Raw genomic sequence first — 576,716 nt, forward strand, 5'->3', positions numbered from 1 at the left:
CTGGCCTCTGATTGGCTGCTTTATCTCTGAGCTGATGTCAGATTTATTGTTGTTGATTAGTCGTGGGGGACGTTTTGCATGTCCTCAGATTTTACAATGCAAATTTCAGCCCACATGTAAAGCAGACTTATCCTTACTCTCTCTCTATCTCACTCTCTTTTTCTTTACCTCTCTCTCTCACTCTACTTCTCCCTTTCACTCTCTACATCTCTCTCTACTATCCTATATCTCTTTCTCTCTTTTTCTCATTTTTTCTCTCTCTACCTCTCTGCTGTACTTTCTCTTTCACTAACTCTTTCTATTTACCTTTCTTTCTCTCTCTCCCTCTCTCTCTCACTTTCTCTCTATCTCTATCTCTCTACCTCTCTCTCTCTATCTCTATCTCTACTTCTTTTTCTCTCTACCTCTCTTTCTCCCTTTCACTCTCTACATCTCTCTCTACTATCCTTTCTCTCTTTATTTCTTTTTCTTGTTCTTTCTCTCTACCTCTCTCTGCTGTTCTTTCTCTTTCACTAACTCTCTATCTACCTTTCTTTCTCTCTCTCACACTCTTTCTTGTGCTCTCTCTCTACCTATCACTCTGTACCTTTCTTTCTCTCTCTCTCTCTCTCTCTCTATCTATCTATCTATCTATCTATCAGACTCATCCATACTCTCTCTCTACATCTCACTTTCTTTCTTCCTTCCTTTCGATACTCATTTTTAACACACTCTCTCTGTATCTCTCTTTTACTGTCTATCTAAGAGTAAGTATAGAAATATCTATCTATCTATCTATCTATCTATCTCTGTCACACTCTCTCTCACTTTCTTTCATCCTTTTTCTGTTTAACTATCTATCTAAAAGTAAAATATAGAAATATATAAAGTCAAAGCTAAAGTAAAGAAATGTAACTATATGTCTCTCTCTCTCTCTCTCTCTCTCTCTCTCTCTCTCTTTAAGATCTCCCACCATCCCCACCATCAGTGGGGCGGAGTCGTGCGCCCAGAGCTCCGCCTCCGAGCCCTGGATCATCTTCTACAGGCCCTCCACCATCTCGCTCTTCAAGAAGAAGCTGAAGAACCACCACAGTGACCTCAGCCCGCTGGTGGGCAACTAGCTGCCCGTCTGCTCGGACTCTACGGCTGCTGTGGGCCCGTGCAGAACACTCACACACTTATACACACTCACACACACTCACACTCACCCGCACCGCGGGTCTGCAGCACCGGACTGCATCTAACCGGCCCGGCAACGCTGAGGAAACCCACAGCAACAGCAACAGCAGCAGCACAGACCAGATAAGCTAAGCTACGCTAAGCTAAGCCAACTGGACGCCGTTTGCTAGATGCTGAAATTACCACTAGTTCACGATGGACAATCGGACATCGGTGAATCCACAGGGAATCTGATTGGATGCGGAGGCAGGTCAGGGGGCGTGGCCTCCAGTGGACAATGCTGCGAAGGTGACGGGTAAACAGAACAAGACCGTTTTTTAGTTTTTTGGCTTTTTTGCACTAAAAAAAAATAAAATTGACCAAACACAAAGGATAAATAGGAAAAAGGAAACCCCAAGCTGTTTTTTATTCGCAGCTCGTCTCTTCACTGCCGAGAAGCAGTGTTTTTCTCTTTTTCTGCTTCATGAAAAAGAAGAACGTAAACAAGCGTCACACGTTGGCCGACTACGCCACTTCTCTTTCAGCCACTTTCAGCTGTTTTTCCCAGTTTTGGACACAGAAACACTAACAAAAGTCACCGAACAGTGGAGAAAAGGACCAAACAGGCTTTTTTTATCAGTAACAAAAGTCTGCAGAATAAAAAAAAGAGCAGATCATTTGTTTGTTCTGGACCAAAACCACCACACCAGATAAGAATCTGAGAGTCTCACCGTGGAACAAACTCGCCGAAACCCGAGCCGCCGCCGCAGACAATCGGCTCTCCTCAGAGAGAGAAACGCGAGTGTTTCGCTTCTTTCTCGCCGTCGCAAATGTAGGTCGCTCCTTTGTAAGCGAACAGAGCGGCCGCTGTAAATCGGCGGAGGATGAGGGACTCAGATAAAGCGGCGGATTCGGTTCTCCGAGGGAACACTCTGCGTTCCCAAATGAGACGCCAAACAAAAGCCCAGACGGCCGTAATGACGGACGTAAAGACGGACCAAACGACTGTGTGTTCTGAGGCGAATCCCCGTCTGAAAGGCTAAAAAACGAGAGACTGCTGTAACGGATTCCTCTCAGAAACTCTTTCTCAGACTGTTCCTCAGTATTCGTATCGTTTTCTATTCGTCGCTGGTTCTGATCTGTGTGTTTTTTCGTCTTCCTCGTGTCTGGAAGTGCCTTAAGGGTTGGGAAATCTCGCGGTGTGTTTTTTTGTCCTGTATCTGTCGGCGTGTCGTTAACGCCACCACTGTCTTTAATCTTCGTTAGTGTTTTGCTGGTGTTTAGAAGACGTGAGGTTGGGTTAAACACAATAGAGGTTTTATTTTATTTTTTTCACTTCTATTTTCGTGTGAAAGCAGCTCCGCTCTGAGCTTGTGGTTCTGCTGGGTTGAGCAACTCTCCGCACCACAGCTGGAGTCGCCCAAAACAATATGCATTAAAGCGATACATCCCACAGATCACGAATTCAAACTCTAGGAACTAGTATTGGGTCCCATGACTTTTGGCACATTTCCATGGAAGCTTAAGAAAACAGCTAGTCATGATCAATACCGACCACTGCACTTGCTGTCCACTGTGGGTGGAAATTAGCCTTCAATGTTAGGCGATATGATATTATCATGATACAATAATATCACGATATGATATTATAACAATAAGATATTACCACGATACGATATTATCATGATACAATAACATCACTGTACGATATTATTACAATAAGATATCACTATATGATATTATCACAATAAGATATTACCACGATACGATATTATCACAATACGATATTATCATGATACAGAATTGTTACAACACGGTACTATATAATTAAGATACAATATTATCATAATACAGTATTATTACAATGCTATATCACAATATGATATTATTACAATATGATATTGTCACGAAACAACATTGTTACAATATTATTATGATACAATATTATTGCAATATAATATTATCACAATATAATATTGTTGCGATATGATATCACAATATGCTTTTATCACAATATATAATACTATATTATTATAATGTAATATTACAATACAATATTATTACAAGCAACTTTGTGGAATCCAGATTCCACATTCAGTGCAGAAGACTCAGATTCAGTGCAGCGTTGTTTAGCTTCCATGGGACATGCAAATGTCCTGGGACATGATTCTACTTCCTGTGACTTTTGATTTTTTGTGGAAACGTGTGATAAGAGTCCTCTCAGCCTCACCAAGCACTTCTTTTATCGATTTATACTGCTGAATTAAATATAATTAATATCTTATACCTATAACTTCAAGCTCTTAAAAGTCTTATTTGATAGATAATTAATTATAATCAATTAACAGTAAAATAAAAATGTATAGCAGAATGACTCAGAACAGAGCTTTTATTCTACAAAGTTACTCCAATAATTCAGTTTAACACCCTCACCAGAGTTTATACACCATCAGGATTAATCTGTTCAACACCACCTGAAAAGCTCTGATTATTATTTCCCAGCAAATCAATAAAACCAGAGTGAAAATAAACTGGAGTGAACCACCGTTCAGCTCCACCCACTAGATCAGTTAATGAAACATTTCAATTTCAATTCTGCTGGTTGAGAACTAGAGACAGTACACAGCAATTAGCAGACTTCTTCTGAGGGTGGGATCTGTACCTACTGTCCTTGGCAAGTCAGCAGATTTGCTTAAAAGTGACAGAGCCTTTAAATGGCTTATTTTGAACTTCATAAACATCACCATTCAGGGCTATTAAATGCCCTCTTAAAAAAGTCTTGTTAGCGTAATGCTAATCAGTGACTGTTTTCTAAATGTAATTGTGTTTACTCTCCATGTTAGCCACTGTTAGCCACTTCTGTTAGCATTCCTGATTTAAATCGACTGTTTCAAGAGGATTCAAGCAGCACTTCTTTGTTTTAGGCATAATATATTAGGATTTCATAAAAATAATATTAATGATAAAATAATAATAATGGAATATTACAATTAAAGCCAAACCTTTTCTTTTCTTTCCTTCTTTCATATTTCAGGCTTTAAATCGCGGGTTTTGCTTTGTTTTACTCTTTTGTTCGTTCTGTAAATGTTTGTAAATTGTGATGATGATAATATTAATTCATATTAAAGCAGCAGTCCCTAAGATTTTCGGGAGTTGGGAAGGGACAAAACATAGCAATTAATAGTAATGGTGTTCTGGCATAGACAGCCCTTCAACATTTTAGAGTATATTCATTTTAAAAACTATTAAAGTGGTCTGGTAGGTTTGTTGGATGTAATTGCTCTCTATATAATAATAGACATCGGATGGTTTTTCATTAAATTACAAAATAATATAATATACACTATACTTAAAAACATCTATATTAAAAGTACTTTTCCATAAGCTCTGTGCAGTTACACATTTTCACCAGAGGGGGCTTTAAATCCACAAAACGTACAGACTTACGGACTGCTGCTTTAATGTATTTAATAATAATATTAATAATGTACTCTTCAGCTGTTTTTCTCCACGTCCAGCTTTATGCTTTTGTCTTTTTTTTATATATGTGTATGTGTGTGTGTAAAGCTGATCTGTGTTCAGTGTGTACAGGGTGTGTACAGTGTGTGTGTGTGTATATATGTGTGTGTGTATAGCAGAGAGAGAGAGAGCAGAGAGGATGTTTCGTAGACGGGCGACCAAAGACTGATCAAAAGGCCGTTCAGTAAGCTGACCCCCCCGGTCACCCCGGTCACTGTCGGGCTTCCAGTAACGTCCTGCTTCTTCCTGTGTGTCCTCCGCCATAATTACTGCCCCAAAATATCTCACACACACACACTCACACACACACACACACACACTTACACACTCATCACTTCCAGTCAGAGAGAGAGGAACACACAGCTTATCCAATCACAGAGAAATAAACCAAAACTGACAGCTCGCATTAACAGGGTCACGTCTGCAGGACCGGATGAATAATGAAGAACGGAGGATTTAGAGATTTCAGCTGCGCACCAGACACAGCTCACCACATCACGACATCGCACAACATGACACAACACCGCACAACAGCGCACAACACCGTACAACAATAAACAACACTGTACAACAATGATACAGCTCTGTACATAACCACACAAACACTTATCATCACCATTCAGCAAATAATCAACACCTTACAACAGTGCACAACATGATACAACAATAAACAATACTGTACAACCCTGTACAACAGTGCACAACACCGTACAACAATGATACAGCTTTGTACATAACCAGACAAACACTGATCATCACCATTCAGCAAATAATCAACACTGTACAACAGCGCACAACATGATACAGCAAAAAACATCACTGTACAACAATATACAAGCCTGTACAATGCCGTACAACAGTTCAGAACACCACGAAACAGTATACAACACCGTACAACAATGATAAAGCTCTATACAACACAATACAACACCAAACAACACAATACAACAGTATTCAACACCGTACAACACCATAAAACACCATACAACAGAATTGAACACTGTACAACACAGTACAACACCTGTACAATGCCATACAACACTGTACAACAATGATAAAGACCTGTACAATGCAGTACAACACTGTACAACAATAATACAGCTCTGTACATAACCACACAAGCACTTATCATCACCATTCAGCAAATAATCAACACCTTACAACATTCTAAAACAGTGCACAACACCATACAACAATAGACAACCCTGTACAACAGTATACAACACTGTACAGTAAGGTACAATAGGACATACCACACTGTACCGCACTGCACAACAATGTACAATACCACTTTACCCCGTACAACACTGTACAACACTTTTAAACACCATACAACCCAAAACAATGCTGTAGAGTGAACACACAACAGGGTACAACAATGAAAAACACAAATACAATACTGTTATACACATATCATAGTACAAAACCCTATAACACCAAACACCAATAACACTGTTCAGCACACTCTCAACACCAAAAATCTTATATAACTACCGAACTCTATAACCTCATCAGTACAACAGGGTACAGCACAAAACCAACACCACTTCACCATGCAACACCGTACAACACCGCAAAATACTTTACAGTACGCACTCAACACCACACAATATACAATACACCATTGTACAATACTACACAACACTGTACATCTTAACTTTTTCCAAAAATCAGTGTGAGAATCCCTACAGGATCTGAAGAGGGCACTTTCAGGGACAAAATAAAAGAAACAGTTGGGGAAAGGGATGTTTTGATGAAATTGTAAATAAAATAGTGAGATTTTAATTTATACAGTAAATTATTGTTATTTTGGACTTTAAATGGGACATAAACTATCTTTTGTACAAGTGAAGTACGTTTGTAGTTTTTATTTAATGTGTTCTGACTGCAAATAAATATGCATGTTTCTTAAAACCCCGGCGTCCTGAGTTTCTCGCCTCGCTCTGAAATTCATCAGCGAAAACAAAAGACATTACCATACAGAGAACGCATTAACAATGCAGAGTGCGGCGCGTCCTGCAGCGGAGAGACACTGTTTACTGAAATTGTTGCTGAAAGATTCATGCTGAGGCTCTGTTTCGGGGCAAAATGTCAGAAATGTGCATTAATACAGATTTTTTTACAGGCTTTTCATATTCAGACCTTATTATGAAGGGTTTTATCATGAATAAAAATGACTTGAGTTTTAATTCAGGGATGTTTTCATTTTCATTGTCTTCATCTCTGCTGGCAGCGTAAAGGAGACAGACAGAAGCCTGCAGTGCCTGAGGCTTCTTACTGGAACTTTCTGTTCCGCCTTAAAACAAATTCCACCTTAAATTAACAAATGGATCTGTATATATGTGAACTGATTTCATTATTGACCATCTCCAACCTGGATACAAAATGAGATGCAGCTGCAATTTGGTGAAAAGACATTCAGGAAACAGAGGAAACAGACGGACAGATATTCCTTGCTGTGTGTGGGCGAGCATTATCCTGCTGAAAAATGCTATCAGTTGGAAGCCCTGCCATCATGAGAGGCAGCAACACATGTCTGCAGGATGTTCTGAGGTGTTAATGTCCCTCAAATCACTACTAGGGGTGACCGACTCTCGTGGGTGATGCTACTCAGATTAATCATCATATCTGCAGTTTACAGTGTGAACTCTTCAGTCCACCTCGTTATATCATCACCCTATATACCTGAATCTGACTAACCTCGGATCCTAAATATAATGTGAACGCCCCCTTTCAAAGTCTATCAACTGGGCAAAATGTAGAGTGTAAAATGTAGAGTGCACTGTAGAGACATGTCTAGCAGTCAACGATCTCTCACCAGGAGGTACACTACCCAAAAGAGAGAGAAGCACTTTTATTCAGAGTTTCTCCATCTTGCACCTTACACTGCTGTGTATGTGTAGTCTGTAAAGAAGAACATCTCTCTCTCTCTCTTTCTTTCTCTCTCTCTCTCTCTCTCTCTGTCTCACACACACTCATATACAATATACTCTTTGTTTGGACATTCACTCTGTCTGGGAGTCATTTCAGAAGCATTCGCCAAGATAAAACACACACACACTCTGTACTGCCATAATCTATTATACGTCTGAAAATAGTACATTTTAGTCTTATTGTAGGTTTAATAATCACCATTGGATAACCTTCACTAAACAATTTCACTCTCCAGATTTATTGATTTATCACCAATCCGGCATTTATGAAGCAGCTGGAACACTGCAGTGTCAGCTTCAACATAAGAGTGTAGAGCTACAGGATCTACAGGCCCAGCTGTAGCAACATCTGTGGGTAAATGTTCTTTCTGCAGGATCCATACAGAACCTGTAGAACCTCCAAACCCAACTGTCTCAATCTCATTCTTATATCCAGCATAGAGGATCCAGCAGGGTCTAAACTATATCCTCCTTTCAATCGTTTCAACTGTTTTTCCATTATAGCATATAATCTATATATATAACATCGTTATATTCACATATATTGAGCTTTACTACATTCCAACCATCAACAACTTGTAATTAATGAGTCAGTCAATCAAACAATCAATCAATCACTCTTTATTTTCACTTTCAATTCTCTGATTGTGCAGCCAAACATGTTAAAACCTATACAATAATATTGGCATTTCACCTAAAACGAGTAAAAAAAAAGCAAATAAGAGATAAATATAAAAATAACAAGTGGGCTAAATACTACTAAAATACTACTAAATCAACTACAGTTACAGTGAAATAATGAAAGGATGGTAAAATAAGACAGAAAACCCTGACAAATTAGAAAATTCATAACAGAAATAAATAAATATGGTATTAAAATGATATAATTAGTGTCCCCTGCTGGTTTATTTAGGATTATTAATAATAATTATTATTGTTACTATCTTAAGTAGTAGTATAACATGTAATCAGTAATATGATGCTTATAAAGAAAGTTTATGACTGACAGACAGACAGTCTTACTCACAGCTTTAGATATTAAAGCACTGTATATTAATGGGTCCTGTAGTGCCCCCTACTGTTAGCCTGGAGTTACTACCACACCCTGCAGAATCTCAGAACCACAGTCTCAATTATAGCCTGACTTGAAACATCATAATAAATACAAACAGTAGTGTTTAAATGTACTTAAATAATACATTTTACAATTATAAACTACATAATATATATTTTGGAAGCTGTACTTTAGCCTTGCTAGTTCTAACTGTGAGTTGTTGTAGATGTAACTACCTTCACAATGTTTGGAAGCTGTACTTTATTTAAGCTATCTCTCAGCACCATGAGCTGAAGTTGATCTGCTCTATTAGTTTGTGTATATAGTATCTATAGCGAATTCTGTAGTAAAAAACAGAAAGTGCAAAAACTTGGGGATATAGGGACATTCGTCAGGGGAAATCTGAAGAAGTTTAAGTCAGATTGATGTGAAAATTGGTGGACAGCGTTAATGTTGAGACTCAAGAAGATATCCAAAAGCATGTTCTACTGGAATTAGTTTAACTATGTAAAATATCCATTTAATTGTTGACCTGTTACCTACCTGTTAAAGGAGAGCTTAAATGCCAAGGAGGTGTGGAGCTACTTTGAGCTACTGGATAACGGTGTCAAAAGTGATTTATCAGGGTAAATTATGCCCCATATCACCCAGTCTGAAGGGTGTTTGTTGGATAAACTGTTAAAATTTCTGGATCTCTGAACGCTGTGGGAGAGCGGAGGTGTGCTATTCATCAAAGGTAAGAACTTTTTATCATGTTTTACTACAATAAAAGTCCCTTTTACACCAGAGTTCCTCTTTAAATTGCAGCCTGCTCTCTGCTGAAGTTATATCATACAGGGCCCTACTGTTTAATGTTGTTTAATGCTATTTTTCGTATTATTTTTAGATAAAATTTGGATTTTTATGGTGTTTTTTATTTCTATTGGATCTCATTTGATCTAAAACAAGGGATTTAGTGATATATAAAGTAATAATAAACATTATATTTTTTAATTAACTTCAGATAAAGCACATTTGACTTCAGAAATGATCCAAAATCAGTGTTTTGTTGACAGATCTGATCTGTTTGAGTGTCGGATCGTCTTCTGCTCTGTGGTTTGAGGGTCAGGTGACCTCCTGGCCTGAGATCTGATCCTCCTGAGCACAGAGAGGAGCACAGAGCCCCTCAGTCACTGTGAAAGCCCCCCGTCCCCGGGGTGTAGGGTGCTCTGAGGGTGCGCTGGGCTGCAGCCGGGCCTTTTGTGTGGCTGTAAATGGAGCCGATGGGACCCTGGTGACTTCAGGACGCTCATAGAATGCTCAGCTTTATTCGGCACCGAGGGCCGGGCCGGGGGGTCAGGGCCCCCAGGGGTCACCGTCCTTTCAGTGGCCGAGCACAGCAAGAGCACTGTGGGAAACAGGAGGAGGAGAGACCTACAGTACACAGCTCTGTTTATTACACACTAATAAACAGATTTATACACCAATAATCTATTTACACATTATTTACAGGATATTAACAGGGTTTAAACCACCCTGTTTCATAGTTAATGAATAGTGAAGTGATCTATCCGACTATGAAGGAACACATAAGCAATCATGTAGTAACTCTGTGAAGCATTTAGGTGCTCTTTAAGCTGATAACTCTGATTAACTTATCCTGTACAACAGAGGAAACTCTCACTCTTCCTTTCCTGGAGCGCTCCTGATGAGTGCCAGTTCCATCATTTTAATGTATTCATTGTATACCGACTCCTTCACTTTACAACTTTACATCTGATGCTTTCAAACACATTTAGAGGCAAACAATTCAAGTAATTAACTCTTGATGAGTTCAGCACAGCTGTTAACTGAAAGCCTGAATTCCAGGTGACTCTACCTCTACTTTTTTTTTAAGATGTCAATTCATTATTAAATTTAATGAATAATTTAATTAGTAATTTATTACATTTTATCACAACTAAAATACTCTATACCTGAGTTCTGGTCTTTGGCTCCCTCTAGTGCTAAAAGCTTATATGTGACTCTGACTGCTGGAACTGTGTATAAAAGTGTTATATAATTGGAACGAAGTGATATTTATAAACACTATTATTAGTGTTCAAACATATTCTATTTATCTCCTTATGTATTGTCTATTTATTTAGAGAATTTAGAGAATTCAGAAAATAAAAATCAATGCTTTTATTAACTGCTTGCTAAAAAGCTCACAATATTAATATTAAAGAACACTTTAATACTACGGGTTTAGTAATCTTGTTTTATTTATAAGTAACATATATACTGTTTATTAATTTTAAATTACCTGTACAGAAAGTAATGTCAAAAAGACGGACTAAGAAACAGCTAAGAAAAAAACATATCAAATATATAGACATATATAAACATGTATTAGACATAACACATATAAATAATAATTGCGCTTTTGTTTATTCTATTTTTCTTCCTTATTTTTTTTATTTATTTAGATTTTTAAAAATCTAATATACTAAAGCAAAATAAGCAAATTAAATTAATTGCTAATAAACCTACAACCTCTTAAACTACGACATTAATTTATTTATTAATAAATAGCAAACATATTATTTATTAATTTATTCTTACCTGACTACAGAAATCTATTTCAAAAAGACGGACTTTTATGTTGTAGTTCTTTAACGGCTTAGAAAAACTACAACCTACAGTCGGTCGCGCGTTTATGACGCGTATCTCAGCGCAAAGATGGCAGCGTCCTTTAGAGCGCTCAGTAGGAAAGTTGTGAGGCAGGTGAGGAGAAATGTCACCTTTGGGTTCAGAAACCGGGTCAGAACCGCCGGGTTTAACCCAGAACTGTCCGCGTGCCGGTTCTGCAGCGGCGGGGCGGCCGGGAAAAGCACGCATTTCGGGTTTGAGACGGTTTCGGAGGGAGAGAAAGCAGAAAGAGGTGAGAATTTAAGGTGTAATTGTGAAACTAGACTGTTTTTTATTAATACCACCTTAAATTACATGTAAATATAGTTTAATTAAGTTTACTGGCCTCAGAATTCTGAAATTAACTGCTTATTTTTTAGCTTATTTTAGGAATTGTCCGTTCCACCTTAAATAGTGCAGCAGTTACGTTCTGAGGCCTGAGGCGCCATATTGTAACTGCTGCACTATTTAAGGTGGAACGGACAATTCCTAAAAAAAGCCAAATTCAGCCTGATATTGATGACATTTCTAATGATGATTATTAATGAAATACATGTTTAAACCCTGCTAAACCATTTAAAACCCCAGAGCCTAATGTGGACTGTTCTAGCTTAGTATAGCCCTATACAAAATACATATATAAATTTAAAATTAAATATTATTTTGTATAATATTAAGCTGCAGTAAAATTAACTATGTGTTCTTAGCAGATTTTCATTTGGTCTCCCACCTTTTTTTTTTTTTTTTTTTTTTTTTTTTTTTTTTTTTTTTTTTTTTTCATTGCTTAATTTAAAACCTGTATGTATGTGTGTAAATATATACAGTATCATAGAATGATAGATAGATCTTTATTGATTCCTTTGGGAAGAAAATACATTAAAATTAAATAAAGAAAAACATATATACACACATATAACTTACATAAAGACCAATTTAATTCGATTTCATTCAAATCATTTTGTTTAGGTATGTTACAGTGTACACTTAAAGGGTAACTAAACCCCCTGATTTTAGCTGACTCCACCCTGCGAGGAGTAGTTTGAGAGGGGCAGTGGGTGATGTATGGGTTTAGAGGTGGGGCAGAAGGGAGAGCTGATTGGTCTGAGCAGTGTTCCTCTGGTTCCTCTGATTCCGGTAAGATGCAGATGGTTGGACGTCAGCAGGGGGGTGGTATTATTGATTATTATTATTGGGGGGTTTATTCAAATTTTAAGCAGGACTTAAATGTTTTAATACTTCAAAGAAACACATTTTAGCTGTTAATGAAAAAAATATGATGTAGGATTTAGTGGCACTTTCAAAACATTATTGCATACATACACACAATCCATTCATAATATTCTTAGTATTACAATTATTATTATTATTATTATTATTATTTGATCTCTCATAATTTGCAATGAAATTTATTTTTTCTTTTTTTTTTCTTTTTCTTTTTTTTCTCTTGTTTTTACACTTTCACGTGTGTGACTTTGTAATAAAAATGGTCATCCTTCAAAGAGAACTTTCATACCGTTTCCTGCATAAATACTGACCCATATTAACTCATCTCCTGTGTGTGTGTGTGTGTGTGTGTGTGTGTGTGTATATATATATATATATAAGTGTATAAGGTGTTTGAGAGCGTGGCTCAGAAGTATGATGTAATGAACGATGCGATGAGTTTGGGGATTCACCGGCTCTGGAAGGACGCTCTGCTTCACGTTATGAATCCTCAGCCTGGCCTCAGACTGCTGGACGTGGCTGGAGGAACAGGTATATTTATATTTATATTAAATTTAAATTTACATTTATATTTAGTGTAATTAGAAGACACCCTTATCCAGAGCAACTTACAAAATTGCTTCGCTGTTTATAAATTATCCAGAGCTAATTTATAGAGACTAAAATCAAGAGATACACCAAGCTTCTATAACGTTTAGGTAGTTGGGGGATAATTGTTTGTTTAGGAGCTCTTTCAAAAGAAGGAGTCTTCAGTCTTTAGATGTTTAAAGACAGCGAGTGTCTCTGGGTGGCGAAATTAAAATGCCATACTAGGGCTGGGCGATATCGATATGTATCACGATAAAAATCGTATCACTATCTGTTACACTTGAAGTTTTTTTTAAACTCATAAATGAGAGAATAAGGGAGTTGTGGCCAAGCTCAGGGACAGACACTAGGATGTTTATTTTGAGATTATTTACTGATAACGTTTATTAAAATATTAGCCTTTAAGTTTTGGTACATTTAAATTATGCTAACATTTAAAAAGTTTTAAAGCAAGTGACCTGAAAAGGTGGTGGAACAAATAAAGTCAAGTTATGAAATTATACACTTCTTTTGCAGTACAGTCTTTTACTAGAGTTACATTACTACAACTCGTCCAGTCCAGTAACAGCTCAGAGTTTAGCTATGTCCATATGCAGCTACACAGATTATTTAATCTTCTGTATTTAGTCAAATATCCAGCACAGTAATCTCTCTGTCTGTGGATTCAAACACTCGTCTCGCTCTGTCCTGCCTGCAGAAAAATAAGAACAGCACCTTGTCTGAGGAGCTCCTGCTGCTGTTCCTCACTGTATAAGTATTTTTATCAAAGTAAAATAAGAAAAACATTAGCAAACAGCAATTATTCACTCAGAAAGAGAGGAAAGGAATTGCGCAAGCGACCCACAGCTCTGATAAATGTTGCTTTATTCAGCAGTGATAAAACTCCCTAAAACTCTGGATACAAGGTGCAAATAAACTTCAAGAGCTAAAGAACTAAAGCTCTTTTAAATATAAAAATACTTTAGCTTAAAGGACAATATTAAAGCACATTGAACTTTATTTATTTGTTAACTAGAGAAAGAAGGAAATTAAGGCTGGTTTTAATACTTTAATGCCTCTAATGGCTTCAATAAAAATATATTGTAAATTGATATTAAACTTGTCTTACTTCAGCAATAGAGCTTTAAAAATACAGCAACATTTCTAGTGTTTATGGAACTGTTTAAATACTTAGTTTGGTAAAGAAAGCCGTGTTAAAGTGTTATAGTGTTAAAGTTGTTGGCGTATCTCTTTTTAAGCTCTATTGTTTAAGTTCTTCAGCTGTTTTTTCTTCATGAGTTTTTTTTGGAAGGCTTTTCAGAAGAAACAATAAAGCAGCAGGTGTCCCAACACTTTTGTCCATATATCATTTAAACTCTGCCCCTGTTATTAGATGGTATTAGAAGTTTATTCGTGTTGTTTTGTGTTTTTAGGAGATATCTCCTTCCGTTTTCTGGAATACTCTCGCTCCGTCCGAGATCGACAGCTACGCCACAGAGCACGGGCCAATCAGACGCCTTCCTGGCAGCAAATCAGCAGCAGTTACAGCTCGGAGGAGGCGGAGCCTGTGGACTCCTGGGCGGTGGTGTGTGATATTAATAAGGAGATGCTGAAGGTGGGCAGGGAGCGAGCGGAGAAAGCAGGAATCACCAAAGGTACGATCAGAGCTTTTTAATTCTGTATTAAATACATTACTGTAAAGAAACAGTAAACTTTACTAGAGTTCACGATCAGAGTGTTTTAAATAAAGGCTTAACTCAAAGCCAATTCATACCTGGCTGTGTTTAATCAACTGAATATGATTAGCAATAGCATCTGGTCCCATTCTGCAAATTAAATAAGGATTCTTTAAGTTAAAGGAGAACTCTGGTGTAAAATGGACATTGGGTGTATTTATTATTAAAACGTGATTAAATTTTCTTATCTTTGTTGAACAGCTCACCTCCGCTCTCCTGCAGCTTCCTGAGATACAGTATTTTCTGCACTATTTTAAAACAGGCTTTAAAATAGAATGGATGATATGGGGCATATTTTTGCCACTGCAGATAAATCGCTGTCCACACCGTTATCCAGCTCAAAGTAGCTCCACACTTCATTGCTAGAATCTGGAGAGCCCTGACATTTAAAACGAGGCATTAATAACTTAAAAACTGCACAAGAAGCTTATTAAAACACACTGTTTACATCCTATAGTGTAGGTAAATCTCCAGCGCTGCCATCTTAAATTTAAGTCACAATAAATCAACTGTCGAGCACTTGAACAAAAAGGTAGGATAGTTGAGCAGATTGCAAAATAAATTTTTGGAAATGTATAAATTCCAGCTGTTGCTGAAAATATCTGGTAACTGTTGATATTAAAATGCAAAGAACCAACAACAAATTACATAAACATATAAACATTGCTCAAAATGTTTTACTATTCGTTCTAATGCTCATCAGTTAATTTATTGTGACTTTAATTTAAGCTGGCAGCTCTTGGAGATTTAGTTACGCTATGGGATGTATACAGTGGTGTTTAATAAGCTTCTTGTGCAGTTTTTAAGTTATTAATGCATCGTTCTAAATGTGAGGGCTCTCCTGATTCTAACAATAAAGTGTGGAGCTACATTAAGCCTGAATAACGGTGTAAAAAGTGATTTATTTGCAGGGGGAAAAATATGCCCCATATGATGCATTCTATTCTAAAGCCTGTTTGGGCGAAAAGCACAAAATACAGGATCTCGAAAAGCTGCAGGATAGCGGAGGTGGGCAATTCAACAAAGGTTTTATTACATTTCATCACTTTTTAATAAATACACCCAAAGTCTATTTCACACTAGACTTCTCCTTTAAAGTCTAACAATTATATATATTTTTATTAGTCGATTAGTTGCAGTTATTTTTTATCATATCCTCTATGTGTATTTTTTATTGGTGAGGCTCCTGATCTAATGCATTTTTACGGCTAAACTTTTAGAGCCCTAGATTGATTTTGCAGGACATTTTGATAGTTTTATGTACCAATATTAGAATAAAAATAAACAAAGTAAAGTAAAGGAGACATTCACACAGGCTGGATGTTGTTATTCTTAGCAAAATATATCATATAAAATATTTAATTTAAGATGTAAGTAGTAACAGGATATTTTGAACAAAAATATTTACACTTATTTTTGGCCTCTGTAATCCGAGTTGCCAGGTTTGTGGTTTTCCCGCAAAACTGGGCATGAGCCTTCATTTCAAACCACTCTAAAATGTAAATGTACTGACTGTGTTGTGAATGTCTGTGGCAATCTCAGGTATTGGGCAAGTTAATCTTCTGAAGATTCTGTTTTGGGCTGGGTATTTTTACTGAATCTGGCAACCCTGCTCTCGGTTAGGTTTTCTGGTGGAGATGTATCTTGTGGTAAACTCTCTCAATCACTTCAGAACCAGCAGAAACTACAAAAAGTGTGATTTAAACGCTGAGAATATGTTTAAAAGCTTAAAAAACTGATGTACAGTGTATAATATGGGTGTTGTCTTGTCCCTTATCTGGAGTGTTTACACATTTTTAGACACAGAGAGAAAAAAAGAATGAGTGTGTGAGCGCTCTATCACACTTTTTAACAATAAAAACTGTGAAATTCCTTTTTAAAAAGTTTTTAAAAGGGACAGTTTACCATTATAAAGAAGAATATTTTAACCAGGCAAGGAGCCAGGGTGTCACATGATGGTAGTGCTGGACGGTGCTGGGCAATTTTAATGATTAATTCGGTTAATCCAAATTATTTTTTGGTTTTAATGTGATTTTTTAAAATGGAGTAATCTAAACTATCTGAAAACACTCCTCATTTCTGAAGTGTTTATCCGTCTTACCTTGGTTACCAGCGCCTCCAACAGACACTTTTATTTTTTAAACGTTCCTCTGAGTACTAAGCTCCAACACTGTTCCAGCGCTTTCCACACAAACAACCGGTGGGATAAAGCAAATATTTGCTAGAAATAAATCCTACGTTTCTAAAAACTGTGAAAAACAATAAAAAATGATCCTTTAAAGTCTCTTCTGTGACTCGTTTAGGGCGATATATATATTTTTTTAATTTTCAGTCACAAACCGGTGTTCTGAAGTGTATAATCCAGTGTCCGTTAGTGTGTGTTTCTCTAGTTTGATTTTTAGCAAGGGGGTAGGGGAATAAATTATAATCAATTTTTTTTTTTTTTTTTTTGTGAAAAAATTAAAGAGTTTTTTTAGGCCGTAATCGCCCAGCATGAATGGATGGGTATCACAAGAGAGTTTCCAGTTTGTTTCAATTGCTGATAAAAATTTAATTTAAATGATACAATATGACAACTAATGTTTGTGTGTGTGTGTGTGTGTACAGGTTTATCGTGGGTGGTGGGAGATGCAGAAGAGCTTCCGTTTGATGACGATACGTTTGATGTTTACAGCATCGCTTTCGGCATCCGAAACGTCACTCACATCGAGCAGGTAAAGACACGCCCCCTGCACTGATGCAGCCTTTATAACTCCTCCTACATCATTAATATTCAGTGCTGCTGTTATCTGCAGTTACTCTGTGTGTGTTCAGGCTCTGCAGGAAGCTCTGAGAGTGCTGAAACCCGGCGGACGCTTCCTGTGTCTGGAGTTCAGCAAGGTGTCCAACCCGGTTCTGTCCAGGTAAATCAACTGATTATATTATATTATATATAAGAGGAGTTTTTAATGTTCTGGACTGTAGTAAAAATGGTTTGACTCAGTGATGCTGTTTACTTGAAAAAAAAGGTTGATTAAACAAAAAGAACATAAACATACTTCGCTCTGTTTTGGATAGTTTTAAACAGGTTTAAGGGAATATAAAGTTGAATTTTTAATACCATAATATCCTTACTCAAAAATAAATTAAAACAAGCAAAAGTAAATTTTTAAACTCAAAACTCTGTTTTGGATAGTTATAAACTGGTTTAAGGGAATATAAGGTTGAATTTTTTTTAATAAAAAATTGTCTTTACTTAAAAATTTAAAAAATGGCCAAAAAGGTAAGACCATATATAGCCTTATGTATTTTAGCAATTTTAGTGAAAGAAGACATTGTTGTCTTTAAGAGAAGCCCTCTGCTCTGTTTTGAGTAGTTATTAAGTGGTTTGAGGGTAGATAACATTTTTACGAAAAAAAAAACCCTCTTTACTAGATATTTAAAAAATGGATAAAAAGGTAAGACTATAGCTATTTTGGTGAAAAAAATTAAAGTTGATTTTTAAGGGTCAATAAAGCAGGATTTACTTGAAAATGAACATATTGTCCAAAATGGTAAAACTATAGTTTTATGTATTTTTGCAATTTTGGTATACAAATATATATCATTTTAAGCTCAATGCTGACTTTAAGCTTGATTATTTCTAAAAAAAAAAAAAAAAAAAATGTCTTTACTCAAAAAAATGGATAAAAAGATAAGACTATAGCCTTGCGTATTTTTGCGGTTTTGGTAAAAAAGCAAAAGTTCATTTTTAAATTCAATACTTTATGACTGTAAGAATACAATTGTCTTTTATTCAATTATTTATGCAATTATTGTTATGTATTTTTGCAATTTTGCTGAATGTTATGCTGATGTTGATGCTGAATGTGATGCTGAATGTGATGCTGAATGCGATGCTGAATGCGATGCTGAATGCGATGCTGAATGTGATGCTGAATGTGATGCTGAATGCGATGCTGATGAATGCGATGCTGAATGCGATGCTGAATGCGATGCTGAATGCGATGCTGAATGTGATGCTGGATGTGATGCTGGATGTTGATGATGATGTTGATGATGCTGAATGTGATGCTGAATGTGATGCTGAATGTGATGCTGAATGTGATGCGATGCTGAATGCGATGCTGAATGCGATGCTGAATGTGATGCTGAATGTGATGCTGAATGCGATGCTGAATGCGATGCTGAATGTGATGCTGGATGTTGATGATGATGTTGATGATGCTGAATGCGATGCTGAATGCGATGCTGAATGCGATGCTGAATGCGATGCTGAATGTGATGCTGAATGCGATGCTGAATGCGATGCTGAATGTGATGCTGGATGTTGATGATGATGTTGATGATGCTGAATGTGATGCTGAATGTGATGCTGAATGTGATGCTGAATGTGATGCTGAATGTGATGCGATGCTGAATGCGATGCTGAATGCGATGCTGAATGCGATGCTGAATGTGATGCTGAATGTGATGCTGAATGCGATGCTGAATGCGATGCTGAATGTGATGCTGGATGTTGATGATGATGTTGATGATGCTGAATGCGATGCTGAATGCGATGCTGAATGCGATGCTAGATGTTGATGATGATGTTGATGATGCTGAATGTGATGCTGAATGCGATGCTGAATGCGATGCTGAATGTGATGCTGAATGTGATGCTGGATGTTGATGATGATGTTGATGATGCTGAATGTGATGCTGAATGTGATGCTGAATGTGATGCTGGATGTTGATGATGATGATGCTGAATGTGATGCTGAATGTGATGCTGAATGTGATGCTGAATGTGATGCTGGATGTTGATGATGTTGATGATGCTGAATGTGATGCTGAATGTGATGCTGGATGTTGATGATGATGTTGATGATGCTGAATGTGATGCTGAATGTGATGCTGGATGTTGATGATGTTGATGATGCTGAATGTGATGCTGATGTTGATGCTGAATGTGATGTTGATGATGATGCTGAATGTGATGCTGAATGTGATGCTGAATGTGATGCTGATGTTGATGCTGAATGTGATGCTGAATGTGATGCTGAATGTGATGTTGATGCTGAATGTGATGCTGATGTTGATGGTGAATGTGATGCTGAATGTGATGCTGATGTTGATGATGATGATGTTGATGATGCTGAATGTGATGCTGATGTTGATGCTGATGTTTATGCTGAATGTGATGCTGAATGTGATGCTGAATGTGATGCTGAATGTGATGCTGAATGTGATGCTGATGTTGATGATGATGCTGATTGTGTTTTGCAGGTTGTATGATGCGTACAGTTTCCAGATGATTCCGGTGTTGGGCGAGGTGATCGCTGGAGACTGGAAGTCATATCAGTATCTGGTGGAGAGCATCCGGAAGTTTCCCGACCAGGTAACAGTTCACACTTCTGCAGATTTACACTAATATTTACATTTAGCTTGTTTTAAATTGGGCTTTTTAAAAACTAGCTAAAAAAAATCTTATTTTAACCAAAAACATGCAGACAAAACTAATTCAAATCTGTCTTTAAACTGAGGTTTTACATTATCAGATTATGATTGTCCAAGTTTAGCAGTATTGCTTATTTAACCCCTTAACCGGACTTACAGATGTAGGTGATATAAAACCCTTTTTCTTTGCAGTAAAATAATACCAGTTATTTACACTCAGAAAACGTAGTGCTTTAAAGTCTTTCCTACAGGAAACTTTACTCTTTACTCCACACAAAAAAATCAGATCAATCTCAGGAATCAACTGAGGAAGGTGTAAAATACACCTTTAATAATCACAACTCTTTATACAACTTTTTATATAAACAGCAGAGATGATGTAATGATACAGGAAGCTGTTACACATGCTGAAATACTTCATATTTTGTATATTAAGCTCTTTAACAAAGACAGACATATGGTATAGCATATTAATAAGGTTTATAAATTAATTAATTTATATTAATGTGTACATACATACACATATATAAATACACATACACACATGTATATATGTATATGTGTGTGTATATATATATATATATATATATAAATAAATAAAATGTATTTAGTTAATTCATTTATAATAGATGACATATTTTACTATATAATTATATTAAAATCATATTACAATAATATGTTCTAAATATAAATATATATTATAAGTAAACATATAAAGATATATATATTACAAAATATATATAATATAAATAACAGTATATATATATATATATATATATATATATATATATATTTGACTAATTATATAAAATATATATATAGTCAAGTCAAGTAGTTTTATTGTCAGTACTGCATATGTACAGGACATACAGAGAATTGAAATTACGTTACTCTCCTTCCCAATTTTACAGCAAGTACAGATAATAGATATAATAAAGGAGAATGGGAGACACTATGTGTACATTACAGCAGGGACACAAATAGACATACATGAGACAAAAACAAGGTGCAGTGGTGTGGGGGAGGAATAGATATATAAATATAAGTAAATAAGTAAAAATAGATATATAATTATAATATAAAAGAGTGGGAGACACTATATGTTCAATACAACAAGACACAATAAACATACGTAAGACAATAGTGCAATATTGATGGTGATTGAGATGGAATGACAGTATAAATAGTAAATAACAGTAGTGCAAATACGGTATATGGTATATAGCTTAAGGCTGGTAAAGTGAATGGGTGCGTAAGTCCTTAAAGTTCACAGTTTAATTAAGTGGAATTAAAGTGCGTATAGACAGTGCAAGTATATGAGTAGTGCAGGTGTTGTGTAGTGCAAGTCCGTTTGGAAGGGACCAGTACTTTGTGCATTGTAGTGCAGAGTTTCAGTACTTTATTAGTGGGGGGGTCAGGATGCTGAGTGAGTGTGTGCTGGGGGCAGGATTGGGATGGGGGGTAGAGCAGGAAGAGAGTTCAGCATCCTCACAGCCTGATGGATGGGGCTGTCTCGCAGTCTGCTATATAAATATAAATATAAATAATAAGTATAAATATAAGTAAAAAGAAATAAGATATATAATATAAAAGATATATATATAGTGTGTGTGGAGAAACTGAATTATACTTCAGTAACCAATAGATAAACACTTCAGAAATGAAGAGTGTTTTTGACTGTATGTAAAGATGTAAAATCTCAATTACCACAAATTAATCATAAGAAATTGCCCATCACTACTTACTATGTAGAAAAAAATGCCCACATCCAAATTTTTAATAGAAAACAGCAGCATTGGAGATAAAAAATGTGTTTTTAACGTGGTCAGCAGATCAGGTCTGCAGTTTTTCTTCGTTTGTTCTGATTTTGATATCTGCTTAAATATCAGAATGTTTATCTTCATCTCTTCATTATTCTGTCTTCTCCTCTCGTTTAAAGGAAACGTTTAAGGACATGATCGAGGACGCCGGCTTCTTCCGGGTTCACTACACCAACCTGACCGGGGGCGTCGTCGCCATTCATTCAGGATTTAAACTCTGAGTACTGAAGACTTTCGCAAACACAGACTGAACCCAGTACAGTGATCAGTACCCGCTCTGACCAGCAGGGGGCAGCAGAGGGAGTCCAAGAGACGCTCTGCAGGAGAAACCTACGGATACAATCAACCATCTGCAGCGCAAATGAGGCGGAGTTTACACTTTACCTTTAACACCTGGATTCTGTTTATCATTAGTGGTTTAATGAACAAACTGACCTGCAAAAAGTCATGGGACAGGAAATAGCATGTGTCCCATGACTTTTGGCATGTCCCACAGAAGCTGAAGTATGTTGCACTGAACTGTGGGAAATGTGGACCTGTGGGCCAAACTCCAACTCCCATAATTCACCTGGCTCTACTGTAATAATGAGCACACTAAACAGTGTTCCGTCTTCAACCACACTAACAAGATAGCACCTCACCACGTATACCGGTGTGGGTGTCCCATGACTTTTGGCATGTCATTCTTTAGTCAAAAATGTAAAAATTAGGATGGATTTAAAATCTGTACGTAAAAGTAAAACTAGAGCTTTATTTATTTTACATTTTTTTTCAAGTGATTTAAAGAAAAATAAAGTTTTATTTACAGAAAGATAAAAATCGGTTTACTTTGATTCTTTTTGGTGTGATAAATGTAAGGATTGTTTCAAGAATTTATGATGTTTAATTGTAATAGATATTATGTTTATAGGGAGTACAGTATTGTAAAAATTAAAAGGAAGTCACTAAAAGTCCAAAATTAGACATATAGGAAAGCCTTACTTATTCATTTTTGTGGTCTATTTTTTGGAAAATTGGACAAAAAGGTAAGAGTATAGTCTTACGTATTTTTGCATTTTTGGCCAAGTAAAAAAAAAAAGTTGATTTTTAAGTTTTGTTTAAAACAGTTTAGAACTGCTTTGAAGTACTTATTTATTTAAAATAGTATGTATTTAAAAATTACAAATTTGGCCAAAAAGGTAAGACTATTATAGCCTATGTTGTAAGTAGTCATAAACTGGTTTAAGGGAAAATAAACCTGGATGTTTTATTTAAAAAAATGTCTTTGCTAAAAATAAATAAATAAATAAAATAGGTAAGACTTTAGCCTTGCCTATTTTTCCAATTTTGGTAAAGAAACAAAAGTTGTTGTTTTTTGTTCTGTTTTGTTTAAACATACTTTTGAGTATTTATAAACTGGTTTAATGGGAAATAAAACTGGATTTTCAAGAAAAAATGTGTTTACTAAAAATTTAAAAGGTAAGACTATATAGCCTTATGTATTTTTCCAATTTTTGTGAAAAAAGAAAAGGTTTTTTTTGCAGTCCTCTTTGCTTTAAAAGTACTTCTCTGGTCTGTTTTCAGTAGTTTTAAACTGGTTTAAGAAGAAATAAAACTGGATTTTCAATAAAAATTGTCTTTACTTGAAAATGAAAAAGTTGACCAAAAAGGCCTTATGTATTTTTCCAATAAGAATTTTTATTTTTTATTTTTAAGTTCTGTTTTCTTTAAAAATGCTTATCTGGTCTGTTGTTTTGTAGTTATAAACTGGTTTAAAAAAAGGTACATAAAACTGGATTTTTTTTTTAAATGGCCGAAAAGGTAAGAGTATAGTCTTACATATATTGGCAATTTTGGTTTATTTATAAAGTTCAATGCGGACTAATTTACAATGTTGCGCTCTGTTTAGAGTTGTTATAAACTGGTTTAAGTGTAAATTTTTCTGGAAAAAATGTCTTTACATGAAAATGAAAACTTAGGTCGACAAAGACAAAGCCGGATTTCACTCGAAAATGACCAAAAAGGTAAAACTATAGCCTTATGCATGTTTGCAATTTTGTTGAAAAAATAAAAGTTGATTTTTCAGTCTTGTTTTGTTGTAAGTGGTCATCATTGGGGGGAAATAAATACTTTTTTCTTACATTTTCAGCTTTATTTGAAAATGAAAAATTTGGACAAAATAGTAAGACTATAGTCTTATGTATTTTTGCAATTTTGGTGCAAAAAGACAAGTTGATTTTTAAGTTCTGTTTTGATTTATAAGCAGTTATAAACTGGTTTAGGGAGAAATAAAGCTGGATTGTCAATAAAAAAAAAAGTCTTTACATGAAAAGAAATTGCAAAAATACATAAGACTATAGTCTTACTATTTTGTCCAAATTTTTCAAATTCACCTATTTTTGCAATTTTGGTTAAAAAATAAAAGTTGATTTTTAAGTTCAAAACTGACTAATTTCTTCTCTGGTCTGTTTCAGTTGTTGTAAACTGATTTAAGGGTAAATGCAAAAAAATACATAAGGCTTACCTTTTTGGCCATTTTTTTTATTATCATGTAGAGATTTCCAGCTTTTCTTCTCCTTAAACCAGTTTATAACTGCTTAAAAGTAATTTAATCAAAACTGAACTTAAAAATCAACTTTTTTTCCCCAGCAAAATTGCAAAAAATACCCAAGGCTATGTATGGTCTTACCTTTTTGGCCAATTTGATTAAAACAATATAAAAACATTTTTCAGTCCTGTTTTCTTAAAAAATACTTCTCTGGTGTGTGCTAAGTAGTTATAAACTGGTTTAAGCTGGACTTTCAAGAAAAAATGTCTACTCGACAACGAAAACATTGGTCAAAAAGGTAAGACTATATAGCCTTACAGATTTTAGCAATTTTGATGAAAAATAGCAAATCAATTTTCAAGTTCTATTTTGATTAAAAGTAATTTTGAGCATTTATAAACTGATTAAAAGGTGAACTTAAGCTGGATTTTCAAAGAAAAGTATTTGCTCCAAAAAAAATGATCCAAAAAGGATCATTTTGTATTTTATGTATTTTTGTAATTTTTGTAAAATAAGAAAAGCTTAATTTTAAGCCCTGTTAAAAGTATTAAAATTAAAAGTAACTCACTGGTCTGTTTTGAGTGGGAAAAAAAAACTGGTTTAAGGAGAAATAAAACTGGATTTGTAAAAAAAAAAATAAAAAAAAATAAAAAAATAAAAAAAAAACATTTTTACTTGAAAATGAAAAAAATGGTCCAAAAGGGTAAGACTATAGCCTTAGGTATTTTTGCTAATTTGGTTTATATAAACTAAAAAAAAAAAGTTTATTTTTAAGTTTAATGCTGGCTATAAGTACTTAAGAGGAGTTATAAACTGGTTTAAAGGGACAAAGCTGGAGCTGGAGGAAAATTTGTCTTTAAAAAATAAAAAAATTGAAAATGAAAAACAAAAAGGCCAAAAAGGTAAGACTATAGCCTTACGTATTTACACAACTTTGGTAAACAAGTAAAAGTTCATTTTTAAGTTCAATGCTGACTAGAAATACTTTAATGCAGTTATTAACTTGTTTAAGTAGACATAAAGCTAGATTTTTATTTTTAAAAAATCTTTACTCAAAAATAAATGATTTGGCCAAAAAGGTAAGACTATAGTCTTATGTATGTTTGCAATTTTGTTAAAAAAACAAAAAAACATAAAAGTAGATTTTTCAGTCCTGTTTTGTTTAAAACTTCTACTCTGGTCTGTTTTGAGGAGTCATAAACTGCTTTAAGTGGAAATAAAGACTTTCTTGTATTTTAGCTTTATTTGAAAATGAAAAAATTGACTAAAAGGTAAGACTATAGCCTTATGTATTTTTGCAATTTTGACAAAGAAATAAAAAGTTGATTATTATGTTCTGTTTTGTGTAAATTTACTTTTGAGCAGTTATTAACTGGTTTAAAGGGAAATAAAACTGGATTTTCAAGAAAAAATGACTTTACTTGAAAATGAAAAAAAATGGTCCCAAAGGGTAAGACTATATAGTCTTAGGTATTTTTGCAAATTAAAAGAAATAAAATAAAAGTTTATTTTTAAGTTTAATGCTGGCTATAAGTACTTAAGAGGAATTATAAACTGGTTTAACGGGATATAAAGCTAGAATATCAAAAACATTTCTTTACTAGAAATGAAAAAAAAAATGGATAAAAAAGTAAGACTATAGCGTTATGTATTTTAGCAATTTGGCAAAAAAAAAAAAAAACACAAGTTGATTTTTAAGTTCAATGCTGACTGTAATTACTTCTATGGTCTATTTTGGTTAGTTATAAACTGGTTTAAGAGGAAATAAAGCTGGAGTTTCAGAAAAAACTGTCTTTAAAAATAAGAAAAAAATGTCCAAAAAATTTTGTTGCAAGAAGAAGAGTTTATTTTTAAGTTCTGTTTTGATTAAAAGTATTTTTAAGCCATTATAAACTGGTTTAAAGAAAAATAAAGCTGGACTGTTACTTAAAAAAATTAAAAATAAATAATAATAATAATAATAATAATAATAATAATAATAATAATAATAATAATAATAATAATAATAATAATAATAATAATAATAATTCTTTACATGCAAAGAAATTGCAAAAAAATACATAATATAGTCTTACCTTTTTGGCCATTTTTTGTGTTGAGAAGCCGGACTTTCAAGAAAAAAATGTTTTGATTAAAAGTACTTTTGAGCAGTTATAAACTGGTTTAAGGAGAAATAAAGCTCGATTGTCTAAAAAAAACAGGACTGAAAAATCAACTTTTATTTTTTTTTTCACAAAAATTGCAAAAATACAAAGGCTTACCTTTTTAAATTTTTGTGTAAAGAATTTTTTTTTTTTATAAGTTCTTCTCTGGTCTGTTGTAAGTAAACATAAACTGGTTTAAGGGAAAATAAAGCTGGATGTTTTATTCTTATTTATTTTTTAAAATATCTTTGCTAAAAAAAAAAAAGATAAAAAGCTAAGACTATAGCCTTGCTTATTTTTGCAATTTTGGCAAAGAAACAAAAGTTGATTTTTATGTCCTGTTTTGTTTAAATGTACTTTTGAGTAGTTATAAACTGTTTTAATGGAAAATTAAATAAATGTGTTTACATTAAAATGAAAAAATTGGATAAAAAGGTAAGACTGTAGTCTTGAGTTTTTGCAATTTTGGTGCAAAAAGACAAATTGATTTTTAAGTTCTGTTTTGATTAAAAGTATTTTTAAGCAGTTATAAACAAAGCTAGATTGTAAAAAAAAAATGGATTGGAAAAAAATTAAAGTTAATTTTTAAGTTGAATGCTGAGTGTAAGTTCTTCTCTGCTCTGTTTTGAGTTGTTATAAACTGATTTAAGAGTAAATAAAGCTGGATTTTCAGGAAAAATTGTCTTTACTCGAAAAATTAACATTTTGACCAAAAAGGTAACACTATAGCCTTATGTAGGTTTTTAATTTTGTTAAAAATAAATAAATAAATAAAAATTGATTTTTCCGTCCTGTTTTGTTTAAAAGTTCTTCTCTGGTCTGTTGTGAGTAGTCAAAAACTGGTTTAAGGAGAAATAAAGACTCTTAAATTTTATGCTTTATTTGAAAATTAAAAAATTGGACTAAAAGCTTAAGTGTTTTTCCAATTTTGACAAAGAAACATAAGTTGATTATGTTCTGTTATGTTTAAATGTATATGTTTAAGCAGTTATAATCTGGTTTAAGGAGAAATAAAGCTGAATTTTGAATAAAAAAATGTCTTTACATGACGAAAAAAAATACATATTGTCTTACCTTTTTGGCAATTTTTTTAGCGTGTAGAGACTTTATTTCTCCTTAAACCAGTTTATACCTGCTCAAAAGTACTTTTAATCAAAACAAAACTTAAAAATCAACCGGTTTAAGGGGAAATTAAGATGGATTTCCACAAAAAAAAAAAAAAAGAAGTCTTTATTCGACAATGGAAAAATTTGGCCAAAAAGGTAAGACTATAGCCTTTGTATTTTTGAAAAAATGAAAGTTGATTTTCAAGTTCTGTTTTGATTAAAAGTACTTTTGAGCAGTTATAAACTGGTTTAAGGAATAATAAAGCTGGACTGTCACAAAAAACAACACACCTTTTTGGCAAATTTGGTTATTAAAAAAAAAAAAAAGGATAAAAAGGTAAGACTATAGTCTTGAGTATTTTTCCGATTTTGGCAAAGAAAACAAAAGTAGATTTTTATTTATGTTCTGTTACGTTAAACATACATTTATAAACTGCATTTTTAGGATTTCTTTTCCTAAATTTTAAAAATGGACAAAAAGGTAAGACTTACATATTTTTGCAATTTTGGTGAAAGTCAAATTATTTTTTTTTTCAGCCCTATTTTGATTTAAAGTAGTTTTGAGCAGTTACAAGGAGAAAGCTGGATTATCAATAAATAAAAATATAAAATAAAAACGCAAAAATACATACGGCTACAGTCTTACCCTTATTTTTGAGTAAAGATTTTTTTTTTTTTTTTTATCAATAATCCAGCTTTATTTTTTCATAAAGGAGTTTATAACTGCTCAAAAGTACTTTTAATCAATTTTGGTGAAAGAAGAAAAAAAATAAAGTCCTGTCTTTTTAAAGTGCTTATAAAAGTAGTTATAAACTGGTTTACGTGGAAATTAAGCTGGATATTCCAAAAAAAATCTTTATTCGACCAAAACTGGTCAAAAAAGTAAGCCTATAGCCTTTTGTATTTTTGGTGAAAAAATTAAAGTTTATTTTCAAGTTCTGTTTTGATTAGAAGTACTTTTGAGCAAATATAAAAACTGGTTTAAGGAAAAATAAAGCTGGATCGTCGAGAGAGGGGAAAAAAACAACAAAAAAATACATACCTTTTTTTCAAAATACCTTTTCTCACCAAAATTGCAAAAATACAAAAGGCCATAGTCTTACCTTTTTTGGCAAAAAAGTCCTGTTTTTTTGGTTTGTTTTAAGAGGAAATAAAGCTGGATTGTCGATAAAATGCAAAAATACAAATAAGATACACAAATAAGAAGTGGAAAGACTGTGTCGGACGACTTATGGAATGATGCGCTTTGTGTACATGTAGTTTAAAAGCACTTAAAGCTCACCTTCCGTCGTTTTTTCTTTCATTTTAAAATGTCTAGTTGTGGTCTCTAGTATGAATGAATGACATGTGAGCCGTTTTTGTAAAAAAAAAGTGCTCAGGTGTCTCTGTATAGCTCTTTTTTAATGGACTGTTTTAGGGGTGTGTCCAAAATGACCGGATTCCAGCTTTGCTCATGAATATTCATACATGCAAACAGCATGCAAATATCTCTCCTCTGATTGGCTAGGAGCACTGCGACGCCCCTCCAAGGTGGGCTGGTCTGTGAGTTTCTGCCTACGTAGGCAGAAAGATAATTCAAAATTCATTTTTCGGAGGGGGGGAGGGGGGATTTCTTTGCTTAGCTCCTGCAGACAATGGGGGCTGCAAAACAGTTTAATGTGCAGGTGTACACATTCAACTCGGAGAGACCTACTGTATTCCACAAAAAACAAGAAAAATCGGATTTTCGCGGAAGGTGAGCTTTAAAAAAGCAGCCGCTGATCCACATCGCATATCAGGAATGATGGAGAAAGTTAGACGGGGTGTTTTATCAAATTGTCCTACCTTGTCGAACCGTGCTGCCCTGATGTATATTTAACTGTAAAAATACAAAAGAAGCACTATTTTAGGGCATGTACTCAGTGAAATTCCAGTAGATGTACGTTATTAGATTTGGATTGCATAACATCATTGTATCATGGCAAAGTTAAGGCAAATAAAGCTAATTACAAACTGCTTTTGTGTTTATTTATGATAATAATTGTAATTTTTTGTTTCCATTTACACGTTTGTGCAATGACATTGCGTCCAGGTTGTTCAATGCACATAATCCCCCCTAAAACAGATTAATTATAGATAAAAAAAAACACGAGAAATAATTAAATTGTGTAGGTCAGCGCATGCGCAGTACCTTTGGGAAGCATGTAAGGATGGGTAGGATAATTCGACAGAACACCCCGCAGTGGCGTGGCCGCCGGGAGCGGCAGCGGTGAGAGAGAGACCTCGCGGTAGCGTCCAGACCGAGCCGAGGAGCCGGGAGAGGAGACGCGGCCGCGGCAGTTCGGGGGAAATACACACCGTGATGAAGGAGAGCAGCCGGGAGCAGCGGCGGTGGCAGAGACGGGGTGGAGGAGAGCAGACAGGTGGAGGACCGTGTCTGACCAGGTAACATGTGAGGTTGTTCAATTAGCAGGTAGAGAGGAAGTGACGTTAGAGAAAGTGGGAGGAGCGAGGGCGTGGCTCAAACTCCCCAAACTGAGTCATAATAACGTTACATAACTCCTCTAAACTGGTTTAAGAAAAATTGTTTTTTTTTTTTTTTCTAAAATTTAAAAATGAACAAAAAGGTAAGACTATAGCCTTACGTACTTTTGCAATTTTGGTGAAAAAATGAAAGTTGATTTTTCAAGTTCTGTTTTGATTAAAAGAACTTTTTGGGCAATTCTAAACTGGTTTTAAGGAAAAAATAAAGCTGGATTGTAAATAAAGCTTTTTTTGTTTTTTTTTTTAAACCAAAATTGCAAAAATACATAAGGCTTACATTTTTGGCAAATTTGGTTAAAAAAAAGAACTTTTTTAGTCCTGTTTTTTGTTTAAAAGTACTTCCGGTGTGTTTTGAGCGGTTATAAACTGGTTTAAGAAGAAATTAAGCTGGCTTTAAAAAAATAAAAAATCTTTACTCGAAAATTTAAAAAGTAGCAAAAAAGGTAAGACTTATGTATTTTTGCAATTTTGGTTACAAGTCTTACATTTTTGGCAAATTTTAATAAAAGGATTAAAAAAAATCATTTTTTTAAGTATCTCTCTGGTGTATTTTGAGCAGTTATAAACTGGTTTAAGGACAAATTAAGCTGGCTTTTCAAGAAAAAAAAATGTCTTGACTTGAAAAAAAAAAAAAAAAAAAAAAGTAGCCAAAACGGTAAGACTATTATAGCCTTATGTATTTTTGGAATTTTGGTTAAAAATAAATAAATAAATAAAAAAAAAATAAAGTTGATTTTTAAGTTCTATTAAGCAATTTAGAAGAAATAAAGAAATAAAGCTGGATTGTCGATAAAATGCAAAAATACATAAGTCTTAAATTTTTTTTTCTTTTTTTTTTAAAAGTACCTCTCGTGTATTTTGAGCAGTTATAAACTGGTTTAAGGTGTGAAAAAGTTGGATTTTCTATCTTTTTCCACACACACATATATATATATATGTGTGTGTGTGTGTGCACAAGGAAGCAGGTTTAAAAGAATGCACAGACAAAGACACACAAATCGTTCAATTGAATAAAACCATATAATTTTCAAATCTTTGTACACTTTGTTACAAAACTGTATGGTACTAAAATTTTAAAATTGTTTTTGGTCAGAGAATATTTAATCATCTTGTGTGCAATTACCATGTATTTACAACGTTTCATATTAGTGTTCTCCAGAAGAAAAAAAACAAAACAAAAAAACAAATCTCAAAACTTCTTCAGACACTCTGAACATAAGACATGGCTTACAGATAAATATATTAGTCAATAAATATTCAGAGAACATATTTCCATTTATGAACTGTGCTGCTATACAGATAAAGAAATATACACGGCATGAGCTCTAGCCTCCTTAACATCTGCAGGATGAGAAATGATGGAGAAAATAATTATATTTAAAAAACAAAAATTAAAAATATTAATTTTTTGTACATATTTTCTTTTATACAATCTTCTTAAGTGCTACGAACAATACAAAACATTTTAAATAGTGACTCAAGTACCCCGAAAACGCTATATTTATTTGCAGTACGTAAATCTATGCAAGGCAAGATTAAATTCTGTCGTGTTACAGCACTGTTATTATACTCAACATATAAATAGTTATTTCAGAACCTTCGCCTGTGTAAGCTGTAAGGGTACATTTCATAGAAACATCATAAAATATTCTGTAAAAAACAGAAAGGCATGAAGAGTGTGTGTGTGTGTGTGTGTTCAAAATTATTGTACGATTATGAATTAGCAGAATAAGTATAAAAAAAAATAAAAAATAAAAAAATAAAACACTGCATTCGAATCTCCTTACACCAGTTTATATACTTTGGCCTCTTCAGACAAACTGTTAGCTTGTGTTAAACGCGTAAAAAACATAAAATAAACAAAAAAACACCAATTAAAACAAAATAAAAGCAAACTAACGTGCACCAAATGTGTCAGATCATAGTTTTGAAAATTGTAGGTTACCAAAAATACTTATAATTACTTTGCAAGCAGAGGTACTGCAGCCCACAGCCAGCTAATACACTATACATCCAAATGTTTGTCGACACCCCTTTAAATAATTCAAAAATAATAAGAAACCACTTAAAAATGATGAGTTTCTTTGATTTTACCAAATAAAAAAAACGCTGGAATATAATCAAGAGGAAGATGGATGATCACAAACCATCAAACCACCAAACTGAACTGCTTTAATTTTTACACCAGGAGTAAAGCAGCATAAAGTTATCCAAAAGCAGTGTGTAAGACTGGTGGAGGAGAACATGATGCCAAGATGCATGAAAATGTTTTTTATTTAAAACCATCAGGGTTATTTCACCAAATATTGATTTCTGAACTCTTAAAACTTTATAAATATGAACTTGTCTTCTTTGCATTATTTGAGGTCTGAAAGCTCTGCATCTTTTTCGTTTTCTGCAAATAAATGCTCTAAATGACAATATTTTTATTTAGAATTTGGGAGAAACATTCAGAAACTGACGTAGTCTCATTTTTTCCAGAGCTGTATATATATATGTGTTAATAAATATTTAATTATTAGTTTAAACATAAAGATTGGTGTCAGAAGTGGCTTGTTGTGCTGTGTATAAACCCCCGACCACTAGAGGGCAGTGCTGTACTTTAGATTGTTAGATCCCACAATTCTGACTGGATTAAAAGTAAAAAAATATTTTAGTCAGATTTTATAAATATTATGTGTTTTTTAAACTATGATACTTTTCTGAAATTTAATTAAGACGATTGCAATTAAATAAATTACTTCAAAAAAAGCAGGGCAAACTTCTTAATTCACTAAAATTGAATTAAAAACAAAAATTAAATAAGCAGTGTCCCAAAAACATTTGTTTATATAGTGTAGCTTTCTGGAGCATCTCTGTTTGAGACTAGAGACGACCTAAACTTTGGTGTGGAGAACAGACAGCTCAGTAGTCTCCCGCTAATTTTAACCATAAAACAAAGAAAAAAAAAGAACAAATAAAAGAAAGAAAAAGAAGCTTTGTGATTGGTCTGCTTCTGTACTAATGAGATAATGACCCTGAGAGATAAAGAGAGAGAGAGGAGAGACCTTTTAGTGCCAACCTGTCCCATTCAACCATTATTATTATTATTATTATTATTATTATTATTATTATTATTATTATTATTATTATTATTATTATTAGGGATGCACCAAATATTTAAGACCAAATAATTTATTGTGCTATAGTGTTATACAATATTGTGCTGTTGGGGGGGGGGGGGGGGGTACAAATATTCAAAAACTGTTCAATAAATATAAAAAAATATATTTAGTATATTTTTTACTTAGAAATTGTTTTCCAAAAATACATGTAATTCAATATTCAACTTTAATATTTAATTTTCAATCGTTTAATTGTTCGAAGTAGTAAAATTATTATTTAGCCTAAAAATGGCAAAAAATAAGTATATATACTTCTGGTGTTTGGACGCATAAAAAATCTGTATATCAACTGGGATGTTTTTTTATTACTTTTTATTACTATATTTATTATATATAAACTATTAATTTATGAAAAAACTTGCTCTGTATTCAGATATTTAAAATTCTAATTATTATGCAATTAAAATTGGCCAAAAATCAAAATTTGGCAAAAAAAGCACTTTTGGTGTTTGGCAGAATAAGTTAAAAGACTGAATAATTTACTGTGCTATTCCAAACAACACTGTGGCTTTCTGGTTTGTCTGCTGGGGTTAAAAAAAATAGTTTTTGTAATTTTTTTAGACAATATATTTAAATTTATATAATTAAATTAATGGCAAACTAACTGGCAAAAACTGGCAAAAATTCATAAAAAAAACGTAAAAAAAAAAGTCAGTAATGTTTAGTTGTTTTAAGTGGCAAAATTCTAATAAAAATCTATGTGAACAAAAACAAAAACGTTTTCGCTTCAAAATTTCAATTCCGGTGCATCCCTATTTTATTATTATTATTCTCGAAAAATGCTTGAAATGCTGTGTTTTGGTTTATTTTTTTTATCTACATGGTAGTAACGTTTTCCGAGCTGAAGGTGCAGCAGACAGGCACTTGCATGCAATTCGGACTGAAATATGTGAAAAACAAACAAAAAAAAAAGTGAACATTGCCATTACAAAAAGCGCTTAATCCACGTTATCTGGAAAAAAAGAAAAGAAAAGAAAAAAAAAAAACTTAGCTGATAAACCAACAGTGTACGTAAAAAAAAATTGACCTCGAAATGCTAAAATCCTGAAATCCTAAAATCTTCACCATGTGGAATAATAAAATCGGTACTATCTGCCACCTCTGCCTGCAGCAACAGCATCTTGCATCTTTTGTGGTAGATGTGGCGGAGCTTCTGAATGAAAAGGCCACGGGAATGAAAAGTATAAACTATGATAAACTAAGATGATTCCACCACGTTTCACCTTCACCCCCTCCCAAAAACTCAGAACTTGTCGAGCTTGTCGAGATTTCTGTTTCAGAGAGCGAGGCAAGTGCTGACGAGTTACGGCGAGTCGTAGCGGTTAAACTTCGGCTTGTGTTCAGTTAAACTTCATAGACTGGAACCCTCGGGTGTTGCCTTGCTGCCCCCTTGTGTTTGAGAGATGCCGATGCCGCTGCCGATGCACTGCGAGGAAAACAGTGCTACTGCCTCCTCGCTCGGTTGCGAGGACTGATATGTTTGACCTCTACACTCTACACGTCCTGAAGCGAAAAACCCCTGGCTAGCACCAGAAGAAGTCCTGGTCTCCCGTTCCACCATCAACCGTGGAGGGAGTAGGCTTGTTTGTGTGTCCAAAGATAGTCCTAATTCGCAGTCCGTGTCCTCAGGGATTATCGGTATCCTCTGAGCGAGTTCGCAGCAGCCTTGCCCCGAACAGCCGTCACTGTCCGCTTGGGCGTACTGCACGTTAACGGAATAATCCTCAGCATAACGCCCAACACTTCCCCGGTGAACTTTCATTTCCGTGTAGAAGCAGCAAGGCAGTCCGTCGTAGCCGGCGGCGTGATCTGCGGGCGAAAGTCGCTCGACGCTGTAAAAGTTCTGCGAAGGAGCGCTGGGGATGCTTTGAGATTCTGCACCACGTCTGCAATGTCCTGCTCGGTCCCCTACGTCCTGTCCTTTAAGCTCTAGGTTGAGCGACGGAACCTCGAAACAGCAGTTACATGCTGGGTTACACGCTCCCCCTTGTTCCCCGCCATGCTCCACAGAACAGTGGCTCCTTTCTGCTGAAGTAGTGCCCTCAAGGGGTCCAGCTGAGGTAGTGCTAGTGATTTCCCTGGTTTCCAGTGAAGAGTGGCTGCTGCAGTTGGGTTCCAGGCTACAGTTGGACAGCTGGTCGCCGGAACCGTAGCAAGCGCCTACAGGCGGTTGCAAGAAGTCCGTACCCGCCGATACCGGAGCTAGAATGTCGTCTGCGGACGAGGTCGCCGGGAACCCCGAACTGACCTCGCCGGTCATCCCACGGCAGGGACTCTTGCTTCGGTAGACGTAGGGATCGTAGTCGCTGCTTAGCGAGCTCCGGAAGGTCGAACAACTCCCGTACACGCCCTGGTTGCTGACTTCCGTACAGTCCAACATGGAGTCGCTAGAAGAGCAGTGGCACTGCCCTGAACTGCTGCTACTGCTGTCGCTACCGGGACAGTCCGCAAGGTAGCCGCTACACACCGACCGATGTCCGTGGTAACAACTGAGTCCCGAGGCGCTTCCCGAGTCCCCCATTCCTCGGGACGAGGAAGCTGGTGCCATGTGCACCACGGTCGGGTAAAGAAGTCCCGGCTGGAAAGGCCGCCCTTGCCCCTTGATGTGGTGCGCCCCGCCAGGTTGACCCTCGGGCTGAGGAAACGTCAAGCCCTGGAAGTAGTAGTGCTGGTACATTGTCTCGTACTGCGAGAAGCAAGTGGCACGAGAGAAGTTGCGCCCGTGAAACTTGGGTCGCTTGAAGGCGTGGGGCTGGGGGTAGGGAGGTATCCGGTGCTCAAGGGCACAGTGGTGGGGGTTCAGGCTGTGGTCCAGGTGGAGGGCGGGGTAGCCCCGGATGAAAGAGGACTGTGCGGGGTAAAGGGTCTGGTCCGGGTGTTGGTCCACCGTGAGCACGGTGATGGGGTTTCCGTGAGGGTCCATGCTGGTTCGGGTCGGATACGCCGTTACTTGGCCAGCTCGGTGGACCCTGCCGGGGTAGTGGACCGGAAGCACCACCCTCTGCTGGCGGCCGTGGACCGGGTTCCCTGGGTCCATGCAGATGGCACCTGGGTTTCCTTTCTTTTGCTCTGGATGGGGGAAAATATTCAGAATTAAAGACTTAAACAAAATTCACTTTAATTTAGACCAGTCAAAACTTTGGGGACACTTGTCGTCTTTTTTATGATCTTATAGAGAATGTATTTATTTATATATGGCTTTATAAAGGGGCTTACCGATGATGTTGTGTCTGCAGTGGGGGCAGGTATGGTGCTGTAGGAGCCAGGGATCCACACACTTCTTATGGAACCGATGAGCACAGGGGATCACTCTCAGCTCCTGGTGGAATAAATAAGAAAACACGGGGTTAACCAGGGTCCAGAGATAATAGCTTTATTTTATATTTATGGAATTAAATTAAGTATATAGTGGTAAATATTTGGAGTATCTGTTTTTTTATAAAGAGCATTAAAAGCAATCTGGATTTTGGATCCAAGCAGTTCAGCACCCAAAAGCAAGGGGGCGCTAATTCAAGGGAAAGTGACACATGCACACACTTGTTATATAGGCAAGAAAAATGTAAGTTTATAGTTTTAAATTTAATAGTTTGTTTAAAGTTTTTAACACATTTTAAGTCGTTTTTTTTTCTTTTTATCCCCATAACCCTAACAGAGCTATGAGTAAATATTTCCAGTATATATTTCAGTTAGAGCATAAAAAACAAAACACAAAAAAAATGCAGTTCAGCATCTAAAAGCAAGGGGGCGCCAATATATTTGTGTTTACTAAAGATTTTAGTTTTGCCTTTATATTAAATCATATATATATAAAAAATATATATGTAATAAAAATATATTGCAGTATTTTATTAACATATCTGTTATGCACATTGTTGACTTTTTTTTTGTTTTCAGTTTTAAATACTTACATATTTTTATTTTGTTACTATTTTTTTATAGTTTTAATACCATTATTAATTCCACAATAATTCAAAATCACACTTCCATATTCATTTATTATGTCTTAATATTGTTTTTAATCATGTCTTAAATGTATTTCCTTTATTGCAATTTTATTCATTGTAATTCTGTTAGAAATGTCTTTTTCTAGCTGTAACAGCACTTTTTTCTGATTAATTATAATTAGTTAATTTTCCTTCTTTTAAATATACTGTTTTAATCATGTTTGAATCATGTTTGAATCATGCTTTTATTCTTATTTCTGAGTATTGAAAAACAGGGTAAAAAATAAGAAAAAGAAGAATAAAATACACAGAGAAACTGATACAGAACTACAGTCTGTAATTATTTTATGACTACAGACTGCAATATATGATGAGTGGAGCTGGAAAAACAATAGACAATGAAATAACGGGTGTATAAATCAGGGGGTGGTCGTAATGTTATGGCTGATGATCAGTGTGGGTAAGTTCAGTGTTTTTTTTTCCCGGCTGGTAAAATCATCTCTACCCCCACATGATGAATCATCTCCCTGCCCGGCTTTCCGCCGCCGCCGCCTTTATTCAGCAGAAAAAAGAAAAAAAAAGCCTTTGATGCTTTTCAGTCTTTTATACGACCACTTCCTATGTGCTGCCCAGGCGCCTCGCTTTGTTGTGTGTTTTTATTTAACGTCTCACACACACACACACACACACACACACACACACACTTAAACCCAGTGACTCCAGACTCTGTCCTGGAATGACTGAGACACAAACAGCACAACAAATTACACAATAAAAAAGCGATCAGTCACTCTTTAAGATCTTCCCTCATATATATACACTGATTTATTTTTTATTTATAATTGATTGTGGTGACGGACAGTTCTGGTGGAAACAGGAGAGTTGAGGTGCACATTGAATTCTGCGTGATTTGATCAGCCGTGGTTTTATGTTTTTTGGATACAATCCGGGTTAGCACCCGAACATCCCTTTCAGACAGCTTCCTCTTACAGCGTCCACAGTTAATCCTGTTGGATGTGGTTGGTCCTTCTTGGTGGTATGCTGACGTTACCCTGGATACCGTGGCTCTTGATGCATCACAAAGACTTGCTGTCTTGGTCACAGATGCTCCAGCAAGACGTGCACCAACAATTTGTCCTCTTTTGAACTCTGGTATGTCTCCCATAATGTTGTGTGCATTGCAATATTTAGAGCAGAACTGTGCTCTTACCCTGCTAATTGAACCTTCACACTCTGCTCTTACTGGTGCAATGTGCAATTAATGAAGATTGAACACCAGGCTGCTCCAATTTAGCCATGAAACCTAAAATCCCACACTAAAATGACAGGTGTTTCAGTTTCATTGTCCAACATCTGTATGTACATACAGTACCAGTGTACATCCTGGGCACACCTTCTCATTCAGTGCTCTTCTTTATTTATTTCTTTATTTAATGTATTTTCTACATTGTAGATTAATATTATTAAAGACACAAAAACGATTAAGGGACTCATATGAAATTCTGTAGTAATTCTGTAGTAAACAGTAAAAAAGTATTACTCCTCCACATTAATCTCCTGATCTAAACCTGATGAACTGAGATGGTGATTTGAGGTGATTTAATTAGGATGAGCAGCTATTGTTCAGCACCTCCAGAAACTCCTTCCTTCAAGATGCTGGGAAAACTATTCCAGGTGACTCTCCCTCATGAAGACACTGAGATTAAAGTACCAAGGGAACCCTACCCTCTGTATCGCTTCTCTGTATTGTGTGTGTATGGGGGAGCTGCTGGATAAACCAGCTACTGGGTAATAGCTTTCTCACCCATATTTAGCCAAAGGTTTTTGGACACTGCTCATCAGCCAAAGCCTCTGTTATCTACCATTTAGCCATTTAACCAAAAGTTTACAGCATAGCAACCACTCTTCAGACAGAAGCAGCTTAGCAACCATTTAAATTTTTGTAACGTTGTCACGCTTTTCCAAGCCAAACTTAAAGTTTGCTTATGAAATGTCCCTTTCTAGTTTTCTATGTTTATCGAAAGCTTCTTTAAATTCTTTAAATTACACAGGTTGTGACTGTTCCCAAGCTGTCCCGTGACTTTTGGCACTCACCTCTCCGTCGATGTATTTCTCCAGGCAGATGGCGCAGTCGGACGTGGAGCTGCTGCTGAGCGAATCGGACGCGGCGCAGCTGCTCTCGCGCTGACCTTTCACCTTCGCTTTGAACTTTCGCGTCTCCATCTTCTCCAGAGCCTGAATAGCCATCCTGTTCATGGAGCTCTGGATGGATGAAATACGATAAACAAAATATAAAAAATCTGAGTTATGGCTTCTTAAATTAATAAAATGATTAAATTTTTTCCTATTTTTTCCCCAGTTTAGCTAGGCCGATTGTCCCACCCTAGGAGTGATGAGGGGAAAGAGCGCCATCTACCCACCCAGAGAAAGCATAGGACATTGTGCTCTCTCGAGGCTCTGGCAACTGATGGCAAGCTGCATGACTGGGATTCAAATCAGCGATCTCCCAATTATAGTGGCAGCGCTTTAGATCGCTTGACCACTTGGAGCCTGCTTCTTAAATTAATGTATATTTACAAGGAACTTCATAAAATTTCTCCGTAAAACATTTTCTGCATTAATAAATAAGATACAAATATTATTAATTCAGAATTAAAACGTTATTTAAAAAAATATGAATGTACAGTTTTGAGAAGATTGCGCTGTAAAACTTGTTTTTATAATCTTATAATCTTTTTTTATATTTAAAAGTTTTGTATAATCATTAAAATTGTATATAAAACTCAGAAATGTGATAATAAATAAAAATCTGATCAGATATAAAATAATGTGATATAAAGCGCACCTGACTGCGTCTCTGCTTCAGCTTGATCTTGATGAGCAGAATGAGGCAAACCAGAGACACAACCACGAAAAACGCCAGGAAGATCCCCATATCAAAATACTCTGTGGGCTGCAGGAGAGACAACATCCGATTACACTATATACCATCTATATTCATACATAACAATAATTTACTAAATCATATAATATACATATATACTACAAAAACATGCAAATCTGATTTATTCCTATACATTCACATATATAGTAAAAGACTGGCCATATATAGGCCTGTCATGATAATTATATCATTGATATATCATCATGTAAATTGTTATTGTGACAGGCCTAACCATATATTTCAGACAATATAGGTATACTATATTTATACACCATTTATACACCCATACACAATTGTAATGTATAGAAACATATTGATTTTAGATAAATATACTGCCATACATCAAATTACTATATAATAACACTTAATCAAACCTACCAAAATCCACCTGTAAAAACTCACATTTCTGTCAAATGATTGTTTATGTTTGATGGTGGTTAATGTTTTTTTGATGGTGGTTAATGTTTTTTTGATGTGGTTGATGGTGTTTTGGTGATTGATGGTGTTTTGGTGATTGATGGTGGTTGATGGTGTTTTGGTGATTGATGGTGTTTTGGTGGTTGATGGTGTTTTGGTGGTTGATTGTGTTCTGGTTAGTTTGATGGTGGTTGATTGTGTTTCGGTGGTTGATGGTGGCTAATGGTGTTTTGGTGGTTGATTGTGTTCTGGTTAGTTTGATGGTGGTTGATGGTGTTTTGGTGGTTGATGGTGTTTTGGTGGTTGATGGTGTTTTGGTGGTTGATGGTGTTTTGGTGGTTGATGGTGTTCTGGTTAGTTTGATGGTGGTTGATGGTGTTTTGGTGATTGATGGTGTTTTGGTGATTGATGGTGGTTGATGGTGTTTTGGTGGTTGATGGTGTTTTGGTGGTTGATGGTGTTTTGGTGGTTGATTGTGTTCTGGGGTGCGTTTCCCGTACAACGACGGAGCCTAGCATTGAACTAACGTGGTACGATGCATCGTTAAACTAACTAACATCTGAAGTACGACCGTTTCCCGAAACCATCGTACTTTGTTGGTACCACAGAAGTCTGAACTATGTTGGTTTGAACCACCGTGGTCTTAACTAAGGTGTTTCCAGATGTGTTCGGCCAGACTTTCCCAGCAGAAAACGTGCAAAACTCACAATCTTTAAAATATTATGCCAAAAATATGTTACTAATGTATCATTTAGGCTATTTATATTGTAATTATCACCAGAACATAACGGACAACAATACTATTAATAAAATAACAATGAACTGCAAGTAAAATGTAGACAATAATTGCTATATATTAATTATTATTTGTAACAGACAGTGTTACTTAAAAAAAAAACATACACATATTTGCTATTGCAATATTTTTTTTAATAAAATAATCACCATTCTGAAGAAGTCTTATTAAAATGAGACATGAGAAATGTGTTACTCAGTGGTTCAGCAGAGCGCCTACAACGTGCAGCGCGCGGTGTTCTGTCGAATTGTGCAACCCATCGAGATGTGCTTCTCAACACCAGCGCCCATGCGTGGAAACATTATTTATTTATTTATTTATTATTTTTTTATGGTAATTCTGTTCTTTTTGGTTGCATTAAACAACCAGAAACCCCTTGCCATTATTTCTGAGTATTACAAATGCGTAAATGACAGCTGATGATAATGAAAGTAATGATAAGTTAGCAATAATAAAAAAAATAAGGTTTATAATCACCCTAATAACCCTAAACTGTCTCCTGATATTTTGAATCAGGCTTTCCAAATATTCTACCGAAAGCATGTTTAAATATGGGGCTTTTTCTAGCAATTTTATATTTAAAAATTAAATATGCACTAGGATAATACGGTTTGACAGGGTAGCAAAACTCGACAGACACCGGATGGAAGCCTAGTTCGAATCCCAGTCGTGGTTTTATTCTCTTAATGTTTTTTCTCATAATGGCAATTAATGTTATTGTTTTTTACATATATATTAATGTAGCCTACATATTTCTACGTATTTCCTGTAATATATTATTTAACAAATACTAATTGATAACATTTGTATAGGCCTAGAGACACGTTGTATTGGCTAAATAATAAATTTTCTTTATTCACACTCTGTCTGGCCCTGTTACCTGCAGAGGATAATTAGGTAATTCAAAACACCTGCTTATTGCATATCTTATTCACAGAGTGCATATAGCACAATGGGTTTAACTATTTCATAAATGTTCACAGCACAAGTTATCTTTACTCAAGAGATGCCTGCTTGAATAATTAACATACATCTTTCCAAGACTGTAAAATACATTTTAGCTAAAGAGCACTTCTCTTTTCACTACACTGAATTCATGTTTGCCAAATAAAGCTAAATGTTAAAGACATACATTAAAAAAAGGACTGAATTTTATTATTTTACCTGGGCGCACATGGGTAAAAGTGAAGTGGCTCAATTAATGTAATTAACACAAACATTAAAAAAATAGGTACACTTGATATCTTAAATCCTCGTGCAGCAATATTAATGTGATTTATCAGCTTTCTGTATCCTACCGTCCACCGTCTGCACTAATCACCAGCAACTAAGCTCTTAACGACAGGTCTAGAGCTGTAGTTGGAACGACGCAGCTGAACCACGGTAGTTGCGAACATTCGCTGGAACCACGGTTCTGGGAAACACCTGAGTAGCTTAACTAAGGTTCGCACTATGCAAGTTACTAACGTGGTTACCTCCATAGTTCCAACCACGCTTTTGGGAAACACCTGCGTCGCAGCTGCATCGTCCAGACTATGTAAGTTGCTAACGTAGTTAGCAACTACGCTTTTGGGAAACGTACCCCCGGTTAGTTTGATGGTGGTTGATTGTGTTTCGGTGGTTGATGGTGGCTAATGGTGTTTTGGTGGTTGATTGTGTTCTGGTTAGTTTGATGGTGGTTGATGGTGTTTTGGTGGTTGATGGTGTTTTGGTGGTTGATGGTGTTTTGGTGGTTGATGGTGTTTTGGTGGTTGATGGTGTTCAGGGGTGCGTTTCCCGTACAACGACGGAGCCTAGCATTGAACTAACGTGGTACGATGCATCGTTAAACTAACTAACATCTGAAGTACGACCGTTTCCCGAAACCATCGTACTTTGTTGGTACCACAGAAGTCTGAACTATGTTGGTTTGAACCACCGTGGTCTTAACTAAGGTGTTTCCAGATGTGTTCGGCCAGACTTTCCCAGCAGAAAACGTGCAAAACTCACAATCTTTAAAATATTATGCCAAAAATATGTTACTAATGTATCATTTAGGCTATTTATATTGTAATTATCACCAGAACATAACGGACAACAATACTATTAATAAAATAACAATGAACTGCAAGTAAAATGTAGACAATAATTGCTATATATTAATTATTATTTGTAACAGACAGTGTTACTTAAAAAAAACATACACATATTTGCTATTGCGATATTTTTTTTTAATAAAATAATCACCATTCTGAAGAAGTCTTATTAAAATGAGACATGAGAAATGTGTTACTCAGTGGTTCAGCAGAGCGCCTACAACGTGCAGCGCGCGGTGTTCTGTCGAATTGTGCAACCCATCGAGATGTGCTTCTCAACACCAGCGCCCATGCGTGGAAACATTATTTATTTATTTATTATTTTTTTATGGTAATTCTGTTCTTTTTGGTTGCATTAAACAACCAGAAACCCCTTGCCATTATTTCTGAGTATTACAAAGGCGTAAATGACAGCTGATGATAATGAAAGTAATGATAAGTTAGCAATAATAAAAAAAATAAGGTTTATAATCACCCTAATAACCCTAAACTGTCTCCTGATATTTTGATTCAGGCTTTCCAAATATTCTACCGAAAGCATGTTTAAATATGGGGCTTTTTCTAGCAATTTTATATTTAAAAATTAAATATGCACTAGGATAATACGGTTTGACAGGGTAGCAAAACTCGACAGACACCGGATGGAAGCCTAGTTCGAATCCCAGTCGTGGTTTTATTCTCTTAATGTTTTTTCTCATAATGGCAATTAATGTTATTGTTTTTTACATATATATTAATGTAGCCTACATATTTCTACGTATTTCCTGTAATATATTATTTAACAAATACTAATTGATAACATTTGTATAGGCCTAGAGACACGTTGTATTGGCTAAATAATAAATTTTCTTTATTCACACTCTGTCTGGCCCTGTTACCTGCAGAGGATAATTAGGTAATTCAAAACACCTGCTTATTGCATATCTTATTCACAGAGTGCATATAGCACAATGGGTTTAACTATTTCATAAATGTTCACAGCACAAGTTATCTTTACTCAAGAGATGCCTGCTTGAATAATTAACATACATCTTTCCAAGACTGTAAAATACATTTTAGCTAAAGAGCACTTCTCTTTTCACTACACTGAATTCATGTTTGCCAAATAAAGCTAAATGTTAAAGACATACATTAAAAAAAGGACTGAATTTTATTATTTTACCTGGGCGCACATGGGTAAAAGTGAAGTGGCTCAATTAATGTAATTAACACAAACATTAAAAAAATAGGTACACTTGATATCTTAAATCCTCGTGCAGCAATATTAATGTGATTTATCAGCTTTCTGTATCCTACCGTCCACCGTCTGCACTAATCACCAGCAACTAAGCTCTTAACGACAGGTCTAGAGCTGTAGTTGGAACGACGCAGCTGAACCACGGTAGTTGCGAACATTCGCTGGAACCACGGTTCTGGGAAACACCTGAGTAGCTTAACTAAGGTTCGCACTATGCAAGTTACTAACGTGGTTACCTCCATAGTTCCAACCACGCTTTTGGGAAACACCTGCGTCGCAGCTGCATCGTCCAGACTATGTAAGTTGCTAACGTAGTTAGCAACTACGCTTTTGGGAAACGTACCCCTGGTTAGTTTGATGGTGGTTGATGGTGTTTTGGTGATTGATGGTGTTTTGGTGATTGATGGTGGTTGATGGTGTTTTGGTGGTTGATGGTGTTTTGGTGGTTGATGGTGTTTTGGTGGTTGATTGTGTTCTGGTTAGTTTGATGGTGGTTGATTGTGTTTCGGTGGTTGATGGTGGCTAATGGTGTTTTGGTGGTTGATTGTGTTCTGGTTAGTTTGATGGTGGTTGATGGTGTTTTGGTGGTTGATGGTGTTTTGGTGGTTGATGGTGTTTTGGTGGTTGATGGTGTTTTGGTGGTTGATGGTGTTCTGGTTAGTTTGATGGTGGTTGATTGTGTTTTGGTGGTTGATGGTGTTTTGGTGGTTGATTGTGTTCTGGTTAGTTTGATGGTGGTTGATGGTGTTTTGGTGGTTGATGGTGTTTTGGTGGTTGATGGTGTTTTGGTGGTTGATGGCGTTTTGGTGGTTGATGGTGTTCTGGTTAGTTTGATGGTGGTTGATGGTGTTTTGGTGGTTGATGGTGTTTTGGTGGTTGATGGTGTTTTGGTGGTTGATTGTGTTCTGGTTAGTTTGATGGTGGTTGATGGTGTTTTGGTGGTTGATGGTGTTTTGGTGGTTGATGGTGTTTTGGTATATCATTGATATATCATCATGTAAATTGTTATTGTGACAGGCCTAACCATATATTTCAGACAATATAGGTATACTATATTTATACACCATTTATACACCCATACACAATTGTAATGTATAGAAACATATTGATTTTAGATAAATATACTGCCATACATCAAATTACTATATAATAACACTTAATCAAACATACCAAAAATCCACCTGTAAAAACTCACATTTCTGTCAAATGATTGTTTATGTTTGATGGTGGTTAATGTTTTTTTGATGGTGGTTAATGTTTTTTTGATGTGGTTGATGGTGTTTTGGTGATTGATGGTGGTTGATGGTGTTTTGGTGGTTGATGGTGTTTTGGTGATTGATGGTGTTTTGGTGGTTGATTGTGTTCTGGTTAGTTTGATGGTGGTTGATGGTGTTTTGGTGGTTGATGGTGTTTTGGTGGTTGATGGTGTTTTGGTGGTTGATGGTGTTTTGGTGGTTGATGGTGTTCTGGTTAGTTTGATGGTGGTTGATTGTGTTTCGGTGGTTGATGGTGGCTAATGGTGTTTTGGTGGTTGATTGTGTTCTGGTTAGTTTGATGGTGGTTGATGGTGTTTTGGTGGTTGATGGTGTTTTGGTGGTTGATGGTGTTTTGGTGGTTGATGGTGTTTTGGTGGTTGATGGTGTTTTGGTGGTTGATGGTGTTCTGGTTAGTTTGATGGTGGTTGATGGTGTTTTGGTGGTTGATGGTGTTTTGGTGGTTGATTGTGTTCTGGTTAGTTTGATGGTGGTTGATGGTGTTTTGGTGGTTGATGGTGTTTTGGTGGTTGATGGTGTTTTGGTGGTTGATGGTGTTTTGGTGGTTGATGGTGTTCTGGTTAGTTTGATGGTGGTTGATGGTGTTTTGGTGGTTGATGGTGTTTTGGTGGTTGATGGTGTTTTGGTGGTTGATTGTGTTCTGGTTAGTTTGATGGTGGTTGATGGTGTTTTGGTGGTTGATGGTGTTTTGGTGGTTGATGGTGTTTTGGTGGTTGATGGTGTTTTGGTGGTTGATGGTGTTCTGGTTAGTTTGATGGTGGTTGATGGTGTTTTGGTGGTTGATGGTGTTCTGGTTAGTTTGATGGTGGTTGATGGTGTTTTGGTGGTTGATGGTGTTCTGGTTAGTTTGATGGTGGTTGATGGTGTTTTGGTGGTTGATGGTGTTCTGGTTAGTTTGATGGTGGTTGATGGTGTTTTGGTGGTTGATGGTGTTTTGGTGGTTGATGGTGTTCTGGTTAGTTTGATGGTGGTTGATTGTGTTTTGGTGGTTGATGGTGTTTTGGTGGTTGATGGTGTTTTGGTGGTTGATGGTGTTCTGGTTAGTTTGATGGTGGTTGATTGTGTTTCGGTGGTTGATGGTGTTTGATGGTTGATATATTTACCCGTGGTGGCCGGTGCTGAATTCTGGCTCGAGCGACTTTCTGTTTATTGACGATATTCATCAGTTTAATGGCATCAGCTCCTTTAACATAGACCACTGGCCTCTTCAGGGGGTCCTCAGATAACTGGTTTAACTGAGAGAAAGACCATAAAGAAACAGGATTTTAGGCAAAAGCGTGATTTTAAGTATCAGAACGCTCTCAGTGAGAGTGAGCTGTATATTGCGTTCTCTGGATTTAGCCCTGCAGCTCCAGCAGACGCTGCGCTCTGTAATTTTGCGAGTCTGAGGGAAATGCCGAGTTCGGCTCTCAGCTTTAACTCCGCCCCCTTCTCCTCTATACGGTCTCTAAATCTTCAAACGTATATCTCTGAGTAATCACAGTAATCACAGGTTCTACACAGGAGAACCCACTGCTTCCACGGCTCTCGAGTCCCAACAACGTATTAAATACCAGCACTGCTGCAGCAGTCAGTCATCAAAATTTCGACAGAATATATATTAAAGGCATTTAAACTGAATTTACTGAATGTAAACAGACCCAACACTAATACTAACCTTAATATTAACCCTTTATTAACATAAAACCCCAACTGTAAACCTAAAATTGTTAGCCTAAAACTTAAAACTCACCCCTGACCTCTAACTATTAAAGGAACATTTAAGCAAGACTTCATTTGCATTTAATGGACATTTAGTTAAATGTCATTTGACCATCAATGATGCATCAACAATGGACCATCCAAATAAAGTGATAAAGATATATTGGAGATCTTTTATGAGCTTCTAGCACACAACACAAAGAACCTAACCTGAGAACATGTTCAACACCTGCAGACGTATCTACTGTAACTGTAGATTGACCCTCGCTTATAAACACTAATAAAATGAGTCAACATCTTTACTCAAGCTAACCAGTGTGAAGAATTTCAGGTGTGAAAACGCAGAGAGAGATAGACTAAAAAGAGAGAAAAAGAGAGAGAGAGAGAGAAAGATCACTCACTTGATCGATGGCATCTGGATTTTCTGAAACATCAAAGATAACTGCTGTAGCTCCTCTCTGTACCGCCCTCTTCGCCTGCAGGAGAGAGAGAGAGAGAGAAGAGAGGGTAAAGAGAGAGAGGTGTAGAAAGAAAGGTAGAGACGTAAGAGAGAAGTAAAGATAAGAAAGAGAGAGAACAAGGTAAAGAGAGAGAGAGAATAAGGTAAAGACAGAGACAAAGAGAGAAAATGAGGTAGAGAGAAATAAAGGGAGAAAGACGTAAAGAGAGAAATATAGAGAGAGAAAAATGTAAAGGAAAGATACAGACAGATACAGATGTGAAGAGAGAGAACGAAGTAAAGAGAGAGAAAAGAGGTAAAGATAGAGAGATAAAATATGTAAAGATAGAAAGAAAGATGTAAAGACAGAGAGAGATAAAGATGTAAAGGAAAGATACAGAGAGATAAAGATGTAAAGAGATAGAGAGAGATAAAGGGGTACCGATAGAGATAGAGAGAAAGATGTAAAGAGAGAAAAAAAGGTAAAGATAAAAAGAGACAAAGATTAAAAGAGAGAGAAAAAGAAAGAAAGAAGCAGGGAGAGACAGAGAAAGAGGTAAAGAGAGAGGTAAAGGTAAAGAAAGAATGGTAGAGAGAAAGAGGTAGAGAGGTGTAGAGAGAGAAAAAAGAGGTAGAGAGAGAAGAAAGACATTAATTATGGGGACATTATAAGAAAATACATTAGATTCTGGTTTTGAATCTGTAAAGAACTATTGAACAGAATTACGTATATACGGCTTGAGATTTCTTGTAAAGAAACCTGTTGAAAATGAAATCATTTTTCCTCTAGAACTGTACTAAAATAACCATTTAAGAACCTTTATTTTTTTAACAAATCTGGTTCTGACACAAGAAAAGCACATTTGCTTCAGTTAATTCGAGCCACAGAACAAATCCAGGTTCTTCTAATGCTTCAGACTCTCAATAACCTGCTGTTTCTCCTCCCGGCCACTAGAGGTCACCCTTTAACTCCAGATAGAGCTCAGCAGAGTCAGTGTAAAACTATGTAAAGTATGGGCTTCAGGGAACTCGGAGATTAAAGCCTTGGACCAGAGAACCGGAGATAAAAGCCTGTCCTCATAATGGCCTGATTTCAGAGCAGTTCTAGATCACTGCGGAGGATTAAAGCAGAGAAGAACCCAAAAACAAGCAGACGGTTCTAAAACCAGGCCTGGTGGAAAGGTTCCTTAATGCTTAAAGTACTTTTAAAAGGTCATAAAAGTAAAATTAATTATCTAACATTATTTGGAAGATGTATAAGTGCTGTATAAACAATACTGGAGTTGATACACAACTGGAATCCATATATACCCAATATTAAAAAAAAAAAAAACTGTTCTATAAAAGTATTGAACTTCTATAAAATTAGTTCTTTTTACTCATATCTTACAAGCAACAACAGTAAAAGCCTCTCTGGTTTTATCTAGAATGATTTTTAGTAGTAAAAGCAGCAGCAGCAGGAGAAAAGCGCTAGTGCTCTGTTCCCTAGTGAACGCTCGAGACTGGCACACTAAACGCACTGCAGCAAACTGGGCTGGGCAGCGATACCAGCTATACCAGCCTGAAACATCCAGAATAAACACTTCACACCGCTTAATATCAACCATTTATCAATTCTATCTATACATCAATCATCCCTAACGATCATCAGCCACCCTGATACCTCATCCATACATCTATAAACCCATACATCACCATATACATCTACACACTCTTCAGTCAAAATCTTTTAGATCACTGATCACCATATACTTTAATCTATTATACACATCATCAATCAAAACCAAAACATTACCATGTGCAAATCAGGTGGAGAATAATGGTGTTTGGTGTTGGAGAGTGGAGGTGTTTGATGAAGAGTGATGGTATTTGATGGTGTTTGATGTAGAGTAAAGGTGTTTGAACTTGGTGATGTTTGATGGAGAGTTATGTTCTGACAGTGTTGAAGAGTGGAGGTGTTTGATGGAAAGTTATGTTCTGAAAGTGTTTGAGAGTGGAGGTGTTTGAGAGAGGTTGTGTTTGCTGGAGAGTGATGGTGTTTGATGTAGAGTGATTGGATTGGATTGGAAACTGATGCTGTTTTTGGAGGTGTTTGTTGGAGACTGATGCTGTTTAAAAGTAATGGTGTGTGATGGTGTTGGTTGTAACTTAACTTTAACATTTTTAATTTTATTGATCCCACATGAAAATTCACTTGAGTGATGAGTGCTGTAGAGTGATTGTGTTGGAGCATGGAGGTAATGGAAAGGGGAGGTGTTTGATCTAGAGCGATGTTTTGATGGTGTTTGATGTAGAGTGAGGTTTTATGTAGACTGAAGGTGTTAAGAGTGGAGGTGTTTGACGGAGAGTGATGGTGTTTGTGAAAGGGGATGTTTGGAGACTGACAGTGCTGGAAAGTGTTTGAGGCAGAGTGATTGTGTTTGATGTAGAGTGATGGTGTTTGATGTAGAGTGATGGTGTTTGATGTAGAGTGATGGTGTTTGATGTAGAGTGATGGTGTTTGATGTAGAGTGATGGTGTTTGATGTAGAGTGATGGTGTTTGATTTAGAGTGATGGTGTTTGATGGTGTTTGATGTAGAGTAACGGTGTTGGATAGTGATGGTGATTGATAGTGTTTGATGTAGAGTAACGGTGTTAGATAGTGATGGTATTTGATGGTGTTTGATGTAGAGCAACGGTGTTGGATAGTGATGGTGAGTGATAGTATTTGATGCAGAGTGACTGTGTTTGATGGTATTTGATGTAGACTGATGGTATTTGATGGTGTTTGATGTAGAGTGATGGTGTTTGATGTAGAGTAACGGTGTTGGATAGTGATGGTATTTGATGATGTTTGATGTAGAGTAACGGTGTTGGATAGTGATGGTGAGTGATAGTGTTTGATGTAGAGCAACGGTGTTGGATAGTGATGGTGAGTGATAGTATTTGATGCAGAGTGACTGTGTTTGACGGTATTTGATGTAGACTGATGGTATTTGATGGTGTTTGATGTAGACTGATGGTGTTTTTGCTGCAGACCGGCGGGTCTGAGTGATCTGCTCTCTGTTCTTTGATCTATAAAGTCTGGTTTACATTAGCACCCGGGGGATGAGTCAGGATGAGTCAACGGTCGTTATGGAGGCTGAATCACTGTGTGAGGATCAGTGGAGCTGAGCTGTTCACTCTGAGGGAAGTGAGGGGACACTGCAGTGTGTAAGTGAACAGCTCATCTCTACTGATCCTCTCAAACACTGCAGCGTCCCCTCACCTCCCTCAGAGTGAACAGCTCAGCTCCACTAATCCCCAAAACACTGCAGCATCCCCTCACCTCCCTCAGAGTGAACAGCTCAGCTCCACTAATCCCCAAAACACTGCAGTGTCCCCTCACCTCCCTCAGAGTGAACAGCTCGGCCCCACTGATCCTCACAAACACTACAGTGTCCCCTCACCTCCCTCAGAATGAACAGCTCAGCTCCACTGATCCCCAAAACACTGCAGTGTCCCTTCACCTCCCTCAGAGTGAACAGCTCAGCTCCACTGATCCCCAAAACACTACAGTGTCCCCTCACTTCCCTCAGAGTGAACAGCTCAGCTCCACTGATCCCTAAAACACTGCAGTGTCCCTTCACCTCCCTCAGAGTGAACAGCTCAGCTCAACTTATCCTCAGAGGGAGGTGAGGGGACACTGCAGTGTTTGAGGATCAGTGGAGCTGAGCTGTTCACTCTGAGGGACACTGCAGTGATCAGTCTGGTGTTTGTGAGGACAGTGCAGCTTCAGAAGTGGGACAGACTCTGGGGCCGGCGGAGGGAGAGCTGAGCTGGGGCTCGTGGGAGTTTTGGACGTTTCCTCACTGCGGTATTCAGCTCTCCCTCTTTGGCGTTCGGCTTTGTTTTCTCTTGAATTGAATTTCCTCATCTACGGCCTTCAGAGCGAGCTAGCGTAGCAGCTAACAGCATGTGGGCTTTTCTGCTGATGGAAATAGAGCAGGCTAGTTTTGGAGATCAGCTGCAGAGACAATAATACTAAAAATTCAAATACTGCACAATAGATTCTGTTTCTAAAATGCAACAATGATATACACATCAATATAAAGTTAAAGTAAAAAAAATCAAGACGTCAGCTTTCCCAGGGATGTTGCACATCGTGACCTTTGCTCTAGTTTGAGCCAAGAAAGCCTAGATTTCACAACAAACACTTTCAAATCTAAGAATTTTTAACAATCCACGTTAAGATGCAGTGAAAGTCTGCAAATATAAGAGAAGTGTAATGGATTTAATCAATCTGAAGAGAAAATATCAATATTAGACCAAAGAAAATATATCAGTATGAGAATAAAGAAGAGTATCATTATAGTATGGAGGTACCATTTATACCACATTTAGTTCCAAACCTGCAATGTGATTGGTTGAGAGGCATTTTATGAGTGCCATTATCAGCCGGTAATGCACCACATAGAGGTAACCTAGCGACGATGCAGCGCTTACAAGTCAAATACAAGCCAAATGCGATGTTTTTATATTCCACTGGGAGGCACTGGATCCTATTGAGGCACAGCCAAAAATACTGTACGCATTATTACACACATTATCAGCCACCAATATCAGGTTAAGAGCTGTTATTATTAAAATAAAAGCTTAAGGGAGAGAGAGAGAGAGAGAGAGAGAGACAGGGAGAGAGATTAGGAGAGAGAGACAGGGAGACAGACTAAGAGAGACAGAAACAGTGAGAGAGAGGGACTATAGAAAGAGAGAGAGAGGGACTAGAGAAAAAAAAACAGGGGAGAGAGAGAGGGAGGCTGGGAAAGAAAGGAAGACAGGAATAAAGTTAGAGAAAGGAAGAGAAAGAGAGATGGAGCCAGATAGAAAGAGGGAGAAAGGAAATGATAGGAAGTTTTGGAGAAATTCAGGGAGAAAGACATGGAGAGAGGGAGACTGAAAGAGAGAGAGAGAGAGGGAGACTGGGAGACGGGGGGGAGAAAGAGATAGACACGGGAGAGAGAGAGAGAGAGAGAGAGAGAGAGGGAGACGGGGACAGAGAGAGAGTTTGGGAGAAAGACAGGGAGAGAGAGAGAGAGAGAGAGAGAGAGAGACAAGGACTTTGTGAGAAAGAGAAAGGAATGTTTACTGTAGCTATACCATCATTCTCTCTCTCTCTCTTTCTCTCTCTCTCCATTTCTCTCTCTCCCTGTCTCTCTCGCCCTGTCTCTCTCCTTCTCCCCGTCTCTCTCCCAGTCTCTCTCTCTCTCTGGTAGTGCAGTGCTGTAATTAAAGTAATTAGCTGTGCTGAGAGCTCGGCCGGGTTGCTGGGGTGTAATTGTGTGTTCTGGTCGGAGCGTTTATTCTGAGATAAAGGAAACTTTCCTCTCTTTACTGTTTCTTACATGTGGTTAGAAATGCCCCCCCACCCCTCCGGCCCTTGCCCCACCCCTCCCTGAGAAACTGCCAAGACCTCAAAAGCCTATCCTCACACACAGAGAGAAAATATATAGTATAAATTTATATATATATATATATATACATATATGTGCTGGTGTATATAAGACGCATGTTCCTGCCTGTAGTGGTATGCAGAGTGTATGAGCTGAATACACTATTATATACGGTGCATTATTTTGTCTATATTGATAACTATGCACTATATACTCATTTGTATTATACATATCCACCTAACGCTTATAACATTATAAGAATGTTTAGCAATGTTTTAAAAAAAGGTTTCAGGAAGATTCGCCTGCTTAACATTAAAGAAATACTGATTTAGGAACATTTAATAAACATGTGACTCGATGTTTTTCTCATCTTAAAGAACTCTCACACACTCTGGATCCCGCTGGTGCAGAAGTGTTAGCACGGCGTAGGCGCTAATTAGCAGAAACATGTTTTGGAAATTTTCGCTCATATTCAAGGAAAAGTTGCCACAACTCTGCCTTCCAATCAGATTCCCCTCCCACTGTAACCAGTGACTGAGCAGAATCCTCGCCTCGGCCGCCTCACGGCTTTGATGGTGTTCTGGTCGGTCTGGATGAATTAAGAGTCTTTTCCGGTTCTGAAGCTCTAATGTAGATTTATGTGGTGAAGCTGTAATAAAGATTCAGTTCTGTTTACAGACTTAAACTTCCAGCACATTTAAAACCATGTCATTAATTTACAATATAAATCACAGCTTTTAGGATTAAACATACAGTTCTACTTTAATGCATGTACATTTTTCATCTCATTATAATACACAAACGCCACACATCAGCACCATCACATTAGTCATCACATCACCATCCCCAACATAACAATATTACATTCATTACAGCCATCATCAACACAATCACATGACCACCACTAATATAATCGCAATCACCATCACTATAATTATTACCACACCACCACATCACTATTACAAATATCGTAACAAGTATTACAAGTATCGTTACTATCACTTTCTTCCCAATTACCAATAACTGTGGTGGTGGTGATTATAACACCCTTGTCATAATCACCACAGCCAATCAATCAAATCAATCAATCAAATCACTATTACATTCATTAGTTATCAACAAAATCACATAACCCCAATAATAATCACCATCAGCACAACCATCACCATAAATATTACCACAAACACCACATCACTATTACAAATATGTAAACCATCAATTATAAATCACCACCACCAGTTATTACTACACCGCTATCATAATCACCACAGCCATCAATCATTATACCATCAGTAATTATACCTGTTCTTTCATTTGATGCTCACATATGTAGCATAGTCAAAATTGCATTCTTCCACTTAAGAAATATAGCTAAAATCTGCAGTATACTCTCTCTGGAAGATGCTGAGAAGCTGGTACATGCATTCATAACCTCCAGGCTGGACTACTGCAACGCGTTGTTGGCTGGAAGTCCACATAAATTACTCCATAAACTCCAGCTAGTTCAGAATGCAGCCGCAAGAGTGCTTACCAGAGCTAGAAAGTTCGATCACATTACACCTATTCTTTCATCCCTACACTGGCTACCTGTTAGATTTCGTATAGATTATAAAATACTTCTCCTGACGTATAAATCCCTCAATGGTCTGGCCCCGCATTATCTACAGGAACTCCTTACTCCTTACAATCCGCCGCGTTCACTCCGCTCCCAAGACGCTGGCCTGTTATTAGTCCCGCGTATTAGAAAAAACTATGCAGGAGGAAGAGCGTTCTTTTATAAAGCTCCCCAACTTTGGAAGAGCCTCCCTATTAATATAAGGGACTCAGACACACTCTCCATCTTTAAATCTAGACTCAAAACATTTCTATTTGCTCAAGCTTTTGAGTAATGTCTCATTACAATTTTCTTCCTCTTACAGCTTATCCAGCAAATATAAACCCTGTCCTAATCATCTGCTTTCTCTTTCTCTCCCCATGTCCTGAGCTGCTGCTACCAGTGCCCATCCCACTCCAGCAGAGTTTTATAAAACCATTCTAACCCCTTTCTCTTCCCTCCCCTCTCTGTTCTCTCTCTCTATCTTTCTCACATGTGCTGAGACGCCTGGCCGGCCGGTCTTCCTGGATGTGTCCTTCTGTGGTTCCAGCTTTCAGGAATCAGCCCTGTCCTTCTACTCATCAGAATTATTTCACAACCCTTCTAACTTCTGCTTTTTTTTCTCTTCCTTTCCTTTCTGTTTTCTCTATCTATCTCTTTTACATGTATGGAGATGCCCTGTTCCTGATGTTCCCAGCCTGGCTCTCCACTGCCCGCTGTGTTGTACTCCAGCTCTGCAGCCCTGCACTGATTAACATTAACACACTCAGTATCTGTTTCTGTATTAGCCATAGCTCTATAGTTTGTGCCCATCACATTCTTATATTCATAAATTAGTACCTGTTATATTAGCCATAGTTCACATTAATTCTCTGTACTGTTTTGTTCTGTTATTTGTTTGTTGTTTGTTTGTACTGAGCGGGTCGACCCGAGTAGGATGGGTTCCTCGGACTGAGTCTTGGTTCCTTCCAAGGTTTCTTCCTCTTAAAGGGAGTTTTTTCTTGCCACTGTGTCACCATAAAATTGGCATCTCTGTGGTGCTGCTCATAAGAGGCGTGGACCTGGTTTTCCTGTAAAGCGGCTTTGTGACAACCTTTGTTGTAAAAAGCGCTATATAAATAATATTGAATTGAATTGAATCGAATCACATCAATACATTCATTTGTTATCAACACAATCACATGACCACCCCTAATATAATCACCATCACAAATATTTCCACAGACACCACATCACCATCACAAATATGTAAACTATGAATTATAAATACCAACACCAGTTATTGCATCGTCAATATCACAGCCATCATCAATATTACATTCATTAGTTATCATCAACACAATCACATGAAATATTACCACAATCACCACACCACTATCACAAATATGTAAACAATCACTACCATCACTTCCTTCCAACTACAAGTTATGACAAACATAAAAATATGACCACCATTGTCATATATCACCACAGCCATCATCAATCACATTTAACACATCAATATTACATTCATTAGTTATTATTAATACAGGTCACATGACAACCATGACACACACAGCCATTACCCTAATAACCAAAATCTCCACATAACCAATACATGCACTATCACTTCCATTACAATTATAATCACCACAGCCACAGTCATCACAAATATCACCATAATCACCACAACAATCACATCACTAATATGAATCACCACCACATCTCTATCACAAATATGCCCACAATCACTATTACAATTATAATCACCACCACCACAGCCATTACCATAAGCTATCACCACATCTCTATCACAAATATGCCCACAATCACTATTACAATTATAATCACCACCACTACAGTAATCACATTATCACAAACATTATCAATACTATCAACTATCTCAATTATCACCACCACTGTCAGAACCACCTCAGTGCATGTATTAACACTATCACCATCAGCACCAATATAATCACATTTGTGATCACAACCATCACTATCGCCCTCAATACAAGTCATCCAATCATAATCATAGAAGAGGCAGCAGAATAAAATACATTAACAACTGCAAAATTCAAATAAACCATTAAATCATTTCAAACATCGAAACAACAACACACACACACACACACACACACACGGTTTAGCTTTAAATCAGGTTAACACTGTAGAGACACTGCTGACACTGGTTAAAGCTTTCAGACACAAAAGACAGAGCAGGGTCAGCGAGAGTTCAGCCTGTAGAGAAACAACACCGCCGCCACCCTGCCTCGCACTAATGCCCCGCACAACTGTCTCACACCACACTACTGCCTCACACTACCCTGCCTCGCACTAATGCCCCGCACAACTGTCTCACACCACACTACTGCCTCACACTACCCTGCCTCGCACTAATGCCCCGCACAACTGTCTCACACCACACTACTGCCTCACACTAATGCCCCGCACCACTACCCTGCCTCACACTAATGCCCCGCACAACTGTCTCACACCACACTACTGCCTCACACCACTGTCTCACACCACACTACCTTGCCTCACACTAATGCCCCGCACCACTACCCTGCCTCGCACTAATGCCCCGCACAACTGTCTCACACCACACTACTGCCTCACACCACTGCCCCGCCTCACACTAGTGTGCCACACCACTGCCTTATATTACTGCCCCCCACCACTGCCCCGCCTCACACTAGTGCCCCGCACAACTGTCTCACACCACACTACTGCCCCGCACCACTGCCCCGCCTCACACTAGTGTGCCACACCACTGCCTTACACTACTGCCCCACACCACAACTCTTACACTATAGCCTTGCACTACTGCTCTGCACCACTACTCTCACACTACTGCCCTGCCCCACCTTCCTACCCTACACTACTACCTCACACAGACCCCACACTGTCCCAACATTGCCTCCCACATCTGCCCGAAACACTACCCCAACCCAGCCACCTGTAACAGGATTGAGCACATTATGTAACAAGATTGAGTGAACGCTGTATACGAATAATGCTAAACGCTAAATGCTAACCCTGTTCTCTGCTCCAGAACACAGAACTCTGAAAACTCAAGACTGTGTGTTTGAAGAGACGGCGGAAGAGGAAAGTAAAAGAGTGTGTGTGTGTGTGTGTGTGTGTGTGTGTGTGGTGAATGCAGCAGGCAGTCAGACAGAAGATAATTAAAGGGGGCTCATACACTCTGCCTTCATACCTCTCTAATCTAACCTCTGCTTCATGTGGCTCAGTGAGTGTGTGTGTGTGTGTGTGTGTGAGAGTGTGAGTGTGAGTGTGTAAGTGAAAGGCTTACAGAAGTCTTCCCATTTTTCTCCTTTCTCTTTTCCTTCTCTCTCTCTCTCTTTTTTCCTCTCAGAGTCTCTCGTTTCTCTCTTTTGTTTGCGCTGGTGGAGGAGAGTAAACGCTGTAACTTAACCAGCATTTCCCTGCAGTCACACACACACACACACACACACTACACACTACACACACCTGAGACACTCCAGGTGTGTGTAAACCCCCTTAGCTGTTCTGAACTCCTCCTGAATGGTACTTTTGAACCTGAACTCCTGTAGTTTGACTCAGGTTCAGTAATCCTGGTAAGTACAGGCAGATGTCAGATTAACATTTTAGAAATATATTTTAAATTATTGATAAAATCTGATTAAAACCTCATGGTCAGTTTGTAATATTTGGCTCAAAAATGCACAAAACTTTAGATTTTTTAGCTTGTTATGGCTACTGCACCTGCGCTGATCTCCAGCGAGGGGAGGACTTCCCAACAAACATGCTGAACCCCTGAAGCACAACCTCTTTTTGTACAGAACTAGCATACAGCTAAAGTATAGTGCTAACTTATATACAGGGCTACGCTGTAGGCATTAACATTCAGTGCTAAAAGACAGGAATAGTATATTATACAGGGCTAAACTACAGGGCTAAACTACAGGGCTAAACTACCTGTAGCTAAAGGTGAGCTTAATATCAGTGCAAACCTACAGCTAAACAGCATGTAAACTACAGTGCTAACCAACAACTGAAACTCGGGTAACAAAGTACCTAAACTACAGACAACCCACAGGGCTAAACTACAGAGTTAAGCTACAGCTAAAATACAACTACTAAACTTAAACCTAAGGCGCATTTTGTAACACTAGTAAGAAACAGGGGTGTCACCATGTTCTCCTTCCTATTCAGCAGGTCTCATGCCCGGTAACTAAGTTAAGTAAAGCTAAAAAAAAAAATTATTTTATTTTATTTTTTTTTTTTTTAAAGTTAAACGAGTGCTGGATGTTAATCTACAGTTTTAATCAAGATTTCTCTCCGGAGAACTGTTTATTTGGGTGAGTAACGTGCTTTTACAATAAGCTTAGATTTCCAGATCTACACTATAAGGCTGGGTGCAGCAGCATTAGCAATTAGCGGCTAATGCAAATGCTGCTCCAGCAGTGCTAGCTGGGGTTAGCAACAGGCTACAGGTGGTAAGCGGCTAATGCTAATGCTGCTCCAGTCTCGGAGCTGGAGAACTAAACTGAAACTCCTGTATAACTCTGTACTTCAGTGGAGTAGCTTTACTGCTCCTTAATACCTGACTGATAGAATTTATACATAAGGAGCACCGGATTATAAGGAGCTCTGACGATTTTGGGGGAAATTAAAGGATTTTAAGTGCAGCTTATAGTCCGAGAAATACGGTAATTTAAAAGTTTAAACTACAATTACATTTTAATGTAACTAAATGTAAGGGCTAAACTATAGATTAAACACATAATAAATAAAAACATACTTTCTCTCTCTGCCTAAGTTCTCTCTCTTTCTCTGAGGGCCCCACTGGGTTTGAACGGGGTGTGTGTAAGTGTGTCTGTGTGTCTGTGTGTGTGAGTGTGTGTGTGTGTGTGTGTGTGTGTGTGAGTGTGTGTGTGTGTGTGTGTGTGTGTGTGTGTAATAATGGTCTCTCTCTGAGTCCCATTGAAGCGGGCCGGTTCCTCTGGGCGTTCAAACACATCACACAAGGAGCTTCCCAGTGTCCATGGCAACCCGCACAGTCGGGGGGGGGAGGTTTAGAGGGGGGGGTAAAACCATGATTTCATACTGGGGAGGGGGGGCAGAAAGGGGCCAATAGGAGAAGGCTCCGCCCCCTGGGAGAGAACCTTTGACACGGAGCGAGAAAAAAAAAAATCCACTGAGATAATATCAGTGCACACACTCTCTCTCTCTCTCTCTCTCTCTCTCTCTCTCTCTCACACACTCACACACTCACACACTCACACACTCACACACTCACACACTCACACACTCACACACTCACACACTCACACACATGAAAGAGGAACCCCAGAGATAGGGCCCCAGCAGAGCGGCAGCTTCAAAACCGCTCTCACGCTTTTAGGAGTGTGTGTGTGTGTTTTTGTGTGTGTGTGTGTGTGTGTGTGTGTGTGTGTGTGTGTGTGTGTGTGTGTGTGTGTGTGTGTGTGTGTGTGTGTGTGTGTGTGATTGTGTGTGTGTGTGTGATTGTGTGTGTGTGTGTGTGTAATGCACGCTTATGTACACCAGTTAGCACTGAAGCTACAAGGCTAATGTAGCTTACCAGCAGAGTTACATAGTAACAAACAAACTAAAATACTGTATCTGTACTCTACACTACTTTACTTTATAGTATCAATATTAGCACGTGTGCCAGCACTAGCACTAGTGCCAGGATTAGTGTCCGTATAACAGCCAGTACTAGAGCCTGTACTTGTGTGAGCAAGTACTAGTGCAATTACTAGTGTCGTTATTCCTTATTGGTGATGGCTTTAGAACCACAACCTGTGGTAGAAGTAGTAGTGCCAGCAATAGTGCCAGTACTAGTGCCAGTACTAGCGTCTGTAATAGTGTAAGTACAGTAAGTACTGGAGCAGAGGAGGATATCACACTGGGCGAGAGACAATGGATAGAAATGGAGAGAGACTACAGCCAATACTGGAGCCTGTACTAGTACTAGTACTAGTGCCAGTACTAATGTCTTTAATAGTTCTAGATTTAGGGCTCTTACAGGCTTAGTGCCAGTTCTATTGTCAGTGCAAGTAGTAGTGTCCGTATCAGTGCTAGTATTTGATCCACTGCAAGTGCCAGCACTAGTATTAGTGCCAATATTAATGTAAGTACCACTGTCTCTACTAGTGCCAGTTCTAGAGCAAGTACTAGCATCAATACTATCATCTGTACTGTAGTGTCTGTAATAGTGCCAGTACTAATAACAGTACCACTGTATGTACTAGTGTCCGTACTGGCGTCAGTTTTAGCATCTGTACTAGTGCCAATATTCAAACAGTACCACGGTCTATACTAGTGCCAGTTCTAGAGCAAGCACTAGCATCAGTGCCAATATTAATAACAGTGCCACTGCCAATACTAGTGACAGTTTTAGAGCCAGTCCTAGCGCCAATATTAATGACAGTACCACAGTGCCAGTTCTACAGCATTTACCAGCAGCAGTACTAGTCTCTGTACTAGTGCCAATGTTATTAACAGTGCCACTGTCTACACTAGTTCCAGCTCTACAGCATATACAAGTGCCAGTACTAGTGTCTGTAATAGTGCTAATATTAATAACATTGCCACTGTCTACACTAGTGCCAGTTCTAGTGCCAATATTAATAACAGTACCACTGTCTATACGCGTGCCAGTTCTAGAGCAAGTACTAACCTCAGTACTAGTGCCATTATTAATAACAGTACCACTGTCTACACTAGTGCCAGGTCTAGAGCAAGTACTAGTGTCAGTACTAGTGTCGGTACTAGTGCCAATATTAATTACAGTACCACTGTCTATAGGAGTGCCAGTATAACCAGTAATAGAACCAGTAATAATATTAGTATTAGCACCAGTGCCATCATCTGATGTTGTGTCTGTAATAATGCCAGTATTAATACCAGTACCTCTGTCTATACTAGTGCCAGTACTAGCATCGGTAATAGTGCCAAGTACTTGTGACAGTACTAACATTTGTAATAGTGTCAGCATTTGTGCCAGTGCAAGTGCCAGGTCAAGCATTGGTGCCAATATTAATGCCAATACCACAATCTATACTATTGCCAGTTCTAGAGCCAATACTAGCATCAGTACTAGCATCAGTACTAACGCCAGTGCAAGTGCTAGCACAAGCTTTAATGCCAATACCACAATCTAGACTAGTGCCAGTTCTAGCGCCAGTACTAGTGTTTGTAATAGTGTCAGCATTTGTGCCAGTGCACGTGCCAGCACAAGCATTAGTGCCAATATTATTTCCAGTACCACTATCTATACTAGTGCCAGTTCTAGAGTAAGTACTAGTGCCAGTACTAGCATCAGTAGTAGTGTCAGTAATAGTGCCAGTGCAAGAATTAGTGCCAATATTAATGCAAGTACCACTATCAATACTAGTGCCAGTTCTAGTGTCAGCATTTGTGCTAGTGCAAGTGTCAGCACAAGTATTAGTGCCAGGATTAGTGTCAGTGCAAGTGACACCCACTACTAGTACCAGAACTACTTATGGGAATAAAGCCAAGCCCCGCCCCCTAACTCCCCTTGTTGTGATGTCACCACTCATCTACACCTAAACCACTGCGCTCAACGTTTTGCTTAAATAACAAACATCAGACCAAACCATCATTCAGGTAAAACCTGCTCTTCATAGTTAGGAAGATGATGAAGATAAAGCTGATTGGTCAAGATAAAAGGGAAGCGTGTGATTGGCTGATCTGTGAGGAGACTGAGTAGAAGCTCGGAGGCCAAAAGGAAACACAGGAAAATCCTGAACACACTCCGGTTACAGCAGCAGGTCAAGGTCAGGCAAGAGTGTGTGTGTGTTACGAGTGTGTGTTCTGAGTGTCAACAGTACAGGAAATAGAGGAACAAACTGTGTACAGATACATATCAAAGCAACACAGCTTATCAGGATACCTACACTCTGTGGACAAAAGTACTGGGACATTTTAAGGACATTTCATGCTAAATCCATAGGCATTATACCGCAGGCATGACCACAATTCATGTGGCCTTGCCATGAGCATGTTGGCCAATGCTCAACAAACCACATTCACAAGATAACACCTCACAAATTAAAAACAAATCGCTTTAAACGTGAGCTTAAACCTGTCTTACCTTTCCCAGCACTGTGAGACAGCTGGGGTCGAGCTCCGGCTGCTCCAGCTTGACCACGCCCACCCAGCCGTATTCGTACAGATCCTCCTCATCGTTATTATTACACAGTCCCAGAGGATGCATCTGCAGAAAGAGAGATAATATGAGCAAATATAGATTTTTCTTTTTCTATCTATGATTCATCTCATTACTTAAAAGAATCAACTCTGAACAGATACAGCAGTGGAATTCAGGCCTTCAGTTAACAGCTGTGCTGAACTCGTCAAGAGTTAATTATTTAAATTATTTTGCCATCAGTTGTGTTGTGAAGAGATGGAGTTGGCCTTATGTAATGATTGATTAAAAGATTTTCAAAGACTTTAAAATATTCTCAAGTGCAGTAACTACAAAGACAACCGACGTTACAAAACGTTATAAACATGATGAAACTGGCTTTCATTAGGGCCGCCCCAGTAAAGGAAGACCAAGAGTATCCTCTGTTGCACAGGTTAAGTTCATCACAGTTACCAGCCTCAGAGACTACAAGTTATGGTACGGTTCACATGATTCCTCTAAATGACTCGCCCACTGAACGACTCTTTTCTGAACGATTCCTTTTAAAAATTAACAAATCATCAAAATCTTTATTTGAAATCAAAATCTTACAAATGATTCCCCTATAAAACAAACCCTTCTACAATCAATTCCTTCTGAAATTGTTCTTGTTCACCTGCAGTATAAGCAACTTCCTCCATGAACTAGCCAAGACTAATCTTCTGAAGGCTTAATGGGCGGGGCTAAGGAGTCGTAGGCTGAATGACCTCAACCTGCACTAAGAGGCGGAGCCAAATATTCTCTTATAAACTATTTTTTATATATTTTAATAACTATACAACCATACAATATTGTAAGTCTAAGTGGATGGGGATAAACGTCTAGTTCAAAAACATACCACCTATTTGAATGACTCCCTTTTTAAATGATTCATTCCACCACAAATGACTCCATCAATGAGTGATTCGCGATTCGCCCATATACAAGTTCACCCATCTTCTTATGACTCCTATTATAAAGAAAATGTTGTTGTCAGTGGGTGGGGCTAAACAGCTGAGGGGGTGGAGCTATGCTGCCTGCATAAAGGCTGAATGGGTGGGGCTAAATGTACTTCTATAGGGTTAAACAACAGACCACCTATTTGAATGTCTCGCTTTTTAAATGATTCATTCCAACACAAATGACTCCATCAATGAGTGATTCGCGATTCGCCCATATACAAGTTCACCCATCTTCTTATGACTCCTATTATAAAGAAAATGTTGTTGTTAGTGGGTGGGGCTAAACAGCTGGGGGGGTGGAGCTATGCTGCTTGCATAAAGGCTGAATGGGTGGGGCTAAATGTACTTCTATAGGATTTAACAAGATATCACCTATTTGAATGACTCACTTTTTAAATGATTCATTACACCACAAATGACTCCATCGATACAAATTCACCCATCCTCATATGATTCCTGTTATAAAGAAAATGTTATCAGTGGGCGGGGCTAAACAGCTGAACAGGCGGAGCTATCTTGCCGTCTGGATGAAGGCTGAATGGGTGGGGCTAAATGTACATCTATAGGGTTAAACAAGATATCACCTATCTGAATGACTCACTTTTTAAATGATTCATTACACCACAAATGAATCTCTATCGATAAGTGATTAATGATTCGCCCCTATTACGAATTCACCTATCCTCATATGATTCCTGTTATAAAAAAAAAAAGTGTTGTCAGTAGGCGGAGCTATCTTGCTGCCTAGGTAAAGAATGTAGGGTGGATGGGCGGGGCTACAATACTGTAGGATAAAATGGGCGGGGCTATTCAATGGACACTCAATGGGTCAGACTAAAGTCATATAGGCAGAACTGCTTAGGCTAAACTCCAGTAGTTCTAAATGGGTGGAGCTAAACTCCTGTAGTTCTGAAGGGGCGGGGCTAAACTGCTAAAGCCAGGGTGGGCGTGGCTCTTCCTGCAGCTCAGTTTCTAGGTATACGGAGTGTTGTGAAACTTTAGCGGTGTTTATGACTCTTTAATAGACTGCAGTCAGTCGCTCAAACAGCGCAGCTCCAAAAGAGACACTGACCTGATTCCAGTTGGAGCGCTGCAATCAAAACAAGTGGGTGTGGCAGATCCATAACAACCCCCCCCCCCCCCCCACACACACACTTTCCGCACACACACACACACCCTCCACCCCCCCCCCCCCCCCCCAACCCAAGGAAATCAGAATGCCAGTCACATCGCACAAAAAAAAGCGCCGCACTCAGTCACTGACACAAATCACTGCGCCTTTGATCATCCAACAACAGCTACTTCAGCCCCCTCACCACCATCGCCCCTGGTTACACACACACACACACACACACACACTTCAATTGCACCCCGTGTTTTTTGTGCGCTGTGTGGCATGCTGTGCTGGCTGTCTTTGAAAGAGCTTGTCAGGGTTGTGATTCAAAGCACGAAGAGTGTGTGTGTGTGTGTGTGTGTGTGTGTGTGAACCTAGAGGAGCTAAAACAAGTTCAGTTTTACACACAGGACTTTGGCCTCGCTTTGGCACAGACCCATCTCGGCACAGACCTGCAGGAATTGTGCAATTGTGTTGACGGAAAATAAATACGTCACCTAAAAAAAAAAAAACGGCACAACTTTAGTCCATGTTCTTAAAAAAAAAAAAAAAAGTCCACCTTAAAAATGTGCTGCAGCTACAAGGTGTGCGGTGACTGTAATTTGTCATGCCACCTTAAATAATGTGACATTTATACTCTGTTCCATGATAAATGGTGCAGGAGGAGAAATGGTCATTTCCACCTTAAATTGTGAAGCAGATATGTTCTTCATTAAAAGAACCTTAAAAGACACAGTAGTTACATAATATAAACTGGTTAGTCTTAAAATTACCATTCCACCTTAAATGGGTTAACAGTTATATTCCTGTAGCCTTGGGACTAACTTAAACACTGGTAGTTACATTATAGCACTTTACACAATTCCACTTCCACCTTAAATGGGTCTGCATTTATATTCCGTAGCCCTGCAATTCAATTCCACCTTTAATTGAGGCATCTCAAAATTTCTGTGCTACCTTAAATCAACACCTGTAGTTACAACCTAGTGCTTTACAAAAATTCTACATCCACCTTAAGTAGTTTAGCAGTACCAGGATTTGCACCAAATTGTCCATTCCACCTTAAATGATACAGCAGTTACATTCAGATGTCTTGAATTTTCCCTTCCACCTTAAACAATGTAGCATTCATATTCTGCTGCCTCAGATTTTCTGTGCAACAGGTACCTTCCAACCCCAGAATTTTTCCAGTCCACCTTATAAAATAAAACGCCTCTTATAATTCTGTGCCACCTTAAAAATGTTTCAGCTGTTTCCCCTGATGACTTTATTCCTTTGCTCAAAAGCAAAAGTTAAAAAGGTTTGATTTCCCACAAAACTTTCGCTTTAAATAAAGAACAAAAGAACTTCAAAGAGTGAAAGAGCTTCCAAAACATCAAAGCCTCGTTTCTCTTTAGTCTTTAAGATCTTAATGACCTGCTTCACTCGTCAAGGTCACCAAGATCACGATTCTGCTCACACCAACACTCTAACACTCCAATCAACATATAAACATCACTTTTATGTAAATGAGCTTGATTCTGATTGGCTGCGAGGTGAATAGGTGAGGATAAGGTGAGAGTGCAAGTGCAAGTATTAGTGACAGCGAGTGCAAGTATAAGTAAATGAGTGCAAATGTGAGTGCGAGTGTGATTATTAGTGTGAGCAGTGTGCAAGTGTGAGCGCAAGTGTGAGCAGTGTGTGAGTGTATGAGAGCAAGTGTGATTTTGACAGTGTGAGTGTAAAAGTGCAAGTATTAGTGAAAGCGAGTGCAAGTATAAGTGAGTATGAGGAATTATGAGTGTGAGTGCAAGTGTGAGCAGTGTGTGTGTGTGAGCGCAAATGAGAGTGCAAGAGTACAAGTATTAGTGAACAAGTGTGAGTGCAAGTGTGATTCTGACAGTGCAATTAAATTCGAAAGTGCAAGTATTAGCAAAAGCGAGTGCAAGAGTGCAAGTATTAGTGAGTATGAATGCAAGTGAGTGTGAGTGTGTGTGTAATGATCAGTGTGAGCAGTGTGCGAGTGTGAGCACAAGAGTGACTACAAGTGTGAGAGTGAGTCTTTGTGCACGGTGTTCTAATAGCAGAGGGCTCAAGCTCCAGCCTCAGGAATGGCATTTAGGTCGAGGCCAGTATCAGTTTCAGCCACAACAATCAGAGAGCCCAGCTCACCGCCGGCTTCAGCCACCACCAAACATCTCCTCACGTACCCAACACCGCCTTACACTACCACACACTACCACACACTACCACACACTACCACACACTACCACACACTACCACACACTACCAAAGCCAGCCTTACACTACCACACACTACCAAAGCCCGCCTTACACTACCACACACTACCAAAGCCCGCCTTACACTACCACACACTGATACACACTACCACACACACACACACACACACACACTACCACACACACTGCCTCTCACAAAAAAACACAGCCTACCTCACACTTCCAAACACTGATACACTTTACCACACACACACTGCCTCTCACCAACACCACAGTTTGCTTCAGACTCCCACACACCTCATAGTCCCCACATTACCACCCACTACCTCACACTACCACACACACACTGAACCACACACTGCTTCACACCTTATACTGCCCCACACTGCCGCCCACTACCACAAACACCGAAACCACAGCCTGCCTCACACTACCACACACTGACCCACACATTGGCCCTCACCAAAACCACACACTGCCTCACACACAAAACAAGAGTGATTAACCAGCTTATATGACTTCAGTACATATAAACACACTAATATAACATTACACTGTAAACATTTACCCTACTGTACTATAATGCTGTTCACACATATATAGTAAATTTAGAGTGTGTATTTTATAGATAAAATATTAATAACTCTATCAACACTCCAATACAGAATATAACACTTTAGCAGGGTCACAAACACTAATGAACAGCTATATAAACACAAACAAACTCACAACATAATAAAATGCACCAATATAAGGTTATAAACACCGTAAACGCCACAGTATATAATATGAATAGACTTATATTACTGTAATAAACTAAAAGGAATTTAAGTAAATGTCGCTACGATTCTCCAGAAACACAAAATAAAAAAGGAAAAAAAATGTACAGTTTTAGAACACACACACACACACACACACACACACACACACACACACACACACACACACACACACACACGAGGCAGCGAGTGTGTTCCTGAGCAGAGTAATAAAACTCGCCCTGACCTCTCTCTCTAAATTTCTTCCTCATCCTGCCGACTACGCCAACTACGCCCCCCAAACACCCTCCCAGCTTCCCCCGATTCCGACCCAATGCCCGTCACCCATCACACCACCCCCCCACGCACTAACACACACACACACACACACACACGGGAGAGCGGAGGATTTCCTGGAATAACAAACTGTCCTGCCAGGAGAGGTGGGGGAATATTTGATCAAAGCCAGCAGCGAGCCCCCCGGGCCGGCGGCCACTTAGAGCGGCCCTGGCCTCGGCTCGCGCTCTCAGGGCAGCTTTTCAAACAAGGCAGAGAGCCTTTCAAACAAGGCCAAGTGCTCGGCGCTCCGCTCAGCTTAGCTCAACGCCGCACCGCTACGCTAGCAGACACCAGCTGCACAAGGGGCTTTACAGGGCCCCCCGGCCTCCCACCCAAACCCTACACCCCCCGCCCCCTTTCATCTGGCTTTCTTCAGCGCTCACTGAAGTGGGGAGACGCTCTGAGGTGGATTCGGGCCCAGTTCAGCGTTACGCTTCTGCCTCGTCAGGCTACGACTCGCCAGGCACAGCGGCGGGAGATAAACCGTTATTATTTAAGTATTTGTATCGATATTGTGACGAGAGCTTTCACTATAAACTCATTGAATGAGCTGCATAGAACCAGGCAGAGCAAGTGGGAGACGAGTTAGACTGAGGAAGAGAGAGAGGCACAGTGATGGAGTAAAGTAGATTACAGGTAGAGTGCAGTAGTTTGTTGTGGAGCGAGGCAATATAAAGTAGAGTGAAGGCAGAGTGAGGTAGAGTGAGGTAAAGTGATTTAGATAGATGTAGAGTGAAGGTAGAGTGAGAGATTAAGGCAGTATGAAGGAAGAGTGAGGTAGAATGAGGTAAAGTAATGTTAGAGTGAAAGACATTGATGAAGAGTGAAGGAAGAATGAGGTAGAATAAAGTAGCAAGAAGGTAGAGTGCAGTAGTGTGTTGCGGAGGGAGGGAAAGTGAGAGAGTTAGAGAGAGGCAGAGCGAGGTAAATTGTGGTAAAGTGAGAGATATTGATGTAGGGTGAAGGTAGACTGAAGGCAGGGTGAGGTAGTGTGAGGTAAAGTGATGTAGACAGATGTAGAGTGATGGTAGAGTGAGACCAAGACCAAGAGTGCATCCAGTTCACATGTATGACAATAAACACAGTGAACAATATCTATACACACACACACACACGACAATATATACAAATATACATTAATCGAGATCGACTACTGCATTTGCCCTAATAGTATTGGTCCATTCCTCATTAAGCTACTGTATCATACAATGTAAAGAACATCTACCAGATTAACACGGTCAAAATGAGGGGAAAAAAACGACAAAAATGTAGATTCAAGTGACGGAAATGAAAGGAGAATTTTTAAGATTTTCAAAAACTGTATGGATCGGAAATGTCGGACTGCCTCAACTATACTTCCTTTCATCCATCCATCGTTTTCCCCATGTATCTATTAACTATGTATCTATTTTTCTTGGTCTCTCTATCTATCAATCTATCTATCTATCTATCTCATATCATATCATTTTTCTGTGTTGGTCTCTCTGCCGCGGGCATAGTGCTCCTTTCAGCTGCTGCTGCTGCTGCATACTTCCAGGAATACCTCATCCACAGAAACTAGAGGCATCGCTCATTATAATGTAGCCACACATCTTACAGAGGGCAAGAGCATGAGACAGACAGAAAGAGAGTGAGACAGAGAGAGACAGAACAGCACTGCCAGTTTCCTTTTGGCGACTGCTGTTTGAACTCTCTAGCCAAACAGAGGATCCCCTCAGAGACTCCAGCGCCGGTCAGGTTTGTCTATCAGAATAGTGAGACAAACTCTCGATCTCTGCCCGTCTGGACTGTTTATCTTTCACACTTTCCTTTATTTCTTTCCTGTTCCTCAGTGTGCGGAACCCAAAGCTTGTAGTTCTGGTCTGCAGTTGATGCACCAGCTAAAGAAGCAGCGAAATAAACCTGAGCAAATCCTGGCAATGGCCTGCAAACTGCAAACGCACCGCAGCGTCGCAAAGCAACAAACACAGGCATTGCCGAGGCCTGGCCTATTCACTATTCCTAGTCTGAACAGAGCAAGAGGAGGGGAAAGAAAGAAAAAAAGAAAAAATGGGGCGGGGGAGGAGCTTGAAGCTACGACGGCCTGTGCCTTCTCGTTTCCCAAGCGCTGGAAATAACTTCAAAGGGGATGACTGCCTTGAAGAGAGAGGATATAGAGTTACAGAGTGGCAGCTGGAGAAGCCTTGCAGGTGGGGCCTGCTCTGACAGTGTAATATTATCTCAGAAAAAGGAGCCCGGGCCCTTTTTCAATGGAGAAGACTTCCTCCCTTTTGTCCTCCAGACAAAACCTATGGAACCACAGTTGCAGAAGTTGTACCCAGGCCAGAAAAACACCCTAACGACTCGACTCGGCTTAGACTCGGCCGAGTGAAAGGATCCCGGAGAATCCGAACGAAGAATCCACACGAGAGGTGACATCATCGCTTCGATTGAGCGAAGACCTGCAAGAAAGAAGAGGGAAGCGACGGCATTTTCAGAAAGTGCAAGGGCAAGAGCCGATTCCAAGACCTCCCCCCTTGCGGCGGCACTGCAGTCGGCGGTCCGAGCGAGCGATGGAGGGAGGGAATACTTTGAGACAGTTGGCACACAGATAGAGGCATAACCACCCCGCCTGGCGGAGTCCCCTATTAGCGTCTTCCACAAAACCTCTCGCCTCCACATGCTGCCTCCAAGGCAACGGCGCAAACAAACAAGCGCTGTGATTTAGGTATTAGACCCGCGCTCGGAGAGGACACTTAATATCATGTAAATATTCAAAAATGCGCCAGCAGGCCTGTGGGCTGACAGCTCCAGGCACGCGAGAAGACTGGCACTGGCGACTCTATTAACATGCAAAGAGTGCAGACTTAAACCATCAATGGCGGGGAAGGAGACACCTTCCAAACCCCCTGACGGTGTCACTTTCAACTCACCCAGTCACTTCAAAGAGTGTAACCTGACAACCCTACTGTACCAAAAAAAATAATAAATTCAACGATAGATAATAGGGGTGTAGGACGAGCCATTACTTCATGTGGTAAAAAAAAAAATCTGACATCCTGCTCGTGAAGGTGAAGGGTAAAGATGATAACTTCAACATGTACATACTGTACAGTATGTATGATCCTTCTACCAGTAGAGGAATCTCACTAAAGGCGTTTTTACACCTGATTATAGCAAACTCTGGTTTGTTTGTACCCTTAGTGCGGTTCAATTGAGCAGGTGTGAAAACTGAAGTAATCGCACTCTGGAGTGGTTCTCTTGTGGTGAGAATGTGATTTGGTCTCAATCCGACACAGATATCAAATATACTTCTTTTATTTGAGCTAAACTGCCGATAAAGTGCAGTTTAATCTGATCTACTAGCTAGCTAACGCTAATTAACAGAGCTATGAACAAATGCCATCTCTGCTGCTCCATGCTGTTTACACCCTTGGTAGAGCATGGTCTGTGCTGCGTTCACTGCTTGCAGCCACGTGACTCCCACATGACGCCTACTATGCGTACATATGCACGACACAGATAGAACGCACTGTACACTAACTGTGTCACACTACACGGACCTTTGTCGCTCACGACACTGAAATTCAGATCCAACGCAGGCAATTTGTCGGCTAAAACAGTGTAGTCTGAACAGGGAATTAGAAATACATACATAAAAAAACTTTAAAAGCATGCCGTTCTGAACGTTATCAAACATTACGAGTTAAAAGTTAATCACCAGGCATTAGAAACATTTAACCAAAGAATCAAAAAGTGCAAGAATGTATGAATGTGTTATGAATGTGCGTCTGTCCATAAGAGCTTCTATTTGAGCTTCTGTGGAACCCAAGCCCCTGCTCTGCAGATGAACTTTCACAACCTTCCCAACCTTGACATGCACACTTCACCTCTGCATGCTCCCCGTCCTCACCGCAAATCAAAAAGTAGCACACGGTCGTTAGAAACACGTGATTTACGCCACAGGAAGGCAACAGAACAGGTCAGAGAAGATCTCTGCAACCATTCTCGCAGTTTAAGAGGTGGCTAAATCCGAACCCGTCTCGGATCGGAGTCATCAACACCTCGCCTCAGCGACGCCTTTGAAGTTCCTGCCTCGCTTTGAAGGTTGCGGCGGAGGCGAATGCCTGCGTCGGGCTCTTGGAAAGCCCCCAGAGTTGTGGAATGCAGAGCAAGCCGCTGCCCGGCCTGGAGGAATGCGATTAGAGCGCTGGAACACACCAGGGCTCCCGCACCCAGGAATGGCAAATATGGCCGCTCCACTGCCAGCGATCAGGCATACGGCGTTACAGAGGGAAAAAACAAAAGTGAGACAACAGGTTGGAGGGCGAGGAAAGGTAGAGCAAGAGCAAAACAAGAAGGACCAAAATACAAACATGTGAAAGAAGAAATTGCACATGCAAAGAATGTGGAATGCCTTTGATGTAACGAACCTAAGCCTTTTAAATCAATCAATCAATCATTCATAGCAATAAAGCAATGAAAAGCGCCTGGAATGAAAATGTTGCGTAAAATAATATGTAAACAAGTCAAGCTGCAGCTGTTATTTACTGTCACTTTCAGCGGAATTAACCCTTAAAGAGGCAAACCTAGCGGGAGTATTTTCATCCTAATGAATATGAATACTACAAATGAGAGAACTTTAATCTGGAGTATTGAAACCCTTTTTCAAGATATCAAATCAGAGGATTGCAAACTAAAGTAATTAAATTAAATTAAATAGCTTTAGGAACATTTAGGAAGAATATTCCAGGCAAGAGAGTTTTAAGAGTATTATAATGCTCAAGCAAGCACAAAAAAATATATCAAAAGTACGTGTATTTTTATTAAGACATGTTTTGAACCCAAATTGAAACTTTACAAAAAAAATCATCGATTTATATAGTTCTATGCACCCAACACTCCACACACACACACACATCTCTGCATCATCTTTAAATCTGCCCTTGCGCAAATGTCCGTCAACTCCTTGGCAGACAGTTTTACGGAGGGTGAGTAAAGCTGGAGATGACTGGGATGATCTTGCAGGTTCTTAAAGCAGGGTGGGGGATACATCTCGAAAAGGTCAACACCATTCCACCCATCCCCGCCACTCTTCCCCACCGCCTCACTCGGGCACAACAAGCTTCTGCCAAGCGAACAACTGCACAAACAGCCCACTTGTCAACGCGAGGAATCACAGCCACGATGAATGAGGTCATTTAACCGGAGGGATGAAGGATGAAGAAAAGGTTACAATGCGATACCGATGGCCACGATGACATTTTGATGGAAAGAAAAACACAACTGATAAAATACTAAAAGGACTTTTAAGCCAGATCTGCGAGGCACGTTCTCCTTTTGCAACCGCAGCTGTAAATCTACAAATTTAATCCTGTCGAGAGCAGATTATTTCTGGCTCGGGTTTCATCACCTTCCTTTTTTTTGGCAACTACTAGAATCATAGATCCCAGGAGACACACCAGTCAAAATATCCACCCGCTCCCTGACAACCTCACACATGCATAACTCGTCCGTAACCCTCACCCTCGCCCTCCTTTCCCCCAACCTAACAGTTGCCTCAGCTGTGAAAAGCTTAGATGAAACAGAGCAGGTTGAGGTCATAGAGACACTTGTCCAGCAGGGGATCTCAATGACCAGTGTCCGCTATGAGACCACCTGTCACTCAAACAAATCATGGCCCCCCATAACAAGCCAGACATGGAGAGAGGGTTTTTTGTTTTTTTTTTGCCATATCAGCAACATTTTGGCTATTTTATGGTATCGACAATGCTCTTGACTTGAGCATCACAGACTTAAATCAGTGTCTTTATATGAAGGACTTCCAGAAAATGTATATTTTCAAACAGTTCTTTCATATTTGCAACCCTATAAAAGTTATTATTTCTGGTGGATAAAAGCACAGGGCAGTCTACTAAGATATGTTTATTGTTTGAGCTGGAGATGTTCACCAATCAGGAGGTGGCTATTAAGGAAGTCCATACTGCATTTAATATTAATGATTGGGGATATTCCATTCAGTTTATTTAGTGGATTGCTGGACCATTCATCTTGCCATTTCCTTCTACAGTGAACTTCGACTAGACGGTAGGCATCTGTAATCGGAACACGGTTCCAAGTGAGTTCCTGGTTTCTTGCTCTCATGGGGAGAGGGTGAAGTGTCTTTCAGCAAATCACTGGAGGAACCCTCAGAGCTAGATCCATCCTCTGGAGTCAGTCAAGCTCAAGTTACAGAGATAAACGTCGGCTGAATGACAGGGTTTATGAATCCGCGGTCATGGAAAACCAAGAGCTCCAAGGCTAAGGAGGAACACAGCACCTCCTCCTACAACCCATTCAGCCAGTTTAGGACACACTATCCTTCCACTTTCTCCTACACCAGGGGCCTCATATGCACTAAAGGTGCGTATGCACCAAAAAAAAAAACACATTGCATACGCCATATATTTCACGCTCACGCTCAAATGTACATGTAAATGTGACTTGAACGTAAGAAAGTGCGTTCCCCCTATGACACATTCATTTCGGGCGTACGTATGTTTTTTGTACTTCTGCATTGTGTTAAGATATCCTTTACGCACACATTGTAGTAAGCCATTATTGGGTCAAATTACGTAAATTAATCAGACAATTAAACAATAAACAGCTTGGCTTACTGAAAGAATCATTCAACCGGTTTCTACTTAGCCTAGATGATGAAAATGTTGAGCTGGAGTTGTTGGAGATGGCAGCGTCGGCATTACTGAAAAACATTGCTAAAGGCCGGCGAATTCTTTGAGAGAGCATTTTCCGTGACCATTATGTTTTTTTTTGTTTGTTTTTTTGGCCCATGATGATGATGATTTGGCCCATCATGATGATTTTTTTAAGAGCATGGTTGGGATAAGATTACAAGCTGAGTGCATGATGGGTGGCTTCCTGGTAAGTAGAAAACTAATTTAAAATGTTTAAAAAAAAAAGTATATTATCATCCAGCTTAGAATAATTCATTTAAAACATTTTAGAACATTAGACTCTGTGGAATTAAGGGAGGAGACATGGCAGGTGTGATGTGTTGGTGCACTTGTGCTTACACATTTCAAGTTGATTGTGATGTACTAAGAGAAAGTACGTGGGATTCTGCTTAAGCACGGTTTGATGCATCTGGATTTTTTGTGCGTACAGAACTTTTTAAATTTTTTATTTTATTTTTGTTTTAGCTCTGAGGCGTACGGAACAATTTAGTAGGAAGTCCATGCAAGTCTTAGCACATGAGTCCTCAGGACCCAACTGGGTCAGGCTCAAACCTTGCCCTTGTTGTGAAAGGGCTAACTTTTAGGGCAAAGGCTTTTAAGGACTTTTAGGGACTTTTTTTAAAGACATTTGGGAAAACTGCAGCCAAATTTAACCTTCCACCAGATCTGAAACCCAAGCAAACAAGTGGAGTTAGACCGACCCCATTCGCTCACAATCTAAAGAAATGCAAGCCTTCCCTCAGCCTGCCTCAGGCTCCTGATTCTTTTTCCTCTCCACGGTCCCTCTTTGAACGGGGCAGCTATCGCCTTTCAAGAGAGCCAGAAGGAAACCTTGCTCCAGGAATTATACAACTCCTCGGGCCGACGATATTCTATAGGAAATGAGAATGTGAATAAACAAAGCAAAGCCATTTCCTGGAGCAGGGCAAGGAAAGACAGGGAGCAGCTTGGAGCGAGCCAGGTCTCCAGATATATTCCTTGAGGGAGGACCTTGGACGCCGTGCACAGGAGAGTCGGAAGCTATTTGGAAGCACTTCAAAACGCGAACTGCTGTATCTGAGCCACGGCTGGAATACGAGCAGAGGAAAGCGAGGACATGTGGATGTGCTTGTCTTGCATAAGAAGAAGAAGATTTAGCTGTTTATCAAATATAGTCAACTATCCTGAAGAGACTGGCTCTGAAACCAGCTGAAGCCATTCCTGGCTCAGGTTATATCAAGATACATATAGCAAGATTAGAATCAGGATCAGGATCTTGACTTGTACCATGGAGATCAGAGCCTGCAGAAACCAGCTAAAAGGCCAACCTCAATTTTAGGCCACAAGATCTTGACTTCTAATATGGAGAGCTGAGATTTTAGCGGTAGATTTCAGGGCCACAGATTCCCAGACCTCAGGATCTTGACTTGTACCATAGAGATCAGATACTTTAGAGACAGATTCCCAAACCTTAGGACCTTGACTTGTAAGATTAAGATCAGACCCTGAACAAATACATTTTTGGACCAATAATTCCCAGAACTCAGGATCTTGACTTGTACTATGGAGATTGAAGCTTGCAGGAACCAGCGTCCAAACCATTCCTTTCCAGGCCTCAGGATCTTTGTACCATGGAGATCATATTCCCACAGCCCCAAAGATAGTGTTATCCCAAAGATTACTCATCTAAACAATGCAATTGCAAAAAAAACATGTCTAAATCACAAAAACATACAGTACAAAGAGGTCAATTGCAAGATCTTCTGAGCATCTATCTATTTAAATGTTTAGTTCAACCTCATAATATCCAAGGCAGAACCTTCTCTACTCGAGCATCAGGTTAGACAAGTCCCTCTGGCTACAGCAACACCATGGTACTAATATCCTCTCATACAAAAGAGAGAGAGAAGGGTAGGGGGGAAAAAATCCCATCTAAGAGATTAACTTGCAGAGCCCGGTCGAGTTTGTATTGGGTTCACTGGCTCACTGCCTCCCCTCCTCCCCAGAGGTCCTGTTCTAAAGCTAAGCATGTCTTTGATACTCCACTATAAGCAATCTGGAGGAGTTACAGGTTTCTTTTGTAGTTAGTTCAGCGCTTGGGGAAAAAAAGGACTATGTTTGAGTGCCAAGGCTGGGATTTCTCCTCGCTTTTCTTTTTCAACCCCCTCCTTCTCCTTGCAGACACACCCCTCTAGCCCTATCTTTCTCTGCACCCTCCCCCACTCCAAACACAGCGGAACTGAATCAGAAACTTTACTCCCTTTTTTTTGCCCCCTCATCTTTCCACTTCACAGTTAAAAAGCCTACAGACCATTTTTCTGGGAGCAGTAATAGAGATGGAGAGGCGAGGGAGGGAAATAGAAGCCTCGGCGACAAAGAAAGATTGGAGATATCCATATTTGGCGGTTGATGAAGAAAGGACATGGGGCAGTTGAGGAGAAAGAGGAGGAAAGGATGGATGGAAAAGGGAGGGAGAGGTTCGACTCCCCTTGGAGATTTTCTTAAACCCATTACATCAGCTTTCTTCTGCTTCACAGACCGAGTGGCCTGAGCTTTTTGAGAAAACAGAAAATGACCTAAGCTGACGTTCAAGAGCCGTGGCTGCGGTGGGTCACCTGCGGTCGGACATTTTATCATAAATGACAGAACAGTTCAAAAGTGCTCCCTCTCCCTCTCCGTCGACTTCTGGTTCTGGTTCGTCTTTCGTTTCGCGGTGGCAACCCACGTTAAACCGTTCTAAAAGCAACAAAAAACACCACAACAGAGGCAATCATTGGATATGCCCCTTAGAACGCTCTGATCTATAAAAAGGATGTGGGACTATTTTTGAATAATACTAAGAAAACTCGCTCTGTGGTCGCCGCTAGAAACGCAGAGAACTGCTCTGATTATTTCTGACAAGAAAAGTGGCCGGTCAGGGACGAGTTCAGCAAAGTTGATTTGGGAACCGCTCGCAAAACCTCCAACCCAAACCGGCCTTGATCACAGGAATTCCATTCAGTGCAGACGGCCTCAGGCAACCCACCAAAGAGCGGGCCTAAAACTTCCAGTTCAGTCCGTATTGGTAAACATGCTTCTCTTTTAGAGCCAAGAATTGCCAGCTCGCTCTCGAAAATTCATGTGGACGCTTCATAACATCCCAAACAGACCTCAATAACAACAACAAGAACAAGCCAACCACTAAACTAAACTAAACTAAACATTGTTATATTAAAAAAGCGCCAGAAAAGAACACAAACAAGTCTGATTGAAACACAGCAGTAGATGGTCAAACACATACTATAAGAAATAAAAAGTTAGTAGTGAAGTCTCTATGGTTCAGAACTTTTCATATTCATTTTCATCTTCTGGACATGTAAATACCACATTTTGCAGGAAGCATCAAAAAAAGCATCAAAAATGCTTCGATGGCTATTTAACAGAGCAAAAATAATTGAAGACTAATCAGAAACATGGGTTAATCAATAGGTTAGTGGTCTACCAAAATATTTATCATTAGCTGCAGCCCTTTACAAAAAAAACAATACGCTCCTACAGGGACTGGACAAGCTTAAAGTACTGTAGCTGAATGCATGCTTTTAAAGGAGTTTCCACATACATGTGAACATGCAGTGTACACAATAGATATCATATCATAGATATCATCAGGAGATCACTGGTTTGAATCCTGTTCAAGCAGCTTGCCATCAGCTGCCAGAGCTCTAAAAGAGAGCACAACTGGCCTTGCTTGCTCTCTCTGGGTGGGTACAGTACAGTAGATGGCGCGCTCTCTTTCCCCTCATCACTCCTAGGGTGATGTGGATCAGCACAAGGCTGTGTCTGTGAGCTGATGTATCGGAACTGAGTCGCAGCGTTTTCCTCCGAGCGTTAGCGCTGTGATGCTACTCGGCAGTTTGAAAAAAAAACAGTGTGGAATAGGACTTCACACTAGTCTTCACCCTCCTGGGATTGGGGCATCTCTAGAGCCCTAATGAATGGGTTGGGTAATTGGCCTTGTAAATTGGGGACAAAAACATTAGTAACCAAATACTGTGATTCCAATCATTGTCCGATTTTTCTTGGTATATATCCAACGCATACAGGTGTTTAAACAGATGAATCTCTACAGATCCACTCCATCACACACCATCTTCCCTCCATCTGTAGAACCAGCAAGCTGGCGAACTGACTGGGCCGACTGAATTATGGAAATGCTGCCGGGAAGGGGATAAACGGGCAGCTTTGATCTCCAGCCGTTGACCCGGTGGGCTGCAGGCACAGTGCCACGTATGCAGCGGCCCACTTCAAAACGTTCAGACTCGCACGGCCCATTCTAATCCCTAAACCCAGTCCATCAGCAATCTCTGCAACTCATCTTACACTTTTTAATTAGTGCAGAAACAGCACCAGTAAAGCCTGGGCTGTACCTGAGGACCAGGACCAGGACCTGGACCAGACTGAGCCTTAGACAAACACTGGCTACACCTGACTGTCCAATGCGGCTAAGCTAATCATATCCTTATATAAAGTGCAAGAGCCTCTTACATACCCATATGTACCCATATACTTATATATCTAGTAGGGCTGCAACGATTAGTCGCTATAACTGACGATTGACGATGATGTCGATTATTTTAATTTGTCGAATTTGCAAATTTCATTGTTGGCTAATCGTTAAATTGTCACAATACTGCATTACACAAAGTGCTGGTAACAAAAGTGCAATGGGAGATAAACCGGGGTAAATGGCTCACTTATACAGTTTACTCTCAATTTAATCTGTTTCTCAAAAAGTTCCCAAACACAACAGATTAAATGTGGAAAGTACTGATATTTAGTGAGTAAATATGTAAACAACATCTGAACGTTTATATAACTTTTAAATCTTATACTCAGCTGTTTCTATCATTTTTCTTTTAGAGTGGCTGAAATAGTTGCTGACTAATCAACTAATCGACTAATTGAAAAAATAATCATCAGATTAGTCGACTACCAAAATATGAATTAGTTGCAGCCCTAATATCTAGAGACATTTACTCTAACAAAAGCAGGATAAAGGTCAGAGAAAGTGTCCCAATACTTTTGTAATCTAAGAATAAAAAAAAAAAAAAAAAAAAAAAAACAGTAAATCACTTAAACTGAAACTGTATTCTCTGGGAGAAAAAAAAAAAAAGAAAACGAGGGGAAGAACAGAGGGAACGCACCAAAAGCAAACTTCAGACGGCCCCCCCCAGACTCCCGCCCAAATCAAAGCACTATAGTTCAAATCAAAGGCCCACACAGCGCTCGGGCCGGGCGATTCGGGGCCGGCCGGATGAAGCAAACGATGCCAAAGTGACCAAATCGAAACACCCCCCCCCCCCCCCAAGGTTCTGCTCCACCCCTGCCGTGATCAAACAGTGGATATTCCTCAGAGGAGGGGGGCGTGGTCCCGGGGGGACAGCAGTAGCCAACAACAAGCAACATAAAATAGCTTTCTTTATTAACACAGAGAGAGAGAGAGAGAGAGAGAGAGAGAGAGAGAGAGAGGGAGAAACAGCGAGCGGTCAAGCTGTTGCCTAGGTGAGCCGCTGCCGCCCCACAAACCCGCCGTATCCAGCCGAGCCACTCAGAACTAAACCCTAAACTTTCACACACAGAGACCAGAGAGAGAGAGAGAGAGAGAGAAAGAGAGAGAGAGAGAGAGAGAGAGAGAGAGAGAGAGAGAGAGAGAGAGAGAGAGAGAGATGAAGAAAGAGAAATGACCCTTGCTTTAGTAGTTTTACACTGCCGCTAAGAGGCGAACATAGCTAACAAGCTAACAAGTCTTAAAAATTTAGAGAGCTTCAAAGTTATGCAAAACAAGTAATGAAACTGAAGCACAACAATGTGCAGGGAAGCTATGAGGATAATGTAGCTAATCAGTGGTGGAAGCCTACGTACATCAAGCTATTAGTGCTGAAACAAGAAGGCTAATGCAGAAGAGGTGAAGTATGAGCACCAAGGATCAGAGAAGAAGGATAATGAGCAGGAGCAAGAGGAAAAGAACAACGTACAGAAGCAAGAGGAGCAGGAGAAGGAGAGGGATAATGTGCAGGAAAAGGAATAGCAAAATAAGAATAAGGAACAGGATAAGAATGATCAGAAGGATAATCTGAAGAAGCAAGTGCAGCAAAATGAGGATAAGAAACAGCAGAAGAATGATGAAGATAAGTATGACCTAGAGGAGCAGCGGAGAGAAATGAAGTAAAAGGATCAGGAGGAGAAGGATAATGAAGATGAGCAAAAGGAGAAGGGGAAGGATAAATGTACAGGACCAAGAGAAGAAGGATAAGGAGGACAATGTGCAAAAGCTAAAGGAGCAGAAAAAGAAGGACATTGAGCAAAACGAACATGAAGAAAAGGATAATTTAAAGGATAATGTATAGGAGCAAGAGCTTGTGCAAAGAGCAAGTGCGGCAAAATAAGAAGAAGGAACATAAAAAACGAGAAGGAGTACAGCAAATATGAGCAAGAGGAGAAGGATAATGTACAGGAGAAGGAGAAGCAGAAAGTCAAGGACAATGTGAAGAAGAGCAGGAGGAGAAGGATAAGGAGGACAATGAACAGGAGTACGTGCAGCATAATGAGGATAAGGAACAGGAGAAGGATTATAAGGAAAATAATTATAAGCAAGAGGATCAGGATGAGAAGGATAATGTACAGGAGCAAGAGGAGCAGGACAATGTGAAGAAGCAACAGTGTGGCAGACGTCAAGTCAAGTAGTTTTACTGTCAACACTGCATATGTACATTATATAAGAAGGATAATGTACTGGAGCAAGAGAAGAAAGATAAGGAGGATAATGTGCAAGAGCAAGAAGAGCAACAGGAAAAGAAGAAGGATAATAAAGATGAGCAAGAGGAGCAGGAGGAAAGGGACAATGTGAAGAAGACACAGGAGCAGGAGAAGGATAATGTACAGGAGCAAGAGAAGAAGGTGATGAGGATAATGTGCAGAAGCAAGTGTAGCAGACTAAGGATAAGTAACAGTAGAAGAATGATACAGAGGAAAAACAAGAGGAGAAGGACAATGTGAAGAAGCAACAGGAGTGAGAGCAATAATGTAAAGAAGTAAGAGAAAAAGAAAGATAAGGAGGATAATGTTCAGGTGCGAGAGGAAAGGAGGAGCAGTAGAGGAATGGCAACAGTACAGGAGCAGGGTCAAGAGGAGAAGAGGGATGAGGAGCAGAGGAAGAAGAAGATAAGAGGAGGAGGAGCTGAAGGAGACGTGTTTACAATCAGCAGTGCTGGGATAAAGAGAAGCTCGGCCAGCCGACTGAATTCCAACCGGCGTTTGTTCAGCGGTGATGTGAACGAGCCACACAGACGCAGTATTGTTCAGAACCACAGCGCCGGCAGGAGCAGAGCCAACAACCTCCACACACACTAACCTAACACACACACACACACACAGTCTGGAGGTGGGCTAATGGTCAGCCGTTACTCCAGAGGGTCTGCACAATGTCAGGATAAAACAAGAAGAGGAGGGGGCGGGTCCACAGGTACTGGCTTTTACAGCCCTAAATACACCCTAAGTCCAAAAAGGGACAAACATGCTGTTTACAATCAAATACATAAAGCAATGCTGATCCAAAATCTAGTAAAAAGTCCTGCCTGTACATTAGAAACAGTAACTCCAACAAAAGCAGGATAAAAACTTTTTGAAATCTGTTTTGGTTCAGCACCAAACATCTACATCAGAACAACCAGCTCCAGGATACACCTGCACACCTGCACGGGGGCCTCCCACAGCGGGCGCTCCGGAAAACAGCCGAGAGGCGGGAGGACCCGCTCGCCTCCGACCGCATGAGCTCATCCCGCACCATGCTTTCATCACTTTCACTCTGTCATGTAATATTAACCAAACTCCAGGCCTGAGGGGTCCGGACAGCCATTAAAAGCCCCGTGGGTATACGCCCCTCTCAGCCCCGGCAGCTCCAGGTCCCCCGGCCCCCCCGATCAGTAGCATAATGGTTAAAAGGGGAGCTGTTGGGAACCTACTGTGCGTCACACTAAGTCAAAATCCCCAAAAAGGTTTTTTTTAAATCATATTTGCATTATTCTCCGTCCTGTAAAGCTGCTTAGTGACCAATATCAACATCATCAGTTCTAAAAAGCGCTATACAAATAAATTTGATTTTATTTGTTTTTTTGTAGCTGCTTTAAATTATTAAATTGTACCTTCATACAAGTTACAGTTAGTTTCTAACAACCATAAAAGCCTGTGACTGTTTATTACTGTTTATTTAATTATTTTTATTCATTTATTTATATATTAATTTTATTTTGATTCGTATGATTTGTTTATTATTTTAAAGAACAAAATGCTTGATATACAAGCTTAGTTCTAAAGATATAGCACTCAGTGCTACTCATGGGTGACGTAGACGCGGTACTTTTCCTGACCGACTCTAATTTTATTTTATCATTTACTTTAACTATTACTATTTTTCTTTATTTTCTAATTAATAAATGCTTTACTTTTAATGCATTCTTTTTTTATGGTTCCTTTTTTGATTTTCCTATTTTATATATATCCCTTTTTTCATATCTAATGTATTTAATCCCTTTTATACTGCAAATGCTCGGCTACACTGAACTCCTGAGTGGGTGAAAAAAAAAATAGTTGTTTGATTATAACAGTAAAACAGCAGAAATAAACTTAATTCAAACAAAATGACATTATAATGCCAGTTCCAGTTCGTTTGTTCCAGGAGTCTCTAGATTAAACTGAGTCTCAACACATTTTAAACCACGATGAATGAAGACCCGCATTCACAATCATGGGTAAACTGGAGAATCAGGTTTGCACGTTATCCTGAGCTGCCTTTTCTCAGATGTTCCTTGAGGTGTAGGGGCTATGCTGGTTTATTACATGCAGGAGGCAAAACATGAGCCAAATTCTCAATTGTGTGGAAAACGACCTGCTTGGACATTAACCAAACTGCTTTATACTATTATACAAACTGCTTTATACTATTATACAGTGAGGCTTAAGGGAGATTATGTTTGGGTAATGTCTGATACAACATTCCCAGTTATGTTTCTATTCATTTACCTCACATGTCTGAGCTGGGAAGGACATAGGTTAGCATTGCTAATTATAGCGGTTGTATACAACACATTATACAGTATTTTAACCATCCAAACAACATTGAAAAATGAAATGCCAGCATGACCCACTGCCAAATGTCCAGAAAACTACCTGAAAACTACCTTTACATTACCTGGACGTATTTATTCCGCAGTACGATAAAGTCCAGGTCCAGGATAATGTCTGCTACAACGTATTAAGACATTTTTGCTCACACATCCAGCTCCTCCATGTAAAGTTCGAACCTCCAAGTACGTTCTGGGATATCACGCGTGAGCAAAAGTGAAAGCGACTGCTAGCAACTTAGCCTAGCATGTGGCATTATCTCCACATCTGATACCAAACATGTCTTGGCTGATCGACTGCATCTGGGCCCTGTGATCAATCACGTTTTTCTACACCAGAGTTTTCTACACCATAACCGCAATCACAAGGCCTCCAGATCCTTATCGGCCGCAGTCCTCCTCCTTCAAGGGCTCGTTCAGGTGGGCTGGTGATCAGCGCGGTTTACCCAACGCTCCAGAAGCGTACCTGTCAAAATAACGGCAGGCCGAGAACAGAGCGCCCATTGTGGATGCCACCATCCTCGGGATTCGTCCAGGCCTCCTACCTGGGCCCGTTCTGCTGCTCACCTTCATAAGCCTGAGCGCTCCATCATCACCCCTACACAGGAGTCTATTCAGAGCCTCCGAGACAAAGAGCAGAGTGTACGGCTGCCATTCCAGGCATCCGTGGCACGCCGATATTCACCCCTGATAGGGGCTCAGATCCTTTGTGTTTCGGCCATGCTCTCTTCTCTTCTTTGCGCTCCTCCGCCCCTCCTCCTCTGTCCTTTTTCTCTTTCGTCTCCGGTGACCTCCTGTCAAGAAGACTGTAGGATCTAAACAGCGAGCCACACCAAGCTTTTGTCTGCCTTTGATTGTTTTGTCTGGCATCAGAAAATAATTGTTGGGTTGAGTGGGTGTGTGTTAGAGTGTGTGTGTTCTTTTGGAATTCCAAAACTTTGTATTAGCCGCATTGAGGTCAAGCCTCTTTCTCACTCTAAGCATCAGTGGGGAAAGTAATCTGGTAATGTCTCAGGTTTAGTCATGGCGTTGTTCACACTTGAAGCTAAAAAACACTTTTTTTTTTTTTTTTTACCAAAAGCAGTGCAGAGTGTTTTTAAGCTCTGACTCTGAACCTAATTCAGTGTATTTATTTAACACTACATACCAAGGGAAGTAGAACCCAAATGGAATTGTATCAGGATTTTATGCCCTTGCTTGCATTTACACTGGACCTTCCATTCGGGTTTATTTTACCACTGCATCTTTCTCACTCTAAGCATCAGTGGGGAAAGTAATCTGGAAATGTCTCAGGTTTAGTCATGGCGTTGTTCACACTTGAAGCTATAAAACTTTTATGTTTTTTTACCAAAAGCAGTGCAGATACTTTCCAAGCTCTGACCCTGAACCTTGATCCAGTTTATTTAACACTACATACCAAGGGAAGAGGGACCCAAATGGAATTGAACCAGGATTTTAGCTCTTGCTTGCATTCACACTGGACCCTCCATTTGGGTTTATTTGACCACTACCTAGTCAGGAAACTATACTGTTGGTTCCAAACATTAGTATTCTGCCACCTTGCCAAGATTTCAGCTCTTGCCTGTGTTCACACTAAAACCTCTATTCAGATTGGGCTACAAACTCAACCTCAATTTGATTTAGCCTACATACCGAGAAAAGACTAAAAGAAGAACACCTGTGGATCCACCTTAACCAGGATTTCAGCTCTGGCTTGTGTAGCTTTTGATTGTTTTGTCTGGTGGCAGAAAATAATCACTGGTTTTAGGGTGTGTATGTTCTTGTGGAATTCCAAACCTTCAGATTAGTCTCATTTGTGGTCAAGTCTCTTTCCTACTGTAAGCAATAGCATTGAAAGTAACTTGATAAGGTTGTAAGTAATATAAGTTTAGAGTCGTTCACACTTAAACAGAGTACATGCATTGGTACTCTCTGCACTGGTTACCTGTGAGACATTGGATCTAATTTAATGTTTTATGGTATGTTAATAAGGCTTTATATGTTATGGTACAAAGCTACATATACGGATACAGATCTCCTTTACCCTCGCTCTTTTTTTTTTTTTGATCCCTACAAACCTTTAAGACTAACATAAGGACTCATCTATTTGCCCTGGCATTTACATACTCTTAGGGATAAGGGACTGTGTTGTATTCTTTGTTCTTTTTATTGTTGCTGTCTTGTTTTAAGCAGTTTTTGCCCTCTATAGCCTGGATTAGGGGTTATATAAAGAAATATTTTAAACTGATTTGTCTTCTTTTTTCCTTTATGTTTGTGTCCTTTAAATGTGCTTTATAAATAAATCTGACTTGATTTGATTTGACTCAAAGCTCAGAGGTGCAGATTTGTTCCACACTAGCAGCACTGAACTAGAAGCACTGGCTTTTCTTCGCAAACAACCCTGTCGCTAATGGATCCCATGCAAGGAAGGGAACTTGCCGGATCGACATTACCAGGATTTCAGATCTGGCTCGCATTCACACTGAACTCTAATCCGGTTTAATTACCGCTACGTCCTTAGGGAACAGTGACCGAGTGGCCGAGAAGGACTCGCTCGCTCGCTCTCTCTCTCTCTTTCCATCCACTTATCAGAGTCTCATCTCCGGCATGTGGAGAGAGGGACATACCATCCCCTTGACCCATCCTGTGAGCTCTGGAGCTGGGCAGCGAGGCCCCGCCGGTGCCTTTGATGCTCTCCACTGCAGCTGCTGATAGTATCGGAACTGTCCTCTCCTGGGTGTGTGCTGCAGCACGATAACAGAGCAGCCCAATCAGAGGAAGTGTGAGCTGTGATGGGGAACACACTGAGCCGGGATGCCAGGAGAGAGGAGGGGAAATTAGCAGAAAGAGAGAGACACAGAAAAAAAGAGGACAAGAAGAACGAGAGCGAAAGAAGATTAGAGAGTGGAGAAAAAAACGAAACTAGAAGAACCAAGAACTTCAGTGGACAGGGCTGCACAGAAGAAGCAATATCTCCTTGACCCTGCAACTTAACACACATAATGAAGAATTTCTTGATTTTCATCTGGCCTTCCAATTATAAACGATGGAACGATAAAACACTGGATCTCTACAAGCCAGTTTACGCTCCAGTATGGGATATACAGTTGTTGCCTATGTGCACCAAAAGGATAGCCAAGAAAGTACCCCAAGAAAAGTCACCCATCCTACACATAGCCATGTACCCTGCAAATAGGGGCCTACCATATGCATAGCTGTGTACCCTATACATAGCCGTAAACTCAATGCATAGCCATATACCATATGAATAAGTACCTACCCTACGCACAGTCAGGTACCCTAGAAATAGTTGCCAACCCTACACTTAGCCACATACTGTACGAATAGTCCGATATCTGGCAGGTAGTTTTGTACCCTATATATTGTCCTCTAACCTAAACATAGCTGGGCATCCTATGTGTTGGTGCCTACCCAATGCAAAGCCAGGTATCCTGTAAATACGTACATACCCTACACTTAGCAATATACCCTACCAGTTAGTCGCATACTCTACATACTGTACCCTACCCTACGCATTGTCCTATACCTTACACATAGCTGCATATCCTACGTATTGGTGCCTTCCCAATGCAAAGTACCACCTACAAATAGGTACCTACCCTACACCTAACCAAGTACCCTACGAATAGCACAATACCTAGCAAGTAAATGTGTACCCTACAAATTGTCCTGTACCCTACACATAGCTGAGCACCCTACGTATTGTTGCCTATCCACAAGCCACCTACCCTACGAACAGAATGTTACCTGGCCGATACCTACGCATTGTCCTGTTCCCTACACATACCTGTGTACCCTATATATTGTCCTGTACCTTCACATAGCTGTGCACCCTAGGTTTTGGTGCCTACCCAATGCAAAGCTACGTACCCTATGAATTGCCCTGTACCCTACACCTAGCCACGTACCCTACAAACAAGTGCCTACCCTGCAGGTAGCCATAGACCCTACACATGGTCCTGTACCCTGCGCATAGCAGTGTACCCTATGTGTGTTTCCGTCTCCTATAAATTCTTTGTAATGGTACATCAAACTATAAAAAAATGGCCTAGATTTGTAACACAAATACAGTATTTACAGCATCTGTTCCTAATTTTTTCATTCATTACAGGGCGTTGTAGTCAGTTCACTACATCCAAGCTGAGCACAAAGGGCAGAACACTATTAAACTCTATAGCCTGGTGGTTCAGTGTGTGATGACTTGTGCTACAGGCGGTAGCTTCTATATTTTTAATATCAATATCAGAATTAAATAATTTAGATAAAATTTAAGACGTGTATTGTGATTTTGGCATCATCATCCAGACACACCAGACACAACCCCACCAGATAACCTTAAATGGTCTTAAAGAGTCGTGAGTAGAAGCTCTGCTATACACTCTGGACAAATATGATCCCTGGACACTTGCTCAGACGGGGGGGCGGGTCACTCCAGGGCTGTAAGGGATGGGTACAGTTGAAGGGTATAGTGGGGGGGTGGGGGTTTAGAAGTGGGCTTACAGAGCAGAGGACAGGTGTCACAATGCCATGCCTGACTGTGTGACCTCTACCAGGAGTTTACATCCATACTGGTGTCCACTTACAGTATTAACAGAGAACTCTGGGCAGCAGCCAGCAGGGAGTGGACGGAAAGAATACAATAACTGATTTTTATTGGACGATACACTGGTTCAAAAATTTGTACAATAAAATATATTGCCACTGTAAGACTAATTTATGCCACTTAATGTAATGATGGTAGCCTTATAATAGAATTACACTCTTTTATAGAGCCTGCAATTATAATATAGAAAATTAACAAATATACTAAAACCAAATACACTGACTATCTGGCAACCGAGATTGTTAGGAAAAAATCACTGAAGCGAAAAGACTGTAAAAATTAAGTTTTGGTTTATATATAATGATTTTGATGACATGATAAAACCATAACCAGCTAAAAATAAATACTTCTAAATGTGATTTTGTGAATATATAGCCTGATAAACTTATGTATTAGTAACATTAATGAAAACCTATATTTTCATTACTCAGACTTCGGCACAATTTTATTGCCCAATATCCCTATTTATTAAAAATAATCACAATCAGCAATCCTGAGGCCTTTAATAAATAAAGAAAATATTGATATTGTATTGTATTGTGATATTTTGCTTGGCAATGCTGGATTGATTTACAAAAACAAATAGTATTGATTTTTATTTAATTATTAGTTTTGATGTGAAGATTGGTGTCAGAAGTGGTTCATTTACTATGTTGTCTAAAGTATCGCAATATATTGTAATATTTTGAACTGAATATTAGTAATTTGTAGTAATTATTGCCAAGTTCTTGCCAATACAAAGCTCTCTACTGACGTCTTGACAATTTATTGTTCGATAAGTTGATTAAATATTGTAATTATGGTGACAGGCCTGAACAATACACGTCCTACACTGAGACTAGCAGCAAACACTACCTTTATCTTATCTGTCCTTTAACTTAAGAAGCTGGACGTTTAGGAAGACATCCGTCTTCTGACTTGTCCACAGCGAGAATCCAGACTCCAGAAGCCCAGGGCAGTTCCTGGGTAACTCCATTGTTAGCGTCTCCAGATGGTTGCGATTTGCATTTGGCTCGTTGAAGCTCGTCAGAGCCCAAAGCCTGAGGGCCAAATCACCCTCCTGTGCATTAACACCATTGACCTAAAGACCTCCGACCTCTGCAGGGCACATCTTCATAACCTAACGTGACCCTGAGGTCACCACATCAGAGGGCCGCACCACACCAGGCGCCTGAACTGTCAGGGATGGGGAGTGGAGCCTTTTGCAAAAAGAACGAAGAAAATGACTCCAGATGAGGCGAATTACATAAAAAAAAAAACATGTTTCTGAAGTCAGGAGGAACTTAATTTCTGTCTAGTTTGGACAAAATGAGAACAATTTTGTGGGTATTAAGGCATTTGAACTCAGACTTCAGTCAAACTCAAATATTATGTATAAGACAACATACAGTACATTGTCATGACTACAATGTTAATTTATGTAACGTTTAAAGAGATAGTTGGGACCAGCACAGGTATTTTGGACATGGGTATGCTGGTAAACAAACCTAGGTAGGGTTTTTGAGCACCAGCATGCCGGTCAACCTGCACCAAACCAGCAAATATTTGGGTTTTAAACAGTAGTATGCTGGTTACCATGCAGCAAACCAGTGAATATTTGGGATTTGAACACTAGAATGCTGGTCAACCTGCATCAAACTGGCAAATAAATTGAATATGAACACTAGTATGATGGGTCAATCTGCACCAAACCTGCAAATATTTGGTTTTGAACACTAATATGATGGTCAACTTGCATTAAACCTGCAAATATTTGGGATTTAAACAGTGGCAGGCTGGTCAACCTGCACCAAACCAGCAAACATTTGGGATTTGAACACTAGTATGAAGGATCAATCTGCATAAAACCAAAAAATATTTGTTTTTGCACACAAGCATGCTGGTTGACCTGCACCAAACAAGCAAATATTTGGTTTTGAATACTTGTATGTTGGGCAACCTGTACCAAACCAGCAAATATTTGGGTTTTAAACAGTAGTATGCTGGTTACCATGCAGCAAACCAGTGAATATTTGGGATTTGAACACTAGTATGATGGTCAACCTGCACCAAACCAGTAAAAATTGGGTTCTGAACACTAGAATGCTGGTCAACCTGCATCAAACTGGCAAATAAATTGAATATTAACACTAGTATGATGGGTCAATCTGCACCAAACCTGCAAATATTTGGTTTTGAACACTAATATGATGGTCAACTTGCATTAAACCTGCAAATATTTGGGATTTAAACAGTGGCAGGCTGGTCAACCTGCACCAAACCAGCAAACATTTGGGATTTGAACACTAGTATGATGGATCAATCTGCATAAAACCAAAAAATATTTGTTTTTGCACACAAGCATGCTGGTTGACCTGCACCAAACAAGCAAATATTTGGTTTTAACCACACGTATGATGGTTAACCTGCAGCAAACCAGCCTCAAAACATTATAAAACACTGGTATAGTTGTCAACCAGCAGCAAACAAGCATATACTAGAATTTGTGTAACGGCATTCTGGTCAAACAGCATCAAAATAGATCATATTTGGCTTTGTTGCTGATTTATAGTGAGTTTAAAAATACTATTACGCTGGTCAACCAATACTGATTTAGTGTTGGACCAAAGTTAAAAACTCAACATATGTCCCACAGCAACAAACAGACCAGCGTAAACCAGTTTACAGCATTCATGCATGTGTGAGCTGTTGTTTTTACCAACTTGCAAAGTCAAGCCTGTCCAATATGACAATAAATAAGAGTCCTTGCTATTGGACAGTCCTCAATTCAGGCCTAATTATCCAGCTTATTAAAATAAATCCTGATTAAAGAATAGAGTTCAAGATGAGCCAAATCCACAGCCAAATCCAGTCGTCGGCCGTCTGGGTCAGGGCTAAACCGAACTGCACTCTTCTTCTTCTGCTGCTGCTGCTTCAGCCTTAAACAAAACCTTCCCCACAACCTGCAATTAAACTGGACAACACGGCGTAAAGCGCAAAGCACAGTGAAGCCGCTCGCATTAAACACAAACAACGGTCTATCTCTGCGAGCTCCAGCGCAGACGCAGCCAGCCGTCCGCTGAATGCCTGCAGTGTTTAGCTAGGGATTTAGCTTTCTGCAGCTCCGTCCGTATTGGAGCCGCCGTCTCTAATTATTCCAGCAAACACCAACACGACATGTGTGGTCCTGGTTCGGACGCAGAGGCCTCGCAGAGAGTAAACATATCTCTGATCCTCCTGAAATCGGAAACCCCGGCAAGCTGTTTTAAAAGCAGCCCTGGAAAAAAGGAGCGGAGCGAGGGAGCGAGGGAGGGGGGAGAAAAGGAAAAGCTAAACGGCCTGCCAACGTAAGCTGTTAGGGCCGTTAAACACATACACAGTGCCTCCGACACACGGAGGAAATCAAGAGAAGAGGGTTTTTATAACCTCTGGAGGCCGTTAGATCAACGCTCCAGGTCTGTCCGACACCTTCAGGTGTTCAGGAGCTCTTGATCTGGTCCCACAGGAGAGCGTTGGGTTTTCAAGTCCTTTCAGGTAGCCCCCACATAGCACAAAATGCTAAATCTGTACAATTCCAAATATGAAACTTAAATCCAACTAGTGTTCAACTTTTTGCTGTTGGTTTTAGTGCAAATAATGAAACAGCAGGTGTTCAGGTGTTAAAAAAAAAAAAAAACATGAAGAAAGCGCAAACTCAATCATCCAGCTATGAAGAATATTTATTAACACACTCCAATCTAACTAGCTTTAGCCACCATGCTACCACCACTAACAGAGTCCTCGTCAAGAATGACTCAGTGGAACTGCTAAAAACATTCTTTTGGCGATTAAAAAGCTGTACTTTTCTATAAAAACAGTTCAGTTCAGTTCAGACAGCTCTGGAAACAAACTCCTCCCACTTCACAAGTCTGGAAGAAACCTGCTCTGGGCATGATACTCGTATCTCCCATCTCTAACAGCTCTGTGCCAACTTAAAATTTTCTGATACTGGTAACCTTTTCTAAATTGCAGCCAAAATATACAAAAAAAAAAAAACAAAAAAAAACAATTGTGTCAGGGTGCCCTTCGTGATTGGCGGGTTTATGCGCATTTCATGCAAAGTATCAAAAACAGGCACCAAATTTTGTTTAGACCTTTCGGAGACATTTCAGTCGGTGCCTTTTTGGTATCGAATTTCGATACCCAGCCCTACACATATGGTGTACTGTAAAATGTAAAACTCTTGTTGCTGAATGCAATGAAACCTTTAGCAATGGTGCTCCCAAATAGAGTAGAAGGTCTTCTTCGGACAGCTGAAACAGTTAGTCCAACAAAATCAGGAAAAACTAGTTTTAAATTGGTATAAATTGGTATAATTGGTTTGGTGTTGGTGGACCGGTATACAAACCTTCATAACTCCCACATAACATACGTGCCACATCAACACCAGACCAGCATAAACCAGTTTACAGCAGTCATGCATGTGTAGGCTGTTGTTGCTGCAAATTCTGAGCAGATCTAGTCCAAAATCTAGCAGAAAGTAGTCTTCTCCGGACAGTGGAGACAGTTACTACAGCAAAATTGTAATACCTTTGATTGATCCTTGAAAATACAATGAAACAGTAGGTTCCCCAGTACATTTGCAACAAAATACAATACCTAAAATTGGTGACAACACACAGTCAGGTCCCTCAGCTGACCCTGACTGCAGGTATTCCACATGACGTGGCTGTTGAGCAAAGCGCCAGCATGGCTTGGCTTTTCTACAGAGAAAAAAAACACTGAAATCAAACCTGGACTGATTTAAAGAGGCTTATACACACACACACACACACACACACACACACACACACTACTGCATACCCTAAATGTCCAAAAGTATTTGGACACCAGCACACGCTTAAATTAGACGTTGAAACACAGTAATCAGTCCTTTCCACTTCTTCACCATATTCACCATTAGCATTTATCAGCGACCACACCTAGACTTGGCTTCAAACTAAGCCCAGACTCTGCCTTGGCCTTGACTGCTTTAACCCAGTTTAGCATTGGCTTCAACTAAGGGCTTACCCAAGCCCTGACTCTACTCAAAACACCCCCTGAGTTGAGGCATGAGACCTAAAGACTTTAAAAGACCTTAGCCCTGACTTCAATTTAAGCCTCAAACCAGCCTGGCCTCAATCCGGACTCTGCTTTGACCCAGTTTAGACTTGGCTTTGCCTCAACTAAGCCCTGACTCTGCTTCAAAAAGCACTGATTTGACATGGCCTTGGCCCCGACTTTGTCCCATCCAAGACCCCGACTCAGGCTTTGACTCCGCTTCAACCTGGCTTTTACTGAAATAAAAAAGACCTGTTTCGACTTGGCCTTGACCCTGATTCTGCCTCAACCCAGCTTTAATACTGTATTGATTCCTGTTTTGACTCTAACTTGGCCTTGGCTTTTTCAACCTAGACATGACTATGCATTGGACTTGACCTAAACTTGGCTTCAACCAAACACTGACTTTATTTCAACTTAATTCCTGACTCAGGCATGACTTAGCCCTGATTCTTAGCTTTTCTTAGCAATTCAAGCCTCAGTGTTGAGCCTGACCTCAGTTTTAGACTAGGTTTCAACTAAACCTTCAAGGAAAAGCCAAGCAATAGAGGCCCGAACTTTTGTATGACTTACTCCTGACTCTTAGTTTCAATTCAAGCTTTAAATAAGCCTGCCAACAGTCCAGGCTCTGACTCAACAAAGCTTTGGCCTGTAGTTGGCTTTTCCTTAAGATAAAGAGGTTTTGATTGCATTGCATCTTATTATTCCTTAGCCCATGATTGGCTGCTCAAGAACACCTATTGGTCTGTGCCTTTCCATAGAGAATATACTGTACACGCTGGAAGACTGTATCAGCTGACACCATCAAGCAAACCCAACCATCTAAACTTAGCCATTAGCAAGACTGTCCATATACTTTTGAGCACAGTGTCAAAATTTTCAAAATGCTGCCATCCAACCTGCATGCAAATACCAGTCAATGTTTTATCAGAAGCCTGATTTTGCCTCTGAACTCTGGAAGCCTCGGCAGCTAAATTTAGTGCCGTGGTGCTCGGTCAACGTTTCCGGCGGCATTCTTGTGGCTGGCGCATCACCTCAGGAGTGCTAAACAGCCGTAATTAGATTCCTGTGGACAGAATCATGAAAGCGTAGCCCACTCAAGCTGCTCCTACGCCTCCTTTCAGCTACCCAGCAGGCCTCCATGACAACACAGACACCGTGGAGACTCGCCAGCACCTCAGAGGACCGGCATGGACAACATGTTACACAACGACAAACAAGAGCTGAGCTGAAGTAAAATCTTCCTGAATTTGATTAGTATATCTAATGCTTCCTGTTTGTGGATACCTACATGAATATGATAAGAACATGAAGCTTATTCCTAGATGTGTCATTGAAACCGACAAAATATTATATCTTCATTATATATTCACCTTATATTCATCTTATTTCTACATGTTGCTGGTTTTATGTGGTGAGGTTATTAACATGCCTATGCCTTGGCCTTGACTTAAACCTGGTTTTAACCTTGTCTTGGACCTGTCTCAGCTCTAATTCAGCTTAAACCCAATCTCAAAACCTAATCTAAATGTGGCTTGGAAGTAAAGCCCATTTTCTATTTCTGCGTCAAACCTACGACGTAGCCTATGCATCGCCACCCTACATACCCTATGCCGTAGCTCAATGCGCACCTCCCTGGAAATACAGCACCTTACCATGCAATGCAGACAGACGAAGCAGTGATTGGTCTTGGATTCCCGCCTTTGCAGGTAATTCTGCAGAGCGACGCCGATACGCTCACTCAGAAGTATAAACGTGACACGCTAGGCTACGACATAGGCTTGACAGAAGTATATCTTGGCCTAGCGCCTTGATTTAGACTCCCCACATCCAAGTGGAAATAAAGGTTGACTGACTGACTGATTAATTGATTGATCGATTGACAACCCTAACACTGCTTCAACCCAGCCCAAACCTTGTCTTAACTTCAATCCGCAACCTAATCCTCTTCTCTGCCTCTCCTTAGTGCCGACTCGACTTCAGCTCTGCCTCATCTTAACTTCAACCCAGCCTGAACACAGCTTTAAACTAACCCTTGACTCAGCCTCAGCCTTGATTCCATCCTAGCCCCTGCTTTAAACCAGCCTCAATGTGGCTTCAGACTAATTCTCTACTCTGCTGACTCTTTTATAGCTCAACCTCCTATCAAAGTCAACCAACCTACAAACTAACCCTTGATTTGACAGTCTCAGTCTTGACTTCAAACCAGCCTAAAAGTGGCTTTAGAATAAGCCTGGACTCAGACTCTCTTCAGCCAGAGATTGCTTTAACCCAGCCTTAGCCTCGCCTCACCTCAACTTCAACCCATTCTAAAGGCACCTTCAAACCATTCCTCAACTCTACAGTTACCTCCACAAAGTCCTGGCCCCAATTCAGCTACAATCAAGACTTCAAACTGCCAGTTCTGAGCCTCAATTCTGCTTCAAACCAGCCTCAGCTCTGACTCGACTCGACTCAGAGAGAGACAGGCGATATTTTAGTGCTGCTGTGTTTGTTGATGTTTATGTTTTGTGTTTATGACCGAATAAATTGGAAGAGTCTCACACTACACAGTCTGAGGATCATCAAACGGCAGTGTCTGCCAAGTCTGAACACACACTCACACACACACACACACACACACACACACATTACTACAGAGAGAGAGAGAGAGAGAGAGAGAGAGAGAGAGGTGAGGTAATAAAGCTATCAATGAATTATCAGCGGGACAATCTCGCCGTTGTGGTGAAAGCAACTGCCTTCATCTCCTGTTCTTTCAAGTGTGAAACACACACACACACACACACACACACACTTCTCTGTATAAACTTTACAGAGAACAGAGTCAACTGTGTCCCACTTGGTGTGTACTTTAGGAACGCCCAGCAGATTAACCCTGTTCAGTTCTCTTTACTTACGAACTCCCATTAAAGAGCCCCTCCCACACTGTTGGCCGTAGCCCTATACAAGGTATTCCATAAATAGTCCATTAGCCCCGCCCATACAGCCTATAGCATGCAGCCAAATTTAAGCTACAACCCTTAAGCCCCACCCACTCAGCCTACAAAGGCTTAGTGCCGACCATTCATCCTACAGCACTTCAGACTTACTGTCTCTCAAGCCCCACCCACTCAGTGTAAAGCACTTTAGCTCCACCCACTGAGCCAACAGCAGTTGAGCCTTAGTCTTTTAAGCCTACAGTACTTTAGCCACACCCGTTAATCTTACAGCAGTTAAGCCACACCCATTCAGCCTACAGCAGTTCAGACGGTTCTTTAAAAGGCTAGTATAGGGTGTGTGTGCAATATTTACCACAGCGCCTTCAAGGCCTTCCAGACTCGACGGATCACATATTTTCTCTTATTCCCTCGCTCACACACCTCTGCTTGTGCTGGAGAGTGTGTGTGTGTGTGTGTGTGTGTGTGTGTGTGTGTATGATTACATCACTGGCGGTTTGCGGTGTGTTATCAGTCAGGCGTTACTCAGGCAGAGCTTTGAAGAGCCACCGGCTCCTTTGATCTGCTCAGAGGCCTCCAGCCTAGCCGATCCCTATCTCTCTCTCTTTTTTCTCTCTCTCTCTCTCTCTCTCTCTCTCTCTTTCGCTCGCTCACTCACACACACATTCCAGCACATGCTTACACACACACACACACACACACAATCATGCTCTTTCTCAGTCCTCCCTCGTTCTCCCTCTCTCTGTCTAGCTCCATCTTTATGCCTCTGTCTTTTAAGATTCAAGTTTCTTTATGTCTTACTCAATGTCTCTGGCTTGACGTAAACTTGACTCCCTCTCTCGGTCTAGTTCTATCTTTATTCCTCTTTCTCTCAAGATTCAAGTCTCTTTAGGTCTCACTCAATGTCTCTCACTTCGACTTTGCGAACTCGACTCTGCCTAGACTAAGCCCAGACCTCAACTTCGCTTCAAACAAAGTCTCGACCTGCTTGGTTTCAGGCAGAAGTTTCGACTTGACGGACTACGACTCAACTCTGCCTCAACTCTGCCTTAAATGTGCTTCAACTCTGATGCAGACTCAAGCTGAATCAAGGCCAACAAACCTTGACTTTGCTTTACTTCAATCCAACTTTGACTAGATAGACTAAGACTTAACTCTGCTTCAATCCAGGTTTAACTTGGAAAAGACAGGGACTCCGCTTCAACCCAGGGCTGGTCATTAAACAGCCTCATTCCAGCAAAACTCTGCTTTAAACGAAGCCTTAATTCGCCCTTGCCTCAGTCCTGACTCAATCCACTGGTTTGATCCACCCCTCAATCTTACCTATGCCTGTCCTGAGCCCTGACCAGGCTTTAACCAGGCCTCTGTTCAGGTGGCATTGTCTCTGCTTCAACCCAGCCTTGGACTGGACTTGAAGTCTTAACTGGCTTGCCCTAAGTTCCAACTCTGCCTTGGCTAAACCTGGCCTTTCCCTATCAATTACTCTGCTTCAACCCAGCTTTGACACAGAACAGACTTGGACTCAACTCTGCTTCAACCCAGCTGACCCAGCTTTAAACTAAGCCTACATTTTTAACTTGGGCTCAGTCCCTAACTCTGCTTCAACCCAGCTTTAGTCCTGACTAGGCTAAAACCCATCCTCAGCCTTGTCTAGGATCAAGACAGGGCTTCAAACCAGGCCTGTGCTCTTCTAAGCTGCAGTTGTAAGGAGTGTTTCGGACCAGGTAGCTACTGAATAAGGGATCAGAACTTTACCCGGGTTCTTTTACACCTTGATGTCCACTGAAACTCGACTGAAGCTCAAACTGGGTCAGAACCGCCACCAGATACTGATCATTATGAGGTAACTCAAGAGTTCATCACCAAACAATAACAGCCTGAGCATAAACAGATCCACGGACACGCCACTCGCTCTGCTCTACTTCTCTAAAGGAAATCCTGCTCTTCCTGCAGCCGCCGATCTGAACCGGCCGGACGTTTTGAGTTATTAGCTCCATCTTCCTCTCGTCCCTAAATAAGGCCCAGAGGGGCAGCCTGAACCCCTCAGAGACGGGCGTCCTCCTCACTCGCCCAAAAGCGTCCGGCCCGGCATCGGCAGCACATTAGACAAACCGACAGCAGCTACGCCTCCCCGGCAGCACCTAATCTATCACCACTGAGCGGCCCCCATTACCCAGCGAGGGGGGACACTGTGTAGGAGACACAAAGAACTATCGCTGTGTGTTTGTTCAGGAAAAAAACAGAAAGTCCTACATCAAGTGCCTTATATATACATTTTACATACTACTCAGTATATCACAAAGAAAAATGTTGTTACACTAGATACTTACACTGCTATTGAGTTTGAGTCTGTTACTTTGTAACCCTGTGCTGGTTTCTGTTACACAATGTAACTATTTTCTGTTTTTGTTACACTGTAACCTTTTGCTGCTTTTTGTTATACTGTAACCATGTGCTGTTTTCTGTTACAAATTGCAACTTTTCTGGGGGTACATTGTATCTCTGTGCTGTTTTTGTTACACTGTAACTCAGTCCTGCTTTCTGTTACACAATTTAACTCTTTTCTGTTTTTGTAACACTGTATCTCTGTGCTGTTTTTGTTACACTGTAACCCAGTCCTGCTTTCTGTTACAAAATGCAACTTTTCTGTTTTTTTTGTAACACTGTATCTCTGTGCTGTTTTCTTTAGCACTACAGCTGTGGTATGTTTTCTGTTACAGTCTAACTAACTCTGTTTTGTAACACAGTCAACCCTGTCCAATTTACTTTATACATACGGTAACTCCTGTAACTCAGTGCTGTTCTGTTACACTGCAACTAAAACACTTTTATTTTATATTATAGCTGTGATACTGTGCCACTGTGTTCTGTTCTGTTACACTGTAGCCTTGTGATGCATATTGTCACGCTTTGCTATTTAATGTTACGCTATAGTCCTGGGTTGTTTTTTGTTACATTGCAATATTTAACTGTTACTTGGTATATTGTAACCTTGTGCTGTATTGTGTTACAGCAGCAAAGTTAAAAGTGTAACACAGAACAGTACTGAGTTACAAAGAGTTACATACAATACAGTATCAAAGTTACTGTGTTACTGTGACTTATGTTACATCATAGCTGTGATAGTGTTACCTCTATTGTGTTGCATGTTATAATACTGCAGTTATAACTCAACAAAAACAGCAGTTACACTGTAACTCTGTGCTGTTTTCTGTTACACTGTTATTCTATTAATTGTTTTCTAATATACCAGCGTAACTATGGTGTTGACTGTTACACTGCATCCCTGTGCTACATGTTGCGTTGTTAAACTGTAACTTTGAGATATTTCCTGTTATACTGTAAGCCTGGGCTGTTCTTTGTAATTGTAACTTCAGTACTGTTTTCTGATATACTGTAACTGTGCCTACTGTAACTTCAGTACTTATCTGCAGTTCCCCTGTGATAGCATTTGTTACACTGTAACTCAGCACCGTTTCCTGTTACACTGTAACTCTGATGTTAAAGGCTTTATGTAAGGGTTACGCCGCCGCCTCTCACTAAAGAGAATACTTTGACCCCGGTGTTCTTGAACTCAGGATGTACACAGCAGGAACGCATGATAAGAAACCTCCTTCAAATTCAGAGAGAGAGAGAGAGAGAGAGAGAGAAAACAATAGAAAGAAAGAAAAAGAAAGAAATTAAAAGAGAAACAGAGGGTCTGCATTTCAGCGCTGGCCGTGTGGTCAGCACATTCCTGACCAACAACAAAGCAGGACTAAGCCTCTGATCCCAGAGCATCATTTCATGACACAGACAGACAGATTTTGTTGAGTAAAGTCAGCAAAGAGTGTTAGCTCTAGAGGCTGGAAAGAAAAAAATAATAATACACTTATAAATAAATTCAATATTTAACGGAAAAATGAACCAAAAATCCCATTATATTTAATTACAATAGCAACAACTGGATATACCAGTAGGCTTCCAGTACCTGTTAGCATCATTAGCGTTGTAGCACCAGATCCAATTGTTAAGAATTAGCTTTAAAGCTCTATGGCTAGCTGGTGGGATGTATGGATCCATTCATTTTTGGCAACATTAGAAACATTAGCATTGTATTACAAGAGGTAAATGTTAGGATATAGTCCTTAGATTAAGTGTTAGCTACATTAGCTTTGTTGTACCAGAGCTAATTTTTGGGATATAGGCTTCCATTTCTTGATAGCTGCATTAGCAATGTTTTATTTTATAGAAGAGTTTACCAAGGTGTTTACAGACAAATATCTCCTATTCTAGTGTACAGAGGTGTTTATTGCTGATGTTTCCAGGCCAATATCTCCTATTCTAGTGTATACAACTGTTTACTGGTGGTGTTAAAAAAATAATATCTCCTATTCTACTGTATAAATGTGTTTGTGAGTGGTGTTTAAAAACGAATATCTCCTATTTTTGTGTGTAGAAGTGTTTACTAAGGTGTTTATAGACTAAATATCTTATACTAGTGTATATAACTGTTTTTTGTGGTGTTTGCAGACTGATCTCTTATTCTTATGTATAGAAGTGTTTATTGCTGATGTTTACAGACTAATATCTCCAATTCTTAGTGTATAGAAATGTTTACTAAGGTGTTTACAGACAAATGACTCCTATTCTCGTGTATACAAGTGTTTAAAAATGAACATCTCCTATTCTTAGTGTATATAAGTGTTTATTGGTGGTGTTTAAAACTAATACCTCATATTCTAGTGTACAGGAGTGTTTGTAAATGCTGTTTACAGACTTATATCTACCACTAGTGTACAGAAGTGTTTATTGCAGATGTTTACAGACAAACATCTTCTATTCTAGTACATAAGAGTGTTTACTAAGGTGTTTATAGACTAATATCCCCTATTCTAGTGTACAGGAATGTTTGTCAATGCTGTTTATAGGCCAATATTTCCCATTCTAGTGTACAGAAGTGTTTATTGCTGATGTTTAAAAACTAATATCTCCTACTCTACTGTATAAAACTGTATATGGGTGGTGTTGACAAACGAATATCTCCTATAATAGTGTATAGAAGTGTGTATAGGTGGTGTTTAAAAACTATTCTCCTATTCTAGTGTGCAGAAATGTTTGTCAATGCTGTTTATAGGCTAGTATCTAGCATTCTAATATCTCCTATTCTAGTGTACAGAAGTGTTTATTGAGGGTGTTTACAAAATAATATCTTCTATTCTAGTGTATATAAGTGTTTACTAAGGTGTTTATAGGCTGACATCTCCTATTCTAGTGTATAGAAGTGTTTACTAAGGTGTTTATAGGCGGATATCTCCTATTCTAGTGTATAGAAGTAAATGCAGTTGGTGTTTTGCTCTGTGTCGCATTGTAACATGACGCATGCCGGCTCACGAAGCTGCTGCCAACACCCAGCCCTAGACGGCGGTACTCGAGGACGACGACGGCGATCAAAGCAGGAGACAAAAACAGTTTCATCTGTTCTTTTCCCATAGGAAAAAAAAGCCAGTCTGAAATGACTCTGGCTGGGATATGAAAGGCTGACGGGCTGGTGGTTTACAGCAGATAGCACTTAACATACAGCTGCCACCACAAAGCCAAGAAATGGAAAGAGTAGGCTTAGACCAGCGGCACTTTCAACCTTCCGAGCCCCGGAGGCTGCCGAACGCTGGTCGAGTTTCCTCCTGTTCTCCTGCAGTCTGCGGCTAAAGCGTGCTGAATCTTCAGACCAAACCAAACGCTTATTATGGTCTTAATTTAGCACGACGTAACTTTAGCAAGCTTGGAGGAACCGCTGTTTTTATGGTCGCCATCGCAGAGCCACGCTGCTCCGGGCCTTGCTCTGGCCGTGCCGCGCCTTCGGATACGAAATCCATCCAATTCTTGAGTTTGGGTCGGTTTTTAAAGCGAAACATATCGATTTCACACAAGTAGAAACGTATTTAAGATAATTACAACAACAGTGGCTGTACCTACAGTGGCTATTTCCTGTATTATAACCCTCTTATGGAAGGTTATCACTGCACAGGACACTCATAGCAAGACCAGGGCGATGAGACGTTTCATACCAGGAATACATTACATAAGGCTAATGTTATAGATAATGATCGTGACCGGCAGCATCTGGCTAAAACTGCTTAAAGACACTAGAAGATACTTAACCACATTCAGCTGCTGCATCTAAAGAATATTTGAAGTTTTTATGGGATGAATTATAATTACGAAGGAACATTAGGAACCTCTACAACTCTATAGATGCATCTTCTCTATGTGTAGCTCAATAAATTGAAATGAAAGTTTTGCTGTATTTTAATGTTAAAGCTCTCTGTTAAACGTTTACTCGGCACATGAATATATTCAAATTTTTTAAAAAGCATCAAAACTACCTACTGAGACCATTATACTGCTTACAATAGTAAGTGAAAAAAAAGTATATAAAAAAAAAAGGCTTCAGTCTGTTTGCCAGGTATACAACACAACACTACACTATTATTCTAATCATCAGTCCTTACATTTTAATCATGATTAATCATAATATCGTGATAAAAAAAAAAATAGATTTACACCACTAATGTAAATTTAATTCCACTAGGGATCAGAGTATCGGCTGATTTTTTTTTTTTTTTTTTTAATCATCAGAATCCGACTGATTTGGCCAATATTTTAAACGAATACGGACATATTTATATTTATTCTACTACTGTTGGCAGACACTAGTTGCGCTACTTTAAAATCAATAGATTTAAGCTAGTTTTTATTTATTGTTTTAAGTTTTAATAGATCTGTTGATTTAATTTTATATGCTAATTTAAATAAAAAAGGGTTTAAATCTGTGACTAGTATATGGTAACAGTTAGCTGCATTGATTGGAAAATCCAAAAATGAAAAATAAATAAATAAATAAAACAAATAACATCATTGTTGGTTTACGCTGGTTTAAGGCTAAAATGTAAGGTGAATAAACTTAACATTAGTTTATAAAGTTATAATGGGGTGTGTGGATATGGTCTTAAAATAATATCACAATATTTCAGGGTATTGTTGCAATAACGATATTCTTGATGATATGACCGAACATTGACATTTTTTTATTTTATTTTTATAATTTGAAGTATATATACACTACAGCAACAAAAATATAATTTAGTAGAAACAAAATATTAAAAAAATATATAACAAAAATAAAATAAATGTAAAAACAAAACTAAACTGCAGCATATTTAGTGCATGTAAACTGCAAATGAACTAAACTATGGCTTTTAAGGATATTGTAATATGGAAAATGGTATTAGCAGATATAGACACGTGTAATATCGGATAATGGCATTGGTCCAGAGTTTCCACATTGGTGCATCCCTAATTTCTAATTTGCTAATTTCTATCTTACTTTTATTCTCTTAATTTACTGTATTTAAATACAGACTATTAATCGCTTAGGCTAAAAGAAGATGTAAGAAGTAATTACATTTAATCACGATTTATTTCAAAAAAATTGAAGTGATTAACCAAATACATTTAATTTTAATCGACTGACACCACAAAAAGAGTACATATCTGTACGAACTGTGAAAGTGTGTGAGTGTGTGAGTGTGTGTGAGTGTGAGTGTGTGTGTGTGTGTGTGTGTGTTGCAGCAGCTGCAGTTCAGGCGGCTCCTCTGAAGGGAAAGCGAGACTCATTAGCAGGAAAAGCAGTTAAGGATCAGACACATTTGGGGCGAGTCACCTGACCACAGGTACGACAAGTCGGCACAACACACACCTCTGGGACGTTCCACCTGGGCGAGTGCGGCAGCGGCGCCATGGCAACGCTTTAATGACGATGTGTCATCACCTGCACTGTCACGGCCTACACTGCACTGTTTAATGAAATATCACTTCTGTTTATACAAGGGACTTCAAACACACACACACACACACACACACACACACACACACACACACACACACACAGACACACACACACACACACACACACACACACACAAACACAGACACAGACACAGACACAGACACACAGACACACACACACGACGACAGACGGGTGACTCAGGCCAGACTGTAGCTCAGAAGACGAGGGTTTTAAAAAAAAAAAATAAAGAAAAAAACAATACAGGCGCAAAAAAAAAAAAAAAACAGCCCCGTCTGAACCAAACCACAGATCAGTTAATGGTTTAATAAAAGATCAGCAGCTGAAAGATCCACCAAACTCTACTCACCCCCCCCCCCCCCCTCTCGCTTTAAACAGCCAGTACCAATCAAAACACACCACACACCTCAATATACTCGATATACTCCAAAACCCAGCATCAACTGTTAATGATTCGTTTAGATGTAAAGATTGGTGTCAGAAGTGGTTTATTCAGTGTTCTGTTCTGACTGGATAATAAATAAAGACTCTTCTTTTACTCAGATTTTTATAAATATGAATTTTCCTAAAATGTGACCTAAACCACCGCAAAATGCAAATGCACACACACTGCATATAAACACAGCAATCTAAAAAGAGGGGGATGAAGTCCTTAGTGTTGAGCTGTGGAGCAGTGGAACTGTGTTCTCAGGAATGATGGAGCTCCGTCCAGTACTTTTGGGCAGGATGAGGTAGGGGCAAGGGAGGTTGGGGAGGACGAGGGAGGTTGGGGGACAAGGTTGGGGAGGACCAGAGGTATGGTGGGACAAGGAAGGTGGACCAAGGAAGATTGGTGAGAACAAGGAAGCTTGGGTGGGGAAAAAGGGAAGTTGGGGACGAGGTTGGGGAGGACGAAGAAGGTTGGGGACGAGGTTGGGGAGGAAGAGGGAGGATGGTTGGGGAAAAAAGGGAAGTAGGGGACAAGAGAGGTTGGGAGGACGAGAGAGGTTGGGAATGAAGTTTGAAACAAGGGATGTTTTGGGTGAAGGAAAGTTGGGGATGACGAGGAAGGTTTGGGTAAGACAAGGGAGGTTGGTTGGGAAAAATGGGAAGTTGGGGAACTAGGTTGGTGTGGGGGAATAAGAGATGTGTTGAAGAAGGGAGGTTGTGAAGGATAAGGGAGGTTTGGAACAAGGGAAGTTGGGGGACGAAGGAGGCTGGTTGGGGAAAAAAGAGAAATCTGGGACGAGGAAGGTTGGGAAGGATGAAGTGATCTTCCTGACAACATCCTGACATCCTGATTAATGTTGCTTTTCTTGCTGAATGCAATCAAATCCTCACAATAATGTGACTTAGAACATGTTCTCTGGACAGCAACCTTTTATTTTAAGAAGAAACAATAATGAGCAGATGTCGCCAGGCAGTGTAAATTAAGAATTATATAGTGACTTATATTGTTCAGCACTACTTTAAATGCACTCAGTGTTAATTCTGTACTGTTCAAACGTAGAGCAAACATCCATACGTTCAAATATGTTAAACAAGGTCAAAAGGTACTGCAGGGTGTCCTCGTTTTTTTTTTTTTTTTCTTACATGACTGTATGAGGTTTAGAAAAAGCCCGTGGAGACGAGCAGCCGTCTGGCCGGGAGACGAAAGCTATGTTAAACTGCGTCTGAGGCGAAAGCAAACCTAAATGTCTGTGGCTTTTCAATGTAAAGCTGTGGTCTAACATCTCTCTGAGGTTTCAGCCCAGTGCCAAACAGTCCACGCTAAATACACACAGAGCCAGTCTAAATATCCCCACCGCTAAATACCTCATCCTGCGCCGTACGGAGCCTCCCACCTCCACCACGGCCCGGCACTCAGACCATGATCACCACTTGCCATTTTGATGAATATGATATAGGATTATAACAAGAACGCTGGCGAACACACACTCGTACACACTCGGACACACACTGGCGCAAGTTTCTGGGGACGGAAGTACACTGGGTGTAACTACACACTCTCGTACACGCACAGTGTAAATATATAACCCCCACATTTCTCATTTTTCTCCTTTCGACCGCACGAGGTCGAGAGGCTGCCCAAACAAAGAGCGCAGGAGTTCCGAGCTTCAGAGCTTCAGACCGACTGCAGGGCTGCAATTAGGCCTCGTTTCAATGCCTCGTCCACTTCTGTCCAAACCCGCCGCACAAAGCCTGGACATAATCAATCAGTCCCCAACACGACCGCTCACGTGCAGGGACCCCTCACCCAACGCAACGTGCACCGTCAGCAGCATGCAGGGCCCCCAAGTTCACATTCACCACAGCGTTACCTCACGTTTACCTCAATTACAGCATAAACCACAAGTTTACCCATACCTGTACCACACGTCTACCTCACACTTACCTTAATTACAGCGTAAACCACAACAATTACCCTGTTACCTCACATTTACCTCATGTTTACTACATAAACCACAAGTTGTACCCCACATCTACCTCATGTTTACCTCAATTATTGCCATAAACCACAAGTTTACCCATACCTGCACCACACGTCTACCTCACAGTTAACTTAATTACTGCATAAACCACAACAATTACCCTGTTACCTCACATTTACCTTGTGTTTACGGCATAAACCACAAGTTGTACCCTACATCTACCTCACGTTTACCTCAATTATTGCCATAAACCATAAGTTTACCCATACCTGTACCACACGTCTACCTCACACTTACCTTAATTACTGCATAAACCACAACAATTACCCTGTTACCTCACATTTACCTCGTGTTTACGGCATAAACCACAAGTTGTACCCCACATCTACCTCACATTTACCTCAATTACTGCCATAAACCACAAGTTTACCCATACCTGTACCACAAGTCTACCTCACACTTACCTTAATTACTGCATAAACCACAACAATTACCCTGTTACCTCACATTTACCTCATGTTTACTACATAAACCACAAGTTGTACCCCACATCTACCTCACATTTACCTCAATTACTGCCATAAACCACAAGTTTACCCATACCTGTACCACACATTTGCGTTTACCCAACATTTACCATGTTACCTCACCTTTACCTGATGTTTACTGCATAATCCACAAGTTGTTCCCTACATCTACCTCACGTTTGTATTTACACAACAGTTACCACAGCATTACATCTCGTTTACCTCAATTACCATAAAAAACACAAGTTGTCCAATATCTGTAACACACATCTACCCTTACGTTAGTTTTCCCAACATTTACCTCACGTTTACCACATATATCAAACTACATCCCACCTGTAACCCACGTCTATATCAGATGTGTGCTTACATCACATTAAACTCATTTACTGCATAAACCACAAGTTGTAGCCCACCTGTCCCACAACGACGACCTCACGTTTGTATTTTCCCAACATTTATCACAATGTTACCTTACTTTTACTGTAATTATCACAGACCAAAAGTTGTACCTCACATCTACCGCACGTTTGTTTACCCAACAGTTACCAAAATGCACCTCACATTCCACTTGTTAGCTGTTATTCACTTCAGATTTAGAGTTTTGACTTCATATTTCACAGTTATTTAACTTTTACCACAAAATTACCACACTTCACCACAAAAAAACACAATCACCATTACCACTTAAATTTACAGTATGTACCTAATTTTATTCAAATGTTCACAAAAAGTATTAAATAATTATCATAAACCACATTTACCTCATATTACCTCCAAAAATCACAACAGTTACCAGAATAACTTCAAATTTACCACACTGAATTTTTACCACTGCTTGCACATATTCAATACTTTTACCAAAAATTGACTCAATCAGCTACCAAAGAGTTACCACATTTACCTCACATGTTCCACACAGCTGCCTAAGTTACCACATTAACCTAATGATTACCACATTTTCTTATATTTTCCCAAAATTTAGAACATTTACCACACATCTCACTAAAACTTACCACATTTACTATCTGCTGCTAAAAAAAGATACCACATTAAGCTCACATTTACTTTATATTTCCCCACAATTTACCACACACCTGCCTAAAAGGCACCACATGTACCACAAAGCTACAAAAAAGGTACCACGTTACCTCATGTTTCCCTCACATTTACCAATCTGCTGCCAAAAAGATACCACGTTTACCACATTTACCCCATATTTCCCCACAATTTAGCACATTTACCTTACGTTTACCAAACATCTGCCTAAAAGCTACCACCTGTACCACACAGCAACAAAAAAGGTACAACAATTTACCAAGTTTGCCACATTTACCAATTTGCTGTCAAAAAGATTTCGCATTTACCTTAACTTTACCACATTTACCTCATGTTTACCCAGAATTTAGCACATTTGCCTTACATTTACCAAACATCTGCCTAAAAGCTACCACATTTACCTCAAGTTCACCACATTTAAATAATGTTTACCAGATTTACTCCACACTTGATCATTTGGGTGGAATTTTGAGCAGCAAAAGCAGTTAAACCAGTGAGAAGCTAACACTACAGTGGAACAGTCTGGGGAAAACTGGGGAATGCTGGGAGAACATGGTCTGCACGTACATCTCCACACCTCCATCTCCAGCCCACTGCACCATACAGCCATCCATACACAACTACACCCAGTCCACACTTACACCCCTCTAAACACTAATCCAGCAACTCCAGCCAAAACTGCACAAAAGAAGCTACATGCAAAAACTAAAATTTGATAAATGCCTAAGTTTAATACTTTTAAAAGTAATCCAAACTCAAATCAAACAAAACTTCAGTGCAAAACTTTAGAGGTCTTACATTGACCGGAAACACATATGAGCATGTTTTATACATTTAATAGTATTTTTAAATTTAATAGTATATTTAAAACTTTAGCACTGAAGTTCAAAACAAGATCATACAACTTTAATACTAAACTTTTTGGTACATCTGATAAGACTAAAATTGTATCAATTCAAGTTTGAGGCTTTTAAAAGCAATCAAAAATCAAACCAACAAATGCCAGATTCTATGCAAAACCAGGAACACAAATGAGCCAGTATTAAATCCCAAAAAGTATTTTTAAAGTAATTAAAAAGTTTTGAACTGAAGTTCAAAACAAGATAAAAGATTAAAAACCAACAAACAAACTCTACCAGCAAAAGCAACTCTTTCACAACTTTAATGCTAAACTTTTTGGTAGTTCTGAAAGTCAAGAGTCTAAAGACTAAAGACTAAAATTGTATCAATTCCCAAGTTTAAGGCTTCTAAAAGTAAGTAAAAAAAAAAAATCAAGCCAACAAATGCCAGTTTTTATGCAAAACTTTTTAGAGGTCCTACACTGACCAAAAACACAAATGAGAAAGTTGTAAAAGTTTAAACAACTTCAAAAGTATTTTTACAACATTAATGCAAAACTTTTTGGTAGTCCTAAAAAGGCTACAATTCCCAAGTTTGAAGCTTCTAAAAGTAATCAAAAATCAAACCATGAAATGCCAGATGCCAAAAAACTTTTTAGAGGTCCAACATTCACCATAAACACAAATGAGCAAGTTTTAAATCTTAAAAAGCATGTTTTAAAAGTTTAAAAGTGTTTTGCAATTAAGTTCAAAACAAGATCAAAGACTCAAAAACAACAAAAACAACTCTTCTACAACTCAACAACTGGTAGCTCTGAAAACACTAAAATTGTACCAATTCCCAAGTTTTAGGCTTTTAAAAGTAATCAAAGATCAAACCAACAAATGCCATTTTTGTGCAATACCAGAGACACTTATGAGCAAGTTTTAAACCCTAAAAGGTATTTTAAAGGCATTAAAATGTTTTGCACTGAAGTTCAAAACAAGATCAAAGACTCAAAACCAACAAACAAACTCTTTCAAAAAAAAGCAACTCTTCCACAACTTTAATGCTCAACTTTTTGGTAGTTCTTACTAGAGCCAAAAGACTAAGATTAAAATTTATCAATTTTAAAAAGATTAACATTGTATGAATTCCCAAGTTTAAGGCTTCTATAAGTGATCAAAAATCAAACCAACAAATGCAATGTTTTATGCAACATGTGTAAGAGGCCCTACACTGACAAAAAAACACAAATGAGCAAGTTTTAAAAGATAAAAAATATCTTTAAAAGCCTTTTCCACAACTTTAATGCAAAACTTTTTGGTAGTCCTAAAAAAGACAAAAATTCCCACGTTTGAGGCTTCTAAAAGTAATCAAAAAATCAAAGCAACAAATGCCAGTTTTTATGCAAAACCAGAGACACAAAAACGTTTTATTTTTAAAGGCTTTAGAAAGTTTTGCACTGAAGTTCAAAACAAGATCAAAGACTCAAAACCAACAAACAAACTCTACCAGCAAAAGCAACTCTTCCACAACTTTAACGCTAAACCTTTTTTTGCACGCTCTGGAGAAGTTAAGATTGTGGAAATGAGCGAGTTTGACGCTTTTAAAATATTTCTAAAAGTGCAAAACACAAAAAGAGGCCATTTTGCACGAATTTGCACGCTCCGCGCTGCTTGCACGAGCGAGCACGCTGAAGCACGCACACAGCACAATCAGTAGCAGTGAGTAGTTACACTGTAACAGTTACTGTAACAAACTAAAGACCAGCAGACTTTTTTTTTTTCTCGTGTTTTAAATCCAATCCACCCACTTGCACGATCTCCCCCTCGGCGCTGATGGTGGCTCCTGCCCGGGAGAAGCGGCCCTGGAGGCCGGTGGTGTAGGTGGTGTAGTCCCCGCTGGGGCTGGACTCGAACAGCACCACCTCCACGAAGGCCGTGTCTTTGGCCCAGGCGGAGTCCGGCAGCAGCAGCAGTAGAACCAGCAGCGGCAGCGGGAGCAGCGGCCGAGCGTGGCCGCCCGAGAGCGACCCAGCCGGGGCGCGCTTCATCATCATCTCGCCGGCCGGATCAGCGCGGAGCGGAGCATAATTTCCAAGACTTCCACGGTGTGTTTCTGCGGAAAGCGCCGGTCCGGAGGCGGATCGAGGCGGGAGAGGATCCCCCGAGGATCTACGCAGGGATCGGGTCTCCAAGCCTTGCAAAAACCTTGTAAAAACCACCCCTAAAAAAACAGAGCTCCAATCAGGGTCTACTTATTTCAGCGGAGCAGCCGCGGATTCCAGCACCGCTCTCACCGCACTGCACTGCGGCTCTCTATGTAGCTATGTGCGTCTCTCTCTCTCTCTCTCTCTCTCTTTCTCTCTCTTTCTCTCTCTCTCTCTCTCTCTCTCTCTCTCTCTCTCTCTCTCTCTCTCTCTGCGCCTCAAAGCGGATCTCCTTTGATCTTCAAACACGTGATTTTTTTTATATTTTCTTTTTTCTCCCTCTCTCTCTCTCTCTTCTAAAGGCTTGTCTCCACCCACCAAGCTCCTCTCTCTCTCTCTCTCCTTTTTTTCTTCCTCTCCCTCTCTCTCTCTTTCCATTCAGAGTTTTTAAGGAGGCGCCAAACTCCCAACACTCCAGATCCACCAGAGTTAAACCTGTCACTATAACCTATACCAACATATTTTCCCTCAAATAATAATGATAAAAGATATTTTTTCCCGACTGATATAATAAAACCCCTTTAAATATCAATGCACTTATACGTATTAAAAAATAATCAGGCTTTAAATGAGCTTTAATGCAAAACTTTTTTAAAAGCTTAGAAAAAGACTTAAACGGTATAAACGCACATTTAAAGGCTTAACAAGTATTCGTAAACATTTGTATTAAAATAGTACCAAAGCAAAATTAAATTTTAATGCAAAAGACAAGAACTGAATAAATTGCCCAGGTTTGAAGCTTTAAAAGTTGTTGCATTGAAGTTTCATTGAAGTTATCAAAAAATTAAACCAACAAAAGCAACATAAATGTTCCTCTTCCATATGATGAGCAATGCACTTTTAATCATTAAATATTATTATATACTTTTTATGCTTTTTGGTTGGTAAAGAGACTACAATTTTATTTTGAAAAAAGTTTAAGCAATTGATGCAAAAATAATAACATTCCACCCTTAAAAACAGAAAGTTGACGTACAGGATCATTCATGTTAATGCAAAACAAAAAACAACAACAAAACATATACTATAATCAAAAGCATGCAACTTTGGATAACCTTGGATAATTTAATGTAAAAATGCACTAAAATAATTTAACATACAATGTCTGCATTGCATTTAAAGAAAAAAATAAGTACATTTAAAGAAATCAATCAGTTTTACGCAGCCACCTGTTGCACTGTGAGCTCCAGCCCAACTTTACACAGCGGTCCACCTTAAAAACAGCAGAGCTCCTCCCCTCCCCACCTTCACCCAGCCTCCATTCCTCTCCACCAGCCCCTCTCTCCATTCATATTTGTTAAGGAGGCACCAAACTCCCAACATTTCCCCCCTTACTGATATAATGCTAATACAATTACACCCCTTAAAATAGCAGTGACCTTTTAAATTAAAAAATCTTTAAATATTTAAACATTGCAGTTGGAATACCTTTTTAACTACTTTTAACTTTTTGGTTGGTTTCTAGGGAGACTATATTATTTTTTGACAAAGTTAAAGTGTACCAAAAGAAAATGTAACTTTAATGCAAAACATTTTTGAGAGGCCTTTTTTCTCCACAAAAATCACGCTATAGAGGGTTAAAGAAATTAAGCAATTTCATACAGTTTGTTTACATCCAAGCTGCACATGTACCTGCATATTGTATGCTGCCACCTGTTGCACTGTGAGCTCCAGCACAACTTTCCACAGCGGTCCACCTTAAAAAAAAACAGCAGAGCTCCTCCCCACCTTAACCCAGCCTCCATTTCTTTCCACCAGCCTCTTTCTCTCTCTCTCAGCACTGCACACTCACCCCATTTACCGCTTTTTCAGCTTATTTACAACTCTATAACACCAGTAAACCACTCAAATAAACGTGTATAAATTTAAATACGCATAAAGTCAGTGGTCAATGAGAGTTTCTACCTGAAAAGAAGTTTATATAGCATTATAATACAAGATAAATAAGCATATAACTTTGTCTAAGTTGTTTATTCTAATGTTGTACAGAGTTAAATTTGGGTTTGACACACTTTGACGCTCATTGACCAGTGACTTGTTGTTTATTTGGGTTAATTCTAATGTTATATAGAGATAATTACAGGTAAACACTGTCACTGAATCCGCCACCAGCTACATCTGGGTGGACTGAAGAGTTCACACTGTAAACTGCTGGTGTGATTGATAATCTGGGAAGCATCACATAACAGACGACAGTCAGTCACCCCAAGTAGTGATACTAGGGACACTAACAGCTCAGTGATATAAGCAGAACATCCTGCATGTCCTGCATGATGGCAGGACCTCCAACTGATAGCATTGTTCAGCAGGATAATGCTCACCCACACACAGAAAGGAATGTCTGTTTCCCAGGAACATCTCCACCCGATTGCAGCACTTCCTTGTCCTGCTCAGTCTCCAGATTTATTGATTTATCACCAATCCATAATTTATGGAGCAGCTGGGAGTGTAGAGCAGGATCTACAGGTCCAGCTGTAGCAACATCTGTGGGTAAATGTGCTGCAGGATCCATACAGAACCTGTAGAACCTCCAAACTCAACCCTCTCAATCTGATATCATCTTATATCCAGGATAGAGGATCCAACAAGGAAATAGATAGAGCCTCCTTTCAATTGTATTTCAGCTATGTACAGCTCTGGGGAAAAATAAGAGAGCATTTAAAAATGAGTTTCTTTGATTTTACCAAATTAAAAACCTCTGGAATATAATCAAGAGGAAGATGGATGATCACAAACCATCAAACCACCAAACTGAACTGCTTAAATTTTTGCACCAGGAGTAAAGCAGCATAGTTATCCAAAAGCAGTGTGTAAGACTGGTGGAGGAGAACATGATGCCAACATGCATGAAAACTGTGATTAAAAACCAGGGTTATTCCACCAAATATTGATTTCTGAACTCTTAAATCTTTATGAATATAAACTTGTTTTCTTTGCATTATTTGAGGTCTGAAAGCTCTGCATCTTTTTCTGCAAATATGTGCTCTAAATGACAATATTTGTATTTAGAATTTGGGAGAAATGTTGTCCGTAGTTTGCAAAATAAAACAACAATGTTCATTTTATTCAAACATAAACCTATAAATAGCAAAATCAGAGAAACTGATTCAGAAACTGAAGCTGTATATATATATATATATATATATATATACTGTATATATATGAATGAATAAATGTGACCGCAGTGAATGATGATTGTTCAGGGATGTGAATCAGCTGCAGTCTTTATTCCTATATAATAAACAATAATGGTGCTTGTCTCTTGGAGGCTCCGACTCAAACTACAGATAGTTTAGTGTCTCAGTAAACCACTGGCACCCTTCATACTGATTCTATAGGGTGTTTAGGAAACTGTGTGTCTATGTGTGTGTGTGTTATACTCTTTATTTTTCTATGCACCAGCTGTCCTGTCTGGTGCAGTACGAGGATTCACTGATTCACCCTGTTTATGTGTGATATTATAAAGCATCAGACAGGGGATAACTGAAAAAGGCCTAGAAACAGGCCTAAACTTATATACAGTACAAGTCAGCTTCCCTTTCAATGCTTTTATTTTTAGGAATCATGCAGTAACCTTTTTCTTTACTTAGTTGAGTAGTTCTTGCCATAATATGTATTAGAACATTACTCAAATAGAGCTATTCACTGTATACCAACTCTACCTCTTCACTACTTTACAACTGTTGCTCTTAAACACATTAAGAGGCAATTATATTCTGCTTTAATACTTTTGTTTCCTAAACAATTCCATATGTTTGAAACTTTGAAATGGTAAGAATAAGATAATAGTGTTGGTGATTTGGTAATATGTTTCTAATAAAGTGACCAGTGGATGGAAGCCCAAATGTGGTGTTCTTGATTAATTGGCCAGTTAATGGATGCTCAAGGTAAAGTAGTTTCTAATAAAGTGACCAGTTAGGAAAAGTTCAAGGTACAGTGGTTGTTTCTAATAAAGTGGCCAGTTAATGAAAGCTCAAGGTAGGTGCTTTTTATGAATCACCTAACATCAATAACTCACCTTACTGATGTTTCCACTCTTATAAGGCTGAATTCCAATAAATCCTTCTCACAGCAATGTTCCGACATTTCCTTAGTGAAAAATAATGCCTTCCCAAATATGTAGTGGCTGCAGTAAAGTAAGAACTCCTATGCAAAGACCTTTAATTTCAGAAGAACCGCTGGTGGAAAAGCTGGTATACATGCTTTTGGCCGTATCACTGAGAGCTTCTAGACTCAGAGGTCCTGAATCTGATTCAGAGTTGAAGAAGAAAAGCCAAAACAGTCAACATGTGTTTCGACTCAGAGCAGGAAAACAGGCTGAAAGAGAGAAAGAGCTCACTGCATTCTAAAGAGCCTTGTTCGCCCCAAGCATGACAATTATTTGCAGGTCGTGTTTCACAGAGTGATGTCATTGAGGCAGAGATGGCAGTGATGAAGCCCATATGTTACAGCAGAGCAAGGCTTTGAGACCAAAAGCCTCCCAGAAGAGCAAAGAAACCAATCCAGACTCTACTGCTTCCCAAACAACTCACCAGTGAGCGGAAACACAGTGTAGGTGTTTCTAATAATGTGGCGAGGAATTGTAAGTACATGGTAGATATGAAAGTGTGAGGTAGCTGTTTCTAATTATGTGGAAAGTGAGTGCAAGTACAAGGTAGGTGTTCCTAATAAAATGGAAATTGAATGGAAGCAGGAGGTAGGTGTTACTAATACATGGTTAAATGGTATCACAAGTGTCAGTTAGAGGTGGAAAAAGTACAGAAAAATTGTAATTAAGTAAAAGTACCTTTACTTTGCTAAAATTCTACTCAAGTAAAAGTAAAAGTACCCATCTAAAAATCTAATCAAGTAAAAGTAAAAAAGTACTCAATTTAAAATGTACTTTCAGTAAAAGTTACAAAGTTACTTTTATTTATTTGATGTAAAAAAAGTACAAATAAATTAAATCTTTTTAATTAATTATTATTTCACATAATAATTTGGACCTTTTAGGCAGTAAAACCCATAAAACTTTTTCAGGAACAAGTGGCATAGGTTTTTATGATGTATATTTTTTCTTTACTGTTAAAAAGTTATCGTCATATATGTGACTATAAACCGTATTTTTATAGTTCATTATTATATAACTTGCCATTGCTATGCTTTAACTGCTATTTACATGTTTTTTTTTACATCCAAGCAGATTGTTTCATGTTCCCAATAAAAACTTAAGGAATTACCATTAAAAACATGAAATCATACAAGAAAAATGTTGGTCAGCGCATGCACAGCGATTCTCCCGAGCCGCGCACACAGAGCCCAGGCTACACAGTTGAGACACACAGCGTCTCTCCAGCTAACCGTAATAAACACTGCTGGGAAACGTTCAGCTGCGCTACCATGGAGAACAAAACTTTTTTTTTTAATTCAGACAATTAGGTTTTTTTTCCCCCAGCATTTCATTATTTACTCAGTAATTTGGAGTTTTTCAATGTAGCGAAGTAAATTACTTGTGTCAAAATGTACTTGAGTAAAAGTAAAATTACCTATTTTAAAAACTACTTTAAAAATTACAAATTACTCATAAAATCTACTCAATTACAGTAATGTGAGTAAATGTAATTAATTACTTTCCAGCTCTGCCAGTAGGGAGACACAAGTTTGGTGTTCCTAATAATATGGCACAATATGTCTGTTCCTAATGAGGTGAGGATGCTCAAGGTATGTGTTTTTTAAAAAGCAAGTTTAAGTAAGAGATAAGTGTTCCTAATAATGTGGCAGACAAGTGTAAGTACAAGGAGGATGTTTCTATTTAAGTATTGAGGGAAGGCAAGTAAAAAAATAGATGTTCCTAAAAAGTGGCAAGTGTGGAAGCACAAGGTAGGTGTTCCTAATAATGTGACCCGTGAGAAAATACAATTAAGGTGTTGCTAATAGTGGAAAATAAGTGTAAGTACAAGGAGTGTCTCTTTTAAAGCAGTGAGTGAGAGTAAGTAAAATATGTGTTCCTAATAATGTGGCAAGTGTGGAAGCACAACGTAGGTGTTCCTAATAATGTGGCAAGTAAGAGTAAGCGCAACATAGGTGTTCCTAATAATGTGGCAGGTTAGTGTGCAAAGTGTTTCTAGTGTTTCTAATAAAGTGGCCAGTGAGTAAAATAGTATATCATTACTGCCACCTAGTGGCAAAAACAAACAATTCAGCTACTTTAAAGTTGTCTAGTCCCTGTAGAGAGGTACTGCCAAAAGAATAGGACTCTCTGGAGCAAATAAACTAATATTAACATAGTGAACCTATGATTAATGCCGAGCGTTGAGCTGTGGTTCAATGGAACACTGTGTTCTCTGGAATGATGGAGCTCCATCCAATACTTTTGGGAATAGCTGATTTAAGGAGTTAATTTGGGGAGGAGGTGTGGTGGTGATTGTCCAACATTGTGACCAAGATTTTTTTTCTTGCTGAATTCAATCAAATTCTCACAGCAATGATTCCCAAAATGTAATAGCCTGTCTTTACTGAACAGTGAAAAACAGAATAACATCCTTTTTATACTCTTGATTTCAGAAGAAAATATCAGGTTTGACTTCTAATTCTAATACTTTTGTCCAAATAGACTTCTAGCGACATTTGTTTAACTTCTGGAACCTTGGCTCCTCCCCTCTTCACCAGGTTCCTATTTGTTGGTCCTCCTGTTAATCAGGTGGTGCAGCTGGTCCTCATTTAGGTCAGGGTGTATATATACCTGCCTCTGTCTGTTTTATGCTTTTCTTTTTGTGTCCTTGTTGTTTGGGCCGTTACAGCACTTGCTCATGGCACTTGGTCATCTTCAGACCGCTAAATGATATGGCTAAGAGAAGGAATGACCAACAGGGACCGTAAATATGAGGAACAATCATATCAAGTGAGGCCATGACAGTTTTTTGATTAATCGGCCCCTGTGTTGCTTGGTTTCAGGTGGAGAACATGGTCCGGTTTGTGTTTCTGCTTGGAAGTTTTACATCAGGATTGCAAACCTCCAGCTTGTGGTGTTAACATCAGTCAGCAATGAGTGGACAAGCAAAAGGACAGTATCATTTCATATTCGTTTTTTATCCTCTACTTTTTAAAGATCATGCACCAAAAAGACTTTTCTTCAATTATCCATTGTAGAATTTTTCTGACTGATTACAACCATGTATGTCATCCCATGACTTCAGAGAGGAATGCTATTTCAGATTAATGTCTGATCAAAAGACACTAGAAACACCTAGTAAACCACATAGGGAACCACAACAGCCACCTGAGATCACCTGATTAACTGCATTGTAGACTTGGAGGCATTGTAGCCATGTCACTCATGTCACTTTGTAGCTCTGTAACCCATCTCGCAACCCCTTATGAACATCATCACCTCCAAAGATGCCTTAGCAGCCAATTTATACTGTAATAGCACGTGGCAACCACCTGGCAACCTCATGGCAAGAGTAGAAAGTAATACTGTTCTTCTAAAATACCTTTTTACAGTTGATTAAAATGTCCTATTTTATCCCGACAGATCTGCCCAAGCAAGCCTGCCTTTCCATCTCAGTGCTTGACTGTGTTGGTTACCATCAAGGAGGACCTCCAGGCCATCATGGTGGAGCACAACAAGGCTACTAATCAGTGGCCTTCTTCACTATGTTTCAGGAGGAAATTGTAAGAATCTTGGTCTAAAGACCATTACAAGGGTTGAGGCTTCCATTCCAAGGGTTGAGGCCTCCATTCCGAGGGTTGAGGCTTCCAATCCGAGGGTTGAGGCCTCCAATCCGAGGGTTGAGGCCTCCAATCCGAGGGTTGAGGCCTCCAATCCGAGGGTTGAGGCCTCCAATCCGAGGATTGAGGCCTCCAATCCGAGGGTTGAGGCCTCCAATCCGAGGGTTGAGGCCTCCAATCCGAGGGTTGAGGCCTCCAATCCGAGGGTTGAGGCCTCCAATCCGAGGGTTGAGGCCTCCAATCCGAGGGTTGAGGCCTCCAATCCGAGGGTTGAGGCCTCCAATCCGAGGGTTGAGGCCTCCAATCCGAGGGTTGAGGCCTCCAATCCGAGGGTTGAGGCCTCCAATCCGAGGGTAGAGGCCTCCAATCCGAGGGTAGAGGCCTCCAATCCGAGGGTAGAGGCCTCCAATCCGAGGATGAAGGCCTCCAATCCAATCCAAGGGTTAAGGCCTCCATTACAAGGGTAGATGCCTCCAACCCCGGGTTGAGGCCTCCAATCCAAGGGTTGAGGCCTCCAATCCAAGGGTTGAGGCCTCCAATCCGAGGGTTGAGGCCTCCAATCCGAGGGTTGAGGCCTCCAATCCAAGGGTTGAGGCCTCCAATCTGAGGATGGAGGCCTCCAATCCAATCCAAGGGTTGAGGCCTCCAATCCAAGGGTTGAGTCTTCCAATCCAAGAATTGAGGCCTCCAATCCAAGGGTTGAGGCTTCCGTTACAAGGATTGAGGCTTCCATTACAAGGGTTGAGGTCCCAATCCATGAGTTGAGGCTTCCATTACAAGGGTTGAGGTCCCAATCCATGAGTTGAGGCTTCTATTACAAAGGTTGAGGCCTTCAGTCCAAGGGTTGAGTCCTTCAATGACCTGGGCTTTAACCAATGTGTAGCCTGATCAGTTAGAAACATTGTATGTGCAAATAAGTTGAATGCTCTTTTGGCAAAGTGATATCCTCTCATGGGTTCTCTTACCATCACCATGCTGACCCTCATCTTCCTTCTTTCCAGTCTTTTGATGCCAAATTCAACTGATCTCAGCATGTCTTGCTGGTGTCTCATCTTGTCTCATCATGGATGGCATTCTATCACCAGAAACGCAAGCCCAGCAAGACTACTCTGCTGAACATCCTTGGAAATGTAAGCTTGTGTACGTTCTACCAGTGGACCAGACTCAATGCTACGTCTTGTTATCCTCAACCAATCACCAACTCTCTTGCTGCGTCTATATGCAATGCATGTTCAAAACACTTTTGTTAGATCTTTTATTAGGATGAAAAAAATCATTTCTGGTGATGGACCAAATACTAGGCTAAACAATTTGACATTGACAAAAGCTGTGGCCTTTGTATAGGTGCTGTTCTGACACTTTTGGACTTGGTATATAAAACCAGTTTTGGTTGTTTCTGTAAGCCAGAATAATTAGAACTGCTGCATAATGAGCCAATTCCAAAACTCCAAAACTGTTACATCACAGTTCTGACTATAACCTTAACCCTAGCCTTGCAACATTTCAGACGTCATTCAGCTAGCTGATTTGATAACATTAATTACATGAACAACCAGGCTATGATTATGCAAACACTGTGGCTAGACCTGTTGATTAGCTTGAGCCATGCCATCAGTGGCTCAGTGGTTAGAGCTCTGGGTTAACTGATGACTGGGTTGTGGGTTAGCTAGAGTTTGCTAATCTGCCATGGTTGGTCCCTTGAGCAAGACCCTTAACCTTCTGTGCCCAATGGGTTTGGCCAGAGAGGACCAGAGTGCCAGACATTAGTGGCAACCTTTTTCTAGTCCAAAATAGGTTTAGGAGTGGTGACTTGCACAGCTTTTAAGATCTCAACAAATTTGCAATTATTAATTTAGCATTTGGCTAGAACTTGGCAATTATTGCCGTAGCCAAAGTTGCATAATTCATTTCAATTTTTTGTACTGCGAGGGATGATTTCCTCTGACTAAGCCTTGGTTCCTCCTAAGTTTTCTTCCTGTTAATGTAAAGGAGTTTTTCCTTGCCACTGTTATCACCACAATCATTGGCATCTCTGTGATGCTCACTCATAAGAGGCGTGAACCTGTTTTCTATGTAAAGCGACTTGTGACGACTTCTGTGGTAAAAAGAGCTATATAAATAAAATTGATATTGACATAATGCATTCTATGGTACCTTTTTGCAGTTGGCAAAAGGTTTCAGAGATTTTGCATTTCCTTGGTTCTGCTTTTAGCCGTAACCGTGGGCAGTGGTGGTAGTGTTTCAGTGGTTGGAGCACCAGGTTAATTAATACGGTTGTGGGTTAGCTAGCAGGTTTGCTATGCTACCACTGTTGGGCCCTTGAGCAAGGCCCTAAACCTTCCCTTTAATCCTCTCTGGGAGCCACAGGCAAGCTTGCCCACCTCCCTGGGCATGTGGGTTAAAGACAAAAGGCCAATTCAATCAACACAACCCAAGCCAATAGCACTTTTTTGCTGTCAGCAGTCCCAACAGTCTAGGGAGTTTGCACTCCCTCAAGTACAGCTTAGCCACAAAGCTAAAGCTCTTCCCCAATTCATGTTTCACAGGTTTGCCCCACTTGGTTATGCATTTTCAGAGGTGCCCATTAAAAGTACTCTGGTTATAGGAGACTCTATTTAGCAACACATGAAATTGGCCACCCTTTTAGATACACTAGCATTAGCAATTGACTGTTGGTATGATGTGATCAAGTCTATAACAGCTAATATAAATATCCAAAGTAGCGGTTGGGAGATTGACTAGATAATCAAAATTAGAGGGCAACCCTGGTCTTATGCCACTTGTATATTAAATTTTCTATGGCACTTTTTTGCTGTCAGCAGTCCTAACTGTCTAGGGAGTTTGTACTCCCTCAAGTACAGCTTAGCCACATAGCTAAAGCTCTTCCCCAGTTTGTTATACAGGTGTGTCCCAATTGGTTAAGCACTTGCTGAGGTGCTCATTAAAAGTGCACTGGTTATAGAAGACTCTATTTAGCAACACATGAAATTGGCGTTAGCAAGTCTGTATGCTAAATTGCTAAAAATCCAAAGTTACGGTTGGGAAATTGACTGGCTAATCAAAATTAAAGGGCAACCCTGGTCTTATGCCACATGTGTGTGAAATTTTCTTTAGCACTTTTTTGCAGTCAGCAGTCCTAACTGTCTAGGGAGTTTGCACTCCCACAAAGCTAAGCTGATCTTATACCTGTATTCAGTAGGATGCAGCATAGTCATCATCTGCTAGCTAGCTAGTCAGTAGTGTTACAAACTGCTAAAAAAAAAAGCAGCAGCCAGTGGCTAAACTGGCTAATCACCTGCTGGCTGACTTAAGAAGACTTTGGGACTCCAAACTTGTACTATTAAGTGAAAAGTGAATTACTAATTCCACTAATTACAAATTAAAAGAGCCTAGTTCTGACTTTTAATTTTAAGACTTTGAAAACACTGAAGCAAATTTTGCATGTAGAAATGCATCTGAAGATTTTCGGCAGAGGAGTTTGGCTATGGTTTTTAAGCTATAGTGTTTTTTTTTTTACCACTGTTGCTTGATTTTCTGTAAACAAGACTTTTTATTATTATAGCTTATTGTGGTACTTTGCTTTAAACAATCACCAGTGATACAAAATACAGAATATAATATATATAATAAATCTATAATAAAATCTATATAAAATTGTTCATTGCCTGGTTCATGGTCTATTCTGGTGGTCAACAGCTCTCAGACAGTGTTTTGTGCCACAAAACATTTAAAAATAAGGAAAATACGTGATGTCTATTGTAATGGATGCAGGGTCTGAAAGGGTTAAATCATCATCTCAGTTCATCGGGTTTAGATCAGGGGATTAACCCTTTCAGACCTGATTTAACTACAGTGATGTTTTTTTACTATAAAATCTATATAGCAAATTAATCTATATAGCGAATTAACAAAATTATTTAATAATTGATTTTTATTTTCATTACATTGGAAGTTTGTGTGTATTTTTTTTATTTCACATTGACCTTTTTACTTCATAAACCATTCTTAAACAGTAAAATTAAAATTAAACATTAAAAATGTTCTAAATTACATTAAATTAGTAAAAATTAGCTCTTACTTTGCCTCAATGGCTTTAGTGCTACTGTTCTTTTTTCAGTACAGAGGGCAGACAGTGTTCAAACTGTGTTAAAAGTCTTATGTGTAAAAATAAAGAAAATACAAGATGTCCATTGTAATGAATGCAGGGTCTGAAAGGGTTAATGTGGAGAACAAACAATTTACTACTTTACTACATAATTCCATATGTGTCCCTTAATTATATTCATGTCTTTAATATTAATCTACAGTAAACAAAATAAGTTAAATGAAGATAAAAAGAAAAACACTGAATGAGAAGGTGTGTCCAAACTTTTGACTGGTAGTGTAAACAACTCTTAATACAAATAAAAAGTACTTGTACTATTAGGTGAAAAGAGCCTAGTTCTGACTTTTAATTTTAAGACTTTGAAAACACTGAAGCAAATTTTGCATGTAGAAATGCATCTGAAGATTTTCGGCAGAGGAGTTTGGCTATGGTTTTTAAGCTATAGTGTTTTTTTTTTACCACTGTTGCTTGATTTTCTGTAAAATATACTCATTACTTCACCCTAAACAAACAATGATTTGTATAATACAGCCCTTGTCTGAGGTTTGCACCTAGACTCCTGTAGTCAAAGCTTGAGTCCCTGATTTATGAACCTCTAGTGACTACCCTGCTTGTGCCTGATGGGCAGAATAGACAACTGTTGTACTGCCAGTATTTTGTTTTAAGACATATGGTTATTGTACTGCTTGGGTTACAACTTGCTAAATGAACAATTATATTTAAAGTTGTTAAATACGAATTCTGCACTGATTTTGTGTGTTTTTATAGTATGGGGAAATGATGGTGATTGTACTTGTACATGCAAACTGCACTAGAATACATGTTGATGTGTTTTTAAGAGCAAGTTAAACGAGTTTGATCTCACAAGCAGTTAAATATACATGTTAAACTGTCTACTATTTCTACTAAATCAAATGGTGGTTTACAACCTGCAGTAAAACCTGTATTGGAGTGCAATACATGTTTGGTTACATTTTTCTTCTGGCCTGATATTTTAAAAGTGCTTGAACAATCTATTTTTACTAACTATATTTACTCATAAGGACCAAAAAAAATGTGTTTTGGGCTTTTATGGGCCAATCTATCCTTTTGGGGCAAAACATAAAATCAAGTTAATAGATCACTCTGCCACAAGAGGGTGCCATTGTATGGTAGAAATTCCCATAGACTTGCTACACTTTAGAAAATGTAAAAACTGTAGTTCAGACCAGAACTTTCTGCTGTAGAAACATTGCTGAAACAAGTGAGTAACACCTTCAGAAGCACTACTGACTCAAAGAAAGATGTCCCTCTAGCACAGTTCACTAAACCTTTTGAACAGATGGTTCTTTAAAGTAATACTGAAATACAGTCCAGACTTACTGCAAAAAAAATAATTATCTAATGTCAAGAAAATGTTTTTTTTTTTCTAAGAATTTGTCTTGCTGAGTGTAAAGTTAAGATGATTTTATCTTATTTTAGGAACAATTTTCACATTTTAAGTAATTTTAAAATAAAATAAGCAAATTCACCAGTCAAGTCAATCAGCTTGTTTAAATTGAAGCCAAAAAACAGAATTTTTCATTTAGTTTTCACTTGTTTTATATTTGTACAGGATTAGTTTCACTGCGCTCTTATCTACTCAGTGATGAAACTCCTGCAGCTGGACTGCAATTGAAAAAAACAGGAAGACCAGTGAGTTTTTAGGCTGTTTTTCTCAGTCACATGACATCGCATTCAGTAGCTCCTCCATTTCCACTCGCTGTTGTGTTTTACATGTTGTACGTGGATCTCCGTGGAAACTGTGGCGTGCCGAAAGTGTAATTACGGTGCGCAGCAGTGGACAAAGTTATTTTATTAAACATGAGAAGACGAAACTGATGATGTTCGTCCGGACGGGACTAAAATTACCGGAGGAGCACGGAGTTCAGCCTGTAATTTTCCCAGAGGACGTCTGAGAAAAACACGAACATGATCGTTCTGGACGGGAATAAAATCACAGAGGATAAAAAAAAAACCATTAAAGATAAAATTACCCCAGAACCTCCTGATAAACTAATTCTGACCAGGGATCCAATCCACTCACTGAACCATCAGGACAACACACACACTAATCACTGCAGTGCTGAGAAAACACACAGTATACTTTATTTTACTGTTTTTTTATATATATATTATGTAGAAATATTTTATATGTAAGATTAATCACAGCATAGAGTTTCAGTAAACAAGACATTTTGTTATAGCTTATTATGGTGCTTTCCTTAAAACAAACAGTGATAAAAAAAATACAGAATAGAAAAGTCACATTTAATTTAATAGTCCCATTTATCCTGAGCCTGTATCATTTTAATTTGATCTTTTGACATGGTAAATGTAATATTGAAGACAGTATTAAAGCTATACAGGAACACATGCTGAATTATTATTATTACTGTAATAATGTAGTTCTTCTAAGTAAGTGTCACATTAATCTTTAAGTTCAGGTCTGCAGACTCTTGGTGAGATTTTAATCTCAGTGTCTTCATGAAGGAGAGTCACCTGGAATAGTTTTTTTTTTTTTCAGCGTCTTGAAGGAAGGAGTTCCTGGAGGTGCTGAACAATCACCATCTCAGTTCATCAGGTTAAATCACACGACATTAAATGAAGATAAAAGAAAACCACTGAATGAGAAAGTGTGTCCAAACTTTTGACTGGTAGTGTGAACAACTCTTAATACAAATAAAAAGCATAGATTTCCCTGAAATTTACAAAGGTATAAACAATTATACAACAAACATCCGATCAGATCTGATCAGATACCCTATCAGCCAACTCTGATGTACAGTGTGTGGAGGATTTGCAGTTCACACCTCTTTGATCAGAATGCCGTATGGACGGATGGACTCCTCCACGATCTTCTTCTCCTGGTCAGGTGAGGTTCCGTCAGGTATTTTGATCAGCCAATAGCCGTCCCTCTTGGTTTTAACCCTCATCATCGGGTTGATCCTGTTCTGCATGATTGTCTTGTAGGTCTTCCCATTTTTCTTGGATTTGAAGGTCTTGGTCATTGCATAGGTATCTGCGATGTGGATGTCGGGTGTTGAGTAGACGCCCCGTCCATAGACCTGGCGAGGTCCGGCGCTGAACTGGGAGCTGGCGATGCCTTTAGCCCCCTCGATTCCCGTTCCGTGGAAGGAAACCGGCCATTCGGTAGCATCGCCTTTGCTCCTCCATCCGTTTTGCCCCAGCCAGCCGTTCCCGTCCGGGTACTTGTTCAGCACCTTCAGAGCGAAGCGGTACCACCCCCACGGCCGTGTGTACGTTTCTCCGCCGCGGTAACACTTTTTTTCATCTTTCCGGCGCCTGAAATTGTAGTCAAACTTTGGGTCGAAAAACTCGTCCATGTCCACGAAAAGCTCCTTTCGCAGACCTGTGGCTTCAGGCTGAAGTTGAGAGGTCAGTGACATGGAGGTCATCAGGTTGGGTAGTGCCGAAGCCGAAGCTGAAGCATCTTTGCCAGCGCCGGGCTGCAGCAGACCGGACGGCAGTTGACTCGACTGCAGGCTGAATACGGTAGGCAGATAATTGTCGAGGGCTAGAATGATGACCCTTCTGTCTCCTTTGTAGTCGGTCATAGGCTTCACCGTGGCCCCGGTGAGGACCGAGAGAGCCTCCAGCAGAATGTCTAGGTCGATTTTACACATGGTTCACCAAACAGTACTGCAAACCAGAATGACAGATCCCTACCTCACCCTCTTTTATACAGGCCGCCAGTCTGGGAGTGGTGTGCACAGCCTTCCTTTAATTGTGAATTCCTGAACGCGTGCCACAAGCGTGTACATTCCACGGAAGAAGTTTCTTAGCCACCCACTCAGACCCAGTTTTCCATTGCACTATTCCCACATGTCAGGCTACATTCACATAGCATGTACATGTGAAATCACTGATCACTTCCTTGTCCACAGGTGTTTAAACAACCCCTAGCAAAAATTATGGAATCACTGGCCTTGGAGGATGTTCATTCAGTTGTTTAATTTTGTAGGAAAAAAAGCAGACCACAAAAATAATTTCAACTGGCAACTTTCTGGCCTTTTAGAAGCACTTAAAACAATTGTGGCAGTCAGTAACGGTTCATTATTTAGACCAAGCAGAGGGAAAAAAATATAGAATCACTCAATTCTGAGGAAACAATTATGAAATCTAGAAAAACAAACAAACAAAAGACACTGCAACACATCACTATTATTTTGTTGCACCACCTCTGGCTTTTATAACAGCTTGCCGTCTCTGAGGCATGGACTTAATGGGTGACAGTTAACAGAACTCTTCATCAATCTGCTCCAACTTTCTCTGATTGCTGTCGCCAGATCAGCTTTGCAGGTTGTAAAAAGGAACTCTTAATGCTTCAATTTCAATTTCAACCTCAAAACTTTGCTTGAACAGTTTGGCAATGGTCCCTTTTGAAAAAATTTACTGTGTCTGCTTGTCGAGACCTGACTTGATACAGTATACAGCAGGGGTGTCCAAACGTTTTTGTTGGGGGCCAGAAGGAGAAATATAGTTGAAGTCACGGGCCACAGACTCTGAAATAAAGCAAATAATGAAATATACCACTTTAAATAATACTTTTTTCCTGATTATTTTCATTTACACACCACTTTACTTGATTTACTATCTTTGACAGTGTGGTGTAAACTAAGATTTTTCAAGTCGATGTTTCATTTCATAATGTCTATTAATATTAACCTCCTTAATTACGGCAACTTTTAGACTCTTTGGCCTGTTTTTCTGCGCTAGAAATGCGCACCCTCTCCGCTTTTAGACTCTTTGGCCCTTTTTTCTGCACTACAACTGCGCACCCTCTCTGCTTTTAGACTCTTTGGCCCGTTTTTCTGCGCTAGAAATGCGCACTCTCTCTGCTTTTAGACTCTTTGGCCCTTTTTTCTGCACTACAACTGCGCACCCTCTCTGCTTTTAGACTCTTTGGCCCGTTTTTCTGCGCTACAACTGCGCACCCTCTCTGCTTTTAGACTCTTTGGCCTGTTTTTCTGTGCTACAACTGAGCACCCTCTCCGCTTTTAGACTCTTTTCCCCCGTTTTTCTGCGCTAGAAATGTGCACTCTCTCCGCTTTTGGACTCTTTGGCCCGTTTTTCTGCGCTATAACTGAACACTCTCTCCGCTTTTAGACTCTTTGGTCTGTTTTTCTGTGCTACAACTGCGCACCCTCTTCGCTTTTAGACTCTTTGGCCCGTTTTTCTGCGCTACAACTGAACACTCTCTCCACTTTTAGACTCTTTGGCCCATTGTTCTGCGCTACAACTTCACTCTTGCCGCTTTTAGACTCTTTGGCCTGTTTCTAACACCTAGCGTTCAAACTTTGAATCTCACATTATAAAAGCCTGCTTAACAGCGGGCAAACTTTCATTGTATTTCTAAAAAAGGATTCTATTTCTCCAAAAAAGGAAACGGGCCGCAAATGGCCCGTTTCCTTGTATATATTGTATATACGCTGCAAAAACACTGTTTAAAAAGTTTTCACCACTTCCTTTTTGTTTATTCCCTATGCTTCTATTTCCTATTGTTTCTTTCGTAGGTTTCTCTAATTCAGTCACTTCCTTACTGAGGACCTGAGAGCCCACTCTCACCTGAGGGCCCGAAGATCACCAGCATCCAATACTGACAGATCGGCCTTTAGTCCTTTTTCTTCTAATGATATTATGGGCTGCAAATGGTGAGATATCCAAAGTCTTCACAAATTTTACTTCTGAGAGACTCCATCTCTTTAAAATTCTTATTTTATACTGATTTTTTGAGTTGTTTTTCATTAGTATCACTTATTTTTCCAGCTTTTTGGTGCCCTCTCCTTTAAGTTTTAGAGATGGATTTCTGCCACCAAGTTCCCACCGAATTGTTATATTCTATACTCTATAAGGCTTGCAAATTGAAAATCAACATACATTTTACATAGCATCTTAACACTGCCTTTTTTGGAATTCCCCATTAAACAAGCTATTTTGGAGTATTGTATAATACAATGACAACATGCTCTTTACACCGTATTTAAAAGGAACAGATGAAATAAAAAGCCTTTTCTTTGGAGACGATTACCAAAGAAAAGCTGATACACCCTGTTTTCTGGCGAAACTTCTTCAGTGGAATGTAAATACCGCCTATTCATGAAAGTGAAAGGAATGTATACTAAACAAACTGCCTATTAAAAATAATTGGCAACCCTTATTTAGGTTCTCATGGGGAGAAGCTTCAGAGGAAATTCTATTCAACTCAGAGTCCTGTGGGCAAAAGTGTGAAAAGTATCTCCATTCATTAATCTGTAGGTACTGTAGAAGTATAGATACTAATAAAATTGAATAAAATACTTCTGTAGAAGTTAAAGAAGAAGAATCAACTCAAGCTTTTTACTCTTTAAGTAAACTTGTTTAAAAAAGTATAAAAGTAAAAGTAACGTAAGGAGAAAAAAATAAAGCCATTAAAAACAAAAGCTTAGGCCACGCCCACAGAGTCCTATAGTGCACTACCACCCACCTCCCCAAAACACATTTTCTAAAAGCAATAAAGACTATAATATTAAAATGTTAATGTTGATAATATAATTTAGGATGCACTCGGCTGTTCCCTAGTGTTTCAGTTGCATATATGCTGATTGTAAATGAATGTATTTTAGTAGAACATAAAATATATTAAAGAAGTTTAGTTGGACTTGAGTCTCTGCACGGATCATCTTCTTACTAGTCTACATACGTCTACTATGTTCTTGCTGAATTACACTCATTCATCTGTGATACTAAGTCATTTGTTTGAGAAACTAAGTATTTAGCATTTATTTTAAGATACTCTCTCCTTTTGAGATACTCCTTCAGTGGTTTGAGATACTGTCTCATTAGTCTGAAATACTAAGTCCTTAGTTTAAGACACTATCTCAGTGGTTTGAGATACTACATCATTAGTATGAGATACTATTTTGGTGGTTTGAGATACTATCTCATTAGTCTGAGATACCAAGTAATAATTTGGGATATTAAGTAATTCGATTAAGATGCTATCTTATCAGCTTGAGTCAATATTTTGAGATACTATCTTAGTTTGACATCAGTTATTAGTTTGAGATACTGTATCAATGGTTTTAGACACTAAGCCATTATTATAAGAAATACTTTTTCATTAGTCCAAAAAAGTAAGTCAATAGTTTGAGATATTATCTCATTAGTATTTGATACTAAGTTATTAATTTGAGATACTATCTTATTAGTCTAAAAAGTCATTAGTTTGAGACAGTATATCAGTAGTTTGTGATAAGTAATTAGTTTGAGATAGTATTTCAGTGGTTTGTGACAATTAGTAATTAGCTTGAGATACTATCTCATTAGTCTGAAATACTAAGTCATTAGTTTGAGATAGTATTTGAATGGTTTTAGACAGTAAGCCATTATTTTGAGATACTATCTCATTAGTCTAAAATAGTAAGTCATTAGTTTGAGATATTATATCATTAGTATTTAATACTAAGTTATTATTTTGAGACATTATCTTATTAGTCTGAAATACTAAGTAATTAGTTTGAGATACTGTGTTGGTGGTTCGAGAAAGTAAGTCATTAGTTTGAGATAGTATTTCAATGGTTTGAGACAGTAAGCCATTATTTTGAGATACTATCTCATTAGCCTAAAATATTGATATATTATATCATTAGTATTTAATACCAAGTTACTATTTTGAGATGTTATCTTATTAGTCTGAAATACTAAGTAATTAGTTTGAGATACTATCTGGATGGAGAGATTTATCTGGATAGGGGTTTTACTGAACGATGAGAAGCCGTAATGAAAACGAGCTGAAAGGAAACAGGAGTAACGAGGATATTTTTATTAAAATGTAAGGAGGACAACGTTAAATCAGATAATTGTGTAAAAATGTAAAATAATTACTCCAGTAAAGTATAGATAAAATACATTTCTACTTAAATAATGTAACCAAGTATTTGTATTTCAATACTTCACACCTCTGACTGTGGGCACTGATGAAGGACTAGAGGATAAGCAACACAAACTGGGTGAAAGGAGAATAATAATAGAGTATTCAATGAAACATACTTTCACTTCATGATAAAATTATATATTGGGTTGTGTTTTAGTAGGAAGTCATATGAATGAAGTGTGGGTTTGATGCATTTACCTGGAAAAGCACCTGTGTCTGGTGAGGCTGAAAGCTGGCGTGAAAACTGCTGATTCACAAGTTTGTTCCTTTTAAGGCTCCGCCCCATTTTAGTAAAAAAAAAACAAAAAACAATGCAGTTCAGTGAGTTTTGATCATTTTCCTCATTTTATTGTTGTAGAATTGGACAGTGCACTACCTACAGGTAAAAATAAACCAATTACACCAGTTTATAAAAAAGAGTAGCCCTTTAAAACCAAACACACTTCATCATGTACATATTTCAGACATGTGGTTCAAAACAAAGACTAACAATAAAGATTTCACAAAAATGACATCTGTTTACTAAAACTCAGTATTACACACAGTTTCACTGTTCAGTGTTCAGTGTTCAGCACAGAGACACATGCAACACACAACTCTTTACTCTGATCTGGGGACAGTTTATGTAAAGTAAATCATAAGATATTCTAAGCAGATTTTATTAGTGGTACTAAGAATCTCTTTTGAGATACTATCTTATTTTGACAAACTAATAACTCATCTAATAAGAGTTATTAGTTTGAGATACCATTATTTTAAGATGTAATATCTCATTAGTCTGAAATACTAAGTCCTTAGTTTAAGACACTATCTCAGTGGTTTGAGATACTATTTCAGTGGTTTAAGATATTATCTCATTAGTCTGAAATACTAAGTCCTTAGTTTAGGACACTATCTCAGTGGTTTGAGATACTATTTCAGTGGTTTGAGATACTCTCATATTAGTCTGAAGTCCTTAGTTTGAGACCCTATGTCAGTGGTTTGAGATACTATTTCAGTGGTTTCAGATACTATCTCATTTGTCTGAAATACTAAGTCCTTAGTTTGAGACCCTATGTCAGTGGTTTGAGATACTATTTCAGTGGTTTCAGATACTATCTCATTTGTCTGAAATACTAAGTCCTTAGTTTAAGACACTATCTCAGTGGTTTGAGATACTATTTCAGTGGTTTAAGATATTATCTCATTTGTCTGAAATACTAAGTCCTTAGTTTAAGACACTATCTCAGTGGTTTGAGATACTATTTCAGTGGTTTAAGATATTATCTCATTAGTCTGAAATACTAAGTCCTTAGTTTAGGACACTATCTCAGTGGTTTGAGATACTATTTCAGTGGTTTGAGATACTCTCATATTAGTCTGAAGTCCTTAGTTTGAGACCCTATGTCAGTGGTTTGAGATACTATTTCAGTGGTTTCAGATACTATCTCATTTGTCTGAAATACTAAGTCCTTAGTTTAAGACACTATCTCAGTGGTTTGAGATACTATTTCAGTGGTTTAAGATATTATCTCATTTGTCTGAAATACTAAGTCCTTAGTTTAAGACACTATCTCAGTGGTTTGAGAAACTACATCATTAGTTTGAGATACTATTTCAGTGGTTTAAGATATTATCTCATTAGTCTGAAATACTAAGTCCTTAGTTTAAGACACTATCTTAGTGGTTTGAGAAACTACATAATTAGTTTGAGATACTATTTCAGTGGTTTAAGATACTATCTCATTAGTCTGAATTACTAAGTCCTTAGTTTAAGACACTCTCATTAGTTTGAGATACTATTTCGGTGGTTGGAGATTCTATCTCATTAGTCTGAAATATTAAGTCCTTAGTTTGAGACACTATCTCAGTGGTTTGAGATACTACATCATTGGTTTGAGATACTATTTCAGTGGTTTAAGATACTATCTCATTAGTCTGAAATACTAATTCCTTAGTTTAAGACACTATCTTAGTGGTTTGAGATACTATTGAGATCCTACGTCTTTAGTTTAAGATACTAATTTAGTGGTTGGAGATTCTATCTCATTAGTCTGAGATAGTGTCTTCTGTAATAGGAATTACCTTGTAAGTCGCTCTGGATAAGAGTGTCAGCTAAATGCTGTGAATGTAAATGTAGTCTGAAATATTAAGTCTTTAGTTTGATATACTATTTCAGTGGTTTGAGATTTTATCTCATTAGTCTAAACTTCTAAGTCCTTAGTTGGAAACATTATGTCAGTGGTTTGAGATACTAAGTTATTATTTTTGAGATAGTATCTCATTGTCTTAAGATTATTTCTCATTATGTATCGATTGTTTGTGCTTTTATACTCACTGAATTAGATTTCTTTTTTTAGATATATTGGCGGGAACAGGATTGTGGGAGTGAATCGGCGAGATTGGATGGACTACAGGACAGTTGATGTGAAGATCTGGTGCAGGAATCTTCTCTCTAAGCTCTATAAACTACTGTTCTCTACTTTCACAACCTAAACACCAAATTAAACTATAAACCCGACACTGAAAAACATCACGTCTGCATTCCTGCAGCTGCTCACTGAAGGAGTTTGGCTTGTTTAGCTAAAGCATGCGGATCTGAGGAGGTGAGAACTTTAATAATTTAATATCTGAGAGATCCATCAATGAGTGAGGGCTGATGCATAGTCTGCGATTAGAGGCGGGTTTAAGACGACATATATATATGTATATATATGTATATATATATATATATGTAAAAGAGAGCTGAGTAGTCGGTATGTGCAGCCATGTGCAAAAGTAGCAAGCATGTACAGCCATGTGCAAAGTTTGTGCACCCTTAATAAAATTGCTTCTTTTTGATTGAGTTTAAATGTGCAAAATTCCTAAATAAGATTTTTCCAAAGAAGGAACACATAAGGAATCATGTAGTAACTTAAAATTGTTTGTTTAATAACCAAAATACTCTTATCTGGGCAGCTGTTAACTTTCAATTTCTGATGCTGGTAACTCTGATAAACTTATCTTGTACAACAGAGGAAACTTTGACTGAAAGTCATTTTTTTTTCTTTATTTAGTTGAGTTTTTATTGCTTCTCATAATCTGTATTAGAACATTACTCAAATATTCACTATTCACTGTATACCTGTAACTCTACCTCTTCACTACTTTACTTTAACTGATGCTCAAAAACCCTTTATTAAGAGACCAGAAATTCAAGTAATTAACTCTTGATGACTTCAGCACAGCTGTTAACTGAAAGCCTGAAATTAAGGTGACTCTACCTCATCTTTGAATTCATTTTTGTCATTTTTGACTTTGGTTAAGTACAGTATATATTAACATTAACTCTACGTTAGTAGGTTGATCAGGGTTGCTCAAACTTTTGCATATGACTGAAAACACTACATCAACCCAGGGATCCGTTTTGGGTAGAAATGCATTAGATAAAAGTTATACTAATTTTAATGCAGGACTAAAAAATACCCCCCAAAAAATAAAAGCATATAAAACTATATACAGAATATGTTCTGACCAATAGAGAAGCTGAATTCTTTATACAAACAAAATATTCCAAATTAAATTTAAAAAATGTGAAATGTGTGTATTTCAGGGGCATAAAACAACATTTATTTTGAGTAACAAAATATTAGCAAAATAAATTATGTCTTTTGAATTTCATCCTATTTGACCTGTACTGGATGTGGAGTGAGGCAGGCCCTGCTGAGCTGCGACCATCAATAAAACTCCATTAAAACTACAGTTTACTGATTAGTGCATCTGTGCTACTGATCTTAAACTCTGACCGAGACTCTAATCAGTGAGGAAGAGGAGGGTAGGGGTCTATTACAGAATCCAAAGTGAGGAAGAGGCAGTTTCTTGGCCTGTGGGGGTGTTTAGTGATTTGTTTTTTTGGCTTTTTGGTCAATTTTGCTCTACCACTCAGTCAGACAGAAGAAACGTATGTGCATGACAATATTCTATCCAGTAGAGGGCAGTAATGTGCTACATCTAGTTTTTATTTTATTATTGTTATTTTGTTTTACATATAATTAAGTATCTGTTTATTTGCTACTGTATATTTGCACGTTTGTACTTTGTACTATTGGCAGTACTTTTCTATAAGGATTAGAAAAGCAATTGTCCAGCAATTGGTGCAACTTTAAATATTTAAACGCATTAGTTAGAAGGGGTGTTTTCATATAGTTGGAGATAGTGAAAAATGAATTCATGTGGTTTTGGAATATTACTTTCGACAAGGTCAAGGGTACAAATACTTTTGACCACATAGTGTGCTTAAATACTGTACAATAACGGAATATACACTTACTCAAGTTTTGTCCACCCCTGATCTACCGTCATTAACCTGCTGAAGGAAGACTATGGATGCTTGTTTTTTGCTTTGTGTGTCTTTAAATTATAGTGTAAGCACTGAAAAATTGTATATATACTGCATGTGTATAAATATATATTTACCCATTGATGCAGAACTAAGTAGACAATGAGTCTAAACTTATGCCACAAGAGGTTGTAAAAGGGCATCCCCCACTGCAAAAGGCTGTAAAAGGCTCTTAGAGGCTACTTTTGGGTAGTGTACCTCCTGGTGAGAGATCCTTGATGTTTAGTCATGCCTCTATTCTTTAAGAGAGGTCAGATTATTGGAGTGAGAGAAGCAGAATTGATCTTTATCGACAAATTCAGGTTCTGTTTGGGATCCAATGATGATCAGGTTTGAGTGTGGAGGTCCAGTGGTGAGAGCTTCAATCCTGCCTTTGAGGTGGACTGAAGAGTTCGCACTGTAAACTGCAGGTGTGATGAATTATCTGTGGAGCATCGCATACGACAGTCGGTCACCCCTAGTAGTGATACGAGGGACACTAACAGTTCAGTAATATGTGCATGTGTTTCAACTGATAGCATTTTCAGCAGGATAATGCTCACCCAAACACGGCAAGGAATGACTGTTTCCCAGGAACATCTCCACCAGATTGCAGGTCTTCAGATTTATCACCAATCCAGCATTTATGGAGTCGCTGGGACTCTGCAGCTTCAGCTTCAGCCTACAAGTGTAGAGCAGGATCTACAGGTCCAGCTGTAGCAACATTCATATGGAACCTGTAGAACCTTCAAACGCAACCGTCTCAATTTCATCTTATATCCAGGATAGAGGATCCAACAGGAAACTAGAGCCTTCTTTCTATTTTTCCATTTTGGTGCATTATTTTTTTGTCGTCAATGAATAAATATTATATATATACGAGGGAGACAAAGCAATACAGAAAAGCAGTATGAGAAAATAGTGAGAGGGGACTTAATAAGAAAATTAAGATCTATTTTATGATATCCGAGCAGGTGAAGGCCGGCCCTCTCCAGCGCTGCCTTATCTCACTTCCTGAAGGAGGTAAACAATTTCCTAAACATGAGAAAATGTCTTATCTGAATCTAACAGTGGAATTGATTCATTCCGGCTCGGCTGCTCTGGACTGTGATGGAGGGGGATGGGGGGCAGAAACAGTCCCACGGCTCCAGCATTAACCTGATATATACATCTCCTCCAGCATACAGACCCTGGGGTGCAATATTTCCAGCCTTTTGATTGACAGGTACTCCTACCCTTTGGTCTGCCCACCCAGGAGGGTCAGTGTCTGTCTGTGGCAAGTAACCAGTGCAGTATGTGGTGCAATAAATAGTACAGCAGCTGGTACACAAAACTGTCCAGTAGGTGGTGCAGTAGAGGGTGCTGTAGGCAGTGCAGCAGACAGTGCAGTAGGGATATGTAGCCAGTAAACAGTGCAGTAGGTAATGCAGTAGACATTGTGGTAGGTGCAGTAGATGGTGCAGCAAACGGTGCAGTAGCCAATGCAGTAGACGTTGCAGTAGACGTTGGTAGAAGGTGCAGTAGATGATGCACTAGATGATGCAGAAGGCGATTCAATAGATGGTGCAGTAGATGGTGCAGTTGATAATGCAAAAGATGTTGCAGTAGATGTTGCAGTTGGCTGCGAAATAGATGGTTCAGTAGATGGCCCAGTAGGCTGGGCAGTAGACGGTGCCATAGTTGGTGCAGTAGATGGTGCGGTAGACAGTGCAGTAGGTGGTGCAGTATATGGTGCAATTGGCGGTGCAACAGATGCTGCAGTAGATGGCCCAGTAGGCAGTGCAGTAGACAGTGCAGTAGTTGTCGCAATATCTGGTGCAGTAGGCAGTGGAATAGATGGTGCAGTAGATGGTGCCGTAGTTGATGCAGTAGGCGGTGCAGTAGTTGGTGCAATAGACGCTACAGTAGGCGGTGCAGCAGGTGGTTAATATGGTAGCCCTTGGGTTGTTGGTGTTAGGTCTGTTTTCCCACCTGGCTGCTCGTGTTTACGTGGCTGTAGAAGAAGCCTGACTCCTGCCCTTATCAAAAATAAAAGATTTATATTTCCAGTGGGACACAATAAAAGAAACTCTGCATGTACACCAACGTTCAAAGGTCTGGAATCACTTGTTCTAATTAACCAGCTGCTTATTATCTCAACAAGTGACTTTTAAGGTCAAGTCTAAATCTGGGGCTGCATCCCAATTGCGTACAACACACTTATACTAATCCATCATCAATTTATACATTTATTCATCCAAGCATCTTTTCATTCATCCATCCATCTGCCTTTTTTCATTTATCCATCCATTGACTCTTTTGCTCATCCAATCTTCTATCGTTTCATTCAATTCTTCCATTCTTTCATTTATCAATTCATCCATATCTTCTCATCCAACCATCTATTCACTCATCCAGTCATTGCTTTATTTATTTGCTCTACCAATCCACTATTCACTCATCTATCCATGCTGTAAAGTCTTTGTTTAATGCCTAGTTACAAGAGCTGTGAAGGATACATCAATTACAGCAACTGAAATCTGATGAGAAATCTGAACTGCTACAGACTGGAATTACATTTAGTGACCAATCCAGGTTGTGTTTAGGATCGGTTGGATGGCGGTCGAGTAAAGGAAGTCTCCTAGTGAACAGTCGGTCACTTCTAGTAGTGATACGAGGGACATTAACAGCTCAGCGATATGCTACACTACATCTGCTGCTGGAATTGATTGTCTGTAGTCCCATTACGAACTCTTATATAGATGTTTAAACTAAAAATGACAAATATTACTAAAAAATTACTCTGTACTTCTATTCTATTGAGAATGGTTAAATACGGTAACTAGTTGTGATTCCACACTTTTGAACGCTAGTGTGTATCCTGTCTCTCGCCCTGATTTGCTACAGTCAGGCTCCACCCATTCTGGGAGGGTCACATGACAGAGCAGCGGTTTCTCTGTAGCGCCCCCTGCAGGCGGATGGAGGTGTGGTTGTTGCGCAGGCCGCGAGCCACCGCGATGCCCAGCAGCTCCTTGAAGAGCAGCAGAACGTGCCAGTTATACTTGGCACAGCATTCCACATATCCACACTTCCACGTCTTCTTCACCAGCACCGACACCGCCCGCCGTTGGGTAAACCGGTGCCTCTGCAGGTCCCTCTTACTGCCCACCACCAGGATCGGCACCTCACTGCTGCTGCCCTCCCTGAGAGGAGGAGAGGAAGAGGAGAAGAGAAAAGGAGATGAGGAGAGGCGAGACAAGAAGAAATGAGACAAGAGAAGAGAAGAGAAGACCAGATAATTTGAGATGAGATGAGATGAGGCAGGACAGGATAAGAGAAGATGAGTTGAAATATAATGAGAGAAGAGAACGAAATGAGGTGAGACAAAATGTGAGACAAGAACAAAACACAAGAGAAAAGGAGAAGAGATAAGATGAGGAAAAAAGAGACAGAGAGAAAGTAGAGAAGAGAAAAGGAGACGAGATGAGGCAAGAAAAGAAGATGTGAGACAATAAGAGGCAAGGCAAGAAAAAAAAACATGAGAATAGAAGACACAAGACAGGACAAAAGAAGATGAGTTGCAATGAGATGAGAGAAGAGAACAAGATGAGGAGAGACAAGAGAAGAGGAGACGATATAAGATGAAGAAAGGAGAGAGAAAGAAAGAAAGAAAGAAGAGAAGAGAAATGAAGATGAGGAGAGGCAAGACAAGAAGAAGTAAGACAAGAAGAGGCGAGACAAGAAGAAAAGACAAAAGAACAGAAGACCAGAGGAGTCGAGATGAGACAAGACAGGACAAGAGAAGATGAGTTGAAATCAGATGAGAGAACAAGATGAGGTGAGATTAGGCAAAAAAAGAAGATGTGAGACATAAAGAAAAGACAAGAGAAGACCAGAGGGGTTAAGACGAGAAAGACAGGACAAGAGAAGATGAAATTAGATGAGAAGCAGAGAAAAAGAGATGATATTAGGCGAGAAAAGATGTGAGACAAGAAGAAAAGACAGGAAAAGAAATAAACAGAGTCAAGATAAGACAAGTAGACAGTAGTAAACAAAATCGAGACAAGATGAGACAAGAGAACAAAATGAGATGAGATGAGACGAGATGTGGAAAGGAAAGAGCAGAAGAGAAGTCAAGACAAAGAAAAGACAAGATAAGATCAGAAGAGGAGAGGGCAGAAGAGAGAGAGAATAAAGAACAAAAATTACATGATAAGAGTGCATATAAAAGAAATAATCACACAGAGAAGGAGATAAGCGAAGAGAGGACGTTGAAAGTAGAATAGATAAGATGAGATGAGAAAAAAAATAGAAGAAAAAAGAAAAGAGGAGATAGGCAGATAACAGAAGAGAGGAGAGATGATGAGAAGAAAACAAGAGAACAGAATGGTGAATAGAATAATAGAAAACGAAGAGAACAATAAGAGAAGGTGACAGAATTGAAGAAAGGAGAATATGATGAGAAAAAAGACGAGCAGAGAAAAACGGCAAATAGACAAAAAAGAGAAAAGAACAGGAGATTAGATTAATGCAAGGATTGTTCATTTTGCAAATGCAGTCAAAAGGGTTGGACACACACACACACACTTATACACACACACACACACACACTCTCTCTCTCTCTCTTTCTGTGGATGATGGAATGATGGAATCGCTGCTTGTCCTTCACACTGCTGCCTATAAGCCTGAAGGTCAGACCCTTAGTAGTGTGCACGCGAGTGTGTGTGTGTGTTCTCGATTGTTCCCACCGATTGTCATAGCACTGTGAACAGTCAGTGCGCTGCACGTTTGGCAGTTTGCCAGTTGGATTCCAGTTTGTCATTCCCGTCACGTCCAGAAACCAGTCTGGAACAACTGGATTATCCCAGTTCATCACGTGTGAGTGTCGATACACACCAGCGGTTCTTCTGTTTCCACCACCATACAGCAGAACATCTGAAAGAACCCTGAAACTGCTGATGTTCTGCTGTAGAACAGTTCCACACTGCGCAGAGTAATGGGATTAATGGGAGTAATGGGAATAATGTCCCTTTATGGTGCCTGGAGGTCACCAACCCAGTGGCAAGGTGAAGATAATAGATTATCTGGTTCTAAAGGCTCCTGTCATGAATCAACAAAGGCAAGGCAAGGCAAGTTTATTTATATAGCACCTTTCATACACAACGGTCATTCAAAGTGCTTTACAAATTAGAAAATACACAGAGAAATCAAATAAAAAAAAACGTAAAAGATTAACAGTAAAAATGGAAATAAAAACTAAAATTAGAATAAAGCATGATTGATTAAAACATGATTAAAACAAAGAGGATTAAATTAAAAACATGTAAAAGAACAACAAGAATTAATAAGAATAAAGCATGAATAACACATAATATAAAAGTGCCGTTACAGAATAAAAGTGGGCGGAGCTGCAGTGTTTTAAGCTGAGCTGAAAGCCTGATCAAACATGTAGGTTTTCAGTCTAGATTTAAACATGTTTATTGTTGGGGCTCTTCTAATGCTCTCTGTTAACTGGTTCCATTTAAGAGCAGCGTAGTAGCTAAACGCTGCCTCTCCGTGTTTAGTTTTTACTTTAGGCAGCTCTAACTGACCAGTTCCTGATGATCTGAGAGTTCTGCTTGGCTCATACTGCTGGAGCACATCAGATAAATATGCTGGTCCTGCACCATTAACACATTTATACACCTTTAAGCCCTTTTATATCATCCAAACTGTGAAGAAAATCATATGGAATTATTTATTTAACACAAAAAAAGTGTTAAACAAACCAGAATATGTTTTATATTTTACATTATTGCTTGGATAGAGACAGTTTTGAACATCTCTGCTGGATTTTCTCAGACAGCTTTATGAGGTAGAGTCACCTGAAATTCAGTTTACAGGCTTTCAGTTAACAGCTGTGCTGAACTCATCAAGATTTACTTAAACTTGAATTTCTTGTCTCTTAATAAAGTGTTTGAGAGCATCAGTTAAAGTAAAGTAGTGAAGAGGTAGAGTTACAGGTATACAGTGAATAGTGAATATTTGAGTAATGTTTTAATCCAGGTTATGAGAAGCAAGAACTACTCAACTAAATAAAGAAGAAAATACTATAAGAAAAAATGAAGATCAGGAGCGCAATAGGAAAGAAAAAGTGAGAGTTTCCTCTGTTGTACAAGATAAGTTTATCATTGTTTCCAGCCTCAGAAAAAAATGCAAGTTAACAGCTCCCCAGATAAGAGCACCTAAATACTTCTTTACAGAGTAGTTTGGTATTTTTAAGTTACTACATGATTCCTTATGTGTTCCTTAATAGTCTGATAGATCACTTCACTATTCATTTACTATGTAAAAAAAAATAATTCAGCCTATTCTGCACGATGACAAGTTGGCAGCCACATTTATTAACTTTGTGTTAAAACTTGCAGTGTAGTACTGGATCAAGATACAGGATGTGACAGTAATTTGTAGAGGAGGTGAAGTTTGCCTAAACAGCAGAGTTTTGAATACAATACAAAAAGATTTGTATTTGAAGGTGCTAAATAATGATGAACATTTACCCAAACCTCCGTACGTCTGCTCTGACCAACATCAGAACATCACAACCCAGAGAAACGACTCGGGTCTGGAGCTCCAGTGAAGTGGAGGATGCATCAGGCGTGCTCCGATAAGCGTAGATTAGCCCTTAAGCTAACGTCGCCTCCAACAGCATCCAGTGCATTCGCTTCTTCTGAGCTTCACGACCGAGTTACCAGTTTATAAAATGGTCAGAGCAGATGTATGGAGGTTTGAGTGGATGTTTTAAATGTAGCTCCTTCAACCACAGACGCAGCTTCCCTTTTATAGGTTCTACTTTATGGTCAGTGTGTGTTCTCGAGAGAGTAACTGTCTGTAAAGGACTGAAGGAGGTCAGATGGATTGATACACCGTGTTTGATAATACCACACAAATCCTGGATCTCTCTCTCTCTCTCTCTTTCATCTGCTGTTTGATATTCATCCTCATGTTCTCCTCTTCTCCTGTCATCGTGCTTGTTGTTATAATCCTCCTCCCACACTGATATTTAACCCCTCTATCTTATTATTATTATGGATTAAATGTGATTAATATTTATATTTACAGCTCTGGAAATAAATTAAAAGATCTTCAGTTTCTGAATCAGTTTTTCTGATTTTGCTATTTATAGGTTTATGTTTGAGTAAAATGAACATTGTTGTTTTATTCTATAAACTACAGACAACATTTCTCCCAAATTACAAATAAAAATATTCTCATTTAGAGCATTTATTTACAGAAAATGAGTTTTCAGACCATATTCATAAAGTTTTAAGAGTTCAGAAATAATCAATATTTGGTGGAATAATCCTGGTGGTTTTTAATCACAGTTTTTTCATGCATCTTGGCATCATGTTCTCCTCCACCAGTCTTACACACTGCTTTTGGATAACTTTATGCTGCTTTACTCCTGGTGCAAAAATAAGTGATTACTATGATATCCTAGGTAACTAAGATGTTTCCTGTGGTGCTGCAGTGTTGCTACATGGTTGCTCGGTTGTTGCTATGGTTTTGCAAAGTGAGTTTTACTTGGTAAGTAGTTGCTGTGGAATTGACCAGTGGTTGCTAGGGAGTTCGCTGTAGTTTTACTTGGTAATTGCTATGGTGTTGGTATGTGCTTTTTGTGATATTGCTGTAACACTGTAGTGGTTGCTATGTTGATGCTAAATGGCTGCTATGGTATTCCTGGGGGTCACTATAGTGTTGCTATGTGGCTACTATGATATCCTAGGTAGTTGCCATGGTACAGTATGTCAGTCGTTTCCTGTGGTGTTGCCTGGTGGTTGGTATAGTTTTGCTAAGTGTGTTGCTATAGTTTTACTTGGTGATTGCGGTTGTGCTAAATGGCTGCTATGGTATTCCAGGTGGTTGCTATGGTGTTGCATGGTGGCTGCTATGATTTTATAGTATTGCAAGATAATTTGTACATCTTTATCAGCAATAAATGCAACGTAAAGTAGCTGAATGCATTTATTAGAAGGAGTGTCCACAAATATTTGGAGACACAGTGAATAAACTGAATAACAATGCTTGTGTTATCGTTTGTAAACAGTAGTGAAAATCTGTACACCGATCAGTGAGTGAACTTCATTAACGAGCTCACCTTTCTAACACAGAACGGCATCTAATTAGTGAAATCAGGCCGAACGTGGCCGAGCCAGTCACCTTTAGATACGGACGACCTTCACAGGCTGAGTTTACCACCCGCGGGGTGGAGCTTATCATCACATCTGCATACAAATACACCCCGCATGCAAATACATGCTGGTCTCAGACTGTGTGGAACCACGCCAGAGATATTTCAGCAATAATTCACGAGAGGTCGTGCTGTAATGTGAGATACTGGTGTTCTGCATGCTCTCCTTTAACCAGAAATAACATAAAAACTAGTGACATTTTTGTAACCTCAAATACGCCATACCTCAGCAACCACCTGGAGCATTACTGTGCACAAATCACAACTATCATATCGCAAACATTAAGCAACACCCCAGCAAATATGTGAAAAATTATAGCAACCACTTATTAAACTTTTGGAATACCAAAGCAACCACCTTACATCACCATACCATCCACAGTACATTACAGTACCGTACAGATACCAGGGATAACAAAAATAGTAATAGACAACAACCTAACACCAGATATAAAACCACAGTTAACATCTAGCAACACCCTAGCAACCACCAAGACATTTCATAACAACTTGACAACGTTGACCACATTCTATTGTTTTTTTTATTCATTGAATTTTTTTTGGAAGGCCAATTACTCCACCCACCTAGAGAGAAACAACATTCTGTACTCTACTGTACCCTCTCTCTCAGACTCCGGCTGCTGATGTAGAAGCAGCATTACCTACTACTGTACACTGTACTCTCTCTCTCTCTCTCTCTCTCTCTGACTCTGGCTGCTGATGGAGAAACAGCATGACCTACTGTACTCACTCTCTCTCTCTCTCTCGGACTCCGGCTGCTGATGCAGAAGCAGCAAGACCTACTGTACTCTCTCTCTCTCTCTCTCTCTCTCTCTCTCTCTCTCTCTGACTCCGGCTGCTGATGCAGAAGCAGCAAGACCTACTGTACTCTCTCTCTCTCTCCCTCTCAGACTCTGGCTGCTGATGCAGAAACAACATGACCCTAACCGGAGCATCACTGTGTACACCTCACAAATATCATATAGCAACCATCAAGCAACAACTTAGAAAACGTGAAAAAACTAAAGCAACCACTTAGTAACCTTTTGGAATACCAAAGCAACCATCTAACAACACCCTGCCCTCCCCAGGCAGATTACAGTATCAAAGAGGGCAATAGGAAACTACCTAATCGATCCCTGAGGTAACATAGGACCAGTTAACTAAGATATAACACCACAGTTACTATCTGGCAACACCCTATCAACCACCCGGAGAGTTCGGTGGTGGAGTGAAAAGTGGTGGTGGGATGGCTCGCTGCTGTCACTCATGAGATATCATCTCATTAACTTCCTGTCAGTTTGGAGAACAGAAAAACGAGCGCTATTAAAAACACGTCACAACCAATCAGATGCAGCCGATTTAGTCTGACACTGTTCATCACCGCTAATGTTTATGAGGCATCTCCTCAAAGCCATCCTCCTTATTAGATTATCTGCTGAACTACAGCTTGTCTCTCATTATTAGGGTGAATATAAATATTAATAACTCTCTAAATGTAGGTATTGTGATATTATACACTGAGGGAGGCGGAGCTACAGTTTGTATCTCATTATTAGAGTGAATATTAATATTAATAACACTCTAAATGTAGGTATTGTGATGTTATACAGACAGCAGATACTCCACCTGTAATCTACGATCTGTTGTCGTATCATCTTCACGTATTCGAAGCTCTCCACGCAGCAGATGTCGTACACCAGGATGTAGGCACTGGCATTTCGTACCCCTCTGCAGCGCGAGTCCAGCCATTCCTACACACACACACACACACACACAAAAGCGTATATACATAAATAATTCAACATTTATACATAAAAACACACATATATGAATATTAAAGTGTTAATTGAGTATTTTCCCCATTCAATTGAATAGGAAGCAAATTTAACTATCTGGGATACCATATAAACCACATACCAATGCCTTAGCAACCATAATCACTCTCTAGGACTACAGCACCAATCTACAAACTATTTTAGAAGACCATACAACACCATTTCAACCACATGTGATACCATAGCAACAACTTGGGATACCATATCAACCATATAGGGACATCTTAGCAACCATAATCACTCTGGAGCTCTACAGCACCCCTCTATACAAGCAACACCATAAAAACATCCTGGGATACCATAGCAATTACTTTCATAGCAGGACCATAGCAACCTCCTAGCAACACCATTTATCAAAAAGCAGTGTGTAAGACTGGTGGAGGAGAACATGATGCCAAGATGCATGAAAACTGTGATTAAAAACCACCAGGGTTATTCCACCAAATATTCTTTTCTGAACTCTTAAAACTTTATGAATATGAACGTCTTTTTTTGTTATTTCAGCCATTTCTCATTTTCTGCAAATAAATGCTCTAAATGAGAATATTTTTATTTGTAATTTGGGAGAAATATTGTCTGTAGTTTATAGAATAAAACAACAATGTTCATTTTACTCAAACATAAACCTATAAATAGCAAAACCAGAGAAACTGATTCAGAAACTGAAGTGCTCCACACTCCCCACAGTGGGAATTGAACCCACAACCCCAGGTCTCTGGGGTCACACTCCTGGTACACATGTAGTACACCTGCTGTACCACCGTGTCAACCATGTTAACCACAGCAACACTCAGCAACAGCTCAACATTTCTCTCAACATTTTAAGACGCTGCTCTCTCCGCTTCTCTGTCTCTCCAATCAGACGCCGGGGGCTGAAGTGGCCATCCTGCCAGACTCTGAGTCAGAAGGTCATTTGCATATGATGCCGCCGCCCCCCCTCGGCGAGGGACCGGCGGGCCCGGCGAGCGCAGGAACGCGTTTACTAATGGTAATTATGCGGTACAGTGGGGCAGGACCGAGGACAGCTCCGAGCAAATAGCGCCGGCCCTGACACACTGACCTCTACTATCTCTCTCTCTCTCTCTTTCATATTCTCTCTCTCTTTCTCTCTCTTTATATGTTCTCTCCCTCTCTCTCTTCGCTCAGCTCGCTCGTCCCTGCTTTTACAGCTCTCCAGCTACATGGTATAATCACTTGTTGTGAATAGAAAGCTCTCAGACTGTGAGCGGAATACTGAGTTCCATTAACCCCCCTGTCCTCTCGCAACAGAGAGAAAGAAAAAGAGAGAGAGAGAGACAGAGAGAGAGAGAAAAGAGAGAAACACAATATAAGCGTGGGGTGTAATTTTCTACGATGACAGATCATCTTTGGTCTTCATTACAGGAACATTAACAGCCCAGCGTTACCGAGGTTAACAAGATCCTGCGACCACAGTGACTCTACCTTTACCAGATGCGGTTGCTACTGTAGGTGCTGTTGAAAATGAATATGAATGAGTTAATGGGAGGAATGAGGGATAAAATACGACAAATAAATGGGGATATTAGAGGATTCTAGAGCTGTGGAGGTGTGTTCTTGGGATAGACAAACCACACTTCTCCATCAGACCATCAGTGGCCAGGAGAACGATACTTGTCTGATTGCATTGTACTGAGTGTAAAGTTTGGTAGAGGGGGGATCATTATTATTATAGTGTAGGGTTGTTTTTCAGGAGCTGGGCTCAACCTCTTAGTTCCAGTTAAGGGAAATCAATTGGACACAATTTTACACTTCCAACTTTGCGGGAACAGTTTGAGGATGATTTTTCCCATTTTTTCACGTCTCTTTAACATCAGTGTCTGACCTTACAAATGCTCTTCCACAATATGATTGTTGGGTGTAATTTTCTACGATTTTAGATCATCTCAGGTCTTCATTACAGGAACATTAACAGTCCAACGTTACTGAGGTTAATAATAAGATCCTGCGACCAGAGTGACTCTACCTTTTCTGAACACTGAATATTTCAGCAGGACAATGCTCGTCCACACACTGCTGCTGCTGCCAACATTTTATTGAGTGGTTTCAGTTGGTGGTTACTACCGTAGGTGTTGTTGAAAATGAATAGGAGTCAATGGGAGAAACAAGGGATGAAAAACGTCAAATAAATGGGGATATTAGAGGACTCCAGAGCAGTAAAGGTGTGTTCTCTGGATAAACAAAACTATTGTGTAAAGGGGATCATTATTATTATAGTGTAGGGTTGTTTATAAGGAGTTGGGCTCAGCCTCTTCGTTCCAGTTAAAGGAACTCAGAATACTTCAGCAAAACTAAGAGATTTTGGACAATTGGACACAATTTCACACTCCTAAATTTGCGGGAACAGTTTGAGGACATATTTCTTCATGTTCCAACATAATTAATGCGTACCAGTGCACAACGCAACCTCCATAAAGACATAGATGTGCTGGTGAGTTTGGTGCCATCTTGGCATCATGTTCTCCTCCACCAGTCTTACACACTGCTTTTGGATAACTTTATGCTGCTTTACTCCTGGTGTAAAAATTCAAGCAGTTCAGTTTGGTGGTTTGATGGTTTGTGATCATCCATCTTCCTCTTGATTATATTCCAGAGGTTTTCAATTTGGTAAAATTAAATAAATCATTTTAAGAGGTCTCTTATTTTTTTACATAGCTGTATATGTATATATGTATGTAGATTATATGTACGTAAATAGGTGCTTGCTATGGTGTTGAAAGATGGTTTCTATGGTATCTCAGGAAACCCAGGTATCCCACACACAAACACACATACACATATATCAAATCCCGCCTGGCAAAATCGATAGCAATAATGTCAATAGCGTGCTCAATATGTTATCACACACACACACACACACACACACACACACACACACACACACACACACACACAGCTGTAAATGCTGGACAAAGCATGGAAATGAAATCCATCCATCTAAAGGTGAATCCAGCCAGCGGCGCTCACACACACACACACACACAGACACACACACACTCCTGTCACCAGTGGGAATAATCACCTTATCCTGTGCATGTCTGCACTGAGAACTAACCAGTTTACACTCACACACACACGAGCTGTGATAATGAATGCAATCAGACACTCAGACAAATATGGTGCCACTCACACTGTTACCGAGAGAGAGAGAGAGAGAGAGAGAGAGAGAAAAAAAGAGAGAGAGAGATGAAGATAATCTCAATATATAAAAAAAAAACCTTGTAGCAATGCATAATGTATTATGACACAGTCGTTACAATTCAATAAAATTATAATACATTTTACTGTTATACTGTATGCAATGCAATATACTGTGATATTTATATTGCAATCAAAATTTACGTATACCTTTAATAACCCTGTATTGGTTGTTGACAAAAGCAAGATTAGGCTAATTAAGCTTAATGTTGGTACTGAGTGGTTCCAGATGCGGTTGCTTCTGTAGGTGCTGTTAAAAATGAACAGGAGTTAATTGGAGAAACAAGGGATGAAAAATGACAAATAGATGGGGACAGTAGAGGACTCTAGAGCAGTGCAGATGTGTTCTCTGGATAGACAAACCACACTTCTCCATCGGACAATTTTTGCGCTGCTGGCTTTTGACATTGATGTGACGCCATATTCCCAGAGTTTTATATGATGCTGCAGATGAAACTATTTCTCAGCCTTCATTGTCTGCAGTATCTAGTAAATAAAATCCTCAGAAATACGAGTTGATCAGAGAGACGTTAGGGTATCGACGTCAACTAGTGAGTTCATGGCCTCTCCCACCTCGGCTCAGTACCGCCCGTAGGCGGTGCTTACATCTTATTACAGTTAATACAGCTAGTTAGCGTTAGCTATCTTGTGTAAGTAACTGTAGGTTTGAATCGGATCTCCGGTTGATTCTGCATTTTACCGAGACCTGGAAGAGCTGGAAGAGCGCTGAAGAAAGAGTCCAATGAAATACAAGCATCTCAAGCTTTTTTTGAAAACTCTGTGGGAGGAGATACGTGGTGAATATCTGGACCTGTCCGGCCTGAAGACGGAGAGAAAAGCCCAAAAAAGCCGTTCTGAAGCTCCTGACTGCAGCAGAGCACTAAACATAGCTCCTGTTTCTTACGCCTACACCCTCAAGCTGGTGCTGTGTGTAGATAGTGTGTGTATGTGTGTACAGTTAGTGTGTGTGTGTGTGTGTGTGTGTGTGTATAGTGTGTGTGTTCTGCCCACACACACCCGTGGAGCTGCCTGTTAAAATCCTTATCCGAGGTGCTTTGGATGCACCACCATCCCTGCTGAGCTAAAAATAGGCTCTTGTCCCCGAGTCTCATCGTAAAGAAAGAGCGTTCGCCGCTGTTCTTCACTCCGAGGCAGGAGAACATCCTCCTCTTTCTTCTTCTTAGTCTTCCTCATCCCCCTCTTCTTCTTCTTCATCATCACCCCCCTCCTCCTCTTCCTCGGTATGCAGTAAACATTCCTCCATGCATGCGGAAAGGAGAAGATACGGAATGAAAGATGCTGCGACTTCCGATAAAAGGAAAACGGAAAACGAAAAAACAGTCCAGGATTTCTTTAAACTGACGGAAAACAGAAAGAGGAATCAGTCGCCAGAATGGTAATAAAGAACGTGACAAACATACAGATGTTTTACATTAGTTTTTCTTCCATTTCTTCGTATTTTCTGCTGAGCATTCCAAAGGTCCAAAACGTAAAAGAATTAAAGATTTGCCCACAATTCCTGATTCAACAACTGCAGCGATGCATTTTCAGAATTATTTGCTTTATGAAAAAGGAAAGGGGATCAAAAATACACAGGTAACACCCAACCAACCACATAGGCTACCACAGCAACCACGTAGCAACTGCCCAACAACAGATATATGGACGGAAAGTGTAAAGGGAAATGTAAATATTCAGATTAGTATTTATTAACATTGATAATGAACATAACAAGGCATTGTTTGCATTATGATAAATATACAATTATACACATTTTACATTAGCTTTTTTTCCATTTCTTCGTATTTTTCTGTCAAATACGTGCTCTAAACCTCATTTCAGAGGTTAAAAATACAATTTTAAAAATGTAAAATTTACACACCATTTCAGATTCAACCAATCTGGGTTTTTCAGTCTGGTTCTGTGTTGTTTAATGTGTGTTTTTATGTAGCAGGGACTACATACACACATTTTGTTTCCCATAGGAAATGATGGGGAGTAAACATTTTGGTACAAATACACAGCTAACACCCCACCAACCACATAGGCTACCATGGCAACCATGTAGCTGTAACTGCTTAACAACAGATATTAAACTCCGACCCTGGCCAACAATGCAAAAAATGGACCAGCCCTTCCATTATTATGATACTTAACTTCCAATAAAGAAGGATGTATAAACAATTCCGATTAGACTGTTTGATTATATGGTAGTGAATTTAATGAGACATTGTTTTTGTTCTAATAAATACACAAATTTACACATATTTCAACACCATTCTAGATTTAATTGTAAAAATATTTATTTTTCAGTCTGATTGTTTGTGTTTTTAGCAATGATGTATTTTTTACAATTTTGTACCATAGGATACTTTCTAATGAAATAAATATATTATATAAATGTAAATTTGTGTGATATTTTATGTAATCAAGTAGCAAAATCTTGTTAAGTAGTGTAAACTCCACCATATCCATCCACTTTTCACCTTTTGAAGTTCTTTTGTCAATGGAGAACTGTTCGATATAACTCATTTAAAAAATGTCATTTTTTCATGTGGAGATTGAGGACATTATTAATCTGATACACTGTGTAATCCATCGTCATTTAATATGATGTTCTAAATAATCCACCATAATCTGGATTTTACTGACATGATGCTTAAATACAGTCGGTTAATCTGCGGCTCTGTGTCGGCTCAGGTGGTTCAGGTGGTTCAGGTGGTTCAGGTGTGTTCAGGTGTGTTCGGGGGTGGACTATATTGCAGAGGATGAGGGAGTGAGTGAAGTCATATCGCTGTAAAAAATGGATATTTTAGCAATTATAATAATTTTATAAATTGTATCGAACCTAACTGCCCTTGGATCCCAAACAGAGCCTGGATTTATTGCTAAAGATGATCTGATTCCAGACTGTAAAAAAGTCCAGGTCTGTCTGTGTGTCTGTCTGTCTGTCTGTCTATGTATCTATGTATTTTTGTCTGTCTATCGATCTATTTATTCTGTACAGAGCTGTCTTACTAGGTATTTGTCTATCTATCTATCCATCCATCCATCCGATTACCAGCCCACCTGTAAGCCCGCACACCCGTTCAAACCCCGCCCACCCACTCAAACTCCACCCCACACCCCTTCAAAACCCTGCCCACCCACCCCTTTAACCCCCAAACACCCGCCCACCCGTTCGCCCATTCATTCATCCATCCATCCATCCATCCATCCATCCATCCATCCATCCATCCATCCATCCACCTACCTCTACATCTATCTATTCTGTCCTGAGCTGTCTGTGTAACTACTATCTATCTGTGTCACATATTAGCCTGTGTCTGTCCTGTGTTTTTCCCTCTTTTGGTTTTCTGTGCTCCTGCCCTGTTTTCCTGTCTTGTGTTTCCAGCCATGTGCTTTTTTGAGCACATGGCATTGTTTTGTTATTGTTCTGTCGCTGCCCTAGCCCTGCCCAAGCCATTAGTGTTGTCACCTTGTGTCTCATTTGTAACTCCGCCCCCTCATTACTTCCACAGGTGTCCCTAGTGTGTGCCTGTGTATAAATACCTCATGTGATCCATTGTTCTCTGTCGCGCTTTTTGTTTGACCGTGTCCTGTTAATCTTTCCAGATCGTGTTTTAATGTTTTGTTTAGCCTCAGACCTGTTGTGTTGTTTGTCTTCAGTTTTCCAGGTTTGCTTTATGTAGTTAGTTTCTTTGTTATTTTGGCCTGTTTGTTTCAGTCTTTTAGTTTATCTTCTGGTTTATAGTGTTTGTTTCAGTAACCTTTTTCTTTATAGTTCTTCCTTAGTGTTTTGTTAGTTTATTTTGTAAATATGGAGAATAAACCTGACTTGCGCTTACATCCTGCCTCCTCCATGTTACTATCTATCTGTCTGTCTGTCTGTCTGTCTGTCTGTCTATTTAATTATGACACCACTTTTAACGAAGGCGACAGAGGCAAGTTTTTTTTTTTATAGTGCAGAGAGAAGTGCAGTAATTTCATGTGTTATTTTTGTTTGTGAATGAATGAACTAAATAACAATAGAATAGTAAAGAACATCACTACAACGTTTCCATAATTACATAATAATAACAACAGAAGAATAAATACAGCAGCAAACAGTAAAACAATACAAAGCACTACTGAACAGAACCGAACCTGGAAGAATCTGGGTTAGAATAGAACAGGGTGGAATTGTGTTGTCTTTTTTTTTTCTTTTCCCATGTCATTTCATCACAATGGAAAGAGAAAGATAAAAGGAGGGATGAGGGAGGGGTGAGAAGAAAAGAAAAAAAGAAGAGCCTCCTCCGCTACTGCTGGGTACCGAGCTACTCTGAGATCCAGGAGAAATGAAGCCTAAAAAACAGAGAGAGAGAGAGAGAGAGAGAGAGAGAGAGAGAGAGAGAGAAAAAGACAGAGAGAGAGCACAAGAAAGAAAGAGAGAGAGAGAAAGAGAGAGAGAGAAAGAGAGAGAGAGAGAGAGAGAGAGAGAGAGAGAGAAAGACAGAGAGAGCACAAGAAAGAGAGAGAGAGAGAGAGAAGGAGCATGAGAGAGTGAACGAGAAAAAAAAACAGAGAGAAGGAGAAAAAAGCACAAGAGAGAGAGAGAGTGCAAGAGAGAGAAAGAGAGAGAGACAGAGAGAGAAAGAGCACAAGAGAGAGAAAAAGAGAAAAAGCATAAGAGAGAGGAGAAATGGCGCAAGAGAGAGAGAGAGAGAGAGCACAAGAGACAGAGTGCAAGAGAGAGAGAGAACGAGAAAAGGCGCAAGAGAGAGAGAGAAACAGCATGAAAGAGAGAAAAAGCGCAAAACAGAAGGAGAAAGAGATAGAAATAAAGAGAAAAAGAGCGATAGCACAAGAGAGATAGAGAAAGAAAGAGAGCAAGAGAGAGCGAGAGAGAGCAAAAGAGATAGCGCAAGACAGAGAAAGAGAGAGCATGAATGAGAGAGAGACAGAACACAAGAGAGAGAAAGCACAAGAGAAAGAGAGAGTGAGAGAAAAGACGAAAAAGCTCAGGAGAGAAAGGGAGAGAGAAAGAGAACAAGAGAAAAAACACTAGAGAGAGGAAACAGGAGAGAGAGAGCATGCAAGAGACAGAGAGAGGGAGAACAAGAGAGAAATTGTGAGAGAGAGAGAGAGAAAGACTCTCTCTCTCCATCTGTGTGAGATTGGTGTAAACACACCAGCAGACGCTCAGCAAATCCACAAAGCCGTTCACGGTCATCATACACTAATCTCCACAATGAACATCATCTCTAATACACACTGACTGATCTCTGCTCGAGGCCCCCGGGGGCCCGTAAAACACACTTTAAAAGCTGAAGCTGGAGCTGAAATGGAATTATGTCCGTCCCTGGAGTTCCACGACATCTTCCACTTAGCTGTTACACAACCGAGTGGCAGCGCATCCAGTGCTCTGATCCACGATTCCTGCTTCCAGTCCTGAACTACGATACGAATCTAGTTCTTCAAAGGTTTAGTAAAGTCAGGGGTTCAAAATGAGACATAAACAGCCCCGTTGCAACAAGGCAAGCAAACCAACCAATTGCTTGACCTGAGGACCCCAGACAGCGACTGGTTATGCATTGAATGCAACGCCAAACTGTGTGAGCGTCTCTTTAAATTCTTTGACAGTCAATGCAATAAAGGACAGCAACACTGTTAACAGTATCCCCCTCAAGGGGGCGTCTCCCACCGGTTGCTGACAGGGAACAGCCTGGAAGGTTCGTCATTCCTGCCGCCGGCAAAAGTTTGTTCATTTTTCTTGGGAACCCAATTGCCTTGGAATGGCCTTGAGCATAACTAAAGAAAGGTCTGGTCTCAAAAAGGGTTATTCGATGCCCTTGAATACTGAATGTAATTTCCTTTAAATATACCTGTTGATTTGCCCTGTATCTACTGTAAAGTGAATAAAGGAAGTGTGTGATAAAAACTTTACTTACAAAAAAAAGGTTATTTGGAGTTAGAGAGTACATCCCGTTTTTTCCAAACAATCTTCTAATGTATGAAACTCTTCTTCTTTAAATTATGGATGTTCCTCTACTGGCACAGGTATGTCATGTAAAGGTTCTAGACAAATTAATATTTTATTACCCCTAAAGTCCGGGAAGTAAGCAGGTATCATGGCTAGGCTAAAAGCTAAAAAGTGCCCCTTAGAAAATTCTCAATATGAAAAACATTGCCAAGGAAAATCCCACTGAGCAAAGCACCCCAGGAGGAAGCACTGACAATTGTCCCTTAGGAAAGTACCCTCCTAAGTACTTAGTGAAACACCCTCGAGAAAAACTCCCTCAAGCAGTGCCTGTCTGAAGAGTTCCCACTGACAAAAGTACCCTTAGAAGAGAAATATATTGAAAAGTGCCCTTCTGGAAGGTGACACTGAAGAGAGGACCCCCAGGGAAGTGTTACTTAGAAAACCTCCCTTAGGCAAGCACTGTGGTGAAAAGTGCCACTGAGAAAAGTGCCCTCAGGAAAGTGCCACAGTGCAATTCTTCCTCAGGAAAGCATTGTGGTGTAAAGTGTTTTTCTGGAAAGTGACACTGAAGAGAGGACCCTCAAGTTGCTCAGAAAACCTCTTTCAGAGAAGCATTGTGGTGAAAAGTATCCTTCTGGAAAGTGTCACTAATGAGAGCACCCACAGGCAAGTGCTGTGGTGCCATTCTCCCTCAGTAAAGCACTGTGGGGTAAAGTGTCCTACTGGGAAGTGACACTGAAGAGAGGATCCCCAAGTTGCTGAGAAAACTTCTTTCAGAGTAGCATTGTGTAGAAAAGTGCCCTTCCGGAAAGTGTCACTTATAAGAGCACCCACAGGCAAGTGCTGTAGTGCCATTCTCCCTTAGGGAAGCACTGTGGTGAAAAGTGCCACTGAGAAAAGTGCCCTCAGACAAGCGCTGCAGTGAAATTCTTCTTTAGGAAAGCACTTTGGGGAAAAGTGCCCTTCCAGAAAGTGCTACTGAAACGAGCACCCTCAGGCAAGTGCCAGAGTGCAATTCTTCCTCAGGAAAGCACTGTGGTGAAAAGTGCCCTTCTGGAAAGTGTCACTAAAGAGAGCACCCCGAGTTAAGTGCTGCTGAAAAAAACCCTCCCTCTTGGAAGCACTGTGGTGAAAAGTCCCACTTAAGAAAGTGCCACTGAGGAGAGCACCATCAGGAAAATGTCGCGAAGAGAGTTCATATTGGGGAAAACATGCTGAAGAAAGCTCCATTAGGGAAGTGCCATTAATGTACAGAAAAAGCACTTTCTATAAATGTGTCCCTCTGAAAGGACACTTCCTTTTGGGAAAGTGCCACTGAGGAAAGAAAAAGCCATATATAATGTACATATTTTACATGTGGAAGAGTGTGTGCTAAATGAAAGGATACGTTACAGTATATGTGAATCATGTGAGCCGTTGCAGTGCCACAAACACCAGCCAATCAGAGCAGAGCTTACAATCAGAAAAAAACAACAAGTACATCTCATGTATATATAGCACACAACAATGTAAATATTAAAAAAAATCATTCTTTAGCATCTTTAAGAGCTGATTTTGGCGATACTGCAAATCTTTGACGAGGTCTGATGAAATGAGTAGAGTAATCTTGCAGGTTTTGAGCGTAAAAAGGGGGTAAATCACCCAGAATATTCACGTTTTCCTGTCAGGCGAGTGCCAGCGCTCACTCTTTAAATTGAAAAGCTCAGATGAGACGGAAGCAGTTAGCGGACTGGTGTGAAGCCGTAATGAAGTGCTGATTACCCACAGGTCTGATGCGCTAATCCTGCTTTAACTCAATCAGAGCTGCCGGGAGATGAAGCACAAACTCGAGGCCTTTGGTTCTGCTCCACTTGCGGGCCGATCAGAGAGTCGGGTCAGGATGTGAGGAACGAAAGCATCCCAGCTCAGCGGAAACGGGCCATTTCCAACCAGTGTGTATTCACCCGGGAACCCTGGTGAGCCTAATGGAGCTCAATAAAGCCATTTTCAGAGAGAGAGAGAGAGAAAAGCTGCAGTGCTGCAGTATCGCTCTCGTCCCTTTATCTATTTCGCTTTATGTTCGGTCTTTCTCCTTCGCTTTCTTTGCTGCTTCACTCTCGCTTCCCCCCCGTCATCTTCCCCCTGTGATCTCAAGCTCAGAATCAATTAATTTTGACAGCAGACGTTCTTTAGTGCATGCCGTTCTAGCAGTGACCCACCACATGGTTTAACCACGTCTTAAACTGTATATAAAGTCACTTTTTTTGGATTTGTTGAGAGATGGGGTGGAGTTCTGGTTATTGGTACTTTTTGATGTCCAGGTGTATCCGTCTGATACAGTATTATGATTATTTAATCAATACACAGCACTGAATGTCTGAACGCTCAGTTTCAGATTTAGGCAGAAACCATTAGAGCACAAATACTGGTCATAGCCAGTACAACTGTTTGGAATGTCCTGAAGAAGAAAGTCGTCACTGGTGTACTAAATAACAGATCTTGAACAGGTAGATCAAGCAAAAGCACAGCAGTTGAGGACAGAACGTTGTGGTGGAGTTTTGGTTGTCAATCCCTTCATTGTTGTTGTAGATGGAAGATATTTGTGTTTGATAAATATGAGATCAACATTTCAGCTTATATTTCCAGGTATTTACATCTACTGGATCTGATACACAGTTCAGAAGATGGCACCTTCTGAGAATGGACCTTCTCCATGAGAAGATGAAAAGTTAGAGCCATTGGAGCAGAAATATTGGTAATAGCCAGTAAACTGTCAGGACTGTTCTGAAGAAGAAAGTAGTCACTGGTTTACTAAGTAACAGATCTCGAACAGCCAGATAAAAGAAAAGCACAGCAGTTGATGACAAACATTGTGATGGCTGTAAAGAAAGAGTTGGGGTAGAGTTTTGGTGGTCAAATATGTCTTGGGCTACAGTGCCCCCCAAAAAGTGAGGTCAATCCCTGTATTTTGTTGTAGACAGAAGATATTTGGGTTTGATAAATATGAGATGAACATTCCAGCTTTTATTTCCAGGTATTTACATCTACTGCATCCAACTCATTTTTCTTGTGGGCAAAAGAATTATTGAAACGTGTATCAGTACAAGTATCAGGTGTGTTTTGATGCCCAGGTGTATCTATCCTCATACATTAATTATTTAAATCAATAAACATCATTAAAAATCTGGATTTTGCCTAAGCAGAATATGCATTTATAGCAGTAACCAGTAACATAAAAAAACTGAAAGCTGTCCATGAGAAGATAAAAAAATCAGACAGAGCCATTATAGCACAGATATTAGAGCCAGTACAACCGTTTGCAATGGTCTGAAGAAGAAAGTCATCACTGGTGTACTAAGTAACAGATGTCGAACAGGTAGATGAAGGAAAAGCACAGATTTGATCAAAGAAACATTGTGAATGCTGTAACAAAAAGACTCTAAAACTACTTTTAGTGGAATCAGCAACTACCTCCAGAGAGTGGGGTTCACAAAAGGCTTCATCAAAAGATGAAAAACACTATTAGCAAGAAGTATAGGAAGGTCAGGCTGAAATTAGCCAAAATGTACAGAGAAAAGCCTATGGATTGATTATAAATTGATGACACAAAGAGTAACATTTACCAGTGTGATGGAAAGGCTAAAGTTTGGAGAAAGAAATTATCTGTTCATGATCTCAAACATACCAGGTGTGAACAGATATGGATTTCAGCAGCTAATCGTTTGTGAATGGAGAGATGAACGTGTTTACACTGGCAGATCTCCTTCTGAAGTGGTTTGAGTGATCAGATCTGAATCTGTTGTAAATGTATCTTATGAGTTTTACGCTTTACCTGTATTTGTATGTAGTTCATCTCAGGACACCTTCTGTAAAAGGAAGCCTACTGGAATATTCTTTCCTCCGGCTGCATCCTTTCATCCCTCATGCTTTCACATTCAGCACTTCTCAACTCTTCAAACCCTAATATTAAAAACCACCAACCCCCACCAGAAGGTCCCGTTGCCTTGGTGACCTCAGAAGGCCTTGTTTGGAGAGGGTCTTCTGATGTCAAAGCTGGGCTTTAATTTCATACATTTCAAACACCTGCAGCCGGGCAAAGGTCTGAACATGTTTAAAGGGGAATTCCACCAATATTAAAAAATTTGAACAAACGATTGAACTGTAAGTATAAATTCTCGATAGGAGATTAAAGAAGATTAACATCAGCGATGATCTGCAGGTTCTACAGCTGAATGGAAAAACGTTAGTACATGTTTAGATTGAAAATGACTCAAATCTAAATTTTTGTCCGAATTTTCTTCTGTTAAAATCAGATTTAGGTCATGTTGGCTCAGTGGAGGATCTAGGCTTTTTTTTAAATCAGTATTCATAGAGGGGCCAATTATTTCAAACTATGCTCAAACATTTGCATGTTATTTTAAAAAGCTTACAGAATAAAATCCTAATTTTTAGTTAATTATGCACCATTTTTACACAAAAAATAAAATCAAAAGGAAAATGTGTTGCATGATGCAAATTCAAAACATATGTACAAATATATTAAATCCATATTTTAAATATGCTTGCTTACTTTATTATATTTGCAGTTGTTTATAAAAATAATTTGCGTTTGGATTTTGCCAGTCTTTGCTTTCATTCTTTTGTTTTTTTTTCTTAGGATTTTTAGGGGACAATCAGATTTCAGCTGGGGACAATCGTTTTTGAACCGCCAGTCTGATATAATGATATAATGAATCACATCAAATTTAAGTCTTAAGACATCATTAATCTACTGCATCTTCATCGGGTCTATTGGGTTGTCCACATTACACCCAGCTACATATTCGTTTAGTAGAAAATATTTGTAAACGTTCTGGTAACATTGCTGAAACGTCACTTTAATTTTTTGTTTAAAGGGTAACTAAACCCCCTGATTTTTGCTGACTCTATTCTCAGGCTAAGAAATGGGAGGGGTAAATTTGGCGTGGGCACTAGATGATGTATGGGTTTAGAGGTAGGGCGGAAGGGAGAGCTGATTGGCTTAGCTGATAGCGTTGAGAACCAAATGATTGAACACCACCGGGGGGAGGTGCTATTATCGATACTTGCCTATAGCACAGTTGAACCTGAGAGGGCGCTACAGAGGTGGAAATGACCACAATAAAAGCATTTTTTACAGGTTAGAAAAGGTTTCTTATAATTTTAAGCAGAACTGGCATGTTTCATTATTTCTAAGGAACATATTTCAGCTATTGATGTAAAAAATATATATAAAATATAAGTTCCTTCCTGGAACTTTGCTAAACTTACTTCCAAATTAAGATAAACCAACTCCAATCGAGCAAAACAAATCGTAATTGATTAATGATGCGTTTAATGTGAACAGAGACCTCTTAACATTTCCATCCTCTGGGCTGAATAGAAGCTGGCTTTTAAAGGCTTATTCCAGTTCAAGAACTTTGTACGAGGTCCCTAAAACAAAGTTAAAAATGGAGAAAATTGCACTTTAGTTGCATGACGTCTTTCTAAAGGTCAGAGTGAAGAAGTTTGAGATTTACGAAGCCATAGAGACGTCACACTGAGAGGAGATCTTGTAGCAGGAATGTATTTGTTTTTTCCCAGCTATCTCTGCCTGAGGGGGTTTAAAATGAAACACGCTTACGGATGCTCAAGTCAAGCCACGTCACCATAGCAACAACTCCAGAGAGATCTGTTTCTGGAGGAAAGCCCTCTCCCCCATCAGCATCACGCCGCCCGCACCAGGCTTCTCCACTTTCCAGAGGTGAACGGATTCGACCCGCCGACGCATTCCCTTAAGAAACCACAGAGAGAAGTACTGAAGCGGCCGAACAGGTAAACCCTGAGGACCATTTCAGACAGAGGGAAGGATTCGATGAGACAGTGGACAAGAAAAACTGTCCACAACTCTCCAAGGGACGTGATTAATGGCCTCACAATCCATTACGCATTTTACAAGGACATCCTTGATTGGCAATATTACTGGAAAGGTACATTTCCAATTTGCGCATGTGTTAATAAGCATCCGTTCCTTCAGGTCAGAAAATTATTGAACAACGTTCATAAAAGAAAGATTGAAAGGCATTCTCAGATTTCTCCCTCTATATCTGTCCCTGCAGGTACCCTCTCCAATCTCCAACCTCAATTCCAGTTCTTTAATCCATGTCCCTTCCAATAGTACCTCAAACTACGATCTATGTTTCTACAGATATCATTCAACACAATTAATGTTCTGGACTAAAAATTAAGAGACCACGTCATTTTCTGAATCAGTTTCTCTGATTTTGCTATTTATAGGTTTATGTTTGAGTAAAATGAACATTGTTGTTTTATTCTATAAACTACAGAAAACATTTCTCCCAAATTCCAAATAAAAATGTTCTCATTTAGAGCATTTATTTACAGAAAATGAGAAATGGCTGAAAAAAAGGAAAACAATGCAAAGAAGTTCAGAAATCAATATTTGGTGGAATAACCCTGTTTTTTAATCACATATTTTTTCATGCATCTTGGCATCATGTTCTCCTCCACCAGTCTTACACACTGCTTTTGGATGACCTTATGTCACTTGATGGCTTGTGATCAACCATCTTCCTCTTAATTATATTCCAGAGGTTTTCAATTTGGTAAAATCGAAGAAAGATTTTTAAGTGATCTTTTATTTTTTTTCCAGAGCTGTATGTATATGTTCTTTTGGGTTTCAAATCCAATCAAGGTCTTTCCTCCAATTCAAAACTCGCCCAATCAAGAACTTCTGAAGGCAATAATTAATATACAGTAAGTGATGGACTTATTTTATCTTAAAGCTAATACTGTGAAACTAAGATACAAAACTTTACCTGCTCCCATCCAAGTGACCGTACCTGAGAGGGGCTGGAAGGAAACGAGGCAATCGGCGGCACGTCCAGGATCTTCAGGTCGTACATGACCCCGTTGAGGATGACGGAGGGCCTGTAGACGTATCGTTCCTGGGTAGGATTGTAGCTCTCTGAGAAGTCATTGTAAACAAAGCGGCGGATGATGGAAGTTTTGCCCACTCCAGGCGCACCGATGACTGCGATGCTCAGCGTCTCGACCATCCCGCGGAAGATCTGGGCTACACCATGGACAGCAACTCCTGTTGTGGAAAAGCTTCACAATTCCCTCGTCCGGAGGGGGTTCGGGGGTCTGATGGTGTTCTTCGTTCCAAAGGGCATCCTTATGAACTCTTCTCCACTGGTTTTGTGTCCTGCAGTTCAGGATGAGTCCTGCTGCTATCTCTCCCCCAGGCGCACCATGCGCGAGTGGTCCAGCGATGCTGAGGATGCTCGGATGCTGATTTCCATTGGGGACTCCAGCAGCGCTCAGCCTTGCGCAAACTGAACCTTCGTAACGATCCCCATGCAGATACCCATCACCTGGAGGTTGAGCTCTCTTTTTACTCTCTCTGTCTTCTCTCTCTATCTATCTATTTCTTTCTCTCTCTCTCTTTTGTTCTCCACACAAACAGAAGCTGTTATGCTGTCAGGTCTCGTGGTCCGTCTGCATCACTCCTCATCTTCATCCTCGTGCCGCGCTCGTGCTTTTCCCCCTCCCACAACTCGCGGCTTTATGCCACGGTCACACACACACACACTCGCGCTGCTGCATTGGCACGCTCTCGCGCTCTCTCTCTCTCTCTTTCTCTATTGCTTGCGCTCTATCTATTTGCTTGCGCTCTCTGCACATGGATCTCCTGCTTTCCCTTATTCCCAAATAGACAGTCCTCTCTAATTCCCTATCATCATTTTTATTCTTGTCCATAATAAAATTTTTTAGCTCATTTAATCTAGGGACAGGAAATATGTGCATTTAAAACCATTCAACATTATATACAGTTTTTTTATACAGTTACAACATCACAATTTACAATTTGCATCATCTTAAATGCATGCATCATTTGTCATGTCAAACACTTTAACAAAAGGTCACATTTCTCATGTCAGTGTCTTTGCTTTCATGAATTAAAATGTTATTTATCCCTTTTTGTTTTACATCAGCTTCTACCAGTCTTCTGTGGTTTGTTGTGTGTTTTCTTGCCAACAGAATCCTTACAGTTTATAAGAGATTAACAGAAATCACCCTTTCAAAGCTTCTTCTAAGCTTCACAATGTCATTCGCTCTTGTTCTGTTTCATGTACAGTTTACATCAACAACAAATCAACACATTTTTACAGTTTTAAAGCCATTTGCTGTCCTTTCCTGAACAGTACTTTATATTCACATTGTTTAGTCTGTTATAGAGGACCCACACTTTAGTGCAAAAACTCCTCACAGCATGCAGCTGAAAGTGAAGCAGCTAATTTTCATATTCAAATGAATCTATTGAAATGCGGTCTGCTGCACAAGGGAAACACGGTTGGCTGCTTTATTCTTCTGTAATTAGGCAACAAGTTGATTGTGGTGTAGCCTATGTGAGCGCCCTATGCAGCTGCCCACGTTTATACTTCTGCATGTGCATGTGTCCGCACCTCTGCTTTGCAGTTTAAATGTGGGCAAGGAGATGCATGTTGAGCTAGCAGGGTGGTGCCCGTGGCTACTCATAGGAAATGCATAGACTACGGTGTCGTTTGTGACGCACAAGTATACAAGTGTTCGACTGGAAAATGAGCATTTACATTAGTCTGCAGAAGTGAGGATATTCACGCCTAATTGATCTCATTCCCTTGATTTTCAGGGTAAGTGCACCATTATTCAAAAGACCTCCCCTACCTGCCCCAGCAGGTGCCTTTAGCATCTTTAATAAACCCTCCGACCAAAATGTCCCCAGTTTCAAATTGACAGCTGCATTAATAATTAATTATAATTAAAAATGAATCAGCTTTCTAAGACCTAAGATAGAACCCTTTGGGATTCCATTAGATAAAATCAATTGAACACCAAACACATCCATTGACAAATCCATTGATAAAATAAAGAAAATAAAAAGGCTAATATGTCTAGTGTGCCTCTTGGAGCGAGAAAGCATTGACTGCTAGACATTAATCTCCAATTACAGATTTTGAGAGAGGTGGGTGGGCGCATCATTGGACTGAGAGAAGCAGAATGTTCATTTTAAGGTACCATCTGTGCTGAGACTTGGGCCCATTGCAACAAGGCAAGCAAACCAAGCAATTGCCTACCGCCCTGAACCAGCCTGGGGCCCCCAGACAAAGACAAAATTGTGTTTGAGTTCCTTCAAAGCAGGAAAGTCCAAAGACACTGTTATCATAAACCCCCTCAAGGGGGCGCCTGCCACTAGTTTCAAACAGTAGCAAGCCAGCCAGATTCGCCATTCCTGCAGCCGGCAAAATATGAAACTTCAGCAACTTCATCAGGAAACATTAAATAATTTACATTGGATAAAGGGTGGGTGCATTTTGTTTGGGGCCACCAATTGCCTTCAAACAGACCTTCTGGCAGTCATGTCGTAAACAGGAAACCTGGACTGCTACAGACTGGGCTGGTATCATCTTTTGCAACAAATACAGGTTCTGTTTGGGATCCAACAATAGTGTGATGATCTGGGGAGAACTGCATATGAAAGTCGATCACCCACAGTACACTTTCAGCAGGATAATGCTCACCCAAGGAATGTCTGTTTCCCTGAAACATCACCTCCAGATTGCAGCACTTTCTTCAACTTCCTGGTCTCCAGATTTACCGCAAATCCAGCATTTATAGAACTAAAAGCAATGCTAGGCTCAACAACCTATTAGTGTTTAGAATCAATAGATTCTAGGTAGATTCTAACTGTCATCTACTATCATTGTCACTGCTGTTGCTTTTTGGTGTACAAAACAGTGTTTAAAAGTTATACAGTATTTCTCTACACAGTTTAATTTGAGGACTCTTGCCTTGTCTTTAACGTAGGTTCAAGTAAGGACATCCTCTCCTCCACCCAGCTGTATTGTATGATCCCACCATCCCCCCTGACATTTGTTTTTTGCACTTTGACTAAGGGTCACTTAGCTTCACTCCCTAGGGGCTCTTGGTCTATTTTTAGAGGCACTGTATATTTAAGGTATATTGGATTTCTAACAATAGTCAACAATTTAAGAGGCTGTAGCTCTGCCTCATTGTATAATATCACAATACCTACATGAAGAGAGTTATTAATATTCATTTGTTGGACATCTTGTCTGATAACCCAATTACAAATCAATGAAGGATGTAAACCATGTACTTGTCCAGTCCCAGAGGTCCACTGTAGATGTTAGAAATAATTTATGAACCAAATCACTGCCTGCATAAGTGAATATTGATGATATGACTCCAGTCCTTGGTTCCTGTCAAGGGGTTGATATACTGTACTGTACAGTATGTTGAATATAAGTATTTGCTTGTATGCTTTCAAAGGCATAACAGGATGGGACAATTCCCACAAACTTGTGAGCATGAAATTGTCCAAAATCCTTTTACTGGAACTAAGGATCCGAGCCCCATAATCCCCCCTCAACCAAACTTTACACTTCGCACAGTCTACACACAATGAAAGAGTCCATTGGAAATGCCAAGCGAAGAAGTGTGGTTTGTACCTCCGGAAAATATGTCTCCATTGCTTGGAGATGTAAGGGTTGGATACAGCTGCTCGGCCATGGAAACCCAATTTCATTAAGATCTTAATACAATGCTGTTCTTGAGCTAATCTGAAGATCACATGATGTTTAAAGGTCACTGTGCTGTTCTTGAGAACTAAAAGGTCTCCAGAACATCAGGCAGGTCTTGTGGGGTGTTTCTGGTATGTAGTGATCAGTACTTTCCAAAAGTAGTCTAAGTAATTTGGACTTCTCCCTTCAGGTAGATTACTTGTTTCTGCTAAAGACTTTCCCTGCAGTATCTGAATGATGGATTTAGGCCACTCTACATGCTAATACTGTACATGTTCACGTACGTGTGTTCATGGTTCTAGCATTAATAATCATTAAACTGAAAGAATGAAGGAATGTAAGAGTGTGTGTGTGGATGTGTGTGTAGCCTATATAGTGGTATGTAATTGAGTTGCCCAGGGAACGCAGGACTAATTACAGCACAGGATGAGGTTTGCATCGATCGGAATTCCACTTACTGTGCGCTACAAGCAATGATCTGAGATTGGACCTCCTTGATTTTTTTCCATTACTGACCTCGGGAATTATTTATATATGAAGGACACATTTACTAGGAAAAACTGTACATAAATTAAATGGAGGCTCTATCTAGATCCCTGTTGGAGCTTCTAGCCTGAATACAAGCCTGAGATCAGGTTCCGTATGGCATCCTATAGCACATTTACCCACAGATGTTGGTACAGCTGGGCCTGTAGATCTTGCTCTATGCTTCGTAGGTTGAAGCTGAAGCTGATTCCCTGCTGTTCCACAAATGCTGGATTGGTGATAGATCAATAAATCTGGAGACTGGGCTGGACGTCCAGAAGGAAGTGCTGCAATCTGATGGAGACGTTCCTAAAAAAAACAGACATTCCTTACTGTGTGGACGAGCATTAACCTGCTGAAAAATGCCTGTTGGACGTCCTGTCAGGATGTTCTGCACATATAACTGAGCAGTTACTGTTCCTACTAGGGGTGAGCAACTGTCGTAGGCAATGCTCCTCAGATCATCAATCACACCAGCAGTTTACACTGCGAACTTTTCAGTCCACCTCAAATGCAGGATTGAAGCGCTAAAGAGAACCTAGATTCATCACTAAAGATGATACAGTTGCAGTGCATAGCAGTCCAGGTTTCTTGTCTACAACAAACAGTACTGCAAACTAAGATCATTCGTCAAAAAGACTATCCTTCTTCTCTTTGTCCAATGATGCTCCGCCTTTCAAATCTGACAACTGAACAAAATATCTCCAAGTCATAGAGCCTAGCAGTCAATGATCTCTCACCAGGAGGTGCACTAGCCAAGAGTAGCCTCTGATAATACTTTTCCATCAAAAGGACTTTGGTTCTTGAACCAGTTCAGTTCGGAAAAGAACTGTGGTACTTTTCAGTGAACCAGCCAACATTTTTTCAGTTTTAGTGGAACCGTCAAAACGACACATCATCTGTCATCAACAGAGGGCGCTGCACAGCGGCGATGAATAGAAGCGGTCACGGTTCGCACTGAAAAACCTAGTATTCTTCGGTTCCCACTGCAAACAAACGTTTCTGGTTCCAGAAAGTACTTTTGTTTGTGGAAACAAGGCTTTTTATACAGCTATGCATAGCAAGACCAGAGTCTAATCAGACCACACCTCTAATCATTTATGTACCTTACATACAAGATATACAAGCAATGTACCTGTGCTATTTTTTTTTGTCAAGGCTTGTAAAGTCTAACCATGGCTGCAGAGACTCAATAGTAGGAGTTCTTCTTGTTGTTTAAGGCGGAATGTTGTCTCCAGTCACCCCCTGCAAGGCGAAATGCACCTGGGAGACGTAAAACACTGTTACAGAGGTGTGAGGTTCTGCAGTACTTCACAGAAAACAAGCTGTAATCACTTTCTAACACTGCAGTATATTGGGTTACTTGTTTTCAGGTCTGCAGTAAGACTCCGCAGGCTGTTGTTTGGCCACTCTATTTGCCAGCTCTCTACATCCTCACAGCCGAGCCTGGTTAAATCTCCAGAGGGATTCGATTCAAAGTCCTTCACCTGCGAGAAAAGATGCTGCAGTGCCGCTAGCGATGATGCCTGAAACAGCTTCACATCTCATGATTCGCTTAGGGCGTTTTCACAGCGGAAAATTCAGAATAGAGTGCTAGACCAGCTGTTTTTACTCGGATTAGTTTTGTCCAAATTTAAACTGCAGAATGGTGACATAAAAAACAACAACTTTACAACATAATGTCATCCAGGGCAGATAATACCATTTGGGAACCCTAAGCATAAAGGCAGTATGTCAAAATCTGGTTTATGCAAAATCAAATGGCCATTTTACCTAAGATTGACCTTCCATTAATCCAAAATGCTACATTAAAATAATTGAATACTCATATCATTAATAGTATAGGAAGGCTACTTCAAGAATTGAATGGTTTAATTGGATCACAGTTTGATTTGTTTTATAGGACTCCGAAATATGGTTTGCGCAAAACTGAACAGACATTTTTTCCTAGGTTAGACCTCCCATTTCTCCAAAATGCTACTGTACAATCACTTGATACTTAAGCTGTTAATAGTATAGGAATGGTTCTTTAAGAATTTAATGGTTTAATTTGATCACAGTTTGATTTGCTGGTTTTATAGGACTCCAAAATATGGTTTATGCAAAACCGAATGGATATTTTTTCCGAAGTTTGACCTCCCATTACTCCAAAACGCTACTGTAAAATCACTTGATACTTAAGCTGTTAATAGTATAGAAAGGCTTCTTTGAGAATTTAATGGAGTCATTTGATAACAGTTAGATTTACTGGTTTTATAGGACTCAAACAACTGATTTATGCAAAACTGAATATATATATTTTTTTATATCTAGGTTTGCTCTCCCATTAATCCAAACTGTTAACAGTAATATCACTTGAAACATAATTTAACTAAATGAAAAAGATTTTTGTAAAATAATAGTGTAATATATTAACCCTTTGATTTTTGTGTTTTATAAGACTCCAAACTCTGGTTTATATACAACCAAAAAGCAATTAATTGGACAGGGTAGCCAATTGGATTCAATACAGTAATATACTCTTCTCAGCTTATAGGAACAGGAACAGGAACAAAGCCTTTAAGCCAATCAGAACAGAGCATTTTTACGTATATTAGTCTTTAAAGGACATTAACAGGAAGTTAAATTATCGCACTGAAGTTATGAGGAGTGTTTCATGCTAGACTGCTAATAAAATTATGCACAATTGAATCAAACTGGATAGCCAATCAGAACACAATCATTTACATATCTCAGTCCTAAAGGGGCAGTACCACTATAACTCAAACAGAACGGAATCCGCACAAAGTTTATGAAATGACAAATGAAAAGAAAAAAGTAGGATTTGTCCCTTCTTAAAGTACACTACAAAGCTTTTTGTGAATATATCAGTTTTATTATTTTCTTTTATGATCCATATATTCACAAGAAAACATTCCAGAAGAGAAAAAAGACAAAAACAAGGATTTTTGTTGCCAGATAATTTACGCTCATTAGCGATCCCATATCCACAGGCCGGGTTACACACCCCCAAACACACACACACACACATATACACTCTCTCTCTCCTCACACACATTCTCACACCTCGTGATGAACCTAAACCAAGAATCATTACGAAAACCTGTGCAGCGAGGTGAAACTGGAGGGGTCCTAAAAACATTAATTAGACTTTTAATTAAAATTGATTTCTCGTTTTCTCTGTTCTCTACTGGTTTTGGTACCAGGCTGAAGGGTCTGAGGTATAGGAACATCAGCAAAACCATATATAAGTGAGACTCTAGAACAAACACCTATTCTCTTAAAAACACAGATGCTACCAAAAGGGTTCTTTGAGGCATACCATACAAGAACCACAACCGTAAAGAAGATACTGATGCAGAGTGTTAAGAATCTTTTTCTATGGAAATACACTATCATGTATAGTTCTTAAGTTAAAGCTATACAACTGTTCAGGTGCAGTTTAACCTGATTTATTACACAGATGTTAAAGCAGAGGCATATAGCGGTTTTACACTGCACGACTATACGTTCTGGTGTGGAACACAGAACCTTCTTGTGTATTTACTTTCTTGCTCTAGCGCCAGACAGCTTTGACCAATCAGAAGAGATCAAGCGCTCGTGTGATTGGCTGGGACGCATTTTGGTGAGTTTAGGTTTGAGCCTGTGTGAAAACAAACCAAACAGAAGGGGAAACACACCAAGTAAATGAACTCATCAACTGATCCAGACCATAGAAAGCAACTACAGGTGTGAAAACACAGGAAATTTGTCTTAAAGTAGTGAGAATTTTTTTGACCTTTAAAAAGTTCTTTACGTTCTCTTCGTTGCAGTGTGAAGAACCTTTAAACTGGCCAAAAACTTTTAAACAGAACATAAAAGCTCTTCACACTAGAAATTACTTTATTAAAATAGTTCTTCCATGGAAGAGACACTTTTTGAGCAACCAATTTTTGTTCCCTACAAATATTCCTGTAGTGTCTAGAACCTTTAAATTGGTTAAGAAGCTTCAACATTGGTTACTTTAAACAATTAAAGGTTCTTCACACATACAACAATGGTTCTTCTATGGAATCACCCTAAAAACATTAGTAGCACCTTCATTTTTAAGATTATTCAGGACTTATGAAGGAGACAATGGTCTTATTATCTTTGAAAAACCCACCAGGAGAAGCTTTTGGTTCTCCAAGGTGCTGAAAAATAACACACTGCAATTAACACACAGTGACACAAGCAAATAAATGAAAAAAAAAAACAAAACAAACTAAAGATAAAGAACAAACTCAGCACTCACAGACAGGCAATATCTGACACATCTGTCAATCAAATTCACCAATATCACACAAGCTCCGCCCACAAATTTGTTCTTTCACTAGCTTGTCACTGTTGCTAGCTTGGACAAGCTCCGCCTCCCTCCCTATATTAATATTCACACTAATAATGAGAAACAAACTGTAGCTATGCTCATTAATAACACTCTAAATGTAGGTATGTGATATTATACACTGCTGAGGAGGTGGAGCTACAGTTTGTTTCTCATTATTTATTAGGGTGAATATTAATATTAATAACTCTCTAAATGTAGGTATTTTGTGATATTATACACTGAGGGGGCGGAGCTACAGTTTGTTTCTCATTATTAGAGTGAATATTAATATTAATAACACTCTAAATGTAGGTATTGTGATATTATACACTGAGGGGGCGGAGCTACAGTTTGTTTCTCATTATTAGGATGAATATTAATATTAATAACACTCTAAATGTAGGTATTTTGTGATATTATACACTGAGGGGGCGGAGCTACAGTTTGTCTCTCATTATTCAGGTGAATATTAATATTAATAACTCTCTAAATGTAGGTATTGTGATATACACTGAAGGAGGAGGCGGAGCTACAGTTTGTTTCTCATTATTAGGGTGAATAGTAATATTAATAACACCCTAAATGTAGGTATTGTATTACTATACACATGAGGAGGCGGAGCTTGTCCAAGATAGCAACAATGACAGAACGTATTTGTGGGCGGAGTCTGGACAGATGTTTGAATACAGAAAAACACACATGGAATGATGAAGAGAATCAAACTTATAAAACTATAATAAACTGTCTAAATCTTTTACTAACCCCCAGTGGCTGTACCTCATACACAGTCCTCTAAAACCACGAGACAGACGGAGGAAGGTTCAGGATCTTCACCTCTAATAACCCCAAAAAGTGAAATTAAACAATTCTGGTGTTCTGCTGACTGTCGCTTCACTGAAACACAAAAACTACAGTGAAAATGAAATAGTCCAACATCCTAAGTATTGTTTTTTATAAGCTACAATAAGGTTCCAATTAAATATTTGATGTTTTTTGAAACGGCAAGAAAATGTTAAATGTTAAAACTTGCGATCTTGTTTTCCAAAGAACCTTGTGTCCCCATTTTTGACTTTTTTGCCCTTTTTTTCATAAGAATGACAGAATTCCATGATAAACAGACCAATAGAAATGTTGCAAAATTACTTTTAATTAAAGATTAAGGGGATTTTTGCTGTTTTGTAAACAGTCCTGTTATACAATATGATATTTGTGTATGATATACTGTCCAAAAAAAATACTTGCAATACTCAATATCATTAATATATAGATAATCCTTAATAAAACAAACTAAATCTTCAAATAAAAGTGCTGTTTTTAAGTCCCCTCACTAACAAAAACAGCAAAAATGAATGAGGTAATGTTCTTATTTTGGTAAAATAAGTAAATAGCTGAATTTTTGTTTTTGCTTCAGTTTTTGTTTGACAGGAAGGTAATAGAAAAACTCCCGATGACAATTGAGGCAGAAGATTGTGTGATGGATAGAGCTTTATATAAGCATGAAAAATTGAAGAAAATTAACAAACACAAAGGGATTCCAGCAGCTTTTCTATTTCCCTTTCCATCATAAAATACAGATTTTTAGAATTACGATATTAAAAGGAGGTTTTTCTAATCATTCCATGTAAAAACACCCGCAGATGTTCAACAGAAGCCAATAATAATATGAACCTGATGGCTGTAACACACACACACAGACACACACAACAAAACAAAACACAGCGATATATTTAAGTAGTACACACATTAACAAATTCCCGCCACCGAAAATCTGATTAAGCATCTGATTTAACCTCTTAAAGAGAGAGATGAGGAGGATCTGCTCTTTAACAGAGTTTCAGATTTTACCAAACAGCTGAACTGAAGATATGATTTCATCCAGAAAGGAAAGAAACAGGGAATATACGAGGTTGACAATGATCAAACAACCCTGGCTCCGCCCACAAATGTGTTTAATCACTACTAATGTCGCTTGATTGGATTTTAGAGACTTGTAGCGCCGCCTCAGTGTACATCATAATACCTACATGCACTCAGGACAGATTGGTTTGTTTTCACACACAAGAACTTCATTGGAATCGTAGATTGACTTGTAGTTTTACTTTATCTTTTGCTATAGCCGTTTGCTGGTTTTTATTATTATTTGTATTGGGTATAAACGTTTTAACTGTGAGAAATATCACAATACCAACATTTAGACTGTTATTAATATATATATATATATATTTACCTTCATGAGATACTGGCTCTAAGTGTATGTATTGTGATATACACTAGGCAGAGCTAGAGCTATAGTCTCTCATTACTAGGGACTACAGAGTTTGAGAATGCATTTGTGGGCGGAGCCTGGACACTTTAGTTAAAAGCACCCTAGCATAAATGCATGAGGGTGCAGAAGGGTCAGTTCAATAGACAGAGATAGATCATGGGTTGAGGGGGTGTTGGAGGTGGCTCTAGAGGCAGATATGGGTCCAGGTTGGGGGTTCTTGCTCAGTTCTTCTCCAGCTGCTTCAGTTCTTCAGGATCAGCTCGTAGCACTGAGATACGTACTGAGAAACCTCCGGAGCCCGACACTTCACCGAGAGCTGGAGAGAGAAAGAGAGAGAGAACATTAGAAAACAGTTTCTGGGTCTAGTTCTAAATATTCTTGATCAATCTGTGAATAAGCTTGAATCCTGGAGGGTAGTTTTTGTATGTCAGAGTTAAAATGATTTGAAGTTAATGCTGGCTTTGTGCAAAAAAAGGAAAAGTCAATCCAAATAATCAATATTGGCCTGGAATGCTTGACAATGAATGGGGATCAGTAGCATGATTGATTATGCTAACTAGCCCCGAAAAAAACTTTCAAATATTGGAATTGTGGCCAAAAACCATTTCCACACACAGATATCCAATTGAGATATCCAATACAGACATCCAATGGAGATCCCCAATGGCGATACCCAATAAAGATATTCAATAGTGATACCCAATACAGACATGCAAAGGAGATACCCAATAAAGATATCCAGTGGAGATACCCAATGGCAACACCCAATGTAATACCAAATGGCAACAACCAATGGTAATACCCAATATGACAAACCAATGGTGATACCCAATATGACACTCAATGGCGACACCCAATGGCGACATCCAATGGTGACATCCAATGGCGACACCCAATGTGATCCCCAATGTGATACCCCATAGCAACACCAATGGTAACACCCAATGGTAACACCCAATGGTAACACCCAATGGTAACACCCAATGGCAACTTCCAATGGTGACATCCAATGGTGACATCCAATGGCGACACCCCATAGCAACACCAATGGTAATACCCAATAGTAATACCCAATGGTAACACCCAATGGTAACACCCAATGGCAACTTCCAATGGTGATACCCTATATGATACCCAATGGTGATACCCAATGGCGACATCCAAAATATTAAATGCTGATACTCAATACTGATATCCAATATAATAACCGATGGCAACATCCAATATGAAATCAAATGACAAAAGCCAATACCAAAAATGTTGATACCCAATGTGACACCTGTTGCCATTGTCTTTTTCTTACCTTCTTTCTCATTCTTTCCATTTTTCTTAGTTTAATTTATCCTTATGTCTATTTATATTTTTTCTACCTTCTTTATTTCAAACTTTGTGTTGTACTTCTTCTTACTTCTACTTTCTTCTTTCTTTGTTGTTTTTCTTCTCTTTTTCTCATGACTCTTTTCTTTTTCTAGGCTTTCTTTCAATCATTACTTCCTCCCTTCCAAAGCAAAGGGAAGCAGAGAAACTACAACTGAAGGCCGATAAATTAATTTCCCACCAGTGGTGTTGGTCTCCATTCTTCCTCTTTAATTCACTCTTCCGTCGTTAATCTCTCCGGTCCTCACTGTGGCTGTTTCACGGTGAAGCTGTGATGGACTCATTAACCCTGCTAACACTTCTTTTATCTGCTCATCAGCTTTAAGAATATATACAGAAAAAATATCTCAACTACACCCCCTCCGTTTTTCTTCTCACTCTTTCCTTCCTGCGTTCACTCATTCTCCGTCGCTTCTGAAGCCGAGCTTCTTCCGCTGTGGGATCTGATGCTGCTCTTCCCCCTCATCACGGCTCTATTTACAACATTATAAAATAATAAACGCCATCCTGCGCTTTCTTCCCACAGCACACGAGGGGAGGGGACTACGGGAGAGCGAGGGAAACGGTACTGGAGGCTGAGTGAGGACGACGGTTCCATCAGACAACAGATGATGCTTTTCATTCTCATCATTAGGTTTCATTTAATGAAGGAGGTCGTGATTCAGTCGGTGGAGATGAGGTGGAGACGGGTCATTACATAGACGACATCATTATACACTACTCGAGTCAGGATTCTGTAGTACAGGAGAGTATAGCATAGTATATGGAGTAAAGAGTAGTATAGAAGAGCATAGAGTAGTATAGAAGTGATATAGTGAGTAAAGGATAGTATAGCTATAGACCGTACAGGGGACTATAGGGCACTATGGGGTACTATATGATAGTATATGGGACTATGGGTAGTATATAGGATACTAGATGACAGTATAGGGGACTATAGGTTGGTATGAGACACTACATGATAGTATAGGGTACTATAGGGTTACACAGGGTACTATATTATTGTTTAGGGGCTATAGGGTAGTACAGAGGATACTAGATTATTGTATAGGGGACTATAGGGTAGCATAGAGGGTACATTATGATCGTATAGGGTAGTATAGGGTAGTAAAGAGGGTACTATATGATAGTATAGGGTACTATAGGGTAGTAAAGAGGGTAGCAGGCTATATGGTAGTATAGAGGCTACTAGATGATTGTAAAGGGGATTATAGGGTAGCATAGAGGGTACTAAATGATAGTATAGGGGACTATACTTTCATACTACCCTATAATCCCTTATACTATCATATAGTAGCCTCTATACTACCTCATAGTACCCTTTACTATCATGTAGTACCCTCTAGAGTAGTATGAGGAACTATATGATAGTATAGGGTAGTATATGATAGGCTGGTATAGTATAGGGGGTATTATACGATAGTATAGGGTTTCCATCAGACAACAATGTTCTTTGTTCTCGTCATTAGTGTTGCTTTAATTTAAAAAAAGGTTAGTGATGAAGACGCTATGGAGATGCGATGGATTCGTGGGGTCATTAGCCAGACTGAGACGACATTACCTCGAGCCCAGATCCAGTCAACCTATTGATCTTGTTTATACAACAGACAGCACTCACTAACAAAAGGTCAAACCCACAGGGTTATAGAGTCCACAAACACTCACCCAGCACTTCATTAAGAATACTAATACTGAGCTGAACCTCTTTTCGCTCTTAAAACAGCCTCAATTTGTCATGGCATGGACTCTACAAGATGTCAAAAGCATTCCTTTCAGATTCGGGACTGTGAATATCTAGTTCTACCACTTCCCCAAGCGTTGTACTGGTGGGTTCAATGCAGACTGCAAAGAATTGTGTGTTGTGACATGGTTCATAACCATGCTAAAAGCTGCCATAAGTAGATGTAAAACTGATGGTTGGGTCCATGGATTCATGCTATTGGTGCCAAATTATGACCAGAGAGATCTCTTAGCATAACCCTCATCTGTTGGGTTTTGCTTTGCTTTGCATTGCATTTACTTTGAATGCATGGATGACCTCTTTCATACTTTTTACAAGACACACTGCATTACCAGCATGACTCGTCTTCAATCTTTCGAAGTTCAGTCCTGTTGCCGCCAGAATCAAATTCAAAACCCTGACGCCGGCATACAAGGCAAAAAACGGACCAGATCCTTCCTACTTTTGATAGCACTAATGGTCAAAGCCAGATTTGAACCAAGAGCTCTTCAAGCTTTTGTACGGATCGTCTCGACCCACCGTCCCTCAGAATAACCAACAGAAAACAAACATCCTGACTCGACTCTGTGCTGGAGAACCAAGGTGGTGGAACGGTGGAACTTCCACTGGGTGTCAGAACAGCTCCTAGAATCACTCGCGGTCTTCATACGCCAACTAAAGACTCATCTTTTTAAAGAGTTCTTAAATTAATCTTAAAAAAAATCTCCTAGGGTTCTAAACATCATCAAGCTTTGGGTATCTCTTAATCCTAGTCTCTAGAATCTAGCTATGGATATTTTGATGTAAAAAAAAATGAAGCACTGATGGAAGCTGCTCTGGAAAAGGGCGTCTGCTAAATACCTTAAATGTAAATGTACACAAACTACCAAATTGCCAGATTTACAAACACAACAAATGGAAAAAGAAATCGTAGAGAAGTTTAACGAGTCCGAACCGCAAAAGAGGCCAGTTTCAAGTTCTGTTAAGGCTTTCTGAGGTAAACCCCTGCAGAAACTTCAACTACTGAAAAAGATCCAAACTAAACTCTGGATTACATTACTCAGAAAGAAAGCCTTCAGTAGTCTAAATCTGCGGATCAGAAATACGGCAGGACCTTGACGGGTTATCGGGCCGGATTATGGAGATTTGATCTGAGCTCTGAAACTCTGTAGACCACATACTCGCCTTCACCGCCTTCAGCAGGGATTCTGCTGACCACACGCCTGCTGCTCCAAACACTTATCTATAATACAGCGGCTAACACTCATACCTTTACAAAAGAGAGAGAGAGAGAAAAGAAAAACAGAAACAAGAAAGGAAGGAACGATGGATGGGTCAAAAGAATGAGAAAGACAGAAGGACAGAGAACGCAAAAAGAAAGGGAGCCAAAAGGAATGAATAAGAGCAATAAATATATATTTGGAACAAAGGAATAAGAGAAAAAGGCAAGTGAAAGGAAGGAAAAAAGGAAGGCAGAAGGGGAGATACAAAAAAGAACGACAAGAAAAGAAGGAAAGAGAGAAGAAAAAAGATGTAAGGAATAATGGAGGAAGGAATAAAAGTAAGAAAATGGAAAAAGAAAGAAAGGAAAATGAAGAAGAGTAAAAGAAAAAGACAGAAGGAAGGAAGGCAAAAGAAAGGCAGAAGGTATGGGAGTAAAAGAAAAAGATGGATAAATGGATGGATGGATGAAAGAAACAAAGGAAGGAAATAAAACAGTCATTGGAAAGAATGAGGAAAAAAAGGCAAAAGAAAGGATGGACTCAGAAGGAAGAAAGGTGGAAAGAAAGAAGTAAGGAGCAAAAAGACAAAAGCAATAAGAGAAAACGACAGGTGAAATTAAGGAAAAGGGAAGACAGAAGAAAGGTAGAAAAGCAGGAGTGAAAGAAAAAGATGTAAAGAAGCAAGAAGGATGCAAGAAGGAATAAAAGGAAAAGGAAGGAAGGATAAATAAACTCAGTCAATAGAGAATAAGTAAAGAAAAGAAAGGATGAAAAAGAAACCTAAGGACAAATGAACTAAGAAAGCAAGGGCACGGATGGGAGGAATAAATAAATAAAAGAATGAGGACTGTCATGAATTAATAAAGAAAGAAATGCGGAACAAAGTCAAGAACAAAGAATGAAACAAAGGAAAGAAACTTGAGTAACAGGGTGGCAAGAGTGTGGAAATAAACGAAATGAGGTGATAAAACAAGGCGATAGGAGTTTAGAAAAAAGGGAAATAAGGAAAGAATAAAACAGAGAAGTGGAAGGAAAAGCGGAGGTAGGGAGGAGCCGGCGGAGCTGGCGGAGTGTAACTGCAGCTGCCGGGGCGGTGCGGAGTCGCCCTCCCTACGGTCGCCGCAATCAGACGCTTTAACGGTCTGGGGGAAGGGCAGCAGGGAGCGCGATTGGTTGCCCGGTTGCCATAGGGACGTGTCAGAAGTTATGGAAAACATATTTCAAAGGCAAATGGGTAAACAGCGTGGGTCGAACCGGACCGCTAGAACCAGAAGCGGCGGTGCTGAGAGGAAAACAAGAGGGTTACAAATCAGGGAGTCCAGGAGGACCTCAATCCAAAACGTGGGTTTGCGGAGGCTGGGGTTTATGTACAATCTTACAGAAAAAAATCCTGAGTAACTTTTGATGGGTTCTTCAATTGGTAAAAGTGAAGGAACCCTATAAGATGCTGCTTGAAGGTTGCTCAAAAAAATTCTCTAGTGAAAAATTTGCTTTTGGTTGCTGTACACAATTAGAAGTTCCTCAAAAAAACTTTTTTTTTAGTGGTTTTATTTGCTTTAGGTTGGAGTATACCGTTAAAAGTTTAAGTACCTTAAGTGACTTTCAAGGGTCCTTTAATTTGTAACAGTAGAGGAACCCCTTAAAGTGCTTCTTGTAGGTTTCTCAAAAAGTGTCTTCTCCACGGTTTGTTTGGTGGTGTATTTGCTTTAGGTTGCTGTATACCGTTACAATTTTAAGTACCTTAGGTACTTTTTAAAGTTCTTTAATTTGTAACAGTGAAGGAACTCCATTAGATGCTTTTCGAAGGTTCCTAAAAGCACCTTAACTGGTTTCTCCTCTCTCTCTTTGGTGATGTATTAGCTTTTGGTTGCTGTACACTAGGGGTGGCACGAGATCTCGCGACATTAAAACGGAGATTAAAACTTCTCGTCAGGCTTAAACCTGTCTCGCGGGGCAAAAAAACAGTTAAGTGTGGACTTTTTTAAGAGGGATCCGGCAACCCAGTAGCGATAGCGATAGAGTATGATGGCTGAGCAGTGAGAGCAGCTCTCAGCAGAAGATGAAAATTCGGGCATTTGTATAGAACATGCTTCTGCTACTTTTAAGTTGTATTGTGGCTCCAGTGGAAACAATAAACGGTAACAGAGTGACCAACAAGACACAAACCATATATAAATACTGTAAGTAATTGTAACTGAGGAACCTCTTAACTTTGTTTCTGAGGCTCCTTCAAGAAGCATCTTAAAGTTTAAAATTCCTGAAAGAGATTATACTTTGGTGGTTTATTTCCTTTTGGTTGGCGTACACTGTTAAAAGTTTAAGTTCCGCAAAGTGACTTTTACCCCTTAAGATGCTTTTTGGAAGTTCCTTAAAGCACATAAAATGGTTTCTCCACAATCTCAAATCGAAAAATCCTTAAAGTTCCTCAAAGAGGTTGTACTTTGGTGCTGAAATTGCTTGGTTGGCGAACCCCTTAAGAAGGTACTTGAAAGTCTCTCAAAGTACTTTCAGCACACACTATTGTCCAGAACAGTTGTCATCTTTCAGTGGGAAAATATCCCTAGTAAAAATGGAAGAATTGATTGAAAATTAACAGAGGTGATTATGATTGTTTTGATTCTTGGTTTCTTGCTCTCTTGCTTCATTGCAGAGCAGAAATATTTGATGAACATCTATTTCGCCCCACTGTTGAACCTCCATCATTGCTCACCATCGGCACCGTCTCAGAGCTAGACCACCTTAATGAGAAACAACCAATTTCATGGGGTAAAACTAATGAAATTACGCAGTTCTTATTATGCTTTTTAGCATAATAGTAACCCAAGGAGATTGAAACAACACATTCGAACATTCGAACCCAAGGAGATTGAAACAACAAACTTCGAATGCGTAGAGTTAAGAGCTTTTTTGAGAAAATCTGTGTGACTCGGCTGCTCGGACACTCTGGGAAAGTTCTCTCAAATCGCTTCATCTCCAGGACAAAGGAAAGTCTAGACACTTGTTTTCCAAGTGTCCTGAAAGACGGTGGGTCAAAGCATCCGTAAGGGAGGGGCTGGTCCATTTTTGGCTTTGGAGACGAGCCTCAGGGTTATAAATCTGACTGGGTGCTCGAGAAGCCAGTGAAGCGTGGAGAGCGAAGGAGTTACGTGACAGAAGATTGAAGACGAGTTGTTCTTGAGTCGTTTTGGATCAGTTGGAAGGAACAGAGTCCTGTCAGAAAAGACTTGCAGCGGTCAGTTGTAGAGATGACGAGGAACTGAACAGGAAGCTGGATGTTCTCCAGATGTTGCAGAGGTTTGTAGAGTCAGGTTTCCGAGTCATGGATAAAAACGATTGTCATTAAGACTTTCAACAAGACACTGAGTGACCAAAGAGCTCTTGTGGCTTGGAGAACCAAGGAACTATCGACTTTCTAACTTGGAATTTGCCAATAAAAGTGTCAAATAATGAATCACAAATAGTTTTTTTTTACTTTCTACTTACATTTTAAAAATAGCCTCGTTACTCCTATTTAATTTCAGCTTGATTCAATTCCGGCTTTTCATCGTTCAATAAAACCCCTATTAGGGGTGGGTGAGATATGGCCATAAAATAATATCACGATATTTCATGTTATTTTCGCGATAATGATACTCTTGGCGATATGAAAAAACACTGAATTAAAAAAATATATATATATATTTCAAGAATACACTACTGCAACAAAATGAAAAATTAATTTTATGATTGATTTGATGATCAGATTTATCTGATTTATAACAGAAGTCAATGATCCAGAATGTCATGATACTAATAATAATGCACTCCAAATATTTTCATATATCCAAGACTGAAATAAAATACATGATACTGGACAGATATAATCTGTCTCTAGTAGATAAATCATGCGAAATTAGAACAAATTTTTTTTCTTTTGTCAAAAACAGCAAAAATGTAGTACCCTGATGTGATAATTAGGGGTGGGTGATATGGCACCATATTTCACGGTATGATATCGTTCTTGATATTCGGACATTCAAATCATATTATCAAGATTAACATTTTAATATTATAGTCATTATGGCTTTTAGAAAAATGTGTTTTGGGGGGAAGGGGTGGGTGGGGGATTAGTGCTCTATAGGACTCAGTGGGCGTGGCCTAAGGTTTTGTTCTTAATGGCTTCATTCATTTTTTTCTCCTTACATTACTCCTTTTACTTTTATACTTTAAGCAGTTTTAAAACCAGTACTTTTACTTTACACACTTTTACTTAAAGAGTAAAAAGCTTGAGTTAATACCATAGACTGTATATAAAGATGGACGCCGTGTCGCCGTTCCCATACATTCAATGAAAATGAAGCCAAAATCTTCCTCCATTTTGGCGATTCAGAGACCAGAGTCTGCGCAGTAGAGACCAGAGGAGGGAGAAAGGCTGTGGAGAGACCGCCTACTCATTTAAATAACCCCACCCCTGAGGGCTGCCTCGTGGTCACAGACTGCAGAGCGGGGCAGAGCGGAGCTGACGGTCTGTTATTGGTCCCGCCCATAACCAGCCCTTTTACCATAACCACACCTTTTTTGAATAGAGCCGAATAAAGTTTTAAAAAACGAATTCTGTGGGGATATAAAAATTTGACAATATAAGCAGAGGTTACACTAGCTGCTGCATTTAAATAATGGAGGTAGAATTACAGTATATTAGAAAAAAACGTGATTGAAAGTTGTCTGTTTTGCCATTGAAACCTATGGGGATGGGTGGAGTTACACAGCTTTCTGCAGCCGAACAGCAGGAGGCGCCCGACCTATCGTCACTTTAGCACAAATTTGGCTATTTGTGGTGTACACTTGGTTTTATATGTCTAGATAGAATACAGTTGTTCAAAGGTTATAGCACGATAAGGGAAATGTAAACTCGCTACAGATGTATTGAGGTTAAGATGTGAAAAAAATATATTTTAAAATATTGAGTAATGAATGGAGATATTTTTCACACCTTTGCTGATGATACAATTACAACTGTGTAGGAACTAGGGGTGGGCGATATGGCTCTAAAATAATATCACGATATTTCAGGGTATTTTTGCGATAACGATATACTTGGCGATATAGGAAAACAGAAATAATGTAAACTAAAATAAATAAAATAACTCATTAAATTCAGGAATATAGTATAATAGTATAACAGTATAATCATAATGTGGCAAAATAAATAATATAGCATAAAATAATATAATGCAGCAAATAATATTGCAGAATATTTTCATGCATATAAACTGCAAACAAAAACTATAAACTAAAACAATTATAGAATAAATTAACTAAAAGCTTCACAGTTAATAACGGACTACTTTTAAGACAGAACAGCCCTATTATCACGATATGGATTTTTAATATCACGATATTTCTGTGTCACGATATATTGTATACGATATAATATTGCCCACCCCTAGTAGGAACCATAATACCAGTGCACCAATGCAAGTGATCAGAATAGGGAGGAGGTACCTGTGAAGTGTTTTATACGTGAGGAACTATATGTAATAAAAGGTGAAGGTGTGCAGAGATCAGATAAGGGAAAGCAGTGCATAAAGGATAAGAGCGCTACATGCCATGCTTCAGCCATAACTCTATTACTATCAGCTCTACTGGCTCAGCAGGCTAGCCAGATAAATTAATTAACATACATTAAACAAGAGCAGGAGAAGGTCCACTGATGAACCCTAACGGTTGTGGTGATTCTGCTGAATCAGGTTCAGTTATAGAGATTTTACTGAGAGAGGAAAGCAGGTAGGAGAGCATGCTAGAGATTGTGACGAGTGAATAGAGTTTAGAAGAGTTAAAATAAAATAACGCCAACCTCCATATCCTGCATTAGGAAGACATCCACACGGGTGAGGGCCGGGACGAGGACAAACACAAACACAAACACAAACAAACACCACAACATTAAACAAACAAACACAGACAAAATAAAGCAAACAAACACAAAAACAACAACAAAAACACACTGAGCCCCACAAACACGTATTCAATAACTATTATTGTAGATTTTTCATGAAAGAGAAGGTTTCTAAAGAAAGAGAGAGATAAAGAACAGAGATAGAGATGTAGAGAGAGAGATAAAGTATAGAGACAGACGTAAAGAGAGTTAAAAAAACAGATGTAGAGAGATAGAGATAAAGAATAGAGAGAGATGTAAAGAGAAAGACAAAGAATAGAGGCAGAGAGACGTAAGGGGAGAGAGATAAAAAACAGACAGGTATAAAAAATAGAGACAGAGACATAAAGAAAGAGATAAAGAATAGAGACAGAGACGTAAAAAGAGAAATTAAGAGACAGAGAGAGGTAAAGAGAGAGAGAGAGAGATAAAGAACAGAGAAAGAGAAACAAAAAATAGAGACAGAGAGACATAAAGAGAAAGAGAGAAAGAATAGAGACAGACAAAGAGAGAGAGAAAGTATAGAGAGAGACGTAAAGAAAGAGAGAGATGAAGAATAGAGACGTAAAGAAAGAGAGAGAGAGAGATAAAGAATAGAGAGACAAAGAAAGAGCAATAATGAAAAGAGACATAGAGAGAGAGATAAAGAAGATATAGATGTAGAGAGAGGTAAAAGACAGACGTAAAGAGAGAGAGAGAGAAACACAATAGAGACAGAAACGTAAAGAGAGAGAGAGATGAACAGAGACGTAAAGAAAGAGATTAAGAATAGAGACAGAAAGACGTAAAGAGAGAGAGAGAGAAAGTGATTAAAAGGTGGGAAGACTCGGGGGAAGGTCACCTCTCTGGACACGTGCGAAAGCAGCCACCGCAATTAATTACACTTCTGTCTGCTTTCGTAACTCTGTGAGTGTGAGTGTGTGTGTGTGTGTGTGTGTGTGTGTGTGCTCCCACATAAAAAAGTGTGTAAGAGTTTATAACTGAGAGAATATTTATAAACTAGTCACTATAGAAACAATACTGCCTTTATACACTCAGCCTACCAACACACACACACATTACACACACACGCAACACACACACAGAAATGCTGCCAAAGACAGACACAGACACACACAGACACTCTTCTACAGTGATGAACAGTATATTACACTGTATTCTTTCCTGCTTTATTTGGTTTGTTTTCACACGGGCACAAATTATATTATTATCTGCCGATAAATAGCTTTTTGGACAATATTTCAAAGATATTCTTTTTACTGTATTTATTCTATGCTGGAAAAAGGATCTACTCTTTAGTACTTTAAATTGTATTTATTTAAGCTCTTTTTTATTGATTTGTATTTATTTTTATTAGTATTTGTATCCTTTCCTCCTCCATCCCACTATCTCCTTTAAGCCCTGTCTTAAATGTCTATGTCTTCTATTACTAAATGTACATTATTATTATGTATATCGCTCTGGACAAAAGCGTCTGCCAAATATAGTGAAAAGTTATAGTATTGCGTATAGTCTCTCTTTATAAGCTATAAATGTGTAATAATCCATATCAGCATAGGCCAAATGTATCCAAATCATGCATTTAACATAGCAATTACGTTTTATAAAGATAACTAATGGAAAAATAAAAATAAATAATAAATAAATAATAATAAAGTCAATAACTGCAAAGAAACTTTCTGAAATAAATAGATTATTTAAGCAATTAAAAATAAATAAACTGTGGGTAACTCGAGACCCAATTAGAAACGAATCAAGAAATAATAAGATCATTATAAGAAACTAAAGAAACTGCTATAATTAAAGCATTAATAAACTGATAAATAAATTGTGGGTAGCTATCAGGCCCTGATATCATTTAATTATTTAATTTAATATAAATAATTTAAAATACTGGTTGTAGATGGTTTAATGCACATTGACTAAGATGCACGTATCTTTAACCATTAACTACACTTATTTCATAATGTTTTCATGCAACTAGACATTATGCAACTAATGATTATCTTGGTAGTCAACTAATCTGCCGATTATTTCTCCGATTAGCAAACGAATATTTCTGCCATTATTCCCTCCATATTTGCTTGCTGTGGGTACGGCTCCTTTTTTTTTTAGATTTTTTTACCAGCTCAAAATGATGGAAACAGCTAAACATGAGATTTAAATGCCATAGAAATTTCCAAATGTGGAAGTCAACTAATCTGCCGATTATTTCTCCGATTAGTCGATTAGTCAGCGATTATTTCTGCCGTTATTCCCTCCATATTTGCTTGCTGTAGGTTCGGTTCATGTATTAATATTTTTTTACCAGATCTAAATGATGGAAACAGCTAAACATGAGATTTAAATGCAATAGAAATCTCCAAATGTGGAAGTCAACAAATTTGTATAAATCGACAGTGTCGATTACATCGATTAATCGCTGCAGCTCTACTTCCTATATTATTTATATGGATGATAATCTGATATAAAGCTTATGTATTTAGCTCTCGCTCACCGTGTAGTTGGGGTTGCCGGTCTGTATGCGGAGCTCTGCCAGCACCCAGATGCCGTTGGTGAGTTTGATGGATTGGTACAGCATGTCCTGGGCCTCCACTGTGCGCTTCGCCACTGTGAAGATGTTACTGCCCTGCAGTTTATTACTGGCAGCATCTGCAGAAAACACAAGCATACAGGATACAGGATAGAGATTAACTTATGTAAAACACAATTATTCCAATACATAGTTACAAATACAATGTATAAAACTACCTCCACCATGTTTAGAAGCTGTGTTTTATAGACTGGCTAGCTCTCACTATCCACTATCCTTTAATTTTCCCCAAAATAATCAGTGCATCTTATAATCCGGTGCTCCTTATGTATGAATTCTATCAGTCAGGTATTAAGGGGCAGTAAAGACACTCCACTGAAGTACAGAGTTATAGAGGAGTTTCAGTTTAGTTCTACAAAAGTATTAGCATTAGCAGCTAACCGTGCTAAGCGCTACCTTTTTGGCCGTTCAGAGGTGAGTATTATCGGCCTGTAGCCTGCTGCTAACCCCAGCTAGCACTGCTGGAGCAGCATTAGCATTACCCACTAAACCCGCTAAGTGCTTTCGCTGTTCAGAGGGGATTATATCAGACTGTAGTCTGCGTGTTTACTGTGTTAAAACAAGCTACGTGGGACAAACTGCTAGCTAATATAGTAATAGTAATAGTAAATCTAAGCTTACTGTAAATAAACAGAAGCAATTTACTCGCCCAAATAAACCCATTTTCTAATAATTTTAAGTATAATTTTAAAGCCATATTTTAAGAATCACAGTTGTGTTTACTTAACTTAGCTTAGCTTAGCATCACAGGTGCTGAATTAAAAGGAAAACATGGCGACAACGCTGTTCCTTACTAGTGTCGCACAAAATGAGCCTTATAATCTGAAAAATATGGTTATAACCACGATACAACACCATCCACCGTCCATGTGAGTTAGCTGAGCTTGCTACAATAACAAGCTAACTCATAAATGTAATACTCGTGGCTGGATATAAGCTAAACTATTTATTTTTATTGACGGGAGATTCATAATTCATGATTCTAAACTTCTGATCAGATCATTTCTTGTCAGTTTTAGCTGAAATTTCTTGATTTAGGGGGAAGTGTTAATATAGAGAGGGCAGGAAAGGAACAGCAGAATCAATTAAACACTGGTGTGTATGCTTTAGGTGTGTGTGCTTTAGGTGTGTGTGCCGCCGTATTCATGCTGGATTTGGTCAGAATTACCGTATGCAAATACACACAGCCTCCACGCGCTACAGCTCCTGTTATTTAGCTTAACAGTAATTACACACCGGCGTGTTCACACATCACCTCCACCAGCCAACAGCAGACAGCAGCAGGACTAACACAGCCAGCACACCCGGAACAAGCAGATTTCAGCCGGCCAGAACATCAGTACTCTATAGTAACTGCTAAATCCCAAGCGGTAAAACTTCGTAATGTTTAATAATGTCTTAACTACTGTCTATAGACCTTTTTCACTCTCTCTGAATATCAGTATAATGGTATTACCTCCTGCTATCCTGTGCTATAGAGGTAACTCTTGCTTTTTTTTTCCTGGGGCGGTCCTAATCAGGGCTGCAAGATATTGGAAAAATGTTACATTGCAAATGTTCTTTTTGCACCGGCGCTCAGAGGGAGCACAATTGGTCCTGCTCCCTTCGGGTGGGTAGATGGCGCTCTCTCCCCACATCACTCCTAGGGTGATGTCCACAGCACAGGGCGTCTGTGAGCTGATGTATCAGAACCGAGTCGCTGCGCTTTCCTCCGAGCGTTAGTGCTGTGATGCTACTCGGCAATTTGTGTGGGAAAATTTTAGAAATAAGATTAAAAAAAAATATATATATATATATATATATATATTTGTGTGCAGGGCCCATGACGTCACCAGCCCCGCCCTCACCCAGACCAATCAAGAGCTGAGTCAGCGTTGAGCCATCAAACCCTGAGGAAAACAGTAAACCAACAGTATTTGGCCCTTTAATCAGGCATTTAAATTGCTTTTTAAAAAGGTAAATAAGAGGGTTTTTCAAGTAATTACCACTGATTTTGGGGGATATTAGGATTTTAGGGCCCTCTCTGGGGAGAATGGGTAATTGCACCGAGCATGCACACAGAGAGAGAGAGAGAGAGAGAGAGAGAGAGAGAGAGAGAGAGAGAGAGGGAGAGAGGGCACTCAATCAGAATCTTCACTTCTTCGTTTCTTTGGTTTTACTATGAGTGAATGGAGGAGCTACTGAGCTCTGAGTTTCCCCTTCTGAGGTCTCCACTGCTCCACCAGCCGCTCGCGTTCAGTAAAACTGAGCCGGATCCTCTTTCAGAGGCTATACGTGTGAAGTAAGTACGTAAAGACACCCAACGTTAATACGGACTGCCTCATAAAAATGACTCTTAACTGACTCTACCTCAAAGCTGACTGAGAAAATCCAGCAGAGATGTGCAAAGCTGATCATCTAAGCAAGAGGAGCAACTTTACTTTGAAGAATGTAAAATATAAAACATTTACTTGTTTGTTTAAGACTTGGTTTGAATAATTCCATATGATTTTCTTCATAGTTTGGATGAGTTTAATATTCAGCTACAATGCAGAACATTTTAAAATAATGAAAAAACACTGAATTTAAGGTCTGCTTAAGGTGGAACTCCATCTAATACCTAAGGGACTGAAGTTGGAGTGGCAGATCTTACTGATGCTTTTTCTCATAGGGCTGAATGCAATCAATCTGCACTGCTAATGTAAAGAGCTTTTTTTAGAAGAGTACAGGATGTTACTGTTTATTAATAGTGCTGATGTGAGGAGATACCCTGGAGGAGCAGGTGTGTGATGGACAGGATGTACCTGCTGAAGGTGTTATCTCACCTGAGCTGAGGTGACAGTCTTTGATCTGAAACTGAGCCTCGTTGTCGCTGGGAATGTCCTTCCAGGTGGCCAGGAATACCTGTCTGTCTGCTCAGAGAGAGAGCCAGACACCGAGACAGAGAGAGAGAGAGAGAGACAGGTCTTCACTCAGGTCCTGAAGGTAATCACTTATGTTCTGGCACCTCCCCCCCCCTCCCCCCCAGCACTCACACCAATGACAAGATACCATTATACTCCAGATACTGACGTCACCACCATACGAGGAGCTTCTGCTGACGCCAGAGCATCCCGACACGTCAGAGATGACGCAAACTCTGATTATATACTCACACACACACACACACACACACACACACTCACACACTCACACACTCACACACTCACACACTCACACACTCACACACTCACACACTCACACACTCACACACTCACCCATCTTCCCGTCCTCCACAAAGAGCAGGCTGATGGGATACTGGCAGCTGAAGTAGAAAACATCAATATTGTTCTTCACCGCCACCTGAGAGAGAGAGATAGAGAGAGAGAGAAAGAGAGAAAGCAAGAGCAAAAGAGAGAGAAGAAAGAGAGCAAAAAATGTAGAGAAAGAGAGGAAAAGAAAAAACAAAATGAGAGTGTGAGGGGAAGAACAAGAAAGAAAATATAAAAGTGAGGGTGAGAGCAAGAAAAAGAGAGCAAGAGAGAAAGAAAGAGAAAGAAAGAGAGAAAAAAAGAGAGAGAGAAAGAAAGAGAAAGAAATGGAAAGCGAGTGTGAGGGTGAGAGCAAGAAAGAAAAGAAAGAAAAAGAGAACGAGAAACAGAGCAAAAGGGAGAGAAAGAGGGCAAGAGAAATGAAAGAGTATGCGAGAGAATGAGAAAGAAAGCAAGAAAACAAGAGAAAACAACAGCGAGAAAGAGAGCAAAAGAAAGAAAGAAAGAACGTGAGGGTGAGAGCAAGAAAGAGAGCAAGAGGGAAAGAAAGGAGAAAAAGCGGGAGAAAGAGAGCAAGAGCGAAAGAAAAAGAGCAAGAGCGAAAGAAAAAGAGCAAGGAAAAAATAAAGAGAGCAAGAGAGAATGAGAAGTAGAGAGCAAGAAAGCAAGACAAAAATAAAGTGAGGGTGAGAACAAGAAATAGAAAAAGAGCAAGAGAGAAAGAGAAAGCGAGAGTGAGAAAAAGTAAAAGAAAGATAGAAAGAAACAGAAGGAAAGAAAGAGAAAGTGTGAGGGTGAGAGCAAGAAAGAGAGAGCAAGAGAGAAAAAATGGGAGAAAGTGAGAGCCAGAAACAGAGCGAAATGGAAAGAAAGAGAGCAAGAGTGAGAAAGCAAGACAGAGCAAGTAAGAGAGAAAAAGAGGGCAAGAGAAAGAGAGAGAGAGATAGAGAAAGAGAGAGAGAGAAACATGGTTAGATAGTGTAAATTGCTTTGTCTTTTTAAACAAATATATAGTTTGAATAAAACAAAGCCTAATTAGGACTCATTAAACATAATAATTAGGGCTGTGAATCACAGGAGATCTCACGATACGATATTATCACAATACTGAGATTCTGTGATACTGAAAAAGTCAAAATACTCCTAAATAATCAAACACCAGGAACTATGGATTTATTAATTTAACAATCAATATTCTTTACTGCAGGTTTATTAACACTATTCAACCCTTATTCTAAATGATTCACTTCTATAAAACCTCATTTCTAACAAAACCTCACATCATACATTCTACAAACATCTAGAGGATGCTGAAGTCAGCACCCAACATCAAGCACTGGAGAGAAATGAGGCAGTGAGGGGCTGTGTGAGGAGAGAGACACAGATCTGTGTGTGTGTGTGTGTGTGTGGTAATCATGGTGTAAGTGCTGTTGTTATGAGGGGTGTTTATCTCGGTCCAGCAGCCGGGTGGGTAAATCTGCCAGATCACACCTCCTGCCCCCCGGGGCTCCATCACTCCACACCACCAGCTCCCAACAACAACAGCATAATACATAATACATCACACACTCACACACACTACGATAGAGCTGGAGTATTAAAGCTGTGTTAAATAATAAAGGCTGTGAGATGGGGTGAGATGCGTTGAGACGATGTGAGACGATGTGAGATGTGCTAAGACAACGTAAGATGATGCGAGTTGGACTGAGACAATGTAAGATGACGTGAGACAACGTGAGGCACGTTGAGATGCTGTGAGATGTGCTGAGATGTGAGATGGTGTGAGACAATGTGAGGCACGTTGAGACACTGTGAGATGTGCTGAGATGATGTGAGATGGACTGAGACAATGTGAGGCACGTTGAGACACTGTGAGAAGTGCTGAGATGATGTGTGATGGACTGAGACAATGTGAGATGACATGAGATGAGGTGAGGCATGTTGAGATGCTGTGACATGTGCTGAGATGATGTGAGATGGACTGAGACAATGTGAGATGACATGAGACAATGTGAGGCACGTTGGACGCTATGAGATTATGAGAGATGGACTAAGACAATGTGAGATGGCGTGAGATAAGGTGAGGCACGTTGAGACGCTGAGATGTGCTGAGACAAAGTAAGATGATGTGAGATGGACTGAGACAATGTGAGATGATGTGAGACGATGTGAGGCACATTGAGACTCTGTGAGATGTGCTGAGATGATGTGAGATGGACTGAGACAATGTAAGATGGCGTGAGACGATGTGATGCACATTGAGCTGCTGTGAGATGTGCTGAGATGATGTGCGATCGGGGTTAGATGATACAACACGCTGTGAGATGACGTGAGGCGCAATGAGACGATGTGAGCCAGGGTAAGCTACTCAGAGACGCTCTGAGATGATGCAAGGATTGTTTAAAGACAATGTGAGATGTGCTGAGACAATGTAAGCTGAGATTATGTGAGACGGGGTAAGATGCTTAAAGACGCTCTGAGGTGATTAAAGGCGCGTTGAGATGATGTAAGACGGGGTAAGATGCTCCGAGATGCTCTAAGATGATGCGAGATGACATGAGGAGCGTTGAGACGATGTGAGATGCAATGAGATGATGTGAGGCGCATTGAGCCAATGTGAGATGTGCTGAGATCTTGTGTGATGGGGTGAGATGCATCAAGATGCTCTGAGAAGCTGTAAGATGATTAAAGGCTCATTGAGATGCTCCGTGACCCTCTGAGATGATGTGAGGTGCGTTGAGACAATAAGACATAATTTGAGATGGGCTAAAACAATGAGAGATGATGTGAGACGTGCTTAGATGATAATAATGTGAGATAGGGTAAGATGCTTCAAGACACTGTAAGATGATTAAAGGCATAATGAGGCCATGTGAGACATGCTGAGATGATTTGAGACGGGGGTGAGATGCTCTGAGATGATGTGAGACGTGCTGAGATGATTTGAGACGGGGGTGAGATGCTCTGAGATGATGTGAGGCGCGTTCAGATGATGTGAGATGTGCTGAGACAATGTGAGATGATATGAGATGGGCTAAAACGATGTGAGATGGGGGGTCTGAGACGCTCTGAGACATTGTGAGACATGTTGAGACGCTCCAGTACCTGCAGGTTATTGAGAGGCTCCATCTTCATCACTGGGCCGGTGGAACTGAGAGGCAGACTGACCTCCACCGTCTGATTCGGACCGAGAGGAGTCAGAACCTGCAGAGGACCCGCTGGAGCCATCCCAAAACTACAGAGAGAGAGAATAAAAAAAAAAAAAAGAGAATAATGAGAATAAAAATTACAATAGTTATAATAATGATAATATATTATATAGCGCTTAATAAACACCAGCTAAAAACAGAAGTAGTTACAGACATCTAAAAAATAAGGATGAGAACAATAAAATAAGGATAAAGACAGCAGAAGGCAGATAAGGAGAGGTTTATGTTTGAGTAAAATGAACATTGTTGTTTTATTCTATAAACTACAGACAACATTTCTCCCAAATTCCAAATAAAAATATTCTCATTTAGAGCATTTATTTACAGAAAATGAGAAATAGCTGAAATAACAAAAAAGATGCAGAGCTTTCAGACCTCAAATAATGCAAAGAAAACAAGTTCATATTCATAAAGTTTTTAGAGTTCAGAAATAATCAATATTTGGTGGAATAAACAGGGTTGTTTTTTAATCACAGTTTTCTACATCTTGGCATCATGTTCTCCTCCTCCACCAGTCTTACACACTGCTTTTGGATAACTTTATGCTGCTTTACTCCTGGTGCAAAAATTCAAGCAGTTCAGTTTGGTGGTTTGATGGTTTGTGATCATCCATCTTCCTCTTGATTATATTCCAGAGGTTTTTAATTTGGTCAAATCAAAGAAACTAAATTTTTAATTGAAGTCGGTCCTTCTTTTACCTGTTCTTGTTGAACTGGACGGCGAAGTCGGACATCACGCTCATGGCCTTGTTGGTGAGGGAAACGTCCATCTGGATGACGCCACCTCGCCGAGCGAACGTCCCCGAAATCTCCAGACCCTTAGCCTTCATAGCCTGCAGCCACACCTGATATATAACATCACAGAAAACAAGCTTTTTACTGAGCGGTCCTGATGAGTGCCACTTTCATCATCATTATCATCAACATTTTAGATAGTCTTCTGTTACAAATCTGATAAAAAATATTTTTTTTAATATCTCAGTTAGCCAAATCATATTGCTTGCAATAAAAAAAATGCTAAATAATTTTTCGAATTCAGTGTTTTGTCATATCGCCAAAAGTAAGGTTATCGTGAAAATACCATAAAATATCGTGATATTATTTTAGAGCCATATCGCCCATCCCTAACTCAAATATTCACTATTCACTGTATACCTGTAACTCTACCTCTTCACTACTTTACTTTAACTGATGCTCTCAAACACTTTATTAAGAGACAAGAAATTCAAGTAATTAACTCTTGATGAGTTCAGCACAGCTGTTAACTGAAGTCCTGTAAACTGAATTCCAGGTGACTCTCATCTCAACCTCATAAAACTGACTGAGAAAAAAAAATCCAGCAGAGACGTGTAAAACTGATCATCTAAACAAGATGACCATGTTCTGGTTTAACACTTTTTTGTTCAGTAAATCATTCTATATGATTTTATTCACAGTTTGGATGACTTTAGTATTAATCTACAATACAGAACATTTTAAAATAATAAATAAATAAGAACAATGACTGATACTGTACGAGTAAGCAGATGATGATGATAGATATAAACAGTGAATAAAGGTTCTCACCACTCTGGGAGGAGAGTAGGACCCTGAGGTCATGCCCACGCCTCCGCCCAGGTCAAACAGATCACCCAGACCCCCTCCAACAGCAGGGGCGGCACCCAGACCCGCGGGCATGCCCACTGGAGCCGGGCCTAGACCCACACCCACACCAACCCCAACCCCAACACCCACACCCATCTGCAGAGAAGAGAGAAAAGAAAGTACCTTCATTTAGTTATCAATCAATTTAATACTATACCTAATTACCTAATACAGAGTGTGGACACTTTATGCAACACAATTACAATAAATACTATACTGTACTTGCACTGTATTTTAAGAATTATAACTCATTTTATTATGAAAAGTAAATTTTCAGTATGATTTTTTGTAATCAGATTTGTGTTTGGTCAGCTCTTCAGTGCTTGATGCAGTCCTCCAGATGGATGGTGTTTTTTTTTTTAAAGAAAATAATCTGTGATCTAGGCATATGTTTTTTATTTTATTTTTATTTTATATAAAGCTATAAAGCTATATAAACTGTGTTTTGAAACAAAAGTTGCACAAGTTAGAATGTTTAATTCACGCAGCTCCTCCACTATGTGTGTAGCTGCTTTTAATAAACATTTTTATTAAATAATAGGTCTATGCTTCTTCAGTGTTGCAATGTTAATTAATATAATTCTAAACAGATTTCGCTTATTTAAACAGCCTGAAATTGATTTAAAATCACAGTTTTAACGCAGATTTAATGTGGGGTTTAAATCAGGCTCGGGCTCATAATGAGGGTTTAGGGGGCGGGTCGGGCTCGGGCAGAACATGCATGATCTCGGGCCGGGCCGGGCTGGATTTTTTGGGCCTGATCTAATCTTAATCTTTAATTCTTCTGATCTGAAACAGCTTAGATAATTAAGTTGTTTTGGCAAAAAAAACAATAGTTAAGTTCTCACAGTTTTTAGGTCCTTTTAATCCCAAATAGCAAGAAAAAAAAAAAAATAAAGTCTGGATCTCGGGGGAAGATATTCTAAGATCACATTATTTGGTTAGATTGCACTTTTAAGTACATTTTGTACATTTCTACATTTATTAGACTACTGTGGCATTTTTATTATTATTATAATATCAAGTACTACATGCATTATTTCAGATAAAAATTAGCCTATTGCACATCATTTTCTCTTTCCCTCAGAAATATAACCCATCACTAAGGACCTGTTTGGTATCTGAAGTGTTGCTCTTTGTTTTTCCGCTAAAGCTACGATGCTAATGTAGCTCAAAGCTAATGGAAGCTTTTATCTCATTAATTAGCAGGATGCAAATTGCATATTTTAATAATCATGTGCTGCATCGAGTGGAGTTAAGTAATCTCTAATAGGAATCATTCAATCAACCTTCATTTAAACTCAGTCATTTAGAAATCAGTCAAGCGTTAAACACAAACAAGGGCTCATCAGTTCCTGTCTGGTCATGATGTTAATTATCTACAAATTAAATCTGAAAACGGCTTAAATACAAGAATTTTAGATCAGAGTCAGAATAATACATTGATTTTATTGCTTTGGTTGCTCGGGAGCTGCCATCATATCTGAGGTGGTTGCTAAGGTGTTGCTAGGCAGTTTCTAAGGTATTACAATTGTTTGAAGAACAACCGATTATCAAAATCTTCACAACTGCATAGCAACATCTTAGCAACCATCTGTAAAACCTGTGCAACTGCTTAGTAAAGCCTTAGAAATGACCAAAGATATGATAGCAACCACTTAGCAACACACTGGCAACCACATAAAAAATGTGTTAGCAACTGCCCAGCAACACCTTAACAACCACTTTAGAAATGGGAGCAACTGACTAGCAACACCTTAGCAATGGCCACAGATATGATGGCAACTCTGTCAACTATGCTAACCTGGAATGCATTGGCAACTATCCAGAAACACCTTAGCAACCACCTCGGAATTGATAATTCATTGCTAGTCAGTTGCTTTCATTTCAGAAGCAGTAGCTAAGGTGCCGCTAGGAAGTTGCTAACGTATTACTGGTGGTTGCTAAGGTGTTGCTATCATATCTGTGGGTTTATTATTCTTTTTTTTACTGCACAATTCTATGCCTTTAATAGTAATCTGAAATTTTTAAAATAAATTAAACACAAAATTCCCCCATAGGTGCATTTCTAATCACATTAAAAGCAGATCTTTATAAACATAGACTGAAGAAAACTGTTTTATAGGCGTGTCCAGTGTAGAACTTCAGATATTAGTCATTGGCATGTTCTCCTCCACCAGTCTTACACACTACTTTTGGGTGATCTAATGCAGCTCCTGGCACAAGAATTCAAGCATGTGATCATCCATCTTCCTGGAGGTTTTTAATGGGGTTTAGGTCTGGAGATTAGATCTGGAGGTCATTCAGTATGGAGTTAAAAAAATCAAAAAATTGTATGAATATGAATTTTTTCTTCAAGGCTCACTCACCGCAGGACTGCCTCCGAGATCTCCACCGAGCTGCAGGAGAACAGAGAGAGAAACAGAGTTAGAACATCGAGACAGAGCCGGGCCTAGTGCTCAGGGAACGAGTGAAGGGAGGGGAGGACTCTAGGGAACGAGTGGAAAGGAGGAGTGAAGTGTTAAGGTGGACTGAAGAAGCTTTAACGGGTGAGGTGAAAGCAGTACACAAATATAACTCTGGATAACCTACAAGGTACTAGATAGAAGTGTTTTTACACTGATCTGAGAACAGGTTTATGGTACAGAGTAGTGCTGGGTGGTATACCGGAGGGGAATTCAGAACCGGTATGCATTTTTCACACACCGCCATACCACTAGAGGCGCTGTGGAGCACTTTGTAGAAGCACACAGTGTAGAACAGTGCCGCCAAACAAGAACGCTGGGACAGCTCGCTAGCTAACGCTAGCCAGTTAGCCTAACAAGCTAACGCACTAGAAGCTCAGCTAAGTGGAGCCAATTTAGCTCGTAGCTAGATGCGTGACATGGACAGTCACCTCTTAGTAATTCCCGCATTCGTGGTTTAAACTGCAGAGTGACGTAGAGCCGCTGATACGCGCACGCAGAAGTATAAACTTATAAAAGACTACAGCGTAGGTTAACATTAGCACACTGGTCCCACAGACGAGTCCAGAAACGATCCTGAGTACAGAATCATTTATTTAGAAAGTGATAAACCGCAAGCGCAGTTTAAACATATTAATAATGTAGCTTGAAAGATGATTTTAATACACACTGAACTGAGTGTATTTGTTAACTGAAGAAAGAAGGGAACTATTTAAAATATTTAGTTTTGTAAAGGAAGCCGTGTTAAAGTGTTAAAGCTGTTGGTGTATCTCTTTTTAAGGTCTATTGTTTTGCATTCTTCAGCTGTTATTCTGCTAATAAAGTCTGATTTCTTCATATATTTTGTGTATGTGTGTATATATATTTTGTGAACACAGTAAACTCAATACTAATCAAATTTAGAAAACCTTTAAAATCTTAGTGTTTTATACTATATGTACTCCTAAAGGTAGAGTAGCCACAAACCTATATTAAAGCCCAGTCATGCAAAAAACATATAAATAAAAAATAAATAAATAATAAATAAATAATAATAAAAATATTGTGATATACCGTAAAACAGTCAGAATCTTAAAAAATACTGCTATATACATTTTTGGTCATACCGCCCAGCACTAGTACAGATCAGTCTAAATAAAGGGTGGTGCTACGGGAGAGGAGGGGGGGCGAGAGACACTGGCACAGACCTCTCTCTCGCTAAAATCAGCCGGCTGAGGGGACGGCACCTCCGTCCTGTAGTGAGAGCCCGACTGAGGGGCAGCGAGAGGAAAACGAGGGATGAAGGAGAGAGAGAGAATGAACGAATGAGTGAGTCAGGAGAGGTTTAGTCAGCGATGATGGAAAAGATGTGACAAACAGCACGATCAGCTTTTTAGAACAGTTTATTAAAAAGGTCTTATATATTGTTTTTTCATTCATTTTAAAGTGTCTTATTGTGACTCTAATATGAATAAATGTAAAAAGAAGTTACCCGGTGTTTCTATTTAGCCCTGTTTTAGATCACTGAATTAAAGGTTTCTGAGAAAAGGCAGGTCTTTGCTCTTGCTCATGAATATTCATACAAGCAAATATATCACCTCGGATTGGCTATTTTACATCCCTAAAACTCAAAAGGACTAAATATTTTCAGAGATACTGCCTTAGTTATAAAGATACAGCACTGAGTGCTCGATAAAGTTAACCCTTAAACTTAGCTTAACGTCGCTTAGCTTATATTTAAGGTCTTGGTAAAACGCAGAATCCACCGGAGATCCGATTTAAACCTACAGTTACTTACAAACGATATCTAACGCTAACTAGCTCTGTAAACAAAAGCTGTAAGCTCTGCCTGTGGGCGGTCCTGAGACCATGAAGTCACTGGTTGACGTCGACTTTTACATCTCTCTGATCAACTCGTATTTCTGAGGATTTTCTTTTAGTTGCTACTGCAGTCAGTGGAGGCTGAGAAATAGTTTCATGTGCAGCATCATATACAACTCGGAGAGGACTACTGTATTTCTCACAAAGAAAAAGTGGATTTTAGTGGAAGTTATTAAATTAAATTAATGATTTAATAATATTCAATTATTAAATTACAGATTATTGACCTATCGTTCCCGTAAAATGTATTTCGCTTCTTTTACACTGAAGCTACGAGGCTAACAATGCTAAAACAATAGAAGCTCAACCTGAAGTACAGTAAACATTAACTACGACAGCTAGATATGAACATGTCTAAATGATAACTCCTCTAGCAGATGTTAGTTAGATGTTCAGCTAAAGTTGTGATGTTGAATAGATTTTCACTCCTCTAGCTTATCATTCCTCCAGCTGACATTGTCTAGACGTTAAATACTTCAGTTAAAAAGAACTAGATGTTAAAGATGTCATTTGATGTAGGCTGGATGTTTAGTCCTCTAGCTAATGTAAGTTAATGTCTCTAACTGATTTCGGGTGGATATTAACTATTCCAATTAATATTGGCTAGATGTTACTACTCCAAAGAATGTTGGCAACTCCTTAATATGATGTTTGCAATATTTACTACCTTCCCCAGTTCCTGGTGGCTAGATGTTTGCTCCTCTGGCTGAGAACACCTATAGGTAATGTCAGATGTTTACTACACTAGCTGACATCAGCTAGATGTTGACTGCTCAAGCTGAAGTAATCATTAACAACTCCAGAAGATTTAAGCGGAAAATAGACTTTTCTAGTTGATAACTCTTCTAGATGTCTAGATGACATTAGTTAGATGTTCAGTTTAGAGTATTTAACATCTAGCCAGCTTCAGCTAGAATAGTGACACTGGGAAGATTTAACTTATAAATCCTCCAGGCGACATTGGCTAGATGTTAGATAGTTAATAGACAGATGTTACATTAGTTAACAAGAACTAGATGTTAACAATGTAAATGTAGGCTGGATGTTTAATTCTCTAGCCAATGTTGGGTACAAGTTAACTCTTCTACCTAAAATTAGCTTGATTTTAATCTCTCTAGCTAATGTCAGCTAGATGTTCACTTTCTTCAGGTGACGTCACCTAGATGTTAACTATTTTAGTTAATGTTGGCTAGATGTTATCTACTCTAGCTGATGTTGGGTACAAGTTAACTTTTCTTCCTAAAATTAGCTTGATGTTATTCTCTCTAGCTGATGTTGAATAGATGTTCACTTTTCCAGATCACTTCAGCTAGATGTTAACTACTCTAGCTAAAGTTGGGTACAAGTTAACTCTTCTAGCTAAAGTTCGCTTGATCTTAACTTCTCTACCTGATGTTGGCTAGATGTTAACTTTCTTCAGGTGATGTCACCTAGATGTCAACTATTCAGGTTAATGTTGGCTAGATGTTTACTTCTTTAGCTAATGCTGAGTACAAGTTAACTTTTCTACCTAAAATTAGCTTGATGTTAACTCCTTTAGTTGATGTTGACTAGATGTTCCCTTTTCAAGGTGACCTTAGCTATATGGTAACTATTCCAGTCAATGTCGGCTAGATGTTATCTACTCTAGATGATGTTGGCAAGATATCAACTCCTTAAGCTGACGTTTGCTAGATTATTTTTTTAAATACTCCAGTTGATGTTGGCTAGACGTTTGCTGCTCTTGTTGACATTACATAGATTTTATCTACTTAAGCTGATGTTGAGTAGATGATAAACACTAGGTACTCTGAAGTAACTAACGTCTGCTAGAGGTTAACTACTCTGATGTCGGCTAGATGTTTATTACTGTAGCTATGTTGTTAGATGTTTGGCTTCAATGACATCAGTAGGGTTCCAGTACATAAGGTTCTGCTGACCTTCTTTGAACCTCTTTCCTGCTTTCTGCTAATTCTTCTCAGATCACAGAACCGTTACACTGTATCTCAGCGATGCTACAGCTACGCTAAGCTAAGCTAAGCGTGCCGTCTGTTAGCGCTGAGTGAAATGTCATGGGGTGAAAGTGATGTTGTTTCCTGTCTCTACGGTTAATTACCGTTTCTGGCTCATCTCCCATCTGTGTGTGAAGATAAAAGAGAAGAAGAAGAACAAAGAACACAAAAAGACAAGAGTCAGAAGACAGAAGGACGGGGGGACGTGGAGAGGGGGACAGGAAACAGACGTTTACTCTGAGAACACATCCATCTGTTAGCTTTCTGAGATACAGAGCAGCACAAGGCTGGATCCGGGAGAAACCGTGGACTTATTCTCTACCATTCTCCAATCTCTCCAATCTACCATTCGATTCTAATATAGTAAAATTAATATTTATTCTTTTAGAATTTGTTTTTTCCTGTGCAGATACAGTAACAATCATAAAACGGCGCTGCACTCATTGAAATGTATTTCCTTTGAAAGTTTCTTCAGCACTAAGACTGGGTGCAGCAGCATTAGCATTAGCTGAAAACTGCAGCGCTAGCTCTTTTGCTATTCAGAGGTAAGTATATTGGACTGTAGTCTGAGTGTTTGCTGTGTTAAAACAAGCTACCTGAGATGAACAGGTAGCTGATAGCACCCTGGGTTACCAAAATATTCAGGGCTCTTCAGTCTATTCGGTTTGCATTCACTAGCCGCTAAAGCTGCTGCACCAAGCCTTAGTGTAAATCTGGAAATCTGAGCTTACTGTACTTAAACAGAAGCACTTTACTCACCCAAATAGGAAATCTGTGTAGATTAACATTCAGTGCTCGTTTAACTTTAAAAGAATTTTGTTTTGTAATAATTACAGTTTTGTTTATTTAGCTTAGCTTTACTTAACTTCCTTGAGTACCCTGTTCCTTACTAGTGTTGCATAATACACCTTATGTATGAAAATAAACCAGAAAACAGACGTTCGATAGTGTGCCTTATAGTCCATAAAATACGCAACAGTTTCTTCACAAGCGGGCAATAGCATTGCTAATAGCATCAGTGCACACCATTTGAAAACGAGTGAAATACACGTGATAATCAAGCATGTTTGCTGCCACAAAATTAACATATAAAACACCCTACACAAAAGTGTAAAATAATATATATCTCCATCTACAAGAAAATGGATGAACTCAATAGATGAACTCTATTGAGTATCTGTGGGACGTCCTCAAACGAACTGTGGAGAAGCTTAAGGTCCACCAGAGTTAAGACAGACTAAATATTGACACTTTAAACACAATTTAGCCTAATTTTCACTTGTATAAATCTGTGTGTATTGAAATATGTTGAGGGCACATCCAATTTATCACACTTATGCAAGCTATACACTGACTATTTTACATGATATTATATTAAATAAAGTGTCATATCTTTAGTGTTGTCCTACAGAAAGATATAATAAAATATTTACAAACATATGAGGGGTTTAATCACTTTTGTGAGACACTGTATACATGTTTATACTTTGGTATCTGCAGAAATATTTACAATAGAAATTTCAAATCTCACTATCTGCCCAAAATTCACAATATTAGCAAGCAAATCCCCATAAAACGAGTAAAATAGAAACAGACGACGCTTCTATTCCGATGTTTTGATAGATTGTTATGTGGTGTAATGAGTTACATGTATGAAAACCTACCAAACTGTCCAGCCCCCCACCCAGCAGGTCCATAGCCCCCATCTGCATTGAGGAGGGCACAGGGGGGACGGTGGTGGTGGGAGGAGCCAGGTCCAGGTTCAGCAGGTCACCCAGCAGATCACCCTGAGACGGGATTACAGCAGGAGGAGCGTCCGAGACGCCGCTCACGGACTGTCCAACATCCGGGCTCTCGGTGCTCTCACCACTGAAAACGACATAAATAAAATAAATAAATACATAAATAAGTAATAAAATTGTAAATAAGAAAGTTAAATTAAACTGACTCATTATTATGTTATTAATTATTATATTTATTTATATTATATAGAAAATTAGGGGTGTAACGATGCCCTCTGCTCACGATTCGATGTACAATTAGATTTTACAAACAGTTTTTAATATTTCTTAACTGTTTAAACAATGCCAAACGTATCTCATGTAAAAATATCTGTACTATTTATTATTAAGAGTTAAAACTACTGTTTTAAGCTTAAACAACTGCACTGTGGTCCAGCTGGTCGGGGTTATCGGAGTCCTGGATTTAAATAAATAAAAATAATATAAAGAGCATGAATTAAGCAGAATGTGTATGTAAATAGGCTTTAGTTTGATTCTGCAAGCTAGGCAACCACTTAGCAACACCAACGCAACCACCACAAATACCATAGCAACACCTTCACGACACCTAGCAACCACTTAGCAACATCTTAAAAAACCTGTTTTAAGCTTAAACGACTGCACTGGCTAAAATTCTTAATTAATAACTAATTTTTTAAGATGAGCCCCAGCTACTACAAGCTAAGAGAAACAACAGATCCAAAACAAACCCTTTCAGGATGCTGCAACACAAAAAAAAGATGGAAAGCTAACTCTGGCTGCTGATTGGCTTAAAAAAGTAACGGACATCCAAATGTGGTTGTGTGGCTGGCTTCAGGTTAAAATGATTACATATCCTCCACCCTTTACTTACGCCCACTGGTTCTCTTGACCTCTGGTGTTCAAGTAACGTAACTGCATGATATTTGATTTCATAATAACATTATGTGGATATAGTATAATTTTTCCATCGTAATACATCGTTACACCCCATCATTAAAAAACACATGTAAATAATAAAAAGTGAATAATAATAGACTTACGATCCAGCGCGGGCCGGGAGTCTCTTGTGCTGGACACCGCGGCTGCCCTCCACGAAGGCGCTGGGCGGTTTGTGGTAGACGGACGCCAGCGTGCCGATGTGGCAGATCAGCTCCTCCAGCAGGGTGGGCTCAATCAGGTCCGTCTCCTCAGAGATCAGCGGCTTCTCGGCCAGGACCACCTCTTTAGCGGCTACAGGATCAGTGGAGAGCAGACGCCAGTAGATGTAGCCGCGGTCCCGCAGGTCGGGGTTATCGGAGTCCTGGATTTAAATAAATAAAAGAAATAAATAAATAAAGAGCATGAATTAATCAGACTGTGTAGGGAAATATGTTTTGGTTTGATTCTGCAAGCTACGCAACCGCTAAGCAACACCTTAGCAACCACTTAGCAACACCAACACAACCAGCCACGAATCAGCACTGCAATCATACTCGCAGTTCCTGCAAGAACTGCAATCTATAGGTTTCAGTATTTCAGTATTTCGTTACTATGGTGTTGCAAGGTGGCTGCCATGATATACCAGGTAGTTGTTATTAGGGGTGGGCAATAAGGCACTAAAAAAAAAAAAAAAAAAAAAAAAAAAAAAAAAAAGCAACCACCCAGCAACCGCTTAGCAACACCAACGCAAACACCACGAATACCATAGCAACACCTAGCAACCACTTAGCAACACCTTAGCAACCACCTAGCAACCGCTTAGCAACACCAACACAACCAGCCACGAATCAGCACTGCAATCATACTCGCAGTTCCTGCAAGAACTGCAATCTAGATGTTTCAGTATTTCGTTACTATGGTGTTGCAAGGTGGCTGCCATGATATACCAGGTAGTTGTTATTAGGGGTGGGCAATAAGTCACAAAAAAAAAAAAAAGCAACCACCCAGCAACCGCTTAGCAACACGAACGCAACCACCACGAATACCATAGCAACACCTTCGCAACACCTAGCAACCACTTAGCAACACCTTAGAAACCACCTAGCAACTGCTTAGCAACACCAACGCAACCAGCCACGAATCAGCAATGCAATCACACTCGCAGTTCCTGCAAGAACTGCAAACTAAAAGTTTCATTATTTTAGTATTTCATTACTATGGTGTTGCAAGGTGGCTGCTATGATATACCAGGTAGTTGTTATTAGGGGTGGGCAATAAGTCACAAAAAAAAAAAAAAAAGCAACCACCCAGCAACCGCTTAGCAACACGAACGCAACCACCACGAATACCATAGCAACACCTTCGCAACACCTAGCAACCACTTAGCAACACCTTAGAAACCACCTAGCAACTGCTTAGCAACACCAACGCAACCAGCCACGAATCAGCAATGCAATCACACTCGCAGTTCCTGCAAGAACTGCAAACTAAAAGTTTCATTATTTTAGTATTTCGTTACTATGGTGTTGCAAGGTGGCTGCTATGATATACCAGGTAGTTGTTATTAGGGGTGGGCAATAAGACAAAAAAAAAATCACAATATTTCAGGGTATTTCTGGGATAACGATATTCTTGCCAATATGACAAAACATTTTAAACAATTAAAAAAATATAATAATTTACTGTAGAATACACTACTGTAACAAATTAAATATAGATTTATAAAAAGATTTATTTGGATATTTATTTGGTGCTTCTGATATGATAAGGAACACCGCTAGTCGAGATTTCCACCAGATTTTAACAGAAGTTAACAGCGCAAGTTAACAGCTCCCCAGATAATAGCATTTAAACGCTTCTTCACAGAGTATTTATATGTATTTTGATTTACTACATGACTCCTTATGTGTTTCTTCATGGTTTGATAGATCACTTTACTATTCATTTACTATGTAGAAAAAAACAATACAAAAATAAAAAACATTGAATTAAAAGGTGTGTCCAAACTTTTGGCTGGTACTGTACCATGATTACAGGTGCGAGTGTGTTTAAATATGTAAAATAAACAAATAAAATGATGTTTTAATGATGTTTTAAATATGTAACAGGTGCAGAAAATGAAAAAAATGACCTGTGAACAGGCACAGCTGGTTTACTGCAGTTGTATGAATATATTGAATTTAATGAATGTCCTGAAAGTACAGGGACGGGAGAGGAGAGGATGCTGTGTCCTCTAAATAACACGGCTCTGTTCCGCTTTACAAATCCAGCGCTGTAATAAAACCTAGAGCCAAACACAGGGCAACAGCCAATCAGCTGCCGGCGGGCAGAACGCCGGCTCCACGGCTAAAGGGGGGAGGTATTTTATTCTGACAGAAGCCTGGCAGATACACAGCCCCCTGGCACTCGCTCCTAAAGTTAATGCTGCTACAGAGGGCACAGAGTCGGTACCACCGCGCCCGCCCGAGAACTCCTGATTACCCAGGAATATTAAACCCACAGAGACATGAACAGCATCACAACATCTGCTAAAAACAGCTTTTAGAAAGAAAAAATAAGAGAGCATTTAAAAGAACGATGAGTACCTTAATTTTACCAAATTAAAAACCTCTGGAATATAATCAAGAGGAAGATGGATGATCACAAACCATCAAACCACCAAACTGAACTGCTTGAATATTTTTGCACCAGGAGTAAAGCAGCATAAAGTTATCCAAAAGCAGTGTGTAAGACTGGTGGAGGAAACAAGATGATGCCAAGATGCATGAAAAAAAAAAGTGTTTAAAAACCACCAGGTTTATTCCACCAAATATAGATTTCTGAACTCTTAAAACTTTATGAATATAAACTTGGTTTTCTTTGCATTATTTGAGGTCTGAAAGCTCTGCATCTTTTTTGTTTTTTCAGCCATTTCTCATTTATTTATTTGCAAATAAATGCTCTTTGGGAAGAATTGTTGTCCGTAGTTTATAGAATAAAACAATAATGTTCTTTTTACTCAAACATAAACCTATAAATAGCAAAATCAGAGAAACTGATTCAGAAACTGAAGTGCTCTCTTCATTTCTTCTTATTTTTTTCCTATTTTTATATATATATTTTAAGTGACACTAGTAAGGAACAGGGGTGTCACCTTGTTTCCCTTCTAATTCATCGGATCTCTTTGAATTAGAAGGGAAAAAAGCTGTAATTCTTAAAAATATATATATTTTAAAGTAAATCGAGTGCTGGATGTTAATCTACACAGATTTCTCTCCTGAAAACTGTTTATTTGGTTGAGTAAAGCACTTTCTTTTAATTAAAGCAAGCTTAGATTTCCAGTTTTTTTTAGCTAGCCGTGGTTAGCAGCAGCACTAGCAGTACGTAGCGCTAGTAAATGCTTCCAGACAGCGTTATACTGAGGAACCCTGAGTGTTCTGGTAAGCCAGGCCGATATCCACTAGACTACAGTCTGATATACTCAACTCTGAACAGCGAAAGAGCTATCATTTTGCACAGTTAGCGGCTAATGCTAATATTGAAACTCCTGTATAACTCTGTACTTCATCAGAGTGGCTTTACTGCTCCTGACTACAACCTGACTGGTAGAATTAATACATAAGGAGCACCGGATTATAAGGTGCACTGGCATTTTTTGTGAAAACTGAAGGATAGTGCAAAAATACGCTATGCATATATATTTTTAAATGAAATAAAAATATATATATATATTGTGGGTGCAAGTTTAGCCACTGTAATGTATATAGAAAAGGAAGCAAGTAAGGTTGGGTAGTAGAAGAGTAACGTAAGCAGGACCTGCACTCTTTCATAGTGCATCAATATAGTATAGGTAAGATAGATCACAGTATAAACCAATAGCTTATTGGAATGGTATATGTTTATTATATCTTCTCTACATCCAATCACAACCAGATTCACTTTATCTGGATAGGGTTTTTTTTATTGAACGATGAGAAGCCGGAATTTAAAACTAGCTGAAATTAAATAGGAGTAACGAGGCTGTTTTTATTAAAATGTAAGGAGTAGAAAGAAAAATCAGATAATTGTGTGAAAAGGTAAAATAATTACTTTAATTAAAGTATACATAACTTACATTTCTAATTATTTAACGTAGCAAAGTATTTGTACTTAATTACTTCACACCTTACACTTAATAAGCTGCAGTACTTTCACTAAACTCTTGTTTCTAAGCTCCTCCTGAGAGAGAAGAAGCCAATCTGAACCAGAAAGCAGCAGAAGTGTTAAATCAAACCCGAGCTTCCAGCTGCTTCAGCTGCAGAAACACAAACACCTCTCCAGGCTGCTGTTTAACTGCCAGAACTCAAGATAAACGCAGCCCAATGTTCAAAACACACCAATCCAATATCCTCCAACATCTGTCTCAGTGTTCTCCAGCTCATAAACACAGCCATCCTCAGCCAGAGAGCAGAACCGCACTACTGCTGCTACAGTTTCAGGGTTGGAAATGTTTTATGTACTGTAACATTAACAGGTTTCCTTCTGCTAAAATCCTCTTTTTCTTGTTGTTTTTAAAAATACAGTAGGTCTCTCTAAATTCTGAGTTGTTTATGATGCTGCACATGAAACTCTTCCTCAACCTCTTCCTCATTCTCTGCAGCAGCTAGTAAAAGAAAATATTCAGAAAAACGAGTCGATCAGAAAAAGCACCGTGTCTACATCAACTCGTGAATTAGCATTCATGGCCACGCCCCCCTCGGCTCGGGACCGCCCACAGACAGCAGAGCTGAAGCCGGGCAGCGAAGCCGTCTCGTCAGATAGGAGAAAACTAACAGCGCTAGGAACAGCATGCAGTTCATTCCTGTGTTATTTGTGCGAATAACACATCAGTGTTTATATGCTTTACCCAGTAATTCAGAGCTAAGAAACAAATGTTTAGAATTAGTCTATGTTTAGAACAGTTCAGTTTACACTAGTTAAAAGTAAAAATCCACCCCGGGGTTTTGTTTGTTCCAGCTGGCTGGACGGCTCTGCTGCGACTCAGCTAACAGCTACTAACAGCTAAACCCCGGGGTGGATTTTTACTTTCTGGACCTGGACTACCCACCTCTGTGTATAAATAACTATAGGTTTAAATAGGATCTCCAGTGGATTTGGTGTTTTACAGAGACTCTAAGACTAGGTCAGTGGCTGAACTGCACTTAGCAGGGCATTATTACACATGTTGTAAAGTAACATATGACATTGCAAAGACTGTTATTAGTGTAAAAATGTTGTCTGTCTCACTGGTGTCGCAGTGCTGTTAGCCAATCAGAGGGGATAGGTTTGCATGTATGAATATTCATGAGCAAGAGCCGAAATCCTGTCTTAGTTCATGTTTTACTGAGATAGAATCCCAAAAATCACAAGACTTGCCACGTACAGTAGCTACAGATCCCTTCCTCAGAAGAAGTCTGCTGCATAATCCTGCTGTGTACTGTCTGAGGAAACACTTTTAAAGTGTATGTACCTGTGTGTGTATGTGTTCTCACCTGTGTGGCCAGGCTGAGCACCTGCTGCACCAGCTCCTGAGTCTCAGTAGGTTTCTTCAGGAAGAGCTTCACGATGGCCGTCAGTAACTGCAGCTGCACCTGCAGAACATCAGGAGAACAGGACGACTTATTAACAGAAGGCTTAGCAAACTAATTGCATTTATTGATTTTGTATTTATACGGTAAATGTGCTTATTTTCCTATATATTTGTAGGTACAAATATATAAGGTACACTCAATGAACAAAGTATTGCCTATTTTAAGCTCTAATTCAGTTCTGATCCTTTGTTTTTACCACTGTGCTCAAGCTATTTTAAGTGTTTATTTATTTTATTGTTGATTATTGATTATGACTTACAGCCAATTAAAACCCAAAAATAAGTGTCTTAGAAAACTAGAATATTATATAAGACCCGTTGGTACTTTTGGCGGTGTGGGCAGTGTGCCAAGTCCTGCAGGAAAATGAAATCTGCATCTCCAAACCATCACTGATTGGTGGAAACTTCACACTAGACCTCGAGCAGTTTGGACTGTGTGTCTCTCCACTCTTCCTCCTTCCTTGATTTATAAATGAAATGTAAAATGTACTGATGATCAGTGATGGTTTGGAGAGACATGTCATCTGCTGGTGTTGATCCACTGTGTTTTATTATCAAGTCTAAAGTCAGTGCAGTTTTGTTTTCCCACAAAATCTTACAGCACTTCATATCTTACAGCTTCCCTCTACTGACAACTTTTATGGAGATGTGGATTTCATTTTCCAGCAGTATTTGGCACACTGCCCACACTGACAAAAGCACCAATGTGTCTTAAATAATATTCAAAACTCAAATCCAAGTCCTCAGTCAGAACCTTAGTCTTATTAATACGATTCTCGATTATGCTGCTGCTAAAACCACAGTCCGACTATTTTAAAGTGCAGAGAAGCACGACTTCAAATACAGCTTCTGATAGACCATCAAAATCCAAATCACTTCAAATTCAATATCTGCTCTCTTTCTGAACCTCACAATTACTCTTCAACAGCCCGGCGGGTCAAACCCATTACAGCTCACGTCACAATCAGACAGCAGAGTGTTCATATATATATATATATATATATATAGAGAGAGAGAGAGAGAGAGAGAGAGTGGCGTGAGTGAAATAACAAGTAAGGAAAAAACAAACCCAGCAGCTTAAACACTTTATAAAGCTACAGTTTCTCATTATTAGAGTGAATATTAATATTAATAACATTCTAAATGTAGGTATTGTGATATTATACACTGAGGAGGAGGCGGAGCTACAGTTTGTCTCTCATTATTAGGGGGAATATTAATATTAATAACACTCTAAATGTAGGTATTGTGATATTATACACTGCTGAAGGAGGCGGAGCTACAGTTTATTTCTCATTATTAGGGTGAATATTAATATTAATAACACTCTAAATGTAGGTATTGTGATGTTATACACTGAGGGGGCGGAGCTACCTGTGTACTCTCATCATGGAAGCCCTCCAGGAAGCTCTCCAGCAGTTCGTCTGCGTTATCGATCCTCTCGGCGTATTCTCCCACGATCCAGATCATAGCAGCTCGCGCCTCCGGCTCGTCCAGAGAGTCCAGATTCTCACACAGCGTAGCGATCACACTCTCGTACCTGAAAACACACCCGGCCCAACCCTCTTTATTTATTCAGCACATATATATAAATATAGAGTTAATTACAGGTAGACACTCTCACTGATTAGGCCTGGGGATCAAAATTCAGTACCAAAAATCCACCGAAATGTCTAAATGATCTAAAAACTCTCTCACTCGGTCTCTCACTAACTCACGCTGTCGCTCTCTCACTCGCGCTGTCTCTCCCTCTCTCTCACTCGCGCTGTCTCTCCCTCTCTCTCACTCGTGCTGTCTCTCCCTCGCGCTGTCACTCCCTCCCTCTCTCACTCGCGCGGTCTCTCCCTCTCTCTCCCTCGCGCGGTCACTCCCTCGCGCAGTCTCTCCCCCTCTCTCACTCGTGCTGTCTCTCCCTCTTTCTCACTTGTGCTGTCTCTCCCTCTCTCTCACTTGTGCTGTCTCTCCCTCTCTCTCACTTGTGCTGTCTCTCCCTCTCTCTCACTTGTGCTGTCTCTCCCTCTCTCTCACTTGTGCTGTCTCTCCCTCTCTCTCACTCGCGCTGTCTCTCCCTCTCTCTCACTCGCGCTGTCTCTCCCTCTCTCTCACTCGCGCTATCTCTCCCGCGCTCACTTGCGCCGTCTCTCCCTCTCTCTTATATGTGCAGTCTCACACTCGCGCCGTCTCACACTCGCGCCGTCTCACACTCGCGCCGTCTCACACTCGCGCCGTCTCACACTCGCGCCGTCTCACACTCGCGCCGTCTCTCCCTCTCTCTCACTGTCTCGCCCTCTCTCTCACTCGCACTGCCTCTCCCTCTCTTATACGCGCTGTCTTTCTTCCACTTGTGCTGTCTTTCCCTTGCTTGCTTGGTATCTCACTAACTCGCACTGTCTTTCTCCTACTTGTGCTGTCTCTCCCTCTCTCTCTCATTCGCTCTGTCCATCTCTCCCTTTCTCTCACTTGCTCGGTCTCTCCCTTACTTGTGCTCTCTCTCGCTCGTGCTGTCTCTTCCTCTTCCTCACTTGCGCTGCCTCTCCCTCTCTCTCACTCGCTTCGTCTATCACGCTCTCACTCGCACTGTCTCTCCCTCTCTTTCACTCGCGCTGCCCCTCACACTCACTCGCTCTGCCTCTCCCTCTCTCTCACTCACTCCGTCTATCACGCTCTCACTCGCACTGTCTCTCCCTCTCTTTCACTCGCGCTGCCCCTCACACTCACTCGCTCTGCCTCTCCCTCTCTCTCACTCACTCCGTCTATCACGCTCTCTCTCGTGCTGTCTCTCCCTCTCTTTGTTTGGCTTTCCCAACATTTACAGAGTTTTATACATGAATGAAACACATACTTGTTCGGGTATTTGCGGAAAATGTCCTTGATGACCACGATGGCCTCCTGCACCACATAGTTCACCTTAGTCTGAATGAGATCCAGCAGGGTGCTGACACAGCGCTCGGCCGATTGCTGAGAGAGAGAGAGAGAGAGAGAGAGAGAGAGAGATAAATGAATAAATGAACACACACTGTTACAGTTTCCCCTGTTGTGATTAAACAGGCTGCTGAAGTCAATATTTAATTAGCCCCGTTTTCCCCTGAAACTGTATCGACTGAACACGTTTATCTACTGCAGAACAATCGTTTTACATCCATACAGACCCCAGATCAGATCCTGCAGCTCATAAATCACTCACACGCCTCAATTTCACCCCGAAAACACCAAAACATCGGAGCGGAACATCCGTGACCCCGGCTAATGCCCTCATTAATACAGGACTTATCAATCGCTCACAGAACTAATCAATCAGTTCCTAAATTACAGCTATTTACCAGCCTGAGCAGCGCATAAACACACACACACACACACACAGTGTTTATACTGTATATATATATATTACACTCCCTACTGTGTGTCCAAATATTTGTGGACACAGCTTGGATACTATTGAACTTAAAAAGCTGACAAATATTTGAATCTGCATTTTTTTAAAATATCTGAATTAAATTTACTTAATTTTTTATAAACTTTAAATATTTAATAGCACCAATTAGTAGCAATTAGTACATTTTAATTTTAGCAAAGTTTTTTTGTGGTTTTTTACTGTAAATAAAATCAGATCCATACGTTTTCAAATCCAGGAATTCAAAGTTTTCTACCAAAGGATTTGGTAGAAACTTCTTCGATTTTTGAATGAAACAGATTTTTTTTTATTCAGAAAATGTATATATCTATATACATTTATATAATCTAATAAAGTACATATCTGAATTTTGTAAATCTGAAACCTTATGAATCTAATTTTTTTAATCTGAAAATGTGTGGATCTGTTTTTTTAAAACCTGAAAAAAATGATGGATCAGAATTTGTTAAATAAAAAAAAAATGTATGGATCTGATTTTTTTAATCTGAAAAAATATATAGATCTGAATTTCTTAAATGTAAAAAAATAATGGATCTGAGTTTTTTAAATATGAAAATATTAATTTAACAGCAGCAAATTTTCCAACTTCACAATGACAAAATAGAAAAAATAAAGTTCCTGAGAGACTTCTGATCAGTTTATTTTTACTTTTGTCCCATGACTTTTGCCACATCATGATAAATTAATGAACAAAAGAATGAATTAACAGATGAATGAATGAATGAATATAACAGGTAATCTCACCTCGACTTTAATGGCGCAGCGGCCGATGGCGCGGACGGCTTTCCGGACGAAGTCCACGTCGACCTCGGTGGCGTACTCCTTCAGCTCCGCCAGCACCTGCACAATTAACCAGCAGCAGTTTATCCACTACACCACCCAATCCGGCACAACACCGCATTACACTATACTATACCCAGAGATCTGCACACCTGCTGCACTCAACTCTACCTGAAGCTATTAGAGAGAAAAACGCTCCAAATAAACCAACTCATCAACTGATCCAAACCAGAGAAACCAACTACAGGTGTGAAAACAAACCAAACACCCTTATATGCGTTTGAGAGCGTGTGTGTGTGTGTGTGTGTGTGTGTGTGTGTGTGTGTGTGTGTGTGTGTGTTCACCTGAGCGATGTTGGCCTGGGAGGCGAGTCTGATCATGATGTCCAGCTTCTCCAGTTTGACGTAGATGGGATCGTTGTATTTCACAAAGAACACCTTCATCTCATGCTTCAGGATCTCAGGCCTACAGATGCAGATACATAATTATAATTATAAACTTTATACATCAATATGCATACATTTAGAAAATAGAAATTTAATTCATATTTTACCACAGTTAGTTCTGACCCTGCAATGTAATTGACTGGCTGAGAGGCGTTCCATGAGTGCCGTTATCAGCCGGTAATGCACTGTAACCGAAGCTCTGCATGCTCTCCATGCAGTGCTTACAAACCAAACAGCACAGCTACAAACAGAGCAGCAATGAAACTATTTTCACTCGCAGAGTTTTTATAACTAAACAGATCCTATTTTCCCATTAATAAATGGGTATAATCGCAATAATACACTTGAGGTTTGTGCTATAATGTGTAATATTGGCACTGCTGTGCTAATACTACACGTTATAGCACTTCCTCTCGTGTATTATTGCTTAATTTAAGAGTTTTATCAATTAAAACATACAGTAAATAAGTAGAATATACAAAACAGGAAGAACAGAAAACTTCAATGGCAGAAATAAACACTAGTCTAGCTCCATATTCCACGCTCAACAACATGGTCTAGCTCCATATTCCACAGTCAAGAACATGGTCTAGCTCCATATTCCACACTTAACAACATGGAAAGAAGAAATGAGAGATTTAGAGATTTCTACAAAAGAGATAAATCTACACAACAATAGCAGCACAAACACTAAGTTTGTGCTGCTAAATAGAAAAACGCTAATATCACCAGGCTTTGTAAAAAAAAAAAAAGTATATTAAGAATGGGAGGCGGGGTCAAACTTAAGGACATGATTCATTTCCACCGACGTTTCCACGCACCGTTTCTGCACGATGAGGTTGATGTTCCTCAGGGCCACGTACTGCAGCTCAGGCTCAGCCGACAGCAGCGTGACCAGCGGGGGGGCGAGCTTCTTCAGCAGAGTCCCGTAATAATCCAGGTCCTTCGGGAGCATCTCCATAAACTTCATCAGCACCTTCACCGCCGACAGCACCACCGCAGAGTTCGCGTGGGAAAGTCTCGGAGTCACTCGCTCACAGATACTGCAGAACCAGAAGCACAACCAGAGATCAGTTTAAAGCATGATACAGACAAGGCACATCACAAGTCACTACTGTGGAGTCTGACCTACAGCTAACATTATTTCCGGTGTGCTGGAAATGAGGTGTGTTGAGGTACATTTCTGGAGTTTTGCTTGTTTATTTTTGTAACAGAAAACATAGGAGCTCCACTGACTGAATAAAACCTAGACAGACGCCAACAGTCAGACGTTTATCGTTATTACTTTTGGTTAAAAGTATTTAGTCTTTTTTCTTATTTTAGGTTTATTATCGCAATGTATATAAATCACAAAACAACAAATTATCATGAAGTCAGTTTTTTTCCCCCCCAATATCATTCAGCCGTAAACAAACTGAAATCAAACTGGACTATTTGCCAAACGCTGAATACTGAACATGAATTGTCTGTCTGTTTTTTTACACCACTGCATAAAATAAATGATATTTTTTTGTCTCGCTTTTCAAAGAAAATGATTTAAAAAACTATAATAAAAAATATTAATATCTACTAAACGTGGTAGCAGCCCAAGAGACAAATTAGAGAGCACAATATGACATAAAATGAATTAATTATTTTTGTTTTTTATACTGAATTATTACAAATCATTTAACTTTATCAATTTTTCATTTATTCATCAAAGGTTTATTTTTTGTAACAGTTTTAAATTGGTTACCTGCATAAACAGTACAGTAATTAATTATCTTTTTCATGATTTATCTTATTTAGCATCTTTTTTATTAGTCAGACCAAAGAAATTAAAAAAAAAATACACACAAAAGATTAGACTTCTTCCCAATGGAAAAATCTCATTTTTCAGTATGAAAAACTGTACATTAAAACAGAAGAGACTATCATATCGGCGACCCCTGCGTGACCTCTGACCTCTGAGACTCGCGGTCGTCGCGAGGCGTGTAATTGGCCAGGCAGTCCAGGATGAAGATCTGGCCCCACTCCGTGCACTCGTTCAGCGCAGTCAGCAGCTTGTTGATGGTCTGAGGGTTCAGGTCCAGCAGGTTACTGTTGGGATGAGACTCTGCGATCTCTGAGAGTGCCGCCACGGCGTTCGCCACCACCTGAACACCAGAGAACATACGAAAAGAGAGAAAGAGAGAATGAAAAGAGAGAGAGAAAAGGAGAGAAAGAAGGAGAAGAAATCAAAATAGGATTTCAATTATAGTAAAACAACAATAACAACATCAGCAGCATGAAATTACACAGTAGAAGCACAGAAACTGATAGAGGGGCGTGGCCAATTGATGCCACACAAATCTGTGCTCAGACTTCTGAACAGGTTTACCAGCAAATAACACATTTCTCTTTATATCTACTGCAACAAAATGAAAATACAAATTTTATTTCTGCATATGATATGATATGGCACACCCCTAATAACTGAGAATTTTATCAGATTTACAGTAACAGAAGTCAATGATCCAGAATTATTAGTCATGATACTAATAATAATAATAATAATGCACTCCAAATATATATATAATAGGATTAAAGTAAAATAAATGATACTGGACAGATATAATCTGTCTCTAGTAGATATATAATGAGTAATGAGAAGAGTGTGAATTTTTTTTTGTAAAAAAGTAGTACCCTGATGTGATAATTAGGGGTGGGTGATATTGCACCATATTTAAGGGTATAATATCGTTTACCTTATTTAAAAATATTGGTGATATTATTGCGTAAGATACAACACTAGTAACTAGTATTAGGAACAGGGGGTGTCGCCATGTTTTCCTTCTAATTCACCACCTCTAACGTTAAGCTAAGTTAAGTAAATAAAACTGTAATTCTTTAAAAATGTATATTTCCTTTTAAAGTCAAATTAGTGCTGGATGTAATCTACACAGACTTCTCTCCTGAAAACTGTTTATTTGGGTGAATAAAGCGCTTCCGTTTATTTACAGTAAGCTTAGATTTACAGATTTTCGCTAAAGCTTTAGCATTAGCACTTGCATTAGCGGTTAACTCCTAATGCCACCAGACAGCACTACACTGAAGAACTTTGAGTGTTTCAGTAAGACAGGGTGATATTAGCTATAGCAGTTCATCCCACGTAGCTTGTGTTTTAACACAGTAAACACACAGGCTACAATCAGATATACTCACCACTGAACAGCAAAAGAGCTAGCGCTATGGTTAGCAGGTTATGCTAATGCTGCTCCAGCAGTGCTAGCCAGCGTTAGAAGCAAGCTTCAATCCGATAATACTCACCTCTGGATGGCCAAAAAGCTAGCGTTTTGCGTGGTTAGCAGCTAATGCTAATACTGCTCCAGTCTCGGTGCTGGAGAACTAAAATGAAACTACTGTATAACTCTGTACTTTGAACCCCAGCCTATTTTGGTGTGCTTTTCTCTGTTTTTGTCTTGTTTTTGTCCCTTTCACTTGTAATTACACAGGAATGTTAGAAAACAGACATATGCTATTATTTATCTTTATACCAAAAATGGCCTAATTTGGGATGTAAATGCTTCAAGAACGTGGAAATCTTCATGGAATTAATCCAGTTTTGATCTGTTTCGTCCTTTTGTTTTTTTTTGTAAACTTACTTTTGAATGTACAGGCTCCAAATTAATTTACAAAAGCGTTTTCTTTTCAGTTATAGTTAGATTAAAGTATTTATTAGTTGAAAGTATAAGGATTTTAATGATTTAAGTTCATTACACGGTTTATTACTGTGACAGAATACGTGAGCAGTACCAGACTAATACCTGACTTATAGAATGAATCAATTAATACATAAAATGCACCAGATTACACGGCGCACTGAAAAATTTTGGTAAAAGTAAAGGATTTTAAGTGCGCCTTATAGTGCGAAAAATACAGTATATGCCTTCTGAGCTTTGTTTCGAGCCACACAGGGTTTACTTTTCCTGTCGTTACGATAGCAAAGACACACCAACACGCCCTAAAACAAGCTGCACGGTTCACAGCTTGCATATAGATCACTAAAACAGGCCCCATAATGTCTCGATTGCTTAATACTTAATACTAAAAAACATGTGTACTATACGTGTGAATCAATTAGCCGAGACTAGCCAGCTCAGAGAGCCTCACCATGGGGTTGGAGTCTGAGATCAGGTCCTTCAGCGTGTCCAGGAAGCCCTGGTCCTCCACCAGCTGGGCGTTAATATCGTGAAGCTTGGCGACGCACACTGCCGCCGTCTTCCTCACGTACGGATCTTCATCCTTCAGACATTTCCTCAGAGGCTCACACAGATACTCCGTGATCTTATCCACACGGATGCAGCCCATGGTCCGGACGGCCAGAGCCCGGATCAGAGGGTTGGGGTCTTCACAGTCCTAAAGAGCACAGGAGACAGCAGGTCAGTGAAGTTCAGAGGGGTTAAAATCAAGGATTAAACTTTTATCACCAATAAATAAACCTTAATGTACCGTATTTTTCGGACTATAAGGCGCACTTAAAAACTTTTAATTTTCACAAAAATTGACAGTGCGTCTTATAATACGGTGCGCCTTTTGTATGGATTTTACCCGTCAGGTTGTAAGGAGCAGTAAACACACACTCCGTGCAGCGTTATAGAGAGTTTCAGTGCTATACAGAGTCCAGAGCCGTGCAGCTCCGAGGCTGGAGCAGCAAATAGCATTAGCTAGCTTATTCACTGTTCAGAGATCAGTATTATCTAAATTATCTAAAGTAAACACACACTCCGTGCAGAGCCGTGCAGCTCCGTGGCTGGAGCAGCAATAGCATTAGCTAGATGCTAACCGCTAAGCTAGCTAGCTTTTTCACTGTTCAGAGATCAGTATTTTCTAAATTTAGTACTTTTAATACTGCTGGAGCAGTATTATTAGAGTTAGATGCTAATCGCTAAGCGTTCACCGTTCAGAGGTGAGTTATCAGCCTGTAAGTCTGTGCTGCTTTGCCTGGCTAGCATTAGCTAGATGCTAAGCGCTAACTCTCTCAGAGGTGAGTTTTATCAGCCTGTAATCTGCTTGTTTACCGTGTTAAAACAAGCTACGGGGGACGAATCGCTAGCTAATATCTCACTGTCTTACCAAAACACGCAGGATTACTCAGTGTAACGCTGTCGTTTAAGTTTGGGTTAACTTTACTAGTTTAGGGGACTAGCTAGCGTGCTAGCGGATAGCTATGCTAACGCTGGTGCAGCAAGCCTTAGTGGACATCTGGAAATCTAAGCTTACTGTAAATAAACTGAAGCACGTTACTCACCCAAATAAACAGTTTTCAGGAGAGGAATCTGTGTAGATTAATATCCAGCACTCGTTTGACTTTGAAAGAGCTAGATTTGTATACTGAGATGCTCCACCGGCAAGACACTCCCCCCCCCCCCACCCCCCCCACCCCGTGGGGGAAAGGAAACATGGCGCCACCCCTGTTCACTTTGATATAGGCACCCTTTCTTGTGTCACTTAACGCGCCTTATAATGTGATGCGCCCTATGTATGGAAAAATACCAGAAAATAGGCGTTCTTTGATAGTGCGTCTTATAATACGGTGCGCCTTATAGTCCGAAAAATACGGTACCTCTATATGCCAAATGCAATCAATCAATGAAGACTAAAAATTAAACTGCTGCAAAAAAGGCTCAGAGGCTACTTTTGGGTAGTGCACCTCTTGGTTGTTCAAATCAAATCAATCAATCTTTATTTTGACTTAAAATTAAGCTAAAATTAACCGTAAAGGTTAATTTTATTCATACCTTGACGAAGGTGTTGACGGCCATGATGGCCATATCAGGCTGGCTCTTAGCGTAGTTCATCAGATACAGATAGACCAGCTTCTTCAGCTCCAGATTATCAGTCTGCATGCAGTTCACCACGTCAGGGAAGAGGGCGCTAAAGAGGCATAAAACAAACAAACAAGAAGATACGGTTTATACTGAGAACATGAACATACACACCTGTCTGAAAACTTTACAGCTCAGTGTTCATGTACATTATCTTTCTGAACATTACATTTTCTAAACATTATCATTTTGAACAGTACCTTTCAGCACATTACCTTTCGGAACTTTTTTATCTTCCAGAACTTTTAATCTTTCTGAACATTATCTTTCTGAACATTATCTTTCTGAAAATTTACTTTCTAAACATTACCTTTCTAAACATTACCTTTCTGAACATTACCTTTCTAAACATTACCTTTCTAAACATTACCTTTCTAAACATTACCTTTCTGAACTTTTAATATTTCTGAACATTACCTTTCTGAACTTTTAATATTTCTGAACATTACCTTTCTGAACATTACCTTTCTGAACATTACCTTTCTGAACATTACCTTTCTGAACATTACCTTTCTGAACATTACCTTTCTGAACATTACCTTTCTGAACATTACCTTTCTGAACATTACCTTTCTGAACATTACCTTTCTAAACATTACCTTTCTGAACATTACCTTTCTGAACATTACCTTTCTGAACATTACCTTTCTGAACATTACCTTTCTGAACATTACCTTTCTAAACATTACCTTTCTGAACTTTTTACCTTAGCAGATCACATTACCTTTCTGAACCACATCTTTCTGAACTTTATCTTTCTTCAGAAAGATAATGTTCTGAACAGTAATGTGAAAAGACCTTTCAGCACATTACCTTTCAGAACCTTATATTTCTGAACAATCAGTTGCATCACTACTGCAACCCCCTATGACTATGATTTTGGAGTCACGACCCCTGGGTTAAGAATCCCTGATCTAAACTATTCAATAGCAAAACATAACGTCACAATACTTCGATATACTGACAATTTCTTACACTTGCAGGTAAATAATGGTAAATAATGACTGTAGCACAAAAAGTTATTTTTTCCAATAATTTAAGTACAACTTATATTATTTGGACACAGCAGATAATGATGAGATTAGCTTTCACTTTTAAGTGCATTTAGCTGAATGCTCCCGATCAGAGCAGGAACTACATTACAAAAGCTGCTACTTTAAAGAAACTAAGATTAAAATGCTTAAGTATCTTTATTTTAGTTTCTATCATAAATGTGTTTATCACAATAGGTATTGTATATTGTGTATAGACGTATAGTCTGAGATAATTCACTTCCTCAACCATATATACACTCTGTATAACTGTAACCTTGTAGAAAGTTGAATAATACAGAATAAATAAGTAGCGTCACTCACCTCACATCTTTCCCCACGGTCATAGAGGCGATGACCTTCTTCACCGCCTCCTTCTTCTTCTCCTTCTTATCACTGTTCAGCTCCGCCTTCAGCTCGAAGATCTCCCCTGAATAAAGACACAGACAAAAACACTTAAATAAGAACTATTCCTAAAATGAATGCAACAAAAATCATAGAAAAGCCCGGTGATCGCTCAGGGCCGAATGTGGGCTAGACTACTGGGCTAAGTGGGGTTATCTAGAGTGATGAAGAAGAAGAAGATGATGATGATGATGATGATGATGGAGCTCCATCCAATTCCACTGGGAAGAGCTGAGTGTCAGAACTAATCATCCAACAGCAGCACTTGACCTCACTGATGCTCTCATGGGGCTGAATGCAATCAATTTCTCACCACCGCCTACCCAGAAAAATAGCTGATACTTAAATAGCTGAGCTCCCATGATTAGTCAATATAATTAATGATGCACACATCAGAAACGCATCTATATCTTTATTTATTACAGGGCTTTGCTTGTGTAACTTATTTATATTTGAAAATAATATTGAGACGTACCTCTTTAACACCTAATCTTTAAATTCAGGGCTTTATTTAATGCCTACTGATTCAGAATAGAAGGTCATAAAATCCTTATGTGAGTATTTTTTGTAAATATACAGCTCTGGAAAAAAATAAGAAACCACTTAAAAATGATGAGTTTCTTTGATTTTACCAAATTAAAAACCTCTGGAATATAATCAAGAGGAAGATGGATGATCACAAACCATCAAACCACCAAACTGAACTGCTTGAATTTTTGCACCAGGAGTAAAGCAGCATAAAGTTATCCAAAAGCAGTGTGTAAGACTGGTGGAGGAGAACACGATGCCAAGATGCATGAAAAACAAACCAGGGCCAGCAGCACTAGTCCCCACCCACCCGTAAAAAAAAGGGGAAAACTAATCCAGAAGCGCAACTGAGCAAAAAAATACTTAAAGCGCAAACAGATTTCTTATGAATCTAAAACACAAAACAGAATATTAAACTCTCAATTTAATATAAAATTATATTTATTTATTTTTTAATTGACTTTTATTTCTATTTTATTTATTTATTTTATTTTATTGTAACATTTTATATTTTTCCATTCTTGTTCTTAGTTCTATGATTTATTTAATCACTTATTATCATTTTTAACATTTGACTTATTTTTACTTTTATCTATTTACTAACTTCATATTTTAAACATTTCTTACTTTTTATGTGTCATATTTGTTTTTTATGGTATTTTTTAAGTTTCTGTTTTACATATATATTTTTTATTAAATGTTGATTTAAAATTAGTACTTTTATTTTTTACTATTTTATTATTACTTTAATTTTTTATTTTTTATTTTAATGTTTTATTTTTTCATTCTTGTTCTTAGTTCTATCATTATTTTAATCGTTTAACCTTTTTTAACATTTTACTTATTTTTACTTTTATCTATTTACTTACTTCATATTTCATACATTTCTTACTTTTTATGCGTCATATTTGTTTTTTTATGGTATTTTAGAAATTTCTGTTTTACATATATATTTATTAAATGCTGATTTAAAATGAGTATGAGTTTATTTTTGTATTATTTTTTACTATTTTATTTCTTATTATTTCTAAATTAATATTAAATGTGTTTAATCCTTTTGATGTTGTAAAGGCTTGGCAACATTGTAAATGAGGGTCACCCTCAACGTTTTTCCCGAATGAAAATAAAGGTTGATTGATTGATTGATTGAATGTATAGGTCTCAACACTTTTGTCTATATGGCGTAGCTGCAAAGGGGACTGACTCCACACTAATGCTTATAGGTTTAGAATGGGAGTCAATAAAAGCTCTCTAGATACTTTTGTTTATACATTATAGACGCAAATGGGGATTTAGAACGAGAGTCAATAAAAGCTCTTGTTGTCCCAGAACTTCTAGAATTTCCCCATCGGGGATCAATAAAGTATCTATCTATCTGTCTGTCTGTCTGTCTGTCTAACTAACTTTAGAATATGTAATACACTACAGTGCAGTGTTGATGCTGGAGGACGATGTTCCCACACTCAGATCATCCTCACACAGCCGGTCCACACTGTACCCTCTCAGCTCCCTGTGAAAATCTCTGCTGCAGAAACAGAAGCAGCCATCAGAAGAAGTGATAGAACACACTGCGGTGGTGAGACAGTGGTGAGACGGTGGTGAGAGACAGTTTCAATCACGCTCCGTCTGAGACACAAGTATGTGAATATAAACACGGAGGCGGGGCTTCAGCTTGAGCAAGAAGAGCTCAATCATATTCATAAAGAGTTTTTTTTTTTTTTCATGCATCTTGTCATCATGTTCTCCTCCACCAGTCTTACACACTGCTTTTGGATAACTTTATGCTGCTTTACTCCTGGTGCAAAAATTCAAGCAGTTCAGTTTGGTGGTTTGATGGTTTGTGATCATCCATCTTCCTCTTGATTATATTCCAGAGATTTTTAATTAGGTAAAATCAAAGAAATCCATAATTTTTAAGCGCTCTCTAATTTTTTTACCAGAGCTGTATCGATTTACATTTTTGTGTTTTAAGTTTATTTTAATATAACACAGAGTCACAACCTTTTGTAATTTTACTTGATATTTTATTTTTTTATTTAAAAACTTTATTTTATTATCTTAAATTTTATTTTACTTTACTTTTACTGTGTTTTTCTCCCTTTTTTAATTTTTCCTTTTTATTGATATTCTGATAATTTTTCTGTATGTGCAGCACTTTAAGCTGCTTTTTAATGTATAAAAAGTGTTTAATAAATAAAATGTATTATTATTATCACTAAACTGCAGTCTAAAAACTAACTAAACGAACTTATTTCAGACTTTTAGGTGTGAAAAGTCTTTTAGTCCTATTTCTATTCTGATTTCTGGCTTATAAAAGCGTATATTACGTAACTCTGTTTTTCAGAGGATGCTGTAAACGAGGTGTTGGTAGTTTTACAACGCAGGGATGCTTTCTATCTCGCTCCTCTAATCGAGTCGTGGCTTTTATTCTGTTTTTATCCTGTTATCAGTTGAGAGATTGAAAGCTCTCCAGTGTGATCAGTAGGATCCCGCTCTAATAATCAGCACGCTTTTAGAGAGGGGTGGGCTAATTCTGCTTAATTACGCTTAACGAGGCTAAATTCCCGCATCGTCTCTGAAAGGGAGGTAATTACGCTGAACCTGTTCCCAGTCCTGCTGTCCGACCTGTTTCTGACATTTTCAGCTGGATGCCTTTCATTTAAACCCGTCACTGGTGTTAAATTCCATTAGGAACTCAGCTCAGTAGGAACTCCCAGTAAACACTAGTTTACTATCTCAGGACTTAATACAAACCTACATACTACTCAGTGTAGCTGTAATGCTTACCGTGTGCAATATCCATCTCACTACGAGTACTGTGATCATCATTTGTGCAATTTATTTAATGTGCAATATTTTTTTTCTCACTTTTGTTTTTATCTATTATTTATTTGATATTTATTCACTGTTACTCTTGTGCAATAATACTGGTCCACCCTACCATAATCATATCTCTATGCACTAGATGTATATATATATATTTTTCTTTTACTATATATAATTTTTTAAACTCTTTATATATTTTCCTACAATAGGTTTTCTGTATATATAGATTTATCATTATTTGTATTTACCTTTTCCTGACCTGTTTCTCTGTCCTTTACTCTGCACTGCTGTAACATGGTAAATTTCCCCATTGTGGGATTAATAAAGGATTATCTTATCTTATCCTTTATTTTACACAGGTTAGAATACTGCAGATTAGCGCTAATACTGCAGAAAATGCATATAACAATATTTTTCAAGTTGCTGGCGGTTTTACTGTATTGTATTTTATTTATTTTATATATATATATATTTTTTTTTTTGGCATGACTGGGCATAAAAATATAGGTTTGTGAGTTACTGTACTGTTTAGAGTACATACAATATAATACAAAACATTAAGGCTTTACATTAATTGTTGTCTCACAAAACATATACACAATATATGAAGAAATCAGACTTTATTATCAGAAAAACAGCTAAAGAAAAGAGATATGCCAACAAATTCATCAATCTTCCTTTACAAAATATTAAAAATATTTAAATAGTTCCATAATCACTATAAATTGACCTAAAATACTCAACTCTATTGCACTAGTAAGATACAAGTATAATATAAATTTACTATATGTTACAGTATTTAAATCAGCCACATTTTTCTTCTTTCTCCCGTCAAAAATGAATACATTTAAATCATCCTTCACGCTACAGTATTAATAATATAAAAGGGCTGTAGTTGCTGCTCTATTTTACTGGGTTTAAAACACTCATACAGTAAGAAACAGCAGCAGGAGCTGTTCTGATTTCTCTCCAGGCACGACGGAGCTGGACCAGTCGTTTAAGGGCTCTGTCACTTTTATGCAAATTAGAAAAGCTGTTGCTGGCCACGCCCCATATTTAAGAGTGTTTTATACACATTAGTGTTAGCTTGTGCTAAACGGCAAAACATGAACAAGCTAGTTCACTCTTAACTGCGATAGAAGCACAAAACTCATTATTTGAAATGCATTCATCTGCTGATACGCCACGGACAGTAGGTAAAGATCCCTCCCTCAGAGGAAGTCTATTGGCTAATCCTCCTGTGTCTGATACTGTGGTTTTGTCAATATAGAGCTGGCCAATGTGAGACTATAGTATTTTATATTACAATATGATTAATTGTAATTGTATTATATGATGTCATCACTTTATTGAGTTATTGTCATTCGCATCACATGTGGTACATGCAGTGGAACGAAATTGTGATCTCACAATCCAGTTTACACCCAAGAGCTGTTATTAAAATAGATATATAGATAAAATAAGATAACAAAATAAAAGAATACAATAAAAATAGAATATACAAAATAGATATAGATTAATGTTAAAAAAAACACATTAATTACCGTATTTTTCGGACTATAAGGCGCACCGTATTATAAGACGCACTATCAAAGAACGCCTATTTTCTGCTATTTTTCCATACATAGGGCGCATCGCATTATAAGGCGCGTTAAGTGACACTAGAAAGGGTGCCTATATCAAAGTGAACAGGGGTGGCGCCATGTTTCCCTTCCCCCACCGGGGGTGGTCGCTTGCCGGTGGAGCGTCTCAGTATATATAAATCTAGCTCTTTCAAAGTCAAACGAGTGCTGGATATTAATCTACACAGATTCCTCTCCTGAAAACTGTTTATTTGGGTGAGTAACGTGCTTCAGTTTATTTACAGTAAGCTTAGATTTCCAGATGTCCACTAAGGCTTGCTGCACCAGCGTTAGCATAGCTATCCGCTAGCACGCTAGCTAGTCACCTAAACTAGTAAAGTTAACCCAAACTTAAACGACAGCGTTACACTGAGTAATCCTGCGTGTTCTGGTAAGACAGTGAGATATTAGCTAGCGATTCGTCCCCCGTAGCTTGTTTTAACACTGTAAACAAGCAGATTACAGGCTGATAAAACTCACCTCTGAGAGAGTTAGCGCTTAGCATCTAGCTAATGCTAGCCAGGCAAAGCAGCACAGACTTACAGGCCGATAACTCACCTCTGAACGGTGAACGCTTAGCGATTAGCATCTAACTCTAATAATACTGCTCCAGCAGTATTAAAAGTGCTAAATTTAGAAAATACTGATCTCTGAACAGTGAAAAAGCTAGCTAGCTAAGCGGTTAGCATCTAGCTAATGCTATTGCTGCTCCAGCCTCGGAGCGGCACGGCTCTGCACGGAGTGTGTGTTTACTGCTCCTTACACCTGACGGGTAAAATTTAGATAATACTGATCTCTGAACAGTGAATAAGCTAGCTAATGCTATTTGCTGCTCCAGCCTCGGAGCTGCACGGCTCTGGACTCTGTATAGCACTGAAACTCTGTATAACGCTGCACGGAGTGTGTGTTTACTGCTCCTTACAACCTGACGAGTAAAATTTAGATAATACTGATCTCAGTGAATAAGCTAGCTAGCTTAGCGGTTAGCATCTAGCTAATGCTATTGCTGCTCCAGCCTCGGAGCTGCACGGCTCTGGACTCTGTATAGCACTGAAACTCTCTATAACGCTGCACGGAGTGTGTGTTTACTGCTCCTTACAACCTGACGAGTAAAATCCATACAAAAGGCGCACCATATTATAAGACGCACTGTCAATTTTTGTGAAAATTAAAAGTTTTTAAGTGCGCCTTATAGTCCGAAAAATACGGTAGTGGTCCATTTGATTACAGAAAGTGTGATTAGTTCAGTTTAACTGGATGAAACAAAGCACGTTTCGAATTTTGAGTGAAATCAACATATTTAAATAACTATAGTATTTCATTTGTCTTTTTAAAAATCTTTTATAAAACAAAAAGCATTTATTTTTAATTTCTGATATTTGTACATCTATCTATTTATCTATCTATCTATCTATCTCTACCTACCTACCTACCTACCTACCTACCTACCTACAAGCTGGGCAATATATTGATATTTTATCTAATTGTGATTGTGATATATGTATCATATTGACAACATGTTTTAATAAGCAAATCGTTGATATCATCAGTGACTACAATAATCTAATTGTATATTTTATTACAGAAAGTGTTAAATTGGATGATTTGCAGCAAAATTTAAAAAAAATAACTGTACTGTGTTTTAATAGCATTTGCCACTGTTGATGCAGTTTGTCAAAAATAATGTGATAAAATGTGCAGCAAAGACATTTTTCCCAGCTCTGTCAGTATGTGAATAAATATTGTATCAATATTGGAATTATATTGGGTCATCCATGATAAAGAAATATATTAATCCATCTGTCTATCTACCTATCTATATATCTATGCATTATGTCTGACTGTGTGAAAATATGATGATGTATATGTGATGTGTATTATGATACAATATTATTACCATATAGTTCCAGCCCTATGTCCATATATTGTACAATAAATCGCTAATATAATAATTGTGACAAAAATTGAGAACTCAAGGCAGTGAATTTTTAGAGTAATATAAGAACAAAAACATAGTTTTAATTAATAAAAGACAACAAAATTACAAATTCAGGATTTACTCACCCTTCTTGGTGGTGGTGAAATATTTGGAGTCTGTCATCTTGGATCCCAAGCCTCTGTTTTCCTGCAGAGAAATACGATATATTTACTCAGTTGAGAGGAAGAAGCGAGAGGGACAGCGAGAGTGCTGAAGAAAAGAAAAGTGGAGACGGGAAACTCAGAAAGTGCAGATTCATGACAATTAAAGGAAGCGTTATCTTCATCCCACTGACCCTCAACCTCTACAGCCAACTGACGGGAACACGGGGCTAGAAATAAAACACATAATTTTTTATGTATTTTTATGTATTTAATCTGTTTCCAATGAAAACATGTATTTAATAAGTGTGTTTCATAACTGTTGTGTGAAGAATTCCCAGGAATTGACTTCTGTATTATTGAAACTTCCCTTGAATGGTGCAATAAAGAAATGTTTTAAAACAGATCAATTTACAGTGAGAGCTAGCCAGGATAAAAATACAACTTCCAAACATGGTGGAGGTAGTTACATACAGCTCTGGAAATAATTAAGAGAGCACTTCAGTTTCTGAATCAGTTTCTCTGATTTTGCTATTTATAGGTTTATGTTTGAGTAAAATGAACATTATTGTTTTATTCTATAAACTACAGACAACATTTCTCCCAAATTCTAAATAAAAATATTCTCATTTAGAGCATTTATTTACAGAAAATGAGAAATGTCTGAAATAACAAAAAAAGATGCAGAGCTTTCAGACCTCAAATAAGAGTTCAGAAAACAATATTTGGTGGAATAACCTTGGTTTTTAATCACAGTTTTTTTTTATGTATCTTGGCATCATGTTCTCCTCCACCAGTCTTACACACTGCTTTTGGATAACTTTATGCTGCTTTACTCCTGGTGCAAAAAGTCAAGCAGTTCAGTTTGGTGGTTTGATGGTTTGTGATCATCCATCTTCCTCTTGATTATATTCTAGAGGTTTTCAATTTGGTAAAATCAAAGAAACTCAGCATTTTTAAATGCTCTCTTTTTTTTTTTCAGAGCTGTATACAACAACTCACAATGAGAGCTAGCATACTATAAAGTAGAGCTTCTAAACATGGTGGAGGTAGTTTTATACACTGTTTTTACATTCTGTAATGTACATTTGGTCCTAGCAACACCATATCAACTATGTAGCAACCACTCTGCAACCACCAGTGATACCATAGTAACAGCCTAGCAGCACCTTACCAACCACCCAGCAACAGAAACTAAGCTACAGTAGACTAAGCTATTGGGAAACACTCAATAAAACTTGCATCCTTAAAACTGCCTCCTTCTTAAAAGTTGTATCTAAATAGCTTTTATTAAACGTTTAGTGAGAAATGCAAACCTTTTAAATGTCTGTTCACACATGCGTCTACATTCTTATTTATCAACAGTAGGATCTAAATACAAAGTTCATGTCATTAAACGCTCAAAACCCATTTAAAATAATGCACATTTTTCGATTGAGTTTCCAAACCAAATATATACCCTGCACTCCAGCAAAACCACAATTCTGAAGTGTTTACTCCTTACTCAGCTCTCCAGAAGCCCCCCGTCCCCTCGCTCCACCTCCAACCCTGCAGATCACAGCAGTTTCTCCACTTCCTGTTATCCACAATCTCACTCCAACCCTCACCCTCAGAGCACAGGGGTCGTCCAAACATCAGCCGAGACCACGGACCAAAGGTCCAATATCCTCCTCTAATGTTTTACAACTACTTTCCAACCTCTCTTTATCTGTATCTTATTTCCCAGGCAGCGCTTTGTGCTAAACGGCAGGTTTAAGTTCATTTTTTTCAGTCTATACATATAAATTAAACGTTTCATTTATCACACTCAACATCTCTTTTACTACCTCTTCACAATCTAGCAGTTTACCAGCTGAAACAAGCTAATCAAGCTGTACAGGACTAGGATAGTAACAGTAGTTGAGCTAACTTCGACTGGCTGTCCAATTCCAAGCTAGCGCTAGCTTGCTACATTTGACTGAACAGCACTGCTGAGTAGGGGTGGGCGATATGACCCTAAAATAATAGTACAATATTTCATGGTGTTTTCGCGATAATGATACTCTTGGGGATATAAAAAAAAAAAAAATCACTGAATTAAATGTTTACAAAAATTACAAAAAATATCCGATTTGTAACAGAAGTCAATGATCCAGAATTGACTGTCATGATATTAATAATAATGCACTCCAAACAAAAATTTAAATACATAAACATAGAACTGGGCGATATGGTAAATTTATTGGTTATATCACAATATTTAAAAACATTTGAGTGATTTTAGTGAAATTCCAATCCAAATCATTTTTACTCAAATGTTGGCAACACCCCTAACTAAAATATTTTAAAAAATACAAGAATTTTATCAGATTTGTAACAGAAGTCAGTGATCCAGAATGTCATGATACTAATAATATATAAAGCACTCCAAATATCTCCATATATCCAGGATTAAAGTAAAATAAATAAACAGACATAATCTGTCTCTAGTAGATATATAATGGGAAATGAGAACAGTGTGAATTGTTCTTTTGCTAAAACAGTTATAAAAAAAATAAATAATAAAAAAATGAATAAATAAATAGCACCCTGATGTGATAATTAGGGGTTGGGTGATATGGCACAATTTTTCAGGGTATAAAATCGTTCACGATACGATATGGCAAACCCCTACTGCTGAGGTAGAATTATGACTAAAACAGCACTGCTGATGCAGCTAGAACTAGTGGTGGGCGATATGGCTCTAAAATAATATCACGATATTTCAGGGTATTTTTGCGATAACGATATACTTGGTGATTTAGGAAAACAGAAAAATAATTTATTATTTCAGGAATACAGTATAATAGTATAACAGTATAATCTAAATGTGGCAAAATAAATAATATAGTATAAAATAATATAATGCAGCAAAAAATATTGCAGAATATTTTCATGCATATAAACTGCAAACTAAAACAATTATACAATAAATACACTTAAAGCTTCACAGTAAATAATAGACTACTTTAATATGGATATGGATTTTTAATATCACGATATTTCTGTGTCACGATATATTGTATACGATATAATATTGCCCACTCCTAGCTAGAAGACTAGGCAGCTAAATTAATGGTTAATTCTTGCTTTTAGCCACACAAAAAAACATTTCTCTGTGTCCCTACTTTATAGATTCGAATATACAGAACTTTTTCTGTAACTGTAGTTTTAATACTGATACAAATATGAAAATAAGCCCAACAAAGTCTGTAACAGCAACAGTATCAACAGTGGCACAAACACACCACGTAGAAAAGTGTAACATGGTAAAGAACTGCTGTATTTAACAATATCTTCATCTACTAAAGCTCCCTCATTATCAGGTTGTATTAAGGTACCGGATATCAACACGGTCAGCTGTTACTCAGGCTAATTAACAGGTACAAGGTATCCACAGTGCCGTCAGCTCACAAAAACACAATGTTAACACCTAAATACACAAACAGATCACTACAAAATTCTCCAAATCACTCCTCTACCCTCCAGATCCCTCTCGTAATCTCTAGAATACTGATATTTCCTTGACTGACATTAACTTTCTTAGATAACCAGCCAAATCATTCAAACTTCTAATTTATACTTATTTCAATTGTATTCCTTGGATATTTTTGGATCATTCTAATATAGTATTCCACAATCCCCCCACATCCACGCTGCTTCATACTCATCCATGCTGCTATATGAAAAATTACTTAGACACTTGCACTTCATGCTGCTGTTGCTACTTCCCTATTCTACTATGTATATTATGTGAATTTATCATTAGGCCTGTCACGATAACAATTTTAGTGTGGACGATATACATCACCCAATTTATAATTGCGATATGCCACTGGTGTAATGATAATTTCACGGTATAACATTGTGATTACATCGTTTTTAACAGCAACTAACTTTAAATTCTTAAAAACATTCCGACATTCAAACTGACATATTTTAAATTCCATCATAAATGACCCTGCATTTTTAAAGTGAATATTCCGGCCAGCCATTAATATGCTCAAAATAGCACAAATATAATAATGTAACATTATAAAGTCAAAAATCACTTTGTACAAAACTGTATATTGTACAATAAGTTAATAATGTTATTATTGTGACAGGCCTATATCTTACATAAATAAAATCTAATCAAGTAAACTACTGTTTGCTTTTTAGCATACCGTCAAACAATAAAACCATTCCATTTACAGGTATGAACACTGACATTACTAGGGGTGGGCAATATTATATGGTATACAATATATCGTGACACAGAAATATCATGATATTAAAAATCCATATCGTGATAATAGGGCTGTTCTGTCTTAAAAGTAGTCTATTATTTACTGGGAAGCTTTAGGTGTATTTATTGTATAATTGTTTTAGTTTGCAGTTTATATGCATGCACTAAATATTCTGCAATATTATTTGCTGCTTTATATTATTTTATGCTATATTATTTATTTTGCCACATTATGATTATGCTGTTATACTATTATACTATATTCCTGAAATTAATTAATTATTTTAGTTTTCCTATATCGCCAAGTATATCGTTATCACAAAAATACCCTGAAATATCGTGATATTATTTTAGAGCCATATCGCCCACCCCTAGACATTACTATTTACTGATCAACTGAAATTATCAATCCTGTATTCCCCAGACCCCTCCTATTATTCATGAACTATAATTAACTGTCTTAGATAAATCACTTAAATAATCACTTCCATTTTTCTAAAATCACACATATTTCTTCATAAATTGAAACAAGCTCTCCTAAACAGCTGAACACTCCAACTTCTCCGGATCACTCCTTTATTCTTTAGCAACTGAAATAAACAGCCAGATAACTCCTATAGTATCTACATTACTCCAATACTCATCTTAAATAAACACCAAGATCACTCATATTTCTATTATATCCTTCAAATCAATTAACAGTCTACAGATCACTCCTATATGCTGCTATATTATCCAGATCACTTAATTTTTTTCATCAACTGAAATTAAATGTCTTAAATAAACAGCCATATATATTTTCCAGATTACTCCATTTTAACACCTAGAGTGAACATGTTTAAACTAAGAGTCAGCTCACTCCTACAGTGGAATAAAATAGTTTAGGGCACCCCTGATAATTTTCATGATTTTCCTTTTATAAATCATTGGTTGTTGAGATCAACAATTTCAGTTAAATATATCATACAGGTGCTGGTCAACGAATTAGAATAATTTGAAATAGTGCAATCATGAAATTCTTTGAATGCATTTTTTGTGCAGAAAGCAAATCAGGTGTTCACCGCACCTGTCCTACTCGTTAGACTAATCACAGAACTCGTTACCTGGAAAAAAATTTGCTCAGCTGAGCTTTCCAAAAGGCCCATTTAGGCCATTTAACTGTGACACTGTTGTTTTATTGAATTAGAATAATGGAGAAACCGTTTCATTGAATTAGAATAAATGCTCAAATTTTTGTTTTCTGTGAAGAGTGTTCACTGTGCAGTATAAAGTCAGGGTTAAGTAGAATTTCTAAGTTGTAAAATCAATCATGGGTAAGCAGCGCGACCTCTCAACCGGAATAGTGGCTCAAATTCAAGCCCTTCGCCAACAAGGCTTGACCCAAACTAAAATTGCTGAGCAGCTCGGCATCAGCCAGTCTTCCGTCTGCAAAGCTCTCAAGAAAAACTGCAGCAAGCGCACCAACTGTTCCGGCGTCCGAAAAACTTCTGCTCGCGACAACAAGCAGCTGAGAAAGATCGCAGTCAGCAACCGGTTCAAGTCCACTTCCGAGCTCACCGACTTGTGGAACAAGCAGACCGGCGCTGACGTCTCCAGATCAACCACTTACCGTCGTCTGCGCGAACTCGGCTTCAAATCTCGCGTTCCAGCAGTAAAACCGATGCTGAACAAGAAACAAATGGAGAAACGGCTGAAGTGGGCCAAAGAACACGGCGAGTGGACTGCTGAAGACTGGCAGAAAGTGGTCTTCAGTGACGAATCACGCTTCTGCATCTCCTTCGGTGACCAAGGTCCTCGTGTCTGGCGTTGTGGTGGCGAAACCTACAACCACGAGTGCGTGAAAAGATCCGTCAAGTTTCCCCAGAGTGTTATGGTCTGGGGATGCATGTCCGCTCGAGGTGTAGGGAAACTCTGCTTCCTCAAGAAGACTGTCAATGCTGCCGTATATCAAGATGTTCTGGAAACGTTCCTGATTCCGACTGTTGAGGAACAGTTCGGCGAAGAAGACTTCATATTTCAACAGGATCTTGCACCGGCTCATGCGGCAAAGTCGACCAAAGATTGGTTCACTAAAAAACAGCTTGAAGTTTTGGCATGGCCGGCCAACTCGCCTGACCTCAATGTCATTGAAAACCTTTGGGCCATCGTCAAGCGGAAAATTTGCGACAGAAAGCCTACTACGCTGGACCAACTGAAGCAGAACATCGCCACTGCCTGGGAAGCTGTGAGTGCGGAAACTTGCGACCAGCTGGTCAAATCGATGCCGCGGAGACTTCAGGCAGTCATACAAGCCAAGGGGGCAGCCACAAAATACTGAGAAAGTGATGATTGTAATTATAATAAAAATTATTCTAATTCAATGAAACGGTTTCTCCATTATTCTAATTCAATAAAACAACAGTGTCACAGTTAAATGGCCTAAATGGGCCTTTTGGAAAGCTCAGCTGAGCAAATTTTTTTCCAGGTAACGAGTTCTGTGATTAGTCTAATGAGTAGGACAGGTGCGGTGAACACCTGATTTGCTTTCTGCACAAAAAATGCATTCAAAGAATTTCATGATTGCACTATTTCAAATTATTCTAATTCGTTGACCAGCACCTGTATAGTAGACAAACATACTGACACACAACTGAGAAGTGAAATGAAGTTTATAGGATTTACAGAAATTGTGCAATAATTCCTTAAACTAAATTAGACAGGAGTATAAATTTGGGCCCCAACCGAAAGATTACATTAATATTTAGAAGATCCTGCTTTTTATCAGTATTAACAGCTTTTAAACTCTTCCTATAGCTTCCAAAAAGAGTCTGGCTTCTGGCTGAAGGTATTTTGGAGCATTCTTCATTATTTATAAATGATTTATAAAAGACAATCATGAAAATTATATATCAGGGTGCCCAAACTTCTTCACATAACTGAACTGAACCTTAGTAAACTACATAAACAGACACGTCACTTCAAGAATTAGATTCAGTTTTATATTCTCCAGATCACTCTGTATAATCCATATTTCTTAAACAACTGCTAAAATAAATGTATAAGCTAAATAAACAACTGTAACAACTTAAATAACTCATATTCTTAATTATTATTACTATTATTGTTTTTATTAACTAACGTTATATGTTTACTACAGCCAGGCTAAACACAAACAAGCTAAACTGGCTAAACTGCCTAAATATCGTTAAATGAATTACTTTCCAACATTGACAAGCTTCTATTTGTGCATTTATCCACATTTCTGTAACATTTACAGCACTGTTATTTATACTGTTTTACAATTTAACTGATAAAAAGCATTAAAAACTGTGTAAACAGGCTAGATAAGTCGTCAAACTATGCTAAGCTAAGCTAGGCTATGCTAAGATAGTCTATGCTAAGCTAACGAAACCCAACATACACACATATTAATAAAAAACACACACAAATAATATTAGCAACAACAAAAAGAACACGACTAAAGATAATACCAAGTGCTAATATTATATATTAATATTTAAAATAATAATAAACTCACGCATAATTGACTCGCCCACTCCATTTTTTCCCAGCAGATTTCGTTAGTTAGCACAGTTAGCTAATGCGCTAGTTAGCCCGGTTTTAAAGCAGTCAAATGAATGGTAGCCGAAGCTAACGCTAGCTAACCAAGCTAACAGATGAATGGAAGTCAACGTAAACAGGCTAGTGAATGCTACTGAATGCTAGCGGATGCTACCGCGCAGGCTAGCGGCTTGACCTTCTGCCTGAGCCGAGCTGAGCGCAGCGCTCACCGGGCTCTTAAGCCTTTAATCCGGCAGCGCTCGGACCCCGCCCGACCCGCGCGGTGGAAACAGTTTAAATATAGATGCGGGATCTGAATTAAAGAGGCAGAAAGCGGCCCGAGATAAATAAGCCCGAGTTAAATCAGCTTACCTTAGAAGAGTGAAGCTGCTGCTGCTGCTGCTGTGAGTCCGGCCTGGTTCACTCCCAATTCATATGATTCACACTTCCTACTGCCCACTCTCTCACTCTCACTCACTCTATCACACCCAGCACTGATCATATTACACCCATATTATATATATATAAATATATTACATTAATTATTTACCACATTAGTTACTATATAATTCAGTATTAGTTAGGGTTTTTAATGTAAAATTGAATGTATTAGTAGTATATACTAATAATATACACTATAGTGCATGGAAAACAAAATTCACTTAAGTTACCATATGGTACCATATTATAGTAATAATTTCACTCTCCACTCCCACCCAGTACTGTGCACTGCTATTATAATATTTAATATATACTATACATATATTACATTAATATATACTATATATAGTCGCTGTCCAATGAAAAACAAGCATCTCTTTATTTTTGTCCATTTTTTTTTTGTGACCTGAAATAAACTCTTTTTACATTGACTTCCATTATAAGTTAAGAAGGATTTTTCTCTCTCCTGTAAAGTTGATCTTTTGTGTTTCCTAAAACAACGGACAAAAAAAATAGTAGAAAACAGTATTAATATTGTTTGGCTCTATAAAGCTTACCCAGAAAAATTCCAAACAATACACCAATAATACACTTTCCACTTTCCATATATATGCCTGAAAAAATGAGTTTAGAAGATTATATATTATATATTATGTGCTATATAATATAATATAGTTTTCATGTTACATTGAATGTATTAGTAGTATATACTAATTATATACAGTATAATGTTTGCAAAACAAAACTCAGTAAAGTTACCATATGGTACCATATTATACTAATAATTACATTCTCCACTTTCACCCAGTACTGTGCACTGCTATTATAATATTTAATATATACTGTACAAATTATATATAGTCGCTGTCCAATGAAAAACAAGCATTTTCATTTTTGTCGATTTTTTGTTTAATACATAATTTGAACAGACAAACTGTCCCTTACACTGTGCCGAAATTTCTAGATGAACAAACCAATAGAAATGCTTTAACATGGCCTGAAATAAAGTATTTTTACATTGACTTCCATTAAAAATTAAGGTTTTATCTTTCTCCTGTAAAGTTGATGTTCTGTGTTTCCTATAAAACATTACAAATAATTAGTAGAAACAGTGTTAATATTTATATTTATTTCCTTATGATGCAGTTTCATATTAATTATGGTGGCCATATGATGTAGTGTTTCAGGGTTTGTTTTCTTTTTAATGTAAAACCTAAAATAATAATATACGTATATATATATATATATATGCCAAGCTACATAAAGCTTACCCAGAAAAATTCCAAACAATACACCAATAATACACTTTCCACTTCCCATATATATGCCTGACACAATCATTTTTGAAGATTATATATTATATATTATATGCTATATGATGCAGTTTTTATGTTACATTGAATGTATTAGTAATATATACTAATTATAGACGTATAATGTATGCAAAACAAAATTCAGTAAAGTTACCATATGGTACCATATTATAGTAATTTAACTCTCTCCACCCCAACCCAGTACTGTGCACTGCTATTATACTATCTAATAAATGTTTTTTTATTTATTTATTTTTTTTTTACTATGTTATTTGCCATATGGTTCTTTTTCTTCATGTTAAAGTAAATGTATTAGTGGTATAAAGTAATACTACATAGTATACTGCATGCACAATTCAGAAATTTACCGTAAAATATATGGTATATACATTAGTATGTATGATAGATAATGTATGATTCATATTGATATTTATAGATATATGATCCATTGTTTGTTGATTTTTTTTTCTGTATAATTAATGTGTAAAATTAATATATTAGATTTGTTTATTATCTAAATAGCCATGTGATGCAGTGTTTTGATACATTTATTGTATATCAATAAAAAAAAGAATAAAATAATTGGATGAGAAGATATGTCCAAACATTTGATTGTTATAGTGTAACATTGCAGTATTATAAGGTGTGGTGCTGAGTTTGTGCTGTAGGAATGGAGAGCGGTTCAGTTTACTGAGATAAATAATTCACACACTGTTCCACCTCTTCAGCTTCAGTCTGTAGTGCAGAGTTTCTACATCGCCTCAGACTAACTACCCTACACACTGCTGCTTTATATATAACATATATTACATTACATTATACTGTATTTAATACACACTACATTTTATTACACTGCATATTAGACCTTACATACAATAATTTTAATAATGTAAAATTTGTGTGTTTTATAATGACAGCCATATCCAGAATATAGATTTCTCCAACATATATTTAATGTTGGGTTTCCTGACCAAAGATACTTATGGTTAATTACGCCTTAAATCTAAGCAGGTTCATAAACAATCCTCCTAAATAAACACAGAACTGCAGAAACCCACTCTACGACTCTTTCTCACAGATTTTTAACAGGGATTTAAGTGCCTGTGACTAATACACACACACACACACACAGTGTTACAGGACTGTGTTTAAAAGCTCTGTATGTTGTGTATATTTGCACTGTTTGCACACAATCAGACCAGAGCTCAGTTTCTTTGTTGGTGGGTAATTTAGTCGCAGTGGGTGGGAATATTCTTTATATCTAAAATCGAGCTAAAGTGATCAGTGTTATATTTATAGCAGTTTTTTCACACCTGTATTTGGTTTATCTGGTCTGAATCAGTTGATGAGTTCATTAACTTTGAGCGGTTTCCCCTCAGTTTGGTTTGTTTTCACACAGGCAAAAACCTGAACAAACCCAATGCTTTACTTCAGTTTGCGGATTTTAATTTTTTCAGTGCAGTGGGCGGGGCTAATCTGCTGTTTGACTGGCTAATAAATGTCTTTTATGATGAATAATAGGTGTGGAGTGAAAGATTACATGTTGCCATGTCAATTGCCACACGACACTGCCTACAGGACACCGGCCACAGGACACCGCCCAGAGGATGCTGCCCATTGGACGCTGCCTACAGGACACAGGACACTGCCCAGAAGACGCTAGCCATAGGATGCTGCCAACAGGATGCTGCCTACAGGACATAGCCCATAGGACACTACCCACAAGATTCTGCCTACAGGATGCTACCCACAGGATACTGCCTACAAGACACTGCCTACAGGACGATACCCGATACCCACAGAATGCTGCCTACAGGTCACCGCCCACAGGTTATTACTCACAGGATGCTGCCTACTGGACACTACTCACAGGACACTGCCCAGAGGACGCTACCCGCAGGATACCACCCACAGGACACTGGCCACAGGATGCTGCCCAGAGGACGCTACCCACAGGACACTACCCACAGGACATCAGACACAGAATGCTACCCACAGGACAACGCTCAGAAGATGTTGCCCACAGGATGCCGGCCAGAGGACATTGCCTACAGGACCCCACCCACAGGATGCTGTCTACAAGACATCATGAATTAAAAAAAACTGAGACACAGATCAGAAAAACAGCTTTTATTACAAGAACAAAATTAACAGCAATTGTTTTTTTTTTCCAAACAACAGTAAAGTCCTGGATTTGCAAATATTGCTCTTCAAACCGACCAATCGCAACAGCTCAGTCCGAGATTCGTCCAATCACCATCCATCTCCAGCTCTGCAGCAACAGAAGAGGAACGCAGGCAGGAGGAGATCAGATTATTATTTTATGGGTACGGACAGAAAGTGGGCGGGGCATGCATTAGTGGGAGCCAATGGAGACGTGAGGGGAAAAAAGCCATGCAGGTTTAAAATACATCCAAAATAATCCATAAATCCATAAACATGAAGCAAAAAAACAGAATCAGAACCGGAGAGGTTCTATCAGAACTGATAAAGCTGATTCACCATTAAAGCAACATGTGGGTCGATACCGATACCGAGGTCCAAACCAGCGACTGTAGAAAAGCATGGACAGCTTAACGTTTCCATGGTAACGTTAAAGAAATGTTATAAAAACGTTACACAACTTTGTTCAAAGTTCCCCCAATGTTGGGAGTTTTTTTGTTCAAAGTTGCCCCAATGTTAGAAGAAACATTTCCACAGTGATGTTAATGAAACATTTTACAAATGTTACACAATTTTGCTGCCCCAATGTTAGCAGAAAACATTTCCACAATAACATTAATAGAATGTTCTAAAAATGTTACATGATTTTGTTGAAAATGGCCCCAATGTTATTCATCTTTTTCCACAACAAAATTAATGGACGTTTTAAAAATGTTACACAACTTCGTACAAAGTTGTTCCAATGTTACCAGAAAACGTTTCTACAATAAAAAATAATTTAACGTTTTAAAATCGTTACACAAATTTGTTCAAAAGTTCCTCAATGTTAAAAAAAGCTTTTCCACAATAACATTAATGGAACTTTCTTAAAATGTTACACTATTTAATTGAAAGTTTCCCCAATGTAATTAAAAAACGTTCCAACAACGTTAATGCAACGTTCTAAAAATGTTAGAAGACTTTGTTGAAAGTTGCCCCAATGTTAGCAGAAACTGATTCTCCATTCCCTTTACTTTAGTAAGTCTGATTGATGTCCATGCTTTTATACAGTCACTGGTCTGAACAGTGTGTGGCAGTGAATGGGAACTTATAATAATGTGTAAAAGAAGGATATGCAGTGTGTGTGTGTGAGTGTGTGTTTGTGTTTGTGTGTGTAGCTTACACGTGAATCAATCCAATCAGTGGAATACTGAATAATTCCAATATTTTAACTGTTTATTACACTTACTTAATCTTTATCTGGACTGAATTAGTTTCTCAGAGGGACGTCTATAAAAAATACAGTATTTCACACTTCTACTCTTTAGTGATAAAACTCCTGCATCTGGACTGCAATTAAAAAACAGGAGGATCAGTGAGTTTTTAGGCTTCAGTTTTCTCGGTCACATGACATCATCACAGTGTTCAGTAGCTCCTCCATTTCCACTTGCTGTTGTGTTTTTTTTTAAAGTGGATCTCCGTGGAAACCGTGGCGCGCCCAAAGTCTACAGTAATTACGATGTGCAGCAGTGGACAAATATCTATTTTATTAAAGGCGAGGAGACGAAACTCAGAGATGTGCGTCCGGACGGGACTAAAATTAGCGGAGGAGCACGGAGTTCAGAGAAAAACAGTAGATAATTCAGCCTGTAATTTTCTCAGAGAACGTCTGAGAAAATTAAACACGTACATGATCGTTCTGGACGGGAATAAAATCACAGAGGATAAAAACACCATAAAAGAGAAAACTACCCAGAACCCCCTGAGAAACTAATCCCATCCAGATAGAGCTTTAGACTTTATTTGATTGCCGAAAAAAGTATAAATCTAAAGATATTTCATGTTTTATCTGGTCTGGGATTGTATTAGCCACAACATTAAGACCACTTAAGGTTGCCTAAGATTGTGTATTCCACCAGAACAGCTCTGCATCTCTGATCCAGATCCTTTCCAGATCAAAAATGGCTCTTTATTGATTATTGATCATCTGATTAAAGCTTTAAAAAACATTCAAAACCCACAATACCGACCAAAAACCTCCAATACCAACATCAGACCAGATCAGACTAGATTAGATACAGTAAAACCATCTCTTTCCTATTATACACTTACAGTTCACCACCAATCACAGACCAGTAACTCTTACTGCCCTTAAATACACTCATTTAGCCCACACACACCTTCAGAAACACACGCACACACACACACACTACTGTAACTCACACCATTAATCTCCACCTACTGCTCTTCTTTAAACCACCATCCATATAAACTGCAATTCACCCACTCCGCCACCAGGTGGCGCCAAACCACAAGAAAAGAGACGCTCAATATGAGCAAGCTCCCTTTTACCTTTAAAAAGTCCACTTAGAAGTGGTTTTACGACTTTTAATCAATTTAGAAACCATATACAAAACAGTTACACTCATAAAAATAAAGGTTCCAAAAAGAATTCCTCAAATAAAATAAATGTAAATAAATAATTTATCATTTAAAACTAAGCAAGTAAAGGCTTTTACTTAATAAATAAAATTCTAAAAATTCTTTCTAAAATTAGGAATTAAAAGCACAATTAAGATTTTTAATTTTATTTAAATTATTTATATATTTAATATTTAATACATATACGTTGTTACTTATTCGTAGTTTGAAGGACCTCCACATAGTGTAAAGATTCCAATTAATGTTAATTAATTATTAATTAATTAATTAATTAATTAATTAAAGAGGTCAGAATGCTAGCATGTCCTTTAACTCGATATGTCACCATTTACAAATGAAAAGTCCTACATTTGAATAAAAAAATATATTATGTGAGCAGTTTATAAATGAAAAGTCCTTATTTTAAAACAAAATTATTGTCAGCATCTCTTTATACAGTTATGTTCTGTGGACAATTTACAAATGAAAAGTCCTACAAAAATGTTATAGTTTTAAATATTTTTTAAATGTTCCTAGAGGGTCCGTTACTAATTAAAAAAATTACAAATTAAAATTTTGCCTGTTTTTAGTATTCATTATTAGACCCAAAATTATGTTTTTTGAACACATGAAAGTTTACCTGCTGCGCATTGTTCATTTAAACATATTGGCCTTAATGTACAGCCTTAATGTGTCTGAAAGTACAAATTAAAAGTCTTAATCAGTATTAAATTCAAGTGTATGATGTGTTAATGTGTAGAATGTTTAAAATGTTTTTAGAAAACAGTGTTTATTTGGTCTAAAATGACATAAATATGCTTATAATTTATAAGCATAATTTAACCCTTTAACAGGCAGCCTTTCTGTCAGTTTTTGCTTGATATTACGCACGTATATCTTTTGTATTTCTATTCAAACATTACATTAAAAGGTTTTGTGTTTGATAAGAAATGTTACTGAAAATCTCAATTAGAATTGTAATATAAAATCTGCAACTGTCAGAATATAATTAATAGAAATCAATGAAAATGGAGCTTTCCTGAAATCTATATTTTAAAGAATATGAATCAAAATCACACAATTTGGGGTTCATTCCTGATTAGTTGGTTACTGATCTGAATTTATTAGGTGGAGTATAGAGTAAACAGGCAGTGATGCAACGCTCCTTTAAACAAATTCAGCACCCCCGCCAGAAAAAGCACCACCTCTCAGGAGCATTGCTACGCATGTAACTGTGACTAAGATAACTGTGAATTTTGGCATGTATTTCTAATCAAGTTAAAGAAGAGATACTCTGCTTTTATGAAGAAGACGCGCTCCCGAGAGAGGGTGCTTTGCATGGCGGGGTTGTTCAATTCAGAGTAGTGAGTAATGACTTAAGTGTGCTCGGGCACGGATTGTTTAAACGTATTGGGAGTGCAGGCCAGCGGAGGAGTGCCTAAGTGTGAGTACACGCTTAAGAAGCATAGATGCACAAGGCAGGAGCGATTTAGAACCTTTATTTTTAAGAGTGTAGAACATTTCATCATCACCATCATCACTATCATCATCAACATGCTGCAACAATAACCCTGTAATCACGCTCTCTTTAATAATAAACTCAATAAACTTAATAATCTTAAATCACCATTCAGAACCAATGGGGTCAGTCGGGAGTGTGTGTGTGTGTGTGTGTGTAGTGATATTAGTGGGGTTTAGTGTTTGAATCATGGTGCGGGTGCTCGGAATTATAATATAAATGTGTACACACACACACACACACATATATATACACACACACACACACTTTAAGGCAGAACGAGTTGTCGAGGCAGCACTTATTGCATAGCTAAGGCAAAACTCACCCAAACCAACAGCATCATATAATACAATTTATACAATAATCCATTAATATCACACACTCTCACACACACACACTCTGTACCCCAGCCCACCCCACACATTTCAACATTTTAAACAATAAACATATACACATATATTACATATACCTTAATTCTCTCCACCCCCAACATAAATAATCATATTTTCATACACATTTTTTAAAAGTCTTTTTTTTTTTTGCCGTAGAAGTTGATGCAAGCCTCTGATCCACTAGATCACTATATCAGGTCCCTGGATGGAGGGTGATGGAGGGTTCTAGTGAGTCTAGAACCGCAGTGTTCTGCTTAATCACCCCAGTAACTAACACAGCGAATGGGAACGCAGTCTGACAGGTGCTCTCCGGGTTCTCCCGGCTCACCAGGGCTGCACGATACCTGATCATCTGATAATCAGTATCACGATACTGCGATACTGAGTATGTACTGATACTGTATTATCACTTTAATAAACCCCCCCAAAAAAAAAAAAAAAAAATCACAATCGGCCAATTACATTCACTTATGTCTTATAGGGGCGTGCCATATCGTATCGTACGCAATAATATCGCCAACATTACTGAATATGGTGATACCCCTAATTATCACATCAGGGTGCTACTTTATTTTACTGTGTATTGTATTGTAGTATAAATGGTTTTGTAATTCAGTGTTTTTTTTTTTTTATATCGTTAAGAGTATCGTTATCGCGAAAATACCATAAAATATTGTGATATTATTTCAGGGCCATATTGCCCACCCCTAGCTCCCCGTCACATTAAGAGGCAAGAAATTCAAGTAATTAACTCTTGATGAGTTCAGCACAGCTGTTAACTGAAAGCTGAATTCCAGGTGACTCTACCTCATAAAACTGACTGAGAATAAATATTGTGATATAACGAATAAATTTACCATATCGCCCAGTTCTATATTTATTTATTTAATTTTTTATATTGGAAATTTTGCAAAAAAAAAAAAAAAAAAAACATATTTAGACATACAAATGAGATTTGACCTATTTTACCTACTGATTTTTTACGAGTTTAAGTTTCCGAACTTAAATATTCAACAATTTCACACAATTTCTGTTTATTTGTTACATATATATATACAATATGTATGTATAATATATACATATTTGCATACATTTGCATAGTTTAAACAAAACACCACCAGCTCAATTTGTGTCTCACCTTTTAAGGATTTTAAGTCATTTTTTAGGCAAATTCTTAAGATAAAATAATTAATATGTTAATAAAGTTAATAAAATTTTCTTATCTGTACGCTCACTGTTGTCAGACTAATTAATTCAAAGCTAATTATAAAAAATACATGTGTTTTGAAAATATGTTACAGTAATTTATACTGTATTTTATAAGAAAAGCATTAAAGGGATTGATTGATCAATGAGAGTTGATACAATCAGTTTTGTATCTGATTTAATTTAATTTCTAAAATAAGTATGTGAACATCCACAAATTAAATATTTTAAAATAGGGTAATAAAATGCAGAAAGCATATTTAAAAAAATCAACAATTTAACTTTTTGCCACCTATCATAAAGCACTTCTATTGGTCCACTTAATTAATTACCTAATACTGATTGGTCACTGAGGCCAAGTTTGGTCTTTGGTATCGTGCAGCCCTGGTTTATATCGAACGCCACTCCTCCAACCACCAAAAAATGAGCAAAAATGTAAAAATCAGAGGCAAAATTACAGCAAAAATGATGCTTGGGACATTTCTGAAGCTTTCAGACATTCAACGAATGCCATTCAAGTTGTGAACAATCATACTGGTCCAAAATAGGAAAAAAAAGAACGACGCCACCTACAGGATAAGCCCTGTATTACCGTATCAACCCCATCATATCCAAAACATATACATAAAATTAGCGAGAACCTGAAACAAGTTTAAAACCAATGGCGAAGGTCAAGGAATTGGTTTTCTAAAAGCAGGACTGTGCTGTCCAGTGGACATCTGTTGCTCCGGATGTGAGACATTTGCAGAGGACAATCAGACATTAGCAAACATTGTTGTTTGAACTGGGTCAGACCTCTGGAGTCACTAACAGAAGCGACGACAAGGACAAAAGACATTGGTGCATGAACAACTAGCAAGGATTTTGATGGGAAACTTCCTTCAGAGTGTCCCCTTTTGCGACTTCTATGAGAAGCCCTTCCACCTTTTTAAGAAAAGCCGTGGACACTTGTCCAAATGTCCTTTGTGTCAAGGTATCATTTCTTATTTTTTTCTTTTTTGATTTCCTTTACCATCCCATTCAACAAAGCAACAGTTCCACAATTGTCGCAACATAAGCCCTCAGAAGTAATGATTGATCCTGCAACGTATGTACGCTACAAAAAATACCCTCAAAAGTGAAAAAAGAGCAAAAACAGCGACAAATTACATGCGAAGCAGAATGGTGCCCTTTGGTAACACATTTTTTTAACATCATTTTTTAACAGGACAGGGAACAGGCTGATGCGAAGCATTAGGAATTTGTGACATGCTCTGAAAATCTGATTTAGCCACGGACAGCAATCCTTTGATATGCCAAACGATGTAATCCTTTGCTCTATCGTTTGCCCAAAGACCTGTTTCTTCCTCCTTCCATTCCCTCCAATTCGGAAAGTAGTTTAGTGCTTTCTTTAGTGTGTTGCTACAAGACAGCCACAGCTTTGAGGCTTCAAGACTTTGAGACGTTCCTACTCCAGCCATTTTAGACTTAGTTCAACCCTCAGGTTGTCCCTTTGCCTTTCCCTGCGATCTAGATCCAGTGTCTGGAGCCTGTCGTACACAATTTCTGTACTTTTCAAGGAAACATTTGGTGGTAAGCCTTGGTGATATGCCCGTGATCTCAATGTATCAACCGGATGACACCCCCTTCATCAGCAGTCGTTCACCTTCTCATCATCAAGCTGTGCTTGTCAAATGCTGAATACATTCATGACTCTATTTTCCAACAGGCTAATGCAACGTGATTCTACATCCAAGCTTCCCCGTCCAAGCTGGACTCCAGCGAAAACGAGCGCTCCCTTGATCCCATGGTTGGTGATCTCTGCTGCGGGTGGATGAGGTCTGCGAAGGCCTGGTGCAGAGCTTTGCGGGATGGTGCATGCCCATGGGATCGTGGAGACTGTGGTGGCGTCTGAAGAGGGGACAGGTTCGCAGGGGAATGCTGCTGCTGCCGTTGGTGCAGGTCTCTGTCTCTGTAGCTGACCGGCGTCGGAATTCGTGACGGACTGTTCTCCGGACGGTTGTCAGTGCGAGGTCGTATCCGTGGACGCAGCTTGAGCTTGTAGATGGAAGGCACCCTCTCCGACTTCTTCTGCCCCTTCTTTGGGCGCAAGACGACTGTGTTGTCGACATCTCCATTGGCAGGATAAGGAGGTGGAGGGGTGCAGGATCCCTCGGAAAGAGGCTCGCTCAAACTAAAACACATGGAGGAGCTCTCGCTGGAGGAGTCGTTGTAGGAACAGTCATCCGGAGGAGGTGGGAAGGGAGAAGGGAATGTCTCTGGGAGTGGATGGTCATTAGTAGTGTTAGCATTATCATTGGCATCCCCGTGGTCATAGGGCAGATTCGGCTGGTGGTGGTGATCATCCAGAGGAACGTCACCCTCCACTTCAGCGTAGTCCAGCTGAGAATCCATGAGTGCCTCAGCAGGGGGGAGACCAGAGAGACCTCCGTTTACCTGCCAGGGGACACACGGAAGTCTTGAGTCAAAATCTCTGACTTGCTCGCTCTCCTCAATTGAGCTCGAAATGGCAGGGAGTTTTCGGAGACCCCCACCAAGACCGGGCCACTGTTCTCGTTCTCGCACCCCATTGCAGGGAAAGCCGGCTCGGGTCTGGCTGTGCAGTAGCGTAGGGGGATCCTCCAGCGCGCAATTTCGAGTCCGCTTTGATTCCCGCAAATCAGGCAACATTCCCATCTTCCCTCCAACATTTAGAGAGGACGAAGAGGAGTTAGATGAAGAGTACGCTGAATCAGTCACGTTAAGGTCACCAGCGCCTGGAAGCTGCAAATGTCCCACTTCCTTTGCGGTAGGTGCTCTAGCATGGCTAGAGCTTTGAGCCGGCTGATGCTGTTGTTGTGTGTTGGCCAGGAACTCTGCCTCAAATGTGCGGTACAGCTCCATCTCTCGCTGTGCAGCATCCTGAGGGGACAGGGACTGGAGTCCAAATCCCATTCCCATTTCATCCTCCGGGGGTTCGGGGGCTTGTTGTTGACTCCATCCTCTCTGTGCCCTGCCGGGCGGTCGAGGACTGTGGGCAACCCGAGGGGATCGTGGTGGGTGGTGATGGGGTTTTTGGTGGTTAGTCGAAGAGTGCGGGGAGCGCCGACCTGGCTGAGAGACAGGTGGCAGGAGCCTCCGACTGCCCACCGAAGGCGAACGTGGAGCAGGAGGTCTTGGGGTCATGCCCTTCTTCACAGGGCTGTTTGTTCCTGATCCCCCTTTGATAGGGGAACTCGAAGCCGAAGAGGAGTTTTGTCGCTTGGACAAGCCACCGCTCAACTTGGGGGAACCTGGAGGCACCTGCTTGCTCCTCAATTCATCTTTGGGTTGGAGGTCTCTGTGGTCTCGGTTGTCTCTGTGATCTCTGTGGCGAGGAGACACAGGACTGCCCTCACTTACTCGGCTACGTAGAGGAGCTTTTCCCTGGCTGAGGGATCGAGGACCTTGGAGTCTTCTAGGACCTTCTGGGCCCATTGACCTGCCCCTTTCTGGCCGCGCAGCCCGGTGCCCCTCTGCAGGACCTTGGGGAGGGCTAGGTTTAAGCATGGATGGGGGTGCAGGCCGTTCTCTGGAAGCACTCCGAGCCCGGGTCTGAGGGGGGCGCAAGGCTGGTATATGGGTTCCACCCTCTGGTCGCTCGATCATGTGCTTGCCCTCTTTACGGTTGACCATCAGCACCACTTCCTCCCCATTCATGCGCCGGGCTCCCAGAGAAAGTCGACCTCCTCCGGTCGCTCCACCGCCACCTTTACAAGACGAGGCATTGGAGGAGTCGCTGTCTCCAGAGAGTCGGCGAGTCAACGGCAGCAGAGAGTCCTTATTCCTGAGGCTGAGAAAGAAACAAAAACAAGAGGTAAATTAGTTTTAATTAGATTAGTCTGGAATTCCCTACCGACCACTGGTAAGTCCTCAACAGCCCCTTCCCCTCAAAACCTGACCCTACCCCACACAGCAGGTGACAACAGCAGGTGCATTAACCTGATTCTTCACCAGACCTTTGACCTGTGACTCTCTGCCAATAGGATTGAAGGGAAAGTATAAGTGAAGCATGCTGGGAGTTGATTAGTGTGGTTGGCGCACACGACTGGCAGCCGCTCAACGAATTGGCGGGAAAATACTCTGGGATTAACAGAGAGATCACAGGAGCACCAGAGAGGAGGATTACTGACCCTGCGGAATTACCGATTAAAAAACACACACACACACACACTCATGCAAACACTCATACACACATACTTTCATTTTTACAGGGTAATTTTGATATTTATTAGAAAACATTTCTCCGATACAGTAGTAACTATTGTGCATTATTATCGAATATGAATGGTTTGTTATGAATTACAAAAAATTTAAGTGTAATATTTTAGTAAGTATCCCCTATGAATTATTTTTTCGACTGATGCTCCTTAAAATGATACAGTATCCACTATGAATTTTTCAGGAACTACTGTGAACAACCTACTATGTGATATGTCTGGTAGTGCTATAAATAATGCAATACTCAGTATTGTACTGTATCTCCTGCAAATTACTAAGTATCTATTATTCTCACCGACAAAGGTTGCTAGGAACCTGGGTGTTATGGTTGATGACCAACTCTCCTTCACGCACCATGTGGCCTCAGTTGCTCGGTCCTGCCGCTTTGCGCTCTATAACATCCGAAAAATTAGACCGTTCCTGACGCAACAGGCCACCCAACTCCTGGTGCAAGCGGTCGTCATCTCACGCCTCGACTACTGCAATGCCCTGCTAACTGGCCTCCCGGCCTGTGTAGTAAAACCACTCCAGATGATCCAGAACGCAGCAGCACGTCTGATCTTCAACCAGCCAAAACGGGCACATTTCACCCCGCTGCTCATTGAGCTCCACTGGCTACCAGTTGATGCTCGCATCAAATTCAAAGCTCTTACAATCGCCTACAAGGTGATGTCAGAACAGGCTCCTTCCTACCTGCACTCGCTCCTGAAGGCTTACGCTACCTCCCGGCCGCTGCGCTCCTCCAATGAACGTCGCCTCGCTTTGCCAAACAAACACACAAAGCAATCCAGACTGTTCTCATACAGAGTTCCCCAATGGTGGAACAAACTACCCTCCACTACCAGATCAGGAGAATCTCTCACTATCTTTAATAAACTCCTGAAGACAGAGCTCTTCAAAGAGCACTTACTCTCCTAACACCTCTAACACACTAACTACTTCTAACCTCATTTCCTTCTTCCTCTCCTTCACTCCTCTATCCTATTATTCCCCTTTGTCCTCCTTTTATCCCTATCCAAAGATGTTTTTCCTTTAAACTTATTTTACATTGTACTTGACTATTGTAAGTCGCTTTGGACAAAAGCGTCTACCAAATGTAATGTAATGTATTATTAATTACTAAGTGATTACTGTGGATAATTAGGTATGTACTACTTATTATTTTTTAAACTTTAGGTAAATTTAATCTCAGGTCTAAAGACTGCAGCAGGGTTTAGGCTGGGGGAAGCGAGCGGTCACGTTTTACTGTACTCCGGTGACGTTTTACTTTCGGACGCACCGCCTGACGCCTAACTCTGATTAGCCTTCTGCTGATCTGAGTCTTCTCTCTGACTGAAGTCTGAGATTAGCCTAATCCCTAATCCCACCTGTCTCACCTGCAGCCTCTCTGGCACTGAGAGGGTTAACCCCACCAGACCCCATGCTGTTTGGAATCCAGACTAACCTCATAATACAGACTGTAAACTGCAGCTTTAGAATAATTATTTAAATATGCTTTTAAAATGCATTGTTAAAATCTGTAGGAATACACTCTAGTATCCACTATGAATTACTACTCTATAAATCAAGTATAAATTACTGTATTAAATGACTGTAAATTACTGTATAATATACTGTACTACTGTATCTTCTAAGGGCGACTTTGTATCCAGCATGATTTATCGAGAGTCTACTGCAAATATTCCAGTAGCCTCTATGAATTTAAAAATCAATCATTATGAATTATTCAGTAACAACTATCAATTGCAAGTACCCACTATGAATTATTCACTAAATAATATGAATTGTTAGTATCCACTATGGATTATTCAATAACTATTATGAATGTACTATTATGTAGGATTATTTAAGACCCACTAAAAATTGGTTAGTATTCTCTATGGATTATTCAATAACTATTATGAATGGTTTAGTATCCACTATGGATTATGTAAGACACACTAAGAATTGTTAAGAATCCACTATATTGTTAAGTATTAACAAACACTGTAAATGATTCAGTAATAGCTATCATTTTTAGGATCCAGTATGAACTCTTCAGAAACACCTTTGAATTACAAGCATCCACTATGAATTATTCAGTGTCTGCCATAACAGACTAGCATCCACTATGCATTATTCAGGACCAACTAAAAATTGTTTAGTATCCGCTATGATTTTTTCAGTAACTACTATGAATTGATAGTATCCACTATTAATTATTCAGTATCCACAAAACGTACTAGCACCGGCTATAAATTATTCAATAGCTACTATGAATTGTTAGTATCCACTATGGATTATTTAGTATCCACCAAAACACTATAAATTATTCAAGAGCTGCTATGAATTACTAGTATCCACTATAAATGATTCAGCATCAACCAAAACAAACGTGCATCCACTATGGATTATTTAGTAACAATTATGAATGATTTAGTATCCACTGTGAATTATTCAATATCTACTAAAAATGGTTTAGTATCCACTATAAAATATTAGCAAACACTGTGAATGATTCAGTAATTGCTATAATTTTTAGGATCCACTATGAATTCTTTAGAAACTATTGTAAATAATTCTGCTATCCACTATGAATTATTCAGTATTCACTATAGAATATTCACAATCACAATAAATTATTCATTAACTATTATGAATGGTTTACTATCCATTATGAATTATTCAAGACCACAAATAATTGTTCGGTGTTCATTATAGAGTATTAGCAAACACTGTGAATGATTCATTAGGATTCTATAATATATAGTTTTGAAACATTTTATTATTCCACTATCCACTATGAATTATTCAATATCCACTATAGAATATTCAGAATCACAGTAAATGATTTAGTAATTGCTATGAATTCTTAGTATCCACTGTGTATTAGCCAATAACCTCTAATAATTATTTAGTATCTACCAAAAACTATTCTGTATCCAGAAGAAATTATTCAGTATCCACTATGAATTATTGAGTATCGACATCCTTCTATGAGTTAATCGGGCAAATATCTGCACTCATAAATGTTTTTAATTCTTGCACTGTTGACAAAAACATCTATAAGAATAAACTCACTCTAATAAGAAGGAATAAAAATATGATGATTCTAAAACTGTTTAATGGTGTTGTAAATGCATATAACAGTATATAACAACAATAGCTCTATAGAATAACTCCTAAAGGGTTAACAGAAGGTCCTGCCCTGACTTTTCCGTGAGACAGTCTGAGGAAACAGAGGCCTGGTGCCAAAGCAAACCCTGCAGCCGGTCGTAATCATACTGAACAATGGGTCTGAGAGCGGAACCGGACTGGACCGGACTCACAGAGCACACCGGCCACCTTATCGGTAAATATCACGCTTAATTATACGCTTAATTCTGCGCTGTTTAACGAGGTTTAATGAGCATGTGATAACAGACGCTAGTATAAACAGCATGTGACGAGCAGGAGAAAAGCTTTGGGCTTTAGGTTTATTTCCTTTTCTCTGGGCTTCTGGGTAATTCTGTCCAATCGGCACAATCTGCTGGAGGGGAGAACAGCGGACAGCGCTGAAACCCGTCCAAATCCGAGCCGTCGTTACAGTAATTAGTCTGAGAAAAGAGAAAAACGAGGGAATTGAGGTGCAGTACCGCAGTTCTGCCACACGGGGGCGGTGGAGGAGGCATTGGAAAGCATGGCAGGCGGCCAATGTCACCTGGGATTATCGCAATCTGCTTGCTGCAATCTGTTGCTTCCCTCTGTACATGTGTTTTAGAGAGAGTGTGTGTGTGTGTGTGTGCGAGTGTGTGTGTGTGTGTGTTAAGATGCAGAGCAGTGCAGTGTGTTATGGTGGGGTTTAAAGAACTAGGTCAGTGAGAGAAAAGGCTAATTCAGGGACCACCACACAGGAATAAACACACACAAATACAGCAGTGCAACAATAAAGAGAATTAAGAACTCTTAGAATTTTTTATATTTCTGTATAAATATATCCTAAAACATCATTTTCTAAATTATAGTAGTAATCAGTATCAGAGAACTCTGTCCAGGAACTGAATTTCAAGAGAAGATGGGCCATGCAGCAGGACAATGACCCTAAACTCCCATGTGCTTTCAGTTATTAACCACTTTTACTGGAAACACATTAAACTTTGTGCTTTCATTTATCCTTTTAATCTCCTTTTATTCAACAAATTCTTGCAATGTTGATTAAAACATCTATACAAATAAACTCTAATAACAATGAATGAAATAAGATGACCCAAAACTGTTTAATGGTATTGAAAATTAACATAAGTGTAATTAACTCAGTTCTATTAAAACAACAACAATAACTCTAAAGGATAATTCTCCATTAAAGGGTTAACAGAACGCCCTGCGCTGCCTTTTCTATATTTCTGCATAAATATGATTTAAAACATCATTTTCTGAATTATATCATTAATCAGTATCAGAGAACTCTAAAGAAAAATATCAGGACATCTGTCCAGAAACTAAATCTCGAGACAAGTTGGGCCATGCAGCAGGACAATGACCCTAAACTCCCATGTGCTTTCAGTGCAACCACTTTTATTGGAAACACATTAAACCTTTTGGCTTTTTCTCACTGGCCGCTTTATTGGAAACCCCTACTTTGTGCTTCTACGCTGTCCACTTTATTCGAAATGTCTATTTTGTGATTATATTCACACTAACACTGTGGCCACTTTACTGGAAACACCTACCTTCCAACTTCCCCTACTAATATTTGTGCTTCTGCTCACTGATCACCTGCATTATGCTTGCCCTGATTAACTGGCCAGTTTATTGGAAACACTCAATAAACCATGTATTTTTTTTTACTCACTGGCCACTTTATTAGAAACACTCTACTACTTTTGTACTTCCACTAACTGGCCAATTTATTGGGAACACTTTATTACATTACATTGACTGGTCACCTACCATCAACTTTCACTACCTGGCCACTTTATTAGAAACACCCACCTATATTACATTGTCCAACCGGCCACATTATTGGAAACCCCTACCTTGGGCTTCTACTCACTTTGGCCACTTTATTAGAAACATCTGAATAGATTACATTGTATAACCGGACACTTTATTGGAAACACCCACCTACATTACATTGTCTAACTGGCCACTGGAAGCCCCTCCCTTTGTGCCAATTTATTAGGAACACCCCCATTTTAGCTTTTAGCATTTTAGCTCCACTTTTTGGGCTTTCACTCACTTTGGCCACTTTATTAGAAACACCTAAATTACAGTATACTACACTAACCGGCCACTTTATTAGAAACACCTAAATTACTGTATACTACACTAACCGGCCACTTTATTAGAAACACCTAAATTACAGTATACTACACTAACCGGCCACTTTATTAGAAACACCTCTCACTGTAACTCACCTGAGGGGGTTGAGGCGTGGTTCAGAGCGGTCTCGTGGGGGTCTGGGCAGCAGGGTGGTCGGGTTTCTCCCGGGTTCTGTATCTGCCGGGACGTGGGGGCTTCTGCCGGGGCGTGAGGAGGACAGGGCGGGGCAGGTGTGTGACGGTTCCAGGGAGCGCCGGTCTGGGCTTTTATACGCCCCCATAGACTCGCCCTTCCAGTGGGGTCCCGGGCTGGTAGAGCGGGACGAGTGGGCGCTGGAGCTTTTACTGTGAGGAGCCGGACCCGCTGCCTTACCCTGCTGATACCGGTGAGCTGAGGACACAACACAACATTTACATAAATACATATACTCATCTATACCCACCGAGAATATACACATCTATACTCATACCCATCCATACCTATACCTAGGATATACACATCTATAGTCATACCCATACTTAGGATTTACACATCAATATCCATATCTATACATCAATATACATACCTATACCCATTTATACACACCTAGGATATACACATCTATATCCATATTTATCCATATCTATACATCTATATTCATACCTATACCCATCCATACCCATACCTAGGCTATACACACATCTATATCCGTATCTACACATCTATATAAATATCTATAACCATTTATACCAACTGAGGCTATATACACCTCTATATCCATATCTATACATCAATATACATACCTATACCCATCCATACCCATACCTAGGCTATACACACATCTATATCCATATCTACACATCTATATAAATATCTATAACCATTTATACCCACTGAGGCTATATACACCTCTATATCCATATCTATACATCAATATACATACCTATACCCATCCATACCCATACCTAGGATATACACACATCTATACCCATATCTATACATATCTACACATCTAAAGAAATACCTATACCCATCTATACTCACCTAGGATATACACACATCTATATCCATATCTACACATTTATATAAATATCTATACCCGTCCATACCCACTGAGGCTATATACACCTCTATATCCATATCTATACATCTATACCCACCTAGGATACACACATCTATATCCATATCCATTCATACCAATACATATATAGAAATACCTATACCCAACCATACCCACCGACACTATACACATCTATAACCAAATCCATCCATACCTGTACAGCTATAGAAATACCAATAACCATCTAGGCTATACATATCTATATCCATATCCATTCATACCAATACATCTATATAAATATATATATATACTCATCTATACACACCCAGGCTATATAAATCTATATCCATACATATATACCAATAATCATCCATAACTATACATCTATAAAAAATACCTATACATATCCATACCCACCCAAGTTATACACACCTATATCTACTGTATATCTATACATCTACAGAAATACCTATACCCATCCATACCCACCCAAGTTATACACATCTATAATTCTCTACCCATATCTATCCATACCTATACATCTATATAAATAATAATTAATTATTAATAAGATAATTAGTAGGAAAATCAGATGGGAATCCCATCATTTCATCACTTCTGTGTTTTTGTTTCTAAACATTAAAAACAATCCATAAATAGATTATGAGTAATAATAGAGCTTCCGTTATTCTGAGGTATAGTAGATATATGTCATTTCTGAGAGCGTGGAAATTTCCTAACGTCACAGAGAGAGGAAGTGTTCTGTACAGACCCTCTAAACCCGATGCTGAAACCAGCAGAACCTGAATATAGCAGAGGATTGTGAAACTAAAAGCGCTGGTGCCCACGCTCTGACCCACGCCGTGACGCTCCAGCGGTTATGAGGCGTCAGAACAGGAAGTGACCTCACCGAAGGCGTTGCAGCGACAGGGGTCGTGTTTATCCAGGTAATGCTCCAGCGTGTCCCAGCCTCCGCCCACTCGCACCATCACATGAGTCCTCAACACCTGCAGAGAAACATATACACACCTTTATATACCTGCATACATACAATACAATATATACCCTACCTATAGCTACATATCTATATATATCTATATCCATCTATACCTGTACTCATACCTATATCCATAACCTATACCCATCTATATCCATACATATACCATCTACTGTATATCCTTTAGTATACCATCTATATCTATCTATATCCATACCTATATCTATCAACATCTAATATATCTATCTATAGCTATACCTTTGCCCCTCTATATCCATATATATCTTTCTATATCCAAACCTATATCCATCTATTTCTGTCTATATCCATGTCAATAGGCTATGTTCATACCCTAGGCGTTATTCATTCATAGTCATATTAACATAAGCTATAACCATCTATATCTATACTAGGGCTGGCCCGAATAGCGTTTTTTGAGCTCCGGATATTCGGCACTGATTCGAAGCGAATATTCGAATATTCGTTTTTTTTAAAAAGAGGTAAAAAAAAAAAAAAAAAAAAGCAAATCACGGCCCCTTTAATCCACTGGAAAATGTTCAATTTGCTCTGACCGACGAGACATATTCACCCCGGATTTTTGGTGTTTTTATCCCGGATTTTTGTGTTTTCACCCCATATTTTTTCTGTGTTTTTATCCCGGAATTTCTGCTGCCCTACACCGCGGCTTATCCGCTGCGTAAGCAGGCTAGGAGGCTGCTGCACGGTTTCTCCGCTGCGCAAGCCAGCCCAGTAAATTGCTGTTTGTGTTTTCACACTTAGGCTATTTGCTTAAAAAAAACAAACAAAAAAAACGTTTGTTCAGGAAGTATTTTATATTCTTAAACATTGTTGATTATATTAGAGGACAGTCATTGTAAACTGTACTTGGTCTATTTCGGTTAAAGGATCGTGCAGGGCATAGCCGTATTACTGATTTTGTATTTTTGCACTTGGGCTATAAGCTCAATATTAAATATTTCGTTTGCTTAGAAATTATTTTATATTTTTAAACCATTTTAAATTATATTAGATAAGAGGAAATTCGTTCAGACATCATTTTTGTAGGCCAGGCTTTTGTAACCGATTTAGCCCCTACTGTTGCCACATTACCCCTTACGTTTTATTATATAAATCAGTTTCGAAGAGCCTGCATTTTTTTTATCATGTATAATAGAGGTCTGCGCGAGATTTTTAAACCCACTCTTCCACGCTCCGAGTTTCTGTCTCGTTACCGCGCCGCAAAAAAATTGCTTCTTTTAATCCCGCGCCCGCCCGCCACATACACATTTCTGCCGCTCCCGCCCCACGTTCCTAATATAAATTAAATAAACTACATTTAATGCTTCAAATTTACTTATATATTTATTAAAACAGCAGCGCTGAATAGTGTGGTCCCGTTCCTTACCCCAGTCCAAACACCATCGGTGTGTGCGTGTGTGTGTCGGTCCATCCTGCGCGTTGAGAGTTTTCTTTAGGTTTTTTTTTTTACAATTATTACAGTTTTCTTAACTATTTATTAATTTGCTCCCGCATCGTCTGGATTAAACTCCCGCTCCAGCCAATAACAGTTCAGTTCTGTCCCACGCGCAAGATATTCTGACGGGACCCGCGAGAACAGAAGTGGTTAGAGTGAGGTGGAACTCTGGAAAGGAGAAAAAAAACGAATATCCGAATACCAAAATTAAAAACCGAATACCTACTCAACGAACGAATATCCGAATACCCGAATATTCGGGTCCAGCCCTAATCTATACCCATCCATAACCATACTTATACCTATATCCATACACTATATATATATACATATATATATATATATATATATATGTATATATATATATATACATATATATATTAGGGCTGCCACGATTAGTCGACTAGTCACGATTATGTCGACTATAAAAATAGTCGACGACTAATTTAATAGTCGATTAGTCGTTTTTTTTTTTTCTTTGTTTTTCTCTCCAAACTGCTGCGACTGCCTTTCTGTCCTGGACGCACATGCGCAGTAGTGGAAACCGGGGTAGGTAGTGGACGACATCTCAGGACATTATACAGACAGGCTCTGGTTTCATGGCTACCCCGCTACAGAACTCAAAAGTGTGGGATCACCAAGAAAATAAAAGTGAAACGCGTGCAATGCAATATCTGCAATGAAGAACTTGCCTTCCTCGGCAGCACAACCGCGATGCACGAGCACCTGAAAAGGAGGCATGTTGTGGCTGATTAAATGACGAAGAAGCTAAATTGCTATTTAGCTGCTAAAATTAGCGTAAACAGAGCGTTAACTTAGTACTTAACTTACTCATCTTGATAGCTTTAAAACAGAGGTCACTAATAGGCGGACCGCGATCCGGATCCGGACCCAGACGTCGTCACAAATGCCGGCCCAAACCGATAAACTACAGAGAAGGATTTCATTCTGACAGTGGCTTCTGTTTTCAGTGCTTTTCGGTGCAGTAAACTCACAGATCAGTCATGTGTGGTGTAAAATCACCAAACGCTCTCCTCTGCCAATCAGATCTGTGCAGACCGCTGCCCTGTGTACGGTAATGTACACAATATCTGGACAGAGAGGCATTTTTTATTAATATACTTTTTTTTCATAATAGTTCAAACAACCTCACGGTTGAGATGTTTCATAAATGCCAGTGCCTTCTCCTTATTTTACACAGTTGTTTACACTTTATGCTAAACAGTAAAATAATTGTCTGTTACAACAAGCTGCATATTTCATTAAAGGTTTAATGAACTATGATTTTAATTGTTTTTATTTTTAGTTAGCATATAGCTGAAATCTAATGTTGGTTGTATAATAGCAGCTGCATTCTATTGTGATAAACTGTGTTTTATATTCAATTAACGTATGATCCGATTAGTCGACTAATCATAAAAAATAATCGGTGATTAGTCGACTATAAAAATAATCGTTTGTGGCAGCCCTAATATATATATATATATATATGCATCCATATACAATTATATAATAACATCCATCTATCCATATCTGTTTATATTCATCCATACATTCCATTCCCTTCCCTTCCCTTCCATATCCATCCACATCAATAATAGTTAATACCAATGTCCAATCTATAGTTAATATATTTAAATAAAATATATTATTAATATAATAATATTGATATTTAAACACTGAAATATTATTCGATTCATCTACTCATTCACACATTCTCACATCCTTTCACATCACATCCATTCACACACACACACACACACACACACAATAGCAGCACTGCAGATCAATGGAGATGCAGATAATACAAGAGGGGGCAACATGCTGGGCAGCTGGGCAGTAGATCTTAGACCCACACACACACACACACACACACACTCATATTCTCACACACACTCACACACACACACACACACACACACAATCCTATGCTCACACACACACTCACAATTACGTAACATTACTTTTGGGCACCCCACTCCGCCTGCTCATTATCATGACAACACACTATTATTAAGCTGGAACACACACACACACACACACACACACACACACACACACTCACTCCACCACTCCTATCAGTCTATTCTCTCTCTCTCTTTGATGAAGAGAAAGTGTGTGTGTGTGTGTGAGTGTGAGTGTGTGTGTGTGTGTGTGTGTGGGCTCTTGGCTGTGAAACGCTGTACAGGGGTGTTTCCTGTTGAGTGTGTGAGTAGTATGGGGTCTGTGCTGCTGGAGGATGATGACACACACACACACACACACACACACACACAGACACACACACACACACACACACACAGACACACACAGCCCAGCCCTGGTGTGAAACAATGAACATGAAATTATGACATGCTGATATCATCACTGATTACAGCAGAGCCTCCAGCCAATTCAGTTCCCAACACAGTATGAATCATCCACACACACACACACACCTACATCATCTATACAACAATAACAATATAACCACAGCTATTATTCTGTATATATACTGCAGGTAAGGGTCTCCAGTCTGAGCCTGAGGTTGTGTCGGAGCTGAGGTGGTGTCGGAGCTGAGGTTGTGTCGGAGCTGAGGTGTAGTCGGAGCTGAGGTGGTGTCGGAGCTGAGGTGGTGTAGGAGCTGAGGTGGTGTCGGAGCTGAGGTTGTGTCGGAGCTGAGGTGGTGTCTGAGCTGAGGTGGTGTTGGAGCTGAGGTGGTGTCGGAGCTGAGGTGGTGTAGGAGCTGAGGTGGTGTCGGAGCTGAGGTTGTGTCAGGGCTGAGGTGGTGTCGGAGCTGAGGTGGTGACGGAGCTGAGGTGTGTCGGAGCTGAGGTTGTGTCGGAGCTGAGGTTGTGACGGAGCTGAGGTGGTGTCGGAGCTGAGGTTGTGTCGGAGCTGAGGTTGTGTCGGAGCTGAGGTTGTGTCGGAGCTGAGGTGGTGTCGGAGCTTAGGTGGTGTCTGAGCCTGAGGTTGTGTTGGAGCTGAGGTTGTGTCTGAGCCTGAGGTGGTGTCGGAGCTGAGGTTGTGTCGGAGCTGAGGTGGTGTCGGAGCTGAGGTGGTGTAGGAGCTGAGGTGGTGTCAGAGCTGAGGTTGTGTCGGAGCTGAGGTGGTGTCGGAGCTGAGGTGGTGTCGGAGCTGAGGTTGTGTCGGAGCTGAGGTGGTGTCGGAGCTGAGGTGGTGTCGGAGCTGAGGTGGTGTAGGAGCTGAGGTGGTGTCGGAGCTGAGGTTGTGTCGGAGCTGAGGTTGTGTCGGAGCTGAGGTGGTGTCTGAGCTGAGGTGGTGTCGGAGCTGAGGTGGTGACGGAGCTGAGGTGTGTCGGAGCTGAGGTTGTGTCAGAGCTGAGGTTGTGTCGGAGCTGAGGTGGTGACGGAGCTGAGGTGGTGTCGGAGCTGAGGTTGTGTCGGAGCTGAGGTGGTGTCTGAGCCTGAGGTTGTGTTGGAGCTGAGGTTGTGTCTGAGCCTGAGGTGGTTTCGGAGCTGAGGTTGTGTCGGAGCTGAGGTTGTGTCGGAGCTGAGGTGGTAACGGAGCTGAGGTGGTAACGGAGCTGAGGTGGTAATGGAGCTGAGGTGGTAACGGTGGTGTTGTACCCACCCAGGCTATATCCATCTATATGCATGCAAATACTCTAAGGTGCTAAGGTGGTTTCGGAGCTGACCATATCTAGTATAGGTTGGTAAGGGTTACGAGCACAGTGACAGAGGTGTAGAGTTGAGATTGTTAGGGAGCTGAGACAGTTGCGGAGCTAATAAAAGTTAGGGAGCTGAAATGGTTGCAGAGCTGAGCATGCCCAGTGTGTTAGTAAGTGTTAATAGCAGTGTAGCAGAAATGTTTGCGGAGCTAATACAGTTGCGGAGCTGAAATGGTTGCGGAGTTGAGATGGTTAGTAAGGGTAACAGTAAAGAGGCAGAGTTGGCTGTAGAGCTGAGATAGTTAAGGGGCTGAGACAGTTACGGAGCTGAGCTTGCCAGGTGTTAATAGCACTGTGGCAAAAATGTTTGCGGGGCTTATACAGTTGTGGAGCTGAGATGGTTGCGGAGCTGAGATGGTTAAGGTGCTGAGACAGTTACGGAGCTAAAAGGTTTGCAGAGCTGAGATGGTTGCGGAGCTGAGATGGTTTGGATCTGAGACGGTTGCAGAGCTGAGACAGAGAGCTGAGACGGTTAGAGAGCTGAGACGGTTATAGAGCTGAGATGGTTGTGAAGCTGAGACAGTTACGGAGCGGAGATGGTTAGTAAGAGTTAACAGCAAAGAGGCAGAGTTGGCTGTAACACTGAGATGGTTAGGGGACTAAGACAGTTGTGGAGCTGAGATGGTTGCGGAGCTGAGCATATCTGATGTGTCATTAATGGTTAAGAGCAAAGTTGCAGAAATGAATGTACAGCTGAGATGGTTACGGAGCTGAGCTGGTTACGAAGTTGAGGTGGTTAGTAAGGGTTAACAGCAAAGTCGCAGAAATGAGCTGAGATGGTTGCGGAGCTAAGCTGGTTACGGAGTTGAGGTGGTTAGTAAGAGTTAACAGAACAGTAGCACAGAAACTAACTCAGCTAAGATTCAGACGATGACCTTCAGGCTTCAGTGAGATAAAGTCAGGAGAGGAAATGACATAGGCCTCTATTTCTGTTTACAATGTTCATATGAACAGGCGTGGTGGAGTCTGAATAGAGCACAATAACACACACACACACACACACTACGTCTCCATCTACACAATAATACACACACCCACCCACCCACACCGCCTCCATCCACACAATAACACACCCACCCACTGTGCCGTCACCCAACTGTAAACACCATTCAGAGCTCAGAATGACTGATTATCAGTATAAATCATTATCAAAGCCTCACTTCTAATTATAGACCTGCAGGGGCTTATGGGAATTCCCTTTAGTACACACACACAAACACACACACACACACAATAAATAACACACTTCATTATTGGCCTTCTAGGCCTGGGTTCATCATAATCTACATCCACATAAACTCTGGTTCATCCTGCCGAGACCAACTTCTAAACTAAACAGCTCCGTACCATTATCCCCCCTCTACCAAACTTTACACTCGGCACAATGCAGTCAGACTGGTCCAATCGTATTGCCAGATAAAGAAATGCGAGTGAGGAAGATCTTACCCTGATGAAGATGAGCGCGCTGGAGTCACCCACTTTGTATTTCCCATCAGACACCTTGGTCATGGGGAACTGGGACGGACACGAGCACTGACCCAGGATCTCCCGTACCTGCACACAGACAATACACACAAATAATCAATAATCACACATTATATATTATGCTTTATGTACATAAATACATATAATACATATACCAAATGCATATTACATGTATAATCAAGAGGAAGATGGATGATCACAAGCCATCAAACCACCAAACTGAACTGCTTGAATTTTTACACCAGGAGTAAAGCAGCATAAAGTTATCCAAAAGCAGTGTGTAAGACTGGTGGAGGAGAACATGATGCCAAGATGCATGAAAACCAGGATTATTCCACCAAATATTGATTATTTCTGAACTCTTAAAACTTTATGAATATGAACTTGTTTTCTTTGCATTATTTGAGGTCTGAAAGCTCTGCATCTTTTTTTGTTATTTCAGACATTTCTCACTTTCTGTAAATAAATGCTCTAAATGAGAATATTTTTATTTGGAATTTGGGAGAAATGTTGTCTGTAGTTTATAGAATAAAACAACAATGTTCATTTTACTCAAACATAAACCTATAAATAGCAAATTCAGAGAAACTAATTCAGAAACTGAATTAGCTGTATATATATACAGTATGTGTCTGTATGTAATAGTTTTATGCCCCATCTGTATTATATATCAGAATCTGTCAACAGCGTCTCATCAGGTTGAGAATATAATTGAGTTCTGATGAGAGAGAGCTGAGTCACAGCCCTCATCTCCCATACACAGGGTGTGTGTGTGTGTGTGTGTGTAAGTGTGTGTGTGTGTGTGTGTGTGAGAGTGTGTGTGTTTAGGGATGGTAAGGCAGGTTTTTACAGCACTGTTGGGTGGGATGCAAACCTCAACATTACACTACTCTCTCTCTCTCTCTCTCTCTCTCTCTCTTTCTTTGTCCTCTTTTTCCCTGTACCAGTCTCTCTCGCTCTGCTGGAACTGGTGTATACTTTGATGTTATTCTGGGATGTTCTCTCTCTCTCTGAGTCAAAGGCGTGTGCCCACACGTCAACAGAGAGACAGAAAGAGAGAGAGAGAGAGAGAGAGAGAGAGAGAGAGAGAAAGCTTACCCTCCTAATAAACAGTAACTATCCAGCCTAGAACTAAAGACTACAGTTATAATGTATATTTAATTCAATATATATTTAATTCAGTACATTCAAATAACTTCAGTTCAGTTCAGTTCAGGTAATTCAGATCAGATTTACCCAATTCAATTCCATTGCCTGGATGTAACTGCATAATAAACATGCATGGAAAAAAACTAGTACAGGATCAACACAGGACTATCACAGGTCTATTACAGAACCACCACAAAACTATTACAGGATCAACACAGGACAATTACAGGATCAATTTAGGCCCACCACAGGACTAGTACAGGATCAACACAAGACTATTACAGGACTAGAACAAGACCAGATATTGTTTGCCCACCACTCCACCCTGCACACCAACATGCAGTTCCAAGAAGGTGTTTCTAATAAAATGGCCAGTGCCTTTACAAAACATTGGCTTTTCTGAAGCACATGTTCCAGCACCACACACACCATCAGAAAAATAAACTGCCAATGTAAACGTGCCAAAATAAAGCATCAAAAGAAAACGGCAAAATAAAAGTGTAAGATGACACTTAAATAAATAACAATGGCAAAATAAAAGCATTAAAATTATACACAGATATAAAAAGAGGTAATAAAAGCACCCAACTAAAAAACACCAAAAATTAAAGTGTCAAAATAAAAGTTTTTTTGTGTGTGTGTGTGTGTGTGTGTGTTGGTGATTTTTCCACATTATTGCAGGGCTGGATGATGGTGGAGCTGCAGTTGGGATGTTCTATAATTAGCCTCTCTTTAATAACCACTTAAGCTGACAGTTATACCCTCACATAAACACCGCTGAGCCTGTCTGACCCACACACACACTATACACACACACACACACTATACACACACACACTGCAAACACACACACTGCAAACACACACACTGCTGTAATTTCCCAACAGCAGAAAAGTTACCATGCCCACCTACACCAGCTCTCTCTCTTATATATATATACATTCTCTCTGTCTCTCTCTCCCTGTCTCTCTCTCTCTCTCTCTCTCTGTGTGTGAGCAGTAGACAGACGGTGAGTTAGTGGAAAGATATATGGGGGGGGGGGGGCTCGGCCGCCGCTGTGACTCTCTTTCCTTTTACAGAAACGCCTTTTCCCTAAAACACTCGTTCACTCAACCACCTCATTCAGTACATCTGTCTCTAAAGCAGCTGCTCTTTATATTTTATCAATTTGTTTTTGATGAATAGACCAATAGAAATGTTTTAAAATTATACATGGACTAAAAAGGTCCAGTTCAATAATGCAACCTCTTTTAGAGTCTTTCAACTGAGTAAAAAACTGGGTCTCTGTGTGCACAGTAGAGTCATAGTGTCTAGTAGTCAACGGTCTCTCACCAGGAGGTGCACTACCCAAACGTAGGCTAATGCTAGTGCTGCTCCAGCAGTGCTATAGCTGGGGTTAGCAGCAGCAGACTACAGGTTTAAGGTTCGTGGTTGAGGTAAGACGTAGGGTAGCCTGCTGCTTATCCCAGCTAGCACTGCTGGAGCAGCATTAGCATTAGCCGTTAACTTCCCTGAGGGCTAGCTTTTTCGCTGCCTTTAGAATATATATATACACAAACACACACAGTAGTGTATGTGAAGAAAGAGGGATGGGGTAAAAGGACGACTGTAGAGAGATAAACAGAAAGAGAGATCAGGATGGGTGGGGCGTTTCTCTCAGGAGAAAAACTTCTAACAGGTTTATCAGCGTAACACACACACACACACACACACACTCAACATTTACAACTTCCATCTGTTCTAATCTCTCTCTCTCTCTCTTTCTGTCTCTATGTCTCTCGACCTGTCTCTTCCTCACTGTAAAGAGAATAAAGTCCTGGTGTTTCTCCAGGTCCAGAGTTTAGAACCTGCTTTAAAAATAAAATCACTGCAGATTCATACTGGATAAATTCATGGTGGATCTGTGCGGAGCTGAATGATCTGAGATCAGTTAGCGTATCTCCGTGCTGGGTGTTATCTGAGAGTCTGGGCGTCTGTCTGCAGTGGCTAATCGCTGGCGTTTCCTCTGAGAGGGGAGACGGGTACGCAGGAGGAAACAGGGCATCAGAAGAGAGATAGCAGCTGCATGTGGGTCAGATCCATCACTCAGTATCAGCTGCTGCTGGTACCCATCTGTACTGACCTGAGATCAGCTCCCGCAGCTGCTGTATAGCGCTTACAGTAGCTAAAAAAGGTCTCCTTCTGCTAAAATCCTCTTTTTCTTGTTGTTTGTGAAATACAGCAGGTCTCTCTGAGTTGTTTATGATGCTGCACATGATGAAACTTTTCCTCAAACTCTTCCTCGTTGTCTGCAGCAGCTAGTAACAGAAAATATTCAGAAAAAAAACGAGTCGATCAGGAAAAGCACCGTGTCTACATCAACCCGTGAATTAGTATTCATGGCCCCGCCCACCTTGACTCAGGACTGCCCACAGGCAGAGCTGAAGCCGAGCAGCAGAAGAGCCGACACGGTCTCTCGTCAGCTAAAGAGCTTACAGCTCTGTTTACACCAGCTAGTTAGCGTTAGCTATCTTGGGTAAGTAACTTTAGGTTTAAATCGGATCTCCAGTTGATTCTGCGTTTTACTGAGACCTTAAATAAACATTAGGGAAGCACGGTTTGACAAGGTAGCAGAACTCGACAGAACACCGGTCAAAGCAGGCACCGTTCACGTCTGATTTTATGATATAGAGCGTATATATACTCAGGAGCTTCAACATGGTGAGACTGCCCAAGCACAGAATCACCAAGTCTGAAACAATAGTTGCATTAGTAGCGTTAGTTTAGCTAAAAGGCGATGTACATGTTTGCATGTATGAATATTCATGAGCAAGAGCCGAAATCTTGTCTTTCGTCAGAGACCACTAATCCAGTGAACTAAAGCAGGGATAAATAGAAACACCGGAGCACAAAAAAAACCAGCTCACAGGGCTTTCATTCATAAGAGACACAACTAGACATTTAAAAATGAATGAAAAAACAATAAAATGAGACCTTTCACAAAAAATATCAAAACCAGCCTGTCCTAATACCGTGCCATCTAAAAAAAAAAAGATACGACTGGACTCACTCACTCACAATGTTCATTTATATACAATTATTAAGCAAAACTCACTTTTTTCGTGTTTTTGTATTTCCACTTTGGAGCATAAATGCCCATGTAAACACTATAAACACTACAAACACTCCAAATATAAAAAACATCCATCTATCTGTTTTCAGTGAATTAGTTGAAAGAGAATTTTTTGCTTCTATGAGCCGTTTTTTAAGCCCCTCCCTTATTACTGTGATATCACAATAAGGAAACCTGCATAGCTACTCTGGCTCCACCCCTCATCCGTCATAGACCCCCACTGGAGCCACACCCACTTGATCTTCTTGTTGAAGAAATATCATTTTGTTCTGCTGGTTGAGAACCTCAGTACACAGCAGGATTAGCCAGCAGACTTTGTCTGAGGGAGGGATCTGTACTTGGAGAAGAACATGATGCCAAGATGCATGAAAACTGTGATTAAGAACCAGGGTTATTCCACCAAATATTGATTATTTCTGAACTCTTAAAACTTTATGAATATGAACTCGTTTTCTTTGCATTATTTGAGGTCTGAAAGCTCTGCATCTTTTTTGTTATTTCAGACATTTCTCATTTTCTGTAAATAAATGCTCTAAATGAGAATATTTTTATTTGGAATTTGGGAGAAATGTTGTCTGTAGTTTATAGAATAAAACAACAATGTTCATTTTACTCAAACATAAACCTATAAATAGCAAATTCAGAGTAACTGATTCAGAAACTGAAGTGATCTCTTCATTTAATCCAGAGCTGTATATACATATGTGTATATGTGTGTGTAGCTGATCACAGATCAGTGTTTGTAGGAGAACAGCTCGGAGGCGGGTTTGGAAAAATAAGGAACAGTTTCCGCTTTCTGAGAGCCTGAGGGCAAGAGGGAGACAGGAACGTGTTTACAATCACACACACACACACACACACACACACACACACACACACACATACACACACACACAGATTGTGGAGATTTGGTCCAAGAGATCTAGGTCAGTTCATACCAAAACACTGACTACATGCCAATAAAAGCAAAGATATTACACAGAACCATGACTACTACACTCATAGACATTAATACATACTCTAGTTTTTAGTTTTTAATTTTAATTTGAGCCACTTTTATATGTTATACTGAAATATGATACATCTCCAACACGCAGCAATGCAACTTTTTTATCAAGGAGAAGTGAAAATGGAGAACAGCAGTGAGTGAGGGTTTCAGTGGTAAGATATCTCTGTTTTATTAATATTAGATGGCTGCTGCAGCATCAAAGCAAAATAAAAAGCTTAAAAAATTAAGAATAAAGAAATGAAGAGGGCGTGGCTGAATAAGGAGCTCTTTTTACAGTGTTGTTGATAGCTCCTGTGATGTTGGAGCTGAAGGTGAAACCGAAACGTCACGTGAAGCTCTGAACTGTAAGATACAGATCACAAACTAAACAAACTAAAATAAACATCAGATGTGGTGAGAAAATTGCTGTTTATTTACCCAAAAGCGTAGGAGTGGGTTTGTAAAGCCAGTGTAGTGCCGAATTCAGTGCCCCCATCAGGAAAAGCACCCTCTCTCGGGAGCGAGCACCCACGTCTTCTTGGCTTTAACTTTACTTAGAAAATGGAAATACCCAAGATACTGTTTTAAGCTACCCTGATTCATAAGAAATAAGGGAAAAAAGTCACCTGCAGGCTATCCTGAGAGGGGGTGCTTTTCCTGGCGGGGGTGCTGAATTCAGCACCATTGTAGTGCCTAAATCATAGTAGTGCACCCCTGCCATGAAAAGCACCCCCTCTCTGCAGCGTGTATGCACCGTCTTGTTGATAAAAGTGGAGATAATTGCTTTAGCTAACTTTACTTAGAAAAGTGCTTCAGAGAGAGGGTGCTTTTCATGGCGGGGGTACAGATTTTGGTGTGCTTTCAAAATAAAAGTTTATTTTAAAACAAGTTCTGCTTTCTGCCAATGATTTACACCCTGTAGGTCAGGGGTGTTAAGCAGGTTTTTATAATGTGAGATTTAAAGTTTGAACGCTAGGTGTCAGAAAACGGGCCAAAGAGTCTAAAAGCGGAGAGGGTGCGCATTTCTAGTGCAGAAAAACAGGCCAAAGAGTCTAAAAGCAGAGAGGGTACGTATTTCTAGCACAGGAAAACGGGCCAAAAAGTCTAAAAGCGGAGAGGGTGTGCATTTCTAGCGCAGAAAATCGGGCCAAAGAGTCTAAAAGCAGAGAGAGTGCGCACTTCTAGAGCAGAAAATCGGGCCAAAGAGTCTAAAAGCGGAGAGGGTGTGCATTTCTAGCGCAGAAAATCGGGCCAAAGAGTCTAAAAGCGGAGAGAGTGCGCATTTCTAGTGCAGAAAACCGGGCCAAAGCGTCATCATGAAATGAAACATCAATTTGAAAAATCTTAATTTACACAACACTGTCAAAGATAAAGATAGTAAGTCAAGTAAAATGGTGTGTAAATGAAAGTAATCAGGAAAAAGTATTATTTAAAGTGGTATTTTTCATTATTTGTTTTATTACAGTCTGTGGTCCGTGGCCCCCAACAAAAAAGTTTGGACACCCCTGCTGTAGGTTATAAACTACACTGTGAGCCAGTATGAATCTCCTGAATGGTGGTACCGGGTTTATCCGAGGTCAGACCCGCCCGGCCCGGCGCTGAATGTTCAGTAAGAATTGATTCAGGCTGAGAAATGAACCCTGAGTAAATCCGGTTTGTGCAGGAGGGGTATCAGACGACTGGCTGGAGCAGAGCCAACACAAACCACTGTCCCGGGCTGGAGCCTGGAATCTGAGAACGCCCCAGCCCGGCCCGCGGGGGGGTCCGGCACCGGCCCAACATCTTCCTATCTCCTGAAACCCAAACACAACATCACCCCACCTTCCACTGCAGGATCTACTGCTCTGTTACACAACGCCCACACTGATCATGTGATCTACTGATTATAGACAAATCGATAAAGAAGCTAAAGAAAGACTCTTATTTTATAAAGAGTCTGATAGAAATTCACATCAACCCAAATTAGAACTTATAAGCTATAAGTCTTTTAAGGGAAAACCTGAAAAAGATAAAGATAGGAGGATTGTGCATCCTCTCAATGATGGACAACACCCAGTAGAATCTTCATTCATCATTTGTTAGATGTTAATTTTGCTGGATTCACATAGTGAAGTGAAGGTTTTACCTATCCAAAACTGTTGGAGCTTGAAGTCAAACCAACATTGAGTGTTGAAGGATCTTTGACTTTAAATTCCAAGCAAAATCCAACATCTGTTCAATGTTGGGTTTCAACTTCAAAAAACGTAACATCAGCCTAATACTTTGAGAATGATGTCTTAACATCAATCTTATTTTCACAAAGAAGAATTCAACACATGTCTAATGCTAGCGCTTGATGTCAAACCAGCGTTGGTTTCTGATGGATATGTGAGTTTGAATTCCAACCAAAACCCAACGTCTGTTTCACGTAAAAACAATTTAGTTTGACCAATGTTGGGTTTTAAAATCAATACTATTTTCAAGAACAAGAATTCAACATCTGTCTAAAGCTGAAGCTTGATGTAAACCCATTGTTTGTTTCTGATGTGACTTTAATTATCAACCAAATTCTTGATTTGATTGTCAGACAAATGTTGGGTTTCAATATCAACGCTTTTTCCATTTTAACCAAATCTAAATCAAACTTTACTAATGTTGGAGCATGGGTTTGATTTTCAAGCATGAGGTCAACCCAATCATTGTTTGACATTTTGACTTCCATTTCCATTTTGTTCCAAAATTTAACATCAGTCTAATGTTGGAGCATGACTTTAATCCAATGTTGTTTTTGACAGATATGGTTTTGATTCTCAATGTTTTGATGTCACCCAGATTTTTATTTTTCACACAAATTCAAAGTTTGACCAACGTTGGGTTTCAACATCAATCATATTTTTGTTTTCAACAAGAATACAACATCTGTCCGACAAGAATTCAACATCTGTTTGGAGCAGGAGGTTAACCCAACGTTAATTTTTGACTAATAGAAATGACTTCTACTCAGTTCTAACCAAAATTCAACATCTGTACCAACTCTATATTTGTTTTCAACTGAAATGTAACATCTGTCTGATGTTAAGAGTGTTTTAGCTGCTGCAGGGTTTAAATAACTGTGCAGGAATTTAACCCTCTGGAACGGGAGGAAGCAGATTCCTGAACATTCCTGTGTTTTAGGCATTGATCAGTTTTACCAAATTAAAGGATGATGATACGGGTGGGCCGATACGGGGGGGGGGGGGGGGCTGATAAGCAACACAAAGGTCTGCTGTGTTCACACACACACACACACACACTCAGAAACGTGTGTAAACACACTCTAGGCTAATATGTCACTTTGTGTTTGTTCATCAGTAGAACTGAACTCGACACTCATCGACACGCCAACAGATACTTACGGTGCCCTCCATAATTATTGGCACCCCTGGTTAAGATGTGTTCTTTAGCTTCTCATAAATTGAGTTTTGTTCAAAATAATATAGGACCACGATGGGAAAAAAAAGTAAAGTCCAACCTTTAACTCAAGTAAATTTTAAGGGGGAAATTAAATCCCTGACTAAGAAATAATTATTCTTCATAAAATCACCTGTTCCACAATTATTGGCACCCCTAACAATTCTTAGGAAATAAATTTAATAAAAGTATTTCTGTCACTTCTACAGTAGTTTACGAAGTTGATCAGAGTATGTAGGAACATTTAATTAGTAATTCACAACTTCCTGTTTCCCTGGGGTATAAATATGACGCGACACAGAGGCCATTTATCTTCAACATGGGAAAGACAAAGGAACATACCATTCAAGTGAGGCAGATGTGTGTTGACCTTCACAAGTCAGGCAATGGCTACAAGAAAATCGCTACTCGCCTACACCTGTCCGTATCTACTGTCAGAGGAATTATTAAGAAGTTTAAAACAACTGGAACAGTGGTAAACAAGCCTGGACGAGGACGCAAGTTTATTTTGCCACCACGCACAGTGAGGAGGATGATAAGAGAAATAAAAAGTTCTCCAAAGCTCACTGTTACAGAATTGCAACAAATGGTAGCTTCTTGGGGTAACAAAGTCTCCAAAACAACCATCAGGCGCTATCTACATGCCAACAAGCTGTTTGGGAGGCATGCACGGAAGAAACCATTTCTCACTCACAATCATAAACGCAAACGTTTGGAGTTTGCTAAGCGGTACTATGACTTCAACTGGGACCGTGTGCTTTGGTCAGATGAAACAAAGATAGAGCTTTTTGGCAACAAATGCTCTAAGTGGGTCTGGCGTAACACAAGAGCTGAGTATGCAGAAAAGCACCTCATGCCCACTGTGAAATACGGCGGGGGATCAGTGATGCTGTGGGCCTGTTTCTCTTCTAAAGGCCCTGGGAACCTTGTTAGGGTGCATGGCATCATGAATGCTCTAAAATACCAGGACATTTTAAAACAAAATCTGGTGGCTTCTGCCCGAAAGCTGAAGATGGGTCGTCACTGGGTCTTTCAGCAAGATAATGACCCTAAACATGTGGCCAAATCTACACAGAAATGGTTCACCGCACACAGAATCAAGCTCCTCCCATGGCCATCTCAGTCCCCAGACCTCAACCCCATTGAAAAGCTGTGGGGTGAGCTGAAGAGGAGAGTGCAGAGGAGAGGACCCAGGTCGTTGGATGATTTAGAGAGAATGTGCAAAGAGGAATGGTCAAAGATCCCTCTTTCTGTATTCTCCCATCTTGTGAAACATTACAGGAGAAGATTAGGTGCTGTTTTGTTGGCAAAAGGGGGTTGTACAAAGTATTAACATCAGGGGTGCTAATAATTGTGGCACACATGATTTGATGTTAAATAATTATTTCTTAATGTGGGATTTTTTTCCTACTGAATAAATTCACTTGAGTTAAAGGTTGTATTTTACTCTTTTTTTCCCATCGTGGTCCTATATTATTTTGAACAAAACTCAATTTATGAGAAGCTAAAGAACACATCTTAACCAGGGGTGCCAATAATTATGGAGGGCACTGTACATACTGGATACCAGCCAACGGCCACTCTCCACACACACACACACCCCTCACACACACCCCTAAACACCACACACACTCCCGGACCAGCGGATTACCGGCTAATACTACACACACACACACACCTGCCCGTCGGTCACCAAAGCTAATATTGTTCAAACAATATATTGACCCAGGAATTATTACAATGAATGCTATTACTGCAATGTTAAAAGTGTTTTATACCACTGACATCATGTGATTGCCCACATAAGGACACTGCCTACAGGACGCTGCCTACAGGATGCTGCCCACAAGACACTAAGCACAAAATGTGGTCCACAGGATGCTGCCCAAAAGATACTCCCCATAGGACGATGCTCACTGGATGCCATCAACACGTCACTGCCTATAGACGATGCTTATAGGACACTACCTACAGGACGCTGCCCACAGGATGCTGCCCATAGGGTGATTATCACAGGATGCTGCCCACAGGACGATTCTAACAGGATGCTGTCCACAGGACGATGCTCACTGGATGCCATCAACAGGTCGCTGCCTATAGACGATGCTTATAGGACACTACCTACAGGACGCTGCCCACAGGCACTTCCCACAGGATGCTGCCAACAGGACGATTCTCACAGGATGCTGCCCACAGGACGATTCTCACAGGATGCTGCCCACAGGACACTTCCTACAGGATGCTGCCCACAAGACACTGCCCATAGGACGATGCTCACTGGATGGCATCAACAGGTCGCTGCCCACAGGATGATTCTCACAGGATGCTGTCCACAGGATGCAGTCCACAGGACGATGCTCACTGGATGCCATCAACAGGACGCTGTCCACAGGTCACTGCACACAGGATGCTACACCAAGGACACTGACTACAGGACGATGCTTATAGGACACTGCCTACAGAATGCCGTCCACAGGACGCTGCCCACTGGATGCCGTCCACTGGACGCTGCCTATAGACGATGCTTATAGGAGACTACCTACAGGATACTGCCCACAGGGCGATTATCACAGGATGTTGAGCACAGGATGCTGTCCACAGTACGATGCTCACTGGATGCTACACCAAGGACACTGCCTACAGGACAATGCTTATAGGACACTGCCTAAAGAATGCCGTCCACAGGACGCTGCCTATAGACGATGCTTATAGGACACTACCTACAGGACGCTGCCCACAGGACACTGCACAAAAGATGCTGCCTATAGGACCATGCCTACAGGACGCTGCCTATAGGATGATGCTGATAGGCTTACAGGATGCCATTCACAGGATGCTGCCTATAAGACGCCACCCACAGGACGCTGTTGGTGCACCATTCTTAGCCCAGCAGTGACACTGAGGTGTTTAAAAACTCCAGCAGCACTGCTGTATTTGAGCAGTGAGGAACAGGGTGAAATTATTATAGAACTACACAGTGTCCTGTATGATCAGTGGAGCTGATATGATCAGAATAATAGCACAATAATAATACAGTTATACTCTGCAATTAAAAAATATATTTGTTTGTTAAAATATCCTCAGTAAATAAAATATAAATAGAATAAAATGTTTTTTTCTTTCGATAAAAAAGGTAAATGAAAAGTTAATGGTGTAATTATCATTAATGCCTAAACACCCGTAACAAAACACACTCGTCTGGATCAACAGGACCGACCAGCTGAGGCAGACGATCCAAATCAAACCAAACCTGATATAATCTGTTCATTTTCCACTGAACTGAATCAGTGAATGATTAGTTTGCATTGAGTTTCTTAATAGAAAAACACTGATTTAAATCCTGTGCTGTATGACGTATTTAATATGAACTATGCAGTGAATGCAGTGTTTTGAAGTCAGACGTGGGCGTTATTATATATGCACGATAAGTTTAATTTTCCTAAGAAGTCGGATGTCAGAGATTGATGGAATTCGAGTTAAACATTCCTATAATTTTACAATATGTAAAAAACATAAAAAAAAACACTGGTATTTTATAGTACATTTTGGCTGGATTTTTGTTCAATATCAATAAATATTATATATTTATATCAATAAATAATATATTTTTACACATTTCTCATAATTCTATTTTCATTCTTAACATTCACAACAGTACATCACGAGCAGTGGCTTTTATAATGTTCATATGAATATTGGACTTATATTGTATCACAGAATTTACATCCAATATATTGTGATATAAATTGTAGCCCTATGACAAATCCAATCGAAACAATACTTTTGATCATATTGTTTACATTAGCTTTTATGTTCATATATATATACTGGAATTATATTGTAGCACAGAATATATATATATATATATATATATATATATATATATATTGTTATATATATTGTAGCCCTATGACAAATCCAACCAAAACAATACTTTTGACCATATTGTATAAATTAGCTTTTAAATAGACCTTTTCTTAATTATTATTCTTATTATTTATATATTATAACTGTTTTATTATTTGGTTCTGATTGTATTTTTTACACTATTATTATCTTATTTTTAATTCATAGCTTTTAATTAGATCTTATTTATATCTGTCTGGTTTTGACTGTATTTTTATTCTATTATAATTTTCATTCATCTGTTATTTTTTATTTTATTTTATTATTTTTATTTATTTATTAATTTTTATTATTTTGTTTTTATTTTTAAATGTCTTGCTTGCTTGTTGTTATTGTGTGCTTTTTCTTACTCTCGTTTTCTCTATTTAAAGCACTTTGAGCTGCATTTTTATATATAAAAGGTGCTATATAAATAAAGTTTATTATTATTATTATATAATTTATATTAACTAAATATCACACACACACATTTAAAACATATACACACACTGTGGGCTAAAATGTCACTTCATGTTTGTTCATCACTAGAACTAAACTCGACACTTGTCAACAACATGCCATTTCTCTCTCTCTCACACACACACACACACACACACACTCTCTCTCTCGCATCTAAACACACACGCCCAGATCAACAGGACCGACCAGCTTAGGCAGATGATTCAATCAGTTCATTAGCACCAGACCTAAAAACACCATATCTACCATTTGGCAATCCCAAAGCAACACCTTAGCAACCACCTGTAATAAATATAAACACTTAGATTACTACAGCAATAAGATATTGTGGCAACATCACAGCAACAACCCAGCAAGACCAGGGCAAACACATGAAATACATTAGCAACGACTTACCGTAGGAACACCATAGCAACCACCCAGCAAAACTAGAGCAAACATATAGAATACTGTTAGAATACTATAGCAATAATATAGAAACACCACCATAGTAACCACCAAGCAACATCAGAGCAAACACATAGAAAACTATAGCAATAATATGTCATAGGAACACCACAACAACCACCCAGCAACACCAGAAAAAAAACACAAAGAATACTATAGCAATAATATACTGTAATAACACCATAACAACCACCCAGCAACACCAGAGCAAACACAGAGTATATTATAGCAATAATATTCTTTAGCAGCACAGAGCAACCACCCAGCAATACCAGAAAAAACACAAAGAATACTATAGCAATACTATACTGTAGCAACACCATAGTAACCACTGAGCAACACTAGAGAAACACATAAAATACAATAGCAATAACATACTAACAGTTTATTTTTAATCATATTTTGTATTTTATTAAGCCATTTACTATAAGACACCAGTGTTTTTTGGAAATGTTTTTTAAATAGTGTAAAATTATAGGAATGTTTAACTCGAATTCCATCAAACTCCAACATCCGACTTACGAGGAACATGAAACTTATCATGCATATATAATAACGCCCACGTCTGACTTTAAAACACTGCATTCACTACATAGTTCATAATAAATACGTCATTCAGCACAGGATTTAAATCAGTGTTTTTACCACAAAGTAAAAACCATTTAACAGCGCAAATGCTCCATGTTTCATGCAGGAAATAGTTTATTTTTAATCATATTTTGTATTTTATTAAGCCATTACATGTGTTATTTATTGAAGTACATATTAGGATTTTAGTTTAATGAATGGCTTATAACTGAGTTAAAATAGGAAACAATGAAAATAATGCAAAAGCAATGATATAGAAACACTATAGTCACCAACCAGTAACATAGGAGATACATCAAATACTATAGCAATAATATTCTGTAGCGACACCATAGCAACCACCCAGCAACACTAGAGCGAATACTATGGCAATAATATACCATAGCAACGCCATAGTAACAACTGAGCAAGTTTTCTCAGTAATTATGCTTATAACTGAATTAAAATAGGAAATAACGCATAGAATGCTATAGCAATAAAACAGAAACACCACAGCAACCAACCAGCAACACCAGAGACACCTACAATACTATACTGATATAACGCTGGATACTGAACGTTCTGTGGAGCGACAGTAATCCAGTCTTTTAAGGGTTAAAGTGAATCTTAAGATCTCAGACTCTTCCAGTGCTGAAAGGAGCTTTGTTAGCAGTTATAGCCGGAGCTGGAGGGCACATAGCGTTCTGCACCAATCCTCAAAAATAAAAACTCTCACAAGATCATCATCACACAGCTGCACTCAGAGCAGAGAGAGTACAATATCCAGCAGAAAACAGAACAGTACCAGCAGCAGCAGCAGTAAAATACATAATAAATAGTTCAGACTATGAAGGAACACATAAGAAATCATGTAGTAACTTAAAAGTGACAAACAAACCAAAATACTCTTTGCAGCAGAGGCTGGTAATGTCATGTTTTCTTTATTTTGTTGAGTATTTCTTGTTCAATCTGGATTAGAACATTACTCAAATAGAGCTATTCACTACTTTACAACTAATGCTCTCAATAGGGGTGTGCCATATCGTATCATCCGCAATAATATCTCCAACATTTTTAAATATGGTGAACACCATCCAGCCTCCACTTCTCAGAGACAAGCTGGTGAAGATGCATGTGGATCCTCACCTGGTGTCCTGGATCACAGACTACCTCACCTGCAGGCCACAGTACGTGAGGCTCACTGACGGCACATCGGAGACTGTGGTCAGTAGCACTGGAGCACCACAGGGGACTGTGCTCTTCCCCTTCCTCTTCACTCTCTACACATCAGACTTCCAGTACAACTCTGAGATGTGCCATCTGCAGAAATTCTCGGATGACACTGCCATCGTTGGGTGTGTGAAGGGTGGTCAGGAGGAGGAGTACAGGAGACAGGTGGATGACTTTGTTGCTTGGTGTCGACTGAACCAACTGCAGTTGAACATATCCAAGACCAAGGAGATGGTGGTGGACTTCCGTAGGTCTGGACCACCCTTGCAGCCAGTCTCCATCGAGGGGGTTGATGTGGAGACAGTAAAGACCTACAAGTACCTTGGTCTGCAGCTGGACAACAAACTGGACTGGTCAACAAATACAGACACCCTGTACAGGAAGGGACAGAGCCGGCTCTATTTCCTGAAGAGACTGCGGTCCTTTAACATCTGTAAGAAGCTTCTGCAGATGTTCTACCAGTCAATCATGGCCAGCATTCTCTTCTACGCTGTGGTGTGCTGGGGAGGCAACATGAAGAGGAGAGATGCATCGCGGCTGGAGGAGCTGGTCAGGAGGGCCGGGGCAGTGGTTGGAATGGAGCTGGACTCTCTGGTTACAATAGCTGAGAGAAGGACTTTGGATAAACTGCTTTCTATCATGAACAATGATAGTCACCCACTTCACACCACCATCATGAAGCAGAGGAGTGTGTTCAGTGGCAGACTGCTGTCACAGAGCTGCACAACAGACAGACTCAGAAAATCCTTCATCCCCAGAGCCATCAGACTCTTTAACTCCTCCCATCGGGGACGGGATGCTGCTGACGACTGAGTTTAATCCAGTTTAATCCAGTCACACCACATGGACATTATTCAGCCACTTAATTATTTACACTAACACTTCCCCAACCTCGCTTACATTCAAGTACACTTTACTCATGATTGTGTATTCATATATTCACATTCTCTTTTTAGAACTATATTTGTTACAGATGCATATTTATATTTATATTATATTTCTCTGTGACATCAGGCACTTTCATAATCAATGTCATTGCACATTGCACTTTACTCTGTTAATTATTTAATTATTTAATGACCATTAGCAACATCTACTGCACTGCTCTGTTTACAGATATATCTTACCTTGTATAGTACTTTTTATATAGCCTTATATTTCTTTCTACTCTTCTGTGTTTTAATTTATGTTTGAATATGTTTCTTATTGTATTGTGTTGTTGCTGCTGGATGCCTACATTTCCAACAGGATAAATGAAGTATCCATCCATCCATCCATCCATCCATTCATCCATCCATCCACCCCTAATTATCACACCAGGGATCTACTTTTACTTTTTTACTGTTTTTAGCAAAAAAAAAATTCACACTGTTCTCATTACCCATTATATATCTACTAGAGACAGATTTTATCTGTCCAGTATCATTTATTTTACTTTAATCCTGGATATATGGAGATATTTGGAGTGCATTATTATTATCATGATATTCTGGATCACTGACTTCTGATACAAATCTAATAAAATTCTTGTATTTTTTAATATCTCAGTTAGGGGTGTGCTGTATCATATCACATCACATCATATCATATCATATGCAATAATAAAATTTAAATTTCATTTTGTTGCAGTAGCGTATTTTTGAAATAATTTGTTTAATTAATTGTTTTGTCATATCGCCAAGAGTATCGTTATTGCAAAAATACCACAAAATATTGTGATATTATTTTAGGGCCATATCGCCCACCCCTAGCTCCTTAACACATTAAGAGGCAAGAAACTGAAGTAATTAACTCTTGATGAGTTCAGCACAGCTGTTAACTGAAAGCCTGAATTCCAGGAGACTCTACCTCATAAAGCTGACTGAGACAATCCAGCAGAGTTGTGAAAAACTGATCATCTAAACAAGAGAAAACATATTCTGGTTTGTTTAACACTTTTTTTGTTTACTAAATAATTCCAGATGTTTTCCTCATAGTTTGAATAAAGTTTAGTATTAATCTACAATACAGAACATTTTAAATAATGACAAAACACTGCATTTAAGGTGTGTCCAAACTTTTGACTTAAAATCAGGTCTGATTAACATTAAGAGATGGTAAATGTTAACTGCTGGACACTATAAACAGGATGAGAATCAGGTGACACTCCAGTTTTAATCTGATATAAAATTCAGCAGCACCATAATGACCCTAAACGCATCACGCCGATACCGGCAGCCGGCCAGAATCATAAAGTAGGCTAATCCTCCGCTGCTTAGCATTCCCATCATGCAACAGGAGCATTACTGAATCAATTCCTCCTATCTCAGCATCAATAAAACATCAATAAAACAAAATCCTACAGCATAACGAGGTCATAACAGTTTAAACAGGCCAGAGGGTCAGAGGGTCAGTGGACTGACAGCACGCTCAGCAGTCTGCACATGGAGACGAGTCCTGCTTTAATCTTCATTACAGGAACTTTAATAAACCAACATTACGTTAAAATATCTTGCAACCAGTGCGCTCTTTCAGCAGGACAATGCTCGTCCACACACTGCTGCTGCTGCATCTGCATCTCAAGAGCTTTTTACCTTAGACTAGAAGATACTATACAATGTCCAGCTGCTGCATCTCCAATAAAAGACCACTTAAAAATGATGAGTTTCTCTGATTTTAACAAATTAAAAACCTCTGGAATATAATCAAGAGGAAGATGGATGATCAGTGTTGGGAAGTAACGGATTACATGTAACGGCGTTACGTAATCAGATTACAAATTATAAGTAACTGTAATCCGTTACAGTTACTGCTTCAATAAATGGTAATCAGATTACAGTTACTCTGCTAAAATTAAAGGATTACATTGCGGTACTTTCCTATTTTTTTGCTCTTCCAACACTGACAAAACGCAAATAACATTTTGCGGTGAATCGCTCTGATATGACAGGGAACTGTCTGCCCCTCGTCCCATCTCGCTGCACACACACACACACACACACACATACACACACACACACAGAGGAGGGGCAGACAGCGGCTCCCCACACACAACGAGACGAAATTAATTGACATTTTGGTCAACGAATAAAAACGAGACGAAAATTTTGGCAGGGACGAAATCCAATCAGAACTGATTTAGTTCTGTGAAAGGTAGGGACCAGTTAGGAAGAGATCCAATCACTGCTACTTTAGCGAAGGTGGAGAGGCGGGACAAGCGGGGTACTCATCCAATCAGTACCTGTTTTTCCTGCAGTAGCACCGCGCGCTCAGTTACAAACCCGGGAATTAAACTGTCGTTACGGAGCTCGACTGGAAGTTAACTCGACAGTGTTCAGCAGGGAGAGACAGAGAGGGCCGATATATTTCTCCTTTGACGTCGCGAAAAACAAGATAACGTGTAAACCGTGTGGAGCGACTCCATCTCCGGTAAAAAACACCACTAATCTTTCAGCTTCTGCAGACCAGAGTCACACAGATCTCCATGCAGAGATCCGCGTTTTAATACTGATGTTATTTCATGAGCTGATGGGGTGTTTAACTCGGCAGTGCACTAAAACACAGAACTGATACAGAACTCACTCATTAAGATCAGATCATCTGTTTAGTCTCACAGTGGGAAAGATATAGCTAGTGTTAAAGCAGGAACAGGTCAGAAAGAAACTCAATAATATATCCAAAATAAAACAATAAAATACGTGAATCTATGAACCCAAAAGTCTGTGTAAATTCCTTACAGCACTTTCTCATAAGTTTCTCACTTTAACTCATGAAGTCTCTCAGTACATCCTGAGAGCATCTCTACAAGACAGTGTGTGAAGGTGTGTTTTTGATCTCATTTATAGACTGTAGCTCCAGTAGGTGTGCTGGGTTAGTGCTGGAGATAAAACTAGATCATTTAAAAGCTGTTTTTGCATCTACAGCTCTGTTTAAACTATAATTTAACTATTCAGTTGTTTTATGACCTGATTTCTAGAGCAAAATTTTAAATGTAAAATATATATAGTCACACACCTATAATAATAATAATAATAATAATAATAATAATATACATTAAATCATATATAAATATATTTCACATTCAAACATTAACAATATTACTCAATTGGTTATTAAACGTTTCATTTCGTATAAGTGTATAGTTAATAATTCAAGGGAACTGATGAAAAAAGCATTTACATTTACACCCTTTACATTTTAGTCGACTAAATTTACTGTAATTTTAGTAGACTATATTCTTATGACATTAAGTTGACTAAAACTAAGTCGACTAAATTACTGAATTGTGACTAAAACTAAATGCTATTTTCGTCACAAGACTATGACTAAGACTAAATCAAAATTTGTTGTCAAAATTAACACTGGTGGCAAACCTGCAAATAGATAGCTTACAGTTGTTGTTACATTGTTTGGTTTTAAATTGTTTTATCACCAATTTATAGAAGTGTTTCATAAAATTGTTTGATGAAATGGTTTCATAAGTATTTTTATAGAGTGATTGAAAAGGCTGTTTTATTTGTTTATCTATTTGTTAACTGGAAAGAAAAATATAAGGATAATATGCAATATGTGGTTGCTACATTCATTCAGGCTTTAAAAAATGACAATATTGTAAGTAATCCAAAGTAATCAGATTACGTTACTCACTTGAAGTAATGTAACTGATTACGTTACAAATTACATTTTGAGTGATGTAATCAGTAATCTGTAAGGGATTACATTTTAAAAGTAACCTTCCCAACACTGTGGATGATCACAAGCCATCAAACCACCAAACTGAACTGCTTGAATTTTTGCACCAGGAGTAAAGCAGCATAAAGTTATCCAAAAGCAGTGTGTAAGACTGGTGGAGGAGAACATGATGCCAAGATGCATGAAAAAAACTGATTAAAAACCAACCAGGGTTATTCCACCAAATATTGATTATTTCTGAACTCTTAAAACTTTATGAATATGAACTTGTTTTCTTTGCATTATTTGAGGTCTGAAAGCTCTGCATCTTTTTTGTTATTTCAGTCATTTCTCATTTTCTGTAAATAAATGCTCTAAATGTTTTAAATATTTGCTCAAACATAAACCTATAAATAGCAAAATCAGAGAAACTGATTCAGCTCTCTTAATTTTTTTCCATATATATATATATATATTCATATATATTTCAGTAGGAGCACACAGGGCAGTTATTAATGATGATGATGATGGTGATGATGATGATGGTGATGATGGTGATGGTGATGATGGTGATGATGGTGATGATGGTGATGTGGGATGAAGGATGGTGATGTATGGAGGATGATGAAGGTGAGTGCGTCAGCTGGAGCTGCTGTATTATTAGTATAAATATGACGAGCTGTCAGAGCGGTCAGTAATATTAAATCACCAGCTTTCACCCCACACACACACACACACACATACTTACACACACTCAACATCAAGAAGAGACCACTAATGATGATGGATGGATGTCGCACTGTATTTGTGTGTATATCTGTGTGTGTGTGTGTGTGTATGTAGCATACCCACTCCTATTCTGTCAACAATCATGTGATGCTGAGAGACACTCCACTGAAAACACACACACACACACGCACACACACACATGTGTAAGCAGGTTTGATAGTGCCAGATGTGCAGGTATGTGTGCAGCTGTCAGTGAGAGACTAATACAATCAGAGATAGAGATGTATGGGAGATCGCTGGTACAAATCCCAGTTATGCAGCTTGCCATCAGCTGCCGGAGCCCCGAGAGAGCACAGTTGTCCTTGCTCTCTCTGGGTGGGTACAGTACAGTAGATGGCGCACTTCTTTCCCATCCTCACTCCTAGGGTGATGTGGATCAGCACAAGGCTGCGTCTGTGAGCTGATGTATCAGAACCAAGTCGCTAGTATGTTAGCTAACTCGCTGCTAACATTAGCTAGCACTCCATTAACCTTAGTTCTCTCCCCAGTAACATAGCTAGCTAACTCGCTGCTAACATTAGTATGTTAGCTAGCTCTCCGTTAACCTTAGTTCTCTCCCCAGTAACATAGCTAGCTAACTCGCTGCTAACGTTAGTATGTTAGCTAGCTCGCTGCTAATGTTAGCTAGCGTTCCGTTAACCTTAGTCCTTAGTTCTCTCCCCAGTAACATAGCTAGCTAACTCGCTGCTAACATTAGTATGTTAGCTAGCTCTCCGTTAACCTTAGTTCTCTCCCCAGTAACATAGCTAGCTAACTCGCTGCTAACATTAGTATGTTAGCTAGCTCTCCGTTAACCTTAGTTCTCTCCCCAGTAACATAGCTAGCTAACTCGCTGCTAACGTTAGTATGTTAGCTAGCTCGCTGCTAATGTTAGCTAGCGTTCCGTTAACCTTAGTCCTTAGTTCTCTCCCCAGTAACATAGCTAGCTAACTCGCTGCTAACATTAGTATGTTAGCTAGCTCTCCGTTAACCTTAGTTCTCTCCCCAGTAACATAGCTAGCTAACTCGCTGCTAACATTAGTATGTTAGCTAGCTCTCCGTTAACCTTAGTTCTCTCCCCAGTAACATAGCTAGCTAACTCGCTGCTAACGTTAGTATGTTAGCTAGCTCGCTGCTAATGTTAGCTAGCGTTCCGTTAACCTTAGTTCTTTCGGTAACGTTAGATAACTCACCACTAAAGCTAGCATGTGTTTTCCCACTGGCATTAAACGCACGGTCTGAATATTTAATACCTACAGCAAATGTACAGTAAATTTAGGACAATTTAGGACCTCAATTACCCGGATTTTAATTTAAGACATTTTATGACTTTTTAAGGACCCGTGGGTTCTTAACCTTAGTGAACTGTTTATGTACAGTATATATTTATGTTTATGTATGCATTGATGTTTTCCAATGAATTAATTATTTAATTTACTACGGTAATGCCAATTAAGCTTCTTTGCATTGAATTGAATTAAAATTGAGAGAGACAAAGAGAGAAAGACATTGTCTTTAGACAAATAAAAGAGAAAGAGAGAGAGAGACTTACTATGAATCATAGAGAGAATACCTATACAAAAGCGACAGAGAGAATGAGAGAGACTGACTATACATAAGATATATATATATATATATATATATATATATATTTATATATATTTTTGTACAGTTACATCACTTAAATCTGTTCTATTATCTTTTAAAAGATGAGAGAGAGGGAAAGAGAGAGAGACTGTCATTACATAGAAAAGAGAGAAAGAGAGAGAGAGACATTGACTTTACACAGGAAAAAAAAGAGAGAGACAACCAGTAAAGCCTGTGAGTCGATGCTCACTACCATGACCTACTTTTTCCCCTCTGTCTGTGTGAGTGTGTGTGTGTGTGTGTGTGTTAGAGTGTGTGTGTGTGTTAGAGTGTGTGTGTCTGTGTGAGACTGTGTGTGTGAGAGAGTGTGTGTGTGTGTTAGAGTGTGTGTGTGTGTGTGAGAGTGTGTGTGTGTGTGTGTGTGAGACTGCGTGTGTGTGTGTGTGTGTCCATTAGACTGGAGTGTACAGTAAAACACTTCAGGCTTGGTGTGTGAACTCAACTGACCTTACATTCAGATCTCAACAGATGAAAAACTACTGTACTCTCTCTCTCTCTCTCTCTCTCTCTCTGTGTCCCTCTCTCTCTCTCTCTCTTTTATTCTGTCTCTTTTTTTCTCTCTCCTTCTATTTCCAGACACAGAAAACACATTCTGTATAGAGTTGAGCTAGAGTGAAGTAGATGATAAATTATAGAGGGGGCTCTGAGTGGTCCAGCGGTCTAAAACGCTGCTACTATGATCATGAGATCGCTGGTTCAAATCCCGGTTATGCGGCTTGCCATCAGCTGCCGGAGCCCTGAGAGAGCACACACAGTTGTCCTTGCTCTCTCTGGGTGGGTACAGTAGATTGCGCTCTCTATTTCCCTTTATCACTCCTAGGGTGATGTGGATCAGCACAAGGCTGCGTCTGTGAGCTGATGTATCAGAACCGAGCGTTAGCGCTTTTAAATTGCAAGCAATCAATTAAAAATAAATGACAGATACAAAACACATAGAAAACAATAGAATACATAATAGATTATTAATATACAATATAGAGGTGAAACGATTATTCGAGTAAATCGAGTAACTCGATTCACAAAATTGATCGATTAATTTTCTGTGCCTCGAGTAATCGTTTATTTAATTAATAAACTCAGTGCGCGGTATTTTCGCAACTTTTATTTTGACAACGCGCTCAGCGTTACGTCACCCTCGCCCGGGAAGAAGGAGACGGAGGTTTGAGCAGCGGCAAAAATGGAAGCGGCGAGAGAAAACAGCGATTTTAAAGGAATAAAAGCATTTTATGTTGGAACTGTGACCTGTACTCGGTGCAGTGCCAAAACAGCGCGTTTTAATGCTGCACCATCTGAGCCGAGGACACCCGAGACGCGAGGACGCCGAGAGAGCAGGTAAATATAACTTATAATAAATCAATGAGATTAACATTAATGTGAATTAATAACAAAACGACAGCGCTTTGGAGTGTGAATTAATAGAAGCACTGTCTATAATGTGTGGTTAGTTTATTAGAACAGAGTTCATACAGGCTTTATGTAAACAGTAAACACAGCGCTGTGGAGTTCTGAATATAAACAATAACAATGTTAAAAGTTAGCTAAACTGAAGTTACTTTGGCTGGAAACTAAATGCTTGATTTCTTCATCTAAGAGTACATTTGGCCGGTGAGACAAAAACTGTATGAACACTGTGTTGTTCATATAAGGAAGTGTGTGTCTCTTATTTATTGGATAAAATATTAATTACCACTAGTGTCTAATGTGCCCCAATGCGATAGGTGTCAATCTTAGTGTTCATAAATGCACGGCCATGAACTTATTATTAGAGTTATTAGTCTTAGTGATGTAATTAGACCCAAGTAGTCCAACATATAAATAAAGAAAAAAGCAACATTTGTAATACTTGTGTGTCACAATTATTGCACAGGTCCTGATATATTTTGGAGAAGCGGCTTGGTGGTAAAAGACTGCAGCACACTGATCCAACACTGGCAGAACTGACAACGTCTCAGAAGCTAAGACGCACAACACAAAGACGATGTTTATGCCTTTTTTATTGATTTATACCCTATATTTGTTATTTACAAGAAATCCTAATGTGAAAGTAATGTAATTAAATGTATTTTTTCATTGTGGTATTTATTTATTGTGTTTTATATATTTGTATTTGCAATTTGGAAATGTTGTGAATTTAAAAATATAACTTATCTAAAAAAGGAAACCAATTGGTCATTCATTATTATTATTATTATACAAAAAAAAAAATATCCGATTACTCGATTAATCGAATCGATTTTTCAGTAGAGTACCCGATTACAAAAATAATCGATAGCTGCAGCCCTAATACAATACAATATAATAAAGCACATCTCTGTCAGACTGTAGCTAATGACACTGCAGACTGGGGGTGATGGAAAGTGTGTGACTCCGCCTCCCTGATCTTTTCTGGAGATACGAGGGTTTTTCTCAGACATTGCTGATATAAACCTGCACCTCCCACCTTCTCCCCAACGGTTACTCCACACAGCAGGACCTGCATGTGTGTGTGTGTGTGTGTTTGTGTTTCCATGCTCAGAGAACACACTCTGCATGCTGAGGCTTGAGCGAAAGTTTGTACATGTGGGAAGGACGTGACCTTTTGACCTCTGAAATATTCACTCTCAGTCTCAGAGAGAGGCTTCTTCTCCACTGCAGGGAATAATAATGATCATCCTGCACCGACCTGTTAGACCAGATACACTTTCTTTATTCATTAGCTGTGTTGCTAAATCAGGACGTGGAAGTGCACCGTGTCTTTTTAGTAGGGCTGGGAATCGAAATTCAATACCAAAATGGGACCGACCAAAATGCCTCAGTACTACCGAGTACCGTAAAGTCAGAAAAAAATTCTGTTCTTATATTTTCGATACTTTATGTGAGAAACGCAAACATGTGACAAACACAGAGATAGCGGAGGGCATGCAGAGCAGCGTACAAAATGTGAAGGCGCCCTGGTGCACACAGATGCAGGGAACGCGCTCAAACATGCAAGGAAACACATGTGTGCTCACATAGGTAGAAAACACAAGTACAGGGACTTAAAAAAAACACGGCGGCGGTTCGAATCCCGCTCATGCAGCTTTGCCATCAAGCTGCCGGCGCTCAGAGGGAGCACAATTGGCCCTGCTTCCTCCGGGTGGGTAGATGGCGCTCTCTCCCCACATCGCTCGTAGGGTGATGTCTGCAGCACAGGGCGTCTGTGAGCTGATGTATCAGAACCGAGTCGCTGTGCTTTCCTCCAAGGGTTAGCGCTGTGATGCTGCTCGGCTAAGCAACATCAGCTCGAAAAAAGAAGCGGTGGCTGACTTCACATGTATCAGAGGAGACATGTGCTAGTCTTCACCCTCCTGGTGTGTTGGGACATCACTAGTGATAGGGGGAGTCCTAGTGAGTAGGTTGGGTAATTGGCTGTGTAAATTTGGGAGAAAATGATGTTGTTGAATTTACCACATGCTAAACTTTCCAAAACACAAGAATGGAGAACACCGGCTTCCAGCCTTATCCAACATCGTTATAGCAGTGTTAGCATGTTTACTTAGCATGGTTATTTTACTGTGCATAAGGTATTTGAAAGCACATGCACACACACACACACACACACACACACACACACACACACACACAGGGACCAGAAGATGATAAAGATGAAAGATGATGATGATGATGATGATGGTGTGTCCTCGGAGACCTACAGGCAACAAAGCAGCTTCAGTTCTTCTCTCCACCCTTATCTCCTCACAGAGATGCGGGTAAGGGTGTGTCTGTGTGTGTGTGTGTGTGTGTGTGTGATGAAGTGTAGGGGTGACAACAAGGGCACAGCAGAGCAGAATATGCGAGTTAAGGCAGTGTGAATGTAATGAGTGTGTGTGTGTGAGTGTGTGTGTGTGTGTGTGTGTGTGTGTGTGTGTGTGTGTGTGTGTGAAGAGGGAAGGTTGTGCATTTATGGACAAAACACTGAAGCAGAACATCACAACCTGAGGGCAAGAGACAGAGACGGAGAGAAAGAGAGAGAGAGAGAGAGAGAGAGAGAGAGAGAGAGAGGGAAAGAGAGAGAGAGAGAGAGAAGGAAAGAGAGAGAGTGAAAGAGAGAGAGAGAGAGAGAGAGGGAGAGAGGGAAAGAGAGAGAGAGAGAGAGAGAGAGAGAGAGAGAGAGAGAGAGAGGGAGAGAGGGAAAGAGAGAGAGAGAGAGAGAGAGGGAGAGAGGGAAAGAGAGAGAGAGAGAGAAAGAGAGAGAGGGAGAGAGGGAAAGAGAGAGAGAGAGAGAGAGAGAGAAGCCTGATTTGATCATATGTGTTGGTTGGTGTTTATTGGTGCGGACTGGCGAGAATCAAAGGGACGAGTCTGACGGTGTGTATGAAATGAATGTGTGTGTGTGTGTGTGTGTGTGTGTGTGGAGTTATTTTAGGACACAATATAAAATGGCGAACAGCCAAAGGCAACTAAACACAATAATAAATAAAAGCAGGAGTTCTGTACGAGGCCCTGCCCTGTTGATTTTGCTATTTATAGGTTTATGTTTGAGTAAAATGAACATTGTTGTTTTATTCTATAAACTACAAACAACATTTCTCCCAAATTACAAATAAAAATATTGTCATTTAGAGCATTTATTTACAGAAAATGAGAAATGACTGAAATAATAAAAAAAAAAGATGCAGAGCTTTCAGACCTCAAATAATGCAAAGAAAACAAGTTCATATTCATAAAGTTTTAAGAGTTCAGAAATAATCAATATTTGGTGGAATAATCCTGGTTTTTAATCACAGTTTTCATGCATCTTGGCATCATGTTCTCCTCCTCCACCAGTCTTACACACTGCTTTTGGATAACTTTATGCTGCTTTACTCCTGGTGTAAAAATTCAAGCAGTTCAGTTTGGTGGTTTGATGGTTTGTGATCATCCATCTTCCTCTTGATTATATTCCAGAGGTTTTTAATTTTAAATTTTCCAGAGCTGTATATTAGACCTGCACAATATATCGTTTCAGCACCAGTATCTTACCTAATTCCATTTATTTTACTCCAATCACTGATGCACAGATTGTTTTATTAATGTCATGACAGGCTTTGTTAATCTTCATTGGCGAAAACTTTATGTATGTTTAATATTGCAGTATATATATATATATATATATAGAATAACAACTAAATATAAAAAATGTATTTTAAAACATATTTATATTTATCCCAATATCATATATTTTTTATATATGTGGACTAGCCTGTAGCTGGTGTGCTAACACTGCTGTAGTGATGCTGGATTAGTCCCTATATATGTGTGAATGATTTATGCTTTCATTCTAGCCTGTGCACTTCTTCAATCCCTACTCTTTAATTTTCACTATTTCAGCAGGATAATGCTCGTCTACATGCTGCTGCAATATATATGGATTGGTTACTATTATTCTGGGTGAAGTTCTGCGCATGCACTCAGTTTAAATCAGCCAGATTACGGCAAAAAAATACAAGCAAACAAGTAAAAAAGACGTATCTTGATGACGTAATAATGTTTGGAAACAGTATTAAAGTGTGTTTCTGTTCTTTACTCCGGCCAGCACTGGAAAATCCCAGCAGTGATGAGTAAAGACTGGGAGGCAGGTGTGGGAGCGCCTGAGTATTACCCAAGCTTTACTGTATCCAGGATAACCAAACACAGCAACACACACTTCCACACCTCCACACACACACACACACAGTTCTTCCCTTCCTGATACACACTGCACATACACTCCTCTTCACAAAATAGGAAGTGTGTGATTTTAATGATATTCAGAAGGAAGATAAAGATTATAATGAACCATAAAAATATTATAAAACTGAGACTGATATGGGTAATATATATTTACTGAGCTACACATACAGAAGTAGTGTGTAACGCCTGTGTAGATGCCAGATGCTCAGCATGTAGAGAATTGTTTTGTAAAATGAAGTGTAATGGGATGGAGTGCTACAGACTAGTAGCTCTCCAGCCCAGAGGGTTGTTGAACCCCATTGCAGAACAGCTGATCTCAAAGCAGGAAAAAAACACCCTTATAAGGAGATAGGGAGCTCAAGAACAGGCGGAAAAGCGAGAACGAGCAGAAACTAAAGTCACGCCGAGCTCTAAAGAGAGAGAGAGACAGGGGGAGGAATGTAAACTAAAGCTCACCAGAGAAGCATTTTATTTATTTTTTTTTTTTTTCCATTATCGTTCATTATAGTTCAACAACCTCACGAGCCAGATGTTTCATGCTTGCAAATAAAGACACAATAAAATATATAAAGTATACAAGTATAATAGTTTTATAAAAGTTTTTTTTTATTGTTTTAGGTTATAGTGCAATAATGCAGTTATATAATAATAATTTATCAGTGCAAATTTGTAAAGATGTAACATAGAGATAAAAGATGTAAAAAAGACGTGAAAGATAATACACAAAATGAAAAAAAAAGAAAAAACTAGTAGCACAGAATGGGATAAGGTGGGGTGCTGACCATCCAACATCCTGACCATCATTAACTCATTTTAAAAGCTTGATGGACTTTCCATTTAAAATATGATCATTAACATTGATTATAAGGAAATAGACAAAACAACTTCATTGATTAGCATCATTATAATGTATTCTAATTGATTCGGATGTTACAAAGTTGAAGCACTTGAATCAGATCAATGTATCCAGGCATAAACACACCCCTTATAAAGAATATGGCCAATGTATAAGGAGACCTGCTCATTCTACTATTGTTTATTCTGAAATTGAGGGTTTTAAAAAGGGTTTATCCTGCTTTTGTTGGAGTAACTGTCTCTACTGTTCAAGAAACGTAAACGATATTATACCCTGAAATATGGAGCCATATCACCCACCACTAATTATCACATCAGAGTTCTATTTTTTTACTGTTTTTATCAAAAGAAAAATACACACTGTTCTCATTTGCCATTTTACATATATATATATATATATATATATATATATACTAGAGACATATTATATCTGGAACAATCCTTCAATAGTATTGTTTAAATATGTTAAATTCGGTGTCCCAATTTTTCTATATGACTGCAAGCTATAATCAGATATCATTACATGTGAATCTAAATATGTCTGTGTGTGTGTGTGTGTGTGTGTGTGTAATCTGTAGACTACACCTGATCTGAGTCTCCAGTTTTTCCTGAACCTGAAAGGTCCATTAGGACCGGCTTTAATATTTAATGAAGCGGAAGCTTCGGCTCCAGAACAAACTGGAGGGAAACTGGAGAACTCTTAAATTTACGACTTTAACCAGTCCAATACCGCACCAGCCCCACCCACTGATACTGACAGAGCGGCATCAGCAGCCAAACACTGAGATAACACCGAGTTCTGACCCATAATGCACTGAAAAACCCACAGCAGAGGATCACAATACCATTAGAATTAGGGGTGGGCGATATGGTTCTAAAATAATATCACGATATTTCAGGGTATTTTTGCGATAACGATATACTTGGCGATATAGGAAAACTAAAATAATTAATTAATTTCTGGAATATAGTATAATAGTATAACAGCATAATCATAATGTGGCAAAATAAATAATATAGCATAAAATAATATAATGCAGCAAATAATATTGCAGAATATTTAGTGCATCATATAAACTGCAAACTAAAACAATTCTACAATAAATACACCTAAAGCTTCACAGTAAATAATAGACTACTTTTAAGACAGAACAGCCCTATTATCACGATATGGATTTTTAATATCATGATATTTCTGTGTCACAATATATTGCATATGATATAATATTGCCCACCCCTAATTAGAACTATAAATATATATTAATATTTAAAAAAACTGATCCATGCTGGAAGTCTGAAATCTAAAAGTAAGAATATTCACAATTACGCTTACATTCATTAACACTTGTTTCTGTGATGTTGCTAGGTGGTTGTCGTGGTGTTGCTATGGTATCCTAGGTGGTTGCTGTGGTGTTTCTAAGCATTGCTTGCATTCACTTTTTATTTTAAGTAGCTTCAAAACAGCAACTTTATAGGACAAAAAACGATAAAAAAATGCAGCTTTTTTTATCAATGTAAAATGTTTTTTTTTTCTTTATTTCAGGTGATTGTAAAGAATTTCCATTGGTCCATTCAACAAGATATTTTGAGACAGCAAAGATATGCACTCTCTCTACGCAAGATTGTTGAAAAATAAAGTTAAACCTCTTGGCTGAAACCAAACCAAATGAAACGCAAACATAATTTTTTGCATGTTTACATAATTTTTCCCACTTTTTTCCCCTGCTGCACAGATTAACTGCCTAATCATCACATTGTGATGATGATGATGATGACGCGGGAACTGCAAGGTGGTTGCTACGGTCAAGGTCTCAAGTTGTTGCTAGGTGATTGCTACAAGTGTTGGTTAAATTTTGCAAGGTAAATTTTAGCTAAAACTTTAAAACCACAAACTGATAATGAAGACTGTCTCAACAAAACTCACTTTTTGCAAAACTAACTTTTTGCATTGCTTTTGTATTTCCACTTGGGTTCTAGACTCACCCCCTTCAGAGCTCCACTCACTACATCTTCTAGTTGAAGAAACACTATTTTAGTCTACTGGTTGAGAACCTCAGACAGAGAGTACACACCAGGTTTAGCCAGCAGACTTCTTCTGAGGGAGGGATCTGTACCTACTGTCCATGGCAGTTCAGCAGTTCAAAACCACAAACAATTGAAGACTCTCAAAAAAACTCACTTTTTGCCAAATTTATTTTTTCCACTGCTTTTGTATTTCCACTTAGGTCTTGACTCATCCCTCACAAGAGCCCCACACACTAGATCGTCTAGATGAATAAACACTATTTTAGTCTGCTAATTGAGAACCTCAGACAGTACACAGCAGGTTTAGCCAGCAGACTTCTTCTGAGGGAGGGATCTGTACCTACTGTCCGTGGCAGGTCAGCAGTTCAAAACCACAAACAAAAAAGAATGAAGACTGTCTCAACAAAACTCACATTTTGCAAAATTCACTTTTTGCATTGCTTTTAAATTTCTTTTGTCTTGACTCATCCCCCTATCAGAGCTCCACCCACTAGATCTTCAGTACAGGTATCAGGTAGCAGGTATAACCAGCAGACTTCTTCTGAGGGAGGGATCTGTACCTACTGTCCGTTGTAGGTCAGCAGACGAGGGAGATGTAAGAACTTTTAAATAATGAGTTATTCAAGCATGAACTAGCTTGTTTGTGTTTTGCCATTTAGCTGTTGGGGCGGTGCCATCAAAAGCTTACTTTATTAGCATAAAAGTGTCAGAGCCCTTAAACGGCTCATTCTGAAAGAAACGGAAACTGGTAAGAACAGAGCTGGTGAGATCTTTATCTTTATGTGAGAGTGATTTAGAGTAAAGAACTTCATGAACATGTTTTCTATAGAAAATAAAACCTATTCTTCTATTCTAACTGGTGTAAAAAGTGGAGGTAAAATATACTTTGATTTTCCGGCCGAACTGTTCTTTAAGGTAGATCTGGGTTTATCCTGGATCAGCTGAGCGACTGATCACACCCTGCAGCTGCTCTTTACTCCACCTATTATAATACAGCCCATAATTACAGAGACAGCAGTACCGTAATCCCAGAGAGAGAGAGAGAGAGAGAGAGAGAGACTAATACTGATAACTTCACACACTGAATTACCCAGAACACCCTGGGGTACCAGACTGTGGCTATTACTGGTCAGCTGTTGCTCTGTTGGCCCACATTCTATATTAGACACTCTGAATCCAGACCCGATCACTGACTACAACATACAGCTCTGTAAAAAAATAAGCGAGCACTTAAAAACGATGAGTTTCTTTGATTTTACCAAATTAAAAACCTCTGGAATATAATCAAGAGGAAGATGGATGATCACAAACCATCAAACCACCAAACTGAACTGCTTGAATTTTTGCACCAGGAGTAAAGCAGCATAAAGTTATCCAAAAGCAGTGTGTAAGACTGGTGGAGGAGAACATGATGCCAAGATGCATGAAAAAAATTTTGATTAAAAACTATCAGGATTATTCTACCAAATATTGATTTCTGAACTGTCTGAAAGTTCTGCATCTTTATGTTATTTCAGACAATTTTTTGTTTTTATTTTGAAATGTTAAAATTGAGAAGTTGACTTTTTTATATCTTACAATTTAGGAATTCATTTTTTTAAATGTTAAAATGTATTAAATTAATTTTAGAAACTAAGAGCTAATTTTTTTAGTCTTCAAATCTGGAATCTGATTTTTTAAATGTTTAAATCTGGAATCAGATTTTTTTATTTTATCATGTTGGAGCTGACTTTTTTATCCTAAAATTCAGGATCAGACTTTTTTAAATCTCAAAACCTAGGATCTGAATATTTTAAATGATAAAATTTGGAATCTGAATTTTTTCATTTTAGAATTTAAGAGCTATTTTTTACATTTTCAAATCTGGAATCTGATTTTTTTATCTTATAATGTAAGAGCTAATTTTTTACATCTTAAAATTTAGGATCAGATTTTTTTCAATCTTAAATCTTAGGATCTTAATATTTTAAATCTTAAAATTTGGGATCTGAATCTTTTGTAATTTAGAAATTCAGAGCTGTTTTTTTAAATCTTAAAATTTAAGAGATTAATTTTTTAACCTTAACCTTAAATTTAGAAGCCAGTGTTTTTTTCTTATACAATTTAGGATCTGAAATATTTTATCTTATAAATTGGGATCAGATATTTTGTAATATTAAAATTTGGGATCTCAATGTTTAAAAATTATAAGTTGTTATTCTGAAGTGTGACACATTTCACCACCTCACCAGGTCAAAATGTAAAAAAACATTTTTTAAAGTGTATTTTATGACAGGGTGTGTTTAACCTCTGTTTTGACCTCTAAAAGCCCCTCGGTCTCTGTCCTGCTCTAGAGTTTCAGTAATTACTCCTCAGCTGCTCCACAGCAACAGTTGCTCTGCTGCACCCACTGGACCCATCATCCCACCGTCCCACCGTCCCCACAGCCGCCTGAGGCCAGTCTGCCCAGTACAACACAAGTGTTTTAGAGGGAATCTGATACCAGAGTTCAGACCCTGAAGAAGCAGGCATGTTCCAAATCTCACCATATACAGTAACACTGCCTTCATTTCTAAAATTATTTGAAAAAATCCATACGGTAGTAAAAGTAGCAAAATTCTTTAAAATAGTCCTTAAAACACCATATTGTGCATTTATATAGCTAATGCATTTACTATTTTTTGTATAATTGTTTATGTTTGCGTATTTTGTTATATGCACGCACTAAATGTTCTACACCTACTTAATGTGGTCGATTTTTTGTCATGATTTTTATTATTAATTATGTTTTATACAAAGTCTTGGTAAATTACCATTGTACGAAGCTTAACAGCTGATATAAGTATTTATATCTGCCTTTTCTATATCTGAAATAAATGTACCTGACTTTAAAATTTTATGAAATATTTGATGAAGTATTTCTTAAGCTTAATTTTAACAATAAGATTTGTGGTTTAAAAAACATACTTTTTAAAATAACTTCTTAAGCAAATTCTCTTCCCTTAAATTCCATTAAATGTCACACTTCTGGCCTAAAAGTGAGTGTCGAATCAAATAGATTTGAATTTTTGAATGAAATCTTAAAATTTAAGATATTTTTTTTATCTTACAAATTGGGATCTGAATTTTACATTTTTTTAAATAATAAAATTTGGGATCTGCTTTTTTAAAATGTAAAAAAAATGGGATCTGATTTTTTAAAAATGTAAAACATTTGGGATCTTACATTTTTAAATCTTAAAATTTGGTATCTGAATTTTTAAAATCTTAAAATTTGGTATCTGAATTTTTAAAATCTTAAAATTTGGTATCTGAATTTTTAAAATCTTAAAATTTGGTATCTGAATTTTTAAAATCTTAAAATTTGGGATCTGAATTTTTTTTATTTAAAAATTAGGACATGATTTTTTTCAATCTTAAAATTTAAGATCAGATTCTTAAAATTCCTCAAAAGTTCATAAAATCATAAAAAGTCAGGTACATTTATGTCCAATATATTTAAAATACAAATTCAAATGTGTTTTAGTTTCCGTATTGTTGTTTACATTAGAGACAAAGGTTCATTGATTTATACTAAAAGCATGGAAATTATATTTTTTTATAAAATTAAATTTTTATTTTGTTGCAGTAGTATAGTCTGGAAATTACTGAAGTATTTTTTTTAGTGTTTTTTTATATCGCCAAAAGTACACACACAAACACACACACACACACACACACACACACACACACGCTTTCTCTCTCAGTGAAGCAGTTCTGCTGATGCTGGCAGGGTGAGGCAGGTGGGGGCGGCGCCGCCCCGCTGAGGGAGGTGAGGGTTGGCAGGGGAAGTCAGGAAATGGGACAGAGCCAGAGCAACAGGCAAATTACCTCAGAGCCTCCTCACTGTCCCAGCATGCACTCTGTTCTTCATCTGCGGCGCCGAGCGCACCTGAGAACACACCTCACCACTATATATACTGTATATATATAAATATACATAAAGGTGCTAGACACAGTGCTGCTGGGTGGAGAGCAATCCCATAATATTCACTATATTCACTCCTTCCTCCTGCCTGGTTTAAACAGCAGCAGAGCTTCTGAATATATCTACACTGATGGGCGTGGTGTTCTGGAAATGAGGTGTGTTCAGGTACATTTCTGGAGTTTTGCTTGTTTATCTTGGTAACAGAAAACACAGGAGCTCCACTGACTGAATACAACCTAGACAGACGCCAACAGTCAGACGTTCATCGCTATCTCGGTAACACAGGTTTTAACAAAGGTGCATCTTCGCTTGTTACAAATACATAGACATTTAACAGCACAAACCCAATGAACCAGCAGCTCAGTTTCCTCTGCTGAAAAGCGTTTGTTGAACACATCCAGGTAGCTGCACCGTTACAATAGCAATCCACCAAAGTCAGAGCTCACCTGACTCTTAAAGGGAATAGTGAGCAAGTGACACTCCCAAAACAAAACACACCCATGATTAATTAAGATAATTAGTACATGTCTTTCGTGCACATCGAACCGCACATGAAAAAAAAGTGTTTGAATAGCAGTTATTGACGTGCTCTTTGTCTGCATGGCAAAATATTGCAATAAAGACGGTATATCATGAAAATATCTATTAATTTCATTATATAATTTTTACCATTTCACCCAAGCCTGTCAGTGCGTGATTGCATATAGCACATAAATTACATATAGCTTTTATACTCTTTATATTGATATCAGAATAAAACTGTATCAAACAAAATAAAGAAATATAAACATAAGATATAAATTCAGGTCATATAGTCCAGCCCTATGTGTGGAGCCATTTAAGGTGGAATAGCTTAATTAAATTGTAAATGGGCTTGTAAAACAGCATCTGGGCATTGTTTTGGCCCAGCATACCTATTGTTCATACAGCAAACAGAACATTATATAGTTATATAGTTATATAATCCATAGAGTCATGTCATATCTAATTTAATAAAAATAATGAATAAAATAACAAACAAAATGACCAAATTATGCCAAAAAATGCGATTCTAAGGGAAAGATCTTACTATGTAAGGATATTTTTAATCACTTTACTGTAGTTTTGTTGGCTATGAGCTGCTGTGGAGTGTTAATGCAGTATTTTATCAGCTGTAATTCGGTCAGAAAGATGATGTTATGAATGTTGTGGATGTTATAGATGCAGAAGCTCAGGGCTGGTCTGGGAAACAGCGGTAAGTTCCTGTTGACCTGTACACACTCTGAGCCTGGCAGACACACTGCTTACACCAGCAGAGCGAAAGCAGCTCTTCAAAGATTTGGGGGTAAATATTAGGAGGCCTCCAGTTACACACTGCTGTTCTTCTGCAGCTGGAGAACCGAGTAGTAGCTGGACTCTCCACCTTTCCAAAAATAATTTTGCGGTAGAAACGCACCAAACTGTTTGGGAACTTGCCACCAGCACCAGCACTTTTGAGTAGTTCACCTCCTGGTGAGAGATCACTGACTGCTTTTGCATTTGAAGACATTTTGCTTAGATTATAGACTTTGATAGAGGGCGATTTGTCATTAGCGATTAATCCAGGTTATGTTTGGGAACCAACAATGGATGGTCGGGTTCAACTTCAAGATTTTGTGGTGAGAAAGAACTCCAATCCTACTTAGCTGGAGAGCGACGAATTGCCTGTGAACTGCTAGAGCGGTTAATGATCTAGGAAACATCCACACGGCATTTTTCAATAAGATATTGCTCGACCACACAAAGCATGGAAAGTCTGTTTCCCAGGAACGTCTCCACCAGACTTTTGCCTGGTCTCCAGATTTATTACGATTTTGACGATTAAATGCGATTATAAAATAGAGTTATCGTGATTTTACATACAGACATTTTATCTTTTTAATCTAAAATATATACAAAAAACGCTACTCATTTCTGAAGTGTTTATCCATCTTATCTTGGTTACCAGTGCCTCCCACAGACCAACCCACGCATATTTTCTAAACATTCTTCCAGCAAAAAACGTTCCAGGACTTTCCACACAAACCCCCTAAATAAAGCCTGTATTTAGCTAGAAATAAAATCTACTGTTTCTAAAAACTGCAGCGTCATCAATCTCCGGTGAGGATCCGTGATTAATGGAGGAAAACAAATATCTCTCCTTCAAAGTTTCTTCTGTGACTCGTTTAGTGTGTTATTTCTCGAGCGTTCTGAAGTATAATTCAGCGTCCGTCAGTGCGTGAGTTTCTCTGCCGCTGTATAGATACAAGGTCAGTGTGTGATATGAGCTCATTGGCTTGAAAACAATGTTTTAAATTATTGATTCACTCAATGAGTCGACTCAAACCAAAGCATCTGAAGACCGAACAGATTTTAGATAGACCTACGTTCAGGAGTTGTTGACTTGCATGAAGCTGGAAAGGGTTGAACAAATGGAGAAAGTTTAGCACTGTCGCTACTCTCCCTAGGCATGGTAAAGTCCTGTAAAGATGACTGCAAGAGCACAGCACATGCAGAATGATCAATGAGGTGAGGAAGAATCCTAGAGTGTTTTTTGCAGGTAAACCTTGTTTTGAACCATTTCTTTGTCATCTGTTGAAAATTATTTCATATTAAAAATCTGATTTTTAGTGAAAAGAAAATCTAAGATTATTTTTTAGGCCATAATCGCCGAGCACTATTAATAAGTATTTGTATTTGGAGGTCTTTCATTCACATAGTTGTTCTCCAGCTAGAGAATGCTGAGCAATAGCTGGATACTCCACCACTCCTCCACTCCACCACAGTCCCTGGGATTATATAAACTCCTGCTGAACCAAATCCACGGCTCTGTTCTCACATTCTGGGCAATGAAACGGCATCTCAAACACACGGCTCTTATTCCCCTCTACAGAACACTGATTACTGAACACTGAGCTCTAAAAAAAGCCAGATGAACCCGGAAATCACAGCGACTGAAGGCTTCAAACCGCCGAGTCATGATGTGTTTTTAATGTAACTGCAGATCATGAGGCTGTTCGGTTCTGCAGTGAAGCCGTAAAGCTTTACAATCCTCTAAATCAGCCGGAGAGGGAGGTTATATAACTGTAAACCAGCACTGTAAAAATCCCCACAGCTCAGGAATCATCTGATCCCAATACATACTGTAATATATAATCATGCTGAGTCACGGAATATACACACAGCTGATTCAACCTCAAGTAACCTCAACAATAATAATAATAATTTGGATATTTTACATACTTAAACTGGTTCCAGTGGAATGTGCTCTTACTCATCTTCTCGTGTTTCAACTGCAAACCTGTCCACCAATTTTTACACCAATCAGACAGGTATTTCTCCAGATTCGGGAAACATTGAATATTATTAATTATTATTATTATTTTTTTTTTTTATGTTTTATATTTTCATTTTTTTAGTTCATTATTATTCATTTTAGCATTTCGGTACCACTTTAAAATAAGACTATAAGTTGTTTATTAATTAGATTAAAAACCATTGATAAGCAGTTCCAACAAATCAGTTGAAAAGGCAACAGTGATCCATTGTTTGCTTAGCCATTTAATTCAACGTAATCATTTAATTTATAGTAAATAGTTAAACATATATACAAATATATTAGTATGACAGGTTTAATGCTGATTGATGGAAAACACGACATAAGATCAGTATCTAGAAATATCTGAGGGGGGAATCACTATTTTGCAAATTTTCAGCTCACTGTTGCCATTTATATTTATGTATTGTTATATATCTTATTAACTGCTGATTAATGCGATTTAAAGTATTTGCAAATTAATAAACACTTTTAAAAACCTTTATAAAGGTAGTCTTACGTATTTTAAAGTGGTAGCATCATTTCTTATCATTCTTATCATTTTACTTTACTTTTAATATTGTCTTTTGATTTATTTTACACTTTATAAATTTATTTTTTTAATATGTGTTATTTTTTATGTTTTTTTAGAAATGTATATTTAACATATATATTTTATCAACGTATATTAAATTAGTATTTCTTTTACTTATTTATTTTTATTATTTTATTCCTTTTTGTTTCTAATTTCTTAATAAATGTTTTCAATCCGTTTGATGCTTTAAATGCTTGGCAACAATGTTTTCCAGAGAGAAAATAGTTGATTGATTGATTGACTGATTAACAGAAAGTATAGATTTGCCCTAAAATTTAAATTTCAAAATTGTGGATAGGATTAGTTTTTCAGGAGTTTCTGGGGTAGTTTTCTCTTTTATGGGTTTTTTTTATCCTCTGTGATTTTATTCCCGTCCAGAACAATCATGTGCATGTTTTTCTCAGACGTCCTCTGAGAAAATTACAGGCTGAATTATTTACTGTGTTTCTCTGAACTCCGTGCTCCTCCGGTAATTTTAGTCTCGTCCGGACGCACATCTCTGAGTTTCATCTCCTCGCCTTTAATAAAATAGATATTTGTCCACTGCCGCGCACCGTAATTACACTTTGGGTGAGCGTTTTCACAGAGATCCACGTTAAAAAAACACAACAGAGAGTGGAAATGGAGGAGCTACTGAATGCTGTGATGTCATGTGACTGAGAAAACAAGCCTAAAAACTCCCTGATCCTCCTGTTTTTTAATTGCAGTCTGGATGCAGGAGTTTGATCACTAAAGAGTAGAAGTGTGAAATATTATTTTTAGAACATGCTGTGTGGTTATGTTTCCTTTCCTCTAAAACTAAATTAAAACTGAATTAAACTATAATAAACTGAACTGAACTACAGTATATTTAAAAGCAAACTGAACTATACTAAACTGAACTGAAATATATATAGTAAAATAACATTTCTAAGTGGATGAATGAAATGAATTTGACTGATCTGAATTTAAACAGACTGAGCTGAACAGAAATTAATTCAACTGATCTGAAATGTATTATACTGAACTGGACTGAATTTGACTAGTCTGAACTAAATAAAAAATAAACTAGACTGAACTGAATTTAAACAGAGTGAATCAAACAGAAATGAATTGTGATCTAAAATTAAATAGACTGAACTGAACTGGACTAGACTAAACTGAAATTTAAGAGACTGATCTGAACTGGACTAGAATGAACTGAATGAAATTAAACTAGATTAAAATAAAATTAAACAGGCTGAACTTAAAATAAATTCTGCACATGGGATTTTAACAATTCTACTACAGGAGTTTTGAACTTTGCTTATGCAGAGCAAACTAAACTGATCCAGGATCTGATTTGAGCTGCAGTGTAAACGCAGGTCAGCACTAGGAATAAACCAGTTTACTGTCTGACCCTCACCCTCATCACATCAGTGCTGATCTGACCTTCAGCACTGAGAGTAAACACCAAGATCTGACAAGCTGAGGGTACCTGGAGACGCTATTACAACACACACACACACACACACACACACACACACACAACACACACACACAACACACACTCACACACACAACACACACTCACACACACAACACACACACACACACACACACTCGCACACGCACAATGAGCCGTTGAACTGAATTAAGAAGTTTACATGAGGTCACAGGAAATAAACACACACAGTTTACAAACTGGACGACACACTGAACCCATTTAAACTGTGTTCAGCTAAAGTGAACTAAAATAATCTGAATTAAACATAATTAAACAAAACCGAAACTGGACTGAACTGAACCGAGATTAACTGTACTATACTAAACTGAATTATACAGAATAATCTCAATTAGACTGAACTCAGCTGAAATAGTCTGAACTGTAGTAAACTGGATTTGAATCCCACAGAACTGAACTGAACTGAACGAGACTAAACACAACCACTCTGAATTGACATGAACTAAACTGAAATAATCTGATCAGAACTGAAATAGATTTAATTTAACTGAGCTCAACTGGAATAATCTGAGCTGAACTAAAATGAACGGATCTAGTCTGAACATAATTTAACTCAACTGGAATATTCTAAACTGAACTAAAATTTACTGAACTAGACTGAACTCAACTGTAATAACCTGAATTTAACTGAACTAAAATGAACTCAACTAGACTGAACTCAACTAAACTCAACTGTAATAATCGAGACTGAACTAAAATAAACTGAACAAGACTGAACTCAACTATATTCAACTGGAATAATCCGAACTGAACTAAAATTAACTGAACTAGACTGAACTCAACTAGATTGAATTCAACAAAACTCAACTGGAATAATCGAGACTGAACTAAAATAAACTGAACAAGACTGAACTCAACTATATTCAACTGGAATAATCCGAACTGAACTAAAATGAACTGAACTGAACTGAACTAGACTGAACTCACCTGAACTCAACTGGAATAATTTGAACTGAACTAAAATGAACTAAAGGCATTTGATCTATAGGACCTGAACGAGACTGAACTAAACTGTAGCTGGAACGTACGAAACAAACCCGAACTGAAGCAAAGCGAAGTGAATCGAATGTAAACACCCTTACCAGTTCGTCCAGATTGCGCATGTCGCACACTATCCTTTGCGGCTGCCAGATCGGCGCGAGCTCAGGCTCCTCCTCCTGGTACCTCTCGCTCTCGCGCCCGTTCTGGCGCTCGCCGTTCGGCACGCCCGGCGTTCCCGCGGCAACGCCCTTGAGGTCCCTCTCCCGCTCCCGCTCGCGGCTCTCCTCGCGGGCGATCTCCTGCTCCAGCTGTACGAGAACGGGAGCAGGAACGCCGAACCGCGCACCTCTCCGCGCCACCTCCAGGAGGCAGAGCACGAAGTTCTTCTCGCTGCCGCGCTCCACCAGGTCGTTAGTCTCGAACATCAGCACGTCCTTCACGCGCAGCTCGCTGCGGCACCAGCCGATGAAGTTGGACACGTTGTCGCGCGCCACGAAGGAGCCGGGCATGGCGCCGCGCGACTGGTACGCCACGTCCTGCCACGGGCGATGGGGCTGGAAGGGGCGCGCGGCGCGGTTGACGTTGTTGGCGTGGTTACAGAGCACGCAGCCCGTCTCCAGGCTCTCCATGAAGGTTTCCACGGTGATGTCCAGGCCGTAGAGCCCGTGGAGCCACTCCGCCAGGTCCTCCTTCATGGCGTACAGATACTCCTCGCTGGACTTGAACGGCCGGATGCTCTTGCAGGCGGAGGACTGGATGTTGCTCTGGTCCGTTGTCATGTTGTCGGCGGGAGGGGGGTTGCTGAGGTATAAAAGAACGTTAGCCAGTGCAGCTCCTCGCTGGATCCCTGGGCATGTGCATCTGGGTCGTTATCAATGCAAGGAACGTACACGCATCCCGCGTGTGCAGCCGACAGTCACGCATGGCGAGGGGTCACGCGCCTGCAAGAAAAAAAACATAAATAAAGATAATGAAAGTAAAGTAGTGGATGCTAGCATATTTTAGCTTGTGGCTAGAGTGACAGGTGGGGCTAATATATTAGCTTTTGGCTAAATGCTAGGTTGTAGCCAATATATGAGCAATGTAAGACTGTGGATAATTCATTAGCATATGGGCAGAGAGTTAGTTTATGGCTAAAAAATTTGACTGTGGCTAAAGTGTTACGTTGTGGCTAATACATTATCTTATATACAGAGGTTGTTGTTGTGGATAACATATTAGCTTGTAGCTAAAACAATAGGATATAGCTAATATATTTCCGTGTGGCTAGAGTGTTATGTTGTTAGCTTATGGATAAAGTTTTGTGGCTAACATATTAGCTTGTGGCTAAAGTGTATAATTTGTGCTAAAAAAAGATTAGCTCATGGCTAGACTGTTAGATTGGAGCCAATACATTAATATATTAGCTTGTGTCTAACATGCTGTGGCTAATATATCAGCTTGTAGCTAACATGTTGTTGCTAATATATGACCTTGTGGCTAAAGTGTTGAGGCTAATATTTTAGCTTGTGGCTAACGTGTTGTCGCTAATATATTAGCTTGTGGTTAACTTGTTGTGGCTAATATATTATTATATTAGCTTGTGGTTAACATGTTGTGGCTAATATATTACCTTGTGGCTAAAGTGTTGTGGCTAATACATTACCTTGTGGCTAATGTGTTTTGGCTAACATATTAGCTTATTTCTAACATGTTGTGGCTAATATATTAGCTTGTGGCTAACATGTTGTGGCTAAAATATTAACTTGTGGTTAATGCGTTGTGGCTAATATATTAGCTTGTGGGTAAAGTGTTGTGGCTAATATATTAACTTGTTGATAACATGTTGTGGCTAATATATTAGCTTGTGGCTAAAGTGTTGTGGCTAATATATTAGCTTGTGGCTAAAGTCTTGTAGCTAATATATTAGCTTGTGACTAAGGTGTTGTGGCTAATATATTAGCTTTTGACTAAGGTGTTGTGGCTAATATATTAACTTGTTGCTAACATGTTGTGGCTAATATATTAGCATGTGGCTAAAGTGTTGTGGCTAATATATTAGCTTGTGACTAAGGTGTTGTGGCTAATATATTTACTTGTTGCTAACATGTTGTGGCTAATATATTAGCTTGTGGCTAATGTGTTGTGGCTAATATATTAGTATAGAAGCTTGTGGTTAATATATAGCTACTATATTAGGTTGTGACTAAGGTGTTGTGGCTAATATATTAGCTTTTGACTAAGGTGTTGTGGCTAATATATTAGCATGTGGCTAAAGTGTTGTGGCTAATATATTAGCTTGTGACTAAGGTGTTGTGGCTAATATATTTACTTGTTGCTAACATGTTGTGGCTAATATATTAGCTTGTTGCTAACATGTTGTGGCTAATATATTAGCATGTGGCTAAAGTGTTGTGGCTAATATATTAGCTTGTGACTAAGGTGTTGTGGCTAATATATTTACTTGTTGCTAACATGTTGTGGCTAAAATATAAGCTTGTGGCTGAAGTGTTGTGGCTAATACATTACCTTGTGGCTAACCTGTTGTGTCTAACATATTAGCTTATTTCTAACATGTTGTGGCTAAAATATTAACTTGTGGTTAATGCTGTAGCTAATATATTAGTCTGTGGCTAAAGTGTTGTAGCTAATACATTAGCTTGTGGTGAAAGTGTTGTAGCTAATATATTAGCTTGTGGCTAGAGTGTAAAATTGAGGACAATTTTTAGCTACAGTTTCAGGTTAGTGCTAATATATTAAAAAAGTACAGTTATAACTGAAGTGGTAATAACAAACCTATTTAACAGTAATAATCAGATTATTATTTAATAATATAATAAATATATTATTTATTAATAATCATCAGGTAGAATCTATACTCATAACATATATAGCAAAATCATAACACAAAACTTGAGTCACTCTCAGCCTCTATTCAAATACAGTCAGTGTGAACTGTAGCGGACAGCTGATTTATGCAAATTAAGAACAGTCAACATCATTCATACTGATAAAATGTCATACAAATATATCTACACTTTAGATACGTATGTAATGATGTGATAATCAAATTATTACGTAACAGTGACTCTTGATTATACAAAAAAAATAACCAGTGTTTTTGTTTTAGTGCTAAAAACAACGTAATGCTAAGCTAAGCTAAGAGATGTTATTCTGCATGGATCCTGTGAGCCGCTGCAGTGACGTAAACCAGCCAACCAGCCAATCACAGCCGAGCTCATCTTTTATTGTGTGTTTTACTCAGGGACAAAATAACAGGGCGTGTAAAACCACATTAAAGCCACACGTTCCTTATTTATACATCAAAAAAAAAATCTTAAATGCTCATACAAAAATTCATGCTATTGTACCTTTAATCTGTGTACATGCTAGAGCTGCACAATATTGTAAAAAAAATTAAATACAGTACTTTTCTTTTATGCAATATACATGTGATACACAATAATCCAACATATTAACATTATTAACTTGCACTTTCTGCATCCAGGATTGAAAATAAAAGTAAACTAAAATAAGTGTTCTATTTCCCTTTTCCATTAAACAGCAAAAAGTTAGTAAAGCTGAATTATATTTGCTATACACTTTGCAACTAGAGCTGAACAATATATTGATATTCTATCTTATTGACAATAAGCATATTATTGATATCATTAGTGCTTAAAAAAACACTTACCCAACTGTAGATTATGTGCAGAAAAAAAATAAATAAGAGTATTTTAGTAGTAAAATAACAAAATCTTCACCTACTGATGCATTTTTTTTCTGCATGTCCAAATATGATAAATAATGTCTATCATAAATATGTATTTGAATATTCAATGCGTGATTATGTACCCCAATTTCGGAATTGTATCGTATTTATTGACCAAAACTAAAAAAATATATTGTGATACAGATTTTTGCCATATCGTCCAGCCATAGTAAAATTTAGTGAAATTAAGGTTGTTTTTTATTCTATAAACTACAGACATTTCTCCCAAATTCCAAATAAAAATATTGTCATTTAGAGCATTTATTTACAGAAAATGAGAAACGGCTAAAATAACAAAAAAGCAGAATGCAGAACAACCCTGGTTTTTAATTACAGTTTTTTTCATGCATCTTGGCATCATGTTCTCCTCCACCAGTCTTACACACTGCTTTTGGATAACTTTATGCTGCTTTACTCCTGGTGCAAAAAATCAAGCAGTTCAGTTTGGTGGTTTGATGGATTGTAATCATCCATCTTCCTCTTGACTATATTATATATTTTTCCAGGGCTGTATATATACAAAAGAATAAATAAACAAATACATGTCATATAACCTGGAGCTTTACATTGTTATGAACTGTATTTTTTTTACTGAAATAAACTCTCATACTATAATACTGACAACATAATGTCAGCATATATACATATCGTTAATATCGAAATATCGTTATAATAATACCGAACTGTTGCTTCGGTAATCGAAACCGAACCACGGCTAATCGAACCGAGCTAAACCCCTCCGCCAACCGCTGCACTGATTATTAGCCCAGCAATTCAGCGCGTTCACACACTGCGCCGCGCGGGTTAGCGCCCGATATCGATCTAAATCAAGACGGAGTGAGGATCAATCAGTGTGTGTGTTGTGATCAGTGTGTGTGTTGTGATCAGTGTGTGTGTGTGTGTGTGTGTATGTGTGTGTGTTACCCATTGGAGCGCGAGGCCGGCTGGTGTGGCTCGGATGGCGGTGAAGGAGGTCCGGTCACTGCGGAGCGGCGGAGGGGTTCCTCCACACGGACAGAGCGCTGCGGCTCCTGCGCTCCAGCCTCTCTCCCTGCCCGCGGCCGCGCTGCCTCTCTCTCCCCGCTCACACACGCGCTAATCCCGGCCTGGAGGCGCTGGCGGCTCGGCCTGAGCTCCGGGTCTCTCCTCCTCCTCTCTCTGCCCGAGATTCAAACCCACACTGATCATCATCCAGATCCTCCACTGGAAGGGGCGGGCAGAGTGTGTGTGTGTGTGTGTGTGTGTGTGTGTGTGCGTGTGTGTGTGTGTGTGATTTTTGTGCGTTTGTATTTATAGCCTTGTGGGAACTCAGGTCCCCAAACTGCCTAAGAAAATGTTATATTATATTATATTAATCAAAGGTATCGTGCTGTATTTTTTATATGCAACTTTTTATATTATATCAATTCCACACAAAATATAAATATATGTGCATGTATTGTGTCTTATTATTAATATATATATATGTATTTTATTTATTATATTATTATATAGTGTTATATTATATTATTATAGAGTGTAGAAGTGTAAAATTGAGGCCAATCTTTAGCTACAGGGTTAGCTTTAGGTTAGTGTTAATATATAAAAAGGTTATAAATGGAGTTGTAATAACAAACCTAATAATAAATTAATAAGTAATAATCAGATTATCATTAAAAATCATCAGGAAGAATCTATACTCAATAACACATAACTGCCGTCACTCTCAGCCTCTATTCAAATACAGTCAGTGTAGTTGTTGCTTCTCATAACCTGGATTCGAACATTACTCAAATATTCACTATTCACTGTATACCTGTAACTCTACCTCTTCACTACTTTACTTTAACTGATGCTCTCAAACTTTACATTAAGAGACAAGAAATTCAAGTAATTAACTCTTGATGAGTTCAGCACAGCTGTTAACTGAAAGCCTGAATTCCAGGTGACTCTAAATCATAAATCTGACTGAGAAAATCCAGCATCTAAACAGTTTAGTTTACTAAATAATTCCAGATGTTTTTCTTCATAGTTTGGATGACATTGTGTGTTCAAACTTTTGACTGGTGCTGTATAAAATAAAAAATACCATAAATTAATAACATTAATAAACTCCTGCTTTGTTGAACTCAGGCTCAGAGAACACACAGACTACAGTGGTGCTGCTGATTGTAGATGTGGGCAGTAACGGGTTAATCACTCAGAGCTCTGAGAACTTCAGAAGATCTGACTCAAGGGTCCAGCTCTTCCTGGAGGTCAGCGAGGCAGGATGTGATGTCATTATGGTCACTCTGGGCATTACGGACACAGGGCCGACTCTATAAACTCTATAAACTACTGCTGAGAAGTTATCTCTACTTTACTAGAGTAAATATTTTATATTTTAACACAATTATCTGAACTTTCTACTCCTTACATTTGAATAAAAACAGCCTCATAACTCCTGTTTTGTATTTTCAGCTGGTTTTCATTGCAGCTTCTCATCATTCAATAAAACCCCTATCCAGATAAATCTCTCCATCCAGATAGAGTGAATCTGATTGTGATTGGATGTAGAGAAGATATAATAAATATATACCATTCCCACTCCCTATTGGTTTATACTGTGATCAATCACCACCTGCACAACTAAGCTTCTTTAATATATTTATATTCTACTGTATTTAAAATACATTAATTTTTAATGAGCATATATTCAGCTGAAACACTATAGGGAGACTAGTGCATCTCAAATTATATTTATTAATATTAACATTTTAATATTTTAACATTATAGTCATTATGGCTTTTAGAAAAATGTGTTTTGGGAAGGGGGGAGGGGGGTTAAGTGCACTATAGGACTCTGTGGGCGTGGCCTAAGCTTTTGTTCTTATTGGCTTCATTCATTTTTTTCTCTTTACATTACTTTTACTTTTATACTTTAAGTAGTTTTGAAACCAGTACTTTTACTTTACACACTTTTACTTAAAGAGTAAAAAGCTTCAGTTGATTCTTCTTTTTTAACTTCTACAGAAGTATTTTATTAAACACTAGTATCTATACTTCTATCTATGAGGTTGAGCTACTCTAGGTAGGAGTGTGTAATAGAATCTGTGGAGTATGATCAAGAGATTGCTGGTTCGAATCCCGGTCATGCAGCTTGCCATCAGCTGCCGGAGCCCCGAGAGAGCACAGTTGGTCTTACTCTCTCTGGGTGGGTAGAGTAGATGGCGCTCTTTCTTTCCCCTCATCACTCCTAGGGTGATGTGGATCGGGCTGACAAGGCTGCATCTGTGAGCTGATGTATCAGAACCGAGTCTGAGTTCACATGTGTCTATACGTCTATAGGGCTTTGTTGATACTCCATTGATTAACTTGGTTGAAGAGCGGTAGTGTATTCAGTTCTGTAACGTCTCAGGCTGAGTGTGTGTGTGTGAAGGGGGCCGTTGTTTTGGTTTGAAATGCGTCGGTTGTTTCTTTAAGAGAGCTAGACAGAGAGGGTGAGATCATTCTCCAAGGCCTGGATGAATCAGCTCTTCTGCATACACACACACATACACACACACACACACACACACTCCATTCCACAGTTCCCTGGCGTGTGAGCAATTGGCTCTAAACCGCCCATAAAAAGCCAGGGTGGTGTCAAATAGCCTCAAACAAAGAAAATTCAACCTTAATCACTATATACACACACACGTTTTCTACAATACACAAAACACACACACACACTTTACACAGATTTATTCCTTTTCTTTTAACACACACAGAGAAAATCACTTCACATCTGTTGTTCCCCCTAAAAGTTTTCCTCGTCACTTTTAGCGCTGGTTGTGGTGACCATCCATATTTAGCTTTTCAGAGAAAAGCTGGACTCTCAGCTGGAGACACAGGGCTCAAACATACCCAAGACCTTCTAAAAAAAACTACAGTTTCTGAATCAGTTTCTCTGATTGTGCTATTTATAGGTTTATGTTTGAGTAAAATGAACATTGTTGTTTTATTCTATAAACTACAGACAACATTTCTCCCAAATTCCAAATAAAAATATTCTCATTTAGAGCATTTATTTACAGAAAATGAGAAATGTCTGAAATAACAAAAAAAAAAGATGTAGAACTTTCAGACCTCAAATAATGCAAAGAAAACAAGTTCATATTCATAAAGTTTTAAGAGTTCAGAAATCAATATTTGGTGGAATAACTCTGGTGGTTTTTAATCACAGTTTTTTTTTCATGCATCTTGGCATCATGTTCTCCTCCACCAGTCTTACACACTGCTTTTGGATAACTTTATACCACTACTTTTCTTTTAAGATTTTTTTACGTTGTAAATTTAATATTAAAGACTATATGAAAGCTTGAAGAAGTTCCTGCAGGTGCTGAACAATAGTTGCTGCTTTTCCTTCAGGGGATTAATGTGGAGGACTAACACTATTTAATATTAATCTACAATGTAGAAAACAATACATTAAATAAAGATAAACACTGAATGCAAAGGTTTGACAAATCTATTAAAAACTGATAAAAGAAACAACTAAAAACTAAATAGCCATAATACTTAACAGAACAGTAAAATTAACATTTTGTTTTAATTCAGTCCAACAGCTTTTATATTTCTCACATCCTCAGAGAGTTCTTTGCCATGAGGAGGCATACTGAATATCCAGTGGCCAAAATGAGAGAACTGAACTCAAAACATCAAATTTAACAGTGGCTGGGTGGGTGGATGGATTTTGGGATATTTGCACTTGGGTGGCTGGTGATCTAATTACAGGTTTTTCCCAGAACTCTGTACAGATCTGTACATCTATAAACATTTTACAGACGTTTAACTTCTAGTACAATAAAATCTGAGTCATTTAAGCAGAATTTCACCTCATTAAAACTCTAAGAGCTGCAGTAATTAACCCAGTAATTAACACCATGAATAATAAATATCTCTACTCAGAACACTGAATCATGCAGAAAAAAAATAATCCCCTAAACCACCTGAGATACCATACCAACCATTTAGCATCACCCTATTAACCACACAGCATTAACATTACAGTAACAACATGAAAAGCTATAGCACTTGATAAAAAAGGAACAATTATCATAGCTACCCTCAAAGATACTAAACCAGCCTCCTAGCTACCACGAGATAAGATGTACAGTACAGTATACCATATCAACCACTAAGAAACACAACAGACTCCATCTAGGATACCACATCAACTATTTAGCATCAATGTAGCAATCAAAGCAACATCAGAGCAGCCACAATGCAGAAGGCCTTAACGCATATCCTGCAGTTGAGCATTCATTAGCAACCATGGGACATGTCAAAAGTCACGGGACACTTTATTGGCGTGTGTCCAGTTTTTTTTTCTCGTAGAACTCTACGTCTAATCCAGGAACCGTTCTGAATCTTTTATTGTGGGATGATTAAACTGAAACACACGCCGGTCTGATCTCACCACACCACACAGATGTTCAGCACATGGTCTGAAGGCCTGAGGAACTCTGGGGTCTCATAATTCAGTCAAGACTCAGTTTCTGACGGAACACCTTCAACCACATAACAGTGAACATGAGACTCGCTGTACACTATAGGTCTGAATATTTGTTGTATTTTATTCAACTACTTTAATTTAAGCACCCGTTACTGACACACAACTTATCTAGTCCCTTTACTGGTTGCTATAGCAACTACCTAGCAACCATATGGAAACACACCTGAAATACTATTGCACCCAATGTACAACACGATTGCACCAATGTAAAAATATAAGCAACTAAGGAATACCACGAAAAAAAAAACACTTGGGATATCATACCAATTGTTTTGAATTACCATAGCAACCAATTTACAACACTGTAGCATTCATCTAAAAACATCACAGCAACCCCGGGGTTGCCACAGCAACCACGCAGCTACTACATATTAACCACCTGTGATACAATATAAGCAACTAAGGATTACCACAAAAAAACACATTTGGAATATCGTACCAACTGTTTTGAAATATTATAGCAACCAATGTACAACATAATTGCGTCCATTAAAAAAAAAAACATCATGGCAATCCACAGGGTTACCTCAGCAACCACCTGTGATACAATATCAGCCACTAAGGAATACCACAAAAACCACCTGGAATATCTTACAACTGTTTTGAATTACCATAGCTACCACCTAGCAACACAAGTGACCACTTAAAACCCTACAGTGACAATCTAATAGGAGTATTACCTCCCTGAGGTACCACAGCAACCTTCTGAAATTTCATATTATATCAAACACCAAACAAACAAAAAAACACACAGGATACCATACCAACCATAGCCAAGCAACAGCATAGTAGCCACCAGAAATACTTAATAAAGCACCCATCTAATAACAACAAAGCAATCCTCAGGGACTCCACAGCAACTCCCTGTCTACACTATAGAAACACCACAGCAACCAGGTTGGGTTTATCCTGTGTTCTCAGGGGTTTAGTCACGCCCGGGTAACAGCTGGCACTACCATCACCCTCACCGCACACTCAGCACTATAACAGCCTCTGCCTACCGGGTCACTCCAGAACTACCACATAACTGAGCTTTCAGCACCACCTGCTGGTGGAAGCTTCAAACTGCAGCCACAAAAATTAACACTGAACCTCTCAGGAAAAGACGATATATTCTCCCAGAAATTATTGCAATACACAATTTTTTTTTTATAATTGTAAGACTATTAAATGCTACTGATATAATGATAGCAGAATAGCATAAAAAAAACCAATTATATACTTTTTAAAGAGAGCAAAAAGTACATAAAATTATATATAATTATATCATATATTTACATATTATAAAATTGTATTTCTTCACCTACTTTAGTCCACAGTGTATATGTTATGGAGTCACAGTTACTGAAGCATGACTGGCTATAATACTGTCATTGTTATATGTGTAAACGGACATACAAATAAACACAATAGACGAAAAATATCACGATTATCAAAAAATTGAGGTCATTTTCATTTATTGTACGATAAATCGATATTGCAATTATTGCAACAGGTCTAATTAAAGCACGTCTCTTTCAGTTAGAATTATTGCAATAATCACATTATCGATTTATACAACAGAACTAGGCATGATGGGAGCATCACTTCTTACAGCTGCCTCTTTTCTTACCCTGAAGCTCCATCACTCTGGAACAGGATAAATCTGGACTCATCAGACCTTTACATGGCCTTCTTCCATTCCTCCAGATAACAGTCTTTATCCTTAAAACTGATAAGCGCTTTTATTAAAGCTACTCACTCGTTTAGTTCCTTTAATCACTTGAGTTCCTTTCACTGCATTGTACGAATGGGAAAGCTCTTACCTTCCCTATTAAACAGATCCCTTGATTTCTAGGGTATCTGAACCTTTTTAAAACTCAAACTTAAAATGACTTAAGACCTTTTAAGACCCCTCACAAGAAAAAATAATAGGTGATAAACATACAAGAAGTTGTACTGAATTGGAGTAAAATGACAACACTGCTGACTTACCATTAGCAAAACCTATTTTAAATAACTAATCAAAAGACATAAAAGTGTGCTGTTAAGCGTGAACACGAGAAAACAGCCTTTTAATTACTCACTACTTTCCCAAAAGCACTGGCAGAATAATTGGCAGGTTCCCTAGTTTACTATTTGCATTTCTTTTTTATAAGCAATTATAAGCAAACAAAAACATGATTAAAATTAAGACATTTTAACTGGCTTGAACGGCACATCAATTAATAAACGAACCACATGCCTATGTACACTATTAATCGAATCTAATTTAGTAAAGAGTAGTAGTAAGCCAGTGGTATTTTAGTGTTTTGCAGCCAATCATGTGTTTATTCCATGGTTATACATGCAATTAATCCCTTAATAACATTTCACATTTTTTAATTTCTCAGATATAATTTAATGCCTCTCTTTTTAGACCTTGAATATGTAAAAAATTGACTTTTTTAAACTTTTTAAAACAACCTGCGGGTACCTTAAATTGTACCATGCTTTAAGATCACACCTCTGACAGGTATGCAACTCAAGTGCCTATGAAGAAAGTACAAAACTGTGCTTTGAGCACCCCCTTGTGGACTGCTGTACACATGCATTTCCTTGCACACATGCATTTCTCAATTAATAAAAACACACGAGACTTGAACACTGAACCCAGTTGAAAATTTTATTCTCAAAAAGATTGTTCGAGTAGTTCACTGTTATACGGTGGGGAACGGGAGTAAAACGTCCAGTACAAAATGGAAGAAAAACTGACGATATGGGGAAATTGTACAGTGCGAGCAAAAACAAAAAGCAATAAAGTGGAAAAAGCAACAGGACCATATGCTTAACTAAAAGCAACAATAAAAGTAAACTTCTAAATATCTGGATTGTAAAAAAAGGCAAAATAAACAAAAACAAATAAAGGTAATGTGTCAAAAGCTCTGCTAACCATATATAAATATGGACACGTAAATTAAAAAGACCATTTTAAAAGTACACCCCTTTACACAGGCTGCTCTCTCCGCACAGGTAAGACGACGCCTCAGTAGGGTCTTTCCCTGCGCTCCTGACGGTGATCCCTGCAGAGACACACAACAAAAAACACAGGTAAGAACATGAACTGACCTGTAATCATTTTAATAAGAGCATTTAAACACTTAAAACTAATGAAGCTCCTGCAGAAACTGAGTTATTTCAAATCACAGCTGCTGATTTGTGATCCTACAGACAAAAACAATGCAAACATCACTGATCAGATTAGGGATGAAGTGTGGGAATTGTAGCTACAAAACGCTGGGAGGTTGCTATGGTATTCCAGGTGGTTGACGAATACTTGCTAGGTAAGTGGGAGGGTACGCTAGAAGCATGTCGTTTGCTACATGGGGCCCAATGGTATGTTAGAAGCTTGCTAAAATGGACCCTACAGTATATCAGGTGGGTGCTAGGTGGATGTTATGATATCCTAGAAACTAGCTAGGTGGACATCAGGTGGGTGCTAAGTAGGGGCTATGGTATGCCAGGTGAGTGAAAGGTGGACGCTACAGTACCCTAGGAAGGTGCTAGGTGGACGTTATGGTGTGCTGCTAGAAGTTTGCTAAAGTACTATGGTACATTACGCCAGTGGGTGGTAGGTGGATGCTACGGTATCCTAAGAACTTGTCGTCAGGTGGACGCTACGGTGCGCCAGGCGAGTGCTAATTAGGGGCTATGGTATGCTAGGTGGAGGTCATGGTATCTTAGGAGCTTGTCAAATGGTTGGCAGTCATGGAATACCATAGCGTCCACCTAGCACTCAGCATCCATGCATCAGCCTCTTGGAAAACCAGCTATGGTATCCTAGGAGCTAGTCAGAAAAAAATGGTTGCTAGGTGGCTGCTACTGTATCTCAGGAGCTTGCCAGGTAGATGTCATAGAATACCATAGCATCCACCTAGCACTTACCTGGTATACCAAGAGGATGATACATGGATGCTATGGTATCTTAAGAGCTTGTCAGACAAAATGGTGCTAGGTGGCCGCTACTGTATCCCAGGTGGGTGCTACGCTATACCAGGTGGGGGCTGTGGTATTCTAGGAAGCAGAAATGTGGACGCTATAGTATCTCATGAGCTTGCTCGGTGGATGCTATGGTATACCAGGTGGTTTGTGGCTTTAACAATCTATTTTGACCGTATTTGTTTCACATCATATCTATTAAGTAGAACGTACACACTTGTTACTCATATCTGATCAAATCAGATTTGCATGTCTGGACATCATAACATTTATGTCTACAAATGCACTACTTAAACACGATTTTAGTAGATCAGCTGGGGGAGCTAAACTCTGCAGGACAGCTCAGATCATAAGGTGGACCGTACCTCCCATCCATCTTTCCTGGGGGGCCCATTCCCCGTCTGCCTCCGCGGTCCATAGGGGGTCCTCCTCTGCCTCCTCTGAATCCTCCCCGGTCCATCCCTCCTCTGCCTCTGAAACCTCCGTCTCCTCCCCAGCCTCCTCTCATTCCTCCAGGACCCATGCCAGGGTGCCCACGGTCCATCCCACGCCCGCCGCGGCCCATCCCACCACGACCACGCTCACCACCTGAAACACAGACACACTGACGCTTTACCAAAATCAGAAACAACCAGAACTGAATATCCCAACGTTAAACAGCTGAGTGGAATTTCTCTTTTCAGTTTAGAAAAAGTGCTGGTTTTAAAAAACAAAACAAAAAACAAACAAACAAAAAATAAATCCCTGGTTAAATGCTACAATATCCCAGCCGGATGTTATGTGGACACTATAGAATCTCAAGTACATGCTAGTTGGCTGCTATGGTACCCCAAAGTGCTGATATGATATCCCAAGTGGATGTTAGGTGGGCTCCATGATATTCCAAGTACGTGCTATGTGGGTGAGCACAATGGAATCCCAGGTGCCTGCTATGGTATTGCAGGTGGTTGCTAGGTGTACATTAGGGTAGCTGCTTGGTGGGCACTATGGTATTGCAGTAGGGCGGCAAGGAGTGCACTATGGTATCCCAGATAGGTGCTAAGTGGCGACTAGGGAATCCGGTTAGGTGCTAGGTGGGCACTATGGTATCCCTGGAGCCTGCAATGGCATCCCAGGTGGTTGCTAGGTGGGCACTATGGTATTGCAATAGGGTTGCAAGGGTGCACTGTGGTATCCAAGATAAGTGCTAAGTGGCAACTTAGGAATCTAGGTAGGTGCTAGGTGGGCACTATAGCATTAAAGGTGGTTGAAAAGGGGCCCTATGGTATCCCAAGTAGGTGCTAGGTGGGTGCTATGGTAACCCAGGTGGTTGTTAGGTGGATGCTATGGTATCCCAGGCAGGTGCAATGGTAGCGCAGGTGGTTGCTAGGTAGGTAATAGGGAATCTCAAGAAATTTGCAGAAAAAAGGATACAAGGTGAGCGCTATGGTATTATAAGAAGCACACAAGGACTTCTAGGGCAACTTATGACAGTAGAACTTTAACATCCACATAAACTCAGACATCCATTGTAATAAGTGTACCTTCAGGGGGTCCCAGGCCCTCTGGTTTGGGAGCTTTGCACTGGTTACACTCCGTCCTCCAGGAGAAGTTCTGGTTTCCACAGCCGCTGCACAATCAGAGAAGGTAAAGAATCACATTATAAAAGGGGCAAACATAATCAGGTGAGAATAGCTGAGTGCCAGCGTACGTTTATCAGAAACTCACGGGTTTGGGCACTCCCAGTCTCCAGCTCTCTTCTGCACGTTGTTGGCTCCTGGTGGTCCTCCTCCCCAGCCCCCCATGCCTCCTCTCGGGCCTCCACGGGGAGGAAATCCACCACGCTCACCTCCTCTTCCCATCATCCCTGCAAATAATCAGTTATCCTTGTTAACCAGTAAATTAAGATAATCAGAATCTGCAGGCTAGAAATCAACTAGCACAGAATCACCACAACTGGAAAATCATGGTTAAAAAAACTACAGATTTAGTGTGAGCTAGAGACTTCAGCATTCAGATCCATCATAATTATTACTAAAATCGACTTATTTGTACAATGTGGACATGAACTTTTTACTGTTTACTGACCTCAATACTGACCATTAGCCTTTTCTTGACAAAATAAGTTAAATGTTAATAAGTTAACAAAAACTATTTTTAAATAAAGTAGATAATTAAGTCTAAATATTCTTAATTACCAAATTTTCATTGCATTGTGTAATTAGTATTAGTAGTGGCATTTAATGGTCATACAATATGAAAACACTGTTTTATTGCCATTTCAGAGTTTTGTAGGTGAAATTGAAGATTTAGAAGGCTGCTGATACATGGATGCTATGGTATCCTAGAAGCTTGTCAGACAAGGTAGGGGTGGGCGATATGGCCCTAAAATAATTACGATATTTAATGGTATTTTCGCGATAACGATACTCTTGGCGATATGAATTAATGATTTTTTTTTCCCAAGAACTCTACTACTTTATTATTGCATACGATTTATTTCCTAACACTACCTGATATTAAAAAATACAAGAATTTGATCAGATTTGTAATAGAAGTCATTGATCCAGAATGTCATGATACTAATAATGATGCACTCCAAATATCTCCATATATCCAGGATTAAAGTAAAATAAACGATACTGGACAGATAATCTGTCTCTAGTAGATATATAATGGGAAATGAGAACAGTGAATTTTTCTTTTGCTAAAAACAGTAAAAAAGTAGAATCCTGATGTGATAATTTTTATTATTTTTAGGGTATAATATCGTATTCAAACACCATATTCAAAAATGTTGGCGATATTATCGTGTATGATGCGATATGGCACACTCCTAGTGCTAGGTACACGCTAAGGTATGTCAGCTTCCAAACAAAGCTAGAAACAGTTATGGTTAAAGATCTTTTAGTGTAGTGTTTATAGGTTACTGAAAGGAATCCTACCACCACGATCAGGGCCTCCTCTCATAGGTGGTCCTCCCCGCATACCTCCAGACATGGGCTTCCTGCGAGCCATCGACACCTTCAGCCTCCGGCCCTGAAACTCCTTACCTGGAAAAATAGTGAACACAACATTAAAAAATACTGCACATACAACACACCCATACTGAGAAATCACCCAATTAAAACTGAGCCAAAAGCTAAAAGAAAACTACAAATTATGATTAAGATTGTTGGTTAACCCTTTAAAAGCTGCCGAAGAATAGAACCAGCAGCTGGAAGTTCTAATATGACTCATTTTCTAGACACAACAGCAGTTTAACCCCCATCACCCCAAGTTTTCAATTCAGCTACTAATCCTAATGTAGAAAATGCTGTGAATTTTGTGGAGACTATTTAGCTCAGCATATCTTGTGGTGTCCCCCAGAGTTATATTCTAGGGTCTATGAAATTCACGACATTAATGCAGTTTTAAAGGTGAAGAACTAAAGCGTAAGCTTGCATACAGGGTCTATAATGAGTTAAACAAAGATTTAAGACTTAAAAAAAGAAACACAAACAGCTTTTATTAAGTTTTACCACCATTCTGAACACTTACAGGACAAGAACTGCGCTGTCTGAAAAGTTATGCTAAAATTCGAGAGTACAAGCAATGTTACATGAGTACAATAAAAATAAAAACACAGAAAAAACACCTATCGATAATAATCATCTTTAACCTCATAGGACCTGGCGTCCACATATGTGGACATCATATTTAGGGTTGTCTAGCCTACACACATTAAATTTAGCTCAACATGGGCCTGGTGTCCTCTTATGAGGCCATTATAGTGTCACATAGTGGTGGCAGGAGAGTTTAACACGTTACATTTTCGATTTTGTTTAGAAATCGAAATGTCTTCGTGTTAAAGCAGTACTATAAATGAGCCCTATTGTTCAAAGGGGCAATTTATGTTTTGTACTCAGGCCAAAAAAAAAAAGCTGCTGTGTTCAGGTACAAATGTTTTGTGAATCATTACCAATTGGGTCTTAGTGTTCTATCGAAATATAAAACTATAGTCCTCATATGTGGACAATTTGTCTCAAACTATATCATGTAAAAAGATAATTCTTGCCATACAAGAGTTAGGGTTGTAGGTGGGTAAAAAAGTATAAAATCCTTTCAGGGTTTCTCCACCATTTTTAAATCGCAAAAAATATAATTTAAGACCCAAAAATGTAGTCATTTTCTTTAGCGGAAAATAATTTGCTTTATTGGAAATCAAAACTTAACATAGCTAACTCACCGTTAACGTTACTACGTTATCTAGCTTGTCGCTAATGTTAGCTAGCTCTCCCCTAACCTTAGTTCTATTTCCAGTAACGTTAGCTAGATAACTCGCTGCTAACATTAGTATGCGTTTTCTCACCGCCATTAAAACCCACAGCATGAATATTTAATACCTACAGCAACTTTACAGTAAATTTAAGACCTTAATTACCCAGATTTTAATTTAAGACATTTTAAGGCTTTTTAAGGACCTGTGGGAACTATGCTGTAGGAGTGAATTCGGAATAGATTCAGAAAAATGCAGGTTTTTCGTAAATATTGAAGCCATTTAAAGAGAGATCTTCAAAGTTAATTTTACGATGGATGCAGCAGAAACAGGAATTGTACAGAACTAAAAGAATACAAGGTCACGGTAGACGTTCTTCTGGTTAAAAATAGCTAAAACTTTAGGCGCAGCTTTAGAAGACCCAGAGGATTATACAGTAAGAAACGCACCATCGAAGTACTCCACGGCGGCTCTGGCGAACTGAGGCTCCTCGTAGGACAGGGTGGCGTCTCCCTTGGGTTTCCCTGAGTCCCTGTCGGTGTAAATGTTGATGGCAGGTTGGCCTAAACGACGGTTCATCTGCAACAAACCAGAAAACACGAAAATTAACAGATACAGATTATAGATAAATAAACCACACACACACTGACTTTAGAGTTCTACTGCTGGTCAGGCTGACTGATGAAACTGGTGCTCACCCGAATGGGTCCGGTGTGTTTGAAGAAATCTGCCATTTCGGGCAGCGCTGCGTTCTCGGTGAGTCCGGTGATGTAGATGGTGCTGTTCTCAGAGTCATCCTGCTCTTGGTGTCCTGAAGAAATGAGATACGGATGTTTTAAAACTAGGTAACTTCAGTTTGAAGTGTAGTTGCTGTAGCATTGCTTTAGTTTGATTAAGCAGGTGGCAGATTATTCTTTTAGGGGCATCTAGGGCTTTTCAGGTGGCTGCTATGGTGTTTCCAGGTGCTTGCAGGGATATAAGCTGTTGCTAGAGGGTCAAGTCTTTGTTTAGGTATCCCAGAAGGAAGCTAATGTTGCTTAGGTACTGCAGGTGGTTGCTATGGCGTTTCAAATTGCTTGATTTGGTATCAGCATTGCTGCTTTAATTTAATATGGTTTCGCTAATGAGTTATGGTACCCTGGCTTTTTCAGCTGTTGCTTCAGTATCCCAGGTGGTTGCTAGTGCTGCTAAGGAATTTCAGGTGGTTGCTTTATGGTTTGGTTTAGTTAGTTTGTTAATGGATTATGGCACCCTGGGGGTTGCTAGGTCTTTTCTGGTGGCGGCTATGGCGTTTCCAACTGCTTGATATGTTTTTGTTAGGTGACTGCTTTAAAATGTTACATGGTTTTGCTAGTTTGTTAATACAATATGGGACCCTGGAAGTTGCTAGGGCTTTCCAAGTGGTTGCTATGGTTTTTCCAATTGCTGGATATGGTATTGCTAAATAGCTTGCTTTAAAATTTTATACAGTTTTGCTAGTATTTGATAAGAATAGGTTGTTCTGGTACCCTGGAGGTTGCTTGGGCTTTCCAGGGTGGCTGCTACGGTGTTTACATGCTTGCAGAGTTGCTAGGTTACTGCAGATGAGCTGTTGCTAAGTTGTCAAGTGGTTAAGTATTCAGCTTTAGTTTTGCTAATTTGCTTCTAAGGCTTCCCAGGTGGTTGCTATGGTGTTTACAATTGCTTGATATGGTGTCGCAAGGTGGTTGACAATGTTACCAATTTTTGAGGCGGTTTCTACAGTTTCAAAAGGAGGCTGCTATGGTTTCTGAAGTGGTTGGTAAGGAATACTCACCCATTTCATGGTCCATCCCGTCTCGGTGTCCTGATATCGGCAGGATTAAAAGAGATAGAAAAGAAAGAAAAAGAAAACCATTAAGAACAAAGGAAATTAGTCAGTAATTAGTAATTTAATTGCCCATGAGAAGATTCAGGTCTGTTTTCTGGGTTTCCCTGGGTTGTCACCGTTTTAAAGAATGGGGGAACAAAAAGAAACCATCCTTCAGTGAAAAGGACACTGGTTCAAAAACTCTTTGAAGGAACCCCATTTTCAAAAATTCAGACACCCAACCATCAAAAAGTGTTACGTTTTTTGGAAATGTAATGTTTTTTTGGGAAGGAAATAAAAAGTGGACACCAATAGAGATCTTTTTTGGGCTTAAAGGCAAAAACAGACTCAATATTAAACTCAGAAGTGGACTAGCCAGTGTAATACTCTTTAATAACTTACCACCAGGCTTACTGAAGCCACCTCTGTCCCCAGCCATGCTACGAACGAAGATACGAAGGCGAAATTCCATTTAGTCTTGAACCAAGGTAAGTTGAAAACAGGGCATCGACACAATTTCTCCCTCACGCTTAAGTATGGAATTAAAAACCCCATTAAAAACCCATAACACCTTATATATATATATATATATATATATATATATATATATACATACACACACACACACCTTGTAGAAACACTGTACACAGTAATAAACCCCATTAAAACACTTAATAAATTTGTTTTACATCATATCTCCAAAGTATAAACCTTAAAAATGTGAACCTCTCAAAATCCCATTTGGTTTCACAAAACACAATTAAAATATTTATATACATACACACAAAATACCCAAAACAAAAGACAAAAATAAACAGGACTATAAAATATAAATTAAACACAAGCCTGGTAAATAAAATAGAGTACTGATAACACAATCTTCATAATAAAATAAATAATAAAACAGTAGTGAATAAACGCTGTCCCCCTTCACGGATGGCTTTGAAATGGAAAGTACTTAAACAGTACTGATGCTCTTACATGGATCTCTGTAACCTGTAGCATACAAATATGACATTGTTAAAATAAGACCTTAGGGAGGGAAAAAAACAAAGTGAATGACAGTAAAATTTGACAACATAGTAAAATGCAATGAATTCCCAAAGTTTATCTATAGTTACTTTACATTTACTTTTAAAAACATTAGTCAGAAAACGGTCTAAAAATTGCAGCTTAAAATGTTGCCAAGAATGAAAAATCCATGATATTTAAAATTATTTTTAAGTTAACAGTAAGTAAGCAATGATAATCAAAAAAGTAAGTGAGAATTTAAACTGTGCAGGTTTATATGCTTACCGTCACCTCTTATAATAACTGGCATTTCTAATGCCAGAGTTCACCTATACACGGACCAGAACTCACGCTTGGCTCCTCCTCTTGAACATCTTATAAAAAAAAACTGGGCTTACCCAAAAGTAGGTATCTTCTAAAATTCCTCCAATGGTTTTTAAAAAAATTGAACGACTTCAATTAGGCTAAAATTTTGAAAATATTGAAATGTTCTTAATTTATACAAAATAAAAAAAATAAAAAAACCCACACTGATGCACAAAAACACAAATTATTAAAAAAAAAAAAAAAAAAGGCCCCAGAAGTAGATTTTTTTAAAAAAAACTCTAATTTAAACTCAAATGAACTGTCCAACAGTATTTCAATAAAAAGTGATATCCTCAATATCAATACAAGTAGACTGTTTCATAATTTGATAAAAATGGCTAAATTTTCCAACTCCAACTCACCAGTCTTAAACTAAATTGGTCACAAAACTGGTCCTAAAAAGGAGTTTCCCCCCTATTAAGTTCAGAAAGTAATCAAAGGAAGCACCATAGCAGGAAAAACTGGGAGGACTGTATACCCAACAGCCTGTGCCATATTTACAATTCCCTAAAAGTCCCTAAAAACTTTATCAGCACTGGCCCACAAGGTTCCCATATTGTTAAAACAATAAAAACAGTAAAATGGGAGATGTTTGGAAATAAAGGTGTACTAGGTTTAAAAAGTTCCCTTACACTAACAAATGTTCCTCGATTTCCACCTAAAACATTTAGCATTTTAGGGTTTTGAGCGTGTAAATCCTCAGTTTCTCCCTTTTTTAAATACCCCCAAAAAATTGTAACCAAGTATCCAAAGGCAGCACGAGGATTTGTATGTATGAACATACATACAAAACATTTCAAACCACTTTCCGATTTTTACTCAAAATACGTAACAAACTTTGGCTAGGTGAACCTTTTGTTTGGACTTCAACAATGGCTAAAAGAACAAAGTATCAAAAAAAAAAAAAAAAAAAAAAAAAAAAAAAAAAAAAAAACCTTTCTAGGTTCTAATATTCCATCTTAAACAGTGAAAAAACATTTTAGCACATCAAGAATGAGTCAATCCTCAGTAACTTTATGAATTAACTCAAATTTTCTTCCTTGTAACCATTAGGAGCATTAGAATGAGTCAATGCTCAGTACCTGTGTAATTTTTATACCCCAAACAATCCGGAAAACAGGAACCCCTACAAATTATAAGTAGCATGAGGGTTTAGTATGGACACATCTAGTTATAAATTTGCTTAAAATATTCCCTTATTAATGAAACAAACCCATAAACAAGACGCTTGGAGGAAACTGAAAGGGGTATTCAAAACGTTTCAAAAACTTCCATACACTGGTAACCAAACAATCAAATGACTGGCAAGAACAAATTAGTTCATAATCCCAAAGTCCCTCTAATGAGGATTCTAAAACTCCAGTTTTATTAAAAGTGGAAACCACTTTGAGTATCTAGAATTAATCAATCCCACAAACTTCTTAAATTTTCTCTTTTAAACTGTTTGCGCTACAATAAACGTACAGCCTGCAATGCAAGCACTTCAATACCAAAACACAAGAAGTTTCTAATAATCCAGTTTTAATGACAGTGGAAACCCATTTTAGGACATTAACTCATTCTCAATCCTCATGAACTTGTAACTCCTTGGATTTATAAGCAGCATGAATGTGTGGACAACGTTCCCATATTCATGAAAAGTCAATGAGATGCTCAGAGGGTTTTTAAAACCATCATTCACTTCCTATTTTTAGTCAAAAAGTTTGACTAGAGCAATTTTCTAATAAATGACCAACAACAAAAAGCAGCAAAATGTTTACATCTGTCCCCAAAAAGAAAATCCCAATGTACACTTAATGTAGTTTGTAATCTTCCAGCTTTAATACGATTGAAACCCCTTTTAAGAGCCTCCAGAACAAGTCAATCCTCAAACATCTAATTTATTTGTTAAAAATTGTTTGCACTCCAATAAACACATGAATTTTTTACATTAAAAAGAATAAGCAAACGCTCAATCCTTAAACTTCAAGGCTACACTTTGACATGGCTGTTGATCATGTCCCTGATGCTTCCACCAATATCAGGCACTGATCCGCCAAGGGCGCCATTGGGTTTCCTCTAGCGTTGAAGGATCGGGTTCGAGACCTTTGTGACCGTAGAGCCAGATTGCGACAAACAGGACGAATCCACCAAGAACTTCCATGATTCCCCCGAGATAACCCAGAAAAATGCAAACTCCCAGGTGCATCTCGGTGGAGGGCGAGCTGATGTCGTTGAGGACGTGAGCGTACCACGCGACGGGCATGATGGCGAGAAGCCCCGAACAAACGATTACGAACCCGCCGAGACACACGCCCGTCCACCTGGGGCGAGGGCTCCAGCACCGGACGCCGAACGTCGCCACGGCCAGCCCGATCGCGGTCATGATCAGAGACGCCACCATCATTCGCTTGGCCGTTTCGATGATTCTGTGATCGAAGTAGTCTTCGTCGTCGCTGTCGCAAGAGATACTCGACAGCGTGCCGTAGTAACTGCAGGTGTGCCATATTCCCTGATACAAGACCATACCAGGATCTTCTCCGGTGATGTTGTGGACGGTGCGCCAGTGCGGAACCATCATGCTGGTCAGGTCCAAAACCCAACCGCAAGGAGACAAGATCAACCCGAAGATCACGATACACGGAGAGCGCATGGCGACAACCTCTCAACACCAACAAACAGCTCTGTACAAACCAACTGTGGAAAATTCTGAGCCTGTTCTGAGGTTTATATAAAGCAGCACCTGGATGAAACTCAGAGAGGGTGTGTCCGACCAATTCCCAGACCTAGATTGAGTTCAACTAAACGAATAACGCCTCGGAAACTTTCCAAAGAATCAGCTTTCAGTCCAGAGGGAGAGCAGGTTTTAGCCCAATGCCCAAAAAATCACACGGTTTTGATCAGGACCATTTGTTCAGCACCTCCAATACAAAAGCTCTTGACATTAGAGCCAATGAATAAAATGACTCAATGGGTGAAATACGATACTGTTAAAACTTGAGGCACCATTGACCAACGCCTCGCGGCATTCAACACCTGCGGCACTTGATGCCATTTTTGTTTGGTCATTCAAACACAAAGGAGTTTGTGACTAAAGTTTAGGGATGAGGTTATGAAAAAGGGGGCTGGTCAATATTGTTTAAAACAAAAAAAAATCTTCAAATATGAGCAATTATACATTATGTACTTCATTACATAACTTTTTGATATGTAAGCAATAGCTTCCTTCTTCCTTTTAAACCAATCAAATTTTGCATCCTCATTTCAGTTAAATATAAGGAAGAGTCTAAGTTGTAAAGAACTATGTGGTAGTGATTTTATAAGTTTGACACAAGCAAATGTAGCTCATCTACACAGATTCACTCTGCAGCTTCTAAATGGAAATATCCCATTTTGAAATTTTCCATTAAACTTCCAGCCCTAGCACATACATGTGCACAAAAAAAATAAAAAACAAATAAATAAATAAATCTGAGACACTGATTTTTTTGATTATTACATAAGAACAATGGTACTTTTGGCAGTGTGCAAGTCCTGCTGGAAAATAAAATCTGCATCTTTATAAAATCAGTGATGGTTTGGAGAGACATATCAACTGCTGGTGTTGGTCCACTGTGTTATCAATATCTCAGAAAATTACTTTTGACTTAATGATTTGTATTTGCATTGGCTGTAAGCCAAAATCAAGCAATAAAATAAATAAAATGCTTAAAATGGATCACTGTAAAATAAATCTATACAATAAGAGTTTCACAGTTTGAACTGAATTACTGAAACGCAACTTTTCAATGATATTCTAATTTTTTGATATGCACTAGAAGCTATAAATAAAACAGTAATCCCAGTTAGCAACCAGCAAGCCCACAGTAAAACTAGAAAACTTTATATATTTCTATTGACTTTCGCATCCAATTTGGACTTGTCTTGTAGAAATACATTTAAAACCCATTGGCCACAGCAAACAACTTGAGTTTTTTTTTTTTTTTTACTGCAGTTTAATTTAACACACCTGACTCAACTTATTCAGTTATCAGGGTATTCACAAACTGGACTCGGGCCCAAATTCACATTTACCCCCCCCTCTCTTCAATACTGAAAATCTCCATCCACAGATAAAAATCTGTTATCAAAACACTATTCAGAAAAAAAAAAGGTTTCAAAAAAGATTTTTTTCTGATATAATGATCAGATTGCATGTACATAAGTTCATGATTTCCCAATAAAACAATGAAAGCCTGAATTCCAGGTGATTCTACCTCAAAGCTGACTGAGAAAATGCAGAAATGTGCAAAAACTTTCATCTAAGCAAAAGGTAAAATAAAAAATATTCTGTTTTGTTCAACACTTAAATAATGCAAACCACTGAATTTAGTGTCCAAACTTTATACTGGAACTGTATTAATACAAATAAAATAAAAGCCAAAAAAGTTCTTATACCCCTGCGTGGGTCACATTTCTTTTTGTTTGTATGCTATTCAGAAAGAACGCAACTTGAAACTGTCAATTTATCACCCATTTAAGCAAACTAGCCAATAACTGCCTTATCTCCCAGATCTAAATTCCAGTCATTCGTACAGATGGATCTACATAAAGCAGATCTTTATATAAAATGGATCAATAAGAGGAACAGAACTAAAGCTAAAGCCGCTGATCAGGTGATCTCCAGTCCACCTGTTGAGTGAAGTTGAGGATGTTAGTGGACTTCAGGACAGAGTCAGAACTTACCCCATTCCTCCACGGCCCATCGGCCCACGGCCCCGGGGCCCACCACGCATGCCTCCCCTCTCAAAGGAGTCCCGGCCCGGCCCTGAGGAGTCCCCTGAGCCTCCGTAACCCCCGCGAGGCTGCTGAGAGCCGGGATACCCCCCGCTCACACCTCCCTGACTATACCCACCTGCAGAAAAGAGAGAAAACAGGGTTATTGGAGGTGAAATTAAGCTGGATAAAAGTAAAAGTACTGTTAGTACTCTACCAAAGAAGAGAGACTTGAGTAGAAGTTAAAGTGTTTAAGCTCCACAGTTAACTGGAAGTAATTTAACTTATCAGCATTCTTTGTATTTAAGTATTGCAGCACGTAATTTATTGTAAAATACAACTGTACAGTACTGAGGTACTAAAAATAAAAGTGCAGTACTGTAAAGTAATGTACTGTATTTTTTGCATTATAAAATTAAAATCCTTATGTATGAAGGAGTTTAGTTCTCCAGCACTGGGGCTGAAGTAGCATTAGCCGCTAACTGCCATTTCACCGGTCAGAGGTGAGTATAAGCAGCCTGTAGCCTGCTGCTAACTCCGGCTAGCACTGCTGGAGCAGCATTAGCCACCATCCTCGCTAAGTGCTAGCTCTTTTGTCGCTCAGAAGCCAGTATAATCGGGCTGTAGACTGTGTAGCGTGTTAGCGGCTAGCCGCTAATGTTCCAGCCTTAGTGATGGAGAAACTTGGGAATCGAAGCTTACTTGTCTTTCCGGAAAACTACTTATTTGGGTGAGTAATGTGTAGATTAACATCCAGCTCTCGTTTGACTTTAAATAAAAGGTCTTATTACAGTTTTGTTTTCTAAGCTTAGTTTTACTTAATTATGATAGTTATTACAGATATCAGTGGAAAGTTAGCAGTGCTAAAAGGCAGAACGGGAGCAGTGAGATCTTCTTACAAGATCAGCTTGATCTTGTTATTTACTCAAATGATGAGAAGCTTAATCAAACCCAGTGAGTAAGGAACTAAAAACACTCCAGTAGATCCAGATACAGTATTGTACTTAAATAAACACTGAGTATTATTTTTACTTCGCTACTGTACTTAAGTAGGTACAGATACAGCATTTTAGTACTTAAGTATATTAGTGAAGTATTTCAACTTCCTTACTCTACATCTGAATTCTACACACATCACTACCTTCAAACTTTACTCAAGCCTTAGTATTATATACAGAAAAGATGACCAAAGACAAATAACTAATAATTAATTTAATAAGCATAGAAGGGATCTACTCTCGAAACAAGACAAGTCATTGCAATTCAGTAAAAAGACCTGCCATGATTCCTTCAGAATGTAATTCTGTAAAACATCCTTTAAGATAAAAAAATCTGCCAATATAAGTACAATACCCCACCTCTATTTTGGGGCACAAAAGATAAATAAATAAGAAAATCACTCACTGTACTGATCGTAGCCCTGTGGGGCTCCAGGCTGGCTGTACTGGCCATGCTGAGGCTGACTGTAGGACCCGTTGGACTGCTGGGGATAGGCTGTGGATGAAGCCTGCTGAGAAGCTCCATATCCGGCCTGCTGCTGGCTTCCATATCCGGCCTGCTGGCTCTGATACCCGGCCTGAGGCTGAGAATAGCCGGCCTGAGAGTACGCGGGCTGGCTGGTAGCACTGTAACTTCAGAACAGAAAGAATTAGATTAACCAGTAAAAAAGCAATGAGAACATGCAGTACCAGATTACCCTTTATTCCCTCTTAATTCAGCACAGTTAAACCAATTTCTCTGCTTAATGACGCTATAAACCAACTAATAAACTGGAAAGCGGAACAGAGTGTGCCTGAGAGAAAAGCTGCGGGCTGAACTGTTCCAGGAGAGGCCTTGGTCATTATAAACAGTTTGATTGGTGTTTTCACACCTGAAAGTCCGAACCAAGAAGAGTCTGCACCAAGATTTGTGTAGCATATATATATATATATATTTCACACTGGATTATAGGTCAAGAAACATCAATTTTCAGGTCTATTTTTTCATATATACCGGATTTTAAATGAGTAGCTAGCACAGGGTTCACACACCTTTTACAAGGAAAAATTCAAGCACTTTTCAAGCACCATTTTTACGTTTTTCCAGCACTTTTCAGCTGTGGTAAATTAATAACAGCGATCTCTCAAAACTGCGATTCAGCAATAATTAATAATTTCGCAAAACTATTCTCCACACTCCAAAGCGACTGCTACTGAGAAAAAGAAATACTTTATTATTAAATAGCAGGAATTATGAATTTATTGGTGTCAGTTTCACATAATGCCTTTTCTCTTTAAGCAAACTTATTTACTCAGTTATTTGTTGCAAAAATAAAGGCAGTTAACAATTAAGCATTTTAAGCACTTTCTCCAAATTCCAGCATTTTCCAGGATTTCAAGCACCCGTACGAACCCTGTAGTAGTAGGAACAGCTTTCTTTAAAGCTAAGCTAAGTAAACAAAACTCTAATTAAAAAAAAAAAAAAAAAAAAAAAAAATTTATATATATATATATATATATATATATATATATATATATATATATATATATATATATATATATATATATATATATATATATATATATATATATATATATATATATATATATATATTTGGGTGAGTAAAGTGCTTTCGTTTATTAACAGAAAGCTTAGATTTCCATATTTTCACTAATATTTGAGCATTAGTGGCTAACGTCACCCAATAGCGCTACACTTAGGAACCCTGAGTGTTCTGAAACCAGGGCAATATTAGCTAGCAGTTTGTCCCACGTAGCTTGTTTTAACACAGTAAACACACAGGCTACAGTCTGATACTCACCAGCGGCTAATGCTAATGCTGCTCCAGCAGTGCTAGCCAGGGTTATAAGTAAGCTACAGTTGGAGAACAGACACCTCTGATCGGCTAAAGAGCTAGCGCTTAATGCGGTAAACAGATAATGCTAATACGGCTGGAGAACTAAACTTAAACTTCCATATAACACGACTTTAGCATAGATTATAGATTAGGCACACTATTTTCGGAAAAATACCAGGATAAATGAGTCTTATTGTGCAAAAACTACAGTAAACGTAAATGAAAATAGTAAAGACCTTACTAATGTAATAAAAACTAATTTATTTGGCTGCAGTTACATATTGTAATCTACTGTAACCTGTCCACGACCCATTAAAATCAGATTAAAGCTTGTTATATACAGTAGTGCTGATCTACAGGTGTGTGTACCTCTGAGCGGCGGAGGCAGCAGGCTGCTGGCTGTATCCGGAGTAGGCCGGCTGAGAGCCGTAACCAGGCTGGCTGCCGTAAGAGGCCTGTGCAGCCGGGGTCGCAGCAGAGCTAGCATAACCGCTAGTCCCGTAGCCCTGAGCAGACTGGGTGTAGCCCTGACTTCCAGCCTGGGGAGCTCCATACGCAGCTGCAGACAGACAACTCCAGTTACATTACATACAAAACAGGTAAACATTTAAATAACCATAATGATTAAGGTGTAACAATGCATCATGATGGCAAAAAAATGACAATGTGCACCACAGGAACAGATAATTCAACATTCTGTTACTGTGAAACGTCATGCAGTTGCATTGCTTGAACACTAGTGGTCATTTCAATAGAGCAGGCAGGAGAGCCACTGGGCGTAAGCAAAGGGCAGAGGTTATGCCAATCATTTTAGACGGAAGCCAATCACAGTGCCACATTACACAAAGTTCATTTTTTCATATTTAAACAATCATAATCAAAAAATAATCAAAAAGTAATAAATTGTCGTCAGATTAGTTGACTACCAAAGTAATCATTAGTTGAAGCCCTAGTTGCCTCTATGCAATTAATAGTAATACTTCTTAAGGCTGGGTATTGAAACTTGATACCAAAAAGGCACAGACTGATAAAATATATGAATAAATAAATAAAAATTCAATTGTGTCATTCTTTGATAATTTAACACACAAACATAGTAAGGAATCCAATTGTCCTCACACTGCCACTGTGCTGAAATCTCAAGTGTATTACAATACAGTAAAGACCCTCTAGTCTGCTTGATCTAATATTATATAAGGTGCATGTGGCATTGATTATACAGTGTTGGTATTTTAAGAAATTGCATTGTATTCTACATGCGTTCCAAATAATATAGGGGAAAAGAGGAAAGAAAAGAAATAAATATCAAATAAGGCCACACAAACCTGGAGTAGCAGATTGCCCGTAGGAGGCTCCATACTGCTGCTGGGCGTAGCTGCCGGCCGCGGGAGCAGTTTGGCCGTATGCAGAATCCGTAGCAGCCGGCTGGGTGTAGGAGCTGTAGTCCGCCTGAGTGTATCCCTGCTGTAAATGATAAAAAAAAAAACACAGGTAAATATACATCTGTGTGTTCTGGTTCTCTCATGCACACAATGCAATGAATAATTCAAAGTATCAGAAGAAACGACGTCTGGATCATCTAAAGGGGATTCTGGTTTTAAATGGAACCACCACACAAAAAGGTAGAAAAAAACCTAAGTTTTATTTTCCACTTTCACGCCCCAAACCCTGACACTACGGCCCACTATTAGGTAAAGCATCATCGTACAGAGCTTCTGCACTGCTTGTCGAGATTACGTGCACTTTGTAGAATGGCACAGTATGCTACACTTATTAGCTTATTAGAAATAAGCAAAATTATTTGGTCTAAAACATCAGCCAAAATTTTAGCACTGAACTGGAAAATTAATTAATATCATGATAGAAAACGTTTAGTGAAACTGATTTTAAAGTTTCACACTCCCATACAGCTAGACAATTACAATATTTTATCTTACATAATAAAAATCATAATTTATCATATTTATCATAATTGAATTATTTTATCATAATAAACAATAAGCCTAACGAGGTATAATAATTTTTAGGGAAATGTAAAAAAAATATCTAATGTAATAGAACTTAATAAGGACAGTACTAAACATAAAAGCAAATAGCAGAATGCATCAATACGGAGTATAATTTATATTATTATTATTAGTATTTTTTTTTTTTTTTTTTTAACACCAGATCACCCTACAGCTCCATCAGTGCACAATTACATATACCAAAAACTATCAAGGGCAATGGCTTTTATACTGCTCATATCGGTATAGTTATTATCATAGCGCCCCAAAATTAAGAAATATATTGTAATACTGTTTTTTGCTATATCGTCTATAAAATCAATTGACACCATTGACAGCTTGTAGTTGTATACTACGGCTCTGACTCAAGACTCATCGATACACATCTAAAACATCCTTCCATCCCAGTTTTAAACATACCTGTGCTGTTTGTCCGTATCCCTGAGCAGCAGGCTGTGCAGCGTATGCGCTGTACCTGTAACAAACACAGCGTACACTTAATAAAGCTGCTTTAAAACAGCTGGAGATCTGAATCACTGTACAGTCACTGGGGCTAAAAGACAAGAGTTTTAGCGACACTAAAAACACTAAATGTGTGAAACAGCTAACTATCAGCTGGTTAGTGCTGATAGTTAATTAAACAGGAAAGAACCAGAACTTATATTAATAAGGAAGTATATGATATGATTTTGGAATTTATATTGGTCTTAATATGACCTGGCCTTTAAAAACATAAGATATAGCCCCAGAAATTATTGACCTAGATGATACTAGAATTTTATGACTTATAAAATAAATTAGCTAATTTGCAGACCTTAAATAAATAAAACCACAATTTCAAACTAGGATGACATGGCAGCTTATTCACTCTTGGGTTTTTCTAGCTAAGTGAACACAGCAGGCAGTATCAAGGGCAGCACACATGATGGAAACCATACCCACTGCTGCAGATAACAAATGCAAATAACACGTCATTTTAAACAGTCATACTGAGGACATTAATACTTAAAGAAGAGTAACTCACGCTTGCTGGGCACTGGCCTGATTGTAGCCACTGTAATCTGCAAAAACAGAAACATTACTTTTGTTATATGTATATGTTTTGGCAAGTTCTGAAAGATCTATTGGAAAATAATTAACCACTTAAGCACAAAACCATTATAAAAAAAAAAATAACACATCTAAACCCACAGATCTGGAAAAAGGCAAGCCTCGCTCAGACACAATGGACTTAAACCAGCATTCACATTCCAGCGACCCATTCCCATTTATAAAACACAAAGCTTAAAATCAACATAAACGAGGGGCCAGTGGTTTAATACTGCCAGTGAGAAGGTAATATATGCAGTGACTGTGGCACTAAAACAAGAACAGGTTTAGATTATAGGTTAAAATGAGAATTCAGTTCCTTTAGATAACTAAAAAGCCTGGGTATAATGTAAATTTTTAGTAAATCTTATTGTGCTTCTAGGTTAGGCTGATTTTGACAAAATATACGAGTGATTAATTCTTACTTACAAGCTAATAAAAAAACGACGCAGACCTCAAATAACGCAAAGAAAATGAGTTCATATTCATTTGAAAACAACAAAATTAATGTATTAACAGGGTTCATCCACTTTTTCACCAATAAACATTCATGATTTTCTTAATGACTTCTCCATGCAACTTTATAAAACAAATGCGCAGACAAAAAAATAAAACCAAAAATCAACTAAAACTACAATCAAAAATGATTATAGTAGGCCTATAATGAATGATAGAAATGTTGTGAATCTTAAATAATAAAATGTGAGTCAGACCCTGAGAACGCTATTGTGTAGGGCTAAATTACTGAATTGTCTGTGCTGATGTATTTGTTAGCTTTAAATACATTTTCTTCATCAATAACAAAAGTACAAAGATTTGTAGACCAATTTTCATGACTCTTCAAAAACTGTTCATTTTTATTTTTACAAAAATTAGATGTGATTTGATGACCGTACAAACCCAGTTCTGAGAGTATAGAAATCAATATTTGATTGAATAACTCTTGATTTTTATCGTGGCATCACGCCTTCTCCACCAGTTTTACATGCTGCTTTTGAGTGACCTTGTGCCCCTCCTGCTTTCTGACCAAAATGTTGACCAGTTCTCATTTTTGACTCTGAATTATAAATATTTTAAGTACATATTTGGCAGACCGGTTGAGAGAAGTTTATAGAACAAAACAAAGTCTATTAACCTCAAATGTATAACTTACCCATCAATCGCAAAATCAGCATTAGTTGATGCAGTTTAATTGATTTATAATGTTTTAATATATAGATATATATAAAAAAATAAATATAAGTATTTTATTGTTGTTTAGAACACAACTAATTACGGTCCAATTCAAGATTTATATAAAAATTAAAAGCAAGAAAAGTAGTAGGAAAAAAACAGGGTTTGAAAAAACTAATTTCTCTGATTATATAGGTCACCGTAAGAGCACAATTTTATAGCAAACTTAATGTATTAAAATGTGTGTAAAAAAATCTCTTGATATTTTATTTAATTAAATAAAAAAAACTTAAAGCAAATTAACCTGAATTAAATTTACACAAAGGAAGGGAGCAGCATACAGTTAACTGCGTGCAACGTGTTGAGTTAACCTAGTTAGCTTAGCTTAGCACGGGTATAAAGCAACTTTTACGCAATTATAAAGTACAAAACAACGTTTTAAACAGCATAAAATGTTGCCTAATATAAGTATATATTTTTACGTATATTTTTAAGCTAAGAAAAAGCCACTAAAACTAGTATTGTACCTTTTTAAAACACAAAACCCCGCGTTAACTCGCCGTTAGCAATCAAGCTAACGCTAACCGGAACGTCTGTTTAGCCTTAGCGACAAATCTCCGGGGTCGGCCCGCACAAACAGCGAGATTTCTTCTATTTATTCTCACTAAAACTGACCCAAACCTGCCTAACTTTAATGGCTAGACTCTCTACTAATTTTATCAATCGCATTCAAAACCGCAAAACAACGTTAAACAGAGAAAACATCGTGTAAAATTAAACATATCAGACTTTACTCACTTGTAACCGACGCCATCGCTCTCCCTCTTTCTGCGGCTGGGTCTCGCTCCGTCAATCTGCGCATGCGCCCTTTCTTCCCGCTTTAGATATAGCAAGCGCCTTACCAATGCTGCTCTGCCGGAGGGGGGGCACTATTTAAAAACACGTATAAAATACATATTTTTGTATTTTATTCATCAATCTATCATAATACAACTGATTTAAAGAGTTTTATACAGTCATATCACTGATTAAAAATGATTTTAGCTTATTTTGTACCAACAGGAAGGCAGGTTTAAATCGTCTATTCGCAAATGGTCTCGTCCAAGCTGTGGAACAGGGTGTTGTGTCGAGTTATGCTACCCGTCGGTTTGTGCTACTTAGCGGCTTTGCGCATGAGCGCACCTACAATGGTCAATGTTGTAGCGGGTTTTTTAGGTTTTAATGTATTTTTCAAGATCTTTTTTATGTATTTCTTTATTTTTATTTATCAAGTGTATTATACAGGAATAGCTTACTGTTGCTGTTTGCTTGAGAGGTGCAAATGTGTAAAATTTGTCCAATGAAAATAATACATATATAAAACATAATACATACAGGGGGTTCAATTATCAGGGTAAGAGCACAGTTCTGCTCTAAATATTGCAATGCACACAACATTATGGGTGGGACAAATTGGACAAATTGTTGGTGCACGTCTTGCTGGCGCATCGGTGACCAAGACAGCAAGTCTTTGTGATGCATCAAGAGCCACGGTATCCAGGGTAATGTCAGCATACCACCAAGAAGGACCAACCACATCCAACAGGATTAACTGTGGACGCTGTAAGAGGAAGCTGTCTGAAAGGGATGTTCGGGTGCTAACCCGGATTGTATCCAAAAAACATAAAACCACGGCTGATCAAATCACGCAGAATTCAATGTGCACCTCAACTCTCCTGTTTCCACCAGAACTGTCCGTCACCACAATCAATTATTGTGCTCTAAAACCAGGTGTTTCAGTTTCATTGTCCAACCCCTGTACATAATACATATATTAAAACATCAAGGATTACATGCTGCATTGTTTTTTAATTATCTTAAAATGTTCTGCAGTGTAGATTGATACTAAAGTCATACAAAATGTGAAGAAAATAATATGGACTTATTTAGTAAACAAAAAAAGTGTTAAACAAACCAGGATATATTTTATATTTTAGATACTTCAAAGTGTCTCCTCTTGTTTAGATGATCAGATTTGAACATCTCTGCTGGATTTTCTCAGTCAGCTTTATGAGGTAGTGTCTCCTGGAATTCAAGCTTTCAGTTAACAGCTGTGCTGAACTCATCAAGAGTTAATATCTTGAGTTTCTTGTCTCTTAATAATGTGTTTGAGAGCATCAGTTAAAGTAAAGTAGTGAAGAGGTAGAGTTACAGGTATACAGTGAATAGTGAATATCTGAGTAATGTTCTAATCCAGATTATGAGAAAAAAAGGTCAGTCAATCTGAAAAGAAACATTTCAAGAACTTTAAAAGTGCAGTCAAAGAACATCAACAGGTTTATGATGAAACTGGCCCTCATCAGGGCTGCTTCACATTGTATTTTGGTTTGTTTAACACTTTTAACTCAAGTTACTACATGATTCCTATATGTGGGTTCCTTCTTAGTCTGGATTACATCTGTATTAATATAAAATGTAGGAAAAAAGTAATTTAAAAAATAAATAAAATGATTGAAGCTTTTTTAAAATTATTTTCTTTATATTATAATTTTTTATGGGTATTATTTCTATGATAATGTATAGTAATTGTAAAATACAAATACTGATACTAACGCAGTGGTTTGCTTCTATACATATATATGGTATTTATTTATGGTAACATTTTTGGCGAGGTAGCACAAATCGGCATGACACCGGAAGTGAGGGCAAAATACTGGTTACACTTGCGTGTCCGGTTTTTCGAAATCGCTTTTATTTTAAAGAAAAAAAAAATTCTAAAACAAAAAAAGATGTTTTGCGTAATATTTACAGCATATTTAAAGGTATAAATTTAATTTTTACTTGTTTATATTCTCGTGTTTCTGAATGGCAGGGTGTATATAGTGTAGTCAGAGTATTAAAGAGGCTGTAAATGAATTAAATTCTATAAACTCTATGTATTAATAAACAGCGGGGAATCAGATGATCCCTGTCCGGATCTGCGATGCTGGATCATCTCCTCTCCTCATGGTTCTGGTCCGGATCTCCTCGCTCTGGGTTCTGTACTGGAACAGCTCTGTCTCTGATACTGGTTCTGCTGGTCTGGGTTTGTGGGATCCACACCAGCCTGAGTTTAGGACCAGGAGGAGAATTCCCTGGATTTTATGGTGAGATTTTACTGATTTTAAAACCTCAGCACTATCATAGTGAGTGTCTACCTGTAATTAACTCTATATAACATTAGAATACTAAACCCAAATGAACAAAGTCAGTGGAGATCAGTGAGACTGTCTTCCTCTAAAACTTTGTTTATTTGGGTTCAGTATTCTAATGTTATATAGACGTAATTACAGGTATCTAAGGTTTATAGCTGATGTAATCTACAGTTCTGGAGAAAAAAAAAATAAGAGAGCACTTAAAAATGATGAGTTTCTTTGATTTTACCAAATTGAAAACCTCTGGAATATAATCAAGAGGAAGATGGATGATCACATCTAAAAGCAGTGTGTAAGACTGGTGGAGGAGAACATGATGCCAAGATACATGAAAAAAACTGTGATTAAACACCAACCAGGATTATTCCACCAAATGTTGATTTCTGAACTCTTAAAACTTTATTAATATAAACTGTAAATAAATGCTCTAAATGAGAATATTTTTATTTGTAATTTGGGAGAAATGTTGTCTGTAGTTTATAGAATAAAACAACAATGTTCATTTTACTCAAACATAAACCTATAAATAGGAAAATCAGAAACACTTATTCAGAAACTGAAGTGCTCTCTTCCTTTTTCCAAACTAATATCTGAAAAAGTGAAAGATATAACATGGCTAATTGCAAATCAAAGACTCCCTGTATGAAACCTTATAAAATTGAACTATAAAATAAACAGCCCTATATGTTATATACCAAACTGTGCTCAATTAAAAATATTTAATTATATATTTTTTTGTTTGAATGTTATAGATCAAAGGCTTAATGAAAAAAAAACAATCATCTATAATCAAAAGGCAATAAAATGTGGAATATTTAAAGAAAGCAAAAGGGAAATTGTTTGGTTGATAATTTGTATGGTTTAATAGAAACTATGGAAAACAAGATGTAAAATTGCCATAAAAAAATCTAAATATTACAAGTGAAAGTGTTTTTTAAACAGATCATGGTTGACTTTAAAAGAACAAGAAATCAATAAAGTATAAATAAATCACAGGCTGTGCAAGACTTCATACACACAGTGGGTGTCTACCTGTAAATAACTTTATATAACATGTATAAACCAATAAACATCAAGTCAGTGGGGATCGGTGAGAGTGTCTATCTCTAAAACTTTATGTTTATTTGGGTTTAGTATTCTAATGTTATATAGACTTAATTACATGTAGACAAGCTCACTGATTACTTTTTTATTCTTTGATTATATAGTTTTAGTTTCTCAGACAGGGATTGACTCTATATAACATACAAATCAACTCAAATAAACATGAAGTCAGCGGTCAGTAGACAGAATAAGCTGTTGGTTGGTAAAGTTTTGCCCTTTCTACGTATGTGTTATAACTGATTATTAATGATTTTTAAGGCATTTACAACCTAGTTAACCATTAATAAACTAATTGCAAACCATTTATAAACCCTTTATAAAGGTAGTCTTATTTTAAAGTGTTACCGTATTTCTTTTCTCCAGTGTTTAATGCACCACTTTTCTTATATACGCCCACAGATTTTATCTTCTACGCCTTCAGTCACGAGGAGTTCTTGTCTCTGGTGCACAGTCTCACCCTCCTGCTGTGTCTGGGACCATCCCAGGAGAGACGATGGGGTACGCTGGCGTTCCTCAGCCTGGCCCTGCTCTCCACAGTCCTGCTGCCGCCCATCTACGCCCTGTTCCTGTTCGTGACGGGGGACGAGGCCAGCCGGGTGAGCGGGTACGCCGCCACGCAGCTCGCCCTGTTCACGGCTCAGTGCCGGCAGGCGCGGCAGCGGCGGGTGCTGAGGTACCTGCCGCTCTGGTCCCTGCCCTGGATCTTATTACTGATGGACCTGTTCCTGCTGCCTGGCGCTCCGGGTCTGCTGCACTTCTACGCCATATGCCTCGGGCTCAACTGTATCCTTTATTATTCAGTGATGGAATTAGTGCGCACCAGTTATAATGGGTTCATATTAACCCACAACATCTTACTGCACATTTACCTCCTAGTGCTCCCTCCTAGTGCTGGGGTCCTGGGACTTGGGTTCAAGTCCCTACCTGGCCCCACATGGGTTTTTCTTGGATGCAACCATATATACTGTATTAGATGATGCATGGTTGGTCGTGCCAGGACAATTATATCATTATTTTTACTATATTGGCAGTAAATGCATGTGTGTTTTCTATCCTTAACATGTTCCACAGACAGCTCTGAGTTTATTGAAATACTGCAGAGGATAGAAGGTCTTGGGGTGTGTTCCTGTCTGCCAGCCTGGGCCTATATCTCAGTTACCCCCCACTCACATGATAACACCTTCCAACTACCAACCTACATCTGCCCTGCACACAGGTACACCTGTCTTCTAGTAAACTAGAGCCTCTTGTCTAATTTACAAACACAAACCAGAAAAACGAAAAGACTACTTTGCAAACTTTTATCAAACTTTATAATATAGAAAAATAATCACAAATGCTCCATTCTTAGCAGTTTCAGTCCCTGTCAGAATGAGCTGTTTAAGAGCTCTGTCACTTTTATGCTAATTAGCTGTTGCTGGCCATGCCCCATGTCTCTCCCTTTCGCGATAGAAGCAAAATGGTGTTTTTTCCACTAGAAGATTTAGTGGGAGTCTCTGGTGGGGGTTGATGGGTGATGATTGGTGCCACCAAAATCTTTCAACTTACTGTCGGAAAACGAATGTTTTGAGCAGCAATTCCAAAATCCAGGTTTTGTTTACTTAAAAAATACACTGATATCTTGGAGCAACATGTGCTGAACTCAAGCCCACATCTATTCCAAGGACATCCATGCATTTTAACATAAAAATACCTAAAATACACACATTTCACAGAATTTAAAGAGGCATTAAACCCTAAATTATATATTTTTTCTTACATTGGTAGCTGAAATGTGTTTCTTTAAAGTAATAAAACAAATCAGTCCTGCCTAAATATTTTTATAAACACTTTCTAAAGCTTTAAAAATACTTTGGTACTCGGACACTCAAAATATGCAGATCAGAGGCACACCGCTGCAAGCTCCACCTCTAAACCCATACATCACTCAGCCCCCCTCCCAACTACTCCTTTCATTAATTTTGTATTTTTAAAATTTGAGCTGAGGGTGAAGTCAGTCAAAATCAAAGGTGGTTTAGTTTAGTTACCATTTAACAACCATTATTCTTCACCGTAGGTTAATAACCCTATTCATTTAGGGATTATAGCGCCACCATGTGGAGTAATGAAGCAGTAACTTTAGTAAATTTAAGTCTAATTGTGGGGTGAGTCTTAAGGAGTTTTGAGAGCCTATGTTTCAATAAAAATATCCATATTTAACGCCACGTATCGATAATAATGTATCACTAATGAAATCGATACAATATATCACAATATCGATATTTTGTCCCAGCCTTAATATTTTATTTATGGTGTTTCTTGTTGTCTTCAGGTCTGAACTCTATGTAGAACCGTCTCATATGGGACCGGTCGCCTCCACCAGCAGGTCCCAGCTGGAGGATCACTCCCTCCTGCAGCCCTGGAAACACTCCGGCGTCTCGGATTGGCCCCCACAGCCCGCCCTGGCGACTGACGCGCAGCTATTGGAGGAGCAGTTGCTAAGGGCGGGGATTCTGGCGTCGCTGCAGGATGCTCCTGAGGGCACAGCAGACAAGGTGGAGGTGCCCAAGTCCTCAGTTTCTTCACTGAGGTGTGTGAAAAATTAAACTGCTGGTTTATAATCTTAAATAAATGATTATTAGAACCTTATAAAGAACCTTTTAAAGTACTTTTGAATGGGATGACCTGAGGAGTGGGGGGGTGATTTAACTCACTGACCTTACTAATGCTATGGTCTTCTGTGAATGCAATCAAATCATTACAGCAATGCGGCTCCAGAATCCAGAGGAAGGTTTTCTTTGGACAGTAAAAAACAGTTACTCCAACAAAAGCAGGATAAACTATTTTAAGATCCTTAATTTCAGGCGTCCCAATACTTTTGTCCATATAGCGTACGCCAGTTGTTCTCAACTCAATGATGTGATTTTGTGTTGTTTTTTTTTTGTCACTGAAACATAACCTTGTATCTCCTAAATTGCAGCTTTACAGAAGAAGGAAAAGCTTCTTAACTTTAAATTGAATTCAATATAAGAAGATTTTATATGATGGATTTAGTCGTTTTAAAGCATTTCTTTGGTACAATATAAAGAACAACTTAGCATGTACTCAAACGCACGGTTATTTAGCCCCCCGCCATGAAAATCACCCCCTCTCGGGAGCATGCACTATGTCGCTATGCATATAACAATAACCTTGACTTAAGTTTTTTTCAGCAAGTTAGAGCAAATTATGTTTTTTTTATCAAGAGGACGTGCTCCCGAGAGAGGGTGCTTTGCATGGTGGGGGTGCTGAATTCAGCACAACACTGATAAGCGCACTGAGCAGTGAGTAATGATGTAAGTGGCTCGGGCACGGATTGTTTAAACACAGTGTGAGTGCAGGCCAGCACCATTCAGCCTAACCACGCTTAGTGTGAGTACACCCCTAAGAGAGTTTAGAAATATCCATATTTGATGCCACGTATCGATAATAATGTATCGCAAACAAAAACCATACGATATATCGTGATAACGATAATTTGTCCCAGCTCCAGTGTTACTCTGGTATCTGTGTGTGTGTGTTTCTCAGGCTGCAGCAGCTGGAGAAGATGGGCTTCCCGATGGAGAAGGCGGTGGTGGCTCTGGCAGCTACAGGGCAGCTGGATGGAGCGATCTCGCTGCTGATCGAGGATCAGATCGGGGAGAATGCTGTGGTGGTCTCTAAAGGGAAGAAGACCCCCACCACATAACCAGAAACACTCAGAGCTTCATCTGAGGGACTGCTGATACACCCACAGCACTAAATATCACATTATACACGGTGGAAAAGCGTAATATAACCGGCACTGAGGTCTTTTTAAGAGTTTTTAAAGGGTGTTAAAGAGGCATTCCAACAAATGTTCAGAATGTACACTTTTTCAGAGTGGGTTTGGTGTAAAACACTCAATTCTTGGTAAGTTAGAGCTTCTTGCAGCTTGCAGAAAGTTATTACACCAAATGCTTACAAATGCAGCCCTGGAAAAATGTATAGGTATAATATGTTTGAGTAAAATGAACATTGTTGTTTTATTCTATAAACTACAGACAACATTTCTCCCAAATTCTAAATAAAAATATTCTCATTTAGAGCATTTATTTACAGAAATTTTAAAAATGGCTGAAATTACAATATTTGGTGGAATAATCCTGGTTTTTAATCACAGTTTTTTTATGCATCTTAGCATCATGTTCTCCTCCACCAGTCTTACACACTGCTTTTGGATAACTTTATGCTGCTTTACTCCTGGTGTAAAAATTCAAGCAGTTCAGTTTGGTGGTTTGATGGTTTGTGATCATCCATCTTCCTCTTGATTATATTCCAGAGCTTTACAATAATAACTCATAATTTTTAAGTGGTCTCTTAATTTTTTCAGGTTTTTAAAAAGATTTTGGGTTTAAAACAGGCCAGCCACTAACTATCTTTCCACTGTGCAACTTGATTTAGGGCGTGTGTCTTTGCTATCGTAACAATGGTAAAAGTACACCTTGTGCAGCTCAAAACGCAAAGCTAAAGGCACATACTAATTCTGTTAGTGAATCATGGGTGTGGTTAATTTTGGGCGTAATGTGAAATAAACCAATTAGAGCGTCTCTTATTCATCATGCCCTTTAAGAGTAGATCAGGTGAGCTCTGACTTTGGTGGATTGCTATTGTAACGGTGCAGCTACCTGGACGTGTCCAACAAACTCTTCTCAGCAGAGGAAACTGAGCTGCTGGTTGACGCTGTGAAGGAGCTCCAGCAGCTCATTTACGGGAACAGCAATGTTATTTTATTTACTATTCTGTTTATTGTTGATGTAAAAGTTGGGTTTGTGCTGCTGTGTGTTCATGTGATGCCAAGATAGCGATGAACGTCTGACTGTTGGCGTCTGTCTAGGTTGTATTCAGTCAGTGGCGCTCCTGTGTTTTCTGTTACCAAGATAAACGAGCAAAACTCCAGAAATTTACCTGAACACACCTCATTTCATAACCAGAACACCACGCCCATCAGTGTAGATATATTCAGAAGCTCTGCTGCTGTTTAAACTATGAGTCTTCAATTTGAACTGTTTTTACATCAAACCCGCTCTGATTTTTTGGGTATTTTGGGGAAACTTCTGTATCTCCTATGATGAAGCTTTATGTATTATTATTTATTATGATTATTATAATTATTATAATGGGCTTTGGGTTTGACACTAATGAAGTAGGACTGGATGCACTGTATGTATGTAAGTAATATACTGGTACTGTATATTGGGAAAGGGGTTCAGGTATTATAAAAATAATACATATTCTTACTCTTTCCGGCTGTAGAGCGATAGAGTAAAGCTGCTATAATGTCATTTTTAGTTTTGCGTCTTAATGAATTATTCAGCAGATCGTTCTGAACTCAAAATCTGATTGGTTAAAAGGTTTTATCCATGATAATTAATATACTGTATATCTGATGACATTCATTTTTTAACTGTATTGTTTAGACAGCTGCTGTTCACTTAAAAACAACAATAATCAAAAATTCTAAATCAGCCATAACATTAAAACCACTGAGTGGTTTAACACAGGGAATAACACTGATGCTCCAGAAGTTTTTTCTATATTAGGCAGCAAGTGAACAGTCAGTTCTTATATCTGCCTGTATACCTACTGATATGCTATAATAATAATAAAACACAAAATACACCCAAATATGAACTTTGAACCCTTTCACACCCTTTATTCATTAAAATGAACATCATGTATTTTTTTCTTTCTTTATTATTCAAATGTTTTGTTGCACAAAACACCAATTAAGACCTGTTTTTAATTAGAATAGACTAAAAACAAGCCAAATAAAAGGTTTATAAGCCAATGAAAAATAGATTAGCCCCACCCACAGCACTAAAGCCAAAGAGGCAAATTAAAAGAGCAAATTTTTACTAATTTATGTTTATTTTAGTGTTTAGGGATGGCTTGTGAACAAAAAGGTCCATATCAATATCAATATAATCGAAAAATGTTAAACACAGGCTTCCAATCCAATATAAAAAAAAAACAGTTACTTTTTTAATTTTAGGTCATTTGATTTAATGTTAATTTAGATTTTATATTATATTTCAATGTCTTCCTATTTGTGCATTGTAGACAAAAACAGCATTTTTATCATTATTTTTTTTTTTCTTATTTTTCCCCCCTCAACATTGGCACACAATTCAGGCCTGAAGGGGTTAATATTATGTAGGTGATTTTTGTGCCAAAAACAAGACCCAGTGTCCAGTTTATCAGTGTTACTGCTATTAAACATTCCTACTGGGACATAATGTAAACCTGTTTAAAGAAATATAAAGAATAAAACTGGGTAAAAAGAGTAAAATATCTTAAAACTGTGCTTAAAATAACTTTCAATTTATTATTAAAACTAGAATACTGAACATTGAAATTTCTGTACCTCCTATGAGGAAACAATAAAACTATATGTATTATTAGTTATTATTATAAAGAGCTTTGGGTTCAGTTTCACTGGGTAAAAAGAGTCAAAGATCATAAAATTGTGCTTAAAAGTACTTTTAGTTTATTAAAACTAGAATGATAAATATTGAACGTTCTGTATCTCCTATGAGGAAACATTTCCCCTGGGTCATAACGTGAACCTATTTAAAGAAATATAAAGAATAAAACTGTGTAAAAAGAGTAAAACATCATAAAACTGTGCTTAAAAGAAATTTAAGTTTATTATTAAAACTAAAATACTGAACATAAAAATTTCTTTACTTCCTATGAGAAAACAATAAAACTATATGTATTATTATTTATTATTATATGGCTTTGGGTTCAGTTTCACTGGGTAAAAAGAGTCAAAGATCATAAAATTGTTCTTAAAAGTACTTTTAGTTTATTAAAACTAGAATGCTAAATATTGAACGTTCTGTATCTCCTATGAGGAAACATCCCCACTGGGTCATAACGTGAACCTATTTAAAGAAATATAAAGAATAAAACTGTGTAAAAAGAGTAAAACATCATAAAAGTGTGAATAAAAGAACTTTCTGTTTATTAAAACTAGAATATTAAACATTGAACTCCTAAATCAAAGTAAAAACATAATGGAAAATAAAATAGAACAGCTACTGCGCTTGCACAGATCTCCATATATTTATATACGTTTATGTCCATATGTCTCTAAATACAGTAAATACAGTAAGTATTTGTTTAAAAACTGGCTGTTATCAGATTTAACAGCAGTGATTGGATGCTTTCGACCCAACCAATCAGATTGTTTGGTCAGAACTACCTGCTGTGTAATCCTTAAATATCCATTTCTATGGATGCAAGAAAAGTAGTGTTAAAGCTAAATCACAGGCTCAATCTGAGCCGAAGAGTTTGAGTTTAATAAAGCTTTGTTTGTATGTTTTTTGTGGTGTTTAAATGGTCATCTCCCAGGTTTAACATTTTTAACATTTTTTTCACGTTTGGTGGACAAGCCTGGGATTTCGTCAACAGCGTAAGACACAAACAAACATAAAAATATGTATTTTGAATAAACATATTGCAGTTATTTTGACTACTGGATGTTATTTTTATCTGTGTTATTCAATCCAAGTTTTAAAACTAATACTAATACTTTAAAATATATATATTATCAAGCTGCAGATTATTATAACTGGGGAAATATGCATTTACATCTATTTTTTAATCTCAAAAACAAACAATGATAGTCAGCAATACATAAATTACAAATTTACTTAGGAAAAGCAGTGTTTTTATTGAGATAATCTGAGACAATGTAATAAAATGTCTTTTTAAAAACAAAAATGAACAGAAAACCCATCTTATGGAGTTGACGAGCTGTTGACGGAGTTGATGCATTAGAAGAGAACTGGAAACAACTTCATTTAACAAGACCATTGAACTTCAAAAACTCAACTTACCAACTGTAACATTTCAGGATAAAAGGCCATTTAATATCAATCCTTATTTTTGCAGTCACACCCACTTTAAAAACATTAATTCAGCTTTTGGAAAAGGAATAAAATCTTGAACTCATCTTTTATCATGGCGTGAATTTAAACACCTGGCAACAACTGATTGAAAAGGTCCTCATTACAAAATTTCTTACGGAGTTGACCAAATCTTAAATGTTTCATCCTAACATGTGATTTCTTTGCCAAAGCCATCTTGTTTATCACCAGCTGCTTGTGGCCTCAACAATAAAGTTAGATTAAACTTTTATTTCTTAATAAAATCACATAAACCTTGAGTTTTATCGACCATGGTGTTGACACTCTATGGTTGGGACATAGCTGGTTTTGTAAAAACAAGATAATTAAGGAAACATATGAGAAATATTTACTCACCAGAGCAGTGGCCTCACGGCATGTCCACCAAACAGGAAGTGAAAAAGTGGTTCTTAGAGTGTGAGTTGGCCAATATAATGCCTGTTTTTTAGAAAAATCTTATGGTGTTGAAAGAAACTCCGGACACGATTATAATCATATAAAAAGTGCATAAATATATATTTTTAAATTGTAAATTTCTATACAGTTTGAATAATTACTTAAAATACATGATTTAGTCAAGTCAAGTCATTATCAACCGCTTTATCCATTAAGGGTCGCGGGGGGTGCTGGAGCCTATCCCAGCCGGCATCGGGCAGAAGGCAGGATACACCCTGGACAGGCTGCCAATCCATCGCAGGGCAGACAGACACAGACAGACAAACAGACACATGCACTCACACACTCACACCTATGGGGCAATTTTTGTATCTGACATCCAATCAGCCTAACGTGCCGTCTTTGGACAGTGGGAGGAAACCGGAGCACCCGGAGGAAACCCACACAGACACGGGGAGAACGTGCAAACTCCGCACAGAAAGACCCGGGTCGCCCCAGCCGGGAATCGAACCCAGGCCGTCTTGCTGTGAGGCGGAAGTGCTACCCACTGCGCCACCGTGCCGCCCAATACATGATTTATTTTACTTTAAACAATTATTTAAGTATTGTAAAGTCATGAAACTTGCTTTCGGACAAGGGTATTTTTAGGTTCAGGCAGCACACTAGTGTCACATATTAGCCTGTCTGTCCTGTGTTTTTCCCTCTTTTGGTTTTCTGTGCTCCTGCCCTGTTTTCCTGTCTTGTGTTTCCAGCCATGTGCTTTTTTGAGCACATGGCATTGTTTTGTTATTGTTCTGTCTCCACCCTAGCCCCGCCCTAGCCCAGCCCTAGCCATTAGTGTTGTCACCTTGTGTCTTGTTTGTAACCCCGCCCCCTCATTACCTGTCTTCACCCTCCTTGTGTATAAATAGCCTCTTGTATGAGTGTTGCCTTGTGGAGTCTTTTGTATCTTTGCTGTCTGTATATCCAAGTTTTGTATTTTGTGAATTTATGTTCCCTGAATCCAGGTCTGTTGTTTTGTTAATTCAGTAAGTGTACCTATTTTATTTTGTGTCCCTAGTGTTCTAGTTATTCAGTGTTTTGTTTGTTTAGTCATACTTAGTTTTGTTCTATTCAATATTCTACTTCTAAGGGTTTATTTCTTTATTTATGCGATACCCGTGTTTGTTTTCTGTTTGTTTTCATTTATCTTGTTTATTAAAAATACTTGTAATATATCTGCACTTACGTCCACCCTCTCATTCGTAACAACTAGGTGATGTAAAATAAAATATATGTGTAAAAAAACATTAGTTGACATTTTGTGGTATAAATAAGTTCTTGTTTTATTGTTTAATCTAATTATTTGACATAAGAATTACAATGAGTTGGATCTCTCGGAAAATTTTTGTCCCTCATCTCAAGAATCCCTGAATTGATGAACAGCTTTTAACAGCTTTTAAGCATTTAAAACATTCTTAAGCATTAAAGAATAATATTTTTAAATTATGTCAGTGAATGAATTGATGATACATTACTTTTTAATAATTTACTGTAACAATTTGTAAGTTGTAAATACTTTTAATTAATGTACACTTAAATTACAGGTCATAAACAGCCTAAAAATCATGAACATACAGTGATATATAAGTGGAAAAGCATTGACTTAAACTAAAGTTTTTACTACTAAAACTTGATATATCCTCTTGAGACGCTGCGTCCTCATATGTGGACATTACGATTCTGCTTTTTATGTTGACCTTTGGCCTCATATGGAGACACTGCCCGTACCATCCAGTTGTGTCATGGCAACATTACACTTAACTGACTGAAAACAAGGTGGCAGGAATCCCAGTCAAAAGTTTCTACAGCCAATCTAGCCAGAAACATGGGCCAGGTAAAAATTATCCAATTTTATGCTTGAAATTAGTTTATTTGCTTACTGTAGAAAGCTTAAATTTTGTTTTTGGACTAATATGGTCCTTATCATCCCTTTAAATGTTAAAATAAACTAATGTCCCCGTATGAGGACATTGTTTTTTGCAAAAATAACTTCCAGTACCAAGGAATTTTTTTTAATACTTTTTAGGGCCTATATAATAATGCACACCAAGCAAAAGTCCGGGTCTCAGGAGGATATGACTCATTTTCTGGACACAACAGCAGTTTAACCCCTATCACCCCAAGTTTTCAATTCAGCTACTAATCCTAATGTAGAAAATGCTGTGAATTTTGTGGAGACTATTTAGCTCAGCATATCTTGTGGTGTCCCCCAGAGTTATATTCTAGGGTCTATGAAATTCACGACATTAATGCAGTTTTAAAGGTGAAGAACTAAAGCGTAAGCTTGCATACAGGGTCTATAATGAGTTAAACAAAGATTTAAGACTTAAAAAAAGAAACACAAACAGCTTTTATTAAGTTTTACCACCATTCTGAACACTTACAGGACAAGAACTGCGCTGTCTGAAAAGTTATGCTAAAATTCGAGAGTACAAGCAATGTTACATGAGTACAATAAAAATAAAAACACAGAAAAAACACCTATCGATAATAATCATCTTTAAATAATTAACCACAATATTTATTATAGGGAGAAATGAGACGAATCATGAGACGACAGCTATAAAAGAAAAGTCACAAATACACACAGAAACCAACCAGCACAGATAAAAACAGAATTTAAGTTGTGTTTACTGTTGCTATTTCCTGTTTGTGTGTGTGTGTGTGTGTGTGTGTGTGTGTGTGTGTGTGTGTGTGTGTGTCAGATTGGGGTGTGAAGTTTCATTTCTCAGTTTTTTATTTTTTTATTTTACACACTTTACACATTAACTTCTAACTTTAATTTCTAAATTTAAAAATTGTATTTAAAGTACCAGTCAAAAGTTTGGGCACACCTTGTCATTTCTACATAGTAAATGATTGCTCTTTCTTTCCTAGGGCTCTACCTTCCTGATGAGTGCCAGTTTCACCATTATAATGATTTTGATTTACTGACCTTCATTTTTCCTTAAAGTATTTTTTTCTTTACTTAGTTAAGTAGTTTTTGCTTCTCATACCTCTTCACTACTTTACTTTAACTGATGCTCTCAAACTTTACATTAAGATACAAGAAATTCCAGTAATTAACTCTTGATGAGTTCAGCACAGCTGTTAACTGAAAGCCTGAATTTCAGGTGACTCTAACTCATAAATCTGACTGAGAAAATCCAGCAGAGATGTTCAAAACTGATCATCTAAGCATCTAAGAGGGGCGTCTTTGTAAAATATAGAATGTAAAATATAAAACATACACTTTTTCATTTAGTAAAAATGCAGAATATTTTAAAATAAGGGAAAAAAAACCACTGAATTTAAGGTGTCCAAACTTTTGACTGGTACTGAACATTTTAAAGCTGATTTGTGTATTTAAACTGTTTTGCAAAAGCCTTTAAAAAAAGAGAATGGGTGCCAGACATCCCCATTCACACCTAGTATCAGGTTAAGCATCAGTAACTGGTACAGTTTTAGATTTGTTTCCAGTGGCTGTTCACACCTTGTATTAAAATGATTTGTATGCAGATTGTATCTATACATCTGTGGGAATGTAAAATCAAAGTGAATGTGAACCGTCAAGATAGACAAATCTGATTTGAGCAAAAATTCGGATTTGAGCAATGTGGCTTATAATGTGAACGTAGCCTAAAAAGTGACTCAAATCTGATTTGATTTGGCACGTTCACACAGCCATGAAAAAATCAGATCTTAGCCAAATTAAGCAAAAAATCAGATGGTAATGTGAATGTAGCCTAAGTGAATGTGAACCGTCAAGATAGCCAAATCTGATCTGAGCAAAGAATTGTATTTAAGCAATGTGGCTTACAATGTGAACGTAGGCAAAGTGACTCAAATATGATTTGAAAAAAACTGATTTGGCACGTTCACACAGCCATGAAAAAATCAGATGGTAATGTTAATGTAGCCTAAGTGAATGTGAACCGTCAGGATAGCCAAATCTTGTGTAAATGTACAAAAGACGTTTAGGTCAATATCAGCATGTTTTCTTACAGTACAATATTTTATTAAACATTGTGGCCTTCTGACCACTCCCCCCAGTTCTGATCCACAGGTAATTAATTGCACATTGTTCCCATTGAGGACGTGGTTTTGAACTATCTGTGGTTTATTTCCACACACTAACACCTGAAACACAACTGTACGACTACAGATAAAGCAACAACGTCTAGAGTCTAAACTAAATAATCATTATAAATAGATACATACAGTACAGGTTACACAAGCAGAAAATAAAAAAACTGATTTAGGTGGGAACGGTGCACTGAAACCACGTTTACAGGAGTCATTCAGTGAGAAATCTGATGAACGTGATTGATCAATGACCCTAGATTAAAAGTTTATACATATATACAGCTCTGGAAAAAAATAAGATATAAGCTATTTATACGTTTATGTTTGAATAAAATGAACATTGTTGTTTTATTTTATAAACTACAGACAATTTGTTTCCAAATTCCAAATAAAAATATTCTCATTTAAAGCATTTATTTGCAGAAAATGATAAATGACTGAAATAAGATGCAGAGCTCAGAAATCAATATTTGGTGGAATAATCCTGGTTGGTTTTTAATCACAGTTTTTTTTCATGCATCTTGGCATCATGTTCTCCTCCACCAGTCTTACACACTGCTTTTGGATAACTTTATGCTGCTTTACTCCTGGTGTAAAAATTCAAGCAGTTCAGTTTGGTGGTTTGATGGTTTGTGATCATCCATCTTCCTCTTGATTATATTCCAGAGGTTTTCAATTTGATAAAATCAAAGAAACTCATCATTTTTAAGTGTCTCTTATTTTTCCAGAGCTGTATATGATGTGCTTCTCTAATGTACATTTTTGATTAGTTATGAGATTTAAATAAATTGTGTTATTCGACTAATTTGTCGATTATTTTTCTGATTATTCAGATTACAGTTAATTCGTCAGCGATTATTTCTAATCTCTGCTTTCTTTGAGTTCAACTGTTGTTCCTAGCTTTCTCTATCACAAAGTACCAGTACCTTCTCTTTCAATGGTCCTGATGAGGGCCGGTTTAATCATTACAACATTTTTGATTATCTTTTTCTTGCAACTGCAGTTGAGGACACTTTCAAAGTTTTCTTAAAGTATTTTTTTTTCTTTTCTTAGTTGAGTAGTTTGGATGCTCTCAAACACATTAAGAGTTTACTAAGTAAGTAATTTACTCTTAAATACTTTTGTCAAAATAGCATACGACTGTACTGTTTCAAAGGAAGGTCATGTTTTACAATTTTGGATTTTAGACAACAACCTCCTTCCCTTAATGTAATGGCTGGGTCTTCCAGCATGACAATGACCCGAGACACACCCAGAACACTTTCATTAATGGTAGTAGAAGCAGTCTGCATGCCTAGCTGCTGCATCTTTATACACCTGTGGCCATTGAAATAAGTGATTGAAACACCTAACTTCAATCATTTGGATGGTATAGTACTGTATGTAACATCTGAGGTTATTGATCAACCGTGATCTTTTGATTTTCACCGAACTTTTCCATGATTTCATTCTCATCGAACACTTTTTGACTCCAGAGGTTGTGTGTATGGATATGAAACTGGATAATGTGTCTTCATCAACATAGTGCATTTAATGCTAGGGAGAATAACTACGATTGTAATTTCATTTCGTTTGCTTGGATATGTTTTCTCTTCTTCTTCTCCTACCTACAATATTATCTACCGTCTCTAAGAGGTCTGCGGAATATACAACTTCAACTTCAACAGCGATTAATAACGTATAACGTTCAGATCCTCCTCCTTCTCCATCGTGTGTACCAGCTTGATTTGTCCCGTCCTCAAAAATCGTTTTTATTTCTTTTTTTTTAAAGTTATTCAAGCACCAGTAGTAGATTTCATGGTTCGTTTCCTTTTGCAGGTTGATACCAGTTCAGACGTTCTTTTGGTTCTGGTGATTATATTTTTTTGGTGATGTGTGTAAGGTATGTAAAGCACTGTTTTAAAGCTTGATTTGTGCAGATTTGGGCGTCTACTCTACATCTACTCGTGCAGAGCTTGTGGAAGTGATTCCCAGTAGAGGTGGTGAACGTCTGCAGCACCAGTTGATCTTCCCTGAGGTTCCTCCCTCTTTCTTGGTTCTGCGGTGGGTTCCGGAGTAAGCGTAACAGACGGGTTATACGGGTGGAGCTATAGGACGTGTGTTATAGGGACTTGTGAGCGGTGTTGCCAGTCCAAGCTGGAGCTTTAGGAGCTAATTCCCTCTGATTTTATCCACAGCAGGGAGGGATGGAGGTTTGACCCGGAACGGCAGGGCTCCGGCCCGCTTGTTCCGGTAAAACTCAGTCGTCGCGGTGCCAAACGGACCATCGCCTGATCCTATGTCGGGTTCTGTGGGTAAAAACAGAGAGAAAAAGAGGCGGAGCTACTACAAATGTGCGACAGCAAAATACAGCTCTACTAAAAAGTGTGCAAAAGTGTGTAGATACTTGTGAAAATGTAGTTTATCCCTCTTCTCTGCAGTAAGAAAATCAACTTTTCTGAGAAGGCTTGATTTAGGGCATGCCAATTTGTCTTTGCTATTGTAACTACAGGAAAAGTACACCTTGCACGGCTTGAAACGCAAAGCAAAAGACAAAATTGGCATCTCTGTGGTGCTGCTCATAAGAGGCGTGGACCTGTTTTTCCTGTAAAGCGGCTTTGTGACAACCTTTGTTGTAAAAAGCGCTATATAAATAAAATTGAATTGAATTGAATTGAATTGGGGCGGCACGGTGGCGCAGTGGGTAGCACTTCCGCCTCACAGCAAGACGGCCTGTGTTCGATTCCCGGCTGGGGCGTCCCGGGTCTTTCTGTGTGGAGTTTGCACGTTCTCCCCGTGTCTGCGTGGGTTTCCTCCGGGTTCTCCGGTTTCCTCCCACAGTCCAAAGACGGCACGTTCAGGCTAATTGGAACTTGATTGAGATTGCCCCTTAGGTGTGAGTGTGTGAGTGAATGTGTCTGTGTGTCTGTCTGTGTCTGTCTGCCCTGCGATGGATTGGCGGCCTGTCCAGGGTGTATCCTGCCTTCCGCCCGATGCCTGCTGGGATAGGCTCCAGCCCCCCCCCGCGACCCTTCACGGATACAGCGGTTGACAATGAGATGAGATGAGATGAATTGAATTGAACATGTACTAATTCTCTTAATTAATCATAGGTGTGGTTAATTTTGGGTGAAACGTCAAACAAACCAATCAGAGTGTCTTTCGCACATTATTCACTTAAAGAGCCAGGTGCACTCTTTGCTATTTTAACGGCGCAGCTACCTGGATGTGTCCAATGCTTCTCGTTCTGTTTGTTGTTGATTATGTCTGTGTTGCCAAGATAGCAATGAACGTCTGACTGTTGACATCTGTCTAGGTTGTATTCAGTCAGTGGAGATCCTATGTTTTCTGTTGCCAAGATAACAATATCTACGCCAGAAATGTACCATTGGCGTAGATACATTCAGAAACACTAAAACAACAGGTGTAAGATAGCAATGAGCATCTCGACGCACCTTGTTAAGGGGTTAAGATAGGGATAATGTGTCCTCTTTAATATCTATTGGAAAGCCTTTCCAGAAGAGTAGAATCAGTTATTGCATCCAAGTTGGAGAAACACTCCCTGTTAATGCCTTTGATTTTAGAAATAGGTCCAACCAATGTAGACATAAACAAATGTAATTAAAATCTAAAATTCTATATAATGTATTATGTATTTTCTGTACAGAGTAAAATTAAGCTTGAGTCAGTTTTTTTTTTTGCATTTATAGAAATTAACAATTCAACTACACAATACTTCACCCTCAACCCAGAAATGCGTTCTTTTTAGGGGTAGTGCTAGTTCTTTTATAAGTACAGTTCCATCCAACTTTACAGCAGTAAGAAATGAAAGAACATATTAGTGGGTGGAGCCTGAAAGTAATAAATGCATTTTCTGAAACATTTTAAAAAGGATTAAACACCTAAATACACAGTTTTAGGTTGATAAGACACAAGAGGGCGCTTGCAAGAAAGTCACAAATGAATGGGGGCCAATGGAACTTTAATACACAGGTAGTAAATACTGTGTTACACTGTATTGTACTAAATTGTACTGGTTTAAACTACTTTACTTCCACCAATCAGCCAATCAGCATTCAGCAGCAGTAATCCTAATGATCTATTGTGCCAAAAACATTTTTACTTTTTTTGCTGTGGTTGAAATTGGGTGGAAAAGGGGGCTAGTAAGCTCCATTGACTCCCATTATTAAGGAGGACTCTCTTGCTCCCTCTAGTGTTGTGGAGTCATGTTTAAGGTTTAATAGGATGAAGATGCTCCCACTAAACTTGTGGCCTGTCCTAAAGTCCACATCTGTGGCGTTGTACACTTAAATCATCAAAATTCGTTTCAAATGTTTTTTTGAGAAATGCCATAGAAGAATGTGAAGAACCCTTAAACTGCTCAGGAAACTCAGGAACATCAATTGATGAAACGTGAGCTCCAGGACAGGCCACATCTCCACTCATATCTTCACTTTTTGTTGTAAATCCACTTGTTTTCTAGCAGAGGGCAGAACATCCAATAACATGGCAGTGTTACCTGGCCAGATGATTGCCTCCAGGAGCTGCACCCTGCGAGCCAGCAGCTCCAGGTCAGCCTGCAAGTCTCGGAACATCTTCAAACTAATGTCCTACCAAAGATCAAGATCAGGTTAAGCTTCAGCGGGCTGTGGGTTTGTCCCTGAGTGCTGGTCCCCTGTCGGCCCATCTCCGCTAAACTCACAGGTCTGCTAATCTGACCCCCTGACATGATCTGGACCATTGGGCATTGACCCTGACCCTGCCTCTGTCCTCCTACTCACCATGAATACCGATCATAGTCTCGAGGATTAAAACCCTCTCGGCTAAGATCTTCAGGGCCTCGCGGATTTGGTGTATGCCGTCCCCCTGTGGAGACAGATACAGCCGTCAAGTTATGGGGCCGAGCCAATCAAAGCGCTTGCCAAGATGCAGAGTCCTTCATTCACAAGGTTAAAATCGATCTGTATTAGCAGTTAAAGGGTTAAATAGTTAAATATCCAGTCCAAAAAACAGTCCAAAAACATTCGGCACAAAGTTACTGTAGATACTCATGTGGGAAACAGTGCATTAGTGGGTGAAATCATCCTAAATCTAATCAATATAGTTAATTGTCCCACCCATTCATCTGAAGACTAGCACACTCCTCCTCCGACATGTGAAGTCAGACTCCGCCTCTTATTGAACTGATGCTGATGTAGAATTGCCAAGTAGCATCACAGCGCTAACGCTCAGAGGAAAGCAGAGCGACTCGGTTCTGATACATCAGCTCACAGACGCATCCTTGTGCTGATCCACATCACCCTAGGAGTGATGAGGGGAAAGAGAGAGCGCCATCTACTGTACCCACCCAGAGAGAGCCAAACCAATTGTGCACTCTTGGGGCCACTGATGGCAAGCTTCATGACAGGGATTCGAACCAGCTCATCATAGTGGCAGTGCTTACTACTACTACTACTTCTTAGTCTGTGAGCTGATGTATCTGGACTGAGTCACTGCCCTTTCCTCCAAGCGTGCTGTGATGCTACTCGGCAATGCTGCATCAGAAAAAGTTCAAAAAGAGGCGGAGTCTGACTTTATATGTATTGCATGAGGCGTGTGCTAGTCTTTACTTTCCTGGTGTTGGTGCACCACTGGTGATAGGGGAAGTCCTAATGAATGGGTTGGGTAATTGGCCTTGTAAATTGGGAGAAAATAAAAATTAAAAAAAATATATATATTTTTTAAGAATTGATGATTTCTGTCAGCAATATCTAGTCTCAACAACAAAGCAATATTTTATATCAAGCCCTACCTTGAATAACCTTTAATCATATAATACTTCTATGCTGATTTCATTATGAAAAATTGCATTGTATATATTTACAACATCTGAGAGGATTTCACCCACCAAAACATCTTTTATCTCTTGCTAATTTTATTCATTTTCTTTTCTAAACTCATGCTGTAAAATACATAACAATACCAGCATGCATTTATCAGCCCAGGCTGCAGCCAATCAATTTTAATCGCTATCATGCCATAAAATCAACACATTCCCAGTAAAATTCAACATCTGTTCCAGATGAGCAGCTTTGTACAAACCAAAGGAATATTTTTTATCTTTAATGTAGTAAATATCTCATGTTCTTTGATCTAGTCAGCTACTCATCCTTTGATAGGGGATGTTCTCTCACCAAAGCCACTCAATGGATTGATTTCGACCCCATTGAAGTCTGTTATATAGTCACTTTATTAGAAACCCCTACTTGGCTTGTTATAAGGCAGGGGTTTCTCATAAAGTGGCCAACCTCTGAAATAACTTAGTATTATCACTCACTGACAAATAAGTAACGCACCAAGAAATAACATACAAGATGAGATACAGTTCAGAACCCTTGCTGTGAAAAATGCAGATGGAAAGTTCTCTCAACAACAGGCACAACATGTGTGAGCTGTTAGTGTTCCTCATATCACTACTAGGGGTGACCGACTTTCGTATGTGATGCTCCCCAGATCATCAATCACACCAGCAGTTTACAGTGTGAACTCTTTAGTCCACCTTAAAGGCAGGATTAAAGCAAAGTGCTCACTACTATAGTTTTCTATTTTTAAACCTGATCCTTGTAAGATTTCAAACAGAATCTGGATTCATTGCGAAAGACAATACGATTCCAGTCGAGTAGAAGTCTAGGTTTCTCAATAATGACATCACTGCAAACGAATGCAGTAGTGACAAATGGCTGATGAACAATTCAATGAAATGCCTCTCTCAAAGTCTGTCAACTGATAAAATATGTTTGAGTGCATTGTAGAGGAATGTCTATCAGTCAACGATCTCTCACTAGGGGGTACACTACCCAAGAAATTGCCTCTAATAGCTTTTATTATAGGGCAGCGGGGGAAGCACTATTAATGCTTTTTTTAGCAATCTTTAGACACACAGCTTCACTTGGGGTCAGTGTCAGTGTGTCTTTGCTTTCGTAACGACGGGAAAAGTAAACCTTGGGGTACTTGAAATTCATTATCAAGCCCCACAATTCACTACCAAGATAGCAATGAATGTCTTGACTGTTGACGTTGGCATGGTGAACAATTCATTGAAACGACTCTGTCAACTGAACAAAATATCTAGCAGTCAATGTTATTTTTCTATTTTATGCCCTTTTTAGCGATCTTTAGAGGCACAGATTGACTTGGTCAGTGTCAGTGTGTCTTTGCTATCATAATGATAGGAAAAGTACACCTTGCACAGCTCGAAACATGCAAAAGCCAGGTGCGCTCCGACTTTGGCGGATTGCTATTTTAACAACGCAGCTACCTGGATGTGTACAATACTTCTCAACAGAGGAAACTGACCTGCTTGTGTGTTAAGTATAACAATAACCAATACCACTGCCAAGATAGCAATGAACATCTGACTGATGACTTCTGTCTAGGTTGTATTCAGTCAGTGGAGCAGTTGTGTTTTTCGTTGCCAAGACATACAAGCAATATGCCAGAAATTTACCTAAATTACTTTACCTATCAGCATAGATATATTCAGAAGCACTGTTGCTATTTAAACTACAAAGGTGGAAGGATTTTTGCATTATTCTGTGATGCATTATTTTTTTTGTCAATGTCAGTGTGTTTTAATTTATAAAAGGATGCTAAAAAATGTATAAATAAATATTTTCATGGCTTTGGTGGACATCCGTTACAGTTGGCAACACATACAAACATTACAGAACATAACACACACACATGCTACAAACCAACAACCAATCAGGGGTTAGGAGGAAGAACACATGTCAGTAAGGAAGTCTTGACACGAAGATTATCGATGACTCGGTCATGAACTTAGTAAAGGGTGACGTCCCGAGCTATTCACAGCTCGGAGAGAAAAGAAACGGGAAGAAGGAGAATTCCTGCAGCCAAACCAAACACAACGCCTCATCTATCCAGCATCTCGCTAAGTCATCCTGAGACAGGGTTCAGGGACGGCTCTGGAAAGCCTCCTCAGTCGAGCAGCGCCGGGCCGGGAGACGAGGATTAATACGTAGGGAATAGACTCTGAGTGCTGGTGAGAGATGGCTCGCTGTGTTATAGAAATGAATGATGTGTGGGTCTCTGGAGAAGGTGGAGAACCTGTACGTTCGGGCTGGTGAATCATCTCCGCTCGCTGATTAATGGGGCCGTGGTGACCTTCTGTGTTCGGATGTCTTTAGACTCAGTGTGAAGCCGTTAGTCTCTGAGCGATGGGCGAGGAACCGGTCCAGAACAATGAGCTGTTCCTGACTCTATGAGGACAGCTGCTGACAGACTGCGGTATTAATATGAGGAGAGGCTCCAGAGGTGGGCTGTAGCTCGTTTACGCTGAAATACTGACTGATCTTAGCAAGCAAAATGTAGGTAAAACACAGTGCTGGAAAAAGGTATTTTGCCGTGTATTTATCACTTTCTAAATTACATCATGGGCCCTATTTAAGCGATTTTTAGGCGATCTATTAACAGTGCATCGTGCAGCTTGATTAAGGGCATGTCAGTGTGTCTTTACCATCATAACGACGGGAAAAGTACACCTGGTGCAGCTCGAAATGTGCAAAAGGCATGTACTAATTCTCTTAATTAATCATGGGTGTGGTTAATTTTGGGCATAACAAAACAAAACAGTGTGTCAATTTACATTCCCTTTAAGAGTCAGGTGTGCTCTGACTTTGGCAGATTGCTATTTTAACGGTGCAGCTACCTGGATGTTTTTAATATCGGGCTAAACTGCTGCCAGATAAATGGGTGGGAATAAACTGCTGTAGACTGCTAAAAGGGTGGGCTTGAACTGCTGTATAGGCTAAATGGGTGGAGCTAAATTACTGTAGATTGCTGAATGGCTGCGGCTAAACTGCTGTAGATTATGGAAAGGGGTGGGCTAATCTGCGATATAGGCTGAATGGGTGGGGCTAAACTGCTGTATAGGCTGAATGGGCGGGGCTAAATTGCTGTAAATTGCTGAATGGTGGAACTACATAACTACAGATTGCTGAATGGGCGGGGCTAAACTGCTGTAGACTGCTGCATAGTGGAGCTGCATTACTGTAGATTGCTGAAAGGGTGGGACTGAACTGCTGTATAGGCTGAATGGGTGGAGCTAGATTACTGTAGATTGATGAATGGGTGGGGCTAATTGGCTGTCGATTGTTGAATGGGCGGGGCTAAACTGCTGTAGACCTGTACCCTCACTGGAGTCATCACTGTTAGTGGGTTTGGGACGCTGGAGTTATGAGGATGGATGGACCGCTGGTTTGGGACGCATCCCACCGAGGCAGAGGGTCCAGAGTGGGCGGGGTTAGGTGTGAGAAGCAGGCAGACATAAAGGTAACAAGCAGTGGAATGGGATGGAGCCATGCAGCAATGCATTGTGGGACGCGGGATAGCGGATAGCTGTATCCACTCATGTTTCTTCACCCCCTCCACCACCCGGACCACCGGCGCTGACCCAGCACCACTGTACCCACAATCACTACAACACAGGGGCTTCTGGGATACACACATCACACACACACACCTACACACTCTCAGAGCTACTGATATTTACACACTGTGTAATATAGGTAGTAATTTGCCAATTTTGTTCAATATAAATCACTATTAAAAGACTGGAATCACAGTTTACAATTATATGAAACCATTAATAAAATTAGGCATAAAATTAACCTAAAAAGTAATTAAAAATACATTTTAAGAAGTTTTATATCCAAAATATAATTCTAAGATTTTTGTTTAGAAAGAATGTCAAAGAAACATAATAAATTTAGAAATAAAATACTGTAAATTCTAAAAAAAACATCATATAAAAAATTCTAAATAATTATTTTCAGGATAAAATTCTACAACATTCTAGGAAATTTAACAATACATTTTAGAAAAATATATCCACAATAAAAATTCTAAGAATTTTAACTTTAAACTTAGACAAATATATACATCTATGATGAAATTCTAAAAAATATACCTAAACTGAAATAAGAACTAAGAACATTTACATCCAGAATAAAATTGTAAGATATTTTCTGGAAAGAATACATTTTGAAATAATATACAGTAAATCCAGAAGGAAATTCTGAAAAACATAATTTTTGGGATAGTTTTTCTGATAGAATGCATATCCAGATTAGAATTGTAGGTTCTTATAAAATCTAATGACATTTTCAGAATGCCTCACTTATTTTTCATTCTCTAAACAAGTAATGGTCATAAGTATTTTATTTTATTATTAATTGAATCAATTAAGTGATTCCAAACATTAATAGTTAATAGTGGTTTCCCCAATCAGTTCAACATTGGAATTGAATAAGAATACTTTTTATTTCTCTGCATTTCTATTGGGTGTGTGTGTTGTGTGAATGCCAGTAGAGGGCGACTGTGAGATGTTGAGATGTTGCCATGGAGACAGCAGCTGGCAGAGGGTCAGACAGGGTTCACACTCAGAGACCGCCCCCCCACCACCACCAAAATAAACAACAAACAAACAAACAACAAGCAACAGAATACCTGCACAGGTAAGAGCTGCCCTGTCACACTGATCTGGGACCAGTTCCAGCTTTCTGATTCTCAACACTGACCATTAGACTATAAACTGGTAAAACTGGTCTCAGGTCAGGGGGTGAGGGGGGCTCTTACTGGACAGAGCATTACATCAAATAAGGGACCAAAGATGGACATCAGGGGTCTGTCTCTCAGATCAACTCAAACTCATACAGAAACTGATTTAACTCAACTTAGTTTAGTCAAAATTTGTACACAGATATGACAATACATATTTAATTTGAGATTTAATAACATTATTAACTCAGCTTCAGCTGAAACTGAAAAATAACAGATGTACTGTTAAACTACTATCAGGAATAATGTGATGTATTATCAAACAAATGTGAACAAAAATGAATAAATAAATAAATACCTTTCTGGATAAATATTGTTTGACAAAACTATGCAAATATGGCAAAACAATTTAACATTTAATATACTGAATAACAATAATAATAACAGCAACAACAACAGCAATGATGAAAATCATCATATTGTCACTGTCTAATAAGAAACATGTATCTCCATTTCTATTGGTCCGTTCATCAAGTAGTTTTGGCACAGAGTCTATCTATCTATCTATCTATCTATCTATCTATCTATCTATCTATCTATCTATCTATCTATCTATCTATCTATCTATCTATCTATCTATCTGTTTACCTACCTACCTACCTACCTACCTACCTATCTAAGTATCTACCTACCTACTTAACTAATTACCTACCTAACTATCTACCTACCTACCTACCTACCTACATACCTACCTATCTAAGTATCTACCTACCTAGGTACCTAACTACCTACCTACTTACCTAACTACCTACCTACCTACCTACCTACCTACTTACCTACCTATCTACCTAAATACCTACCTAAGTATCTACCTACTTAACTAACTACCTGCCTAACTATCTACCTACCTACCTACCTACCTACCTATCTACCTACCTACCTAATTACCTAACTACATACCTAACTACCTGCCTAACTATCTACCTACCTACCTACCTACCTACCTAAATACCTACCTATCTAAGTATCTACCTACCTACCTACCTACTTACCTAACTACCTAACTAACTATCTACCTTACTATCTACCTACCTACCTATCTACCTAAATACCTACCTACCTACCTATCTACCTAAATACCTACCTATCTAAGTATCTACCTACCTCCTACCTACCTACCTACTTACCTAACTACCTAACTAACTACCTACCTTACTATCTACCTACCTACCTACCTACCTACCTATCTACCTACCTACCTAATTACCTAACTACATACCTAACTAACTACCTGCCTAACTATCTACCTACCTACCTACCTACCTAAATACCTAACTAACTACCTACCTACCTAACTAACCAACTACCTTACTATTTACATACCTACCTAACTAACTACCTACATACATACCTACCTACCTAAATACCTACCTAAGTATCTACCTACTTCTTACCTACCTACCTAACTACTTACCTAAATATCTACACACCTACCTAACTACCTAAATACCTACCTATTTAAGTATCTACCTCCTACCTGCTGATGCTGCTGGTTTAGGACGGCTCTATAAAGAGTAGCTTTCTTGTAGTTCCCTTTTAAAGTTTTGGTTTACGAAGCTCTTCAGGAACTTATCATAACTTTATTAATTACTCTACTGAAAAATACTACTACTGTAGATCAGTTTCCAGAAGCTGAAACATCGTCTTAAACATAAAACATTAAAAATGATTAATCAATAATTAATTTCGTTGTGAGACAGACCCCTGTTGTAGGAACAGAAAATCAGACTGTGAACATTTATAAACCAAAAACACACAGAACACAGCGGGAAAGCATCTCCTCTCAGTGGAACTCCCCATAAAATTCGCTTCTGGATTTAGAGAATTTAGATATATTTAGATATTCCCAATAATTTACGTCAATTTAAGAGCATTAACTGAAGGCAGAGACTCCACTGAAGGATAAAGCGTGATTGGCTGATGTTAAGACTCGTCGCTGTGAACAGGAATGGAGGGATGATGAACATTAACGTAAAACAACAGGGTAAAAACAGCGTAGCGGCGAATAATGCCGAAAAATCCCTTACGTTTAAATCGCTCTAGCACAACGATTAGGAGGCAAGAAGAGACATTACAGAGCAGAGATACATCATCAAACATCAAACGCTGTCCTGATTACATACTGTCTCACACACTCAATACTTTCACACAACCAGTACAGCTCATAAAGTACGCTAACGTTAGCGTTAGCTCGTTATCTGGGGTAGAACACCTGCCCATCCCCTCTGGAGATCAGGGCAACCACCCCGAACACTCTTACCGGAAGGCCTTTCTCTCCCGGCTCACCCTTCGGTCCCTGTTCACCCTGTGGAGAAGATTTTATAAGAAAGTAATGATAATGTTAGGGATATTAAATATAGGATGTATAATAGGAAAATATAAGGTGAAATAGACCTCACAAAAAATCTGTCATAAAAAAAGAAATGACATCATACAATATATCGGCATAGCCTCAATAATTTTATGCTGAATAAAGAGTAAACTGACGGTTTGGAATTTAGAAAAAAGTCTGTTATTGTTTATCATGTTATTTTGATCGATGTAACAAAATTGTGCACCTTGTAAAAGTGTAATGTACAATTTTGTACCTTGTTACTTTATGTTACTATGTGATGTTATTTTCTAGCTAGTTCCTTTGTACCTTGTTCCTTTGTGTCTTATTACTATTTGATGTTACTCTGTACTAATTTGTGTTTTGTTACTTTGTGACGTTACATTGAAGTTTGTTACATTGAAGTTTGTTACATTGAAGTTTGTTACATTGTATCCTGTTACATTGTGTCTTATTACATTGTACCTCGTCCCTTTGTGCTTTATTACTATATGATGTGACTCTATACTTTGTTATTTTGGTACTTTATTCCTTGTTATTTTGTGATTTGTTACTATGTGATGATGCTTTCTATCTTGTTACATTGTAGCTTGTTTTATTCATACCTTGTTACTTTGTACTTCGTTCCTTTGTGCTTTATTACTACGTGACGTTACTCTGTACTTTGTTAATTTGTGCTTTGTTTCTTTGTGACGTTACATTGAAGTTTGTTACATTGTATCTTGTTGTATTATTGTATCTTATTGTTACTTTGTACCTTGTTATTTTGTGTTACTATGTGATGTTACTTTCTAGCTAGTTACTTTGTACTTCGTTCCTTTGTGTTTTATTACTATGTGATGTTACTCTGTACTTTGTTAATTTGTGTTTTGTTACTTTGTGACGTTACATTGAAGTTTTTTTTACATTGTATCCTGTCACATTGTGTCTTGTTACATTGTACCTCATTCCTTTGTGCTTTATTCCTATGTGATGTGACTCTCTACTTTGTTATTTTGTGATTTGTTTCTATGTGAAAATACATTGAATTTTGTTACACTGTAGTTTGTTCCTTTGTGCTAAGTTAATATGTGATGTTACTTTGTACTTTGGTACTTTGTACCTTGTTACTTTTTACCTTGTTATTTTGTGATTTGTTACTATGTGATGATGCTTTCTATCTTGTTACATTGTAGCTTGTTTTATTCATACCTTGTTACTTTGTACTTCGTTCCTTTGTGCTTTGTTTCTTTGTGACGTTACATTGAAGTTTGTTACATTGTATCTTGTTGTATCTTGTTACTTTGTACCTTGGTATTTTGTGTTACTATCTGATGTTACTTTCTAGCTTCTTACATTGTATCGTGTTCCTGTGTGATTTGTTACTATGTGATGCAACTTTGTAGCTTGTTAGGTTTTACCTTGTTACACAGTACCTTGTTAAATTGTTTCTATGTAATGTTACATTGTAGCTTGCAACTCTGGGCGTTGTTACTTTGTAATTGTGTTACTGTGCAACAGGATACTTTGTTACTTTGTAATGTAACTTTTTGCTTGTTACATTGTACATTTTTGCACAGTACCTTGTTACATTGCACCTTGTATCCTGTGATTTTTTACTAAGTGGCATTACTTTCTAGCTTGTTATATTGTTACTATTTGATGTTACTTTCTAGTGTGTTACACTGTACCTTGTTACGTTTTACCTGGTCATTTTGTGATTTGTTACTATGTCACATTATTTAGTAGCTTATTACTCTGTGCTTTGTTACTTTGTACATTTTCATTTTGTACTTTGTTTTAATGAGCCAGTGTTTTTGTTTTTAATCCTATTAAACCCACTAAATAAAACTAGTCTCCACAGGGATTATGGGTAAAAAAAAGAGAAAAGGCCATCTTACCGGCTCCCCCTTGAATCCTCTCTCTCCGGGGTATCCCAGAGGGCCCTGCGGGGTCAGGGTGAGATTAATGAAGGTGGTATAGAGGGGTAGAGGAGAATGAGCTAGTGTTTATTTCATATTATGGGATGCCACACTCACTCTCTCCCCTCGCTCGCCCTTTGGCCCCATGGGTCCCTGTAAACCAGGGGCTCCTGGCTTCCCCTGAGGAGATAAATCAACAGCAATACATTACAACACACACAGGGCGGGTCCCATATATATATATATATATATATATATATATATATATATATATATATATATATACACATATAGTACTCTGGTACTCACACTCGGTCCAATGGGTCCTGGGGGTCCTGTTGGGCCTCTGGTTCCTGGTGGGCCTACAAAATACAGATACAACACATTTAACACTGTAAAATTCTTTGACTTTGTTGAACAGCTTAAATGGTTTGGCTATAAAGTGGTTGCTATGGTATTCTAAGTAGTTTCTACTTTAGTTCTAGTTTATAGTCTTGCTTGGTAGTTACTACAGGCTTGCTAGCTGGTTACTATGGAATTCCTGGATGCTAGCTGGTATCCCTGAGTGCTATGGTGGTGTAATGCTAGATGGTTGCCATGGTATCCCAGGAAGAAACTCTCATTGTGACAAAAGAAAGGTGGCAAAATTTCCGCACCGCGTTCATTCCAATCAGAAAAATCACTCGCTGTACGAAAACTATACGTCAGTTTATCACAAAATACAAAAAATACATACAGGGGTGTATTTTTACTTTCTGGACCTGGACTACCCACCTCTGTGTGTGAGTAACTATAGGTTTAAATAGGATCTCCGGTGGATTTGATGTTTTACAGAGACTCTAAGACTAGGTCAGTGGCTGAACTGCACTTAGCAGAGCATTATTACACATGTTGTAAAGTAACATATGACATTGTAAAGACTGTTATTAGTTTACAAATATCTTTATTTTAAAACATTTCTAACTGTAGTACGTCTCACTGCCTCCTGGTGTCGCAGTGCTGTTAGCCAATCAGAGGCGATATGTTTGCATGTATGAATATTCATGAGCAAGAGCCAAAATCCTATCGTTTTCCCTGCCCACTCCTCCACCCGACTAAAGCAGTGTTATACCGGACCACCGGAGCACTTTTTTATACAAAAAACAGCTCACATGGCATTCATTCATACTAGAGATTTACCACAACTAGACATTTTAAAATGAATGAAAAAAAACAAACATGGAATGACACCTTTAAAATCTTTTCAAAATCTTTGTCCGTACAAAAACCGTATGTCCATTTTTTAAATAAAATTTTAAAACAATGTAAGGAACAACTGTCAGATTCATATTATATCAAAAAGTGAAAAAAAAACTGAGATACAAAAATGTAAAAAAATTAGATGCAATATTTTATCAGACAGAAAGTTATGTTCTTAGCAGATTTATCATTTTATAATTTATCTATAATTACATTTCATACAGCATAATAATCATTTTTCCATGATATAACCCCAGTTTAATGCAAGACTCTCCTCCCTTCTACAGAGGTAATGTCTTTTTAAATTTATCTTTCTGTTTTTAAACATGTCCTCCCTCCCTTTTAGAAACACCTCCTAAATTTGTCCTCTCCGACACCGGCCCGGCCCACTCGGCCAGCTCTGACCCGACTCAATCTGAGCACTTTCACTAATTTACAGCACTCTGAAACACTATCCCGACCCCTCTCTTCTGCTGAACCCTGGAGATCCATCATCCAGCAGATTTCACAATATAACCCCGAGGTGTGCGCTTCACGTTCACATTAACACACGAGCGAGACAAGCCCTAAATCACGAGGTGAGAAGTGGAGCAAAGTGGAGGAAAAGTGAACCAAAAGTTACAGATTTGTGCAATCACACAAAACATCAGGTGAAAGATCCAAACTGGACTCAGACTGAGGCGTACGGTGGTTTATGGAGCTGTCAGGGGGGTCCGCATCACTTTATTTGCTAATAAAACTCAATCCTGACTTGCTTTTATTGACTTCTACTGACCCAAACACTGATAAACGGCTGATACACGTCTCACAGGGACAATAGGAAAAAGCAGTACAGAAAACACTGTGAATCAGCATTACCCCGAATCTACACTGAATAAAATGATGAGTAAAATTTGCTTTAAAAAAGTTTCTGCATTTGCTTTTTTTAAGTAAATTTAATTTCAGATAAATTTAAGTAACTTCAACTCGGTTTAAAGACTTAAATGTTACACAGAGTAAATAAGTGAACTGAACTTCAGTCAATCCTTTCTTTTATTAAACTTTACTTCATTTATTTTTACTGAATCAATCCTTTCTTTTATTAAACTTTACTTCATTTATTTTTACTGAATCAATCCTTTCTTTTAGTAAACTTTACTTCATTTATTTTTACTGAATCAATCCTTTCTTTTAGTAAAATTTACTTCATTTATTTTCACTGAATCAATCCTTTCTTTTAGTAAACTTTACTTCATTTATTTTTACTGAATCAATCCTTTCTTTTAGTAAACTTTACTTCATTTATTTTTACTGAATCAATCCTTTCTTTTATTAAACTTTACTTCATTTATTTTTACTGAATCAATCCTTTCTTTTATTAAACTTTACTTCATTTATTTTTACTGAATCAATCCTTTCTTTTAGTAAACTTTACTTCATTTATTTTTACTGAATCAATCCTTTCTTTTAGTAAACTTTACTTCATTTATTTTTACTAAATCAATCCTTTCTTTTAGTAAACTTTACTTCATTTATTTTTACTGAATCAATCCTTTCTTTTAGTAAACTTTACTTCATTTATTTTTACTGAATCAATCCTTTCTTTTAGTAAACTTTACTTCATTTATTTTTACTAATCAATCCTTTCTTTTAGTAAACTTTACTTCATTTATTTTTACTGAATCAATCCTTTCTTTTAGTAAACTTTACTTCATTTATTTTTACTGAATCAATCCTTTCTTTTAGTAAACTTTACTTCATTTATTTTTACTAATCAATCCTTTCTTTTAGTAAACTTTACTTCATTTATTTTTACTGAATCAATCCTTTCTTTTAGTAAACTTTACTTCATTTATTTTTACTGAATCAATCCTTTCTTTTAGTAACTTTACTTCATTTATTTTCACTGAATCAATCCTTTCTTTTAGTAAACTTTACTTCTTTTATTTTTACTGAATCAATCCTTTCTTTTAGTAAACTTTACTTCATTTATTTTTACTGAATCAATCCTTTCTTTTAGTAAACTTTACTTCATTTATTTTTACTGAATCAATCCTTTCTTTTAGTAACTTTACTTCATTTATTTTCACTGAATCAATCCTTTCTTTTAGTAAACTTTACTTCATTTATTTTTACTGAATCAATCCTTTCTTTTAGTAAACTTTACTCCATTTATTTTTACTGAATCAATCCTTTCTTTTAGTAAACTTTACTTCATTTATTTTACTGAGTCAATCCTTTCTTTTAGTAAACTTTACTCCATTTATTTTTACTGAATCAATCCTTTCTTTTAGTAAACTTCACTTCATTTATTTTTACTGAATCAATCCTTTCTTTTAGTAAACTTTACTTCCTTTATTTTTACTGAATCAATCCTTTCTTTTAGTAAACTTTACTTCATTTCTGCATACAATATTACCTAATTACAATTACTCAATTTATACATTATTACTCAAATTATTTATGATAAATAATATATTATAATTTCTGAAATTTAAATATTTTTAGTTAAAACACACATATTACACTGTCTCAACACACGGATGGCATGTAAAAATACCAGTAACAGGAATGAGTGTCAGTAACAGGAGTGAGTGTCAGTAACAGGACTGAATGCCAGTAACAGGAGTGAGTGTCAGTAACAGGACTGAATGCCAGTAACAGGAGTGAGTGTCAGTAACAGGACTGAATGCCAGTAACAGGAGTGAGTGTCAGTAACAGGAGTGAGTGTCAGTAACAGGAGTGAGTGCCAATAACAGGAGTGAGTATTGTGCTCCGATTTATTGATTTATTAATGTGAATATTAGTTAGTGTAAACCACTTTTTTGAAATTCTGTTTGGCTCTTCATTTATCTATTTGTCTAATAAATTGCATGAAAATAAATTTGATCAATTTCAGGTTTGGGTCTTCTTGAAAAAAAAAAATGCATATTTGCTTTGCATATTTTAGAAAAACACAATGTGCATGCATATGGAGTGATTTTTTGTCATGATTATCAATTATTTGACATGCAATAAAAAAAAAATAAAAAAAACTGCTTAAAATTAGACTTCTTTGTATTTTTTAAGCTATTTCCCAGCAGTTTTGCTGGCTTCAGTCACTGAATCTGATCCGTAAATGATCTTATTGCAGCATTATTTCCTTAAACAAGCACAACAGATGAAATTACTACCAGAAATGGGCTGAATAATCTGATAATGTTCTGATAAGGGTCTCAGAAGGAGGGATATCAGAAACGCTGAGCAGATTTGAGATGATTTGATTTGGCGAGAGTGTTTACACTGTAATAATACACCATCATTACTTATCATGTGTACAGAAGAGACATAATGCAGGGAAAACGCCGGGCCTGAATCCAGACTCCTGAAATCAGATGAAACTCTGTATTCCCCCTGCAGAGCATTCAGAGCTGTAATTCCTCCTCTACAGAACTTCAGACCCGGCCGTCTGTAACCGGATCTGATCAGGGGGGAATATTTGCTGGAGAACAATGTGAACCTGATAAAGAAACTGTTCAAACCTGCAGTTCACACCTTGGGGGTTAAAATCAGTACAATCTGCTACGTTATTTAATATAATAAATGGTTCTTTATACAAAACCAAGTCAGAAAACGTTAGGAGCTAGGGCTGGGCGATATGGCTCTAAAATTATATCACGATATTTTGATAACGATATACTTGGCGATATAGGAAAACAGAAAAATAATTTATTAATTTCAGGAATATAGTATAATTGTATACCAGTATATTCGTTATGTGGCCAAATAAATAAAATAGCATAAAATAAAATAATATAATGCAATATAATATAGTGCATGCATATAAACTGCAAACTAAAACAATTATATGAAAATACACTTAAAGCTTCACAGTAAATTATAGACTTTTTTCAAGACAGAACATCTAGGTGGTTGCTAAGGTGTTGATATGGTATCCGTGTTGGAGGCTATGTAGTTTCTAGACAGTTGCTAAAGTGCTGCTAGGTGCTTGCTAAGGTGTTGTATGGTATATGCGGCGGTTGCTTAGGTGTTGCTAAGTGGTTATTTGGTGGTTGCTAAGGTGTTGCAATGGTATCTGAGTTAGTTGCTATGTAGTTTCTAAGTGGTTGCTAAAGCGTTAATAGGTGGTTGCTAAGGTGTTGCTATAGTGTCTGTGATGGTTGCTAAGCGGTTGCATTTAGTATGTATTTAAGTACATTTAAGCAATAGAACACGAGAGGCTGTGATTCGGTCGCAGATCATCACAGCCGTGATGTTATTCGTGATAACACACGACCTCGAGTGTTCTATTGCTTTTATGCAACAGTTTCTTTTTTTACTTAATAAATAAAGAAAATAAATCAAAGAACTTTAAGAAATTCAGTTTGAATATGCTTTAATATGGACTGAGCCTTCCGCCAAAAAGTAGTTCCACCACAACTTAACTACATACAGTGTATGGTTCAGGCAGACTAACACCACGAAAGTTAGCTTGATATCTAAATTGGGAATAAGTGAAGATGGTAACGTTAGGAGGGTAAAATAACGCTAATACTCTCCTCTCCTGCTCCGTGGAGTCGTCTTCAGGTGAAAGCCGCGAATTTTAGCATTTCTGCTTGTTTTGCTGGGTGGTGTTGGTGGTTTTAGCTAGCCGGCTGGACTGTGGTTAGGTTAGCGTAGCTTGCTTTAGCTCAGCATTAACTTAGCTTAGCCTAGTCTGGCTGGTTAAGTTAGCGTTCTGGCTGTAAGACGGCATTAACCGAGCGATTTTCGTTCCCTTTTTTCCACGAAAGACGAGCCAGTGCTGCGGGCGAGCGCTAGTGCGGCTGTGCTGCGGGTGTCCTGTGTGTATAAATACGCCGTTACTCGGCAACGCGTCGGCGGAGTGATACAAGTTTAGTGTGAGAAGGCCGTGATGTTATCACGAAATATCATCATGGCTAGATCACTTCTCAACCAATCAGATTGTGAGGTCGGAACTAACTGTTGTATAAACTCATTTTAATGCTAAAAATATATTTAAATGCATTTTTCTTACAGTTATTCACTGTAAGATTTTACTGCCAAAAATACACTAATTCCATTCTACCCTCTTTTCCCGCAGACGTGCCTTTATAATGTATTATGTAGCATATAGTTTAAGGAGCTCTAAGATCTCAATGTGCTCAAAAATGGTTTAAAATATAATAATAATATAATAAAAATATATATACATATAAGATATTGAACCTTCTGACCATAATACACATTTCCACACTGCGATGGTGCATCCCAGATCCTCTCAACCTGTTTTTATAGGCTTTATTCCATTAATACCCAAAGTTATCCTGTAATTCTTGATTTTGATACAGCATTTAAAAGTGAATATGTAAAAGTGGACTGACCTGTGGGTCCCGGGGGTCCCTGAGGGCCTTGTGCAGGGGCAGCTCGGGGGTCCGGGAAGCTGTTAGAGAGGAGCAAGTCCTTCTTCTCTTCTGCAGGATTACAGAAATACAGAGTAATAATGATTACATGCAGCAGCTACTGAATCTGACACTGTAGTTACTGCCGCTGGCCTATAGGTGGTGCTGCTTTCACATAAATAACAGCAGGCCATGAGCCTTATAGAAAAGGCCTGGTGCAAAGTGTAGATACAATCTGTCCAAATGTGTGTAGACAGCAATACTTGTCTAATATCTAGTGGATATTATTAGTCTTATTTATTCAGTAAAAAACAGTTACTCCAACAAAAGCAGGATAATCTCTTTTTAATACCTTTAATTTTAGAAAAAACAAGGAATCACAGCTCTGAAAAAAAATAAGAGAGAAAGAAAGAGAGATTTTTTTTATTTTATCAAGTTACAAATCTCTGGAATATAATCAAGAGGAAGATGGATGATCATAAGCCATCAAACCACCAAACTGAACTGCTTAAATTTGTGCACCAGGAGTAAAGCAGCATAAAGTTATCCAAAAGCAGTGTGTAAGACTGGTGGAGGAGAACATGATGCCAAGATGCATGAAATTAAAACTGTGATTAAAAACCACCAGGGTTATTCCACCAAATATTGATTATTTCTGAACTCTTAAAACTTTATGAATATGAACTTGTTTTTCTTTGCATTATTTGAGGTCTGAAAGATCTGCATCTTTTTTTAGTTTTTTAATTTCTCATTTTATTGTTCCATTCTATTGGTTGCTGGTTGATATGGTGTTCTACTGTAAGTGGTTGCTGCTGGATGCTGTTAAAGGTGTTGGCACTGGTGTTGCTATGTTGTAGCTAGATGGTTGCAATGATGTGTTTAGATGGGTTGCTACAGTAGGTCGTTGCTAGATGCTTGCTGTAGTGGCTCAGGTGGTTGCTCAGGTGTTTCCAGATGGTTGATGTGGTACTCCACAGATGCTGCTTAGTAAAAGCCCATATTGATACTTACAGTAGAATCCTGATTGCTATGGTGTTGCTAGGTAGTTGCTAGGGAAATGCTGTGGTATCCTATATGGTTAATACAGAGGTACTCTATGAGGTTGGCTATGGCTTTGCTACAGTAGGTATTTGCTAGGGAACTGCTATTGTATCCTGGATGGTTGCTACAGTGGTTCAGGTGGTTGCTCAGGTGTTGCCAGATGCTTGATGTGGTACCCCATGGCGTTGGCTATGGTGTTACTACAGTAGGTGGTTGCTAGGGAATTGCTATGGTGTCCTGGAAGGTTGCCACAGTGGCTCAGGTGGTTAATGTGGTACTCCATGAGGTTGGCAATGGTGCTGCTACAGTAGGTGGTTGCTATGAAATTGCTATGGTATCCTATATGATTTCTACAGTGGCCTTATGAGGGTGGCTATGGTGATGCTATAGGACTTGGTTGCTAGGGAATCGCTATGGTGTCCTGGAAGGTTACTACAGTGGCTCAGGTGGTTGCTGTGATACTTCATGTGGTTGGCTATTGTGTCGCTACAGTATGTGGTTGCTAGGAAATGCTATGGTATCCTACATGGTTGCTACAATGGCTCAGGTGGTTTCTGTGGTACTTCATGAGGGTGACTATGGTGATGCTACAGTAGGTAGTTGCTATGGAGTTGCTATGTTATCTTAGATAGCTGCGATGGTGTCTCAAGTGGATTCTCAGGTGTTGCCAGGTGGTTGCTGTGGTACCCTATGTGGATGCCTAGATGCGAGATGGAAACATCTGATGTGCAGTTCTGATTACAAAGCTGTAAAAAAGTGTGTGTGTGGTAAGTGTATTTATGTGTGTGTGTGTGGTAAGTGTGTGTGTGAGACACTCCCAGAACAGTCAAAGCAAACAGAGGACAACCTCGCCATTACCGGCCTTGATTTCTGAAGAAATCAATGTGTCCCCACACACACACACACACACACACACACACACACACACCTCCACCCTGCTGTTTCAGCCTGTGCACATCTGGAAGTGGTTGAGTGACATCATCAGCAGCATCAGACAGACAGGTCTTTTCCCAGCATGTGACTACGTCTAGCCTGAGTTACCTCCTGAAGCCTGTCACACACACACACACACACAGACACACACACACACACACACGCACACACACACACTGCGTCTCCTCCCTATATCTCCCACACTTCCTGACCTGTGTGTGTGTGTGTGTGTGTACGTATGTGTATGTGTGTGTGCGTGTGTGTGCGTGTGTGTGTATGTGTATGTGTGTGCGCGTGTGTGTGTGTGTGTGTGTGTGTGTATGGTGGAGGTCGGAGTCTGGTGGAGATTAGACACCATGTCTAGATATGAAGCCCTGCAGCATCAACAAAACAACAACCTGGGACTAAAAGGTTGTGCAGATTAAGTGGTTCCCACTACCAAGCAGTTGCTACATGGTTGCTATGATATGAGAAATGGCTGATATGGTTCCAGATATTGTTGCTAAGGTGTTGTATAGCAGTTGCTAGGCCATTACTATGGTTTTGTTAAGTAGTTGCTTGGTGGTTGAAACCGTGTTGCTTGATGTCTTCTGCATGAGTATCTAAAAGGGTTCCTATAATGTTGCTATGTGGTTCCTAGGTGGTTGCTATGGTGTTGCTAGCCAATTGCCCTGGTATCACAGATGGTTCCTACAGTGTTGTATAGTAGTTGCTAGGCCATTACTATGGTCTTGTTAGGTGGTTGCAACAGTGTTGCTTGATGTCTGTTCCTATGATGCTGCTATGTGGTTTCTAGGTGGTTGCTATGGTTTTGCTAGGTGGTTGCTATGGTGTTTCTAGGCAATTGCTCTGGTATCACAGGTGGTTCCTATGGTGTTGCTAGATGGTTGGTAGGCTATTAGTATGGGTTGCGTAGTGGTTGCATGGTTATCCAAAAGGGTTCCTATGATGTTGCTATGTGTGTTCTAGAGGATTTCTAGGGTTTCCTAGGTGGGTGCTATGCTACTTCTGAGTAATTGCTAGCTGGCTGCTATGGTGATGCCAAGTGGTTAACAAGGTATCCCAGGAAGTGTTTATGACGATCCTACTTAGGTACTATGTCATTCCAAGAAGATACTAGGTGGTTGCTATGGTATGCCAAGTGGTTAGTATGGTATTCTTGGAAGTGTCTATGGTGATCCTACTTGTGTACTATGTCATTGCAAGTGGGAGCTAGGTGGTTGCTATGGTGATTAATACTGCTAGGTGATTGCTATTTTGAGATTTTTAGCAGGGCTCTATAGTGTTGCAGGGGGTCTGATATAGCATTTCAGCTATGTATATATTGCTACAATGTCTTAGGTGGTTGCTCAGGTGTTGCCACATGGTTGCTGTGGTGTGACATAAGAAGAATGCGCAAAATGTCCATTACTACATGGATGCAAACCTGTACACAAGCTTTATTTACGCTCACAATGAGACAAAACAAGCATTGGGACACCTGCTAATGCATTGTTTCTTCAGAAATCAAGGATAATAAAATGAGTTTATCCGGCTTTTGTTAGAGTAACTGTCTCTTCTGTACAAAAATGACTTTTTTTTTACTAGATTAAACCATGAAAACCAAGATCCTACTCTTTTCTGGCTCTACTTTTTCTTTTTTTATTCCAGCAGGACAAGAAGATACTATCCCATGTGTTTCTATTAGGCACTCTATCAACACTCCTATAATCACCTCTACCGCACAATCTGCAGCTACTGTGTATAGAGAATATTGGAGTTATTATGGGATGGATTATCACAGGAGGAACATTAGGAACCTCTACAACTCCATGCTCCACACATGCTCTATTCTTTATTGTTCCTGCAGCATTTCTGCTTGGTGATCTTCCTCCTGAATACTGTGGTTTAATCAGCAGTGGTTGCTGTGAGCTGTGAGTAGAGTTGGTAAAGGGATGTGAAGTGAAAGCACTTACTGTCTTCAGGGATGGGTGCGGGAGGCCCTGGTGGTCCGGGGGGTCCAGGGGGTCCGGGAGGCCCCGGCTGACCCCTCTCTCCTGGGAGGCCCGGTGGCCCCCGGGGGCCTGAAGAGGAAACACAGCAAACAAAACAATTATTTCACCCGGAGCTTAACGAGGGACAGACGCTCATTACTGCAGTACAGACCCCCAGAACCAGCCACCATCTCTCTCTCTCTCTCTCTCTCTCTCTTTCTTCTGATCTCTCTCCCTCCCTCCCTCCCTCTCTCTCTGTCTCTCTTTTCTGTTCTCTTTCTCTTCTGTTCTCTCTCTCTCTCTCTCTCTCTTCATCTCTTTCTCTCTTTTCTGTTTTCTCTCTCTCTCTTTCTCTCTTCTGTTATCCTTTTCTCTCGCTCTCTGTCTCTCTCTTCTGTTCTCTCTCTCTCCCTACCTCTCTCTCTGTCTCTCTTTCTCTCTTTTCTGTTCTCTCTCTCTCTCCCTCCCTCTCTCTCTGTCTCTCTTTCTCTCTTTTCTGTTCTCTCTCTCTCTCCCTCCCTCCCTCCCTCTCTCTCTGTCTCTCTTTTCTGTTCTCTCTCTCTCTCCCTCCCTCCCTCCCTCTCTCTCTGTCTCTCTTTTCTGTTCTCTTTCTCTTCTGTTCTCTCTCTCTCTCTCTCTCTCTCTCTTCATCTCTTTCTCTCTTCTGTTATCTTTATCTCTCTCTCTCTCTCTTCTGTTCTTTCTCTCTCTTTCTAAATTCTGATTAATTTTTTCAATTTAAAGAAGCTTTATTGGCACGAATTGCAATTTAAAACTTTTGCCAAAGCAATAAAACAAGCTGTTAAAATACAAAAGGTAAAAAACATGAAAAACATATACAAAAAATATATAAATATATTAACATATCTTACACATAAATGTAAATCATATAGGTAAATAAAAAAAAGATAAATGAATAAGATATCAATAACAGTGTTATATGCTGTGTTATATGTAGGTTGTTATGCTGTTTGTTTTTCTCTTCTGTTCTCTCTCTCTCTCTCTTCTGCTCTCTCTCTCCTGTTTCTGTTCTATCTATCTATCTCCCTCTTTCTAAATTTCAATTATATTTTTCAATTCAAAGTAGCTTTACTGGCATGAATTGCAATTAACATCTTTTGCCAAAGCAATAAACCAATAAGTTAATATAAAAAATAACAATACATATACAAAATATATACATTAACATATCTTACATATAAAAGTAAATCCTATAGATACATAATAAATAAGATAAATGAATAAGATATCTATAACTGTGTTATACGTTGTAATTATTTATAAGGGAGTTGTGATGCTGATGCTGTTCGTTTTTCCCTTCTGTTCTTTTCCTTTCTCTTCTGTTCTCTCTCTCTTTCCTTCTCTCTCGTTTTCTTCCATGAGCGCACATTTATAGGACACTGTTCTTTTCTGAGAGACTGAGAGAAATACGAAATACTACACACTGTCAGAGAGAGAGAGAGAGAGAGAGAGAGAGAGAGAGAGAGAGAGAGAGGGAGAGAGGGAGGGAGGGAGGTAAACGAGGTGCTGAGTTTCGATACTTGGCTGTTTGAGGAAGTGAGTTAATGAGAGCAGCAGGATATCTGTGTGTGTGTGTGTGGGCTGTGATTAACAGATGAAGGTGTGTGTGTGTGTGAGTGTGTGTGTGTGTGTGTGTGTGTGTGTGTGTGTGTGTGTGTGTGTGTGTGTGTGGAGAGAGCAGAAAGCTCAAATAAACTGGGCTAAATGCCGGAGCACATTAATGACTCCAGAGAGTAATAAATTAAACACAGTGAGTGTGTATATACTGTATATGTGTGTGTATATACTGTATGTGTGTATGTATGTTTATGTATGCACTATGGTGTATGTATACATATGGTATATAGATATGGTGTGCATGCATGCAGGTATACACTTATATACACTCAGGTCCATTAATATTTGCACAGTGATACAATAATGGTATTGGTATTTTGCTTCTACAGCAAAATAGATTCAAATAGACTTAAATAGAATTTAATGTACTTGAAAATCAGTCACTTTAACCTCAACCTCAGCAAAAGACAGAAAACAGTCTTTTCCGGGCAGAACAGTTGCATCGGCTCGGCTCTGGTTTGAATCTGGGTCTGATTCTGGCCAAATGCTCAGCAGCATGTGCCAAAACCCCGGTTGCCAAGTATAATATAGGAATTGGACCAATCATGCAATATATCAGCTGAGCCAGGGGCAAATATTCATGCTAGCTGGGATGGATATGAACACCTTAGTGAAACTGAAACTCAATGAAACTTAAAATATTTAAAACTCAATGCAACTGAAACTTATTGGATCTACAGCTCAAAAGGTTTGAACCTCAATGGCTCTGAACTTCAATAGCTCTGAATTTCAATGGCTCTAAAACTCGATAGCTCTGAAACTCAATAGCTCTGAACCTCAATAGCTCTGAAACTCAATAGCTCTGAACCTCAATAGCTCTGAACCTAATAGCTCTGAAAGTCAATGGCTCTGAAACTCAGTGGCTCTGAACTTCAATAGCTCTGAACCTCAACGGCTCTAAAACTCAATGGCTCTAAAACTCAATGGCTATGAACCTCAATAGCTCTAAAATTTAATGGGTCTGAACCTCAATAGTTCTGAAACTTAATGGCTCTGAACCTCAATGGCTCTAAAACTCAATGGCTCTGAACTTCAATAGCTCTGAACCTCAATGGCTCTGAACCTCAACAGCTCTAAAACTAAATAGCTCTGAACCTCAATTGCTCTGAACTTCAGTGGATCTAAAACTCAATAGCTCTGAACCTCAATGGCTCTGAACTTCAATGGCTCTGAAACTCAAAGGATCTAAAACTCAATGATTAACCTTAATGAACCTTAATGATTTTTTTTTTCAGTTAAAGCTTTAGTTTTAACTTCAGTTAAAGAACCTCAAAAATGTACCCTTAATGTATATGAACTTTAATGATCTGAAACTTAGTGGATCTGAGAACTACATCACTCATACACACTCCATTACTGCCCCAACAATCCTACAAAGTAATATATACTACACTGTGTGTGTGTGTGTGTGTGTACGTGTGAATGAGTGTATTAATCATAGTGTCCTGTTTCCCTTCTCCAGGAAATAAATGCATTAATACTGTGCTGACTCAGGGTTATACCACACACACACACACACACACACACACACACATACACACACATACACACACACACACACACACACACTATAACAAATGATTCTGTTGTTTTCAGAGAACTCTGCTCATACTGCTATAATACAGCTTCTTAGAACCGTTCATCTATTATTCTCTCATTAGGGTAAATACTAGAGGTGTCAATCGATTAAAATAATTAATCAGATTAATCACGATAATAGTATGTAATTAATCAATTAAAATTATGATTAAAATTTAGATACTGGTGTTTTTCTTTACAAAAGCACAATGCTAATTTTAAGCCAGAAACTGGACCCTGAATATGATCAAACCCTAGAATAAAATTAGCCTTTGCATATATTATAAATGGCATTATGTATTTTCTTTATTTTTAATAGTTTTCCCATCAGTAAAGACCATGAACCAGCCAATGACCAAGTTTAAAAAACAATTTAACAGTAGCTTGGCCCCGCCCACTGCACTGGAAAAACAGTAGTACTACTAGGAGCCATTAAGGAAAAGTAACAGCAAGTTTTTACTAATTTAATGTGTTTCAAACACTTTTTAATAATGTTTTAATCATGTTTATGGATTAAATATTTCAGTTATTTGGATTTATTTTTGCTATATAGATTTTATATTGAGTATGTGCATTACAGAAAGAAAAACAGCATTCTTACAATTTTTATCATTGAAGATAATTCAGGTCTGAAAGGGTTAAGTACTGTATATTAAATGTATCATTGTTTTAAATGAACAAATGTTCCTCAACTTCTTTCCAGCCCATTTTAGCAAATCTGAGAGAAGCCAGCGGAGCGAGAGAACGCCCCGCCGCTCCGCTAAACTCCCCGATGTACAGTAAACACTTATGATTTTAAAAACGTGTGGTCTGTCTAAGGAAAATAATAAAGCTGGGGCCATATGGAAGAAATAAGTGCGGGGGTATTGTGTATACATATCTCACGCTGATCTGAGACAGGGCCACGGAGTCAACGGAGCTCAAAAGCTCATCGAAACCCCAGCAGGGGCCCACGGACGGGTCAAAGGTCAGACAGATCCATTTCAGCCAATCAGAACACTGACAAAAGACATATCACCACCTGAGGCAATACTTCAGCGGTTATGATAATAATAAGGCTGTGTTCAGGCTGGAGTCCTGTGGGACGCCGCTGCTAGGAGTGATTTTAGAAGTGGAACGAGTTCAATCAGAGTAGTTTTAAACAGAACTGACAGCATGTAATCAAGACTGAGCTGTTTATACACTAGAGGGCGCTCTTTAAGGAGTGGAAAAGAGCTTCAGGACATAATTACCGTTTTTTTTGGACTATAAGGCGCACCTAAAATCCTTGAATTTTCCTTATAATCCGGTGCATCTTATGTATGAATTTTACCAGTCAGCTGCTAAGCGTGCTAAGCGCTCGCTCTTTTGCCAGTCAGAGTTAAGTGTATCAGGCTGTAGTTGCGTGGGACGAACTGCTAGCTGAGAGTGCCCTGGGTTAGCTGCTAATGCTAATGCTGCTGCACCAAGCCTTAATGGAAATCTGTAAATGTAAGCTTACTGTAAATAAACAGAAGCGCTTTACCCACCCAAATAAACAGTTTTCAGGAGAGAAATCTCTGATGATTAACAAACAGCACTCGTTTGAGCTCGGAGCAGTATTAGCATTAGCTGCTAAGCTCGCTAAGCGCTAGCTTTTTTGCCAATCAGAGTTGAGTGTATCAGACTGTAGTCTGCGTGCTTACCATGGTAAAACAAGTTATGTGAGATGAAACGCTAGCTTAAAGTGCTAATGCTGCTGCACCAAGCCTTAAATGATATCTGGAAATCTAAGCTTACTGTAAATAAACGGAAGTGCTTTACTCACCCAAATAAACAGTTTTCAAGAGAGAAATCTGTGTAAATTAACAAACAGCACTTGTTTTACTTTAAAAGAAAATGTCCTAATTACGAATTACAGTTTTGTTTACTTAGCTTAGCTTTACTTAACTTAGTTGCCCACCACCACCCAGCAGCAAGACCTGCTGAATTAGAAACACCCCTGTTCCTTACTAATGTCGCATAATGCGCCTTATAATCCTATGAGAGCGAAAAATAGGGTATATTAAACATCAGAATGGAGAAAAATTGTAGGAATGCACAGAAAATTTGCCAATTGAACATATTTGGCTGAAAATCAATGTTTGACACGAGTTAAAAGACAGAAGAATTTAAACTGAATAAGGGCACTATCTTAAACAATACATTTATAGGCTGTTTAATTTAGCCAATTATGAAAAAAGTTACAAAACGCATTAATTTGTTTCGGTTTGGTTTCAAGCTCAATTTTTCAGTCAGTTTTGAGAGGAGTTTCACCATTGTAAATGGCATAGTGATTTGCTTGTGAATATATCTACACTGATGGGTGTGGTGTTCTGGAAATGAGGTGTGTTCAGGTACATTTCTGGAGTTTTGCCTGTTTATCTTGGTAACAGAAAACACAGGAGCTCCACTGACTGAATACAACCCAGACAGACGCCAACAGTCAGACGTTCATTGGGATCTTGGCAGGCATCAACTCCACTCAACTCAGGCATGTGTCTAAACAAGCAGGTCAGTTTTCTCTGCTGAGAAGCATTTGTTGGACACGTCCAGGTAGCTGCGTCGTTAAAATAGCGATCTGTCAAAGTCAGAGCTCACCTGACTCTTAAAGGGAATGATGAGCACGTAAGTAACACATCATTTGGTTTATTTAATTAAGAGAATTAGTACATGCCTTTTTTGTGCCACAAGTTTCGAGCCACGCATGGTCTACTTTTCCCGTCGTTACGACAGCAAAGACACACTGACACGGCCTAAAAAGCAAGCTGCACGATGCACAATGCACAACGACTTACAGTTTGCTAAAATAGAGCCCACAGTGTTTCGTTGCCATCAGATCATTAGATTAGATCACGGTTATGATGGGTGTTTCCTCGCATTCTTCTCTTATCGTACGTCTCTGATGTTTTATATTTTATTTCAAAGTGGTGCACGACCTAAAGTCTGGGGACAGCGGGAGAGGGGCAGGATGAAGGGAGGGTTCTGTGTTTCAGGCTGAGGACTAATATTTTGGCAGGCAGTGTTTTTAGCCGAGTCAGCTTCTCCTCCTCAGTTCGGTGCTGCTGACGGTGGAAGAGCCGGCACCGTGAAAAAGCTGCATTCCTGAGTTATCACTGCACTATCCGCAGGAGCTAAAGGCTGCTATTAGTGGAATAACACACACACACACACTTTTACACACTTTTACACACTTACACACACACACACTTGTGAGAAATACTTGCGGAAATACTTTAACACACATTATTCACTACAAAAATAAAGTCAGAAATAAGATATAACTATTACAGTACAGTCATCTCAGCTCCACATAACAATGCCAGCCGTGGTCACATGACCGTCCTGCCCATTCCGCTGTAATGCATCAGCTATGCAGACAGGAAGTGACACGCTCTGCCCCGCGGATATCTGTTTATCTGGGAAGTTGTCCACCATGGAGGCCAGAGGCTCTGTACCGACTTATTCACATCTACTACAGCTGTTTACAGGGGAAAAACACTTTCACAGTCTCATTTTTACCGCTAAAAAGTACTGGGAAACTGTAGCTTATTTCTTGTATTCCTAGGTGGTTGATATGGGGTTACTATACTGTTGTAAGAAGTTGATAAGGTATCCCAGGTTATGGTTGCTGTAGGGTTGTGATAATGCTGCAAAGAAGTTGATATGGCATTGCAGGTGATGTTTGAAATGATGTTTCAAAGTGCAATGCTGTTGCTAAGTGGTTGCTATGGGGTTACTTTACTGTTGCAAGGTAGTTGATATTGTGTCCCAAGTTATCTGCTAAGTAGTTAATATGGTATTCCAGGTGATGGTTGCTGTAGGGTTGTGACAATGCAGCAAAGTAATTGAGAGGGTATCCCAAGTTATGGTTGCTATGGGGTTGCGAAAATGCTGGTAAGTAGTTAATATGCTATTCCAGTTGATGGTTGCTATGGGGTTACTATACTGTCACTAAGCTGTTAATTTGATATTCCAGGCGGTTATTATTGGGTTACAATACTGTTGTAAAAAGCTGGTAAGGTATCCCTGGTTATGGTTGCTATGGGGTTACTATACTGTTGTAAGAAGTTGATAAGGTATCCCAGGTTATGGTTGCTGTAGGGTTGTGATAATGCTGCAAAGAAGTTGATATGGCATTGCAGGTGATGCTTAAAATGATGTTTCTAAGTGCAATGCTGTTGCTAAGTGGTTGATATGGTATTCCAGGTGGTGGTTGCTATGGGGTTACTTTACTGTTGCAAGGTAGTTGATATTGTGTCCCAAGTTATCTGCTAAGTAGTTAATATGGTATTCCAGGTGGTGGTTGCTGTAGGGTTGTGATAATGCAGCAAAGTAATTGAGAGGGTATCCCAAGTTATGGTTAAAAGTTGATAAGGTTTTCCAGGCTATGGTTGCTATGGGGTTACTATACTGTTGTAAAATGTTGATAAGGTATCCCAGGTTATGGTGGCTGTAGGGTTGCGACTAAGCCAAGCAGCTGATATGGTATTCCAGGTAATGGTTGCTATGGGGTTACTCTACTGTTGTGAAGTAGTTAATAAGGTATACCAGGTTATGGTTGCTATGGGGTTGCAATACTGTTGCTAAACTGTTGCTATGGTATTCCAGGTTATGGTTGAAAGGGGGTCGCTATATTATTGCTATTATTATATGGTATATAATATTGCTATATTATTAAGTATTAATACGGTATCTCAGGTGGTTGCTATGGAGTTAAAATATTGTGATATTCCAGGTGGTTGCTATGGTTTTGAAATATTTTGATATTCCAGGTAATTGCAATAGGATTGCTATACTGTTGTAAGAAATTGCTATGTTGTTGCTATACTGTTGCAAGACGTTAATATGGTATTCTTGGTCGTGGTTGCTAAGTGGTTACAATAATGCTGCTAAGCTGCTGATATGGTATACCAGGTGGTGGCTGCTATGGGGTTGCAATGCTTTCGCTAAGTAGTAGTTGATATGGTATCCCAAGTTATGGTTGCTATGGGGTTGCGATATTGCTGCTAAGCAGTTGAAATGATATTCTAGGTGGTGGTTGCCATGGGTTGTGAACTATTGCTAAGCAGTTGATATACTATCCTATGTGGAGGTTGCTACGGGGTTGCTAAACTATTACTAAGCTGTTGATATGGTATTCCAGGTGGTTGCTATAGCTGTTTCTGTTCTATGGGGTGTGGCCTTGGGCTTACCTGCTGGTCCAGATGTTCCTCTTGTTCCTGGAACACCTGAGGGTCCCCTCACACCTGCTTCACCCTTCGGCCCAGGTAGACCCCGAGTACCTGGTTTACCTGCAGAGACAAACAGAAGCTCAGGAGTCAAAAGTATGTTATGCTAAAGTTATGTGTATGTATGTTATGCTATACGTTGTGAGATGTTATCTTGTGAGTGACATATTTTGGCTATTAAATTTGATGATAACTCACCATCTTTGCCAGGCGTGCCATCCTTGCCTTTTTCACCTTGTGGGCCTACAAAAGAAAAAACAAAAGAAAAACCCTATCAGGAACTTTCTTCATACTTCAGATAGATTCTATTGATCGCCTGAATCTAATCAATAATGCTAATGGCCGATGCTAATGCTAACGGCTGACCCTGGACCAGTGCTGAGGTCCAGAGTCCAGAATGAGCTCCTCAGTTCAGAACCTGAAGCTGAACTTCTGACGTCAATCAGATTCTCACGCCAAACTTTTTACGGCACAAATCAAATGCAGAGCTCCGACCAGCGGGACGTCCTGCACTGATCTCTAGTGACCGGATGAGATCAACAGTAATGGTCCAGTACACACACTCACGGGCCATAGAAACCCATTCATCTGCAGAAGACCACCCATAATCCCACCCATGATCCCACACTGTGAACTGATACACACTCTGCTCTCTCTGAGTGAAATCACACCATACACTCTCTATAAACGGCTGTGTGTGATTCATATAACATATATAATACAGAATAATTAAATATATTTAAGTATAGTTAAGGAATCAGATAGAATCATTGAATGAATGGATGGATATATTGATATATTGGATGGATGAACGGATTTGGTGGTTGGATGGACTGATGGATGCATGGTTTGAAGAATGGGTGGATAGATGGACAGTATGAACTATGAACAGGTTGATGATAGCTGCATGAGTTTGGCAGGATAGGGGGATGGAAAGATAGTGTGATGAATGTATGGAAAGGTAAGATCACTGGATAGATAGATTCATCCATCCACCCATCTAACCATCCATCTATTCAACTGTTTTCTGCCTATCCATTCGTCAAGCTGTATGTTTGTCCATCAATCTGCCCATCAGTCTATCCATCCAACTATATATCCATTCTTCCGCCCATCATACCATCTATCTCAGCATTCATACAATAAGCCTATATATACATCCATCTATCCATAACTCAACTGTTTGTCTGCTTATCCATTCATCAGTCTGTCCATCCTTCATATCACCCATTCAATAATGATACCATCCATCCATTCATCCATCTGTCTGTCTGTCCATGGATCAATCTATCCATCCAACTATATATCCATTCTTACACCCATCATACCATCTATTTCAGTATCCATACAATAAGCCTATGTCTGGAAGCATCCATCCATTCATCCCACCATCCATTCATTCATCCATCCATCCATCCATGCATCCAACTGTCTGTCTTTTTATCCATTCATTAATCTGTCCATCTTTCATACCATCCCTTCAATAAAGATACCATCCATCCATCCACCAGTCTGTCTGCATACACTCTATCCATGCACTCATCCCAGCCAAACATATTCAAACTCATGAATTCGATGGAGAATCTTTATTTAAATTTTTCATTTTGAGCAAACAAACTTCTGCGCAACTGAATATAAACCTTTCCACATCCATTATATGCTCTTAAATACTTACACTGTATTCTGAATTCTGATTGGCTCATGACTTTTTCACCTATTTATCAGTGAGGATGCACACTTTCACTACAGGAAACGCTTTATTATACAGAGAGTACGGAGAGGTCAGTCCCTGATCACACTCTGCAGCTATTCTGGGCTGTGTGGATGATGATGATTTCTGTGCAGTGTGTGTGTGTGTTTTGGTGAAATATTGCATTATGGGAAAGCGGTTCTAGGTCACAGAGACGAATCGTGCAGGGAGTGGGGGGACGATGCGGTGCGGCGGAGGGAGGGGGCTTAGCTGAAAACCCTGCTAACCTTGATGTTCTTATTTTTTTGCTGAGTGCAGTGCCACGGTAACAATCCCATCCAACAAAAACAGCCCCCACACACACACACACACACACACACACTTCTACTTATACACACACACACACACAGCTTCAATTTCGGCTAATCTCCTCCGGCCCGTACCCTCCAAAATCCCCAGCATCTGTGTGTAAAGATAAACAGGGCCGTGGGCGTGTCCGCTGCTCATCACAATGCCGAACAGCAATAGGATTATCCGGGCGAAGCGATTGGCTAATGAAGGGGAGAGTGTAATTGGCTGTAAAAGGATACACTGCTGAAAAAGGCCAAGAGAAAACACGGAGAAAACTCCCGGCCAAGCGCGGGCCCGGATCCAGACCAGAGGGGGTTACGGAGAGGGAGCTGGGGGGTTTGGGGGGGGGGGCGGAAAGCTGACAGAAATATTGTGTTTTCAGAGAAGCTGCATAAATCAGCGCTAAGCTAAAGCACTGCGAATAAAACTGCTACACATAAACCAGCAGAACTGCCCTGTACACCATACAGAGCGCTAACCTGGTGTAATTATTATTGTATTTTATTGTATTGTGTGTATTATACCACAGTTCCATTATCACTGTTCATTAAAAGATTTTGAGTTAAAGAGGAGGAGAAAATAGGATCTGTTTGGTTATAAAAACTCTGCTCTGTTTGTAGCTGCTCTGTTTGGCTTGTAAGCGCTGCTGCATCGTTGCTAGGTTACCTGTACATTATGTGGCGGAGTAATACATGGAGAGCTTCGGTTACAGTGCATTACCGGCTGATAACGGCACTAACTGTGGTATAATTCAGTATATATAGCATATACTGCTAAAGTATGCACAGTACAATATATTTCAATATAGTATGTAGTGTATATTATTTACTTGAACATATTGTGTTGTAGTATACATTTTTGTTTCAGTATGTTAAGTACAGTGTATTCTGGTGCAGTATATAGAGTATTTATATATATATATATACACACACAGTATACAGGATATATATATATATATATATATATATATATATATATATATATATATATATATATATATATATATATATATACTAATAAAAGTACATATATATATATATATATATATATATATACATATATTTCTTTTGTGTTTGCACTTTTGTCATACTTACCATATTTTTTGCACTATAAGGCGCATCTAAAATCCTTTAATTTTCCCAAAAATCCCCGGTATTTAGGAGTATTATATAGTACAGCATTATAAAGGTGTTTCAGTTTAGTTCCCCAACACTGAGACTGGAGCAGTATTAGCATTAGCCACTAACAGCGCCAAGCGCTAGCTCTTTTGCCGTTCAGAGGTGAGTATTATCAGCCTGTAGCCTGCTGCTAACCCTGGCTATCACTGCTGGAGCAGCATTAGCATCTGCAGCTAAACACATTAAGCACTGGCAGTTAGCCGCTAATGGTAATGCTAATGCTGCTGCACTCAGCCTTAGTGGAAATGTGAAAAGTGCTTTACTCACCCAAATAAACAGTTTTCAGGAGAAAAATCTAACTTAGTTTTCTCAACGTGATGTAAAGAGAATGGACCATACCTGCAGGACCCTGAGCTCCAGGAGCTCCTCTAGCAGGCAGCGCCCCCATGAGGGCAGAGGAGTCGGGGTCACCTCCACCTTTAGACTGGGAGGGTCCGTGAGAGGCGGGGCCGGAGAGGAGCTGGACCTGAGAGAGAGAGAGTATTGGGACAACTTTAATACAATGTTCCTTCTGAAATTAAGGGTAATAAAAATATTTTTTCCTTTTCGAAAGACTTAAAAATTGTGTCATGATGCTCATTGCTATCTTACACCCTGTCAAAAGTCTATTTTCACTCTTACTGCCTGACTGGTTTAAATAGCAGCTGTGCTTCTGAATATATCTACACTGATGGGGGTGGTGTTCTGGTTATGAAATGAGGTGTGTTCAGGTAAATTTCTGGAGTTTTATCTTGTTTATCTTGGTAACAGAAAAAACAGGAGCTCCACTGACTGAATACAATCTAGACAGACGCCAACAGTCAGACAATCATTGCAATGTTGGCATCACAACTTTTACATCAACAATAAACAGAATAGTAAATAAAATAACATTGCTGTTCCCGTAAATGAGCTGCTGGAGCTCCTTCACAGCATCAACCAGCAGCTCAGTTTCCTCTGCTGAGAAGAGTTTGTTGGACACGTCCAGGTAGCTGCACCGTTACAATAGCAATCCACCAAAGTCAGAGCTCACCTGACTCTTAAAGTGAATGATAAGCAAGAGACGCTCGGATTGGTTTATAACTTCACCATGATTAATTTAGAGAATTAGTAAATGCCATTTGCTTTGCGTTTCGAGACGAGCAAGGTGTACTTTTCCCGTCGTTACGATAGCAAAGACACCCTGACACGCCCTAAATCAAGCTGCACAAAAAAAGTGAGACAGACATTACCTTCGCCTCCAGAGAGCTGAGCCGATTAGTCAGAGCTGTGATACGACTGCAGTTCAGACAACCTGAGAAAAAGAGAGAGATAAAGAGAGAGATAGAGAAAGGATGTAGATAAGTGAACAGTTTTATTGATTGTTCCTAATCAGGCTAATCAATAACTCTCAGAGTGACCCAGACGAGGAGATCTCCCCCGTCACTCAATACCTAATCAGTCTTACTGATGCTTTAAAAGTTTGTTAAACTTTAACCCTTTAAACTCTGTGACTTTTATTACACCATAAACACCAGTGTTACCTACAGGGAAACCACTGGGTTACAGGGGCTGGAAACAATGGACGTCTCCAGAATGTGCTGCAGTGTCTGAATACTAGAGTTCGGTAGTGTTTGGTAGAGAATGATGGTGTTTGGTAAATACCAGAAGAGTTAAGTGGAGTGAAATGGTGTTTGTTGTAAGTGATGGTATTCAATCAATAATATTAGTGTTTGGTCATAATGTCAGGTTAGAGTGTTTGGTGGATAATGATGGTGTTTGTTGATACAGAATAAATAGTGTTTGTTGGTGGACAACGATGGTGTTTATTGGTGGAAAATGGTAGTGCTTGTGAAAGACCAGAAGTGTTTAGTGGAGAATGGTGTTTGGTAGGAGCATGGTGAATGGTAAAGACTGGTATAGTTCGGTGGAAAAAGGAATGGTGTTTGGTAGGAGCATGGTGAATGGTAAAGACTAGTATAGTTCGGTGGAAAAAGGAATGGTGTTTGGTAGGAGCATGGTTTCAGTAAAGAATGGTATAGTTTACTGAAGAGGAATGGTGTTTGGTATGAATGATGGTGTTCAGTCAAGAATGTTAGTGTTTGGTGGGGAGTCATAATTTCTGGTTTGGAGTGTTTGTTGGTGAATGATGATGTGGGGTGGAGAAGAATTATGGTGTGTGGTAAGACATATTGTTTGTTGGTGGATAATGATGGTGTTTGTTGGTAAATAATGATAATGTTTGTTGGTGGACAACGATGGTGTTTATTGGTGGAGAATGGTGGTGCTTATAAAGACCAGAAGTGTTTAGTGGAGAATAATGGTGATTGGTAAAGACTGTTATAGTTTAGTGGAGAGTAATGGTGTTCAATCAAGAATGTTAGCATTTGGTGGAGACTCATCATGTCTGGTTTATAGTGTTTGTTGGTGAATGATGGTGTTGGGTGGAGAAGAATTATGGTGTTTGATAATTGTTTGTTGGTAAATAATGATGAAGTTTGTTGGTAGATAATGATAGTGTTTGTTGGTGGAGAATAATGTTTGTTTGTACAGAATTAATAGTGTTTGTTGGTGGATAATTATAATGTTTGCTGGTGGTGATAGTGTTTGTTTGTGGACAACGATGGTGTTTATTGGTGGAGAAAGGTGGTGCTTGTGAAAGACCAGAAGTGTTAAGTGGAGTTTGGACCATGGTGTTTGGTAGGAGAATGGTGATTGGTAAAGACTGGTATAGTTTAGTGGAGAGCAATTATGTTTCGTTGAGAATAATAGTGTTTAGTGGGAAATTATATTTTTGGTTGATGGAGAACGATGGTTTATGGTAGAGAATTATGCTGGATGGTTATTTAGAAGAATACGATATTTGTTTATATATAATAATATGATTAATGTGTCTGGTGGAGAAAGATAATGTTTGGGTGAAAAACGATGGTATTTAAAGAAGATAACTGTGTTTGGTGGAATATAGTGGTGTTTGGTGGAGAATGATGTGGAAAATTCTAGTTTTCACAGTTGTTCATTGTTTTTTTTGTTGGGAAATACTGATGTTTGGTGATGTTTGTTGGTGGGCACTGCTTTTTGTTAGTATTTGTTGGTGAATACTGGTGTTTGTTGGTGGATGCTGCTGTTTGCCAGTATTTGATGGTAAATACTGGGGTTTTATGGTGTTTGTTGGTGGGTGCTGGTGTGTGTTAGTATTTGTTGGGGAATACTGGTGTTAGTATTTGTTGGTGAATACTGGTGTTTTATGGTGTTTGTTGGTGGATGCTGCTGTTTGTTAGTATTTGTTGGAGAATACTGGTGTTTGTTGGTGGATGCTGGTGTTTGTTGTTTGTTTGTTGGTGAATACTGGTGTTTGATGGTGTTTGTTGGTGGATGCTGCTGTTTGTTAGTATTTGTTGGAGAATACTGGCGTTTGTTGGTGGATGCTGCTGTTTGTTGTTTGTTTGTTGGTGAATACTGGTGTTTGTTGGTGGATGCTGCTGTTTGTTGTTTGTTTGTTGGTGAATACTGGTGTTTGATGGTGTTTGTTGGTGGATGCTGCTGTTTGTTAGTATTTGTTGGAGAATACTGGTGTTTGTTGGTGGATGCTGCTGTTTGTTGTTTGTTTGTTGGTGAATACTGGTGTTTGTTGGTGGATGCTGCTGTTTGTTAGTATTTGTTGGAGAATACTGGTGTTTGTTGGTGGATGCTGCTGTTTGTTTGTTGGAGAATACTGGTGTTTGTTGGTGGATGCTGCTGTTTGTTGTTTGTTTGTTGGTGAATACTGGTGTTCGATGGTGTTTGTTGGTGGATGCTGCTGGTGGATGGTGTTTGGTGGAAGTTAAGCTGGTGAACGGGTTGTAAAGACTTTTTTTATTGGAATTAATGATGGAAGGTGATTGGTTCTTACTGGGGAGATTTTCTGGGGGTTTGACCACCACTGGTTTACGGAAGGTGGCCTGTTTCCTCACGGCTTCCTGAGCCACCAGATTACTGCTCGCCGGACCTGCAGATAAAAACAGCACAGCGTTAATCAGAGCCATATCATACCATAATAATACCATGTTCAGATTCAGTTGATATTCCGGACGGGAATTTCACACAGTGTGGATTTACACAACAGCTCTTTCACACGAGCTCATGCCAGCCTGAGAACCACCAAGCTCCCAGAGCTGATTTTAATGGGCTGAGAGCCCGGCGTTTTCACCAGATTCACCAGAACAATAGAACATTTCATCTGAATTCCAGTGATATTCTTTAAAGATTCTCCAAGATAAAGGCTATAAATATTCCTTTTCTCCTTTTTTGTCATGATCTCATTTCCGAGAACCAAATTCCAGAGCTGTTAGCGTATAGAATTCACATCCAACCCCTAAATTATATCAAATATTAAACACATAATTCATTATTTAAACACTGTGTTCACATGTGTATTCTGTGGCAGGAGGATTACACACTTTTATAATGTACTCTGTTACCAAAATGCATTTTCTTTGTAATATTTGGTTCCTGGATCCTCAATTTAGCAATTTTTCCATTTCATGTTCTTGAACTAACCCTTTTAGTAAGCCTAAATTATAATTACAATTCTAGGCATGAAATAACTTTTCTATAAAACTAAATATGGTTTTAGTTCCAGTTTTAATTGTATGCAGCTTTAAAAGTAGTTCAACCTTAACTATAAGTTAGTATTACGTATTGAATAGTTGAAAGCCCCAACGAAGTGCAAGAAGAAGCAGAAAGTTTTCAGCACATTCAAACAGCATTAAACAAGCTGTGACTATTCTGTGCATCCGGTCCTGCCTCTAATATCTATAACAGGGTGATATACTAAAGAGTTAAATAGCATTTAGACAATGATATCCTTTTATTACACTGCCCCCAGTGGATGAAATTCCACCATTCTCTATTTAACGAGGGGAATAAGAACAATTAGCCAAAGATGAGTTTGTTAAGACATTATTACGGCAATCTGATTATAAAAAAAATATTTTATGTGGTTATAATGGCTGCTGAAGGACAGCATTAAACTACACATTTAAACAGCATTAATCTAACTGTGACTATTCTGGACATCCGGTCCTGCCTCTAATATCTTAAACCAATCCACAGAGAATTGAATTTATTTGGGGAGAATCCTGGTGGTCTGGAAATTACCCCAGATCATCAACGCAATCTCAATGGGTTCCAGGAGGGCTTTGCTTGTGTCACACATAACCTGGTTTCCCAATAGAATGTATATATATTTTCATTGATATGGTTACTAGGTACCGCACCTTATTGCTCCACACTGTATCCAGTATGTAACTTAAAGATGTTGTTTTTTTTTGCACTATAAGGTGCACCGGATTATAAGACCAATTAAGCGACGCTAGTAAGGATGCCTACATCAAAGTGAGCAAGGGTGTCACCATGTTTCCCTTCTAATGGGGAAGGAAGTTAGGGGAAGCGCCTAAGTAAACAAAACTGTAATTCTTAAAAAAAACAAACATTTTCTTTTAAAGTTAAACGAGAGCTGGATGTAAATCTACACAGATTTCTCTCCTGAAAGCTGTTTATTTGGAGTAAAATGCTTCAGTTTATTTACAGCAAGCTTAGATTTTGTCTAAGGGTGAGTTTTCAGCAAAGTTTCTCCAGCACTAAGGCTGGATTTAGCTGCATTAGCATGAGTCACTAACCGCAGTGCTAGCGGGGTGTGAATGCCATGTTGCTTGTTTTAACACAGTAAACACACAGAGTACAGTCTGATAATACTCTCTTCTGAACGGCGAAAGATAGTGGGGGTTAGCGGCTAATGCTAATGCTGCTGCACCCAGCCTTAGTGCTGGAGAAACTTCACTCAAAACTTACCCTTATAACGCTGTACTTTAGCGGAGTGCTTTTACTGCTCCTTAATACCTGACTGGTAGAATTCATACACAAGGTGCAGTCTCGATTTTTGGGAATATTTATAGTTCAAAAAGTACTTTAAATATTTTTACTGATGTGTACTGATTACTGGAGGAATTGGTACATGAGGTAACCAGACAAAATTAACTACAAATCTGCCCCCAGTGGACTTTATCATCACTGCAAACTTCATAACTTCATATAAAATTTTATAACAGGGTGATATACTAAAGAGTTAAATAGCATTTAGACAGTGATATCCTTTTATCACACTGCCCCCAGTGGATGAAATTGCCATTACACACTCTATTCAATGAGGGGAATAAGAACAATTAGCCAAATATTAGTTTGTTAAGACATTATTACGACAATCCGATTATAAATAAGATATTTTATGTGGTTATAATATCTGCTGAAGGAGATATGACTAATCAGGAGAAACAAAGGGGTCTTTAGGACACCACTTCTGTTAAATATCTGATATTTCCAGCTCAAAAAAGGCGGGAAATCTCTTGTGGTTCTCAAAATCACACCTTTCTTGACTCTTGAACTTTGGGTTAAAGTCTGTTTGATCTTCCTCTTTTCTTTCCTGGTGGGCGGAGCAAAGAGTGAAGGAGATCATCTTAGTAGAGAGAGAAGGGTCCTCACTAAAAACAATGGCTTCATTGTATTGTTCCACCCTTTTTTCCTGTATTTCTCTCTCTCTCTATCTCTTTCTCAGCCTGTTTTATTCTCACACTTATTCTAATTTAACATATAAGTTAATTTAACTCACAAATTACTGTGTATTAAATGACAGATTTGTGTTTTTACAGTGTAATAAATTAATGAGACGCCTTCAGTTGTAGTATCTGTAATAAATCACATGTGAACTTGAAGAACTGACACACTCAAGTACAGCTATCCAACACACACACACACACACACACACACACACACACACGTGTCTCCACCCTATGGTTGCCAAGAGTCACATCATTGTCTGAATGATTTTGACCTCTGACACTGGTTGCGTTGCGTGTGTGTGTGTGTGTGTGTGTGTGGGTCAGGGTCAGTGGTTTTATCAACACTGTTTTATTAGCCCAGCATCCCTCAGGGACACACACACACACTCACACACACACACTCACACACACAGAGCACAGAGGCCACAATGACGAAATCTCTCCCTCCACACACAGGCAATATATACAGTATATATATGTATATACTGTATAAACAGCTCTGGAAAAAATAAGATTTCGCTTAAAAAGGATGAGTTTCTTTGATTTTACCAAATTGAAAACCTCTGGAATATAATCAAGAGGAAGATGGATGATCACAAACCATCAAACCACCAAACTGAACTGCTTAAATTTTTGCACCAGGAGTAAAGCAGCATAAAGTTATCCAAAAGCAGTGTGTAAGACTGGTGGAGGAGAACATGATGCCGAGATGCATGAAAAAAACTGTGATTAAAAACCACCAGGGTTATTCCACCAAATATTGATTTCTGAACTCTTAAAACTTTATGAATATGAACTTGTTTTTTTCTTTGCGAGTTTTATTATTACTACATGTGGATACTGATATACAGTATAATATATATATATATATATATATTCAGTATAATGCATATATACAGTTGAGAGTTTATAGTTGAGAATGTTTGCAATATGACGCACACAAGCATGCAAACTGTGTGTTTTTGTGTGTGTGTGTGTGTGTGTTTTTGTGTGTGTGTGTGTGTGTGTGTGTGTGCGTGTGTGTGTTTGTGTGTGTGTGTGTGTGTGTGTGTTTTTGTGTGTGTGTGTGTGTGTGTGTGTGTGTGTGTGTGTGTGTGTGTGTGTGTGTGTGTGTGTTTTTGTGTGTGTGTGTGTGTGTGTGTGTGTGTGTGTGTGTGTGTGTGTGTGTGTGTGTGATGATAATGGTCTGATAGCCCAGATGTGTTTACAGAAGTAAGTGTGGGTGCACATGTTTGTGACACTGTTCATTACACACACACACACACACACAAGCTCAGCCAGACTCAAACAGCTGTATATATGTGTGTGTGTGTGTATAGTGGGCCTCACTCTGGCTGATACAGCTCCAACTGGGTCCTTGTAGACTTATTAATGGGTCAAGGTCAGTCCTTCATGCATAACCCCCCCCAATACTGCACACACACACACACACACACACACACACACACACACACACACACTGGATTGAGTTCTGGTTTCTCTGTTATCATTTTTCTTCTTCTACATAAAGACATGCTGTCATAAAGAACAGCCAGGTTTCAGTCTTACAAAATCTCTCTCTCTCTCTCTTTCTCTCTCTCTCTTTCTTTCTCATTTTTTCTCTTTTACAACCAAACATCTTTCTTTCACTTTACACATATAATGCAGAATGTAGAAAAGCTGTGTAGTTTGAGAGAGAGAAACTACATCTGTCTCTGTCAGGTTAAGACTGCTGCCCTCAGCAGCACACAGTCATTAGGGACCAGGTGCTGAGTGCAGGTGAAAGGGTGTGTGTGTGTGTGTGTGTGTGTGTGTGAGAGAGAGAGAGAGAGAGATCTTTAACAGTCCCCAATGAAAACCACCAAACACCAACAAAGAATAATAAACTCTTCTAAACACCAAAAAACTAAAACAAACTCAACCAAAAACACTTCCAACTCCAACAAACGCCAAACTCCAACAAACATCAAACTCCAACAAACAAAAAAACCCCACTAAAACCCAACAAACTCCTATTAACGCCCCCAAACACAACAAACTTCACCAAACTCATCCAAACACCATCAAACTCAACCAAAGACCATCAAACTCTAACGAACATCAAACTTAACAAAATCCCCGAAAACCCAACAGACTCCTTCAAACAACATCAAACTTCAACAAACTCTGCTAAACACCATCAAACTCTGACAAACTTAACCAAAGGCCACCAAACTCCAACAAACACCAAACTCCAACAAAAACTACCAAAACCCAACAAACTACTAATAACACCTCCAAAAACCTCCAAACACAACAACTTAACCAAAGACCACCAAACTCCAACAAACACCAAACTTCAGCAAACACCATCAAACCCACCAAACTCTACCAAACTCCAACAAACCCCACCAAACTTAACAATCTTCAACAAACACCATCAAACTCCAACAAATTTAACCAAAGGCCACCAAACACCAATGGACATCAAACTTCAGCAAACACCAACAAACCCAACAAACCCCACCAAATCCAACAAACATCAAACTTCAACAAACACCACTGAACTCCAACAAACACCAACAAACACCACCAAACTCCAACAAACATCAAACTTCAACAAACACCACTGAACTCCAACAAACACCACACTTTAACAAACTCTACTAAACACCAACGAACCCCACCAAACCCAACAAACTCTAGCAAACTCCACCAGTCACTGCCTAACTCCACATCTGGTGGAGTGCAGGTCTGGTGCAGCAGCTGGAGGTGTTGGGTTTGGGGGTCAGGTGTGTGTGGTTTGGGTGGGGTTAGATGGTGGGGTGTGTTGGGTCAGTGTGTCACCGCCTTCACCACACACTTTTCCAGACACACACCTCCTCTTTAACTGTGTGTGTGTGAGTTAGTGTGTGTGTCGGTCAGCTGAGAGGTGTGAGAGTGAGGTCACTCTTATTAAAGCAGAGTAACGGGATTCTGGAGAAATGGGGGGTCCGGGTGGGCTGGAGTTTAGTAACACACACACACACACACACACACACTACTACACACACTACTACACACACTACTACACACACTACTACACATACTATACTACGATCTTTGTTCCAGAACATGGAGGTGTCGGAGCAACCAGAACAACCGGAGAGAGAGGAAGAACTTAAAGAGTAAAATAAAACAGAGAGAGAGAATAGATGAAAGAGAAAAAGAGCTATTTATAATTCCAAAATTATAAATTCAACTAAAATAAATAAAAATATACTATTAGTTCTACAATTGTGCCAAATTTAGCGTCTCCAGCTCAGAAACCGTGGCCTATAGAGCACTATAAAGCTGATACAAAGGAAAGTAAGAGTAGAAACCAGAAGGTGGTCATAATGATTTGCTTAGTAAACAGAATTACTAGAACCCAGACACAGTAGCAGACAGGGGGGCGTGTCCGTCTGGGGTCGGGTAGCCAATCATCTTGTCTGAATGTGAGCTACACAGCAGATACGACAGCACCAGGTGTTCCTGATCCCACACAGCCTCTAATCTTCCACAGGAAAAGGAGGAGCACACGACTCCGCCCCGCCCCGCCGCCTCCTGTACCCCCACTAACCCTGAGCACACCTTGATGACGGACAAAAGTGTCGGGACGCCTGCTCACTCATGTTTTCTAGTTTAATAGAGTAACTGTTTCTACTGTCCAGAGAAAACCTTCTACTAGACTGTAGAAGTGTGTGGTAGTATAGTACAGAAGTATGTTGAAGTGTGGAGAAATGTTTGGAAGGATGTAGCAGTGTGTGGAAGTATTTTGAGGTGTGTGGAAGTGTTTAGAAGTGTGTGGAAATGTGTAGCAGTGTGTAGAAGTGTATTTAGCAGTATATGAATGTGTGGGATAGTATGTAGAAGTGTGTGGTAGTATGTAGAAATGTATGTAGCAGTGTGCAGCAGTATATGGATGTGTGTGTGGTAGTATGTAGAAGTGTATGTAGCAGTGTGCAGCAGTATATGGATGTGCGTGGCAGTGTAAAGAGTTGTGCAGAAGTGTGCGGTAGTATGTAGAAGTCTGTGGAATTATGTCTAAGTGTCTATAATTTTGTGGAAGTGTGTGGTAGTACGTAGACGTACGTAGAAGTGTATGTAGCAGTTTTCAGCAGTATATGGATGTGTGGTAGTATGTAGAAGTGTGTGGAAGTATGTAGAATCATGTGTGGAAGTGTGTGGTTGGATGTAAAAGTGTGTGAAAGTGTGTGGAAGTGAGTGGAAGTGAGTAGAATCGTATAAAAGTGTGTAGAAATGTTTAGAAGTATGTCGAAGTGTGTAGAAGTGTGTAGCATTGTGTAAAGGTGTATGTAGCAGTGTGCAGCGGTATATAGATGCGTGTGGCAGTGCGTAGAGTCGTGCAGAAGTGTGTAGAAGTGTGTGGAAGTGTGTGGTAGTATGTAGAAGTGCGTGGAGGTATGTGGCAGTGTGTAGAAGTGTGTGGATCTTTGTGGAAGTGTGAGAAAGTGTGTAGAAGTGTGTGGAAGTGAGTAGAATTGTATAGAACTGTGTGAAAGTGTGTAGAAGTGTGTGGTAGCGTGTGGAAGTGTGTGGTAGTATGTAGAAGTGTTTAGAAATGTGTAGCAGTGTGTAGAAGTGAATGTAGCAGCATGCAGCAGTATATGGATGTGTGAGGCAGTGTGTAGAAGTGTGTAGAAGTGTGTGGAAGGTTTGGAAGTGTGTGGTAGTGTGTATGCTCTGAAACTAAGCCGCAGCGAGTTTTAGCTCCGCCCCTTTGTTTCTCACCCGTTTCCCTTTTTGCAGAAAGAGAACAGATGTTAAACACTATGGAGTGGGATGAGCTTCCCGCCCACTAACACTACAGACAACTGCTGTTATTTTATTACACACACGCACACACACACGCACACACACACACACACACACACACACACACACACACAAAAATACACACGCACACACACACACACCAGACAGGACTCCTCTGTTGTAAAACACACTCACTGTCTGTCTGAAACCCTGAGTCTATTCTTATCACTCTTCTCCCAGACGCTCCGCCACCGCACATCTACAGGGGGCGCCACTCCCCCCGAGAATACACCAGCTTACCCAGACTGCTCAGTTCTACCGCACCATCTACTAACATCCTCACACTCATCTTCACACAATAATTACTGTTTATAAACCCACAACATGAAATATATTACTGAAGATGTGTGTAGCAGTGCGAAGAAGTGTGTAGAAATGAAAGCGCAGCGTAAGTTCTACTATAGACTCCAATGCTACGTCACCTAATTACCTATCCAATCAGATTTTCTCTTCTGCTTTAAATAACGATCACTCATTCAGTACCTTGCTGCATTTCAGACGCTGTTGGTCGCTCTTCCTGACGTTGTCCGCAGTTCTCTCGCTTATGTCCCGTTCTCGCTTCTAGTGTGTCCGACCGGCGTCTCGTGTTGGCCCCCTGTTGCTAACCTCCTACTGCTGGCCGCTTTGTCGTCGGACGCCTCCCGCTCCTACTGACGGCTGCTGCTCCCCACGTCCGGTCGGCTGTGCACGGAAGACGCAATCTGCTTGCCACGCGCCGCGCCGTTGGCTGGCGGCCCGCTACTCTACCCCCTCCTGCTCTGTCCCGCCGCCGCCCCAGCCCACTGTCGGAGGTAAGCCCCGGCTGTCCCGGTCCTTCAGGCGGTCGCTGTCTCGGCGTGGAGTTCGGACTCTGGTTTGGTCGCTGTCGAAGAGCGCTGTGGATCTGCTTCCGGGTTGCCTCTCCCTGTAACGCAGTGTTCTGTCGTATTGTGCGACCCGTCGTGATGTGCTTCTCGACGCCAGTGCCCATGCGCGGGGCCTTTGTTTGTTTTCTTATTTCGTGGTTTTCTGTTAAGTTGTGGTCTCCCCTCCTTACTCTTAACTGTCCTCCGATATTTTGTTTCGGCTTTATTGTATTCCTGCTGAAGCATGTTTGACTATGGGGCTTTTTCTAGCGTTTTTGCTTTATTTGTGTACTAGAATAGCGCGGTTCGATAGGGTGGTACGTTGTAACTGAGCACCGGTTCACCCGGCCCCTCTGCCTTCGCTCCGCCTCCCCTGGCCTCTGCTGCTGCTGCGGCTGGCGCGGGCCTGCCCGTATCTTTCTCCTCTGGCGCGCTCTCCCTGGAACTTTGACTTTTGCTGAGCTGACTGGCGCGCTCCTGCCTGGATCTTCTAATGTTGCTGTGCTGCCTAGCGCGCTCCTGGTTCGTTCGCCGCTACTGCGCTGCTGGTGCGCTTCTGTCGGATCTGCTGCTGCTGCTACTGCGCTGCTGGTGCGCTTCTATCGGATCTGCTGCTGCTGCTGCTGCTGCTACTGCCCTACCTGGAGCTTCTGCCGGATCTGCTGCTGCTGCTGCTACTGCCCTACCTGGAGCTTCTGCCGGATCTGCTGCTGCTGCTGCTGCTGCTGCTACTGCCCTACCTGGCGCTTCTGCCAGCTCTGCTGCTGCTGCTGCTACTGCCCTACCTGGCGCTTCTGCTGGATCTGCTGCTGCGCTGCCGCGTGTGTTTCTGCCTGGGTCCTCTGCTGCTTGGCCTCTTCCTCCTCCTGTTTAGCTACTGCCGTGCCTGGCCCGGCTTTTGGTAGGCCGTTTGTTTCTGCTGATGCTGCTATGGTTTTCCCCGCGCTTGCGTGCTGTCATCCTACAAGGTGAGGTTCTTCTTTTGCCTTCCTTCCGAAGCCCGTTTGCCCCCGGCGCGTGGATGGTCCTCTCGCGGTCTTTTGACCTTATGGCTGGCCGCTCTTCTACCTCTTTTCTTTTTCTTTTTTCTGTTCTGTCTTCTGTTCGCTGTTCTGTTGATTTTCCGGACTTTTGACTACATTCTAACATTCTACCGCTCACTGCTTCCTTCTTCCGTCGTCTCTTCCCCGACCTCGCCTCCCTTACTGTCACGTGCAGTTACTCATGATTGGGTTTTCACGTATTCGCTTCTTCGTCATATTTTGTATCATGTGCATGTTTGTGTTTCTCAGTGCTTTCAGTCTCTTGCGTTCCATGTCATTGCTCCTTGCACTTTGCTCCGTAAATTATTGATGGCAGTTGGCAACATCTACTGCTCTGCCTAGTTTACGGTATTCATAATGGTAATAATATTGATAGTACTGATAGTGGTAATGGTAGTAATATTAGTACTAATAATAGTGATATTGATAATAATGATGCCGATGTTACTCTTTATTTTGTAGCACCTTCATACGTTTCAATGCAGCTCATCGTGTGCTGTACGTGGAATAAGCACGAAAAATAAATGTGTAATGGTTCATAATAATGCTAGTGGTGCTAGTACTAATTAGACATAATGCTAGAATACGAACTGATGTACAATGAATTGTCCAACTGTAGTATATTATTTATTGGTATATTTATTTATATAAACCATACATAATGATAATAATAATAATGGTACTGCTGATACTCTTACGAATTATTGTACCTGTAAAATGGATTAGTTGTTAAAGCTTAGTTTAAAGGAATATGTCTTCCTCTGCGTTTTAAAACTGTTTGCTGCTGACCTGCTTCCCGGCTTATCTTCTTCTTGCCTTTTCTTTTCTATTTAATCTTATCTTTTCTGTTCTTCTGTGTTTTGATCCGTATATAGTGTGTTTCTTTATTCTTACTGTTCTTTATTTCTTATGAATCGTGCTGTTGCTGCTGGATGTCTACATTTCCTTAGGGCTATTTCATATCTATGTATCTGTATCTTTATCTGTCTCTGGGTTCGCGATTTCGCTTGGGTGCTTTTCGTGTGTTCTCTGTTTGCTGTGTCGTTCGTGGCTTTTCTAGTCTCGCTTTCTTGGTTGTGGTCCGGTATTTCTCATTGTTCTCCTCGGCGCCGTTTCTTCGGCTGCGCTCGGTGCGAGCGCCGCTCTGTTTGTCGGTTTTGGGTATTTATTTCCAAGGGCGATAGTTTGCCGACTGTTGGCTATTAATTTTGACCCTCGCCCCTGGATCTGCCTCTCAGTTCTGTACGAAATGATCGGTGGTGATCGCGTGCGTTTCATTACTTTTTATTTTCTCTGAAATTATTAATAAAATACGTTGTGACCGCGAAGCTGTGATCACGATCCTCATTTAAGTTGTTCTTTCTGCACTCCGATTATGTCATTGCTCAATTTAATTACCTGGGACTCAGTAATTATAAATTAATTTCATAATTGGTAACAAACTTTCTCTCTACAAAATTATTGATGCCAATTAATAAGGAACGTCGTAATAGTCAGATTATCCGAGTTCGTTTTCTAATCCAGCTATATGCTTACTCCTCAAAGGCATTGCAAAAATCCTCTTCCTCAATTTAATATAGCTTGCCATTTACAGAAATAAATCTAATTTACAAGTCTTATATATTCTCCCTATGTTTCCACTGCATACGGCAGCTTTTATGGATTTAAGCGCACAGGCATTTCACGAGCGCGCGCCGACAATATTTATTTGATCAGTTCAATGCCTCACGCTGTCTGATTTAAGCTCTACTCCTTCCTTCATTTCTGTTTGCGCGAAACATTCTGTTGCAGATAACAGGGCCCTGTTTTACAATTAAAATACTAAAAGTGCACTTCTATTTCTGTCTTCACTTCTGGGGCAGCTATCTGCTTTCACGCTCTTCTAAACTTTATGCGCCTCTGTTTGGTTTCACCTAATAGCTACCCTATGGCGAAACAGTGGTCAGATTTCACCTGTCAAATGTCAATTAGGAAACGCTGACCATCTCCATCCTGCTACGCTGGTCGCTCTCTTTAGGAACGACGCAGCCACATCCTCAGCGAAGCTGACGTCACCATTTGCTACTTGAAGAAGACGGGTAATTTCAGCACACCTGTCACACACTTAGACCAGAACTGGACCTACTGCTGAACGCTCAGCGAGCTCATTCAACACTGTCTAAGTAAGTATTATTTATAAGCAAACACTGGAGGCGGTGGAAGTACTACATACTTTAGAGTATGTTAATTTGTGCATCAATCCGGCGATTTAAATGATCTATTATACATCAACATTTGCTTTTGTTTCAATGCTTCACTAACAGTATTAACCAGTATTAAAACGATCTGTGATGCTCTCCCAACACTGCTGATTATCACATGTCTATACCTATAGCTTAATGCATTATGGCCCGTGGTCATTTACATCAACACATGCCAGGAGACAATCTCCTCTTTATCTTGGGCTCACAGCCCAGACGACATGACATGAGGATTATTGCATGTTACTAACAGCATGTTTTTTCAGGGGTCGAACCCCGCGCTCAGCGTTTTACAGGGCGCGCAGCCCGTTACTAACAGCAACGCATGCTTTGGGGGCGGTCCCCGCGCATGAGGGCTCAACGCCCAACCTAGATGCATGTTTTGGCCCTTGGCCCTCACTAACAGCAATGCATGCTTTTCGGGCTCGACGCCCAAGTGTATGAATGTAGAGCCCGTGGCTCGACTGCTCGAGGGCGCACCCCTCGCATAACCTCTTCTCTTTCTTTCTAACCTCATTTTCCTTCTCTCCTCCTTCGCTCCTCTATCCCGTTGTTTCCCTCTGACCTCCTTTAGGCCCTATTGTATACTGTTTTCCTTCTACTATTTCTGTATTTATCTTATAACATATTTGTGCTGTATCTTAGTCGCTTCAGACAAAAAGTCGGCTAAACGTAATTTAATGCAAGGTAATATTATGATCGATGAATACAGAATGAACAAATGAACGAAATAAATAAAAGAATGAGGTAGGCACGCAGCCTACATATTTGTGGCATTCCCCGCGTATGATCGGATGAATACAATGAATGAACGAAAGACTGAAAGAAGGCATGCTACCGTATGTCTTTTGGGGACGTCCTCTACGCATAAAAGAATAACGAAAGATGAAATGAATGAATTATAAGGGCTCACCCCGCTCGAGCTAGTATCTAGAGTATGGAAGAGGGCTCGCGCCCTTGCGCTTCGGGGGCGCTCCCCGCTCAAGGCTCGCAGCAAGCGCATGTATGAACGAGGGCATCGGCCCATACTAACAGCATGGAAAGTTGGCGCGATCAAGCGCATCACTGGGCACTACACTCATGTTAACTCTGCTTGTTATTGCACAGAACACCCACATTTAGATGCATCCAGCATGTGCTCACATTACGCAATTCACAAGTTAAATGATAAATAAACTCACTCATGCATGGGGATATTCATGGTATAAATAAAACACACCACTGTCCACAATCTCGGTGCAACATAAAATCGTAACATTGTATTATGCTATTATTAATTAAACATTTTTTTTCTATTACAGGAAGTAGAAACCAGGTAAAGATCTGCGGTGGGTATATTTATAATTTATACTTTTGGGGTTGGCTCCGCCCTGTCTTCAGTGTACGACAGGATCTGCAGAGCCCAGATGTATCAAGCCCTGGGCCGATGACGGGCCTACGCCAAAGACTCTAATACATGAAATTGTTTCTATACGACTTTCACGAACATATACGTGTACTTGTTTCGCCTACAAATATTTTGTTCAAACATTAAATAATTCAACTAACTAAATTTGCTTCCGGAGTCGTAATAGTAGAAATGAAAGCGCAGCGTAAGTTCTACTATAGACTCCAATGCTACGTCACCTAATTACCTATCCAATCAGATTTTCTCTTCTGCTTTAAATAACGATCACTCATTCAGTACCTTGCTGCATTTCAGACGCTGTTGGTCGCTCTTCCCCTCCTCCCTCCCCGCCGCCTCCAGGTTGGTCCCGTTTGGTTGCCCGGGGGTTGGCTCCGCCCTGTCTTCAGTGTACGACAGGATCTGCAGAGCCCAGATGTATCAAGCCCTGGGCCGATGACGGGCCTACGCCAAAGACTCTAATACATGAAATTGTTTCTATACGACTTTCACGAACATATACGTGTACTTGTTTCGCCTACAAATATTTTGTTCAAACATTAAATAATTCAACTAACTAAATTTGCTTCCGGAGTCGTAATAGTAGAAATGTGTAGTAGTGTGTAGCAGTGCGTGAAAGTATGTAGCAGTGTGTAGAAGTTTGTAAAAGTGTGTTGAAGTGTGGAAAAATGTGTGGAAGTGTCTAGAAGTGTGTGGAGGTGTGAAGAAGTCTTCGGCAGTGTGTAGAAGTGTTCGGCAGTGTGTAGAAGTGTGTGAAAGTGTGTAGAAGTGTTCGGCAGTGTGTAGAAGTGTGTTAAAGGATACAGCAGTGTGTAGACGTATGTAGAAGTGTCTGGCAGTATATAGAAGTGTTTGGCAGTGTGTAGAAGAGTTTAGCAGTGTGTACAAGTGTTTGGCAGTGTGTACAAGCGTGTAGAATATGCAGAAGTGTGCGAAAGTCTTAGGTAGGGTGTAGAAGTGTATTGCAGTGTGTAGAAGTGTATTGCAGTGTGTAGAAGTGTTTGGCAGTGTGTACAAGTGTGTAGAAATGTGCAGAAATGTGTGGAAGTCTTAGGTAGTGTGTAGAAGTATATTGCAGTGTGTAGAAGTGTTTGGCAGTGTGTACAAGTGTGTAGCAGTGTGCAGAAATGTGTAGTAGTGTGTGGCAGTGTGTGGTAGTATGTAGAAGTATGTGGAAGTGTGTAGCAGTGTGCAGACGTGTGTGGAAAGATGTAGAAGTGTGTAACAGTGTGTAGAAGTATGTAGAAGTGTGTGGCAGTGTATAGAACTGTTTTGAAGTGTAAAGAAGTGTGTGGCGGTGTGTAGAAGTGTGTTGCAGTGTGTGGAAGTGTGTGGTAGTATGTAGAAGTGTGTTGCAGTGTGTAGCAGTGCGCAGACGTGTTCGGCAGTGTGTAGCAGTGTGTAGAAGTGTTCGGCAGTGTGTAGAAGTATGTAGCAGTGTGTGGAAGTGTTCATGCAGCAATGTGTAAAAGTGTTAGGTAGTGTGTAAAATTTTTTGGAAGTGTCTAGAAGTGTGTAGAAGTGTTCGGCAGCGTGTAGAAGTGTGTGAGAGTGTGTAGAAGTGTTCGGCAGTGTGTAGAAGTGTGTGAAAGTGTTTAGAAATGTTCGGCAGTGTGTAGAGGTGTGTTAAAGGATACAGCAGTGTGTAGACGTATGTAGAAATGTGTGGCAGTATATAGAAGTGTTTGGCAGTGTGTAGAAGTGTTTGGCAGTGTGTACAAGTGTGTAGCAGTGTGCAGAAATGTGTAGTAGTGTGTGGCAGTGTGTGGTAGTATGTAGAAGTATGTGGAAGTGTGTAGCAGTGTGCAGACGTGTGTGGAAAGATGTAGAAGTGTGTAACAGTGTGTAGAAGTATGTAGAAGTGTGTGGCAGTGTATAGAACTGTTTTGAAGTGTAAAGAAGTGTGTGGCGGTGTGTAGAAGTGTGTTGCAGTGTGTAGCAGTGTGTGGAAGTGTGTGGTAGTATGTAGAAGTGTGTTGCAGTGTGTAGCAGTGTGTAGAAGTGTTCGGCAGTGTGTAGAAGTATGTAGCAGTGTGTGGAAGTGTTCATGCAGCAATGTGTAAAAGTGTTAGGTAGTGTGTAAAAATTTTTGGAAGTGTCTAGAAGTGTGTAGAAGCGTTCGGCAGCGTGTAGAAGTGTGTGAGAGTGTGTAGAAGTGCTCGGCAGTGTGTAGAAGTGTGTGAAAGTGTTTAGAAATGTTCGGCAGTGTGTAGAGGTGTGTTAAAGGATACAGCAGTGTGTAGACGTATGTAGAAATGTGTGGCAGTATATAGAAGTGTTTGGCAGTGTGTAGAAGTGTTTGGCAGTGTGTACAAATGTGTAGAAATGTGCAGAAGTGTGTGGAAGTCTTAGGTAGTGTGTAGAAGTGTATTGCAGTGTGTAGAAGTGTTTGGCAGTGTGTACAAGTGTGTAGAAATGTGCAGAAGTGTGTGGAAGTCTTAGGTAGTGTGTAGAAGTGTATTGCAGTGTGTAGAAGTGTGTAGCAGTGTGTGGAAGTTTTCAGCAGTGTGTGGAAGTGTTCGGCAGTGTGTAGAAGTGTGTAGAAGTGTATAGCAGTGTGTAGAAGTGTGTGGAAGTGTTCGGCAGTGTGTAGAAGTGTTCGGCAGTGTAAAGAAGTGTGTAGCAGTGTGAAGAATTGTGTAGCAGTGTGTGGACGTTTGCAGACATGTATAAAAGGATGTAGAAATGTATGCAGCAGTATATGGATGTGTGTAGAAGTTTGTAGAAGTGTTTGGCACTGTGTAGAGGTTTGTTTAAAAGTGTAGGAGTGAGTGGAAGGATACAGCAGCATGTAGAAATGTGTAGCACTGTATAGAAGTGTGTGGAAGTGTTTGGAAGTGGAAAACAGGCTACTGATAAATGTACAATCCAAAGTGTCTTTTAGTTTATATGTTATAAATGTATATAAATGTTTATATACAGTAGGAAAACCCCCATAATCCAGTCTGTTCAGATTACTGAACTCTGCAGTTAGCATCATGCTAATTAGCGCTATATAAGCCGTGTTTATTTGTGCAGTGTAATCTGAGCAGCTGGACTATATTTAGAATAAAGAGCAAAAAAAATGTGTAAATCTTTTGCTGCGTAAACGTTTTGGCTATAATTGCGTTTTAATTGGGTTGAGGTTGACTGGGAGGGGTTTGCCTGCCCCCCCACACCCCACCCACCACTCCAAACCAGCCACAAACACCACAATAACCTCATAAAACACACACACACACCAATACACACATAAACACAACTCCAGACAGTGCTCACAATCAACACAGCCATAAAAGAGGCGGGGTTTACAGCCACAGGGGGCGGGGCAAACTAACCTAGTTACACAGTCTTTAAATAAGAACAGTGAGCAATAAATACCCCGCCGTCACCCCGAACACACACACACACTCTCACACACACACACTACTGCTTTAATTTCATATTTATATCATTTTACTTTTACTTTATATACCAAAATAAACAGACATGCCCAGTAAAAGTGCATTAATCTAATTAAATTATTTATCACTTATTAATCTGAAGCTTTATTACCTAAAACATCAAATATATATTGCTCAGCACCTTCTATAGGTTATCTACCATTAACTACTCACAATCATTTAAATGCATTTGTATCCAGTATGAAGCATTCAGTAACTATTACAAAATATTTAATATTCACTATAATTGACTAAATAGCATGAATACGTGATTCAATATACCCTATGAGTGATTCAGTAACAATACACACTATTAATGATTCAGTATCTACTATGAATTATTTAGTATCCACTATGAATGATCAGGTTTCTACTATGAATTATTCATACCTCTCACAAATGATTCAGTATCCACTAGGAATTATTCACCATGCACCATAAATGACCAAGTTACTACTATGGATTACACAGTATCCCCTATGTATTAATTTGTATCTATTATGATCCATTATTGATATGTATCCATTATTAATTAATCCACTGAAACTCTGAACTATTCAGTATCCAAAATGAATTATTCAGTTTCTGCTTTAAATTATTCATAACACACTATGAATTATTTGGTATCTACAATAAATTATTTAGTATTCAAGATTAAGTACTCAGTAATTACTTTTAAATATTAAGTACATTCTATAAATGACCCAGTACCCACTATGAATTATTCAGTATCTATTTACAATACAATACAAATGATTCAATACTAACTACAAATGATTCAGTAACTAATATGAATTATTCAGTATTCAGGAAAAAATGATTCAGTATTCACTACAAATGATTCAATATCCAATACAAATGATTCAGTATTCCCTTCAAATCAATCATTATTTACTACAAATGATTCAGTATCGACTACTTTTCATTTAATATCCATTACAAATGATTCACTACCCACTACAAATTATCCAATATTCACTACAAATGATTCAGTATCCACTACAAATAATCCAATATCCACTACGAATTATTCACTATCCACTACATATGAATAATAAATCAATAAAAATGATTCAGTATTTATTACAAATGATTCAGTTTCTACTACAAATGATTCAGTATCCACTACAAATGATCCAATTCACTACAAATGATTCAGTATATGCTACAAATAATCCAATATCCACTACGAATAATTTAATCTCCACTACAAATTATCCCATTCACTACAAATGATTCACTATCCACTACATATGATTCAGTATTCACTTCAAATAATCCAATATCCAATACAAATGATTTAGTATCTACTACAAATAATTCAATATTCACTACAAATTATCACATATTTACAATAAATGATTCACTATCCACTACAAATCATTCAGTAATCATTATGAACAGTTCAGTATCTAATATAAATCTTTTTTTTTCAGTTCCGTGTCTAAAGCTAACAGACAGCAGTGATGTGTTGTAACGATGCTGATTGTAGCCGAACTTTGGGAGGAGTTTGGGAATACAGCGCTAAATGCAGAGCATCCTCCATATAACCACAGGCCAAAACATCCAGCGGAAAACTGACCCAACTCCAGAACCTTCACGGAACCGCCGGCCCACAGACCCAGCGCCGGCCAGACGAGAAACAGAGAGGGAAAAATAAAGGAACGGTCCAGAAGGCAGGCTGTGTTCAATCTGTTAACCCAAATCCCTTTTCCTCTATATCAACCAGTGATGGACAGATTTTATTGAGTTAACTCGCTTTGAGTCCAGTCCCAGAGTTCTGAGGGTCAAGGCCAAGCTTAAAAACAGCGTACATTTTTAACAAGACCTTCAGGTCATATGAATACAGAGGACTTAGACCAAACTCAGACTGTAACGCACTACAGGAAGTGTAGGGGGTGCTCTATAATGTTCTATATTGTTCATATGACCTATACACTCATTCTGACAGACTGTAATACACTATAGAAAGCATAGAGGGCACTCTATAATTCTCTATAATGTTAATATGATTCATTCATTCATTCTGACAGACTGTAATACACTACAGGAAGTGTAGGGGGTGCTCTATAATGCTCTATATTGTTCATATGACCTATACACTCATTCTGACAGACTGTAATACACTATAGAAAGCATAGAGGGCACTCTATAATTTTCTATAATGTTAATATGATTCATTCATTCATTCTGACAGAATGTAATACACTACAGGAAGTATACGTGGCGCTCTATAATGATCTATAATGTTCATATGATCTTAACGCACATTCTGACAGACTGTAATACACTACAGGAAGTGTAGGGGGTGCTCAATAATGCTCTATAATGTTCATATGATCCACACGCTCATTCTGACAGACTGTAATATACTACAGGAATTGAAGGGGCGCTCTATAATGCTCTATAATGTTCATATGATCTTAACGCACATTCTGACAGACTGTAATACACTATAGGAAGCAAAGGGGTGCTCTGTAACGTTCTATATTGTTCATATGGTCTATATACTCATTCTGACAGACTGTAATACACAACAAGAAGTGTAGGCAGCGCTCTATAATGCTCTATAATGTTCATATGATCTATACCCTCATTCTGACAGACTGTAACACACTCCAGGAAGCATAGAAGGCGCTCTATAATGCTCTATAATGTTCATATGATTCACAGGCTCATTCTGACAGACTGTAATACACTACAGGAAGTGTAGGGTGCGCTCTATTATGCTCTATAATATTTTTATGATCCATTCATTTATTCTGACAGACTGTAATACACTACAGGAATTATAGGCCGCGCTCTATAATGCTCTATAATGTTCTTATGATCCATTCATTCATTCTGACAGAATGTAATACACTACAGGAAGTGTAGGGTGTGCTCTATAATGCTCTATATTGTAAATATGACCTACACAATCAATTCTAACAGACTGTAATACACTATAGAAAGCATAGAGGGCACTCTATAATGCTCTATAATGTTCTTATGATCCAGAAAGTGTAGGGGGTGCTCTATATTGTTCATATGATCCACAAGCTCATTCTGACGGACTGTAATACACTACAGGAAGCGTAGGGTGAGCTCTATAATGCTCTACAATGTTCTTATGATCCAGGAAGTGTAGGGGGTGCTCTATAATGCTCTATAATGTTCACATGATCCCCATGCTCGTTCAGACTCTGTTGTACTTCAGATTGTAGAGGATTCTGGGTGGTGTAGCTCTAGGTTAGAGATCTTGTAGCCCAGCTAGAGGCTCCAGCAAGTGTTTTGTAGTTTATAGAGTGATGAATTGAGCTTTGGGCTGCAGTATTAAACTCATATCAGGGAGAAATTCCCACCTGTACTCAGAGTAAAGTGATTTCTTTCGGGAAGTGAAATGAGGCGAATTACAGCTCGCCGGAGTCCGTTCTGATTACGCCTGAGTCAACCGTTTACGGGTCGGCCAGCCGGGTCATGAGCTGGAGCAGCGGCGTTTTCTTTCAATGCCTGGCCGAGGGCCTGAGCACACCATCGTATACGTAGTTTCTGGAGCTGACGGTGTGTTTTTAGCGTTGCCATGTTTACTGTGTGCTCTTACCAAGACCCCTGAAGTGTTTTGTTATTTCCTTACACTACCCCTACACTCTCAGAACACTGAAACTGAACTCAAATAAGTATTATAGAGCATTGTAGAGCACCCCCTACTCTTCCTATAGTGTACTACAGTCTGTCAGAATGAGCCTGTGGATCATAGGAATATTATAGAGCATTATAGAGCATTATAGAGCACCCCTACGCTTCCTGTATATATTACAGTCTGTCAGAATGAGTGTAACGTCCATATGAACATTATAGAGCCTTATAGAGCACCCCCTATGCTTCCTATAGTGACTATGTGGATCATGCGAACATTATAGAGCATTATAGAGCGCCCCCTACACTTCCTGTAGTGTATTACAGTCTGTCAGAATGAGCATGTGGATCATATGTACATTATAGAGCCTCATAGAGTGCCCTCTACACGTCATGTAGTGTATTACAGTATGGTTAAAATAAACATTATAGAGCATAATAAAGCACCTGATATGTTTCTTATTGTTGAAACTGGCAACAAAAATCATAGTTTTTGTAGAAAACATGCATTCTGAGCACAGTGAGGAAATGACATCAGCACTGTTTAGTCTTTTCCTGCACCAGATTTGGCAGTAAGTGTGTTTATGTAATGTACAGTATTTGATTGATGTGGAAATGATGTGCACATATAAATCAGTGTATCACGCTCTTCAGTGAGCCGGACAGCGGGGGTCCGTACCACATACATACCCAAGGGGCGGGAGGAATGTAAGACAGGGCGTTACCGATGGTAACGGGAGACAATGACCCCGAGGAGAACTCTTCACTCTGTTTAAACTCTGATACACTTCAAACACGGGGAGAGAACAAAGAGATGGCTGAGGTATTATAATAATACTGTACATAAAATATTATAGATACAATCAACGACTATATATAAGCATGGATGCCATGCTTTCACTTTATTTCGTTCTACAGAAATAGAGTGGAGGCGGAGCCAGACTCACCTACTCATTTGATAGGCTTGCCCCTTTCTCCAAGATCAAAGTTCATAGTCTCAGACTGCCTTCATTGAGTTTACAGTGCAGCCTAAAGAACCAGAAGTTGGGCCAGCAATTGTAATGTCTCAACAGTACAGTGTTCCACCAAAATGACATCTGATTAGGGGTCTCTGAGGGGTCCAGCAGTCTAAGAAACTGCCACTTTGATTCAAATCCTGGTCATGCAACTTGCCATTAGCTGCCAGAGCCCTGAGAAAGCACAATGGTCCTTGCTCTCTCTGGGTGGGTACAGTACAGTAGACGGTGCTCTCTCTTTCCCCTCATCACTCCTAGGGTGATGTGGATCAGCACAAGGCTGCATCTGTGACCTAGTGTATTAGAACCGAGTCGCTGTGCTTTCCTTCGAGCATTAGCGCTGTGATGCTACTTGGCAGTAGTTGGGTAATGGGCTTGTAAATTGGGGAGAAAATGTAAAAAAAAAAAAATAACTTACATCAGATTACAGTGCCAAAGCTCTGCTCTATTTACCCTGTTTACCGCTAAGATGAACCAAAGCTAATACGCCAAAGAGTCCAGAATGTCTAAACACAATAAATACGTAAAGTTAGCTGGCTGGCTAACAGCTAATTTATGACACCTTACATTGTCAATTTTACAATAACATTAGATTTACCAGAAAAATACTGGTAACGAAGGCATTTAGCGATCTTAATGTTTTGGCTCGTCAGTGTAATTTTGCTAAGAATAAATAATTCGGCTTCAAACACTTTATACAATGCAGATTCATACAGGATTAAACACGGTGTGCAAAAGCTATACAGCTCATACTCCAAACACAACTCATATCGGATACAAATCACTCCACATTTGTTACTGTGAGACTGTAAAAAAAATGTTATTCAAACAAACTTCATACTGGATAAAAACAATTCCAATATTTTTGCTGTTAGACTGTAAAAAATTATATCCAAGCCAAATTCATACTGGATAAAAAACATTCCATATTTATTACTGTTAGACTGTACAAAAAATGATACCCAAACAAAATTCATACTGGATAAAAATCATTCCACATTTATTACTGTTAGGCTGCAAACAAAAAGTCACATAGTGAAGATGCATACTGGATTAAACACACTGTGCAAAATCTGAATGCACTTCATTGTTCAAACACGATTCATACTGGATAAAAATCACTCCACATTTATTACGGTTAGACTGTAAAAACGATACCCAAACCAAATTCATACTGGATAAATATCACTGCATATTTATTACTGTTAGGCTGCAAACCATTTACATACTGGATAAAAGTCACCATGCAAAAGCTACACACACTCCTGATTCATACTGGATAACATCTCAGTGTTAAAATCACAACTGTGGAATATTACTGGATAAAATGACTGTTAAAACTGCACACTTTACAAATTCATACTGCATGATGTTGCTCCGTCCAATATCTTTGGATTGGAAGAGTCAGGGAGATGAGAACAATGTGGTATCAACCACTTAGGAACCCCATATAAACCACCTACTAACCATTTAGAAACACCACAGCAACCACCTGGGATACCATAGCACCAGAGCTCCAAGAAAGATGAGTTGGGGAGGAGGTGATGAGTTTTGTAGCTGAATACAATCAAATCTTAGTAGAATTTAGTAGAATATCTTTCTTTTCTGGACAGAAGAAACAGACACTCAAATAAAAGCAGGGAAATCTTCTATAATATCTTTAATTATGGAAATAAAATGAGCAGATGTCCCAAAATAGAGTATACATAGCATTAAATAAAACACACCCTGTTAACACACAATTCACTGTGTTGTGGTTTGGGCTTGGTGTGTGTGTGTGTGTGTGTTTGGGGAGATGGAAGCTTTTAGGGCTTTGATTTAAAACGCCTCGTATAATTTAAGGAGATAAAAACGTCCCAATTGTTTTGGAGCAAGACCTGCGTTTTCCTGTGAGCTAAGATGTTCCGAGCCTCACACACACACACACACACACACACACACACACTATAAACACACACACACACACACACGCACACACACACGCACACACACACAACACACACTCCAGGGTATTTCGTTTTAAAGTATGGTTTAAATCAATCAACTGTGCAATATCTACCCAGGTCAGGTATTACTCACACACACTGCACATTCATAATGGATACACATCACTGTGTCAAAACTGCTTGCACTGCAAATTCATACTGGATGAAAATGCACTGTTATTACAAAAAATCTTCAAAATTACTAAATTTTTTTGCTGTCAGGCAAAACTACACACACTTCAGATTCATACTGGAAGAAATTTGCTTCACATGTATCATGACACATGCCACATGCCACATGCCACAATTCATACTGAATTATTATCACTGAATATTTATTACTTTTAGGCTAAACTACACACACACTGCAGATTCATAATGGATGATGTTACTGTATAAAAGCTACAACCTGCAAATTCATACTACTACTCCAAAAAATCCATACAAAATGCAGATTCATACTGGATGAAATTCACTCAACATTCAAGGCTGTTACTCTGCACACACTTTACATAGTACAGGTTCATACTGGATTACAATCACTTCATGTTTATTATTGTTAGTTTGCACACACTTTGCACAGTGCAGATTCATACTGGATTAAAAAAGCTCCGCCGTATGTCAGTCTGTAAAAACTACGCACAAATAAATTCATACTGGAGTAAAATGTCTTTGCAGTTTCATACTGGATTAAAATCACTCCACACTATGCCAGTCTGACAAAACTATGCACAAATAAATTCATACTGGATTAAAAATTACTCCACATTTAGTACTGTTAGTTTGCAAACACTTCACACTGATTCTACAAAAAACTACGCACAAATAAATTCATCCTGGAATAAATTATCTTTACAGTTTCATACTGGATTAAAATTACTCCACATTCAAGGCTGATACTTTGCACACACTTTACATAGTACAGATTCATACTGGATTAAAACAATCTCACGATTATTACAGTTAGTTTGCACACACTTTACACAGTGCAGATTCATACTGGATTCAAATCGCTCCACACTATGCCAGCTTGTGAAACTATCCACACACAGATTCATACTGGATTCAAATCACTCCACACTTTGCCAGCTTGTGAAAGATATCCACACACAAATTCATACTGGATTAAAATCGCTCCACATTATGCCAGCTTGTAAAAGATATCCACACACAGATTCATACTGGATTAAAATCACTCCATACTATGCCAGCTTGTGAAAGATATCCACACACAGATTCATACTGGATTAAAATCGCTCCACACCATGCCATCTTGTGAAAACTATCCACACACAGATTCATACTGGATTCAAATCACTCCATACCATGCCATGTTGTAAAAGATATCCACACACATATTCATACTGGATTAAAATTGCTCCACACTTTGCCAGCTTGTTAAAACTATCCACACACAGATTCATACTGGATTAAAATCACTCCACACAATGCCAGCTTGTGAAAACTATCCACACAGATTCATACTGGATTAAATGAGTGTGTTATTATTAGTGGGGAGTGGGTGGGGTTAGCGGACTGGTGGGATGCTGGTTGTGGCCTCTGGTCTGCAGGAGTGTGTGCGCTGTAATCCCAGTAAAACCAGTGGAATGTTCGCCTCACAAGCAGCTTTATAATGAGGATTACTAAAACAGCTGCTGGACTTTCAACTGGTGCGTCTGCGTGCACACTCGCACACGCGTGTGTGTGTGCGTGTGTGTGTGTGTGTGTGTGTGTGTGTGGTGAGTAACGGAGGTGTGTGATGGTCGTGGTCACGTTGTTTGCGTCACTCAGTAACGGTTAAAGTCAATGTCATCAGGCTAACTGCTAATGTAGCTAACAGCTAATGTAGCTAACAGCTTTAGCTTATAACACAATAACTACAATACACCCATCTGCCATAACATTAAAAACACTGGGATTGTAATTCTATTAAGAAATACGATAAAAATGACCAGGAATTATAAATGATTATAAATTTAGACTGATATTTAGAGTAATATTTACTGATCTACACATACAGAAGTAGTGTAATGTCTCAGCATGTAGAGAGTTCAAGAGGTTCCTAATAATCCACCTGTGAAAATCCATCCCATAATAACTGCAATATTCTCTATACACAGTTGCTGCAGATTGTGCGGTAGGGATTGTTCACTATCTGGATGGGATTATTTTCTCAGGGGGTAAATTCTGGGGTAATTTTCTCTTTTATGGGTTTTTTTTCATCCTCTGTGATTTTATTCCCGTCCAGAACGATCATGTAGGTGTTTTTCTCAGACGTCCTCTGAGAAAATTACAGGCTGAATTATCTACTGTTTTTCTCTGAACTCCGTGCTCCTCTCCTTTCGTTTAATAAAATAGCTATTTGTCCACTGCCGCGCACCGTAATTACACTTTGGGCGTGCCACAGGTTCCACGGAGATCCATGTTAAAAACACAACAGCGAGTGGAAATGGAGGAGCTACTGAACGTGTTGTCAGAAAAAGACTAAAAACTCACTGATCCTCCTGTTTTTTTCAATTGCAGAAGTGTAGAAGTGTCAAAAATGTTCTACAGACGTCCCCCTGACAAAAACAAAGTTTAAAAAGTATTTTTAGGCAAAACTGTAGTGGGTTAGACCTCAGATATGTGGTTTATTTATTAAAAAAGTGACTTTGTAAAAATGTGCTCCTACGTTTTCAGAACAACGCTTTCCGCTGCCCTGAGAGAGGGTGATCTCATCAAGTACAAAGCTGTTCCAATTACAGAATAAAAGTCTTGGCTCCTTCCATCCTCGGGAGTATGCACACAGTGTTGGGTAGGTGGTTTTAATGTTATGGCTAATTTGCTGATTTATGTATGAAGGCCTCCTGTGTGCGAGTGAAAGCTTCTAAAACAGTCCCCAAAAATAACACCACAGTCATTTACACACACACACACACACACACACACACACACACACACACTTCACAGTGTGTCTGCAGTAGCCTAGAGGGATGTTTGAGTGCTGGCCTTTGCCCCCTAGGCTGTGTGTGTGTTTATGTGTGTGTGTGTACATCCACCCCACTGACCCCAGCAGGTGTGTGTGTGTGTGTGTGTTTTATTTTGAGTGTTTCTACCAGCTTTACATTCTCACCCAGTGCCAAGTGCAAGACTGTGTGTGTGTGTGTGTGTGTGTGTGTGTGTTTGTGTGTGTGTGTTTGTGTGTGTGAGCTATAGTTGTACCCAGGTGCATGGAGGCCATTGTGTGTGTGTGTTTTGTATGTGTGTGTGTTTTGTATGTGTGTGTGTGTGTGTGTGTGTGTGTGTGTGTGTGTGTGGTGTGTGTGTGTGTGTGTGTGGTGTGTGTAGGGGTCCCATAGTCAGTAGGACAGGGGCTCATTGTCTGTTGTTATCTTCTTCACACACAATACCTCTCATCTCCATTCCTGTCCTTTGTGATTCAGAACAAGAGTAATTACCTTTATCTCACCTCACCTTAACTGACCCTCTCTCTCTTTCTTCCTATATAAAACTTTGCTGTGAAAAGGATTTGATTGCATTCAGCCACATCTGAGAACATCTGTAAAGTATTAAAAACCTCTGGAATATAATCAAGAGGAAGATGGATGATCACAAACCATCAAACCACCAAACTGAACTGCTTGAATTTTTACACCAGGAGTAAAGCAGCATAAAGTTATCCAAAAGCAGTGTGTAAGACTGGTGGAGGAGAACATGATGCAAAGATGCATGAAAAAAAATGTGATTAAAATCCATCCAGGATTATTCCACCAAATATTGATTATTTCTGAACTCTTAAAACTTTATGAATATGAACTTGTTTTTTTTGTATTATTTGAGGTCTGAAAGCTCTGCCTCTTTTTTGTTATTTCAGTCATTTCTAATTTTCTGTAAATAAAAGCTCTAAATGAGAATATTTTTATTTGGAATTTGGGAGAAATGTTGTCTGTAGTTTATAGAATAAAACAACAATGTTCATTTTACTCAAACATAAACCTATAAATAGCAAATTCAGAGTAACTGATTCAGAAAAGAGCTGTAGGTACAAATAGGTTCACGTTTGTTTATCTGCTCCAAAGAGTCCTATTGTATTGGCCGTACTTTTTACAAAGACGAGACCAGTAGTGTGTGTGCATTTTCACGTCTGTGTCAGTAATGAATGCAACTTGAAGTAGCTGAACATGTAAAAGATCTTACACCCCGCCAACAGTCTACTTTTACACCAGACGTCAACAGTCAGACGTTCATTGCTATCTTGGCAACACAGCAGCACAAACCCAAATTTTACATAAACAGAATAGTAAATAAAATAACATTGCTGTTCCCGTAAATGAGCTGCTGGAGCTCCTTCACAGCGTCAACCAGCAGCTCAGTTTCCTCTGCTGAGAAGAGTTTGTTGAATACGCCCAGGAAGCTGCACCGTTAAAATAGCAATCCGCCACAGTCAGAGCTCACCTGATCTACTCTTAAAGGGAAAGATGAGTAAATTAACCACACCCATGATTAATTAGGTGAATTAGTACAAACCTTTTGCTTTGCACATTTCGAGCTGCGCAAGGTGTACTTTTCCCGTCGTTATGATAGCAAAGACAGACTGACACCCTAAATCAAGCTGCACGGTGCATGGTTAAGGGCTCACCTATAGATGAAGCTATCAACAATCAGTAACACACACACACACACACACACAGACACACACACACAGACACACACACAGATAATCTAATAGTGATGGCCAGCAGCCAGACAGCATGTCTGGACAGACCCAGAGGTCACCAGAGGTCATCTGACCAAAAATTCTCAGAGTGTGATAAAGTGAACAGACAGCATCTCTTAACCTGATTGGGGAGAGACCAAAATACTCTAATTACCATTTAAACAACGTATTTAACATCACCGATAACATCTGATAAAAGCATCATGAACAGTGTGTAACATTTGGCTCAAAAATGCACAAAAAACATGATTTTTCAGTTTGTTACGGCTTCTGCGCCTGCACAGATCTCCATAGCCAGGGAGGGGTTTCCCACCAAAGAGGTGATGCTGGATGAGGCCAGTAATTGATGTGATTTATTAATTATTAAACTCAGTTTCGCAAGTTAGCATTCTTGCAACATGCTAATTCTGTAACGGACACATCCGACAACAGCAACGGGTGCATAGTTAATGTAATTCTTAATTAATTTAAAAATTATTAAGACTATGGTACGGATTCGGCATGCTTCTGCAGTTCTGTTGGACTGGGCTCGTTCTGTTCTGTCCTCTAAACTAATCTGTTTGTTTGTTTGCGAGTTTGTTGATAGTCCAGAATTCCTTTCCCAGGCCTCACTCTCTTCCTCACTTCCTGTCTTCACCATTCTCTCCTTTCTTCACTATCCCTCCATTTTTATCAGTCTGTACTGTCTTTAGTAGATCACCCCCACCAACCTCTCTCTCCCTCAGGGAGCTTTTAAACAGAGAGAGAGAGTGAAAGAAAGAGAGAGAGAGGCTGTGGATCTCATCTGGTCTGTAAGGACTGTTGGATTGGTTGGATCGGGGTAAAGGGGGCAGGAGAAGGTTCTGGTAGAGTTCTGAGGGTCTGAGCACTAAATAAATCATCCTGAGTTCTTCATACTCTCACACCGCTCACCGTCCCTCACTGACTAAAACCAGCGCGAGAGTTTTAGTATAAAGCTGAGTCTCAGATGGTCGAGCGAGCTTCACACTGACAGCTCTCTCTCTCCATGAGAAGACATTCTTAGTGCTAAGATGCTTTTGAGGAACTAAGCACTGATTCCCAGGATTCACATTAACCCACATTCAATTCAGATCAGATCTGGTTTCCGTTCAGTTCAGTTCAGTTCATTTTTGTTTAAATCAATTTAATTTAATTTTTTTTTTTTTTCAGATTTAATTGGATTGGTTTGATTGGTTGGATTGGTTTGGTTTGTTTTGTTTTGGATGGCTTAGGATAGAACTGAATTTAATTGAACTAAATGGAATTGAATTGAATTGGAATGGACTGAGATGATTTGGTTTGGATGAGGTTTGTTTGGTTCAGATTGGCCTGGATTGGATTGGATTAGATCGAATTAGACTGGGTTGGTTTGGTTTGGTTTGGCTTGGTTTGTATTGGATTGGGTTGGGTTGAACTGGATTGGATTGGATTGGTTTGTATTGGTTTAGATTGGTTTGGTTCGGTTTGGTTGGTATTGGATTGGATTGGGTTGAACTGGATTGGATTGTTTTAGATTGGTTTGGTTTGGTTTGTATTGGATTGGATTGGGTTGAACTGGATTGGATTGGATTGGGTTGGTTTAGATTGGTTTGGTTTGTATTGGATTGGGTTAAACTGGATTGGATTGGATGGGATGGGAAGGGATTGGACTGGACTGGACTGGATTGGATTGGTTTGGATTGGTCTGGGTTGGATTGGTTTGGTTTGGTTTGGATTGGTCTGGGTTGGATTGGTTTGGTTTGGTTTAGATTGGTTTGGTTTGGTTTAGATTGGTTTAGATTGGTTTAGATTGGTTTGGTTTGGTTTGGGTTGGTTTGGATTGGGTAGAGTCCATTTAGTTGTTTTCCGTTCAATTTAATTTTAGTTCAATTTAGTTTAGTGTAATATGCTCAATTTAATTTAAATAATTGAAGTGAAATTCACTTCAATTCAATTCTCAATTCTGGAGGGAACTCAGGGAATTATTTTCTTTTTTTCTCTCTAAGTAAATTCAATGTGTTTCTGCGACAGGTAAAAAGCCATACCAATACCTTGTATCTCTATTTTCTGTCATTTTTGTCTCTGTCTCTTTCTGACATGAATGATGATGGATAGACTAATAGAAATACTGAATGATTTTTTTTTTTGCATTAGATCAGTATAGCAGTATTTTAACTGGGAAAAAAATAGATAATGTAAAATAATCACCCTTTATTTCTCTTCTTTTATTAAAGTAATTAGTCAGTGTTGTATCTCGGTGTGTGTCGCTGTGTGTCGGGTCAGATATTGTGGACGGGTTAAAGAGCCTGACGTCGTGCGTCACCACAGCGTCCACTCTGATAACCCCGTGAACCCCAGAGCTCAATATGAGGAAAACTCAGCAACTCAGCGTCTGAAGAACTGAGCACTTTGATTTTCCGCAGGGCTGAGGGCGTCTGATTATCGGGACCGCAGGCTGAGGTCATCTGTGTGCATAAACCCCACAGAACCGCCTCATATACGGGTCTGAGGAGTCGGGCCGGGCCGGGCCGGGCTTTTATGACTGAGGGTGAGACAAAAGCACTGAGTCAGAGCGACCAGACGCTTTATTACCTACTGAAATTAGTGCTTTTATTCATTTATAGAGTTCAGAACAAAGAGAATTTTACTGAGGAGCGTTTGATCTTTCACAGCCGTGAACAACTAGGTATCTCAGCAACGTCACAACCAACCCAAATACAAATAAACTCACATAAATGGTGAGCGAGAGTGAATACATATAAAATACTTGTTCTGCATAGTAGATTTTAATACTAAAGTCATTCAAACTATGAAAAAAACAAAGCTTTATGAGGTAGAGTGTCTTGAAATTCAGGCTTTCAGTTAACAGCTGTGCTGAACTCATCAAGAGTTAATTACTTGAATTTCTTTCTGATGTTCGAGAGCATCAGTTAAAGTAAAGTAGTGAAGAGGTAGAGTTACAGGTATACAGTGAATAGTGAATATCTGAGTAATGTTCTACTGCTTAAAAATAATGATGAAAAAATGTCTTTAAGAAGAAAAGTCAAGAACTTTAAAAAGTTTACTCAAGTGCAGTCACCGCCATCAAAACCATCAAAAACATAAAAATGGTGAAACTGGCACTCATCAGGAGCAGCACAGTAAAGGAAGATCGAGAGTTTCCTCTGTTGTACAGGATAAGTTAATCAGAATTACAATCCTTCATTTTCAGTTACTACATGATTCCTTACATGTTCCTTCATTCTTAATATTTTACTTTACTTTTACTACTGTCTTTTTACTTATTTTATATTTTATACATTTTTTACTTTTTATGTGTCAAATTTGTTTTTTTTTTAATGGTATTTAAGAATTTTCCGTTTTGCATATCTATTTTATTTATATATATTATTATATATTATTATTTCTTTTTTTTCTTTATTATTTTTACTATTTTATTTCTTATTATTTCAAATTTATTATTAAATGTTTCATTCTTTTGATGTTGTAAATGCTCGGCAACATTGTAAATGAGGGTCATCCTCAATGTTTTTCCCGAGTGAAAATAAAGGTTGATTGATTGATAGTCTGGATCACTTTACTATTCATTTACTATGTAAATTCTGATCTTTACATACGAAGAACATTGTTATTTGTGATTTGGGGTTTTTATTATTATAAATCACAAATAACAATGTTCTTTGTATGTAAAGATCAGAATTTACATAGTAGATTATACATTATACATTATACATTACATTATACATTATACTATGTAAATACTATGTAAATAGATTAAAAACTCAGGTTATACATACAATTGTTTTCTTTGTTTTCTTTCTATGTTTGTTTCAGATCCCTCGTTTCTCTCCTCCGGTGTTTTGCTTACAAATAAAGCTGTGGTCCATGTTTACATGGTGTCGTTCTGAGCCATGGTTTGTGGTGGCTCTATAATGAGGATAAGTGTGGTTGTGGACGGGTTAGACTACACACACCCACTCTGAGGTCAACCAGAGAGAGGTTCTCCATCACAATTAGTTCTAGACGAGTGAAAAACGTGGAGGGAAAACAGTGAGATGTGTAATTTCATCTTAACACTCAAACCTCAGACCTCTGCTATGGTCCTTTGAGGAACTTTTAGAGGTTCTTTAATCTGAAACTGTTGGAAAATCCCTTAAGGTTAAGCTTTGAGGAACCTTCAAGAAAGCTTTTCTTCTATTCTTCTAAATTAAAAGTTCTTTAAAAGAGCAACTTTAAGGGGTTCCTCCATAGTTTCAATTAAAAGAAGCGCTAAAAGTTCCTCAAGAACCTTATATTTTTAACAGTGTACAACAATAGAATTGAGTGTATTGAAAAAAAATGATGCATTATAACTATAGAAATACATTTACCATTAAAAAAAACTTCTACTAGGAGACTTAAATGCACACCATTCATGTCTCAACCAATAATCAGCTCCCATCTATAACTCTGGAATTTCGTCTACAGTAGCCACATAAAGAAGCATAGCTACAAAAAAGTTCTACCAGGAAACTCAAATTCATTTCAATTTTATATCAACCAATCACAAGCTTCCATTCCTGAAGGACCTTATATTTTGTGTACAACAATGGAATTGAGTGTATTGTAGAAAGTGATGTAACTCTATAAATGCATTTGCCATAAAACGTTATACTAGGAAACTCATATGCACGTCACTCATGTCTCAACCAATCATTAGCTTCCATTCCTAAAGGACCTTATATTTTGTGTACAACCATGAAATTGAGTGTATTGAAGAAATTGATCTATTGTAACTCTGAAAAATGCATTTACCATAAAAAAGTTCTACTAGGAGACTCATATGCACGTCACTCATGTCTCAACCAATAATCAGCTCCCATCTATAACTACTGTAGCCACAGAAATAAGCATAGCACATATAAGTTCTACTAGGAGACGCACGTTACTCATGTCTCAACCAATCACTAGTATCAATTCCAGAAGGACCTTATATTTTGTGTACCACAATGGAATTGATGGTATTATAGAAATTTATGTATTGTAACTCTAGAAATGCATTTACCATAAAAAAGTTCTACTAGGAGACCCAAATGAATGTTACTCAAGTCTCAACTAGTGCTCCGATATACCAAGGGAGACTTTTGCTCGCTGTGTAGAAGCGCACAGTGTAGATCACAAGACACATAGCTCGCTAGACAGCGCTAGCCACTTAGCATAACAAGCTAACGCACTGAAGTTAGCGGTAGAATAGAATACGGACTGGAACTGCACAATCGATCCACAGCTCTGAGAAAAGTTCCTCTCATGCCCCAAACGAGCCCAAAAACGGTCATTTATTCACCACAAGAGATTAAACTCCCTAAAACTCTGAAAATGAGGAACTAACTACGTTATAGCCCTTTTAAATATATTAATACGGTAGCTTGAAGGATAATTTTAATGCACACTGAACTAAATGTATTTGTTAACTGGAGAGAGAAGAGAACTGTGGCTCATTTTAATCCTGTAATGACTCTAATGTCTTCAGAAAAACATTATAAATTGATATTAAACCATACCTGTCAAGTCTCCCGTTTTGGCCGGGAAACTACCGTATTTTACTCCTCTTTCCCGCCGTCCTCCCGTTTTAGTATTTTCCCGTAAATTTCCCGTATTATATTAAAATAAAAAGATATAGAGACAGGGCACTGACCGCTCTGTGTCTCCTAACCAATCGTGGAGCCGGATCAAAGAGAAAGTCCCGCCTTTCAGGAGAAACAGCCAATCAGCTTGCAAAGGGGGGGTCAGTGTGGGGAAGCCCCTCGTCGCTGTGAGTTCAGGCAGCTAGTCGGAGCAGCTGATGTTAAAACAGATCTGGATATACAGCGATTTTTCTAAAAGAAAGGTAACGGTAGGCTAATCATGTAAACTGTGATGAGATTTTTCTGATAGCTGCTTAAAAATACCTGTCTTAAAATGTAAGGGATACTGAACCTTCGTTGGGCTGGTGGGACGACTTTAAGCGGACAGAGGAAAATATCCCTTATTTTTAAATCTAAAAATTGACAGGTATGTATTAAACATGTGTTTGACTTGAGCTTTTGAAAAATATATCTTTTTAATACTTAAACATTGAGGATTTAAGGTCAATTTATAGTTTTTTTATGGAACTATTTAAAAAAGGAAGTGTTAAAGTTGTAGGCATATCTTTTTCTAGGGTCTATTGTTTACATTATTTAGCTATTTTTCTGATAATGAAGTCTGATTTCTTCATATATTGTAAACTCAATAGTAATCAGAGCCATAGTTTAAAGCTATAGTGTTTGATATTATATGTACTGCTAACAGTACAGTAACTTACAAACCTATTTTAAAGCCCAGTCATGCAAAAAAATAAAATAAATAATAATAAATAAGATAAAATAAAAATACTGTGATATACCGTGAAACCAGAATCTTGAAAAATACCGTGATATCCATTTTTGGTCAAACCGCCCAACACTAGTCTCAACCAATCACAAGTTCCATCTGTAACTATGGAAAGGCATCTACCATAGACACATAAATAAGCCTAGCACAAAAAAAAGTTCAACTAGAAGACTCCAATGCACGTCACTTATGTCTCAACCAATCACCAGCCTCCATCTGTCTTCGCAGAACCTCCCCTTAATCAGCTTTTCCCCACATTATTTAATATAATAACCTGGTAATCTGGTGCTACAAAACAATAAAAATGGACCTCTGTCAACAGGGTGCATATAACATAATGCAGAAGTATAACACACACACACACACACCTCCCTCAGCACATGATTAGATCAGCACTCGGGTTCGTACAGCTTAAACACACTGGGTCTGTGTCCCAGTAAACCGTCTGCGTCTCTATTTTTCAGAGCTAAATTAACTCGACCCAGAACCAGAACATAAATAAGGAGCAGAATATGATTAATGTGTCTGAAACGTTCAGGTTCTGCTGACTCAATTACGACCCAAAAAACTCCAAATGTTCAAAGATCAGCTAAAAAAACTGGGTCTGTAACTTCAGCTCGAGAAAGAGTGTGTGTGTGTGTGTGTGTGTGTGTGTTATAACTTCATCCACAGTACAGTGGATACATATATAACCCATACACTGCTATACACTGGTCTAGACTGGGGTTATAAGGCACATTGTGTGATACTAGTAAGGAACAGGGGTGTCGCCATGTTTTCCTTCTAATTCTAATTAACTAAGTTAATTAACACTAAGTTAAGTAAACAAAACTGTAATTCTTAAAAACATTTACTTTTAAAGTTAAACGAGTGCTGGATGTTAATCTACACAGGTTTCTCTCCTGAAAACTGTTTATTTGGGTGAGCAAAGCGCTTCCGTTTATTTAAAGTAAGCTTAGATTTACATATTTACACTAAGGCTGGGTGCAGCAGCATTAGCACTAGCATTAGCATTAGCGACTAACCATTAGTGCTAGTAAGTGCCGTCCAAAAGAGCTACACTGTGATCTGGTAAACCAGGGTGATATTAGCTAGTGGCTCATCCCATGTAGCTTGTTTTAACACGGTAAACACTTAGAATACAGTCCGATATACTCGGACCTCTGAATGGCGAAAGACCTAGCGCTTAGCATGGTTAGTGGATAATGCTAATGCTGCTCCAACAGTGCTAGCTGGGGTTAACAGAAGACTGCAGGCCAATAATACTCACCTATGAACAGTGAAAGAGCTTAGTGCTTAGTGTGGTTAGCGGCTAATGCTAATACTGCTCCAGCCTTGGTGCTGGAGAAACTTCACCAAAAACTCACTCTTATAACTCTGTACTTCAGTGGAGTGCCTTTACTGCTCCTTAATACCTGACTGATAGAATTTATACATAAGGAGCACCGGATTATAATTATTTTGTATTCTTTCAATCATATCAATTCATGGCATCAAATATGGATATTTTTTTAATCATAGATGCTCTAAAAACTCCTAAAGACTCTAAAGACTCTAAAGACTCGCCCCCAATTAGACTGACTGCTTCATTACTCTACATGGTGGCGCTATAATCCATAAATAAATACGTTTAATAAACCTGTAGTGAAGAACATTGGTTATTAAATTCAGTGAAACTGAAACACCAATAAATCTATAATTCCTGGTATTTGATTATTTAGGAGTATTTTATCCTCTTCAGTAACACAGATGCTGTAATGTATCGTAGAGAGTTGTCTAACTGTGATATATAGAGTATCGTGAAATCCTTTGGTGTAGGAACCAGGGAGGGATGAGTGGGATGTGTCCCACCCATTATCAGAAATAGGTGGATTTGTCCCCCCAATAAACGTTTATTTTGAAAGCTTGCTGAAATCTGCATCCCCGCCATGAAAAGCACCCCCTGTCTGGAGCATGTTTCTTAGTGAAGTTAGCTAAAGCGATTATCTCCGACGGTGCATATGCGCTGCCTAGAGAGGGTGCTTTTCATGGTGGGGGTGCAGATTTCTGCACTACTATGGTGCTGAATTCAGCATCCCCGCCAGGAAAAGCACCCTCTCTCGGGAGATTCTGCAGGTAACAGGTTTCTTATTTCTTTCAGGAGGCAAAATTAAAAACCCAGGACCCAACGCTACTGAGCTTTTTTTTTTTTAAAGAGTGGAGAAAATGTAATGGAAATGTAATCATTTTACAACAGTAAATGTAATGAGGAGTAACATGTTCAGGTTGTAAAGTCTCGTTTGGTTGGATTAAACTATAATATAATAAACAGAAGTAAAGAAAAAATGTATTATATTTTTTGGTGGTTTAATGTAATTTAATGTAATTCCGCAAATGTTGTTCTAAGTCACTATAGGGTGGGCTTTAATCCATTTTTATCAAATGTGCCCTGCCCCCCCCCCCCACACACACACACACTATATCAAACCCACTCTTATACCTTTGTGAGATCATTATCGCCCAGTGATTGATACCCCGACTAGACACACGCCCTGGATGTGTCGTCTTAAAGTGCTGAAGCTTAAAAACCCTCAGTTTATCTTCTGCAGACAGACAGATAGTCATACAGACAGACAGACAGACAGACTACAGTGTGTCTTTCTCTTTCTAGGTCTCCATCGACAGTACGTCTCTCTATCTCTGCCTCCGTCAGCAGAGCGAGAAAGCATGGCGAAAGACGAGAGCGACGGAACGAGTGAAAGGCTGGACCATGTCCAAAAGGACACGTTTCCTCAGAGATCTGCCAGAGCCCTCCCTCTCTCTCTCTTACTCTCTTCCACTCTCTCTCTTTCTCTCTCTCTCTCTCTCCTTCTCTCTCTCGCTCGCTCTCTCGTTCTAGCGGAGGCCCTCGGCAGGTTTCGATTGCAGTTCCTCTTTGAGTCTCTGCTGAAAAGGGGTCATTGTAAGGATGTTAAAAAATGAAGAAAAGAGACAGACAAAGAGATGGACAGAATAAAGGAAACAGACGGAGAGTGGAAGCTGATCGTTATATCCTAAAGGAAATAAAGAAGCCTCGGCCTGAGTGTTCTCTTTTCTCGTTTTTTGGGGGGGTTTAGAAGTGGGACGATACAATCTAAACTAACAGTATGGTTAGTTATCAGTTAGGATTGAAGTGTTTAATGTACAACTGAAAGAAAGCACATTTACCCACAGATGTTGCTGCAGCTGGGCCTGTAGATCCTGCAGCTCTACACTGCAGCTCTACACTTAGGTTTAAGCTGCATAGTAGTGTCAGGTCTAGCAGTCAACAATCTCTCACCAAGGGTGCACTACCCAACAGTAGCCTATTAAATACAGTAATTGTGGAAGCAGTTGTGAAGTTACCTGACTCACAAATCCAACAGCTACTGCAGTATTATGAGCCTGCAGATTCGAGACACAAAAGGTGTACTTTTTCTGACGTTACAATAGCAAAGACACACTGACACGCCCTAAATCAAGCTGGACGGTGCACGGTTGACGACTCACCTAAAATAAGTATAGCTCTGGAAAAAAAATTAAGAGAGCACTTTCTATTTTCTATAAACTACGGACAACATTTCTCCCAAATTACAAATAAAAATATTCTCATTTAGAGCATTTATTTACAGAAAATGAGAAATGACTGAAATAACAAAAAAAAGATGCAGAGCTTTCAGACCTCAAATAATGCAAAGAAAACAAATTCATATTCATAAAGTTTTAAGAGTTCAGAAATAATCAATATTTGCTGGAATAACCCTGGTTTTAAATCACAGTTTTCTCCTCCACCAGTCTTACACACTGCTTTTGGATAACTTTATGCTGCTTTACTCCTGGTGCAAAAATTCAAGCAGTTCAGTTTGGTTTGATGGTTTGTGATCATCCATCTTCCTCTTGATTATATTCCAGAGGTTTATAATTTGGTAAAATCAAAGAAACTCATCATTTTTAAGTGGTGTCTGCGGATAAACCTTGTATCTCCGTAACTTCGTATCTATAACTGAGGGAAGATCTTAATACACAGAACCAGAGCAAAGAGCCGAAAATCTGTCTGCAGAAAATCTGTACGCACATATGGACTGATATACACACTCGTGCACGCACGCACACACACACACACTCTGTCTTCCATTTCAGGTGTGTGTGTGTGTGTGTGTGTGTGTGTGAGAGAGAGAGCCAAGTCTTCGGCCTGGCGGCATGGAACATCTCCAACCCAAATAAAAGAGCAATGACATCATCCTAACACTCTAAACCGCGCCCCCTCCCACTCCAGGCAGCCAGTGATACGTCCAGCCCGCGGCTCGGAGCCTCCTGATTGGCTGACGGACAGTGAAAGCAAAAAGTTTCCACACACTCCTCGTGTCACAGTCCGTCGTCTATTAAAGTGAGTGTGTGTGACTGTGGAGTGTGTGTGTGTGTGTGTGTGTGTGAATCGTAATGATTCTCTCACTCTCTTTTTGTGGGAGAGTTAGAGAGCAGATGGTGGAGGAACACACACACACACACACACACTCTCACACACACACACACTATTGTTTTTATATGACGTCGGATTCTGTATATATACACCATACACAACATATTTTAATTATATGTTTCATATATTTTATTATGTAATTTATATGTAATTATCTATAACCTTCAGTCTTTACAGTCATTACAGGCATTTATTAAAGCCCAACGTTATGTTAATCCTGCAACCAATGACCTCATCAATCAGTGACATCATCAATTAGTGACCTCATCAACCAGTGACCTCATCAACCAGTGATCTGAACTTTTCACTCCAACAGTGAACAATGCTCGTCCACATGCTGCTGCTATCTCAAGAGCTAAAAAGGTATCCAAAAGAGTTCCCATGTTGTTGCAATGTGGTTTTTAGTGTGGTTGCTATGGTGTTGCTAGATGGTTATAGTATTCCAAATGGTTGCTATGGTATCCCGTGTGGGTCCTCTGACATTTCTGATGGGTTGCTATAAGTGGCTGCTACTATGATGCTAGTAAATTGCTCTGATATTCCACATTCCTGCTATGATGTCTAAGGTGGTTGCTCAGGTGTTGCCCTATGATTGCTGTAGTGTCACATAAAAATAAGAAGAATGCACAAACGCCTATAAAAATGCATCGGGAATTGGGACGCCTGCTAATGCACTGTTTCTTCTTCTGAAATCAAGGGTATTAAAAATGAGTTTATCCTGCTTTTGTTGGAGTACCTGTCTCATCTTTTCTGGCTCTACATGTTTCTGTTTCATTCCAGCAGGACAATGCTCGTCCACACACTGCTGCTTCATCTCAAGAGCTTTGAGTCTTGAAGACACTGCAGATACTAAACCATCTCCATGTGTGGGAAGCTATTGGATGTAAAAAGGGGGCGGAGCTACAAATGAACAGGTAAGCGTACAGTTGGGAGTACGTGGAGGAACACGGGACTGGGGCGGAGCTACAAATGAACACAGAAAGAGAACATTAGTCACAGAGACAGACAGGGAACAGGACAAGGAGGTGACAGGAAGTGACAGGACGTGACAGCCTCCTGATTGGCTGACGGACAGTAAAAGCAGAAAGTTTCCCATTGCCTATATCAGTCTAAATGTATAGCCTACCACATTGAAGCCAGGCAGTTTATTTATTGTAGCCGGGGGGACTGGCTACACACTGACGGTGAGAGTCTAATATTGGTATAAGTAAATATCCTGCATATATGTGTGTGTGTGTGTGTGTGTGTGTCAGATAGAGGACTGTGTTGGGCTGAGCTCAGTCAGGGCAGAGCTCCAAGCATAACAGTAGGGGGGCCACGCTTCATCCCAACTTTAGAGTCCAGGGATGTGGGGGTACAGGACACACACACACACACACACTCACACTCACACACACACATATCACAACTAAAGAGCTCAGCGCCAAATCTGTCTCTCCATTGGCTCTTATACACACGAACACACACACACATGCACAAATACTTTTTTAATTTTTACAGTTTTGCCAACAAACAAAATAACACAACCGGTTCATTGATGCTCAGTATTGAACATTTCTGCAATTTTATCTTTCTGCCCCGATATAAACACAACTACCCCATATTTTGATTGGTTATTCTGATATGTAACTAAATATCAGTTTAAACCATTTAAACATTTAAACTCTTTAACTATTTAAAACCCCATACAGCAGATATAATGATAACGAACTTCAATACTGATGTGAACTGTGCGAATCTGAAAGCATTGGTGTGTGTTGCTTGGACCGTGATAATTGCCACTTATAATTGTCACATATATGAATAATATATGAAAAACACGTTATACATTGATTACATTATACATTAAATGGCATAAAATGGCATTGGTGTCTAGTGCTTTGACCCCAATAATTGCCACTTTTTCACATGCACCAATGCAACCCATTTTATTGTTTAATTATACGTTTAATTTACTTAAATTTAGGAAACTGGCTGCCTTAAAAATCATTAATAATCAGTTATAACACATACGTAGAAAGGGAAACAGTGACCTGCTGTTTCCTAAATAGTGAACCCACAGCCATCTATATCTATACTGTTGCCCTTTCTACATATTTCTACAACTGATTATTAATGATTTTGATTTTTTTGCATTTACAACCTAATAAGTAACCATTAATAAACTAATTGTAAACCATTTATAAACCCTTCATAAAGGTAGTCTTATTTTAAAGTGGTATCGTTAAATATGGTTGTCACGTCTTGGCCTCGTCTCGTGTCTCTGTGTGCATTCCCCACGTGACCTGTGCTCCCCTGTGTCTCCCGTCTCAGTACTTTTCCACATGTGTTTCTAATTTGTAGCTCCGCCCCTCGTTACCTGTTTCCCCAGGTGTTCATTGTTTCATGTTTAGTATAAATAGTACTTGTTAGTCTACGTTTGCTGTCGGTCTTTGCACCTTCCCCCGTTGTTTGTCTTGCCACGTTCTCTAGGTCTTCGTTTTGTATTTATCTCCGTTTATTCCCTGTATATTTCTAGTTTGTTTTCTTGTTTGGTTATCGGTCACGTTATTTCTAGTCACGTTTAGTTTCTGTTTGTTTCTTTGTTTATGTTGTATATATTTACGTATTTATCCCTTGTATATATTTCCTCGCCCTGTTTTGTTATTATCTGTTTCACGTTTTTTCCCTGTTTGTTTATGCACCTATTTATATCCGTTATTCCCCTGTTTGTTTATTTGTTTCTTTGTTATTTAATAAAGTCTGGTCTTACCCGCATTTACGTCCGCCTCCCGTCTGGTTCCCGCGTTACAATGGTACATTCATATTTAGCTTTGAAAAAAAGATAAAAAAAAAACAAGCAAATGGCACACAACTAGTTTTTAAATTGTGCAAAATAAAAAAAATACAAAAATGTTCATACAATAAACTGCTCTGACTGTACAGATATGTTTTTTTAGTTTTTTTTTTTAAACCACTGATACCATTAAGTTTTATGAAATCAGACCTTTATTAAAGGTTAGCTGGACACTTTTATTTAAAGCATATCATCACTGTCCAATAAAAAAAAAAACACTTATCGCCATTTTTGTCGATTTTTAGTTTACTACATAATTTTTATTTATTTTTTTATTTTATTAATTTTTTTTTCCATTTTCTCCCCAATTTACACAGCCAATTACCCAACCCACTCACTAAGACTCCCTCTATCACTAGTGATGCCCAACACACCAGGAGAGTAAGGACTAGCACATGCCTCCTCTGATGTGAAGTCAGACTCCGCCTCTTTTTGAACTGCTGGTGATGTTGTAGCATTGCCGAGCAGCATCACAGTGCTAACACTCAGAGGAAAGCGCAGCGACTCGGTTCTGATACATCAGCTCACAGACGCAGCCTTGTGCTGATCCACATCACCCTAGGAGTGATGAGGGGAGAGAGCTCCATCTACTGTACTGTACCCACCCAGAGAGAGCAGGGCCAATTTTGCTCCCTCTGAGCGCCGGCAGCTTGATGGCAAAGCTGCATGAGCGGGGGTTCAAGTTTACTACATAATTTGAACAAACAAACTGTCCCTTAAACTGTGCAACAATTTCTTGATGAACGGACCAATAGAAACTCTTCAAAATTACCTGAAACCAACTTTTTTTACACTGACTTCCATTACATTCTCTCTCCTGTAAAGTTGCTGTTTTGGAGATAAGTGTTTTTTTTTTCATTGCACAGCAACGATATAAAAAGGGTCATGCTCAATTAGCAGCATCTGCCTGTGAGGGAGCTCGTTAAAGCGCACTTTTAAGTGCACTTCAGTCGGGTGATGCGTTGGGGACGGGAGCGGAGATATGAAGGCGGTTTAATGGTGCGTGCCAGAACGCTCCACTGCCGTCGAGTAAACACCTCGGCTCACGTCCACACTTCTGAGACGCTCACGCCGACACCCACACGTGTGAAACGCGTGCATTGTGGGTAAAGTGAGCTGGGAGAGGGGTGGGCGGGGTCACTGCACCTATCATCTGTTACTGCGGAGACCGAGAGGAGAGACCGTGTGGGAGCATCCGTCCCAATTACAGCTTTAAAGGAGTGTTTCTGTGGGTGTTTTGATAAGGAAAGAAATGTTTTGTGGTTGAAATAATAAAGGCTGGTCTTTAAACCCAACATAAAAACTGTAAAAACGACAGTAAAAAAGAGATGACGTACAGAAAACAAGTCTACAAACAGGGCTAACTGCTCTGTGATCGCTCAGTTCAATGAGTTCAACAACTGGGCAAATACGAATTATTAGTTTTTTAAAAGATTTTAACCATATAAACCAACAAATTAAAGCATATTTAAAAGGTTTATGTGCACAAAATCAGGTTCTGATTATAAATAGCAACCACTTAAACACTTAAACACTTAAACACTTGAACGCTTTACTGCACCAAGTGTTGTATAACGCTGTGTATAATGCTTGGAATAATTGCCACTCTTGCATTCACATTAATAGAATTTGAATAAAGTAAGTTACTTACACTTAAATGATGTTCAGGACACACTCAGGAGAATGTAATGTATCTCCTCTTTGTTTTAATCATGTTTGATCTATGCTTTATTCTTATTTTATTCTTTTATTTCCATTTTTATTGTTACATGTTTTTTGTCATTTGACTTCTCTTTTTATTTTCTAATTTGTAAAGCACTTTGAATGACCATTGTGGGTACCACTTTAAAATACGACTACCTTTATAAAGGGTTTATAAATGGTTTACAATTAGTTTATGAATGGTTTATAATTAGGTTGTAAATGCCTTAAAAATTAAAATCATTAATAATCAGTTATAACACATACGTAGAAAGAGCAACAATATAGATGGCTGTGGGTTCACTATTTGACAAACAACAGGTCATTGTTTCCCTTCCCTAATTAGTAACCATTAATAAACTAATTGTAAACCATTTATAAACCCTTTATAAAGGTAGTCTTATTTTAAAGTGGTATCCCATTGTGTATGAAAGGTGCTATATAAATAAACTTGCCTTGCCTTGCCTTTTTGTGTTAATTTGCCAGTATGCATTAATGTATTAGTGATAAAAAAAGGTCCAGTAGGTATTACAGTATTTTTTGCACTATAAGATGTACTTAAAATCCTTTAAATTTCCCAAAAATCATATATATATGTGTCAATATATGTATAAATTCTATCAGTCAGGTATTAAGGAGCAGTAAAGCCACTCCACTGAAGTACAGAGTTATACAGGAGTTTCAGTAAAGTTTCTCCAGCACTAAGGCTGGAGCAGTATTAGCATTAGCCGCTAACCACTATAAGCGCTAGCTCTTTCTCCATTTAGAGGTAAGTATATCAGACTGTAGTCTGCATGTTTATCGTGTTAAAACAAGCTACGTGAGACAAACGCTAGCTAATATCACCCTGGCTTACCAGAACGATCAGGGTTCCTCAGTGTAGCGCTGTCGAACAGCATTTACTAGTCCAAACCATGGCTTGCGCTAGCGGTTAGCTGCTAATGCTAATGCTGCTGCACCCAGCCTTAGTGGAAATCTGTAAATCTAAGCTTACTGTACATAAACAGAAGAGCTTTATTCACCCTAATAAACAGTTTTCAGGACAAAAATCTGTGTAGATTAATATCCAGCACTTATTTGACCTTAAAATAAAGCGTTTTTTCAATAATTTAATAAATTACAGTTTTGTGTGCTTAACTTAGCTTAGCTTTACACCTTTACCTGCTGTAAATTAGGAGGAATACAGGGCATCACCCCTGTTCCTTACTAGTGGTGCGCTATGCTCCTTATAATCCTGTGAACCGCAAATAATGCAGTTTTTGTCTGTATATGTTCTTTCTTTTAAAGCATCAACGGTCAAATGGTTAATGTGTAAAATCTTGTGTTTTGAGAACCATATATATGGTGGCCACTCTAAAAACCACACATCGTTGGTGCTCTACTGTTCCATAATGTTATATATATAATTAACTAGACTTATATAATTATAATTATATATATAATTAACGCTTAGACCCCAATAAATGCCAGTTTTGCATAAACATTAGCTGCATTTGGCTGAAGCAAACACTTGAATCCTGTTATACAGGCAGAAGAATATGGTGTAATATTTGTGTAGAACTGCAAAATGTATGTATTTTTATTTACTTCTTAAAACCTATAAGCTAATATACTGAAGTTAAACGGTTCTACTGATTTACTGTAACTACAGTATATTGTCTTTAAAGACGCCCACATTTAATATACACTCAATATACAACCCCAAAAACAGTCAAACAGTTCAGCTGGAGCCTCTGATTGGTTCAATCTCTCCGGTTTTCCTAACTGAAGCCCCTGAACTGGGTTTCCTGGTCCCGTCCCAACTGGAGTGATCTCATGCTGGCTGTGTTCCAATCCCAGCACTCCTGAGCACAGTAATCAGGTCCTGCAGGACTACTTTGATTATTTGGATCAGACCTGAGTGCTACTTTGCCCCTAAGCAACATGGGAATCAATATTATATTCAATTGCATAACAATGGAAATGTTGCATTAATAAAGGATTGTGTCCCATGACTTTTGCCATGTCACATGGAAGTATAAATAGAGTAAAAGTATATACAGTATGTACAAATTGCTCAAGTGAAGTTTTTAGCTTAGTTTACAGCATTGGAAAACTAATACCTGTGGTTTAAGTTGTGAGGTGTTATCTTGTGAGTAAGTGATTTTGACTGAACAGTGTGATTCATAGGTATGAATTATAGGAATTGTTGGAATTATTGGAACGAGGCCTAAAACTGAGTGCCAAGTGTACATGACGTCCCATTTACGAAGTAAATATATTGATATTGCTATACACATCCCTACACTTAAGAGACCATCCTTTCATCTGTTTGAATGGGGGGAGGGGCCTAAACACTCAAAAACAAAGATATAATTACCATTTTAGCAACATACTTTAAGTCATAGATTAAATCTGATAGAAACTTGATGATTAGTTTGTATCGGTTGGCTTAAAAATGCATAAAAATTGCTGTAATTGATTGGCTGCTGCGCTTGCACAGATCTCCTTATCGAGAAAACTGATCCTCTTAAACTTGCATCATAAAAGTAGCAAGCTGATTGGCTCCTTTATCCTTAAATAGACACTAATGCCATAAAGTATTGTTGAGAATTGACTAATCATGATATATCGAGTATTGCAGAATCATAGTCATAACAGAATGGTGGGCAAAAGTCATGGGACACACTTACAAACACAGAGCAGACACATTAAATTTTGCTGAGATAATCAGAGATTAATCCAGATTTATGCTGAATCCGTCTTTCTGCTCATTCTGAGGTTTGGCCTCGTCGTCCTCACCACAGAAACGGCCGTAAAATGACATCATAAGATGAAGAAAGCGATAGAGTGAGAGAATCAGAGTGAGGGAGGGTCTCTCCACCAGATTTTCCACTTGTATAACGAGTATAACACTTGGCTCGTCCTCTCATGTGGTTTTCGTAAAGTTAACGTTTTACTGCCTCATAAAACCCAACAATAACAACAACCAAACCAAACACACAATACCAGCCGTTTCACAGCGACACTCTAATACACTAGACAGAGTCCGAACAAGCAGAACATTATGACCATCACCTACACTGCTCATATAGCCTACAGGATGCTGCCCACAGTTATTATAAATTATACCACAGTTACATTCGACCCTGCAATGTGATTGGCTGAGAGGTGTTTTATTAGTGCCATTATCAGCTGTAACAAAACAAAGCTATCCATGTATTACTCTGCCACATAGAGGTAAACTAGCAACGATGCAGCGCTTACAAACCAAATACAAACCAAATGTGACCCATTATACACCACTGGGACAGTGCAGCAATGCCATGTCTCCAATACAATAGGCGGCGTAGGCAAGGGCACGGTCCCAAAAATAAATAAACCCAGCGATTTAAAATATACTGTACGCATTATTACGCACATTATCAGCCACTAATATCAGGTTAAGAGTTGTTATTATTAAAATAAAAGCTTAAGTGTATATATTTTCCAGATAATATAGGGTATTTTAAGCTGAATGTAAGGTAGATTATTGTAATTTCGCAGGTCTCGCCACTGGAGGGGCACCGAAAAATTGTAATTCTTAAAAAAAAAACTATATATATATATATATATTTTTTTTTTTTATTATTCAAACGAGCGCTGGACTTCAATCTACACAGATTTCTCTCCAAAAAACTGTTTATTTGGGTGAGTAATTCATAGTAAATCATATTTTCCTCATCCTCTTTTACTCAAAATCTTTCAATAAATTGTGAATAAACAATAAACTGTGGTATAATTGCAATAATACACTTGAGCTTTGTGCTATAAGGTGTAATATTGGCACTGCTGTGCTGATCTACTGCACAGTGCCAATATTACACGTTATAGCATGAACCTCGAGTTTATTATTATTTAATTGTACCCGACTGTAACACTACCAAACCCTGCACTGCACTGACTGACAGCCCTGTGAACGCACGACCCCGCCCCCAAAACACACATACTGGGTATATACGTGTAATGTGCTGGCCAGTGATAACCTGTACAGAGCTGTGAAAACACAGATTACACTACTGTAGGCAGGAGACGCCAACAGAGAACACACATACACTCATACAGACCTATACAAAACCACACACACTCTAATACACACTCTCCTGTGTCCATATATGTCTCTGTCTGTCTGTCTCTGACTGTTTGCCTTGTTTGGTTGATGCAGTTTAACACTCTGGACTCCTTACTGTCTTCCTCATCACCAGCCAGTCGGCAGCACAGTGTGAAATATATATATATATATATACATAAAAGGAATACATATAAACATTAGGGATGCACGATAATTTTGAAATTATACATTGTAAATCTGGATGAGTTAAATTAACTTAAGTAATTGTGAAAACATATATATAAGTACAGTATTTATCACACTATAAGGTGCACTTAAAATACTTACATTTTCCCAAAAATGTTCAGTGCATCTTATGTATGAATTCTACCAGTCAGGTATTAAGGAGCAGTAAAGCCACTCAACACTGAAGTACAGAGTTATACAGGAGTTCCAGTGAAGTGTCTCCATCACCAAAGCTGGAGCAGTATTAGCATTAGCCACATTCCTAGCTCTTTCGCCGTTCAGAAGCGAGTATATCGGACTGTAGTCTGCACGTTTACCGTGTTAAAACAAGCTACGTGGGTTGAACTCAGGGTTCATCAGTGTAGCGTTATCGGGCGGTGTTTACTAGCGCTAAGTGCTGCTAACCACGCTTTTAATATTGGAAATCTAAGCTTACTGTTTTACTTCAACTTATATGGTCAGTTGAAAAGAACTGATTTAATTTTAAATATAGATATAAAAATGCTACAGAGTGAACAGTATAGAGAGTTGCTGTAGCAGCTCAGTAAATGATGCTTGCTCCTACAGCCTACAACAAACAGGCCATAATATATGATCTACAGGTTCACCCAAAAAATAGCCGGGGGGAATCACCACATTTATTTGAAGTTTTTAAGTTGAAATACACGCAGTTTTAGGCATAAGGTGGTTATAATGTTATAATGTTATGGCTGGTCGGAGTATTTTGCCTTTATTCTCGGTGATGAGTGTACAGATGAGCTAATGACAGATCAGATAAACAGGGGATTAGTTAGAAACCAGTATCAGACCATCACTCCCACTGTCGGCGCTGAGCTGGGAGCTGCTGTGCTGGAATAATAAACGGAGGTGAGCTGGGATTTGCTGTAACAGTATTAGGAGCTGTAGAGTATATTTCACTGGGCTGGAATAATACCCAGCAGCCCTGAAGCGGGCCGGAGCCGAGCTCTTTTACCCGCTGGACTCATTTGTAAGGTGTATTTATTCTTTTGGGTTTATAATAATAACTGATTTTTAGTGGAGGAGTGTTTTCGGTACTGGAACTAGCGCAGCGCTGTCCCGCTTAGCGCTCAGAGCCGTGTATATCAGCCTCCTGCTGTCTGGCAGCCAATCAAAGAGCTTCTCCATCTGCTAACGGTTAGCATTGTACCCAGCGACAGTACACAATACACAACAACTGTGGGCAGTGTGGAATGATATCAGTGCATTTCTATAAACAATGCAGTCACAGTTTAGGCTAGCATCACTGCTGTTTGCTAGTAAAGTAAGTAAAATGACAAATGATAAAAGTATTGGGACACGTTCACACTGTTTTCAATGTTTTTTCTGAAGGAAGAACTCTAGAATACTGGAGTACAGCGGTAAAAACAAAGGATCTGAGCTGGATCAGGATTAAAACTGCTTAAAACAGCTTAAAATAGCCTCCAAATCTACTGTATTTTTTGCACTATAAGGCACCTCGAATTATAAGGCACATTAAGCAACACTAGTAAGGAACAGGGGTGTCACCAGAAGTGCTGGATGTGAATCTACACATATTTTTCTCCTGGAAACTGTTTATTTGGGTGAGTAAAGCTCTTCCATTTATTTACAGTGAGCTTAGATGTCCAGATTTTCACTAAGGCTGGGTGCAGCAGCCTTAACATTGATTTAACACGGTAAACATGCAGACTACAGTCCGATATCCTCACCTCTGAACAGCAAAAGACCTAGCGCTTAGTGAGGTTAGCAGCTAATGCTGCTCCAGCAGTGCTAGCTGGGGTTAGCAGCAGGCTACAGGATGCTAATACTCATCTCTCAACGGTGCTAATGTTAATGCTAATGCTACTCCAGCCTCGGTGCTGGAGAACTAAATTGAATCTCCTGTATAACTCTGTACTTCAGCAGAGTGGTTTTACTGCTCCTTAATACCTGACTGATAAAATTAATACATAAGGAGCACCGGATTATAAGGAGCTCTGATGATTTTTGGCAAAATTAAACAATTTTAAGTTCACTTTATAGTGCTCAAAATACAGTACTGTTCTGCTAAACGCTCAGGGCTATGTACTGTTTGATATCAGCCTCCTGCTGTCTGGCAGCCAATCAAAGAGCTTTGTCCATCTGCTAGCAATTAGCATCGTACCCAGCTACAGTACACAATACACTGTGGGCAGTGTTGAATGGTATCAGTTAGTTTCTATAAACAATAAAGTCAGAATTTAGGTTAGCATCACTGCTAATTACTAGTGAAGTCTTCTGAAATCGACAGCTGCTTTTGTTGGAGTAACTGTCTCTACTGTTCAGTTTCTAGTGGATTTGGATAATTGCTGTGAGGATTTTGTCCAACATCCTGACTTCACTAATTGGATGCAGTCAAATCCTCGCAGCAATTATCCAAATCCAATTCCTGGGAAATCAATATAATACTGTCTAGGCAAACATCTGAAAATTACACATCCTCCTTTTCTTCCTCAGTGAGGAAAGTGTGGGCCTTGGCATACATTCATTTTGATATTTAACGTCTGTAGATGGTGGTTATTATGGAATTTGCCATGATATGATGTTGTAGCTAGGTGGTTGATATGGTATGAGGTCTTATGAACCATATTACAGATGTTAAGGACTAGTTTGGAGCTCCATCATTCTAAAGAACACAGTTTCACTGCTACACAGCTCAGCTTTCATTGATACACATGATACCAATACAGAATTATGTTTGAGGTTTGTCTGCTTCAAATAGTCCTATTCTATCAGCTCCTCTATACTATTCTACAGGACCTAGAGAAGCTGGGAACACTCCTCACTGTTACAGGCTAAGAATAATGTATGTTAATGCTGCCTAGAGGGCGCCAGAGAGCACTCTGTTAGAGCACAGCGGTAAAAACAAAGGATCGGAGCTGGATCAGGATTAAAATGGCTTAAAATACTGTAGAATCTATACCTAAAATCTGAACAGACCCTTCATCTTCATCGCTGAGGAAGAGGAGGAGGAGGGTGTGTCAGCTCTGACTGTAAGACAATATCGAGACTTACAGAAAACAATTAGGCTTGTACAGTTATAGCACTGCTCTGGAATTTCAGACTGAGTAAATGTGTGTGTGTAAAGGTTGCTGACCTTAATGTAATGTTATCACACTTGGCATTTGCTTCAAGTGTGTTTTTACTCCTTATCAGTGGATGAGGTAATGCTAACACTGTTGCTCTACACACAGAGATTGTTGTTTTTTCTATGCTGGACATAAAATGAGATTGAGAGGGTTGGGTTTGGAGGTTCTACAGGTTCTGTATGGTTCCTGCAGCACATTTACCCACAGATCTTGCTACAGCTGGGCCTGTAGATCCTGTAGATCTACACTTGTAGATTGAAACTGAAGCTGCAGAGTCCCAGCTGATCCATAAATGCTGGATTGGTGATCAATAAAATCAATTAATTTGAAGACCAAGCAGGACATACAGAAGGAAGTGCTGCAATCTGGTGGAGACGTTCCTGCTGTGTGTGGGTGAGCATTATCCTGCTGAAAAAGCTGCCCTGTCAGTTGGAAGTTCTGTCATGAATGACAGACAGAAACACATGTGTCTGCGGGATGTTCTGCACATATCACTGTATCACTGAGCTGTTAGTGTTCCTCGTATCACTACTAGGTGAGACTGACTGTTGTATGATATGCTTCTTGTGTAATCAATCACACCTGCAGTTTACAGTGTGAACTCTTCAGTCCACCTCAAAGGCAGGATTGAATCCAGGCCTATATATAGTTATATAGAGATATATAGTTTTGTATCTCTGCTGGATTTTCTCAGTCAGTTTTATGAGGTAGAGTCACCTGGAATTCAGGCTTTCAGTTAACAGCTGTGCTGAACTCGTCAAGAGTTAATTACTTGAATTTTTTTGTCTCTTAATGTAAAGTTTGAGAGCATCAGTTGTAAAGTAGTGAAGAGGTAGAGTTACAGGTATACAGTGAATAGTGAATATTTAAGTAATATTCTAATCCAGATTATGAGAAGCAAAAACTACTCAACTAAGTAAAGAAAAAAAATACTTTAAGAGAAAATGAAGGTCAGTCAATCTGAAACATTTGACCACAAAGACAAAAAAAAAAACATTATGATGAAACTGGCCCTCATCAGGACCGCCCCAATAAAGGAAGAACAAGAGTGTGTCCACTTTTGACTGTATTTAAGCATTAAGAGATTGATGGAACCCTGTGAAATTCATTCTCCACACTGTCTGATCACACACACACACACACACACACACTTAATCTCTTGTCTCCACTATCAGCTTTCTGAAGTTTAAACCCTGCTTCTATTAGACCCTGTTATACATACATATATCATCTCACTGTGTGTGTGTGTGTGTGTGTGTGTGTTTAAAAAACTAATTGGACATGTCTGTTCCACTTAGTGAAGCCTTTGATCTGTCTGTCACACACAGCACAGAGATAAGACTTAGACTAATATATTATACACAGCGCACAAACACACACACACACACACACACACACACACACACACACACACACACACACACACATGTACACACATACACACATTGTCGTCTCTACCCTTCTGGATTACTTTTTCATTACCACCCGCAGCCACAGATAAAGACTTCATCATATCATTTTACATTTTACCTCAGATTTAAGTGTGTGTGTGTGTGTGGTGCTCCTCATTATGGAAGTGTAAAACAGGGCTGGGCGATAACAATATTTAAAATATTGTCATTTAGAGCATTTCTTTGCAGAAAACGAGAAATGCCTGAAATAACAAAAAAATCTTTCAGACCTCAAATAATGCAAAGAAAACACGTTCATATTCTTGACATGTTCTCCTCCACCAGTCTTACACACTGCTTTTGGATAACTTTATGCTGCTTTACTCCTGGTGCAAAAATTCAAGCAGTTCAGTTTGGTGGTTTGATGGCTTGTGATCATCCATCTTCCTCTTGATTATATTCCAGAGGTTTTCAATTTGGTAAAATCAAAGAAACTCATCATTTTTAAGTGGTCTCTTATTTTTTTCCAGAGCTTCTCTGCTACGCTAGCTATTCTACTGTGATAATAATCAGACTAAATACAAGATTCAGTACAGAATACAATTTGACACACACACAAACATTGTTTCAGATGTTCGTCTGGACTTTCAGGTGTGAAAACGCCCTAAACGACCTTGTTTACTGTATCTCCAGACCTTAGACGGTTAATATGTTGCGTATTAACAGCACGCGGTTCACGCAGGTCTAACCTGCAGCCTGCGACTGTTAGCGTAAAGCTGTCAGCACGTAACTCCAGCCTCGGTGTTCAGTATCGTACACAGCGCTGCCAGGTCTTAAAGCCACAGCTGCCCTTCACTAACTGACCCGGGGTTAGCGCTTGGCTCCACCCAGCGCCCCAATATCCGCACCGGCCGAAACATTAGAAACGCCCCACCCAGCCTGCCAGACGGAGCGTAGTACACATGTTAAACACACACACATATATATATATATATATATACACACACACAGCTGTGTAAGAGCAGTACAGCACTTTACAGGTCCGCTCACGGCGCTGACCACATCCCCCCTGTTAAACCCAATTAATGCCCAGATCACACAGCAGCCAGACGTGCAGTTCCTGCCATGGAAAAGCGTTTAGCGGGCCTTTAAAAAAATGCCACACGAACCAATTAGAGCTCTGACGAGGCTGAAACGCTCGTTACGGCGCTAGCAGGACTGGCTGGGAGGGCGTAGCCGTTAGCACACATGCACAGACCCGTCGTAACCACAGCAGACCCGTCCTAAACATAGTCCTACCGCTGCATCAGCCGTACTGACCAACAACTGCTTTATACTGGTGTGTTTTCCTGCTCTGAATAGGACTAGTGGGCAGTGAGGGGTTTGTTTGCTGGAAGGAATGGTCAGAGGCTAAAAGCTGTGAAGGTTAAAGCATGCAAACATGCTAAAAACAGAGCACAGGACCACACTAACCACTTATAGGGCTTTATTCACCAAAAGAACTCTGGTTCTTGAACCAGTTCCGTTCGGGCTTATAAGAATCGTGGTGCTTTTTAGCGAACCAGCGCATGTTTCCACAAGTTTTGGTAAAACTAGTCAAATTTTAGTCAAAATGTCACATCATACGTCACTGCACAGCGGCAGTGAACAGAAGCGGTCACTGTTCGCGCAAATAACTTAGCAGTGGTGTGCAGTAAGACCCTTCCAACCCTTGTGCATGTAAATCACTAGATAATATTTAATCAGGAAATAAATATTATAGTTATTGTAAACTATAAGCGTATATTTTATAAATTAACTAAAAAACAAGCAACTAATTAAAAGCATTAATCTACATTTTTTTAGTTGCTATGACCCATATCTGACTGACAGCAGTACTAACCAATCAAAACTGCTTTTTCAAATGGCTTCTGTCCCTGTGTGTCTGCCTGCCCCTTCTACTGATTTTGAGAAGGATTTAGTAATGAGTCTATTAGCAAAGTCGTAGGAAAATGTAACCAATCAGATTCATGATTTTCACTACGGGGGCGGGGCCATGGCGTGTTGGGTTAGTTTCGGTAGTTTGCTAGTTAACTATTATAACTATATATTTGTGATTGCAAATGAGACATATGTGTTGTGTTGTATCTAATTAAAATGTTTAAGACTACCCTTCAATAATAAACTGGTAATAAACTGAATCTGGTGTTTGCTATGTTGTGAGGATCTGATTGGATTCAGCCACAACACCTCAAACTTAAAACCCTCAAACTGTTACATCACAGTCTTGACATGTTCTATATACACCCCTAAAGTTTATCTAAACCCCGCACATTAAATGAAGCCTATTGAAGCTTATCACTGTAAACAGACCTTACTCTCTCTCTCACACACACTCCCTTTCTCACACACACACACACACACACACATTTTTACCATGTTTATCCTCCTGTCAGTTTACCATCACTCACAAAAACAGGACGTGAGCAGAGTCCAAACAGGAAGTGAGCGAGGGTGTGCTCGCCCTGTTTCCTCTACAGAGCTCCGTGCTAAAAGCCTGAATGAAGCCGAATGCCGTCAGCATCTAATCAGAGCTGATTCATCCTAATCTGTTCATTTAAACACGTCCAAAAAGCTAAAAAACTGCCGTTTATATACATATTTACTCTTTAATCCCTCAGGACGGGACTAGCGATCTGTTTATACATAATATTCCTGTATTTCCCCCAAAAATATCACAATATAAAAGTGTTTAAAGAGTGTTTATGTCTGTATACCATTAAAAAACACAGTAAATAAACTGTGAAAGCCCACTGACACAATGTGAACTGGAGTCCAACCAATTACAGAAGAGCAGTCACAGCAGATTCATACTGGACTTAAATCAATAGTTAGTTCTTAATGCTTGACTATACACACTACAAACACTGCATATTCACATTGGATCCGAATCTACCTTAAGCAAATACTGTCTGACAAGAAAAAGAAACAAACACAATACAAATTCATACTGAATCTCAGTCACAATACAATCATTAATGCTAAACTGTAGAGTTAAAACTGCACCCACTTCTGATTCATACTGGATTACATCATCATATCATCAGAATGTACTGTAAAAGCTTTGAACACCGCAAATTTATAGTGGATCAAAATTTGAATATCATACTGTAAAATCTGCACACATTACCGATTCATACCGGATCCAAATCATGTCAACTATGTCTAATACCATACTGTAAAATGCTTTAAACGCTGCAGATTCATACTGGATGGGAATTCAGAATTCATTACTCCACTGTGTTTATTATCGGAGTGTAAATGCTTTAAACAAAACAAATACATACTGGATTACAATAACTCCACTACATTTAATATCAAACTGTAAAAAGCTTCAAACGCCACAAATTTATAGTGGATCAAAATTTGCTACACTATGTTTAATATCATACTGTAAAATCTGCAAACATTACCGATTCATACCGGATCCAAATCATGTCAACTATGTCTAATACCATACTGTAAAATGCTTTAAACGCTGCAAATTCATACTGGATGGGAATTTACTCCACTGTGTTTTATATCCGAGTGTAAATGCTTTAAACAAAACAGATACATACTGGATCAATATTTGCTCCACTATGTTTAATATCTGTCTGTAAAACGCTTTAAACTCCGCATATTCATACTGGATCAAAATTTACTCTACTATATTAAATATCAGACTGTAAATACTACACACTGCAGATTCATACTGGACACTGGTATCCGGTGGTTATGGGTGTATATCCTCAGTCTTACCTTCCTCACAGTGAGTGCCGCTGTACCCCGGGCAGCACTTCCACTCCAGAGCAGTGATGGTGCGATACACCACCTTATAGGACGGCCGGACCACTGTACGATAACTGCAACACACACACACACACACATACACACACACAAAGCTTGGTCAATATACTGTCCAAAAATTCAATTAATTATGATTAATTATTGTCATCAGATATAATGATAATATCATACCATAATAAAATCAATGAAATATTTTAAATTAAGAATATTCAGACACTAATATTGGAATATACAATAATACAATATACAATTATGTTGATTATAATACTGCCGACAGTAAAAATGACTGGGTTATGTTATGTTTATTTATTCTATAATAAGTTGATGTTATATATTGTGACCAGCCTGGTCATGTAAAGAAGCAAAGATGCATTTTAGGGACTGATAAAATAGAGAAATGTAGTTTATTTGTTTTATTACACTCACTGATCCTTATTCCAAGCAATCTGTTGGTTACTGCCTATGTACAACGTTGTTATTACATGTATTATAAGGCTGTATTGTGGTTATATAGTATTTGTTGCCTATTAAGGAGCTGTCCATGTGGTCAGTGCCTAGATAGGCAGCTCACTGGGTTTTTAGACAGACATATTATGTGTGTGTGTGTTTGAATATATGTGTGTGTGTGTGTGTATATTACCTGCCGCCAGTGCAGCCCTGTGGCCACCTGCAGGTCTGATAGACTCTCTGAAGTGTGGTTCCATTCTGCACCTGACACGTCACTGTTTTAGTAACAGAATGGGGACACCAGTTCCTGAAATAGAGAGAGAAATGGTTAATAAAGTCCTGCAACCAGTGCTTCTCCACACACTGCTGAAAACTGATCAGGGGCTCCAAGTGGTCCAGTGGTCTAAATCGCTGTCACTATGATCGGGAAATTGTGGTTTGAATCCAGGTCATGCAGCTTGCCATCAGCTGCCTGAGCCCTGAGAGAGCACAGTTGTCCTTGCTCTCTCTGGGTGGGTACAGTAGATGCCGCTCTCTCCCCTATTCATCACTCCTAGGGTGATGCGGATCAGCACAAGGCTGCGTCTGTGAGCTGATGTATTAGAACCAAGTCGCTGTGCTTTCCTCCGAGCGTTAGCGCTGTGATGCTACTCGGTAATGCTGCATCAGAACTGTAACTACTGTAACTACAGCGTATGGTTTATACAGGCTAACACCACCAACGTTAGCAGTAAAAATGAAGGGGGTTGGTAAACGTTAGGATCGTAAATTAATGCTGAAACTCTCCTCTCCTGCTCCGCGTCTTCATGTAAAAGCTGAGCCTTTGCGAGGCTAGCTGTGTCTGCAGGAATGTGGTTAGGTTAGCGTAACTTTCCTTAGCTTAGCATTAGCTTAGCTTAGCCTAGCCTGGCTGGTTACCGTTCCGGCTATGAGACTGTGGCCGAGGTGACTCGGCTGATGGATTGACGAACCAGCGTAGTGGGCTGCGGGTGAGCGTGCCTTGGCTGGGCGCTAGCCTGTGCTAAGCTAATGCTGCTGGTGTGTTCAGTGTATTCACACACACACACACGCACACACACACGCAAACCTACACACAACAAGAAGTGAGTGTTTAAGAGGCTCTTTTGAAGCTGCTGGGCTGTGTTTACTCTCCTTCAGTAGGCCGTGAGAGCTCCACTCCATCCTCTATCAATACAACCCCCCTCTTAAAGCCCCCCCGGAGTCAAAGGGCCGGTCGAGGAGGAGGCGCACTGTGTGAGTGTGTGTGTGTGGGAGATTCTAAGAAATGTAAAACAGCTTTTAGGGAGTGTGCTCTAATGTCTTGGGTTCCCCCGTTATCAGAAACCCACAAAACCAGCACTTTACATCCATCTGAGAACCTCTCAGAACCGGGGTGAACATGAGGTCAGAGGTCAGAACGCGTAATCGGGTCAGATTTACTGTATTTACTGTATTTATTATTATTAAACAACGACGTAGTGCAGAACAGAACCACATCAAAGAGAGAGAGCAGCGCCGCTGGACTCCACAGTGTTTAAACAGAATTATAAAGAGCAATAGTGTACTGTTACACTGTACACACACACACACACACTCATACACACTCATACACACACTCATACACACACTCATGCACACACAAGTGATCCAGACTATAAAGAAACACATAAGGATATGCCTGTCACAATAATTACATCATCGCCTTATCGAACAATAAATGGATTATCTCAATAATATTTGATAATCGTGATATCGTCTATTGTGTTTATTTAAATGTTTGTTCACATATATAACAGAAAAAAACTGTATTTTAGCCAGTCATGCTGTAAAACAATAGCTGCAACTTCAGATAGATAGATACTTTATATATCCCAAAGGAAATTTAGAGAGAGAGAAAGACTGAGACAGAGAGAGAGACAGAGGGAAGCGAGAGAGAAAGAGAGAAAGAAAACCACACTCTTATTTCATTTTATTTTAAATTATCATTAATAATATTTATAATTGTTAATCCTGTAAATATCTCAAGTTCTGTTGCTGTAATTGTATGTCTGTAATTTTTCTTTTATTTTTATAATATTTTTTTTTTTTTCTTTAGCAATAGTGTTGCTTGTTACATTTATGCCAATAAAGCACTGTTGAACTGAACTGAGAGATACAGAGAGAGAGAGAGAGAGAGAGAGAATAAGAGAGAGAAAGAGAGAGAGACTGAGAGAGAGAGAGAGAGAGAGAGAGGTCTCAGACTACCGTCCAATCAGATTCCTCTCCTCCAGATCCCTCGGCGGCTCTCGGAGAGAAAGAGAAGAAGAAATGAAAAAAAACAGAAACAAAAGGCTCATTGAGGAGAGCAGCCCACCGCCCCTGCAGGTCCCGGGCAGGATACTGACGGAGCTGACGGAGGAGGAGGAGGAAGAGGAGGAGGAGGAGGAGGAAGAGCATATGGAGCCTATTATATTAAACACATGTCGGGGGGGTTATTATCAACACAACGCCATACAAACACTTCTGACAACCTTCATACGGTTACAGAACAGAGCAGAGCAGAGCAGAGCAGAGCAGGCCACGACATGGAAAACAATTACCACTGATCTCCTTCTGGGAGAGTGTGTGTGTGTGTGTGTGTGTGTGTGTATCGGGGGCTGATTGTATGCAGGTGTGTGACAGCGCTCGTACAGTTGCTGGATTAGTGAAATGACCCCAAGGTCAGGACTTTCCATGTTTAGGCCTCCATACTACACATAGCTCTATCTGTACATACACTATCTAAAAAAACTAAATAAGAGAGCACTTCCGACCAAATTATGAGTTTCTTTGATTTTACCAAATTGAAAACCTCTGGAAGATGGATGATCACAAACCATCAAACCAAACTGAACTGCTTGAATTTTTGCACCAGGAGTAAAGCAGCATAAAGTTATCCAAAAGCAGTGTGTAAGACTGGTGGAGGAGAACATGATGCAAAGATGCATGAAAACAAAAACTGTGATTAAAAACCACCAAACATTGATTTCTGAACTCTTAAAACTTTATGAATATGAACTTGTAGCATGTTACACCCAATTTTCCAAGTATAACGTGTGAATCAACACAAGTTGCTTGTGCCAATACCCCGGCTGCTGACTATAATATGGGAATCAGTTCAAACCGCTTGTGACAAAACCCCATTTGCCAAGTATAATACGAGGATCGGTTTAAATCACTTGTGACTGGGGGTGTAATGGTACAGACAATTTACAGACAGACAGCGCATGTGAAAGAGAGAGAGAGAGACAGACAGACAGAAAGACGGTGCGGGCAAAAGAGAGAGACAGACAGACAGAAAGACGAGGCGGGTGAAAGAGAGAGAGAGAGAGAGAGAGAGAGAGAGACAGACAGACAGCGCGGGCGAAAGAGAGAGACAGATAGACAGAGAGACGATGTAGGCAAAAGAGAGAGAGAGAGAGAGAGAGAGAGAGAGAGAGTAAGAGAGACAGGCGGTGCGGATGAAAGAGAGAGAGCGAGAGAAAGACATACAGATGACGCGGGCAAAAAAGAGAGAGAGCTAGAGAAAGAGAGTGAGAGAGAGAGTCAGACGGCGTGAGTGAAAGAGAGAGAGAGCGAGACACAGTACAAGCGCCTAACCCTGCGACAGGCAATAATTAGTTTCTATGGCAGCGTAGTAAGAGTGTGTGAACAGTTTAAATGATCTGCGCTTCTGTTGCTTATAGCAACAGTGCTACAGCTACACTTTCTGGGTTACGTTCATTGGCTCCACAAATCTCCTATGGACTGCCTGTACCCCGGTTGCCAGGTATAATACAATATAATACAATATAATATAATTTTAAACTCACAATCTTTAGATCATGCACCTGGAGTGTTCGCCACATTTCAATAAACATAATTAAGTGTTATTAATAGTTAATTACACAAACCCATATGCATAGAATACATCTTAGTACATACTGAAAAATTCATAGTAGATAATGAATCATTTATAATGTATACTGAATAATACTATGAAATAACTAATAGATTACTGAATAATGTATGGTAGATATGGAATAATTCATAAGGGGAACTGTATAATTTATAGTAGATACTGAATCATTCATACTGGTTGCTGAATGACTCAAAGTAGTTTGTGAATGATTCATAGTGGATACTAAACAACTGGATGTCTCTGGGGGTACAGGTCTCCCGGGCAACCGTTGCCAACCTAGTGCAGTAACAGGTCCCACATGTGTGTGTGTGTGTGTGTGAGTGTGTGTGTGTGTGTGAGTGTGTGTGTGTGTCGAGCGAGGAAATGTCCTGCCTCAAACATTCCAGCAATTTCCCAAACCTCGTCCTTCTAACCCAGCAGATCCAGAACCAGAAGCCACCACAGAACTCACACACACACACACACATACACATACACACATGCTAAAGTTTTTGGACCACAGACCTCTGTTTTATTCGTAGAATGAAAACAAGAACAAGTCATGTATCCTATATATGCAAGCCTCTTAGTTTAGTGCTCATAAGGCCCAAATGCATTATATGTACAGTACCAGTCAAAAGTTTGGACACAACCCATTTAATATTTAATATTTAATATTTTTTTCTTCCTTTTTGTTTTTGCTAAAATCCACTTTTTCTTGTTGTTTGTGAAATACAGTGGGTCTCTCTGAGTTGTTTATGATGCTTCACATGAAACTCTTCCTCAACCTCTGTTGTCTGCAGCAGCTAGTAAAAGAAAATCCTCAGAAATACGAGTTGATCAGAAAGACGTTAAGTGTCTACGTCAAACTGTGAATTAGTATTCATGGCCCCGCCCACCTTGGCTGTATAGAGTGAGCGAGAGCTAGAGACAGACTGAGAGAGTGAGAGAGTGGGCGAAAGAGAGCAAGCGAGAGAGACAGAGAGACAGACAGACAGACGGCATGAGTGAAAGAGAGAGAGAGTGAGAAACAGTACAAGCGCCTAACCCTGTGTTCAGACTGGAAAGCGACAAGCGATCATTAGTTTCTATGGCAGCGTAGTGACGATGTGTGAACAGTTTGAATGATATGCGTAAGTTCATGGCCCCGCCCACCTTGGCTTGGGGCCGCCCACAGACAGAGCTGAACCAGGGCTGCAGCAGAGCCGGTACTGTCTAGTCAGCTACAGCGCTTACAGGTCTGTTTACAGAGCTAGTTAGCATTAGCTATTTTTGTAAGTAACTGTAGGTTTAAATCGGATCTCCGGTGGATTCCGCGTTTTACCAAGACCTTATATTAAATATATACTAGGGAAGCAGGGTTTGACAAGGTAGCACAACTCGACAGAACAAAGGTCAAAGCAAGCGCTGTTCATTTTGGATTTTATGATATAGAGCGTATATAGGTTTTGACGTGGTGAAACTGCTGCCCAAACACCGAATCACCAAGTCTGAGGTAAGAGTTTAGCAGCATTAGTTTAGCTGAAAGAAGCATTATCAAGAACAAAGGGTGTTGATGCCGGTTCAACGTGGGCCAGCTGGGACAGACCAGGTCTGCACATCATCGTATGGGGCAGACCCACGGTTCCAGAAATGGAAAATGTATTGTCTTTAATGATATTTTCATTTTATTAGTGCCAAATTAGTGGTCTAAAAATGCCAAAAATGTCTTTTATTTAATTTGTTAATAATTTCTTGGACACAATATCATTCGCAAAAAAATGTATCGTAACAGGCCTAGTATTTATGAACATATTTGTAGAGATAAAGCAGAACTGATTCGGGTTCAGAACCCGTACTCTCTGCGGTCCTAGACTGCAGCTGAGAACACACACTGCTGTCCAGACCACAGCACTGCTGGAGCAGCCTGTTCCTCAGCTAGAGCCGCAAAATACAAACTAAATATAATCCGATTATTCACCCGCATGCTGCGCCTGTGGAGCTGAACTGCACCGCTCTGCTGTACCAAACATCTCACCTCACTACATTCCACCTCACACACACACACACACACAAATACTGACCACTGCTATTTCTAATATTACCCAGACTTCAGCTGACACAGGCTTTTAATGAACCAGTATAGTACCCAGTTATTTTTGCCATGTCTACGGAAGCTAAAAAACAAATGTGTTCAGACTCACTCACAGGATAACACCTCACAACATATACTTGAGGTGTCAGTTTCACCTCCTGGCATGTTCAAGTCCATCCAAACCTGCTCATCTTACAAGCACAGTCCCACTGTTACCCAGTAAGTTGCACAGTTTCCCTATTACGTTGCCACTTTTGAAGCTCCACAGTTGACTGACATGGCGTTCCATTAACCGCAACTATTTTCTTTATGTGCCTTTCCCCACTGGCACTACATTGACCTCAAAAACTGCTTCTAATCAGTTTCTATTGCAACTAAGTTTGTCATCCTAGAAGAATTTCAAAGAGCTCTGCCTTTACCTATATTTATATGTATATCTCTTGAAAAAAAGAGAACACTTCAGTTTTTCAGTCAGTTTCTCTGATTTTGCTATTTATAGGTTTATGTTTGAGTGAAATGAACATTGTTGAACATTTCTCCCAAATTCCAAATAAAAATATTTTGAAATTAAAAATGAGAAATGGCTGAAATAACAAAAAAGATGCAGAGCTTTCAGACCTCAAATAATGCAAATAAAACAATATAATAAAATATTTGGTAACCCTGGTTTCATGCATCTTGGCATCATGTCCTCCTCCACCAGTCTTACACACTGCTTTTGGATAACCTTATGCTGCTTTACTCCTGGTGCAAAAATTCAAGCAGTTCAGTTTGTTGGTTTGATGGCTTGTGATCATCCATCTTCCTCTTGATTATATTCCAGAGGTTTTTAATTTGGTAAAATCAAAGAAACTATGACTTTTTTCAGTGCTGTATATAGTTTATCATGCTTTGACCCGCTAAATACAGTAGCAATGCTCTTTTTTGCCTAATCCAGGTAAATGTAGTAGAAAGGTTTCACTGGACAGAAAAGACTATTTTTAATACCCTTGATTTCAGAATAAACAATGAATAAAGAGGTGTCCCAATACTTCTGTCCACATATTCCTCTTCCCAGCCTGGTATGAAAGTGGATTTTTCCTGCTCTTCCAACGGGGTCATGAAGCTTACGCAAGACTTTTAAAGTTTCTCAGCTCTGAGGCGCCGTCCAAACCCCATTAGCCTCCTTTAGCCTCAATCTACCTCTCCGCCTCACGCATGAGGGCCTGAGGGTGGATTACCGAGGCTGAACCTGGCGCCCGGCCCACCAGCCTGATTAAAGTACGGTGTGGTATTTAAAACATCTCTGCTCTTTATGTTCTGCACCGAGACGCAGAAAAAAACAGCGTGAGAGGAAGTTAAGCCAGTTCAGGAGACCCAACCAACTGCTACCTGCTAATACAGGGTACGGGCAAAAGTGCTGGGACACCTGCTCATTCATTCATAGTGAAATACTGTAAATTAACAGGCCAGGATTTTTATCATTTTTTTGCCAGAAAATACACCACTAAATCCTGATTTTTATTTAAGCATTACATAAAAAGCTTGCATGTTTAATAATGAACTTTACTGAAAAGCATAATATAAAAAAATATTTAAATAAATCTGTATATATATATAATGAATAAAATCGTAAAATTGGCTCTTTTCTGAACTTCATTTTAAAATTAATATTTCCCTGAATACAAATCAAACAGTTCATGTCTCCAAACCTTTAGTCTTGTTATGTTTGTCTAGTTTTTATATTTTTTTATTCTATTTTATGTACCTGTTTTAACTTAATCTTATTTATTCTTAACTTTTATTTTTTATTTTAGTTCTTCTCTTAGTTCTTTATTTCCTTTTTATTTATTTTCTTATTTTCTTCTTCTTATTATTTTTTATTGTTTTGTATTATTGCTTATTAACTTATTTTAATTTTCTTTTATTATTATTATTATTATTACTATTATTATTGATTTTATTTTTAATTTATTTGTATTTTTATTGTATTATGTAAAAGTTAGTTTAGCTTAATTTTAACTAATTCTTGTTGTATTAATCTTGTTGTATTAATTTTTTTTTATTCTTTTATTTTTTCATCTATTTTTATATTTTATTTACTGTAATTATAAATTATACAATTTTAATAATTGAAAATTACGGTTGCCCTCAGTGTACTTCCAAAATAAAGTCAAAATAAAGGTTGATTGATTGCTTTTAAAACCTGCAGAATTTGGGTTAAGTAGAGAAAAATCAAAGAAACTCATCATTTTTAAGTGCTCCCTTATTTTTTTCCCAAAGCTGTGTATATTCTACTGTACATTCCAGCTTACTGTATAAGCCCTGGGAATTGAGTGGGGTGTTGTGTAAAAGTGACCTGTGTTTCTGGCTGGTGTGTATAGTGTGTGTATATATAGTGTGTGTGTAGTGTGTGTACAGTGTGTAGTGTGTGTGTAGTGTGTGTGGGAGCAGCAGTGTGTATAGCCGGGTTTGTGGCCTGGCCGGCAGCAGTGTTTAGCCGTCGGGAGCTGCATGGCTAATTGCAGTACTGTACGAGAGGTTTTGGTGGGAGGAAGAAAAGAAAAGCAAAGGAAGAAAAATGAGAGAAGGAAAGGAAGAAAAACAAAACCCTCTCTTTCTCCGTCTACACACTGCCGTTGTGTTCCAGCTAGTGTGGGAAAAAAAGTAGTTGCTGAAGGTCCATTTTGGTTCAGAATAGAAGAAAAGTTATGTGTTATAAAAAGTGTATGTCCTCATTAGCTCTGGTTGCACTCTCACTTTGCGAAGTATTGCCAACACACCTTTGTCTCTGCATACTGAACGCTATGTTGCACTCGTTTTGACGCTCTGCTTGCGTCTTACAACTTTTTTCTTCATTTTTTTCATGTTCTGGCTACCTAGTTTATTATCAAGCCATATTAAACCATCTGCTACCCTTTTTACGTGAAATTGTGGTTAACAGGGTTAACTTGCATTTAATAGACATTGATTTGAAAGTTAGTTGAATGCTAGTTGGGCATCAATGAGGCCATCCAAGTAAAGCCAAATACTGAGCAATAACATTCCATATTAACACCTATTGATTAAGAATTGCATGCTATAAAAGCTCATGTAGATGTACTGTCCCAATACAGGGGTTGGACAATGAAACTGAAACACCTGTCATCATTTTAGTGTGGGATTTTAGGTTTCATGTCTAAATTGGAGCAGCCTGGTGTTCAAACTTCATTAATTGCACATTATTACACCAGTAAGAGCAGAGTGTGAAGGTTCAATTAGCAGGGTAAGAGCACAGTTCTGCTCTAAATACTGCAATGCTCACAACATTATGGGAGACATACCAGAGTTCAAAAGAGGACAAATTGTTGGTGCACGTCTTGCTGGAGCATCTGTGACCAAGACAGCAAGTCTTTGTGATGCATCAAGAGCCACGGTATCCAGGGTAATGTCAGCATACCACTAAGAAGGACGAACCACATCCAACAGGATTAACTGTGGATGCAAGAGTTTGTCCATAAGATGGGATTTCATAAAATCTCCCTAAGGTTTAATGTATAGGTGTCCTAATATGCTTATCCATATAGTGTAGTGGCAAAGGGGAACCGACTCCAAACTAATGACTATAGATTTCGAATGGAATGTTGTAAAAATACAGTGTATTTCTCAAATCAATGAGACAACAAACACAAAAACTAGTGCATGTAAGGAACCCCTGGGCTGTTTTTTAAGCAGACAGTCAGAGACGGGCGAGAGACTTTGATCCTGGCTGGGACCCCCAGGGGAGAGATAGCGATGGTTTAAAGAGGAGACAGCACTCACCGCCTATTATCATCTAATCTCACATCTCTCCGCCGGAGCGTTCTCACCACAGCGCCGTTAATCAGACACTGTGAGAGGATCTCAGGTGATCAAACACACAGTCTTATCTCACTCCTGCTTCAGCGCACTCCTGATTCACACCCTTACACTTACTCTACACTTACCCTACACACTACTCTACACACTACCCTACTCTAAATAGACTTAATAGACTAAAGCTCTATTTGGATGGAATTAGGTTCTTAGGCGGTTCTGGGGTAATTTTCTCTTTTATGGGGGTTTTTATCCTCTGTGATTTTATTCTCGTCCAGAACGTTCATGTAGGTGTTTTTCTCAGACGTCCTCTGAGAGACATATTGTGGCATTTTCTCTAATTTAAGGATTTTTTTTCAGCAGTAGGCCTTTACTACTGGCCTAGACTGAGGATTTGATTGCATACAGCAAAAAGAGCAGGAGTTAGCGATATCAGGAATCAGGATTCATACGCATTTCATTGCAAGTAGCAATCACTGATCCCAAGCACAAACACAATGGACCTGTCCAACATCACTACTGAAGTGTTGCACACTGGCTAAGGAGGTAGCATTTCCACTAGCAATGCCCCCTCACTGCTGCGTTCCCAAATGCAATTTTTTCAAAAGAAAGAAATCTTATAAAGCTCAGACCTTCCGTAGTTTCCCCAAAGATCCCGTAAATCAGTAGAGATCACCATTTCAATTTAAGATGTATGTAACTGTGCTAGCTAGTTAGCTAAGGCTAGCCATATAAATATTACCCAGCCAGCTAATCTAGCCAGGTGAACGCTAGTAGAGAGTGAGCAGGCTAGCTTAACCCGGTTCTCTGGCTATGACATGATCAAAAGCATGCTTACATGTTTACAATACTCTAATAAACAGAGGTACGATATGAGTACTTTTTTGTACTTAAAGGTACACTCTTCATAATTGTACCCTCAAAAGTACAATATTGGTCTTTACAGGGTCAGATTTGTTCCCTCTAAAGTACAAAGTAGTTTCTAACCGCAATAAGTACAGATTTGTACCATTTAACCTGCAGCCAAAAGGTACATTCAGTATTCTGTATCACTGTACAAATAAACAAAATATATTTTAATTGCACATTTTTTCTTTGAAAGCCAGACAATTTTGGATCATCAAGTTTTTGAGCCATATTTAGTTAATGATAAAAATCTTTATAATCTTTACTGGCACAAAAACCATGGGTACATAAAGGACTTTCACTGAAAGGTACTTTTGTGTACCTCAATATAAGGTACAGCCCCAGCGACAAGCTTTATACTCTTTTAGGTACAAATCTGTACTTACTTTTCTTAGTGTGAATACTCTAACATGCTTAGCTGGACTGCATTTGGCTGTATTTAACGGTTGTGTTAATAGTAATTTTATGTCTGATTTGATGTTATAGATTAACGTGGGCACAAAAGTAAGTTCAGAACACTTTATAAAAGAGTGTTTCTTTAAGACACTGGTTGGGATGTGAAAGTTGAAGAAGGATGTTGTGCCCATGTTATTTACCTGGACAGATAGTTCAGTTCAGTGACGCCTGTTAGGAGGACTGTAGTTAGACCAACTACAGGGTATTTTTCTACAGTCACTAAATTAGTTAGCTAGCTAGCATGCTAGCTAGCAAGTTTCCAACACAAAAGCAAACACAGACAATTACCTATAGCTACCTTCCACATCCTGCACAAAACTCTCAATCCAGTTACTGTAGCCTTTTATCGACTGCTTTCACCTTTAATTCAGAGAGGTGTGGAGGTTTATTTTTTATTGCTGTGAAAAGAATTTGATTGCAACAAAAGTAATCAACAACTCAGGAAGTGGCAAGCATTAGGCACAAGCAAGAACACAAGGGTCTCATCTAGATAATACAGGACACATTTAAAGGTCTTGTAAAGTCCATGCTTTAACAGAGAATCAAAACAGAACGAGAGGATACAAGGTTTTGTAGGTGCTCATCCCATAGTGCCGGCCCAATTAGTCCACAGATTGGACTCTGAGGAAAGTGGAGATTAATGGAGCGGTGGAGAAAACTCCACAGAGCGACAGAAAGACGAAAGAGATAGACAAATAGGAGAAGGAGAAGACCATCACTATGTCCCAAAGGTCACCACATTAATGGAGTGCACATGCTGGGGGAGGGGCTAATGGGCACCAACGGGACAACCAAACACCAAGAGGATTCTTCTGGAGGTCAGAGTTCACCTCAAAAAAAAAAAAAAAAACAACGAAACGAGGAAGAGATGAATCTCAAGGTCACATAGGAAACCTTCACTCATGATATATTGGGTTATGCACTGATATGGATCAAACTCAAACACACCAAACACAAGTCAAATTAGTGTGAAACCCTTGCAGTGTGTGGGTGAGAATTATCCTGCTGAAAAATGCTAGTAGGAAGTCCCACAAATTATCACTGAGCTGTTAGTTTTCCTCCTTTCAGTACTAGGGGTGACCGACTGTCATATGCTGCATCACACCAGCGGTTTACACTGCGAACTCTTCAGTCCATATCAAAGTCAGGAATGAAGAGCTCATCGTGAGTCCTCGATACTCAAACCCGACCATCGCTGGATCCTAAACAGAACCTGTATTCATTGCTAAAGACGATATACAGTAGTTCTAGTCTGTAGCAGGTTGAGTTTCTTTGTCTTACACGACACGACTGCAAACAAAGGTGTCTACGAGGCCTACGAGGTTGGCTTTTCTCAGTACAATGATAGGCTGTACACTAAACGACAGCCTGTATCTGTTTAAGTTTAGTTTTTCTTTTTAAGTTTTTATTCATTTTATTTTATCATTTTATTTATTTTACTTTATGTTTTATCCTTTGGCTTTCTACCCTTTTAGTTACAGTAATTATTTTGTTCTTTTATTTATTTGTATTTATTTTATTTTATTTTTTACCTACTGGCTTTTTTACCTTTATATTTATTTTATTTCATCATTTTATTTTATCTACTGTATGCTTTTTTTATGATTTATGATTTTTTAGCTACTTAAATATTTTAGTCATCTATGTTGTTGTGCATATATTTTATTACTCTAATTATTTATCTCTTTATTTCCATTTCTTATGCTTTTATCATTTAAAGCAGCACTAGGCAGGATTTTCTTTTATTTTTCTTTCTTTTATTTTTGATCTTTTTAAAGAAGTGAAATTACAGCTTGAAACTCACTGCAGCGCTGCATTGAGGTGTAATAGGAGGAATAGTGGTGCTCTCGTGTTTCTGTGCTGGAGCTCCTCTGAGCTTAAACCATACTCTGTAAGTTTTCCGAGGTGGCCGCGATCAACGCTCGCGAGAACTGCGACCTGCTTTCCGACCCTTAGTTCTAACAGTTCTACAAGGACTACTGGTTCATTCTTTACAAACTAACATATACACACTCTGGAAGAAGCTGGAAAGAGGCCGAATATGTCTGTGAAAGCCAGAAAACGAGAAAGAGAAACTAAAATCCGCCTGAAACATTTATTACACTCTACAACTGTAGGGGGAGCCCACGAGCACAAAATCTCAATCCTACCTAGTGGAGCTTTAATAATTAGGTTTAATTTGTATTGTTATGTTTATGCAGTTCCTTACATTATCTTGACCTAATTAAATACTTGATTTTAATTTTTTCAGTCTGTATAAGTTGTAAATGCTCAAATGCACTGGAAATGAGGGTTACCCTTAGTGTACTCCGGAGCGGAAATTAAGACTCATAAATTGACTGATTGATTTGCTCCCACTCAGTGACTTGCAGTGAGTGATCTCTCACCAGGAGGTGCACTACCCACACAGTAGCCTCACAGCAGCTGCATCAGTTCTGCAGTAATCCTGGATCCTTTATTTATTTATTTTGTCAATGAGTTTCTGTATGCAATATTAATGCCTTCCATATGTAATAATATATGCGGTATGTATTACATATCCCATATGTACTATAAATACACACACACACACAGAAAGCTATATATCATTATGGTGCTTATGTGTCGGCTTGTGTACGGCAGTTGCCACGCAAGTGTAACACTTCACACCACCAGGACGTGTGAAATCCAACACTTCACCCGCGGTGGTAGGCCTGCGAGAGTGTGTGTGTGTGTGATTGTCACTTGTGTTGCCAGTGTGTGTTAGGCCTGATTTATGTTTGGCTTAAAGGGAAGGAAGGGGTTTAAATAATCTTTGTGTGTGTGTCAGGTATGTTTACAGCGTATAAACGTTTCACAACACACTGCCCAATAGAATGTATTTTTATTTTACGTAAATTAATGTACGTTTTTATGTTAACTCATTTAAAATTCTAAATCTAAAAGCCCACATGAAGAAAATAACCACTTAAATCTGTGTGCCACAAACATACAGTACACTATATACAGCTCTGAAAAAAATGAAGAGAGCCCTTTAGTTTCTGAATCAGTTTCTCTGATTATGCTATTTATAGGTTTATGTTTGAGTAAAATGAACATCGTTGTTTTATTCTATAAACTACAGACAACATTTCTCCCAAATTCCAAATAAAAATATTCTCTTTTAGAGCATTTATTTACAGAAAATGAGAAATGGCTGAAATAGCAAAAAAAGAAATCAATATTTGGTGGAATTTTATGCATCTAGGCACCATGTTCTCCTCCACCAGTCTTACACACTGCTTTTGGATATCTTTATGCTGCTTTACTCCTGGTGTAAAAATTCAAGCAGTTCAGTTTGGTGGTTTGATGGTTTGTGATCATCCATCTTCCTCTTGATTATATTCCAGAGGTTTTCAATTTGGTAAAATCAAAGAAACTCATAATGTTTAAGTGCTCTCTTGTTTTTTTTTTTTCAGAGCTGTATATGGGCAAATGAATTATTTAGTGTTTTTCATCCAAAATAAGAGTAGTAAAAAGAGTTTGTCCTCATTGTCCTATTGTTTAAATAAATGTCTCTACTGTCCAGAAAAGACTTTCTATTAGATTCTGGATGTGGATTGCTGTGAGGTCCCAATCACTTGTATAGTACCCTTTTACGGAGTTATTCGTCCTTTCCTGGGGCGGTCCTGATGAGTGCCAGTTTCACCATTATAACATTTGCGATGGTCTTTTTTGATGACTGCAATTGAGGATACTTTCTTGCAATTCTTCTTTTTGGATTGACTGACTTTTAATTTTTTTTCTTAAAGTCATTTTTTCATAACGGTTGCTAGATGGATACTGGGATGATGCTAAGTGGTCGGTGTGGTATACCAGGGGAAAGCTATAGAAAACGTATAGAACATTACCATGAGTTCAGAGAAGAAGACCATGGTTTCACTGCTCCACAGACCAATACTGAAGGGTTTTTATACTCGGCTGCAGCCCACATATGGTGCCAGTAGCCAAACTCTACATTCGTTAAGACAAGTTTTTCACAAATATTTGGACGTATAGTGCGGTTAGATAAGGGGAAACACTAAAACAAGGCACGACTCCAAAACTCTTATCCTTATCTAACTGCAGTAAAACTATACCTCCCCCCCAACCAAGACAAGCCCCGCCCCCAGCCCTCAGGCCCCGCAGCAGTGGTAGGGTCCAGCTGCATGTGTTTGGTAAACAGCGTCTGTCCCGGGACTTTGATGGATAGGAGATAAACTTCACAATGAAGAGGCCACACCTGCACACTACAGACGTCCCACACACACACTGGGATGCGAACGGCGTAAATATTTAAATATTTTCTCGTCGGCGGCTCGTATACAAGAGATCAGAGTCGGCCTGGAGGATAAAGCTTATAAGCACAGCATTAGCTTTAAAAACTTCCACTTTAAACACACCCAAACACACCAAACACACCAAACACTGCCACCAAACACGGGTCAGAAGCAAAGACCATAAAAAGGTCCGTAAACCTAACGTTGAACGATATACTTCCAATCCAATGATGCGCCTTGTCCCAAAAGGAACCTATCTTACACCCTTTAGAACGTGTGTCCCGATGCTCATTGCTATCTTACACGGTGCCAGGTTTAAATAGCAGCAGAGCTTCTGAATATATCTACACTGTTGGCCGTGGTGATCTGGTCATGAAATGAGGTGTGTTCAGGTACATTTCTGGAGTATTGCTATCTCTATCTTGGTAACAGAAAACACAGGAGCTCCACTGACTGAATACAACCTAGACAGACGCCAACAGTCAGACGTTCATCGCTATCTTGAAAACCGCCAACTTTTACAAGAACAATAAACAGAATAGTAAATAAAATAACATTGCTGTTCCCGTAAATGAGCTGCTGGAGCAGCTGCACCGTTAAAATAGCAATCCACCAAAGTCAGAGCTCACCTGACTCTTAAAAAGGGAATGATGAGCAAGTGATACTTGGTTATTGGTTTATTTCACACTATTAAAATTAAACACAACCATGATTAATTAAAAGCATTAGTATATGTCTTTTGCACGTTTTGAGCCGCGCGAGGTGTACTTTTCCCATTGTTACAATAGCAAAGACACACTGACATGCCCTAAATCAATCTGCACGGTTAATGATTGACAGCTCACCTATAGATCACTAAAATAGGGCCTAAAGCCCTTCCCCCTACTGTCATATTGGCAAAATGTGCTTGAATGCACTGTAGAGGCAAATCTAGAAGTCAATGATTTCTCACCAAGAGGTACACTAGCCAGAGTGTGCTGTTAGCATTAGCTGCTAACAAACCGCTAGCTAATATTGCCCTGGGTTTCCGGAGCACCAAGGGCAGCTAATGCTAATACTAATGCTGCTGCACACAGCCTTAGTGCTGGAGAAACTCACCCTTAGACAAAATATAGAAATATAGGAATCTAAGCTTACTTTAAATAAAAGGAAGCACTTTACTCTCCCAAATAAACTGTTTTCAGGAGAGAAATCTGTGTAGATTAACATCCAGCGCTCATTTAACTTTGAAAGAAAATGTTTTTGCCTCCCCATTAGAAGGAAAACATGGCGACACCCTTGTTAACTTTGATTTAGGCATCCTTACTAATGTCGCTTATGCCTTATAGTTAAAAAACACAGACAAAAAGTCAAAGTTTACCCTCATATTGTTTGAATAAATGTATCTACTGTCCAGAGAAGACTTTATACTAGATTCCGGATATGGATTGCTGTGAGGATTTGACTGCATTCTGCGAAAATAAACTTTTTAATGCTTAGTAAGCTCAGCAATTCATTTATACATAAGCATTACACTGTAAGTGGCAATCAACTAAATGCATTTCTACTAGATTTTGGATTTGCACAGCTGTGAGGAATTGTAATATGTTGTTGTTGGATATATTAGGAGTCTAAATGTTTAAGTGCATTAAAACAATGTATACTCTCCAAACTCTAAACAGGATTAAGCAAGGTCTACAAACTCAAACTGAGCGATCCATTGAACTTACGTATTTGCAATGGTTTTGGAAAGATGAGCTCTGAGCTTCTGTTCATCTGTCACTCTTCAGAGTGTGTAAGCGAATGAGTGAGAGAGTGTGTGAGTGAGTGAGTGACGGGAGCTAAAAGCTTGTTTAGGGTTTCTATAAGGCTGTGTGTGGTAGCAGCTCATAGACTAAAGGTCTTTAGGGACATTTTTAAGACCCTGACAGGCCTCATCTCTGACAGCTGAGCCTCAGCCGTGCCCCCCACGGACCACCACCGGCTACACGTCCAGATCACATTCACTTTCTAAGAGCCGACACCTCGTAAATCTCACAGACTTACTCATGTTTAGCAGGCTAAAGGCGGCTTTACGGCAGCACTGGGGTCTTAGGTTCAAGTCCCTACCTGGGTGCAGTATTTTTTTCCCCCCAAAGCAATTCAATTGCCTTAAGTGACAGCAAAAAACATAAGAAGAAGAAAGTACAGATAAGTACAGATAATTGTTTGCAAAATGTAAGAAGTAAAAATAAAATAATTATCAGAAAAATAATTAATTTTGAATTACTCTCATTACATCTCATTTTGAGATACTCCTATTAGTCTGAGATACTAAGTAATAATCTGAGATACTAATTAGATGTTATCAGTTTGAGTCAATATATTATCTTAGTTTGACATTAGTTATTAGCTCGAGATACTGTATCAATGGTTTGAGACAGTAAGCCATTATTTTGAGAGACGCTATCTCATTAGTCTAAAATGGTACGTCATTATTTTGAGATATTATCTCATCAGTATTTGATACGAAGTTATTATTTTTGAGATACTATCCCATTAGTCTGAAATACTAAGTCATTTGCTTGATACTATCTGGATAGGGGATTTTATTGAACGATGAGAAATGAGGCTGTTTTTAAAATGTAAGGAGTAGAAAGTTCAGATAGTTTCTGATCACCATCGTAACACAGGAGTCAGCGGGACAGTGGAGGCCGCTGACAGGATAATATCGGTGAATTGCGGAGCGTCCTCTCGCGCTGAGGTAATTTCGTGAGGACAGACAATGAGTAAGAGCGCTGACGCGACAGCGCACTGTGTGTTTCCACAGGAAAGAGGAAACCCTCTGTCAGACACACAATGCTCTCCGGTAGATGGATGTAGATCTGTTCTGTGTGCTGAGTTTCTTTCTATTGACCTGAATGGAAATAAAGGACTGAGGGGAACGAGTTCCAGCCCACAGGCTCACACTGAGACCCGGATACTGTAGCTTAAACTGAGAGCAGCAGTATTCCTGAGGAGGGATGGGACAATATAGTATATCGATATTGTGATATACTGTATATTGTTCATGTTTGCGATACAATCTTTATTTAAACATCGATATGTAGCATCAAAACACGTGACATAGGGTTCAGTAGCTCCTCCATTTCCACTCGCTGTTGTGTTTTTACGTGTTGTACATGGATCTCCGTGGAAACGTGTGCCCAAAGTGTACAGTAATTACGGTGCGCAGCAGTGGACAAATAGCTATTTTATTAAACGCGCGGAGACAAAACTCAAAGATCGCACTTGTTTACATATAGAAGCTGCCAGAGGGAAATCTCAGTAGATATATCTGTGTTTCAGTCAGAAACTTACTATTTGTAAAAAGAATTACATTAAATTACATTACAGGCGAGAGATCACTGGTTCGAATCCCAGTCATGTCAGTAGGGTCTAAACTAGAGCCTCCTATCAACTGTTTCAGCCGTTTTCCCCAATAACCTTCATTTTTTGTTTGATGCATATAAAAGAATTATACATTTCTATAAGTTATCTGATGGTTAAGAGTTTTAAAGGGTTAACGATTGTCTCCGTGAGGCTGGACCACTCTTACAGTAAAATAACATTAGGAAGTGGGCCAGAGGGTGGGCTGGAATTCCTGGGCAGCCCACATGAAAGACGCCGGGTCTGAAGTGTGAGCACACATCTGCGGCCGGCGCTCTCAGCGCTGCCCTAAACAGGTAATAGTGAGTTATTGTGCAGAACTGATTACACCCAGAACCCCCCCCCAGACATACTGTACATCTCTCTCTACTCACCGGTGTTCAGAACAGTACTTAACGTAACGGACGACTTTACACCGACAGTTACGCAGCTCATAACGCAGATTATACACACTCTTCTATTACCGCTGTTCTGATCCTTTGTTTCAGAGTTTACTACACTGCACAAACTTAATGTTGCTTACCCAGTGGAGCTTTAAGATAAATCATATTTTAGCGCTATTGCAATCACAATATGCGTTTTCACGTTGAACACAAAAGAGCTGAGATTATGCCTTAAATAACAGCAAACTCAAACTGCATTACCTGCATGAGTGAGGTAAAGTGAGGCTGCGCAAGGTAGAGTTAGGGGAGAGTGAGTTGGAGTAAGGTAGAGTGAGGTAGAGTGGAGTAAATCGAGGTAGAGTGAAGGTAGAGTGAGGTAGAGTGAAGTAGAGTGAGGTAGAGTGAGGTAGAGTGGACTAGATTAAGGTAGATTGAGTTAGAGTGAGGTAGAGTTAGGTAAAGAGAACTAGAGTGCAGTAGAGTGAGGTAAAGTGAGGTAGAGTGAGGTAGAGTGAAGTAGAGTGAGGTGGAGTGAGGTAGATTGAGGTAGATTGAGGTAGAGTGAGGTAGAGTGATGTAGAGTGAGGTAGAGTGAGGTAGAGTGATGTAGAGTGAGGTAGATTGAGGTAGAGTGAGGTGGAGTGAAGTAGAGTGAGGTGGAGTGAGGTAGATTGAGGTAGAGTGAAGGTAGAGTGAGGTAGAGTGGACTAGATTAAGGTAGATTGAGTTAGAGTGAGGTAGAGTTAGGTAAAGAGAACTAGAGTGCAGTAGAGTGAGGTAGAATAAGGTAGATTGAGGAAGATTGAGGTAGAGTGGAGTAGAATAAGGTAGATTGAGGTAGAGTTCCACAGTGAATCCTGACACTAAACTACTTCTTATCCAGCTGTAAATATGTATAGGGATTTCTAACAACTGCATGTGTGTTATCATATTGCACAGCGCTAATCCTCACTAAGGCTGATTAGCATAATTAGGTTCACCAAAATCTTTAGGACCGATCAATAAATTGGGAAATTTGCTGATTGATTAAAGCGAGCAAAGTCACCTTACATTTCCTGGGGCCAAAGTTCAAGTCTGTAATTCACTCTGAGTAGTAGTGATGTAATGTGTATCAATGTAATGTAACTACTCTTGATACAAATACAGAAAAAACATAATATTACTACTACCCATGACTGTACTCAGTAGCCAGTAACTGTGCCATTAAAATGCAGCCTTTACCCTACAATTACCCCCTTTACTGTCTTTACCTTTAGAACTTTACCCAATCTTCTTCAATATACTACATTATCCCTACATTAATACACCTTACACTAAATTACCATACATTACAATGCATTACATAACTAGTTACTGCATAACTTCCCATTACACTACATCACTCTACATTACCATTTGTTACTCTACATTATACATTACTCCACATTACACTACATCACTTTACATTACCACACATTACTCTACATTACCACCCATTACTATAAATTACTACACATTACACCTCATTACTCTACATTACACTACATTGCTCTATATTTCACCATATTACCCTATATTACTCTACACTACACTGCTTTATATTACATTACATTATACTACATTACTACACATTACACCCATTACACACATTACTCTACGTTACTCTACATTAATTACTCTCCAGTCCAGCTGTTGTTTGATTGGTTGGTTGGTTGGTTGGTGGGTCTTACCTCCTGTGCTCGGTGGTTCCAGTGCTGGTGTACCGGTAAGGTCCAGAGCTCCAGGTGGCGCGTGCAAGTCCAACTAACAGCAGCAGCAGCAGCGCGCGGACACTCCACCGGTACCGGGACCCCATCTCTCCTACACACACACACACACCCGCGCGCGCGCTCTCACGCACTCCCTGGCGCAGAGCCCTGATCCACAGCCGGGCTCGAGCCGCTTTAACTAAAGTCCATTCAGGAGGAACCGAACCGAACTTTCCCGAACCTCCGCCGCGCGCGCGAGCTCACAGCACCGTGCACCCCGTCCCGACAGCCCTCCCACTAAACTTTACTACACACACACACACTCACACACTCTGATACACACACACACTCCAGCAGTCCCCATCAGCTGCAGCACGCGGGATCTGTCGACACGAGCCCAACAACAGAGCAGCAGCTTTATACTGCTGCTCACCCAGCCCACCACACACACACACACACACACACACACACTGTCACTGGATCACATTACATCAGAGCTCTGACTGAAGCTCACTAAACTTTCTCCAGAACCAGAACCCAACACTTATACACATACTGTTCTCTATATTTACTGTTCTTTACGTTATTATTATAATGTTATATATAAATCATTACACCAAAAAGATACAGATACAGAATAATTCTGAGTAGATACCAAATAATTTATAGTAGATACTGAATCATTTATAGTGGATACTGAATCATTAAGGGTAAATACTGATTAATTCATTGTATGTACTGAATAATTCAGGGAAGATAATCAATCATTCAGGGTAGATATTAAATCATTTATAGTATATACTGAATGATTTATAGTGGATATTGAATAAGTTATTTAATATATACTGTATCATTCAGGGTATATATTGAATCATTTGAAATATAATGAATCATTCAGGGTATATATTGAATAATTTAGGGTAGAAACCCAATTATTTATAGTAGATACCAAATCATTCAAAGTAGATACTGAATAATTTATTGTAGATACTGAATGATTTATAGTAGATACTGAATCATTTAGGGTAGATACTGAATGATTTATAGTAGACACTGAATCATTTAGGGTAGATACTGAATACGTTATTGTAGATACTGAATAATTTATTGTAGATACTGAATGATTTATAGTAGACACTGAATCATTTAGGGTAGATACTGAATACGTTATTGTAGATACTGAATAATTTATTGTAGATACTGAATGATTTATAGTAGATACTGAATAATTTAGGGTAGATATACTGAATCATGTAGAGTAGAAACCCAGTTATTTATAGTAGATACTGAATCATTTAGGGTAGATACTGAATACTTTATTTTAGCTACTGAATTAATTATAGTGGATACTTAATCATTCAGGGTAGATACTGAATCATTTGTAGTAGTTATGAATCACTGACAGATTACTGTAGAAGTGATTGAGAAGTGAATGAGTGAAAGATGGAGAGGAAGAAAGAGAGAGAGAGAGAGAGAGAGAGAGAGAAAGAGAGAGCGAGAGAAAGAGAGCGGGAGGGAGGTGGAGAGAATAGGAGGTGGAGAGAGAGGGAGGAAAGTGGAGAGAGAGAGAAAGAGAGAGAGAGAGAGGGAGGGAGGGAGGTGGTGGAGAAGTAGAAAAAGAGAGAGAGAGAAAGAGAGAGAGGGAGGAAAGTGGAGAGAAGGGGAGGTGGAGAGAGAGGGAGGGAGGGAGGTGGAGGTGGGATCAGTGATGAGGTGCTGAATCAGGTGCTCCACCATAAACCAATAACGATCGTGGGAGAACAGGTCAATCAGCTGACCTGTAAACACACCGACTCATTAACCCACAGTGTGTGTGTGAGTGTGTGTGTGTGTGTGTGTGTGTGTGAAACACAGTTAAACATTTTAATCTTTGTACAAGGAAAAAGAGAGAGAGCTCATTCCGTTTCTTTGTTCTCTCTTTTCTTTGCTTCTTTTCTCTCGCTTGTCTTTTTTCTTTCCTATTCTCACTAATTTCTCATCTCTTTATCCTTTCTGCTCCTATACATTTCTCCTCTTTTCTTCTTGCTAATTTCCCCTCTCTTTTGTCTTTCTCACTAATTTCTCCTCTTCTCTCTTTCCTACTGATCTTTCTTCTCTTTTCACACAATTTTAATCTTTTTTCTTTTATTTCTTATCCCTTTCTATCTTCTTACTAATTTCTATTAATGTCTGCTCCCTAATTTCACTAACTGTCACACATTTCTCACCTTCTTCTCTCTCTCATTTCTTCTTCTTAATTTTTTCCTTAATTCATTTTTTTGGGTTATTTTTTTCATTTCTTCTTTTTACCTTCTTCTTTTTTATTTGTCACCAGGTTCCTGATTAGTCTTTATCTCTTTGTTCTCTGCTATTTCACATATATTTCTTCTCTTTCTTTGCTTCACTTCTCCAAAGCTCCTCTCTCTTCTTTACTCTCACCTTTTCCAGTTCTTCTCTCTTCTCCTTTTCTCTGTCTATGTCTTCTTCTACCAACTCTCACTTTCACTTTGCTCTTTCTCTCTCTCTCTCTCTGACAGATGTTCTGAATCTGGTGTGGTTGAGGGGGTTTAGGAAGCTGGTGTTGGGGGGCAGTGGGGGGTAATGGGGGTATTTTATGTGGCTTTTTTATAAAAGTTGTAAAGGAACCGGTGCCAGACAGGAACCACAGCACTACACACTTTATCAGCACTAGACACTTTTCTCAGTCTCTTTTCTCACTCATTTCTCCAATATTTCTTCTCTTTTCTCACTAATTTCTACTCTTTTCTTTTCTTTTTCCCTATTTTGTTCTTTTTTCCATTCTCACTCATTTACTATCTCATTAATCTTCTCTCTCATTTCTCCTCTCGATCTCCTCTATTCTCACTCATTTCTCTTTCTCTTTTCTCACTCATTTCTCCTCTCTATACTCTCTATCCTTATTAATTTCTCTCCTCTTTTTCTGTTTTCTCACTAATTTCATCTCTCTACCTTCCCTATCCTTATTAATTTCCCTTCTCTTTTGTCTCGTTTCTCTTCTCACTCATTTCTCCTCTTGATCTTCTCTATTTTCACTCATTCCTTTCTCTTTTTTCTTGTTTCTCTTTTCTTATTAATTTCTTTCCTCTTTATCTTTTAATGTCTTATTATTTCTCTTCTCTTTTTCCTCGTTTCTCAGTTTTGTCACGCTTTTTTCTCACTATCTTCTCTTTCCTCACTCATTTTCTCTTTCATCTATCTTCTTACTAATTTCTATCTTCTCTATTCTCACTAATTTCTCTTCTCTTTTTTAATAAAGTATCTATCTATCTATCTATTTTTTAGTTTCTTCTCACTAATTTCTCCTCCGTTTTCACTTATTTATCCTTATTTTCTCTCTTTTCTCGTATAACCTTCTGCTCATGTTTTTCCCTCTCTTTTTCCCCTCTCTCTCTCTCTCTCTCTCTCTCTCTTTTTCTCTCTCTCTCTTTATATCCTCATAAGCTGCTTGTGTACACTCACATATTTGCCCCCTGTGACCCGCTGAGGGGTGCTCTGCTGAGAGGGAGGCAGTGGGACGGTCCGGTCTGTGGGCACACACACACACACACACACACACACACACACACACACACACACACACACACACACACGCACACACACTCAGCTGTGTCAGGTGGAATTATGGGACAAGGAAGACTACCTGCGGTACATTAAGAACCTCCTTTAAAACACACAGAACCTTCAAATTAGTAAAGAACCTTTGCACCATAAAACCATAGCAACCACCATGCAACTCCATATTATATATATATATATATATATATATATATATATATATATATATATATATATATATTTATCTTATCATCCATCTACCAACCACACAGCAACACCAGAGCAACCACCTTGGACACAAATCAACCGCCTAACCACACCACGGCAACCACACAGCAGACTCTCTGCACTGTTTCTACACAATGCACACACTACACACACTCTCTAGGCACAATACACACTCTTTATACACTCTACTCACTCTCCACACACCATGTGCTCTCTCTATACACTCTCTCTAGACACAATACACTCTCTGTATACACAATACACTCTCTGCACACTCTATATACCCTCTAAACACTATACACTCTTTTTACATGCTAAATTGTCTACACGCCCTATGCACTTTCTCTTCTACACTCTATACATTCTCTATATAATCTCTTAACACTATATACACCATCTAAACACTCTCTATACTCTAAACACTCTGTACACTCTATATATACTCTCTAAACACTCTATACACTCTCTAAACACTCTATACACTCTCCATATACGCTTTAAACACTCTATACACTCTTCTACACTCTGCAAACTATATACACACTAAACATCGTATATACTCGATACACTCTCTATTCTACACTATATACACTCTCTAAACACTCTATACACTCTCTATACACTCGATACACTCTACACACTCTTTATTCTACACTATATACACTCTCTAAACACTCTATACACTCTGTACACTCGATACACTCTTTATTCTACACTATATACACTCTCTAAACACTCTATACACTCGATACACTCTATACACTCTTTATCCTACACTATATACACTCTCTAAACACTCTATACACTCTCTATACACTCTTTATTCTACACTATATACACTCTATAATCTCTAAACACTCTATACACTATTCTACACTCTATACACTTTATATACCCTATGCACTTTCACTTCTACACTCTATACTCTATTCACAGCTCAGCTTTTGTTCTGAAGTTTATCAGGCAGGGGATGGTTTACACTCCTCACTCCCTCCACCGGCCGGCAGTTCACCTCCGAGCTAGAACAGAGAATGGAGAAAGCACACACACACACACACACACACACACACACATATGTACAATATATACTATATATATATTATAATATAGGAGTATATTTCTCTGTATGTGTCTGGGTTTGGTAAATATTTGATGGTGATATGAATTTTCCGCAGGCTGTTCCCTCACTGAGCTCGGCGTTCTGGCGCTCAGGAAATATATATCACCCTCTATATGATTGGCCGGTTTCCTCCAGCAGCCCACAGGTTCTGTATGAAGGAGCTTAAATATGTCACTTTCAAGTACAAACATATGGGGATCACACATAACACACAAACCTGTGATTAACCCTTTAATATCTGCACTACAAAGAGTCTACTTCTACCTTTTAAACTGGAAAAAGTATATTTAGTGTTCTTGTGTTCATATATTTATACTAAGACTAATAATCATGAACATCAAGTGAGATGTTCTTTGACCTTGGGTGACCATGACTTTGTTGTTCTGACCCACAGGAGAACCCAGTGTTCGTCTAACTTAGTTCTTGTCCAAAGTGACTTAGATCAACTTCAAGAACTGACTGTTTACTCGCTGCCTAATTTATTAACCTATTAAGACCTGTTGAGAACCACTGTATTCAGATCAGCACTGTTATTTGTCTTACCTGAGATTCCACATAAAAACAGGAAGTTGTTGTTGATGCTATAGGAGAGGAAGCTGAGGAGGTTACAATGGATAAAAATCATGATAATTTCACAGGCCCACTCATCTTAGACTGTGCTTTTTTTATCTAAAATTAGAAATTAATTTAAATGCGTTTTATTAGCTCTATAGCGCCACCTGTGCTTTCAAAGAACATTTGAGATTTCTGCAATGCATGAAAACAATTCAAAATTGTTGTATTCAAAAATGCCTTAAAACAGTTTAAAATTAAGTTGTAGACTTTCTTACGTGTAGCTGGAGGACTCTACAGTGCCCCTGTTTGGTTTGGCTTATAAATTAGCTGTGGCTGTCTCAAAATTTCTTCAATATTCTTACATTTTGGTAGAAATGTAGATATTACGATGCAGCATATATTAGCTATTGGCTATTGCTGGCTTGAGCTCCGAGCGCCGCCATTACTGTACTGATAATAACATAGACATATATACATAGATTCCACATAGTCTGCCTCCTGGCGCCGGCTGCTACGCTATGTGGAGTCTATGTATATATATGTCTATGTCATTATCTGTACAGTGATGGCGGCGCTCAGAGCTGAAGCTAGTAGTGTTATAGGATGTAAACAGTGTGTTTTAATAAGCTTCTTCTGCACTTTTTAAGTTATTAATGTCTCGTTTTAAATGTCAGGACTCTCTGGATTCTAGTAAGGAGGTGTGGAGCTACTTTGAGCTGGATAACGGTGTAAAAAGGACAAACTGTTAAAATTTCTGGATCTCTGAACGCAATGGGAGAACGGAGGTGTGCTATTCATCAAAGATAAAAACTTTTTATCATGTTTTACTACAACAAAAGTCTATTTTACACCAGAGTATTACTTTAAATGGGTTAATTCAGTTTTTTGTTATATTGCCATAAGTAACGTAGTGCAAAAATACCATGAAATATTGTGATATTATTATTTTAGGGCCATATCTCCAGAGTTTTAGGTGTGTTAACACTGTTAAAAAAGTGTAAAAAAACAGTAATTTTCCTGCAGCAGGAGGTGCCAGAAAATGTCTGTTTAAAAACAGAAAAATACTGTCACATTTAAAACAGATATAAACCGTAAAAAAAACAGTTATTGTATTTACTATGATTAACGACTATTCCTGTCATTTTACAAAGACTTGTCTTATAATTACATGAAATCTTTCACTTTTAACATATTTTAATTCTTAAAAAAGCATAATACACTCCTTATAAAACAGAATAATTTGTAATTTTACAAGTACTTGTCCTGTAATTACATGAAATCTTTGACATGCTGCAGCAGAAGCCCACCCACTGCTGTGCTGGAGAGGGGATGAGTTAAAGGGTTAAAGATAAAGAAAGGGTTAAACTCGGACGCTCTCTCTAACATGGCCTGTCGAGTCCCAACGCTGACTGATGCTTCCTTTCTTTTCCAGGAATGTAGGAGCAGGAGGAGGAGCGGGGGCGGGGCGGGGGAGGCTATAGGCTGAGGGTGGGGGGGGGGTCGGCGTGGTATAGAGGGGTTTTGGGGGGGTTTAGGGGGTAGTGTAACACAAGCTGCAGGAATAACCTTAGGATTGTAATTAAAGTGAACACAAAGCAGGCCCTCTATTCCCTGCTCTCTCTATCTCTCTCTCTCTCTGTCCATCTCTCTCTCTCTCTCTCCTTCTCTCTATCCTTCAAACCCTCGTTCCCTTTCTCTGTCCCTTGCTTTCCCCATATACTTGTGCATCTAAAAAAAAAAGAACATAATTAAAAGTTGCTTTATTTCAGTAATTCAGTTCAAAATTTGAAGCTCATATATTATACAGATGTTTTACACACAATAAAAATCCTCCTTTGTTGTTGATGATTATGGCATACAGCCGGTGAAAACCCAAAAAATCCTGCTGGAAAATGAAATCTGCATCTCCCGAAACCATCACTGATTGGTGGAAACTTCACACTAGACCTGGAGCAGTTTGGACTGTGTGTCTCTCCACTCTTCCTCCAGACTCTGATCACTTGATTTTCTTTATAAATGAAATGTAAAATGTACTGATGATCAGTGATGGTTTGGAGAGACATGTCTGTCATCTGCTGGTGTTGATCCACTGTGTTTTATTATCAAGTCTAAAGTCAGTGCAGTTTTGTTTTCCCACAGAATCTTACAGCACTTCATATCTTACAGCTTCCCTCTGCTACTGACAACTTTTATGGAGATGTGGATTTCATTTTCCAGCAGGACTTGGCACACTGCTCACACTGCCCCAAAAGTACCAGTTGGTCTTTTATATAATATTCTAATTTTCTGAGAGAGAAAGACATTTTGGGTTTTCATTGGCTGTCTCTATCTCTCTCTCTTTCTATCTCTTTGCATATCTCTTTCTTCATTTTTCTCTCTGTATCTCTCTCTTTCTCTCACTCTTTTTCCTCACTGTATCTCTCTTTCCTCACTGTATCTTGTTATTTCTCTCTGTAATCTCCTTTTCTCTCTCTCTTTGAATTTTGCCCTCTCTGTAACTCTCTTTCTCTTTCTCTTTTTTATCTCACTTTCACTGTATCTCTCTTTTTCTCTCTTTTTTCTCTCTGTATCTCTCTTTTTCTCTCTCTATGTATATCACTCTCTGTATCTCTTTCTCTCTCTCTTTTTATCTCATTCTCACTGTATCTCTCTCTTTCTCTCTCTTTTTTCTTTCTGTATTTATCTTTCTCTCTCTTTTTTCTCACAGTTTCTCTTTCTCTTTTTTCTCTCTGTATCTCTCTTTGTATCTCACTCTCACTGTGTTTCTCTCTTTCTCTTGTTTCTCACTGTATCTCTCTCTTTTTGTATCTTACTCTCTCTGTCGTTCTCTATCTCTCTGAGGGTGGATGAACAGATTAAATGTGGAATAAGTGAAAGAGGAAGACGGGGGAGTTAATAAAGAGATCTGTGGAGTGAGATAATAAATAGGTGAGTTAGAAGAGAGAGAGAGAGAGAGAAAGAAAGAGAGAGAGTTTCATCTGCAGCCACTCTCTGCTGTCTGCCGCCACCATGTGGTCAATATGTGACAGTGCATCTATATTTTACACATTAAAGAACCCCCATCACTGAACATCACTAAATATCTCGGTGACAACGGTGCTCAAGCTCTCCCAGCTTCTAATTGCTCACACCTGGTCTTTGTTAGTATAAATACCCCTTAGTGCATAGTAAACATTTATGAAAAATAAGGTTTTTACTGCTGTTTTTGTAAGAAAAACCCACACAAATAACTGAAAAAGAAAAAAAAATACATTTGATATATATTTAATATTTGAAGTCAGTCAGAGTTGAGGTACAGACACACCCCCTGCAGGACCCAATGGGAGTGGTGCTCAGTGGTGAAGAGGTCGGCCTCAAACACCAGGCCGACGCCCATCGCGTTCCTCCTCATGGACGTGGTGTAGACGGGCGTCCGCAGGGTGTTCTGAGGAATCCATCAGGTAAAGTGTTAGAAAAAAACTTCATATATTTAGTTCATTAATTACAGTATTTTTCGCACTGGATTATAAGGTGCATTTTGAGACAATAGTAAGGAACAGGGGTGCCGCCATCTTTTCCTTCTAATTTAGCTGTAAAGCTAAGCTTTAAGTTAACAAATAATAAATTAATAAATAAAAATAAGTTTTAAAGGGGGCATATTGTAACTTTTTACACAGTTTAGAAAAGGTCTATGGGCTATACAAACCATGGTTATGAAGTTATAAAGAAAACTCATTATTCAAAAGTTCTTAAATCTCCCTCATCTTTTGACTCACCACGGACCATAGTTACAGATCCCACCCTCAAACGAAGTCTGCTGGCTAATTCTGCTATATACTGTTTGAGGATCTCAACCAACAGACCGAAATGGAAACGTTTCTTCAAACAGAAGATCTAGTGGTAGGGCTCTGGTGGGGGTTGACGGATGAGGGGCGGAGCCAGGGTGGTTCTATGCAGGTTTCCTTATTGTGACGTCACAATTAGGGAGGAGCCAAACGGTTCATAGAAGCATATGATGCCTGACACCAAACTCAAATTTCATCTGATTCTTTTTTGTGCTTGGAGAGTTTTGTATATTATATGTCCACTTTATTATTGGCGCCATTAAAGGTAAGAGGACTCCTGGCTCAGTTCCAGATCAGGTAAACTAATCAGGTGAGTAAGTGCAGGTGAGGGGGGAGTGAGGGGGAGGGGTCAGTACTGCAGGAGCAGGTGAGGTGCATTACCTGTAATCTGAGCCGGTGGGCCTCTATGGGAATAACCTTGAGGATGGGCAGCTGGACCACCAGTTCTTTGGGTTTACTTCGCACCAAACAGCCCTGCTCTACGTCCCAATCAGCTCCCTCCAAATACAGACCGGATACATAACAACCTGCAGCAACACAGAGTGAATTATCACTTAATTATTTAATCACCAATCATACAAATACCTGAACTCAGGTGTTCCTGAATCACTTGCTGTATAAAAGCAGCACTTATGCATGCAGACTGCTTCTACAGACATTAGTAAAAAGTTTCTCGGGTCATTGTCATGCCGGAAGACCCAGCCACAACCCATTTTCAATGCTCTTAATGAGAGGAGGGAGTTCTTGGCCAAAACGATTACAATGAAAAAAAAATTATTTGTAAAATTTAATTAAAAAAAGGTTTCACAACTTTCTGCATTTGCTTTTTTTAAGTAAATTTAATTTCAGATAAATTTAAGTAACTTCAACTCGGTTTCAAGACTTACATCTTACATAGGGTAAATAAGTGAACTGAACTTCAGTCAATCCTTTCTTTTAGTAAACTTTACTTCATTTATTTTTACTGAATCAATCCTTACTTTTAGTAAACTTTACTTCATTTCTACATACAATATTACCTAATTACAATTACTTCATTTATACAATATTACTCAAATAATTTATGATACATAATACATTACAATTCCTGAAAGTTAAATAGTTTTACTTAAAACACATTCAAATATTAACATAATTTCAAAGATTTATTTTGTAAACAGACCAAGTCTCCCTGTCTCGACACATGGATGGCATTTAATACATTATTTTTAGTTTACTAGTATAAAGAATGTTTTACATGCCATCCGTGTGTTGAGACAGTGTAATATGTGTGTTTTAACTAAAAATATTTAAATTTCAATAATTGTAATATATATTGTATTTTAAATTATTTGAGTAATATTGTATAAATGAAGTAATTGTAATTAGGTAATATTGTATGTAGAAATGAAGTAAAGTTTACTAAAAGTAAGGATTGATTCAGTAAAAATAAATGAAGTAAAGTTTACTAAAAGAAAGGATTGATTCAGTAAAAATAAATGAAGTAAAGTTTACTAAAAGAAAGGATTGATTCAGTAAAAATAAATGGAGTAAAGTTTACTAAAAGAAAGGATTGATTCAGTAAAAATAAATGAAGTAAAGTTTACTAAAAGAAAGGATTGATTCAGTAAAAATAAATGAAGTAAAGTTTACTAAAAGAAAGGATTGATTCAGTAAAAATAAATGAAGTAAAGTTTACTAAAAGAAAGGATTGATTCAGTAAAAATAAATGAAGTAAAGTTTACTAAAAGAAAGGATTGATTCAGTAAAAATAAATGAAGTAAAGTTTAATAAAAGAAAGGATTGATTCAGTAAAAATAAATGAAGTAAAGTTTACTAAAAGAAAGGATTGACTGAAGTTCAGTTCACTTATTTACTCTGTGTAACATTTAAGTCTTTAAACCGAGTTGAAGTTACTTAAATTTATCTGAAATTAAATTTACTTAAAAAAAGCAAATGCAGAAAGTTGCAAAACTTTCTTTAAATAAATTATACTCATCATGTTTTTCAGTGCACACTATATTATTTTTGCTCTAGTAAATCTGATTACAGGTTGATGTATTTTCTCCTAATCTGGTTCTTACCCTGTCCGGGTTTCTCGGTGACCTCGTCCTCACTGCGGTAGTGAGTAACGTGTGTGTAAAGTGTGGATCGGTCCAGAGGCCAGCCGTTCCGTCTGCAGGTAGCCTGAACCAGCGCCGTCAGGTACGACTCCGGGATGTGTAACCCTGACAACCACATCACCGCCGGCTCACCAACCTCCACCTGCATATCAAACACATTCACACCTAAAATATAGTCTTGTTTCACTGCATTCACTATTGTTTAGTTCTTATCAATAACTGCTGAAACTGAGTCTCAGTCCTTAATCATGTTAATCTAAAGAGCTAAAGGCTAAAGCTGCTGTTTCCATGTGGGTCAGCCAGACGTCTTCCTGTAGCAGTTTTTTTCTCTCCAGTTTCTAAGAGTGTAGGAAACAGTACTCACCGCTCTCTGGCTTCTGTATCTGTAATTTCTCTAAAGAAAAGAAAGAACTTCTACTTTTAATAGTTACAGAGTTCTCTGTACTACTTAAATTCACTGGATTTTGCACTATTTCAGGTTTAAATGGCAAAAATAAGCATGAAAATGATAGTGTTCTAAAACTTTTGGCCTGTGGTATATAGTAATGTTTAACCCGTAACTCAATCATACTCAGTCCCATCAAGTTACCGATCTTAAGTTTACTATTTATTACTTTAATTATTACTATTTATTTACTATATCTACGGTGATTAATTCAGTAACCAATATGAAATATTTAATATATACTATGACTTAATTCAGTATCTACAAATCATTTAATTCAGTAACTAATAAAATAAAAGTCAGTATCCAGTATGAAGTATTCAATATCAGGTATGAAATGTTCAGTATCAAGTATGAATGATTCAGTATCCACTAAACATTATTCAGTATCCAATCTGAATTATTCAGTATCAAGTATGAATTGTTCAGTATCCACTATGAATTCTTTAGTATAAAGTATGAATTGATTAGAATTTACTATGCATTATACAGTATCCATTATGAATTATTCAGTATTAAGTATAAATTATACAGTATCCACTGTAATTTATTCAGTATCCACTATGAATTATTCAGTATCAAGTATGAATTGTTCAGTACCCACTAGGAATTATTCAGTATCAAAACATGAATTATTTAAAATATACTATGAATTATTCAGTATCAACTATGAATTATTCAGTATCAAGTATGAATTGTTCCGTATCCACTATGAATTATTCAGTATCCACTATGAATTATTCAGTATCAAGTATGAATTGTTCAGTATTTACTATAATTTATTCAGGATTTATTCACTATGAATTATTCAGTATCAACTATGAATTGTTCAGTATCAAGTATGAATTGTTCAGTATTTACTATAATTTATTCAGGATTTATTCACTATGAATTATTCAGTATCAACTATGAATTATTCAGTATCAACTATGAATTATTCAGTATCAAGTATGAATTATTCAGTATCAAGTATGAATTGTTCAGTATCAAGTATGAATTGTTCAGTATTTACTATAATTTATTCAGGATTTATTCACTATGAATTATTCAGTATCAAGTATGAATTGTTCAGTATTTACTATAATTTATTCAGGATTTATTCACTATGAATTGTTCAGTATCTGCTATGAATTAATCAGTATCAAGTACTATTTGTTCAGTATCTGCTATGAACTGTTCAGTATTTACTATTAATTATTCAGCAACTACTATAGAATATTGATTATCTGATTATATTTAGTATCTGATGATATTCAGTATTTGATGATATTCAGTATCTGATAATATTCAGTATCAGTATCAGTAGTAATTGATTATGCGGGGGTATGGGGTCGTACCCAGGAGCTGTACTGCTGGTGGCGTCTCCTGAAGTGGATCATCCAGTTCCCCAGAGACTTCAGTGTATCGGGAGCCAGTTTCCTCCAGATCGCCGGAATCTGACCATTAAACAGAGCTCTGGCTACTTCATCCAGCTCACTGCTCATCCCCACCTCACCTGCTAACGCCTGCAGCACACACACACACACACACACACACACACACACACACACAAAATGAAATTAATGAAAGTTGGTATAAGGTCAGGGGTTATTAACCTTTTTTACTGTGCGACCCCTTTTTAGTATTCAAAATATGTTGCGCCGTGCAGCACCTTAGGGGCCGTAGGAATATACCAGATAAAATTAGTTATGAATAACTGTATTTAACTTTCTCAAAATGTGAGCTTCTGATGTGAAACCAACGGCACAATACAAAGAATTGTACACATATATTTTACCATAGGTTTGACATCACAAGGTCACATTCTCAGAAAGTTATATAGAGTTATTTATTATTAATTTTGTCTGGCATTTTTGCTACGGTACCTAAAGTGCCACACAGTGCTAGAGACAAGGAAGAGTGGAGGTACTGTGCCTCATGCATATTAAAAAAAATTTTTTTTTGTTTACTTAGTTGAGTATTTCTTGCTTCTCATAACCTGGATTCGAACATTACAAATATTCACTATTCACTGTATACCTGTAACTCTACCTCTTCACTACTTTACTTTAACTGATGCTCTCAAACACTTTATTAAGAGACAAGAAATTCAAGTAAATAACTCTTGATGAGTTCAGCACAGCTGTTAACTGAAAGCCTGAATTCCAGGTGACTCTACCTCATAAAACTAACTGAGAAAATCCAGCAGAGATGTTCAAAACTGATCATACTTTACTTTAAAGAATGTAAAATATAAAACATACTCTGAACTATCTTAAACTATCTTGATCACTCTCACCCGTTGGAGCTCGGAGAGCGAGCGGCTCATGCGGAGGACGAGTCTGTTGAAGCGCTCGAGTTCCTGCAGCAGAACAACAGACGTGGGCGAGACGTCCGGACCCAACTTCTTCCGGATCACGTCCAGGTCGAACGCGCTGGGGAGCTTGTTCTGAATGTCCCGCGCCACCTGAGCGATGTACTCATCCCTACTGATCCCGCCCCCAGAATCACCTGCAGCACAAACACACACACACACACACACACACACACACACACGACATGGCAAACAGGTTAAACCTGCTAAACCTATACTAAACATTAGGGATGCAACGGTACAGTGTGGCCATGGTTCGGTTCGTATCGCGGCTCTTGGGCCACGGTATCAGTTCGGTTACGATATATATATCAATATTAAAGCCGAAAAATAGTCTGTGACATAGGCACCTGTTTTGTAATGCTATTTTTATTTTATATAAAGCTCTGGCATGGTAATCACAATATAGCCAAGCAACCAAGTATTATCATTAACGAAATAACGAAAACCGAAAGTAAGAAAAAACCTTTTCGTTAACTGAAACTAATAAAAACAGTAATTAAAAGAAAAAAAAGATAACTAACTGGAACTGTACTGAGAGTTTATAAAACGAACTAAAACGAAACAAAATTACTGATAGAATGCCCTTCGTTTTTGTGTTTGTTCGTTTGTATCGAACCATAGATAGATATATAGATATAGATAAATATAGTTAAATTGACTACAATATGTCCACGTGCCCTAAGATTTCTGCAGCTTCTTCATGAGTGAAGGAAAACGTATACTGCTTTCCCAACTCTCGCCGAAATTACCACCTTAAGAGAAGGCATGTGATGGTACAGCTCCGTAATGTTGTGCTCGAAGATTGCAATATATGTTCTAATCTCAACACACACGTGGTTAATTCAGTTAGTTAATTATTTAGCACCATGTTGGTGTTGTTTTATTCAAGTAAAAGCACTGTTTCATGTGTATTTAGGGCTGTTTTACTCACTGATTGGTGCAAATTGTGTTCAGGTGGAATTATTTTTAAGGTGGAGTACTAATAAAGAAATGAGAATCCAGATGCTGCTAACCAGACACTACACTGTTTTCTTCATTTAAATTCTTATGTTGCTTAATATGACAAGATAATTCAACGGCATTAGTGCAATAGGCATTAGTGTGGAGTCGTTTGGCCATACAGTATAGGTGTAATATGTTCATGACTATGTAAGGTAGTGGTAATGTAGTGGTAAGGTAGTGGTAGTACCTGTTTGGGGCTGCAGCTCTATGAGGTGAGTCCACATGTCTCGAGCAGCCTGAGTGTAGTAGCCGATCTCAGCGTTGGGGTGCAGTCCAAACACTTCCGGAGTGTTAGCCAGGGGGAGGGACTCGATCTCCTCTGTGAAACAAAGCAAAAATAATCTTTATACCCAAAATTAGGGGTGGGCGATATGGCTCTAAAATAATATCACGATATTTCAGGGTATTTTTGCGATAACGATATACTTGGAAAACTAAACTAATTCATTCCTGGAATATAGTATAATAGTATAACAGAATAATCATAATGTGGCAAAATAAATAATATAGCATAAAATAATATAATGCAGCAAAAAATATTGCAGAATATTCAGTGCATGCATATAAACTGCAAACTAAAACAATTATACAATAAATACACCTAAAGCTTCACAGTAAATAATAGACTACTTTTAAGACAGAACAGCCCTATTATCACGATATGGATTTTTAATATCATGATATTTCTGTGTTACGATATATTGTATACGATATAATATTGCCCACCCCTACCCAAAATACAGTGAAAAATCTGTGCTTCAGCTCTGAACAGCCATAAACACTAAGATATTAAAACTGTTTATCACACTAATCCCATTCAAAAAGTATATGGAGTGCAATTATTCCAGAAAAAACAGTTTCAGAGGAGATACAGGGTTTTTGCACAACAGTGATCGATATATCCATCCATCCATGCATCCATCTATTCACCCATCCATCCATCATCCATACATCCACCCATCTATCCATCCATGCATATATCTATCCATCCATCCATCAATCCATCCATCCATTCATCCAGCCACCCACCCACCAATCCATCCATCCATCCATCCACCCATCCATCTATCTGCAGCACTGCTCTGAGGAGCTGATCCCAATTTTAGTGATCTTAAGCGTGTCAGTGTGTCTTTGCTATCATAACGACAGGAAAAGTACACCTTGCATGTCGTGAAACACACAAAAGGCACGTACTTATTCTCTTAATTAATGCTAATGCTGCTCCAGCAGTGCTAGTCGGGTTTAGCAGCAGGCTACAGCAAAAGAGAGACTGCCTTTATTGAGTTTACATCCCAAGAGTAAAAGTGCAGTTTAAGTATTTTATTACTAAAATATTTCCATTTCTATCAAATTTGCTAAGCTAAGTAAACAAAACTCTAATTATTAAAAAAAAAACATTGAAGGTTAATCCACGCAGATTTCTTTATTTGGATGAGTAAAGCGCTTATGTTTATTTACAGTAACGCATTAGTGGCTAACCGCTAACGCTAGTAAGTGCCGCCCGACAGCTCTACACTGAGGAACCCTGAGTGTTCTGGTAGGCCAGGGAGATAACAGCTAGCAGGTTGTCCCACGTAGCATGTTTCAACACGTTAAACATGGGCTACAGTTTGATAATATTGAGATATTTTACTGAAACTCCTTTATAATGTTGTACTTCAGCGGAGTGGCTTTACTGCTCCGAATTATAAAACGCACAGATGATTTTAGTGGAATTTAAAGGATTTTAAATAAGCCTTATATTGCTAAAAATACAGAACTTTCAGTTTCTATCTATCTATCTATCTATCTATCTATCTATCTATCTATCTATCTATCTATCTATCTATCTATCTATCTATCTATCTATCTATCTATCTATCTATCTATCTATCTATCCAGCTGGAGCACTGCTGTGAGGATCTGATTGCAATTTTAGTGATCTTAAGCATGTCAGTGTATCTTTGCTATCATAACGACAGGAAAAGTACACCTTACGTGTCTCAAAACGCGCAAAAGGCATTAACTAATTCTCTTAATTAATGCTAATGCAGCTCCAGCAGTGCTAGCCAGGGTTAGCAGCAGGCTACAGTCTGATAAAACTCACCTCTGAACAACGAAAGAGCTAGCGTTTAGCACGTTTAGTGTGTTTAGCAGCTGAGGCTAATGCTGCTCCAGCCTTGGTGCTGGAGATACTTTACTGAAACTCCTTTATAATGTTGTACTTCAGCGGAGTGGCTTTACTGCTCCGAATTATAAAAGGCACAGATGATTTTTGGAGAATTTAAAGGATTTTAAATACACCTTATATTGCGAAAAATACAGAACTTACAGTACGCTTATGTTGCCAAGATAGCAATGAACATCTCTATAGGTTGTTTTCAGTCAGTGGAGCGTATTCCAGTGTATTTATGGGATGATCAGGAGCAAACTCTTCTACGCACCAACATAAACCTCCTTGGATCCGTCAGGCGGGATCCTGTAGTCCACGTCTTTGTTGTGGAAGAAATGGAAAGGCTGAAAGGTGTCGAAGATAAAATCTCCCAGATACTCGTCCATGTAGACGGTGAGGATCCTGCGGTCGAAGCTGTCGATCGCCCGGCCCCCGTACATCACCTGATTCAAATACAGAACAGTTACTGTCAACCAAAACCACAATAATCCAATAAAATATATCAAACATATACATTAACACCTATATTACAGCAGAACTGAACATAACAGGCAGTTAAATAAGCATAAAGAGTGCGTTACCTCTCCAATCAGGTATTTGAGGCTTCCCCATGGGATACTGCCTTCACCCTGATTATGAGCTTTGGTCAGGTAGGTGTTCAGGATCTCCATACACACCTGAGGTACAGAATACACACAATTTACACTGCATAATACAATAATATTTAATATTTAAGCATGTTCTGCCTAAATATTAACACAATGTGAACATAGTTTTACAATAAAATAGTCTAAATAAAATAAAAACCTTGATGTTTCTTTATTGTTTTCAGTATACATATTTATTTTAATACAATCTGACTTAAGGACTTTTATTATGAAGCCCACAATAGCAGATTAGTCACACTGGATAATAGTTAACTATTTTCCTAGCTGAATAATCGCTGTTTAAGGGTTATAAGGGTTCTGATATATTTAATATATGTGCTACACTTTAAGGTATTTTTTTTTGCTTTTTAATGGGTGCTATGGTGTTGATTGATGGTGTTGCTATGGTATCACTTGTGGTCGTCATAATGTTTGTAGGTGGTTTTCTATACTATCCCAGACGGTCACTATGGTGTCTCAAGTCTTGCCAAGTGGTTAATCTGGTACCCCATGTGGTACCTGGAACACTGCTGTGAAGATCTAATTGCATTCAGCCTTATTTAGGGCACTCCACTGATTGAATACAATCTAGAGAAATGTTTATTGCTATCTTGGCAACACAAGCAAACTGTGAGTTCTGTATTTTTCTCACTATAAAGCGCACTTAAAATCATTTAATTTTCCCAAAAATCGTCAGTGTGCTTTATAATCCAGTCCACCTTATGCATGAGACATGTAATAATTCTCTTAATTATACATGGGTGTGGTTAATTTTGGGCGTGACGTGAAATAAACCAATCAGAGTGTCTCATGCTCATCATTCTCTTTAAGAGTAGAATCAGGTGAGCTCTGACTTTGGCGGATTGCTATTACAACGGTGCAGCTACCTGGACGTGTCCAACAAACACTTCTCAGCAGAGGAAACTGAGCTGCTGGTTCACTCTGTGAAATTCCGATATATTTGATGTATGTGTTTTGGCTATAGATCAATCTAATCTTTGGTTATTGATGTCAGAATTATGGCACTGTAGGTTGGTGGCTAACAGCTAACTAGTAATGCCTACTGTTTTTTGAGCTGAATTAATTGCTGGTTTAGTCATGATACTAACATATCGAAAATATTTCCTATCGGGATAAATATTGATATGGAATGATTGTCCAGTCCTAGCGACAGTGAACAGTGAGCATGTGTACCAGGAAGTCGGACTCGTTGAAGTCGTAGGGCACGTTCCAGCCGATCTTGCCGTATTTGCGTCTCTCCTGCACCACGGCGTGGAAGAAGGCCAGGACGTAGACCAGGCTGCGGTAGGCCGGGTGAGGGCAGCTCATCAGAGTCTCCAGCTGGATCTTAAAGTATGTAGCTCTCATATTCAGCTTTAGACCGTTCGGGGGCTCCGTTACAACCTGAACACACACAAAACTCACCGTTATCCTCACCACCAGATCACCAGATCACTCCAATAACGAACTGTGTGAGTTAGCACCGAGCGATCATCACCTTGAGGGATTTCTGCAGGATGCCGATGGGGAAGTCTCTGATGGGGTCGGTGGTGAGCCACAGGCGGAAGTCTGGGTGAGGCTTGGTGATCCTCTCCAGAGCTTTCTCCAGATCTTTCAGCCACTTCACCAACAGATGACAGTTCTGCAGCATCAGCCACTGACCTCGCGACACTGCCGTCTCCAGCAGCTGCAGTGCAACCTGGGAAATGGAGGAAAAAAAGCAAGTTAGAGCTAGGTTTACATAGTCAAATGATAGTATGTTTTTACTGCTCCTGATGTCTGCTGCTGGTTGGGTGTTGGTGCGTGCCTAACACTGGATCAGACTCTTCTCACTGTTTAAACTACAAACCCTTGTTTCCTTGCTTTATGATTTATCTCTATTTATTTTCAATGTATCGAGATCCTCCTGCTCTGCATTATGTGACAGTAGAAAGGAACAGGGGTGTCGCCATGTTTCCCTTCTAATTCAGCAGGTCTCACCGCTGGGTGACAAAACCTGTAAAGCTAAGCTAAGTAAGCTAAGTAAATATATTCTTTTGAAGTCAAACAAGTGCTGGATGTTAATCTACACAGATTTTTCTCCTGAGAAATGTTTATTTGAGGGAGTAAAATACTTTTTTTTACAGTAAGGTTAAATTTCCAGATTTCTACTAAGGCTGGGTGCAGCAGTATTAGCATTTGCAGCTAATCACTAGCGCTAGCCACAGTTAGCAGCTAATGCAGCCCAACAGTGCTACACTGACGAACCCTGAGTGTTCCAGTTAAAACAGTGTGATATTAGCTAGCGGTTCCTCCCATGTAGCTTGTTTTAAGACAGTAAATACGCAGGCTACAGTCTGTTACAGTCGCCTCCGAATGGCGAAAGAGCTAGCGCTTAGCGCGGTTAGCCGCGGAGTGGCTTTACTGCTCCTTAATACCTGACTGGTAAAATTTATACATAAGAAGCACCAGATTAAAAGGCACAATTACGATTTTTGTGATTTTAAGTGTGTCTTACAGTGTGAAAAATACAGTAACTCTTGTCCTTATTGTAAATCCAGGTTACACCTTGTTACTGTAGATTAGAGAATCTGATGGTTTCTTTAGTGATGTTCTGGTGATGTCCTTACCTTCTCCTGACCCTGTCCCATGGCCAAGAACTTCAGTCTGTTGGTCCCAAAGCCAGATCGCTCGGCCAGCTTCATCAGGTCGTTGGCCGGCTCGCAGCCAGGGCTCAGTATGAAGACGATGGGCGAGCTGGGAGTGCTCTGCTCGAATATAGCCTCAAAACTGATCACAGGGGGCTGAACGTACCTGAGATAAAGAGACAGAGATAGAAAAATCATCAAAAAGATGATGATCTCTCTAATTAGCATCTCTAATTAGCAGCAACTGTACACTATTTACATTCCATTTACATCTCCATTTATTACTCTGTAGGTAGAATAGAGTATAGATATCAGGGTTTAATAAAATACTTCTGTAGACGTTGAAGAGGAAGAATCAACTCAAGCTTTTTATTCTTTAAGTAAAAGTGTTTAAAAAAGTACTTAAAGTATAAAAGTAAAAGTAATGTAAGGATAAAAAATAAAGCCACTAAGAACAAAAGCTTAGGCCACGCCCACAGAGTCCTATAGTGCACTCCCCAAAACACATTTGTTTTAAAAGCCATAATGACTATAATGTTACAATATAAAAATGTTAATATTGATAATATAATTTAGGATGCACTAGGCTCCCTATTGTGTTTCAGATCCATATATGCTTACATATTTTTTAAATGTAAGGAGTAGGAAGTTCAGATAATTGTGTGAAAATGTAAAATAATTACTCCAGTAAAATATAGCTAATCTACATTTCTACTTAAGTAAGATATTTAAGTATTTGTACTTCACTACATGCCCTACAGTACAAAAACTGAACATCCTGTGAGGTCGTACTTCTCTCCCATGGTGGCGGTGACGTAGTCACTGACAGCGCGGTACACCCGGTCCACTCTGAAGCAGCGCAGCAGCAGAAGCTTCTGGAAGACGGTCAGACTGTCTCTGTACTTCATAGGGAACGGAGCCTGCTCTGGACTGTCCAGATCAAACCACTGCAGGAATAATAAATACAGGAGTCAAGCAAGGGCTGCGCTATATTTTATTATACGCAGTAATATCATAAAAATCTTTCGTCCTTTAAAAAAAAAAAAGAAATGCTTTTATTGTGGTAATTTCGCGCCTCTGCAGCGCCCTCTCAGGTTCAATTGTGCTATAGTCTGTGTACTTTGGTATGCAAATCATATGCAAATCAGTCAATCAATAATTTTGCCCCACCCCCCAGCTGACGTTCAACCATCTGTGTCTCACCTCAATCAGAGGCACACTGATCAGCCCAATCAGCTTTCCCTTCTGCCCCGCCCCTAAACCCATACATCACCCAGTGCCTACTCTCTTGGAGTCAGCTAAAATCAAGGGGTTTTGGTTACCCTTTAAACAAACAGTACCAGTCAAAAGTTTGGTCAAACCTCTTCTTTTAATTTATTGTGTTTTATTTCTTATTATGAATATGATTTTTTACACTGTAAACTCCTTATATTGAAGACTATATTAAAGCTATACAGGAACACATGCTGAATAATTCTGTAAACCAAAAGTGTTTGTGTTTATTATAATACATACATTCTTCCACTCTTTGGGATTCTTCTCTATGTCCTCTATCAGCGCTCCAAACTCGTTGGGGAAAAGCTCATTCAGACGCACAATATCCTCCCAGCCCTGATCAGGCAGCCAATCACACGGCTTCTTCCTCTTACTCTTCTCCAGAGACAGGTTACCTGTGCAGGTAATGGGTACGAGTGGTTTAAAGCGATGTGTTTACTGTATAATACATTTAGATTTAATATATTTTTAACTAATAAATTTCCATTTTTTATGACTTTTTCATGCCTTCAAGGCAATTTTTTCATGACCATAGGATTTTTAAAAATCAGTGCAGACATGGGCAATAAAACCAAATATCAACTAAAACTCAACTAAAACTCAAATTCAAATAATGTATGATACATAATATATTATAATATATTATTAAAATTTAAAAATACTGTCTCAACACATGGATGGCATGTATGCTTAGTATACTAAAAAGAATGTATTACATGCCGTCCATGTGTTGAAACAGTGTAATATGTGTGTTTTAACTAAAAAAATAATAATTCAGGAATTAAAATATATTATATATATTGTTTAAATTAAGTAATTGTAATTAGGTAATATTGTAGATAATGTAGAAATGAAGTAAAGTTTACTAAAAGAAAGGATTGATTCAGTAAAAATAAATGAAGTAAAGTTTACTAAAAGAAAGGATTGATTCAGTAAAAATAAATGAAGTAAAGTTTTCTAAAAGAAAGGATTGATTCAGTAAAAATAAATGAAGTAAAGTTTTCTAAAAGAAAGGATTGATTCAGTAAAAATAAATGAAGTAAAGTTTACTAAAAGAAAGGATTGATTCAGTAAAAATAAAGGAAGTAAAGTTTACTAAAAGAAAGGATTGATTCAGTAAAAATAAATGAAGTAAAGTTTACTAAAAGAAAGGATTGATTCAGTAAAAATAAATGAAGTAAAGTTTACTAAAAGAAAGGATTGATTCAGTAAAAATAAATGAAGTAAAGTTTACTAAAAGAAAGGATTGATTCAGTAAAAATAAATGAAGTAAAGTTTACTAAAAGAAAGGATTGATTCAGTAAAAATAAATGAAGTAAAGTTTACTAAAAGAAAGGATTGATTCAGTAAAAATAAATGAAGTAAAGTTTACTAAAAGAAAGGATTGATTTAGTAAAAATAAATGAAGTAAAGTTTAATAAAAGAAAGGATTGATTCAGTAAAAATAAATGAAGTAAAGTTTACTAAAAGAAAGGATTGATTCAGTAAAATAAATGAAGTAAAGTTTAATAAAAGAAAGGATTGATTCAGTAAAAATAAATGAAGTAAAGTTTACTAAAAGAAAGGATTGATTTAGTAAAAATAAATGAAGTAAAGTTTAATAAAAGAAAGGATTGATTCAGTAAAAATAAATGAAGTAAAGTTTACTAAAAGAAAGGATTGATTCAGTAAAAATAAATGAAGTAAAGTTTAATAAAAGAAAGGATTGATTCAGTAAAAATAAATGAAGTAAAGTTTAATAAAAGAAAGGATTGATTCAGTAAAAATAAATGAAGTAAAGTTTACTAAAAGAAAGGATTGATTCAGTAAAATAAATGAAGTAAAGTTTACTAAAAGAAAGGATTGATTCAGTAAAAATAAATGAAGTAAAGTTTACTAAAAGAAAGGATTGATTTAGTAAAAATATAATAAGTAAGGTTTACTAAAAGAAAGAATTGACTGACTTTTCCAAAACTGGGCATTTTTATTTTTCCAAAAAATTGCTATTTTCAATTTTTATGACTTTTCCAGGTTTTTCATGTCCGTACAAACCCTGATATATAAAGCAGAATTACAGAGAATCAAAGAACTACAGAGGATAATTTTATCTATCCATTTTAACTTTTATCTTTCTTCTGAATAGCATCACAATCCCACTCTTCCTCCTGGCTGTAGATATTTATATAATGATGAATTTACAGTATTTACACTCTCAGTGTCTCACCTTTAAGAAAGAACTCGAGCTCTTCCTGAGGAGCGCGACCTTCAGCCTGCTCTATCTTTATGGTCATGTTAAAGGAGAAGAGAAGCTTGTGTCTTTCGAACAGCCCTGAGAAAAAAAGCAAAATACATCAGGAATATACGTCTCATAAAAAAAAAAATAAGAATTCAGGTCAACTTTTCATAAACTTATTTTTTTATGTTGTTGCTTGTTGATTTTTTAATAATCATTTTTACATTTTTATGATTGGCTAACATTAGATTTCTACTCTTGGATGTTACTATAATATTTACAGCACCAGTCAAAAATTTGGACACACCTTCTTATTCAATATTTTTCATTTTTTTTACCATTTAGGTGCTCTTACATGGGCAGCTGTTAACTTTGGTGGTAACTAGGGTGGTAACTGAAGAACTTATCATGTACAACAGAGGAAACTCTTGCTCTTCTTTTCTTGAGGTAGTCCTGATGAGTGCCAGTTCCATTATTTTACTGTTTTTGACGGTCTTCACAGTGACTGCACTTGAGGACACTTTCAAATTTCTTCTTCTTTTTAGATTTACTGACACATTTTTTTATAACCTCCTAGGATCTATTTTGGGTTGTCTAGACCACCACATTAAATTCTGCTTAACAAGGGCCTGGTGTCCACTTATGAGGCCATTATACTGTTACCTAGTTACATTTTCAATTTTGTTCAGAAATTTAGATGAACTGTAAATGCAGTTTTCAGGCACAAAATAAATGTTTAACACATCATTACTAATTGCGACCTCAATGTGCTCTATCGAAATATAAAACTAAAGTCCTTATATGTGGACAACAATTTTCTCAGAAACTACACCATGTAAACAGATAATTCAGTAGTTTTTACACTAATCAGGTGTGAATTAGCCTAAATAGCAAAGAGAAAAAAAAAAAATGCATGCCATGCAAGATTTCGGGTGTTAGGAGGTTAAAGTAATTTTTTCTTTATTTAGTTGAGTAGTTTTTTGCTTCTCATAACCTGGATTCGAACATTACTCAAATATTCACTATTCACTGTATACCTGTAACTCTACCTCTTCACTACTTTACTTTAACTGATGCTCTCAAACACTTTATTAAGATACAAGAAATTCAAGTAATTAACTCTTGATGAGTTCAGCACAGCTGTTAACTGAAAGCCTGAATTCCAGGTGATTCTACCTTATATATGCCAAGATCTATGATGCAGAAATTAAAATAATTATAAAACAGTGAATTTAAGGCCACACTTTTCAGATATTCTAATACTTTTGGAGGGGACTGTATAATACTTCAGTAAAACTGATTGATAGTGATTGATAGTGTGAACTGTAATTAGATAAAGGGAAGTTGTTAAATCCGCAGGGTCTCACCGGTGCAGCCGTAGTTGTAGACGTTGAGCGTGAGCGTGTTCATGATGTTGCTCAGTCTCTTGGGCAGGATGGAGTTGGGCAGGGATTTACGCAGTGAATAATCGAACACCTCCAGGAAGGAGGCGAGTGAGTACTGATACATGCTGTTCACCAGAGCCATCTCAGCCAGCACGAAGAACAGGATAGCCCCGCGCTTTGCCGCAGGACGATAACCGTCACGCAGTTTATCGATGTCTGCGGACGTAGTTTCAGCTAGCTTTAGCTTCTCAAACACCTGGAATAATAAAACACCTGTTATAAACCCTTTAAACACTAACCCTCCACTGTAAATATGACAGTATACTGTGATACTGTAAGCAACAGGTGATACATCACGATTGTTTAAATCAAATTTTAGAAAAAAATTTTTTATCCAATTACAAATGTGCTCTTGTCAGTCCTGAAGCGGTCAGTCTGCCTGCTCACACTCCCCGAGCTTCTGATTGCTTACACCTGGTCTTGTGAGTATAAATACCCACCTGTTTCAGTTGCTTCTCGGCGGATATTGAATTAAGATTGCTAGCTCTTCTACTAAGCATTTCTTTTATTTGTTATTTTATTTGTTGTTTTCTACTGTTATCGATCCATTTTTTCACACAGGCCAAACCAAGGCCAGACACTCGCAGATACCAATCAAACAATTTATAAGCAGTCAGAGAAAGGCAGGTTCTGTATCAAAATGGTAGCAACAGTAAACAACATACTAGAGTGAGCAGGCAAAAGGGTTATACACGGGTAATCCAACAGGTAGAGGGCGAGGCGAAAAAAGTAGTCTAAATACAAAAATAATGGTCGGCAATGGTAATTTTTTTTTTTTTACAAATGCTTCAAAAAACACACAACCAAAATGGGTCGGAACAAAGTAAAAAATAAATAACGCTTAGTAGAAGAGCTAGAAAACTAGATTTAATACCCAAGGAGGAGCAAATGAAACAGGGGGTATGTATACTAACACAGATTAGGTGTGAGCAATCAGAAACTGGGAGAAGCTGGGAGAGCACTGTGGAGCTTAACGTGGAAACGCAACTGTTTAGTTGCTGTTTATGTAGCACTAAAGCAATATTTTCTGACTGTAGCATTTCCTGTTTGGTGTGGTTAGTGTTGTTTGTTAGGTCTGCTACTCACTGTATGGATTGAATCAGATCAGAGCTAAATTTGAGAAATATTATGCTGATTATAAAAATCAGCTGATACATTAGATACATAGCTGATTGCTCTTTTCATTTCTAGTACTGCAAAACAAAATATTAGTATGATATTATATTGAAGTTTTTATTATCAAATATATCATTTATTTAAGTTCTTTCATGTTTATGATATGAAATGCTTAGTATAAGCTATCTATCAACTCTAAACCCAGAGCTGCCATTCTATTGTCATCTAATAGCCACACCTCTCTAAATATCAGTGAATAATTACTATATTACAATTGACAGATTTTACAGAATTGTGTGTGTGTGTGGTGTTGAACCGACCTCGCCGGCCTTGGACTTGGTCTCCTCCAGCGTGTGGACAAGCTCGACGTTATCCAGCATGTTCCCGGTGGAGGTGGCGAGCTCTCGGAGCAGAGAGTCCTCCAGGTCTTTGAGGAGACGCTTGTTCTGGCTGGTCTCCTGGATCAGACGCTCCCTCTGCTCCTCCAGCTCCTTACGCTCAAATCCCACAATCACGCTCAGCAGCTGGTCCTCCAGACCCTTCAGAGTCACTGAAACACACCAGAGAAAAATACACACTAATATATTTACACACTTACAGAGACTGGATGAAGCATATCAACACACTAACACCAAAAAACTGCTAATATCTACAGATAATAACTCTTAAGATTCACAGTTATCGTCAAAAGAAATGCTCTTTAGTTGATTTCAAATAGCAAAAGACGGTTGAGTGGTTGGTTTCAGCTAAAACACTGGACCTTATCTTCACCCTTTGCTTACGCCCACTGGTTCTCCAGCTTTCACTAGTGAGATTGCCATGTCTGGATGAGAAAAAAAAATATTCAGGAGACCAGAGGCAGAGCTAAATTCACCTGCTCATTTGACAGACCCAGCCCTTTTTCTGTGTGTCTCAGACTGCCTTCATTGAGTTTACATCCCAACAGTAAAAGTGCAGTTCATGTATTTTATTACTGAAATATTTTCATTTCCGTATTACAGTAGGATATGCTCAAGTTTAACCCTCAAGCTGCTGCTGCTAAGAGTTATGTACTGGTTACACTAGCTATCTGACAGATCAACTACAACTGAGCTACTCCAAGTAATAATATTAGCTCGGGTTCGTCCCACGTAGTTTTAACACAGTAAATTCACAGTCTACAGTCCAATATACTTTTGAACAGAGAAAGAGCTAGCGCTTAGCGCGGTTAGTGGGTAATGCTAATGTTGCTCCAGCAGTGCTAGTCAGGGTTAGCAGCAGGTATAACTCGGAGCGGAGTGACTTTACTGCTCCTTAATACCTGACTGTTAAAATTCATGCATAATTTCTGAGAGGATTAAAGGATTTTAGGTGCGCACTATAGCACCTATAGTGTACTGGTTTATCTGTCTCTCACCGGTGTAGTTGATGACCATGGCCTTTCCGAACACTGCCGGTGAGTATTTAGGGTTGGCCAGTTTAGTGTTGAGGTAAAGTTTAAAGTTTGGATCATAGTCGACTTCCTTATCTCCGAGTACGATGACCTGTCGACCCTCGGCTCCTTTAACGTTCTTCTCCAGGACGTTATCTATGACCGGGTCGATGTACTCGTCTACATCTTGGAACAGGAAGGGGAATCCGTACTTGATGGCCATTTCCAGCTGCTTCAGGAAGTCTGGATCATTGAATGAGGAGATCTGCAAACACAAGTGAAGGAACAGGGTTCTAAAAAAGTCCAATTTAATGCTTTTAAATACCTTTTTAAGACCTCAATAAACATAATTTAAGACCCAACATGTAGTCATAATTTCTTTGGTAGAAAACAATTGATTGTATTGAAAATCAAAACTTTTTTCTTTTTCTATTTTGTTCTATTGTTATGCAGAACAAAGCAAACAGTTAACTCAGTTAACTCGCGGCTAAAGTTAAAATGTTAGCTAGGTCTCTGCTAACTTTAGTTCTCTCCCCGGTAAAGTTAGCTAGCTTGCTGCTAATGTTAGCTAGCTCTCCACTTACCTTCTGTTCCCGATAACGTAACATTAGCTAACTCAACGCTAACATTAGTATGTTAGCTAGCTCGCCATTAACCTTAGTGCTCTCTCCAGTAAAATTAGCACACTCGCCGCTAATGTTAGTATATTAGCTAGCTCACTGCTAATGTTAGCTAGCTCTTAACATTAGCTTTCTCCCTGGTAACGTTAGGAAACTTGCCGCTGACGTTAGTATGTTAGCTAGCTTACCGTTAACCTTAGTTCTCCCCCTGGTAATGTTAGCAAACTCGCCGCTAAATTTAGTATGTTAGCTAGCTCGCAGCTAATGTTAGCTAGCTTTCTGCTAACCTTAATTCTTTCCTTGTTAAAATAGCTAACACACTGCTAATGTTGGTATATTAGCTAGCTCGCTGCTAATCTTAGCTAACTCTCCGCTAACCTTACTTCTTTTTCTGGTACTGTAAAGGTAGCCAACCTCGCTGCTAATGTTAGTATGTTAGCTAGCTCGCCGTCAATCTAAGTTCTCCCCCTGGTAACATTAGCAAACTCGCCGCTAAATTTAGTATGTAAGCTAGCTCGCAGCTAATGTTAGCTAGCTTTCTGCTAACCTTAATTCTTTCCTTGTTAAAGTAGCTAACTCGCTGCTAGTGTTAGTATAATAGATAGCTCGATGCTAATGTTAGCTAGCTCTCCGCTAACCTTAGTTCTTTTTCTGGTACTGTAAAGGTAGCCAAACTCACTGCTAACGTTAGTATGTTAGCTAGCTCGCTGTTAATCTAAGTTCTCCCCCTGGTAACGTTAGCAAACTCGCCGCTAAAGTTAGTATGTTAGCTAGCTTGCAGCTAATGTTAGCTAGCTTTCTGCTTACCTTAATTGTCTCCCCGTTAAAGTAGCTAACACGCTGCTAATGTTATTATCTAACTCGCTGCCAATGTTAGCTAGCTCTCCACCATCCCTAGTTCTTTCCCTGGTATTGTAATGATAGCTAACTCACAGCTAACATTAGTATGTTAGCTAGCTCCCCGTTAATCTTAGTTCTCTTTATTCTACTCAGTTTATTTGCTCAGTAAAACACTATAATATGAAACTTATCTGCATCATAACTGCAGTATTTCCCCCAGATTATGTAATGTAACAGTGTGCTGATGGACCTTGAGGTTGTTCTTCTCCTCCTTCTTCTTGATCCAGTTGAGGGCCTGCTGCTGGGGGTCGATGCACATGGGGAAGCGGCTGGCTCTGGTGGTGAGGATGCCGTTCTGCACTGACAGCTCGTCTGGAGGAAGACTCTCTGATCCCCATCTATAACAACACAGCAAAACGTCAAGCAGTCAAGCACAGTTCCAAAAACATGGAGGTAAATTGAATAATCTAAATTGCCCAGAAAATGTAATACTCTAAATTGATCTGGTGTGTATGTGTAAAGTGTGTGGTATATATGTAAGTTTGTGTGTGTGTAAATGTGTGTATGACTGTGCCCAGATATGGATAGGCACTGATGGATTACCCGATGCAGTCCTCCAGGTGGATGGTTGTTTCCGGTTGAGAGTACGCTGTGCGCTATTGGCTGCCGCTTCTCACCAGTGTGTGGATGAGTGTGTTTGAATGTGCTTGTGTGTAAAACGTGTTCATTGTAAAGCGCCCTTGGGTTTCTAGAAAGACGCTATATAAGTTGAACTTCATTCATTCATTGATTTAACTCTTTCCCAGGGTTTATGTAGCTCAACACTCCTTGGAGTTAAATGAACACTTTTAAAATAGTTCAACATTTAACACCTCACTTTTCCCGTCAAACTCACATTTGTTTTTGTTTAAACCTAAATTGTTACCTCAACACTGAAGAAAGTTAAATAATAAATTAGAAGATTATTTTTCACAATTTACAGTACAGAAAATGGTAACTTGCTCTTAGAGCCTACAACACAAACAACCATTATATAAAATATAATATAATTGGGAATACCCAATTAAAAAGTTAGCCCTGGTGGGCAAGACTACACGCTGATGGTAAGTTTAATTAGATCTCTGGGATTCAACTCTGTCGAATAACACAATGAACACAATTTAAATCTGAATTAGTTAAAATTACACCTTGAAAGAGAAAATCAACTCTCAACTCTTATAACCAGTTTTTGCTGTGAAGACAAAAATTAATTATGTTTATATCACACACACACAGTATGTCATTCCCTTTAAGAGTAGATCAGGTGAGCTCTGACTTTGGTGGATTGCTATTGTAACGGTGCAGCTACCTGGACGTGTTCAACAAACTCTTCTCAGCAGAGGAGACTGAGCTGCTGGTTGACGCTGTGAAGGAGCTCCAGCAGCTCATTTACGGAAACAGCAATGTTATTTTATTTACTATTCTGTTTATTGTTGATGTAAAAGTTGGGTGTTGCCAAGATAGCGATGAACGTCTGACTGTTGGCGTCTGTCTGGGTTGTATTCAGTCAGTGGAGCTCCTGTGTTTTCCGTACCAAGATAAACAAGCAAAACTCCTGAAATGTACCTGAACACACCTCATTTCATAACCAGAACACCACGCCCATCAGTGTAGATATATTCAGAAGAACTGCTGCTATTTTAACAATGCAGGTAAAGGAGTGAAAATACACTAGTGGTGGGGTGAGAGATAGCAATGAGCATCAGGAGGTACAATATAGTATGGTACAGTATAGGCGCTGAGTTTTTGTACCTGCTGATCTCCACCTCGTCGGTGAGCAGGCTCTCTATACGGAAGGGCTGGCTGAGGGGGATGCCTCGCTCCAGCACGTCTTTCTGCCACGCCTCGTACACCATCTCGTTACGGAAGTCCCAGTTAAAGGCTCCCTCGTAGCTCAGGAACGCCGCAGAGATCAGACAGTCTCCCAGCAGCCGCACTCGCTTCTTCTTCAGCTCCTCCAGGTCCTCTGTCCAGCTGCAGCCAAAACACACAACCAGAGCTTAATTCAGTGTTAAAGCTTACAAATCTGTAACTGCTGTAATACTTTTAACTCTGTAACTATTAAAAGTAGAAGTTCTTTCTTTTCTTTAGAGAAATTACAGATACAGAAGCCAGAGAGCGGTGAGTACTGTTTCCTACACCTTCAAATAAAGACTCTGGAGAAAACTGGAGAAAAAAAACTGCTACAGGAAGACGTCTGGCTGACCCACATGGAAACAGCAGCTTTAGCTTTTAGCTCATTAGATTAACATGATTAAGGACTGAGTCTCAGTTTCAGCAGAGAAGAGAAGAATTAGAATTAGAGTTAATCTGACAGGAGAAGAAGAACTGCAGTAATAAAGTTAATAATGAGATAAAGATAAAATAATAAAGCAGCTTATCTGAATCATACAGCACTGCAGCTACTGTACACTAATACTAAAAAATAGGGATGTTCTAAAACTTTTGACAAGCTACGTAGGACGAACCGCTAGCTGACCTACTGGAACTGCTGCGCTGTCGGGCGGCATTTACTAGAGCTAAGTGCTGCTAACTGCGACTAGGGCTGCTTTTAATTGTGACAAAGGCTTATTAGCTGTGGTTAGCGCTGCTGCAGACAAAGGCAAAGGCTGCTGCTAACTGCGGCTAGCGCTACTGCCAACCTGGCTAGGGCTGCTGCTAAAAGTGGCTAAGGCTGCTGCTAACCATGGCTAGGGCTGCAGCTAACCGTGGCTAGCACTGCTGCTAATCGTGACTAAGGCTTATTAGCCGTGGTTTGTGCTAAGGCTGCTGATAACCATGGCTAGGGCTGCTGCTGCTGCTAATCGCGGCTAGCGATGCTGCTAATCGTGACTAAGGCTTATTAGCCGTGGTGAGTGCTGCTGCAAACCACGGCTAGGGCTGCAGCTAACCGCGGCTAAGGCTGCTGCTAACAGCGGCGAGTGTTGCTGCTAGTCGTGACTAAGGCTTATTAGCCATGGTTAGCGCTGCTGCAAACCAAGGCTAGGGCGGCTGTTGGTAACTGCGACTAGGACTGCAGCTAACCGCGGCTAAGGCTGCAGCTAACCAGGGTTAGGTAGACACCCTTGTGCCTTACTAGTGTTGTTTAATGCTTCTTATAATCCGGCGCACCTTACAGTCTGAAAAATACGGTACAAAAGTAATTTTATTCATAATTAAATAGTGCACATAATGTCCAGTAAGGAGTTGTGCCTCTAGTAAACACTGTGTATAAAACGCTATCGTTATATGCGGTATAGCTTATTTCTGTGTTGCGTGTACAGACTGTACTGCAGGCTGACCGTTGGTTCTCTGATCCGAGGCCGGAGATGAGTTTGTCTGCAGCGATGAGTCTGCGCTCCATTAGCTGCGCCTCTTCCTGCAGCAGCTGCTTCTCGCCCATGGCGGCACTGTACTTTTCCCCCAGAGCGCCCAGCTCCTTCTGAATGGCCTCCAGCTCGCTCTGGATCTTCTCCAGCTCTCGCTTACTCTGGAAGAAGTTCTTCTCCAGCCTGGCCACCTGGAAATAGTGAAGTAAAGAGTTACAAATACTTTGCTACGTTAGTTAAAGCGGCAGTTTGTATTATTTAGTTTCTAAATTGTAAGCAGAAGCATTTCTGAGTGGAGAAGAATATGGATAAAATATAGTGTTTAATGGTCCCAGTGTGCTGAAACCACCCTACAGCCTCTAAAAGAGGATCAGGTTCAGTTTTACTGAACGTGAGCGGCTGGTGGAGCAATGGAGACTTCAGAAGAGGAAACTCAGAGCTCAGTTGCTCATTCACTCATAGTAAAACCAAAGAAATGAAGGAGTAAAGTTTCTGACTGATCTCTCTCTCTCTCTCTCTCTCTGACTGAACATAACCTGAAATCGGATTCATCCGATTTGAAAGAAGACCGCATCACACCCACCCAGTTTAAAATGATGCAATTACCCATTCTCACCAGAGAGGGAGCTAAATCCCCTAAATCCCAAAACTTACAGACATCAGCTTTAAGAAGAAAAGTAGGTTATCTATGCTTTACTGGAGTAATTATTTTACATTTTTAACCAATTAACTTTCTACTTCTTACATTTTAATAAAAATAACCTTGGTACTGTCGTTAACCTGTTTCAATTTAGCTTTTTTTCATTCCGGCTTCTCGCTGTTCAATAAAACAATAAATTTAGTTTAGAAACCAGTACTTTTACACTTTTACTTAAAGAGTAAAAAGCTTGAGTTGACAGAAGTTTTTTAAACCCCAGTATCTACACTCTATTCTACCTAAAGAGTTAATAATTAAAATGCTTTGGTAATAGAACAGGACTATAACTAATAGCGCTCTGAAATGTCCAACCTTCTCTCTCTTGGGTTTAATCTCTCTGGCCACGTCGCAGTAGCCCATCACCGCCTCCACGAACTTCAGCATGCCAGAGCCGGCTTTACTGATGGCCTGCATCTCCTCAGACGACGTGTTCAGGTTCTTCAGGAAGCCTGCAGAGAAATGATAAGAAGAGCAATGGTACTGAACACTCTGAACAATCTGTACTATCAAATAACTGTGTACGTTGTAACACAGGGGGTCATAGATTTAAAAGCTGTCTCTAATGAATTTCAGTTAGTAAAATATGTTGTAAATACTGTATATCTGTTTTTATAGCTTTATTATAGCTGCTTCTTTATTCACCTAAAATGTACTTAGTAAAGTCCAAATAAAGTCATAAAATGATTTATATTAACTGCCCTGGGGCTTTTATTATGAAGCCACTCCAGTTCACTCCAGTCTTTAGCTACTGAACTAAGGATTGGAAGGTGTTAGCTTGGATGCTAACTGTATTCTTAGATGAATAAATGGCTTATGTCTGATATTAGAATGATGTTCCTGTGCTGGTTAGATATGGTAAGTTCTTCTGTTTGAAATATTTGTATGATATCTGTACATTACTCTGGTCTTCAGTTACGAAGGTCAGAACATCAACATTTTAACACGTTACTGGTTCTGTAATTAATTAATCTCATTTATCATTAATCTCATTTTTTATTTTTGCTAAGAAAGTTCAAATAAAATAAAATAGTGCTAATAAAGTGATAAAATGGAAAATCTTTATTATTTTAGTCAATAGAGTCATTGATTAAAGTAAACTAATATTTTCATGTATATTAGCTGCCCTGGGGCTTTTATTATGAAGCCCAAAATAGCAGATTAGCCATAATGCAGGCCAGGCTCTTTCTTATGGTGGAGTCATGAATGCTGATCTTATCTGAGGCTTAAAGTGAGCCCTGCACATGTTCTTGCATGTTGTTGTGGTCTTTTGTGACCTCTTGGATGAGTCACTGCTGCCCTCTAGGGGTAATTTGGTCGGCCGGTCACTCCTGGGAAGGTTCACCACTGTTCTACATTTGTTCCATTTGTGGATAATGGCTCTCACTGTGATTCTCTGAAGTCTAAAAACTTTAGAAATGGCTTTATAACATTTTCCAGACTAATAGATCTTAATTACTTTCTCATTTGTTCCTGAATTTCTTTGGATATTGGCCTAATGTCTACCTTTTGAGTATCTTTTGGTCTACTTCTCTTTATCAGGCAGGTCCTATTGAAGTGATTTCGAAGTGATAAGTGTTTAGAGCAAAAACAAGTTGTGTTCACGGAGCCTCTAACCTCTGACGGTCTTAACCTGGCCTCCACTGATGGAGTCGCAGTCCATCTCCATGAGCGAGCGCAGGAAGTTGGCCTCGGACATCATGCCTTTAGCCGTCTTCCAGTTTATCTCCTTATGTCCACGCATGACCAGGATGCACTCGCACACCACCTGCACCTGCTTGGGTGGCTTAGCGAAAGATCTGCAAACCGTGGGATTAATTAAATAATGATTATAACAATTATTTAATCGATTATAAAAATCGTAAGTGTGTCTTATAATCCGGTGCGCTTTATGAATGAATTTTACCAGTCAGGTATTGAGGAGCAGTAAATAAACTAAATAAGGAAGTTTCAGTAAAGTTTCTCCAGCACTAAGGCTGAAGCAGCATTAGCATTAGCCGCTAACTGCAGTGCTAGCTCTTTCGTCATTTGGAGGTGAGTATGTTGGATAGTAGTTTGCGTGTTTACTGTGTTAAAACAAGCTACGTGGGATGAACCGCTAGCTAATATCGCGCTGGCTGTCCAGAACACTGTTAAGCGACATTTACTAGTGCTAAGCACTGCTATCCGCGGCTAGCACTGCTGCTAACTGTGGCTAGCACTGCTGCTAACTGTGGCTAGTGCTGCTGCTAATCGCGTCTAGGTCTGCTAATAATCATGTCTAGCACTGTTGCTAACTGTGGCTAGTGTTGCTGCTAACCATGTCTAGGGCTGCTGTTAATCACGTCTAGCACTGCTGCTAACCACAGCTAGCACTGCTGCTAACTGTGGCTAGCACTGCTGCTAACCGTAGCTAACATTGCTGCTAACCTTGGCTAGCACTGCTGCTAACAATGGCTAGCACTGCTGCTAACCATGACTAGTGCTGCTGCTAATTGCGTCTAGGGCTGCTAATAATCATGTCTAGCACTGTTGATAACTGTGGCTAGCGTTGCTGCTAACCATGTCTAGGGCTGCTGTTAATCATGTCTAGCACTGCTGCGAACCGCGGCTAGCACTGCTGCTAACTGTGGCTAGCGCTGCTGCTAACTGTGGCTAGCGCTGCTGCTAACTGTGGCTTTAAATTTACTAGTTTACCGTAAATAAATGGAAGCGCTTTACCCAAATAAACAGTGCCTTATGTATGAAAATAGACCAGAAAATAGGCGTTAATTGATAGTGTGCCTTATAATCCATAAAATAAGGTACGTTTAGCTAACATGCTGTTTCTATCTTCTTGTCTAGACCTGATCAGTCACTAATAAACAGGTCTGAGTGAGTCTGATCTACCTGATCTCAGTGACGTCGGACTTGTCCAGATCCTGCAGGGCGATGCGAGCCGCCTCCAGAGCGGGCAGAGCCTCGGCCAATGAGCTCTCAGCATCCTTCTTCTCCACCAGTATCACTTTATTCTGCTCTTCTATCTCTTTAGCTTTCTCCTCCGCCAGCTTCTTCTTCTCCTCGGCTTCACCCCAAAAACACACACAGCAGTTCTCAGATCAGATCTTTAACCAGCAGATAAATAACACCAAACCTGCCACTGAACACTGTAACCTAATCTGATTACGTTTCTGATCTATAGTGTAATCTAATCTAATCTTAATACCGATGTAGTGTAATCTGATTCCTTTTGGATCATTTCTGATCTATGTTGTATTCTAATTTGATCTATAGTGTAATCTAATGTAATTTACGGTGTAAATTAATCTTAATACTGATATAGTGTAATCTGATTACTTTTTAATCATTTCTGATTTATGGTGTAATCTAACATAATCTATGGTGTAGTCAAATCTGATCTATGGATCTAATCTATTCCAGTCTAATCGAATCTATGGTGTAATCTAATACTGATGTAGTCTAATCTGATTATTTTTGGATCATTTCTGATATATGTTGTAATTTAATCTGATCTATAGTGTAATCTAATCTACTCTAAGATGTATTTTACCCTAATCTATGGTGTAATCTAATCTAACCTATGGTGTAATGTAATCTGAATACTAATGTAGCCTAATCTGAATATTTTTAGAAATGTTCTGATCTATGGTGTAATCTAATGTAATCTATGATGTAATGTAATATGATCTATGGGATAACCTACTCTGATCTATGATGTAATCTAATCTAATCTATAGTGTAATGTAATATAATCTATAGTGTAATCTAATCTAATCTAATCTATAGTGTAATCTAATTTGAACACTTTTATACATTTTCTGATCTATGGTGTAAACTAATCTCATCTAACCTATAGTGTAATCTTATCCAATCTACGGTGTAATCTAAAATAATCCATGGTGTAACCTGATCTAATCTACGGTGTAATCTAATCTAATCTATGATGTAATCTAATCTAATCTAATCTAATCTATGGTGTAATGTAATGTAATCTATGATGTAATCTAATCTAATCTAATCTAATCTATGGTGTAATGTAATGTAATCTAATCTATAGTGTAATCTAATCTGATCTACGCTGTAATCTAAAATAATCCATGGTGTAACCTGATCTAATCTACGGTGTAATCTAATCTAATCTATGATGTAATCTAATCTAATCTAATCTAATCTATGGTGTAATGTAATGTAATCTAATCTATAGTGTAATCTAATCTGATCTACGCTGTAATCTAAAATAATCCATGGTGTAATGTAATCTCATATATGGTGTAATCAAATCTTATCTATGGTTTAATCTAATCTGTTCAATTGCGTAATCTTGTCCAATCTATGGTGTAATCTAAAATAATCCATGGTGTAACCTGATCTAATCCATGGTGTAACCTAATCTAATCTAGGGTATAATATAATCTAATCTAATCTAATCTATGGTGTAATATAATCTAATCTAATCTATGGTGTAATCTAATCTCATCTACGTTGTAATCTAAAGTAATCCATGGTGTAATGTAGACTTGTATATGGTGTAATCAAATCTAATCTATGGTGTATTCTAATCTGATTACTGATGTGTGTGTGAGTGTGTGTGTGTGTGAGTGTGTGAGTGTGTGTTCTGACCGATAGCGGTGTTGGTGGAGATCTCCTGCAGTAGACTCTCACAGGCGCTGGATTTCTCAGCCAGAACCACTTTCTGCTCCGCCAGCTTCTTATTAAGATCAGCGAGCTGCACACTGGCCTCCTCCAGCTTATCCAAACCCCCCTCCAACCGCTTACACTGAGCTGGAGCACACACACACACACACACACACACACACACACAATAACAGATTACTGTAAAATAAAAACAGCACTGAGTGAGTTTAACTCCACCCTGCTGGTTCCTCACCCAGGATGAACTGGTCCTTGTCCTGCAGCAGGGTGGAGTAGGTGCTGATGAAGTCCAGGTAGTTTTTGGGGGTGACGTAGTTACTGCGGCGGAGCTTCTGCTGGAACAGGGTGCTGAACTCTCCCACAGAGCCGTGCACCATGCACACGTGACCAATCACAGTCTCCGAATGAGCCGCGGGGATCATAGGGCTCTCACCTGCAACCAAAACACAATAAAAAACGTATCAATTATAGCATATAGTAAATACTGTATTATTTATAGTAGATACTGAATCATTTATAGTAAACACTGATTCATTCATATTGGATACTGAATCATGTATAGTAGATACTGAAAGTGTGTAAAGTAGATAAAGAATCATTTATAGTATATACTGAATCATTCATAGTAGATACTGAATCATTTATAGTAGACGCTGAATCATTTATAGTAAACACTGAATCATGTATAGTAAACACTGAATCATGTATAGTAAACACTGAATCATGTATAGTAAACACTGAATCATGTATAGTAAACACTGAATCATGTATAGTAAACACTGAATCATGTATAGTAAATACTGAATTATTTATAGTAGATACTGAATCATTTATAATAAAGAGTGATTCATTTACAGTAAACACTGATTCATTTATAGTAGATATTGAATTAATTATAGCAGATATTGAATCATTTATAGTAAACACTGTTTCATTTATAGTAGATACTGAATTATTTATAGAAAATACTGAATTATTTATAGTAGATACTGAATTATTTATAATAAATGCTGAATCATTTATAGTAGATACTGAATCATTTATAGTAAATACTGAGTCATTTATAGTAGATATTGAATCATTTATAGTAGATATTGAATCATTTATAGTAAACACTGATTCATTTATAGTAAACACTGATTCATTTATAGTAGATACTGAATTATTTATAATAAATGCTGAATCATTTATAGTAAAGACTAAATCATTTATAGTAGATACTGAATCATTTATAGTAGATATTGAATCATTTATAGTAGATACTGAATCATTTATAGTAGATATTGAATCATTTATAGTAGATATTGAATCATTTATAGTAGATACTGAATCATTTATAGTAAACACTGATTCATTTATAGTAGATATTGAATCATTTATAGTAGATATTGAATCATTTATAGTAAACACTGATTCATTTATAGTAGATATTGAATCATTTATAGTAGATATTGAATCATTTATAGTAAACACTGATTCATTTATAGTAGATATTGAATCATTTATAGTAGATATTGAATCATTTATAGTAAACACTGATTCATTTATAGTAGATATTGAATCATTTATAGTAGATATTGAATCATTTATAGTAAACACTGATTCATTTATAGTAGATATTGAATCATTTATAGTAGATATTGAATCATTTATAGTAAAGACTAAATCATTTATAGTAGATACTGAATCATTTATAGTAGATATTGAATCATTTATAGTAAACACTGATTCATTTATAGTAGATATTGAATCATTTATAGTAGATATTGAATCATTTATAGTAAACACTGATTCATTTATAGTAGATAGTGAATCATTTATAGTAAACACTGTTTCATTTATAGTAGATAACATTTATAGTAAAAACTGAATCATTTATAGTAAACATCAGCTAGTAGATAATTGTTTAAATCTATAGTAGTTATATATAAAATATATATATACTAAATATAAATAAATAAAAACGTACCCAAGAAGGACTGAGCCACTGCATGTAAAGCCTGGGGAGGCCACGGCAGGAACCAGTCGATACCAGTGTTATTCACCAGCCCTGAACAACACACACACACATTAAATATATTAAACACATAATATATATATGGTATAAATAAGGTATACATGTTCAGGCAACGTGAGAGTGGTGTAAATACAGAACCCTACAGAGGTAGAATGGAAACTGCTACAATTAATTTCACAGATTCTTATAAACCTGTGTGTGTGTGTGTGTGTGTGTATGTGTGTGTGTATGTTACCTGGGAAGTTCCTGCAGCGGGTTCGCAGGACGTCCCCTACAGGAGACATGCCCAGCACTATATGCAGATTACTGGCACTCTTATTAATGAAGTACTGCCACACGCTCTCTTTAGAGTGTCCTGATCCCATCTTCACCGCCTCGTCTCTGATCTGATTCAGGACGCTCTCCTTCTCATCATCAGGAAACAGTGCAGGAACCATGCCTTAACAATTACAGGACATGAGAAAATGGTGTGAGAAACGTAGCAATTAACAGTTAATAGACTGAGGGGGAGGAGCCAAAGAGTAAACATCTTACACAATACTTAAACAATGTTCTGCTGAAACGGCGACTACTTTTAAGTAAAGCTTAAAGTCTGTTTATTTGTGCTTGGGTTAAGTCCCTATCTGAGTGGAGTTTCCATGTTCTCCCTGTGTCTGCGTTGGTTTCCTCCGGTCCAAAAACATGGAGATCAGGTAAATTTGATACCCCAAATTTCCCCCCAAAAATTGAAACACTCTAAACTGATCTGGTAAATTGAATTCTCTAAATTACCCAGAAAATTGAATACTCTAAAATGATCTGTAAAATTGGATAATCTACATTGATCTGGTTCGCATGTGTGCAGGTGTGTGTGTGTGGTATGTATGTAAGTTTGTGTGTGTGTGTAAATGTATGTATGACTGTGCCCAGATATGGATTGGCATTTCCGGTTGAGAGTACGCTGTGCGCCTTTGGCTGCCACTTCTCACCGGTGTGTAATGTGTAATGTGTTGAACTTCATTCATACTTTATCAGGTCTTAAATGTAGTGTTATTATATTCTAATTTATATTTTCTTATAACTTTCTTAAAACTTGTTCTACATTGAGTCTTAAACCTTTCTGTAAAACACTTTGAATTACCTCTTTGTATGAAAGATGCTATACAATTAAACTTGCTGTCAGAAGTTTTATGAGCTTTTTTTGCGAGTATTTATTAATAAACAACGAAAACAAACAAACAATAAAGCAAAAACTGAGTACATTCGGACTAAAAAAAAAAACGAAGAAACACAAGCAACCTGACAGACGTTGAAGACACACAAGAAACGACAAGAGACACTGAAACAAAAGGGCTATAAATACACGGACAGGAAACAGGAAACACCTGGGGATAGGTAACGAGGTGGCGGAGTTACAAAATGAACACAGGTAAAAACACTAAAGGCTGAGACACGGGAGAACACACAGAGCCACGTGTAGGGAAGCACGTGGAGAAAGAACACGCAGGAGAGAACTAAAACAGGATGAGGACGTGACATTTGCCTCTTCTTTTAGCTGCAAATCATTTACTCAAGTTTTTAACATGTTTATTGTCGACTAAAATGAGAAGCAGAAGTAAATATGTGAGTATCTGAACCAAGCAGAGTTCAATCTCATAAAACGCTCTTAAAATGATCATTTTAAGTAGGCCTGACTTCAATTTTTACACTTAATCACTACATCCAGCATTTGCTTGTTCTACACTTGCCCAGATGGATCTAGTATCTACTAGAATCCTTAACCTGTTGAGTGTACCTGAGGTCAGCATGTTGTTGATGAGCTCCAGGAAGCCCTCCTCAGCTACGTGAGCGTCAGTGAACAGGAACACCGTTCTCTTATTCTCAATACCCAGTTTAACATAGAGGGTCTTCAGATCTTCACGGAAGTTGGACTCTGAGTAGCCCCTACTCAGAACTATCTCAAACACCTGCAGAAAGAGCAAAAGAAAAGAGAGCCTGTATTATGTCCTAATTTGGGGGAAAATATCAACATTGTGATATACACAGCTCTGGAAAAAAGAGACCACTTAAAAATGATGAGTTAATCAAGAGGAAGATGGATGATCACAAACCATCAAACCACCAAACTGAACTGCTTGAATTTTTACACCAGGAGTAAAGCAGCATAAAGTTATCCAAAAGCAGTGTGTAAGACTGGTGGAGGAGAACATGATGCCAAGATGCATGAAAAAAAAAACTGTGATTAAAAACCAACCAGGATTATTCCACCAAATATTGATTATTTCTGAACTCTTAAAACTTTATGAATATGAACTTGTTTTCTTTGCATTATTTGAGGTCTGAAAGATCTGCATCTTCTTTTTTCATTTCATCACATTCTCATTTTCTGTAAATAAATGCTCTTAATTACAATATTTCTATTCTGAATTTGGGAGAAATGTTGTCTGTAGTTTATAGAATAAAACAACAATGTTCATTTTACTCAAACATAAACCTATAAATAGCAAAATCAGAGAAACTGATTCAGAAACTGAAGTGCTCTCTTTTTCTTCCAGAGCTGTATATATATTATATCGCTTTTGTGTGCAATACTTTATCAATATGTGTTGCCAAATACAGATATTTTTCTTTTTGAAACATAGGTTCTCTGCAAAGCCCTGTTCCAGTAACTGACACACCACTACTAAGGGGGCACAATATACTGATTAGGGATGCAATGATTGGTCGGCATAATCAACAAAGTCGACTATAAATTTCATTGTCGCCGCATCATTAAAGTGTGATGGAGCACACTTCTCTCTCCTTGTAGTGCAAAGATGTGTAAACACATCAGATAAGGGACAAGACAACAGCTGTACTCACTGTATATCAACTCATTATACATTTAAACATATTCTCAGTGTTTAAATCCCACTTTTAGTGGCTTCTGCTGGTTCTAGAGTGATAGAGAAAAGCAGAGAGTGAGTTTACCACGAGTTGCAGCTCCACCAGAGAGCTTTACTGAAAGCAGGGTTGCCATATCCAGTAAAAAAACCCAGCAAACACAGACAAGTCAGTCTAAAAAGCTTAATCTAGCCCAATATCGAAGGTTGCCAAAGTCATTCACAGTACAGGACACAGTTTGCAATGAAGGCTTTTTGACAGCCATAGTAAATATTAAAAAATTGCTAAAAAAAAAAAACAAAAAGAAAAAAAAAAAAGAAATTGCATCCTGAGACCTTTTAATTACTATACTATAGAGTATAGAGTATTTTTAATTTGACAATACAAGGAAAATATTAATAATAAAGTAAAGAACTACTAATAGAAAAAATAACATGCTGTTTTTTTATTTATGTACATTTTTTTTAGCAAAAAATGGTCAAATTTAAAGTAATATTTGTATTTGTTTAAGTTAACATGGATACATCGACTATCAAATTGTTCTGCAAAACTGGTCTAGGGCCCTAAATGATGCATTCATGAATGCATTTAGTTGCTTTAAGTTGCATCTATTATTTTTCTCATTAATTCTGTCTGCAACCATAATAATAAACCTGTACAAAACCAATCCAGTTGATATGGTTAAGGAAAAAAAATAAAAATTGATTACATCACATCCTGCGGTGAAAGCAGCCAGTTTGGTGAGGGATTGTTTTCCGGACCCGCCCACCCCGACCAAGAGGGCGTGGCCACGGTCCATCCTGATGATGCGATGGACTCGGGTCAGGTGATCTAGAGCATCATCAAACAGTACGAGGTTCATCCTGGTCTTGTTCTCGTTGTACTCCTCCAGGATCTCCTGCAGAAAAAACAGAATACAGCAGAGACCAGCATAAATGGGAATGGAATGTTTAAATAATTGATATTTATGACAAAAAATGTATATATATATATGTATATGCATGCACATTGTATTTTCTAAAAAAAATGCAAAGCTTTTTTATCGTATTAACCCAAATTGATCAAATTTATTATCATGCAATTTATTAAACAAATGGATAAATGATAAACTAAAAAAGAAGTGGAAAAAATGTCATAAATCAATAAACCAGGGGACAATACTCACTCCTGTTACTGGCACTCAGTCCTGTTACTGTTCAGTTTTTAGCATAGAATTAGCAAAAACATGAAAAATAGGTAAATGGTGGCTATGCTAACAGCATGAGGACACTGAGCACATTCTAGTGGTTTTCCCAAAATGTGTATTTTAAAAATAAACAAATAAGATGTAAAAATAATTTAGGTAACAGGACTGAGTGTTGAGATTGAGCTCTTCAGTCATAGTTACGATAAGATTTTTTGTTCTAAGTAGTTTCTATTAATGTTTTTAATTACATATCTTACTTTTGCAATTAGGTCAATGTACAAGACACTATGCTTAATAATAAAATGTATTTTAAAGTTATTTAGTGTGCACATTTATACATGTAATTTCCTGGGGATAGAAATGGCACCAATTCGGTGGAATATGCCAAATTTTAGAGAGGGTGTTTATGTGACTTAGGGAGTTTTTGTAAGTTTAGATCCTGTTTTAATAAATATATCTATGTTTGTTGCCAAGTATCGATATATTGTCCCACTTCTAGCAGTGATAGTGAAGGCAGAGTATCAGAGTCAGTACCTGGAACAGGGCTTTGCAGGCGTCGTAGTCCTGGATGTCCTCGTAGACTCTGGGCTCGGACTCGCTGAGGGCTGTTCTGTAATCTCCGAACAGAATCGGGTCTCTCATTGCAGAGTCCAGCTCAGAACCAAAGTGTTCCTGGATCAGGCTCTTAATGTGACCCTGGACCTGGAGACAGCAGATACAAACATGCAGACAGAAAGATAATTTACAAATTCGTAAATAATTCATTATATACATTTAATTTGAGCATTTCGGAGGGGCCTGTTGCTTTTTTGCCATTTTTTTGCCATGCCAAACACATACAAAACTATGGCTACTAAGGTTTGTTCACACAGTAGGTAAATCTGTAGCTCAAATCTGATCTTTTGCATCATATTGTAAACAGCAAAAAACACACTAAATGTGATATTTATCATTCTGATTTGGGTCTCTTCATTATGTGGCATTGAAATCCGATACATAATAAATGCACAGCAATGCACCAGATGGAAAATCATGCAACTTTTACGTCAAATCAAAGGAAAAAAAACGGCGAGGAGAACGGAAAGTGAGGTTGAGGAGCCATAACATAGACAACAGAGCTCCTAAATATTTGGACTGATGTGTTTCTTCCAATAATATAAATGTCTCCTAATGAATTGGCCAAACGCAGCTAGCTACATATCGCGGTTGCAGCATCAAAAGGATTTAAAATAATAAAAACCTTTTCCGCGAGCTGAAGTGAATTCTCAGTAATAAGCTCAGCTTCATTCTGAACTCATTAATTGCTTTTGAGATTCTGACAAGAATCAAAGGGAAACTTAATGGGAAGCATTGCTCTGTCATGCATGTGAGCCACTTTACAAAGCATAAACCTGATATTTGATCAGAAAATCAGATTTGGGCTGCTTTTACCTGCTGTAGCCATAGAGATTGAAAGTAAATTTGAAGTTTAGCTGGGGTGTGGAACTGTGAGTTTAATGAAGCTGGTGAGAATGAGGAGATAATAAAAGCAGAGCTACGTACAAGAGCTTTATCGGTCTCGTTGATGAGCCGGTCGTAGAATACCCTCAGACATTCGTTCCTCCAGACCCTCACAAACTGAGCCTCCGTCAGGAACCTGCGAGAAACCACAATCACAAATCATTCGAGAATTTTTTTTTACATTCATTTAAAATCAAGGTTTTACACTGTTTATTGACTACTGATACATTGCTGTTTGGAATTTTTCACACTATAAGTCGCACCTAAAATTCCCAAATTAATTTTCCCACAAAACGTCAGAGCTCCTTATACGTTTTACCAGTCAGCTATAAAGGAACAGTAAAGCCAGGAGTTTCAGTTTAGTTCTCCAGCACTGAGACTGGAGCAGTATTAGCATTAGCTGCTAACTGCAGTAGCTATTTTCCCGTACAGAGGTGAGTATTATCCTGTATTGGACTGTAGCCGCACTAGCACTACGCACTAACGATTAGCTGCTAATACTGATGCTCCAGCCTTAGTGCTGGAGAAAATAGGAAATCTAAGCTTATTGTAAATAAACAGAAGCGCTTTACTTGTTTGACTTTAAAATAATATATATATTTTTTTTTATTACAGTTTTGTTTACTTAGCTTAGCTTTACTTAACTTAGTTAGTAACCCCTTCCCTTACCACCACCCAGTTGCAAGACCTGCTGAATTAGAAGTTCCTTATAGTGTCTTATCTATAAAAATAGACCAGAAAATAGACTTTCATTTTTAATAAAAATAAAACTCAGCTCACTGGTGTCACTAAATCATTTTAAACAAATCTAAGCACCTACTTAATCTTATTTATTCTTAACTTTTATTTTTTTTTATTTTAGTTCTTTTAATTTTTATTTCCTTTTAATTTCTTTCCTTATTTTATTATTATTATTATTTTTTAAATATTTTTTTATTATTGCTTTTTAACTTATTTTGATTTTCTTTTATTATTATTACTATTATTTTTTATTATTTTTACTGCTTTTATTCATTTAGTTTATTCGTTTATTTGTATTTTTATTGTATTATTGTTTTTTTGATTGTTTAAGCTAATTTTAACTCATTTTTCTTGTATTAATCTTATCTTCTTTTGATCTTAATTTTTTATCAATTAAACCAAGCTTATTTTTATTATAATAATTATTATTTTTATTTATTGTTTTATTCTAATTCTATCTTTATTTTTTATCTATTTTTATATTTTATTTACTATTATTTAAAAAATAATTAAATTTAGTTATTATTTTCTTTCTCATATTAATCCCTGTATGTGTAAATGTTCGCCTACATTGAAAATGAGGGTTCACCTCAATGTACATCAGAGTCAAAATAAAGGTTGATTGATTGATAATACAGTGCAACTTATAGTGTAAAAGATACAGTACCTATTTTTTAGCCTTTTTAATACCATAGTTTAATAATAATCAGTTTATGACATACACTACAGTCTCAGTAACGATTAATTGGTACATATATGACATATCGAGGATTCTCCCGCTCTGAAGCGTGCGCTACCTCTCAGCGTTGGTGAGGGTGAGGCCGTTGTAGACTCTGGACAGATCTCTGAGGTTGAAGATGTAGTGGAATTTGGAGGGAGTTGGGGGAAGGTCTTTAATGATGGTTTTATAAAGTTCCAGCGTGCAGAAGGTCAGCTTATCACACATATTCCGAATACATTCCTCAAACGGCTGCAAAACACAACAGCAATATTAATACAGACTCAGTCAAATGTATATATTTAGTAGGGCTGTTAACATTAAAGCATTCATGCATGCGACTAATTTGGAATCAAATTAATTACGCCACCGAGTTTTCACGCCGACTTCCACCGTAATCTGTAGTTATGCGGCTGCAAGCAGTGAACGCTGCACGTACCGCGCTCAGTGTAAACAGCATGGAGCAGTTTATTTGCTATCTGTGTTGGATTGAGACCAGATTACTTTTTCACGTTTTTTAATTGAGCTAAACTGCTGATAAGGCACAGTTTTTTAAGATATATTAGCCAGACAATCTACTGCTATGAACAATATACAAATGCTGCCTCTGCTGCTCCATGCTGTTACATACTAAAAGCACGGTATGTGCAGCGCTCACTGCTCATATTTAGTCTTTGTGTTTGAGAATGTGTTCAAACTAATTGTCATCACAGCATGCAAATTTTAATGCCAATAATCATTTATATTGCTAGAAAATACAAATAGCGATTGCCATAAACATAATGTATTAAGTGTTTAGATTAATTAGTAAGATCTGGTTACAAATATGAAGTTAATTAGTAAAGAAGTTACATGAACTTATGTTTTTACTTAAAATAAAAATTGTTACATTGTTTTTTTTCTTTTATTATTAAATATATATATATATATATATAAAAAAATCTTTAGTTACATATTCAATAATCTATTTTTTTCATTCATTTTTGGTGTTTTAGGGGTTTGTCCCACCCATTCACCCAGCTGCTACTCAGCTGTATATCTCCTATCACTAGTGATTACCCATCACCAGGAGGGTGAAGACTAGCACACGCCTCCTCCGATACATGTGAAGTTAGACTCCGCCTCTTTTTTTAAACTGCTGCTGATGCAGCATTACCGAGTAGCATCACAGCGCTAATGCTTGGAGGAAAGCGCAGCGACTCGGTTCTGATACATCAGCTCACAGAGGCAGCCTTGTGCTGATCCACATCACCCTAGGAGTGATGAGGGGAAAGAGAGAGTGCCATCTACTGTACTGTACCCACCCAGAGAGAGCAAGAGCAACTGTGATCTCTCAGGGCTCCAGCAGCTGATGGCAAAGCTGCATGACTGGCATTCGAATAAGCGAACTCCTGATGATAGTGGCAGCATCTTATTCGGCAGCGTCTGTGAAAAATATTTCACACTTCTACTCTTTAATGACAAAACTCCTGCATCCGGACTGTAACTGAAAAAACAGGAGGATCAGTCATTTTTTAGGATTTCTCGATCACATGACATAATTGCGTTCAGTAGCTCCTCCATTTCCACTTGCTGTTGTGTTTTTAATGTAGATCTCCGTGGAAACGTGCGCATGAAAATGTACAGTAATTACGGTGCGCAGCAGTGGACAAATATCTATTTTATTAAAGGCGAGGAGACGAAACTCAGAGATGTGCGTCCGGACGGGACTAAAATTACCGGAGGAGCACGGAGTTCAGAGAAAACAGGAGATAATTCAGCCTGTAATTTTCTCAGAGGCACCTGAGAAAAACACCTACATGATTGTTCTGGACGGGAATAAAATCATAGAGGATAAAATCCCACATAAAAGAGCAAATTACCCCAGGACTTTTAGGTTTCTGACGTATTGATCTGATATTTTGACAATATATATCGATATATTGTTCTATATTGCGCTAGTTTTCGCCATTCTGTTTTAACACCTTCTGTCTAATTGACACTTTACTTTAGTTAAGCGCTGCTGGATGACTTTAAATCAAATAGTAAAGTTTTTAGTAGCGTATGTCTGACCCGGGTGTGTCCTTTAAGGATGGAGGAGTAGATGAGGTGCAGAGCTTCTTCCTCAGGGAAGGGGATGTTGAACACAGAGAAAAGGGAGATGAAGCGAGAGTCCACCTCGTTCCTGCCGCCTCCTGCTTTACCCATCGCAGCGATAAAGCCCAGATCCTTCAGCTGCTTACAGTTCAGCTCCTTCCCTCGGTCGTACATCCCCCCCCTGTCCAGCAGCAGCTTCAGCAGGGCTATCGGCTGCTGGGTACCGTACTCATCCACCTGAGAGCAAAACAGTATATACTTTAATATTTAGTATCTCACAAAAGTGATTAAACCCTTTACAGTTTTATAAATTCTTCATTATATCTTATTGTGGGAAAACACTGAAAATTTTCCACAGTTAGTATTTTTTGCACTATAAGATGCACCAGATTATAAGGCTTATAAGGCAACACTAGTAAGGAACATGGGTGTCGCCATAAAGCACCTCAGTAAAAAAACTGAAATTCTTTAAAAAAGCACTTTCTTTTAAACAAGTCAAGCAAGTGCTGGATGTTAATCTACTAATCTAACTTCTCTCCTGAAAAAATGTTTATTTGGGTGAGTAAAGCATTTCTTTTATTTACAGTAAGCTTAATCTTCCAGATTTAAACTAAGGCTGGGTGCAGCAGCATTGGCAGCTAATGCCACACAGCAGCGCTACACTGAGGAACCCTGAGTTTTCCAGTAAGCCAGGGAGATATTAGCTAGCAGTTTGTACCACGTAGCTTGTTTTAACATGGTAAACATGCAGACTACAGTCCGATATACTTGCATCTGAACAGCAAAAGAGCTAGCACTTAGCATGGTAAGTGGGTAATGCTAATACTGCCCCAGCCTCAATGCTAGCTGAGGTTAGAAGCAGGATACAGTTTGATAATACTCCCCTCTGAATAAAGAAAAAGCTAGTGCTTAGCACGGTTAGCAGGTAATGCTAATACTGCATCAGCCTCAGTGCTAGCCAGGGTTAACAGCAGACTACAGTTTGATAATACTCACCTCTGAATAAAGAAAGAGCTAGCGCTTAGCACAGTTAGCAGGTAATGCTAATACTGCTCCAGCCTCAATGCTAGCTGAGGTTAGTAGCAGAATACAGTTTGATAATACTCACCTCTGAATGAAGAAAGAGCTGGTGCTTAGCACGGTTAGTGGGTAATGCTAATACTGCTCCAGCCTCAGTGCTAGCTGGAGTTAGCAGCAGGCTACAGTCTGATAATACTCACCTTTAAATGGCGAAAGATTTAACACTGTGATTAACGAATATTGCTAATGATGCTCCAGCAGTGCTAGCCAGGGTTAGCAGCAGTATACAATCTGATATACTCACCTCTGAACTGCGAAAGGGCTAGCATTTAGAACAGTTAGCGGCTAATGCTAATGCTGCTCCAGTCTCGGTGCTGGAGAACTAAACTGAAACTCCTGTATAACTCTGTACTTCAACACCTTAATACCTGACTTGTAGAATTCATACATAAGGAGCACTGACCAGTTTTGGGAAAAGTAAAGTAAAGTTTTTATATTCCAAAAAATATGGCAATCAGTGTACAGCTTGTATTACAGTGCCCCAGGAGTTTCAGTGGATTCCAACAGAACTGGCAACCTGTGACACACTGTGATATTGACGTACCCGCGGCATGTTGAGGTCGTCCATAAACACCAGCAGACTCTTGCCCATGGGAGGACCGTAGGTCTCCTTGGTCCGCTTCTCCACGCTGGCCTCCAGGCTCCTCTGCAGGTCCATTGATGTGGTTCTTGATGAGAAGTTAATGGTCAGAACCATCTGGACACAAAAAAACATGATTAAAAAAAACAGTACTGTATTTTTCAGCACTAATGCTGTAATGAGTGTGATTGTGGTTATATACAGCGTTTACACTACAGAACTCACGGTAGAGTCTGGGTTGAGGTTGTTGAGGAAGTTCTGAGTTGTTGCCGTCTTCGAGGTTCCAGACTCTCCAACCAGAACCACCGGCCTCTTCACCTTCACCATCTGCTCCAGCAGCCAGTTCACCCGAGTCGTGTCCACCGTCGGCACTGAGGAACACACAAAAAGGTTAAGAGAGGAGGAGACAAGAGGAGAGAAGAGAAAGTAAGAGAGAAGATAAAAAACTTGAAAATAAAAGGAGAAATGAGAAAAGAAGAGAAAAAATTAACTGATAAATACAGAGAGAACAAAGGAAACAAGAAGAGAGAAAAGAGAGGAGAAAAGAAGAAGATGAGAGAAAAAGTATAAGAACCAAAGAGAACAAGAGCCAAGAAAAGAAGATAAGAAATAAGGAGAAATAAGAAGGAAAGAGATGTGAAGCACAGAGCAGAGAAGAAAAGAGGAGAGAAAAGAATTTAAAAAACGTGAAAATAAAAGCAGAAATGAAAACAAAAGAGAAAAAATAAACTCAGAAATACAGAGAAATGAACGAGACAGTAAGAGAAAAAAGGGAAGAAAAGTATTACAACAAAACTAAAGAAAAGAGAAACGAGGAGCAGAGAAGAAAAGAGGAGAGAAGAGAAAAAGAAGAAGAAAGAAAAAAAAACGTAAATATAAAAGAGAATGAAGGAGAAAACAAGAGAAAAGAGGAGAGCAGAAAAGAATAAGAGAGAGGACAAGTATAATAACAAAAAAGGACAAGAGACAATAAAAGAAAATAACTTAAACATTAAAAAAGAAGAAATTAAAAGAAAAGAGAAGAGAGAAAAAAACTGAAGGAGACAATAAAGAAAAGAATAAAAGAGAAACAAAGAAGAGAAGAAAAGTATGAGAACAAAAGAGAAGAGGAGAAGAGCAGAGAAGAAAAGAAAAGAGAAGAGAAAGTAAGAGAGAAGAAGAGAGAAGATAAAAAACAGGCAAATAAAATAAGTTATAAGAAAAAGTTAACTGAGAAACAGAGAATAAAGGAGCCAATAAAAAAAAGAACAAAAGAGAACAGACAAGACAAGAAGAGAAAAATTAAAGGTAATGCAGCAGAAGAGAGGAAGAAAAAAGGAAAGAAAAAAGAAAAGAGAAGACGAGACAAGAGAACAAGAGCAGAGAAAAGAGAAGAGACGAGAGGTAACAAGACGAGACGCGGAGTGGTGATGCAAAAAGACAAGAAGATGAATGCATGAGAATTAAGAATTAAGTAGAAAATGGAAGAAAAGAGAAGAGAAAATAAACAAAAAGAGAACAGAGGACAAAATAGGCAAAAAGAAGAGAAAAGGTATTAAGAGAAGAAAAGAAAAGAGAAGACAAAATAAGAGAAATAGGAAAGAAAACATTAGCAAATAAGAGTCAAAACCAGACTAGATTAGGATTGAATTGAATATAAATATGAGGAGAGGAAACGAGACGAGACGAGATGGGACAAAAAAAATTGAAAATAAAAAGTGAGAAGCCAAAAGACAAGATGAGACAAAATGAGAAAAAGACGAGAACTGAAGACAACCGGAAAGAGGAGATGATCTGAGAAGAGAAGCAGATTTTTACCAAGAATGTCGATGAATTTTGTATCAGGGTTATGGATGTATTTGGCAACCAGTGAGCTCCAGGGCATCCACTTCTTTGTAGTTCCGTCAAAGTGGAAGTCGAAGAGAGTCGGCAGGTAACCTGAGAAAGAGCACAGGTGAGCACAGGTGAGCACAGGTGAGCACACAGAGGTACAGTGGTGGAAATAAAACAGAGAGAACAGCTAAAAACGAGTGAATAAATAAGATGTAGGATATTTGTAACACACCCGGTATCTCTCCGGGTCCGGCGAGGGTTTTCTCGTCCTGAACGCTGACGAGACACGACAGCTTCTTAACCAAGTCGTCAAACTTCTTCCGGCCGGTCTCCAGCAGCGCGGCTCCCAGAGAGCAGTACAGAGCCTCGATAAAAAAACACTCCAGCTCCTCAGAGCTCAGATCTTCCGGCTCCAGCAGAGCATCCAGCATCATAGACAACTGCACCACCTACAGGAAAGAGGAAAGAGGACTAGCACTAGTAACTAGACTCCTGCAGAAACTGAGAGTGAGATTACAGTGATGATTCGTGGCTGGTTGCTATGGTGTTGCTATGGTGTCCGTGGTGGTTGCTAAGGTGTTGCTGCGCAGCATGCAAAAAAATCGAGCAGCAATGGACGCTAGGTTGCTATAGTATCTGTGGGGCAAACACATTGTAGTAGCTGCTTTATCCAACAGCTCCTCTATACACACACAGTACAGTTCCTTTGGTACAAATTTGCATGACAACTGTAGGAAAACCAAATATTGTATTGTTTAGTGCAGCATATTTTCTGAAAAAACACAATAAGTACTGTAAGCATTATGAATTTGATCTTCATGTCTCATAAATTGTGATGTGCAATTTGGTGTGCACATTTCTCTCCATTTATTCTTAACATGCAAAGAAACAGACATTAACGAAGTTTTTACAGAATCTGCAAGTTCGATCAAACAGTGGTATACAAGCCTGCTGTTTCCAACTAGAACACACATTTTACAGTTAAAAGTCGATTAAAAACTGTGACTCGAGTTAACTATACAAAAAAATGGATGGAATAATAAAATAGAAGAAGATTTTAGAAGAACAGTAATGTGATTGCCTACTGCAATCACACTGATAACAACGTGCTGTAAACCCAACTGCACTAAAAATGTAATTCATTTAACTTGTAAGGTTAACATAAAAAGAGAAACAGAAAACAAAAAGAAATTTGGGTTAAATAAAGCCGAATTCTAAATAACTACAAAATTATTTTTTATTTATTTATTTATTATTTTATTAATTTATTCAATTGAGTCATACTGACTGCAGTGATCTGAGCATACTGGATGTGTCTTTCCCTCTAAAAGCATGGAGACCAGGTAAATTGGATACTCTAAATTGCCCTGAGTATGTGTATGACTCCAGGTGGATGGTGGTTTCCGGTTGAGAGTATGTTGTGCGCGATTGGCTGCCGCTTTTCACCGGTGTGTGTGAATAATTGCTTGTGTTTAGGTAGTGCTACCTGATTCTTTGCACCATCTAATTACATAGTGGGTTGTCTTCACCCTTCACTTACTGTCGCTGTGTAGTCTTTCCCCCAGACTTCCTTCACAATCAGCAGCTAGTGCTAATACTGCTCCAGCCTTAGTGCTGGAGAAACTTCACTAAAACTCCTTATTTTCTGGTCTTTTCACGTTTATTGCCAATTTTGGCCAAATAACTTTGGTTGCCTAATATTCTGTGCATCCCTAGCTTAAATGGTGTAAGGCAATTGGTTTTCCTTTACGTAACTCAACAGGCTTCACAGCTCCGTAATCACTCAGAACCCACCATGTTTAAATCAGTCTGAGGGACAATCGTCTTCAGCTTCTCTCCTTGTTTGCCATCAGTGATGCCCTCCACCACCATCTCTATAATGCTGGGAACGTACTTCTCAAACAGCTTCCTCAGGTCTGCCTGCTCCTGGTGACAAATCAAAATCACATAAACTGTAAACTACATACCAAAAAAATACATATTTCAATATTAGCTGATTACATGATATACCAAAGCCAATCTCTTACTTTTGGAGGTCTGTTGTTCACCCACTTCTGCCAGTAGGGGGCGTAGCGAAGGTTTTTGGGGTCCACAAACACCATTCCACAGCGGGACACAGTGGCAGGGGAGGCGTACTGCAGGTCTCCAACCTGAAATTACACAAACACAACAAATCGTTGTAATAGCGTTATCGTGGGCAATGTATCATTACAATAGCATTATCGTGAGCAACGCATCGTTATAAAATGGTTATCATGAGCAAAGTACCGTGACAATAGTGTTATTGTAATATCATTATTGTGAGCAGTGTATGGTTATAATATTGTTTTCAGGGATACATATTGTTATAATATCGGTATCGTCTCCAACATATTGTGAGCAGTGTATCGTGACAATAGCATCATCGTGAGCAACGTATTGTTATAACATGGTTATTGTGAGCAATGTATCGTGATAATAGTGAGCAAAATATCCTTATTATATTGTTATTATGTGCAACATATCTTTTAATATCGTTGTTGTGAACAACGTATATTATAATATTGTTATCATGAGCAACATATCGTTGTAATATCATTATTTTGAGCAACGTATTATTATTATATTATTATTTTAGAGCAACAACATATCATTATAATATCGTTATCATGAGCAACATATGTTTTAATATCATTATCGTGAGCAACATATCATTATCATATCATTATCATATCGTTATCATATCGTTATTGTGAGCAATGTATCATGTCTTCCTCAAAGACTCCACCCATCCCCAGCATGGACTGTTCACACTTCTGCCCTCAGGCCGGAGGTACAGAAGTGTAAAATGCAAGACCACCAGGTTAAAGAACAGTTTCTTCCCCACGGCCATCAGACTCTTGAACACACCTAAGGAATGACCCTGCCTTCAGACTCTAAACACACCTCAGGTATAACCCTGGGATCAGACTCTTGAACACAACTCAGGAATAACCCTGCACTTTACTTCAACATGTTTACATTGCAGCCGTCACTTTACTGTTAATCTTTTTTTAATATATATAGTTAATGTCCATAACTGCATTATTTCGCACTTGCACTTTTTTTATACATTTCTTTGCTTAAGTAACTTTTATTTTTTTTTTATGTCTTTGACAATTAGTTTAATATTTATAACCTTATTGTATTTTTTTGCACTTTTTCTATCTTCTATTTGGCATTCTTGGCGAAGAGCAAAGAAAGAATTTCATTGTACACTGAAACCCGTTTCTGTACTGTACATATGACAATAAACTCTTTGAATCTTGAATTACAATATTTTTGTCAGGGCTACGTATTATTACGTTATGATATCAGTATCATGGCCAACATATTGTTACAATACCTTTATCGTGGGTAATGTTTCATTGTAATATCACAAATGTGAGCAAAATATTGTTATAATATCGTTAGAGTAAGCAATGAATTGTTATAACATGGTTATTGTGAGCAATGAATCGTGATAGTAGTTTTATGGTGAGCGACATATCCTTATTATATTGTTATCGTGAGCAATGTATCGTTATAGTAAAGTTAGCGTGAACATCGCATCGTGATAGTATTGCTTTCGTGACCAATATATTGTTATAATGTTTGTTATAATATTGTTGTCAGGGCTACGTATCGTTATAATATTGTTAAAGTGAGCAACGTGTCGTTATAATATCATTATCGGTATCAGCAGTACTTGGTACTGAAAGCAGCTGAATAAATTAATTCATTAAAAGATGTTTCCATAAATATTTGATTATATAGTGAACAGTATGTGACTGAAGCTCCAGGCGTCTCGTTACCTCGAACAGGAGAGCGCAGTGGTTCTGCAGGCGGATCCTCTCTCCGTTAGCCAGCGTTAGCAGCTTATTGTCATCCATCACTGAGTTCATATTCTCCACCCACAGAGCGTCCACGTCTCCATCGAACAGGATGTACCTGCAGGATGATACAGTAAATCATAACAGACGTGGGGACAGCACATAGCTATAGCTAGGTAAGCTAGGTTAACTAGTTAGATAACATATCCACCACAGTCTTTTCTAAAAAGGGGAGCTGCGTCTGTGGGGCTATTTATACTAGAAGAACCAGGTGGGAATGATTAGAAACCTGGCGAGTTAGAACACAGAAGAGTAAAGTGGTCAGGCATGTCAGGGAGGCTTGGCGCAGGTGCAAACAGGACACAATACTAGTAGTTCCTGTCCCATAACCTCTGGCATATCACTTTATTAAGTATGGGAGAGTATTTACAGTAATAAGCTTTTAATAATACACTGATTTTTTTATAGCCTTTTTGTTTTTTTCACTGTTCGTAAAGGAGGAAGTTGATGGCCGTTACCTTCTCTCCTTTTTGTCAGTAGGTCTGTTGATGTCTCTGAAGATGTTGGACAGAATCCCGTCGGTCCAGTCTCGGGTCACCGGGTCCAGGATGCCGTAGAGCTCGATCACACTCATGGCTTTGGGGTTCAGAGCGTACATTTTGGTCAACAGTCCCAGCCTGCAGATATAATTTAGTTTTAATTTAAAATTTATTCAAAATGAAACAGATTACCGTATTTTCCGCACTATAAGATGCACTTAAAATCTTTTAATTTTACCAGTCAGGTATCAATGAGCATTAAAGCCACTCGGCTGAAGTACAGTGTTTCAGTGAAGTTCTCCAGCATCAAGGATGGAGCAGTATTAGCATTAGCCGCTAACCTTAGCGCTATGACTATCTCTTTGTCTGTTCAGAGGTGAGTATTATCAGTCTGTAGCCTGCTGATAACCCCGGCTAGCACTGCTGGAGCAGCATTAGCATTACTCACTAACCGCGCTAAGTGCTAGCTCTTTCGCTGTTCAGAGGTGAGTATATCGGATTGTAGTCTGTGTGTTTACTGTGTTAAAACAAGCTACATCGGATGAACCACTAGCTAATATTGCCCTGACTTACCAGAACACTCTGAGTTTCTAAGTGTAGTGCTGTCAGACGGCAACTGTGGTTTGCGCTAGTGGTTAGCCGCTAATGCTAATGCTGCTGCACCCCATCTTAGTGCAAATCTGGAAATCTAAGCTTACTATAGATAAATGGGAGTGAGTAAACTCAGCACCCACCACCACACCATGTGGCGAGATCTGCTGAATTAGAAGGAAAACATGGCGACACCCCTGTTCCTTACTAGTGTTGCATAGTGTGCCTTATAATCTAATGCTCCTTATGTATAAAAATAGACCAGACAGACTTTTATTAATAGTGCTCCTTACAGTGCGAAAAATACTAGGCTAATCATTAATTCAATCATTAAAGAAGAAAAAACGGACTAAGTAATAACTCTCAGCTCAAACAAATCTATTTTTTAAATATAATTTATGTACAGTTAAGTATATATAGGATGTATAAGATATGAATAAACCTGGTCTGGGCTTGGCACAGAGTGTTAATAACCACAGATTTCCCTCCTCCTGTGGGTCCCACCACCATGGTGGTGTGTCTGGTCATCATGGTCTCGTACATCTGCACCACCTTATCCACCTGTAGAAGAAACAGGACCTTTTTTAGCGCATCAAGCTATTTTTAGCACAGGAATGAAACTGTTTCACTGTTTCACATTTGTTATTTTCATATATGAACTCCAGTAAAATGCCTGGGTAATAATAAAATTTTAGAGTGCACTCACTCTGTGTTTAAACAATCCGTGCCCGAGCACACTTACGTCATTACTCACTGCTCAGTGGGCTTACCGGTGTTGTGACAAATTCAGCACCCCCGCCATGCAAAGCACCCTCTCTCGGGAGCTCATACGCTCCATCTTCTTGATAAAAAGCAGAGATAATCCACTTTAACTTACTTAGAAATTAACGTCAAAAGGTTATCTCAGTAATGGTTCCATGCATACCACCACAGCGTGCACTCCCCAGAGAGGGTGCTTTTCCTGGCGGGGGTGCTGAATTCAGCAAAGGAACCAAGTAAAACGAACCATGCTTTGGCAGGTATTGCCTAGTGTAAGTACACTTTTAGGGAGTTTAGGGCATCTATGTTTCAATAAATAATATCAATATTTGACAAACGAAATGATACGGTATATTGCGATATCAAAATTTCGTCCCACCCCTATGAAGCACACTATAATTTTGTACTAGTGGTCTGCCAGGATAAAGTCCAGGTAATGTTCGGTACAGCTGATCTACAATGTAGAAATACATTAAATAGAGAAATAAAGATAGAAAACATTACATGACATTTTTGTCCAAACTTTAGACTGGTACTGCATAAGGCTTCTTTTTTCTGATATTACTTTTTACTGAATAAGTTTAATATGGTTCTAATAAGGTGGCACCTGATTGGGCAGGAGGCTGTACTTGTTCTCCTCCATGATTGTTTCCACAGCATCGTTAAAGTTGGGGTAGCGAACACGGGGACAGTCCAGCCCCGGGAACAGGTCCGAGATCAGCCCCAGGAACAGAGGAACATCCTCAAATACAAACTTAGGGAGATTCATATCCCTCAGAGCTCGCATCAGCACCACATCCTAAAGAGAGAGAGAGAGAACTGGAGTGACATCCTATCCCTAAAACTCATAAAAACAGCCCTCACCATAATGATAATCCCCCCTCTACCAAACTTTACACCCCTGGTAACCGTGAAATCGGATTGTAAGACGGAAAAACGTGATTTGTGACTCAAAAAGTGCTACTTCTCACCTCATTGAGATCGGGGGAGCCTCTCTTGAGTTCTCCTGCCATCACCAGCACAGACTTCAGCGCTCGCAGCCCGAAATCATAGTGAGACTGTTTGGAAAGCTGCTCTCGCGCCAGCTTATACAACACCGTCATCTTCTTCGCCAACACCTACAATAAAAAAAACAATCACTGACCCTCCTGTACCTCTCACACACCTATAGGGGAGAGTGGGATGATTTGTGCCAGTTTTTACTTAAAGTGACTTTAAAGCGAGACCATGACAGTAATGCTTCCAACTAATATATGTACATATATTTCAGGATGTGGTGCATCCCTGGAAACTTTGGAACTGAAATATATACTTGCCCCAGTAGCATAATTAGCATATGTCTTAATTTGTCCCTTATTGAGCCATTGCAGTTTACATTCACATTTGCATAAGTTGAAGCTATACGCTTTAACTAAGCACCCAATTTTGCTTCTCTGTAAACTATCTGCATTGTGATAACTGATAATGAGCAGTTTCTGGGGATTATAATAATTATTAATGCTCACTATTACTTTTTCTTAATAAATGCACACTTAACTCAACCTGCTTTTTCCTCTCTGATCCAGCTGGCAGGGATATCAATGTGATTTCTTTGTGCATACTCAAATTTGTTGGTCTAAAATTAAGAATGTCACATAGTTTTAGGGAAAAAATTTAAAAATACAATGTAAAATTACAAAGAAATAATATGTTCATAAGTGCGAGTGAGTTGTACCCCAGGCCCTTTGGCACAAATCAACCCAACCCCACTATTTTGGAAAAAATGCATCATCCAGTAGTTTTGGGCAAACATCATGCTAGCTGTATAGACTCATATTGTAGCATTAACAAAGTACTAAAACATGTGTGAAGTGTTTTTAAACTTGTCTAAAACTGCTCAGACACAACAATCAAAACTCCTTGATCATAAAAATTATACTTTGAAAGTTTTTTTAAACTTAAATGTGCTTATCTCTCATGCAATGAGGCTCTATTCTTTGCAGGATGAGTAAAGTGGCTGACTTTTCAAAAATGTTTGGTCACATGACTAATTTCTTCTGTGGTTCCCTAGAAACAGGGGGTGGCACAACTTCCCCACTGGCACAAATCACCCCACTTTCCTATACTGCATATTCTGTAGCATCCTACAGCATATTTCACTACAAGAAAACATCAGAAAGTACTTTTACAGGACTGAGATTGTGACAGTCACCTTGGCCAAGAGGAATCCCTCAGAGAAGAGCATGATCTCACAGATCTGCTGCAGGTCAGGAACGATAACCACCACCGGCCGGAACAGAGCCTTCACCGACTCCGGCAGCTCGGTGCGCCCGGCGTAGCCCGGGTTCATCGTGATGAAGATTCCCATTCTGGAGTCCAAGCTGATCTCCTGACCCTCAAACTGCCAATCAGCAAGATAGATACGAAAAAAAAAACACAATATGAAATAATTCGAGCATTCCATTGTATCTTCTATTGTATACTAGCATTATACTTTACCATTACACTACAGTACAACAAAATTTTCCTTCCACTATAATATTTATTTTAAAAAATGTGTTTTATAATAAATGTATTATTGATTTTTATGAAAAATGTTTTACTTTGTGAATACACATCACTCTGTGTAATTATATAGCAGGGTTCATACACTTTTTAACCAATAAAATTCCATTATTGTTTCATGACTTTTTAATGCCGTCAAGGCAAATCTTTATGATCATACGATTTTTAAAACAGTGCAGACAATAAAACCAACAATCAACTAAAATTATAATTGAAATTGATTAAAATAGGCCTAAAATGAATCTGACACACAGTCTTTAATAATAAAATGTGTTTCAGATCCTGAGAGCTCCATTATGTAGGGCTAAATTACTGAATTAATTCTGAGCTGATGTACTTTTTATTTTTTTAGTAAGATTTGTAAAAGTTGCAATATATTTTTTTCTATTTACAATGGTATGGTCTGTTATCTCATCTAGGTAGCACTTAAACTGTAAAAGAGAAATTAAAGTGAAACTAAAATAAAGGTAAAACTTGCTTTGAACCATTTCTTGGTCATCTGTTTTTTTTAATTAGGGAAAAAACGAAATTCGTCCAGTTCTATAGCATAGCAACCGCCTAGCAACCATCTAAAAACACCATAGTAGCCACCAGAAAGTGCCTGCCAGCTGTAAAAATACCCTGATGCAGTTTTCCAAACAAGGATTAAGTCTAGTCCTAGACTGTATTTTCCTTTCAATATAAAATTTCCCGTTAAAATAAACACTGTTTGATCCAAAGCTAGTTTTTATCCCTGCTGGACTCACCTGGAACCTCTTGAGCTGCAGTATGAGAGCGTTGCGGATGGTCTGGATCTGGGAGGAGATGACGGACAGCACTGAGGCGTCTATACGGTTGAACTCGTCAAAGCAGCCCCAGGCTCCACACTGAGCCAGACCCGAGAAGATCTTCCCCACCGCCTGAGAAAAATATAATAAAAATTTATAAAAACAGAAATAAACCAGCACAGAAATAGTCCTAGTCCACGTGATGAGCTGAACACTTTAGAAAACCTCTAACGAATAGGTAAGTAATTAGGTACAACCCATTACCCATTGGATAATAATCACAGCAGGGGTGATAAATATATGTTTCAGCTGGCAACGATGTATTTAACCTAATCTAACTGATGCAGGGAGTAGCTTCTCATTTGTTGTTTCCAACCACATGGAAAAACTCAACAAATTATTGCATGCTCGCTGCTGGGTGGCAAAACCTGTAAAGCTAAGCTAAGCTAATCTAAGTAAACAAAAACGTAATTGAAAAATATATATTTTAAAGTAAAACGAGTGCTGGATGTTAATCTACACAGATTTTTCTCCCGAAAACTGTTTATTTGGTTGAGTAAAGCTCTTCCGTATATATACAGTAAGCACAGATTTCCAGATTTATACTAAGGCTGGGTGCAGCAGCATTAGCATTAGCAGATAACCGCTAATGCCGCCCAACAGCGCTACACTGAGCAACCCTGAGTGTTCCGGTAAGCCAGGGTGATATTAGCTAGTGGTTCTTTCCATGTAGCTTGTTTTAACACTGTAAACACACAGACTACAGTCTGATATACTACCCTCTGAATGGAGAAAGAGCTAGCGCTTTGTGTTGTTAGCGGATAATGCTAATGCTGCTCCAGCAGTGCTAGCCAAGGTTAGCAGCAGGCTACAGGTCGATAATACTCACCTCTGAGCGGCTAACGCTATTACTACTCAAGTCCTAATGCTGCAGAAACTTCACTGAAACTCCTACTGAGTGTCTTTACTGCACCTTAATACCTGACTGGTAGAATTTATATAAAAGGTGCACCAGATTATAAGGTAAACTGTCGATTTTTGGGAAAATTAATGGATTTTAAGAGCAATAAGTGTGAAAAATACGATAATAAAATCGGATTAATAAATCACTATTAAATAGTGGAAGGACATTGGGGAAAATCATCATCATCTTAATTAATACATTTTATTCTACTCTTATCTTGTCATGGTGTGTGCTAAACTTATGATCAATCTGTTTCAGTGGATGATTGATCTATTGATTACCATGTAGTCCATGCCCTCTCCACAGTTGGTGACCACACACAGCAGCCCCAGAGCTTTAGCCAGATCTTTAGTGGACTCGGTTTTCCCTGTTCCTGCAGGTCCGGCTGGAGCTCCACCCAGATACATAGACAGAGCCTGCAGACAGCAGATTATACAGTTTTTACACTATACTGTATACAGTCAGATATTAGATTTATACAATAATAGAGGTCATTAATAGATTTAGGTTTAAAGTTAGGAAACCTTCTGTAGATATCAATCCCCCAAAGAGCTTGATCTCTTGAGTCTCCTTATAATTCTAAGTAGATGGCAGTTAGACAGTCGCTCCACTCTAGAGCTCTGAAAATTGTCAATGCGTTTTCTTTTATTTTATGACTATTAACACTGTAGATTCTCACTGAAGCATCAAAACTATGAATGAACACATGTGGAGTTTTATGTACTTAACAAAAAATGAGCTGAACCTCCACAGTCACCGGACCTGAACCCAATCCAGATTTGAGGTTTGGGGTGAGCTGGAGCACAGAGTGAAGAAGACAAAGGAGCAACAAGTGCTAATAAACACCTCTGGGAACTCCTTCCTTCCACCTCTTGACTGAAGCTCTTAGAGAGAATGATGCCAAGAGTGTGCAAAGCAGTAATCAGAGCAAAGGGGGCTATTTTGAAGAAACTAGAATATAAAACATGTTTTTTTGTTAAGTACATAAAACTCCACATGTGTTCATTCATAGTTTTGATGCTTTCAGTGAGAATCTACAATGTAAATAGTCATGAAAATAAAGAAAACGCATTAAAAAAGAGAAGGTGTGTCCAAACTTTTGGGCTGTACTGTATACAGTTCTGTGTTTGTGAAAATGTGTGTCTGTTTGTATACAGTCTCCTGAGAATTTCACAGTTCTTGATCAGCCTTACGGTCTAACTGCTTATAATTATAGATGGCTGATCGTTACCTGTGTGAGTGTGAGGTAGATGCGATCGGTGAGCGGGGTGATGACCAGCCGGCCATTCAGGCCCATGTACTCGTAGCCGTAGGAGAACTCAGCAGAACACTGACGCACAAACAGGTCGTCTGGCTTCTTATCCCAGTAGAAGCGCAGCTGACTCTCCCACTCAAACTCACCAGCATCTGTAATACTGCACACAACAGCAGTGGAGATACTCAAAGTCAAAGTCAAAGTCAAAGTCAAAGTGGTTTTTATTGTCATTTCAGCTATATACAGAGTACACAGTGAAACGAAACAACGTTCCTCCAGGGACCATGGTGCACATAAACACAGTGTAGACAGAACAATAGTGCAACAGTACAAAAGTGCAGACAGACAATACAACACAATACAGACAAAGAATAATAAATAACAAGACAGTGTGCAAATTTTGCAGTGTGCAAAAAAGACCAGTGAGGTAGTAATTACTCTATTACACAGTGTGCAATAGAGTGTAAATTAATCAGCTAATGAATACATCTGGAGTGTTTTTATTGTTTGAACATTATAAACTGGCTCAAGTTAACTTTTATCAGTAGTTAGCTAACCTAGCTTTATGCACCACTAGCTGTGTTAGCCTAAGCTAAACCTGTTATACCGGCTGTATGACAGCTGAACCAGTTGGCATACTAGCTTCCATGCTGCAGCACCGCTCGTTTGCTGTTGTGCATTGGAAACACAGATACCATGACAAACAGCATAGTTCAAACAGTGCTTTAACTCAGCATGTTTCCTTAATATCTGATGATACACCCTGATCATTTTATCATTTACTACTGAAAATATAATACTTATTGGCTTTAATTAGTGTCTTGGGAATTTTTTTTTCCGAACAAACCGAACCAACTCCAATTCCACAGCTCTGAGAATAGCATCCTCCTGATTACAGAGAGTTTTCTGCTCCAACTTAATTCAATTAAAAGGTCTTCTAACATTTTTCTCGGTCTGGTCAATAATGCATATTGAGTTGTGCTTTAAAAACATAAGTAAATGATCTGCAGTTAAAATGTATAAAATATTTTGTAACTCTGTGGCTCTTTCCCTACAGTTTTTTTTTTACTGTTTATTCTCAACTTCAAGTTAAATCATCCCCTATAACATGAAAGAGCTTCTATATTCTCAGACTCCTGACTATGGTTTGATGCTATTATGAGCCTTTTAATCAGTTAATCCACAATTTCAGTACATATAAAATTTAACTATGATTCAGTTTTATAATGATTCACTAGGGGATGATTAGTTTAATTTATATTTCATATTTCAGCATGGTTTGATTTAGTTTATTCATAGTTAAATCTCAAAAGTAACATTTTCTTTTCTTTTAGGATCAATTTTGTTTATACATAATGAAAATATAACATATTATACATCTTTTTACACAAGTTATAATAATGAAGGTCTATATTCTATATAAAACATGTTCATGATGTTTTTTACACAAAATCACTCTCTCAGATCTTACTAGTTCTATTCTTAGCAGTTTCAGTCTCTTTCAAAATGGGCCATTTACAGGCTCTGTCACTTTTATGCAAATAAGTTTCTACTGGCCACGCCCTATGTTTACTCTGACTGTAAAAAGTTAACAAGTTAGTTCATGTGTAACAGAGATAGAAGCCCAAAACTCTTAATTATTTGTCACGAACAGTAGCTACAGATCCCTCCCTCAGACGAAGTCTGCTGGCTAATTCTGCTCTGTTTGACCGAGTTGAATGAAACCAAAATGAATGAAAATAATCAAGAAACATATGATTCCTGCAGCAAACTCTTTCAGCTGGTTGATAGAAAATGTATGGATGGATTTTTTGGCGCTTGAAGTGTTCATAGGGGCATTCGATACCCAGTGGAAATACAAAAGCAGGTAAAAAGTGAGTTTTGCATAATATGTCCCCTTTAATCCCCAATCAATTAAATTTCGTTGATGGGGTTTCAACTTGTGATCTCCTAAGAGTCTTTAAAAAGTAGGCAGTTAGACAGCCGCTCCACTCTAGAATTTCTGACTAAACTAAAATACTAAAATACTTAAAGTCAATAGTAACACAACAGCCAATAGCACTGTGTATATCTCGTACCTGTCTCTCACGAAGCTGTCCACGATGTCCCTGGCATGGACGTCGATGATGAGGACAGTGTTGAGTTTGCGTCGGTCGTTCTTCTTCAGAGGCTGAGTGATGCGTCTCACCAGGTTATCGATCTGTTGGTGCATCTTCTTGGCGTATTGTTTCATAGCCTGCTTCTCGCCGGAGCTCATCTTCTGGAAAACGTCCTCCACCTCCCACGTCCACCACACCTGGTTCCCTGCCAGCACCACCATGCCCTGGTAGTCCAGCATCCAGTCCACCCTGACCCACAAACAGCAAGTTTTTATTACTAATAAATATATATATACCATTTTTTGCACTATAAGGTGCACCTAAAATCCTTCAGTTTTCCCCTAAAAAATCGACAATGCAACTTACAATCCGGTGCTCCTTATGTATAAATTCTATCAGTCAGGTATTGAGGAGCAGTAAAGCCACGTTTCGCTGAAGTACAGCATTATAAGAGGGAGTTTTCAGTGAAGTTTCTCCAGCACCAAAGCTAGAGCAGCACTAGCATTAGCCAATAAATGCAGTACTAGCTCTTTCACCGTTCAGAGTTCAGTATTAACAGCCTGTAGCCTGTTGCTAACCCCGGATAGCAATAATGCCAATGCTGCTGCACCCAGCCTTAGTATACATCTGGAAATCTAAGCTTACTGTAAATAAACGGAAGCGCTTTACTCACCCAAATAAACAGTTTTCAGGAGAAAGATTGTAGATGTGTAGATTAACATCCAGCGCTTATTTGACTTGTTTGAAAATGCTTTTTTTTAAGAATTACAGTTTTGTTTACTTAGCATAGTTTTACATAACTTAGTTACCCCCACATCACCCAGCGATGAGACCTGCTGAATTAGAAGGAAAACATGGCGACACCCCTGTTCCGTACTAGTGTAGCTTAAAATGCACCTTATAATCCGGTGCGTCTTATAGTCTGTAAAATACTGTATATATATATACAGCTTTGAAAAAAATTCTCTGATTTTACCACATAGAAAACCTCTGGAATATAATCAAGAGGAAGATGGATGATCACAAGCCATCAAACCACCAAACTGAACTGCTTGCATTTTTGCACCAGGAGTAAAGCAGCATAAAGTTATCCAAAAGCAGTGTGTAAAACTGGTGGAGGAGAACATGATGCCAAGATGCATAAAAAAACAGGGTTATTCCACCAAATATTGATTTTTGAACTCTTAAAACTTTATGAATATGAACTTGTTTTCTTTGCATTATTTGAGTTCTGAAAGCTCTGCATCTTTTTTTTTTGTTATTTCAGTCATTTCTCATTTTCTGTAAATAAATGCTCTAAATAACAATATTCTTATTTGGAATTTGGGAGAAATGTTGTCTGTAGTTTATAGAATAAAACAACAATGTTCATTTTACTCAAACATAAAATAGCAAAATCAGAGAAACTGATTCAGAAACTGAAGTGATCTCTTTATTATGACCACTGCTATTATTATGCTTTAATACTGATTTGATTATTAATGTACCTGCTCTTCTTTTGACAGTAGTAAAAGATAGCCTCCTTGGTGATGAGTCTGTTGGTTCTCCTCATCTCCAGCAGAACCGCAGTCATCCAGTCCTCCACCCGACCCTCTGCAGGAACAGGCTGCTTCAGCTCCATCACCTCCCCCTCCGCCGACACCAGCGCCCCCGCCACCGTCTCCCCGTTCGTCCCGGAGTCGAAACGCAGAGACGCAATGTTGTCGTACATCTGAGCAGGAACAGAAAAAAAACACCATCAATATCAGTATCACGATACTGAATATATGACAAGGTAAACTCTTCACAATATTTTATGGCATCTGTTACTGTTACTAAAGGATAAAATACTTCTAAATAACCAAATACCAGGAATTATGGATTTATTATTTAACGCAGGTTTATTAATCATATTCATTTAGGGATTAAAGCGCCACCAAGTGAAGTTATGAAGCAGTAACAGTGACTTCAGTAAGTCTAAATGGAGGGTGAGTCTTAGAGAGTTTAGAGTTTATGTTCAATATATACAGCTCTGTAAAAAATAAAGTTTATGTTTGAGTAAAATGAACATTGTTGTTTTATTATATAAACTACAGACAACATTTCTCTCAAATTCCAAATAAAAATATTCTCATTTAGAGCATTTATTTACAGAAAATGAGAAATGACTGAAATAACAAAAAAAGATGCAGAGCTTTCAGACCTCAAATAATGCAAAGAAAACAAGTTCATATTCATAAAGTTTTAAGAGTTCAGAAATAATTAATATTTGGTGGAATAACCCTGGTTGGTTTTTAATCAGTTTTTTTTCATGCATCTTGGCATCATGTTCTCCTCCACCAGTCTTACACACTGCTTTTGGATAACTTTATGCTGCTTTACTCCTGGTGCAAAAATTCAAGCAGTTCAGTTTGGTGGTTTGATGGCTTGTGATCATCCATCTTCCTCTTGATTATATTCCAGAGGTTTTTAATTTGGTAAAATCAAAGAAACTCTATACGTTAAAAAAAAAAAATCTATACGTTTGAAATTTCATGATATATCGCTTATCCTTTATTCTCTGCTTCTCGATACCTTGATCATGTGCTCCTGGACGCAGGCCGGCTCACTGCTTCCCAGAATGCTCAGCAGCTCGTCGTCGGAGATGAAGAAGAAGCGAGGGAAGGCATTGCGTTTGGAGTCCAGGTAATCGTTCAGACTCTTCTGGCAGCGCTCCAATCCATCACTCAGGTTCTGCAGGTCGGACAGGCGATTTGGAACCAGACAGCACCTCTTAATTCCTGGATCCCTCACCGTGTCTGACATGATCTGAGGACAAGAGAACAACCGTAAGTGGTGAGACTCACCATGAGCCAGATTCTGATTGGCTAACAGCACTGTGAGGTAGAAGAAGAACAACAGCTAAAAACATTTTAAAATAAAGACATTTTTACACTAATAACAGTCTTTACAACATGTGTAATAATGCCCTGCTAAGTGCAGTTCAGACACTGACCTAGTCTTAGAGTCTCTGTAAAACACCAAATCCACCGGAGATCCTATTTAAACCTATAGTTACACACAGAGGTGGGCAGTCCAGATCCAGAAAGTAAAAATCCATTTTTCAAAAATGATTTTTTTTTTTACTTTTAACTAGTGTAAACAGAACTGTTCTAAACATCTCTACACCTACTTATCTCAATAGTACTTGGCTGGTGGTGGTTTTCCTCCATAGACTAATTCTAACCATTTGTTTCTTAGCTGTGAATTACTGGGTAAAGTATATAAACACTGATGTGTTATTCACACAAATAACACAGGAATGAACTGCATGCTGTTCCTAGCGCTGTTAGTTATCATCTATCTGATGAGACGGAGTCGCCGCCCGGCTTCAGCTCTGCCTGTGGGCGGTCCCGAGCCGAGGTGGGCGGGGCCATGAATACTAATTCACGGGTTGATGTAGACACGGTGCTTTTCCTGATCGACTGGTTTTTCTGAATATTTTCCTTTACCAGCTGCTGCAGAGAATGAGGAAGAGTTTCATGTTTAAATCTTTCTGTAAAGCACTTTGAGTTGCCTCTGTGTGTAAAAGGTGCTATACAAATAAACTTTCTAGACATTAGAGACAGTTACTCAAACAAAAGCAAGATTAACTATTTTTAAGCTCCCTGATTTCAGCAGAAATAATGATTAAACGTGTGCCTTTTGTCATACTTTTGTCTGTATGGTGTACCTTTTTAAACATTTTATCAATGTGGTCAAACTTCTTGGCTTCTTCTGGCAGCTGAGATCGGATATCTCCTCCAATGAAGATGCTCTCCAGGTACATCCACTTCCTCTGCACCAACATCCACACCTGGAGAGATTCAGAAGAGGACAATATCCCATAATAAGTATCAGTTCTCATAATTTTCACATATTTCCCAATTAACCCACCCAGACTCTGACTCTGTTGATGATGTTGAAGCAGCATGACGAACTGTACTCTCTCTCAGACTCCGGCTGCTGATGCAGGATCAGCATGACCTACTGTACTCTCTCTCTCTCTCTCTCTGTGACTCTGGCTGCTGATGCTGAAGCAGCATGACCTACTGTACTCTCTCTCTCTCTCTCTCAGACTCTGGCTGCTGATGGAGAAGCAGCATGACGAACTGTACTCTCTCTCAGACTCCGGCTGCTGATGGAGAAGCAGCATGATCTACTGTACTCTCTCTCTCTCTCTCTCTCAGACTCTGGCTGCTGATGGAGAAGCAGCATGACCAACTGTACTCTCTCTCTCTCTCTCTCAGACTCCGGCTGCTGATGGAGAAGCAGCATGATCTACTGTACTCTCTCCCCCTCTCTCTCTCTCTCAGACTCCGGCTGCTGATGCTGAAGCAGCATGACCTACTGTACTCTCTCTCTCTCTCTCTCTCTCTCAGACTCCGGCTGCTGATGGAGAAACAGCATGACCTACTGTACTCTCTCTCTCTCTCAGACTCCGGCTGCTGATGGAGAAACAGAATGACCTACTGTACTCTCTCTCTCTCTCTCTCAGACTCTGGCTGCTGATGGAGAAACAGCATGACCTACTGTACTCTCTCTCTCTCTCTCTCAGACTCCGGCTGCTGATGGAGAAGCAGCATGACCTATTGTACTCTCTCAGACTCCGAAGGAACATGAACTACTGTACTCTCTCTCTCAGACTCCGGCTGCTGATGGAGAAGCAGCATGCCCTACTGTACTCTCTCTCAGACTCTGGCTGCTGATGGAGAAGCAGCATGATCTACTGTACTCTCTCTCTCTCTCTCTCAGACTCCGGCTGCTGATGGAGTAGCAGCATGATCTACTGTACTCTCTCTCTCTCTCTCTCTCTCTCTCTCTATCAGACCCAGATATATACCTTTTTCACACGTTCGTGTTGGTTTTAAGTAGCATTAAGGGATTTACCGTTGTGTTCTAATACATCACATGAATACATATTAATTACATATTAAATGGTAAGAAAATATAAAAAAATAAGAAAATATACCTCAATAACTTCACTGATGAGAGACAGGTTCTTCTCCCACTGCTGGATGACGTTCAGGAACGGCCCGATGAAGCGACTACCCGCCATGCTCTGCAGGTTCACGGCATTATCATCCAGATTCTGCTGAATCTCGTCCACAGAACCCAGGATGTAGCCGCGCTCCTGAGTGCCTTTAAAGTAGCGCTGCACGCTGAACTTCATCACCTCCCACGTGTCCACCACCTCCTTCACACCCTGTGGAGAACCAATCAAAGACCAATCTTTCAATAAATAAAGTCTGTAACTTTAACAATAATACTAATATCAAATACTAATATTACCAAACACACGACAGGAAGTGTTCTTCTGCCAAGTGAATTACTAAATATATTTATTAATTTAGTAATTTAATATTCACCAATGTAAAAAAACTATTTTTTTTATAAAGTTGGAAAAATTTAATTTTAGAAAAAAAAAATAGAAAAATAAAAGACAAAATATAAAAGAGAGAGAGCAAACAACACAAGCAAACAATAAAACAAAAACGGAAACAACAAAGAAACACAGAGTACATAAAGACTGGCAGAAAGAAAGAAACAAGCAACCCGACTGACGAAAAACGCACAGGAACCCACAAGAAACACTGAAACAAGAGACTATATATATACACATTGAAGTGACAAGAAACACCTGGGACAGGAAACAAGGGGGCAAATCTTAAAATGAACACAGCCAAAAAATGAGACACGGGAAGAACAGGGCCACCTGCAGGGAAAGGGTAAATAGACAAATAGGAGGGCAGGAAAACAGAGAGAAAAAGAGAAGAGACACATAATAGAACAAGAATATGATGAAGTCCTTTTAAAAAATGAATATTAAAATGATTATTGAAAAGATCTGGTCTTTTTGTGCATATCTGGGAATCTATTTTGTTTGTTTTATCTTTTGTTTGTGTACCATTGTGCTTTGTTCTGCTGCTGTATTTGTTTTGTAATAATTCTAATGCATTCTTAAAATGTACCCCAAAAATATCCCATAAAAATAACTTTTCTTTTTAAAAAATGCAAAAAATTACACATTAGAAATGAAAATGATCGATGTAACAGCAGATTTACCTTCTCTATGCTGAGCTCTTTGACAGCGGAGGTGACGATGTCTCCGATGACGTTTCCATGCTTCTGCAGCTCCATGGCGAACATGTTCTCCAGTGTGAATGTCTCTGGGTTCATCTCAAAGCTGGTACCAGTGCGCTCCATCAGCTCCTTCCAGTGCCTGAGAGGAAACAACCAATCAAATAAACAATGCTGTGTTTTTAAAGAGTTGCACTGGGCACTGATGAGATAAATGTATGGTTAGAATAACACGGCTTAAAGATATAAATTCATCATTAGAATAGCAGTGCTGTGGTAAATTTACAATTTTAATAGCACTGCTGGGGTAAATGTATGAATAGAACAGAACTGGTGTGGTAAATGTATGATTAGAATAGCACTGCTGAGGTAAATGTATGATTAGAATGGAACTGCTGAGATGAATTTATAATTAGGATAGCACTGCTGAAGGGAAATATATGATTAGAATAGCACTGTTGAGGTAAATGTATAATTAGAATAGCACTGCTGAGGTAAAAGCATGATTAGAATAGCACTGCTAAGGTACATTTATGATTTGAATAGCACTGTCGATGTAAATTCATGATTAAAACAACACTGCTGAGGTAACTTTATGATTTGGATAGCATAGCTGAGGTAAATGTGTGATTAGAAAGAACTGTTGAGGTAAATGCATGATTAGAATAGCACTGCTAAGGTACATTTATGATTTGAATAGCACTGTCGATGTAAATTCATGATTAAAACAACACTGCTGAGGTAACTTTATGATTTGCATAGCATAGCTGAGGTAAATATGTGATTAGAAAGAACTGTTGAGGTAAATGCATGATTAGAATAGCACTGCTAAGGTACATTTATGATTTGAATAGCACTGTCGATGTAAATTCATGATTAAAACAACACTGCTGAGGTAACTTTATGATTTGCATAGCATAGCTGAGGTAAATATGTGATTAGAAAGAACTGTTGAGGTAAATGCATGATTAGAATAGCACTGCTAAGGTACATTTATGATTTGAATAGCACTGTCGATGTAAATTCATGATTAAAACAACACTGCTGAGGTAACTTTATGATTTGCATAGCATAGCTGAGGTAAATGTGTGATGAGAAAGAACTGTTGAGGTAAAAGCATGATTAGAATAGCACTGCTAAGGTACATTTATGATTTGAATAGCACTGTCGATGTAAATTCATGATTAAAACAACACTGCTGAGGTAACTTTATGATTTGCATAGCATAGCTGAGGTAAATGTGTGATTAGAAAGAGCTGTTGAGGTAAATGCATGATTAGAATAGCACTGCTAAGGTACATTTATGATTTGAATAGCACTGTCGATGTAAATTCATGATTAAAACAACACTGCTGAGGTAACTTTATGATTTGCATAGCATAGCTGAGGTAAATGTGTGATTAGAAAGAACTGTTGAGGTAAATGCATGATTAGAATAGCACTGCTAAGGTACATTTATGATTTGAATAGCACTGTCGATGTAAATTCATGATTAAAACAACACTGCTGAGGTAACTTTATGATTTGCATAGCATAGCTGAGGTAAATGTGTGATTAGAAAGAACTGTTGAGGTAAAAGCATGATTAGAATAGCACTGCTAAGGTACATTTATGATTTGAATAGCACTGTCGATGTAAATTCATGATTAAAACAATACTGCTGAGGTAACTTTATGATTTGCATAGCATAGCTGAGGTAAATGTGTGATTAGAAAGAACTGTTGAGGTAAATGCATGATTAGAATAGCACTGCTAAGGTACATTTATGATTTGAATAGCACTGTCGATGTAAATTCATGATTAAAACAACACTGCTGAGGTAACTTTATGATTTGCATAGCATAGCTGAGGTAAATGTGTAATTAGAAAGAACTGTTGATGTAAATGTATGATTAGAATAGCACTGCTGAGATAAATGTATGAATAGAACAGAACTGGTGTGGTAAATGTATGATTAGAAAAGCACTACTGAGGTAAATTTATAATTAGAATAGTACTACTGCGGTAAATGTATGATTAGGATAGCACTGCTGAGGTAAATGTATGATTAGAATAGCAGTGCTGAAGTAAATGCATGATTAGAAAGAACTGTTGAGGTAAATGTATGATTAGAACAGCAGTGCTGAAGTAAATGCATGATTAGAATAGCACTGCTGTGGTAAATGTATGATTACAATAGCTCAAATAAGATTTATTGCCCTAAAATGAGCTTAAAATGTGACTTGCTCAGTTTTATGCACGGTACCTGTCCCTCAGCGCCTCGTTCTTCAGGTCCAGCAGTAGGGGCAGAGACTCCTTGAACTCCTTCATGCGTCCCTCGAGGAAGAAGGCTACGGGCATCGCCCTCACGTCCTTCGGCAGCTTCCTCAGACTCTTAATGAAGCCCTCCGTGCCCTCCTGCAGCAGCTGGATGTTCAGATTCACCCACAGAGTCTGAGACCACTCCGTCTTAGCAGCCTGCAAGATAAATACAGATAAACAGCACAATAAATACTAAATAAAGCGACTGCGCTTTATTGAAGGAAGGATGGATTGAGTTACGTATTGCAAGATTTTGAAAGGCCAACAACCTCCTTCCCTCAGTAAGAACATTGAAGATGGGTCATGGCTGGGTCTTCCAGCATGACAATGACCTGAGATGCACCCATTACTCTTTAACTAATGTTTGTAAAACATGGTTTCTTGCTCCATTAAAACAAATCTAATTTAATGCTTTTTAAGACCTTTTTAAGACTTCAATAAATATAATATAATTATATTTAATAATTGATATGTCATAATTTCTTTAGTTTTCTCCCCGGTAATGTTAGCTAACTTTCCGCTGACGTTAATATGTTAGTTAGCTCTCTGCTAACCATAGCTTTATCCCTGGTAACATTAGCAAGCTTGTTTAAGCTAACTAAAGTGAATATGTTGCCTAGCTTGCTTTTTTTAGTTAGAAGTTAGAATGTTAGCTAGTTCGCTGCTAAAGTTAATATGTTAGCTAGTTCGCTGCTAAAGTTAGTATGTTAGCTAGCTCGCCTCTAAAGTTTGTTAGCTTGCCACTAAAGTTAGTATTTTAGCGAGCTTGCCGCTAAAGTTAGTATGTTAGCTAGCTCGTCGCTAAAGTTAGTATGTTAGCTAGCTCGCCGCTAAAGTTAGTATGTTAGCTAGCTCGCCGCTAAAGTTTGCTAGCTTGCCACTAAAGTTAGTATTTTAGCTAGCTTGCCGCTAAAGTTAGTATGTTAGCTAGCTCGCCGCTAAAGTTAGTATGTTAGCTTGCTCGCCGCTAAAGTTTGCTAGCTTGCCACTAAAGTTAGTATTTTACCTAGCTAGCTGCTAATATTAGCTAGCTCTCTGTTAACCTTAATTTTCTCCAAGGATTAGATTTATGATGTTTACTATGGGTCACTATGTTCTCCCACTGGCATTAAACACACCATCTGAAAATTGAAAATGTAATACCTACAGCAAATTTACAGTAAATTTAACACAATTTAAGCCCTTAATTACCCATATTCTTAAATTTAAGACATTGCAAGACTTATTAAGGACCTGCAGGAACCCTGAAGCATGCCTAGCTGCTACTTTTATATACCTATGACCATGAAAATAAGTTATTGGAACACCTGAATTCAGTGATTTACGTATCGCAAGATTTCGCAAAGCCAACAACCTCCTTCCCTCAGTAAGAACATTGAAGGTGAGTTGGGGCTGGGCCTTCCAGCAAGACAATGACCCAAGACCCACCCAAGACACTTTCACTAATGTTTGTAGAAGCACCCAGCATGCATAGCTGCTACTTTTATACACCTGTGACCATGGAAATAAGTAATTGCAACACCTGAATTCAGTGATTTGAAGTGATCCTTACCCTAGTAATAACATTGAAAATGGGTTGTGGCTGGGTCTTCCAGCATGACAATGACCCGAGACACACCCAAGACACACCAAAGGGTTTCGGATGGGTGAGTGAGTAAAGTTCAGGCTGTATCTGGATTCAGTCTCACCTGCTGAGCTTTGTAGACCTCGTAGATCTGCCTCAGGGCTCTCATCTCCCGCTGGACGTTCAGAAGCTCTGGATACGTGGTGATTGGCAGGTCAAACAACTTCTCAGCACCAACCAGATCCTGACGACCCGCCTCTATCTTAGCCAGTTCTTCCTCATAGGTGGCCATCACGGTCAGGCCTGAGCGAGACAGGGGTTATTTAAAAGCTGGTTTATTGGCTTAAAGAAACAAATAACTTTAGTAGTTTAGTAGTTTCTAACAACTTGTAATAAAATAAAAAAAGTGTAACCCTGTTAAAATAATCATCCTGTAGCTGAGCCATTCTGTAGAGTCAGCCGACCCCTCCCACCTTTCTCTCTTTCCCCTCTCCCCACCCTCCTACCTTCACTCTCTACCTTGTGATACCGGGAATTTTGGTATCGATCCGATACCAAGTAAACGCAGGGCCAGTGTGGCCGATATCGATACTGATACCGATACTTTTTAATATTTAAGCTTTATAGATCCAAATGATCCAAATGTTTCACCAAACATTGTAAGTGATAACAAAATACTTTAGTATCACAATCAACATTTTTGTTTAGAAACAATGGAACAGTAACAAAACAAAGTTTAAATATAAAGTAAAAAAAATATAAAAAAAATAAAATAAAAATTCTCCCCTCACTAGACATCTTTTCTAGTTCTTTGTTTCTTTGTTTTAATAGAATTGTCATTTGGAAAAACAATAAAAAATAAGGAATTGTCTTCCTTTCAGTGCAATTCAAATGCAAGTTTTTCTTAAATAAACAGAGTGTAAAAAAATATCACTCAACACTAATCTCCTGAGGTAGAGGCGTGTCGACTCCAGGAGAGCGCTGAGTGGGCGGGGCCAGGCTGAGCCTACCTGCGTGGCGGTTTGGCTGGCTTTGCTGAGCCATGTGACGCATGTGCAGCAACAAGAGACCAGAGAGTAGACTGTGGTGAATCTCGTGCGAAGCTGTCAGTGCGTGCGCAGAGAAAAAAGCTTGAATATCGATATTTTTACACGAGTATTGCTCAATACCAATACCAGCGTTGGTATCGATATTATCGATATTTGGATCGATCCGCCCACCTCTACCTTGTACTCTCCCAGAGTGAGTGTGTTTAGAGCAGGTGCAGAGTCGCCATTTTCGGGTGCTGATTTTCAGTTAAAAACGCTGTTAAATCTTCTAAAAGAGACCTAAAATACTTTGTTTCTGTTCTGTTGGTGTATATGAGCCACAAGTTGGATAAACCCTCGTCTGTCTGTTCTATTTTGTGGAGAAACTTCGGTGAGTTCAAATAACACCAGATAAATACAGATTGTAAATGATTCAGTGATGTTTCTGTGTTAAAAAGAGCTTAAAATGTAAAAAAAAGAGAGTTAAAAAGTTATTAAAACAACCGAAGTGTAAATATGTTTTTGTCGAGTTAAAGTGTCCGTTTTTCCTGCTAAAGGTGTAGACTAATACTGCCCTACAAAGCAAAAAGGCAGTAACTGCACAGAGCACCAAACTGAGAAAAATGACCTTAAAGTTATCTTGTTGTCCAGCCCAAGTAGTTGTAGGTAGATTATTGGACATGAGGCAGTATTGTTACTCCATATAACCTTATTCTTTGCAGATATCAGTAATTTTAATATTTTTTTTATTTTACCCCTTTTTTACAGTTACTGTATTTTTGCTTTGTATTAATCCTACTTTCGAAAGTTCCATACCAAGTAAGAAGGCAGTAACTTAATATTCTTCAAAAAACTTTTTTGTCATAGCTAGGGTTTTGTTGTATTTGAGTTGTACTGATTGGAACCATTTGTATCCTGCAAGACAGTGTTGCCACAGCTAATGTAATTAAACCATTTAAGGTGTTAATAGTTCACTCAGATTTTTTTCTGGTGTTTATCACATCTAAAAAAATATAATATTTCCAAGCTGCATCAAGGGCCAAATGAGCAGCGTTCATATTTTTATATGGCCCTATTATGGGAGTGTACTTAGTGTGTATTCTTAGTTAATTTATGTTCATTAATCTCAAACACATCTGAATTATCTGCAATACATAATATACACTAGTTTTAACCTGGATGCAGTGAAATACAAGTTCATCGTCAAAGTTGTTTTTCAAGTTGATTTAAAATGTCATAGCCTACACAAACATACTTTTTCACGGAACCCCCTGTCACCTCAGACTCCGGACCTTCAGAACCTAATACACAAAAGTGATTAATGAAGTGAATACTCAGGATATTTTTTTTTAAAAAATAGATAGAAACGAGTAAATAAGCTTATTTGATATTAATTTAATAAATAGTTACATATACAACTGTCACAAAACAGGGGATAATGAAAGAACAACATTTTATTAAAAAGAACCTTCTGTACATTAATTCGGCCTATGACTAAAATATTGCTTTCATTAGGCCAACACAATAATAAATAAATACCTGTAATAAATAATAAATACATTTGCATCCTTTAAACATGCGTTTTAAATTAGATGAAACCAAACATAATATAAGTAATACACAAATCATTGTGAATATGTAGACTGATATATGTGATCAGGTGTAAATTATATGTCTAAAAAATTTTGTTTTTTATGTCACAAGAGGGCGAAAGAGCACACTAAAGGGCAAACGATGAAATACATACAGTAATCATTTTGATTTGGTCCATTATAACTTAAGGTAAGAGGCTATTTTTTTTCTTTTTTCATGTCTGAAATGGGATGGAAGAAAATGTGCATGACTTGGAGTTGCAGAAGTTAGATTGGGGTTACAGTCAGTTTTACAGAACTGTGTACAGAACCCCCCCTTCTTAACCCCTCCCAGCACAGATCTTTCTGTTGAGGGAGAAAACTCAGATATAAATATAAAGTTCAGCCGTGATATGTGAGGAGCCCAGCCGAGCACAGCACAGAGACCCGGCCACTCGGAGGGACAGTGCCGCTGTGCACACCGTGCTGCGGGCGCAGAAGGCTTGTTAGCCAGCTAGCTTCAGCACGGGTCCAGCACGGAGCCTCACTGTCACTAACACCGACTTACCGGATCTCCGCGCTCGCCGTGAACCTGATCCTAGAGTGAATTTGCGTGTATTGTAAAGTAAGACGTTTTCTTAGATACAGAACATATAATATAAAGTTAGGGAGGATAAACTAGTTTGTAGGGGTGGGGTGGAGAGTGGGAGGGGGCACGGAACGTCTCCGGACAGAAAACAGCTGATAGCGCTGACAGGAACTTTTGTGATACGTTTCTAATCAGTCATAATCATTCGCTGTTGTTACTTACCATACTCCGGATATTTTCTTTTTAATGCCAGTTCTACCATCTTTTTCCCTCTGGATTGGGCCATCGTAACAAGAAAGTGCAGTTTCACAGAGTAAAATTGCAGCGTCAAAAGAGTCCCGCGTGGTGTTCTCTATGGCAACAGTAACATCGCTGTGGCAACAGCGTAATTATTACGTGAAGTGATACAACAAAGAATGACAGTAACTGTCACGCTACAAGGCAAGAATACAGTAATGGCGTTTACTGCCTTTTTGCTTTGCTTTACTAGTAGTTTTTGTAGTTACTGTACAAACACCCACCAATTTTCTCCAAAACGACACACATTTGAGATGAGATATTTTGTTACATGACAAATAATGCTTTGAATGTTACAAAAAACACAATAACTCATTTTCGCCAAAAAATGCAGTTACTGCCTTTTTGCTTTGTAGGGCAGAATAGCGGTTAGCATTAGCGATAGCGGTTAGCATTAGCGTTAGCGATCGGCTTAAATGTGTAAATATGTATGTTAAGTGTCAAATATTGCTGTTAATTTAGTCAGAGACAAGTCTTGATGCATATGGTGTTCTACAGTTTGACTGATGTTAGTGCTATGTCGAACAGGTTGTTTTAATTGATGGGAAAAACGCGCGAACTTTTTGAGTCCAAGATGGCGAGCCAACCCAAGACTACATGTCCTAGAATACTGTGCGAGTGACGTCTGCAGCGTGAGCACGCAAACTGCACCGCTGAGAGAGAGAGAGAGTCAGACCACAGATAAGAGGAGCCAAGCACTTGATACACACGCACACAATCACTAGTCTACCAGGGTAGTGAAGATCTAAATACACATTTCACACACTTTGGGACAAAATTACACACACAAAGGGAAAAGAAGAGGAAGCCTGACAGAACATCGTTTAAACTCAAAGACTGTGACTAAAAGAACACCTTGATATTTATTATTTTTCCTTTGTATTACTGAAACTGGCCATTTTGTGTTTTTTTCCTTAATTGTTTATTTTCTATTTTTAACTGATCAGAGCCCCATTGAACTATTTTTCTTATTTTCATACCCCCCTTCTGCTACTCTAAAACATTTTATTTGTTTATTTTACCAAATACACTTACACAGTAACAACAAATCATTTGTTAATAAATCTAAATTGTTAATTTTTACCCTGTACACTGTGTCCTGTTGCAAATTCTGTCCAAGCCCTCCTTAACGTACCTAGAGCAAGATTTATACTGGTCCATTCCCTGAGATTAAACAGGCCAAATCTATGGGATACTTTCCCCTTAGTAAATGCCATTGTGATAAATCTATTGAAACTAAGTTGACGTAGCTACTAGGGGTGGGAATCGATTACTATCTCACGATTCGATTCGATTCCGATTTTGGGGGCCACGATTCGATTCAAAATCGATTTTTGATTCAAAACGATTTGAATTATAAAAATTTCTGCTTCTGGCTTATGAATCTTATTGAAAAAAAAACCCTCCATAATATACACTGGTCCTGGAGAAGGTAATGTGTTACAAAAACAATAAAATGTGCAGGAATGTGGGTCCTCAGTGACAGAGGAATCACTGGGATATCACAATGACGTTAATGAACAATAAATAAATAATAAATAACACTGCTTTATTACCAGGCTACTAGCGGTGGTGTGTAGGTGACGCTGCTGGGCTGATGTGATGATAGCAGTGGAGCGCTAAAGTTCAGGAGCAGCTGCTGATTAACTAGTTAATTTAAGGCCGTTGTATTTCTTCAGAAAGGGGGCAGGAGGTGGAGAAATTAATTCATATTGTCCATTCCTTAATTCCTCTGTGATGAGGAGCTGAAATTAGCTCTGATTAGCTTATTTTATTTTTCCGTTCCGCCTTAAATGCTGCAGCCTGCTGCCACCTGTAGCGTTATTTAAGGTGGAACTGGAAAGTTAGCTTGTTAGCTAGCTAACAGTTACTGAAACTAACTACTAGCGATCTTTTTTATGCTTGTTATGAAGCATTCTGCCATAAAACATTAAAACTACACGTTAATCTAATGTAATATAGTGCTTGTTCTGCCATCTTACCGGTGATTCTCAAACACCTACGCTCTGTGTGGGTCTGGAAGACCTCGGTTTGAAGGGACAAGCGGGTTGCCAGGTCCAACAAAAATACCCAGCCCAAAATCAGTCTAAAACCCGCCCCTCAGAATCGATTTTGGGACATTTTAAATCGATTCTGAATCGTAGTAAATGAGAATCAAGATTCTTATGTGAATCGATTTTTTGGCACACCTCTAGTAGCTACGGTGTTAATTAAACGTGTGCTACAAAAGTAAAAAGAAAACAAAACTAAAGCTTTAAAAAAGACTTATTTTTACCAGCTTTGACAATGACGATACATTACAATTCAATATATTGCGATCGCTTGATACTGCAAGCAAGACATTACATTACAGTAGATTGCGCTTTTGCTTTTAAACCGAAATTTTAGGAAAACTATTTTTAAGTGTAAAAAAAACGTTGTTTGTCAAAGTAGAACAGCGGGATTTATCGACAGGGTACGACACTGTTCAACAAAATAAACCACTGCCTGATTTATACTATACATATATTATAATATAAATAGATATATAGATTTTAGGGCTGAACGATATTGTAAGAAATTTGTATTGTGATATACCTTGTGGTTATTGTTGATATAAAAAATACAGTAATTTTACCAAATGTCATTGGACGTCAATGATCCAGCACATCATGATATTAATAAATAATACAATCTGTGTATCAATGATTTGAGTAAAATAAATGGTACCACTTTAAAATAAGGCTCCTTTGTAAAGGGCTTATAAATAGTTAATAAGGGGGTTTATTAATGGTTATAAATAAAGTTTTAAGACATTACCTCCTTGCCTCCCTGCTGCAACCCTGACATTAAACTCTTAAAGAGAGCAGAACAGTATCTGAGTCTACCTTTGTCCAGGTTGTCTCCCACAGCTCCTGGACCATGCATGTTAAAGCTCTCGGCGAAGATGGCTACCTCCTGCTTGTACTGCACTATCTGCTCCTTCGTGATCTAAAAGAGCGACAGAAACAATAAATTCAGTATAAAATCACGTACCGGTATTTAAAAACTGATACACAAAACAGTAACATAACTCTAATCCAATCTCCAGTATGATTAGCATTATTAGCACAGGCATGGCAGATGGTATTAACTGAGCAGCTGATTGGAGATCTCACCTCAGTGAAGGTCTTTTTAGCTCTACCCAGACTGCGGTCCACCTGCCTGGACTCGGAGAACAGATCGCTCCACATGTTCCTGATGTTAGCAGCCAGCTGCAGCTCCTCCTCTGGAACCTGTTACAGACAATAACACCAAGAACGCACCAAGAAGATGATAGTTAAAATGTTATAAAGCTTTATACAGTGTGTGTGAAAGAGAGCTCAAGAAATTGTTCTGTGATATAGGCCTGCGTTTTTAATGCTATTTTTATTAAGTAGGCTTAAAATAGCCAGCTTACAGTTCTTCGAAATCGTATTATTATTCTCCCCAGATCCTCAAGAAGAAGAGCAGTAATATTGCCTGACATGATAACAAAATTTTCAGGAGGATATGTTGTCCCAGAAATTATTGCGATAAACGATAATATTGTCATTTTAAAGGGGCACTAGAAAATGCTTTTTTGCTTTCAATGTGCCACAGTAATAATATACTAGCATTATACTATAACACCATTTTTCAGTTAAACTAACGTTTTATTAATAAGAACAGACACTGGGCTTTTAATATAAAAATATTTAATGTCCTACATAACTAAAAGAAATAAAGTACAAGCACTAAATACTAAAAAGACCTTTAAATTAAAAAAAGTAACAACAGATAGATTAAAGTAACATTTACATTGATTTACATTACTCTGGACATAACTCAAAGGCACTTGCCATTAGAAATAAGACCAGATGACTTGTTAGAAATATACATAGAAAGAAACACTTGAGTTGTAATTTAAGCTAATGATATAACTCTGGACTGGATATGTTATTTTATGTATAAATGTATTATTTATATTCATTTTCTTTTTTGATTGCTGCTCTGGAATTTTTGATATGCAAATGTATTCCCTGGATGTATATAGTTTTGTTATGGATGCTCAATAATTTTAGGCAATGTTAAAACTCTTAATAAGAAACTCTGTATGTTTTTCTGTAATGCCTTTCTAAACAGAAAAAAAAGCACTTGCCGAACAGAATTTAAATTATTTAATTTGTTTATTTAAAGGTAAAATTATACATTGCTGTAACAGAAAAGAATCTGTTATTCCAGACTTTTAAAAAGTGTAAAAAAAAGTGCGAAAAAGGATATTTATTATAAATCATCTTTTATCTTTGTTTTAAAGAACTTTTCGGTACTTGGGCTTGATAATATATTGATTGATTTAAAATGTAAATGTTATATTCTAACTAAATCATAAATATAAGTTAAAAAACAAATAGATTTAGGTATAACAAATTAGATGATTTTTTTTAGGTTGGTCCAAAGTATCTTTTTTTCGCTTCAGACAGAGATCCGGCGAAAAAGCAGCACAGCGCGACTCGTTCTCATGTAAACAAATTCACACGGAAATCCAACGGCAATTATCAACGTTTAAAAAATGATCGTACGATAGGTACATAACAGTCGATAACATGGTTATCACGACAGGCCTAGCAGTAATGAATATGGTGAGCATTTCTATAGCGAATCAGTGTGGTACAGGTGAGCTCACCTGGATGTTGTACATGGTGAGGGTTCTGTATCTCTCCTGGATGTCTCTGAACCTCAGCTCTACATCCACAGACATGTCCCGGATATTAGAGATGGTGCTGAGGACGAACTTCAGGTCCTCCAGTGTGTCCGGACTCTTCTTCAGATTCTCCGACAATTGCTGATTACAAAGACAGAAGCTTTCAACTTAATTCAATTAATTTCAATTCAAATCGATTTACTTCATATTCACTATATGATTCAATTAAAGTAAAGTAAATTTAATTAGATTCAATTAAACTCAATTCACTTTATATTCACTATATCATTAAATTCAAGTAAAGTAAATTCAATTCAATTTATTTAACTTAATTCAGTTTGTTTACTCAGCTTGACTTGAATTTATTAGATAAAGTAAATTCAGTTTAATTCAATTTGATTTGATCCCACTTGATACAATATAAATTATTCAGTTTTGACTCAGACTCAGATTGAATTCAGTTCGATTTTATATAATTTTTTGCATTTGGTCAAATTTAGTTCAATTAAATTTCATTCTTTTATTCAGTTTAATTATGCTCAATTCAGTTTTATATGATTTAGGTCGAGTCAAGACAAGTTGACTCGTGGATGAACTCAACTGCATTTGATTCTTTGTGACTCAATTCAATTTGCCTTGGTTTATGCAGATTCGGATCAGATTCAAATTCACTTTAATTTAAATTGATCTGATTCAATTTGATTCGATTCCATATGATGCAATTCAATTAATTTAGTTTGATTTCATTCAATATGATTCGTTTTAATTCATTTCAAGTTCAGTTGAATGCAATTTGATCTAATTTACCAACAAACAATTGGATTCAGTGTTTTTTCTGGGTTTTTTTTTTTATTATTCTGCATTGTAGATTAAAACTAAACTCATTCAACACAAATTATGAATAAAAACATGAATTTATTTACTGTAGTAAACAAAAAAAAAGTGTTAAACAAACCAAAATATCTTTTATATTTTAGATTCTTCAAGTAGCTCCTCTTGTTTAGATGATCAGTTGTTTTGAACATCTCTGCTGGATTTTCTCAGTCAGTTTTATGAGGTAGAGTCACCTGCAATTCAGGCGTTCAGTTAACAGCTGTGCTGAACTCATCAAGAGTTAATTACTTGAATTTCTTGTCTCTTAATAAAGTGTTTGAGAGCATCAGCTGTAAAGTAGTGAAGAGAAAAAATCCATCAGAAATGTAATGATGATGAAATTGGCACTCATCAGGGCCGGCCCAGGAAAGGAAGAGCAGGAGTTTTCAGCTTTAAAAACTGCAAGTTAACAGCTCCCTCAGCTCCACAGAGTATTTTGGTTTGTTTAACACTGTTTTTAAGTTACTACATGATTCCTTATGTGTTTTTTCATAGTCTGGATCACTTCACTATTCATTTACTATGTAGGAGAAAAATAAACACGTGGAATGAGGAGGTGTGTCCACATTTTTGACTGGCAAATTAATCTGTAGGTGTGAATCACCTGTAGTTCGGAGCGGAGGGCGTACAGGTCCTCCCGGGCGGAGTCGTTCAGCAGCCTCCCCAGAGAGGAGACCCAGGCCTGGACGTTCTCCTGCACGGTGTGAGCCAGTGGCTCCAGGTCCAGTCTGACCACGTGAACGTCCTTCACCAGCGGCTGCTGCGCCACCTCCTGGCCGATGTTGGAGTAGAACTTCAGCTTCTCGTCGTACGTGACGCAAGAGGGCTTCTTGGCCGCGAACTTCTCCATCATGATGGATTTGTCGAGGTTCCAGAGGGGGTGGTATCGTTTCCAGCGGCCCAGGTATCGCCCCAGAGAGCCGAGGAGCTGCTGGGCGCTCTGGGACACGGCCACGGCGCACTCGTTTACCTGCGGCTGCGGGTAGATCTCGCTATAGAAGCTGAAGACGAAGGGCTCGTCCTCGCCGTCCACGCGCTGAGGCGGGCACTCGATACAGGTTCCGTTCATCCAACGAACGAACCGCTGGAAGACAATATCGTACAACCATTAAACAATGGATTATAGTCTATTATAGTCGCCATAATACACTATGGTTCATATTTTAGCAATCTATAGGTGAGGCATCATCCGTGCAGCTTGATTTAGGGCGTGTCAGTGTGTCTTTGCTATCGTAACGACAGGAAAAGTACACATCATATGCTGCATATGAAACAGTTTCTTCAACCTCCATTGTCTGCAGTAGCTAAGAAAAGGAAATCCTCAGAAATACGAGTTGATCAGAGAGATGTTAGGTGTCTACATCAATCAGTAAGTTCATAGTTTTACCGCCTTACAGCTCTGTTTACAGCAGACAGTTAACATTAGCTTTCTTGTGTAAGTACCTGTAGATTTAAATCGGATCTCCAGTTGATTCTGTTTTTTACCAAGACCTTAAATATACATTAGAGAGCACAGTTTGACAAGACAGCACAACTCGATAGAACACAATGATTTTATGATATAGAACGGACGCTGAGAGTCTAACGTTCAGTGAAGTTTAAGGGTTAACTTTATTTTTAATCTTTATAACTAAGGATGTATCTCTGAAAACATTTTGTCCTTTGAGTTTTAGAGCTGTAAAATTGACTGTGGGGGGGAAAGCAGCAGGTAGGCGTTCTCTGCTGCAGTGCTGTTAGCCAATCAGAGGTAATATGTTTGCATGTATGAACATTCATGAGTCTTTCTTCAGAGACCATTAATCCAGTGAACTAAAGCAGGGTTATACAGAAACACCGGAACATTTTTTCCACAAAAAAACGGCTCACAGTGCATTCGTTCATACTACAGACACAACTAGACTGTTTAAAATCAATGAAAAAAACGATGTAATGAGACCTTTAATTCTCAGTTAGTTCCGACCCTGCAATGTGATTGGCTGAGAGGCGTTCTGTGAGCACCATTATCAGCCGGTAATGCACTGTAACCAAAGCTCTCCATGTATTACTCGCGGAGTGTTTATAACCAAACCGATCGTATTTTTTTCGCCCCCTTTAACTCAAGATCTTTCAATAAACAGCAATAAAAACTGTGTTATAATCAAAATAATACACTTGAGTTTACACATTTTAGCACTCCCTGTTGTGTTTTATTGCTTAATTAATCATGAATGTGGTTAATTTTGGTCATAGAGTCAAATAAACTAATCAGAGTGTCACTTGCTCATCATTCCCTTTAAGAGCCAGGTGCACTCGGACTTTGGCACTTTGGTGGATTGCTATTTTAACAGCGCAGCTACCTGGACGAATCTGTGGTGTCTGTTTCCTGCTCTAGACTGTACAGGTAAGAACACGCACCTTGGTGCATTCCAGGCAGTCCCGTACACTCTGCATCATCAGCTTGTACACGTCGTTGCTTTTAGGGTGCAGGACGATCTCGGGAGCAGAGAGGATGGTCTCGATTTTGAAGAGTGGCGTGGAGCCCATCAGGGCAGTGTTGAACACCTGCAGGTTCCTGAAATAAAATATTAAAATTATTTAAACCTTAAAACAGGACATGGGACTTTTTTGCATATATCTAAGTGTACTGGTAACAGTGATGTCACGTTACGCGTTACTCTAATCTGACCCTTTTTTTCAGTAACGAGTAATCTAACGAGTTACTATTTCCAATCCAGTAATCAGATTAAAGTTGCTTATCCAAGTCACTGTGCGTTACTCTCTCTCTCTCTCTTCACCTCACACACACACACACCGCTCCCTTTCCCGCCACTTTTACAATCCTCCCCTGTCTCTCTCTCTCGCGCTCGGCGTGTCTTTAGTTTCTGCCTGTTCTCATTTTTCCTCCAGTTCTCGGGCTCCCTATCTCTTTATAAAGGCGTTTTTTCCCGGCCGCGTCACAATTCACTAGCCAGGGCAGCGGTCTGCACAGATCTGATTGGCAGAGGAGAGCGTTTGAAGATTTTGTGCCGCAGAGCTCGTATACCGTAAAGACAAGAAAAGTTCTGACGCTTTAAATGAACGCTGTCAAAATTAAATACTTTTCAGTAGTTTACTGGTTTGGGTCCGCACTGGACAACGTCTGGATGCGTACATGGACCGCAGTCCGCATATATGTGATCCCTGGTCTAGACCATATACACGGTTCTGTTTTATAAAACCACTCCTTGCTGCCCTGCAGAGAACAACAGGTTCAATGTTAAGATTTACAGTGTTAAATATTTCAGGTCAAGAAAGACTTTCTTTATTTTTCTTTTTTATAAAAACAAGTATTTATGTTAAGTGAAATCAAGAAAGAACATATTTTATTTTTTATAAAAAAAATAATTTATGTTAAGTTAATTCAAGAGAAAAAGTTTTTTATTTTTATTAAAAAACTTATTTTTTCATTGTTGCTGTTAAAAATGCATTTTCCAATAAAGGGAGTATTGGCAAAACTGGTTATAATGTTTATGTTAAGGCGGCGGGAGGTGGTGTCTGCAGCTGCTGAAAGTAACTAATAAAGTAACTTGTACAGTAACTTAGTTACTTTTAAAATCAAGTAATCCATAAAGTAACTAAGTTACTTTTTAAAGGAGTAATCAGTAATCGGATTACTTTTTCAAAGTAACTATACCATCACTGACTGGTAATGACTGTAGCATATACAGAGATAAAAAATGCATTTACACACACACACAATATACTGTTCAGAAAACTGACATTTACGAAAAATATTTTCAGTGAAAATGTATAAAATATGCTCAGATTTATGGCCCTATTTTAACAATCTATATGCAAGCCATGTAACCAGTATCTTCTAGAGTCTTTAGCCGCTAACTATCCGCTAACTAGCTGCTAACTGCGCTAAGTGCTAGCTTCTTCTCCGTTCAGAGGTGAGTATTATCAGCCAGCAGCCTGCTGCTAAACACTTCTAGCACTGCTGGAGCAGCATTAGCATAGCTGCAAACAAGCTAAGCGCTAGCTCTTTCGCTGTTCAGAATATATCGGTGGAAATCTATAAATCTAAGCTTACTGTAAATAAACAGAAGCATTTTAGTCAAATCAGGTTTAAGGAGAGAAATCTGTGTAGATTAATATCCAGCATGTGTTTTCAGTTTAAAAGAAAAGTTATTTTTTTTAATTACGGTTTTGTTTACTTAACTAAGCTTAGTTTTACTGCTGAATTAGAGGGAAAACATGGCGACACCCCTGTTCCTTACTAGTGTCACATAATGCACCTTATAATCCAAAAAATAGACGCTAATGTAAATCAGTTTAGTAGAACAGGTCTTACTTCAGGACCATCTTTGTCAGGGCGTCGTAGACTTTGCGCTCCCAGTAAGCGTAGTACTGGGTCATGCTCTCGGCCCTGCCGGTGCTGGTCTGCATGATCAGGCTCTCGGTCTTGGTGAGCAGCGGTCCGATGGCGGTGTACATCAGACTCAGCAGGATCACGTCTTTAACCCTTTGCTTCTCAACCAGCTCAAAGAACTCCTTCACTCCTGCAGTAGAACACACACACATATAAACTCCTTAAACTCTAAAAGTATTAAGACATAAACACATCTTTTAACTAAAATGTATAATAGTTTTAACCACATTTTAGTCAGTTAGTTATTATTAGTTTTAGTCTAGTTTCTGTCAATTCAAATTTCCAAAATATTTAGTGTAATTTGTCATATATTTTTCTTGTATTAATTATTTAAATAGGTCTATTTTCTATACAAAACATGTTCATGAAAGTCTTTGCAATAAATCACTCTCACGAAAAGATAGAGATCTCAACAGCTCTATTCTTACCAGTTAACTGCTTATTTGCATAAAAGTGACAGAGCCCTTAAACAGCTCTTTTAAAACCCCATGTTTACACTGAGTGATTATCACAAGTTACTGTTAAATAGCAAAACGCGAACAAGCTAGTTTATGCTTAACAGCGATAGAAGCACAAAACTCACTATTGAAAACTTCTTACATCTCCCACATCTGCTGTCTTGCCACGGACAGTAGGTACAGATCCCTCCCTCAGAAGAAGTCTGCTGGCTAATCTCGCTGTGTACTGTTTGAGGTTCTTAACCAGCAGAACTGATGTAGTTCTAGGGTGAATCTATGTTTTTTATAAGATTTTTATAAGGATTTTTGGTGCTTGGAGTGTTTATAGTGTTTATAGTGTTTATAGGGCCACTCGAGACCCAAGTGGAAATACAAAAGCACGCAAATAGTTATGGGGTACCATACTAGCACTCTTTACCTGGTAGATCTCCTGCTTTATCTGGAGCTGGGAATTTAAAAAGGTTTGCTGTCTCGATGTCCTGAAGCTTGGCGTCGACGTCTCTTGCGTTCTTCTTAATCTGGCTCACCAAAGACTCGAACTTCGTGACTGCCTGCTCGCTACGCCCGATAAACTCAGCAATGCCTGCAAATAAGAGGACGAATTAATTAATGACAAAAGTATTGAGACACCTGCTAATTAATTCTTCAAAAATTAAGGGTATTAAAAAGAGTTTATCCAGCTTTTGTGGGAGTAACTGTCTCTATTGTCCAGAGAAGACTATGTCTAACAATACATTTTTCACTATAAAAATATCACAATATGTTTCTCATGATAGTGATGATATCATGATACGTGTTCCTCAATAATGATGATAACATGATACGTTTCCCACGATAACGATATCAGAATAAATTTCCCACAATAACGATATCACGATACATTTACGTCCTAAATGACAATATCCCAATACATTTCCGCCGATAATGATATCACAATATGTTTCCCACAATAACCATGATATCACGATTTGTTTCCCAATATAACCATGATATTATGATACGTGATATCACATGAACAACGATATTACGATACATTTCCCGCGACAACAATGATATCACAATACATTTCGGACAATAATGATCTCACAATACATTTCCCCACGACAATGATGATATCACAATAGAATTACCATGATAACAATGATATCACAATATATTTCCCCACGACAATGATGATATCACAATAGAATTACCATGATAACAATGATATCACAATATATTTCCCCACGACAATGATGATATCACAATATAATAACCATGATAACGATGATATCACAATACATTTCCCCACGACAACAATGATATCACAATAGAATTACCATGATAACAATGATATCACAATATATTTCCCCACGACAATGATGATATCACAATACATTTCCCCACGACAATGATGATATCACAATATAATAACCATGATAACGATGATATCACAATACATTTCCCCACGACAATGATGATATCACAATATAATTACCATGATAACGATGATATCACAATACATTTCCCCACGACGATGATATCACAATACATTTCCCCACGAAAACGATGATATCACAATACATTTCCCCACGAAAACGATGATATCACAATACATTTCGGACAATAATGATCTCACAATACATTTCCCCACGACAACAATGATATCACAATACATTTCGGACAATAATGATCTCACAATACATTTCCCCACGATAATGATGATATCACAATATAATTACCATGATAACGATGATATCACAATACATTTCCCCACGACAACGATGATATCAGAATACATTTCGGACAATAATGATCTCATACTACATTTCCCAGGACAGTTCTCTACGATACTTCACAGCATTTGTGTTTCTGAAGAGGATAAAATACTCCTAAATAATCAAATACCAGGAATTATGGATTTATTGGTGTTTCAGTTTCACACAATTTAACAACCGATATTCTTCACTGCAGGTTTATTAAACCTATTCATTTAGGGATCATAGCACCACCATGTGGAGTGATAAAGCAGTAACTTTAGCAAGTCTAAATGAGGGGCGAGTCTTAGGGAGTTTAGAGCTCCTATGAAAACAATATGATATATCGTAATATCGATATTTGGTTTGGTTTGCTAGTTTCACTCTTGTGGTTCAGGTTGGTCTTACCCAGAGAGTTCCAGTTCAGCCTCCTCCATCCAGCACGCAGCACTCTCCTGAGCTCCTGCACCTGCGGGGTCAACAGGAGGAACTCCGCATCGTTCAGACTGTCCATCAGAGAGTGGCAGCGTTTAACCAGGTTCTTCAGCTCATCCACACACCTGAACACAGACACCACAACAACACTCACGACAATATTATAGATATCAGAAAAAAACTAGTTGTTTTATTAGCAGTAAGCGCGTCTTGCTATGGTGTAGCTGGTGGTTGGTAAGGTGTTGCTATGTGTTGTTCAGAGGTTGTTATGGTGTTGTTGTTGATTGGTAAGCTGCTGCTACGAGTTGGTCACTCAGGTTTTGTTAAGCAGTTCCAAAAGTGTAGCTAGGCTGTTGTTCAGGGGTTGCTATGTTGTAGATGTTGGTTGGTAAGGTGCTGCTACGGCAACAAGTTATTTGCTCAGGTTTTGTTAAGCAGTTGCAAAGGTGTAGTTAGGCTGTTGGCGGTTGGTAAGGTGTTGCTTTGGCAACAGGCTGGCTGATCAGTTTCTGCTAGCTGGTGGTTGATAAGGTGCTGCTAAAGCAATGAGTTGGTTGCTTAGGTTTTGTTAAGCAGTTCCAAAAGGTTGGTAAGGTGCTGCTACAACAATGAGTTGGTCGCTTAGATTTTGTAGCTAGGTTGTTTTTCACGGAGTTGCTATGGTGTAGCTGGTGGTTGGTAAGGTGTTGCTATGTCAACGGGTTGGCTGATCATTTTGCTAAGGTGTAGCATGGTGTGTATTGCATCTATTGAATCTGATCTGATCAGTTTTTGCTAAGCAGTTCCAAAGGTGTAGTTGGTCTGTTGTTCAGGTGTTGCTATGGTATAGCTGGTGGTTGGTAAGGTGTTGCTACAACAACGAGTTATTCGTTTAGATGTTATAATTAGGCTGTTGTTCAGAGGTTGTTATGGTGTTGTTGTTGATTGGTAAGGTGCTGCTACGAGTTGGTCACTCAGGTTTTGTTAAGCAGTTCCAAAAGTGTAGCTAGGCTGTTGTTCAGGGGTTGCTATGTTGTAGATGTTGGTTGGTAAGGTGCTGCTACGGCAACAAGTTATTTGCTCAGGTTTTGTTAAGCAGTTGCAAAGGTGTAGTTAGGCTGTTGGCGGTTGGTAAGGTGTTGCTTTGGCAACGGGTTGGCTGATCAGTTTCTGCTAGCTGGTGGTTGAAAAGGTGCTGCTACAGCAATGAGTTGGTTGGTTAGGTTTTGTTAAGCAGTTCCAAAAGGTTGGTAAGGTGCTGCTACAACAACGAGTTGGTCGCTTAGACTTTGTAGCTAGGTTGTTTTTCACGGAGTTGCTATGGTGTAGCTGGTGGTTGGTAAGGTGTTGCTATGTCAACGGCTCGGCTGATCATTTTGCTATGGTGTTGCATGGTGTGTATAGCACCTATTGAATCTGATCTGATCAGTTTCTGCTACGCAGTTCCAAAGGTGTAGTTAGGCTATTGTTGAGGTGTTGCTGTGGTGTAGCTGTTGGTTGGTAAGGTGTTGCTATGGCAACGGGTTGGCTGATCAGTTTGCTATGGGGTGTATCAAATAGGGGGGAAACAAACCTATTAAATCTGATCTGATAACTAGTTGACCAAATTTACCATAAATTAGGACCTACCTCAGGAACCTGTGCTCCTGCAGAGCCACGTTACGAGCCAGCTCAGGCACGGCGTAGCCCAGCCTATCCAGATATATGGTCTCTGAGATGATCTCCTTCAGCTCTGGAGCGAAGTTCACCACCAACCGTATCCCTCTCTCCAGGCACTGCTCCTGAACATCCACAAACTTCTACATCATCACTTATTTTACCAATCACAGGATCAGTGATGTACACCAATCCAGTATAACATTATGTTGGGTCACAATGACCTTAAAAGCTAGTGTTAGCTTGTGCTAAATAGCTTAACTGTGATAAAAGCACAAAACTCAACACATCTCCCTCATTTGCTGACTTGTCACAGACAGTAGGTAAAGATCCTACCCTCAAACGAAGTCTGCTGAATAATAATGCTGTGCACTGTCTGAAGTTCACCAACCAGCAGATCGAAATGTACATGTAATGGTCGAAGAAGTGTGAATTTTGGTTTTGTAGGCTTGTACTTTGTGTACATCATTATTGTAAGTTGCTATGGACAAAAATGTCTGCCAAATGTAATGTAATGTAATGTAATGTAATGTAAAAAAGCTGTGTTTCTGACCGTCTCTTTACAGACGTCTCCAGAGCTGTCGACCGTGAGCAGCAGGGTTCTGTTCATTAGCTCAGGTAGCATCCGCTCCGTCTCCTTCCTCCAGCCCTCCACCTTCTTCACCTCATAGTCCCGCATCCGCCTCCCCACCTCCAGGTACTTCTCCGTCACCTCCAGAGACAGCACAGAAGTGTTTTAATTAAAAAAAAATATATTGATATATAACGCCATGTATCAATAATGTATCTGTTAGTGAAAAACATCAATACGATATATCGTAATATCGATATATTGATCCACCACTAATATATATAAGGTATTTAAGGGTCTTACGGATTTCCCCTGCTCGTTATCCAGCATCTCGGGCAGCTCCTGGAAGCGTATGATGGGGTCTTTGATGCGGTGGAACAGCAGGCGCTCCCAGTACACGGCTCCGGCTACGGGGGGATAGATCTTAGACACAGGGGGGTTCTCTCTCTGCTCCACAAACATGCTGTTTATCACCTCCACCTTAAAAACAAACCAATCAACAGATTAATAAACACAGGATCTGTCTGTCAATCCTTCCATCCATCAATCTATCCATACTTTCAATCATCCACCCATTCATCCCTTAATCTATCCACCTGTCTGTCTTTCAGTTCAACCTTCTATCAATCTAATCATACATTCAATCATACACATATTAATTCCATTATCTATCTATCTATCTATCTATCTATCTATCTATCTATCTATCTATCTATCTATTTGTTTTTTGATTCATCCATCCATTCATCCATCTGGTTGGTTATTTTAGCATCTCTTCTCTCTATCCACACATACATTCAACCTTGTACATAGATCCACCCATTCATAGATCCACCCATTCATCCATCTACCTATCTATCTTTCAATCAATTTATCTATCTATACATCAAATGATCTATCCATTAATCAACTATCAATCTGTCTTTTGATTCATCCATCAATCAATGCATCCATTAATCCATCCATCCATCCATCCAACCATCCATCTATGTCTTTCAATCTATCCATACATCTATCTATTCATACATTCAATGATCCATTCATCTATCTATCCATTTATCAACCCATCTATGTGTCTTTTATTCATCCATTCATCCATCCATCCACCTATATATGTGTTATTTGTATCCATCCCTCTATCTATCCACCTGTGTGTTTTGATTCATCCATCCATCCATCCATCTACCTATCTATCTTTCAATCCATTTATCTATCTATACATCAAATGATCTATCCATTAATCAACTATCATTCTGTCTTTTGATTCATCCATCCATCCATGCATCCATTAATCCATCCATCCAACCATCCAACCAACCATCCATATATCTATGTCTTTCAATCTATCCATACATCTATCTATTCATACATTCAATGATCCATTCATCTATCTATCCATTTATAAACCCATCTATGTGTCTTTTATTCATCCATTCATCCATCCATCCACCTATATATGTGTTATTTGTATCCATCCCTCTATCTATTCATCTATGTGTGTTTTGATTCATCCATCCATCCATCCATCTACCTATCTATCTTTCAATCCATTTATCTATCTATACATCAAATTATCTATCCATTAATCAACTATCATTCTGTCTTTTGATTCATCCATCCATCCAACCAGCCAACCAACCATCCATATATCTATGTCTTTCAATCTATCCATACATCTATCTATTCATACATTCAATGATCCATTCATCTATCTATCCATTAATCAACCCATCTATGTCTTTTATTCATCCATTCATCCATCCACCTATATATGTGTCTTTTGTATCCATCCCTCTATCTATCCATCTATGTGTGTTTTGATTCATCAATCCATCCCCCATCTATCTACACCTTTCAATCTTTTCATGTATCTATCCATCAATTCCTCTATCCATTAATCAACCCATTTGTTCCTTAACCTTCTATCTATCTATCTATCTATCTATCTATCTATCTATCTATCTATCTATCTATCTATCTATCTATCTATCTATCTATCTATCTATCTATCTATCTATCTATCTATCCATTGATCAACCTATTCATCCATTTATCCACCGATCCATCCATGTACCCAACCCTCTATCTATCAATTTATATAGACATCCATTAATCCATTTATCAATTCCTCAATTAACGAAGCTCTTCATCTAACTTATTAATCCTTCCACCTATTCTCACATCCATCCCTCCCTCCCTTCCTCCCTCCTCTGATCAGGCTGGTAATTTCAGCACCTCTTTGCAGTACTGGGTGAGAATATCGTTGAACTTCTTCATCATCTGCTTGTTGATGGCGTCTCTGGAGCGGATGTGTCTGAAGTTCAGCAGCATGTCGAAGGCGGCGGAGGCCGAGCGCAGAGTTTTAAAGGACTGATCGATAAAGCTGACGGCCTCGTCTTCAATATCCTAAATCCACAGAACAGGAGATAAACCTCGATAATCTCTAGAATAAAAAATCTGATTACAGACGATCACAGACGCTGAGACACGGCCCCACCTGAACTTTGCTCCTGAAGTCCTTCATCACCATCTTCCAGCTGCCCGTCTTCCTGATGTCGAAGGGGTCGAAGTTCAGCTCCTCGATGGGAACAACCAGGCTGTCCACCCAGCGCACCACATCATCTATCCTCCTGGAGTCACGAGTCACTGCCCTCATCTCCGACCCAAACACGTTATAGAACTCATCCAGAGTCTGCAGGACAGAAAGACAAATAGCTAAATAATCATAATAATAGCTAACAGATTACTGACAATATTTATCTGCAATTATACTGTATTATTAACTTTCTGCAGGTATTGGATTATTAAGTGCATTAATCTGTTCACTGAAAAAAAAACTGATTTTCTGCAATTATCAATATTATGATTTGCATTTAAACAAAATGGGATCATTAAATGCATGTAAATGCATTAATTGGATTACTGACAAAATCTGATTTTATGCAGGCATGAGATTATTTAAGTGCATTAATTGGATCACTTAAAGAAAACTGGATTTCCTACAATTTTTACTATTATTATGTTTGATTTTAAACAAAATGGAATTATTAATTGCATGTAAATGCATTAATCAGATTACTGAAAAAAAAAATTATATTATCATTTGCATTTAAACAAAGTCGCATGTACAAGCATTAATCGTATTTAGTGAACATAACAAATGTTTTGCAGGTATTGGATTATTAAATGCATATATTTGAGCTGATCAGATTACTGCTGCACATCATTTTTTTACAATTATCATATTATCATTTGCATTTAAACAAAGTCAGATTTTCTGCAGGTATTGGATTATTAAGTGCATTTAAACACATTAATCAGAATACTAACAAAATCAGATTTTTTATATACTGGATTATTAAATGTAGACACTTCACTCAAATAATAAGGGACATTATATAAGCACATATCTCAGATTACAGCAGTTATCTGATTATTATGCGCATGTAAACATGACTGCTGTTGTAAGTAGAGTTGGGCAATATATATATATAGATATTTTATCATATTGTGATAATTTTGGTATCAAAATGATAATATGTATTTTTAAGCAGTGCTTTAAGAATACTGACCCAACAGCACAGATAACATTTAATTACAGAGAAAGTATAATTACTATTAAAAATGTAATATAAATCAGAAAATTAGGCCTATCTCTAACTGTAAGGCAGTAAATGGACTTGTGGCGACCTGCAGGACGTTGTAGAGGTCCTGACAGATGGACGCCATGTAGTCTGTCTTCTCAAACAGCTTCTTGCGGTCGAACTCCCAGCGCGGATCCGTGCCGGACGTCTCGATTCGAGCCCGAACCTCGAAGTAGCAGCTCTTCCACTGATCCAGAACCTTCTTCCCATCCAGTACTTTAGCCTTCGCCACCTCACGCCTTTCTCTGCAGCAGCAGAAGAGATAATGATTACAGATACCTCACACTCATTTACCAAACTCAGTACTGAATTCTCCATACATCTAATTATACATTCAATCACCCATTTATCTATCCCTCTATCTCTACCTACCTATGTGTCTTTCAGTTCCTCCCTCTATCTATCGGTCCATTAAACAACCCATTCGTCCATTAATCTATCCAATTGTGTTGGTTGGAGGTTCAGAACATCAGTGTTGATAAGAGGAAAAGAGGAATTCTCTGTTATTGCATGAAAAAAGTCATGAATTTGTAGGGATGCACTAAATATTTGGCAACCCAAACTATTAGTGAAACAAACATAAATTGATAAAAAGTTAAATAGCTTTGATTACTGCATATTTAGTGCATCCCCACAAAAGACAAGTGTGATATAAGTGTGTGTAAATAAGTTAAAAAAAAATAAATATATATATATATATATATGTACAGAACAATGACCCTTTTAATACTGCTTTCAAAGTGGAACCAAATGCAGCCCTGGTCAAAAAGGTGTTAAATAAAACTTTTCAAAAACGTATATATTCAATATTTGGTATCCAGTGCAGGCAGGAGAACCAGTGGGCGTAAGCAAAGGGCAGCTGGTGTAACGGTTATAATGCCTATTTTCCAGTACCTGGTTTAGTAAAAATTAGTAAAAAGTGAGATGTTTGACTTTTAAATGCAGCCAAATTAAAGTTAAAAGCCACCAAAAACAGAAACAGAATTTTGTTCAGTATTCTGTTTTAGCATTTGTTTTCCCTTTCGGCAAATGCACTGAATGTATGAAGTTATGAATGAAGGTACACTTATATATGCCTTTCTAGACTCTCTTCAATGACAATTTACAATCACATTTTAAACACAACTATTTACACTCAGCACTCAACCACACACACCAGTGAGAATCAGCAGCCAATCGTGCACAGCATACTCTCAACCGGAAACAACCGTCCACTTGGACGACTGCATCTGTCACTGAGGAGTTGACCCAGCACAGAGTGCCAAACCACATCTGGGCATACAGTCATACACATATACAAACACACTGATCGAGACAATTTAGAGTATCTAATTTGCCTGATCTCCATGTTTTTGTACTGTGGGAAGAAACCCACGAGAAGAAGATGGAAACTTCATCCAGGGACGGACTTGAACCCAAGACCCCAGCACTGCGAGGCAAACATGTAAACCACAAGCCACTGTGCCTTATAAAGTTTCATTTTTAAAATATCTATATTTTCATAAGATAAGATAGATAACATAAGATAGAAGCACTTATTACTCAGTATTTTTCCTATTATTTTAACTCACTTGAAAAGCAGCCGGATGTTGACGACGCGAGCAACGCGCTCAGACAGCTCCCAGGCGATGCGCTCCATCAGCGGCACCATGCGCTCGTCCGTGTTGTAGTGGCTAGAAATGATCCACACCAGCTGCAGCCCGTTCATCATCTGAGGGATGGTCTCCAAGATCACAATGAAGCTCACCCCTGTGGCCAGGTTCTGGTGCGGATATAAACACGAATGAGAACAGGGATGCATCGTGATATCGGAATTATTTAACGATTATATTATAAGGATGCATCGCGATGGAAAAATTTGACAACATGCATCGTAGGAATAAACAATTCCATGTCCTGTTTGTTAAATGTTATGTTGTTGCATTGTTTGAACAGCAGAGGTCGCAATCCTGCTAGTGCAGGCAGGAGAACCATTGGGCGTAAGCAAAGGGCAGAGGATATGTTAATCATTTTCAACTGAAGCCAATCACACAAGCACTATTTTCCAATACATGGATAAGTTTGGCTCTCGTGGCCATAAAAAATGTTAGCTCCTGCAGATCCCTACAGATAGCCTATAATGTAGTGGAGTGAAAAGTAAGATTTTTCATCTTAAATGCAGCCAAATTAAAGTCAAAATCACCAAAAACACATTTTTTTTTTTTTTTACTCTGGATTGACTGAATAAACAAGTGATTAATTGAGAAATAAAAGAGTGCAGTAGTTTGTTCACACTTTTGTACAAGGTGCATTTTATATTGTTTATACACTTAAAAAATAAAAGAAGAAAAAGTATTTTTTTTGGCATTTAAAATTTGTTCCAAATATTGTGAAAAAATTCATTGTGAATCCAGAATTGTGAGCAGAGTGCATCATTACACCCCTAGTAATTATATAGTAGAAACTCCTGCTTACCGTATTAGCAGCACTAGCCAGCCCCGCTTAGCAGCACTAGTCAGCCCTGGTTAGTAGCACTAGCCAGCAGCAGTTAGCAGCGCTAGCCAATCGTGGTTAGCGCTAGTAAATGCCACCCGATAGTGCTAGACTGAGGAACCCTGAGTGTTCCGGTAACTTTAACATTGTAAATGCGCAGACTTACCGATATACTCCGATATTCTCACCTCTAAACAGCAAATTAGTTGCAGTTCCAGTTAATGGCTAATGCTAATGCTTCTGCACCCAGCCTTAGTGCTGGAGAAACTGATAAAACTCCTGCATTCATACTGCAATTTAAAAAACAGGAGGATCAGTGAGTTTTTAAGCTTTTTTCTCGGTCACATGACATCATGTTCAGTAGCTCCTCCATTTCCATTCGCTGTTGTGTTTTTATGTGGATCTCCGTGGAAACTGTGACACGCCCAAAGTGTAATAACAATGCGCGGCAGTGGACAAATAGCTATTTTATTAAAGGCGAGGAGACAAAACTCAGGGATGTGCGTCCGGACGGGACTAAAATTAAAGTAGATAATTCAGCCTATAATTTTTTCAGAGGACGTCTGAAAAAAAAAAAACACGTACATGGTCATTCCGGACGGGAATAAAATCACAGAGGATAAAAACACCCATAAAAGAGAAAATTATCCCAGAACCTCCTGAGAAACTAATCCCATCCAGATAGGGCTTAATAGTGGGAAAAATTCAGTACCTTAAAGTGCCTCTCCAGAGTACTGAGGAAGTCCACGTTATTCACAGCCTCCACAAGGTAATTGTTCAGCTCGGTCACGGTCAGGTCCAGGTTCTGCACCGTGGCGGGTTCAGCCCGGGTCATCACCTCCAGAATCTTCTTTACTACAGGAAGCTTCAGCTGCTCACTCAGAGCGCTCAGCGCCGCGGCTCGCTCCCGCCAGAAATCAATCTCCGCCAACGGACCGGGAGCCTGGAGACACAGCATCCGTCCAAAATACAAGAAGAGATTTTAAAAAGGACATTTTAACACAGTAGTAGGGTAAAATATGAATTGATTGAATGTATTGTATCAATATGTGGCTGTAAATATGGATATTAACATTAAAACATAGGTGCTCTATACTCCAAAAGCCCTGCCCCTCATTAGACTTGCTAAAGTTACTGTTTCATTACTCCACATGGTGGCGCTATAATGCATAAATTAATAGGGTTCATAAACCTGCGCTAAAGAATATTGGTTGTTAAATTTTGTGAAACTGAAACACCAATAAATCCATAATTCCTGGTATTTGATTATTTCTTTTCAATAACACAGACGCTGTAAAGTATCGTAAATAATTGTCTAATTGTAATATATCGAGTATCGCAGAATCGCAGTATCATGATAATATCGATTGGTTCTTTAACATTTAGCTCTAAACAGACCTGTGGTTTCTTCTTCTGCTGCTCTTCGAGAACGATGGTGATTTGTGCCTGCCAGTTCATCACACACTGCTCCAGAATTTCTACTGCCTCCTGATTGGCCAAGAGTGCTTCCACTTCCTGCTTCAGGTCCAGCTCTGGAATATGGAGTTTAATCCCACCTAAAGAAAGCACAACACATATTAAACATTTACATATTGAGAGTCCAACAAAACCCAGTATAAAAAACTAATTTTTAAGTATTGCAATAATTTCAGAAACACAGTATTGATTGATTTTTCAATTAATAGCTTAATTGTAAACATGTAAAGAATGGTGTCAGAAGTAGGGCTGTGACGATAATTTTATTACCGCAATACCGCGGTTATGGGACGTCACCGCGGTGATGAGCTCATTACCGTCATTACCGCATTTTTTTATGGCTGTCAAATCTGATTGACTGCTTTTGAGCGGTAGTAAAATGCTCCATATAAGCACAACTGTGGTGAATTCAGTATTAATATGTCAAGTGTAAGTCCTACACTATAGGGCTGTGCAATATATCAAATATATTTTGATCGCGATAGATATTGGTGTCAAACGATCTCAAAATTCATAATATGGAATATAAAAATTTTTGTCATTTATCTGTGCTGCCGCTGCACTGGCGCGGCAGCGAATGGGTTAAGCAAAACGCGGTGCGTGGTACTCATTGAGGTCAGAACAGCTCTGGAGTCTCCTGCTCACTTCGTCTCCATTGAGGCTGCTGAAGAGAGTGAAGATTAGCAGCACTAATATTGGCTCGGAAATGGAAGCTACAGGGCAGGCTCAGTAAGTTGAGAAAAAAGGAAGAAAAAGACTCAGAACAGAAGAGAATCATCTGCAAGATTTGCCGGAAAGTGGTGTCTGCACCTCTCGCCAACACATCAAACTAATTCACCCACCTCAAGGTAAACCATAGAGCCATGTAAGGTGTTCCGTGGTCACATTTTGAGAAAGTAAAATATATTAATTCATTGTCTGGCTGCTGGCTGTTCTGCGTGAGCACCGCGGAGAACGCGCGGCATTGCGCCTCAGTCTTGGTAAAAATAGTAAGGTTGGTTGAAGTGTAGTTCAAACAGCAAAGCAATGATATAAAACTATAACCACCATCTTTACTGAAATGTTGTTATCTGACCAAGTCTGAGGTAAAATGCGCTGCGCCTTGTCTCTTTCACAGCACGCGGAACTGAGTTCAGAACCGCTACAAATATAACCATATGAAACTCAGTTCAGATAAATAAACTTCAGATGAGTAAGGACACGTAAAGTCAAACATAAAGGACATTCTATTATTCTATTATTTTAAAATGGAACTAATGTCTTTTTTTTGGTCGGTTGTCTCTTGCGAGCCGATTTCTTAACGTCACGACATTTTAATCAACATATTATATGACGCGGGTCCCGTCAGGATATCTTGCGGCACAGACAGAACTGAATTGTTATTGGCGGGAACAGGAGTTTAATCAATCCAGAGGATGTGGGAGCACATTAATAAATAGTTAAGAAAATTGTAATAATCACGCAGTGATTCTCATGCACGCAACAAAAAAACCCTAAGCACAAAAAAGGAGCGGAGAATGGACCGACACGCGCACACACACACCGATTTTTTTTTTGTAATGTGGTAAGAAACGGGACCGCACTATTCAGCGCGGTTTTAATAATTTTTTATTTTATTTTAAGCACTAAATGTAATTTATTAAATTTATTTAGGACCGCGGGGCAGGTGCGGCAAAACTGTGTATGTGGCGGGCTGATGCGGGATTAAAAGAAGGATTTTTTTGCGGAACGGTAACGGGACAAAAAAGAAATGATGTCTGAATTAATTTCCTCCAATCGAATATAATTTAACATGGTTTAAGAATATAAAATAATTTATAAACAAACGAAATATTTAATATTGAGCTTATAGCCCAAGTGCAAAAATACAAAATCTGTAATACTCTGCACTGCACAATTCAAACGAAATAGCCGTAACGCAGCTGCGCTCCTGCCCTGCGATGCAGCCGAAGCCTGGTGTGAGGCAGCAGAAATTCTGGGGTGAAAACTACATAACTACACAACATAAGGAGACATAATGCACTCCAAATATTCAGGAGGGAAGTGAAATAAATGATACTGTACAGATATAATCTGTATCTAGTAGATATTTAATGAGAAATAAGAAGAGTGTGAATAAAAAAAAAACAGACGCCTAACACAGACTTCTTGAGCCCGAACGGCCCGAGGAAAGGGGTGAGAAATATATTTTTTTCGGGGCCGGGGGTCAGTGAAAAATTTTGCTGTGGATTAATTCGTCTTTTTTTTTTAAACGAATATTAGAATATTCGCTACCAATTACTGCCGAATATCCTGAGCTCAAAACCGCTATTCGGGCCAGCCCTAAAATAGATCTATGGATGGAGAAGGGGGAGGCGGACAAGCTCCTCCTTCAAAAAGTCTGCTCGGAAAAAGACAGGTTAGCTGTACAATGACGAATTATACAGGCAGCATATGTTCACTTGTTATGCTGTATTTATGGTTTATGTAGAGGTTGTATGTAGGCTGTATGGTTTGAAGAATAAAGATTTGTTACCAATAAATTTGTGGGTTTTTTTTTTTTTTTTTTTGGGGGGGGGGGGGGTGGTTTGGGGTCTCGCGGTTAACCGCAATATCGCGGTGATGCGTTAGTTTTTTACCGCGGTTATAAAAAATCAATACCGCCCCAGCCCTAGTCAGAAGTGGTGCATTTAGTATTGCATATAGTTTAAACCCCGCCCACTAGATAGCAGTGCTTTACTGTGTGTTTAGACTCCACTAGAGATGCTTTGAATGATAATTATTCAGACATTATTCAGAATAAGTGAAAAAACAAACATTGACCAATTAATTTTTAGCCATATTGCAGTATTTACCACATCAATATACTGTGATAACGTCAATATACTGTCAGTACTGCAACATAAGATGCTATGCTAGTGCATCTTAACAAATTTGAATATCATTGAAAAGTTAATTTATCTAAGTAATTCAGTTCAAAATGTGAAAATCATATATTATATAGATGTATTAAACACAGAGTGATCTATTTCAAGCTTTTATTTCTTTTATTATTGATGATTATGGTTTACAGCCAATGAAACCCCAAAAATCAGTG

At 38.7% G+C, this 576,716-nt stretch overlaps 11 protein-coding genes and 3 long non-coding RNA genes across 23 annotated transcripts in view; 5 read left to right on the forward strand and 9 right to left on the reverse strand.

Annotated features, from left to right (window-relative positions):
• Positions 1-6,849, forward strand: part of kremen1 (kringle containing transmembrane protein 1) — a 95,974-nt gene extending 89,125 nt beyond the window's left edge. For both annotated transcript variants that reach the window (XM_007234164.4, XM_049470599.1), the window contains exon 10: positions 944-6,849. In XM_007234164.4, coding sequence (XP_007234226.3) covers positions 944-1,100 — 157 coding nt within the window. In that variant the 3' untranslated portion in view covers positions 1,101-6,849. The remainder of the gene's footprint in view (positions 1-943) is intronic.
• A 4,470-nt stretch (positions 6,850-11,319) lies between these two features.
• On the forward strand, positions 11,320-22,879 carry coq5 (coenzyme Q5, methyltransferase). The gene is made up of 7 exons (XM_007234166.4): positions 11,320-11,545; positions 12,898-13,047; positions 14,517-14,738; positions 17,427-17,533; positions 17,634-17,722; positions 20,070-20,181; positions 22,180-22,879. Exons 1-7 carry the CDS (start codon positions 11,344-11,346, stop codon positions 22,279-22,281), a joined length of 984 nt encoding a protein of 327 aa, XP_007234228.1. The 5' UTR covers positions 11,320-11,343; the 3' UTR covers positions 22,282-22,879.
• Positions 22,880-31,361: 8,482 nt separating this feature from the next.
• Positions 31,362-112,569, reverse strand: znrf3 (zinc and ring finger 3). Its single transcript, XM_022664737.2, has 8 exons — positions 111,873-112,569; positions 63,462-63,584; positions 48,314-48,388; positions 47,315-47,446; positions 40,314-40,421; positions 39,563-39,730; positions 36,741-36,843; positions 31,362-36,593 (listed from the first exon to the last, which is right to left on the reverse strand). The coding sequence occupies exons 1-8, from the start codon at positions 112,116-112,118 to the stop codon at positions 34,876-34,878; spliced, it is 2,673 nt and encodes an 890-aa protein (XP_022520458.2). The 5' UTR covers positions 112,119-112,569; the 3' UTR covers positions 31,362-34,875.
• Positions 112,570-135,054: 22,485 nt separating this feature from the next.
• rasl10a (RAS-like, family 10, member A) lies at positions 135,055-163,840 on the reverse strand. The gene is made up of 3 exons (XM_007228772.4): positions 162,438-163,840; positions 146,212-146,336; positions 135,055-139,555 (listed from the first exon to the last, which is right to left on the reverse strand). The coding sequence occupies exons 1-3, from the start codon at positions 162,651-162,653 to the stop codon at positions 139,285-139,287; spliced, it is 612 nt and encodes a 203-aa protein (XP_007228834.1). The 5' UTR covers positions 162,654-163,840; the 3' UTR covers positions 135,055-139,284.
• A 6,671-nt stretch (positions 163,841-170,511) lies between these two features.
• On the reverse strand, positions 170,512-236,034 carry ap1b1 (adaptor related protein complex 1 subunit beta 1). 5 transcript variants are annotated; one of them, XM_049470577.1, is made up of 24 exons: positions 235,947-236,034; positions 227,774-227,834; positions 220,653-220,758; positions 219,211-219,346; positions 217,583-217,828; positions 215,396-215,586; positions 214,273-214,494; positions 213,350-213,470; positions 212,970-213,065; positions 211,656-211,771; positions 210,188-210,353; positions 208,716-208,814; positions 203,349-203,608; positions 202,210-202,414; positions 200,650-200,670; positions 197,882-197,944; positions 196,599-196,628; positions 194,152-194,325; positions 193,285-193,430; positions 192,483-192,612; positions 189,384-189,468; positions 188,952-189,038; positions 186,052-186,206; positions 170,512-173,633 (listed from the first exon to the last, which is right to left on the reverse strand). In XM_049470577.1, the coding sequence occupies exons 2-24, from the start codon at positions 227,808-227,810 to the stop codon at positions 173,559-173,561; spliced, it is 2,967 nt and encodes a 988-aa protein (XP_049326534.1). In that variant the 5' UTR covers positions 227,811-227,834; positions 235,947-236,034; the 3' UTR covers positions 170,512-173,558. The 5 variants fall into 5 exon arrangements, with proteins under 5 accessions (XP_049326534.1, XP_049326532.1, XP_049326533.1 ...); XM_049470575.1 differs by lacking the exon at positions 235,947-236,034 and adding an exon at positions 235,552-235,793; XM_049470576.1 differs by lacking the exons at positions 200,650-200,670; positions 235,947-236,034 and adding an exon at positions 235,552-235,793.
• Positions 236,035-239,443: 3,409 nt separating this feature from the next.
• gas2l1 (growth arrest-specific 2 like 1) lies at positions 239,444-309,363 on the reverse strand. The gene is made up of 6 exons (XM_007228771.4): positions 309,088-309,363; positions 304,514-305,353; positions 263,154-263,261; positions 256,477-256,573; positions 254,623-254,917; positions 239,444-248,819 (listed from the first exon to the last, which is right to left on the reverse strand). Exons 2-6 carry the CDS (start codon positions 305,189-305,191, stop codon positions 246,734-246,736), a joined length of 3,264 nt encoding a protein of 1,087 aa, XP_007228833.3. The 5' UTR covers positions 305,192-305,353; positions 309,088-309,363; the 3' UTR covers positions 239,444-246,733.
• LOC125786942 (uncharacterized) lies at positions 261,122-261,516 on the forward strand. Its single transcript, XR_007428922.1, has 3 exons — positions 261,122-261,159; positions 261,363-261,430; positions 261,501-261,516. It is a non-coding gene; the product is annotated as an uncharacterized LOC125786942 (long non-coding RNA).
• Positions 309,364-316,308: 6,945 nt separating the features above from the next.
• On the reverse strand, positions 316,309-337,809 carry ewsr1b (EWS RNA-binding protein 1b). 2 transcript variants are annotated; one of them, XM_049470606.1, is made up of 16 exons: positions 337,714-337,809; positions 335,678-335,714; positions 335,074-335,128; positions 333,973-334,111; positions 333,017-333,206; positions 331,216-331,436; positions 329,782-329,950; positions 324,103-324,140; positions 323,668-323,697; positions 322,571-322,683; positions 322,322-322,451; positions 320,560-320,667; positions 319,343-319,481; positions 319,159-319,244; positions 318,001-318,223; positions 316,309-316,719 (listed from the first exon to the last, which is right to left on the reverse strand). In XM_049470606.1, the coding sequence occupies exons 1-16, from the start codon at positions 337,775-337,777 to the stop codon at positions 316,683-316,685; spliced, it is 1,779 nt and encodes a 592-aa protein (XP_049326563.1). In that variant the 5' UTR covers positions 337,778-337,809; the 3' UTR covers positions 316,309-316,682. The 2 variants fall into 2 exon arrangements, with proteins under 2 accessions (XP_049326563.1, XP_049326562.1); XM_049470605.1 differs by having other exon boundaries at positions 331,216-331,442.
• On the reverse strand, positions 325,311-329,775 carry LOC103028872 (claudin-23-like). Its single transcript, XM_049470607.1, has one exon. It carries the CDS (start codon positions 327,707-327,709, stop codon positions 327,098-327,100), a length of 612 nt encoding a protein of 203 aa, XP_049326564.1. The 5' UTR covers positions 327,710-329,775; the 3' UTR covers positions 325,311-327,097.
• Positions 337,810-339,564: 1,755 nt separating the features above from the next.
• Positions 339,565-346,909, forward strand: rhbdd3 (rhomboid domain containing 3). 2 transcript variants are annotated; one of them, XM_007228777.4, is made up of 6 exons: positions 339,565-339,716; positions 339,845-340,040; positions 341,592-341,975; positions 342,264-342,408; positions 343,504-343,761; positions 344,739-346,909. In XM_007228777.4, the coding sequence occupies exons 2-6, from the start codon at positions 339,878-339,880 to the stop codon at positions 344,896-344,898; spliced, it is 1,110 nt and encodes a 369-aa protein (XP_007228839.3). In that variant the 5' UTR covers positions 339,565-339,716; positions 339,845-339,877; the 3' UTR covers positions 344,899-346,909. The 2 variants fall into 2 exon arrangements, with proteins under 2 accessions (XP_007228839.3, XP_049326565.1); XM_049470608.1 differs by having other exon boundaries at positions 339,565-340,040.
• Positions 346,910-347,335: 426 nt separating this feature from the next.
• On the reverse strand, positions 347,336-348,319 carry LOC125786944 (uncharacterized). The gene is made up of 2 exons (XR_007428923.1): positions 347,919-348,319; positions 347,336-347,595 (listed from the first exon to the last, which is right to left on the reverse strand). It is a non-coding gene; the product is annotated as an uncharacterized LOC125786944 (long non-coding RNA).
• A 3,581-nt stretch (positions 348,320-351,900) lies between these two features.
• emid1 (EMI domain containing 1) lies at positions 351,901-472,155 on the reverse strand. 3 transcript variants are annotated; one of them, XM_022664728.2, is made up of 17 exons: positions 471,699-472,155; positions 450,989-451,102; positions 450,301-450,404; positions 394,536-394,631; positions 391,897-391,958; positions 391,025-391,151; positions 387,665-387,709; positions 387,431-387,529; positions 379,005-379,112; positions 375,058-375,147; positions 368,786-368,838; positions 368,594-368,656; positions 368,456-368,500; positions 366,504-366,548; positions 366,271-366,282; positions 358,408-358,492; positions 351,901-355,935 (listed from the first exon to the last, which is right to left on the reverse strand). In XM_022664728.2, exons 1-17 carry the CDS (start codon positions 471,821-471,823, stop codon positions 355,799-355,801), a joined length of 1,410 nt encoding a protein of 469 aa, XP_022520449.1. In that variant the 5' UTR covers positions 471,824-472,155; the 3' UTR covers positions 351,901-355,798. The 3 variants fall into 3 exon arrangements, with proteins under 3 accessions (XP_022520449.1, XP_022520450.1, XP_022520451.1); XM_022664729.2 differs by lacking the exons at positions 358,408-358,492; positions 366,271-366,282 and adding an exon at positions 358,146-358,236; XM_022664730.2 differs by lacking the exon at positions 366,271-366,282 and having other exon boundaries at positions 471,699-472,154.
• Positions 472,156-478,919: 6,764 nt separating this feature from the next.
• dnah10 (dynein axonemal heavy chain 10) overlaps positions 478,920-576,716 on the reverse strand; it is a 103,152-nt gene continuing 5,355 nt past the window's right edge. Inside the window, exons 6-78 of the mRNA XM_049470610.1 lie at positions 573,563-573,720; positions 572,877-573,107; positions 571,264-571,454; positions 569,739-569,937; positions 568,546-568,740; positions 568,284-568,454; positions 566,352-566,528; positions 566,031-566,189; positions 565,451-565,602; positions 563,816-563,967; positions 562,090-562,254; positions 561,136-561,343; positions 559,218-559,374; positions 557,428-557,907; positions 555,933-556,091; positions 554,407-554,523; positions 554,137-554,239; positions 547,909-548,087; positions 546,165-546,376; positions 543,905-544,061; positions 542,811-543,044; positions 541,533-541,655; positions 540,395-540,628; positions 539,329-539,552; positions 537,821-538,090; positions 535,719-535,902; positions 534,769-534,903; positions 533,503-533,655; positions 532,404-532,592; positions 531,184-531,330; positions 530,820-531,011; positions 529,896-530,014; positions 528,842-529,000; positions 528,306-528,441; positions 526,521-526,643; positions 526,288-526,419; positions 524,726-524,942; positions 524,479-524,598; positions 522,907-523,052; positions 522,646-522,798; positions 520,998-521,258; positions 519,025-519,197; positions 517,529-517,622; positions 516,521-516,688; positions 515,510-515,698; positions 513,713-513,884; positions 512,174-512,377; positions 511,891-511,971; positions 510,157-510,354; positions 509,889-510,050; positions 508,158-508,332; positions 506,907-507,088; positions 505,605-505,741; positions 504,569-504,786; positions 503,040-503,261; positions 501,499-501,646; positions 499,774-500,053; positions 498,698-498,927; positions 497,184-497,457; positions 495,808-495,912; positions 493,845-493,999; positions 493,122-493,276; positions 492,312-492,495; positions 491,201-491,401; positions 490,897-491,106; positions 489,637-489,732; positions 489,327-489,498; positions 487,091-487,222; positions 485,824-486,035; positions 484,883-485,050; positions 483,062-483,242; positions 481,380-481,525; positions 478,920-480,598 (exon numbers count right to left, since the gene is read on the reverse strand). Coding sequence (XP_049326567.1) covers positions 480,452-480,598; positions 481,380-481,525; positions 483,062-483,242; positions 484,883-485,050; positions 485,824-486,035; positions 487,091-487,222; positions 489,327-489,498; positions 489,637-489,732; positions 490,897-491,106; positions 491,201-491,401; positions 492,312-492,495; positions 493,122-493,276; positions 493,845-493,999; positions 495,808-495,912; positions 497,184-497,457; positions 498,698-498,927; positions 499,774-500,053; positions 501,499-501,646; positions 503,040-503,261; positions 504,569-504,786; positions 505,605-505,741; positions 506,907-507,088; positions 508,158-508,332; positions 509,889-510,050; positions 510,157-510,354; positions 511,891-511,971; positions 512,174-512,377; positions 513,713-513,884; positions 515,510-515,698; positions 516,521-516,688; positions 517,529-517,622; positions 519,025-519,197; positions 520,998-521,258; positions 522,646-522,798; positions 522,907-523,052; positions 524,479-524,598; positions 524,726-524,942; positions 526,288-526,419; positions 526,521-526,643; positions 528,306-528,441; positions 528,842-529,000; positions 529,896-530,014; positions 530,820-531,011; positions 531,184-531,330; positions 532,404-532,592; positions 533,503-533,655; positions 534,769-534,903; positions 535,719-535,902; positions 537,821-538,090; positions 539,329-539,552; positions 540,395-540,628; positions 541,533-541,655; positions 542,811-543,044; positions 543,905-544,061; positions 546,165-546,376; positions 547,909-548,087; positions 554,137-554,239; positions 554,407-554,523; positions 555,933-556,091; positions 557,428-557,907; positions 559,218-559,374; positions 561,136-561,343; positions 562,090-562,254; positions 563,816-563,967; positions 565,451-565,602; positions 566,031-566,189; positions 566,352-566,528; positions 568,284-568,454; positions 568,546-568,740; positions 569,739-569,937; positions 571,264-571,454; positions 572,877-573,107; positions 573,563-573,720 — 12,944 coding nt within the window. The 3' untranslated portion in view covers positions 478,920-480,451. The remainder of the gene's footprint in view (positions 480,599-481,379; positions 481,526-483,061; positions 483,243-484,882; positions 485,051-485,823; positions 486,036-487,090; positions 487,223-489,326; positions 489,499-489,636; positions 489,733-490,896; positions 491,107-491,200; positions 491,402-492,311; positions 492,496-493,121; positions 493,277-493,844; positions 494,000-495,807; positions 495,913-497,183; positions 497,458-498,697; positions 498,928-499,773; positions 500,054-501,498; positions 501,647-503,039; positions 503,262-504,568; positions 504,787-505,604; positions 505,742-506,906; positions 507,089-508,157; positions 508,333-509,888; positions 510,051-510,156; positions 510,355-511,890; positions 511,972-512,173; positions 512,378-513,712; positions 513,885-515,509; positions 515,699-516,520; positions 516,689-517,528; positions 517,623-519,024; positions 519,198-520,997; positions 521,259-522,645; positions 522,799-522,906; positions 523,053-524,478; positions 524,599-524,725; positions 524,943-526,287; positions 526,420-526,520; positions 526,644-528,305; positions 528,442-528,841; positions 529,001-529,895; positions 530,015-530,819; positions 531,012-531,183; positions 531,331-532,403; positions 532,593-533,502; positions 533,656-534,768; positions 534,904-535,718; positions 535,903-537,820; positions 538,091-539,328; positions 539,553-540,394; positions 540,629-541,532; positions 541,656-542,810; positions 543,045-543,904; positions 544,062-546,164; positions 546,377-547,908; positions 548,088-554,136; positions 554,240-554,406; positions 554,524-555,932; positions 556,092-557,427; positions 557,908-559,217; positions 559,375-561,135; positions 561,344-562,089; positions 562,255-563,815; positions 563,968-565,450; positions 565,603-566,030; positions 566,190-566,351; positions 566,529-568,283; positions 568,455-568,545; positions 568,741-569,738; positions 569,938-571,263; positions 571,455-572,876; positions 573,108-573,562; positions 573,721-576,716) is intronic.
• LOC111190948 (uncharacterized) lies at positions 548,908-552,359 on the forward strand. The gene is made up of 2 exons (XR_007428925.1): positions 548,908-549,203; positions 551,798-552,359. It is a non-coding gene; the product is annotated as an uncharacterized LOC111190948 (long non-coding RNA).

The sequence above is a fragment of the Astyanax mexicanus genome, chromosome 22 (genome assembly GCF_023375975.1).
Source record: "Astyanax mexicanus isolate ESR-SI-001 chromosome 22, AstMex3_surface, whole genome shotgun sequence".
Classification (NCBI taxonomy): domain Eukaryota; kingdom Metazoa; phylum Chordata; class Actinopteri; order Characiformes; family Acestrorhamphidae; genus Astyanax; species Astyanax mexicanus.

Coding starts and splice junctions, on each gene's coding strand:
- rasl10a (XM_007228772.4), bottom strand. CDS start 162,653: ATGGTCGAGACGCTGAGCATCGCAGTCATCGGTGCGCCTGGAGTGGGC. Junction 146,337..162,437: donor TTCCTTCCAGCCCCTCTCAG/GTACGGTCACTT, acceptor GTGTGTGTGTAG/GAATGGCTGGACTCGCGCTG. Junction 139,556..146,211: donor CAACAGATCGTAGATTACAG/GTGGAGTATCTG, acceptor TCCTCCTCTCAG/GGAGGGCAGCAGCAGTGAGG.
- coq5 (XM_007234166.4), top strand. CDS start 11,344: ATGGCAGCGTCCTTTAGAGCGCTCAGTAGGAAAGTTGTGAGGCAGGTG. Junction 11,546..12,897: donor GGGAGAGAAAGCAGAAAGAG/GTGAGAATTTAA, acceptor TATATATATAAG/TGTATAAGGTGTTTGAGAGC. Junction 20,182..22,179: donor TCCGGAAGTTTCCCGACCAG/GTAACAGTTCAC, acceptor TCTCGTTTAAAG/GAAACGTTTAAGGACATGAT.
- emid1 (XM_022664728.2), bottom strand. CDS start 471,823: ATGGGGTCCCGGTACCGGTGGAGTGTCCGCGCGCTGCTGCTGCTGCTG. Junction 379,113..387,430: donor AGGAACATCTGGACCAGCAG/GTAAGCCCAAGG, acceptor TTTCCTCTTCAG/GCCCCCGGGGGCCACCGGGC. Junction 355,936..358,407: donor GACTATGATCGGTATTCATG/GTGAGTAGGAGG, acceptor TTTTACCCACAG/AACCCGACATAGGATCAGGC.
- znrf3 (XM_022664737.2), bottom strand. CDS start 112,118: ATGATGATGAAGCGCGCCCCGGCTGGGTCGCTCTCGGGCGGCCACGCT. Junction 63,585..111,872: donor CCGAGGGGGAGATCGTGCAA/GTGGGTGGATTG, acceptor CTCTTTCTGCAG/ATGCATCCTCTGGGACTGTG. Junction 48,389..63,461: donor GTCTCACAGTGCTGGGAAAG/GTAAGACAGGTT, acceptor TCTCTCCTGCAG/GCGAAGAGGGCGGTACAGAG.
- gas2l1 (XM_007228771.4), bottom strand. CDS start 305,191: ATGACAACGGACCAGAGCAACATCCAGTCCTCCGCCTGCAAGAGCATC. Junction 256,574..263,153: donor GCGCGCTCATCTTCATCAGG/GTAAGATCTTCC, acceptor GTTTCTCTGCAG/GTGTTGAGGACTCATGTGAT. Junction 248,820..254,622: donor CCACGCCTCAACCCCCTCAG/GTGAGTTACAGT, acceptor TTTCTTTCTCAG/CCTCAGGAATAAGGACTCTC.
- ap1b1 (XM_049470575.1), bottom strand. CDS start 235,575: ATGGAGTGGGCGAGTCAATTATGC. Junction 215,587..217,582: donor TCTCAGACTCCAACCCCATG/GTGAGGCTCTCT, acceptor TCTGGTGTTCAG/GTGGTGGCGAACGCCGTGGC. Junction 200,671..202,209: donor GTGGGGGGCTGGACAGTTTG/GTAGGTTTTCAT, acceptor CTTCACACACAG/ATGGGAGATGAGCCAGAAAC.
- rhbdd3 (XM_049470608.1), top strand. CDS start 339,878: ATGCTGGATCATCTCCTCTCCTCATGGTTCTGGTCCGGATCTCCTCGC. Junction 342,409..343,503: donor TACATCTGCCCTGCACACAG/GTACACCTGTCT, acceptor TGTTGTCTTCAG/GTCTGAACTCTATGTAGAAC. Junction 343,762..344,738: donor TCCTCAGTTTCTTCACTGAG/GTGTGTGAAAAA, acceptor TGTGTTTCTCAG/GCTGCAGCAGCTGGAGAAGA.
- LOC103028872 (XM_049470607.1), bottom strand. CDS start 327,709: ATGCGCTCTCCGTGTATCGTGATCTTCGGGTTGATCTTGTCTCCTTGC.
- ewsr1b (XM_049470605.1), bottom strand. CDS start 337,777: ATGCGCAGATTGACGGAGCGAGACCCAGCCGCAGAAAGAGGGAGAGCG. Junction 335,715..337,713: donor AGCGATGGCGTCGGTTACAA/GTGAGTAAAGTC, acceptor CTGTTTTTGCAG/ATTACAGTGGCTACAATCAG. Junction 322,452..322,570: donor AACACACCGGACCCATTCGG/GTGAGCACCAGT, acceptor GGTTTGTTGCAG/ATGAACCGTCGTTTAGGCCA.